The sequence below is a fragment of the Schistocerca serialis genome, chromosome 11 (genome assembly GCF_023864345.2).
Source record: "Schistocerca serialis cubense isolate TAMUIC-IGC-003099 chromosome 11, iqSchSeri2.2, whole genome shotgun sequence".
NCBI classification, from domain to species: Eukaryota; Metazoa; Arthropoda; class Insecta; order Orthoptera; family Acrididae; genus Schistocerca; species Schistocerca serialis.
This window is the reverse complement of record NC_064648.1, coordinates 63378870-63955585: the sequence shown is the minus strand read 5'-3', so window position 1 is coordinate 63955585 and position 576716 is coordinate 63378870. Positions and strand designations below refer to the sequence as shown.

The window sequence follows — 576716 nt, the reverse complement described above, 5'->3', positions numbered from 1 at the left end:
TCATACAGCCAAGATGTGAATTTCGCTTCCATACAGGAGCTTTTCCAATTTTTATTGTTTTCCGACTCGGAGGAGTGAACTTACGTTCAAGGTCCCAGTGAAGTATTTCTTTCCGAATTTCAGTTGGGAAAGTATTTTGACACCCTCAAACACACCTTTTACATAGGTTCCTGATGCTTTGCTCATAGCAATGGTGGATTCCTTTTTCAAGTTTCCACCTGAGGTAGTGCTCTCACTAGTGACATTTCCATTCTGGATACAAAATTGTTTTGTGTAGGTGGAGGAATTAAATTTCCAAGTAAAATCAGATTGTTAGCCCAAAACGATTGTTTTTCGTGGTTTATTCCCCTACTTTCTTCCACTCTCTCAGCTGTTGGTAACTGAGATTCCTCTTATGCGTTTGAGACAGTTGACAGGATTTCGCCTAGTAACCCTAGGGAGGGGCTGTTACTGTGTTCTACCATCCGAAGCCCGAGGGACCCAGGTTTCTGTACGAGGTTGTTACTCCTTCCCACCTCCATCCTCATCTCTTGTAAATGAGGCTCTGGGCTTAGGACTGGCATAGGAGACTTCTGACAATTATTTTTCCCACAATAAATTTATTTCAGCGAGAAGTCTAAAATTTTTGGAATGTTTCCAGGAACTATTCAGAAGAGAGAAGACTGGACACTAATGTACTATCTACAGGAAGGAAGATATGTACTGATTAATTATGAAACAGTGGTCTTAATTTTGATTATCAGGTGTAAATATTTGTTCCTGAAATGACATGAGTGTGGGCTGCTCTCTTGATAGATATGTCGTTAAGGTGTATTTAAAGTTTCAAGCATCTAAGTAAATTAGTCAGTCAGTGCATAGATTCCAAGTAGGGATTGGCATATATGAATGTAATTTGCTGATTTCACAAAAAGTTGTAGTAAAGAAATTAAGTGAACTAATGTTATTAATCGCAGATCAGTTTTCAGCAACAATCACTCCTGTTGTCCTAAAATTTTCATCGTATTAAGAGTGTGCTTTTTTTTTGTGAGCCATGTAAACTTTGTGTAAATAGTTGGTATTTTTCCAGCCGTTCACAAGAAATTAATTTATGCAGGTTGTGGCATCATTTTTTAACTGGGAACTCTGGAAACCCAAACCGTCTTCAGAATAACTTGTCGAAGCCAGTTGATTGTTTGCATGATCGAGGAATAACAGTGAAGTGTATGGAAAGTGATATGGGTGATAGCAGTGTTATCATATGTGGAATTCTGAGAGATCTTTCTATTCAGAGACAGATGAATTGTAAAATTAGGCATTCCATTTTGCCTGTTGACAATTTGTGTTATCCTACAGAAGACATTAGGAATTGTTTATTGTTACAAAACATATTGTCTGGAAGAAAGTACTAAAAAGTCACAACACAGTTCCACTGAATCCTGTAGAATCTTAGTGGACTGTGTTAACTCCAGATTTGACCACTGCACACGTTTTGGTATAAAAAGAGGTAATGCTGATGTCTAGAAACTTGTTGAATCATAATGGGACTGTCAATTAATGTTGAAAGAACATGTAGAAATATTTAGCAATAGAATCTCTGACTTTTTGTGTATCAGGGCAGTTTATTTTGCATATATTCATTCTTTTATTAGCTGTGGCATAATTTTTTGGACACTGAATAAGAAAAATACTAAAGCTGTTGTCAGACTGCAAAAGAGAACAATATGTATAATGACTAAGAGGGGAATTATAGCTCACTGACTCATACTTTTTAAAATGCTGGTAATATAAACTGTATCATGTAAGCATATTTTGCGTACATTAAAAAAGATATTAACCACTACACTAAAAATTGCTTAGTACATGATTGTAAAAGTATAAACTGCTACAATTTGCATCTGGACAGAAAAAATTAAGTTAAAACTCAGCAGACTTTATTGTACAGTGCCATTACATTATAAAACAAAATTACCATGACATATAAAAGACACAGGTACTATCTACTCATTCCAAACAAACTGAAAGACTACTTACAAAATAAGTTTTTGTGTGATAGTGGAGTACCTAAACTGAAATAGGTTACCTATGTTAAGAAATACTTTTCATAATGTGAATATAGTCATAATAATTAGGTAAGACTAAAAAAAAAGTAATAAGTTTTTAAAAATTCATTGCCAAATACTGTGTAAGAAATTAATTTTAAGCCATAAAAATTTCAATGTTTTACATGGCAAAATTCATAGAAGGGAAATTGTTTCATGGATTAATACAGTGCCGGCCAGTGTGGCCGAGTGTTTCTAAGCACTTCAGTCTGGAACCTCGTGACCGCTACGGTCCCAGATTCGAATCCTGCCTCGGGCATGGATGTGTGTGATGTCCTTAGGTTAGTTAGGTTTAAGTAGTTCTAAGTTCTAGGGGATTGATGACCTCTGATGTTAAGTCCCATAGTGCTCAGAGCCATTTGAACCATTAATACAGTAACCAGTCAATATAAAGGAGTGAAATGCTTGTATTCGGATTGAGAGCACATTCACAAGAATATATCATCTCTCTCTCTCTCTCTCTCTCTCTCTCTCTCAAACATGTTTTGGTGAATACTATTTTCTCCACTGTATGGAAAGCAAAGAGATTGCAGTAGATAGATTTATTGCACAGTATCAAAGATGAATAAGTGCTCATAGCTCGTAAGACAACCGACGTTTAATAGATGTGTTTTGTTTCAAATGATCGTTCCTATCACAAGCCCCGAATATCAACCATTTCCCCTGGGACACTCAGTACGTCTACTTATGATTTTAGTAAGTTTAATCACTACACAGTGCCAATGGCCTCGAAGCAGTGGTAACACCGATGCCCATCAGATCACTAAAGTTAAGAGTTGTTGGGCTGCGCAACCATCCAGTCTGCTGGACGCTGTTGGCAAGCGGGGTGCACTCGACCCTTGTGAGGCAGCCTGAGGACCTACTTGATTGAGAAGCAGCAGCTAGAGTCTTGCAAACTGACAGACAGCTGGGAGAGCAGCGTGCTGACCGTGTGCCCCTCCATATCCGCATCCACTGACACCTGTGGGCTGAGTTTTGGTGTTTGTCTCTTGTGTATTACTCAGAATAGTATGACAAGTCACAGTTTTGTCTCTTTATCTGTCCAAAAGTAGATCTTAAGTGAGCCATTCTCATTGAAAAATATATATATTTATTTCATTGTATTTTTATGGTCTCATTGGAGAAGTTCAGTCAATCATTTGCTGATACCTTCTTTTGTACATGCAGCAGTTTGAAGACGTCGCCACCCGGCTGGAAGCCCGAGAACTCTTCGCCACATTTTGTCTCTTCCAAATTGCCTAACATATTTTCGTTCAGTGTGATCTTTTCCATCTTTTGTCACGTGTCTTATCATTTGTCTATTTTTGGTGTAAATGACGTTTTTAATTTTTTTTTTTTTTTTTTTTTTTGTTTCTTGCGGTTTTGTTTTGCAGATCAACCATTTTTATTTTATATCTTCCATGTTCTCTCTCTTTTCCTTGATCTACCTTGTTGCTTCAGATTCCAGAGTTTATTTATAATTTTTCTTGTAAACTGGTTTCTAGTGTCCTCATGAAGTGGTCAAAGAAAGAAATCCTCTTTTTACATATATATAAAGTATCTGTAATAAGCTCTAATTCCCTGGACATGACTCTATTTGACACTTTTGTCCATTGTCTTTTTTACATTAATACATGTTCTAGCTATTCTGTTCTATACTCTCAGGATTTTGTCCATTCCATTTTCCTCAGCAACTTTAAAAAGACTTTCACTTGCGTATGCTACCTCTCTGAAGTATTGTCTTCCACTGTATTAACACGGTTTTGACTGAATGACATAATTTATTGTGTGTAGACTGTGTTAGTTTTGGGCCTTTGTAAATTTATTAGTTCTTCCTTGTCAAGTGGGGTTTCATTTATATTGTATGTTACAATTTCTCCAATGTATTTAAATTGCACCAGTATGTTTCCTTCTCAGTTGTTTACTGTCTTAGACTTTACTAGTAATGGATGTGTTACAGTCACTTCAAACTTTTTGAATGGTATGTGCATTACTATATTTTGCACTGTATTGTGTAGGCTTATTATTTGATTTGTGGATTCTGGTATCTTATTAGCTAATAATCCTATGTTGTCTGCAAATTGAAAACAATTTCAGAGTGTTTGTCCCTCCATGGTTCCTGTTTATATGAATTTAGTTTTGTTGCAGCAGTTTCTCATCAGGTATTTCAAAGCACAGTTGAAGAATATCATTTATCATTTTATTAGTAGAGAAAATCGGAAAGTAATGCAAAATAATGTAATTACCAAAAGTGTAATATGTAAGTAACCAGACAGAATCACAAATGAACTTATTGTATATCTTTTACATGCTTTTCTACATAGTCACCAAAGTTCTTAAAACATTTGTTCCCATTGTGATAACAGTTTCAATATGCCCTATTTATAGATGTCATTTTATTGCACTATAGCTATCTGTGGTCTGCTGATTTCACATCCTAATCTGTCGTTAAGTGTTAGCTGATCAGAAATTTCATCCTGTGACGAAAGACATGAAAGTCCGAAGATTCAAGTTTTGGACTGTACAGTATATTCTGGAGAATTGCTCACCATATTTTGGCAGTTTTCCCATGAACAGTAACAGAGCACAGGGGCGAGCATTGTCACAAGAAGTTTGACACCGTCAGTACTAATGTTGTGGCATTTCTCATGAAGGACACAACGCACCTTAACCACAGTTTCAACATAGGCTGCAGGATTCACAGTGGTCCCGTGTTCAGCAAACTCCACCAAAGACACACCTTGCATATGCCACAACGCTGTCACAAGCACCTTCCTGGTAGACTGAGTCATTTTGAGTTTTTTCCAGATGAGAAACCAGCATGTTTCCACTCCATTGTGGCCTGCTTGGTTTTGGTGGTGCAGTGGTAGGCCCACGACTCATCACCAGTGAAAATTCACCTTCAGAAATTTGTGCCCTTCTGTGGCATAATATGTTAAGTGATTTACGCTTGTCATCAATTGCTGGCCCTTGTGGATGTCTGTCAGGTTCTTAGGCACCCAGCAAGCACATGCTGGTCATTCAAAATTGCTGCCTCAATGTCTCCAACATTCTGTGGAGTTGTAGCTTTTACCGGCCTCTCGGAGCTTGGTGAATCGCTGATGTTCACACGGCCCTCTTCGAAAAATGCACACCACCAGGAGACATTGCTATGCTCCATACAGTTGTCCACATACATGCCATGCATATCCCTCTGAACTGCACTCAGTTTATACCCTTTGGTCCACAAATATCACACGGCCCTCTTGGAAAAATGCACACCACCAGGAGACATTGCTATGCTCCATACAGTTGTCCACATACATGCCATGCATATCCCTCTGAACTGCACTCAGTTTATACCCTTTGGTCCACAAATATCAAATTACACTTTGCTGATTTTCACAAGTTGCTGACAGTAACACGTGCCACATCTATTTCGTAGTTCAGGCTTCTCTCACTAGAGATACACATGAATATAATTTATCCTGTGTAGTGCAAACTTCTAACTATATTGCTGTGAAATTCCAACATTTCAGCTGCAACACAAGGGGAGAAAAAACTTATTGTGTGTTGATTGATTGATTTTAACAGGAGAGCTAAAACAGCTTAGGTCTGACCCACCACTGTCCACTCCGAAACTAGGTTTATTGAGCGGTATCGCTCCCTGTATATCCAGTGAAGCCAACCAGTGTCCTTAAATAGTGCAAGGAGTCCCTCTACCAGTTTTTGTTAGACACAATTTCTTCAGGTCTAGTTGTCCCAAAGATTCTGTATCTTTTACTCTCCAATGCCAACATTGAAGACCTGTGGATACAAGCACAGGCTATTTGAAGTCTACAAAGTGTGTGACTTGTTTGTGTCTTGTTTTTCAGATAGCCATTACTAATTTTAAGGTGATTGTCTGTTCCAAGCAGATTCTCCAGGGTCTAAATCCTCCTCTGTAGCCTCCTTCCTGCTGCCCAAGTAGATTTTTACAGCAGTTGTACAAAATTCTTGACAAGGATTTATTTGTGCAATTCTTGTGCAGTTTTCGGGGTTTGTTTTTACTCCTTTTTTGTGTAATGGGTATATTATTGCTGTAGTCTAATGGTCTGGTTGCTCTTCTATTACAGCATGCATTGCTACATACTTCCAGAGTTCCACAAATGTTTGTTCTGGGTAGTTCTCTCCAGCCTTTCTAGCCTTTTGAATTATTGGCGGGTCTGTATTTGTTTGTTTGTTTTTCTTTTATTGGGCTTTCTGTGTTTATTTGAGACAGAAGCTCATGCTCTTGTCATCTGCTTCTAGACTGTGGGTCTCCAGGATCAATTAGAACCTGGATTGGAGCTTTTCTACTTTCAGCACCAGGTGATTGTGTAGGCCTAATCATTCATCTCGTTACCACTGGACACACAATTTGTCAAAGTCGAATCCAATAGAAAGACTTGCATTAGGCAGCCAAACTACCACATACAGGGTCTCATGACTAATGATGCCATACAGTCTTTTCCATTTTTTGTATTTATTTTAAGAAGTTCTGGGTACTTTGCAATATGGTTTTTTGTTAATTTTTTTTTTGTTTTTCTCTGTTCTTGTGCACTATCTTTAATCAGTATTGCTGTAGGTTTAAATCTTTGGAGCGATCAACTAATCGTTTTGTAATAATCCCATGAGCTATTTGTTCCTGTCATTAAAACAATATCTTTTTCGTATGGTATTAATGCTCAATATTTTTTGGTTTTCTTGCCTTGGGTTTATTTGGAATATTTGTTCGAACTGGAAATTGTTTCCTGTAGATCATCTGTTATGTTAGTTTTATATTCCTAGTTTGTTCTTCACATTCCGTGTTATTTATCTGTTTATGATCGCCATAGTTTCACCTCTTTTTGGGGTGGGATTTTTTCTTTCATCAGTGTGGTGAAATTAGTGTGTATTTTAATCAAAGAATTATCTGAACCAGCATGCGTTCCTATCAGGACATTCAGATTGTAACTTTCCCTGGGTACTTCTTATCTATGCAAGTATGATCCAGCTGCTGGTCTCCTTTTTCCATTTGCCCAGTTGAGGTGTTCCTCTCAGGAAATATGTTGACTTTGAGCTCATGTCAGGGTTTCTGTTAGGAATCCATGAAGCTTACGCCGTTCTAGTTTGTTCTTCTTTGTGATGACCATTTTCCTATAACACCATTGTAACACTCTTTCCTTCCTAGCTGCCTATAAGTGTCCCCAGTAAAAATTTTGGTATAATTTTTGTTGCTTCCCGATCCAAAAGCTCCCAAAATCCATCTACGTGCTCTCTGTGATTTTTCCTATTATTTTTATCATTATTTGGGGACTGGTATAATTCCACTTTGAATTCTATTATGGAATGTATTATTCTCATGTTGAGCAATATGATGTACCACACGAGTGTTTTGTAAGCAATCTCCTTTGTAGGCTGATTGCATTTCCCTAGTTCTCTGCCTGCAGATGAGCCTATGTGATCATTCTATTTGATATTCCTACCAATTGATATTTTAGTCATAGGATAGTGATTTGATTTGTTTTGTTTTGAAATGTGGATAATTTTACATTTCTGAACATTTAAAGCAAGTTGCTAATCTTTGCACCATTTGGAAATCTTAAAAGGACCTCAAATTCTTTCAGGCAGTATTTCATTATGGATAACAGCACCATCTGTGACAGGTATGAGGTTACTATTACTACTGCCTGCAAGGTCATTAATAAACAGCATGAACAATAAGTGATCCAATCCCTATCGATGACTGTCCATACGAGATAACTTCCTGCATTCCCTTACCAAGAAATCCTCAGTCCAGTCACAAATCTCACTCAATGCCCCATACAGTCACACTTTTTATAATAATTGTAGGTGTTGTAATGTGATGCCTTCCTCTAGCATTACCATTTTTTTTATATAAGTAGTCGATACCAAGTAACTTGTATTGGTGAACATTACCTCAGCTGTTTCACTAAAGAATTTCATATTATTTTGCATACGATATATTATATTTCAGGCTAAAATGTATAAAAAGAAATTAGTTTCTTAGTACACTGTACGCACAGTTACAATTATTCTCCTTTTAGAAATATTTGAAATTACAAAATATCTGGCATACTTAAAATTACAATTATTAATTGCACAATCTGATGACAATTATTAAATTTATTTCTGGACTCATTTATGAAATAAAGATATGAGTTGGCAGAAATTCTTCTTTTGTCAAGAAAGTTTGTAAACTCATTTGCTTTGTAAACTGTTTGGAATATTTAGGGTACTGCAGAATATTGGTAGTAGTGGCCGTGCCTCTGATGGGAGCAGACATAATTCTAATCTTGTCAACTACAATGTGAATTTATGTTCTGAAGTGCAAATTGTATAGTCAGTGTGAAGTTGAAAAATGTAATAAAAAATAAAATGGAAGAGTAAAAGGGGCAAATCTTCAAACACTATTCTGATCAACAGGAACCAAAAAAATCAAAATTTCATCCTCAAGAATATATCCCTTGATGTGAGAACCGCAGTCAACAAATCAGTTCCTATTTGAACTTTTCTAGGTCAAGTTTGACTTGTGTTATTCCGGGTCTTGTTGACTTGACCCCGTGTACGCATGTCAGATTTCTGTTGGTGGTAGCCTGCTGATGTGCTCGTGGAACTTTAAGTTCTTTTTAATTTTTTATTTTATTTTATTTATTTATTTATTTATTTATTTTTTTCTGCTCTGTGATTTTCCTAGTGTTTAATCTCAATCCCTCTTCTGTCAGCTTTTGGCTTAGTATTTTTCTTATGATTTTGCAATTCTTCCTTCAGTATGCTTTCCACATCAATTGTTCATGTGTAACAAGTTTGATTCACATAGTGCATTAGTATCCCATTCCACCACCACCAGCCCCAGCATAGTCCACAGTGAAAATGGCTACGTTTACTGGAGCTGAGCGTGCTTGCTGTGTGTTTTGTTTCATGAAACGAACTCTGCATCAACTGTTGGCATAAATTTTGCACCAAATATGCAAAAGAACTTCAACTTGGACTACAATGTACTGTTGGCACAAGAACTTTTTTGAGACATGTTGTTCACTACGACATGATAAATCCCAGGTCACCCGCATGTTGACAATTGTGTCGAACAGGTTAGAGAGAGCTTTGCCCACAGTCCAAACAAATCAATGCATCATCTGTCTTGAGAACTGGCCGTCCACAAATGATTGTTTCTCGAGTACTGCATAGATGTCTACACTTGAAACCATACAGACTGACAATGGCACAGCACATTAGTGATTTTGATAAGATTGCTTATGGGGAATCCTGGGTAGAAATGTTGCATCGGATGGAGGATGATGAGACATTCCTGAACACAATAATCTTCAGTAGTGAATCAGCATTTCATATGCAGACTATAAGGGCAGAGAAAAATCCATATACAACCGTGGTACATGTTTGTGTATCTGGATATGCTTGGAAACTTTTTAACTTCACAGATCAATGAATATGACCAATGTGGGGTGGGTTACTATCAGCAGCATGGTGCAGCACTTCAGTTTCTCACGGAAGTGTGAGGTTTCCTCAATAATCCCTTCTGAGTGTAGTGGATTGGCCATGAAGGGCTAAATGCATGGCTACCTTGCTCCCAGACATGACACCACTAGATTTTTCTCTCTGGGGCTTCATTATAGACCCTGTGTATGTTCCTCTCCTACCAAACAACTTAACTGACCTGAAAAAACAAATCTTTGCTGCCACTGCACACGTTATTCACAGTCTGCTGCACTGAGTGTGGGAAGAAACTGATACCAGTGGAATATTTATCACCTCACAAATAGTTGTTCGCATTGAACCAAAATGACTCTTGAGATGAATATGCAAAAGAGTAAATTAATAATAATGTCAGTGTACATATCACCATGTGGTGATCCTGAAATTTTTAGAAATAAGTCAGAGGCATTTCTCAATATATTACATGATAATAAGTCAACAATAATTATGAGTGGAGACTTTAATGTCAACGTGTTGACTGAAGGTGCATTGAAAGATCAGTTCCTGAATGTTTTACAGAACTTCAACTTGTATCCGCATACAAGAGTAACAAACTATACAGATGTAATAAATGTTGACCTAGGAATATCTGATCACAGTGCACTCATTCTTAGCAAAAGCTTGAAGTTTGTGTTTATTTGTGTGTCTATCAACATGCCAGCACTTTTGTTTGGTAAATTACATCATCTTTGTTTTTAGATATGCAAATTCATATGGGCGTTTACATGATAACTCCCGGATCACAACATGTATTAGAAATTCCTCCAGGACCATGAAAATGCTTAACTATAAACTGAAAAGTTGTACTGACCCCAAGTTTAAAGCACATGTAACAAACTACAAAAAATATATAGAAAAGTAATTACAAAAGCAAAATTATTAAGTAATGATAAATTAATAAGAGAATCGTGAATAAATCAAGAACCACTTGAGAAATTGTAAAAAAGGAAACAGGTAAGGGTCTCAAGGATCAGGAAACAGCATTCAAAAATAGTGAAAATATGGAATTAAAAGATGAAACTCTTGTAAATTTCATAAGTAATTACTTTTAAAGTGTACCTGTCTCATTGAGTAAAAACTTTAATAAACATGAGAAATTAGATAAGATAATGTAAGATAAGATACTTTATTGTCACATAACATGTTTTTATACAATCATTCAATTGAGAACATTGGTGACTCGTCAGTCTTTAACCTAAGTTGTTACAGTATTTTATATACAACAGGAAATACGTCATACATACATTGCTTATTATAATAAAAATACAACATTATATTTTAAATCTTTTCGTAACTCATCCAATCATTACTATAGCCTTCACACACCTATATGAAGTATAGATGTACTGAACGGGATACAAACCGCCATATAATTCTATATATAAACATGAATATAAAGTGAACGTGTATACTTTGTATCTATATGGCTTCGAAAGTATACCATTTGTACTTGCATCTTTACTCCCTATTCCTATCTATAAATTGTTCTAAACTATAACATTGCTTTTTATTCATTTAGAAATTCTTCTAGACTATAATAACATTTGCTTTTTAGGTATATGCCAATGGTCTCCAATGTGGATTCACCAAATATTGACCTTATCTTATTTCTGATCTTCAGAGCCATGTAATATGGAGTATTTTCATATACTGTGAGTCGGTGACAAGGTAGCATGTATTTCAATTTATGTCTAGTTTCATAGGCATGTGTGAATGTATTTCCTTCAAACAGATGTGAGTTTTTCTGTTCAAAGAGAAGTATTTCATATGTGAAAATGGAAGTGATTATCATGAAGTCCAGGCTTTTGAATAGTGGTTTGCATGAATGTCTACTATTGGTTCCTGTCATTGCTGAGTTTTTTTTTTTTTTTTTTTTTTAAGATTCGAAGGAGGTTTGTCTTTTCAGCACCCCAAAATATTATTCCATATCTTATAAGTGTTATGAAATATGCGTGGTATACAGTTTTCTTCATTGTTAAATCCGTTACTTTGTGTAGTACCCTCATTGCATAAATTAAACTATTTAATCTCTTCAGTAAACTGTCCACATGGTCGGTCCATTGCAAGTTTTTACTTTAAGTTATCCCAAGAAATTTTACAGAATCAACTGTGGTCAGTTCTTTACCTGAATATTCTATTTGAGATATACATTCAGTAGTTTGTTTGGTCCTGAAGTGTATGATTTGGGTTTTTTCAAGATTTAATTTCATAGCATTATCTTTTATTCATTGTTCAAGTTCTTGTAGAGTTTGTTTCGATTAACAGCCCCAAAAGTAGAATGTAGTACATTGTTAACACCCACAAATGATAATGAAATATTAAAGGTGATAAAGAGTTTAAAATCAACAATGTCTGCAAGTGTGGATGAAGTGCCTGTGTCAGTAATAAAAAACATTGTACAACAGATTATAAATCCCTTGGTACATATTGCCAATTTGTCTTTCAGTGAAGGTGCGTTTCCTGAGAGGTTGAAAATTTCGAAGGTTAGATCTCTGTTTAAAAAAGGATATCCCCACAAGGTACTAAATTATAGACTAATATCCCTCCTCCAATCATTTTCCAAAATTCTAGAGAAATTAATGAGAACCAGACTCATAAATTACTTGATGCTTACAAACATCTGAACTGCAATCAACATGGCAATTGCTTAGGCGCAATTGCTTAGGCCATAGCACAGAATCAGCTATCGGTGCCTATACTGAAGAGATTGTCAGGAATCTTGACACTGTAAGATGTGTACTGTGAATTAACTTGAATCTTTCTAAAGCTTTTGATACAGTAAATCACCAAATTCTATTAAACAAGATGGCGGCAATAGGTGTAAGGGGAGTTGTGAGGCAATGGTCTGAAACTTACCTTCAAGATAGAACTCAGGTGGTAGAAATTATTGCAGAACGTAAAAAATCAGAAAATCAAGTGTATTTCAGATGCAAAGAAATTGGAAAAAGGTGTCTCACAGGGCAGTGTTCTTGGTGCCTTATTATTCTTGCTTTATACAAATGACATAAAAAATCCAAATATTTCTACCAAAATAATGTTGTTCTCAGATGACATGAGCATAATTATAAGTGATAATAAAAAGTCATTAATCGCCACAACTGACGTACTCCTGAATTATATACAATGGTTTAATGCTATTGAGTTAATAGTTAATCTGAGTAAAACAAATTATATACAGTACGACAAAACAAACCAGATATGGACCTCCAGTTAAAATTAATTGATAAGGAGATGGAGAGTGTGCAATCCACAAAGTTTTTGGGCATGCACATTGTTCAAATCTTAAGCTGGAAAGACCATCTGAAGTATTTATCCCACAGGCTCAATTCGGCATGTTTTGCATTGAGGATATTATCTAGAGTATGCTGCACAGACTGTGCTAGACTAGTGTATTTTACTTTCTATCAGTCCATCATATCTTATGGCATAATGTTCTGTGATAAAACTAAATCAAGCTTAATAGATGTCTTCAAATTTAAGAAAAGAGCTATATGAATCATAACACACAATTCTCCAACAACTCATTGTAGGCCCCTTTCCAAACAGCTACAAACACTCACAATATCATCACTATATGTATCTAAAAGCATTCCGTGTACAAGAGCACATACGAAAAATCTAAGGACTGCCACAATTATAATACTACAGGGTGTATACGTGGACAAGGGAAAAAAAAATTCCTGATTTCTCCCGGATTTCCCGGTTAAAAATACACTTTCTCCCGGGTGAAAACATGCTTATTCCCTGTTAACTGACAGTATATTTTCTCTCGGAACTGTATAACTTATCAGTCCTTTGAATGATTATGGTTTTATTCATGGGCATAGAATTTCCCAGCGCTTTAGAAAACTAAGCTTTTGTAAGCCAGTCATAGCTCATGTCACGAGATCTCGCCAGCCGATAACTGCGGGTATTCAGAGCTTAGGACACGTGATGTAGTCAGCCAATAGTAACAGCACTGTTAAGTAGTGCGAACACACAAACAGAAAAAGTTAATGGTTTAAATTAATATACATAGTGTTGCTACATGAAACGAAAAGATTTCACATACGATATAGGTCTATACGATTAATAAGCTGCAAGAGAAGCTAAGCTTTCACATATAATGTTGGTCTTTTGGCGCGTATTACAATTTACGATATATCACACAAATGTGCCAGTAAAATTTTTGATAACGACATAAATGTGTGATATTCTGGGCTCTAAATTCATCTAAATGGCTCGTTATCAAAGAGTTGATTTTTAAATGAGGGTCAAACGCTCTGTGATTTAGGAAATTCGTCGTACATTCTCACACATAGTTCAACTTGCGTAACAGGAAATGTGCTTTGATGGTAACGCTTTTGAAACCACCATTCGGAATATTTTTCCGCGACCTGTTAGAAACAGGTTCGTTTCTGCAGTTGCCAGAGAGTGCCAGATGGCAGGTGTCACCGCACTTGCGCAGCTATGGTGACGTAAGGAGCCCATATGTTCGTACGTGCAAAACATTAAAAGATCTTACATTATGTCAGAAAAGAAACAAGACATCAGAGGATACTCCAAGAGCATCGGAATTTCGTGACCCATACTAAAATGTGCAGATTTAAAGTGCACATTCGTATTCCCAGTGAAGTAGGCCACGACCTGATATTAAGCTTATCAATGTGGTTTTCGGGATGTAAATTTTCTTGGAGTACCAATACTGTGTTATCTCATGATTGGTTGTTTGTTATGGCATAGCGCCATACGTGCTAGAAGTTGAAAACACGCACTTGAAATGCAGCAAACACTGTGTGGAATTAAACACTTCGTTTCAAATATATTGTCTGCGTCAGTGGAAAAGATTAATAAAAGAAAATTTCCTTAGCAAACTGACAAAAATAACTTCATTGTTGTGCGAGGCAATTACTGCTTGACTGTCAGGAAGGTGGAAATAAAATAAAATCTGCAACTACCAACACATTTTCGCCTTCCATAATTATGTGAATATATTTTAATTCACTTGATAGCTCCCAGCCCCAGAAATCTGTTTTGTTTTCATTTGACGTGAGAGCAAAAAAAATTGTTCAAATGGCTCTGAGCACTATGGGGCTTAACTTCTGACGTCATCAGTCCCCTAGAACTTAGAACTACTTAAACCTAACGAACCTAAGGACATCACACACATCCATGCCCGAGGCAGGATTCGAACCTGCGACCGTAGCGGTCGCGCGATTCCAGAGTGTAGCGCCTAGAACTGCTCGGCCACCCCGGCCGGCACGTGAGAGCAGTATACAAAGAGGAAACAGCAAAATCACTAAATGTAAACACGGGTCACGTGGAGACTACCCACTGTAACTCAGACTGCTCTGCGCATCAGCCCTGGGTTTATGATATTTCCGAACCGTGGCAATACCCCGCCACTCCCCGAGCGTTTGATGAGACAGGACGTCAAAAATTGCAAAAAAAAAAAAAAAAAACGAATTTTCAAAAATATGTTCATTTTGTAGCGCTCAGCTTTCTGAAGAGTCTGAAAACATATGTGTTCAAGGAAATGTAAAAAGTTATTTGGTCTAAGTGTGCCAAAGTGCAGTGCCTCGTCTCCTCACACAGAATTCTTCTATCGCATGCCACTGCACTTCGCTCTGTCGAATTGAAACATGTATATTTTGTATTTTGTAATGGATGCCATCAAACCATATTCAGGACAATGGAAATTAAAATGACCTTTGGTGCCTCTCCTGCTTACAGTCAGCCGGTTTGAAATCCTGTCCCTCTTTTTTATTAAAAAAAATAACTCTTCAGAAAATATGCACTCTTTATTCCCTATCAGCTAACAACTTGCTGCTTTGTGTGACATAAAATTAAATATAGGACAAAAAGACCCAGTAAAGACATGAGACAAGCAAGACAATATATAATCCTTAGCCCCTAGAACTTTTTTCTCTCTAATCTTGCTACAGCTTCATATGGCGTGCTTTCCTTTCTGCGAAAGTTCATCAAACGTTTTGCTACATGAAAAATCGAAATGTTGCTCTCTAATACTGAAAAAGCTGTTAATACAAATAGGGCCCAAGACAGGTGTGGTTTCCCGATCTAATTACGTCTATTTTGTCACAGCAACAATTGTAACATAGACTAAATGAACGAGACTGTTTTGGCACGAATGGTCTTTTTTGTAACGACAGAATTTAATTCACAAAGTACCAATATCAAATGCCTGTTAGGCCTACTACAAGCAAAAAGCTTTACGTTAGGGGATAGTTTCACACTTCATTCATACGCTCCAGTTTCTCAAACATGACCGAAAAGTAGTAGTACGGAATTTTTATACAAACTTGGAATCGTAATATTGTTCCATACTTTGTGTAATGTCCCCGTTTCTTCTCCTTCCTCGTTCTAACAAACAGGCTTGTTATCACTAATTCTGTAACTATTCCTGCCAATGTCAAAGCTTATTCACAGGTTAACACCACTAACTCTGCTAGAATCACCGGTTTAGTTATTCCGCGATTATTCTCTGGTTAGGCGTTGTTACATGTTCGTACAACGTATTTTCCGCACTTCTTCCAGATTAGAACTTAAAGCGGCTGCTAGCTGGGCACTGTGCAACTGGCCCTTACTAGTATAGCGATCTGGCCAAAAATTTTCCGTCAAAATTTCATTTTCTTCGATACACCGAGAAGGGAATATGTAATCTTTATTACCTGTTATTCATTTATTTCCACTTCTGTGGTCTGAATGTATGGATTTCACTAATTATTATAACAATGCTCATCATTCGCAAACCCAATCAACCAGACAATCAGACAGCGGTTGGCATTCAGCCATTCGGCTCTCCTCCGGTCAGCTCGTATAGCCACTTCTGTCTGTAGGAATGTTTGTTTCTACATGCGACGAGGATTGCCCTGACAGAGTCATCATGTACACTATGCACGCATTCACAAATCAACTTATGATTCATTCAGAAATCAACTTATAATGTGTTCCAAAAGCGACAGATATGGGTTTCAAAGTCATATGAATAATCGATGGACTTAAGTGCGCTGGATGCTAGTAGCTTTGTGAAACAACGTTTTTTCCCCCTCAAGAATATGAATTTGCCCACACCCCTCCCTCTCCTAGGTCTGGACCTGCTGCGCATGCATTAATCTGGCAACTTGGGCGCTCCAGTAAAATTTTTCCCGGTAGCATCTAGCTGCTTGCTGCGTCTGCTTACACAGCCAACAGCCACATTTCTGTAGCCAGAAGCGGGAGAAGGTATTACTCAACTGCGCATGCGCTTGATCCCGCTCGTAACTGCTAAAACGAATCTAATGTAAACAGTTGTGACGGTACGCTCGTCGCAGGCAATTTGTTGTTACGAAGCATCGCATGGTCTTCCTAAAGCCTTTGACTCATTTTGCTGTTGGTAGACGCTTGTATGAGCACTGTGTTTTGTTGCTGTATATGGTGCATTTCCTTTGCAATTTATGTTTTATTTTCGTTTTTTCTCTCGTTCATGTCTTATTGCTGCAGTGTTATCTGTAGTAGCAGGATACAGTAATATCCTTCGTTAGAGTATCAGTTCTTACCAGTCAAAATTACAAAAATTTAACTGAAAACAAAAACAACGAAAAATTCCCAGGTTTTTCCTGGTTTTCTCCCGGACGAAGAAATTCCCTGGCTTTTCCCGTATCTCCCGGTTGTCCAGGGTCGTATACTCCCTGTACTAGAAGTCGCAAGAATTTGTATGTAGAAAGGGTATGGACATAACAAACGCAAAAGCATGTAAGTTATTTGGAATAAAACTATAGAATCCCCTTCCAGTGTACATAAAGGAATTAATAGATGAAGTAAAATTTAAGACTGAGCTTAAAAAATTACCTTTTAAGCAAAACTTTCTATGACATAGATGAGTACTTTTAATGCGTAGAAATTTATTGCCAAAAATTTGAATTTATATGTCTAAATTTGTACTTTTAAAATGCCTTAAAGTGATATTCCATTATTATGTTTGTAGTATTTGTACTTGTAGGATAACTTTGTTGTGACAATTCCTACATCATGTAAATGATTCACAGGAAGATAATGAAATGAAATGAGACACTTTTATGTGAAACTTGAGGTTGTCTGTTACAGAGTGACACATCTACAGATTCAGTAAGATATCTCAATAAATTTCGGTATTATTCCAAAGTAGTAAAGTCCTTTTTGACTAACCCTGTATAGGAGGCCATGAGTTCCATGCAAATTTATTATTCATATTTGTATCGTGAGCCATATTACAACTTGAGTATGTCTTTGAGATTGGACGGCAATCGCAGTAGCATCATGAGAGGAAGTATCTGAGCAGCTGTGTGCCACTGGCCAACTTTGCATGTGTGAGACAACCAAGGCGGAAAAAAAAAAAAAAAAAAAAAAAAAAAAAAAAAAACAGGGAAACAAAAAATGCAATACCTCTACAGACTTTGGAAAACAAATGAAAATTGTAATATAGTCATTGTTCTGAGCTATCAGTCATTACTGTCAATTCATAATCACATTTTGAATTAGGCCTATGTTGATATTGGTGGAGTTCTAGAAGAATGAAGTATATGTTGTTGGAAGATTATTGTAGTGAACTGTAAGAATATATGGCATTTGCATATGAGGACCTCGTCATATTTATTAGAGAAATATATGTATTGTTCTCTTTCACTGTCTTCCAGCACACATTGCAGGTCCAAGACAAATAGTCCAAACTTTATGTACCCAGAGTGTACAAAGCAACTGACAAATAATACAATAATATTTTAGTGATCACTGCTTCAAATACGCCTGAACATCAAAATAACCAAAGAGAACATTACTTCTCTAGATTCCCTGAATCTCTAGAAACAGTAGATTTCAGTGTTGTATGAAAGCTGTTTACAAACAGATTGATCAAGAAACATTACTCTTCCCCAAAATTTCTGGTCTGGTTTATTGAACATAATAAGACTTCATCTTGAGGCACAGTTAATAAATAAATAAAACAAAACAGTGAAGCTGGTGCTTTCTTCATATTGGACTAGGCACAAACTATTTCTTAATTGCAGCACAAATTAAATTTTTATGAAAAAAACAGTAAAATAGTTACTTGCAACTTGCCAGAACTCTCATATCTGCTAGGTTGAATGTAGTTGGACGTATAGATACATGTACTGAACTACTGATGATAAAATTTTGATAAAATGGTTTGATGTTCCACTAATTTCTCACTAAACTATTGTCTGGTGATCAACACAAGTTATTATGCTGAATCGATAAAATGGCTTCAGCCCCCAGTAGTGGGTAGCTTCTCACTATAAATTAAATGAATTAATAAATGAGGTGGAAACATCAGACTGTGTTCACAGCTATAAAATAACTGATCTTTCATTACCACTGTACTGACTAATTGACACAGAGATTCACTGTCCTAAATTCTGATTATTTAAGAAATTCAAATGAACTACCCACAATGTTGTTTGACACTTAAGTCCAACACTGTACAAAATAAGCAGAGCCTGAACAATGTGAGAAAATTTCGAGTCCCACGGAATGTGAAATATTTCAAATACTTAACAAATGCAGCTGTACCACTCACGCCTATGCAGACGCTACTCCTGTTGACCATCCCAAACTGTGTCTGTCGCCTTTCTGTACTGAGTGACCCTGAGGAATGTGGCCACTGACCAATTTGATTAATCCTCAAGTGATTACCACCTTTGTATAAAGTGCGCCAAATACAAAGAAAACTGTTTTGCTACATGCCATTGCTGTTTCATAACTGCAAGCCTATATCTATTCCTTCATTATCACTTCAGCTAACACAATCATAAGTGGTGTTGTCATACACAGGTGAGCAGTAGTAATTTAAATAAATAGAGGGGTAGATGGTAAGAGAATTGCAATCCGTGCAAGAAAATGACACTGATTCTGAGCTGGCAGAACAGTATCAACTGTCTACAAGATAATTAGTAATCCAATAAGCAGCTGACTGGGATCTAATGCGACTGCGCTTTTTAATGCTTTTGAGGTGGGGGGGGGGGGGGGGGGATTACTGTGGTGAACACCTGTCCAAGGCAACAGAACAATATAATGAAAGTTTATTTCACTATTATTTAATCAAATAGTGATATACCTTTTTTTATTTATTTATTTATTTATCTATTTACATTTTCTTTCTGTGGAGCCATCGTAATGATGGCTTTTGCAAACGTCAGACTTAATCCTATGGTTATATTTACACTTATAAAATACACTATATTCTGTAGCTGTTGCTTCTTATGTCTATTTTTTACATTTATCACACTACAACTGATATGCTAATGCCTCATGTTACTATCACTATCTTAAAATTCGTTGAAAGAATATAAACATTTTTTTATTAGAAAAGATTTTAATTTTGTTTTAAAAACATTTCCCGTGTGCATTCTTAGAGAGTTTGGTAGCTTGTTGTACCATGATTTTATTATCTAGTTTGTATTACAATTTAGTGCTTTGGTTACGGTGGTCCGAAGATTCACAACTTGATCCCCAATACTATAAGATTTTAGCTTTTTAAGAAATACCCCATGGTTTACTGTATCAAAAGCTCTTGCCGGGTCCAAAAATATACCTGCAGTCTGCATCTTCTGGTCCAACAGACAGTAAACTTCATGGATGAACTGTGTAACTGCTGTGGTTGTACTTAGCTCTTTTCTGAAGCCATGCTGCAAATCTACAAGCAGTTTATGTTTTGTGAAAAAGGCACTTAGCTGAGAAAGGATAATGCTTTCAAATAACTTACTAAAAGTGGGAATTAATGATATTGATCTATAGTTGGAGACATCTTCCTTACTTCCCTTTTTTATCATTGGTTTCACTACACTCATTTTTAGAACTGTTGGTTACATGTTTTCTCTAATGCTGCAATTAATCAGGTGAGTAAGAGATTTAGAGATTTCTTTTAAGCACGTTTTAGTAATAGTGCTGGAAATGCCATCCCGTCTGGATGAGAATTTTTTCTTTAACATGTATATTGCCCTGCAAACCTCCTGCTCATCCACTTCCACAAATTCAAATTCGATACACTGGGTGAGATGGCATCGGGTCTACCTGTGAATCTGTAACATGGATTGATTGTTCGCCAGTAATGTAGTAGTTATCAAAAATATTACATATAGTATCTGGGTTTTTTATAATTTTACCATCATGTCTTATGCTGAGGGGTTCCATGTTCATCTTGTTGGGACCTTTTCGGTATTTTTCAATCAGCTTCCAAGGTGCTTTGCTAATGTTGTCAGACCCTTCTATTGTTTTGCTGTTTATCTGCTTCCTTAGGCTAACAATCTCAGTTTTAAAAGTTTGCTTGGCCCTATTGTATTTTTCCTTGAAAACCTGCATAGTAGTAGCTTTATAAAGCTTGTTTATATCATGTACTTGCTGCCTGAGCCTAATCAGATTTGTTGGGGGTTTTAGTCTAAGATTACATCCATTTAGACAGTGTTTAACTACCTTCTGGATTTCTCTGAGTGGACAACTATATTCATAATGATGCAGTAGGGTTGAGTAGAATTCATTCCACATCTCTTCCGACCCTTTTACCTGGTACACAGAATCCCATTTCTCATTCGCTACTTTGTCTTTAAGAGCATTAATATTTGAGGTATTCAGCATTTGTTTCAGGAGACCATTTTTGTTATTTTAGGCACAACTGAATTTTTATATTCTATCACCTGACAGAAGTGGTCAGAATAAAGAAAATCTAAGTTACTGTAATTGATCTTATCTATAACATCTTTGTTGATTATAGCATAATCTATTCTAGTGGAACATGTGTCCGTTACTCTGGTGTCAGAGTTCTCTATATTTACAAGATTGTATGAGGTCAGTACATCACTGAGTTGCAAGTTTACTATACTATTTGAGTTTGCATCTACATTAAAGTCACCTAATATAGTAAGGTCATCAGAACCACCCTGACCAACAACACTACTAAGTTTATTCATAAACAGCATTACATCAGCATTTGGTGGCCTATAAACTCCAATCACTTTATACTTTGGTAACTTAAGATCATATATTGTGGAGTACAATACCTATCATTTCAATTGATCCTTCTTTGGTGTGGTGTTCAAGAAAGGAAATTTTTTTAGCTTCTATATCCTTATTAACAAACTGCCACACCACCACCTATATGGTTTTGCCTACAATAACTATTTGCTAGTATGTAACCTTCTAATCTATAATATACTATTTCACTGCACTTTAGCCCGTGTTCCATTATTACTAGTACATGTGGCAAGTGTTCCTCTATGAATATTTGTAGAATGTCTAGTTTGTTTCTGAGATATTGCACATTTAAATGCATTAACTTTAAGGGTGTTATCCCTTCTTGTTTATTTACCATCTTGTGTGAATCAAAATTGTCCGAGTTCACTTTTTCCATCATTTCGGATACACTGTTTTTTTTGGAACTGACCTGCAATGACTGAGCACTTACTTCACAGCCTGGCTTTTCTTTGCGCGCACGGGACTCAGTCATATCAGAAATACATCCCTGAAAACTATTATTATGGTCCTTTATTCTAAAAAAAGTCTCATGGCTGTAGCCCAGAGCAATTGGAGCTTCCTCCACACTGTCTTTCTCACAAAGTTTGCTTATGTGGGAAACTAGTTTGGCCTCCACTTTGCTATTTAAGGGGAATCCGTGTTGTGTGTGTTTGTCACGATTCACTTTACTTAAGTCTATCAAATGCACATGCCTAAATTTATCACACAGTTTCTTTAGCTTGAAATTTTAGTGTAAGCTTTTTTTATCATTGTTTAATTAAACTAAAAGTAAACTGCGATATTGCTCATACATACTTATGCCGGTGACATAACTTACACGCATATGAAATGTGCCATGTACCTGTTCTTGTTGTTAAAATAGGATTTTGTCTCTTCTTTGCATTGCTGTTATGAGAATCCTTTAAATTTCAAGGAAATTTAAATCATGGGCAAAAAAAGAAGTGAAAATAGGCAATAAAAATAGTAAATCTTAATATCCAAGTGGTTTGTGTGTTGAACAGTAATCCTTACCAACACATACTGCCATGCTGTTGGTGTATCTGTCTTCATTCAGAAGATGTGCAGATTTTAATTAATTTTGAAATTAAAATGTCTCCATAACTTAATTATCAGTTACTATGTACTTCTGTCGATACATCTTACTGACATCTAAAAACTGAGTGCCTGATGTGTTTGGTGGGGTGAATGCTTTAAGAGTTATAAATTATTTATAAAATCACTTGTAGTGAAATGTATTTGTCTCTGTAACTCATGTTGTATTACATTTCAAGATTTTATATATATATACCAATGGCTTCATACAGAAAATTTCATTTGTCTCCACGACTTCCTGGCCTCTGTGCCACACTCAAACCCTACCCTCAGCCCTTACCAACTGAAATTGGGACTCATCTGACAAGGACACAGTTTTCCAGTCATTGAGGGTCCAAATTATACATTTACGAGCTCAGGAGGAGCAGCACAGGTAATGCCGTGCTGTTAGCAAGGACACTTGCATCAGTTGTGTGCTGTTGTAGCCCATTAATGCCACATTTTGGCGCACTGTCCTAAAGGATACATTTGTCATACACCCAACATTGATTTCTGCAGTTACTCCATGCAGTCTTGCTTGTATGTTAGCACTGATAACTAAGAAAATAGGACTGTTCTGTCCATAAGTGATTGCTGTCAGCCACTGTGTTGTCCGTAGTCAGAGGTAATTCCTGAAGTCCGGCATCCTAGGCACACTCTTAGCACTGTGGATCTCAGAATATTGATTTTCCTGATGATTTTCAAAACTGAATGTCCCACGCATCTAGCTCCAACTGCCACTCTACATTCAGAGTCTTAATTCCGATCGTACGGCCGTAACCACTTTGTAAATCATTTCACATAAATGACCTGAGAACAAATGACAGTTCTGCCAGTCCACAGCTTCTTATGCCTTGTATACGAAATACTACCACCATCTGTATATGTACATATCACTGTCCCATGACTTATGTCACTTCAGTGTAATGAAACGGCAGGAGCTTAATTCAATAACTGTGTGCATGATTAACCTCATGAATTTAACAATAGTCTCCTACATCTCCATATTTCACATAAAATATTAGAGAGAGGCTCTCCATAGAAGCAGTAACAAAAGCAGCTCAGTTCTGAAGGTAAAAGTAGATGAAGCAAAAGTGTATTATCAATTTGTACAGAAACAAGACTGCAATTATAACAGTTGAATGATGTGACAGGGAATCAGTAGCTGAGGAGGGAGGAACATAGTGTTGCAGTCTCTCCCTGTTGTTATTCTGTCTGCATATCGAGCAAGCAGTAAAAGAAACCGAGCAGAAATTTGCAGAGGGAATTAAGGTTTAGAGAGAATAAATAATAACTCTGCATCTTGCTGATGCCTTTGTAATTCTGTCAGAAACAGTAAAGGACACAAAAGAGCAGTTGAATGGAATGGGCAGTGTCTTTAAAAGTGGTTTCAGACGAATACAACAAAAGAAGGACAAGGGTAATGAAATGTACTCAAAGTAAATCAGGCAATACTGAGATAAATAGATTAGGAAATGAGACACTAAAACGGCAGGCAAGTTTTGCTGTCAGCGGCAAAATAACTGATGCTAATCACAGTAGATAGGAGTATTTTGTTCGGAGGTGGTGGTCGTTCAATTAAAAATTTAATAGATCAGACAGGCACACAACAACTGATTTGTTTCTTTCATTCACATTAAATGATCCATAAACACGTTAATAGCTCAAAATTCTGCACAGTTCCTAGACCAATATTTATTTAATTTACAGTAGTGTTACTGAACTATCAGTCTGATGTAGCACACAGCAGAAAAGCAAATACCTCATATAATTGATAGAAACAAAGACCAGGTTATTAAGTAAAGTTAAGTCATCAAAGTCATCGATGAAAAATCCCTAGTTAAGTGATTCTGAACTGGTGCCTTTACTTTTTTATGTGGTTGGAGATATTTACTTTGATATGATTGTACAGGGACTTGGTGCTCACTCTCACTTTGATAGGTCTATTCCACTCCAACTGACTCCTCCTGCTAAAATGTGGTTTTTTCTTTTTTTTCCTATGTGAAAGGCATTTATTTACATTATACAAGTTTTCGAACAGAGATACTGTCCTCGAGTCTATTCCATTCTGATCTGAAATAGTTCAGGCACAGCATTTTTGCACTTAAGTTTTTCCTTCTATGGCTAAATATTGAACTGAGGAGGGAGACAATGGAAGCTAATTAGCTCAGATCTGTCCTCAGATGATCTATCTTCAAACACATGGAAGTCTTGACACAAATACAGATGTAGTAATGTTATGAAATTGTTCACCATTTACCCTGCTTTACAAGAGTTGAGGCCTCATATAGCTTGTGAATTTTCCTCAGCATTTTTCACCAACATCGTTACCGTTAAAAATCTTTTGCGCTTGGATTCACTTCAAGAATGAATAATACTAAGAAAGCATTTTGGTACTGGAAAATTTCCATTGTATGTAGAACAAGCTCAAACATGTTGTGGGGAGAGGCCTGGCATGAGGGTGTATAAAATGAAGACTGGCAATAGTGAGGAAAGTATTTCTGAAAAGAAGTGGAATTTGTTAACATGTATGCTACTATATAAAGACAAATTGCTGTTTAACATTGTTACCAAAAATCTCTAAGAGCACTTGCATAATACATTTTATATTTTTAAACAATACTCTGATGAACACTCATCTCTAATGGGACATCCTTCCCCAGCATTAATTTTCCTCAACAGCAGTTGTTCATATCACTATTAGCTTCCGAATTTTGGACAGGTTAATATCTCAGTTGCTTTTCTGAAAACTTTTATCTAATTTTATTTGTCGTATGTTATATTTCTAGATAAAAGTTATGAAATGGAATTACTTTATAAAATATTTTAGTTTCAATATCAGAATTGATAAGTATTAGTTCTGGATGTACACCTGAAATTATATTTTTGGGGAGATTTGAAATTATGATATACTTGCAGACTTAAAATGTCTCTTCTTAATTATGCAATAATGTACTGTTTACTGTCTTCCTTTCTTGATTCATTTATGAAATAATAATCCAAATTAGTAATGTAACAAAAACTAGAATGAATTCATCTGTTAAGACAAGAAAGGATTCCAAGAAATCCACATATGATAACACTGCTATCACCCAAATCACTTTACATACATACCACCAATATTCCTTGATCATGCAAACAATCAACTGCCTTCGACAAGCTATTCCGAAGACTGTTTGGGTCTGCAAAGTTACCAGTTAAAAATGATGCCACAACCTGCATAAATTAACTTCTTGTTAATGGCTGGAAAAATACTATTTTCGCAAAGTTTACATGGCTCACAAAACAAAACAAAAAAAAAAGGCAAACTCTTAATACGATGAAAATTTTAGAACAACAGGAGTGATTGTTTCTGAAAAGTGATATGCAATTAATAACATTAGTTCACTCATTTCCTTTATTACAATTTTTTGTGAAGATCATAAAATTACATTCGTATATGCCAATCATTACTTGGAATCTATGCACTGACTAATTTACTTAGGTGCTTGAAACTATATGGACACCTTAATGACATATCTATCAAGGGAGCAGCCCACGCTCCTGTCATTTCAGGAACAAGTTTTATTCTACTAATATTTACACCTGATAACCAAAATTAAGGCCACTGTTTTATAATTAATCAGTACATATCTTCCTTCCAGTAGATAGTACATTAGTGTCCAGTCTTCTCTCCAGTGAATAGTACCTATTACCTTCCAAACCGAAATTCGGAAAGAAATACTACACTGGGACCGTATGTAAATTCACTCCTCCGAGTCGGAAAACAATAAAAATTGGAAAAGCTCCTGTATAAATGCGAAATTCACATGTTGGCTGTATTAGAGGCCAGATTCCTAGATGAGCTCATTGTGGACTCACAACACCGTAGAGCATTCAAAGGAAAGCCAGCAATAAAGATACTGATTAACACCCCTCTCCTGGGTAGTACCTTTTACCTAAACAGAACCATAGTTAACAACGTCATGAGCTTCTCATGAAAATCTGGAAGGTTATCCATACTGACAATCAAGTGCATAAACAAGAAATATACTCCCATATACTGCCACAATCCAATTAACAAAGACAACAAGAACAACCTCCAAACAGTAGACGACTTCTGGGATCTACTGGAAACAAATCTCCAGGATACCTCTGAACCGTAGAAAATCCTAGGTATCTTCAACGTACAGACCGAGAGAGAAAGAAAATATAAAGACATAGCAAGAGGCTGCTCAGCACACGGAAGAACAAATCAGACAGTAGAAATGCTCACTGGATGCTGCAAAACTTTCCAGTTGTAGGTAATGTCAACTCATTTTCGGAAAGTCCCAAGAAAAGCAAAGACTTGGGTATCTCCAAATCCCAACCTAGGAGAATTCCAATTAGGCCATGTAGCAATAACCAGGAAAAACACTAGACAAGTGATGAATGTTAAAGTAATCAGACAGTGAATTCGACACTGATCACTACCTATGCAAAGTTAAAATGCATTTTCTCGCATCAAAATGAAACAGAGCCACCCATAGTGATCAAGTATAACACCAACACAATGAACATCAACCGGGACATTCCAAATAACTTCAGAGAAGAAATCCGCTCATCTAGAATAGACCCCTGGCAATAACTCCGTGCAGAGATCAACGATGCCGCAAAGAAAACACTGTCAGGCAAAGACAAAACGGTTAATCTGGTGGAATGAAAATGTGAGAAAGCACACGAAGTGAGAGTCAACACATGGAACAATTCAGAAAACAAAGAAAAGAAACAGCAAGGATATTCTGCAGAGTCAAACAAACATTAGAGAAATCAAAATTAGAAAATCTCCAGGACAGCTACACAAAAAATAACTACAGAGACTTTTTCAAACTTTCAAAGATCGGATCGAAGGATACCAGGTCCCAAGTGTAAGCTTCAAAAAGGAACAGGGCAAAATTGGATTGAATAATTAAGAAAATTGCACTCTACTAATCAGACACTTCTACAAGCTGCTCAACTGCCCACCTCCAACCACCAAACTGGAACTTCTGGCTCCTCCTCAAAACCTAGAGGATGACATACCACCAACAGAAGAAGAAACAAAGGAAGCCCTAAAAAGTCTCAAAAACAACAAGGCCAGTGGAGAAGACCCGATATCAGCAGAAATGCTGAAATGGGCAGAACAGAAATCCTAGATGACCTACACCAAATCTTTCAGCAAATATGGGAGATAGTAAAACTGCCAGATGAATGGAAAACAGCACTGATCTACCCACTCCATAAGAAAGGTGTAAACAACTACAGAGACGTGTCACTACACCCAGTCATCGACAAGATCCTCCCAAGGACACTGCTGAATAGAACTGACTCTGTGGATAGAGAGACTCTAGATAGAATCATCACGGAATTTGGGGTCAGTAACAAGCTGGCAAACATTATCACATACATCTTAAAAGGCACAACTTCCAAAGTGAAGTTTATGGGAGGTGTGTGACTGGGCGATGGATCATCACCAATACTGTTTAACTGTATCCTGGAGTAGATTGTGAGAATTTGGAATTCTAAACTAGAAAATCAAGGGATTGGCCCAATCTGTCTAGGAAGAATATCAGGAGGAATCAAAATAAACTGCTTGGCTTTCACTGATGATTTTGTGGTACTTTCAGAGAACTTAGGAGAAGCAGCCACACACACTAACCCACTAGAGAGGATGACTTGCATAACAGGAAGTGTGTGTGAATTCCTAAGAAAGCGAACTGTTCAGCTAATCAGTCCCGGCATGTCATGCCATGACTTAGGATCTCTAAAGAGAAGACCAAATTCATGACAAGTGAGAAACATGGACCACAATTCCTTGGAACGGAGATTGGGTGGATTGAGAGGGTAAAAAAATCAAATACCTCGGTGAAGCCATACAAGACAACGGACTGGAGAAAGCCTCTGTGGGGCAACAGAGCTCACAAATGGAGAGAGCTTACGGATTTACTACAAACTTTTAAAACAAAAAGTGCATCTCTTGGAATGTCACAATACAGCACTACAATGTTGTGGCAAAAACAGTGTACCTGTATGCCAGTGAATGCCTCAATGAATTAGAAGTTGGAAAAGCTGGACTTACTAGGAAGATGAGTATTATGGGAAAATCATGGGTCAAACTCAGGTTGTAACTGGTTGGAAATTTCGGAGCAACAATGAAATCTACAATAAGGTGGAGAAAATTTCAGAGACCACGAACTAGCGGAGGTAATCATCTCTAGGACACTTGTACTGAATGGACAAAACCAGACTATCCAAAAGGATATTCGACTACCTGTGGAACAAGAACACAACAACGATAAGGATTGAGGAAGCTTGTAAAGATCTGGAAATGTTAACATTCAGAAAGTTTCAGATGTAAAATAAGAATACATTGTGGACCATGACTACACATGAAAAGAAGAACCAAGACTAGAAAAGCCTGGACGGATGAACAGAAGCAACAGCACAGCGTCCATATACAGGAGTACTGGAGAAAGAAGAAACATCATACAGAGAAGAAATGAAATTGTAGTACGCTCCTAACTGGTCAATTCACACGTAATTAAATGAATAAAAACTTAAGAGAATTTAATTCTTGGAAAATTTAACATAAACTGATATACTCAGCTCTTTTGATCACAATATGCTCCGTAGTTGCATAATTTTCTTGGTTTCAGTGTTCCTCATCTTCTCACTTGTTCTTCTTATTTCTCCTTGTTATTCTGGTATCTTTAGTTGCCCCAAGATCCCACCTTTCAGCTTTAGCCACTCTCTTGGAATCAGTTGCAACCAACAGTGCCCATCTCATATTAAATCCGAATTGTATTCCTACCAACTGTTGAATATCACACCTGTTAACTACCTCACACTGAAACAATTTATACACATAATAAATGTTGGGAATGACGAAATAGCAGCAATGCAAACTACATGAAAACTTTGTAAGGAAAGCAACAATCTAAGACCAAAGAAAGACACAGCAATAATGTGAGCATCGCAAATGGTATCTTCTAACAGGGATTCAAACTGGATAAACAGTTGCGTAGTATGTGTTTTTTGAACAGGAGCCTGACAACACTGACGTATGCAGGCAGCGAGAATGTTAGGATGGACAGACACTAGAAATGTCCAGATTGATTTTTAAACAACTTCCTGATGTCCAGTTCACTTCTCGTAACCACAGTTTTGTTCAAAAAACTCTAAACATGGTTTTAAGATGAAAAATAATTCATTTGTTGGGCTGATTCACAGGCTAGTTACCATGAAGCTCACACCACAAAAACCAAAGCATGGCCCGGAAGCTGCAGCTCTGCTTAACTATTCACATACAAATCGCATATATAGCTTTTTAAACCTTTATCACCTTCAACAAATTCTGTATCTGGCTTCAGTCCTCTTCCACAGTGTTCTTGCCAACAGCAGTGGGTAACTTGTGCTCCTCTGTAATTCATAATCATTTGTACCACCAAAAAATTTCACTTACAGAGCAAATCATATTTTCATTTGGTTGCTTATAAGGATATGGTCTGAATGTAAAAATGTGTTCAACTTGCTGTTCATTGCAACTACCTTCTCTTTCATCATCATCATCACCTGTGAAAAGAGAAAAATGGTTTATATAGGCCTTCCATTAAATTGAATACCACGTAAATAACATTTACCGTAGATATCTTGCAGTTGTTTCTTATTAATGATAACAGTGAAATCACTATAAAATCTCAAATGCTTTCAGTCCCTTATCCAGGAACTGGAAATTTACAATATCTGCAGTTGTAATTTAGTGCAGGTCTCTTGTTGCATTCTGTCGTTTCTTCCTCAAACGGGTTGATGGCTGAAAATGTGGTTACACAACTCTTATTATTTCACAATTAAAAATGTTCAAATAACGATCAAAGTTTAAGCAGGGCTTTCAGCAGTCATTTTACCAGAACCTGGCCTACGTTGCCTTTAACAGATCTGTATGTCAGCTGATCTTAAACATTATAGTCGCAAGTATTTCATTTTATCAATGACAGTTTAACCACTCGCATGCACTACGCAGTGAAATCATGGTTTGTTTCTTTACAACATTCCCAACCACAAAAATGCACTTGCACCTACAGTACATGCATAATATGACGACTTGGTATGTCTGGTGAGACGCTTGCTATCTTTCACTGACTACAAAACGAAGCAACAAAATGCACAAATCCATGTCGTCGAAAAACTGCAAGACAGGACAGAACTGATGATCAACATAAACTAAAATTACATTACAGTTGTGTTTTAAACAGGGACGACACCGTTTAATTCAGAGCACTTAATACGCCTACCAAACATTCCACAGTCAAGAATTAAAGATTGCAATTGTGTTCTATCAAAAACATGGATACTTGTAATCTGTGAGACACTGATGAAAGTATTACTTACACTAATACCTTTTTTTATTACTATCCTTGCTTGTGGTTATTTCCATTTCGAAGGATTTAGAACTTCGAATTCATAGGAACTGCTTTCTGTTTTAACAGTTCTCTTCCGGCAGATCGCTCTTCAACTCCAACTGCGCATCTTCAAAGTGAAACTTAAACAAATCGTAACCGTACACATTATACAAAAAAACACACTATATTTCAAATGTGATTACTTTCAACGGTTAACCACCTCCTCTACCTCTTTTACAGGTCTATAATCATTTTGCTCTCTAATGTTTAATTGCTCTAACTCAAAATGACGTGAACTATTTAGACGAACTGTTGGAACGAGTCGGTACAGCTCAGCAATCCGTTTCAGAATTTTGTAACCAAAATTTTACTTTCTCCCCACAAACAATACAGGAAATCAGCCCTCTACTGTCACCAACAGGGCTGCCATTGCATTTGCATTTCCAAGGAAAGGAAACACGCATATGCATTTAGCATTACGAGGCTTGTCCTGGCATCTATTGGTAACCTCGAACAACAGATGTGTGGATACGAATTTACAACTGGTAGCTGATTTTATGTTGCATTTTGAATTTTCTGTAGTATTAGTTGTTATAAGACACACTTAATGATCTCAGCATTTATTTTTTTATTATTGAAGTTGCTATAAAGGAACATTAATTTCAACTATTTATGATGAGACTGCTACGTGCTCGTTTCTATTATTACGGCAAAGACTATATATTTTCTATGCCGGCATACAAAATCACGATTATTCATCCTGCTAAATAACTGTATTTTTGGAAAGCTCTGACCATAGTTCGGTCTGAGCTGATATTGCGAAGTAAAGTAGATTCCCAGGTTGTTGCTGTTATCGTTCAATTGACTTGAAAGATTCGAGTATTAATTCTGCTTGACACATATTCCTTTCAGAACTTTACTTTTTCTCATAAAGGAGAACGGTGAATTTAGTTATTTTCTGATTATTTGGGTTATTCATCATCAGTTATCTGCTATATTAGCTGGTCCTTTGCTACCGTCTTAAGGGTACTGTATGTTGTACCGTCCATCATGTGATCCAGTATCTGGAATCTCTTCCTTCCTCGCTTCCTTTTCCCTTCTACATAACCTTCTAAAACTGTTTTTATCAGTCCGTCATGCTTTCTTAATATATGCCCAACCCAATTTCTTTATCTTCTCTTTATTACATCTAGTAACCCTGCAGCCAAGCGACTAGCGCGAGGTTTGGTGTTCTCGTAAAGATAAGTTATTTTAGATTATAAAACACATAGATTAGTACTGATTACGTGGTAAATAATTGTATTAGTGTGCCGTTTAAGTGTACCATTAAAGGTTTCATTTCTCATTACGTAATATAGCAGAAAACGCGAAAAGACCGTACAGTCGTATTTTCTGTTTACGTTCTGCTGCAGCAAATCTATAGAATTTCGTTTAGTTGTTCCTTGCTCTCTCCAGCAATTTAACTTAGCGTACCTCTTCATTATTTAACTAGCATTTCCGGAAAGTAGCGTAAAGTTTAACTTGTTGTTTCAGAAACTTTGCACTTTTGTTTTTGTTTACACACAGTTGCGTATAGGCCAAATTTGTGTAACCATATTTTCGTGTTTATCTGTAATTTAACTGACTTATTCTTAATAAATTATTACGTTTATCATGAGTGAAAAGTGCTTGACTTGCCGTAGAATTGTTAGGTCGGGGCTTTGGTGTGATGGGTGCTGTAGTTTTTTCCATGTGGGTGACTGTAGTGGCGTGGGAATAGGGGAAGTAAATGAGACTCATCAGTGGTTTTGTAGGATTTGTAGTAGAGATAGGAAGATACTGGAACAGGAGGGGAAAATTGCTGCCCTTCAGGCTGAGTTAGACAAGGCCAGGGGAGATCTTGACAGGTTAAGGAGGGAGAAGGGTAAAGAGAGGTGGGAAGTGGCAACAGGCAACAGGAGGAACAGGCCTAGAACTTTGTCTGACAGCTTTATGGTGAATGTGGAAAATAGATTTGACCTGTTGCTTCAGTTAGAAGCTGGTGAGCCTCAAGCAGTTACAGGTGTAGACAGGGCACAACAAACTTTCAGCAGCAAATTGAAAAGTAAGAATGTAGGGAAATCAGTAAAGAGAAAGAAAGTGTTGTTGTTAGGTAGTTCCCATGGAAGAGGTGTTGGCCAACTCTTGCAGGATGAACTAGGATCAGAATACCAGGTCACCAATTTTTTTAAACCTAGTGCTGGTCTGGAGCAGGTGACAGAGGATTTAGGATCACTTTGCAAAGATTTCACTAAGGAAGACACCGTGGTTATAGTGGGTGGGGCAGGTAACAGTATTGACAGAGATCCTGGGTACAGCATAGAGTGTGACCTGGCGAAGATTGCATCAGCATCGAGGCATACCAGTGTTGAGTTTGTATCTGTTCTTGGGCGCCATGACCGACCTCATTTGAACTCTTCTGTCAAGAGAGTTAATTTGGAGCTGGAACGGCTGCTCATGTCGGGTGCGGGGTCACACATTGGTGTGGTTCATGTTGATTCTGTCAGTAGGTGGGATTATACTAGGCATGGCCTTCACCTCAACAGGAAGGGGAAGGGTAAATTGGCTGGGGAAATAGCAGGAAAGTTAAAGGGGGGAGGCACTGTCATGAGTGGTAAAATACCAGTGGTTATAGGATTCAGAAAAGACCCTTTTTTAGGGTAGGGAGGACAGAAAGAAAACAAATTTTAAGAGAGGTTAGAACTGAGACAAACCTTCAGTTTGAGAAAGAAATCAAAAAACATAATTCCAGCTTATTACATCAACATAAACAGCCATTGGTTAAGAATTTTCAACTGTCAGCAGATATTTTAACTCCATCCAATTTTAAGTCAGTCAGTGTGAAATGTCAGCTATCTTTATTGCATCAAAATATTCGAGGACTGAGAAATAAAATTAATGAATTAACTATCTGCATAGATGAATTAGAGTCTTCAAACCCAGCTGACATAATCTGCCTCTCTGAACATCATGTGACCACTGGTATAGAACTTTTAAGTGTTACAGGGTTTAGGTTAGCATCTCACTATTGTAGATCAGAAATGGAGAAAGGAGGAGTTGCCACATTCATCAGGAACTGTCATAAATTTAAGAACATAGACATTCATAAATTTTGCCTAGAACAGCATATGGAAGCATGTGCAACAGAATTAGATTTTCACAAAAAATCTTTCATAATATTAAGTGTATATCGAGCACCTGCAGGTAACTTTAATCTGTTTGTAAACCACCTTGAAGCTGTACTGGCCCATTTAACAACCAAAAACAAAGAAATAGTGGTTGCTGGTGATTTCAATGTAGATTTCCTTAAAGACTCTCCCAATAAGAACCTATTTGAGTTAGTAACACTATCATTCAACTTAATTCCCACAGTAAAGTTCCCCACTAGGATAACCACTTGCTCACAAACAGCCATTGATAATATCTTTATAGAAAAGTCAAATGAACAAAATTATATTACAAAACCAATAGTCAATGGCCTCTCAGACCATGACATGCAGTTCCTTCTGTTAAATGTTAATACTGAACAGGATATAAAATCTGTTAAATCTGAGCTCAAGAGGGTAATCAGTAAGCCAAAAATTGATTATTTTAGGACACTCCTCAGAGACATTCACTGGACTGATGTTTACAGTGCTCATGGCATGAATGAAAAATATAACATTTTTGCTAATAAAGTGCTTACCTTATTTGAACACTGCTTTCCCCCAAAACTTACCAAGGTTAGAGCAAAGTCTACAAAGAAGCCATGGATTACTCGAGGAATAGGGGTATCTTGTAAAACAAAAAGAAAACTGTATCTGTCAATCCGAAACATTTCCAATGTTGATGCTATAGCACATTATAAGAAATACTGCAAAATATTAAAGACTGTAATACGGATGTCAAAGCAAATATATTACAAGGAAAAGATAGTCATATCAGATAACAAAATAAAGACAATATGGGATATAGTGAAGGAGGAGACCGGTAGAACCAGACATGAAGAGGAACAAATAGCATTAAGAGTAAATGATGCATTGGTGACAGATGTGTATAGTGTTGCAGAACTTTTTAACAAACATTTTATAACTGTTACTGAAAAGATGGGGTTGTCAGGTTCGGTAGATGCTGCTATGGATTACCTTAGACCAGACATTTCAAGTAACTTCCATAATATGAATTTGACCCTCACTACCCCAACAGAAATAATGTCCATCATAAAATCTTTAAAATCAAAAACATCTAGTGGGTATGATGAAATATCAACAAAGTTAATTAAAGAATGTGATTCTGAGCTAAGTAACATATTAAGCTATCTGTGTAACCAGTCGTTTATGAGTGGAATATTTCCCGAATGGCTGAAATATGCTGAAGTTAAGCCACTGTTTAAGAAGGGAGATAAAGAAATAGCATCAAATTTCCGTCCGATTTCACTGTTGCCAGCATTCTCAAAAATTTTCGAAAAAGTAATGTACAGTCGTCTTTATAACCATCTTATCTCAAATAACATACTGTCAAAGTCACAGTTTGGATTTCTAAAAGGTTCTGATATTGAGAAGGCTATCTACACTTACAGTGAAAATGTACTTAATTCATTAGACAAAAAATTGCAGGCAACTGGTATATTTTGTGATCTGTCAAAGGCATTTGACTGTGTAAATCACAATATCCTTTTAAGTAAACTAGAATATTATAGTGTAACAGGAAATGCTGCAAAATGGTTCAAATCTTATATCTCTGGCAGGAAACAAAGGGTGTTATTAGGAAAGAGACATGTATCAAGCTATCAGGCATCATCCAACTGGGAACTAATTACATGTGGGGTCCCACAAGGTTCCATTTTGGGGCCCTTACTTTTTCTTGTGTATATCAATGACCTTTCATCAGTAACATTACCAGATGCCAAGTTTGTTTTGTTTGCTGATGATACAAACATTGCAATAAATAGCAAATCAAGTGTAGTCTTAGAAAGATCAGCCAATAAAATATTTGTAGACATTAATCACTGGTTCCTAGCCAATTCTTTGTCACTAAACTTTGAAAAAACACACTACATGCAGTTCAGAACTTGTAAGGGGTGTCCCAAGAGTATATGTCTAACATATGATGACAAGAAGATAGAAGAAGTGGACGGTGTTAAATTCTTGGGATTACAGCTTGATAATAAATTCAACTGGGAGGAGCACACCACAGAACTGCTGAAGCGTCTTAACAAATCTCTGTTTGCAATGCGAATTTTGTCAGACATAGGGGATATAAAAATGAAAAAGCTGGCATACTATGCTTACTTTCATTCCATAATGTCATATGGGATTATTTTCTGGGGTAATTCATCAAGCCAAGCTAAAGTTTTCCGGGCACAAAAACGTGCAGTAAGAATTATATGTGGTGTGAACTCAAGAACAACCTGCAGAAGCCTGTTTAGGGAACTAGGGATACTAACTACAGCTTCCCAATATATTTATTCCTTAATGAAATTTGTCATTAAAAATATATCACTTTTTCAAACCAACAGCTCAATTCATGGAATCAATACTAGAAATAAGAATAATCTTCACAAGGATTTAAAGTCACTTAGTCTTGTACAAAAAGGTGTGCATTATTCAGGAACACACATTTTCAATAACTTGCCAGCAGCCATAAAAAGCTTAACAACCAATGAAATTCAGTTTAAGAGAAGCCTAAAGGATTTATTGGTGGCCAACTCCTTCTACTCCATTGATGAATTTCTGAGGAAAACCAACTGATTTGTATATAAGTACAACATAACTTCTGCACAATTTCAGTGCAGTAATGTGTTCACTGAAAATTTGTGTGTGTGTGTGTGTGTGTGTGTGTAAGTATAATCTAACTTCTGCACCATTTCAGTGCAGTAATGTGTTCATTGTAAATAAGTATTACAGTAGTTGTATTACATGTTTCTTACCTTATAAATAAATATAAAACTTTTTTATTTTAAATTCAGTGCAATAGTATTTGTAAAATGACTCTTAGTGTTCATTAAAAAATGACGATCATTCCACTTGGGACCTGTGGAACGGTACATTAGCTTATTTGTTTTAGTTTAAATATTTGTCATGTATTGTTGTTTTTCTGACATGTTCCACATCCTGGAGGACCTCCTCACTACGGATCAATTGGAATGAAAGTAAATCTAATCTAATCTAATCTAATCTCTCCCACTCTTCTCAGTACCTCTTCATTTTTTACTCTGTCCATCCAACTTATTCTTTCCATCCTCCACCATGTCCAGATCTCAAAAGCCTCTAGCCTTTCTCTTTTTTTTTTTATTTCCCCATAGTCCACGTTTCAGCGCCATATGAAGAACGCTCCATACAAGACATTTTATGAGTCTCTTTCTGAGTACTCTGTCCAAACTGCTGCAGAAAATTCTCCTTTTCTTATAAAACGCCTCTTTTGCCATTGCCATCCTTGTTATAATTTCTGTGGTGCACTTCCAGTCAGTGTCTATCCTGCTTCCAAGATACATAAAATTTTGCACCTGTTATAGTATTTCTCCGTTCAGCATAATTTTTATTTTCTCCTAGTGCCAATTTTTTTGTTTTATTTGTGTTAATTTTCATTCCATATTTTTTCCGTTAGTTGCAATGGTGTCCACGAAATCATGTAATTCTTTTTCCCCTGTGGCTAGAAGGACCATGTCATCAGCAGACCTCAAACACCCTACTCTTCTTCCTCCAATTTCTACTTCTTTGCATCTAATGAGCATTGGTCAATCATATTTTCCAAGTACAGGTTGAAAATAGTAGGTGATAGACAGCATCCTTGTCTGACTCCTTTTCCTAGTCTGATCCAGTTTGTACTTGCTCCTCTCACTCTAACTGAAACTTTTTGATTAAGATATAATGAGTTTATGTCTTCTGGTTTTCCGATACACTCTCTTCTACCTCATTATAGTCGCCAGCTTGTCCCAAACCACATTGTCAAATGCCTTTTCTAGATCGATGAAGCACATATATAGGTCTCTTCCTTTTTCAATAAACCTTTCTCCCAAGATTCGTAGGAGCCCTATTGCATCTCTGGTGCCCGTATTCCATCTAAAGCCAAACTGCTCCTCACCAAGATTCTCCTCCATTACTTTTTCAAGTCTTTTATTAATTATTCTTAACATCACTGGCTGGATGTGAAATGAGGCTGATTGTCCTGTGTTCGCTGCATTTCTTGGTTCCTTGTTTTTTCGGTAATGGAATCATTACTGTGGTCAGAAAGTCCTCAGGCCATTCACCACTGTCATATATTTTATTACATAACCTCAATATTTCTCTTATTCCATGTTGGTTCAAGCATTTTAGTATTTCTCCTGGTATTGTATATGTACCTACCGCTTTGCCATTTTTCATTGCAGCTATGGCAGACTTTACTTCTTCCAGTATGGCGGTTGGTCCTTTCTCGTCACCACTTACACTGTTGTGTGATTCAAGTTCCAGAGTTTCTGCTTTCCTATTTGTGTCATATAGCTCTTTTAAATATTCTTCCCATCTCTGGAGGACATCGTCACGATCTTTCTACACTACCTCTTCGTTTTTACTAAAAATTTCCACAGTAGCACTTCCTGCTCTATTTTGTTCCCATGTCATAGTCTTCACTCTGTTGTATAGTAAGTCGTATCTTCCCTTCCTGTCCAGTTCTTCAATTACATCACATTCCTCTTTTAGCCATTTTTTCCTAGCCCGCTCTGTTTCTCTTTGCAGTTTATTATTTAACCTTCGGTATATCTTTCTTGCATTTTCAGTGTTCTTTTTCTTTTTTCAATTTTCTTGTCTCCTCCATCTTGGAAATCATTTCTTGTGTGACCCATGGTTTTTTTTACCTTTTCCCTTTTACATATCCTATATTTTGATGTCCTGCTTTAATGATTCCTTCTTTCAGCATATTCCAGTACTCGGCATTATCAGGTGGTTCTTTGTCTCGTGATGTGTTTAGAAACTCCCGAGACAACATTTCTGTAATTTGTTCTTTGTTGGATCTTATCTTCTCTAAATTCCACTTCTTCACCACGGTCACCTTCTTCAGTTTTTTCATTCTTATTTCTATTTTTGCCATAAGTAAGTTGTGGTCACTATTAGTATCTGCACCTGATAATGTGTGCACCTTCTTGATTCCATTCTTATATATTTCTTCCACCAGTATAAAATTGATTTGGTTTCTGTATTTATCCTCTGGTGATTTCCAAGTGTAGAGCCTCCTCTTGTGGTTCTTGAACCATGTGTTTGCCGCTATCAGCTGCCTTTCCCTGCAGAAGTCAATTAATCATTCACCTCTGTCATTTCTCTTTCCAAGACCATGGCTGCCTACTGTGTTTCCCTCTTTCCCTTCTCCCACAATGGCATTCCAGTCTCCCATTACTATTTTGCAGCATTTTTTATTTTCCTCCATTATTCTCTCTATTACATTGTACGTTTCCTCTACAATTTGGTCATAATGTCCTGAAGTTGGCATATACTCCTGGACAATCAGTAAACCTTTTTGTGCTCCTTTCAGCCTTACACCAATGACCCGGTCATTTGCATAGTCTGCATATTCCACACATTTAGCCAATTCCTTTGTCATAATCATTCCTACTCCATTCATTCCTTTTACTTCTCCTCCTGAGTAATACAATAACATTCATCTGACTGCAACTCTCCATGTCCATTCCATCTTACCTCAGCAACTCCTATGAGGTCCATATGATTCTTTTCCATCTCTCTTTTAAGGTTTTCTAGTTTTCCTGCTTGTAGCAGAGTTCTAACATTCCAGGTCCCAATTCTCGTTTTGATTTTTTGCGCCTCCTTTCAAGCTGTTCCCCCTGGAGATCCGAATGGGGGCCTATTTTACCTACGGACACTGATTTAACATGAAAGGAAGCCATTTTTGTGCATAAAATGGAGACTACATTATGCTGGGAAGATAATCTGTGGTGGTATTTCTTTGCCTTCCGCAGTTCTGGAGGCCACGCCTAACATGGGATACAGACGCCTTTTGCAGCCACCCGCTCTGGGTCGGATGCTGCATGAGAAGTATAGGTTGGAAAATGAAAGACCCCTAGCTCTCGAAACCTAATAGCGACAGGGTCAGAAAAGAACAAGAGCTGGACAAGGGTGGCCAGATAGGAAAGATAAAACTGAGGAGCCTGGCATAAGTAAGAGGAAGCAATGCCAGGACTCAGCTCGGAGCCCCATGGTTTCCAGCCACGTGTCACTAGGTGTGTCTTTGAATATGTCTGCTTGTGTCTGCATATGTGTGGATGGATATGTGTGTGTGTGTGTGTGTGTGTGTGTGTGTGCGCGAGTGTATACCCGTCCTTTTTTCCCCCTAAGGTAAGTCTTTCCACTCCCGGGATTGGAATGACTCTTTACCGTCTCCCTTAAAACACACATCCTTTCGTCTTTCCCTCTCCTTCCCTCTTTCCTGATGAAGCAACCATTGGTTGCGAAAGCTAGAATTTTGTGTGTATGTTTGTGTTCGTTTGTGTGTTTATCGACCTGCCTGCGCTTTCGTTTGGTAAGTCACATCATCTTTGTTTTTAGATATATTTTTCCCACGTGGAATGTTTCCCTCTAATATATATATATATATATATATATGTCTGTGTGTGTGTGTGTCGCCGTAACGAGATTGAGAATGCGTATGCCGATCACCATCTGGCAGAGCTTGCAGACCTACAATGGACCCGCTTTATATTGTACATGGTGGCAGAGGAATGGAAAGTCGTTATGTGGACACAGTCTCTGCTGTAGAAAAGAGTGGTTTCTGCTGATCGTCATCTGACAGTTTGAATGTATTGTACAAAAGATCATATCAGGGACAAGCTTACAACTCTCAAACTCTGAAGAAAATACAATATTCCTGATTATTATTTCATAAATGTATCAAGAAATGAACACAGTAAAAAGTACATGATTGCATGATTAAAAATAGACATTTTAAGTCTGCAAGTATTTCATAATTTCCAATTTCCCTAAAAAATATAATTTCAAGTGTACATTCAGGACTAATACTTATCAATTCTGATATGGAAACTAAAATATTTTATAAAGTAATTCCATTTCATAACTTTTATCTAGGAATATAACATACTGCAAATAAAATTAGATGCAAGTTTTCAGAAAAGCAACTGAGATAATATTCACCTGTCCAAAATTCGAAAACTAATAGTGGTATCAACAACTGCTGTTGAGGAAAATTAATGCTAGGATTTCCCATTAGAGGTTGGATGTTCATGAGAGTACTGTTTAAAAATCTAAAATGTATTATGCAAGTGCTCTTAGAGATTTTTGTTAACAATATTAAACAACAACTTGTCTTTATATAGTAGTATACATGTTAACAAATTCCACTTCTATTCAGAAATACTTTTCTCACTATTGCCAGTCTCCATTTTATATACCCTCTTGCTAGGCATCTCCCCACAACATGTTTGAGCTTGTTCTACATACAGTGGAAATTTTCCAGTAGCAAAATGCTATCTTAATATTATTCATACTTGATTATGAGTGAAAGTCAAGTGAAAAAGATTTTCAATGGTAACAAAATTGGTGAAAAATAGGTGATCAAAATTTACAAGCTATATGAGGCCTCAACTCTTGTAAAGCGGGGTAAATAATGAACAATTTCATAACATTACTACATCTGTATTTGTGTCAAGATTTCCATGTGTTTGAAGATAGATCATCTGAGGACAGATTTGAGCTAATTACCTTCCATTGTCTCCCTCCTCAGTTCAATATTTAGCCATAGAAGGAAAAACTTAAGTGCAAAATTGCTGTGCCTGAACTATTTCAGATCAGAATGGAATAGACTCGAGGACAGTATCTCTGTTCGAAAACTTGTATAAAGTAAATAAATGCCTTTCACATAGGAAAAAAAAATGCAAATAGCACATTTTAGCAGGAGGAGTCAGTTGGAGTGGAATAGACCTATCAAAGTGACAGTGATCACCAAGTCCCTGTACAATCATATCAAAGTAAATATCTCCAACCACATAAAAAAGTGAAGGCACCAGTTCAGAATCACTTAAATAGGGATTTTTCATCGATGACCTTGATGACTTAACTTTACTTACTAATCTTGTCTTTGTTTCTATGAGTTATATGAGGTATTTGCTTTTCTGCTGTGTGCTATGTCAGACTGATAGTTCAGTAACACTACTGTAAATTAAATAAATATTTATCTAGGAATTGTGCAGAAATTTGAGCTATTAACATGTTTATGGATCATTTAATGTGAATGAAAAAAAAAACATATCAATTGTTGTGTGCCTGTCTGATCTATTAAAATTTTTAATTGAATGTCCCTCCACCCCCCAAAAATACTCCTCTCTACTGTGATTAGCATCATTTATTTATTTATTTATTTACATTCATTTTGCGTGGAGCCATTGTAATGATGGTTTTTGCAAATGCCAGACTTAATACCATGGTTATATTTATACTTATAAAATACACTATATTCTGTAGCTGTTGCTTCTTATGTCTATTTTTTACATTTATCACATTACTACTGATATGCTAATGCCTCATGTTACAATCACTATCTTAAAATTCTTTGAAAGAATATAAACATTTTTCTATTAGAAAAGATTTTAATTTTGTTTTAAAAACATTTCCCGTGTGCATTCTTAGAGAGTTTGGTAGCTTGTTATACCAAATCAAACCACTGATATATGGACTTCTATAAGTCATTTTTAACGTTGTTATTTGTGCTGCACAAACACTTCACGACATGAATCTCTATGTGCCATCCCACGTATATGTCTTATTGCTCTTTTCTGTAGTAGTAGTATTCTTTTCGAATGTACATCAGTTGCACAGCTCCATAGTTCAATTTCATAACTGGGAAAGGGGTAATGTGTTTCATAATATACTAATTTCAGTGCTCGGCTAGAACTATCTTTGCGAGCTGGCTGAGGAGATATATGGCACTACTGACTTTCCCGTGTACGAAATTAATTTGGTATGTCCACTGCAAATTTTCATCAACATACACACCGACGAATTTACAACTACCATTTCTGTTGCAGAGGTATTACACACACTATTCGAATTGTTGTGGTGAGTAATGCCTGTTTTAAATGTCAGTAGTTGAGATTTGGTGACATTCACCTTGAGTCCCTGATCATTGAAGTATTTTGTTACTTCTGCTACACCACTAGTAGCAAGAGATTCTAGCTCCTTAGATTCGCTTCCATAGAATAAGATTGACGTGTCATCTGCATAGCTTACAATACGGGAGTTAATAGGTTGTGCAATTTCGTTAATATATATATATATATATATATATATATATATATATATATATATATATATATATATATATATATATATATATATATATATATATATATATATATATATACAAGGAAGAAAAAGGGTCCAAGGATTGAGCCATGTGGTACACCTTCTAATACAGGTTCACTGGTGGACTGGGAGCTCATGATTTTATTATCTAGTTTGTATGACAATTTAGTGGTTTGCTTATGATTCAACAGGTAGGTGGTTAGAAGATTCGTGGCTTGGTCCCCAATACTATAAGATTTTAGCTTTTTAAGAAGTACCCTGTGGTTTACAGTATCAAATGATCTTGCCAGGTCCAAAAATATACCTGCAGTCTGCATCTTCTGGTCCAACAGACAGTAAACTTCATGGATGAACTGTGTAACTGCTGTCATTGTACTTAGCTCTTTTCTGAAGCCATGCTGTGAATCTACAAACAGTTTACGTTTTGTGAAAAAGGCACTTAGCTGACAAAGGATAATGCTTTCGAATATCTCACTAAAAGTGCTTTATAAAGCTTATTCAGATCATGTACTTGCTGCCTGAGCCTAATCAGATTTGTTGGGAGTTTTAGTCTAGGATTACTTCCATTTTGACAGTGTTTAACTACCTTCTGGATTTCTCTGACTGGACAACTATATTCATAATGATGCAATAGGGTTGAGTAGAATTCATTCCATTTCTCATCTGACCCTTTTACCTAGTACACAGAATCCCATTTCTCATTCACTAATTTCTCTTTACGAGAATTAATATTTGAGGTATTCACCATTCATTTCTGTAGCTCATTTTTTGTTAGTTTAGGCCCAACTGAATTTTTGTATTCTATCACCGACAGAAGTGGTCAGAAAAAAGAAAATCTAAGTTACTGTAATTGACCTTATCTATAACATCTTTGTTGATTATAGCATAATCTATTCTAGTTGAACATGTGTCCTTCACTCTGGTGTCAGAGTTCACTATATCTACAAGGTTGTATGAGGTCAGTACATCACTGAGTTTCAAGTTTACTATACTATTTGAGTTTGCATCTACATTAAAGTCACCTAATATAGTAAGGTCATTAGAACCAGCCTGACCAACAACACTACTAAGTTTATTCATAAACAGCACTACATCTGCATTTGGTGGCCTATATACTCCAATCACTTTATGCTTTGGTAACTTAAGATCATATATTGTGGAGTACAATACCTATCATTTCAATTGATCCTTCTTTGGTGTGGTGTTCAAGAAAGGAAATTTTTTTAGCTTCTACATCCTTGTTAACATAAATTGCCACACCACCACCTATATGATTTTTTCTACAATAACTATTTACTAATATGTAGCCTTCTAATCTAAAATATATTATTTCACTGCATTTTAGCCCATGTTCCGTTATTACTAGTACATGTGGCAAGTGTTCCTCTATGAATATTTGTAGAATGTCTAGTTTGTTTCCGAGATATTGCACATTTAAGTGCATTAACTTTAAGGGTGTTATCCCTTCTTGTTTATTTACCATCTTGTGTGAATCAAAGTTGTCTGAGTTCTCTTTTTCCGACTATTTGCATACTCTGGTTTTTTAGAACTCACCTGCAATGGCTGATCACTTATTTCACAGCCTGGCTTTTCTTTGTATGAACGGGACTTAAGTCATATCAGATATACATCCCTGAAAACTATTATTATGGTCCTTTATTCTAAAAAAGTCTCATGGCTGTGGGAAACTGGCTTGGCCTTCCCTTTCCTGTTTAAGTGGAATCCGTGTCTTGTATGTTCACGACTCATCTTACTTATGTCCATCAAATGTATATGGCTAAATTTATCACACAGTTTCTTAAGCTCAGAATTGTAGTGTCGAATCTCTTTGTTTACACACGACCACAGTGGTAGATCATGTCGCACTGGCACGTTTGTGATGACAATGTACGATTGAAATAGTTTTGCTAATATGTTATGGAAGCCTCGCGGGGCTGTCTTGCATTCATTTTTGTATACGTCGTTGCCGCCGCCAATAATCACAACGTGAGCGTCTTTGTCCAATTGACTTGTTTCTGATGTAATGTTCTCCACCACTGCATTTAACATTGCACCAGGCTTGATTTTCGCGAAAACATTTGGATAGATCTTTTCCATGACTGTCGGCATACAGAAGAAGCCCTTTGGTGCATTTTAAGGTTGGCAAGTTCTTTTTTTGTTCTGTAGCGGGAGTTTTGTGATTACTTTCTGTTTTTTATGTGTATTGTGTTACCACAATCCCCTACAAGTGCTGAGAATATGTTTGATGAAGGTATCACCGGGGCTGTACTTACATGTGGTTCTTGCTTGTTTTTTTTTCGGCACACGCCACATTTTCTGCGCGGAATGACTAGTAACAACGGCGTTGTCTTGAGTTGGGCGATTATTCCGATCCACAGCTTTATATTTAGTTTCCAGCTCTTGCTATTTTCTCAGAAGTTCTTGATATTTTGTATTGATTGATACTAAATCATCTGTTAACACGCTTATTATTTTTTCTTTTGTCTTTAGCGTGTTCGTTATTTCGTTTTCCGCGGCACTTACGAAGCACTGTCGGCATGTCCAGGCATGTTCGTCTTTTATATATTTCAAATTGACTTTGACACATTTATCGTGGTACCAGTACTTGCAGTCGGCGCACAGGATACCTCTTTTGACTTTGTTCACGCAAATGTTACAAATCTCACTATCGCTTTTTAAAGAAACTAGGACATCACTACACAAAAAACGTTCGCTCGACGCCATCTTAGACAGACATCAGTTATTTTGCTGCCGACAGCAAAACTTGCCTGTTGTTTTAGTGTCTTATTTCCTAATCTACTTATCTCTGCATTTCCTGATTTACTTCGAGTACATTTCATTACCCTTGTCCTATTATTGTAGTCATCTGAAACCACTTTTAAAGACGCTTCCCATTCCATTCAACTGCTCTTTCGTGTCCTTTACTGTTTCTGACAGAATTACAAAGGCATCAGCAAAATGCAGAGTTATTATTTATTCTCTCTAAACCTTAATTCCCTCTGCAAATTTCTGCACGGTTTCTTTTACTGCTTGCTCGATATGCAGACAGAATAACATCAGGGAGAGACTGCAACACGATGTTCCTCCCTCCTCAGCTACTGATGACCCTTTCACATCATTCAACTGTTATAATTGCAGTCTGGTTTCTGTACAAATTGGTTCATCTACTTTTACCTTCAGAACTGAGCTGCCTGTGTTACTGCTTCTATGGAGAGCCTCTCCCTAATATTTTATGTGAAATATGGAGATGTAGGAGACTATTGTTAACTTCATGAGGTTAATCATGCACAAGTAATTGAATTAAGCTCTTGCAGTTTCATTACACTGAAGTGACGTAAGTCATGGGACAGTGATATGTACATATACAGATGGTGGTAGTATTTCGTATACAAGGCATAAGAGGGCTGTGGTCTGGCAGAACTGTCATTTATTCTCAGGTGATTTGTTGTTGTTGTTGTTGTGGTCTTCAGTCCTGAGACTGGTTTGATGCAGCTCCCCATGCTACTCTATCCTGTGCTAGCTTCTTCATCTCCCAGTACCTACTGCAATCTACATCCTTCTGAATCTGCTTAGTGTATTCATCTCTTGGTCTCCCTCTACGATTTTTACCCCCCAATGCTAAATTTGTGATCCCCTGATGCCTCAGAACATGTCCTACTAACTGGTCCCTCCTTCTTGTCAAGTTGTGCCAAAAACTCCTCTTCTCCCCAGTTCTATTCAATACCTCCTCATTGGTTATGTGATCTACCCATCTAATCTTCAGCATTCTTCTGTAGCACCATATTTTGAAACCTTCTATTCTCTTCTTGTCTAAACTATTTATCGTCCTTGTTTCACTTACATACATGGCTACACTCCATACAAATACTTTCAGAAACGACTTCCCGATACTTAAATCTATACTCGATGTTAACAAATTTCTCTTCTTCAGAAAAGCTTTCCTTGCCATTGCCAGTCTACATTTTATATCCTCTCTAATTCGACCATCATCAGTTATTTTACCCCCTAAATAGCAAAACTCCTTTACTACTTTAAGTGTCTCATTTCCTAATCTAATTCCCTCAGCATCACCCGACTTAATTCGTTTACATTCCATTATCCTCGTTTTGCTTTTGTTGATGTTCATCTTGTATCCTCCTTTCAAGACACTGTCCATTCCGTTCAACTGCTCTTCCAAGTCCTTTGCCGTCTCTGACAGAATTACAATGTCATCGGCGAACCTCAAAGTTTTTGTTTCTTCTCCATGGATTTTAATACCTACTCCGAACTTTTCTTTTGTTTCCTTCACTGCTTGCTCAATATACAGGTTGAATAACATCAGGGAGAGCCTACAACCCCTTCCCAACCACTGCTTGCCTTTCGTGCCCCTCGACTCTTATAACTGTCATCTGGTTTCTGTACAAATTGTAAATAGCCTTTCGCTCCCTGTATCTTACCCCTGCCACCTTTAGAATTTGAAAGAGAGTATTCCAGTCAACATTGTCAAAAGCTTTCTCTAAGTCTACAAATGCTAGAAATGTAGGTTTGCCATTCCTTAATCTTTCTTCTGAGATAAGTTGTAAGGCCAGTATTGCCTCACGTGTTCCAACATTTCTATGGAATCCAAACTGATCTTCCCCGAGGACAGATTCTACCAGTTTTTCCATTTGTCTGTAAAGAATTCGCGTTAGTATTTTGCAGCTGTGACTTATTACACTGATAGTTCGGTAATTTTCACATCTGTCAACACCTGCTTTCTTTGGGATAGGAATTACTATGTTCTTCTTGAAGTCTGAGGGTATTTCGCCTGTCTGATACATCTTGCTCAAAAGTTGGTACAGTTTTGTCAGGACTGGCTCTCCCAAGGCCGTCACTAGTTCTAATGGAATGTTGTCTACTCCCGGGGCCTTGTTTCGACTCAGGTCTTTCAGTGCTCTGTCAAACTCTTCACGCAGTATTGTATCTACCATTTCATTTTCATCCACCTCCTCTTCCATTTCCTTAATATTGTCCTCAAGTACATCGCCCTTGTATAGACCCTCTATATACTCCTTCCACCTTTCTGCTTTTCCTCCTTTGCTTAGAACTGGGTTTCCTACTGAGCTCTTGATATTCATACAAGTGGGTCTCTTTTCTCCAAAGGTTTCTTTAATTTTCCTGTAGGCAGTATCCTAGTGATTTAAGCCTCTACATCCTTACATCTGTCCGCTAGCCATCCCTGCTTAGCCATTTTGCACTTTCTGTTGATCTCATTTTTGAGACGTTTGTATTCCGTTTTGCGTGCTTCTTTTACTGCATTTTTATATTTTCTCCTTTCATCAATTAAATTCAATATTTCTTCTGTTACCCAAGGATTTCTACTAGCCCTCGTCTTTTTACCTACTTGTTTCTCTGCTGCCTTCACTACTTCATCCCTCAGAGCTACCCATCCTTCGTCTACTGTATTTCTTTCCCCCATTCCTGTCAGTCATTCCCTTACGAAGTATATGTTGTTGGAAGATTATTGTAGTGAACTGTAAGAATATATGGCACACACGTATGAGGACCTCATCATATTTATTCGAGAAAAATTTGTATTATACTCTTTCACTGTATTCCAGCACATACTGCAAGTCCAAGATAAGTAGTCCAAGCTTTATGTTCCACAGTCTACAAAGCAGTTGACAAATAACAGACTAATATTTTAGTGGTACTGTTTCAAATAAACCTGAACATTGAAATAACTTCTCTAGATTCCTTGAATGTCTAGAAACAGTACATTACAGTGTTGCACAAAAGTTGTTTTCAAACAGATTGATCAAAAAACATTACTCTTCACCAAAGTTTCTGGTCTGGTTTATTGAACCTAATAAGACTTCATCTTGAGGCACAGTTAATAAAAAGAAGAAATAAAAAAACAGAACAGTGAAGCTGGTGTGTTCTTCATATTGGACTAGGCACAAACTTCATCTTAATGGCAGCACAATTTAATTTCATGAGAAGAACAATAAAATAGTTACTTGCAACTTATCAGAACCCTCATATCTGCTAGGTTGAATGTAGGTGCCACTATAGAATCATGTAACCAACAACTGATGTTATAATTATAATAAAATGGTTTGATGTTGCACTAGTTTCTCACTAAACTGTTGTCTGGTGATCAACACAAGTTATTATGCTGAATGGATAAAATGGCTTCAGCCACCAGTAGTGGACAGCATCTCACTATAAATTAAATAAATTGATAAATGAGGTGGAAACATCTGACTGTGTTCACAGCTATAAAATAATTGATCTGTCCTGACCTTTGTACTGACTAATTGACACAGAGATTCACTGTCCTAAATTCTGATTATTTAAGAAATTCAAATGAACTACCCTCAATGTTGTTTGACACTTAAGTCCAACACTGTACAAAATAAGCAGAGTCTGAACAATGTGAGAATATTTCAAGTCCCAGGAATGTGAAATATTTCAAACACTGAACTAATGCAACTGTACCACTCACACCTATGCAAACGCTACTTCTGCCAACCGTGCCAAAGTGTGTCTGTGGCCTTCTTGTACTCTGAAACCCTGAGGAATGTGGCCACTGATCATATAAAGACTCGGTCACCTGCTCCAGAAAACTGTCATTGTTCTCCAACTCTTGGCACCACCAGCTGTGAAAAGTGCACCCATTGATGTTACGTAAGGGCCTCATTTGGTCACAAGTCATTTTATACAACTTTTGATACGTAAGTTTGATTAATCCTCGAGCAATTACGCCTATGTATAAAGTGCGTCAAATACAAAGAAAACTGTTTTGCTACATTTCATTGTCGTTTCACGACTGCAAGCCTATGTCTATACCTTCATTATTGCTTCAGCTAACACAGTGATAAACTGTGTTGTCATATGCAAGTGATCATTAGCAATTTAAATAAAAAGGGAGATAGGTAAGAAAAAATCGCAATCTTTGCAAGAAAGTGACACAGATTCTGCCCTAGTAGCAAAATTTCACAAGGAGGCAACTGTCTACAAGATAATTAGTAATCCAATAAGCAGCTGACTGGGATCTAATGCAACTGCGCTTTTTAATGCTTTCAGTGTGATGTTACTGTGGTGAAAACCTGTCCAAGGCAACATAATGATATAGAGGAAGTTTATTTCATTATTTTTTGATCAAATAGTGATATACCTCATATTATGTAAGAGAAGGAAAATTGCTACTCACCATATAGAGGAGATGCTGAGCTGCGATAGGCACAATAAAAAGATTCACACAATCATAGCTTTTGGCCATAAAGGCCTCTGTCAGCAGTAGACACACACACACACACTCTCTCTCTCTCTCTCTCTCTCTCTCTCTCTCTCTCTCTCTCTCTCTCTCTCTCTCTCTCTCTCTCTCTCTCTCTCACACACACACACACACACACACACACACACACACACGCACACACACACACACAGAAGTGCAACTTGCACACACGTCTGCAGTCTCAGAGAGCTGAAACTACATTGCGATCAGCAACACCAGTGCATGATGGGAGTGGCGATTGGGTGGGGGTAAGGAGGAGGCTGGGGTGGGGAGGGGGGGGGATAGTATGGTGGGAGTGGCGGACAGTCAAGTGTTGTAGTTTAGACAGAGGGTAGGAGAGAAGGTGCAGAGGGGGGAGGGGATAAGTAGCAAAAAGGAGAGAAATAAAAATAAAAGAAATTAAAAGATGGTGTGGTGGTGAAATGACAGCTGTGTAGTGCTGGAATGAGAACAGGGAGGGGGAAGGATGGGTGAGGACAGCGACTAACGAAGGTCAAGGCCAGGGGGGTTACAGGAACGTAGGATGTATTGCAGGGAAAGTTCCCACCTGCGCAATTCAGAAAAGCTGGTGTCGGTGGGAAGGATCCGTACGGCACAGGCTGTGAAGCAGTCATCGAGATGAGGGGTATGTTGGGCAGCGTGTTCAGCAACAAGGTTGTCCACTTGTTTTTTGGCCACAGTTTGTCGGTGGCCGTTCGTGCGGACAGACAGCTTGTCGGTTGTCGTGCCTACGTAGAATGCGGCACAGTGGTTGCAGCTTAGCTTGTAGATCACATGACTGGTTTCACAGGTAGCCCTGCCATTGGTTTGATAGGTGATGTTAGTGACCGGACTGAAGTAGGTAGTGGTAGGAGGATGTGCCTATCGTGGCTCAGCATCTCCGCTATATGGTAAGTAGCAATTTTCATTCTCTCGTATTATTACATTCCATGCTGGATTTTCCCTTGTTTCATATTATGTTATCACTGTTTAATTAAACTAGGATTAAACTGTGATTTAGCTCATACATACTTACGCCGGTAACGTGACTTACACGCGTATGAAATGTGCCATTCACTTGCTCTTGTTATGAAAATTGGCATGTCCTCTCAAGAGTTACAATTCTGTTTATACCATTAACTGTGCACTAAAATTCCACACTAGAAACGTATACAATAATAATTCCTACGTGGCATAGTTTGTCCTCAAATAAAAGTTTAAATACTTACAGTTTGTGCCTGCAATAGTGAGAATTACTTATTCTCATAGTACCTTTACTACTGACTGATAACCTTACAGTTTAGTTTCTTTAATCTACAAACCAACTAACCTTTCCTACTTACAATACCATTATGGATGGTACATCATTTTTATAGGATTTTGTCTCTTCTTTGCATGGCTGTTATGAGCATTCATTTAATTTTAAGGAAATTTAAATCATGGGCAAAAAAACAAGTAAAAATAGGCATTAAAAGTAGTAAATCTTAATATCTAATTGGTTTGTGTGATGAACAGTAATCACTACCAACACATGCTGCCTTGCTGTTGGTGTATCTGTGTTCGTTCAAAATATGTGCCGATTTTAATTAATTTTGAAATTAAAATGTCTCCATAACTTAATTATTAGTTACTGAACACAAAGTATTCCTGTCAATATGTCTTATCAAGATCTAAAAACTGAGTGCTTGATGTATGTGTTGGGATGAATGGTTTAAAAGCTATAAATTATTAATGACATCACTTGTATTCAAATGTATTTGTCTCTGTATCTCCAGTGGTATTACATTGCAAGATCTTATCTCCATACCAATAGCTTCGTACTGAAAATCTCGTGCCCCCACTGGAGGGGCGCCTGCAGTCAACAACTGAATTCAGATGGGCCATCCGTGTAAGTACAGCCCACACCATTATCGAACCGCCACCAGCTTACATAGTGCTCTATTGACAACTTGGGTCCATAAATTCATGGACTCTGTGCCACACCCAAACCCTACCATCAGCACTTACCAACTGAAATTGGGACTCACCTGACAAGGACACAGTTTTCCAGTCATCTAGGGTCCAAATTATATGGTTAAGAGCTCAGGAGATGCAGCACAGGTAATGCTGTACTGTTAGCAAGGACACTTGCATCAATTGTGTGCTGCTGTAGCCCATTAATGCCACATTTTGCCACACTGTCCTAATGGATACATTTGTCATACACCCAACATTGATTTCTGCAGTTACTTCATGCAGTCTTGCTTGTATGTTAGCAATGATAACTCTAAGCAAATGCCACCGTTCTGTCCTTAAGTGAATGCCGTCGGCCACGGCGCTGTCCGTAGTCAGAGGTAAATCCTGAAGTCCGGCATCCTCGGCACACTCTTAGCACTGTGGATCTCAGAATATTGAGTTTGCTGATGATTTTCAAAATTGAATGTCCCATGCATCAAGCTCCAACTGTCATTTTGCATTCACAGTTTCTTAATTCCCATCGTGTGGGCAGAATCACTTTGTAAATCGTTTCACATAAATCACCCGAGAACAAATGACAGTTCTACCAGTCTGCAGCCCTCTTATGCCTTGTATATGAAATCCTACCACCATCTGTATATGTACATATCACTGTCCCATGACTTATGTCACTTCAGTGTAATGAAACTGCAAGAGCTTAATTGAATTACTGTTTGCATGATTAACCTCTTGAAGTTAACAATAGACTCCTACATCTCCATATTTCACACAAAATATTAGTGAGAGGCTCTCCATAGAAGTAGTAAGAACAAAAGCAGCTCAGTTCTGAAAGTAAAAGTAGATAGAGCAAAAGTGTATTATCAGTTTGTACAGAAACCAGATTGCAATTATAACAGTTGAATGACGTTGTGGCGCCGATGAGGTCAACCCCAGCATCGATATACGTTTGTCTCTAGTCTCCGAGCATCATCTTTGGGCTGTTCCGCCATGTCAGTTCTTTGTAAGCCTTTGATGTGTTTAAGTGAATAAACAAACTACGGTTAAATTTGTGTCGTTTGGTGTAACCAACCCGAATATCCACCTCACTGGTGACCCCGACGTGACACTTTCGGTCCGGGCTCATCTCACCCGTACATGCTCGTCTGTCGATGATGCTGCAAGAAACAGTGCAGAAGTGCATTGTCGAATTCGAAAACTGCACTCGCCTACACGAGGAAAACTTCGAGCTCTCCCTACAGCTCCATGAAACAGCTCCAGCTCTCCGATGCAGCAAAGTAATTACAGACACTACAGCAAGGTCAGTAAGTGCACCGAATCTGCTTGCAGTCCCAGCAATCGAGCCTCCTTGTGCTTACCTCCCACTACCTCTCGCAACTGTACTAGCAAGTCTGCCAAAACATGTACTGACAGTTCCACAGGGCCACTCCCCCCCCTAACATGGCAGCGTTTGACACTCGGCCTGACACAAGTGCGCATGCGCGACGAGTGTCACGTGTTCCCGAACTGGCGGCTCCTACCCCGCCCCTCTCGGACAGCACCTCAAACTGTGCAACATCGGCTCCTGCGTGCCACCGTGGGACCGCCACGGACAACACAAACAGAGCACTCGCAACAAGCGCTTCACCCGCGACTGTGCTGCTACAGGCCGCGCCCTCAGATAATGGACTCACTAACGGCTCACGAGCTCACCTGACCACGGTGCCACTGCTTCGGGCCGGCAGCCATCTTGTCGTGGCGACTCCTCGGACACTTTGCCGCCTCGGTTCCCGTCGGATCCGCCGAGTGGCTCCGAACACCACTACCGTGCCTCGCCTGCCCCGCCTGCCACACATTGTAAACAAACTGCCTCCCACACTGCCGGCAACATTTCGGTCGTCACCACGGTTCACAGGCTTCGCCTCGTGCCAGGTCCCTCGATCTCCAGTAAACCACGTCGACTTTGTCTGAAGTGGCTATCCGACCTTAAAAATTAGATTTCTGAACTACTAAGCTCTGGCATCACTGAACACTCTGCCAGTAGCTGGTCTACGCCCATACATATGATACCCAAGAAAGACGGGTCCTGGTGCACGTGCGGCGACTACCGTCGTCGAAACACACGAACACTTATGGACACCTACCCCGTACTCAACATTGCCAACTTTACCAGTTCCCTCACAGGTGCGACTACGTTCTGTCATTGATTGCTAACGGGCCTACCACTGGATCCCCACGGCACCTGAAGACATTGAGAAGACAGCAATAACCACCCTGATCGGGTTATTTCAGTTTCTATTCATGCCCTTCGGTCTGAAAAACGCAACCCAGACCTGGCAACGCTTCATCGCCGAAGTGCTATTCGACCTAAAATTCTGCTTTGCATATCTTGATGACATTCTTGTGTTCAGCTCCTCCGTCGAGGACAACATTCGACACGAGCAAACTGTTACGAACACTCTCGCGGCAGCAGCCATCGAGACCGACCGGGACAAATTGCAGCTACATCGACCCGCAGTCACTTTTCTTTGTTTTCGAGTCTCTGCTGACGGCATTTCGCCATCCCCTGAGAAAGTACAGACAATACTAAACCTACCCAGAACTTCGTCATTCAAAGAGCTCCGGCGCTTTCTGGGGACGGTTAATTATTATCGTCGACACCTACCTCGGGTTGCGGAGATTTAGGATCCACTGACGGACGTCTCGGCAGGCACCAACACTTCTGGATCTCGGCCCGTTCCGTGGACCCCTGCTATGACTGACTCTTTCACTGCCCTCAAAAATCTTATTTCCGAGGCACGCAACATCGCACATCCTCATCCGAATACACAGCTTTTGATCACCACAGATGCGAGTGATACTGCCATCGGCGCAGTCCTCGGCCAGACAATCGACAGCCAAATTGCGCCTCTGCAGTTCTTCTCGCGCAAGCTCACCAATGCACAACGGAAATATTTCGTGTTTGACAGGGAGTTGCTCACGGTCTACGAAGCGATTAAGCATTTTAAGACAGATGTTGAGGGACGCCCCTTCTATGTTTTAGCAGACCACAAAGCCCCGCCAGCTGACCCGCCTCCTTGCCGCTTCAGATACGTGGACTTCATATCTCAGTTCACCACCAATGTCAGACACATAAAGGGTGCTGACAATGTAGTTGCCTATTTCCTTTCACGAGTCGACGCAGTCCATTCGCAGTTGGACCTCTCTCAACTGCCTAACCTCCAACCCGCCGACTAGGAAACGCAAAACCTGATTTCAGACTCTACCTCTTCACTACACTTCATCCGCACCATCTTCCCTGGTATCTCTGGTGAGATCTGGTGTGACAACAGTACGGGCACGTTACGCCCCCTCATCCCAACCGCGCTCCCTCGAGCTGTCTTCAACGCATTGCATAATTTAGCACACCCCAGTGTTTGTGCGTCCGCCCACCTCGTAGCGGAGTGCTTTGTGTGGAGAAATGTCAACAAGGACTGCCAGCAATGGGCATGCTCCTACGTCGCGTGCCAACACTGCAAAGTACACAAGCACACTTCACCCCCCCTCGGCTCCTTTTCGATCCCTCCTGGGCGTTTCCAGCATATTCATATTCATATTGTCAGCCCTCTCTCCCCCTCTAACGGCTCTCGTTATGTTCTCTCGTCTATCGACCGAACAACTCTCTGGGTCGAGGCTGCCCCCCTCCCCAATATTATGGCAGAAACGGTCGCTCGAGCTTTCGTCGAGTCACGGGTATTGCGTTTCGGATGTCCGGCTATCGTCACGATTGACCGAGACAGACAATTTGAGTCAGCCCTGTTCAACAGGATCTCTAACATTTGCAGCATCCGGCACATCCGTACCACAGCATATCATCCTCATAGTAACGGGCTAGTCGAGCGCTGGCACCGCACTCTCAATGCGGCTCTTCGATGCCACGACTCAACGGACAGAGGCCCTTCCCCTTGTGCCACTCGGCATTCGTGCAATCTATAAGGAAGACCTCAAAGGCACAATAGCCGAGTTCGTATACGGCCAGAACATTGTTCTCCCTGGCGAACTCGTGAGCCCGTCTGCTTCTCTCCTTCAGTCTGACTTACCTTCCTTCGTGGACCACATCAGACGCCACTTCGTCAAGCTCCACATCCCTCCGCCCACCAGCCATTCCTGCCCTAAGGTTCACATCCAGAAATCTCTGGACAGTTGCGAGTACGTCATGCTCCAAATGACACTGTCCGTGCTCCCCTCCGACCTCCATATAGCGGCCCGTACTGAGTTCACCGGCGCTCCGTCCACACCTGTGACCTTCAGATGAAAAATTCAGCTGTCACAGTCTCTCTCAACAGACTTAAGCCTGCTCGTGTCGAGCCTCCTTCTACCCCCATTCAGGCCACGACCACGCCACTCACTGTTGTGGCTCTCGACCCTCCGACCACTCCCTCCAGGTCGGACTTACACACTCGATCGAGTGACTTCCAGTTCCGATCGTCGAGCTCTCCTCCGACCTCGCCCCCTACTCCAGTCGTACGCACTCCGTCGAGTGACTACGTGCTCCCCACGTCGAGCTTACCTACGATCGCGCCCTCGCCGCCGGGCCCTTCGCCGGTCCCTTCGACCTCTCCACATTCGCCTGCCTCGCCCTGTCGAGGTTTCTCACGCGCCCCACATCTTGAACGTGAGCTCGCTCGAGGTGCTTGTGCCTGTCCCCTGGACATAATGCACGACATCTCAATAATACTATGCGATTATACACTGTTCGTCATGCGTTTCCCTTCAGCCAGTGCTCGTGACACAACCTCCGCCATTCCTTGCCACTTGGTGAAATGTGTTCCCCTCTCGCCCGACGTCGACCTGGACGTGCTTCGTATGTTTGCCACGCCCACTGGAGACATTGTCGTCATCACTCCATTCCAGCCGCAAACCATCGGCCTACCTGTCGCCACATGACCAGCACACCCAGTACGACGCCTGACGCGCTTCGACGACTTCCAGTTTCGGTGGCCGAACCTTCCTTCATGACATCTACCCACGCAGCTCCCTGACGACACTGTCGAGCTGACCGTGGTCTGGCTCCTGCGGACCACCCCTGCCGACGTCTTAGTCACCTTCCCCCCCCCCCCCTCCCTCTGGCCTCTCGAGAGAATTGCGGGAAAGGGGGGGGGGGGTTCTATGTGGCGCCGATGAGGTCGACACCAGCATCGATATACGTTTGTCTCTAGACTCTGAGCATCGTCTTTGGATGCTGAGATTTGTATTTGGGCTGTTCAGCTATGTCAGTTCTTTGTGAGCCTATGATGTATTTAAGTGAATAAATGAACTACTGTTAAATTGGTGTTGTTTGGTGTAACCAACCCGAACTTCCACCTCAACGTGAAAGGGAAGCAGTAGTTGAGGAGGGAGGAACATAGTGTTGCAGTCTCTCCCTGATGTTATTCTGCCTGCATATCAAGCAAGCAGAAATTTGCAGAGGGAATTAAGGTTTAGAGAGAATAAATAATAACTCTGCATTTTGCTGATGCATTTGTAATTCTGTCAGAAACAGTAAAGGACACGAAAGAGCAGTTGAATGGAATGGGCAGTGTCTTTAAAAGTGGTTTCAGATGAATACAACAAAAGAAGAACAAGGCAAGTAAATCAGGCAATGCTGAGATAAATAGATTAGGAAATGGGACACTAAAACAGCAGGCAAGTTTAGCTGTCAGCAGCAAAATAACTGATGCTAATCACAGTAGAGAGGAGTATTTTCTTGGAGGGGTAGCGGGTCATTCAATTAAACCTTTTAATAGATCTAACAGGCACACAACAATTGATTTGTTTTTTTTTTCATTCACATTAAATGATCCATAAACGCGTTAATAGCTCACATTTCTGCACAATTCCTAGATAAATATTTATTTAATATATAGTAGTGTTACTGAACTATCAGTCTGACATAGCACACAGCAGAAAAACAAATGCCTCATACAGTGCAAAGAAACAAAGACAAGGTTATTAAGTAAAGTGAAGTCATCAGGGTCACAACGAAAAATCCCTATTTAATTGATTCTGAACTGGTGCCTTCAGTTTTTTATGTGGTTGGAGATATTTACTTATGATTAGAAGGTTATGTAGAAGGGAAAAGGAAGCGAGGAAGGAGGAGATTCCAGATACTGGATGACATGATGGACGGTACAACATACAGCAGCCTTAAGAAGGAAGCAATGGATCGCAGAAAATGGAGAGGCAAAGGACCTGCTAATATAGCAGATAACTGATGATGATAATTGTACAGGGACTTGGTGATCACTCTCACTTTGATAGGTCTATTCCACTCCAACTGACTCCTCCTGCTAAAATTTGCTATTTTCTTTTTTTTTCCCTATGTGAAAGGCATTTATTTACTTTATACAAGTTTTTGAACAGAGATACTATCCTCGAGTCTATTACATTCTGTTCTGTAATAATCCAGACACAGCTATTTTGCACTTAAGTTTTTCCTTGTATGGCTAAATATGGAACTGAGGAGGGAGACAATGGAAGCTAATTAGCTCAAACCTGTCCTCAGATGATCTATCTTCAAACACATGGAAGTCTTGACTTTCAGCCATAATCAAGAATGAATAATATTAAGATAGCATTTTGCTACCTGAAAATTTCCACTGTATGTAGAACAAGCTCAAACTTTTTGTGGGGAGATGCCTAGCAAGAGGGTATATAAAATGAAGAGTGGCAATAGTGATAAAAGTATTTCTGGAAAGAAGTGGAATTCGTTAACATGTATGCTACTATATAAAGGCAAGTTGTTGTTTAACATTGTTATCAAAAATCTCTAACAGCACTTGAATAATTCATTTTAGATTTTTAAACAACACTCTGATGAACATTCAACCACTAATGGGACATCCTTCTCTAGCATTAATTTTCCTCAACAGTAGTTGTCGATACCACTATTAGTTTTCGAATTTTGGACAGGTGAATATTATCTTTTTTTAAACTTTCATCTAATTTTATTTGCAGTATGTTCTATTTCTACATAAAAGTTATGAAATGGAATTACTTTATAAAATATTTTAGTTTCAATGTCAATATTGATAAGTATTAGTTCTGAAGGTACAGCTGAAATTATATTTTGAGGGAGATTTGAAATTATGAATTACTTGCAGACTTAAAATGTTAGTTCTCAACTATGCAATCGTGTACTGTTTACTATCTTTATTTCTTGATTCATTTATGAAATAATAATCAAAATTAATAATGTAACAGAAACTAAAAGGAATTTATTTGTTAAGACAAATTGTAAACCCTTTGGAATATTGTTTTTTTCTACATAGTGTTAGTCGATAGCTTGCCTCTGATATGATCAGACATTTTTTTGTACAATACATACGTACAATGTAATTTCGGCTTTGCTAATGCGAAAAAACAAAAGACTATGATATAATGAAATGTGAGAAAATATATTTACTTACAAAAAATATTCTGCAAAAAATCTACAAATTTACTTAACACAAACCAACCACGAGGACCTGATGTGAGATTTTTACCATCAAGGATAAGACCCCAAGACAATTATAACTGGAGCGATCTCAACATTACGAGCTAAGTAAACTTTAAAAGTTTATCGTATTCTTCGCTCATCTCAATATCTTCATAAAGACTTTACTTATTAACTACTTGGACTGGGCATTTTTTAATGTGGACAATAGCTGGAAGAATAATGAGAGTTCAATTTGCATCTTGAGGAGTTTGAGGGGATCTGTGTTATTGCTGTATCAATAAAGTCCCTCATTCCTGATCAGGTCCATCAGGTTTTTTTAGTCATTGATGTTGCTGAAATTCACCTTGCAAAGGTCATTTCTGGCAGTGGCAGCTGTCATAGACTCGACCCTTTCAATCTTCAGCACGAAATCCTCGTACAGTCCCCCCACTGGACGAAGACTGATGGAGGAGGAGGCGGCTTCCCCTCCCGTGACAGCTCAGCGTCACTTACACCGGTGTCAGCCGATCCCGAGATACCGCCGAGTCTGTGTGACATCTGCATCGGTTGTACCAGCTCGAGTACTTTGGCCCCAATTTTGTGCCTCCAGCTGGGGACACCGAGTCCCTCTCAGCTGTCGTCCAGGTCTGGAGCAGGACAGCAGCTCCCTACTGCACCTTTTTTTTTTTTTTTTTTTTGGCTACAACTTAGTACAGTCTGCCTGAGTTGAGGGGTGACCCATATCATAAACAGCTCGGCATTCCCGTGAGAACTGCGTGACCGCCATCTGTTCTTCTCGTAGGGCACTCTTAGCGAAATCCCATTAAGTATGTCAGTGCGGTTGCAGCTCACTGCGTCACTATTTCTGATTTTGTGGCAATCTGTTTGGCAAACGTGTTCTGGCCAGCTGCGTGCCGGCCACAGCTGAGAGTTCCAGACAGTAACGATGGTTCTTGCTTCTCACTGTTGGTGGTAGAGGTGGCCACCAGAAGCTGTGTGGCGCATGGCAGTATTGTACATGTCAACTGAGTGTGTACGATTTGTCAGGTCGTGTAATGGACAGGTGGTTCTGTGTCCTCTTCTTGTGTCTGTGATCTTCCTGCAACACAGTGCGAGTGCAGATGGTGGCAGGCAGGGTGAGGCTGCAGGCAGAGCCCCATCTGTCAGACGACGATCAGTAGAAACCACTCGTTTCTACAGCATAACCTGTGTCCACATAACGAGTTTCCGTTCCTCTGCTACCGTCTACAATAGAAAGCTGCTCCGTCGTAGGTGACGGGTAGGACTGCAGCTGAGAGAGTAAGCTGTCCCGGGCGAAGATGCGCCACACCCTTGCCTCCCTCACAGAGTATCTCTCCACTTGCCATATCGCTAATGACCTGTGGTTACGATATCCTGGACCACTGGGTGTGATATATATATATATACATATATGTTGGTCGTCTGCCACCTCGACTGATCCCATGTATCATATGATAGTCTCATTATATACACAGTGTCAATGGTGGGGTGTGTTGTGCAAAATTTTTCGATCTCTCGATTTTATTTTCTGATTGGTTTCAAGGCAATCAATCATTCATTCATTCATGGGTATACTTGGCAGTACAATTAAATCAGAGGTATACCCATTATCAGCCAATCTATTTAATTTTTAGTGCCTTTTTACTTGTACAACTAGATTAACTTGAAATCTCTGTATCATTGAGCAGATAATGACGTCAAACAAAATTTTAAATATTGTTTGAATCAGGATCATAGGAACAGGCCATATTGTAAAAAGTTCAGCCGTTTGTTGTGCACAGCCCTCTAGGAATCCTCCGTTGGTTTCTTCCGTTAATGACGGCGAAAGTATAGTTGAAAAAAGTCCAATCAGGCCCACTGCAGGCCTCATTAAATGCTCCATTTTTCTAAGCAGGAGGAAGTGCGTAATATTCATATTTTAATCCTATAGGCTACTGTAGGATTATGACGCTAAGACGACTCAATTGGTCCCTAGACAAAGGGCTATCCAAATCACGTGACCTTGCTTTTTTTATCACCAATAGAATTCGAGATATGAGCAGAAGAAAATCCTGTTTTTGCGCGGCGTTTTGGAACATATTGGTACGCAGGCCGATTATAGCAAAAGCATTGAATTATAAAAGATGATGCAATAAATAATTCCACTACTGTATCTTCAAGCTATTAATTTGATAGGACTGTTACATTTTTATGCCATAAAATGTGAGTTGGAAACTGTGTAAAATACTGTTAGTATTTCTATGAAATATAACTAAAATAAGAAAAAGTTTTAATTTACTATTGTTCCTTGTGATGTCAAGTATGTTGCAGCCAAAGGACAACTAAGAAGAAATAGAACCCGACACATATGACTGGGCAAGTTTTTTTCCCAACAAATTTTTAATGACAAGTTTCGTTCCATTTTCATCGGCTAATAACAAAAATAATCAGAAAAAACTAAATTCACCATTTCCCTTTAAGAGAAAATGCTGATTTTGGGAAAGAATATATGTCGAGTGAATAAATAACACTCGAATCTTTCAAGTTAATCAAACAATAACAACAATTTCGAAAACCTTCTCACTACCTGCTCATGCCGATCTACGGTCCGAATTCTTCAACACTCACTTCTCCTTTGTTGCACATTACCAGCTCGGACCCATCTGCGAACCGAGCCCTTCAAAAATTATTCCGATTATTACAAAAGAGAAATCAGTTGCTTAGAAGCAATTGTGAGTCCCGCATTTGCAATATATACCAACTGCTGTAATGATTGAAACGAGCACGTAGCAGTCTCATCATCAGTAGCTGGAATTAATGTTCGCTTATAGCAGCTTCAATAATAAAATATAAATGCTGAAATCCTAAACAACAACTAATACTACAGAAAGTTCAAAATGCAACATAAAATCACCTTCCGGTTGTACATTCGTATCTACATATCTGTTGTTCGGGGTTACCAATAGATGGCAGGGCAATCCTCGTAATGCTAAATGCATATGGGCGATTCCTTTCCTTGTAAATGTAAATGCAATGGAAGCCCTGGTGGGGACAGTAGAGGGCTGTTTTCGTGTATTGTTTGTGGGAAGAAAGTAAAATTTTGGTTACAAAATTCAGAAATGGATTGCTGTTCTGATCGGAGTCGTTCTAACGGTTCGTCTAAGTAATTCATGTCATTTAGATTTCGATTTCGCCATGTTACCATTTAAGTCTCCGATTTTATCGCCTGTTTTTATTATTTATTATCTTCATTTTTTTCAAACAAAGTCTGTAGGCTGAAGAGCGACAGGCGTCTAAAGCTAGCGAAATGAGAGATGCTCAACTACCGGACCTACCGATAGATGGCTCGAGCGTCTAGCGCGTGCCGGTCAAGAGATCATAATATCGTATCATTGAGTGTCCGCCATATCTGAATTTGGCAAAAAACGAAGTGTCAAAACACGCCCTCATAAGTATTTTATATTGGATATTCTAGACATCTACACATCAACATAATGAAGTGTTTCTTATCTAGCGAGAAAAAACAGTGACTGTTCTGCTATGAAATTCCTAAATTCGAGTGTGTTTTGAAAGTTTGACAAGCTGACCTATAAATTGTTTACTATTAATTCTTATGAGTGCTTTACTTATTTGCCCGTTTTAAGACACTATTTAAGATTCAATTACCTTACTTGCCACAGCTTTTAACTACAGGTATAATTCGGAAAATCAAGTGTGGAAAACAGTGAAGACGTCTCTTGAAAAAAAGTTGGACATCGTTTCCTTAGGGGTCTCATTACTGACAACAGAAATTACAGCTGAACTATTAAAGTATTACTTACGTATAAACGGAAAAAAATCGTTATTTTATCTTTATCTGAAGTGATGCACTACCGATTTCCATATATGCTGACACTTTAATTGCAACATGCGCTTACGAATTTGGCTCTCTCTTTGATCAGAAATTTAAATGCCATGATTTTATTAACGCCTGTGCATGACACGGTGTATTTTAACTGAGTGATACGATAGAAGCACCAGTTTTTAACAGTGCTTCAGTCTTTGATACGAGACAAGAAATACATTTAAATGAGACAAACACAAAGGCCAACGTTAAGGCTCCTCTTAAATGCATGGCTTGTATTATTTGGAAGTTAATAATATTATATTGGACTGATCCATGATGAAGTAGGAAGTGAAGGAACTTGTTGGGGTGTCTTAAAACTGTAATTTCCCAGTCTGACACACAAACAATGACGTACCATGGTTTTATTTTAAAATTGAATTCAAAACATGTCAGTGAGCAAAATTAATTACACTTTGAATTACAACCATCGAATTTTATTTCTGTGAATCTTGGTTCCAGTCTTTGACATGGTGTCAATCACTGGAATGACTGGTTGTCAGTATACGGCCCAAGCAAAAACCAACCTGAAAGCGAAAGCTGCAGAAGCTGGCCAGATAGGCACCCCAATGGCTGCTACAATCTGTGAGAGACAAGGGTGACATAATATTGCAAATTTAGTGTATAAAGTTCCATATTGTCTGAATTTGCCGTAGTCCAGTCGATTTTCTTATCTGCAAAAGTACACTAGCCAATACAAGTGGCACAAATGTAGTGCCACATTACAAACTATCCGGTAACAACAGAAGTATTGGTGGACAATGTACAGTAAATAATATGTAATAATCTGAGAAATTAAAAAAAAAAAAAAAAAGAAATAGAACAGTATTTGGAAAGAGAGTAACATTTTGAAAATAACAGATGACGCAAGTAGAGTTTTCAGTTTTTATGAAAGCTCGCTTAATTTTTTTTTCCCCCCTCTCTCTTCCCCATTATCAAGGGAAAAATGTGATAACATAAAAGTGCAAGAAAGTTGTGTACAATGTTGGAAATGATGAAAAAGAAAATCTCACTATGCTTCCTCCACCATGTGAAGAGTATTCCTGTAATAATAGCTAATAGCATACCAAGAACGAGAGGGTGTCACAGTGGAGATTTATTTTCTGGTACAGACATCTGATACAACTATTCCACAGCAAAACGTACTTTCAATAGGTGTGGTACCAGTGCACTCCCGTAGGATAACAGAATATTATGTCCTCCAGGGATCACATCGGGTACACCACATACAGCATAAACTGTACAGCAACTACAATGCTTTGTGAGCAAGTAATAACAGTCAGTATCTTTAATTTTAACATAACTCTTGACTCCCATAATTACCTGCTTGTACATGTGCTTGTACCACAGGTTATTGGTAAAGCAAATACTAATTGAATAGGTCTTCACACTTTTAATACTTTGCAGAAATTCTGAAAAAAGTAAATTACTTTATTACTGTATCACCTCTATGGTGAATTAAGAGGTACTGGGCCGGAGTGGCCGAGCGGCTCTAGGCGCTACAGTCTGGAACCGTGCGACCGCTATGGTCGCAGGTTCGAATCCTGCCTCGGGCATGGATGTGAGTGATGTCCTTAGGTTAGTTAGGTTTAAGTAGTTCTAAGTTCTAGGGGACTGATGACCTCAACAGTTAAGTCCCATAGTGCTCAGAGCCATTTGAGCCAAGAGGTACTGACTGGTTTCTTTGAACATTTAATAGAAGCCTTCTTTTTACCTGTTATTGATAAAGAGCCATTCCAAGTTCTGTACAGAACAATCTCTCGCATTTTTCATGAGATTTGTTATTCTGTACACTAATATTTCTTCTTCTAAATGGTAAATAATGCATTCAGACAGTGTTGGTATTAAAAGTAATTCATTAAATAAATTATATTTAAACCAGAAAATTAAAGGTTCCACATGGCACATGAAAAGTACCTTGCTACACACATGTGTGTACAGATTCCAAAATGTCTGTGAATTTGAGTTACAAACTTTTTTAAATAGAAATATGAAGATCACAGTACTTTGGATCTGCAATAACTCCCTATGGGAAACTTGGTTCTTTACGTGACTCGTGCAACTGCTTTCTCTCTTAATGGAAAACTAAATGGTTTATGTTAAAGTTAACTAGCAAAAGGTGTAACCATTGTTACACAATTTCTGTGAAGTAAGATTCCTTAATGTTATTTCCTTCCTTTGTCATCATAACTTGATAATTTCATTTCCATATGGGACATATGAACTAACAAATGGAATGCTTTTATTACTATGACCAAACAAAATCTTTTTAACATGTAGTACACAGTTCAAATCAGCAAAAAGTGTAACCGTATAATTAAGGTAAATGTTGATGAAAATTAGGAAATTAGGCATGTAACATGAATACTGAAATTTCCAAGTGTACCTGTAATCACTGTATTCTGTACTTTGTAGTGCTAGAAAGATAATTCTATATGATTATTTGCATTCTCCCCCCCCCCCCCCCCCCCACAACCAGGAAAATATAATAGAAAGACATCCTAGCAAAATAAAGACAAAATTCAGAAAATTAGGTTCTAAAGTAATAAGAATGCTTATGATCAATTGGAACATTGTGTTCGTTCTAGGAAGTATTAAAACAAGAATTAACAGTAACAATTTTATTGCTCTTATGTTGCAAAGTATCCACAAACATTACTGTTTGAAACATAGGGCCACTGCACACTCCATTAGATAACACCCATCCTGTGATTAAACTGTTTTCTTAAAGTGAAAAATTCAAGTTAACATAGTTATTGAGGGAAATATTTTCTCACACTTAAAGCCATCTGTCAAATAAGTCTCAGAACTTTTTTTTTCATCAATTTCACACAAATCACCTGTTTTTAATGCAAGTGCATATTTTGTAACACCAAACATCTTGAAATAAGCTTATATAATAAACAATTATAATTTTGTTACAATATCTACACAGGATGTAAAGACTTAATTTTCCTTCAATGTGATTCATCTTTTGAAGTTCATCATCACACAACAACAAGTCTATGGACAAAATAGTTTTAAAAAATCTGTCAAAATGTCACATCCATCTGCATGGAATGTCCCATTACGTAATCTTTTCCAATTTGAGCACTATACATGATTAAACAATATGAGTTTATTTAACTTCTGCCTTATACTTGATTTGTTGTTTAAAATTTTCTCAGCAGGCTTTTTTTCCACATGTTTTTAAGCGTATGCAGGAGTATAGGGATGCAATCTTACAAACAAGTTGAGTCTAATGTAAGTCCTCAATCCTAATTTCATAATGGTAATCATGACCAAAAGCAGGAAATAGGTAATCTACAAATTTATTTTTAACACAATGCAAAATCTTGGCCTGTATATATATTTTTGTCGCATATCCCCAGCAATCACAAACATCTGAAACAGTTTCTGAGTATTCTACAACAGAGTACACGCAGTCACTTGTTCTAACCAGTTTTCCCTGGTTAACAAAATTTACAAATGTATTTTTATTGGCCATATTGGGAAAAGCATAGAGAGAATCACATTCGAATACAGATTTAACTACTGGTGGCTTCAGTATGTGAAGACAGTCTTTGCATGTGATCTGCCTTGAAAGGCACAATGACACATACCCTGCAATACAATAGACTATGTTTTGCTTGTAAAATGAGAACTTAATCTTATCATCAAGAAGTGCACACCACTTCTCTACTTCATTTTCTGCAGCACTTTCATCATTTTCTAGTACATGCTTTCTTGCATAAAAATCTTAAACAGGTGGCAAACAACACACATTAAAATTTGAGCAATTCCCATTCATTGCAGTGACACTGTTACCTAAGAGCAACTTTCTCATGGCACATTTGAACTGGTATGCATTTGGATTGTTGTTCCAACCACCTCTGGACCGAATGCAGGAAAAAAAAAAAAGCTCTATGTGGTCTTGTGACAGTTTATATGTTAGCAAATACTTCAGACGAGATTCAACATGAAGCATACTTGTCAGAGTTATGTGCCTGACTGATTGCATATTGAAAATTATCCCAAAAGTAAAAGTATTTCTTGCATGGAGCAGCAATGAAACACCAATGATTTTTAAGCTTTTGATATAATTTTCAGTGTGTCTGAAAATACCAAGCCAATAAGATTATACAAAAATTCTGCTGTTGCTTCACTTCCTTTAAAATTTGGATCACCAACCCGCCTCAAAAACTCTATACTATCTGCCACGCTAGAACTCAATCTGTGGAGCTAATGAAATGCTCATTTTTCTATTTACATAACTTATATATTGTCCTGATAGTTTGTTGGCAAATGTCATACCTTCTTCTTGTTGTACCTTGTTCAATTGGTCAATGAAATGCCATCTAATAATGCCAGTTGGAGACTGAGTAGCAGATACTTCTGCTATAGCATTTCTGGCAAACGTAATCATATGACACATGTCCAAGATACAATAAACATTGTATTTTTCCACAGGATGAGGAAAGTAGCTTTTAAAATCACTCTTGGAAAAATTTAAAGTACAGCCAAGTGAACGTAAAGTGCTTATATTTACCTTGCAGCCATCACATGTAACACACCAAACCCTAATGGCAGAACTATGCAGCTTCTCTAAAGCAGATTTTATCAGTGTGGCCTGATTATTTGCCTGTACACCGTTGATAAAGAAATATGCAATCGGACTTTTAAATTTGCCTTTAATAGAGACAAGCATGAAAACCAGAGCTTCAGATGCCTCTATTACTTCTTTTGACTGAGGCACTTCCCCACCAAAGTCAAAAAAACCTGTGTATTGCTTAGTTCCTTGGTCCCAAACTACTTGCTTCCTAATTGCCATACTGTCTATAATTAGACATGAATTGCTGAACTGGTCCCTTACAATTGGGTTCAAATCAATGTACTTGAAAACGTCTTTTAAGAAGCCAGGTTCACAGTCTACACTTGCCACCCATTTGGAAATCAATGATTTATGGGGCAGAGGCATTAATTTTTGCAGGTATTCATATGCTGCTGGTGAATAAAAGTACTCAGTCATCGCAAACATTTTCGCATTTGTTGTGTATCTATTACCCTTTCACGAGAGAGAGTTGTTCACTAAATTGCACACTAATTCCACTTGTGTTCCTTTCTGATGATTGAGGAAGTTATGTAACTTCTCAGGAAGATGCCCCTTCTCCTTCAATGAACTTATGATGTCATCCATGGAAAACACTTTCTTCTCTCTTCTTCGAAGTTTTTCATGGACGCACCTCAGTTTACGATTTAATTCGTGCACAATGACTGTTCAACCAGGTCCTCATTGCCTGTTGACACATGCTGGTACACTATACGCTTTCAGTATTCCCACAGAAAGAAATCTGGTGATGTCAAATCTGGCAACTATTGGGCCAGTTAATATGGCCACATCTGCTGATCCACTGACCCCTGCAAACATGGTCTAATAGCTCCTGTGCTACAATTGCACTTTTTTTATAGATGTTCAGTAAGTAGATAAAAATTGGTCGTGTCATTTCTCAATGAGGAACTTGAAATTTTAAGTACATGGCAGAGAGGAACTATGGCTCCAAGTTTAAAAGAATAATTGACCATGCACTGGATAGATACATATCCAGTAGAACAGTTCATGATGGGAGGGAACCTCCCTGGTGAAGAAATTTCTAGAGAAACAGATTACTGCATAATAGGTGTAAAACATAGCGTAGGCTACAGATAAGACGTGCTGAATGAAACACATTTGGCTGTCAAGAGAGCAATTCATGATGACTTCAATGACTACCACAGCAGAATGTCAAACGACATTTCGTGAAACCCAACGAAATTCTGGTAGTAGGTAAAGGCTGTTAGTGACACTAAAGTTAGCATCCAATCCCTAGTGAATAAGACAGGAACTGAAACTGAGGGTCACAAAACAAAAGCTGCATTGATTAGCTCCATTTTCAAATATTCCTTTACAAAGGAAAATGCAGGAGAATTGCCCCAGTTTAATCCTCGTACCACTGAAAAGATTAATGAAACCATTATTGGTGTCAGTGTTATTGAGAAACATCTGGAATCGTTAAAACTGAACAAAGCTCCAGGGCCCGATGGAATCCCTATCAGATTCTATACTGAATTTGTGGGTGAGTTAGCCCCTCTTTTAACTGTTGTAACCTTCACAGATTTCTTGAACAAAAAACAATGCCCAGTTCTTGGAAAAAAGCACAGGTCATACCCGCCTACAGGAAGGGTAATAGAACTGAGCCACAAAACTACCGTCCAATATTCTTGACACTGATTTGTTGTAGAATCTTAGAATATATTCTGAGCTCAAATATAATGAGGTATCTTGAACAGAATGACCTCTTCAATGCCAACAAGCATGGACCAAAAACATTGATCATGTGAAACCCAACTTGCACTTTTCTCACATGATATACTGAAAGCTTTGGGTCAAGGCAGTCAGGTAAATGCAGTATTTCTTGATTTCTGAAAAGCACTTAGCTCAATACCACACCTTCGTATTTTGTCAAAAGTATGAAGTGAAATTTGTGATCGGATTGAGGACTTTTTGGTAGGGAGGACACAGCGTGTTATCTCGGATGGAGAGTCATCATCAGATGTGGAAGTAACTTACCGTGTGCACCAGGGGACCCATGCTATTCATGTTATATACTAACGACCTTGCTGACAATATTAATAGTAACCTCAGACTTTTTGTAGGTGATGCAGTTATGTATGATGAAGTACTATCAGAAAGAAGTTGCATAAATATTCTGTCAGATATTGATAAGATTGCACAGTGGTGCAAAGATTGGCAACTTACTTTAAATGTTCAAAAATGTAAAATTTTGCACTTCACAAAATGAAAAGGCATAGTACCCTGTGACTGCATCATCAGTGAGTCACTGTTGGAATTGGTCGTCTCATACAAATACCTGCATGTAACCTTTGTAGGGATATGAAATGGAATGATGACATAGATTCAGTCATGGGCAAAGCAGATGGTAGACTTTGGTTTATTAGTAGAATACTGGGCAAGTTCAATAACTCTACGAACGATATTCCTTGCAAATCACTCATGCAGCCATTTCTAGAATACTGCTCAAGTGCTTGGGACCTGCACCAAATAGGACATGTTGAATGTATACAGAGAAGGACAACACAAGTAGTCACAGGTTTGTTTAACCTGTGCGAGAGTGTGACAGACATACTGAAGAAACTGAAATGGAAGACTCTTGAAGATAAATGTAAACTATCCTGAGAAAGTTTATTAATAAAGTTAGAATTTCCATATAAATTAACACAAAACTACTACAATAAGAAATCAATATCCATACAAGTGAAGATTAGACATTAGAATTCAGTTATTAGGACACAAGCAACGTATGGATCAGGGTGCCTAACATTGAATATGAAAGGCGAATTAAGAGAACTAGAAAAAAGAGAGAAAAAAATACTAAGAAAAATTCTAGGTCCTGAGAAAAACAAGGAAAATAGGTGGATTAAAAGGAGAAATGAAGACACACAAAAATACAGAAAAGATCACAGATACAATCAGGAAGAGACGGATCAAATTTTATGGACATTTAAAAAGAATGAAAGAAACGGATTACAAAAAAATTTTTTAAATTACGTTAATAAGCATAAAAAACCGTAGGATGGGTAGAGCAGTAAAGAAAGACGCCAACAAAACAGGTGTTACAGATGAAATAATACGTGACAGGAATCACTTCAGGCTACTGATAGAAAATGCAAACTATGAAGAAGATGAGCCAAAACCTCGACCCAAAAGAGTGTGAGCAGATGAGTAGAGACAAGCAGTTGTCGATAAAATGAAGAAGAACTGGGAAGAACGGAAGAAAAAGAAACACCATAAGTCTTAAGTTGTATGCGGTCCATTTTGTTATTGTTGTTGTCTTCAGTCCTAAGATTGGTTTGATGCCGCTCTCCATGCTACTCTATCCTGTGCAAGCTTCTTCATCTCCCAGTACCTACTGCAGCCTACGTCCTTCTGAATCTGCTTAGTGTATTCATATCTTGGTCTCCCTCTACGATTTTTACCCTCCACGCTGCCCTCCAATACTAAATTCGTGAGCCCTTCATGCCTCAGAACATGTGCTGCCAACCGACCCCTTCTTCTAGTCAAGTTGTGCCACAAGCTCCTCTTCTCCCCAAATCTATTCAATACTTCCTCATTAGTTATGTGATCAACCCACCTAATCTTCAGCATTCTTCTGTAGCACCTCATTTCGAAAGCTTCTAATGTCTTCTTGTGCAAACTATTTATCGTTCATGTTTCACTTCGATACGTGGCTACACTCCATACAAATACTTTTAGAAACAACTTCCTTACACTTAAACCTATACTCGATGTTAACAAATTTCTCTTCTTCAGAAACGCTTTCCTTGCCATTGCCAGTCTACATTTTATATCCTCTCTGCTTTGACCATCACAGTTATTTTGCTACCCAAATAGCAAAACTCCTTCACTACTTTAAGTGTCTCATTTCCTGATCTAATTCCCTCAGCATCACGTGACTTAATTCGTCTACATTCCATTATCCTTGTTTTGCTTTTGTTGATGTTCATCTTATATCCTCCTTTCAAGACACTGTCCATTCCGTTCAACTGCTCTTCCAAGTCCTTTGCTGTCTCTGACAGAATTACAATGTCATCGGCGAACCTCAAAGTTTTTATTTCTTCTCCATGGATTTTAATACCTACTCCGAATTTTTCTTTTGTTTCCTATACTGCTTGTTCAATATAGAGATGGAATAACATTGGAGAGAGGCTACAATCCCGTCTCACTCCCTTCTCATTCACTGCTTCCCTTTCATGTACCTCAACTCTTATAATATATTTGCAGTCCATAGCTGGTAAAAAAAAAAAAAGTTTCAAGAACTGCCTTTAAATGATGACACTAGTAATGTACTACAACTGCCTACTCATCACTCACATAGGGATTGTGAGAATAAGATAAGAATAATTACTGCACTCATAGAGGCATTCAGATAATCATTCTTCGCATGCTCCATACATGAATGGAATGGGAAGAAATTCTGATATGCGGTATAGTGGAACATACCCCCTGCTATGCACTTCATTGTGGTTTGCAGAGTGTAGATGTAGATGGCCTCGGTTCAACAGACTAAGTTCGTGATAGTTTTGGTAGGTGATCCCTCTCCTGTTCGTCTAGTCAAATATTGGACCTACAGTGCATTTTACACCATCTACTCATAAAACGTAACCAAAGTATTAATAAATGGTATTTTTTCACTATTTATTTTTGTCGGTAGTTAACAGGATTTTTGCAATTCTATAGGGGCCATTCAAAAAGAAATGAGCTGGAGGCTCTGAAATGAAAACCACCGGAAGGATTGTAATGCAACTGCCTACAGTGGAAAGTGCGGTCCCGTACGAGCGCCGACTCATCGACAGAGGGGTACGGGCACATCCGTGTGACAACAGAGCGAGCGTGCGTGTACTTCGATCACCCACTGCACTCGGTAATGTCGAAAACAGAGAAATGGAGGCTTCAAAAGAAAAACTGAGGGCTGCAGTGTGTTTCCTCAGAGTGGATGGAGTGCAGGGAACAGAACTTTATTAACGAACAGGACCAGTGTACGAAAACCACTGCGAGGATCGAGGCGGGGCGTACGTGATTCGAGGAAGGACGGATGTCGTCGGCATACAGTACACAATTTGGAATGCTACACTGCATTACTGACACCACTGTCCATCGGGTGGATGCCTCGTTATCGAAAACTGGCAAGATACAGTGTCAGCTACTGCCCCGGATATCCGATTCCGTGTCAGAATTGCAACGGACGCTCTCTGTAGACTTGCAGCATTCTCCGACGAAATTCTGTTCCGTGCACTACATCCAGTCGAGGGAAATACACTATGCCTCTTTGCTCTTCTTCCAGCCCCCCGCACCACCGAGTGCAGTGAACAGTGGACGTGTGCAGGAACTCACCCTGCCGTCCCGTGGCCGTGCTCCCCTGTCCCACCGGTGCCGAGTCTGGGGCTCCACTACTCATACTGGGACTGTACCTCCTTCCGTAGGCAATCACATTACCATCGCTTCAGCAGTTTTTATTTTGCAGCCTCCTACTTAGTTCTTTTCGAATGCCCCTTATATTTATTTTTGCAATTTCAGACTTTTAAATTTCAGTGTCTGAATAAAATTCTGTGAAATTTTCACAATAATATGAAAAGCATAGAATGCTATTCACCATTGCATTCAAAGCTGCACTGTAGAGGCAAAGAAACTGGTAAACCTGCCTAATACGCTACTGGCCATTAAAATTGCTACGCCAAGAAGAAATGTAGATGATAAACGGGTATTCGTTGGACAAATATATTATACTAGAACTGACATGTGATTACATTTTCACGCAATTTGGGTGCACAGACCCTGAGAAATCAGTACCCAGAACAACCACCTCTGCCCATAATAATGGCCTCGATACACCTGGGCATTGAGTCAAACAGTGCTCGGATGGCGTGTACAGGTACAGCTGCCAATGCAGCTTCAACACGATACCACAGTTCGTTGAGAGTAGTGACTGGCGTATTGTGACGAGCCAGTTGCTCGGCCACCATTGACCAGACGTTTTCAGTTGGTGAGAGATCTGGAGAATGTGCTGGCCAGGGCAGCAGTCAAACATTTTCTGTATCCAGAAAGGCCCGTACAGGACCTGCAATGTGCGGTCGTGCATTATCCTGCTGAAATGTAGGGTTTCGCAGGGATCGAATGAGGGGTAGAGCCACGGGTCGTAACACATCTGAAATGTAATGTCCACTGTTCAAAGTGCCGTCAATGCGAACAAGAGGTGACCGAGACGTGTAACCGATGGCACCCCATACCATCACGCCGGGTGATACGCCAGTATGGCGATGACGGATACACGCTTCCAATGTGCGTTCAACGCGATGTCGCCAAACACAGAAGCGACCATCATGATGCTGTAAACAGAACCTGGATTCATCCGAAAAAACGACGTTTTGCCATTTGTGTACCCAGGTTCATCGTCGAGTACACCATCGCAGGCGCTCCTGTCTGTGATGCAGCGTCGAGGGTACCCGCAGACGTGGTCTCCTAGCTGATAGTCCGGTCTGCTGCAAATGTCGTCGAACTGTTCGTGCAGATGGTTGTTGTCTTCCAAACCTCCCCATCTGTTGACTCAGGGATCGAGACGTGGCTGCACGATCCGTTAGAGCCATGCGGATAAGATGCCTGTCATCTCGACTGATAGTAATACGAGTCTGTCGGGATCCAGCACGGCGTTCCAGATTACCCCCCCCGAACCCACTGATTCCATATTCTGCTGAGAGTCATTGCATCTTGACCAACGCAAGCAGCAATGTCACAATACGATAAACTGCAAGCGCGATATGCTACAACCTGACCTTTATCAAAGTCTTGAAACATGATGGTACGTAATTTCTCCTCCTTACACGAGGCACCACAACATCGTTTCACTAGGCAACGCCAGTCAACTGCTGTTTGTGTATGAGAAATCCGTTGGAAACTTTCCCCATGTCAGCACGTTGTAGATGTCGCCACCAGCGCCAACCTTATGTGAATGCTCTGAAAAGCTAATCATTTGCATATCACAGCATCTTCTTTTTGTCAGTTAAATTTCGCATCTGTAGCACGTCATCTTTGTGGTGTAGCAATTTTAGTGGCCAGTAGTGTATTATGTCGGCCCCCCACAAGTATGCAGAAGTGCTGCAATATGACGTGGCATAATCTCGACTAATGTCTGAAGTAGTGCTGGAGAGAATTGACACTACAAATCCTGCTGGGCTGTCCATAAATGCGTAAGAGTACGAGGCGGTGGAGATCTCTTCTGAACAGCACACTGCAAGGCATCCCAGATATGCTCAATAATGATCACGTCTGGGGAGTTGTCCGTAGTTCGTGGTCTAGTGGCGGGCGTCACTTCCTCTGGATCACGGGATCCTGGGTCCGATTCCTGGCCGGGTTTGGGATTTTCTCCATCTGAGGACTGGGTGTCTGTGTTGTCCTCGCGATTTCATTGTCATTTGCAAAAGTGGAGAGACTGGATTGTGTAAAAATTGGGAATTTGTACAGGTGGTGATAACCGTGCAGTTGAGAGCCCCACAAACCAAACAGCATGTCTGGGGAGTTTCGTGGCCAGTGGAAGTGTTCCTAGAGCCACACTGTAGCAATTCTGAACATGTGCGGTGTCACATTGTCCTGCTGGAATTTCTCAGGTCCATCGGAATGCACAGTGGACACGAATGGATGCAAGTGATCAGACAGGATGCTTACGCACGTGTCACCTATCAGAGTTGTTTCTAGAAATATCAGGGGTCCTATATCATTCCAACTGCACATGCCCCACACCATTACAGAACCTCCACCAGCTTGAACATTCCCCTAGGGTCTATGGATTCGTGAGGTTGTCTCCATACCCGTACACGGTACACGTCCATTAACTGCTGACATGCAGGGTCCACGGATTCGTGAGGTTGTCTCAACACCCATACACATCCATCTGCTCGATACAATTTGAAATGAGACTCGTCTGACTGGACAACACGTTTTCGGTCATCCAGTGTCGATTCTGACAGGCCCAGAAAAAGTGTAAAGCTTTGTGTAGTGTAGTCATCGAGGGTACACGAGCGGCCCTTAAGCTCCGAAAGCCCGTATCGATGATGTTTAATTGAATGATATGAATCCTGACACTTGTTGATGGCCCAGCATTGAAATCTGCAGCAATTTGCAGAAGGACTGCACTTCTGTCATATTGAACGATTCTCTTCAGTCACTGTCTGTCTCGTTCTTCCAGGATCTTTTTCCAGCTGCAGCGATGTCAGAGCTTTGACGTTTCACCAGGTTCCTGCCATTCACAGTACACTCGTAAAATAGTCTTATGGGAAAATCCCCATTTCATCGCTACCTTGGAGATGATGTGTCCCGTCAATCTTGCGTCAACTATAACACCGTGTTCAGACTTACTTAAATCTTGATAAACTGACATTATAGCGACAGTAACTGATCTAACAACTTGCCAGACACTCGTGTTATATGGGCACTACTGATTGCAGTGCCGCATTCTGCCTGTTTATACAGGGTGGTCCATTGATAGTGACCGGGCCAAATATCTCACGAAATAAGCAACAAACGAGAAAACTACAATGAACAAAACTCGTTTAGCTTGACGGTGGAAACCAGATGGCGCTACGGTTGGCCCGCTAGATGGCGCTGCCATAGGTCAAACAGATATCAACTGTGTTTTTTTAAATAGGAACCCCCATTTTTTATTACATATTCGTGTAGTATGTAAAGAAATGTGAATGTTTTAGTTGGACCACCTTTTTCGCTTTGTGATAGATGGCACTGTAATAGTCACAAACGTATAAGTACGTGGTATCACTAACATTCTGCCAGTGCAGATGATATTTGCTTCGTGATACATTACCCATGTTAAAATGGACCGTTTACCAATTGTGGGAAAGGTCGATATCATGTTAATGTATGGCTATTGTTGTTACTGTATGGCTATTGTGATCAAAATGCCCAACGGGCGTGTGCTATGAATGCTGTTCAGTATCCTGGACATCATCATCCAAGTGTCCGGACCGTTCGCCGGATAGTTACATTATTTAAGGAAACAGGAAGTGTTCAGCCACATGTGAAATCTCAACCATGACCTGCAACAAATGATGATGCCCAAGTAGGTGTTTTAGCTGCTGCCGCGGCTAATCCGCACATCAGTAGCAGACAAATTGTGCGATAATCAAGAATCTCAAAAAGTTAGTGTTGAGAATGCTACATCAACATTGATTGCACTCGTACCATATTTCTATGCACCAGGAATTGCATGGGGACGACTTTAAACGTTGTGTACAGTTCTGCCACTGGGCACAAGAGAAATTATAAGACGATGACAGATTTTTTGCACATGTTCTATTTAGCGACAAATTGTCATTCACCAACAGCGGTAATTTAAACTGGCATAATATGCACTATTTGGCAACGGAAAATCCACGATGGCTGCGATAAGTGGAACATCAGTGACCTTGGCGGGTTAATGTATGGTGCAGCATTATGGGAGGAAGGATAATTGGCCCCCATTTTATCATGGCAATCTAAATGGTGCAACGTATGCTGGTTTCCTACATAATGTTCTACCGATGTTACTACAAATTGTCATTCACCAACAGTGGTAATTTAAACTGGCATAATATGCACTATTGGGCAACGGAAAATCCACGATGGCTGCAATAAGTGGAACATCAGTGACCTTGGCGGTTTAATGTATGGTGCAGCATTATGGGAGGAAGGATAATTGGCCCCCATTTTATCGTGACAATCTAAATGGTACAACGTATGCTGATTTCCTAAATAATGTTCTACCGATGTTACTACAAGACGTTTCACTGCATGACAGAATGGCGATGTACTTCCAACATGGTGGATGTCCGGCACATAGCTCGTATGCAGTTGAAGTGGTATTGAATAGCGTATTTCATGACAGGTGGATTGGTTGTCGAAGCACCATACCGTGGCCCGCAAGTCCACCAGATCTGACGTGCCCAGATTTCTTTCTGTGGGGAAAGTTGAAGGATATTTGCTATCGTCATCCACCGCCAATGCCTGACAATGTGCGTCAGGGAATTGTCAACGCATGTGCGAATATTACAGAAGGCGAACTACTCGCTGTTGAGAGGAATGTCGTTACACATATTGCCAAATGCATTGAGGTTGGCGGACATCATTTTGAGCATTTATTGCATTAATGTGTTATTTACAGGTAATCATATTGTAACAGCATGCGTTCTCAGAAATGATAAGTTCACAGAGGTACATGTATCATATTGGAACAACCGAAATAAAATGTTCAAACGTACCTATGTTCTGTATTTTAATTTAAAAAGCTACCTGTCACCAACTGTTCTCCTAAAATTGTGGGCCATATGTTTGTGACTACTACAACGCCATCTATCACAAAGTGAAAAAAGTGGTCCCTCTAAAACATTCATTTTTCTTTTCGTACTACACAAATATGTAATAAAGAATGGGGGTTCCTATTTAAAAAAAAAAAAAAAAAAAAACACACAGTTGATATCCTTTTGACCTATGGCAGCACCATCTAGCGGGCCATCCATAGTGCCATCTGGTTTCCCCCTTCAAGCTAGACAAGTTTCGTTTTATGTAGTTTTTTCATTTGATGCTTATTTCGTGAGATATTTGGCTCAGTCACGATCAATGGAGCACTGTGTATATCTCTGTATTTGACTACACATGCCTATACCACTTTCTGTGGCACTTCAGTGTATGTATATGTCTAGTAAAAGCAAAGATGCTGTAACTTACCAAATGAAAGGGTTGGTATGTTGATAGAGACAATCAACACACACACACAAATTTCAAGCTTTCACAATCCACGGTTGCTTCAGCACATATACAGACACAACCAGACATATGTGCATGCAAAGACGTTGGGCAGAGATGTCAGTCGAGGTGGAATTACAGAGGCAAAAATGTTGTCGAATGACAGGTGAGGTACGAGTGGCGGCAACTTTAAATTAGCAGAGGTCGAGGCCTGGTGAGTAACGGGAAGAGAGAATTTTTTGAAGGGCAAGTTCCCATCTCCAGAGTTCTGATAGGTTGGTGTCAGTGGGAAGTATCCAGATAACCCGGACGGTGTAACACTGTGCCAAGATGTGCTGGCCGTGCACCGAGGCATGTTTAGCCACAGGATGATTCTCATTACCAACAAACACTGTCTGCCTGTGTCCATTCATGCGAATGGACAGTTTGTTGCTGGTCATTCCCACATATAAGACCTGTCCTATGCACCCTCCCACCACCACCCACTCCAGTCCTGTAGCCTGGAAGGTGTACACGATCAAAGGCAGAGCCACGTGTGAAAGCACCCACGTGATTTACCAACTAACCTGCCTACACTGTGAAGCTTTCTATGTGGGAATGACCAGCAACAAACTGTCCATTCGCATGAATGGACACAGGCAGACAGTGTTTGTTGGTAATGAGGATCACCCTGTGGCTAAACATGCCTAGGTGCACGGCCAGCACATCTCGGCACAGTGTTACACTGTCCGGGTTATCTGGATACTTCCCACTGACACCAACCTATCAGAACTCCGGAGATGGGAACTTGCCCTTCAATATATCCTCTCTTCCCGTTACCCACCAGGCCTCAACCTCCACTAATTTCAAGTTGCCGCCGCTCGTACCTCACCTGTCATTCGACAACATCTTTGCCTCTGCACTTCCGCCTCGACTGACATCTCTGCCCAAACTCTTTGTCTTTAAATATGTCTGCTTGTGTCTGTATATGTGTGGATGGATATGTGTGTGTGTGCGCGAGTGTATACCTGTCCTTACAGCATCTTTGTTTTTAGATATATTTTTCCCACATTGAATGTTTCCCTCTATTATATTCATATATGTCTAGTAACTCGCATTTAGTGAATTGTAATTGCATACGTCAATACTCTAGGCCAATATCATTTTTGTTCAAGCACTGATTACTTGGTGTGTGATATACACTGTCCAGTCACATTGTGACCACCTGCCGGAAGTCTGAACAAGCATTTGTTGCAGTGTGGACTGCTGTGAGATGTGCAGGAAGACAGTTGGTGAGTTCCTGGAAGGGATGTGGAGCCGTGCCGATTCCAGTACTGTGGCCAGCTGCACTGGGTTGAGGATCTGTGGCACATACACACCGTACACCTAAATTGAGATGACCCCACAGATTCTCAGTCGGGTTTAAATCTGGGGAGATACGCGGTTTGGGTAGTACACTAAATTCTTCCCGGTGCTCTTTGAACCGTGCCAGAACACTGAAAGCTGTGTGACACGTCGAACTGTCCTGCCAGTAGATGCCTCAGTGCCGAGGAAAAACAAACTGCGTGTGAGGGCGGACACCGTTGCCGAGCGTATGTGCGTGCTTTTGTTAGACCGCCCTGCCCTCCAGAATGAGGAGATTACCCAGGGAATGCACAAAAAACTTCCCCAGACCATCTGCATCTACATCTACATCTACATCTACATCTGCATCCATACTTCTCAAGCCACCTGACGGTGTGTGGTGGAGGGTACTTTGAGTACCTCTATCGGTTCTCCCTTCTATTCCAGTCTCATATTGTTCGTGGAAAGAAGGATTGTCTGTATGCTTCTGTGTGGGCTCTAATCTCTCTGATTTTATCCTCATGGTCTCTTCACGAGATATATGTAGGAGGGAGCAATATACTGCTCGACTCCTCGGTGAAGGTATGTTCTCAAAACTTTAAGAAAAGCCCGTACCGAGCTACTGAGCGTCTCTCCTGCAGAGTCTTCCACTGGAGTTTATCTATCATCTCCGTAACACTTTCACGATTACTAAATGATCCTGTAACAAAGTGCGCTGCTCTCCGTTGGATCTTCTCTATCTGGTACGGATCCCACACTGTTGAGCAGTATTCAAGCAGTGGGCGAACAAGTGTACTGTAACCTACTTCCCTTGTTTTCATATTGCATTTCCTTAGGATCGTTCCAATGAATCTCAGTCTGGCATCTGCTTTACCGACGATCAACTTTATATGATCATTCCATTTTAAATCACTCCTGATGCCTACTCCTAGATAATTTATGGAATTAACTGCTTCCAGTTGCTGACTTGCTATATTGTAGCTAAATGATAAAGGATCTTTCTTTCTATGTATTTTCAGCACATTACACTTGTCTACATTGAGATTCAATTGCCATTCCCTGCACCATGCGCCAATTCGTTGCTGATCCTCCTGCATTTCAGTACAATTTTCCATTGTTACAACCTCTCAATATACGACAGCATCATCCGCATAAAGCCTCAGTGAACTTCCAATGTTATCCACAAGGTTGTTTATGTATATTGTGTATAGCAACGGTTCTACGACGCTCCTCTGCGGCACACCCGAAATCACTCTTACTTCAGAAGACTTCTCTCCATTGAGAATGACATGCTCCGTTCTGTTATCTAGGAACTCTTCAATGCAATCACACAATTGATCTGGTAGTCCATTTGCTCTTACTTTGTTCATTAAACGACTGTGGGGAACTGTATCGAACGCCTTGCGGAAGTCGAGAAACATGGCATCCACCTGGTAACCCGTGTCTATGGCCCTCTGAGACTCGTGGACGAATAGCGCGAGCTGGGTTTCACAAGATCGTCTTTTTTGAAACCCGTGCTGATTCCTACAGACTAGATTTCTAGTCTCCAGAAAAGTCATTATACTCGAACATAATACGTGTTCCAAAATTCAACAACTGATCAACGTTAGAGATATACGTCTATAGTTCTGCACATCTGTTCGACATCCCTTCTTGAAAACATGGATGACCTGTGCCCTTTTCCAATCCTTTGGAACGCTACGCCCTTCTAGAGACCTACGGTACACCGCTGCAAGAAGGGGGGCAAGTTCCTTCGCGTACTCTGTGTAAAATCGAACTGGTATCCCATCAGGTCCAGCGGCCTTTCCTCTTTTGAGCTATTGTAATTGTTTTTCTATCCCTCTCATCTATTTCGATATCTACCATTTTGTCATCTGTGTGACAATCTACAGAAGGAACTACAGTGCAGTCTTCCTCTGTGAAACAGCTTTGGAAAAAGACATTTAGTATTTCGGCCTTTAGTCTTTCATCCTCTGTTTCAGTACAATTTTGGTCACAGAGTGTCTGGACATTTTGTTTTGATCCACCTACCGCTTTGACATAAGACCAAAATTTCTTAGGATTTTCTGTCAAGTCAGTACATAGAACTTTACTTTCGAATTCATTGAACGCCTCTCGCATAGCCCTCCTCACACTACAATTTGCTTCGCATAATTTTTGTTTGTCTGCAAGGCTTTGGCTCTGTTTATGTTTGTTCTGAAGTTCCCTTTGCCTCCGTAGCAGTTTTCTAACTCGGTTGTTTCCATCTCTTACAATCTTGCTTGGCACATACTCATCTAATGCATATTGTACGATGGTTTTGAACTTGGTCCACTGATCCTCAACACTATCTGTACTTGAGACAAAACTTTTGTGTTGAGCTGTCAAGTACTCTGAAATCTGCTTTTTGTCACTTTTGCTAAACAGAAAAAATCTTCCTATCTTTTTTAATATTTCTATTTATGGCTGAAATCACCGATGCAGTAACCGCTTTGTTTGTTGTTGTGGTCTTCAGTCCTCAGACTTGTTTGATGCAGCTCTCCATGCTACTCTATCCTGTGCAAGCTCCTTCATCTCCCAGTACCTACTGCAGCCTACATCCTTCTGAATCTGCTTGGTGTATCCATCTCTTGGTCTCCCTCTACGATTTTTACCGTCCATGCTGCCCTCCAATGCTAAATTTGTGATCCCTTGATGCCTCAGAACATGTTCTACCAACCGATCCCTTCTTCTAGTCAAGTTGTGCTACAAACATCTCCTCTCCCCAATCCTATTCAATACCTCCTCATTAGTTATGTGATCTACCCACCTAATCTTCAACATTCTTCTGTAGCACCACATGTCGAAAGCTTCTGTTCTCTTCTTGTCCAAACTATTTATCATCCATGTTTCACTTCCATACATGGCTACACTCCATACAAATACTTTCAGAAATGACTTCCTGACACTTAAATCTGTATTCGATGTTAACAAATTTCTCTCCTTCAAAAACGCTTTCCATTCGTCTGTAAACAATTCGCATCAGTATTTTGCAGCTGTGACTTATTAAACTGATAGTTCGGTAATTTTCACATCTGTCAACACCTGCTTTCTTTGGGATTGGCATTATTATATTCTTCTTGAAGTCTGAGGGTATTTTGCGGCTTTATGATCGCTGATTCCTTGTTCTGCATTAACTGTTTCAAATAGTTCGGGTCTGTTTGTCACCAGAAGGTCTAATATGTTATCGCCACGAGTCGGTTCTCTGTTTAACTGCTCAAGGTAGTTTTCAGATAATTCACTTAAAAAAATTTCACTGAATTCTTTGTCCCTGCCACGCATTATAAACATTTTAGTCTCCAAGTCTATACCCGGCAAATTAAAATATCCACCCAGAGCTATAACACAGTCGAGAAATCTACTCGAAATATTTTCCAAATTTTCCTTCAGATGCTCTGCCACAACAGCTGCTGAGCCAGGGGGCCTATAGAGACATCCAATTACCATGTATGAGACTGCTTTAACCGTGACCTTCTTCCAAATTATTTCGCATTTCAGATCTCCATCAATTTCCTTCGATACTATTGAACTTTTTATCACTACAAACACGCCTCCCCCTTCACTGTCCAGCCTGTCTCTGTGGTATACATTCCAATCTGAGTTTAGAATTTCATTACTGTTTATATCTGGTTTCAGCCAACGTTCTGTCCCTAGTACTATGTGGGCATTGTGACCATTTATTAATGAGAGCAGTTCTGGGACCTTTCTATAGACACTCCTGCAGTTTACTATTACCACATTAATATTGTTACTCCCTGTTGCGTTTTGCCTACTACTACCTCGTCACGTCTCAGGAGGCGTCTTGTCGGGCCTAGGGAGGGAATTCTCTAACCTAAAAAAACCACATGTGCACTCCACACATACTCCGCACCCTTGTAGCCGCTACCTGGTGTAGTGCACGCCTGACCTATTCAGGGGGACCCTACATTTCTCCACCCGATTGCGGAGGTCGAGAAATTTGCACCCCAGATCTTCGCAGAATCGTCTGAGCCTCTGGTTTAAGCCTTCCACTCGTCTCGAAACCGCCAGGACCATAAAACTCCCTCTCCAGAATGGACGATTCTGACGATTGTTGCAAGGCGTAATCTATTTGTCCAATGGAGTATAAAATGTGATACATCTGGGAAGGCCATGTCACTACTGAGTGGATGTTTAGTTGCTGTATTGGAGTGCAAAATCCAGTCTCTTTCACCAACGAACAGTAGTCAGCGCGCACGCACGAACTAGGCACCTGCTACAGAGGTCCGTACACGGCGACGCTCGCCGAACAGTCGGCGAGAAGACACTGTCGGCAACTCCTCGGTTCGTCTGAATTGTCAGTTGCGTGTCTGTTTACCGTGACATACCTCTGCAGCCGGAATTCACCCGTCATCTGTAGCCCACAGTTGCCTCGGCACCAGTTTTGGATAGTGCCATTTTGCTGGGCACAGTACACTTTAACGTGTGAACAGTCTACACACTTGGCTCTTTCAGAAATGCTTCCATACTCGGCTCAAAAGCCAATGATTGTGATCTTTTTTGATGTCAGATAAAGCGCTCCGTTTCCACATTACGACAACTGCACTGTTTTCGTCTTCCCCTGATGTGCTTTACCTGCCCTCCACTGCTGGTGCTGCCACCTTCCACGTGTGATCGGTTATCGGACACTGACGTCGGATGTGGTCGGTGGTCGTATAATGTGACGGGACTCTGTATACGGTGTCAGAGTTTCACTTTTTTGATAATGTATTTTGTTGTTTATGTAAGCTATCTCTCATTCTGTATATAGTACTACACTGCACTTTATCTTACATTGTAGTGCACATAACATCATTTGTACCATAGCAACAGTTTTTTTTATCAGAAACGTTTTGTGGAATTTTTTAAAAATATTTTTATTGTTTATCTCTCTCGAGGTTGAAGGAAGTCTTTCTAGAGCTTTTGGTCATGTATAGGGTGGATTTGATTTGAACGTCATAATGTGTCTGGGCTGACAAAAGAAGTTCTGTTCCCTTGTGTCACGGTTGTATCATTTCTGTATATCTTGTTGGGAATATACACTCCTGGAAATGGAAAAAAGAACACATTGACACCGGTGTGTCAGACCCACCATACTTGCTCCGGACACTGCGAGAGGGCTGTACAAGCAATGATCACACGCACGGCACAGCGGACACACCAGGAACCGCGGTGTTGGCCGTCGAATGGCGCTAGCTGCGCAGCATTTGTGCACCGCCGCCGTCAGTGTCAGCCAGTTTGCCGTGGCATACAGAGCTCCATCGCAGTCTTTAACACTGGTAGCATGCCGCGACAGCGTGGACGTGAACCGTATGTGCAGTTGACGGACTTTGAGCGAGGGCGTATAGTGGGCATGCGGGAGGCCGGGTGGACGTACCGCCGAATTGCTCAACACGTGGGGCGTGAGGTCTCCACAGTACATCGATGTTGTTGCCAGTGGTCGGCGGAAGGTGCACGTGTCCGTCGACCTGGGACCGGACAGCAGCGACGCACGGATGCACGCCAAGACCGTAGGATCCTACGCAGTGCCGTAGGGGACCGCACCGCCACTTCCCAGCAAATTAGGGACCCTGTTGCTCCTGGGGTATCGGCGAGGACCATTAGCAACCGTCTCCATGAAGCTGGGCTATGGTCCCGCACACTTTTAGGCCGTCTTCCCCTCACGCCCCAACATCGTGCAGCCCGCCTCCAGTGGTGTCGCGACAGGCGTGAATGGAGGGACGAATGTAGACGTGTCATCTTCAGCGATGAGAGTCGCTTCTGCCTTGGTGCCAATGATGGTCGTATGCGTGTTTGGCGCCGTGCAGGTGAGCGCCACAATCAGGACTGCATACGACCGAGGCACACAGGGCCAACACCCGGCATCATGGTGTGGGGAGCGATCTCCTACACTGGCCGTACACCACTGGTGATCGTCGAGGGGACACTGAATAGTGCACGGTACATCCAAACCGTCATCGAACCCATCGTTCTACCATTCCTAGACCGGCAAGGGAACTTGCTGTTGCAACAGGACAATGCACGTCCGCATGTATCCCGTGCCACCCAACGTGCTCTAGAAGGTGTAAGTCAACTACCCTGGCCAGCAAGATCTCCGGATCTGTCCCCCATTGAGCATGTTTGGGACTGGATGAAGCATCGTCTCACGCGGTCTGCACGTCCAGCACGAACCCTGGTCCAACTGAGGCGCCAGGTGGAAATGGCATGGCAAGCCGTTCCACAGGACTACATCCAGCATCTCTACGATCGTCTCCATGGGAGAATAGCAGCCTGCATTGCTGCGAAAGGTGGATATACACTGTACTAGTGCCGACATTGTGCATGCTCTGTTGACTGTGTCTATGTGCCTGTGGTTCTGTCAGTGTGATCATGTGATGTATCTGACCCCAGGAATGTGTCAATAAAGTTTCCCCTTCCTGGGACAATGAATTCACGGTGTTCTTATTTCAATTTCCAGGAGTGTATTTGAATTTTTGTCCAGCGTAAGACTTCGTACAGGTATATTCTTGTACTGTTAGTATTTCGAGTGCTTTAGATACTGGACTACATGACTCTCCATTTAATATTGGCTACATTCATTATATCTTAATTAAAAAGTTTCAGTTAAAGTGAGAGGAGAAAGTACAAACTGGATCAGACTAGGAAAAGGAGTCAGACAAGGATGCTGTCTATCACCTACTCTTTTCAACCTCTACTTGGAATATATGATTGACCAATGCTCATTAGATGACAAAGGCGTAGAAATTGGAGGAAGAAGAGTAGGCTGTTTGAGGTTCGCTGCTGACACGGTCCCTCTAGCCACAGGGGAAAAAGAATTACAGTATTTGGTGGACACCATTGAAACTAACGGAAAAAAAACATGGAATGAGAATTAACACAAATAAAACAAAAGTATTGGCACTAAGAGGGAATAAGGAAATAAAAAGCAGACGGCAGTTATAAGAGTCAAGGGACGTGAAAGGGAATCAGTGGTTGGGAAGGGAGTGAGACAGGGCTGTAGCCTCTCCACGATGCTATTCAATCTGTATATTGAGCAAGCAGTGAAGGAAACAAAAGAAAAGTTCAGAGTAGGTATTAAAATCCATGCAGAAGAAACAAAAACTTTGAGGTTCACCGATGACATTGTAATTCTGTCAGAGACAGCAAAGAACTGGGAAGAGCAGTTGAACGGAATGGACAGTGTCTCGAAAGGAGGATATAAGATGAACATCAACAAAAAAAAAAGAGGATAATGGAATGTAGTCGGATTAAGTCAAGTGATGCTGAGGGAATTAGATTAGGAAATGAGACACTTAAAGTAGTGAAGGAGTTTTGCTATTTGGGGAGCAAAATAACTGATGATGGTTGCAGTAGAGAGGATATAAAATGGTAAGGAAAGCGTTTATGAGGAAGAGAAATTTGTTAACATTGAGTATAGATTTAAATGTAAGGAAGTCGTCTCTGAAAGTATTTGTACAGAGTGTAGCCATGTACGGAAGTGAAACGTGGACGGTAAATAGTTTGGGCAAGAAGAGAACAGAAACTTTTGAAATGTGGTGCTACAGAAGAATGCTGGAGATTAGATGGGTAGATCACATAACTAATGAGGAGGTATTGAATAGAATTGGGGAGGAGTTTGTGGCACAACTTGACAAGATGAAGGGATCGGTTGGTAGGACATTTTCTGAGGCATCAAGGGATCACCAATTAAGTACTGGAGGGCAGTGTGGAGGGTAAAAATTTTAGAGGGAAACCATGAGATGAATACACTAAGCAGATTCAGAAGGATGTAGGTTGCAGTAAGTACTGGGAGATGAAGAAGCTTGCACAAGATAGAGTAGCACGGAGAGCTGCATCAAACCAGTCTCAGGACTGAAGACAACAACAACACAACACGACTACTGACCCACTGTCCACCGGGAAGAACAGCCACAGCCAAACTGTGGCCGACAGCAAGGTAGAACACCGTGTAGCATGACGTAATGTAACGTAACACAACGTAATGTAACGTGCTCGATTTCGAAGGCCACTTCACTAACTGAGCCGTCCAGAGCCTTCCCTCCACCACCGGCTTTTCTGAACTGCACAGGTGGGCACTATTCTTGCGAGGCATTATCTGCCCCCAAAATTACCACAGCCTAAACCTACGGTAACCTACCGTCCCCACTCCCTCCGTCCGCCACCTCCCTCTTCCCACCTCCCCGTCTTTCCTCTCCGCGTGCCGCCCTCTGCCGACGCGCCCGCCCGCGTTTCTCCTCTCCCGCTCGTCCCCTCCCCCCGCCACACGGCCTCACGACACTGTGCCCGTCGACAGACAGTCTAGTCCCTCCGCACACTACCGGACGGTGATCCCCTCTGCGCCCACCTGTAACCAGCTGTCACTTCCCCTTCCCCGCGCCCCCCAGATTTCTGCCTCTGTTCTGAGTGACACCCACATTCCAGACCCAGCTGCCTGAAGCGGCGGTAACGTGTGCAGGTCCGTGTCTCCTTTTCCCGAGCCACTGTCCCCGTCTGCAACTCGCCGTGTCACCTTTGTAGTGAGTAGCAAACTACACTACTGGCCACTAAAACTGCTCCACCACGAAGATGACGTGCTACAGACGCGAAATTTAACCGATAGGAAGAAGATGCTGTGATATGCAAACGATTAGCTTTTCAGAGCATTCACACGAGGTTGGCGCTGGTTGCGACACCTAGAGATGAGCTGAGATGAGCAAAGTTTCCGACCGATTTCTCGTACACAAACAGCAGTTGACCGGCGTTGCCCGGTGAAAAGTTGTTGTGATGCCTTGTGTAAGGAGGAGAAATGCCTACCGTCACGTTTCTGACTTTGATGAAGGTCGGATTGTAGCCTATCGCGATTGCGGTTTATTGTATCGCAACTTTGCTGCTTGCGTCGGTCGAGATCCGATGACTGTTAGCAGAATTTGGAATCGGTGGGTTCAGGAGGGTAATACGGAACGCCGTGCTGGATCCCGACGGCCTTGTATCACTAGCAGTCGAGATGAAAGGCATCTTATCCACACGGCTGTAACGGATGGTGCAGCCACGTCTCGATCCCTGAGTCGACAGATGGGGATGTTTGAAAGACGACAGCCATCTGCACGAACAGTTCGACGATGTTTGCAGCAGCATGGACTATCAGCTCTGAGATCGTGGCTGCAGTTACTCTTGACGCTGCATCACAGACGGGAGTGCCTGTGATGGTGTACTTGACGACGAACCTGGGTGCACAAATGGCAAAACGTAATTGTGTCGAATGAATCCAGGTTCTGTTTACAGTATCGTGATGCTCGCATCCGTGTTTAGCGACATCACGGTGAACGCACATTGGAAGCTTGTATTCGTCATTACTGTACTGGCGTATCACCCAGCGTGATGGTATGGGGTGCCATTGGTTACACGTCTCGGTCACCTTTTGTTCACTTTGATGGCACTTTGAACGGTGGACACTACATTTCTGATGTGTTACGACCCGTGGCTCTACCATTCATTCGATCTCTGTGAAACCCTACATTTCAGCAGGATAATACATGACCGCATGTTGCAGGTCCTGTACAGCCCTTTCTGGATACAGAAAATGTTCAACTGCTGCCCTGGCCAGCACAATCTCCAGATCTAAAACGTCTGGTCAATGGTGTCCGAGCAACTGGCTCATCACAATACATCAGTCACTACTCTAGATGAACTGTGGTATCATGTTGAAGCTGCATGGGCAGCTGTACCTGAACACGTCATCCAAGCTCTGTTTGACTCAATGCCCAGGCGTATCGAGGCCATTATTATGGCCGGAGGTGGTTGTTCTGGGTACTGATTTCTCAGGATCTATCCACCCAAATTGCGTGAAAATGTAATCACATGTCAGTTCTAGTATAATATATTTGTCCAATGAATACCCGTTTATCATCTGCATTTCTTTTTGGTGTAGCAATTGTGATGGCCAGTAGTGTATTTTTTTCTTGTGTCATTTAATTGAATATATGTGATCCAAAGTGGTACACATTTGATGGTGCAATCACAAACTTGAGTAGGGTCTGTACTGTGTGCAGGATGGCATAGGTTTAAATATCCCCAGGCAGCAAAATGCAGATAGCAAAGCAACGAAATCCTTCAAGGTGGTTTAAGGTTGTTTGTGGATGAGAGAGAGATGGAAAGAGCATAGTTGAATGGGAATGTTCAGGGTGTGTATATGAGACAGCAAGACAGACAGACAGAGAGAGAGAGAGAGAGAGAGAGAGAGAGAGAGAAAATGAGCAAGGTAGTTTAAGGTTGTTTGTGGATGAGAGAGAGATGGAAAGAGCATAGTGGAATGGGAATGTTCAGGGTGTGTATATGAGACAGCATGCAGCAAGACAGACAGAGAGAGAGAGAGAGAGAGAGAGAGAGAGAGAGAGAGAGAAAGAAAATGAGCATGGCCACTGTGTGTGTGTGGACAAGTATTGGGTCACCACTGCCTTCTTGTACAAGTTAAATCCTTTTGTCTATAGTTTGGGGTTGTAAATTTATATTGTGCTGCTTGTTGCCTCATTTATGGTTATTACACACTTTGAGAAAAAAGAACATTTATAAAACTAACATTGATATGATATTTACAAAAGTTGCTCATCTCAGTGTGTGACAAGACTTTATGTGCTTTGTGCTCGAGGTCGATAGTATTCTGGCAGAGGACTTGCGGAGCCCGAGACCTCCCCCTCCCACACAAACTTCAGTGAGGCATATATTCATACACTGCTTCACAAAAAATGTGAAGCACCTAGAAGATTTGGTCAAATGTCGACGTAAGATTGTACGTGAACATTCCAGAGGTAGGTTCAAAGATGGTTAGAGTTTCAAAATCTGTAACGTGTAAACGGCCACCGAAGAGCATTAGTGTTGTTTACGTTCAGTGTTTTACCACGTCTAGTAGGGTGTATACGAGGAGTGTGAACATTGTCACGTGTTGAGAAATCACTGTGAAGGAAACACAGATGCCATTTACTCGTGTGAGTCATCATTATCTGCACCTGCCAGAGTTTGGCAGGGGCCTCATCTGGGTCTCCATTTGGCCATTTGGTCGAATCGTGCAGTGTCCAGATTTGTGTAGCATTCAGATGTGACAGTGACCCAATTTTAGGGTGTACAGGATCTGGAGGACAGGCGTACTTGTCACCGAGGTTCCACCGGAGCGTCTCTGACCGCCACTACACAGGAAACTGTATTGTGTGTGGACCGTACCGGAACCTCTTCACATCGGTACCTGCCATCCATGTACAAGTAAATGACTCCTCGCAACATTCTGTGAGATCCCGTACCACAGGTCGAAGACTAATAGCAGCGGAACTCACGGGCACTCCGTCCCACGCGTAGGCTGCCGTATAACGTCACGACACGAGCAGCTGCCTCTAGAGTGCTACCGTGACCGAGAAACGTCTACTACCTACGAAAGGTGTCACACTGTAGTCAGTAACGAACTGCAGTTGTGCTCTACTCCGCACTGTCGGCAAGTGCGGAGGTGACCCGGGAAGAGGCCACATTCTTCCAGTATTTCAGAGCGGGACAGGGGTGCTATTTCTGGTGTGACGGTGTGGGGTGCCGGCGGGTACGACTTCGGGTAGTGATGGCAGAACTGTGACGACGTGACTGCACGTCACAGACGTTCCGCATCCTCACGTGTACTCTCTCGTGTGACAGTACCGCGGTCTCGTTTTTTTTTGACAGCACAATACTCGGCCACACGCAAATCGTATCTCTACGAGCTCGTGTGTAACAGTGAGGTACTCCTGTGGCAGAAAGATCCCCGTATTTGTTACCGGTGTCAAACCAGTTCGGACTTCAGCTCCGTCCGGGTGCCAGTATCCCAGCTGTCGAGGACCGGTTACGACAGTTGTGAGTCGTCTTTCCTCAGGAGGGAATGCAACGGCTTTACGGTAGCGTTTCCGATCGAATCAGAGCACGCATCCGGTCCAGGGAGGTCGCAACGTCATACTGTTTACTGGGCTCGTACTGCCAAGTTCTTTATAAATGTCATTCGATTTTGTAATCACTGAAATATACTGAGGTGACAAAAGTCACAGGATAGATAGCGATTTGCACATATACAGACGGTGGTAGTGTCGAGTAAATGGGGTATAGATGGGCAGTCCACTAGCGGAGCTGGCATTCGTAGTCAGGGGATTCGTACGAAATGGTTCCGACGGGATTAAGGCAGTGCAATGTGAATTAACAGACTCTGAATGCAGAATGGCAGTTGAAGTTAGATGCACTAGACATTCCATTTTGGAAATTGTCAGAGTATTCAATATTCTAAGATACAGAATGTCGAGAGTGTGCCGAGAATACCGAATTTTGGGCATTACCCCTTCTCACGGACAACGCAGTGGCTGGCAGCCTTCACTACACTGCTGAGAGAAGTGGTGTTTGCATGGAGTTGTCAGTGCTAACAGATGAGCAACACTGCGTCAAATAACAGCAGAAATCGATGTGGGGCGTATGACAAATGTATCTGTTAGGACAGTGGGGTGAAATTTAGTGTTAGCGGCTACGTACGGCTACAGATGCCCGACACGAGTGCCTTTGCCGATAGCACGACATCGCCTGCAGTGCCTCTCCCAGGTTCGCGTCCACAGCTCATGGTCTCGCGGTCGCGTTCTCGCTTCCCGAGCACGGGGTCCCGGGATCGATTCCCGGCGGCGTCAGAGATTTGCACCTGTCTCGAGATGACTGGATGTTTGTGTTGTCCTCATCATTTCATCATCATACGTGAAAGTGGCGAGTTTGGACTGAGCAACGGTTGGGAATTTGTATGGGTGCTGATAACCGCGCAGTTGAGCACCCCACAAACCAATCGTCATCGTCATCATCATCATTATCATCATCTCCTGGGTTCGTGACCATATCAGTGTGACTCTAGACGACTGGGAAACTGTTGCATAGTGAGATGAGTCGGGATTTCATTTTGTAAGAGCTCGTGGTAGGGTCTGAGTGTGGTGTAGACACCATGAAGCTCTAGACCCAAGTTGTCAACAAGGCAATGTGCAAGCTGGTGGTAGCTCGATAATGGTGTGGGCTGTGTTTACATGGAGAGCTGCATCAAACCAGTCTCAGGACTGAAGACCACAACAACAACAACAACAACAGCCCACCCGTGATCACCTGCCAACAAAACTCCGTCCGGGAAGAAGTGCACATTCAGAGGCTCACCGCATCTGTTGTCAACAAAAAATCTGATATGGCTTGTGAGTCCACAGTTAGAACTATCAAACCACAGAAAGCTGAATAGGGTAAGACCAAAAGGGAAGGAACATCCACTAAGAAAGAAGAGAGAGAGGTGTAAATGAGTGTAAAGAACAGCATCCCCTTCCTTAAACGATATCATAGACATAGTCTGCAGAACTGAGTACACAATTGTACTGCTAAGCCAAATATTGACGATGAGATAAATAAAGAAAATTCACACACCACAGTTGGCTAGGAAGTCTTTTAGGAGGCATGTTCAGTGGCCAGTTTGCAAGTACTTTCAACTGGACTCTGCTTTTGACAGCATGTGCATCCGTAATCTACTCCAAAATTAAACAATGGAAAATCGAGACTGGAATAATGACAATATTATGAAAAGGACAGATTGCTACTCACCATGTAGTGGAGACATTGAGTCGCAGATAGGCACAACAAAAAGATAGCTAACAAGTAAGCTTTCAGTTGATTCGCTTTCTTCTAAAGTAGACAAAACACACACACACACACACACACACACACACACACACACACACACACACAGATGCAAACACATCTCACATACACATGAACACTGTCTTTGGCCACCTTTCTTTTTCTGCTTCTCTCTCCCCTCCCTTCCCCCCCGTAATATTATTGGGCTTCCCGTCAAATGAAAGCTGTGAGTACCCTTGGAAAGACATTCACCTAGCTGTATATTAAATGGTCAACTTATGACATGAGACCTATTCTCAGAAAGCCGTTTGTTTTACATAATTTACGTAACTGTAAAGATGTGCATCTAGCGCGAATGCTAATACACCGATTGAGCAGTCAAAGAAACATTTTAACAGAAGCTGAACTGAGTGTTCCGCTTCAATCTAAATGAAAAATATGATGGTAAAAACCTTTGTAGATCTTCAGATTTTGTCATAATTCTAATGTGAAAGCGTAAAAAAAAGTCATATTTAAGCCGTAAAAGTGAGCGGTCTTGCCAGGCGTGCGGACAACAGTTATTGATTAATAAAATTCAAGTAATTTATGTTTGATACTATAAATCAGCAAGTTATTGTTATGAAGGTGTTGAACAGTGCAAGAATTGTCTCAAAGGAAGGAGAAAAGTAATGACTGTAATTTGTGACAAAAACGTGAACCAAGAAGTTAGCACAGGACAGGCTGAAATCTGATCGCACCATACAGTCAGAAAATTTCTTATGTAAGTTATACTGTTTATAAATAATAATATAAATTGTGAGAATTATTTGAATATATTTAGTGTTTACCAGATTTCTTTTTCTATTATTTTCCTTTAACCTCCATGTCATATTATTTTTATGAATGTCAAACATCCTTTACTACAGCAGAGAGTATTGCGGCATCCTGGTCGTAGACATAAGGCCGCTCCTTGCTCTCTATACAACTCATAGCTGCCCCATTTATTAATGATTTCATTTGCAAATGCAATTTTTTTATTGTTCATTGTTAAAGGTCCCCTAGGTAATTATAAAATTTGTACTGATTATGTAAAGAAATCCGGGTTGTTCTTTTCAAATAATAGAAGCCTTTGCGTAATCAAAAACTATCCTCCTCCTGATAATGATCAGGAGCCGACCAGAAGACAGACGTCTCCAACCGCTTTCATGTTTCCTGTGGCAAAGTTGTGCCAAACTGGGAACACGACATTCTAGTACGAAATGCAGAGGCACTAACAAACACAAACACACACACAAAATTCAAGCTTTCGCAACCCACCGTTGCTTCGTCAGGAAAGAGGGAAGGAGAGGGAAAGATGAAAGGATGTGGGTTTTAAGGGAGAGGTTAAGGAGTCATTCCAATCTCGGGAGTGGAAAGACTTACCTTATGGGGAGAAAGGGGCAGGTGGAAAGACTTACCTTATGGGGAGAAAGGGGCAGGTACACACACACACACACACACACACACACACACACACACACACACACACACACAAGCTGACATGTGTAACGGCAAAGAGTTCGGGCAGAGATGTCAGTCCCTTTCTCCCCCTAAGGTAAGTCTTTCCGCTCCTGGGATTGGAATGACTCCTTACCCTCTTCCTTAAAACCCACATCCTTTCGTCTTTCCCTCTCCTTCCCTCTTTTCTGACGAAGCAACCATGGATTGCGAAAGCTTGAATTTTGTGTGTTCGTTAGTGTTCATTAGTGTCTCTATCAACATACCAATGCTTTCATTTGGTAAGTTACATCATCTTTGTTTTTAGATATATTTTTCCCACGTGAAATGTTTCCCTCTATTATATTCATATATATACAGCGTGTTATGAAAAGGTACAGCCAAACTTTCAGGAAACATTCCTCACACACAAATAAAGAAAAGATGTTACGTGGACATGTGTCTGGAAACGCATAATTTCCATGTTAGAGCTCATTTTAGTTCCGTCAGTATGTACTGTACTTCCTCAATTCACCGCCAGTTGGCCCAATTGAAGGAAGGTAATGTTGACTTCGGTGCTTATGTTGACATGTGAGTCATTGCTCTACAGTACTAGCATCAAGCACGTCAGTACGTAGCATCGACAGGTTAGTGTTCATCACGAACGTGGTGTTGCAGTCAGTGCAACGTTTACAAATGTGGAGTTGGCAGATTCCCATTTGATGTATGGATTAGCATGGGGCAATAGCCGTGGTGCGGTACGTTTGTATCGAGACAGATTTCCAGAACAAAGGTGTCCCGACAGGAAGACGTTAGAAGCAATTGATCGGCGTCTTAGGGAGCACGGAACATTCCAGCCTATGACTCGCGACTGGCGAAGACATAGAATGATGAGGACACCTGCAATGGACGAGGCAATTCTTCGTGCAGTTGACGATAACCCTAATGTCAGCGTCAGAGAAGTTGCTGCTGTACAAGGTAACATTGAGCACGTCACTGTATGGAGAGTGCTACGGAAGAACCAGTTGTTTCCGTACCGTGTACAGCGTGTGCAGGCACTATCAGCAGCTGATTGGCCTCCACGGGTACACTTCTGCGAATGGCTCATCCGACAATGTGTCAATCCTCATTTCAGTGCAAATGTTCTCTTTACGGATGAGGCTTCATTCCAACGTGATCAAATTGTAAATTTTCACAATGAACATGTGTGGGCTGACGAGAATCCACACGCAATTGTGCAATCACATCATCAACACAGATTTTTTGTGAACGTTTGGGCAGGCATTGTTGGTGATGTCTCGATTGGGCCCCACGTTCTTCCACCTATGCTCAATGGAGCACGTTATCACGATTTCGTACGGGATACTCTACCTGTGCTGCTAGAACATGTGCCTTTACAAGTACGACACAACATGTGGTTCATGCATGATGGAGCTCCTGCACATTTCAGTCGCAGTTTTCGTACGCTTCTCAACAACAGATTCGGTGACCGACGGATTGGTAGAGGCGGACCAATTCCGTGGCCTCCACACTCTCCTGACCTCAACCCTCTCGACTTTCATTTATAGGGGCATTTGAAAGCTCTTGCCTACGCAACCCCAGTACCAAATGGAGAGACTCTTCGTGCTCGTATTGTGGACGGTTGTGATAGAATACGCCATTCTCCAGGGCTGCATCAGCGCATCAGGGATTCCATGCGACAGAGGGTGGATGCACGTATCCTCGCTAACGGAGGACATTTTGAACATTTTCTGTAACAAAGTGTTTGAAGTCAAGCTGGTATGTTCTGTTGCTGTGTGTTTCCATTCTATGATTAATGTGATTTGAAGAGAAGTAATAAAATGAGCTCTAACATGGAAAGTAAGCGTTTCCGGAGACATGTCCACATAACATATTTTCTTTCTTTGTGTGTGAGGAATGTTTCCTGAAAGTTTGGCCGTACCTTTTTGTAACACCCTGTATATAATTATAAGTTCCTGCATCCCCCCGTGACCAGCACTACATCTTCCTCCACTCACGCGTTGCCATCCTTCCTCCTCACTCCCACCCCTCTGTCCCTTGCCTCCTCCTTACCTCCACCGTTGCAGTCCATAGTCTGGCCACCTGAGATGGTAGTCTCATTGTGCACGCACTTTTGTGTGTTTGTTTTCTACTTTGGAAGAAGGCCTTTTGGCCAAAAGCTAAAATGTGTACAGTCTTCCTGTTGTACCTGCCTGTTAACATCTCCACTTAATCTACTCCAGTAATCCTCCCGGGGAAATGGGACCTAAACTTCGATGTGGAATCTGAAACGCGTGTCGTCCCTGCCGTATCGTCACAGTACTAATAGACGAAGCCTAGTATAAAGACACATTGAAAAAAAAATCCCGTTTCCGACTGCGAATCGATTGCATCACCTCACGGGCTTCGGGCTTGCACTTTTCCGTTATCACAGGGCCCGACATTAATAATGCCGAGTGCACACTTCGGTTTTATATCACGTAAATTACGATGTAGTCACAGTTGTGAGAGTTTGTTCCTTACTATACTTTTCAAATCAGTTGAGACTGTAAAGCTTATGTCCACGAATCGGCACAGCTTTAGAAAGCGTCATTCGTGCGAAACTCAACTTGTCATTTTCTCACACGATAACTGTGAACTGTGGCTGGAGGGCAACGGGCAGATGCCTCATTCACAGGTTTCCAAAAAGCATTGGGAACGGTGCCCCACTGCAGCCTGTTAATGGAGGTACAAATGTACGGAATAGGCTTCCACCAGGTATGTGAGTGATTCAAAGATTTCTTAAGTAATAGAACCCAGTACATTGTCCTCGATGTTGAGTGTTCGTCAGATACGAGGGTATCGTCAGGTGTGCCCTGGGGAAGTGTGGTGAGACTGCCGATATTTTCTATATACGTCAATCGTCTGGTAGACAGAATGGGCAGCAATCTGCAGTTGTTTGCTGAAGGTGCTGTGGTGTGCAGTAAGGTACGGACGTCGAGTGACTTTAGGAGGATACATTACGACCGAGACAAAATTTATAGGTGGTACAATCGATGACAGGTAGCTCTAAACATGTAAAAATTTAAGTTAATGCAGATGAGCAGGAAACACAAACCCATAATGTTCAGATACAGCAATAGCCTGCTCGACACAGACACGTCCTTCGACATATTGACTGCCATTGGGTTACCGACCCCTTGAGGCTGTTTACTTTTTTTCAATATCCTGCTTTAGTTTGCTCCAAGTAAACTTGTTAAGTGCAAATAAAGTGAAAATATGGCATTTTAGTATAATTTTTTAAAATTTTTTTATACGAGTTACTTATGATTCACATGGCCCCAGAGTAAAGGTTCCAGGTGTGTCATTTGCTATATCGCTAACAATTTTAGGTTTGTATTCCTGTCAGCTTTTCATTCCACAGCATTATTTGTGTACAGTTCCATTATTGCTTTCCTGCATTGTTGCTACATTCTTTATTCAGTGTTGTTTGCTCCATAACAAGTGATATTAGGGCAGAGGAAAATGTCTGGTAGAAGTTATGAAGATGAACAAAGGCATGTACAGCAGCTTTTAGATGAAGTTATGGACATAAGTGATGAATATTCTGTGTCTTTTATTTGGTGACAGCTCAGGTGAACTTTTACCAGAGGATACCGGAAGCAAAACCGGAAGTCCTGATGATTGACTCACATCAGTGAAGGTAGGAAGAAGAGTTTTATGTCCACATTCAGTCAAGGAACCACACTTCACAGCTGTAAAAACAAGGCAACAAAGCACCTCTAACTGTGTTAGTGCCGTAACTACTGCAGCTGATTCAGGTTCAATTGAAGTAAGTGTAATATCAGAAAGTTCTGAAGATGAAGATGACACACACAGAACCAATTATGACAAGATTGTCTGGGGGCCAGTTCCGCGTAAAAATATGAAAAACTTTACACTTATTCATTCCAGTTCTGGTGTAAATGTTTCTATTGCACTGACTTTCAAAGGCAAGACACCATCTGATTTCTTCAAATATTTTTTAACTGATGAAATTTTATAATATGTGACTCAATAAACAAAGTCATTCAGTAACTGTTAATTCGTGACTGAAAAATGAACTGATGTCAGCAAAACTGAAATTGATCAATTTTTAGGATTTTTGTTATGGATGTCACTAAATGTAAAACTGAGGATTCCAAATTATTGGTCAGGAAATACGCTCTATCACAACAGTGTAAAAAATGTTCTGTCACGCAATCGTTTTGAACTGCTTTTACATACGTGGCATTTTTCCGATAACAAACAGTGCCCACCAGGAAACCGCTTATTCAAAATTCGACCTCTTATTGATGAATTACTGCAAAGATTTCAAACTGCAGTTGTGCTGGAGGAAGAAGTTTCCACGGACGAAACACTTGTGCCATTTCGAAGAAGACTAAGTTTCATTTGTTATATAAAGAATAAGCACCATAAATTCGCAATTAAATTGTTCAAACTTTGTCTAAAAAGTGGCTACACCTGGAATATGAAAGTTTACTGAGGGAAGAATGCGAATCCTGATGTTCCTCTTGCCACTTCTGTTGTTATGAGCCTTATGAGTGGATTACTAAATGAGGGCACAATCTTATATACAGACAATTTTTACACAAGTGTTCATCTAGCACACCAGCTTCTTGAACAATCAATGCATTTAGTTGGTAGTCTATGATCCAACAGAAAACTGAAACCTCAAGATGTTGTACAGGCAAAACTGAAGAAGGGAGAACACAAAGCAAAGGAAAGTACCACAGGTGTAGTAGTACTGAAATGGAAAGATAAGAGGGATGTTCTGATGCTGAGTACTGCTCATATTTTTGTGTAGAGTGTTTTTTCATAAAGCACAGTGCGTACAGGTATTAGATAAACAAAGTGGAATGACCCAAACTTTTCAGTTTCATTGTTGTTGCAATTAGAGTCAAAGAATGTAAATAAAACTGTACGTGATCTGCAATCTACTGTGTAGGTACTATGTCAAAGTAAATAATAAATGAATAATAAAAAGAAGAAAAGTCCAATACTACTAAGCAATAATGTGAGTTATATATAACACACAAACTCAGATGTCTGTAACTACTCTCGAGCTCTCGAAAACCATAGGCCACAAACATGATTTGTTACTGGGGCCATAACCTACTATAACACTAAGTCACAGCACACTTCCCCGAGTTACAACTGCACCACAGAGCTTCAAATGGAGAAATGTCCGCGAGTTGTCTTTACTTCACATGGCCCGATGAGAACACTTCCTGTGAGATATATTTAACACATGCGGCAGTCAAAGTGTTAAACATCTGGGCGTAATGTTGCAAAGCAATATTAACTGGAACAAGCATGTGAGGATTGCAGGAAGGCAGGATAATGGTCAATTTTAGTTCATTGGCAGAATTTTGGAAAAGGAGACTGTATATAGGATACTGAGGTGACCTATTCTCGAGTACTGCTCGAGCGTCTGGGGTCCACACGAGATCAAATTAAAGGAAGACATTAAAGCAATTCAGAGCCAGGCTGCTATATTTGTTACCGGTGGGTTCAAATGGCGTGCCAGTATTACAGAGCTGCATGTGAACTCGAATGGGAATCCCTGGAGGGATGGCAACATTCTTTTTGAGGAACACTATTGAGAAAATTTAGAGAAATGGCATTTAAATCTGAGCTTTATAGCTACGAGCTCTTCTTCGTCTCCACACACTGTGTGTCCCAATGGTACTGGAAGAGTTAATGATATGTTTAAAAACTGAGGAACATTTGGCAAAAGGCATGATTGATCAGGTAGTGAAAGGCAATTTCATAGGTCCTGGATTATACAGGGTGTTACAAAAAGGTACGGCCAAACTTTCAGGAAACATTCCTCACACACAAAGAAAGAAAATATGTTATGTGGACATGTGCCCGGAAATGTTTACTTTCCATGTTAGAGCTCATTTTATTACTTCTCTTCAAATCACATTAATCATGGAATGGAAACACACAGCAACAGAAAATACCAGCCTGACTTCAAACACTTTGTTACAAGAAATGTTCAAAATGTCCTCCGTTAGCGAGGATACGTGCATCCACCCTCCGTCGCATGGAATCCCTGATGCGCTGATGCAGCCCTGCTTTTATTTCTTTGTCGATTGTTTGTCATCCTCAGTGTCTACGTACTGCTTTGCTACACTGGCTGAAAAATGGATTGTGCATTCCGACACTGACTACTGTAAATAATGTAGCCCACTGATGCACAGTTACATTTCACAGTACTTTAATGTCACTTTTCAGAACCCCCTAATAATACACAGTTATACGGCCAGTGCGCTATTGTTTAACTTTGGATAAGGCTCATTAATAGTTAGCAGGTGAACCTCCACATACTGCTACAATCATTTACTGTTGAACATCTACGAGCTGTAAAACGTAACTGTATAATTCATAGTCCTTGAAGAATAAACAGGTACTTATGTAGCTGACACTGTCATTGTTTTTACAGACGACCTAATTGTTTAATACTTATTCCACAGTTAAGTCGATGCATTGTTGTCAATCTAACTGACACAGGTTCCTCCTCTGAAACTCTGCCGTGGACTGACAGTCTCGTGACCAAAAATCGTGTCCTTATACATCCTCGCAATAATAGGTGCTGAAACTACACATTGTTCAAAGTTTAATTTACAGAAATTACAATTAAAACTTAACTCATTAAATTAACTGAAAACACCAAAAAATTGCGTCTTTTTAACATTTCTTCTGCAGTAGGGGTCAAGCCGAATTATTTGTTTAAATTGTGAAATTAACATACATAATTATGCAAACAACACTTTTGACAAAGCTGTTAACTACTTTGGAATTAATTAAGCACTGGCTTTGCTAACATTTTTTCGAATAGATCATTTAAAATTACTATTAGTTGTTCCTCCAAATGTTTATCCTAGTGCAGAATTTACATTCGTTTATATGTCAACAATAGAATTAAAGTTACAAAAAATTACTGATTTCGCCCCTTAATGAAAGATACTAATTAGTAATAGTCTAAATAAATTAGAAAATCAATTACATACATAAAACCAGGCACAATTTAGATCTGGTGTTATATTTTTTAAAAACTAAGGGCCAATGTTTCTCTTTTATGAAAATACAGATTATACTCACATACGTTAATGTTAATTAAGTCAAAATGAAAAAATGAATTTTAAGAAGGCAGATGACAAAATGAGGGGAATTAAAATTATTCCAGCTTGCTTTGTCATTCACTAGGGTTCCAGTGTCACAGTTACTGCTACACTGTTATTTTCTGAACTGTGTCTCAACTTCTGCCTCCCCCCTCTCATCCACTGACTGACCGGTATTTTCATTCTGTGGCAGGGATTATACCTCACCCACGCTCACACGTTCATTTCGTGCTTTCATTTGTATCGAGAAGCAAAATGTGGGTGACAGGTGACTTAGGCGCGAGCACAACGGCCGTCTACGTTCTCCGTTTGATCGGTCAGTGGTAATATGACCCGTAAGTATCCTATACAATACATATTTACACCGAGGTGACAAAAGTCACGGGATACCTCCTAATATCGTGTCAGATCTTCTTTTGCCTGCTGTAGTGCAGCACCTCGATGTGGTCTCGACTCACCGAGTCATCGGAAGTCCTCTACTGAAATACTGAACTGTGTTGCCTCTATAGCTGTTCGTAATTGCATCAGTGTTACCAGTACAGGATTTTTGGACGAACTGACCTGTCAATTACGTCCCGTAATAGTTCGGAGGTATTCCTGTCGGGCGACCCGGGTCGCCGAGCCGTCCACTTCGGGCCACAGTTTTCCAGTCGTTTAGGGTCCGACTGACACGGTCACGAGGCCAGGAGAGGTGCCGCAGGTGACGTCGTGCCATTGGCAGAGGCACTCGCATCAGTCGTCTGCAGCAATAGCCTACTGACACGGAATTTCACCACACTGTCCTAACGGATACATTTGTCGTACGTCCCACATTGATATCTGCAGTTATTTCATGGAGTGTTGCTTGTTTATTAACACTGACAAATTCCACTGCTCTCAGTCATTAAGTGAAGGTCTTTGGCCACTATGTTGTCTGTGGTGAGAAGTAATGGTGAGTGTTCATCGGAGGTGAGGGTATCATCTGGAGTGCCCCAGGGAAGTGTGGTAGGTCCGCTGTTGTTTTCTATCTACATAAATGATCTTTTGGATAGGATGGATAGCAATGTGTGGCTGTTCGCTGATGATGCTGTGGTGTACGGGAAGGTGTCGTCGTTGAGTGACTGTAGGAGGATACGAGATGACTTGGACAGGATTTGTGATTGGTGTAAAGAATGGCAGCTAATTCTAAATATAGATAAATGTAAATCAGCGCAGATGAATAGGAAAAAGAATCCCGTAATGTTTGAATACTCCATTAGTAGTGTAGCGCTCGACACAGTCACGTCGACTAAATATTTGGGCGTAACATTGAAGAGCGATGTGAAGTGGGGCAAGCATGTAATGGCAGTTGTGGGGAAGGCGGATAGTCGTCTTCGGTTCATTGGTAGAATTTTGGGAAGATGTAGTTCATCTGTAAAGGAGACCGCTTATGAAACACTAATACGACCTATTCTTGAGTACTGCTCGAGCATTTGGGATCCCTATCAGGTCGGATTGAGGGAGGACATAGAAGCAATTCAGAGGCGGGCTGCTAGATTTGTTACTGGTAGGTGTGATCATCACGCCAGTGTTACGGAAATGCTTCAGGAACTCGGGTGGGACTCTCTGGAGGAAAGGAGGCATTCTTTACGTCAATCGCTACTGAGGAAATTTAGAGAACCAGCATTTGAGGCTGACTGCAGTACAATTTTACTGCCGCCAACTTACATTTCGCGGAAGACCACAAAGATAAGATAAGAGAGATTAGGGCTCATACAGAGGCATATAGGCAGTCACTTTTCCCTCGTTCTGTTTGGGAGTGGAACAGGGAGAGAAGATGTTAGTTGTGGTACGAGGTACCCTCCATGATGCACCTTATGATGGATTGCGGAGTATGTATGTAGATGTAGATGTAGATGTAATGCCCGAAAATTGGTATTCTCAGCATCCTTTTGACGTTGTGGATCTCAGAATATCGAATTCCCTAACGCTTCCGAAAATGGAATGTCTCTTGAACCTAACTCCGACTGCCGTTTCGTGTTCATGGTCTGTTACGTCCCATCACACGGCCATAATCGTGTCTGACACCTTTCAACGTGAATTGTCTGAGTAGAAATGACAGTGTGCTGACCTTTCACACCTCGTTTATACAGTAGTACCGCCATCTGTATATGTGCATATTGCTATCCAGTGACATTTGTCACCTCAGTGTACTTCAGAACACAGCAAATCCAAACAGTTTGAATGGGTTTAGATGCTATACAGCGCGTCATTTACGACGGCGGCCGAGTTTAGGTTCGTTCTGCGCCTCTAACGTCACTAAACACAGTCAGCCAATGAACAGAGAACGACGTTGCTAGAGCTCAACTGCAGTGCAGAGCACGTACGGGTGTCTTCAGTTTTAGAAAAATACAGTAATTGAACAAAAGCAATGACTTGATAGCAGACTTTCTTTTATAGAAAGTATGGAAAAAGCATTCTTTATACCAATTGCTTCATAATCTATTAATTAATTAAACCAAACAAGCAATAAGCCTCCTAATTCAGGTGATAGCAAGGAAAGGTGTTTGTATCATTCTCGCAAACTGCTTTTTCACAATAAAGAACAGCTGTAATTGTTTATTTTCTATTGTACTTCGACGAAACGTGGATAACTCATAGTCGTAAGAACAGTGTTTATTGGTATTTTGCTTGATATTTTAGAGTCCTCCAGGATATCTGTTGAACAATGAGCTGCATTAGTGGAACGGTTAAGGTGTTAGGGTACTAAGTGAAACCTTGTTCACTGCTATTATTTTCTTTATTTAAGAACAATATCAAAGTGTCTTACTTCATGAATTTTATTCGTTTGAATGTAATTTTTTGAAATTTCTAGTGCTTTGTCTCTTCATTATAAACATAATAAGTTTCCAGTTTTTCTAATTTTGTCCTCCAATATTTCTTTTCACAGCAATTAAAAACAATGGAAAGGCACACATACAATATTCATGTTGTTTGTTTGTTGTTGTGGTCTTCAGTCCTGAGACTGGTTTGATGCAGCTCTCCATGCTACTCTATCCTGTGCAAGCTTCTTCATCTCCCAGTACCTACTGCAACCTACATCCTTCTGAATATACTTAGTGTATTCATCTCTTGGTCTCCCTCTACGATTTTTACCCTCCATGCTGCCCTCCAGTACCAAACTGGTGATCCCTTGATGGCTCAGAACGTGTCCTACCAACCGGTCCCTTCTGTTTTGTTTGTATATCTTTTCTTCTGCAGTCGCTGTTTTACTACTCATATTGAGATATATTCTTTTGCGACAGTATTAAAAGTATTATTTAGAGCAGAATTTCAGCTCCTACATTGCCGAGCTACTTGATTGTATGACGCAATTCTTCGCTTCGCTTCATCATATCCAACGTTTTCATCGACTGATCTATGTTTTGGCAAGTATTTGCTGTCCGTTGTGACAAACACAAATTGTTTGTGCACTGCATCTCACTGACAATATGTTTTAGTTTCTGTGTTTTATTACGTCCACAAATCAGTTTTGTGTACTTCACCAATTTTGTTTTAATCAGAACTTTTTAGAAAAAAGCGAAATGACTCTGGTATAAATAAAACTTTTATTACAGTCGCGAAAGATGGAATATTTCTGAATATTACATACGACACCTGCCTGCTACTTAAATGAGATATTGTTATACAGTAAATTTTATATGAAATTTAGGTATCTTGTCCACATTTCATTCTCAACATTGTGGCAACTAAAATTGACCATACGGAAAGTATACGCTATGGACTTTTACCTCTACAAACTCTTCAAAATTTCGTGCAATGTTTTACTACATTGAATGCTGCACAATAACTGCGTTGAACATCGAAACAAAATTAAGTCATTTATGAGGGGAAGGTATCAGTCAAGAAGATGTGTAAAAATAAAATTTTTGCGCCAAATAGTTTTTGTGAAATCGAATGATAGTGTGTCAAAGCAGTCGGAACAGCACGTGTTTGCACATGCGAGCAGTGCAGTGATGACAAAATCGCGCACAGCACGGGATGCGGGGAACACAACTCTGTAGCAGCAAAAGGGTTAATGCGGCCGCAGTGGCTTTACTTCACAAACTGCGTGCTCCCCCCTAAATGTAAGTTTGCGAACTATACTATACTATACTACGGCGCCGCTTCTCTCGGCACGTGCGTCGTTCGCAAACTGGCAATGCAGCGATCTCTCGCGTTTAGGTGGTCTCACGCGAGCCGCCAAGATAAAAGAACCGAAATATAGTTTCAGCTCACGTGCCGACCAGTAGGCAAACAGCTGAAGTCGGGGCAGTCAGGCTGGCGAGCTACAGTGTAAGCGACAGTACTACACGGCCACGTGCGGAAGTGGCTGAGTGGCTTGTGTGTGTGTGTGTGTGTGTGTGTGTGTGTGTGTGTGTGTGCGCGTGTGCGTGCGCGCGCGCTCTCTCTCAGTAGGTAGCCCACCCGACCTGCTTCTGCCCGTGACCGATTAGAATTGGTACCCAATGGGGCAGCACTGAAACAGTCTAACACTACCCTGCCTAAACATTTATGTTTTAAGGGGGGTGGGAGGACGTCAAACCGGCCGACTTGGAGCAGAAGAGGCACCACAGCGCATTTTAATTTCCACTGTCTATACTTTTACAAGTAAATTCATAAAACTTTGTCAGCATGACCAGAAAGGATTCAGGATTCACACTCGTAGCAGCAGAAGTTCAAAAACATAGTAAAATAATTTTTTTTACATGTGAAATTTCATCATTTTTTCACTTACTATTGGCTGCATTTGTTGCTATAGGTTCACTTTTCTTCATAAGTAAGAGAGACTGTTTGATGAATTTTGCACAGCATACAAACCTTATTTACAGGTGTCTGAAAGTCTAGAATCTATTTAATTTATGAAAAAATGAATGAGCTGTTACGTTTTAAACTTTATGTTTAGAAAAAAATCAAATTTTGTAGTTAATTACCTCAATTTTTACCACTGTTTTTAATAGATTTGCAAAATTTCATGCACCTGTAAGTATGGTTTGTATGCTGTGCAAAATTCATCAAAGAATCTCTCTTACTTGTGAAGGAAAATGTACCTATAGCAACAAATGAAGCCAACAGTAAGTAAAAAAATGATGAAATTTCATATCTAAAAAAAATTTAATTTGTTATGTTTTTGCACTTCCACTGCTATGAGTGTGAATCCTGAACCCTTCCTGGTCATGCTGACAAAGTTTTATGAATTTATTTGTAAAAGTATAGACAGTAGAAAATAAAATGTCCTGTGGTGCCTCTCCTGCTCCAAGTCAGCCCGTTTGACGTCCTACCCCCCTTAAAGTTTCATTTGCATACTTAAGAAATGCAAAACATGTAAATCTTTACTGTGCACCTGTCCTTCGTATTTAGCTTCCTAATACACTATTCTTCAGATTAACAAGTAGCGGAGATGCCGAGTCACGATAGGTACGACAAAAAGATTAACACAATCGTAGTTTTCGGCCATTACGGCCTTTGTCAGCAATAGGCACACACTCACGCAAACGCAACTTGCACACACGTCTGCAGTCTGCGACAACTGAAACCACACTGTGAGCAGCAGCACCAGTGCATGATGGGAGTGGCACCTGGGTGGGGGTAGGGAGGAGGCTGGGGCGTGTAGGGGGAGGGAGAGTATGGTGGGAGTGGTGGACAGTCAAGTGTTGCAGTTTAGATGGAGGGCAGGAGAGAAAGTGGGGAGGGGGGGGGGGGGGGTAAGTAGTGGAAAGGAGAGAAATAAAAAGAAATTAAAAGACTTGGTGTGGCAATGAAATGACAGGAAAAATGGGATCAGGTAGGGGGCTGGATGGGTGAGGGCAGTTCCCGTAACCCTCCTGGCCTCATCTTTCATTAGTCACTGTCCTCACCCATGCAGCACCCTGCCTGTTCCCATTCCAGCACTACACAGCCGTCATTTCACCACCATAGCCAGTCTTTTAATTTCTTTATATTTCTCTCCTTTCCACTACTTAGCCCGCCCTCCCCACATTCTCTCCTGCCCCCCCCCCCCCCCAGTTGCCACTCCCATCATGCACTGGTGCTGTTGCTCGCAGTGTGGTTTCAGTTGTCTCCGACTGCAGACGTGTGTGTGTGTGTGTGTGTGTGTGTGTGTGTGTGTGTGTGTGTGTGTGTGTGTGTGTGTGTGTTGCTGACAGAGACCTTAATGGCCAAAAGCTGTAATTGTGTGAATCTTTTTGTTGTGCCTATCGTGACTCGGCATCTCTGCTATACAGTGAGTAGCAACTTTCACCTCTAATATTGTTGTTACATTCCGTCCTGGATTTTGCATTGTTTTATTCTTTGGATTAACAATTTCTGATATCCCAACTTTATTGATCCTCAACCCCACTGATTTTATATACCAGTAGTCCCTAAGTCCCAATTGTCTACAAAGTGGGTGTGGCAACACTAAGTACAGTGCAGTTCTCAAAAGTTCAAGGGGGAAAAAAAAACATCGCCTTTGAGACTAACAAATTTCCAAGCAGTATCAATTACAAAACGTGCGAGTCTGTAATTGTGAAGTGCGCAAATTTGTTCTTGCGAATAGAAATATTTCATTTATCCTTATTTAAATTCTACATCACCAAAAGAAGGAAATATTAACAAACATCGAATCATTGTTTTTAATAATAGTACTTTATTAATTAATTATCCTACAAACAAATACTGAAATTGATACACACACACAAGAAATACGCGGTCCAGTCACTTTAAGGAGGCCACCGTTTACATTAGATGTCGACATACACTAACCATTCACAAGCAGCAGGTGGCAGTGGAGGTCGATATACTAAGTACGTCAGGGGGACGCGGAAAACAGTGTGGTCGTCGTCGTAAAGCGGAAGTGCAATTTATCAGACATCCGAACGGACACGATCTCTGGTTTTCGGGTCGCGGGTGGAAGCATTTCCGAAACGGCTAAGTTTGTAAACTGTTTCCGTGTCACCGTAGTTTAAGTATACCGTGTGTGGCAAAATGGCATTATCCAAAAGTGGTGCCAAAGTAATTACGGTGCACCTCAAACCGCAGGTGACGAGTGAACGTCGATTGTGGAAGTACGTACAGGTGAATAGATGTGCAACTGCTCGGCAACTGATGACCCAGACGAACCGAGAGTATAACAACAGCGTCTCCTCAACGACCGTTCAGTGAACATTGTTGTGTACGGGCCTCTGCATCAGGTGCCTGGTTGGGGTACCTATCCCGACTGCCAATGAAGGCTGGAAGTTGTATGTCAGTACCACAACTAGACGACCACTGAATGCTACAAGTGGCCTGTTCAGCTGAATCACATTTTATCCTCCATCAGGCAGTATATACAGTCTGAAAGCAAACCCTTCAACCGTATCACAAGGGCCCGGGCTGGAGAAGGGAGTGCTACGGTCTGAGGAATGTTTTTATGGGATTCCCCGAGTTATCTCGTCATTCTGGAAGGCGGAGTGGGTCGACACCAGTACAGATCGATCCTTCGGAACCACGTTCGCCACCGGGTGCGGCTTTACCACGTCTCGCAGCTCACAGCTCACACTGTACGTACGCGGTTCAAAGAGCACTACGACGAGTCCACTGTGCTCCCCGTCCACCGGAACCCCGGATTTGAGCCCGATCGAGAATCTGCAGAACCACCCGTATCGGGCTGTACGTGCTGTAGCTCCTCGATTGAGAAACCTAGGATAGCTGGCCACGGCACCAAATTCTGCACGCTTCCACACCCGTCAGTACATTCAGGCACCTCACTGACTTTCTCGCTGCACGTCTCACAGCGGTGTACACTGCGAGAAGTGATTACTCGGGTTTTTGGCAAGTGGTCACATCGATGTGACCGGACAGTGTACAAGAATTATACACATGCAATGCTCCACAAATAAAGCATCTTGTACCAATTTCCAATCTGTTGTGAATTTTCGTGTGATTAGTAGGGCCCATATTTTAATTACCTAAAAAACAGCGAAATATGCAAGCATTTATGACCTTAAAAAATAAAATATGACTTAATAGAAGTTTATTTAAAGCATTCTTGTTTGTTTATTTACTTTTTTTTCACCATAAAGTAATACAAAATTCACTTCTCAAAATATTGTAAGTATAGATCTTTCTTTCTGTAGGGTCTGTGGCTAATTTGCACCTATTTTTTTAATGTCTGAATGTTTTATTTTCTAAACACAAAGTACAGTGAAAAGATCATCTATCGAAACAGTAAAACAGTGTTTTTATTTCTACATAGTATTTAATGCATTTCACGTTATTTAATACCGTATGTCGATCTTCAGTATCTGGAAAGTTGCACTGGATCACAAGGTGCATTTTCAGGTTTTCCATTGTCAAAGGTCTACAGTTGTCGCTGAGGATAGTTTTGTACCTGGAAAAGCTCCTCTCCACTTCACAAGACGTCACTGGAGCATATTTGAAAGCAGCCAGGTTACTGGAATTTAGCTTTGTTTCAGTATCTTCAAATGTTGCAGCATTCCCTGAAAGACTGTCACTAATTTTGCACAGTGTAGAATATCCGGGATTCCGTTGGAGAACACTTTGCAATTTGGTTTTCACTTTATCAGCCACATGACCACGAGCTCGACCCAACTCACTCTGTACATGTTGCACAATACTCAGGGCCTCACATAGCTGAGTGCCAACAGCTTCGTGTCATTTGACGGCTTTTGATATCACTGAAAAATTGGCATTGATGTATGTCAAGTTTCGAGACAATGTATCTGTAAAAACTTCTTTCACAATTTTGATAGCACTTGATTCATCGCTATCAAACTCACAGAAGATTGTCTTTATTTGGGTGTAGTTGGTGCAGTAATACTCAGCAGCGTTAAGCCAAGAATCGCATCGTGTCAGAACATGTTTAGGTGGAAGGGGCATTGAAGGTGCTTGTTCCTTGAATTTCTGCACATAGATTTTCTTGCCACAGGAAATTAATTTGTCCAAGTCAGGGTAATTTGATTGCACCTCTTCGGCAACTCTGTGCAAGGCATGCAGCGTACACCATGGGGAAGAAAATCTGAAGCCCTTTGGCTGCTTTAGCCATATATGAAGCACCATCTGTTACAAACAGTGTTTGCCTACTGTTATTTTCAGCACTTTGTTTCACACAGCTGCCGTGTTTAGCGGTATTACAGTGTTGTTGCACATTAAAGCATTTTTCTGCACTAACTTTAACTTCACACAGTTTACAAAATAATATTTTCCCATCAGTACTAAAGAACTTCTCTCCAAATTCTCGTACATATCCTCACAACTTCATGCTGTCAGAGCACTTTGCTTTAGGCATGTTGAACAAGGCAAATGCTGTATTCAAACTGGTTACTGGAAACACCTGTGTGACTCCGATGATTATTACGGCAGTAGCTGCCTTTGTTGGCTCCGAGACCGTATTGTCGACTCTGCACAACAATGTTTTATGTTCGCGAAACGACTGTAGGGGTACACCAATTTTCTGCTACAGTCCTGAGAAATAAAGCTGTGTACTAATTTATCTGTTTATCTTTCATAATGGCACGTTAAATATTGTCTTGTGAGCAATATATTCATTTTCTTATTCGCGTGTCCTGTAAAATACGAGAAAAACGGTATATGCACTTTTGGCAAAAGTTGATGGAAATATGACCTGTTATATCAAAAGGTAGCCACAACATGACCTATTACTAAAATTTGTTGAAATATGATTTTATATGCACAATAAAAATACATTTTTCGACACTAAAATGCCTAGATTTGTGTATAAATTATCCTAAAATTCACCCTATAGTTCAGAAAGAAATATGACTTGTCACTAAAATCCGGGCTCTAGTGATTAGTAATAAAAATAACAATGGCAGAGGGTACGTTCCACTGTACCAGTTATTACGGTTTCTTCTCATTCCGTTCACGTGCGGAGCACTGGAAGCACTATTGTATGAATGCCGCTGTGTGTGCTGTAATTATTCTAATGTTATCCTCACAATACTTATGTGAGCGATGTATTGCATCGTCATTTAAAGCTGGTTCTTGAAACTTTGTTAATAGACTTTCTCGAGATACTTTATGTCTATCTTCAGTTCCTTTAGTATCCCTGACACTTTCCAACGGTTTTAACAAACCTGTGACCATTCGCACTGCCCTTCTCTGTATACATTCAATATCTCCTTTTAGTCCTATTTGGTACGGGTCCCACACGCTTGAGCAATATTCTAGAACCGGTCACGAGAGTGATTTGTAAACAATCTCCGTTGTGGACTAATTGCACTTATTCTACCGATAAACTGAAATCTACCATCTGCTTTACCCACAACTGAGCCTATGTGATCATTCCTATTTCATATCCGTACAAAGGGTTACACCCAGGTATTTGTATGAGTTGGTCGATACCCTCAGTGACTCGATGTTACAGTCAGAGGCTACTACATTTTTCTTAATTTTGTGAAGTGTGCAATTTTAGATATCTGAACATTTATACAGCTTTATTCAGACTGTAACTGCATCATCTGTGAAAAATCTGAGGTTACTATTAATATTGTCTGCAAAGTCATTAATGTGTGACACAAACAACGAGGGTCGCAGCACACTTCCCTGGAACACACCGGAAGTTACTTCTACACCTGAAAATGACCCTCCATCCTAGGTAACATGCTACATTCTCCTTGCAAAAAAGTCTTCAATGCAGTCACAAATACCACTCGATACCAGATACGATTGTGCTTTTGACAATAAGCGTAAGTGTGGTACTGAGTCAAACACTTTTCAGAAATCGAGATATTCTGCTTCTACCGTCTGCCTTCATCTGAAGCTTTCAGCATGTCATTGATGTTCTAAGATTCTACAACACATGGATGTAAACAATACTGGATGGTAATTTTTTAGATCACTTCTACCATCCTTGTATATGTGTGCCACAGAACTGGGCACAGTTTTTTTGTTCATGGGATCTATGATAGATTATAGTTAGGAGAGGAGTTAACTCAGCCGCAAATTCAGTATAGAATATGACACGGGTTCCACTGGGCTCTGGATCTTGGTTAAGTACACACATCAAAAAAAGTTTTGCATCACATTGATTCTGAGAGTTCCAGAACCTGTACAGAAAATAGGAATAGAGATCAACATAAACTTCATTTCAGCCCTTTTTATTGCTCACAAAAATCACACATTGCTTGTCGTACCACCATACAGCGAGACCATCAGAGGTGATGGTCCAGACTGCTGTACACACCGGTACCTCTAATACACAGTAGCACGTCCTCTTGCATTGATGCATGCCTGTATTTGTCGTGGCATGCTATCCACGAGTTCATCGAGGCACTGTCAGTCCAGGTTGTCCCAGTCCTCCATGGCAATCTGGCAAAGATCCATAAATAGCCCTTTTCATGTTCGATAGGGTTTGTGTCTGGAGAACGTGCTGGCCACTCTAGTCGAGTGATGTCATTATCCTGGAGGAAGTCATTCACAAGATGTGCATGATGGGGGGTGTGAATTGTCATCTGTGAAGGCGAATGCCTCGCCAGTATGCTGCAGATACGGTTGCACTATCGGTCGGAGGATGGCATTCGCATATTGTACAGCCATTATGGCGCCTTCTGTGACCACCAGCGGTGTACGTCCGCCCCACATAATGCCACCCCAAAACAGCAGGGAACCTCCACCTTGCTGCACTCACTGGACAGTGTGTCTAAGGCATTCAGCCTGACCAGATTGCCTCCAGACGAGTCTCCGCCGATTGTCCGGTTGAAGGCATATGTGACACTCGTCAGCGAAGAGAACGTGATGCCAATCCTGAGCGGTCAATTTAGCATGTTGTTGGGCCCACCTGTACAGCACTGCATGCTGTCACGGTTGCAAAGATGGACCTCACCGTGGACGTCGGGAGTGAAGTTGCGCATCGTGTAGCCTATTGCCCACAGTTTGAGTCATAACACGACATCCCGTGGCTGCACGAAAAGTATTATTCGACACGGTGGCATTGCTGTCAGGGTTCCTCTGAACCATAATCCGTAGGTAGCAGTCATCCACTGCATTAGTAGCTCTCGGGCGGACTGAGCGAGGCATGTCATTGACAGTTCCTGTATCTCCCCATGTCCGAACATCGCTTTGGTTCACTTTGAGATGCCTGAACACTTCCCTTGTTGAGAGCCCTTCCTGGCACAAAGTAACAACGCGGACACGATCAAATGCGGTATTGACCGTCTAGGCACGGTTGAACTACAGACAGACAACATGAGCCATGTACCTCCTTCCTGCTGGAATGACTGGAATTGATCCTGTCGGACCCATCTGTCTAATAGGTGCTGCACATGCAGGGTTATTTACATCTTTGGGCAGGTTTACTGACATCTCTGAACAGTCAAAGGGACTGTGTCTGTGATACAATATCCACAGTCAACATCAGTCTTCAGGAGTTCTGGGAACTGGGGTGATGCAAAACTTTTTTTAATATGTGTATTAATGATTTCAGCGGTTTCTCAGCACCACCTATACTAATACTTATTTCACTCATCTTTACAGTGGTGTGATGCTTCAATTGGGGCAATTCTCCTTGGTTTTCCTTTGTAAAGGAACATTTGAAAATGGAATTAAGCATTTCAGCTTTTGTTATGCACCCCCCCATTTCAATTACTGTCTCATTTGCTAGGGGGCTGGACACTAACTTTGGTGATACTAATAGCCTGCCTTTACATACAACAAGAATTTCTTTGGGTTTTGTGATACCATTTGACAATATTTTCCACGGTAGTCATTGAAGACATTACACATTGCTCTCTTGACAGCCAAATGGATTTATTCAACATCTCTATCTATGGCCCTAACATTTGTTTTACACCTATTATGCAGTAATCTGTTTCTTTATGGTATAAATGGAAATGTCGTGTGGCTAGGGCCTCCCGTCGGGTAGACCGTTCGCCTGGTGCAGGTCTTTCGATTTGACGCCACTTCGGCGACCTGCGCGTCGATGGGGATGAAATAATGATGATTAGGACAACACAACACCCAGTCCCTGAGCGGATAAAATCTCCGACCCAGCCGGGAATCGAACCCGGGCCCTTAGGATTGACAGTCTGTCACGCTGACCACTCAGCTACCGGGGCGGACTTTCTTTATGGTGACTGTGTACCATGGAGGTTCCTTCCCATTACAAACTGTTCTACTGGGTACACATCTATCCAGTGCATGGTCAAATATTCTTTTAAACTTAAGCCATACAATCTCTACATGATCCTGCCCTGTGCTTGAAGTTTCAGGTTCCTCCCTGCGATACGACACTAGTGATTTTTTATCTACTTTACTGAACTTGTACATCTTTTGGCTTGTTTTAGTTGTCCTTTGTACATTGGTAATCATTATTGCCATGTCCATGTCATGGTCACTGGTATCATTATCTGTTTTTATGTGGACGTCCTCAAACAGGTCAGGTCTATTTGTTGCCATTAGGTTCAATATATTTCAATCATGTGTGGGGTTACTATCTATCTGTTCTAGGTAGTTCTCAGAGAAGACAGTCAGTAATGTTTCATAGGATGTCTTATCACACCCACTGAAGGTTTCTTATGTATCTGGTATTGGAGAAATGCGTGTAAAACTTATTTTGATGTCGAAATACTTACATCTCAGTCCAGTGAAACAGAACTATGTGAAAATTTAATTGTGAATGGAAATACACAGTCACACTACATGTCATGAAATCCAGAGCAAATGCCCAATCAAACAAGATGTCTGCAAGAAAGAAATCTGTTCTCAATAACAATTTGCATACATCATCTGACTGCAAAACAAAATGACTCAGATCAAAATTTTGTCCCCAAATATTGGTAATCTTTATCTTTAGTCTTACAAACAATCACTGTATCAACAGTTACTGTAATTACACAAGTGAGCATACAAATTAACACATCTGACATTCTGATAAAAACTGCTTCAAAGTTCACAAGATAGCACTTTACCGAATCTTCGACTAGTAGTAAGCCTTTGAACTGATATATTATTTTTTTGCAAATACACTCCTGACAATCAATGTACCTTACAGTGAACATGACCATTGACAGTCATTAAATCTGTCAGCCTACCTGAGCGCATGGAGTGCTTGCCTGGTTTAAAACTTGTTCCTGTTAGGAATAATAATATGACTATCAAAAGTTTGAGTACATCTACCAAATTCACAACTTCAGTCACATGTATTGGCAGAACTTCCTGAAAATCATCCACTAACAAAACTGTAATTTTCCCAACTAACTGTTGGATGCTTTAAGTCTCCACCAATGATTACTGTATGGCGGGGGAACTTACGTACAAGTGAACTGAGGGTTTCTCTCGAGTTTTTAGTTATATCGGGAGATGAGTCTGGTGGGCGATACGAGGCTCCAATAATCATTTTATGCCCATCCCTGATACAGAGTCTTGCCCAGACAATCTCACATGCAGCTTCAACTTCTATCTTGGTGGATTTGAGTTTTTTGTCTACTGTAACAAATACACCACCTCCGTTTCCCATTTGCCTATGCTGTCAATATACAAGTGGCGTTTGAAAAGTCTGTGCAAAGTCTGAGAGATGGCACCACCAGCATGTATCGAGGTCCTGTTTAGTTAGCAGCATCTATGGAAAGAACGCACACCAAATTTCAGCCATATTGGTCTATTTCTTTGTGTTTGGCATTCGTGTGAATCGAGGAAGTCGAGTGACTGACAAAAAATGAACGAAAAAGAACTTTGTGTGGTGATTAAACATTACTTTATGAAAGGCAAACACCTCAGAAGACTAAAGAGATGCTTGATAAACATTACAGTGACTCTGCACCTTTGATTAGAACAGTTTATAAGTGTTCCATCATCTTTCGGGCGTGCTCTCGGGACAGCGACAATTCTTCTTGCGATATTTCGGCTAGAAACCTCCCTGCCATCTTCAAGGCGAGTCAGAGACTGAGTTCATAGCGTTTGCGCGTGCCTATTTATACGGAGAGTCACGTGATACAAAGCTGCTGGGGATTAATATCATGGCTCCGTCATATTTGTAAAAAGCTCAAGGAACTCAATAGTCTTGCTCTTAAAGTTCGTACCTTGTCCAACCTCCGGACATTTAAAGCCATCTCCTCCCCCAAGAATCACACCACAGTTTATAAGTGATTTCAAAATTTTCGGAGTGGCCATATGGGTACATGTGATGCTTAGCGTTCTGGACGCCCTGCAGAGGTTTGACTCCGGAAATCATTGATGAAATCCATGATGTGATCATAGATGACAGAAGAGTTAAGGTGCGTGAGATTGCTAGTGCTGTGGGCATCCCAAATGAATGAGTACATAATATTTTGCATAAACATTTGGACATGAGAAAGCTATCCGCAAGATGGGTTCCACGATTGCTCACGCATAACCAAAAACGGAATCGTGTGAAGTATTGCAAGGATGGTTTGCAGCTGGTCAGGAAGAATACGTAGGACTTTAAGTGTTGTTTCGTCACTGTGGATGAAACATGGATACATTACTATACTCCTGAGACCAAACAACAACCTAAACAATGGGTTAGCAAGAGAGAATCTGCGCCAGAAAAGGCGAAGACCATTCCTTCGGGCAGAATGGTTTTGGCGACTGTCTTTTGGGATTTGCAAGGGACAATCTCATCGACTATCTGGAAAGGATAAAACTATTGCAGGTCCACATTATTCATCATTATTGGACCGTTTGAAAACCGAGCTGCAAGAAAAATGCTGGCGATTGGACCACAAAAAAGTCCTTTTCCATCACGACACTGCACCAGCATGCACCTCAGCAGTTGTGGTCGCAAAATTAAAGGAAATAGGATTCCAATTCGTTTCTCATTCTCCCTATTCTCCAGGCTTGGCTCCCTCGGACTACTATTTGTTTCCCAATGTAAAGAAATGGCTGGCAGGACAAAGATTTTATTCAAACGGTGAGGTGATTGCAGCAACTAGTAGCTATTTTGCAGACTTAGACAATTCCTATTATTCGGAAGGAATCAGCAAATTTGAACAGCATTGGACGAAGAGTGTAAGTCTAAAAGGAGACTGTCGAAAAGTAAAAAAGGTTTACCCCAAACACGTAAGTAGTTTCTATTTTTGCACGGACTTTTCAAACACCCTCGTACACTTAAAATTTCCCCATAAATCTCACTGCTATGAATTTCATGTTTCAACCAGCTTTCTGTACCTAGTATTATGTGAGCTTCACTGCTTTTCCGGAGTACTTCAAACTATGGCACTTCGTTGCAAATGCTTCACCAGTTTACCATTTTAATAATTTTACCTGTAGGAGGAATTTCTTCTGATCTTACACTGATACTTCACGGATTCCTACAGCTATCGTTATCTGGATTGGATGGAGAGTTGTCCGATTTAAAAAAAAAAAAAAAAAAAAAAAAATCACCTACCTAAATACTAACTTTTGTTGTGTAGTGCACACCTGACCCATTTAGGGGCACCCTACGGTTCTCAACCCTACGATGGAAGTCCAGGCAGTCACAGCCTAGCTTGTCACAGAACCTCCAAGTCTCAGGTTCAGTCCTTTCGCTCTACTCAGAACCAAAGGTCCACGGTCAGTCCTGGGAACAACACTGCAAACTGTGAGCTTCATTGAAATTCTATGCACAAGGCTGGTCTTCTCAACTTCCTCTGCCAGTTACTAGAATGACTCAAGGACGAGCTCGGGGCCAAGTCAACAGGTGTCATTTTATTAATTTTTTTATTTTATTTTTATTTTTTTTATTTTTTATTTATTTTTTTTTTTTCAACATGTGTCATAATCTGCACCTGATTGCACTACATTCCCTCAATGGCTGCTGGAACAGCCTCTTCAAGATGTTGAATGATGCCCCCAGGCATACACACTGAGAAAACCTCTACATCTACATCTACATCCATACTCCACAAACCACCTGACGGTGTGTGGCAGAGGGTACTTTGAGTACCTCTATCGGTTCTCCCTTCTATTCCAGTCTCGTGTTGTTCGTGGAAATTAAGATTGTCGGTATGCCTCTGTGTGGGCTCTAATCTCTCTGATTTTATCCTCACGGTCTCTTCACAAGACATACATAGGAGGGAGCAACATACTGCTCGACTCCTTGGTGAAGGTATGTTCTTGAAACTTCAACAAAAGCCCGTACCGAGCTACTGAGCATCTCTCTTGCATAGTTTGCTATTGGAGTTTATCTATCATCTCTGTAACACTTTCACGATTACTAAATGATCATGTAACGAAGCGCGCTGCTCTCCGTTGGATCTTCTGTATCTCTTCTATCAACCCTATCTGGTATGGATCCCACACCAGTGAGCAATATTCGAGCAGTGGGCAAACAAATGTACTGTAACCTACTTCCTTTGTTTTCGGATTGCATTTCCTTAGGATTCTTCCAACGAATCTGTCTGGCATCTGCTTTACCGACGATCAACTTTATATGATCATTCCATTTTGAATCACTCCTAATGCGTGCTTCCAGATAATTTATGGAATTAACTGCTTCCAGTTGCTGACCTGCTATATTGTAGCTAAATGATAAAGGATGTATCTTTTTATGTATTCGCAGCACATTACACTTGTCTACATTGAGATTGAATTGCCATTCCCTGCACCATGCGTCAATTCGTTGCAGATCCTCCTGCATTTCAGTACAATTTTCCATTGTTACAACCTCTCAATTTATTACAGCATCATCTGCAAAAAGCCTCAGTGAACTTCCCATGTTATCCACAAGGTCGTTTATGTATGTTGTGAATAGCAATGGTCCTATGACACTCCCCTGCGGCACACCTGAAATTGCTCTTACTTCGGAAGACTTCTCTCCATTGAGAATGACATGCTGTGTTCTGTTATCTAGGAACTCTTCAATCAAACCACACAATTAGTCTGATAGTCCATACGCTCTTACTTTGTTCATTAAATGAATGTGGGGAGCTGTACCGAACGCCTTGCGGAAGTCGAGAAACACGGCATCTACCTGGGAACCCATGTCTACGGCCCTCTGAGTCTCGTGGACGAATAGCGTGAGCTGGGTTTCACACGATCATCTTTTTCGAAACCCATGCTGATTCCTACAGAGCAGATTTCTAGTCTCCAGAAAAGTCATTATATTCGAACATAATACGTGTTCCAAAATTCTGCAACTGATCGACGTTAGAGATATAGGTCTATAGTTCTGCACATCTGTTCAACGTCCCTTCTTGAAAACGGGGATGACCTGTGCTCTTTTCCAATCCTTTGGAATGCTACAGTGTTCTAGCGACCTACGGTACACCGCTGCAAGAAAGGGGGGGGGGGGGGGCGGCAAGTTCCTTCGCGTACTCTTCTTACTGGTATCCCCCCATCAGGTCCAGCGGCCTTTCCTCTTTTGAGTGATTTTAATTGTTTTTCTATCCCCCCGTCACCAATTTCGATATCTACCTGGTGTACTTTCCTGTCCCTTGCTGCCATTTCCTTAAGGTGTATCAACATTTGCCATACGTTTGAACTGCTGACTATTAATAGACCCCTCCCTTTCATAAAACGAAAGGGTAGGGGTCTATTAATCCTCTCGGCACTAGACAAAACGGATGAAGTGAGTCCCACTGACTCAATTTCACTCAGCACATTAAACTTGTTGTTTAGGGGAAATAGTACAACACCCTCTGTGGCCCCTGTCTACCATTGACATGCCACTTGCTGTCTAGTGGATAGGTAATGACAGATCCTGTTCTCTCTGCAGGGGAGAGAGCACCCACAGGAGAGGACAGTACTCGAGTTACCTCTGGTGCAGGTATCATAGGTACACGTCTCTAGGGGAGCTCTTCCGATACACCGATTTGCAGCTGCTGCCAATTGTCCGACAGTAGTCAGGACGATTTCCAGTCACTTAAGAACGTAAACTATCTCGTCCCCTGTTCGAGAGCAGTGTTCGCAATGGGGCTGCATTTTGGCTGGTGCACTGTATTACACAGCAGTAAACAAATAACTTTAAATTAAGCCCACTTATTACCTTTTATTCTATTGAGCTAAAAAGTTGGTAATTCCCTAGAAAAACTTAAGGCAACACAAAAGCCTGTGGTAAAAATTACTAGTTTCCTAAAACGTTTTGAGATCAATTACAGTTGTTAGCAAACTCTAAAAGAGTGTTAATTTACGATAAAAATAGATGGCTACTCCTCTAAGGGAAAACCAGATGTAACAACATGTTAGAGTATCTGTTGCAATACCTAAATCATAAATGCCGATTTACTACATGTTGCTCATAAATTATGCAAAGGAGCATGGTAGCTTCCGAAAATTAAAAGAAATGCCACTTTAGTTTCGTTGATATAATTGAAATTAAGGGGGTGATGTATTCTTAGGCAGAACTGTAAACCTGCTACAAAATAAGTTATGTATCCAAAGCACTCGTACCAATAACTTAGGAAAATATAGGTTTGTAAGTGCAAAAATTTCTCAAAAATGGGCTATTTCTCACATAATTGTGCATAAATGTTCAAGGTCCCGAGTTCGAGTCTCGGTCCGGCACACAGTTTTAATCTGTCAGGAAGTTTCATATCAGCGCACACTCTGCTGCAGAATGAAAATCTCATTCCGGAGTAAAATATGTGACTAATGGAAAACTCTATATATATATATCTCTCTCTCTCTCTCTCTGTGTGTGTGTGTGTGTGTGTGTGTGTGTGTGTGTGTGTGTGTGTGTGTGTGTGTGTGTGTGTGTGTGTGTTACACGGATTTTTCACTTAACTGTTTCTGTGCACACTTCTACACTGGTGTGCCGAAGAAAAACAGTGGAGTTTGAGTTTACCTCAGTTAAGATCGCTAAATCCTCAAAACATCGTAGGTTCCATTTTTCAGATTTTCTTTTTGAGAATAGCATTTGCCTGTTTCTACTTCAAAATCTGTAAATATTAAGAACATCAAAGGGGCTAGTCTGTAAAGCCCACCTGTTAAAAGTATTGGTTGTAACACGTAAGGTTTTCTACTGCAGCTGATGTTTGTGTTACTGGATGACGTGGTTATTATAGTGTGGAAAACACAGTTTAGTTTAACAACAACAGGTGGGTACAGTATTTATTGTTTTGTTTCCTATTTTATTATTATTATTATTTTTAATATATATATATATATATATATATATATATATATATATATATATATATATATATATATGTTTGAGAATTTCGTTGCAAACATTCTGTTCATCGCTACTGTGGAACTAGTATAGCAGTACAATTTTTTGCACGGTGTCACCTCCGTTTACAGAATATTCAAAGCTTAACTAGGATGCCACTAAATTCATTAGAACCACCTGCACCTTCCATTTTTGGGCTATTGAAAAACCTTCCACAGTTGTAATTTGCAGAAACAGTGTGGGTGAAACACTCGTCTTTCCCTTTGTGAGCAACACTGACGAAACCATCCAATCATTTTGTTACAAAATATTACAACTTTTTGAGATTGATATTTTAATTTCATGTACTACATTGTCACTTCCTATATGCTCGGGCCAGAGTGTCTCTGAACAACTCTTCTCAAACAATCACTATTGTCACAAGACAGTGTGTGAAAAACACATGCATTTGTGTTACTGTAAAAGCAAAGATGATACATCCAGATAATAGCTGTTTAAATGATTCCACACAGTTTAAATTGAAATCTTGTTACAAATGACAGTATTGTTACACGATACCACTGAACAACATCGTTAACCGCAGTTGGCAGTGTGTAGGAAGTAAGCCAATACTGACCAACCGACTGCTCCAGCTGCTACTATGCACCTTAAGCAGAGCTTGCAAACTGAAATTGTGAACATTGGAATATAACTGTTTACAGCTAAAGCACGCCAATACTTTCACTGTACCGAAGTACACTGTTTTTATAATTGTGACACGCCCAATTTTTCTCATAATACCATTGGGCACATAGCTTTCAAATCCACCAGACAACTTTTTTTTTTATCATAACAGCATAATTTAAGTTCTGTATTCTCTCTGTACTTATGCTTTTCATGCATAAGTTAAGATTTTCATGTCCTGTTATGTAAAATGTTTACATATTCACTACATTATGCATTATCAATGGACAGTTTCAGATACATTCTGACACGGCCCGAATGTGAAGGTCGAAAATGGCTGTGGAATTTATTAAAGTAGACATCAGCAACTAGAACACCTTTCACTTTATTAAATCTCTCATACAGCTGCACATATAAGCCCTCACTGAATGTATTCTGGCAAGAAGCAGAATGTGAGAGTGAGTGGCTCATTTTGTCACCATTTACCAAAAAATTTGTAGAGGTATAGCATCACAGTATATGGAATTAACATACAGGGTGGTCAGAAAACAGTCTGAAAAACTTGTTAAGGAGTTGCAGGGCAGAGTGTGCTGCTAAAATAACACAGGTCCACAAATTTTCAATTTTTATTTTTTACAGAAACTAACTTAGTGGTGCTTTCTAGATTTAGACGCTTAAAAACCCTACCGAACAGGCCACGAGGGTCCAATGGTACCGACTGGCCACCGTGTCATCCTCAGCCCATAGGCGTCTACTGGATGCAGATATGGAGGGGCACGTGGTCAGCACACTGCTTTCCCGGCCGTATGTCAGTTTCCAAGACCGGAGCCACTACTTCTCAATCTGGTAGGTCCTCAGTTTGCCTCACAAGGGCCGAGTGCACCCCACTCGGCAGACAGGATGGTCACCCATCCGAGTGCTAACCCAGCCCGACAGTGTAACTTTGGTGATCTGACGGGAACCGGTGTTACCACTGCGGCAAGGCCACCCGACATTAATATCGAGGTCAAAACTGTCTCCTAGTTCATGGTTACAAGTGTTTGCATTTCACAGTCACACTTACGGGACAATACGAGAAATACGAGGCATTTAGACAGTGGTTCCTCTGTCGTACGTAAGTGTAGTGGACACTTCCGAGACAATTTAGCGACACTGCTTTAAACCGTGACTCGTGCACACCATCCAGTCACACGAGTGTTGTCAAACGTGGAAACCACACATTATTTTTATCGTCGTTTGTCACTGCTATGTTTTCGTGCTGCGTTACTTCTACTGTTACAGGGACGAGCGTTGCGGCGCCTGACAGTGCATGCGTGAGAATTGTATTACTTGTGCATGTGTGCTTACACAAAGATGCTCTGCATCTGCTGTAACAAACCTGATAACTTGTTACATTTCTGTAGACGATATTTGTGGTTCGAGAAGGTGACTATTTAGTGAATCAGTGAAACAATCATACACCTTTTATTTCAGGTGTCGAGTTGGAAACCAATATAAATCGTGGGCTCCACACGTATCTTGCACCTCTTTTATGTCTACGCTTAATGGATAAGCGGTAAAAATGTCTCCGTGAAGTTTGGTGTGCCTACTATTTCACATGAGCCCAAAAACTGTGTATCAGATTGTTATTTTTGTAGAGTACCTCCTTTAAAGGATAGAGCCAATACCAAGAGGAAGAGGAATTTCAATACCCAGACATCCCATCTATGGCTCACAGTAAAGCATTGCCAGTTCCTGTTCCTCACACGCACCACCATCGAGCAGTGATAGCGATCGTGTGGAACCGACGCATACAGCCAAAAAAAATGCCCTCGTCTGCTAGTGACACTGGCCCTACACGTGCGCCAACATCATCTGAATAACCACATACTGAACTCTGTAATCTGATTTGGGATTTAGATCTTCCAAAATGTAAAGCTTAGCTCTCTGCCTCGCAACTGTAGCAGTGGAATGAACTCACTGACACAGTACGTTCATGTTTTGGGAGCACCACGAGAAACATTGAGTGTCATTTCAGTACCGAGGCGACATTACGTTCCGCAGTGACATTAATGGTTTGTTAGAAGACCTGAAAATTTCATACAAACCAGAGGAACAGGTACTCTGTGTATGTGGCTCAAAAACAAGCCTGAAGGCAGTATTGTTACACAGCAGTAATGAAAGATCATCCATCCCTGTCACATATGTTGCCTTAGCAAAAGGAAGTTATACCGTGTTGAAATCAACTGTAAATTTTGTTAATTAAAATAAGGAGGAATGGGTGGTACATGGAGATTTCCAAATCAATGTGGTACTTTTTGGTTTGCAAGGGGTTACACTAAATACTGCTGCTACCTGCACAAGTGGGACAATCAAAAACCACCTACAGAGGGAAGTTTGTTCCTTTGATGTTGGTGGAGCTACAGTAGATTTGGAACTTTTGTCGAGACAGTTATTTGCGTAGTAGACGAATTACGAAAATTTATTTAATAATGACTTTATGACAGCTGTATCCACTGTTGAGTCAGCAATATTATGTAACAATACTGACTCAAATGTCAGTACGACTGTTACAAAGCATTATCAAATGAACTTTCCAATTCGACTACTATACAAATAACTGCTGCAACCAAAGTTCCAAATCTACTGTAGCTCCACCAACATCAGAGGAGGTGGAGATCTCTTCTGAACAGCATGTTACAAGGTATCTCTGTCAGTTTTCATGTCTGAGGAGTCTGGTGGCCAGCAGATGTGTTTAAACACAGAAGAGCAATCCTGGGGCCACTCTGTAACAATTCTGGACACGTGGGGTGTCCCATCGTCCTTCTGGAATTGCCGAAGTCTGTCGGAACGCACAATGGACACGAAGGATGCACGTCATCACACAGGATGCTTACATACGTGTCACTTGTCAGAGTCATATCTAGACGTATCAGGGGTCACACATCACTCCAACTGCGCAAACCCCACACCACTACAGAGCCTTCACCAGCTTGCCGACATCCAGGGTCCAAGGACTCACGAGGTTGTCTCCAAGTCCTTCCCCTCAATACAATTTGAAATGAGACTCTTCTAACAAGGCACCACATTTCCAGTCATCAACAGTCTAATGCCGATGTTGATGGCCCAAGCAATGTGTCGTGCAGTCATCGAGGCTACACAAGTTGGCCTTCACTTCCGAAAGCCCATATCGATGTTTCGTCGAATGGTTCGCACGCTGACAGTTATTGATGGCCCAGCATTGAAGTCTGCAGCAATTTGCTGAGGGGTTGCATTTCTGTCACATTGTACAATGCTATTCAGTTGTTGTCAGTCCTGTTCTCGCAGGATCTTTCCTCGGCCACAGTGATGTTAACAATTTCATGTTTTACTGGATTCCCGATATTCACAGTACACTCGTTAGTCAGATGGGAAAATTCCCACTTCATTGCTACCTCAGTGATGCTGTGTCCCATCACTGATGCACCGCTATAACATTCAAGCTCACTTAGATCTTGATAACCTGCCACTGTAGGAGCAGTAATTAATCTAACATTCAACTGCACCAGACACTCCTTATATAGGTGTTGCCGAATGCAGCACTGTATTCTGCTGTTTGCGTACCTCTGTACGTGAATACGTGTGCCTATACCAGTTTCTTTGGCGCTTCAGTGTATGAAGTCATCATGACATATGACTCAGCACACCCTGACGAGTACCAAAACTTTTATTGAATCCAACAAAATTGCTCACCACCACTGCAAGTTAATTTGGAACTCAGGATAGCATGTGTGCACATGGATGAAGCAGCATTTCAGAACCTGTGTACAGAGTCCAACCTATGACCTAATCAGAAGCACGTGTAGCATTGTATTCGTAATGTGACAACACTGTTCTCGGGAACCAGGACAGCCAAAAATTACAGGGACGTATTGGACAAACTCATTCACACTTTTAAGGTCATTGGCTGCAAAATAATGACACTGAAAACTCCCACCTTTAAGTGCTCAGAGACCTGTGTATTCCGTGAAGAGCACAGCAAACAGTTCCACCAGGACATCTCTCTCGTGGAACAGTGGTACACAGGACAACGGACTATGTCGGTCGATTTCTGCCGAATGCTACAGAAAGATGCTCCACACACCACCCAGAAGAAGAAGAATGCAAAGAAATGGTGCAAATAAACTGGGTACGGTCAATTAATGTATACATCCCATTTATTAAGGTGACAATATACACGGAACGTAAATCCCAACTTATGTGTGACCCTGCACTAGGAGACAATACTAATCATGATATACACGTTCACAGCATCGAACTCTATAGAGACAGTATATTTTGGTTTCTGCAAACATCCACTGTGGACCAGCGCTAATTGTTAAAGAACAAATTTGATACGGTGTGCAGTTTCCGAGCTAATCGGCACTGAAGTTAGCCAATTGGGCTGATGTGTGAGCAAATTCAAGCAGCCCAGAGAGGCTGCAAAATGTGTTCCTAGCTCAGTTTCCTAAAATCGAACAAGGGAGCGATACAATCATTGGTCGAGGGACAGTAGTAAGATTTGAACCTGAGCAGTTTTGTGCACTGTCATCTATACTGTGAGAACTGACACCAACTGAATCTCGCAGGCTGCTCAAATCTGTGAATCCGACAGGCAGAGTAGCTAACTTCAATGCTAATTACCTCAGAATCAGCCTCGGCACAATGTATTGAACTGTTAAGAAAACAATTATTTCTGAGCACAGTCTAACCCTAGAGCCCTTACAAATTTCCCAGATTGTTTCCGAGCTGCAGTCTCGTATCAACCTTTTTGTTACAACGTATGGTGGTGGGTAAGCTATTGTATGTGCAATAACGTGTCTGCCTGCACGTTTGGGTAAGCATAGCTCACAATGTCCACCTCCTCCCTCCCAACCCACGACATGGCACCAGAGTACATTTGTCCATCCTGCTATTGAAATAGCTGTACATTATGAACAAATCTAATATTTTAATACGGTTTATGGTCAGATTTCAAAAAGGAGCTGCATTTTCTACAGTCAACTTCCTCAGGATTCTAGCTATCCCCACAGAAAATTTTATCAAAATCTGTTCAGTGGTGAAGCCAACTGATTGTGAATGTTCCTTTACTTGTGTTCACGTCCACTTATCCTGTGGAAATGAGGCTTGACCCTTATAACACCTACAGAGACTCATCAGAGTGGTTTCATGCTGTGAAGAATTGTCTATGCGAGCTGCGTCGTATATGAAAATACGCGAGTCGTTCAATAAGTAATGCTCCCACATCCTTTTAAAAAGCCGTTAATATACATAGGCAAACATCCTTGTTGGTGCTCCACATTTGATGTTTGTTCTGCGGACTGGTGAAGTTTTGAACCGCTTTGGCAGATGGCAGAGCTGTAGTACAGTGTCAAAATAGCATCTACGTACTACTCGCGTTAGAAGCAGCGTGCTGTTATTGAATTCTCGTGTGCAGAAAAGGAAACGGTGGTGAACATCCATAAATGTTTGTGTGCAGTGTATGGCGGTGCTGCAGTTTACAGTACAGTTGGGCAGTGGGTTAAAGAAAGTTACAGCCTCGAGAAGTGCAGAAACAGAGCTCCACGATCAGCCACGCTAGGGACGTCCTGTCGCAGCCACTGCTCCGGAAATGCCTAATCATGCGGATGCCATTATTCGCGATGTCCGGTGCGTAACGACTCCGCAACTGGCTCTACAGTTGTCAGTCAGCATTAGAAGTGCGTCTGCAACGGTAGAGACACTCAGATATTCAGAGAGGTGCTCAGGATGGGTTCCACAAATGCTCACAGCAGACAAGATTCTAAGAAAGGCCATTTTGGAGAACACACTTTGTAGATGACTAGAGTGTCAGTCACACAATGAAAACATGGCCATGCCTACAGGACAAGAGCATTTACCAGCAGGGAATACATGCCCTTCCACAACATTGGCATCAGGCCATAAAACGTGATGGAGACGATGTAGACAAACAGGACACGGGCAAGACATGTTTGTTTAACTGTCACCAAATTCTGACTAACAATAAATATGTTCTGAGAAAAAAATGTGGCACATTACTTATCGAATGATCCTCATAGTATCTTAGCAAACCAATGCGACACTCTACACAACAAAAAATAAGTATTTTCCATCCTCTTTTTGGATCTGGACAGTAGACTGGGTAACAAGTGAGCGAGTGAGAATATTTCTGTTAACTGTTATGTTTCTTTTAAATTATTGCACACCACTACTCTTCAAGTAAAATTGAGAAGTATTTATGTAACAAAGTCAAGTACATGTTACTGCATCTCCACTACGGAAACTGAGGGTTCAGTTAATTTATAAATTACCTCGTTGCTGGTCTTCAGCTCCAAGTAGTCTGCAGAGACTCAATAATTCTCATGTCTATAGGAGATCTCAACTTCTACCAAAAACAGAACTTATTAAGTGATTTATAGCAAGGTTTATTGTGCCTTTACTTACAAAATGTGATTCAATGATCTAGTTACAACTCGTGAACAAATCCCAATTTAAAAAACAAAACACCCACGAGTTCGAATACATCAATACACACATTATTGTTATCTTCTGGTTGTTGGTATTCGTTGACTTCATGGCTCGCACTGAAGATTCTTTGCTGCCTTCGATTACTTTGCACATCAAGAGACCGAGTACAGTTTTAATGCTCTTGGGACAGCACAGAGCATACACACAACACCTCATACGAGTAACAGAACATATGAAACAAGATTTGCTCTTTAATTAACCTTCTTACATTATAATTAAACTTTTAAGTTCTTGTCGATTTTCCTGGATCACAAACTAAAAGATTCCTACTGAAGAAGCTCATTATTTTATATTGAAAATTAAGAAATGATTTACTGTTGAAAACTTTGGCTAGAAAACATCCGGAAAGAAAGAAAGAAAGAAAGGGGAGAGAGCTTTTCCATATTTTGCAGTGGGTGGTTGGCTCACTATTATTACTGGTACTTTTTTATATCACACTATGTAATTTTGTTCATACAATGAAGGCTTTCATGGTTAGTATTTGCATCTGTGGTGAATATGGACATTAAGAGACTAAATGTTAGGCACAAAAAACATGCCTTAGACCAAGACATAATGCCCAAATTTTCTCTTTATCATCAAGTAACAATCTTTCGCCCATCATGTCATGTCATGTTTAAAGGATTAACACTAAATGGTCTTTCTGCTCTCTCCAAAATTAAAGCCACCTCTCAATTTAAGTGATCCTGATTACAGGAAATGATTGATATATTGTAAAATTCCTTCACCACATCAGAGGAAAACATTGATGTAATAGACTGAGATGGGACAATCTTACCACTCACGATGTCAATGTGTGAGTGTTTTTTTCCCCCCCCTTTCTTGATCACTTTGTTAATAGTGCACGAAAATTATCTCATTCTTATTAAAGCAATGGAAAGTACGGTATGGAATCAAGCAATATGGAAAAGATGACTGCTACTCACCACAGAGTAGGTGTCTAGTCCGAAAGATACAATGAAAATAGACTTAAATTTTTAAGCTCAAAGTCGTCGTTGCCACAGACTGACAAGCAGAATTCTCAGACACGGTCACTGCCTCTGGCCACTAAGGCCCGACTAATTTCATCAGTTATGCATTAGCCTCCAGACAGAGTGGCCATCAGCGTGAGAGTAATGCTCGTGTCTATGCGTGTGTGGAGTGTTCCATGGCGGAAGCACAACTTTGAAAGATTACATATTTTAGTAGTATTTTCACTGTGGTTGTCTGAAACTCAACAGCTCTTGCACGTGCTAAGTAACTCGTCATTGTTGTAACTCTTATTCAGGCATTTTTCCAGTAAACTTTTGGTACTCAGTGGATTAAATCATATTTTTCTAGATTATTATGGCTCATTTAGAAGCGCCCCCTTTCCTCCTCTTTTTAACGAACATTTTACTTTTTCCAAGAACTTCACGTTTGATAAGTTAATCATATTACAATTTTTTGCGTTCTAGAATGTTCCAATATTAACATTTAATTGTTTCATTGTTTGCAGAAGTCAATACCAGTTTTGTAGCCTCGAGTTTTCTGTTTCCAAAAACACACACTTTCACTAAAAGTCATTTGCCTGTTCATTAATTATTCCAATTAGAAAATACCGCTTTCTCTAAACATTTTGGGAATGCCTGGTGCACCTTAAGTCTCATTCATAAAGCAATGCTTGAATTTTGCCATATGCTACTTATACCACTCTTAGTTCAATTTACTTATTTGTGCCCTTTAATTTTGCTGTCTTCATTAATAAAACCTAATAGACCAGTCAGCACCCGTTGGTCAGAATAAAATCTAAGTAACTTCACATTCCACAGTTAGGCGTTGAGTAAGTCAGACAGTGCACAGTAGTGAAACTGTAAACACCACATACTATTCAGTGTGTCAGAAGGTACCATTAACTCAACAATTTATGTTATATCATGTCTACATTACTATGTTTGCTAGCTGTGTTGCCACTTAAACTGTGTTAAAACTGGCAATCAAGACCCAATGTAGCTTGGGCCACAACACTGTCTTCAAAAGACCACACCCAAATATATCTCAGGCCATGATTTTTTTTCAACACACGAGGCACATATCTCTCTAAAACTTAATTTATTTTCTGTGTGAGCAATGTACGGATGTCTTGCTACCTATCAACTGACATGTAATGGCTTTACAGGGTGATTCAAAAAGAATACCACAACTTTAAAAATGTGTATTTAATGAAAGAAACATAATATAACCTTCTGTTATACATCATTACAAAGTATTTAAAAAGGTTTTTTTCACTCAAAAACAAGTTCAGAGATGTTCAATATGGCCCCCTCCAGACACACGAACAATATCAACCCGATACTCCAACTCGTTCCACACTCTCTGTAGCATATCAGGCGTAACAGTTTGGATAGCTGCTGTTATTTCTCGTTTCAAATCATCAATGGTGGCTGGGAGAGGTGGCCGAAACACCATATCCTTAACATACCCCCATAATAAAAAATCGCAGGGGGTAAGATCAGGGCTTTTTGGAGGCCAGTGATGAAGTGCTCTGTCACGGGCTGCCTGGCGGCCGATCCATCGCCTCGGGTAGTTGACGTTCAGGTAGTTACGGACAGATAAGTGCCAATGTGGTGGCCCTCCATCCTGCTGAAATATGAATTATTGTGCTTCTTGTTCGAGCTGAGGGAACAGCCAATTCTCTAACATCTCCAGATACTGTAGTCCAGTTACAGTAGCACCTTCGAAAAAAAAGGGACCAAAAACTTTATTGGCTGAAATGGCAGAGAAAACGTTCACCTTAGGCGAGTCACGTTCATACTGAGTTGTTTCCCGCGGATTCTCAGTGCACGCTGAACAACTGTCGTCGATTCACTTCTGCCGTACTCAATAACACAAAAAGCTTTCTGTTGAGCGGTCGCCATCTTAGCATCAACTGACGCTGACGCCTAGTCAGCAGCGCCTCAAGCGAACAAATGTACAACTAAATGAAACTTTATAGCTCCCTTAATTCGCCGACAGATAGTGCTTAGCTCTGCCTTTTGTCGTTGCAGAGTTTTAAATTCCTAACGTTGTGGTATTCTTTTTGAATCACCCTGTATGTTTTTAAATTTCTACAATTATTTTCAAAGAGACAGTAATGAACCTGGAACTGCTGTCACAACTGACTATGCCAATGTGTGCTTGCATTGTCTATTTTCATGCACATACTTATATTTGTAGCAAACCTTTCACACTCATTGGGAAAGAAAGAAAGAAATTTTAGAAGTTCTCAAAAAATTCAAAGATTCTGGATCAGAGGGAGAAATATCAGTGGGAAAAGTCTGAAGATCATTTATATTCAGGTTTGCTGCCATCTGCTACAGTTAAAATCTCTTCCTTTTCTTACAGGTGAATATCATCTCCTAGTAGCACCTAACACACTTTTCCAAGGTTGGAGAAGAAGAGAATTTACTGGGGGAAACAGGCAGGAAAGAAACGAACAGGTATTGCAACATAACTCTCTGCTTAATAACTTCCTATACAAAAGCCAATTACATGTGAAATTGCTGAATAACTCATCTGACCTCCAGAAGGATTCCTGCAATCTATCAAAGAACTAGAATAAATATGAAAATAAGCCACCTTAATGCTTTGTCTTGTTTCTTACTCTTTAAAATACATCAAACACAAATGTGGCAGTAACACATTAAATAATGGCATAAATGGCTGATGTTTTGGATCTCAAATTCTTCCAAGTGGCTGGACTTCTTAGTGTTGAACAGTTTAGAGGCCAAGCACAGCCTAGCTTGGGCCACAACGTTGTGTTGAACAGACTGCACTTAAGTATGGCACCGATTTCCGATTATTGTACACTTAAACTAATAAATGCAAATAATGAAACAAGTGAACTTTGACTGCTGTGATACTTTGTCACTATTGTAAACAAACCCATCAATTAAGTAAGAAATTTTTTTGATGTTGAACAACAAGAATGTTTAAGCAAACGTGGGTCTGCAACTTTGCATCTAAGATCTTGTGGGAGGGATGTAGCACATGAGGGAAAAATATCAACACACACGTAACAGTTATTGTACTGTCGGTTCATTTATTTTTACAAACAAGAAATTTTACAACTATTGCTGCCACACTCAACACCGTCAAGATTTCTTAAGGATTTAAGACATGGAAATAAGCCGAAAAAGCAGTAATGGAAATAATGCTTCACACGCACATTCACCTCCCGTAACCCACCATTCATTAATAATTTCAGATAAACACAATTATCACAGGGATCATACACAGGTGATTAAATAAATAAATTATACATAAATATTATTACAACAATATCACTAAGAAATCCTGACCAGCAGATATGAGCATTTTAACAAGAGTACTATTACAGGGATTACTAAAATATACACCACGCAGTGGCTAACAGTTATATACCGAGTGCTGTGGCAACCATCTTCTCTTAAAATCATGACCAGTTTCTTTTTCCTATTTATTACAAACGCTAAGCCTTTGCATTTCAAATTCGGCACAGTAAGGCAGTGTTTATCCTTTACCAAAGATTACTTCTACTAGTGGCCCACACACACTTACTTTGTGTAAAACAAGTCTCACATACTATCTCATTTTTCATCAAAACTGAAAGGGGGTGAAAACAATTTCAAATTTTCCATCTAAAGAGGTGTGTGTGTGTGTGTGTGTGTGTGTGTGTGTGTGTGTGTGTGTGTAAGTGAGCAACCAATTTGAAACACATTTCATTCACATACATTTCAGGAGCTTGGAGAGGTAATTTGTTTCCACAGACATGGAGAATACATGTATTAAGATACAGATCTCCAGACTGTGTTGAAATCACATCCACTCAACACTCTCCAATAATTCATAACAAATTTATATCAACACAATTCATGTTAAGTATGTGGTACACTACATTTTAATTTGTGATTAAACAAATGATGCTGCCCCACTCTCAAACACCCTTCCATTTACAGTAAGCTTTGTTGGAGACAATACCACACTATCCTTTTACAGGACACAGCCGAGCAATGGAATTTCTAGTTGAGGCAGCCATCACATAACTATGTGTGTGCACAAAAGCTGCTTCCAACGGTCATTTCAAATTTTGAGGCAGATCCTTCTCTTATAGAAAGAAGATCTCCAAAAGATGTCCGACGGTTACGCTGCCGAAACTGGTTCGACCGACATCGCTAATAAGGTAATGGTGAAATATAGGCTCAGCGTCTGAAGGTGGGACAAAATAGTGCTACGAGGTACTGAGAAGTCCGAGGTTGACAATTGTCACAACTATTTAACTACCGCATCGCCTATTAAGTACGTGGGCTGTTCCTTCAGAGGAACTGTCTGCTCCTGGCAGTTTGGAAACTTATTACTATTTGCTCCTGTAACATCCACCGCAACACAAAAACCGTGAATAATTGAAGACGGCATTGTGAAAATTTACAACTCTGTAGTGCCTCGACGCAATTACAAATAAACCGTCTACGGCACAACTGCTTTCTTATTTAATAATTCCTGCACTGCAGCTGCAAACAAAGCGTGGAACCTCGTGTCAATTACCGACATGTACTACAGTTCGAAGATAGCTAAGCCGAGCTGCTTCCTAGATGTGCACATCCAGAATGCCTACATTATTGTCTGCTACTTCCTTTCCATCTAAGGCAGGGAATTTACACCTCCGCTACACGACGCTACGGCAATCTCTCTACTACTGTCGGTACATTCCACGACTGACTGCATTTCTGTGCTTCCCCTCCCACTTGCAAATATCACGAATGCAATTTTGTTCATTCCCACAGACGTACAATCATTCACGCAGCCACTCTAACATTTTCATTAAACACTCGGTAGAAACAAGACGACATTCACACTTATTGACTATCAACCGTCAGCACTCACACTACACACTTCTCTCTCATTCTCATTTTTGTTTCGTCTAAAAGATTTAGCAGGGCCGACGGGCAGGACACGATCTCCGACGCCACCCCACTCGACAGACGCACGCTTCGCGAGCGTCTATGCGGCCTTCGCCGAACCCTTCACCATCTTCATGAGGCCGTCAGTCGACATCGACTTGGGCCTCTCGATGGGCAGGCCGAAGATGCGGTCCCAGACGAGTGACGCCATCACACCCAGGGCACGCGACACTCCGAACAGGACCGTGTAGTAGTTCATCTCCTTCAGTCCGTAATACTGAAAACATAAGTCCTCAAAGCATTCATTTCTTACAGTATAAGAAAAAACTAGTCTCAATGTGAGGGGTTGCAATTTGTTGTTTCTTTGGTATGAAAACTGTGAGAATGTGAAGCTCAGTATGTCAACTAGATCATTGTCATTGGTTTAACAGTTGCATACCACCTGGGGGGGGGGGGGGGGGGGGGGGTCAGTGACTGATCCAACAATGTTTTGGGCTACAATTCCCTTGTGTTAATTATTTTATTTAATACCTACATGACATTTATAATAATGATTATTACTACAACTAATAAGAGCTTCTGGTTTACATTCACTGTTAAGTTACAGTTATTATTATTTTTTAATGTCTAGCAGCACAATGTCCACTCCCAGGCAACTAGTAACAGTACGGTGCGTGGCACATTGATAGAATGTATAAAGAGATGAAACTGACAGATGATGAAATAAGAAATTTGCTCGAGAACTCTAGACAATCAATACAGTAGGGAACTATCTGGAAGTTCAAGCTGTGAAGCAGAAGATTTAGTCACGGAACTTCCAGATCGAGTTGTTTCTGTCAACAGTGAGTCTGATGAAAATGAACAGGTTAAGTATTGGTAGTACATTAGGATGACCGCCTCAGTATGTAAGTGGTTTGCATGCTGGCCTCCAGTTCTGTTTTCATATTTTTATAGACATTCGAGCAATAAGAAGGCGACACAGGCTGAAGGCACGTCGATCATCTTGACAGGAAAGTGGTGGCCCTGTCAGGTACGAAGTGGATGACTGAGCTTTACACGGATCGAAGGCGGATGTCCGTCCCAAACATAATTAGAGCTCCAAAATGAACTAACCCAGGGATAAAACCTGACACACTAAGTAAAGCTTCTCTCTTTTACTTTGAGAAAATCTTCGTTATTACTGTCACTTGTACCAACCAAAGAGTAGACGTTCTTTGGGAATCATCTGAAGAGATTTCCATGAAAAATTCTGTAGCTTTTTAAAGGGAAGAAACACTGGCAGCAATGTGAATTCCTTAGAACTGTGGAGCCCATAGACAGAACAAGGAAAGTTTATGTGATATATTTAGCAGCAAAAATTTTCCTATTTGCCGAACTTCATTTTCATAGCATAGACTGAGGCTCTTTATGGAAGTTCTTGCATTTTGACGATGTTCTAAGATAGACAAATTTGCTTCCACCAACAATATAAGGAACACCTTTCCCCGAGTTTTATAATCCTAGTGTCAGTTACAGAGTAGGAAGACTTTAAAATGTCACAGAAGTGAGCCCATTATGCAATTCAGATATGAAATACTGCTTCCCAGTGGATCCCTATGCTGGAAAGCATGCCTATGAGAAACTATAACAGCAGCCACAATATAGTTAGAAAGTTGGTTGAAACGTGTAACCTGAAACAATCAGGAAGAAACATTACCATTGACAAGTTTACTACTGTTATACTAATAACCTGATCTTTTGAAAGAGGAAAGAACTACAGTTGGCACTATTCAAACTGACTAATGTGATGTACCTACTGAACTCCATCCCGTTTCTCTTTTAGTGACGGTGCCACTTTAGCCAGTTAAATGCCCAAGTCAAACCAACATCACGGCACGAATGTGGTGGAAGAGAAGCCAGATATCATCCTTTCCGACAATTAGAAAGTCGGAGTGGATACACTCCATAAATATGTACAAATGTACTATTGACAATGACAAACACAGCAACAGCCAACCGTGATGTTTTTCACCTCTATTGATATTTTAGTATAAAATCAGTGTCTTATCTCGAGAGATACACAAGAAATGGGCAAAGAATCACCCTATAAAGAGTTCTCGAAGAAAGCAGTATGTGGAAGACTGCATGACAAGGGCCAAGAGAGAAAAGTAACATGTACAGCTGTGCATAACCTGCAAGCTGTTAAGTCGCACAAGGGAAGACTGTAAGTATGTGAAAGCTTGCACATCTTGCAAGTAATACAAATAAATGTAAAATCATGATTTATAATTGATTTAAACTTCATTCAAAGGTGTTGTATAAACTCAGAGTTGTCGTGTCCCTGACAACCCCTCCCACCCCATTGCTGTTGGCCAGTGCCCCATAGAGCACTGGTACGCCACTTTTAAATATCAGTCTGAAGATTCGTTTGACGGAGTTCTCCACACAAGTCTCTTCATCTCTGCCTAACTACGGCAGCCTACATTTGAGCCTTCTTCCTGTATTCCAGCCTTCACCTCCCTCTCCAATTTTCAAACCTCTTTCCCTCCTTTACCAAATTGACGATTCCTCGATCCGTCACGAGGGATGTAGCAGTAAATCCCTCCATTTAGTCAACTTATAGAATATTTTTTTTGTTGGTAGTAACGCAAATCAGCATTTTCTATTTTCTTTACTTCTACTAAGTAGTTTCATTGCCCAAATAGGAAAACCTGTCTACAGCTTCCCATCTCAGTTCCTACTCTAAGCATAGACAAAATTTAACCTGAGTCTGGGAGATGAAGCTTCGGTACTGACAGCTCAGTAGTGTCATTCTGTCGCCTAGTGACTGCAGGTATCCGGCCACCAATGGACTGCACTCTAGCTCAGGGCCGCACAAACATGGAAAACCGCACGCGTGCAAAGCGAGGTGCAGCGAATGCCTGCACAGTGCATCGGTTCAACTCGGCATACTTCGTCTCAACTCTGCTTGCTAAGTGAGGCCGATGCTGTGCGCTGCCAGACGGCTTAGTCAACATTGAAATAGTAAGCGCAAGACAATTACCAGAATTATGGAATCATCTGCTCCCAAAAAAATGGAAAATTGCCGAAAGTCAATTTAAACCGGAATGGGAACTCTCCTACTTTCTTGTGCGTTGCGACGATAAAGCCAAATGTCTAATCTTCGGTACACTAATTACTTGTGTCAGAAAATCGTCTACTGAAAGTCACTACAGCAAATTGCATTCAGGAAAGTATAGTGATGTAACAGGGGATGCCAGAGAGGAAGAATTACGGAAGTTGCAAACTCTCGCAGAAGAGAAGTCTGTATCTACAAACGAGGTTTGTTGCAAGTACTTTAACATGTATATTTTGGTTAAAGGTCATGCGAAACGAAGTAACATTTGTTTAGATTCCTTAGTTTTCGTTTTCGCATAAATTATTTGTAACATATCTTTTTTTCTCTACTTTAGGGTGAAGAAGATGAGGGGTGTTGCGAAAGGTCTCTCAGAGCTAGTTACAATGTTGCTCTACGTTTAGCAAGACTGGGAGGCCATTTATGGATGGGCCATTAATAAAAAACATTATGTTGGACGTAGTAGAGACAATGAATCCCACATTAGCTCCCACGTACAGCAGAATACAACTTTCCAGAATGACAATAGATCGGAGAATCAACGACATTGCTGAGAATTTGCATGAACAACTGGCAGCCAAAACTGAAAACTTCCTAGCGTACTCCATCGCACTTGACGAGTCCACGGGTATTAACGACATGGCTCAGTTAGCAATATTTTTGCGTGGCGTGGACGGCGACATACATGTAACGGAAGAGCTCCTGGATACGATTTCGTTGAAGGACACTGTTACAAGGGTGGATATTTTAGCAGCTGTTGAAATGGCAGCTGAAGGAATAGGACTCCCTTGGGAAAAGCTGTTTTCCGTAACCACAGACGGGGCACCAGCAATGTGCGGTGAAGCAAAAGGGTTTATTGGCCTACTGCGGAAAAAAGTAACATGCCGAATTTACCTTCCGTTCATTGTTTTGCACACCAAGAGGCTATTTGTGAGAACGTTATCGGTCTTAGATGTGATGAAGATAGTGGTGCGTATCGTGAACTACATTCGTTCTCATGGACTCACTCATCGTCAATTCAAAGAATTTTTTATTTCCTTTAAATAGGAGTATCCAGATATTCCCTACAACGCTGAGGTGCGCTGGCTGAGCAAAGGGAAAGTAATTTCCCGAATTTTTCGATTACGCCACACTGTGGCTCAGTTTTTGGAGAGCAAAGGACATCCGGAGCCACTTTTTCATGACCCTGAATGGGTAGCTGATTTAAGATTTTTAGCAGACATTATGGCTCACTTAAATGATTTAAGTCTGAAACTCCAAAAAGAAAACAATCTCATCAACGATATGATCAGCAAAATAAACGCTTTCCAGTATAAACTGAAGCTCCTCAAAAACGACCTTTCAGTGAAAAATACGCAACACTTTCCTGAACTAGGTAAGCGAGATATAAATTGTACCTTTATTAAAACAGCCCGATTTTTATAACCACTCTAATCAAAACAGTACTATGTTTTTGTTTGACAGCATCTGTGCAGGAAGGAGCGCACTTTGAAAAATACGTCGAGGTGCTACAATCCCTCGAAAATGCGTTTAACGACCGATTCCAGGTAATGTGCCAGTATATGACAAACAGCTAAATAAAGGAGATTGCGTTACATATGCAAGTGTAACATTACATTAAAACCAATTGTACACATTACATATTTATTAAAATCTATCGCATTTTAGTATGTCGAAACAACGTCTTACATTACTTTCATTTATTAACATCGGCTTTGTTACTGTTTCAGGAAATTACCTACCTGCAGCCAATTCTCGATGTTTTTGTGAAACCTTTTTCGACGGATATTGAAAGTGCGCCTTCAGATTTACATTTCTGAACTAATCGATTTGCAAAGCGATGTTCACCGAAAGGATGTGTTTTACAATACAAAAGGTTTGCTCCAATTCTACCAGAATTTGCCGAAGGAAGAATTTCCTAAGTTACACAGGGAAGCAGCGAAGATTATTTCTATGTTTGGTTCCACTTGTGTATGTGAAAGGTTTTTTTCTGTTTTGTCTTGTACAAAAACTAGATTGCGTGCGAGTATTTCTAATTGTAATTTGAAAAATTCTCTCTGAATTGCTGTCAGCCAATCTCTCGTTCCAGATCTTAGTAGCACAATTGCAAATAAAATAAAGAGCACATAGGAAGATACATTTGTGTTGAAACCAAATTTAAAATTGTTACCATTACAGTTATTATACGAATCTCTTTTGTACCAGTACACCAAACTGAGCTCTCCACCTAACGTACATTAGTATTTGGCAATGACAAAGACAACAGGGTAAAAGCTTTGAAACAGGTCGAGACAGGCGGCGCGAGAGACACAAGCTAAGGAAGTGAGAGGCAGCGCTGTTGCGCAAAGCCGAGGAGTGGGGGGTCTTGCACCGTCAACAACATAGCGCAGCGGTCTTCTGCACTCTGCACTGTGCGATGCACCGGTGCATGCACCTTGTGCGGCCCTGCTCTAGCTGACAGCAGGAGTCACACTGCCACTCTGGGCATGTCAAGAACGTACCAGGGAGTGCCTCACGTGCAACTGGTGCCGTCATTTGTGTTAATAGTTCAGTTTGTAGTTTTTTTTCTATAATGTTTATTTGCTTCTGTTTCTTTTTGTACCACATCCAGTGCAATGAGTAATGCCAGTTGAACAAGTGAAGTAAAACGGATGAAGGAAAGTATGCTACCTACACAGCTGAACCACGAATTTGTGTGTTCGGTGACGGATGACTGGGGAGAGGGGATGCCCTTATTTCCTGTTGCTCAAGTTGTAACGATAGAGAAAGAACAGTACAGCATAGACTGTTGCCAGAGCGGCTCGAAAGGCTGCACACACCAGGAATGAAGTGGCAGCTTTGGACAATTTCCAAAATGACACTATTTGTAGTCATTTACATGGCTATTATAACAGAAGGCAACATCCCACTATCTAAATTAATTTTGTCACTTCAGAAACAATTTTTTTTTAAAGGAAGCAAATTTTCCATTATGTACAGTGCCAACAGACTTAAGTTTCAACCATTCAGTGTTTAATGGACGCAAAATGTTGATGGAATTAACAGATTTAGTTGGACGGCAGTGCACATTTCTGCACAGAATTGTGGGTGAGAGAGACAAAAATACAGTATGGATAGATGAAATGTGGGTTAACGCTAGCCAAACTGCTTGTCGATTTTTCATTAAAAAAGACAGGCAATTACTATCGAGAGACGATCGGTGTGGTTTTTTGAAAATGGTTCGAACTACTGCTTGTGACGAATCTGACAAGTTCGTCAGTTATCGTGGACAGTCCCCCTTACCATTCCGTTGCTCATGACAGGACACTAACTTTGCTAAAGAAAAACCAAGATGATATTCAGTAGCTGAAACAATGGAAAGCCGATTTCAGAGCAGATTTAAAGGAGGCAGAATTGTGGTGCAAAAGAAACCACAACTTTGGATGTGTAACTGGTGTTTTTTGCTTGAAGGTATGTGCACAAATTTGTTCAGCATCCTCCAAACTTTATAACTTTGACACCATTTAAGGGGTGTAGGACCAAATAACAAGCTACATTGTTGCCGAGAACAAAAAAAGTTACGATCTCTGAAGTTGAGAATCTTCTTGTAGCAGTTATCAATCGAATGACAAGTGAGACACTGACAAAAATTGTGAACAGTACTGTGTCATCAAAGAGGCAGCTAAAAATGAAGGCTGTTGTGGAAGAACATGTACAAAATTTAATTATACGACTGGGATAGATGGTGCTGAAGATGACTATTTGAATTACGATGCTGACAATAATTATAGTATCTCCATTAGCACGACTACAATACACTCTCGTTTTATCATCGTATTGCGAGTGCCATCTTCAGATTACAACTGTTAATATAATGACACATTATTCTCTTTTGTTGTAGAACTAATTAATATTGTTAATATTTAACAGCAGAAACAAAAACTGCAAATGTTAAACAATATGACGAAATCTTTTCCATTTATATTGTGAAGTCCGACATAACTTTATGATATGTCACCGTATTAGATACTAAACGACGACTCCAATTTGAGATAACATATTACAAGTAGGAACTGTAAATAAATTGATCCGTACAAATACGACCTGCATGTTGTAGACACTTTTGTTTCTGCTGCTAGAGAACCTGTCCGAGTAGAGACCGGGCGTGGAGTGCCGTAAGCCACGTACGGCAACATTGCCGTCTGCCTGGCTTAAGTGTCAATACCAATCACTCATTTTGCAGACTATACACTCCCCCTTGTTTTACTTTTGCTTAGGTTCATTTCCTAGCCTTTTTTTAAGACACTTCCTATTCTGTAGAACGGATCTTTTGAAGTTGTTTGCTGCCTCTGTCACCAACAAACCTTAAAGGTTAGCTATTTAGGAAACGTTAAAACCTAACATATATTTTAAAATGTCAACGAGAGGAGGAGGAGGAGGAGGAGGAGGAGGAGGAGGAAATAATTTTAATGAGACAGAATGATGTTCCACTATCAGTCATTTAATATACAACACTACCAATAGAAGGATGGAATAATGGCAATATTATGCAAAGTATAGACTGCTACTCACCATATAGTGGAGATGAGTCCCAGATAGGTAGAACGAAATGAACTGCTAACCAATTAAGCTTTCGGCCAAAGGGCCTTCTGCATTAGACAATGTAGACGTATTCACACAAATGCACCTCACACTCACATGACCAGCAGCCAAAGGCAGACCCTGTCGAAATGTTGTCTAATGCACAAGAAACCATTTTGGCTAAAAGCTTAACTGCCTAGCAGTCTTTTCATTGTGCCCGTCTGCAGCTCAGCATCTCCACTCTAAGCTGAGTAGCAATCAATGCTTTTCACAACACTGTCAATAAACCTCGACATAAATTTTTACTCTATATTTATATGTTAAATGACATTCGAACCAAACATGGCCACGGACATGTAATAATGTGAAAAGCATAAGTAGATCACACCGCCACACAACTGATGATGGTTTGAGAATATTCTGCAACTTGTTACTTCTTTTGTAATCAGGAAATTTTCATTGTGAAAATTACATTTGCGGCTATGACGCCGCCGCCAAGGAAAGGTGTTTTATCAGAAGAAAGATGCATTTCTAGGTTAAATGCTCGAACTAGGATCTGATGGTGAGTTCATCAGAGGTGATGGTATCATCTGGAGTGCCCTAGGGAAGTGTGGTAGGTCCGCTATTGTTTTCTATCTACATAAATGATCTTTTGGATAGGGTGGATAGCAATGTGCAGCTGTTTGCTGATGATGCTGTGGTGTACAGGAAGGTGTCGTCGTCAAGTGACTGTAGGAGGATACAAGATGACTTTGACAGGATCTGTGATTGGTGCAAAGAATGGCAGCTAACTCTAAATATAGATAGATGTAAATTAATGCAGATGAATAGGAAAAAGAATCCCGTAATGTTTGAATACTCCATTAGTAGTTTAGCGCTTGACACAGTCACGTCGATTAAATATTTGGGCGTAACATTGCAGAGCGATATGAAGTGGGACAAGCATGTAATGGCAGTCGTGGGCAAGGCAGATAGTCGTCTTCAGTTCATTGGTAGAATTTTGGGAAGATGTGGTTCATCTCTAAAGGATGACCACTTATGAAACACTAATACGACCTATTCTTCAGTACTGCTCGAGCGTTTGGGATCCGTATCAGGTCGGGTTGAGGGAGGACATAGAAGCAATTCAGAGGCGGGCTGCTCGATTTGTTACTGGTAGGTTTGATCATCACGCGAGTGTTACGAAAATGCTTCAGGAACTCTGGTGGACGTCTCTAGATGAAAGGAGGCGTTCTTTTCGTGAATCGCTACTGAGGAAATTTAGAGAATCAGCATTTGAGGCTGACTGCAGTACAATTTTACTGCCGCCAACTTACATTTCGTGCAAAGACCACAAAGATAAGGTAAGAGATATTAGGGCTCGTACAGAGGCATATAAGCAGTCACTTTTCCCTCGGTCTGTTTGGGAGTGGAACAGGGAGAGAAGATGCTAGTTGTGGTAAGAGGTACCCTCCGCCATGCACCATATGGTGGATTGCGGAGTATGTATGTAGATGTAGATGAATTGGATGGTGGAATGAAGTGAATATTTTACTGAATGTTGGTTAGAATAAATTCGTTCTTAAGGATGATTTCTCTCGTCTCCAATTTTTCCAAATATCGACTCACCCATTTCCCATACAGTACATACTGCACCTGGAGAAAACACACTTGGCAAAAATACTGGAGTGAAAAGACAAATATAAGAGACTGTCACATATTCTATTATGGTAAACTAGACTTCATTCGAATAAAGTTCTGTGGGAGCTGTGCTACTGAGAACTGTTGTCGCATATTGCACAGATCACTGGGAACTCGCTGGGTAAGAACAGGATCGTAGTTACTGTCTAGTTAAACCTACTCCAGCTTTGTGGGTTTTTAATAATCATTTAAGGCAAATGCTCTGATTACGCCGGTATGTATGCGAAAGAAAGAAAGAAAGAAAGAAAATGTCAACATGGGAATTTCAACTGTTTTCCCCTCCCCTCCCCTCCCCCCCCCCCCCCTGCCCCTCCCTCGACCTGCTCTAGTACAAAAGTCTCATCTTTTTCGGGCTAATTCCAGCTTTTCAAGTGTTACTCCAGGATGAAACTTGGTCCGCATTGATGTAATATAATTAAGGGTCCAATGCCCTTTTAAAGGCTATACTGCGTCACTTGTTATTGCTGGACTCAGGAAAAGACAAAAACCACATCACTGTGGTGCCCCACATTCAGAAAGGGAGCAACCTTAGTTTACAGTTTTTCTTCGTAGTAGGGTATCATGTACAATGAGATGTACAAGAAAAACTCAACTGAGGAAACTATTAAATAATAAGAACTGCAACTCCGAGCACATCTTTGAGAACCAAAATATTTAGTACTACTGTAGACACACACAGGGGTATAAAATTACGTTTCACAAACTCGAGGAATTTATTTTTACATAAAAACATTACAAGAGCTTCATACAAACAAGTGTTAGAAAATCCTTCACCATGGAGGTAGAAAATAATTCCCCATAGTGACACCAGGTTGTGTAATGTACATCAAACATGCATTTTCATTCACTTTCTCATTTGCAGTCAGCGATGACATTGTTTTGTTTTCTCCAACTGCTGCTTGTTCTGTTTGGTAGTATCTTCCATCACAACACACAATGTGATCACTGACTGAAATGACAAATGTACTACATGCACAATGTATCTGCAGTCTGTGCAAGTGCACTACACCAGTGTGTCACATCAGTGCACGCAGTACTTACGACTGCCGTATCTCTCAGTGTTTCCAATAATAACTGTTACTCACACCTTTTGTTTATTTTTAGTGTGGAGTCCATTTGCAATTCCTGTAGTATGCAATTATGGATCACACTATTTGTGCAAAGAAGCAACAAAAATTAAGAATACTGGGCACGATTAAAATTTCATGATAAGCCTCAATGGTAAGATTCAATGATGACACTGCTATCTTCAGTGAAAGTGAGGAAAACTGCAAGATCTGTTGAATGGAATGAACACTTTAATGAGCACACCCAACAGATACAAAATAAACCGAACAAAGACACAATGAGGAGTCGAGGAAATGAGATGAGTAATAAACTTATCAAAATTGGGGAACACACAGTACGTTATGAAGAAATAATTCTGACAGCTTGGAAGCAAAATATAAGAGGATGAAGCAATGAGGACATAAAAAGCATACCAGCATAGGTAAAGAGGGCATTACTCGCCAAAAAAAGTCTGCTAGTACGGGCGCTGATTGGGGGAAGAAACTTTTAAGAATGCACATTTGGAGCACAGCAATGTATGGAAGTCATTCACACTGTGATAAAATCAGAAAAGATCAGAGCATTCATGCAGCAAGTAGAGAAAGTGGTTTCCACCATTTATGAGGTGGAGGAGGACACGACGGTAAGGTATTTGTTGATGTATCAGTGAATAACTTATGGTACCTGGAGCTGTAGAATGACTAACTGTAAGGGGAAGATAGGTACTGCAATATATACTAAATAAGTAACTGATGGCATAGGGTATAACTGCTACTCAGAGATGAGGTCAGCAGGAAAGGAAGTGGTGGGCCACATAAAACCAGTCACGAGATTTTTGGGGGGGGCGGGGGGGTCGCACAGAGTCTGAAGACTGCCAATACTGGGTGTTACAAAAAGGTACGGCCAAACTTTCAGGAAACATTCCTCACACACAAATAAAGAAAAGATGTTATGTGGACATGTGTCCGGAAACACAATTTCCATGTTAGAGCTCATTTTAGTTTGTTCTTCCACCTATGCTCAATGGAGCATGTTATGATTTCATACGGGATACTCTACCTGTGCTGCTAGAACATGTGCCTTTACAAGTACGACACAACATGTGGTTCATGCACGATGGAGCTGCTGCACATTTCATTCGAAGTGTTCATACGCTTCTCAACAATAGATTCGGTGACCGACGGATTGGTAGGCGTGGACCAATTCCGTGGCCTCCACACTCTCCTGACCTCAACCCTCTCGACTCATTTATGGTGGCATTAGAAAGCTCTTGTCTACGCAACCCCGGTACCAAATGTAGAGACTCTTCGTGCTCTTATTGTGGACGGCTGTGATACAATACGCCATTCTCCAGTGCTGCATCAGCACATCAGGGATTCCGTGCGACTGAGGGAGGACATTTTGAACATTTCCTGTAACAAAGTGTGAAGTCACGCTGGTACGTTCTGTTGCTGTGTGTTTCCATTCCACGATTAATGTGATTTGAAGAGAAGTAATAAAATGAGCTCCAACATGGAAATTAAGCGTTTCCGGACACACGTCCACATAACATATTTTCTTTCTTTGTGTGTGAGGAATGTTTCCTGAAAGTTTGGCCGTACCTTTTGGTTACACCCTGTATATGTGGACCAACCTGATGATGATCTGTGTGTGTCTATAGTGCATGGAGAGGGAGAGAGGGAGAGAGAGAGAGAGAGAGAGAGAGAGAGAGAGAGAGAGAGAGAGAGAGAGAGATTACAGCAACATCTTAGGTCATCAAATTTCTGAAAGCCTAAAGCTCTGAGCCACTGTATACACTTACAACTGCCTTGCACATACCTGCAGGAGGATGCCAGAGTGGGCATCCACATTTGGCCACGGGTTCTTCACCTTGCCGGTCTCCATCAGGATGGGGGGAACCACCTTATACACCTGGGCCACCAACTGAAACAGACCGACAGCCGACATTATCAAACAGTCAAATGCTAGTTGACAGAGCTATTTACACAGGCGAAGTTGGTACCATTAACGGACCAGAGGACATCTAGCAGGGCAGTTCTTAACTGCAGGCTTCCACATGAGCTGGTGTTGACACCCACACACACACCTCTATATTGCTATTTTATGTTAAGCACTTCCTCAGACCACAGAAAGTTTTTCCTGCGACTTCATAATTTTACTGTCTTCACAGTAAAACACCTTAACACTTCACAACCAGACATATGAAACATATTTATTTTCCTTAGATTAAGCACCTACAGTAGTTTTAATCATACCATTACAGGGTGTTTAAAAATAGGTGACAAATTCCTGTACGACAATTAGTCAAAACTAGAAGAAAAGCTGCTGTAATTGTATGTCAGGAAACCAATACCTGTCAAGATGTGGGTCTTTTAGTTGTGCTGTGTTTAGTGGTGCAGACTATCTCAGTGAATTACTACGATATCCACACATGGACAGTTAAGCCATGAGCAGTCAAGGTAAGGCATCGGAATTATCTCTATATCAGTGTATGGGCAGGAATTGTCAGTGAAACTCTCAGGGCCATACACTTTAACAAACAAATTAACATTAAGTTTCCTTGATAGTGGGTACCAAAGCAATGCATTTATTAAAAGAAGGTGGCAAATTCCACTTTTGCTTTATTAATTTTACTTGTTTGCAACTAGTTTTGACCTTTTCGCATATTCTGAAGTGATTTTGCAGTTGTGCAACAGAGAACTAGGCATTTTTAAACCAATATGAATAGAAAACTAATCAAATGAAGTCAAATGAAGTAGAAAAGAGCAACACCCATATTTGTGAATATTTGTTCCAATTTTTTCTAAAAAAACCTTTTAGGCCTTGTAGTCTGCATTTTTAAAATAAATGTGCAGCCAGAGGACTCTACACTAGATCAACAAAAGGCCTTCATGGAGTGTGAGGGCTGGCAGTGGGAGCTCTTAATGCCACAATTTTCAATCCTAGCACAGAATTTCAAAAACTATTTTTACACTGGCGACACTAATTCAGTATGTACAGATTTTTTTTTAAAAAAGTAGTTTGTAACAATACAGCAGCACCCTGAAATAAAAATCTATATTTTCAATAAGGGAGTCATTTAAAAACAAGCACCAAGAAAATTAAAATATTTTGCATAACTATGTACTACAGTAGAGAAAGCACTGACACTCTTGTTACAACAAAGGTATAATGTAACTCCATGTATATTTCACGAGTTACAGCACCTGCCAACTCGAGATATGTTTTGAAGAAACAAGCATTTAAACTTTCAGTTTCTTAATACTGAAAGTGAACAAACTTTTAACTACTTCTTGCATAATTGGAATAACTTTTCAAACCTTTTCTATCTGTATTAATGTATGAATGCATTTTTCAGGCAATCAAGTTTTACTTCTAATAGCGAACAAGTAAAATGACAAGTCTAACACCACTAGACAAGCACGTGTTTTCAGACAGTTTACCATAAACAATTCATGTTTAAAAAAGAAAAACCTTGTTTAGAATAGTACTTGATACTAATGCCCTCTGTGATACTATCTGAAACTAACAGGACTCCTATTCCATCGTTAACTATTACAGCATTACATTTCAGAGCTTTTATGCACCAGACCCCCATCCAGTTAATTGGAGTTTTAATGTATTTTTTAATAGTCCAATTAGTTTTAAAGACCCTCTGCCTAATAATATATGCAGTAGTAATTTCATTATGCACTTCAACATCAGACGGCTGTCTGAAGGTATGATCAGGAAGCTTTATGATATAGAAATTATGCTAGAAAGTGTGAAACTATCTGTGAAAGTAATATGCCTTAATGAACATTTGCTAAAATCTGAAAATATCAGTCTCTTGAATAAACTTACAGGTTATAAACTGGCTACCAGCTTTTGTAGGACCAAAGGGTATGGAGGCTCTTGCATACTAGTTCATTCCTCGGTAGACTATGATGTTGTTGTTGTTGTGGTCTTCAGTCCTGAGACTGGTTTGATGCAGCTCTCCATGCTACTCTATCCTGTGCAAGCTTTTTCATCTCCCAGTACCTACTGCAACCTACATCCTTCTGAATCTGCTTAGTGTATTCATCTCTTGGTCTACCCCTACGATTTTTACCCTCCACGCTGCCCTCCAATACTAGATTGGTGATCCCTTGATGCCTCAGAACATGTCCTACCAACCGATCCCTTCTTCTGGTCAAGTTGTGTCACAAACTTTTCTTCTCCCCAATCCTATTCAATACTTCCTCATTAGTTATGTGATCTACCCATCTAATCTTCAGCATTCTTCTGTAGCACCACATTTCGAAAGCTTCTATTCTCTTCTTGTCCAAACTATTTATCGTCCATGTTTCACTTCCATACATGGCTACACTCCATACGAATACTTTCAGAAATGACTTCCTGACACTTAAATCAATACTGGATGTTAACAAATTTCTCTTCTTTAGAAACGCTTTCCTTGCCATTGCCAGCCTACATTTTATATCCTCTCTACTTCGACCATCATGACTATGATATCAGACAGAATTTTAGCCATCTGAATGAAGAAGGTACATTTGAAAGTAGTTGTACAGAACTTAAAAGAGTATAAAATATTAATCATCAGCATGCTAATTATCAGCATGTATCGCACCCCTGGGTACCATATAAGCTCTGTGTTTTTAGATAAGTTTGATACATTGCTACATAAATTAAAAAGTGAGAAACTGTACAAGAAATTGGTTATATGTGCTGACTTCTACATAGATGTAAGAACTGATGACAAATTTTATGTTGTAGTAGTTAAAATTATAACGTAAAAGGGAAGTTTCTTCTAGATTTAGGAGTATCAGACCATAAAGCGCTATTTGTATCACTACCGAAGCAAAATTCAGTCGGCACAACAAAATGATGTAGGAATTTCAGTCAAGAAAATGTGGAAGTATTTTGCAAAACACTAAGCCAAACCAAGTGGACAGTCAGCAAACACACTTCCACAAGTGACAATTACAATAACTTTCTAACTGAATTCTTGGATATATTCAATGAATGCTTTTTATTTATAACAGTGAGGACCAGGTCCCAAAAATGTAGATCCTGGGTAACAAAAGGAATTAGAGTGTCTAGTGCTACTAAGAGGAAACTGCATATGGAGGCAAAAGTAAATCAAAGCCCTCAATTTCTTAAGTATGAAAAAAACCATTTGACAAAATAGTTAAATTATCAAAACGTACTGCGAATAATAACTTCATTTCAAATGCAAAAAACAAATCAAAAGCTGTTTGGTCTGTTATAAGAAGCAAAGTTGGCAGTGAGAAAATGCCCTTCTAAAATAGTGAAATGGTAGAGCTGTTACAGAACCCAGTGCCATTTGTGAATCATTCAATGACTTTTTCATAAACTGTAACAAATTTGGTGACTGTTCACCACCAAAAACAAAGCCCAATATGACAGACAGCAATTGCCCATGTTTTAAGTTCTCATGTTTCCAGCTCAGATATCATCAAAAATCATAATGTCCCTAAAAAATTCAAAATCTGCGGGGTGGGATGAGGTCCCCACTGAAATAATAAAAATAGTACGTCACAGTATTGCATATCCACTCTCTTTCATGATCAACCAATCTTTTGATGAATTTTTCCCAGCTTGATTAAAGTATGTAGAAGTTCGGCCCATACATAAAAAAGACAAACACGATGAATTGGGCAACTATAGGCCAATCTCACTGTTACCAATTTTCTCAAAAACATTTGAAAGAGCTGCATGTGATCAGATCAAAAATCACAATTCATCTAACTGCATTATCTTAGGCAACCAATATGGTTTCAGAAAAGGCCGCAGCACAATCCATGTGATAAATGAATTAGTCACTAAAGTCAGCAGATGTCTTGATGACAGAATGTGTGCGTCAGGCATTTTTTGTGACCTGTCCAACGCCTTCGACACAGTAAATCATGGCCTGCTTCTCCAAAAATTGGCACGCTATGGTTTTCAAGGCAAATGTCTTAGCTGGATGTCATCATACTTGGCGAACAGAAAACAAAGAGTACTTATTAACATCAACGGCAAGAAATTTCTCTCTGGCTGGAAACACAATTAGGTGTTCCACAAGGCTCAATATTAGGGCCACTGCTTTTTCTGTATTATATTAATGATATGCCATGTCAGGTCCAGTCTGATACTATCCTCTATGCAGCTGACTCAACAGCTGCAGTCTGTTGTAAAAATGAGGTAGACCTAATTCGTCATATTGAACACACACTTGGGGAAGTGGAGGCATGGGTCAAAAACAATAACTTGACATTAAATTTTACAAAAACAGAAATTGTTCATTTCACCACAAAACAATCTGCACAGTCTATAAGTGAAATAAGATATATGGACAAAAAATTAGAGACTGCAGACTGTGTCAAATTCCTTGGCGTATTAGTCAATAAAAACCTGTTATGGAGTCACCATGTGGACAACATACTGGGTTGACTGAATAGCCTTGTATATATTATGAATATCTTGTATAGTATTTCTGATTTAGCTGTAAGAAAAACTGTACCTAATGCATATTTAGTTTCAGTCATTAGGTATAGTATAATTTTCTGGGGGTCTGGAGGGGGTAAAAAATTACTTAGAGCTTTTAGACTACAAAAAAGAATCATCCGAGCAATGGTGGGAGCAAAACCAAAGCAACACTGTAAACCTTTATTTGTAAAACTAGATCTAATGAGCATTCCAAGCGCATACGTCTAAAAAACTCTCACTTTCATGAAAAGAAATCCACAACTTTTAGAGGGCAACTACTACTTTCATCAATATGATACTAGATATAGAACGAGCTACATGTTACCTACCCACCATCTAAAATCATATGAAAAAACCCCATACTATATGGGTATGAAATTTGTAAATAAAATATGGAAAGATATTGATGACCCATATGTAAAAGGTACCAAAAGAGACCTGGAAAAATATCTGAAAGATAAATGTTACTATAGTGTAGAATATTTCGTGAATGGGAACAATGCATTATAATTGTAATTAAAATATGTCAATCTTTGAGTGTATAAGGCATGTTATGTGATGATAAAAATTGAAATGAACTGACTTTAATTCAATTGAATTAACATTTATGGCACGATTTATGTGAAAGAATGTTTTTGGTATGATTTATATGAATGAATCTTTAAAACAGACACTAAGGAACATTTTACACCACTAAAAAACATTAGGCTAAAACCTTTTAACCCTGGTCTATTCCTTAACCCTTTAATTGCTCTGGACGTGTTAAAGAGCGCGTCTTCGTACCTGTCCCTGCGTGCTCTGAATGTGTTGACGCATGCCACCAGTCCTCCTACATGGTACTCTGAACATGTCTACACATAGACGCGTCTATGCGTAAACAAGTTCAGAATATCAGGTAGAAGGACTGGTGGCGCACGTCAACACGTTCAGACCAAGCAGGAACAGGTACGAAGGCGCGCGCTCTAACACGTCCAGAGCAGTTAAAGGGTTAAAGCTGCTGTCATTTCAACAAGTAAGGCATAGTTTTCTGTTGCAGAACCATAAAATTACTTTGGAATGGTCTGGAAGGCTAAATCTAGTAGTGAACAAGTAAAATTAATGCAGAAAAAGTGGAAAATGCCACCTTCTTTTAATAACATATTTCAATATAACACTCTGAACTGGTTCTGTGCATGCCAGGTGCCCTCCAACCCTAGTTGCCCTTTGACTGACTGAAGCAATTTTTTTTATTTTAGCCATACAGCAGGACACAATTTCTATTTTGTGTTTCTCCATTATGATGGCAGCCTCGGCTGTAGGCAGCGCTGCATATGGAAGGAATGCCAGGTGCTTCATTTCTTCATCTGAATTCTCTTTCTTCATCTTGCTCGGTTGGTGTGGTGTTATATACGGACGAGTCTAACAATATGACCACCTACTTAAAAGCTTACTTGCCAACAGGGCTCTCTATCATAACGTCATTTTCCATTTTCCTAATTTTATAGTATGTGTTGTTAAGGTGGCACAGGACTTCCTGCACGTTTTACCTTCAGCGAAGTGTCTGCAGTCGGCATCTATAAAGAAACGAACTGGATACAAACCCACAACTGTAGCTGAAGGTGGCTAGCAGGAAACCTGTCAAAACATTAGTACATAGAACTCTGCGGATAATCCGAGAATATTTCACAAATGAAATTTGCCGAGAAAGCCCGCATATTCCTTTATACTTTCAAATACACCAAAGCAAGTGAACGCAATCTTCGTATGTGGCAGGTTACCTTGAACATGGGGTCATCGGGCAAGTGCTTCATGGCGAACTCCCTCTGGCAGGTGTAGCGCGGATCCGTCTTGCGCAGCACCGCGTGGCCGTAGCCGGGCACCACCTGGCCCGACTTCAGTGTCTGCCAGATGAACTCCTTCAGCTTGTCGTCCGACGGGTTGTCGCCCAGCGCTGCCTGCACCTTCTTCAGGAAGATCAGCACCTGTTGACGAGGCACGGACACACTGAGTAAAACTTCTGATGTCCCAAAAACTGACCACTACTACATAATAGGTGTAAAACAGAGCACTAGGCTATAAATAATAGGTTGGTGCAACAGTATTTTGCTGTAAGTTTATGAAACAACAAATACATATAACTCAGACTTTAGTCATCAGTAATATATTCTTCACTATTTACAACAATCTGCTAACACAAAGGTAACTTTTCAATTCCAAGTCTAGAAATTGTGTAGTTTTTAAGTGAAGAACTCGTCGAGCCTATTTTGGAGCGCATTTTCATCTGGAAAGGAAGTTATTTGAAGTTTGTTCAACAGAATAAAGTGGGTGTGGAATGATTTCCCAACCCAACTCCTGTATGTATGCACGTGGATGTTATCGTTGTGTAGCATCAGTTAACCCAGTCTTCCTGGTAATTATTCTTGAACTGCATCTGCGAGACGTCCCAGTTTTTGACAATGTCAGCAGTGACGGTTACACCTCAGGGAAGCAATTCTTAGTACACCACGCCATCACTATTCCACCAGATGCATAAAATTATCTTTTCTGGAGGCACAAAGGTCTTTGTATGGGGAGTTGCAGCTTGCTTTGAGCTCAACTATTCCTTTCTTTTCCTTATGTTAGTGTAGAGACTCCATTTCTTGTCACCAGTAATGATACAGGACAGGAATGGTAGGTACTGTCTACAGGCCATTTGATGATTAGCAAGCAGAGAGACATACTGACACCCGCTGATTTTTGTGATTTTGGTTGGAACATGTGGTACCTGTACACCCAATTTTTTGAAACTTCCCCACTGCATGCAAATGTCACACTGTGGTGGAGCCATCACAGTTCATCACTTCTGCCAGTTGTCGAATACACTGACATGGACCACTGTTAAATGCCTTTAAACACTCTTCAAACCCTGAAGGTTTTGTAAACATGGAGAGTCACTAATATCAAAACAATGAGAAAATCAGTTTCTCTCTGGGCTCTATCAAATGGCATTATCCCCAGACACAGTACAAATGTTTCTAGCTGCCTCTGCTGCTGGTAACCCTCTGTTGAAACTAACAAAAAATATGTCTGAAATGTTCCGCTTTTTCCACTCTTCAATTACCAGCATCCACAGCTGCATTCCATATCTCCCAACGACAATACATAAAATCAAATAACAACAACACTGAACAACAAATAAGAAATGGCAATCGATAAATAAACCTGTAGGAACCGTAATACCAACATACGAAACAAAACTGATATTAACTTAAGCATCAACCTAATTGTTTAATGACAAAGGAAACAAACTGGCTGTCAAGAGGGCTACACGAAGCCTTCTGTGACACCACTGATGTACTGTATTAAGAGATACTATAAGATCCAAAGAAATTACGGTTTTTTACTAAAAAGCAGTTAGTGCCACCAAGAGCTGCAGCTGATGGTCACAAAGCAGAAATCTATTTTCAAAAAATTTTTACTGAGCAAGAGACGGAAGATATGTCCCCATTTACTCCTTGCACTACTGCAAAGATGAGTGAAACATATTAGTGTAGGTGGCATTGAAACAGCTAAGAATCACTGAAATTAAACATGGCCCCAGGGCCTTATGGAAGTAAAAACAAGATAAAGAATACAGAACACAACAACTGCTACACACAACTGTACACAGGAATGTTTCGTTTTTTCCAACTCAACCGATTTGCACACACTTTGCAACAACTGGCTAATGTGCTCAGTATGGGGTGTGACCACCTCTGGCAGCAACAGAAGCCCTACAACAACTGCGCACACTGCGAATGATGTCATCCGTCTCGTGTTGATGTAATAATGCCCATTCTTCCAGCAGAGGTGCTCACAAGTCTTTGAGAGTGGTTGGTTGATGATGATGTGATGCAACCTGTCTCCCTAGTGCACGCGAGACATGCTCAATGGGATTCAAATCAGGAGAGCCTTTCAACCACCTGCTCTGAGGTCGAGCAGTATTGTCCACCAGTAGGAAGCGTGGGTCCGCATCACCTCGCGACACACGCCCGTCGAGTCCGAAGCTGCCGTCACGATACTTGCCGTCGGTTGAAGCTTGCCAATTAACCGATACCATTTGGTGGAGAGGTGTCCGAGTGGTCCACGTATCTCCTGCCCACACCATTAGGGATCCTCCTCGATTTTGGTCTCTCTCCACAGAGCTCGGGTTCTGAAATTGTGTTTCGCATTCCTTCCAGGTGCAAATGCTTTGAGAATCACTCCAGACCAAATCAGGATCATCTGTGGAAAGAATACTGGCCCACTGTTCAACGTCCAGGTGGCACGTTGACAACTCCACTCTACACGTTCCCTCCTGTGAAGACTCAGAGGTACACATACAGCAGGTTTCCGACAATAAAGGCCACTCCGCCAAAACCTTCTGTCACAGTTTGTCTAGATACAGCACATCCGGTGAATGCTGCAAGGTCAAATGCCAGTTGCCGTGCAGTGCCGAGGTGAAACGGTCTTGCCCTTCTAGCCAAATAATACTCCACTCTTTCTGATACCACACGTGGTCAGCCCTGGACTGGTCTTTAGGACACCTTTTTTCAGTCTCGACGAATCACCACTGCATCCGAGAAACAGAACGATTCACATTAAGCCATTGAGTCGCATCAGTTTGCGATTGTCCTGCTTCTATTCTTGTTTCGGCCCTCCAGATGACGACCAGAATGCCACCTTCTGGGCAGAAGGTGATTGTATAGACATCATTTGACTAATTGATTATACCACGAATTGGACACAAAATGGGGAAATGGTGGTTTGTTACCTTAATTTTGGACACCAATGTATAACTACCTCGTCCATACTAACCTCCACGGATTCCAAAAGCATCAGTCGTGGGAAGCTCAACTTGCATTTCACTTACACATGACATGACAGCCAGGGATCAAGGCATTCAGGACTTTGAAAAAGCACATGTCTTAGTATCACATCAATATTTATTTACATGATGAGGTATGATTAAATGGGGTATTTGTCACAGGCCTGAGGATCTTTTTGTAGACAAGATGCAGCACAATAAGTTTGACAGTTACCAACAGATGTGTGTTCCTGTGAAAGTGTCAACCATTGTCATTCATAATTTATATTAATGACCTGGTAGACAACATTAACTCTCAGACATTTTTCAGACAATGCAGTAATCTGTAATGAAATACTGTCAAAAAATGCTGCACAAATATTCAGTTCTTGATAAAATTTCACATCAGGGGCTAAGATTACAACTTTTAAAAACTCAGAAATGTGAAACTATGCAGTTCACAAAACAGAATCATTGACAAGTCACAACTGGAATAATCTGACTTTTACAAATATCTGAGCGTAACAACAAGTAGAGGTACGAAATGGCATGATCTCTTAACACATTCAGTCACAGGTAAAGCATGTGGCAGACTGGTTCAATGGTAGGATACACTGAAAATAAAATTCTACGCACACTGCTCACAGGACACTTGCGCACACAATGTAAGAATACTGCTCACATGTGTAGGACCCATATAAAATAAAGGTAATAGGCCATGTTCATGCAATTTCAACAAAGTAGGGAAACAACTGTCACATTAAGCATAGGTAAGTTTCTGGATTGTGTAGTAAATAAAGTTTTTAGGGATTCATATCGATTGTCAATTAATGTGAAATTAACACAAAGATACTGGGAAAACGAATTGTCACATTTTGCTTCTGTAATACCTATTGTTTTCTGTTGAGTTACTATTCCTATGTACATTCAATTCTTACCCATTTGATTCTTTTCTAAGAACAGAAAAGGCACAAACCATGGACAATGTCTAAATTGCAGAACAGGCCACAAGGATAATAACTAAGTAATGTCTGGCTCATTGTAAAGAACTATTTAAAAAACTGGGTATCCTCACTGCAAGACATTAGTATACGGACTGATCTATTCTGCATTTCCAGGAAAACATCACCAAACGTATCCCTAGTAGTTCTACACACAATCATGGAGCAAAACAATGTTTGGACTAAAATTTTTCAAAGAAAAACATTCAAGATAGAAAATGGTATCAGTGAATAAAATTGCACAACAAATTGCACAAGATGAAAATTATTACTGTAACACATCTGTTTAAAAATGAAGCTGAAAGTTTCTTCTTAAGTAATGTGTACTACAATGTTTAGAGAATTCAGAGTAGTGACTAACAATGAAGGGGTATAATTATGACAACATGTCACGTTGTTGTTGTTGTTGTTGTTGTTGTTGTTGTTGTCTTCAGTCCAGAGACTGGTTTGATGCAGCTATCCTGTGCAAGCGTCATCTCCCAGTACCTACTGCAGCCTACATCCTTCTGAATCTGCTTAGTGTACTCATCTCTTGGTCTCCTTCCACACTGCCCTCCAGTACTACATTGGTGATCCCTTGATGCCTCAGAACATGTCCTACCAACCGATCCCTTCTCCTAGTCAAGTTGTGCCACAAACTCCTCTTCTCCCCAATTCTATTCAATACCTCCTCATTAGTTACGTGATCTACCCATCTGATCTTCAGCATTCTTCTGTAGCACCACATTTCAAAAGCTTCTATTCTCTTCTTGACCAAACTAACTATTGTCCGTGTTTCACTTCCATACATGGCTACACTCCATACATATACTTTCAGAAACGACTTCCTGACACTTCAATCTATACTCGGTGCTAACAAATTTCTCTTCTTCAGAAACACTTTCCTTGCCATTGCCAGTCTACATTTTTATCCTCTACTTCGACCATCATCAGTTATTTTGCTCCCGAAATAGCAAAACCCGTTTACTACTTTAAGTGTCTCATTTCCTAATCTAATTCCCTCAGCATCACCCGACTTAATTCAACTACATTCCATTATCCTCATTTTGCTTTTGTTGATGTTGATCTTGTATCCTCCTTTCAAGACACTGTCCATTCTGTTCAACTACTCTTCCAAGTCCTTTGCTGTTTCTGACATTACAATGCTCTAATACTTACGCATGTATCTGCAGCATATGATGGTGAGGTTTTGTAACTCTCCTCTCATCATGGGAAGGATGCTGACTCAGCTTTTCAGGTGGGCTGAGGGGAGGACATTAAGACTTGCATAGGGAATAGTGACTTTATGGGCACAGAGTCAGTTTTCCGAACAGACTGGAGTTAGTGCTGGGAGCAGAGTTACCAGAGTGTGTCCTTTGTGTGTGAGGCAATTAACATTAACAAGGTTTGTATCAAAGAACACTGGTATGATAGGGACCAACCAAACAAGGCCGTGTAGATGTTAATACACTGACCTCTTATTTGGGAGAATGGAGTTTGCCCTGCCAGGTCATCCTGATTTAAGTTTTCTGTAATTATACAGGCAAATGCCAGAACTGTTCCTTCATTGAGGCCACACCTAATGATCCAGTATCATTTAAGATAATCCCCAGATGAATAAACAAATGTATAAAAAGAAGAACAGCACAAATGTTAACATATTTGGTTCATGGAAATTGAGGAGAACCTGAATTGGCAGATGCCTTCGGGTAAGATAGCAAGTATCACACAAAAAATTTTGAGAAGTATCAAGTGAAGAATTTAGAGAGATTCTTCATCCTCAAGTATCGCTCTTCTAGGGAGTGCAGAAACCGTGTTATACTAATAACAGTACACAAGGGCATTAAGGCAGTCATTCTTCCCACAATCTGTACAAGATTAACAAGGAAAGAAACCTTGACATCTGGTACATTCCTAGGTAATGGCTGCCACACACTCCAGAGGTTTACAGAGTATGTACGAAAATGTGGGGATTAACCAGAGCAGCTGGGGAGAGGGGTGGGGGGTATTACCTGAAAATTCGAGGTATGGGGAGGAAGATGACATCATAAGAGGCTTAAAAAATGAACAGTGAGTGGGTGGGATACTGTTTGAGCTACTTGCAATAACTGTTCTCTCCTCTCACCTGTACTTTAACAGCCATTTTTGAACACTGATAATTTGTATGTACTAATGTTAAATAATTAATGCACTTTCAAACAAAGTATTTGAAATTTGTGAATTATAAACCTCAATAAAAGTTAAATACCAATGTAATTCCAATGTTACAGAGACAGAAATCCCCAAGATTTTACAAAACTTGTTGAATTCTCCAAGATTTTTCCATGTAAAATGTAATTTCCTGAGAATGCCAGCTTTTCCAGAAGAGCAGCATCCTACTAGCCCTCTGAGTATTTCTCACATTTGTGTTTGTTCGGCACCTTAGACAGGCATAGAAATGTATTTTATATTATTATTACACTATTTACTGCATTCTAGTACAGCCCCACAGATCTGCACAAATACAGAGAATCAGCACTCGTCAATAAAGTTGTACATGTGGATACTGTCAACAAAATATGTTGCGAATAGTAGCAAAGGAGCAATAAATTAAAATGTCATACCTGATGCTGGCATTTTACTGCAAGAACAGTAAAAATGAAGTATGTAATAAACTTTCCCCCATTCATTTTGTGGGGGTGTCAGTGAGGAAAAGGTCAAATTGCATAAAGCTAGTAGGAATTTGTGAAGTGCTCTCATTCTCAAATAATGGATGAATAAAGTCCGGATAATTCCAACACTGAGTTATGCTCCCTCATGATGTGTATACAGTTTCTGATCTGGCTTATAGCATAAAAACTTACCTGTTAACGAGTAGATTACAAGGGCATTTTAAATTTTAAAATTCAGCCAAGAATTATATGAAATACCGAAATTCACATTTTTGTTCCCCTAGAAGCCGTCAGATAGGCAACTGCAATCAGGACAGAGTTTAGCTGTTGAGTAGTATGTTTGTGTGTTGACACATAAAGAAAACCCGAAGATACTTTTGCAAGATATTTAGTCACCAATTTTACTTACTATTTTTACTGCATACTTCTGTAGAAGAGATACTGTTTGACAGTAACTGTTTTGACTCAAAAGATTATGCCATAGGACATAACTAAGTGAAAGTATGTGAATATACTAGCAATTACATTTGCAAGGCAACACAATCGGAGAAAGTTCTCAGCACAAAGGAGGCAAACATGACAATTTTGGTTTCATTACCTCACTGGCTAACCTCTGAAGGCCCCCCAAGTCTCTTTGCACAGTTTTACTTTTCCTCAAAAGTTTTTATCGTCTGAGATCACTTCACCAGTGTGGCCTAACTTTGCACTGCAAGAAGGAGAAAAGAACTTACCTCCTGGTTGGCGAGCCCGTGAAGAGGTCCCGCGAGGCCATTTATTCCGGCAGCGAAGGAGAGGTAAGGGTCGGACAGCGCCGACCCCACTAAGTGAACCGTGTGTGCACTCACGTTGCCACCCTCGTGGTCACTGCAATACAAAACCTTGCACGATTAGGCACCAGTTACAAGAACAGGAAATCCTGGTGAAAAATTTTAACGAATACACGGGCTAACTTCTACTTCATCTACATCGCTACTCTGTTAACCGCACTGAAATGCCTGGCAGAGGGCTTTATATCTCTCTCTGTGAGCTGCGATTTCCCTTATTTTACGAAGACGACCTTTTCTCTCTACGTAGGTCGATGTCGACGAAATATTTTCGCATTTAGAGGAGGAAGTTCACAATTGACATTTTGTGAGAACATCCTACCAAAATGAGAAATATCTGTTTTAATGATTTCCACCTCATATCTTATGTCACTGACATTATCTCTCCTATTTCAAGATTATAGGAAATGTCCAACTCTTCTTTGAACTTTCTCTATTTATTCCATTAATCTTATCTGGTAAGGATCCCGTACCGCACAGCACGAGCATAGTGTAGGCAGTCTCTTTAATAGACCTGTTGCATCTTCTTAAGTGTTCCACCATTAAAACACTATTTTCAGTTCGCCTTCTGCTCAACATTTTCTATGTGATGTATCCAATTTAAGTTGTTCGTAATTTTAATTATTAGATATTTAGTTGAATTAACAGCCTTAAATATGATTGATTTATCATGTAATCAAAGTTTAACAGATTCCTCTTAAGTGTGCATGTGGATGACCTCGCACTTTTCATTATTTAAGATCAACTGTGAATTTTCACGCCCTACGGGTATCTTATCTACATCTCTTGTGTGGAGGGAAGAGGAGAAGAAGAAGAAAGAAACAGAAAAGAAAGAATTAAAATGAAGCAAAATAAAGCACACATGCATGCACACTCGTGCACACAATTCAATTCTTAAATTGCCACACACATTTTACATTCAAGGTAATCTTACTTATTAACAACACTATCTTATATGCTTATCCAAGACGTCTACAGGTTTTTAGAGGATCGAATTCTTTACTTTCATTATGTCTCTAGGTATATTCATGACATCTCTAAAATGTGTGTTGTACAATCACAAAATACCTTTTTATAAATCTGAAAGCCGGTTGAAATGAAAGCTGAATGGAATAGTTCTTTTATCATTTAAAGTGTATGTTGGGACAAGTAATGTAACTATGACTTTTGTAGCAATGAAAATAATCTATTACTGACAATATAATGTAACTGGTTAGATAAAAAATATACTCACCAAGTGGCAGCAGGAGAGCACACACATAGAAAGGTTTAACTTTTACAAGCTTTCGGACCTCTTGGCTCCTCCTCTTGGTAAAGAGTGGACAGGGAAGCAAGAGTAGTGAAGGAGTGACTCAAGAGGTTAAGGGAAAGGGGTAAAGTTCAGAACAGGCACCCAAAACCCCAGGCCAGGTGAGACAGACAGGATGGGATGAGAAGGAAGACTGATTGTTGGGGACGGCACTGGACGAGATTTGAAAATCAGAGCTCGAGGGTGGAAGACAGGGTAATATGCGAGACACAGATTACTACTAGAACATTGAGCACTAGAATTAATAAGAGTGAAAAGCTAAGTGCTTTGTATGAAGCAGAAGTGCATGGGGGAAATGGCAGAAGAGAGACAGGTTAAATTAAAGATGTAGGAAATGGGGTGAACAAAGGAGTAGTCACTGTTAATAAATGCTGAGACTCAAGGAATTAATGTGAAGACTAGATGGGTGGCGAGAACCGAGGACACGTTTCAGCATTAGTTCCCACCTGCAGAGCTCTGAAAAGTGCGGTGAAACAGGCACCGAAGACCTGACTGATTAACTAGGTGGTCGTCATGTCTATGCAAAAGGCCGAATAGTGTTTACATAACAGCTGGTCTATGACTTGTCATTTCACAGGTGGCTCTCCCTTTGATAGTATACGATTTGCCAGTTACAGGGCTGGAATAGGCGGTGATACGAGGGTGCACAGGGCAAGTCTCTCAGTGGGGACGGTAACAGGCTTGCAAGCGATACGATAGGGGAATGGGTGCAGAAGGAGCATAGAGTCTGACAAGGATATTGTCGAGATTGAGAGGGCAACGAAAAGTTACTTTAGGTGTGGTGGCAAAACCCCTGACAGTACGGATCTCATTTCAGGGCACAATTTTAGAAGTCACGGCCGTGCCAGAGTAGCTGATTAATACATTCAAGATCGGGATAATACTGAGTGCCAAGTGGTGTGCTCCTAAGTTTTTTTCTCGAGGGATCAGCAGTACCAGGATTGGATGTGATAACCCAGGAAATCTGCTTTTCACCTAGGCTGTTGGGATAATTACGTCCAGTGAAGGCTGAGGCGAGAGTGGTGGTGTATTGCTGGAAAGAGTCTGCATCTCAACAAATATATTTGCCATGAATACCAAGGCTGTATGGGAAGAAACATTCGACATGGAAAGGATGGAAACTGCCAAAATGTAAATACCGTCAAACGGGGTGATTTCGGACACCGGGGTGAATTCGGACAGTATGGCTTATTTGCTCTTTACCACCGCATAGAAATAAAGAGTTACTTATTTTAACGTCCGTGCGCCAGTTATTTTAAGCACAAGATTGCATTTACTGCTTTCCACAACTTTTACTTTGCTTCAATTGTTTCCTTAGGTGAATAACTGATTAACAGTCTCAGCATTAAAAATCCATGCATTATCGTAAAGTAGAAGCTTCCTATTGTTGTGCCGAGCGGGAAGTTATTGTAACCATAACTGTTGATGCGCTCAGTAGCTAACAGCATCGAGACAATTTCTGTACAAGTTTGTCGAGTTTCTCATGCAAGGTTATAAAATAACGACAGTTTTGTAAAATTGTGGTCTGTGTGGGGTGATTTCGGACAATGCCAAGAATGTATAAGAGCAGGAGAGGTGCTACAGTACGGTGTAATTATAACCCGGAACTTTTAGATAAAGCTGTTCGTGATATTCAGAAAGGTAAATTATCTTACAGAAAAGCGTGCGATTTGTATGGTATACCTAAATCAATCCTACAAAATAAAGTGCAGGAAACACATCCGAAAAAAATGGGAGGACAGCCAGTGCTAAATAAAGGGGAAAAAGAAATGTTGAAGCAAGGTATCTTGAGGACTACACATTGGGGATTTCCCTTCACTAAATTAGATATTACATATTTAGTCGAAGGCAAACTCGATAAATCTGGCCGAAAAGAGAAGAAATTTCGTAATAATTTGCCAGAAGAAGAATGGGTGCATTTATTCCTCAAACGACAGTCAGAAGATATTTCTGTTTGCTTAAGCGAAAATATTAAACGAGCTCGTGCAGAAGTGAACAAAGAGACTGTTGAGATGGTTTTTTTTCCAATATCAGGGCAAAGCTGGAAAATCTCCCACCTAGAAACATGATCAAAGTGTAAAATGTCACCAAAATCAAATAAAAAGCATGTAGAATTTAAAAAAGGCAGTAACTGTCCACATTTGCCCTCTATATACTGTAACTTCGGACAGGGATTTTAAAAAACACACGTGTCCGAAATCACCTCAATCTGTGGGGTGACTTCAGACACTTTAACTGCCTCATATAAATATACAAACACACACACCTTCTGGTTCTGGAATATTTTATTCGTTACACATATATCCTACCACTTCCATATCAATCAATTTAATGTAACAATATATACGAAACTTACAATCAAAATAACTACAAAACAGTCTGAAATGACCCCATTTAACGGTACTGTTGTTTGTAGGTAGGTTTAATGTGGACAGAAGTGTGTAGTTAACCTTCGGTGAGGATGATACCACCACCAAGGTAAGTGGTACGGGATTCGGAATACGACCATGTGAAATTTAATTGCGAAGGTATTTAGAGATTCCACGAATTTTAACAGGTGAGCTTCGCCACAAGTCCATACAGTGAAGAGGTCATCAATGTATCTGAACCACCGAACGAGGGGCTGAAGCTTATCGATCCCAGATAAGCCCCCCCCCCTCCAAGCAACTCCTGAAAAGGTTGGTATAGAAAGGAGCCATCCCGGTTCCCATGGCCGTACCCCCTGATCTGTTTTTATGTCTGCCCCTCAAAGGTGAAGTAAATGCTGCTAAATATAAATTTTTTTTAAGGTGAGTAAGAAGGATTTCATAGGAAATGTTCAGCAGGGACAGACCACGTATGTGGAGGATGTCAGTATAGAGGAAGATGCCATCGATGGTGACAAACAAGGTGTGTGGCAGGTGTGGGATGGTCACGGATTTCAGACGATCTAGGAAACGGTTGGTACCTTTAATACAGGAGAGAAGTCTCTAGCATGGGTAGCAGGTGGTGTTGAACTAAGACAGATATACATTTGGTGGGTGCTTTGAAGCCAGGAACAATAGGACAGTCAGGATGATTGGGTTTGTGTATCTTAGGAAGAAGGTGAATGGTAGGGCTGCATGGTTTCAGTGGAATAAGAAGTTCTGCGGATTGAGGTATATGCCCGGGGCCTGAGATGTTTAGGAGGGATTGGAGGGAAGTTTGAATCACAGGGATGGGATCTTTATGGCAGATGCTATATGCAGAGGTGTCAAACACCTGGCATAGACCTTCACTAACATACTCCTGTTGGTGAAGTACCGTAGTAAAAGATTCTTTGTTAGTACGATAATGAGAGAGTAATCAGGTTTTAGGGAATGCAAAGCCTGGAGTGCTGCAGAAGACAGTTGTACGGACACGAGAAAGGGTTGTGAAGCAATGCCGGATGTGACAAATAATTCTTAGGCTTGTCAAGTATGATTTTGAGGTAATGGTGGAGGATCAAGTTGGGACTGTGGTCCGAACCGTTCTATGTCAGGTTCGCTGTTGGAAAGGTTTTGGGATTGGGTTGCAAAGTGGTATTTCCAGTTGACATTACGTGTAAAAGAAAGTAGGTCCTTCACCAAAACAGCACGGTTAAATGTAGGTTTAGGGCTGAAAGTGAGATCCTCAAATAACACAGATCATTTAGGAGGGGAGAGTGCTTTGGACGAGAGGCGGAGAACACTGTACTGCTCTGAGCGATTCTTGTCATTACGAGTTATTACTGATCTGGGAGGCAGTGGTGAAGGCTGTGGGACCTTAAGGAGGTTGACCAAGCTCTGTAGGAGAGGGATGGTGGTTGATGATGTGGCTGTGTGGGGAGCTGCAGAGGAACAGGAAGGGAAACACCACTGTTGAGGTAATTCAGGAAAAGGTGGGAAAGCTTTTTGAGGTGAAGTCTGGAACTTGATGCAGTCTGAAGCTGGCTTGGCTGATGATACCATCCAAGGAAATATGAGGGACAGATAACTGCAGGATTTTGTGGGAGGAGAGAAGTGGAAATCTGGTGGAGTAGAAGCTGACACATGGGGCATATAGGTCACAGATTAGTCGGGTAGGTGCAAGATCCTGACAAACTGTACAAGAGAGTAGTGTAAAGTAGGACGACGTCCACGAACAGGGACTTTATGTTAGGCTTTTGGGAATAACTCCATGGGGCCAGCAGGTTTCAAGAAACAGAATGTAGGACCTTCATTTTTATATTGCAAAAGCATGTTTTTGGAAACATCAGATTTAATATGTGATGAGGCTCATGATGGCAAGAGAGATCTTTATACGTACCAACAATGCATTCACCTTTGAGAGACGACAGTGAAACAGATCTGGGGTACTTCCATGCGAGCCAGGTTGGCTCCTTCCAAAGCCAACCTTTTCATGGGTTACTTGGAGGGGGCTTTCCTGGGACCCATAGGCTTTCAGTCCCTGGTTTGGTTTAGATACACTGATGACATATTTGCTATATGGACTTGTGCTGAGGCTGACCTGTTAAAATTTAAGGAACCTCTAAAAATCTTCTCCCAATTAAATTTCATCTAGTCTTATTCCAAATCTCATCCACTTTTCTCAGTGTCGATCTCATCCTCATCGAGGTCAGCTACACACTTCTGACTACATTAAACCTACCAAACAAAGAAACAACATTACTTACATTTTGACGATTGCCATCCTTCCCGTGTTAAACATTCCCTCCCGTACAGCCTTGGCATCTGAGACAAATGCAGATTCCCTACAGCAACACACCACTACTCTCAACTAAGCCTTCACTGGACATAATTATCCTAATGACCTAGTTCAAAATCTGGTTTCCTGGGCCATCACCTATTCGAACTGTGTAACTGGCAAAACATATACCGTCAAATGGGGCGATTTCGGACAGTTTTGTCGTTATTTGGCTTGTAACTTTTGTATATATTGTTGGATTAAATTGATTTTTATGGAAGTGGTAGGGTATATGTGTAACAAATAAAATATCCCATAACCAGAAAGTGTGTGTGTAGGTATATTTATCTGAGGCAATTAAATAAAGTGTCCGACGTCATGCCATGGATCGGGGTGATTTCGGACAAGTGTTTTTTTAAATCCCTGTCCGAAGTTACAGTATATAGAGGGCGAATTCCGACAGTTACTGCCTTTTATTTGATTTTGGTGACCTTTTACACATGGTGGGAGATTTTCCAGCTTTCCCTTGATACTGGAGAAAAACATCTTAACAGTCTCTTTGTTCACTTCTGCATGAGCTTGTTTAATATTTTCGCTCAAGCGATCGGAAAGATCTTCTGACTGTCGTTTGCGGAATCCTGGCAGATTATTACGAAATTTCTTCTCTTTTCGGCCAGATTTATCAAGGTAGCCTTTAAATAAATATCTAATATTCAATTTAGTGAAGCGAAATCCCCACTGTGCAGCCCTCAAGATACACCCCCCACCCCTCCCCCCCCTCCTCCTCCTCCTCCATTTTCTTCATTTAGCACTGGCTGTTTTTTTCAGACATGCTTCCTGCAATTTATTTTGTAGGGTATACCATACAAATCACACACTTTTCTGTACAATAATTTACCTCTCTGAATATCGCGAACCGCTTTTAAGTTCTAGGTCATAATTACTCCGTACCGTAGCACATCTCCTGCTCTTATACGTTCTTGGCATTGTCCGAAATCATCCCACACAGTACACAGTTTTACAAAACCTGTCATTTTATAACCTTGCACGAGAAACTTGACAAACTTGTACAGAAATTGTCTCGATGCTGTTAGCTACTGAGCGCATCGGCAATTACGGTTACAATAACTTCCCACTCGGCGCAACAATAGGAAGTTTCCACTTTACAATAATGCACGGATTCTTAACACTGAGACTGTTCATCAATTATTCACCTAGGGAAACAATTGATGTAAAATAATAGTTGTGGAAAGCGACTAAACACTGTTTGGCCTTTAACATTGGCACAACTACCACAAAATTATCAATTAGGATGAATGGGCATAGGCAGAAGGTGTGTACTGGCAACACACAATATCCTGTTGCAGAGCATGCTCTACAATGTGACAGTCGTGACCTCCATGCCCATTTCACCACACACGCCATACGGATTCTTCTCCCAGGCACCACTTTCTCAGAACCCTACACCTGGGAGCTAGCACTACAACATGTCCTCAGTTCTCACCAACCACAGACCCCTTAATTTATGTTAATTCCTTGTGTCTCAGCATTTCTTCACAGTAACTACTCCTTTCTTCACTCCACTTTAGTTGTCTAAATCTTTCATTTTCTCACCTATCCATATTCTGCCATCCCCCCCCTCACACGTCTGCTACGTACAATGCACTTAGCTTTTTCACTCTTATTAACTTATGCACGATGTTTTAGTAGTAGTCTCTGTGTCATATATTACCATTCCTTCCATCTTTGAGCTCTCAGGTTTTCAAATTTCATCTCTCAAGTCTCTTTCTTTCACCACTCTTCCTTCCCCCCTTCAACACTCTGCCAGGAGGAGGAACCACAGGCTCCGAAACCTTCTAAAACTGTGTGTGTGTGTGTGTGTGTGTGTGTGTGTGTGTGTGTGTGTGTGTGTGTGTGTGTGTGTGTGTGTCATCATATCAATTGAAATATGAATACGAAAACAAAGATGAGGTGACTTACCGAACAAAAGCGCTGGCAGGTCGATAGACACACAAACAAACACAAACACACACACAAAATTCAAGCTTTTGCAACAAACTGTTGCCTCATCAGGAAAGAGGGAAGGAGAGGGGAAGACGAAAGGAAGTGGGTTTTAAGGGAGAGGGTAAGGAGTCATTCCAATCCTGGGAGCGGAAAGACTTACCTTAGGGGGAAAAAAGGACGGGTATACACTCGCACACACACACACACACACACACATATCCATCCACACATACAGACACAAGCAGACATATTTCTGCTTGTGTCTGTATGTGTGGATGGATATGTGCGTGTGTGCGAGTGTATACCTGTCCTTTTTTCCCCCTAAGGTAAGTCTTTCCGCTCCCGGGATTGGAATGACTCCTTACCCTCTCCCTTAAAACCCACTTCCTTTCGTCTTCCCCTCTCCTTCTCTCTTTCCTGATGAGGCAACAGTTTGTTGCGAAAGCTTGAATTTTGTGTGTGTGTTTGTGTTTGTTTGTGTGTCTATCAACCTGCCAGCGCTTTTGTTCGGTAAGTCACCTCATCTTTGTTTTTATATATAATTTTTCCCACGTGGAATGTTTCCTTCCATTATATTGAAATATGAATACGATTTGACATAAAAATGTTGTGACCACACTAAATTTTGTGAAGTGTTCAAAATTTACGTCAAACATTAAACTTATCAGTAAAAAAATTTCGTATTTAAGTTTTTTAGCTAGACTAATTTCAAGATCTAAAACTTCAGCTGTTTCTTTTGGCTTTTCTATGATCATTCTTTTCAATTTTGAGCTCTTCTTTCCTGAACTGCTCTTTCACGACTAGCCACTTCCATTAGATTTCTTCTTTTTTGAGGCTTCTGCTCTTTTTGATGAATTCTTCACAGCTAATATCATTTATTGTGTAACTGCCATATTTAGTTGTTTCTTGCTATTAAGTAAAGCGCCTAACAATTGTATTGCATTGTAATTGCTTCTCTCTGCAAAATTTTTATCTTCTGTGATTTGAGCTGAAAGTTCTTTGTTAACAGCAAAGCCTCTCAATGGCAGCATTTCTCTCAAATATTCTGCACGAACTTGAAATCTTGGTTTGCATTTTGCAAAAAATTCATCAGAAAGTAATCAAGTTTGTCCTTAGTAGTCAACTGTGAGTTATTCTTCAGAATATTAAAAAAGTGAAGTATTCTCTCTTCACTACATAAGTAGTGACAAATTCTTCCAGTTCAATTGTCATTCTAGAATTTCTCAGAATGGAGCTCTGCCTAATTTTAAGGATTGCTGGATACAAGATTTTGGTGATAGCACCAATTTGCTACTCCCTTCTAAAACCGCACCTGGCCGACACAAAAAATTCAAGACCAACCACTCAGCTTTATTACTTTTTCACGACTTATTACCAATTGACACCCTGCTATATGAGGGCCACTTAGTAAGTGCCTCTGCATTTTCTTCATAGTGTGCACCACAGTACAAAATTTAATAATAATACTGACTTTCTCTTCTATTGAATTTTAGTGGTACATAACATTTCTGCCACCTTGATCACTTTCAAGTAATTTTCTCCTGTCTAAAAATGTGCAATAATTATGCTTCAAAATGAAAACTTAATGGTTTGACAGTTTTATTAAATGGTTATGTGGTCAAACCAACAAGAAAAATTTCAAAAGCTGTCATCTTAATGCATAGGGCACACTTTTCTACTGCAGAAAACTACTTTAAAATGGCCTAGAAGACAGAAACTAGCAATGTGCCAATAAAATAAATACAACAGAAGTGAAAAATGACACATTCTTAAAACTGTCTTTAGTTAAGCAGTACAGCTTAATGTGCTCACCTGCCACCAGAGGCCACTGTTCTCTCCACTTGCAGCAGTTCTCCATCAGCCATAAGCTCTTGCAAATTTAACATGGCTGCACCAGTGAAGAACAGTCTACCATAATCCATCTGTAGTGGTCCGAGTGTGTACCACGAGGTGAAATTCACTTAAGACTTTCAGCACAGCACAGCACTTTGCCACAACAAAGTGTTTACCAGTGGATTGAACAATTAAAAATAGACTGCACAACCATGAAGGACAAGGAAAGACCAGAGCGTCCAGTCACATCCAGTACTGATGATAACATCGAGCAAGCCCATTACCCCATTTTTAATAACTGACTGGTCACTGTTTATGAAGTGGCAAACCCAGTGCACCAAAATACAGTTATGCACACAAAATCGTCCGTAAGAGACAACTTTCGTAAAGTCTGTGTAAGAATGAGTCACGAAACAACTACGTAAAGAGCACAAGTGGGACCACATGAATCTGTCAGAGCTAGTGGACTGTCTAGCTAATGAAGATGAAATTTTTTAAAAATCCTCAGTGAAGTTGAAACAAACATGTTGAACCAGAGAACAAATGTTGGAGCACAGAATTGAAACATGTCTGATCTCCAGCCAAAAAAAAAATTCAAATTATTCCACAGAATTTTAAAGAAACACCAAGATCTACTGTCACTATTATGTGCAACCACATACTACCACCCACACTGTTCGAACTCGTTTGAATGTGTACGTTAATATGTTGTAGCATCCTCTGTATTCCTCATGTAACACTGGAAAATTTCAGTTTGGTCCACTTAAACACTGTCTGAAAGGCCACCAATTTATTCTTACAGGGAAGGAAGTGGTTGCATAAGTCACTTGCAGCTCAAAAGAGGGGAGGGAGAGGAAGAAAACTGTGGAGAAATTATGAGAATCTTTGGAAACGTGTAGAATGGACTAAGTGCACTGAAAAGCAGAGTGACTACGTCATTGTCAACTTTGCACCATTTTAATAAATTAGGAAAATGCTGTGCAGAAGTTTTTCCTTCTACATTGCACTGAAGAAACAGGATAAATTAAGACTGTTGAAAGGCCTGCAACAGCTCTTAAGTTCTGCAGTCACACGGAAGCATTGTTATTAGGAAATGGGAGTTGTATGAACCAATATTAAACATCCTGCTCTTGTAGCCCTAAAAACTCTTCAATGACAGTTAAATGTAGTAAACAAAATGGGCATACGGTATGAGTGACCAATGACAACAGCAAAGCACTCTGAAATCATTCTCAACTTAGTCAGGTAGGCAGTCATTTGTATTCATGTACACTGAAATATAAATTGTCCATCTACATTCAATGTGCACATATGAGAAAAACATTTATTTTTACAATATTTGGCTCTACTGTCAGCCTCCTTACTCAAAAAAACACGTGCTTTTCACAAATGTGTTCCCCGCCAGTGTAAGTAAAACTGTCCTCAACAATGAGTTGGTCTCAATCTTTATGTGGTACATAGGTGGCACACACAATACACAATTTGTCAAGTTTGAGACAATAATACAATTTACACACATTCCTACCTTGAAATAAAAATTTAATATATGTTTCATATTGACAACGTAACTAAGAACAAGGAATTACAGCTTGAAGCAATAAGTATGGTTAAGAATGATGAACTACATTAATTGTGATAGTGCTGCAAAATCTGACAGAGTAGAAGTAGTGGTCAAGAAAATACTGTTTCCGTTTCACTTTGAACAGTTGTCTTGTGACAGCCAGAGCGACAGCACCAGCAGCAGCGAGTACTGTTTGTATAAAGCGTTTATTTTGCATTTTGTTTACGACCTTCCACTAAGGAAGGGATTCTATTTGTGTTTATCTGCTCTGCATAGTAACTAACAGTTCTTGATAAAACTTTACGTAGTTTTCGTGTTAGATTTCTTAGTGTTTTCTTGATCGTTTAGAACAGAAAGCGCCCTAAAACCGTCTTTTGTTTGTTTCGCGGCCGTTAGCCACTAGTCACTTGAATCAGCAGTTGTCTTGTGACAGCCAGAGCGACAGCACCAGCAGCAGCGAGTACTGTTTGTATAAAGCGTTTATTTTGCATTTTGTTTACGACCTTCCACTAAGGAAGGGATTCTATTTGTGTTTATCTGCTCTGCATAGTAACTAACAGTTCTTGATAAAACTTTACGTAGTTTTCGTGTTAGATTTCTTAGTGTTTTCTTGATCGTTTAGAACAGAAAGCGCCCTAAAACCGTCTTTTGTTTGTTTCGCGGCCGTTAGCCACTAGTCACCTGAATCAGCAGTTGTCTTGTGACAGCCAGAGCGACAGCACCAGCGGCAGCGAGTACTGTTTGTATAAAGCGTTTTTGTACTTATTTGCTGCGCTTAGCTTTTAAATAGTTTTTCTGGGAAAACCTAGCGTAGTTTTCGCGTCTCGTATTTCAGTGAGTGTTTCTTGATTATCAGAGTAGCTCATCAGAAGATTATCTTGGGAATTTGTCACCTTATAGAGTAGGGTAAACATAGTCATGTGTAGGGACTGTGGTGGTTGTGAGCGGACGCAAGGAGAATTGGCCACTCTTCGGGGGCAGGTGGAGGCTTTGTCTGTTAGGCTCATCGAGCTCGAGGCGCAGGCGTCGGCTTGTAGTGGCGTTGGGGCAACTGTGGTGAGACCTATGCCTACTTCGGTGGCCTTGGAATCACATGGAACCCCTGATGTCGCTGCGTCTTCCGGCAGTGAGCATCTTACCGGTCAGCCATCACTCCAGGATGAATGGCGGACAGTGGTGGGCTCGCGCGTGCCTGGCCGAAAGGCGAAGGTGGGATCTGGCCGCGTGGCAGCTGCCTTACCCCTTTCCAACAGGTACGGGGTGCTTCCTAGTGGTGATGACATCGTTTCCGAGCCACCACAGGGTGCCTCGCCTGTTGGGCCAGTGGCCGATTCTCCGGCAAGGTCCCGACAGTCACAGAGGGCGGGCCTATTAGTTATAGGGAGCTCCAACGTTAGGCGGGTTATGGAGCCCCTCAGGAAAATAGCGGGTAGGTCGGGGAAGAATGCCAGTGTGCACTCGGTGTGCTTGCCGGGGGGTCTCGTCCGTAATGTGGAGCAGGCCCTTCCGGCAGCTATTGAACGCACTGGGTGTGACCGGCTGCAGATAGTAGCACATGTCGGAACGAATGACGCCTGCCGCTTGGGTTCTGAGGCCATCCTTGGTTCCTTCCGGCGGCTGGCTGATTTGGTGAAGACAACCAGCATCGCACGCGGAGTGCAAGCTGAGCTTAATATCTGCAGCATAGTGCCCAGAGTCGATCGCGGTCCTCTGGTTTGGAGCCGTGTGGAGGGTCTAAACCAGAGGCTCAGACGACTCTGCGACTATAATGGTTGCAAATTCATCGACCTCCGTTATTGGGTGGAGAACTGTAGGGCCCCCCTAGACAGGTCAGGCGTGCACTACACACCGGAAGCAGCTACTAGGGTAGCAGAGTACGTGTGGCGTGCACACGGGGGTTTTTTAGGTTAGAGGGACCCCCCCTTGGGCGAAACGATAAAATACCTGACGGCTTACCAGAGAGGACATTATCATCGTTTATAAAGAATGTCCGTCCTCGGAGACCAAAAACAGGAAAAGTTAACGTAATATTGGTAAACTGCAGGAGTATCCAGGGCAAGGTTCCTGAATTAGAATCTCTTATTGAAGGAAATAGTGCGCATATAGTATTAGGAACGGAAAGTTGGTTAAAACCGGAAGTGAACAGTAACGAAATCCTAGACACAGAATGGAATATATACCGCAAGGATAGGATAAACGCCAATGGTGGAGGAGTATTTATAGCAGTAAAGAATTCAATAATATCCAGTGAAGTTATTAGCGAATGCGAATGTGAAATAATCTGGGTTAAGTTAAGTATCAAAGGTGGGTCAGATATGATAGTCGGATGCTTCTATAGACCACCTGCATCAGCAACCGTAGTAGTTGAGCGCCTCAGAGAGAACCTGCAGAACGTCGTGAAGAAGTTTCGTGATCATACTATTGTAATAGGGGGAGACTTCAATCTACCAGGTATAGAATGGGATAGTCACACAATCAGAACTGGAGCCAGGGACAGAGACTCTTGTGACATTATCCTGACTGCCTTGTCCGAGAATTACTTCGAGCAGATAGTTAGAGAACCAACTCGTGAAGCTAACGTTTTAGACCTCATAGCAACAAATAGACCGGAACTTTTCGACTCCGTGAATGTAGAAGAGGGTATCAGTGATCATAAGTCAGTGGTTGCATCAATGACTACAAGTGTAATAAGAAATGCCAAGAAAGGAAGGAAAATATATTTGCTTAACAAGAGTGATAGGGCACAAATCGCAGAATATCTGAGTGACCACCATCAAACGTTCATTTCTGAGGAAGAGGATGTGGAACATAAATGGAAAAAATTCAGAAACATCGTCCAGTACGCCTTAGATAAGTTCGTACCGACTAAGGTCCAAAGCGAGGGGAAAGATCCACCGTGGTATAACAATCATGTACGAAAGGTACTACGGAAACAAAGAAAGCTTCATCATAGGTTTAAGAGTAGTCGAATCATAGCAGATAAGGAAAAGCTGAACGAAGCGAAAAAGAGCGTAAAGAGAGCAATGAGAGAAGCATTCAACGAATTCGAACATAAAACATTGGCAAACAATCTAAACAAGAACCCTAAAAAGTTTTGGTCATATGTAAAATCGGTAAGCGGATCTAAATCCCCTATTCAGTCACTCGTTGACCACGATGGCACCGAAACAGAGGACGACCGAAGAAAGGCAGAAATACTGAATTCAGTGTTCCGAAACTGTTTCACTGCGGAAAATCGTAACACGGTCCCTGACTTCAGCCGTCGCACGGACGCCAAAATGGAAAATATTGAAATAAACGATATCGGAATTGAAAAACAACTGCTACCACTTAGTAGCGGAAAAGCATCCGGACCAGACGAGATACCCTTAAGATTCTACAGTGATTATGCTAAAGAACTTGCCCCCTTTCTATCAGCAATTTATCGTAGATCGCTGGAAGAACGTAAAGTACCTAGCGACTGGAAGAAAGCGCAGGTCGTTCCCATTTTCAAGAAGGGTCATAAATCAGATGCGAATAATTATAGGCCTATTTCGCTTACGTCAATCTGTTGTAGAATAATGGAACATGTTTTGTGTTCTCGTATTATGACGTTCTTAGATAATACAAATCTCCTTCATCATAACCAACATGGATTCCGCAAACAGAGATCATGTGAAACTCAGCTCGCCCTATTTGCCCAAGAAATTCACAGTGCCGTAGACACTGGCGAGCAGATTGATGCCGTATTCCTGGACTTCAGGAAGGCATTTGATACGGTTCCGCACTTACGTTTAGTGAAAAAAATACGAGCCTACGGAATATCGGACCAGGTTTGTGACTGGATTCAGGATTTCCTAGAAGAAAGAACACAACATGTCATTCTTAACGGTTCAAAATCTGCAGATGTAGAGGTAATTTCGGGAGTACCGCAGGGAAGCGTGATAGGACCTTTATTGTTTACAATATACATAAATGACTTAGTTGACAACATCGGTAGCTCCGTGAGGCTATTTGCAGATGACACGGTTGTCTACAAGAAAGTAGCAACATCAGAAGACTCGTACGTACTCCAGGAGGACCTGCAGAGGATTAATGCATGGTGCGACAGCTGGCAGCTTTCCCTAAACGTAGATAAATGTAATATAATGCGCATACATAGGGGCAGAAATCCATTCCAGTACGATTATGCCATAGGTGGTAAATCATTGGAAGCGGTAACAACCGTAAAATACTTAGGAGTTACTATCCGGAGCGATCTGAAGTGGAATGATCACATAAAACAAATAGTGGGAAAAGCAGGCGCCAGGTTGAGATTCATAGGAAGAATTCTAAGAAAATGTGACTCATCGACGAAAGAAGTAGCTTACAAAACGCTTGTTCGTCCGATTCTTGAGTATTGCTCATCAGTATGGGACCCTTACCAGGTTGGATTAATAGAAGAGATAGACATGATCCAGCGAAAAGCAGCGCGATTCGTCATAGGGACATTTAGTCAGCGCGAGAGCGTTACGGAGATGCTGAACAAGCTCCAGTGGCGGACACTTCAAGAAAGGCGTTACGCAATACGGAGAGGTTTATTATCGAAATTACGAGAGAGCACATTCCGGGAAGAGATGGGCAACATATTACTACCGCCCACATATATCTCGCGTAATGATCACAACGAAAAGATCCGAGAAATTAGAGCAAATACGGAGACTTACAAGCAGTCGTTCTTTCCACGCACAATTCGTGAATGGAACAGGGAAGGGGGGATCAGATAGTGGTACAATAAGTACCCTCCGCCACACACCGTAAGGTGGCTCGCGGAGTATAGATGTAGATGTAGATGTAGATACCTGTTTCCGAAAGGATGGAATGTAGTTATATGGGACAATTCCAATATGGTATACAAGTCCTATTCAAGCTTTTATACTTACTGAACTGATACGTAGGTTATGAGTCTGCAAAATTTGTGGTTATCTACTTCGTGACTGAAGCAGCACTTTCTGAATGCAAAACAAAAAGTATCTGCACGAAACAACAAGTGCACCAAGTTAAAGCAGCACAGAGGGCATCACAGATACTGAAAGAAACTGAACTGGGAGACTGTTCAAGATTACATATAAACTTTCTCGGGAAAGTCTCTTACATTTCAAGAACTGGGTTTAACTGACGACTCTAGAAGGATACTACAAACCCCTACGTATCTCTCACACGGGAACTGCGAGGATAAGATCAGAATAATTACAACATGCACACAGGCATTCGAACACACATTTTTCCCACACTACATACATGAACAGAACAGGAAGAAGCCCTAATAAATGGTACAATGGGATGTACCCTCTGCCATGCACCTCATTGTGATTTGCAACGTATATATGTAGATGTGGATGCAGATACCACAAAGATTCAAACCAACCTTAATGTTGAGAACAGGCTTACTCAGGTACTGGTAGGGGAAACTGATTTGTGAACAGCACACGTTTTCCGCAAGGATGTTAATAGTAGGGCCAAGTATTTGAAAAATAAAATTATTTCCTCATAAATTTACATTTAAGAAAAAAAGGACAATTTATACCTGGTTCCATCACATTAACACAGAGGGCAGGTGGCCGCAGAAGCAGTGGAAGACACAAAGCTTGTCTAGGTATGTAGAAAACAGTGTAGTCATTATTATAATGCATTACTGGAGTGATTTATCTGAAGCCAGAAAGGGCACATTCCTCGGCTTTCGGACCTAGGGTGGCAGCAAGTCCAAAGCGGCCAAGTTCATCTTCCGTTCACGTGCCACGGTGATTAAAGTATTCTGTGCTCAGCAAATCCAGTGTCGAGGCAATTGTGACCCATCACGCGGCACAGCTCACAAGTAAATGACGGCTGTCGAGATGTGTGCGGGCAAGTCGACACGGAAGTGTCGAGCAGCTGACATAAAAGAGTGATATATAAGACAAACAAAAAACAGACTTTGTTCAGGTTGGGAATAAGTGTTCTCATTTGAAGACTGATTCAAATGAAGATGTTTCTAGTGACGACTGTGTGTTCTAATTGTTTTTACAGAGTAACACCAATGATGATGCAGATTTTGCACCAATAGAGGTGGAATTAAATACCCTGAATCAGTCAACTACAGAGGTAGATTTAAGTCCTGTTAAGAAACCGTGGTCAGTGAAGTTGAGTCATACGCTCTATGCATCAAGAAAGCACAGAGAAATTATTAAAGCTATTGATCAATACCTCACAGCAAAACTGACCACACTCTTCAAAGTAGAAATTCCATCTTCAGAAGAAAATGAACCAAAGCACTCTTGCACTTTTTGCCAGGAATTTTTCACAAATATCAATTCAGCTGTTGAATATTGTGCATCCTACAGTGAAAAGGTGCAAGACTTAACTATTACTCCAGAGACTTTTGAACCACGTTCCAACAGTATCAAAGTACATGGCAGACAAATCAAGAAATGTGTGCTCTGTAAGAGGAGTCTCTGGAAGACCAGATCCTCTCATGGTCAAACTGTGGAAGCTGCTCTAGTTCAAGTAGTGCAGACATTTTATCTGGAAGATAAATGGGACTGTTCCCGCCTGAGTGCCAACAAGAAAGACACTATAACTGCCAACAGTTTAAGGTCTAAAAGTTGGGAAACTTAAGAGGTACATGACCTGCAGTATTACAGAAACTTTTGCAATTCATAAGAGCAACTATACAACTTCACACACGGGAGGACAATTTTATGCATTACGACCTGAGTGGGTAGTTCCACACCCACCTGGAGGTGTATGTGCCTACTGCACAAATTTTGAACTTTTTGTGGCAACTTTGAAGAACTTACTGGAGCACATGACATATGACACCTCGGTTGGGCGTGTGAAGTCATTCGTAGTCTGTGACAAAGTGAGACACTTGTTTGTTTCATGTAGTGACTGCCCTGGAAAGGGAGAAGTGTCTTTACAGATACTTGGCCTGGAAGACATAGCAGATAACTGCAGAAATTACATCTGTGACATGGGAGGAAAAACTAATTAAGAAAATGTTGCCTTACACAGTTTCATTGATGAACTTGGTAAATGGTCAGTGAAAGCAGTAACACACCTGCATCTGAAGAAACTGCAACTACAACAAATTGCAGAAGTGAAAAGTTGCATACAGGCTGATGAACTATGCTTAAATCTTCACTGTGATTTTGCTGAGAACTGGTCTGTAACCCTTCCACAAGTAGTACTAGGGTATCATTGGAGTAATGACCAGGTTTCAATTTTTACAGGAGTGACATATTTTCAAGACAAGGCCACAAGTGTTGCAGTTTTAAGTGATGACACAGGACAAAATTATGGATTGGCATTTTGCAGGGGGGGGGGGGGGGGGGGACCAGAAACTATAAAAAGTTTAGAACACTATAGTAAAAGAACTTTGACAGATATGTCCAAATGGAGGATTTCTTTGTAATCATAAAGGAATTATCTTTCAAATATAAAAAAAACAATGAAACATTCAGAACTGTTACAGAGATACAGTATTTTAAAAAATTTTCCAAAGTTCGCATCTTCAAAATGGTATGCGCAGTGTCATCTTTGGAGGGCTATATCTCTGAGCAGAATATTTTTTTTTTTTTTTTTTTTTTTTTGAGAAAACAGAAGAATAAATGTTCCTTACTTAGACCTTCATTTTAACATATGCTAAATTCAGTAACATCCAAGACTATGAAGGTACAATTTTTTCCTAGCCTGCCTGAATTGATATCGAGTATGCCATACGATGTGTTACAGTTCAGGTTAAAATATATAAAAACAAATTTATCGCAATTGATATGTACTAACTCTCTATGTACAGTCAAAATTACTCTTCTTTTAGAAACATTTGAAATTACAAAATATCTGGCACACTTAAAATTCATATTATTAATTGGGCAATCTGACGATATTAATTAAATTTATTTCTGGATTCATTTATAAAATAGTGATATAATTTGGTGAAGATTCTTCTTGTGTAAAGAAAGTTTGTAAACTCTCGAATATTGTTAGTACCGCAGAATGAGTTAGTGGTGAGCATGTCTCTGATGTGGTCGGATGAGTTTAATTTTGGCAATACCAATGTAATTCTTGTTTTAAAAGCGGAGATTGTAAAGACATTGTGATATAGAAAAATGTGACAGAATAAAAATGTTAGAGAAACAGAAATTATGGAACAGGGCTGTTTCACAATTATGTCATTTGGAACATACAAAGTGAAAAATTTCGGCCTTAAGAATCAACCTCTAGACGTGTAACTGGAACCAATTGTGAGAAAAAAAGATATGTAAAAATGTTTATTTGTAAATCTCACTCCTCTCTAAGCTTATTGGAAGATTTAATTATGAAGCAAGTGACCACCAATAAATGTCCTGCAAGGTGCACCATCATTTTAAATGGTCAATTAGTTTGCGAGCGCTATTTTCCACTTATCTTCTATGCTGAAGTTGAATTTTTTTTTATTTTTTGACAGAAGTAAATAGATATATTGCTCTCAGAAAGGAATTCTATAAACCAATGGAGAAAAGTACATAAAATAAGCTAAAATCCTTTTATTCAAGTCAACACCATGCCAGAGATCCAAGCACTGACTACATCTTAATTTTTTGTCTATCAGGATCAACGAGTTTGAAAGAATTACGAGCCCTCACACTTAGTGAAATCAGCAGCCCCGTACTGACCTGCTGAACTAGTGCTCAGCTCACCTGTGGATTGTGAGGTACAGCCTCATGAGCTCGGTGAACTCCGGGTTGTCGTAGCCGAGCATCTGGCAGAAGTTTGCGCTCCAGTCCTTCTTGGGGTCTATAGCTCCGATGCCCTTCGACTCCTTGTAAGTGTTGCGGTAGATCATGGCAGCCACGACGGGCAGTTTCGCGATGAGATCCATTGCATCTTCGTATACGTACTGCGAGATACACACAAAAACGAGAATTACAAAAACTGCAAATACAAGAACTGCAAATACAAGAATTCAGAAAATGAGTAACAGTTTGGAAGCAACTACACATTACATGACATTCTTTGCTGCAACAACATTTTGCGCATTAAATATTCTTCCTATATGAAGTACTTTTGAAATTAGCTATTAGGTTTGTTGTTCATCAACTTTGGAATTCAGCTGTTATCTGTTCTATGATTATAAAATAGGTTCCTTTCTGTGCATTGCATTTCTCTTTACATGTAAAAGGAAAAAGATTCCTAAAACATATATTCTAAGGCTTAGGTACCTGCCTAGTGAAGCACTCTCTCAGAAATTGAATTAATGGAGAAGTGAGACTGCTCTCTATTGCTCGGAATGCTACTATAGTAGAAAAATAAAAAGCCTTACTCGACTTTTACACTGGTGAGATTAATAAGGATTATGCCCGTAAATTGAACAAAACATCAGGAAACGCAAATTCATCTATTTCTTTCTGTTTCTCATACATCATCTAGTGAACACACTTCTCTGTTCTACTGCTGCCAGATACTGGTACTGTCACAGAGTTGCGGGATGTAAACACTGAAAATTACCAACTGACAACTTTCATTCTTTCCTAATTTCCTAATTTCCTTTCTGAAATGTGGTTTCACAAACTTATTTTTCTCTGAAAGAAAATGCTTTTCGAACAGGTCAATGCTTATCAATCACAAGTAGATTCCATTAAACTAAAACTGATGTTAACACACTACAAAGATGGAAGAAAAATACAAGTTAGAAACATGTTTGTCCATTTAGCACGAAACTTTTATACATGAAGCCTGCTGTTTAGAGAAATAAAATACTTTCATCAAATAATGCAATACAAAGTAATCAAGTACCTTAGCAACCAAAAAACTTGCATTTTATTTTGAAAATTTAGAAAATTAAAAAAATTTTGTCACTTTCCTTACGCATTTTAAATAAGAACATGCACACAACTAATTTCAAGAATTTAACCGCTAATCTTCAGATGCTCTCCATTATTTGTATTTGTGCTTATAAGGAGCTTGGGCTGACATATTACACTGTGGGAGAGAACCAATGAACAGTCTCTATGAGTTACAGATATCACAAATGTGTGGCAAACCATTTTATGTCTGAACTCACAACAAATGTAACTCATTTGCACATTTTCTTCAAAATTTATTAGAGAATTGTGTATCAAGCAAGTGTACAGTTTAGAAAACTATCTTATCTATGTACTCTTTCACAAAGATTCTAGGCCCATTATCTTACATCGTCATTTTTACCTGCATAATTTCCCTGTAAGGCACATTTGTTCTCTTAACACATTTGCGTTTTCAGTGGGCTTTTAGCAGAAAAGCATCTCACGAGTTCCACGAATTTGGAGAGTAATGATTACCACTTTAAATTAGTTTTGTATCGTTAACCAACAGTAAAGCAAAATTAATCTGTTTTAATTACACTAATACCTAATACTGTATTCCTGTGACGGATCTCTCTGCAAGTCTCTATTGTGCTAAGAGACTCATAGCTCTTTATACATCTTCTGCAAGTCTCTCGAATGTCTTACTACTGTGGATATTAGCTCAAGCTATCCAATCAACTTTTACAATTTCTCAAATCTATGAACACAACTAGGAGATCTAACATTCCAGGCTCCTAGAGTTCTGAATGAATTACTCTTATTTCCAGAGTATGTTATCCTTGTGGATGACTTCACTGAACTGTACAGCAATGGTTTGCAATCTCTCTTGTTCGTGGCACACCACACAATATACCGAGGAGTTTCCACAGCACACTGACATATGAGCTATATTTAAGCCATTGTTTAAACACTGGAACTGCATTACTGAGAAGATAATTTACCATTACATGTTGGAAATAATCTGTTTAAAAACAGTACAACTATGTAACAGAATAAGTGAAACTCAATAATTTATGAAATTGGCAAAAGGGTGAAGCAGAAGAACAGTAGACTATAGCCCGGTTTGCAACTCACCTCCCAGTACTTGGCCTTGGGGACACCCTCGCTGTATGCCTTGAGGAACTTGCTCTCCGTGTTGAGGGTGGTGATGGCACTGCTGAACTGTGACATGGGGTGCAGGTTGGTGGGGAAGTTGTTCAGCATCGTCACCACGTGTGAAGGCAGGCCAGCCCGGTTAGCCCACTCCTTCGACAGGTACTTCACCTGTAATTGCCGCAACAGTCTTTATTTTCTATTCGGAGCCAACTGAAAACAAAACAGTTTCATTGTGAACGTACGTTAGAAGGAACTGATCTCGAAATTGTAGACCGAGGACTTTGAGGAATAATTAGAGAAAAAAAATTCTAACAGCCAACTGCATATGAAAAACAGTACAATATATATGGTCCATTATTATTCAGACTTCAGAAACAAAACAACAGCAAGAACTCTAACAAACTCTTGCATATGTTTAGCAGTGTAGGGAATTGTGTGCACCGCATGATAAAAAATAGATTCTAAAAACCATTTTTAGTTTCACGCATTTGCTTTCACATTCCCCCTACGAAAAAATTTGTAATTGACACCTCTACACCTCCTGCCCATGATCTTAGAGTTTTTATCCTGACAGTCATTCTCTCTCAGATTGTGGGATTTATTCCTACTTCACAGGAAGCTCCTTTCTGAGAAGTTCATTGCTTGTACCTCAGCAATTTATTTTGTAAAACAGTCATTTCATCCTAAAAGGATTCGAAATCAAGCATTTTATGCAGCACTACACGAAAATGAAAAAAGAAAAGCATTCTACTCCACAAATGCTTAATTGTTTGTGGCCTGGACTTTAGAACTGCCCGGTATCGACTCAAGTGCGTTTAAAATGCAAGGGAAATGCCACTTTGACCGATTTTGTCAGTTCCGAATGACCACTTCTAGGTTTACAAGCTATGTCTTTTTATTCATACCACCATCTCTGAAAGTGGTTTACCCTACAACTAGCAACAACAGTACTGGTACACGCATTACAATATCGGGTGTCGGACCCAATTTCATTTGTAACTTTCAGCCCAGTCACTTCCAAATCATAATCCCTCACCTCAAATTGATACATTTACTCTTCATCATTCCAGCAAGCATTTAACATCACAGGATCACCCCATAAAAGCACAACTTCTGCATCGGGAAGCAATTAGATGGCCAAAGTGACACCGAAAGTGCACCGAAAACAAGTAGCCAAAAGACTGAGGCCATTGTAGGGTGCGAGAGGATGGCGCCACATTTGAAACTGCCACTGTCACCTCCCTAAAAGTGTCAAGCACCTGCTTTGGCTGGATATCCAAAGCCCATCCCCATGTTCTATTAAGTGAGTACCCCTGCTCTCTGTTAAATTTTTTGCAGTTTATTCTAATCTTAGCTGCTGTGTCTATAATGGAATCCCAATGACAATCCACGAGTCAAGACTAATCTTTTCAAATTTTATTTTACATCCATCTTCCAGGTAATGCTCAGCTATGAGCAACTTCTCAACCTCACTTTTTATACAATAGCACTTGCACTGAGAACAGTGGCTTGCTACAGTGGGAATAGGTTGACCATTATAGGTGCTGCTACAATTGCAGCACAAACCATACACAAGGGGCACAACATCTCTTACTTCCAGGGCAGGCTGGAATACTTGTCCCAGTCCATGCCTCTGCAGCTCATTATTCAAACACTTTATGGGAACGTAGCTGGGTGATGTAGATAAATGCCTATATTTCAGAAGGATCACACCCTGCCATTCAAGGCAAAACTGCCAGGGCAGGGAAGGGGAAGGTGTGCTACTACACAAATATCAGCAATTATCGATGCCATTTGGCTGCATTCCCGAAACGTCTTTGCACGATGCTTACACAAGAAGGGACTCTGGTGTCTCATTACTGCTCACTGCCCCATAGTACGGCAGAAATATAGCCACCTCTCTCTTTCATAGATTCACAAGGTGTCCTTTGTCTGTGGTATCTGGAAGTGTTCAGTATATCCCCCTAACTGTAACCACTCTCTCAACACACTTATCATACTGCCATTCAAACTCTAGGTGGTCATCGTCAGAATGACTCTTTGATTCTGAATACTTTAGAACAAAGAGTAATTACTTTGGTACAGCTTGGTAAAAACAGTGTGTGCTCAAATGCGTGTAGGTTTCCCGTACATTGCCTGATCAAATCAGTCTGTTGCCTTCAGATCAACTGATATATCCGAGAACAGTCTGCTGCAGGCATTTTAACTGAGGCTTTATCAGCAAAGTGTTGCAAATGTACCTTAGGGAGAAAGACTACCGCAACATCACAGAACTCGGAGCCTGTTCCTCACAATGCTCCACGAAGAACTTTGAACTGACGGAGATTGTCATTATCCCAGTGCTGTATGACCTGTCACGTCGCAATATTCACAGACAGAAGTACATTGGCTCCGTGACCTGTCTGGACAACATGGCATCCCAGATGGAAACTGTTGGTTTACGAGTACATTATCTAGTGGTACTGTTTCAAAGACGTCTTCTGTCATGTTTAAAACAAAAATACCTACCGTTAATGGACTATTGTGTCATTGAGCCAGTAGACAATTAATTACACAAAAACAAGTCACTCGTGAATAAAAGGAGGACAAGATCCCTTTCCAAGAAAGTGGCTCTTAAACCAGGGTGAAACAGACATGTTTAGACCACACAGGAAATAGGTCACAGATGCTACAAACTGCGGGAAACACATCCCTATCAATCAAAAATATTCTATATGTGTCTAAATATTGCACTCTGGAATAGTGCTAATACTTCCACAGCTTTAAATTTTAGAATTTAAAATAAACATCAGAAGTACTACACAATCTTATGTATTTTACTTTCCTCTTAGTTCAAAGTTAATATCCCTTTAACCTAGTTGATAATGGAATCTGACTATTCTGTACAACTCTCACCCAGCATTCACCTGAAATTATTTAGGAACAAGATAGAACACCTGTCTCGCGTATTTTAAACACATTACTGGGGCAATGATTAAATAATTCAGGAAGTAAAGATACTAACTCACCAAATAGTTAAGTGGTCAATATGCACTTGAACATGAAACATTATTTTGCTAGCTTTCTGACAAATCTTCCTTCAGAGCATAGCCTATCTTGAATGCTGCTTCTCAAACTGACCCATCTGGATTATTACCCGCAGCGCCAGCTTCACTTTATTACATAGACAACATAAAATAATTTGTAGACTGAACCTGTTTGCACATTTTGGTGGCTATTGTGTACACCTGGGAAACAGGTTTTTGTCCCTCCTGGTGGCCCAATGAGCTGCTGTTTGCCTAATCCCCCTAAATAGGTAATGGTCCTAGCATTATGCTGGTGCTATGTCGAGTGACTGCCCCATGATGGTGTTTTGGAGGAACTGTGGTGAATCCCAGAAGGAAGCAGCATTTTACAGAAATAGCAATGGAGACTCATTAAAAAAAAAACCCCCTCACTCACTCACTCACTCCAAATCAGCAAGGTTCTCCCTCACTATTTACAACAATCTGCCAACACTTGCGTAACTTTTCAATTTCGCAACTGTAGAAATCACAGCTTTGAACAAGGCTTGACGAGTTCTTTGCCTCAGAGTGCATTTTTATCCAGAAAGGAAGTTCCTTTAAGGTCATTCAACAGACAGTGGAGAAGGAGAATAGAGTGGTTGTGGAATGATTTCCCGACCCAATTCTTGTGCCGAGGTTTTTGTCAGTCTACCAGAATGCAGTCAGGTAATATTGTGGAGTAGCATCACTTTACACAGTCTGCCTAGTCGTCATTCTTGGACTGCGTCTGCAAGACACACCAGTTTTTGACAATAAATGTCAGCAGCGATCACTCCACTTCGGGGAAGCAATTGTTAGAACACTACACCGTTCCTGTTCCACCAGATGCATAACATTATCTTTTGTGGTTGTGCAGAGTTGCAGCTTCGTTTGGGCTCAACCATTTCTTGCTTTTCCTTATGTTAGCATAAAGATACCATTTCTCGTCACTAGTAATGATGCAGGACAGGAATCTGTGTTTTCCACGAATCAGTTGATGATTGGCTTGAGTAAGCAGTACCTATACATCCGATTTCTGAACCTTCCCCAATTCATGTGAATATCGCACCATGGTGGAATGATCACAGTTCATCACTTTTGCCAGTCCTTGAGTACACTGAGGTGGGTAATTGTTGATTAATACATTCAAATGCTCTTCATCAAACCCTGAAGGTCTTCCTGAATGTACAGACACAGTAACGTCATGTCATCCTTAAAATGATAAAAGGATTTTCTTGCTGTGCTCTGTCTATGGCATTATCACAAATGACTGCAAATGTTTCTGATTGCTTCCAATGCTGTGACCCCTTTACCGAACTCTGACAGAATTATGTCGGAAGTATGTCAGAAGTATTCCAATTTCTCCACTTAGCACCCCATTTTCTAGACTCCACAGCTTCACTTGCTATATCAAAATGACAAAATGCCAATATGTCAACTCAAGTAGCAGTAGTGGTTTATAAATAAAAAATGACAATCGGTAAGTAAACTCAGTGCATCTGGGAAACCAACATGCAAAGCAAAAACTATAAATTTATACATCAACGTAACACACAATGCTCCTGTTTGGCTAGATGGCAGGATCCATCATGGGACTGATGTGGTAAGTTACGGTTACTGTTGTGTGGAGATTGTGTTTTGAAGTAATTATCACTTTGGAAGTCTGCAGTTAGTGATCCTTCACATTCACCGAGATTATTCTTCCAGTGCAGAAAGAGAACAAAGCATTCAAAAATGGATTCCTGTGCACGTGTGTGGAAGTCTGCTTGGAAATTTTAGGTAAGTGTGGACTTGTTTGGTAAAGAGTCCACAGAGGACGGTGTGTAGCTATTAGCTAGCTGGAGCTGGGATTGTATTGGATAAAAGTGATGGACTTGAGTAGGGTTAATTCATTCCCATTAATTTTTATTTCTAAGCTATTTTGAGGATGATGTATTTGTGCAACTCTCTCCATACTAATTATAAACTATATTGTCACTTTGATGTAGAGATTATTGATAAGACTTGTTAGTGTGTTGTAATGAACTGTTAATAGTGAAGGTATCCCAGTCCAGTAGTCAGATCTCTATCTTTTCCAAAAGTAGTTCTACATCTACATTTATACTCTGCAATCCACCCAACAGTGTGAGGCAGAGGGCACCTTACATGCCACTGTCATTACCTGCCTTTCCTGTTCCACTCTCGTATGGTTCGCGGAAAGAACAACTGTCGGAAAGCCCCCGTGCACGCTCTAATCTCTCTAATTTTACATTCGTGATCTCCTCGGGAAGTATTAGTAGGGGGAAGCAATATATTCGATATCTCATCCAGAAACGCACCCTCTCGAAACCTGGACAGCAAACTTCACCGCAATGCAGAGTGCCTCTCTTGCAGAGTCTGCCACCTGAGTTTGCTGAACATCTCCATAACACTATCACGCTTACCAAATAACCCTGTGACGAAATGTGCCGCTCTTCTTTGGATCTTCTCTATCTCCTCTGGCAACCGGACCTGGTACGGATCCCACACTGACGAGCAATAGTCAAGTATAGGTCGAACCAGTGTTTTGTAAGCCACCTCCTTCGTTGATGGGCTACATTTTCTAAGGACTCTCCCAATAAATCTCAACCTGGTACCCGCCTTACCAACAATTAATTTTATAAGATCATTCCACTTCAAATCGTTCCGCACGCATACTCCCAGATATTTTACAGAAGTAACTGCTACCAGTGTGTTCCGCTATCATATAATTGTACAATAAAGGATGCTTCTTTCTATCTATTCGCAATACATTACATTTGTCTATGTTAAGGGTCAGTTGCCACTCCCTGCCCAAAGTGCCTATCCGCTGCAGATCTTCCTGCATTTCGCTGCTGTTTCCTAATGCTGCAACTTCTCTGTATACTACAGCATCATCCGCGAAAAGCTGCATGGAACTTCCGACACTATCTACCAGGTTATTTATATATATTGTGAATAGCAATGGTCCCATAACACTCCCCTGTGGCACGCCAGAGGTTACTTTAATGTCTGTAGATGTCTCTCCGTTGAGAAAAAACATGCTGTGTTCTGTTTGCTAAAAACTCTTCAATCCAGCCACACAGCTGGTCTGATATTTTTAGGCTCTTACTTTATCAGGCGACAGTGCGGAACTGTATCTAACGCCTTCCGCAAGTCAAGGAAAATGGCATCTACCTGGGAGCCTGTATCTAATATTTTTTGGGTCCCATGAACATATAAAGCAAGTTGGGTCTCACACGGTCGCTGTTTCCGTAATCCATGTTGATTCCTATAGAGTAGATTCTGGGTTTCCAGAAATGACATGATATGCAAGAAAAAAAAACGTTCTAAAATTCTACAACAGATCGATGTCAGAGATAAAGGCCTATAGTTTTGAGCATCTGCTCAACAACCCTTCTTTAAAACTGGGACTACCTGTGCTCTTTTCTAATCATTTGGAATCTTTCGTTCCTCTAGAGACTTGGGGTACATGGCTGTTAGGAGGGGCAAGTTCTTTTGTGTACTATGTGTAGAATCGAATCGGTATCCCGTCAGGTCCAGTGGACTTTACTGTCGAGTGATTTCAGTTCGTGCGAGGGTTTAGAGAAGGAACCGCAGTGTGTCTTCCTCTGTGAAACAGCTTTGGAAAAAGGTGTTTAGGATTTCAGCTTTACTTAGCTAAGGACTTTCAATTATCTAGTTTGGAGCTGTGAGGAACATAACCCTGTCTTAGGGGTTAGAATGATACTGGTGACCCTTATTTAGATTCATTTGGAATGCATACCGGTGCAAAGAAGTAATTCTGATACACCAAATAAATGTTTCCAATTAAATGAGCAGAGCAGCACATGCCCTTCCCCAACCGTCGTCACCCAATTCCTCACCCCCTCCACAACTTCATCTCACAACCCTTCGCCCCTGTCAATCTGCTGTGCCCGCACGTACAGGTTTGCGTGTAATCTCCAGCTCTGAAGGACTCGTCAGAAAGCTAGCACATTCTCAGTACCTTAACACCTTCATTTATTTATAAACCAACAACAATACAACTCAACCTCACGGCGCAGCACCCGTCACTGCAACCCCTGCAGGACTGAGGATTGCAGCCTACCTGAGCCTCGTTGGGTATGTCACCGGTGATGAGCAGCCAGAAAAGGCCCTCGGGGAGGGGTTCGTTGCCACCCGGAGCCTTCGGCAGTAGCTTCTGGCACTCCGGGATCGAGTAGCCGCGGAAGCGGATGCCTTCTTCCGGGTCCAGCACTGAAGTTTCACACACCAGACCCTTGATGCCACGCATACCACCATACATCTGAAACCAGAGGGATGAGGGTTGTGAATCACACGTGAACAAAAAATAATCAATTAATTGACAACACAAAACATGCAATGGCTTTCAAGTAAAATACGAAGTTTCACAGATCAAATCTGAAATTTATATTAAGTTAATTTTATTTACATAGTATGTATGTATGCATGCATGCATGCATGTTTTGTTACTGTGTGTGGCTAATTGCTGATAACTTACATCGTCTATATTACTGAACGGCTACATCAGTCACATAATCCCATTTGCAGGTTAAATCTTATATAATATGTTTAACAGCAAGTCAAGTATTAAAGTTAGAAATTCGTGTTTACGTCTCCGGTAAGCATAGCTCACGGCGCACAAATTATTCAGACTATATTCATCCGAGCACTTATTGACTTTATACATAATAAAGAACATTTCTGAACTTTTTCTCGCATGGCGACTGAAGCAGTTTCACATACGTTGGTTTGATTCTTTAAAGAATCGGGGTGTGTGGGTTTACGGGTTGGATTATGGTGGATGCATGGTTGAAGCAGTTATGCAGAGATGAAGAGACTTTCACTAGATGTATTTGCATGGAGTGCTGTGTCAAACCAGACCTCGCAACATATAACGAAAATAGTTACGATAGTAAATAACTATGGTAGTAAGAAAGTTTTACTGCCATTCTAACAAGTTCTGACATCGCTTCCGTTAAATGGAAATACGCTACTACAAATGGAACACTGGATAGTGCGTCTAGCAAGCACTAACGAAGCTGGCGGGAGCTTTGAGCACTGAGAGAAGACACGTAACACAGCAGTAATTCACGCAGAGTGAAAAGGAGCCGACCTCTGATGAGGTAATTTGCATAACGCACGCACGCTTCTACGAGTACCAGCGACGATTATCGTCATTATGCGATTATCTACCGACGAGATGGCACACTTCGCGCTTGTGAGGCCCGATCGTCAACACCAGGAAAACAGCACGTAACTATTCTTTAAATCCAAGACTTAACTGATCTATGAATACCAATCGGAATACACAATTTTAAGAACTGATTCGCAGTAATTCCGCATAGAGCTGGCAATATATTTTATTGCGGCTGTAAGATCTACGTTGACGTTTTCAAGCACAGTGCAATGTTAAGCCTCGCAATACAAAAGCGTGCGTGTGTGTGTTTATGACCACCTTTTGAAAATTTTGTAATCTAATTCTCTATATTTTGAGATAGTATTGTCTTTATGAATCTTTCTACTAGATTCCATATATGTTTTAAATTTTTCAGTTAAACTTAACACAAAATTTTAAGTCTCAGTAGTACGAGTGGATGTTACTTTGCTCTATGAAGGTCGTGTTCAGTAATTCCAGGTTTAGAGCCTGAGCAAAAGTCCACAACAATGAACGAAATTTCCATTTTTTGTGGTGGGAATGAAGTCAGTAATCTACAATACCGAAGGTGCATTGTAACTGCAAAATGTGTGCTAAAAGGTATTTTCAGGTTATGGATCCCGATTACACATCAGTAGTTCTTTTAAAAGGTATATTGTTAATAGACAAAAATCGTTAATTATTTCAGGGTGGACACAAAATATCCCCTCCCCCTTGGTATTGCGCGTTGTGGAAAATACCGTTGTATTGCTAGAGTTAAGGCTCTCTTTACAACGTGGTCTCGGCATGTTTGAACCAAGCTCCAAACAGTCCGAATCCAAATACGTACTGCAGTGTAGTATATCTGCCCTTCCACATGTGAGAACGGGCCAAATGGCAAATACAGCAGCAATCAGCACGCAACTATATCCAAATGGCAAATATACGCCGAGATGAATCGCAGCTGTCGGATTACAAAACAGCAGCAAAATTACAGGGATGTTTACAGAAGCAGCAGAAACGGCGGAAAATACTTTTGTCATAAAACAGTCCTCCACCGCAATGTCTGCACACACTGTGGATGTAGTTTTGATCCCTGACGACGGAACATTCAGCTCCTCGATTGCCTGGAAATGGTCGACACTATCGCCTTTCTTCCCTCTCAGCGTCTGTGCGGTCTTCGCGTACTGTTGCCACCATTGCACGACGGCTGGACGATATTGTGCTTTGTCCATTTACCGCCAGAATGTGAGCAATGTCCCGCGTAGTTTCCAGTTGTCGCTCCATTTCAATCTCACCTTTACCGTTGCGTTGCAAAACTGGCTTTGCAGCAGTCTGAACATTTGCTCTCTTCTGACAATGCGCCACAGTTGGGCAATGATATAAGCAAGGAAACACGCGTCTTTTTGGAGTATCTAGGTGGATTATGATACCGTCCCCCTGCCAAATGCGGTACTTTCATTATTGGCGTAAACTTTTATCCACATGTAAAAAGAGCTGATATACAGTATTCAGTACATCGAGTGGAAATACTGTCCAGGCCGTGCGCGATAAGTATTACGCAATCCACAACGATATTTCAACTATTATCAGACAAACTATAAAGCACGTACACAGCCGACTTCCCTCTGCACTGCACGTCTCATGGCAGACGCAATGGAGGAAAATGTAGAACGCAGAATGAGGAGATAACGAAGTAGGCTTACATGTGCGGAAATTGCCACGTCGCCTTGCGTGGAAACTGGTTACTTGCGAAAGTGTACCTGAAAAGCAAGTTCTGGGAGAGCTGCACTTAAGTTCGTACCTAGCAATGCCGTCGTCATCTTACTCCAAGATCATTTGCATTTACAGTAATTGGTAATCTAGCTCGTCTGCACATCGCTGAGGAATGGAAAGAGGCGTACTATTCAAATTCTTCAATACAACAGCAAAAAGACGAATCTAAGACCGATTTGCTGCGAGGGTGCTGGAAAAGGATAGAGCATACAATTCCACAATACTACTAGAATATTTCTGGTCTGTATAAAGTAGACGTGATTGCAAACTTCTAATCCAGCAACAAGAATGTAATATATACGTACAGCGGACTTAAATGACAATCTGTTAAACCAGGAAATGAAAAAATTAAGTACAGTTAGAAAAGCATTTGATGAAGTCGTCCGTGACAAAGTATTTTGAAATTAATTTTGAATTTGACGTGCTTCTGAACATCTAATGCAGTTTAACGTTAAGAGGTCTTAATTAAAATACGTACTGAATATATTACGCTCTTTCCTACTCCAGCCTCTGCTGAGAGAGAGAGAGAGAGAGAGAGAGAGAGAGAGAGAGAGAGAGAGAGAGAGAGAGAGAGAGAGAGGGGGGGGGGGGGGGGGGGGGGGGGGGAGGGGGGAGAGGGGGGAGAGAGAGAGAGAGAGAGAGAGAGAGAGAGAGAGAGAGAGAGAGCAAATTATTTCAGAGAGATTCAGCCCGTAAGTGGAATGAGATTTTCATTCTGCAGCGAAGTGTGCGCTGATATGAAACTTCCTGGCAGATTAGAGCACTTGCCTGCGAAAGGCGAAGATCCCGAGTTCGAGTCTGGATCCGGCACAGTTTTAATCTGCCAGGAAGTTTCAGCCCGTAAGTAACTTTTACGCGTATGAAACGTTACGTTCGATGGCACAACTGCTTTTAACGGTAAGTAACCCAGTGAGACTTTTTTGCAAACATTTAAGACACGAAATGCCAAATAAATATTGTTATTTTGAACTGTTCTGCAATGTACCGCTCACGGAATCAACTGTTTGCTACGTAATGGAAATGTTTAAGTTCTCATTACAAGCGAAAAGGTAGCTAAATTTTATTTTTGTGCGACCAGTCGGCAAATAGACCTCAATTTCGACTTCGTTTGACGCATACGAGTGACTAGCATGGTAAGCTATATGCCTCTTCATCGCTGCCAACTATTGCAATTTACATCCACTACTACCTACTCTATTACCATTATTAAGAGAATAAAGCAAGGTGCAAATTAACCTTTAGATCCCGGCTCAATTATTAGAATAGAAAGTAAAATTGTTACCAGTTTTTTTATTAGTTTGATAATGTAAAATTCCGATGAAATAAGGAAAGAAACTAATCGAGAATTAAATGCGCAACAAAAAATATCTATTACATTGACTGTAACTGCGAGAACAAACTACAACGCCACTATCCGTTGCGGAAATAGAAAAACAATATCACGGGGATGCACCTGAACCTTCTGTACCATGCTGTGACTGACCAATGGCGTCATAACAAGCCCCAAAATGCAACAAAATCATCCCATAATGGCGCCTAATGATATTAACCGTTTCCATGCCGCCAAAATACAAACATCAAACACCCGAAATCTTGAAAGTAATGTTGAAGCTAACAAGCACAACAACCACGGGAAACTGTGGGTCTTGGGCGGTGGTAATGCAAAGTCTGAAAACTGCCTAGATCATAACAAAAAATACAAAACTAAAGTACGTGGATACAAACGGTGCAGTGGATGGTGGAAGAGAAATCAATATAAATATCCACGAATCACGGCGACTGACGCAATATGGTGTCGAAATCATCGCTTTGTAAGACATTTTGGAACGCCGATACCAGTACACAAAGCGAAAAATGGATAGCAGCATAAAAAGCGACGTCTATACCTGCAACCAAAGATAGCTACTATCAACGATATCTAAATGCAACAATGATGCTACAAATTAGCATCGGGGTTATACCACACAAACTCGTCTTCCATCACACAGACCAAGAATTTTATATTTGTAATGAAATGTACTTAATTCCCGGATTTGGTGAATTATTGTCAGGGTTTGCGCTTGTTACGACAACGTTTAATCTTTGATGAAGAACGTCACCACCTTTTCCACATAACGGCTAAAAGCCGAATGGCCGTACTGTAGGTTCAAGTTGAACCGATCCGTGGACGAACAAAAGCTCCAGAATTGGACTTAATCGCGATTCCGAATATTACTAGTTGCTGTCGGAGGGTGTAGGTCTCCTAAAACAAGATACTCCGATATGCGTTCCGCAGTTGCCACACGCTGCTGTCAAAACCAGTCGTACGTTTTAAATGTTTGATTTCATAGTGAGTTTTCACAGAAGTAACACGCGGGCATCAAAAACAAACGAAAAGCGACTCTTTAACCACTCTGGATAACTAAATTAAATTTCGAGGATTTTAGGGCCGAGTTTCGAGCTCTATTAAAAAATCTGATACATTAGAGATGCAGTACTTAGTCGAGTGAAACTAGAACTGGCTCTTTGCTATTTGACATCTGGCGATTACCTGTCATACCTCCAATATTTATACTACACGTTCTCAAAACTACAATTTCAGTTTTCTTACTTATGATTTGGGTGCTACTTACAGTGCCCTGTAGACTCATTTGGTAGGTTTTGTTACACTTCCACCCCCATATCAGCTAACTAACACTAAAGGGGAATGTCACACTGCTATTAAACTGTCGTAAAGTTTGTTGCAGATTTTGTTCGAAGGAGGTCATAACTACAGGTTATGAATTATTTGATTGCAATTATTATATCGCCAATGGTATGTTACGTACCGAATTAAGCACAAAAGTCCAGTTCTATACCCTACAGCATTCTTAAGTTTTGTAAGGGTTTAGTAATCTATGGTTAAATATTACCGAATGTAATACCTAACTTATGATTACACTGAAGCTTTCGGAGCCGGAGGCCCACTCGTGTACCCTTGATGACTGCACGACACAAAGCCTTACGCCTCGCCTGGGCCTGTCAACACCGACATTGGACTGTTGATGACGGGAAACATGTTGCCTGGTCGGACGAGTCCCCGTTTCAAATTGTATCGAGCGAATGGACGTATACGGGTATGGAGACAAGCTCACGAATCCATGGACCCTGCATATCAGCAGCGGACGGACATGTAAGGGTATTGAGATAACCTCACGAATCCATAGACCCTGCCTGTCTGCATGTTCAAGCTGGTGGAGGTTTTGTAATGGTGTGTGCATTTGGAATGATGCGTGTAGATACGACGGACAGGTGACACGTACGTAAGCATCCTGTCTGATCACCTGCATCCATTCATGTCCACTGTTAATTCCGACGGACTTGGGCAATTCCAGCAGGACAATGCGACACCCCACACGTCCAGAATTGCTACAACGTGGCTGCAGGACCGCTTTTCTGAGTTCAAACACTTCCACTTGCCACCAACTACAGACAGTTAACTTATTGAGCAAATTTGGGATGCCTTGCAACGTGCTTTTCAGAAGATCTCCACCCCCTCTTACTCTTACGGATTTATGGACAGCCCTGCAGGACTCGTGGTGTCAGCACTACTTCAGACATTAGAGGAGTCCATGCCACGTCGTGTTGCGGCAGATATTAGGCAGCTGTACAAGTTTCTTTGGCTCCTCAGTGTATTCACTATGTAAATTTACGATTATGCGCACATATAGCTTTTACATCCAGAAGTCTCACTTCCTTCCCCTGTACAACAACAAACCGGACTACAAACTACGAACCTTGCGGTGATCCATAATGCGGTGTATCACTGAAACTGCGTAATTTCGTAATGAAGTACGGAAACAACCAAATACGCACATTAGCTTCGGAAGCGCCAAATCAAGATAGTGGCTACTCTATTTCGATGGCAGGCAATGACAGGTGCAAATGTGTGATACAGGAAGTTGCTACATGTATCTGTGAAAACTCTTAATTTCAATAACTTCATAATCATACACGTGGAGTTACGAGGTTTTCACTGCCTGTTTCTGATGTTAATCGCTAGCGGGGGAAGGGAAATGTCAAAGCTAAAGCGATTAAGTTTGGTGGCATGGTGAGGTCACGCGAGTGGAATTTGGGTGTTCCCCACACGACTTCGTAGACGCCACTGGAGTGGCACTTTTGTTGCTTTCGGAGACCCGGCTATAATCAGCTGACTCCACACAGTCACCTGTGCTGGGCCCCCGGGCTCACACCAACACTGCCTGCCTCAGCTACCGTGCGAGTACCACCGCCCCATTCAACTCCACGGCTTATCGTAGTGGGGCCCGTGTTTGCTCATCACGCGCACACCTGCCCCTGCACTGCGCAACCGTTGCCGTATCAGACGTGTAGTACTCGTTACGACAGTTCAAGGTGACTGACGCGCGCGCACGTGTAGCTCCAGGAAGCCCCGCCTCTGTTCTCGCTAGTCAAACGGACTTTTCCCACATTTATCAAGGTTGGAAGCATTGCAGCTTTCCTTCCTTGTTCTCTACGGTCGACGGGAAGGGACTGTTCGAAGGCTACACGCAAACAATAGGAATTCTACCGAGTCAATGGCGACAACGTCAGCAACACGAAAGCCACAAATCCGTCTTTCAGTCTTTTGTATCCAGACGGCATAGCACTGAAGAGTCATTCGCTCAACCTGACCTACAAGCTATAGAATTCAGTCAAGAGTTCTTACTACTAGTAAGAACTCTTGAATAAATTCGATCAATCTGGATCCTACACAATATCTGCATATAAATCCGAAGAAACGCGACGGAATCACACCACCATCCACAGTGTTACTATCCGGCAAACTGTACAACCACCACACCAGCTAGACTAATTCGGCGGTTAGTTTCAGCTTACTACACATATCCATCGCAGCCTGAGTGACCAGTCCTGGTTGTATGTAGCCGTCTGACGGCTTTTGAGAGTGTTTAGAAATTTACACCGTTGCCATAATATACTCAATACTGTAGTCTTACGACAAAAGTTTAACACAATAAGTATTTAAGTTACGATAGGTCCTGAGGCACCGAAACTCACAGCATAACCCAGACTAAATTGATCCAGTGTGTGAGAAAAAGAGCACATAGCGAAACCCGAACAAACTTACAGTTCCAAACCTTTCGCTGACACTCCACAAAATAATGAATAGTTTGTCACATACTATGTATATCTTTGTTTTTCCATGAAGTTTTACTTTATTAGTCTTTACTACTAACCCCATTCCCCAACTTATTTTACAGACAGTAACCACATATACTTGTGTACCTGTAAAATAATATGAATGTACGACGCGCAGTTCAGGACCTAGACACTCAACTTCGACACCATACCGGACACCACAGCATGATCGGCAAACACCCGCAGAATGCTGCCCACCTCATCCGCCACATCATTTACGTATATGGAGCACCAACAGTGGTCCTATCCCACATCCGTGGGGCACTCCTGACGATACCCTATGAGAACTCGCCATCGAGTACAACATACTAAATTCTGTTCTGTTACTTAACAGGGTTCGAGCCACTCACACAGCTATAAACGTATTCCATAAGGTCGTACCTTCGTTAGTAACATTCAATGGGGGCACCGTGTCAAATGCCTTCCGGAAATCCAAAAATATGGAATTTGCCTGTTTCTCCATCCATAGTTCGCAGTACATATTATAAGAAATATTTCTTGGTCGCAACTGAATTTAACTACTACTACTACTCCATGAGCATCAATTCTGTACGGCATTTTACTTAGTCCTGCGATGAGGTATCGGAGCAACGGGATCATGTATGCTTTTTCGTGAAACTTTTTTGCTTTACTGTCATTCCAGTAGTGAAACAGTGAACATACATGCCACATCCATTAGACACAAAATTATTTTCTGTCTACATTTGATTATACTTTTGCTATTCGAGAGTGGAACGGAAGAGTAATAGCTTTAAGGTGGTTCGATGAACCCTCTCCCAGTCATTTAGTTGTGAAATGCAGAGTAATCCTGTAGATATAGACGCATCCAGCTTATGTGCACACTGAATAATTTCTTTATTTCCTGGGAACATGGTACAAGTTGTCCTGTTTTAGACACGTGCTAAATGTATGTACTGACTGCAGAACCTTAGAACAATCGCTCTTTGAAATAATATAGGAAACAGATTGCTCTATCTTTAAATTCGAAGATACCCTGCTTTAATATCAACAATTAGTAAATCTGATCTTCAGAATGTGGTGACACTTGAGATGGGACAAACACTAACCCTGTCATCGACTAGATTTTTGACAATTTTCTGCTGCACAAGTAACCAGAAACCGTAAGTTGTTCATTTTGCTGATGCTTATGATGATTTAGGTTTATGTTCTACTGATATTTATTCTGGTGCTGTTGCATGTCATCAACTGTACTGTCAATTGGACCCTTCTTGAAAATCTTCACATGTAAAGGACAATCCATATGAACTTTCGAAAGCCTTTCCAGCATTGCTTTGCAACTTGGAGTTCATTAGAACAAGGGTATCATCATCACAGCTTAACTCGTTCACGTCCGAGGAATCAGCAAAGCAGCAATTGCAGAATCAGAGGCGCAGAAATTGTACAATTAATTTCATTTTCTTTTTCGATTAATATTTTCTAAGGAATGACAAAACTTCACAGGATCCTATAAAATCAACTAGCTGCCAGACATTATGGATATTCAAACGAATATAGATATCAACACTCCTATGTATTACGCTCAAATTAGGCCCAAAACGTACAAATGTTCATGTGCTAATGTTTCAGTTTACGTTAATCTTCACATATAATACCAGCTTATGAGATATTTATACAGGATAATCTGCTTGAAGTACATTTATGCCATGGAAACAAAAGCGAACATATGACAAGGGAGACAAACATTCGAATAGGCACTTCCTGGTGGCCATCTGAACCAGTAATGCTTCGTGGAACTATATAGTTCGAGTCACGAGTTGTCTAGTTTAGGCTTATTCTGCGCACCTACGTCACGCTTTCTCTGACAGCCAAAGAGCGTTCAGGAGTGTTCCTGAGCACTCTGCTCTGAATGCCGTACTTAAGAGTGATCATTAGCCCTGATCGAAGCGATCTGTTTAATCTTTATTCCATTCGTTGCCAGTTACCATAGCTGATGATGGAAAGTGATAGATTCCGCATAAGCAAGGAACGGGTATAATTTGCAGGATACACGCTTTCCTCATGCGGAAAGCAATAGCTGAATTGTCAGCAATGCAATACTCGTCCGTGCTTCGCTCTGCGCCCACCACCATTGTCCGTGGATCTGACTATAAAAGGCGTCGCACATTTCAACACCCCCCCCCCGCCCCCACCCACCCACGATGTGCAAATGTACAGCGCTGGCCTGAACTTCCTAGTGTTGTCGTCGTCGTCGTCGTCGTCGTCGTCGTCGTCTTCAGTCCTGAGACTGGTTTGATTCAGCTCTCCATGCTACTCTATCCTGTGCAAGCTGCTTCATCTCCCAGTACCTACTGCAACCTACATCCTTCTGAATCTGCTTAGTGTATTTATCTCTTGGTCTTCCTCCACGATTTTTAGCCTCCTCGCTGCCCTCCAATACTAAATTGGTGATCCCTTGATGCTTCAGAATATGTCCTATCAACCGATCCGTTCTTCTAGTCAAATTGCGCCACAAAATTCTCTTCTCCCCAACTCTATTCAATACTTCCTGATTAGTTATGTGATCTACCCAACTTATCTTCAGCATTCTTCTGTAGCACCACATTTCGAAAGCTTCTATTCTCTTCTTGTCTAAACTATTTATCGTCCACGTTTCACTTCCATACATGGCTACACCCCATACATATACTTTCAGAAACGACTTCCGGACACTTAAATCAATACACGACGTTAACAAATTTCTCTTCTTCCGAAACGCTTTCCTTGCCATTGCCAGTCTGCATTTTATATCCTCTCTACTTCGACCATCATCAGTTATTTTGCTCCCCAAATAGCAAAACTCCTTTACTATTTCAAGTGCCTCATTTCCTAATCTAATTCCCTCAGCATCACTTGATTTAATTCTACTACATTCCATTATCCTCGTTTTGCTTTTGTTGATGTTCATCTTATACCCTCCTTTCAAGACACTGTCCATTCTGTTCAACTGCTCTTCCGAGTCCTTTGCTGTCTCTGACAGAATTACAATGTCATCGGCGAACCTCAAAGTTTTTATTTCTTCTGCATGGATTTTAACACCTACTCCGAATTTTTCTTTTGTTTCCTTTACTGCTTGCTCAATATACAGATTGAACAACATCGGGGGAGGCTGCAACCCTGTCTTACTCCCTTCCCAACCACTGCTTCCCTTTCATGTCCCTCGACTCTTATAACTGCCATCTGGTTTCTGTACAAATTGTAAATGTCTTTTCGCTCCCTGTATTTTACCCCTGCCACCTTCAGAATTCTAAAGAGAAAGCTATTGACAATGTTGATTGGAATACTCTCTAAGTCCACAAATTCTAGGAAAGTAGGTTTGCCTTTCCTTAATCTTTCTTCTAAGATAAGTCGTAGGGCCATCAGAGTGTGCTCAACGTTTCGTTACGTAACAAGTAAAGGATAAGCGGAGGACTTGGGATAAGGAGAGTTAGAACGGAAAAAAATAACGTTTTCAAATTTTCATTCTCATAAAATTTGCAAATTTCCGAATATATATATACAATATTTTTATAGAAGGCTGTAGATTGCTGTGTTATAAAGGTTAAATTAGGCGTTTGTATTTGTGACGTCCAGGAGAGGATGGACAAGGATCGCATTGATAAAGTAGAGTATGGAGCACAGAGTTAGCCACTAAGGAGTCCAGAAAGAAGAAAAACTTGGAAGAAGATCAAGAGGATATACAGTATCGTGCAGGGTACTTGTGAGTGACTAAAAATAAAAAATTAAGCATATATTTAGTTACAGTCTTTTGAAACTTTAGAAGCCGTTCCTGAAAATTTACGTTTTCTGTTGCATTTTTCCCTAAATCTTAGAAGCCACTTCGAGTAGAGCGTTTGAATTTTCGGGAGTAATAACCTACATATCCTGAATCTACTCAACTAAAAGAAGACCGTAATGTTATGTATAATTAAAATTATTTAGGATGACGTACAAAAAGTACACAAACTTTTAACCGTTTAATTAAAAAATTTTATTTCCGAAAGCAGAGGCCGAAATGCAATTATTGTAGCTCAGTAGACTCTAAACATATAGTTTAATGTCCTGTAAAAGTTTCATGTCAATGGCTACAGTGGTTCCTTAAATACAGGGAATCCAAGTCACTAAATTTCACATTGTCGGGATAGGGCGATCCAACTCCCCAGAACAGCCCTACTTACAGCGTGACGTTTTATCTTAATAAGCCATCCTCTTTTTCCGAAAGAGAACGGTTATAAACCTGAACTATTAATGAAGCTGTCAGCGGCTGCTGTGTTTCTGGCGGTCTACCACGATCATTGAGAACGCAGGACTGACAGCTTCAATGATAAGAGATACGGACATTTACGACAGATAATGGACGATTACACTGTTGCTTTTTGTTATTCTGCGGGAAGTGTAACAATATTTTCTAGCATTGCTTAAGGAAAAACACGTGTCGATAACTTCGGGTATGACCCCCTTACATTAACGTACGAGAGGACTTCGAAATGTAGAGTTACACATTATGAAAGGCAAATTTTCACTGAATGCTACACTTCAACGTCACACACACGTGGCTATTTTTCAACACAGTCATCAAATCAATAAACTTTCGGTTCAACCAATCGTTCCAACTAACACGCTCCTTAGTCAAGGAGGCTATCGAGAATAGCTGTATGAACGCCCTCATCGTTGGAAAATTGTTTGCCCAAATGTTCTTTCAGCTTGCCGAAAAGACTGCCTCGGCATTATCGTTTGTCTTCCACATGAATTGTCTTCCTTGTCTATCAGCATGACCGACGTCGTGTAGTCCCGCGTAAGTTGGAGTAAATTTTCACTTGCCGCGCCTCTGCAGTCCGAACCGCAGCGGAACTGTCTTGAGAAAATCCGGAACATTTACTTTCTTCGGAGACTTCGGCATTTTTTTTTTTTGCAATGATCTTGGCGTGGGGCAACACGTGCAGCTTATTGATGTCCCTCGTACAAATGGTTGAACTAGTGAATAGCGATACCAACGTGTCTTAAAAAATCATTACTAGCTTCAGTCAAACAGAAAACGGCCAATATCAGTGACATCCATTTGTTGCATACTCTTGGAATCCAGCCAACACAGATTGTGGAAAAAAAAGATCACGTGAAACCAAACTCGCACTTTTCTCACATGACATACCGAAAGCCATGGATCAAGGCAGTCCAGGTAGATGCGCCACTTCTCGACTTACCGGAGGCATTTGAACAATTTTATGATTGACAGAACACTGGTAACCAATCAATGGTTGCAAGCATTTCGTTGCCCTCGATGTTTTTAAAGAATCGAACTCTGAGCGCCGCTGAATTACGTTGCCTCAAGAAACAAGCCATTTATAACTTCAGCATTTCTCTTATTGTGTTAAACCTTTAACAGTACTTACCTCTTAATGATTCACTTATGACAGCATTTTAACCTATAAAATGCCGTCAGCAATTGTATGAAAAACTGATAAAATGCTTGTTGCCCCCTGCATTGGAGTTCATGTGCCTCTTTAGCATTTACTAATCTGGACAGATGTAGTTAATTTCTCATTTTTTCCAAGATGATATAGCTGGCTCTCCAATCGATAAAGACTGTCAGATAAGACCGGCCGACAAACTTGAGTGCGGTATTTACTGAAGGGCGCCAAGTTGTTGTGTGAGTCATATGTCTGCCTTTTTAATCTTTATAGTAAGCAATGTAAGATGTCACTTATACAGGGTGATTCACGAGGTAGCTCAGTCGGTAGAGCACTTGCCCGCGAAAGGCAAAGGTCCCGACTTAGAGTCTCGGTCCGGCACACAGTTTTTATCAGCGCACACTCCGCTGTAGAATGAAAATTTCATTCTAGTAACAACTGGTTGTTGACATTTTGGCAAAGGGAAACACTGGTAAAGATTTTCCTCCGCTCCCATGACGAGTTAAAGCGACTTCATTTCACAACAGTTGGAAACCTACAGACTTTAGTCAATTTTAGCTGTAACGTCCACAGGGTCTTTTTTAACAGCAGCGTAATCATGAAGAGTAACAACTGTGTGCAACCCATTGGCTTTTGACTACAGATCAGTACACTAAGATTTTGTTGAAGTTGTAATGAACATTTGAATTCTGAAACGAGTAGTTAACGTACGCTATCAATGTTAACCAAAAACTTTCCTCTCCTTCCCTTGAGGCAGTTCCGGAAACCTTTATGTCATCCCGTTATCTGTTTGCCAACAGGGATTCCAACACAGCAGGTTACACAACGTCCCGCATAGTAGGAGGCAAAATTCCCACACTATGCAGACTTCGTTCCCAGCAACTATGTTATACACGACAAAGGCTGTGGCCAATACGCCTATTCTACTATACCACCAGTCTCAAAAATCGAGACTATCTCTCTGCGGAACGGCATAGACCACTATCGATACTCTAAAGGAATAAGTATAATACACTACGTGATCAGAAGTATCCGGACACCTGGCTGAACATTACGTACAAGTACGTAGCGTCCTCCATCGGTAATGCTGAAATTCAATACGGTGTTTGCCCACCCTTAGCCTTGATGACAGCTTCCACTAGCAGGCATACGTTGAATCAGGTGCCAGAAGGTTTCTTGGGAAATCGCAGCCGGTTCTTCACGGAGTGCTGCACTGAGGAGAGGAATCTGAGCCGGTCGGTGACGCCTGGTAAGGCGTTCCAAAACATCCCAAAGGTGTTCTATTGGATTCAGGTCAGGGCTCTGTGCAGGCCAGTCCATTACAGTGATGTTATTGACGTGTAACCGCCACAGGCTGTGCATTACGAACAGGTGCTCGACTGTGTTGAAAGATGCAGTCGCCATCCCCGAATTGCTCTTCAACAGGAAGAAGCTAGAAGGTGCTTAAAGAAACAATGTAGGTCTGTTCTGTGACAGTACCACGCTATAAAAGGGATGCAAGCCCCTTCCATGAAAAACATGACCACACAACACACACTGGCAGATGACGTTCACGGGGCATTCGTCATACCCGTACACTGCCATCGGATCGCCACATTGTGTGCCGTGATTCGTCACTCCACAAAACGTTTCTCCACCGTTCAATCGTCCAATGTTTACGCTCCTTGCTCCAAGCGAGGCGTCGTTTGGCATTTACCGGCGTAATGTGTGGCTTATGAGCAGCCGCTCGACCATGAAATGCCTAACTGTCATAGTACTTGCAATGGATTCTGATGCACTTTGGAATTCCTGTATGGTCTGGATAGATGCCTGCCAATCACACATTACGACCCCCCTCAACCGTTGGCGGTCTGTCAGTCAACAGACGAGGTCGGCCTGTACGCTTTGGTGCTGTACGCGTCCCTTCACGTTTCCACTACACTGTCGGATCGGAAGCAGTGGACCAAGGACTGTTTAGGAGTGCGGAAATCCCGCGTACAGACGTATGACAAGTGACATCCCAATCAGCTGACCACGTTCGAAGTCCGTTGAGTTCCGCAGAGCGCCCCGTTCTGTTCTCTCACGATGTCTAATGACTACCAAAGTCGCTAATACGGAGTACCTGGCAGCACAATGCACCTCATATGGAAAAAGCCATGATTTTGGGGTTGTCCGGATAGTGACAAGGCAAATTCCAGATTTTGACTATTCCTGAGAATTTTGGTACATTTAACAAACTGACTCAAAATTACGGATTATCTCTTGGGATCCCGCAGAACAGTTAATACAAGCAACCCTAACTTTTACTACTGTTTTCACTCCGAAGATTGGTTTGCTGCACAGCTCTTCTCGTTACTTGGGTGCTGAGCAAGAGTATTTCTGGATAACTACTGCAAACCTACATCCGTTTCACCTTGCTTCGTGTATTCATGCTTAGGGCCGAGTACAATTTCCACCCGCACTACTGCCTTCCATCACCAAACCGACGATTCCTTCTTACTGTTCAAGCTATTTATCGTTCTCACTTCACTTCCGTACGAAGCGTTCTGCTTCGGCCATCAATTACTTTGTTGTCCAAATAGCAAAACTGGTTTACAACTTTTAGTGTGGTATTCCCTAAATTCAATTCCTCAGCATAGCCTGAGTTAATTGGACTACATTCCATTACCTTTCCTGTACTTTTGTTAAGGTTTATCTTGTTTCCTGCTTTCAAATCACTGTCAGTTCGTTTCACCGGTTGCAAATTTTTAGCGATTTTTTTTACAAAGCTTCCGGAAACTACCAACTTTTCATTCCTTCTTCCTCAACTTTCATTCCCCCCTCTCAATTTCTGATTGCTTTCCTTTACTATTTCCTCAATGTACAGACTGAACAACACATGCGGTACGCTACAATCCTGCCTGTCTTCCTTCTCAACTACTGTCTCTTCCCTTTGATGTCCGGCTCCCACAAGTGATGTTTTCTTTATGTAAAAGTTTCAAACAACTTTCCGCTTTGTATTTTATCCACACTTTCTTCGTAATTTCGACGGTTAACATGATCAAAACCTCTCTAAATCTGCAAATGCTATAAAAGTAGTCAGTTTTCTTTAACGTATCTTTCAATATAAGTCCCAGTGTCAGTATCGCCTCCCGTGTTCATAAATTTCTTTGGAACCAAAACTGATCTTTCCTGAGGCACATTTCATCTCTTCTGCAAATAATTCGTTTCAGCATATTGCAAGAATAGTTCGCTATTATTCATACTTGTCAGCACCTATCTTCTTTGGAACATTCCTTACAAGTCTGGGGTTATTTCGCCAGTCCCACAGCTAGACTTAAACTTGTGCTAAATTATGGTAACTTTACAGGTTATATGGATAACACGGATTCCACGCTTGTTTATTTCGGTGTACATTCACGACGTATGTGATCGGCATTAAGTGTCCTTCATAGAAGCCTGACGAGCGCCCCCCCCCCCCCCCCCCACCTTGTGATTATATATTTACACTGAAGTGCAATATACAGTACGCTGAAAAGTCCTCTGTAGCTTAATGAAATTTCACAGTAACGATACAAAACTAATTTCGAAAGGAACCGAACTGCAGGGTGGTGACTAATAGTTCCTGGTAGAAATACGAAATGTCCCTGAAACAGTTTTTGTTTTATGAAAGGTTTTTTACCTTCTTTCCACGAAAGCGTTTTAATTGCCATGTGATATAAATGGTTCCTGCAAATTCATCTAGAATTACGAAGAAGATACAATAAATTTATGATTTTTTTATTGTTCAAGTAGTATTATTAAACAGCAATACTTTCACAGTGTTACTGCAGTTTAATTTTAACTAGAAACTTCATCGTTGCCGAACCTGATGTGGTAATGTGCGATGGCCTGGAATATGCGGGATATTCTTGCAAAAGCACGTTTTGATCTGTTATCACCGGCATGTTATATCAATAGACTCGTGGCAATGATGTAACGTGTTAAATAAAACTGGAAACCGAAACCTGAGTATTCAGTTCTGATCAACAAAACTTGCGTGTTTAAATATGGTTATCGATACGTAGTTATACAGGGCGGGCAAAAATGAATACAATTACTCCATATTTAGCAATTACATACAACCGTTCACTCCCAGAAACAGCTCTACCTAAAGAGAGTGCAAAATTGTTCAAATCACACCAATACCCAAAAACGGAAATACGATTAATCCGCTGAATTACAGGTCCATAATGCCGATCTGCAGTAGGGTTTTGGAACGTATAATGTATTTGAACATATGACGTACCGCGAAGAAAACTATTTATTGGCATCGTCAGTACGGATTCAGAAAATATCGTTCTTGCGAAACAACTAGCTCTTTATACTCTTGAAATAATGAGCGCGATCGACAGAGGCTGTCAAATTGATTCCATATTTTTAGATTTCCACAAGGCTTTTGACACCGTTCCTCACAAGCGTCTTCAAACTGCGTGCCTATGGAGTATCGCCACAGTTGTGCGACTGGATTCGTGATTTCGTGTCAGAAAGGTCACACTTCGTAGTAACAGACGGAAAGTCATCGAGTAAAACAGAGGCAATATCCGGCGTACACCAAGAAAGTGTTATAGACCCTCTATTGTTCCTGATCTATATGAACGACATATGAGACAAACTGAGTAGCCCTCTTAGATGATGCTGTCATTTACCGTCTTGTAAAGTCATCAAATGACCAAAACGAAGTGCAAAATGGTTTAGACATCCGTACGGTGCGAAAACTGGCAACTGATCCTGAATAAAGAAGTGTGAAGTTATTCACAGGAGTACTAAAAGAAATCCGCTAAATTTCGATTACACAGTAAGTCACACAAATATGAAGGCTGCAAATTCAACTAAACACTTAAGAGATTACAATTACAAATAACCCAAATTGGAACGATCACATAGATAACGTTATGGGCAGAACACTTAGGCCGTTGAAAGCGCGGGAGTAGCCGCGATCGAACAACAATTCAATGCACCATCTATCTTTCCAAGATCCTACAAGTAACTGTTCCCGAAACAATCTCAGCAACTGCTCGACTCCCCTGGAGTCAAAAAATCCCCGTTGGTTCACTATTTTCTAGTTAAGTCGACACCCTGATGTAAGGCAATCCCACGTGTTTTTTCTTTTTTGGAATGCCGGATTAGTGAAAAAAGGGCCATGAGGAGAAATAAGAATGGTATTTTATGTTTACCATACGTGAGAACATGGTCATTAGCCTCAGAGTTGTTTACACTACGCGTATTGAAGTCCCTGTTCAGACGGCAAAAGCCGTCACTGCACAAACGCGCACAGTACTATCAACACATCTCGAAAGAGTAAACACAAACCTGTTAGAACGCGCGTCACTTCACTTCAAGCTCTTTCAAGTTTTCAAAGTGACACTAGAGTGTCGCGGCTCATCGCAGAACTGTCCCTTCTGCCGTTAAGTAAATTTGTTTGCACATGCGAAGGTGGTTTATTATGATTATTGTTCAATATCACTTTAGTACTGACACTAGTGTGTTTCAATTTAATAGCGTTTCACAATATTATCAAATGGTTATATCCGTACATAAAAGTGGTGACGGCAGTGGGCGAGAACAACGCAAGAGAAGTAAAAATAGTAATAATAAAATAATGGGAAATTCTTTTGAGCATCTCAGTACAGACATATGAATATACATAACTAATTCAGATGTGGTTCAAAATACAAAGAAAACTAACGCTATAAAATTGTGTAAGGTGGTGTCTCGGCAGCTCTATGAAAGAAAGAAACTGCACATTGTGGCGGCTAGTATGCTTTCATGTACTCTTTTGATAGTGAAAACTAGGGAGTAAAGAAAAATTGGGTGAGATGAGGGTTTCTGGAGCGACTTCTTGGATTACGGGACAGAGACCGAAATGAAGACGTGAAACAGCAATTAGACGTGAAAACAACGATGACAGACATTAGGCATTACAGAAGAATGTATGTGGTATGACGTCTTAAGCAAAAGCGCCTACCACGGAAAAACATTGCATTTCAACCAAACAAATACTTCAGCAACTTCCCTATGGTGTTATAAATTAATGGAGTCTTGTTAAATTTACCACAGAAAGCTCTCTGCACACTGTCAACGGGCAAATTCAAGTCCACAAAAGTTCTCTCTTCCTCGTTCGCTGCCATTCCCAGTAACTATGGTCAGTGTCGCTGCTTTCGAGGGTTTTCCGAAATAATTTGCCGGCACCACGTTTATAGCGGGAAAAATTTTATTTCAGTGTTTACCTACACATATGGTATCATTTATGTTTAGCCATTTATCTACACCGCTTTTTTTCGTGGACTTTGTACTATCTTTCAGAGGCTAGTATGATGTCGGCATGAATTTTACTGATAGTGCCCACCGCCTAGAAGTATACAATTCTAGTGTGGATGGATGAAGGAGTGCTGTCATGTGGCCAATGAGGCACGTTAAATCGCCTACTTGTGACCAGCGTCAAATGGGGTATGGGCTGCTACTGCGAGCCATAGGTAGGAATTATTCTCTATTTTAGCTTTTCCTTTACCCCATTTCCAATTATTAAATTTGCAGAAGTCTTTATGCCACGATGCTTCCAGTCTTCTCAGATTCTGCAGCACGAATCGATAACGCAATATGGTCTTATGTAAGAATTAAGAGAAAACTGCGAGTGCAGAAAGCAAGAAGTTGCCAAGAAAGAAACCGGCTCTATCGACAGCTGCCTACGTAGTGTGAAATTCGCCAAACCGCTTCGGGAGTAAAATGATGGCACCAACGCAATACATCTACTGTTGTGCCAAAGAATCTTTATTACCAAACGACTAAAACGTTCCTCATACCAGTTGAAAGCTTGACTAACTGCTTCCAGGAGGCAACATTTCGTTTCTGAGTTTCTTATAGCTATTGGCCGAATTCAAAAATTTAAAATACTGTCATAATTTACCCATTAAGAGGTACAGGGAGACATAGTAACGGGACTGTTTGAAATGGGTAGTGGCAGCCACGGGCAGGTGGCAGCACTGCGGGTTTGTGACAGTTAGCGAGTAAACATTCTGCCATTTCAGTAATCGTGGATCAGTGGAAAGGACAACAGCGTGCGTTAGCCATAAAAATGTTTTATAAAAACAATGATAGTTCGGGAGCGGCGCAGAGGGAGTTTCAACGTTTTTCTAATTTGGGACGTCATGATGCCGTTCTGTCGAATCACGCAATAAAATGTTGGATTGATAACTTTGAAGAGACTTAATCTGCCCTCGAGAAGAAATCAACAGGACGACCAAGAAGTGTGCGTTCTCCAGCGAACATTGATGTACGCGAGTCTGTCTTGCGGAGCCCACGGCGTTCAATTCGTAAGCAAGCAGCAGTGGTTGGAATGCCCCGGGAGAGTGTTCGCAGAATTCTTCACCTTTATTTAAAATTTCATCCGTACAATCTACATATGGTGCAACAACTGAAGGATAATGATTACCGGTTACGATTAGGATTAGGATACTGTCAACGAATTATAAAAATAAACACACAGTTAAAATAGAGAATTCGGGATGCAATTCACCTTATCCCAGCTGAGCTGTTGCAGCGGTCAATTTGGAATCTCAAATTCTACGAATGTATTCGTAAAGGAAGACGCCATCTAAAGGACGTAATTTTTTAGAATTGGTACATGCCATCAATGTTTCGTAAATGGCAAAGTTTTAAGGTTTCAATTAATATGAATGAAATTTCTTATAGTACGTTGAAAGTTCCACACAGCAAGCTAAGTATTGCAGTTAGAAACTCTATGTCTTGAGGCCCATAAATCACGGCGCGCAAATTACTCAGACTGAACTCATCCAGAGTTGCAGCCAGAACTGTTATGCGACTTCCACCAAACCTCACTTACGTGCTTAACGTCTAACATTAACTCAGTTGGAAAGTAATCTAACGTTTGAAGCGGTTTTACTCACGGGAGTACGATTCTCAGTAGAGCCGGGGTAGGGTGTTACTGGTTATTCCACAATCCGTACGACTCTAGATCGTCAACTACTGTATTCCCGTTTCACAGCTCTCAAACATTTCGCGCACCAGCCGCCAGAGACTGTCTTCTTCTCCATCGGCGATTCACTGTTTTGCTACTTTCCGTGAAGTGACAATTTCCACGCGAAGAGATCTCTACTAGCACTATTCTAGCCTGTAAACAATCTCAAGCCCTTACGGAATATCTTGCGTTCCGTATTGGAAATTTCCCGTTACATTGTGAACAAAGTGCATTTGCAATGCTTTTGTGACTGTTTGAAAAATTTTTTGCTTCGACAGCATGTTAGGGTTCCTTGCCAATCCAATATACAGGGTGAGGTTACTAAATGCGGGAAAACTACAGTGAAGATGCCTGAGAGGATGCGAAGCAGATTAAGGTCATAAGGACACATGGACTAAAGAGACAGTGTCTATGATTCATCATGTCTGTAAAGTACAACACGTTGCTTGGTGTGTTCTCGTGTTTATCATTGAAATCTGCACTGATAGGCCTTTTATCTCAATCTTTACGAAAGTTTATCCCGCTTGGAATGCATTTTGGGACCAAGTGCCCGTGCGACCTTTTTGCCCCATATCCTCTCAGGAAGGCTTTGCTGCTGTTTGTCGCCATTTAGCAAACTCACGTAGTATAAAGAACATCGATAATGACCTTTTAATTCAAACTCACTCGATATTTTTTACGTCGTTGGGATTACTGGAAGTGGTGCTAATAACATTCTTGCCGCAAAATACTTTTCACTTTGCGATGTTATTAGTCTCCACGTCTTAGAGGAAATGCAGCATTGTTCCAAAATCCGAAACTGGTCATATTTCAAAAAACTTTACTCCCGATTGCGAAATTAAAAACTTGTTAACACTGATCCGCATTGAATATCTTCAGTGTTTTTGCTAATAACCGTGTTCAATATTTCAATCATGCATTTTCTGTTTCAAATCTCATTCGAGAGTTTCACTGTCCAGCCGTACGTGCTGATGTGCTGTCGTTCCTATGCTTTATGCTTCATGAAAGTTTGTTCAGCCACTTTGTGCTCTCTACCGAAATATGAGGAAAACCGCTTAACAGCAGCGAGAGAAGTTCAAATGGCTCTGAGCACTATAGGACTTAACTTCTGAGGTTATCAGTCCCCCCGAACTTAGAAATATTTAAACCTAACTAACCTACGGACATCACACACATCCATGCCCCACGCAGGATTCGAACCAGCCGCCGTAGCGGTCGCGCTTCTCCAGACTGTAGCGCCTAGAAACGCTCGGCCACACCAGCCGGCAGCGAGACAGGTTCTGATCATTCTGCACCGAGTTTTACCGTGTATTTTCCTTGTTACAAATTGTAACTCAAATTTTCAGTTGAATGATTTCGTAGAAAACGAAAAACGCCCCCGTATGCGATCAAACTTGGTCAAAGCTTACTGTTTTTGTTTTAGTCTTCACTACAGAGACTAGTTTGATGCAGTTCTCGATGCTACTATATCCTGCGCAACTTCATCTCCCAGTACGTACTGCAACCTACATCCTTCTGAATCTGCTTAGTGTATTCATCTCTTGGTCTCCCTCTACCATTTTTACCCTCCGTGCTGCCCTCCAATACTAAATTAGTGATCTCCTTGATGCCTCAGAACATATCCTACCAACCGATTCCTCCCTCCTAGTCAAGATCTCTACTCCCCAATTCTATTCAATACCTCCTCATTAGTAATGTGAGCTATCCATCTAATCTTCAGCATTCTTCTGTAGCACCAAATTTCGAAAGCTATTCTCTTATTCAAACTATTTATCGTCCATGTTTCACTTCAGTACATGGCTACACTCCATACAAATACTTTCAGAAACGACTTCCTGACACTTAAACCTACACTCTATGTTAACAAATTTCTCTTCAGAAACACTTTCCTTGCCATTGTCACTCTACATTTTATATCCTCTCTACTTCGACCATCATCCGTTATTTTGCTCCCCAAATATCAAAACTTTAAACGTCTCATTTCCTAATCTAATACCTTCAACATAGCCGGATTTAATTCAACTACGTTCCATTATCCTCGTTTTGCTTTTGTTGATGTTCATCTTCTATGCTCCTTTCAAGGCACTGTCCATTCCGTTCAGCTGCTCTTCCAGAGTACTTTGCTGTCTCTGACAGAATTACAATGTCGCCGGCAAACCTCAACGTTTTTATTTCTTCCCCACGGATTTTAATACCTACTCCGAATTTTTTCTTTTGTTTCCTATACTGCTTGCTCAATATACAGATTGAATAACATCGGGGAGAGGCTACAACCCTGTCTCACTCCCTTCCCAACCAATGCTTCCCTTTCGTGCCCCTCGACTCTTATAACTGCCATCCGGTTTCTGTACAAATTGTGAATAGCCTTTCGCTATCTGTATTTTACCCCTGCCACCTTCGGAATTTGGAACAGTATTCCAGTCAACATTGTCAAAAGCTTTCTGTAAGTCTACAAATGCTAGAAACGTAGGTTTGCCTTTCCTTTATCTCCTAAGATAAGTCATACGGTCAGTATTGCCTCATGTGTTCCAACAGTCCTACGGAATTCAAACTGATCTTCCCCGAGGTCGGCTTCTACCAGTTTTTTCGTTCGTCTGAAGAATTCGTGTCAGTATTTTGCAGCCGTGACTTACTAAACTGATAGTTCGGTGATTTTCAAATCTATCAACACCTGTTTTATTTGGAATCGGAATTACTATATTCTTCTTGATCTGAGGGTATTTCGCCAGATGGTAGGGTTTCCCCAGGGCTGGTTCTCCCAAGGCTGTAAGTAGTTCTGATGGAATGTTATCCACTCCCTGGGCATTGTTTCGACTAAGTCTTTCAGTGCTCTGTCAAACTGTTCACGCCGTTTCATATCTACCATTTCATCTTCGTCTACGTCCTATTCCATTTCCCTAATATTGCACTTAAGTACATCGCCCTTGTATAGACCCTCTATATACTCCTTCCACCTTTCTGCTTTCCTTTCTTTGAGTCATGCGTTCACAGCAGTATGGATTGATTTAGTGATGGTGTTGGGCGAACCGCACTATAACCCTGGGTTCTGTGTGGGACAGCGGTGGGTGGACTGGTTGGGCCTGTTGTGAACCACTGAGGACTACGGCGCGACGAAACATCTCCGTCGTACCTAGGTCCCCGGTTTAATACACAAGGTACAACCACATCAAAAGGATGCCGCCAGAGCGCCTACCATGGCAAGCATTACACTCCAACCGAACTGGAAGACCGGATAGAGGACAGCCAATGAAGAGATGGAGATAAATTTGTTAAATTATTTTGGTTTCGGAACGGAAATCAAACTATGGAGTCTGAGTAGTCTTATATGTTATTTTTCATTGAAAGGCCTGACATTCATTCCTCTTCTGTTTTTATTTTCCTCATTTGAATGAAATATCTGTGTCATGCTGACACCACACAGACACCGCAGCTGTGAAACACTGTACGTAAATTGAAGGGGGATCACTATCAGCTGCAGCGGGACATTTCCGCTCGTCGCCACTGATTCCACTTAATGTTCCGATGCAGCTGATAGCAGTCGTCCCCCATCAAATTACGTATACAGTGCTGCCACTTCAATTTACGTATCGTGTTTCTCAGTTGCAGTATCTGCGTGGTGTCTTGCTTCGAAGGAATGGGCACCATTCACTCAAATAATTGATAAGCCTGGCTGGGCAATTGATCCACTTTGATCCGACCTTCTGTGGGAATCTAAGTGGCGAACAGGCGTACAATGGAACGGGGATTCCGGATAGGTGGCGCTCAGCGGGAACGTGGATCGGCCGTGAGGCGTACCGAGATAGTGCAGTTGCGATAACGCTGTGTCCCGGATGGCGCAGTGGTTGCCGCACCTGCCTAATAAGCAGGAGATCCCGGGTTCGAATCCCGGCACGGTACACATTTTCGCTCGTCGCCGCTTATTCCGCTTAATGCCCCGCTGCAGTTGATGGTGATCCCCTTCAATTTACTACTTTTTTCTTCGTTTTGAAAGAATGCACACGATGTATCGCGACCACTTTTTGTTTCTACATGTTCTATCGCTTTGTGTTTAAAATCCTTAGAATACCAAATCAGTACTACAATTTTCGAATACCAAAACGCGAACTCTCAGCACACTGCGGCATCCGTCGCGGAAGAATTAGTCAGTGCAGAAGTGTTCGCAACCCCAGCAACAGCTGCCGTCCGCCTATCGTGGATGCAATTTGCATATGAAATCTTTTTACTGATATGTGACAAATTACAGTGAATTATAGGACACGTCTCGAGCACCATGGCAAGGTTACGTGGACAGCCGTAAGGCTTTAAAAGTGTGAAAAGCTGCGTCAGGGTTCTGCTGCGAAAACAGATCCAGTTGTTATGATCACAGCGACTGTTAGTTCGTGTTCAAGTAGTGGCACTTTTTCTCCAGGTTGACCATTAAATGTGTTAAACAGCTCTAAGCTACGTTATGCTTTTCTCCCTGCGGAAGGGCCCTTTCATCTGAATGTACTGAACTTCGCTGAATAGTAGCAACTTAGAATGAATCTGCTGAAATGACTGAATATATTTTGATCATTACTTTACTGTACAGCAACCACAATGCTTACGTCCATAGTGATTCCTTTCCAATCCAGCATTACTGCTCGACTATCGCTGCATGTCATGTGTCCTAGAAGGAATCCCACTAGAAAGACAGGCTGTGGCGCTCTAGTCCCAGCACATTACACTGCGTGTATTGACGAGTCCCAGTACCTACCTCCGGCTGAAAGCTAGTAATTATTTCTGACGAATTTAATAATTCTTGCATGCAACTTCTCGATAGCACAGGAAGTTACGACCTTTACTGGATTCCTTTTGAATTAAATATTGATTTCCCGCGGGTCTTGCAAGGTGCTGCGCGTTAGGGAAGTGTGGGGACAAGCCGGCAGTATGAGGTCTCAAGTTAGCTGTTTTTGTTGTTGTTGTTGTTTTCAGTCCAGAGACTGGTTTGATGCAGCTATCCATGTTACCCTATCCTGTGCAAGCTGCTTCATCTCCCAGTACCTACTGCAGCCTACATCCTTCTGAATCTGCTTAGTGTTCTCATCTCTTGGTCTCCCTCTACGGTTTTTACCCTCCACGCTGCCTGCCAATGCTAAATTTGTGATTCCTTGATGCCTCGGAACATGTCCTGCCAAACGGTCCCTTCTTCTTGTCAAGTTGTGCCACAAACTCCTCTTCTCCCCAATTCTATTCAATACCTCCTCATTAGTTATGTGATCTACCCATCTAATCTTCAGCATTCTTCTGTAGCACCACATTTCGAAAGCTTCTATTCTCTTCTTCTTCAGACTATTTATCGTCCATGTTTCACTTCCATACATGGCTACACTCCATACAAATACTTTCAGAAACGACTTCCTGACACAAATCTATAATCGATGTTAACAAATTTCTCTTCTTCAGAAACGCTTTCCTTGCCATTGCCAGTCTGCATTTTATATCCTCTCTACTTTGACCATCAGTTATTTTGCTCCCCAAATAGCAAAACTCCTTTACTACTTTTAGGTGTCTCGTTTCCTAATCTAATTCCTCAGCGTCACCCGACCTAATTCGACTACATTCTATCATCCTCGTTTTGCTTTTGTTGATGTTCATCTTATACCCTCCTTTCAAGACACTGTCCATTCCATTCAACTGCTCTTCCGAGTCCTTTGCTGTATGTTCAAATGCCTCTGAGCACTATGGGACTACTTTGGTCATCAGTCCCCTAGAACTTAGAACTACTTAAACCTACCTAACCTAAGGACATCAAACACATCCATGCCCGAGGCAGGATTCGAACCTGCGATCGTAGCGGTGGCGCGGTTCCAGACTGTAGCGCCTAGAACCGCTCCGCCACACCGGCCGGCTGTCTGTGGGAGAATTACAATGTCATCGGCGAACCTCCTCTTCGCCATGGGTTTTAATACCTACTCTGAATTTTTCTTTTGTTTCCTTCACTGCTTGCTCAATATACAGATTGAATAACATCAGGGAGAGGCTACAACCCTGTCTCACTCCCCAACCACTGCTTCCCTTTAATGTCCCTAGACTCATAACTGCCATCTGGTTTCTGTACATGTTGTAAATGGCCTTCCGCTACCTATATTTCACCCCTGCCACATTCAGAATTTGAACGAGTATTCCGGGATACGTATATTTCTTTGGCATCGTACAGGAACAATTTTTGGTACTGCAAGATCCACGGCTGTCACTTGCTCGTGTGCATCGAGACTAAACGTAACTACTGAGATATCAATAAACATGAATACAAAGAGTTATGTCTACTGCTCTGTGAAACTTACGGACTATTGAAGAAGGGCATATCGTCCACAAGTTCCATTTCTACGCTTAGCAGCCCCCCTCCGGCCAGAAAGCGACAACACTAATTCCCTATACTGCACGGAATCTCTGCGTCCCCAGAACTGGCGACGTTTTCCTACGGTGGTGTGTTGCTGTAGAAATCCAGCAGCTTGCCGCTGTTCCGGGAAGTGTTTACTGATGGGCGGCGGTCAACGGCCACGCGCACGCGGGATTCCTAGATCGGAAAATTCCGGCACACCGCGGCGCCAGTTTCATTGCTGTGCCGTCACTCCACAAAGCTTCTGTTGTGACCCAAGTCAATACAAATTTACCACCCGGTTACCTGTCGTTGTCCAGTTACACGGAGGGGGAAACTGAACGAAATTTCACTGACTGAGGTGCAACGAGACGTCATTTCAGTGACTACAAATTCTAGCCAAAATTACAGTACCTCACAGTACGAGTACAGTACTGGTACAGTTTAATAAGTCACGACAGCAAAATACTATCACGATTTCTTTACAGACGAATGGAAAAACTGGTAGAAGCCGACCTGGGGGAAGATCAGTTTGGATTCCGTAGTATTGTTGGAACACGTGAGGCAATACCGACCCAACGACTTATCTTCGAAAATAGATCAAGGAAAGGCAAACCTACGTTTCTAGCATTTGTAGACTTAGAGCAAGCTTTTGACAATGTTGATTGGAATACTCTTTCGAATTCTGAAGGTTGCAGGGGTAAAATACAAGGAGTGAAAGGCTATTTACAATTTGTACAGAAATCAGATGGCAGTTATAAGAGGGGCATGAAAGGGAAGTAGTGGTTGGGAAGGGAGTGAGACAGGGCTGTAGCCTGTCCCCGATGTTATTCAATCTCTATATTGAGCAAGCAGTAAAGGAAACAAAAGAAAAATTCGGAGTAGGTATTAAAATCCATGGAGAAGAAATAAAAACTTTGAGGTTCGCCGATGACATTGTAATTCTGTCAGAGACAGCAAAGGACTCGGAAGAGCAGCTGAACGGAATGGACAATGTCTTGAAAGGAGGGTGTAAGATGAACGTCAACAAAAGCAAAACGAGAATAATGGAATGTAGCAGAGTTAACTCGGGTGGTGATGAGGGAATTAGAGTAGGAAATGAGACACTTAAAGTAGTAAAGGAGTTTTGCTATTTGGGGAGCAAAATAACTGATGGTCAAAGTAGAGAGGATATAAAATGTAGACTGGCAATGGCAAGGAAAACGTTTCTGAAGAAGAGTAATTTGTTAACATCGGGTATAGATTTAAGTTTCAGGAAGTAGTTTCTGAAAGTATTTGTATGGAGTGTTGCCATGTATGGAAGTGAAACGTGGACAATAAATAGATTGGACAAGAAGAGAATAGAAGCTTTTGAAATGTGGTGCTACAGAAGTATGCTGAAGATTAGATGGGTAGATCACGTAACTAATGAGGTATTGAACAGAATTGGGGAGGAGAGGAGTTTGTGGCACAATTTGACAAGAAGAAGGGATCGGTTGGTAGGGCATATTTTGAGGCATCAAGGGATGACCAATTCAGTATTGGAGAGCAGAATGGAGGGTAAAAATCGTAGAGGGAGTCCAAGAGATGAACACACCAAGCAGATTCAGAAGGATGTAGGTTGCAATAGGTCCTGGGAGATGAAGTAACTTGAACAGGATCGAGTACCATGTAGAGCCGCATCAAACTCTTGTCTGGACTGAAGACCACAACAAACCAACAGACAGACAGTACGAGCCCAAGTATCAGTATGACGTTGCACCCTCACTGGCCTGTAGTCATTCAGTGATGTGGTTGGGAACGGTGCGTGACACGTGTCGTCTCCTGAAGTAAGATGGCCCAGAATTTTTGAACTGTTTTACTTGCGATCTGGTCCCAAAAATGTGATATCGAGGACAGATCTCGGAAGCTTGCTGACCACGAGAGTACCTCGACACCGCGCAGACAGTTCACAGAGAGACTTAAATTGTCAACGATCGTAGTCCGGTGAGAAACTGGCAGCACCGTAGAATAGCATGAGCGGAAACCTGAAGATGCTGTATGTCTTACGTTCGGTTATGGTCCAGTTTCTCTGAGAGAACACGAGAAAGCCGGATGTCTTTGACGTACGGTTATGCTATCAATTTCTTCGGCCACTATCAGCTGTGGCCGAAAGTTATACATTGCTTCCACGCGCACCCTACCGTAACGCTACGTACTTCGTGGCATGGATACTGAAGTGTACCACGCCTTCAGGCACTTGTGGGCGTGACCACAGCAGTCTTGGGTCGCCGTTAGTGTACGTTTTCTGAGGTGTCTACGAAGATGGATCGCGGAAAGCCGATCATGGAGGAGCTGCTCATAGAGAATGGTGTAGTGGTATGTTCGGTTCCGCTACTTCAGCGAAGAGAATTAATTTGACGACGGCACCGAAAGAAAAGGAAATAAGAGGTAATGGTAGGTTAGGGAGTGGATTTTAAATGGTAGAACAGGGCGACCAAATTTGACTCGATAATTGACCCTCAAATTATTTCGAGGGCTTTCTAGGTGTTAAGATCAGTTTGATACCATTTGGAACGAGTTTCATCATTTCCAAAACAAGTACTAATACGAAACGCAAAGTGATTTCGAAAATGAAACGTGATTTCACCTACTTACTTTCAAGAGACTTTAGAAGGCAGCACATAGTAATCCGCCGAATTACAGATCCTTATTTTGCAGTATGGTTTTAGAACATATACTGCGCACCAACATTATGAAAGACGGGTTATTAAGGTTGTCTTTACAATATGTACTCCGAAAATATCGTTCTTGTGACACACAAATGGCTGTTCACATTAAGGGAGTGCTGTTGTTAAGAGATCTCTAGTTGATTCTTTGATTCTAGATTTCACGAAGGCTTTTGGTACCATGCCTCGCAAACGCCTTCTAATCAAACTGTGGGGCTATGGACTATCTTTTTCAGTTGCGCGATTGGCTTTTTGACTGTCAGAAGAGTCACGGTATATAGTCCAACTCAAAAACATCGAATGAAACGGAAGTGATATCTCGCATTTCCTAAGGAAATCTTTTACGTCCTCTGCTGTTATAGATATAAGCAATTTACGAAAAACTGAGCAGCCGTCTTCGATTCTTTGCGCATGATACTATCGCTACCATTAACGGGAGACTCTTTAAGATCCAAATTAAATGCAAAATGATTTAGGTATCTGCATGGTGCGGAAAGTGACAACTGACCGTAAACAGAAAAGGCAAAGGCCTTTACAGGAGTATAAAAACCTCAAATTTAAAAGCCCATGTGGAGAAGGCTAATCTAACACTGCGTTTTATTGGCGGAACCCTTGGGAAGTGCAACAAATCTTCTACGGCTGCCAACATTACTAGTACTGCTGCGCGGTATAGGGGGGCTCTTACCAGGTGGGTGAAGGAGACTGGCAATGTTTCGAATGGCTCTGAGCACTATGGGACTTAACTTCTGAGGTCATCAGTCCCCTAGAACTTAGAACTACTTAAACCTACCCAACCTAAGGACTTCACACACACATCCACGCCCGAGGCAGGATTCGAACCTGAGACCGTAGCGGTCGCGGGGCTCCAGACTGTAGCGCCTAGAACTACTCGGCCACACCGGCCGGCGAAGGAGACTTAAGATCAGCTCATCTTTTATTACCTTTGCGAGAGTTTCACGGATACGATACTCTAGTTGTGGTGGGAATTATTAAAACAAGGGCGTTTTTCGTTGCTGCGACATCTTTTCACGATCTTTCGATTACCAACTTTCTCCGTCCAACACAAAATTTTTGCCGACTCACCTACAGAGAGAGAGAAATGATCATAAAATAAGAAATACAGAGCTCGCACGAAAGATTCGAGAGTGGGACGGTAGAGAAATTAGTGTTTAGTGTTGCGATGAACATACTGCTAGGCTCGTAAGTGTGAATCATATAGTGGTCATATAGATGGATATCCCATTCGAAAAAATGCAATTAGTAAATTCGTACCAGTTAAGTGCGAAGTTATCCCCAAGATATTTACATATTCGCAAAGATAAGGGAAACAGTTTATTCTTGCAATGTCGTCGTCCTTACCTAGAGTCATCATGCAATTGACAAGAAGTCACATACTGCATCGGACAAACACCAAGCGCTCTCGCAGTGGCTATTAACAGACATGTCAGCTACAATGAGCCCACCGCCTCTCGATCGCTCGCATCCTACAGTGGTTAGCGAGCGGCTATTGAGCGCATCAATTCGTGACCTACCCGGGATCGCGACCTCGCACGCCCCGCCGCCTGGCGGGTGTCGGCCGAGTTAGCGGCGTTATTCACTTGTCTCGCCAGCGCCGGCCACTTCTCACGCGATTTAACTGCTGACGTCACCGGTGACGTAACGCACAGCCGCCTCACCGGAGCAAGTGAACGGGGGAATATGACTTGTCAGACGGTATCTGCATAACCGGTAGTGCGGCAAGCCCCAGCTGTGCCGGCGACACATTTGGCAGGGCTTCGATTCCGCGTCACCTGTGAGCAGTGGGAGGATCTGGCGTGGCTGCGCAGTAACAGGATTTCTAAACGGGCTGCTCCCACTTCATACCTGCTCGTACATACATATACTATGCAAACACCGAAGTCTATGCCAGAGTGAACTTAGCATAGTGTACATGTTGAAGACTTATGTAAACGATCCGACTTATTTGTGAAATTCGCTGTTTGACATCCACGGGTTTGCCAAAAATGCCCGCTAACATACCGCCTAAGTATGTCAAATACGACCTCACTTTTGAAGCACCTGAAACACTATGTGCGAAGTGTCCCGAAGTATTTTGACTCGAGCGGGCAAAGTACGAGGTTGAATATAGGATATAATAAGCACTGAATCATCGGAATCTGAACCTGTTGCCTCCACATCTCAAAGAGAGAGGAGCAACGAACTAGCTATTGTTTGAAAAACGCATGCGTAAACGGCGATACAAACACTGAGTTTAAGAAATTGTTTGCTCGTCTACGGGGCCCTTAAGGTTTCTTCCCGGTCCAAACGAAGCCTCTGTACCTTCTTTTGTCTTCACCCTCCCTGCGGAATCAGTAAGCATGGGAATGAATATCTAGTCCCACGTGACCATTACTATCTATTAATGACTTGTGTCGCATGGCAAATGTCCATTCAAACGCGGACTGATTGGGTGTTACGTAAAATACTTAGTGGCGAGCGTAAAGTTCTATTTTATATCGTGTAAATTGTGACATTGATGCTATTGCAGTTTTTACGTCAAGTGCACGACGAACTCATTTCGCACGAATGCTTTTAAAACTACATATTCTTCTGAACTGCAATTTCTTGCAACTTAACGTTTAAGAGATGTACTGACCAATAATTTATTATATCTTATTTCATGTTATTAAAATCTTAGGCATCTGCGGTATGTTAGAAATAGCAGAGCCAAATTATAGTTGGAAGAAAGAAACGTAATCCCAGAACCTAATTGTGGATGCACACCTGCATCCATTCCCGAGTGCTCTAGAAGACAAAATGTGACGGCACTGGCAATATTCAAACTCTACTGAAAATCTAATTACATAATGGGACGGGTAGAATGCTTAATGGTTACAAAGTGATGAAGCCATCTTTTTGGAACGAGTATAACGTAAATAAAGAGAGCTTAAGATTATTCCAGCTTGCACAGAAACCAGACTACGCTTAGAGTCGAAGGGCCTCAAAGACAAGCAGTAGTTGACAAGGGAGCGAGACAGGACTGTAATCATATCCTCTATGTTATTGCAGCAACGCATTGAACCTGAATTAAAAGAAATCGAACTACAATTTGGAGAAGAAACGAAGTTCAGGGAAAAGGAGTAAAAACTCTCAAGTTTGGCGCTGCAATTTTAATCCTGTAGGGCAGATTTTGAAGAGGAGCTGAACGAAGTGGATAGTGTCTTGAAAAGAACGCCGAAAACGGTAAAATAATGGTAGAGGAACGAAGTCGAGTTAAATCAGACGATGCTGAGAGAATCATATGGGAATACGAAAATTAAAGTAGTACGAGGGCAGTTCAATAAGTAATGCAACACCTTTTTTTTTCTCGGCCAATTTTGGTTGAAAAAACCGGAAACTTCTTGTGGGATATATTCAAACATTCCCGCTTCGTCTCGTATAGTTTCATTGACTTCCGACAGGTGGCAGCGCTGAACGGAGCTGTTAAAATGGCGTCTGTAACGGATGTGCGTTGCAAACAACGGGCAGTGATCGAGTTTCTTTTGGCGGAAAACCAGGGCATCTCATATTCATAGGCGCTTGCAGAATGTCTACGGTGATCTGGCAGTGGACAAAAGCAGGATGAGTCGTTGGGCAAAGCGTGTGTCATCATCGCCGCAAGGTCAAGCAAGACTGACTGATCTCCCGCGTGTGGGCCGGCCGTGCACAGCTGTGACTCCTGCAATGGCGGAGCGTGCGAACACACTCGTTCGAGATGATCGACGGATCACCATCGAACAACTCAGTGCTCAACTTGACATCTCTGTTGGTAGTGCTGTCACAATTGTTCACCAGTTGGGATATTCAAAGGTTTGTTCCCGCTGGGTCCCTCGTTGTCTAACCGAACACCATAAAGAGCAAAGGAGAACCATCTGTGCGGAATTGCTTGCTCGTCATGTGGCTGAGGGTGACAATTTCTTGTCAAAGATTGTTACAGGCGATGAAACAAAACGGCAATCAATGGAGTGGCGCCACATCCACTCCCCTACCAAGAAAAAGTTTAAAGCCATACCCTCAGCCGGTAATGTCATGGTTACAGTCTTCTGGGACGCTGAAGGGGTTATTCTGTTCGATGTCCTTCCCCATGGTCAAACGATCAACTCTGAAGTGTATTGTGCTACTCTTCAGAAATGGAAGAAACGACTTCAGCGTGTTTGTAGGCACAAAAATCTGAACGAACTTCTCCTTCATGACAACGCAAGACCTCACACATGTCTTTGGAGCTCACAAAACTTCAGTGGACTGTTCTTCCTCATGCACCCTACAGCCCCGATTTCGCACCGTCGGATTTCCATATGTTTGGCCCAATGAAGGACGCAATCCGTGGGAGGCACTACGCGGATGATGAAGAAGTTATTGATGCAGTACGACGTTGGCTCCGACATCGACCAGTGGAATGGTACCGTGCAGGCATACAGGCCCTCATTTCAAGGTGGCGCAAGGCCGTAGCATTGAATGGAGATTACGTTGAAAAATAGTGTTGTGTAGCTAAGATTCGGGAATAACCTGGTGTATTTCAATGCTGAATAAAACAACCCGTGTTTCAGAAAAAAAGTGTGTTGCATTACTTATTGAACTGCCCTCGTATATGAGCTTTGTTATTTCGGCGGCAAACCAACTGGTTGGCAAACTAATCAATTTAGGTGTTAGGAAACACTTTCTGAAGGCATCTGACTTAGTGTAGCGTTGTATAGAAATGAAACGTGGCGACAGTGCAGTCGTTCAGAGAGTTAAGAGCTAATGACGAGAAACATTTACGACAACTCTAATATTTCTGGCTTTACAGCCATCATATTCAGCTACAAGAAGCTCTCCTTGCAGCAGATGAGACGGCAGCAGTGGAATATGATGTGAGGTACCAGTGGCAGATCGTTTATTCGGTACGCGTATCGTTACAAAGGTCGCCTAAATGTGGTACTTTTCCATGATCGGCTGCTGCGTTCCGTAGTAGCGCACCAAAATAGTGAACATACGTTCTTAATATTAGAGAAACTAAACCGTGAATTTACTTTCATATAAAACAATCTTTCAAACGTAGGCTATCATTCAATTTTTTGCAAAAGCAGAATAGTAAACAATTGTCAAACGAAAAGGCAGACGAAGCACTTCGGAGATCTTCGGATCGCACAAAACCGATGGGGACCGGTGTGGAAGTCGGCCGTGCTCTTCCAAACCTTCCGAAAGAGCCATCCCGGCCTTTGCCTGGAGCTATTTAGGGAAGTCACGGAAAAACCTAAATCAGGATGGCCGGCCACATGTTTGAATCGTCGTCCTCCCGAATGCGAGTCCATTGTGCCACCAAGTGCGCCACCCGGTTCGGTAACTGATGGCGGGCTAAGTGATTCGGCTGTAAAATCAGAGCTGAAACGGCAGTCTCTGAAAACCTATGTCCGCCGCGGTCGGTATTGGTTAAGAACTTTATTAGCAATCTCTGGTTTTCGGACATGTAATTGAGAAACACTCAAATCGTTATTTTGTTTGTTCTCTGTGAGAGTCTGAAGAATGGAAATTATTTGTGATTCATAAAATGGACAATAACTGGGCAGTTTCTCGTATTCTGCTAATAAAAAGCGAGTGGCATCCCGTTTAAATGAACCAATTCAAAATTTAATTATTTATACAATACCAGTTCCTCGCTAAGAGTTTATTACAGCCTCAAGGTAACGGAGTCACGACCTAAGTGTTGGTTTTTGCGCAGGGGACAAGTACAGAAGGCTGCAGTGTGGTGAACATTATTCACAACTTATGCATTCCACTCAGAGCTGTGGAAACAATGGAGCACCTAGCGCACTGCAATTTCAGTAGAAATGAGATTAGTGACGTCATGTACGGTAACAGAGGAGATATGAAAGAACGAAGTTTTCGAGGGAAGGGATATTTCTCATACATAATATATATAATACGCATGTTCAAATTATTAGACTAAAGAATTTTTTCCGTAACTTTACATTTATTACACATTTACGTCCACATACAGATCATATTTGTACATTCAGTACTTTTTTATCCATGTCCGTTCTTCATCAAGATTTTTACCCTGTTTGGCATAGTTTTTATTAACTTTTCACATGACATTTTAATACCATTGTCAAGATACCAGATTTCCTCTAGTTTCTCCATGAGATGATCTTTGGTGGTTATTATAAATTTCCTTATCCTCTCTTTCATAATAGCCCATTAATTTTCAGTTTGGCTATTCCCTGGCCACGGCAACTCTCTCAGTTGCTTTCCTTCCAAGTACTTGGAAACACTTTGCTTTCTGGCAAGGTGCCCCATCACGCATAAAAATGACATCTTTATTAAGAAACCACTCTTATTTGGGACAAAACTTCGTTATCAAGGATTTCTTTATTTTGTTCTTGCTTCATTTTCCCTTAAAAAATGTGTAATCTGAACTGTTCTCCAGGTCCGCGAGGAACATACTGGCTGCTTTTTTCCATCAGTGAATACAGATACATCACTGAAGCATATGTACAAAATTGCAAGTTAGAAAAGTTGGGGATAATAGCATAGGAGACACGAACAGTCCCAAAATTCAAATGTGCATTTCTTCAGTATCAATAAAACTGAATTTCAAGCCAAAGCTCGTAACTTGAGAGATCAGACCCACTTAATTTACCCTATCATTGTACATACCTTAGCCCAGTGCTCACCTGTCCACTCCTGAAGTTTTTTAGCCTACTGCAATCTTTTGGTTTGCATGGCAAGTATGATTTTTTTTCGTGGTCGTATGCCTTTAAACGATATTCAAACTGTCAAAGGTGAAACAACACCCAAAACTTTCAGCTGATGGCTCATGTCTAAGTTTACGGTTCGTTGTTGCCGTGTTTGCAAGTCTTCTCATTTTTCTTAAGACTGACTTTTCTTTTACGACCATATTTTCCTTCCGTGTTTGGCTTGTACTCACCACCTTTCTGCACTGAAAGTTTGACTCTGCTGACAGTTTTCTGTCATGTTCTCATTCTGTCAGCAATTTCTTGCTGTGTATAACGATTTTCAGCAAGATGTGGTATCACAGTTGAAGCTTTTCGAGGTGAAACATCTTTGGTCTTCCCTGTAACCTCACTTTCTTTGGAAAGTCAACGATTTATTCATATAGCTAAAAACAAGCCAGTTCACGAGCTATATAACGTCTTGTTAATGTAGGAAGAAGTTGATAGAATAACAAGCTGAAGAAATATATAACATTACTGTTTCAAAGGATGTACACAGACAACTAACACCAACACTATTTGGAGGGAAATTACAAATGTTACCAACTGTGGTATTCTAGGGAAGTTAAGGAGGTAAAAATTGTAGAGGGAGACCAAGAGATGAACACAGAACGCTAGTTGTACGAGGGTCGGTCAAAAAGTAATGCCTCCCATTTTTTTTCTACTTAAAGAAATTAAGTTAAGTGAAAAATTTGAATTTGGCGCCATTCCACAAACCTCCTTCTGCAATCCACTGCAGTAGTAACTTTCTGTGTCAACAGGTGGCAGCACAGCAGAAGTTTGTAAGATGGCCGACATCGATGTTCGTTTGAGACAGCGTTGTGTGATTGAATTCTTGAATGCAGAAGGTGAAACGCCCATACGCATTCATGAAAGACTGAAGAAGGTGTATGGTGTTGTGACAGTGGATGTCAGCACTGTTAGACGATGGGTTCGTCGTTGTAAGGAAGCTGAAGGGCAAACACCGTTGACTGACGAAAAGCGGAGCGGCAGGCCGGTGAGTGCAGTGACTCCACACAACATTCAGCAAGTTGATGACATCATTCGTGGTGACCGTCGGGTGACTGCAGATGAAGTGTGTCGCATTATTTCTCTTAGTAAAGGCAGTGTGATCACGATTATTAAACAATTGGGGTACTCAAAAGTTTGTGCACGGTGGGTTCCAAGAATGTTAACCGATCAGAATAAAGAGCCAAGGAAAACAATAGCCTCCCAACACTTGCAGCGCTTCCGTTTGGAGGGAGATGAGTTTCTGAAAAAAATTGTGACCGGGGACGAAACATGGGTGCATTTTTTTGAACCCGAATCAAAGAGGCAGTCAATGGAGTGGCGTCACACAAGCTCGCCGAGGAAGAAAAAATTCAAAACTGTGCGATCGGCAGGGAAAGTTATGGCAACAGTTTTCTGGGATACAGAGGGTGTGATTCTGGTTGATTTTTTGGAGCAGGGATGCACAATAAATTCTGTTCAATACGTCACAACCCTCAACAAACTTAAAGCACGTCTTCAGCGAGTTCGCCCAACAAAATCAATGGCAGATGTTGTTCTTTTGCATGACAATGCAAGACCACACACCAGTCTTCACACCTCTGACGATATTGTCAAAATTGGATGGGAAGTTTTGCCTCATCCCCCATACAGCCCTGACCTGGCACCATCAGACTTCCATCTGTTCGGGCCACTAAAAGAAGCTCATCGTGGGATTCATTTTGAAGATGAGGAGGCCGTCAAAACATCCGTGCGTCAATGGCTTAGGAAGCAGAGCTGTGATTTTTACCGTGCTGGGATACATGCCCTTGTTCAAAGATGGACCAAAACTGTAGAGATGGGCGGAGATTACATTGAAAAATGACAAAATGATCCTCAATGTTGTGGTTTTCAACCTATGTAATTGCATTTAAATTTCCTGACAATTAAACGTAGAAAAAAAATAGGAGGCATTACTTTTTTACTGACCCTCGTAATTGATGTAGGTTGCAGAAGTTATTCGGAGGTGGTGATTGCAAGCGCGAAAGGCTGCATCTAAGCAGTCTTCGGACTACATATCACAACAGTGTAACGTAAAATTATGGTAGCCCTTACACATATGTAGGTCCCAGACTGTAAAATATAGTAAAAAGTATCGGCTAAATAACATTCTTAGGGAGTTAGCCTAGAGCCCCTTTAGCAAAATGGCTCTGAGCACTATGGGACTCAACAGCTGTGGTCATTAGTCCCCTAGAACTTAGAACTAGTTAAACCTAACTAACCTAAGGACATCACAAACATCCATGCCCGAGGCAGGATTCGAACCTGCGACCGTAGCGGTCTTGCGGTTCCAGACTGCAGCGCCTTTAACCGCACGGCCACTTCGGCCGGCCCCGCTTTAGCATGCACAGGCTTTCCTTACCGAGTCAATCCAAGCACTGACGTTAGCATAGGAGTCCTATCATCTACGGAAGCTCCTTACATAGCAGTAAGTATGTTTTAGTTTGTTCCACTAACCATGTTTATTTCAGTGATAGAGCTTCACAATAATGACAAATGCTTGTCATACGCTACCACCAAAACACACATTACACATAGTAATACTACAAGCCACGTAGTAGCCGTCGCTGAGGGAACAGCATTCTGTCGTCACGCCGTTCTTCCGCCGATTTCAGTGAACACACGACGTACGTACCGGCCACCACCATCAGTAAATCAATCCATACTGCTGTGTACCACTGTCAACGCATTACTAACGTTGCCGCAAAAACAAGTAGTCAGTGCACGGCAGTCCTGGATACAAGCTGTTTCGAATAGCAATTAGCATGAATCAATGGAGTAAGTATTCAAGAAAGAGAAATCCCAATACACATACGAAGCCAGACGGGGGGGGAGGGGGGGGGGCAATACACCGCGACATTGGCACTGCTAGTCGCTTTAATAACGAATAAAAAAATAGGAGTGCGGTTAAGCTACTACTAACAGCATAGTGAACGCATTATTGTGGCCAAGATAGACACGAAGCCCACGCCTGCTACAGTAGTACAAGTTTATATGCCAACTAGTTCTGCACATGATGAAGAAATCGAAGAAGTGTATGATGAGATAAAAGAAATTATTCAGGTAGTGAAGGGAGACGAAAATTTAATAGTCATGGGTGACTGGAATTCGACAGTAGGAAAAGGGGGAGAAGGAAACGTAGTAGGTGAATATGGATTGGGGGTAAGAAACGAAAGAGGAAGCCGCCTGGTAGAGTTTTTGCACAGAGCATAACTTAATCATAGCTAACACTTGGTTCAAGAATCATTAAAGAAGGTTGTATACCTGGAAGAATCCTGGAGATACTAAAAGGTATCAGATAGATTATATAATGGTAAGACAGAGATTTAGGAACCAGGTTTTAAATTTTAAGACGTTTCCAGGGGCAGATGTGGACTGACCACAATCTATTGGTTATGAATTGCAGATTAAAACTGAAGAAACTGCAAAAAGGTGAGAATTTAAGGAGATGGGACCTGGATAAACTGAAAGAACCAGAGGTTGTACAGAGTTTCAGGGAGAGCACAAGGGAACAATTGACAGGAATGAGGGAAAGAAATACAGTAGAAGAATGGGTAGCTCTGAGGGATGAAGTAGTGAAGGCGGCAGAGGATCAAGTAGGTAAAAAGACGAGGGCTAGTAGAACTCCTTGGGCAACAGAAGAAATATTGAACTTAATTGACGAAAGGAGAAAATATAAAAATGCAGTAAATGAAGCAGGCAAAAAGGAATACAAACTTCTCAAAAATGAGATCGCCAGGAAGTGCAAAATGGTTAAGTGGGGATGGCTAGAGGACAAATGTAAGGATGTAGAGGCTTATCTCGCTAGGGATAAGATAGATACTGCCTACAGGAAAATTAAAGAGACCTTTGGAGAAAAGAGAACCACTTGCATGAATATCAAGAGCTCAGATGGAAACCCAGTTCTAAGCAAAGAAGGGCAAGCAGAAAGGTGAAAGGAGTATATAGAGGGTCTATACAAGGGCGATGTACTTGAGGACAATATTATGGAAATGGAAGAGGATGTAGATGAAGATGAAATGGGAGATACGATACTGTGCGAAGAGTTTGACAGAGCACTGAAAGACCTGAGCCGAAACAAGGCCCCCAGGAATAGACAACATTCCATTAGAACTGCTGATGGCCTTGGGAGAAATTCGCCAGAATTTCTGTCAGGTACGTCCACCAATCAAAATTAATAACAATTGTACTTCGTTTCAGTGCTAGCTATTCCCACAACCTTAGATTTTTATATAAGAAACTATCAGCCTCGATTGCAGTAATGAAACCAAACTTTACCTAAGTTTTAGCCCAAGAAATTGAGCCTTCTTCAGAAGGTAAACCTGATTCTATAATATGTCTACGAGGACATGGTCTAGAAATAGAACAAACAGCCTGAATAGGAGTAGTCACATTTTAAAAATGCTGTACATAGGTATTAAGTCACCACCAAGACATAAGCTCCGGCTATTAGCTACTTAGTTTCACTTAGCCCCCGAGGCCTACCGCACGGCGTCCATGGAGACCAGGCGCTCGCCGGAGCTCAAGTCTTTGTAGTGACTTAGTACATATGTACCGTATTTTTAAAATGTGACTACGCCTATTCAGGCTGTTTGATTTATTTCTAGACCATGTCCTCGTAGACATATTATAGAATCAGGTTTACCTCCTGAAGAAGGCTCAATTTCTTGGGCTGAAACCTAGGTAAAAGTTTGTTTCATTACTCAAAATATCCCTGTATAACCTCTGAAATTGTAAATGGACTACGCTCTACGTAAGAATGTGTTATACACATTTTAGTGACAGGCCGCATTTTAAACGCTCTTTTACCTTGGACTTCGTTTTGTTTTCATGAAGGCAAGTTAGCATGCACGGTGTGTGTCAAAAATACAGTTTTTGCCCAAAAGTTGTCAACAGCTATGACTACTGTGTACAACTTGATACCTCAATAACAACGCTAAATGCGCTGAACACAAATATTCCAAGCAGTCACCTCACGTCACTTTACGTTTTATTCCAGCATAAGTTTTAACACCCTGTTTCAACGAAACATTTATTCGGCACGCATAAACTTTTCATTACTCTATCCCCGGTGCGAGTAATTTTAGCTGTAACTACCTAATTATGGCCGTTGAAGGCTCTTGCCTTGAGAAATGGAAGAGCGAGTAGTCGTGGCTCTCGCTACCAAGCACTGCGCCACGGTACACCTCTGGAAATATATATATTCAGAACTATCCAACATGACCGAAATCATAGTGGGATAATGTTGGAAGTGAGAGGCCCTGATCGCCGCCAAGGTTAACAGCCGAAGCCGTGAACTCAGGAAATGGGCGAGTGGTGGGGGAGAACTGGAGGGGCAGTGGAGGAGGGGTGGAGGTGTGAGCAGGCGCCATGGCGCTGACGTCACCGCGTGACGTCATGCAGGTCGTGCGCCCACTGGCCGCAAGCGTGTGGCCTTCCACAGTCCGAACCGCTGTTGCTTCAGCAGTTCTCCGTCACGCTCAATAACGTAGAAGAGATTCTTAAACCATAATGTGCTTTCCTAAACCTTCCTTCTAACCGGTGTATCCCCTCACTATTGAGAAAGCCACATGCATTATACTTATATGGACTCCTGAATGCGATTTCCCCTAACCAGATTCACAAGTATCTTTTCCGGCTCGTCTCGTAAACGCTTAGATCTCTCTTCTCGAAATCCTGGTTTGACCGCCTGGTTCTAGCCTTTTGCGCTAAGTGGACGCTCTACAGCTTAGACCACAGCTAACAGACGCGCAAGACGAGCCAAACCATACAGCTTCGTCGTTTTGTACTATGGATTAATACGCTCTTCTGTAATGGAACACGGGAGTTTTATATTTGTAAATGCCCCACAATATCTAGTACAAAAACTAAACGTATTTTGCTTCTCGACTATTACGAAATGTCTAAGAGCAATGAAGTCGCCGTCTATTAATATCCTAACAGAAGTCAAACACCTCTTGACATCTGTAGATAATTACTATCTAAAATGTTTTTACTATAAAGAGCCCTAATAATCCTACCACAGTTTGAACTAAGCACTTGACAGAAAGAAAATACCCACATGAAAGCAAGACTGCTGTTAAAGGCATCCGATGCGTCAGCTTCAAGTTTTCTTTGATACAGAAGGACCGAATGCTACCAGCGTTCGGTAGACAAACGATAGTCCGTCAACAGATACACCCACACAGCCCAAAGAGAGAAACTAAAGAATTACCAGCTGCTGGCACTCTTCAGACCCGCAATGTCACGGCCTGTCTATGACGGGCCTCGCGAGCCACGACTTCAAGTGAAAGAACCAATTCAATTATTACTCTCCATTTAAAATCGAACTATAGTCTTTAATTTTTAAGACACTCTTGAGAGACAGTGCTGTTCTGTACCAATAATATCGAATATTGCACAACGTAACTGCTGTTGTTGTGGTCTTTAGTCCTGAGACTGGTTTGATGCAGCTATCCATGCTACTCTATCCTGTGCAAGCTTCATCTCCCAGTACCTACTGCAACCTACATCCTTCTCAATCTGCTTAGTGTATTCATCTCTTGGTCTCCCTCTACGATTTTTACCCTCCACGCTGCCCTCCAATGCTAAATTTGTGATCCCTTGTTGCCTCAGAACATGTCCTACTAACCGATCCCTTCTTCTAGTCAAGTTGTGCCACAAACACCTCTTCTCCCCAATTCTATTCAATATCTCCTCATTAGTTATGTGATCTACCCATCTAATCTTCAGCATTCTTCTGTAGCACCACATTCCGAAAGCTTCTATTCTCTTCTTGTCCAAACTATTTATCGTCCTCGTTTCACTTCCATACATGGCTACACTCCATACAAATATTTTCAGAAACGGCTTCCTGACACTTAAATCTATACTCGATGTTAAATTTTTCTTATTCAGAAACGCTTTCCTTGCCATTGCCCGTCTACATTTTATATTCTCTCTACTTCGCCCATCATCAGTCATTTTGCTCCCCAAATAGCAAAACTCCTTTACGACTTTACGTGTCTCATTTCCTAATCTAATTCCCTCGGCATCACCCGAGTAAACTCTACTACATTCCATTATCCTTGTATTGCTTTTTAACCATACAGTAGAACTGTATGCCCTAAGGAAAAATTACGGCTGTAGTAGGCCAGATCAGTCAATCATCCAGACTGTTGCCCCTGCAACTACTGAAAAGGCTGCTGCCCCTCTTCAGGAACCACACGTTTGTCTGGCCTCTCAACAGATACCCCCCGTTGTGGTTACACCTACGGTACGGCTATCTGTATTGCTGAGGCACGCAAGCCTCCCCACCAACGGCAAGGTCTATGCTTCATGGGACGGGGATGGGAGACAACGCAACTAACAAAGTCAGTATCTTACAAAATATTAGCATGTAGCAGGATTTGAACAGGACCTTCGTAGCTCCAAGCCTCTATTCACTATGCAATGATGAAAACATGCATCTTCTGTCATATTTCATCTTACGATGTCCTGAAGCATTCGTCATGGATACATCATTAAATGTCAGTTAACACTAGCTATACGAACGAGTTTTCAGCAACGCGCTTTACCAGGTAGAGGCTACCTTATGCCCACCCTAAGAAAGACAAAATTCGTTACTTTTTGTGGACATCAACAATACAGAGTTACTGATGTATTAGTAAGAGCGCACAGTTAGTAACATCAACGCACTTCCAGTAACTTTACTACCAACAGGGGTACTTTACGTCAACGCTAAAAATCTTAAAAATGCAAATATCGTTAATCGTTGACTTCCACTCGCAACATACTTTTAGAGTGGATATTTACGTGCAAGTGAGGTGCTGAACCTGAAAATGTTGTATGACAATAAGGGAAAGCGACACCTACCGAGACATTTTTGAATTGAACTCAACTAAAAGATTTAGAACATTTTAAAATCAGACGAAATCATTAAAAACTTTTTAGAAACTTTAAAATATGAAATAACTGGCTAGATTACATTATTTTCAAAAAAAGTAGGCCTAGATTATGCCTTCTCCCTTTACTACTGCGAGGGTGAATTGTATGCATATAATCTCCAGATTGTGTTACCTCCCAGAATTGCGGATATCCCATTGTTGGTTCTAATGTTAGGACTCATTAAAGTAGTGCAGTTTTATATAGTTAGTGTAGTTGGACGAAAATTGTTTATAATCTCAAGTTAAAACGACGGCGCCCTATTTTTTGTGTATGCCGTGAAGTGATAGATTTGAAAGTGATCCGATCGTCAAACTTAATTCATATTGGAATGGTACATTTCCGGACATTGGTTCATTTTTCAAAACTTCATCTATTAAGTTCCCGTAAATACCTCTAGAAGCACGAAATAGCAGTTGTCAAACAGCCTGTATATTCAGCCTCACGTCATCGAAGTGTTGGTTTCGATTTACTACCTGTATTGAACGCTTGAGGTAGTAACTCATTTTATGAGGCCCGGAGGCTGACGCACTGTGGTAGATCTTCAATGCACCGTTGCCTTGAAGCGGCATGCTGTCGTAAGAGGCGTTCCAAAAGAAACGAGCCGGAGTGCGGAATGCGCAAACTGGTGACGGAGGGTGTAGCGTTGGCAGAAGAGCCAACACTGTGTTGCTAGAGGAGGCCGAAATGCACGCGTTTAATTACACGCTGACTGGCTTGAGGACAATATCTTGAGAATTGCAAATAAAGTACGTAGTTGATATAATACTTTAATCCACAATTGTAGAACATCGCTCTTGAGGATACATGCTTCATATAATAATTATCAATTGAATACGGCGCCTTGCTAGGTCGTAGCAAATGTAGCTGAAGGCTATGCTAACTATCGTCTCGGCAAATGAGAGTGTATTTGTCAGTGAACCTTTGCTATGAACGTCGGCTGTACAACTGGGACGAGTGCTAGTACGTCTCTCTAGACCTGCCGTGTGGTGGCGCTCAGTCTGCGATCACTGACACTGGCGACACGCGGGACCGACGTATACTAATGGACCGCGGCCGATTTAAAGGCTACCACCTAGCAAGTGTGGTGTCTGGCGGTGACACCACAGAGGGTAATATCTTGGCGTGTGTAACTAGATGTGGTTTCACAGCCGTCGCTAGAGGGCACGCGTGCGCGTCACGTGACGTGACTATACAAAACCAACAGCTGCATCGTCCAACCCTGCCAGTCGCATTGCAAACAGTGACACGGAGTCGTCAACAGAAGAGCAAAGAAGTGGTTCATTTTCTGACAGCGGAAGGAATAGGAGGAACGGACATTCATCGACGAATGTCGCAAGTGTACGGCGAGCACTACTTGTCCCTTGGAAGGGTCGAGGCGTGGCACAAGCGCTTCAGGGGAGGATGCGGGGGCGTAACATCTGAGGTTATTAGTCCCCTAGAACTTTACAACCACTTAAACCTGACTAACTTAAGGACATCACACACGCCCATGCCCGAGGCAGGATTCGACCATAGCGGTTGCGCGGTTCCAGACTGAAGCGCCTAGAACCGCTCGGCCACTCTTGCCGGCACGCACGGTCTGGAATACCACATTGTATTACCGATGACATCGTCTAGCTAGAGGATGCCCTCATTACCCAGGACCGCCGAGTGACAGAGAAAGCCATAGCCGCGATGGTCAGATTGAACGCCTCAAGTTTTCACACCATTATGAAGCAACGACTGCACATGCGCAAAGTGTGTGCCCAATGGGTGCCCCACACCAGGAAGCATGTCAAATAGTCCTCTGTCTTGCTTATCTGCAGCGCTATGCTCGGGAAGGGGATGCGTTCCGGGCCCGAGTGGTGGCTGGAGATGAGTCATGGTGTCATCACTTCGAACCATAATCTAAACGACGAAGGGTCACCACCACAAAAAAAAAAAAAAAAAAAAAAGCCAAGGCCATCCACACGAGTGCAGGAAAGGTTATGTTGACGTTCTTCTCTGACCACGATGGCCCCCTCCTAATTCACTTCCTGCAACATGGAACAACAGTGAAGACCCAGCGTTAACTCGCCAAGCGATCAAATGAAAATTACAGGCAATCTCACTCGTGCGGTCATTCTGCTCCACGAAAATGCAAAGCCTCATACGGCTAACAGCTGCGGCACTCCTGCACAGATATTCAAATAGGAGGTTCTCTGCCACCCTCCATACAGTCCGTACCTCCGTCCCTGTGACTACGCCAGTTTCGGTTCCCTTAAAAAGGCTCTGAGCGGCAACCGATTCTCCTCGGACGACGACGTCCGACTGTACGTGAGGAACTGGCTAACATCGCAGCCCTGGGAATTTTATGAGACATCCATTCACCGCCTTGGGTCATAGTAGGGCAAGTACCTTAACAGCCAGGGTCAATATTTCTAACATACAGGTACTGGTTTCTGTAATTAGGCCTCTGGCTCGATTCTTTTTGAATGCCCCTTATACTATGAAGCTGTAATACGAAAACATAGAAATATGTATGGCGTCTCAAGTTCATTTGTCGAATGCTGTAGATTTTCGTGCTCGGATTCAGTTTCACGGAAGACACGCCACTTTGACGTCACTTCCCAACGAGACTCGGGTGAAGGTACCTTTCTCTCGCGTACGAAACAGCAGCGAGCGATTGAGGTAGATGCACGAAGCAGCCGCACCAAGCCTACTGCAACTGTCAGGAACGATCTTTGGCCACACTATTTTTATTGGCGGACCTCTCCCCTACAAATATAGGAGCGCCAATGCTAGCGGTTACTTAACGCTAGATCACGTGAAGTGCGGTCCGAGATGCACGCGGGTGGCACGAGCAGATACAATATTTTCACGGCCACGCGGGTCATGCACTGCTCACTTATAGTCACTACTACAGCGTCCGTGACGTACGACCTTTCACGCAACACGGGCGAGGCCGTTATCGATCAAGCAACATCATAATGAAGCACAAAAAAATGTGGATGAGTTACTGACTGTGTGTGTGTATGCCACGGGACCGTGTAAAGCGCACAGATCAATGCCTCCGCTGTGTGCATATCGTGGAAGCAAATGATACGAAAGTGATTCTATCTTCAGCCTCATTTTACATCCGAACGCTAGATTTCCGTGCACGGACTCCTTACCAGAACTTCAGCTGCAAGTTCTTTCCACAAGCCCTCAACAGGAAATTTGTTGAAGTCCCTGTACAACAGGGGAAAGTTACAAGACAGACTGTCTTTCTTAAGCAGAATGCCTAATCTGTATGAAGATCTCTTAAGCCTACCACTAAAAATTGTCTAAAAACCAGAACGAAAACCAGACCCTCTAAAACCTAACGAAATATGGGAACTTATGGAGATCTCCGTTCAATTGAACAGCTTTCGTTTAGTTTGGTACATCTCCGTACATCACTCGGTGCAATTAAATGCGATGACCTGTGTCGTTTACGCCATGTACACGTTTTACCATATTTTACCATATCGTATATGAACCCTCGCGCTGCTGCAAGTTACGAGCATTCAAAATCGGTACACATACCCATCCCAAAAACCGGCAGATGGCAATGAAGGGTGAATAAAATCAGTCTTTTGATGTTCGAAGCTTATAGTCACTACAAACCCACCAATTTAACGGCCGACCGACCATTTTCGTGGCAGCCTGTAGCCGTCCCGACCAATTGCACTCAGCGATATCTCTTTTGGTTTTACACAAAAAAATCGGGTTTGTTTTGGCTGTTTTGGAAGTAATGAGGTCAAAAAAGCCAAGAGAAAGCTGAAGGCGTAGAAGTGGCTAACCTCTCTCCGTTACGTAAAGAGCTGGTAGCCTATGATAAAAATGTATGGAACACGTATTTCGAAGCTGCTGATCATCATCAAACCATTCTTAACGAAGATAAACACAGTCACGAGGAGCTGTTAGCTATAATACGGTTTTTAGCTACTGTTACACGATGACCTCAACTGTATCCCTGCAGTTACAATCTAATTTACTCCTGAAACTTGGAATGTTATTTATAGTTGACGGAGAAAACATCATGGTAAAGCAAAACAAATAAAATAGATATCGTGTAAGTTTCATTAATTTATTTAATGTACGTAGCATAAAAGCCCTGTAAGTTAATGGCACTCATTTCACGTAAGAAGAAAGATTACAAACGGTGCTGGTCGCGTGTATCATCTAATATAACAGATGTGTAAGAAAGTTCGTCGGACCGACAAAATTGCTACACACGTCCGGTTTGTCGGCGGGCGGGTGCGCGCGTGCGTGCACGCATAATGGTCCTTTAGAGATTTCAGTTAATGCTGAAAACTACTGGCAATTGAACCGATTAATCACAAGTGGGCAGGCGCAGAACAGCACAGCTCACTAGAAACAAACTTTCAGGTAGTTATCACGTTGTTAATACGAGAGGTTGCTATAGATTCTTAAAAGTGAACCGAAGATTAAAGCAGCCTCGGAAACTACGTACGATCTCGTGATATCCTAATGGGGTGGAGATTTGTGAACTTACATAGTGCTCGAAAACTGATTATTATAACTCATGATACCTGACTGCTGATAGGCTAGTTATCAAATAGTTTCTGATAAGGACTTCTGCAGCCAGAGGACAAAGAATGGTGGGCGGGAGGGTGGGTGGGTGGGGGGGGGGGGGGGTGGACGAGAGTAGAAGATATTGGGTCTAGGGACTCTTGACGAGTTGGTTAAGATATTCTTCCACAACTCGCAACAAACAACTTGGGCTGTCTTCACGTACGACACAGTAATGTGCCACGGCAGGTCCATTCTGTATCTCGTCCTCATTGATAAACTACTTAGGAAAGGGGTAGTAAATGATCCGATACAAGCTGGTTCATTACCTATCCGTTGCCTGCCTGACTGGACATGTTTTCTATTGGTCCTTAAGTTATGTAACTGATGGATTGGGTCATCTATCTTGCGCACCTTCACGTCAATGAAGACGCTGTTATCGTTTGGTTACCTAACAAGCTAACGCATTAGCTACTAATTAATTAAAAATCAATCACGGAAACTGTTTCACGTCATTTGCCTCAAATGATCCCACAAAAAGCTGAACAAACACTGAACGGTAGCACTGTTATTGGGATGAGAAAGTCAAGCAGCAGTATCAATATAAATGTTAAGTGAAAATAGTACGAAGTAATTTAAGTGTGTACGGGTCTGAACTGAACAACCTCCTCCCTTCCAACCTTCAGAATGCTATATATTTTCCCCCGCGTAATTGTATACCGTAAGTATTTTCGAAAGGTACCAGAATTCTCTTGTAGATTTAATACAAATTTTGTTGAGATATGTAAGTTCCAAAAACCCACATCTGACCAAGTGCGTCACAAGAGCTCTATTTTCTACAACATTACTATGCTATTTTTTTCCAGAGGGTCTAAATGTTGTGCCACAACAAAAACAAAGTTACCGTTTTCTTGTTTTTCGGTCGACATCATGATTTCGGAGTTTTGACCACTTCCCTCTTCACTACCGCTATCTACCAGAATTTTGTTCTTACAAACTTATCAATAAAGTAATCTCTTCACTATCGAGCAATCAAACAACTGCGGTAATTTAAAAATAGATCTCTTTATGGCAACATTCGTTGGCTCTCATGCAAGGCATTGTGACGATATAATTAAGTTATATATCACAAATTTGTTCGCAATAATAATTTTCCTTTATTTAAGAACCTGTGCACCTAACAAAGCAGTGTTACATAGCAATTTTAGCGCCAAATTTCACTAACTACATGCAGGCGTTGCACCCCCAACAAAACGGAGCATTTTGTGTGTGTGTGTGTGTGTGTGTGTGTGTGTGTGTGTGTGTGTGTGTGTGTGTGTGTGTGTGTGTGTGTGTGAGAGAGAGAGAGAGAGAGAGAGAAACTGCCGTCTACCACAATTAGCAGAATGAAAGCTTACTCTTCCGATGGCTAACTCGATGCACGATTCGTATTATGTGGGAACGACAGAGTGACGGGCGAAAATATTACTCAAATTCGGGTGCAATGAATAAAGCATACATTTAATTTTTTGTTGGTATTTTTTATTGAAAAATGTCTTCACTGTGTAACTGCGATTTTTCCGGGGCAGCTCTGACAGAAAGTATATCGACAGTTGTAACACCGGTTGTTGTTATCTGAAACATGAAATTAACTTGTCACCCTGATCCTCACAGATATAATTTTAATTCATCATGGGGATTCTTGCAAAAGAAATTTTTGGTGAAATTATATGTTTGGAAAATGGCCGAAAAATGCTGAATATAACATAAAAATCGGCTACGATAAATTGAAGAGGAGACCAAAAATTCTTGATCTGATAATGTTAGCGTGGGCGTCGACAACCGTGCCGAAAAAACCTGGTTTTGAGAAAGAACCCATTCTTCAACGCTGAGGCGTGCGGTGCACGATCGGCTTCAAACACTCACAGAATCTTTACTTTTTGGTGTTCGCCCATGTTTTGGGGAATAATTCTTCGATGTACACACATTCGAATTCCGTAATTAAAAAAGCAGACTTTTCGACCATCACCCTGTCATTCCCTTCAAGCTCGACATTTTTGCCACACTGCATACAGCGTAAGCGAACCAAAATTAAATTAACACTAGTTGTGTTTGCCAATGTAACTGAGATAGAAGTTGGAACCAGTAGGTAACTGGTTGAAACACTATTTACAAGGAAATATCTTCAACGTTTAAGTTGTGTTTACTATCTCTGATTACTATATCCTTTGGCGTAACAACTGCCTAACGCCTTTCTGTTGTAAGAACATGTCGACACTAATTTTCTCGTAACCCGTACCGCTGCCGCTCATAGCATCGCTTGGAGTCCACAATTACTCCAAATTCGAAAATGATTTCTTAAAACTGTAATTTTATCTGCATGATACCAGCAACAAAATAGCAATGGACGTATCGTGAGTACAATTAACGTTATATTTTGTTCTACAGTTCTTTTGACAGCTCTCAGAAATACAAACGTTATCAATGGACTGTTGAAGGGCTCTAATTTGCTTTAAATGGGATTACTGTAGAGGTATTTGATGCTTTGTGTCAAAAAGGCACAGTGTCGTTAGATTCAGTGTACAATTTCGAACAGTGAGTGGTCGATAGCACCACACACGCGAAACCAATATATTGTTCCAGTGTGTGTGCATCTTTTTCTTTGTTTTTGTGAAAGATTATGCTTTACGAGAGTTCAAAACAAATTTCGCGACGGCTTTGATGCACCAGTATATCTGCAACGGATCGAAATCAATTTTTCCATTGACGGTTGCAACCTCGTTCTCACGGTAGCTGTTGTGGTAAATATCACAAAATCGTTAGCGTTTTGCCAATCCGGAACTGTCGACTGTTTGCGACCCACGAAAAAACTTTACCCACATTTCTCGAAACGTGGAGACTTGGACCAGTCCTGGCCTCTTACTCTGATAGCCGAAGTGGCTAACGCAACCGCTCGAGATAAGGAAATCCAGGTTCAACTTCCAACGGGTTCTCAGTGCGTATGACCTCGCAACGAACAGAAAAAGGCGGCTTACACTGCGCGCCCCTACCAAAGTCAGATGCCTTGCTGGAGGAATTTCTTTGTATGGCAACCTCCCATCACGTGGTTTATTTTTAGAAACTCCAATTTAGTTTCCCGAGTTAGTCTATGATTGTAACGACTTGGCAGCCACTGAGGCAGATGAACTAAAACAACTCATATCTAGAGTGGTAAGTTTAACGCAATTCTGCGAAGTAGTGCTGCCCTTTGACATTGACACCGCACGAACTTTTTTATATGCATTACGAAAAAGTACAGAGTGGTTACAACTGAACTTGCGCTAACTCAGCCTGTGTAGACAGAAAATTAATTACCGTGTGGGTACCCAACTTGTTCTTCCTGTATGCTGTACGATTTGAGTAGTTATGTTTCTCCGATAGGCGTCGGCACTGGTACGGCGACATAGGCTATAAACGCAGTGTGCGGTACAAATGCAGTCAACACTGTCCGGACAAGGTTAGCAGAACTTTACTCTTACAACTGTATCAACACAGCATTAAAAGAATAAGAAGGATTCCTGTTTCCGCGCCGGTGTTCAACATGATTCGAAAGTTCAAATTAAACGGCGATTTGGGGATTGCTTCCGGAAGAGGTCGACGGCGAAGTGCGATGCAATTTTTTTTTTAATTACTGTTGCCATAGTCGACAATAATGGACACTATATGTGATCTTCAGTTCGTGTACATTGTACTCCCGCTGTAATTATTTGTGATTCCATTGAGAAATCGACACTGTTTCTCTTGACAGCGAGTGTAATGTCTGCTGCTGCCCACGTTTCTTCTGCGGATTGCCTGACATGGAAAAGTCTAATTCCATGCATATGCAGCACAGACAGATGTTAGACTTTTTGCCGGAAATATGGACTTCTGCCGGACGAGGAAAGGAGGGACTGTATTGACTGTGGTGCTGCGAAGTCTAAAATTTCGTAAGAGGAATGTGGACACAGAAATTCCGTTGCAATTTCATTGAGGACTTTGCGGAAAGCGAACCCACATCAGGAAAAATACATGGTTCGAGTCCTCCAAATTATCGATTCAGAAGAGCGTTATTCTTCTGTCATGCTGGATTCGAGATTACACTTTTCAAGCCACAGCATCAGAAACTGAGTTATCGGCAAATACCGTGTGTGACAACTTTGGGTTTTGCCGAGAAGTGTGCTACGTGGTAGTGACAAATAGTGTGCCAATTGGTGGACCGAATAAAACAGTACAAGTAGACGAATATCATATTGCTAGACGAAATAATCAGAGGACGATCATCTAAAAGTAAAGTAGATCATATTTGGGTTTTCGGAGGGATACAAAGAGTCCTGGAAGTGTTTCGTTGTGAGGGTATTGTTCCGAGAAAAGGTGACTTTAGTGTGTCTCATAAAACATTTCATACCGCCTGGAACAATAGTCGTCACAGACGGGTTTCAGTCGTAGCAGACTCTGAAAGCTTAAGGATTCGACCACGAATTCGTGAGCCATTCTGTGGAGTTCATCTTTTCAGATTATGCGTGTCCCTACCCAGAACATAGAATCGGTGTGGAAGTCGATCAAGTGTACCATAAAAAGGGCGTCCAGGGCAGAGGGACGAATTGTACTTGTTCCAGTACCTATACTTCCACAACTTGCGTTTGCAGGGGAAAGTCCAATCATGCAACACTTGCCGATATTCCTGCGCAATATTGGCAGAGTTTACCCTGGGTACGGGAAAAAAGGAACTGCCCCTGTAGCTTATACATCAACACCTGAATTTACAAGTGCTTCTCTAACGCTTTTCTTTTGGCGTTGCTGTAGTGACAACTTGAAACATAGTCTTAACTCGTGCCACGAGACTTCCATAATCGACTTACTATAGCACGTTCGTATGTATCGTTTGGAGTCGTCCTACTTCGATAGGCAATCATTCTTGGTAATTACCACAGAATTAAAGGAATACGAAGGATTCCTATTTCCGCGCCGGGGTTGAACATGATTCGAAAGTTCAAATTAAACGGCGATTTGGGGACTGCTTCCGGAAGAGGTCAACGGCGAACTGCGATACAATTTTTTTAAATTGCTGTTGCCATAGTAGACAATAATGGACGCTGTATGTGATCTTCAAGCAGAGCGCGAGCTGTGTCAGGAAAGCTTAACATTCCATGATCCACCGTTCGGGCGTTGTGTTACTTGGAACGTAAACATCTTAGGAAATTAAATATTACTCTCTTACGTGGAAAAGCTTACGCATGTTTCCACAAAGTTTCATTGTCCTACGATCACTCGTTTTTCACGGGTGCTTCTCAAGTTGCGAAAGTTTAATTATAACCACGATGTACGCACGATCAGCTGCTCCCAATGTTAAGAAAGATTGCCGGTCTTGTGGAAAGTATGTTCTACTTTGTGCGAACAATTACGATTTATTGCGAGAAAAATACTTTTTCCGCTGGAAGAAAAAAAGAATGAGAAAAAAACAGCAGGAACGTTTCTGTACTGGCACAGGATACACTACTTCGGCACATGAATGTTAATTTATGTTCCTGTTTGGAAAATAAGTCTCGTAACTAGCTTGTAAATTTTCTTTTATGCTTTATACATGGTTAGGACTAAGTTACCTTATAACTCTCAAATGTGTCCGCCTTTCTACGCTTTTTATTCTGAGTGGTAATTTGTTTTACCACATGAAAGTGTTTTTGAATAGTTAGAGGTAGGACGTCAAACGGGCCGACTTGGAGCAGGAGAGGCACCACAGGACATTTTAATTTCCACTGTCTATACTTTTACAAATAAATTCATAGAACTGTCAGCATCACCAGGAAGGATTCAGGATTTATACTCATAGCAGTGGAAGCTCAAAAACCTAACAAAACATTTTTTTTGCATGTGAAATTTCGTCATTTTTTCACTTACTTCTGGCCGCATTTGTTGCTATAGGCGAAGTTTCCTTTCTAAGTAAGAGAGATTCTGCGATGTCTTTTGCACAGCATACAAACCATAGTTACAGGTGTATGAAACTCTAGAAGTTATTTAATTTATGAAAAATTAATGAACTGTTACATTTTCAACTTCATGTTTAGAAGAAACTCAAGTTTTATAGTTAATTATCTCAATTTTTCCACAGTTTTTTAATAGATTTGGAAAATTCTAGAGTTTCATACACCTGTAACTACTGTTTGTATGCTATGAAAAATTCATCGAAAAATCTCTTACTTAGGAAGAAAAGTGTACCTGTAGCAACAAATGCAGCCAGTAATAAGTGAAAAAATGATGAAATTTCACATGTTTTTGCTACGTTTTTGAACTTCCACTGCGATGAGAGTGTCACCATGACCAGAAAGGATTGAGGACTCAAAGTTTTACGAATTTATTTGTAAAAGTATAGACAGTAGAAATTAAAATGCCCTGTGATGACTCTCCTGCTCCAAGTCGGCCCGTTTGACGTCTTACCCCCCTTAATAGTTATTCTATTATACTGTATTTTTCGTGGTATGCTATTTACAAAACAAACTGGGACACGAATAAATGATTGACACACCTGCATGAAGTACTCATAAAACTAACACCGACCGGGCCTTTAACGCCGGGCGGTACCAACCGGCCGCCGTATCATCCTCAGGCGTCACAGGTCAGCACACCGCTCTCCGGCCGATGTCTGATTTCGTAAATTTCTGACAACTCGCTCCTGAGAAAGCGTTCTCTTATGAACATACATCCAATATTACGAAACATTCGTCTGTTAATGACAATGTACCCAAGTATTTTAAAACTTACAAGCGAATTTCTCATAATACCAGGACCTTAAACAGGTTTTTTAGCTTCGCAAATCAACGTCTCTATCCACTACGCAATGGTGTCATTCTGAAATATATGATCGCGTCCTTTGACTGCCTGAAGGCTTTAACTACTGATATGACATTAACCGACACTGGAACAACGTGTTTTGATAAATTTTCAATGTGTGTTGTAACGGCATACTTTTATAACACATGAATCATAATACTGAATTACTCCAATACGAAATTAACTATTAATGACTTTTTCGTCATTTTATAAAAAATTTTAATAAATGTGCTTGTTAGCTACGTCAATATGCAGGTGTTTTGAAATAGCAAGTATGAATAGGGCGGTTATTACAAAATAGAACCCATCAAATATGAGCTTCAGCTAACAAGGGGACCACGCCCACTAATCGGTTTGTGCAGATTTTAGGTATATGCAGGGATTAGCCAGAAATGAAAGTGCCGAAGTGGGAGCCATGGCCATGCTTTGGGGGGAAAAAAGTGCAGGCTGAGCGAGACATGAGCCAGCTGCACTATGTCATCAAAAGTATCCGGACACCCCCAAAAAACATACGTTTTTCATATTAGGTGCATTGTGCTGCCACCTACTGCCAGATACTCCATATCAGCAACCTCAGTCGTCATTACACATCGTGAGAGAGCAGAATGGGGCGCTCCGCGGAACTCTCAGATATCGAACGTGGTCTGGTGTCACTTGCGTCGTACGTGTGTACGCGAGATTCCCACACTCCTATACATTCCTAGGTCCACCGTTTCCGACGTGATAGTCAACGCGAAACGTAAAAGGACACGCACAGCACAAACGCGTACAGGTCGACCCCCTCTGTTGACTGACAGACTGCCGACAGTTGAAGAGGGTCGTAATGTGTAATAGGTAGACATCTATACAGACCACCACACAGGAATTCCAAACCGCATCAGCATCGACTGCAAGTACTATGACAGGCAGGAAGTGAGGGAACTTATTTCCTGGCCGAGCGGCCGCTCATAAGCCACACATCACGCCGGTAAATTCCAAACGACGCCTCGCTTGGTGCAAGGAGCGTAGACACTGGACGATTGAACAGTGGAGAAACGTTGTGTAGAGTGACGAATCACGATACACAATGTGGCGATCTGCACCAAGATGGTTCCGAAGGTTGCCAAACGTTCAAAATCAAGCACGTATGAACGCCTGCCAAAACTATCTCCATAGCCTTGAAGGCGATGCGGAATTTTTGGATAACGTTATCACTGGAGCCGAAATCTGAGTATTACAAGAGTGACAATTCTGTTACGAATAGGAACTCTGTACTCCAGGGGGGAGGCAAGTGCCCCATCTCTGTGCCTTCCATCTTCAGTGACCTATGCTGCTAATTTTCAATTTTTCATAAGAACCATATAGCAGTCATCACCAATGAACTACAGGGTGGCGCACGAAATGTGTTACCAATTGTTTTTTTCACAATTTACGACGCACATTATATATCGCGCTGGGATCTCTACAGCAGTACCAGCAGAGCTTGGAAAAACAAATGAGTTACGAAATGACGTAATTCACGATACTGCCGCTAGGAGACTAGTAAGCAACAATGGCTGACAATGGAAGACTGACGACACTGTAACGATCGGCAATTGTGTTACTTTTTCAAGAAACGTGACTGAGGCGTTTTCGACAACAGTTTAACAAACGATGGGTCCCTTGCAAGAAGACCATCCACAGGTTGTACGATAAATTTGTACAGGAAGGAACAGCACTGGAAGCGAAGCGGCCTCAGCCTAAGCCTGTTTGTTCGCCAGAGAATATTGAAGCGGTACGAATTGCTGTACAGAGAAGTCCCGGGAAATCGTGTAGAAAGGCAGCAGTGCAACTGGGAATATCTAGACGCTCCGTTCAACGCATTCTTAAAAGTGACCTCCGTATGTACCCATACAAGATGACCTGTGCACAGAGGCTCACTGAGGGACACAAGCAGCGGAGACTGCTGTTTGCACAGTGCATGACAGGTTTGTGGAACATCGCCGTCATACGAGGCTACAACAGCTGGAAAAATCGGCGGTAGTAGAACACTGCCTAAATGAGGGACACAGTATGAAATTTGATGAAACTGTGATAGTTGGTAACATTTCCGGTTTTTGGAACAGTGTCTATAAAGAGGCGACTGAAATTAGATTGGCTGATAATTTAATCAGCCGAGACAATGTGTGTCCTCTTAGCAAGACGTGGAATCCTGTATTATCTCGCATCAAAACTGAACGTTCTTCGGTGCGGCCTTGATTGCCATATATCGTTGCCAGCAGTGTTTCACTAAGGGCGGCGCCACCTCCCTGTCTTGGAAGGCAGAAACCGTGACGGGCGGCGCATGCGCCGTGTACTGAACGGTGGCCTATATAGGACTTCGGTTTGCAACCTGGCGTCAGTTCTCAGCGGGACTCATCAGCAGAAGCAGCACTTTCCTGAAGATGGCGACCAGTTGGATCGCCGAAATATCAAGTTGATTTTAGGATCCGGCAGAAAACCCGAAGAGACTTTCAAGACTCAATCCATGTGACTTTCTTTGGGGGTACCGAAAGGAAAAATTTTTCCCGAAACGTGCACGTGATTTATGGGAGCTCAGAAGACGTATTCTTTAAGCTTGCAGTGAAATTACGCAAGACGTGCCGTAGGGTAATCACTAACTTCAGTGTTCGTTAGAAGGAAGTTAGGAAACGAAATGGTGGACATATTGAGCATGTACTGAGTTAGAAAAATCTCCATGGACGGATCTTCATTGTAGTGTATGTTCCTTCCAGAATGTATTGACAAAGTTTATATTCAAAAACAAAATGGCAACACATCGCGGCAACACATCGCGGCAACACATCGCGGCAACACATCGCGGCAACACATCGCGGCAACACATCGCGGCAACACATCGCGGCAACACATCGCGGCAACACATCGCGGCAACACATCGCGGCAACACATCGCGGCAACACATCGCGGCAACACATCGCGGCAACACATCGCGGCAACACATCGCGGCAACACATCGCGGCAACACATCGCGGCAACACATCGCGGCAACACATCGCGGCAACACATCGCGGCAACACATCGCGGCAACACATCGCGGCAACACATCCCGGCAACACATCCCGGCAACACATCCCGGCAACACATCCCGGCAACACATCCCGGCAACACATCCCGGCAACACATCCCGGCAACACATCCCGGCAACACATCCCGGCAACACATCCCGGCAACACATCCCGGCAACACATCCCGGCAACACATCCCGGCAACACATCCCGGCAACACATCCCGGCAACACATCCCGGCAACACATCCCGGCAACACATCCCGGCAACACATCCCGGCAACACATCCCGGCAACACATCCCGGCAACACATCCCGGCAACACATCCCGGCAACACATCCCGGCAACACATCCCGGCAACACATCCCGGCAACACATCCCGGCAACACATCCCGGCAACACATCCCGGCAACACATCCCGGCAACACATCCCGGCAACACATCCCGGCAACACATCCCGGCAACACATCCCGGCAACACATCCCGGCAACACATCCCGGCAACACATCCCGGCAACACATCCCGGCAACACATCCCGGCAACACATCCCGGCAACACATCCCGGCAACACATCCCGGCAACACATCCCGGCAACACATCCCGGCAACACATCCCGGCAACACATCCCGGCAACACATCCCGGCAACACATCCCGGCAACACATCCCGGCAACACATCCCGGCAACACATCCCGGCAACACATCCCGGCAACACATCCCGGCAACACATCCCGGCAACACATCCCGGCAACACATCCCGGCAACACATCCCGGCAACACATCCCGGCAACACATCCCGGCAACACATCCCGGCAACACATCCCGGCAACACATCCCGGCAACACATCCCGGCAACACATCCCGGCAACACATCCCGGCAACACATCCCGGCAACACATCCCGGCAACACATCCCGGCAACACATCCCGGCAACACATCCCGGCAACACATCCCGGCAACACATCCCGGCAACACATCCCGGCAACACATCCCGGCAACACATCCCGGCAACACATCCCGGCAACACATCCCGGCAACACATCCCGGCAACACATCCCGGCAACACATCCCGGCAACACATCCCGGCAACACATCCCGGCAACACATCCCGGCAACACATCCCGGCAACACATCCCGGCAACACATCCCGGCAACACATCCCGGCAACACATCCCGGCAACACATCCCGGCAACACATCCCGGCAACACATCCCGGCAACACATCCCGGCAACACATCCCGGCAACACATCCCGGCAACACATCCCGGCAACACATCCCGGCAACACATCCCGGCAACACATCCCGGCAACACATCCCGGCAACACATCCCGGCAACACATCCCGGCAACACATCCCGGCAACACATCCCGGCAACACATCCCGGCAACACATCCCGGCAACACATCCCGGCAACACATCCCGGCAACACATCCCGGCAACACATCCCGGCAACACATCCCGGCAACACATCCCGGCAACACATCCCGGCAACACATCCCGGCAACACATCCCGGCAACACATCCCGGCAACACATCCCGGCAACACATCCCGGCAACACATCCCGGCAACACATCCCGGCAACACATCCCGGCAACACATCCCGGCAACACATCCCGGCAACACATCCCGGCAACACATCCCGGCAACACATCCCGGCAACACATCCCGGCAACACATCCCGGCAACACATCCCGGCAACACATCCCGGCAACATTTCGGAGGTGAAATCCACTAGGGCATGTGAATGTTTGCAGGGTATGGGGCCGGGCGCTGGACGTGACGCTGGAGGTGCTGCTGGTGGCGGGGATGGTGTGCCTGGCAGTGGCCGTGGGCCTCTACTTCGTCGACATGGGCTGGTGGAAGAGCGTGCTCGACGCCCTGAAGGACGTCGCCTTGTACTCTGCACTCACTGCCACGCTCTACGGCTTCTGGTTCCTCATCAACTACTTCAGGTCCTCCGGGCCTAAATAAACCCTCCGCAATTTACACGCCTCTATTAACTCTCCTTCACTCGAGTGCGCCGTTATTTCTAACGGGAGAAACTCGCCATCGTATCCCCTCAGATTGAGTGGTGAAATGACCCATTGGATAGCCCGTCAAAAACAGAACATGTCGACCGTGAAAAAATGGATAGTATACTGAACTGTGAAATAAGGAAAATGCAAACAGTGAATGGTCCGAGCTTAACAAGTTGTAATCTCCACACCCTCCTAATTCGTTATTGTTCACAATAAGCGAAGTCTTATGAAAAATTTCAGAGGAGCAAAGATTACAATAAACTTTTTCGTTAACTCAGCTTTTGGTGTGGAGTTGGCTCAGTTCTTTTTTAGGACTCCGTTTCTTGAAGCTGAAATTTTCACATTTTAAATCCTCGTGGTTTAACTGATCTAAATAAATTTGAAGATTGTTGTTTCAGAATTTTTGTTGTTACGTTAATATACAGGGTGATTCATGAAGGCATGCAAATATTTTAAAAGTAAAACTTAGGAAAAAGTTCATATAACCATAGATCCGCAAATGTTAAAAAAATGGCTCTGAACGATATGGGACTGAACTTCTAAGGTAATCAGTCCCCACTGAACTTCTAAGGTAATCAGTCCCCTAGAACTTAGAACTACTTAAACCTTACTAACCTAAGGACATCACACACACCCATGCCCGAGGCAGGATTCGAACCTGCGACCGTAGTGGTCGCGCGGTTCCAGACCGTAGCGCCTGGAAACGCACGGCCACACAGGCCGGCTCGCAAATGTTCGGTTACGGAGTTACGGCTAATAAGAGATTTTGCCTGAAATTTGGCACCTTCGCTAATATGAAGCCATCGCAAAACTCTACGAGGTTTAAGCAAAGCACGTTTCCATTTATTTTGTTGTTACTGACCTGTTGAATCTAATAAAACATGTCCCAGACATGTATCTGCAGTAGCTTTCCAGAACATCTAGAAAAGCAAAGATTGGTACACAAGTAAATTTGTTAACTTTCTATCAATAATGTAGCAACGTTTGTGTCTGTTGGCAACCGTTAGTGGGTTGTTTCAGTTGTTCCCTAAGCTTGGAACGACTTTTCTGTATTTTTCAGTGAAAGAACAACAGTAAGTGAAACGACATAGTAACTCTTTTAGTCTGTATATTATTTATGACATTTACGACAGAGGAATATGCCGATAGGGTGTTTGTAATACTACGGCTGCAGTTAACTAATATCGCGTACGTTAATGGCATAGATGATGATCGGGTAACAGTAAACGGCAACTCTTAGGCATCTCGCAATTTGAGGTACAGCGTACAATAATCTGTATCCTTATCATAAACAAAAAGGGCATCATTTACATCCGAGAGATCCTGCCCTTCGCTTGGAGTTGTGCAACTGGTTAAATACTAATCGGCAGTTACACAAATACATATTATTCACTGGTGAGGCACAGTTTACTCGAGATGATATAATCAATTTACATAACGAGCACGTATGGTCTGAGGCAAACCCACAATAGTGCAACCCAATTTCCAGCATCGATTTACCGTAATTGTCTGGTGTGGTATAATCAACACACACTTTATTGGACCACTCATTTTCCCAGGACGCCTAACTCGCGAGATGTACTTACAATTCCTTCAAGAAGAAATGTCCCGCTTGCTCGAAGATGTTCCACTTGTCAACATGACGACGCGCCTCCACATTTCACCAACGCCGTTAATACAGATTTAAATGAACATTTTCCCCAGAACTTGGTGGTCGTGGTGCTACACGTCTGTGGCCACCCACGTCGCCCAATTTAATAGCAATGAATTTTTGTGTATGGGGATGGATGGAAGACAGTTTATGAGGGTCAAAACCAATACACGCGAGGCATTACTTGCTCGCATTATGAATGCAATAGACGAAATTAAGAATAACTCTGTGAAACAAGAAAGCAACAAAAGCTTTTTCTACACGTGCAAAAATGCACTGAACTCTGGTGACATTTTTTAGCGTTTATTGTTCGTGGGTTGTGAAGTTTTATGTACACTGTACGAATTCCTTAACACAGAGCTTTGTTTTTTCCCGGTTTAACATAAATTCGCGTGTGCTCTGGTATTAATACAAGCAGTTATTACCATCATTTTTCCAAAATTAAAATCCTCTATAACTTGTTGAAAACTTTGTGCAATTGTCTGGAATTTAGTAACAAATTGGGCCAAACAGGTAATAAATAAAAAATTGTACGAAATTACTACTATGCTTCTCTGGAAACTACTGCTGATACACGTCTGGGGCATGCTTTATTCGATTCACCAGATCAATAACAAAATGAATGGAAATCGTGTTTTGCTTTAACATAACTGAACGTAACTAAAGATTAGCGGACCTATGTTTATATGAAATTTCTTTAGTTATACTTGTAGAGCAACATATTGAAGTATTTGCATATCTTCGTGAATCACCCAGTATTTTATAATATTTTAGTGTATCACACAGTCCGAATTTTCATATTAACAAAGCCGAAATTACATTGTTCGTCCAAAATAAAAAATAGGTCGGATCACATCAGTGGCATGCTTACTACTATCTCACTCAGCGGAAGTAATATTCAAAAAGGGTTTACAATTGAATTTTTATTAGTTTCGATTATTATTTCATAAATGAATCCAGAAATTAACGTAGTAAACGGTACTAGATTGCGTAATTAATAATATAAATTTTAAGTGTGCCAAATAATTCGTAATTTCGAATGTTTCTAAAAAAATAACTGTACATTCAGAGCCAGTGCTTATCGATTGTTAACACAGAAAATACAGTAATTATTTTACATAAATCTTAGCTTGAAATATAACATCTTGTTTACAAAATCATATGAAAGTTTTCAGAAAAGCAAATGAGATAATACTGACCTGTCCAAAATTTGAAAAATAGTGGTATCGAGAACTACAGTTGAGGAAAAGTAATGCTAGAGGAGGATGTTCCGTCAGTAAGTGCAATACCTGAACAAGCTGCAGAGCCGCGGCGTCGTGGTTAACTGATCATGGTGTGTTTGTAAATCGCATGAGCCGGGTTCGAAACTCCCTCGTGCCTTTTCTTTCTTTCCACAACATTGTGAACTGTCCGTCCGGTCATTGAGATGTTTCTTCTCTTTCTGTAGTCTTTGCCGTTGTCATACGTACACTGGTTACAGAATATAAGTCATGCGGAAAGAATACGTCACCCTCGCAAGTAGATGTGATCAATAGTTACAGCAAACCGCATAGTAGTCTCACAAAAATGGAAACAAACGGGCGAGAGATGTTATAACAATGGAATTCAAGAGTCAAAACTTCCAAAACGCAACGCTACTTCTAAAACACATTTTCTGACAGCACAGAGAAACCGATGTGAAGAAATGTATGATGAGATAAAAGCAATTATTCAGGTAGTGAAGGGAGACGAAAATTTAATAGTCATGGGTGACTGGAATTCGACAGTAGGAAAAAGGAGAGAAGGAAACATAGGTGAATATGGATTGGGGCTAAGAAATGGAAGAGGAAGCCGTCTGGTAGAATTTTGCACAGAGCATAACTTAATCATAGCTAACACTTGGTCCAAGAATCATGAAAGAAGGTTGTATACATGGAAGAATCCTGGAGATACTAGAAGGTATCAGAGACTATATAATGGTGAGACAGATTTAGGAACCAGGTTTTAAATTCTAAGACATTTCCAGGGGTAGATGTGGACTGACCACAATCTATTGGTTATGAACTGCAGATTAAAACTGAAGAAACTGCAAAAAGGTGGGAATTTAAGGAGATGGGACCTGGATAAACTGACTAAACCAGAGGTTGTACAGAGTTTCAGGGACTGCATCAGGGAACAATTGACAGGAATGGGGGAAAGAAATACAGTAGAAGACGAATGGGTAGCTCTGAGGGATGAAGTAGTGAAGGCAGCAGAGGATCAAGTAGGTAGAAAGACGAGGGCTAGTAGAAATCCTTGGGTAACTGAAGAAATATTGAATTTAATTGATGAAAGGAGAAAATATAAAAATGCAGTAAATGAAGCAGGCAAAAAGGAATACAGACGTCTCAAAAATGAGATAGACAGGAAGTGCAAAATGGCTAAGCAGGGATGGCTAGAGGACAAATGTAAGGATGTAGAGGCTTATTTCACTAGGGGTAAGATAGATACTGCCTACAGGAAAATTAAAGAGACCTTTGGAGAAAAGAGAACCACTTGCATGAATATCAAGAGCTCAGATGGAAACCCAGTTCTAAGCAAAGAAGGGAAGGCAGAAAGGTGGAAGGAGTATATAGGGGGTCTATACAAGGGCGATGTACTTGAGGACAATATTATGGAAATGGAAGAGAATGTAGATGAAGATGAAATGGGAGATACGATACCGCGTGAAGAGTTTGACAAAGCATTGAAAGACGTGAGTCGAAAAAAGGCCCCGGGAGTAGACAACATTCCATTAGAACTACTGACGGCCTTGGGAGAGCCAGTACTGACAAAACTCTACCATCTGGTGAGCAAGATACATGAGACAGACGAAATACCCTCAGACTTCAAGAAGAATATAATAATTCCAATCCCAAAGAAAGCAGGTGTTGACAGATGTGAAAATTCCCGAACTATCAGTTTAGTAAGTCACAGCTGCAAAATACTAACGCGAATTATTTACAGACGAATGGAGAAACTGATAGAGGCCGACCACGGGGAAGATCAGTTTGGATTCCGTAGAAATGTTGGAACACGTGAGGCAATACTGACCCTACGACTTATCTTCGGAGAAAGATTAAGGAAAGGCAAACCTACGTTTCTTGCATTTGTAGACTTAGAGAAAGTTTTTACAATGTTGACTGGGATACTCTTTCAAATTCTAAAGGTGGCAGGGGTAAAATACAGGGAGCGAAAGGCTATTTACAATTTGTACAGAAAGCAGATGGCAGTTAGAGAAGAGGGGCATGAAAGGGAAGTAGTGGTTGGGAAGGGAGTGGGACAGGGCTGTAGCCTGTCCCCGATGTTATTCAATCTGTATATTGAGCAAGCAGTGAAGGAAACAAAAGAAAAATTCGGAGTAGCTATTAAAATCCATGGAGAAGAAATAAAAACTTTGACGTTCGCCGCTGACATTGTAATTATGTCAGGGACAGCAAAGGACTTGGAAGAGCTGTTGAACGGAATGGACAGTGTCTTGAAAAGAGGATATAAGATGAACATCAACAAAAGCAAAACGAGGATAATGGAATGTAGTCGAATTAAGTCGGGTGATGCTGAGGGAATTAGAATAGGAAATGAGACACTTAAAGTAGTAAAGGAGTTTTGCTATTTGGGGAGACAAGTAACTGATGATGGTCGAAGTAGAGTGGATATAAAATGTAGACTGGCAATGGCAAGGAAAGCGTTTCTTAAGAGGAGAAATTTATTAACATCGAGTATAGATTTAAGTGTCAGGAAGTCGCTTCTGGAAGTATTTGTATGGATTGTAGCCATGTATGGAAGTGAAACATGGACAATAAATAGTTTGGACAAGAAGAGAATAGAAGCTTTCGAAATGTGGTGCTACAGAAGAATGTTGAAGATTAGGTGGGTAGATCACGTAACAAATGAGTTATTTAATAGAATTGGGGAAGAGTTTGTGGCACAACTTGACAGGAAGAAGGGATCGTTTGGTAGGACATGTCCTGAGGCATCAAGGGATCACAAATTTAGCATTGGAGTGCAGCGTGGAGGGTAAAAAACGTAGAGGGAGACCAAGAGATGAATACACTAAGCAGATTCAGAAGGATGTAGGTTGCAGTAGGTACTGGGAGATGAAGGAGCTTGCACAGGATAAATTAGCATCGAGAGCTGCATCAAACCAGTCTCAGGACTGAAGACCAAAACACCACAATATGATAAAGTATGCTTTCATCATTTCCTTTGGAGTTATCACATTCACACGAACGCCTAAATCGGACAGGGACGCATATCTTATTCACCTGCCGTACAAATTAGGTGGGGATAAGACATTCCTATCGTATGATAGTAATTGTCTTGTATGACACACCAAATGTGATTTCCGGTGGGGGATTCGGTTGAATTGTCGCCTCGTCATCAAACGTTTGCGGTTCTCATTCAAAAGCCACTTGCTTTTGTCTGTTTTTGAATAGTTGAACAGAATCAAGGGTCATAGGTCCCCCTACCTCACAATTCGCCGTTGCAAACGAGACACCACGACACAGAGACAAACTAAATTACAGCGAACAGCGCGTGAGACAGGGGAAAAAATAAAAGTTTCAAAAGGAAGACTTGAACAGGGTTCGCCAACTCGGCAGTCCAACACCGTAACCACGTAATCACGACGCAGTTACTTCAGGCTGCTCTGTATTGCACTTCTTTGCCTTGAACCGTTCACCGTTTCTATTTTGCTTTCTTTCACAGTTCAGTGCACCACCTTCCTGTTTTCGTGCTTTATCTGTGTTCAATTTTTGACGGGCTGTTGCGATGAAGCGCTTCCCTTGTAAGTTACACTAATGGCCATTAAAATTGCTACACCACGAAGATGACGTGCTATAGACGCGAAATCTAACCGACACGAAGAAGATGCTGTGATATGCAAATGATTAGCTTTTCAGAGCATTCACACAACGTAGGCGCCGGTGGAGACACCTACAACGTGCTGATGTGAGGAAAGTTTCCAACCCATTTCTCATACACAAACAGCAGTTGACCGGCGTTGCCTGGTGAAACGTTGTTGTGATGCCTCGTGTACGGAGGAGAAATGCGTACCGTCACGTTTCCGACTTTGATAAAGATCGGATTGTAGCCTATCGCGATTGCGGTTTATCGCATCGCGACATTGCTGCTCGCGTTGGTCGAGATGCAATGACTGTTAGCAGAATATGGAATCGGTGGGTTCAGGAGGGTAATACGGAACGCCGTGCTGCATCCCGACGGCCTCGTATCACTAGCAGTCGAGATGACAGGCATCTTATCCGCATGGCTGTAACGGATCGTGCAGCCACGTCTCGATCGCTGAGTCAACATATGGGGACGTTTTCAAGACGACAACCATCTGCATGAACAGTTCGACGAAGTTTGCAGCAGCACGGACTATCAGCTCGGAGACCGTGGCTGCGGTTACCCTCGACGCTGCATCACAGACAGGAGCGCCTGCGATGGTGTACTCAACGACGAACCTGGGTGCACGAATGGCAAAACGTCATTTTCTAGGATGAATCCAGGTTCTGTTTACAGCATCGTGATGGTCGCATCCGTGTTTGGCGAGATCACGGTGAACGCACATTGGAAGCGTGTATTCGTCATCGCCATACTGACGTATCACCGGCGTGATGGTTACACGTCTTGGTCACCTCTTGTTCGCATTGACGGCGCATTTCAGATGTGTTACCCTTCATTCGATCCCTGCGAAACCCTACATTTCAGCAGGATAATGAAAGACCGCATGTTGCATGTCCTGTACGGGTCTTTCTGGATACAGGAAATATTCGACTGCCCTGGCCAGCAACTGGCTCGTCACAATATGTGAGTCACTACTGTTGATGAACTGTGGTATCGTGTTGAAGCTGCACGGGCAGCTGTACCTGCACACGCCATCCGAGCTCTAACTCAATGCCCAGGCGTATCATGGCCAGAGATGGTTGTTCTGGGTATTTATTTCTCACGATCTATACAACCAAACTGCGTGTCAAATGAATACCCGTTTATCATCTGCATTTCATCTTAGTGTAGCAGTTTTAATGGCCAGTAGTGTACTATGTTTCAGAAGAGGATTGCGCAAAAATACGAGGCAACAGGAAACAAGACGCACATTAATGGCAAGAGCATCAATACAGCGTTCGAGTCACCGACAGCAGCGCACTTTTGGAATTGTTCACTGGGTTGGCTACCTGCAGGTTAATTCCATGCAAGCCCCTACCAGGCCGCAGTGGAGTAGAGAGAGAATGCCATTTTCAGGGACGAATATGAGCACTGGGATAGTGGTATGAAGGGCATGTGAGGCCGCAAAAGGACACTAAAGAATACAAAAAATTATTTTCACTTCACAACTAATACTGAGTAATCAATGTCAGTCTTTAAGGTAGTTTCCAAGTTTTCTTTAATAGGTCTACAAGCTACATAGCTCTATTCAGAACTGTGGGGCTTGTTTGTGAAAGGTGGGAGCGAAAATAATGCACCTACTCAGCTGATTCAAATGGCTCTGAGCACTACGGGACTTAACATCCATGGTCATCAGTCCCCTAGAACTTAGAACTACTTAAACCTAACTAACCTAAGGACAGCACAGAACACCCTGTCATCACGAGGCAGAGAAAATCCCTGACCCCGCCGGGAATCGAACCCGGGAACCCGGGCGTGGGAAGCGAGAACGCTACCACACGACCACGAGCTGCGGACCCTGCTCAGCTGAAGATAGTTCCATCATACTTACGAAAAAGCACACAGTGGGATTGTTTTATCAGCCTGTTCTTGTTTAGTATTACCGGAAGCATGAACTCCGGAATAAGAAGCGCTCCCATGGACATGGTTTGCTTTTTTCGAGTCACCGTGTATGCAACGTTTTGTTCAACAAATGTTCAAATGTGTGTGAAATCTTATGGGACTTAACTGCTAAGGTCATCAGTCCCTAAGCTTACACACTACTTAACCTAAATTAGGTTCCCTACACCTAACGATGTTTTCGAGCCGTCGGTGTAAATAAATGTGGCTTCCGTCATTTGTGCACATAGAGCAGCAAATGCCCGACGGTAAACAAGTGTAGGGGTACCATCCTTGGGAAATTGACATAGGTCTCTGAGCAAGTTGATCCGGGGACGGAGCCAAGGCGGTGCTGTACCCCAAGTTGTCAAGAAGGTTTTAGGAAAGCGGAAGGAAAGAGAATGGAGCAGTTGACGGAAGCGGACTCCCGGGGGTAGTAGGGAGGAGGAGCGGCCTGCATACCCGACATCAAAGGAGGCGTCGAAAAAAAGGTCATGCGCTGGATTAGCAGGCATGGAAGACAGATGGCTAGCATAACGACTCAGAAGGACTGCCCGCCGATTGGACAGCGGAGGTTCAGCAGTCTCAGCATAAAGGCTTTCCACAGGGCTGGTGTAAAAAGCTCCAGATACTAAACGTAATCCACGGTGGTGGATAGAGTCGAGACGCCGAAGAATAGACGGCCGAGCAGAGGAGTAGACGATGCTTCCATAATCCAATTTCGAGCGCACTAAGGCGCGATAGAGGCGGAGAAGGACCACTCGGTCCGCTCCCCAAGAGGTACCATTCAGGACACGGAGGGCGTTAAGCGAACGCAGACAGCGAGCCGAAAGATAGGAAACGTGGGAGGACCAGCACAGTTTTCTGTCAAACATAAGACCCAAGAATTTAGCGACGTCGGAAAACGGAAGGTTGACAGGACCTAGATGTAAGGAGGGCGGAAGAAACTCCTTACGTCGCCAAAAATTTACACAAACGGTCTTACTGGGTGAGAAACGGAAGCCGGTTTCGATGCTCCACGAGTGGAGGCGATCGAGACATCCTTGAAGACATCTTTCAAGAAGGCTGGTCCGTTGAGAGCTGTAGTAGATCGCAAAATCGTCCACAAAGAGGGAGCCCGAGACATCAGGAAGGAGACAATCCATAATTGGATTAATGGCGATGGCAAACAGTACAACACTCAGCACGGAGCCCTGGGGTACCCCGTTTTCTTGGGAGAAAGTACGGGAGAGAGTAGTGTTCACCCGCACCCTAAATGTGCGCTCTGCCATAAATTCGCGAAGAAAAAGGGGCAGCCGGCCTCGAAAGCCCCAAGAGAACAGTGTGCGGAGAATGCCTGTCCTCCAACAGGTATCGTATGCTCTCTCCAGATCAAAAAATATTGCTACCGTTTGGCGTTTCCGGAGAAAATTGTTCATGATATAAGTGGAGAGAGCAACAAGATGGTCAACGGCAGAACGATGCTTTCGGAATCCGCATTGGGCTGGTGTTAAAAGACTGCGGGACTCCAGCCACCAAGCTAAACGGTAGTTCACCATACGCTCCAAAACCTTACAGACACTACTCGTGAGAGAAATGGGGCGATAGCTAGAGGGGAGATGTTTGTCCTTTCCAGGTTTCGGAACGGGAACGACAATAGCTTCCCGCCAACGCCTGGGAAAGGTACTGTCGGTCCAAATTCGATTATAAAGGCGAAGGAGGTAACGCAGGCTATGGGTTGATAAATGCAGCAACATTTGGACATGGATACCATCCGGTCCTGGGGCGGAGGAGCGAGAAGAAGAGAGTGCATGTTGGAGTTCGCGCATGGAGAAAACAGTATTGTAGCATTCGCGATTGTGAGAGGAGAAAGCAAGATGTCGCACTTCCGCTGCACGTTTCTTCGGGAGAAACGCTGGCGGGTAATTTGAAGAGCTCGAAATCTCAGCAAAGTGCTGACCCAATGAGTTAGAAATTGCGACGGGGTCCACTAAGGTGTCATGCGCGACAGTGAGCCCAGAGACCGGGGAGAAACTAGGCGCGCCTGAGAACCGTCGAAGCCGACTCCAAACTTCCGAGGAGGGAGTGAAGGTGTTAAATGAGCTAATAAAGTATTTCCAGCTTGCCTTCTTGCTATCGCGGATGACGCGACGGCATCGCGCACGGAGCTGCTTATATCGGATACAGTTGGCCAAAGTTGGATGGTGACGGAAAATGCGAAGAGCACGTCGCCGCTCACGTATTGCGTCACGGCATGCCTCGTTCCACCAAGGAACTGGAGGGCGCCGGGGCAATTCGGAGGTGCGTGGTATTGAACGTTCCGCAGCTGTGAGAATAACGTCGGTAAAATGTGTGACCTCATCGTCGACGCTGGGAAAGCGACGGTCATCGAATGTCGCTAGAGACGAAAAAAGTGTCCAATCGGCTTGGGCAAACTTCCAGCGTCGCGGGCGCATATATGGCAGTTGAGGCTGCAGTCGAAGAACACATGGAAAGTGGTCACTCGAGTGTGTATCATCAAGGGCGAACCATTCGAAGCGCCGAGCTAGCGGAACAGTACCGACCGCAAGGTCCAAATGAGATAAATTTGCCGTGGAGGCAGACAAAAATGTGGGGACCCCAGTGTTGAGGCAGACTAGATCCGCTTGGTGGAAGACGTCTAGCAATAGTGAGCCACGTGGACAAGGATGTGGAGATCCCCAAAGCGGGTGGTGGGCATTGAAGTCCCCAACCAGCAAAAAGGGGGGTGGAAGCTGATCAAGAAGATGAAGGAGATCAGCTCGTGCCATTGGTGTAGACGATGGAATGTATACCGTACAAAGAGAGAACGTGTATCCAGAAAGGGAAAGACGGACGGCGACAGCTTGGAAGGAAGTGTTTAAGGGGATTGGGTGATAATGGAGAGTATCATGGAGAAGAATCATGAGTCCTCCATGGGCTGGAGTGCCTTCAACAGAGGGGAGGTCATATCGGACGGACTGAAAATGAGGGAGAACAAAGCGGTCATGGGGACGCAGCTTTGTTTCCTGGAGACAGAAGATGACCGGCGAGTAGGATCGTAAGAGGATCGACAATTCCTCCCGATTGGCGCGAATGCCGCGGATATTCCAGTGGATAATGGACATAGGGTGAACAGAAAATGGAGGAACGTGACCAAGGGTGCTGTCAACTCAACGACTGCTCAGAGCTTGCGACCGACAGCATGGAATTGCATTCAGTCGAAGGCAGAAGATCCTGATCCATAGGTTGGTCAGGAGCAGCTCCTGCCACCAACGATAGGCCAGTTGACCGGCCACCAGCAGTGCGCCTCGGCGACACAGAAGATGGCCGAGGGCGATTTCCGCCAGGTGGTGCTGTAGATGGGACACGCCTTGGCGGAGAAGGTGAGGAACTGTGTTTCTTCGTAGCCTTCTTAGAAGTATGATGTTTAGATGAAGGAGGAACCGATGGTTGTGAAGTTGCGGTACGTAAAAACTCTTCACGAGAATGCTCTTTTTTCGAAGACTTGGCGTCTGACTTTTGGGCTCGGGATTTAACAGAACCCGACGAAGGGTGAGCCATAGAGTGGGCAGGCGAAAGGGGTGAGGTTGAACGGGCGATCTTTGCGCTGGCCGATCTGACGACCGTGGTACTAAAGGTGAAGTCGCAAGTCTGCGTGGCCGCCTCCTTTGTTGGTCGAGGAGATGCAAGGACAGCGCTGTATTTACCTTTCTGAGGCACGGTGGGCTGTCGACTGGCGAGTAACTTTCGAGCAGCAAAGGTCGACACCTTTTCCTTCACTCTTATTTCCTGGATCAGCTTTTCATCCTTAAAAACGGGGCAATCTCGAGAGGAGGCAGCGTGGTCACCCATACAGTTGATGCAGCGAGGGGATGGAGGTGGACAAGCACCCTCATGGGCATCCTTGCCGCAAGTAACACATTTGGCCGGATTGGAACAGGACTGGCTGGTATGATTGAACCGCTGACATCGATAGCAACGCGTAGGGTTTGGGACATAAGGGCGAACGGAAATTATCTCATAGCCTGCTTTGATTTTTGATGGGAGTTGAACTTTGTCAAATGTCAAGAAGACAGTGCGGGTTGGAATGATGTTCGAATCAACCCTTTTCATAACCCGATGAACAGCTGTGACGCCCTGGTCAGACAGGTAATGCTGAATTTCTTCGTCAGACAATCCATCGAGGGAGCGCGTATAAACGACTCCACGCGAGGAATTTAAGGTACGGTGCGGTTCCACCCGGACAGGGAAGGTGTGGAGCAGAGAAGTACGCAGCAATTTTTGAGCCTGGAGGGCACTGTGTGTTTCTAACAACAGGGTGCCGTTCCGTAATCTGGAACAAGACTTTACAGGACCCGCAATTGCGTCGACACCTTTCTGTATAATGAAAGGGTTGACCGTGGAAAAGTCGTGACCTTCGTCAGACCGAGAAACAACAAGGAACTGTGGCAACGATGGAAGAACAGTCTGTGGCTGAGACTCAGTGAACTTACGTTTGTGAGCAGACATAGTGGAAGGTGAGGAAACCATTGCGGAAGAATCCCCCATGATTACCGGCGTCTCCGATGGCGCGCTCCTCCCTTGTGGGGGCCCTCACCGAGGGCACACCCGCCTTAGGTGATTGTTCACACCTCAGGTCACACCTCCCGACAAACGGACGGAGGGACCAATCGGCACTTTCGGAAGGTATCAGCTCGGGTAATCACCCCTCCCTGGGCCTGGCCGTTACCAGGGGGTACGTACGTGTCCTACCTGTCTACCCGGGGCGGGGAATTACGCGTTACCCCGTCACCGGCTACGCATGGAAGTGCGTGGGTCGGCCTTCAGACACGCACAGGGAGGAAAGAAGAGAAAGGGAAAGGAAAGAAGAGGGGGTCTCAAACGCCGTAGCGGAGAAAAGGGCAAGGAGAAGAGGGAAGGAAAAGAGAAGGACAGAGGAAGGACGAGGACTGGCAAGTGTAAGAGCAAGGAATTTGGAACAGTTTCGAGCGTCCGTCTCCGGACGTAGGCACAAACCATACTCCCAGAGGGGGAGAAAGGAAGGAAAGAGACAGAGGTGAGGGGGGGGGGCGAAGATGGGGGACGGGGAGGGATGCGGAAAGGGAAGGGAAGGTATGCAGCCCGGAAAAAGAAGGAGGGCCACATTAGCTCGGGGTCCCGTGCTCGCTACGCACGTGTCCACAAAAGAGTTGTGGACCCCCTGGGGGGGATTTTGGGGTTTGATGAGGGCTAAACACCGAGGTCATCAGTCCCCTGTTCCAAACAGACATACTTGTAAAAGGCCTATACAGTAGAAGCGTAACCTCTGGAGGGATGGAACACCTAGGGGTACAGAGCTAAAATGAACACCGCAGTAACACAAAATAGAGGACACTTAAAAGGAGCAGAGAAAATAGTTGACTAGAGTAAAAGACTAGACAGTGGTTGATGGATCAGGTAGAAGGTCAACCACTCAATTACAAACGAAGAACCTCCAGCTGGAAAGTGTTGATAGAGGTACCAACACAACTTGTTACCATAAAAGACACTATTTTGGGATCCACGTCACAATTAAAAGTTGCTGGAGTGGGTGTAGCCTGAGAAATCATACGAGAGCGTCCACACTAGAGCGAGTGATAAAACCCAGCTGCACGGATAAAACTTAAGTCAGCTATAGAGGCATCGTCCTCTAGAATTGAAGGAAGTGCGGCTGGTAAATTTAATTACTGCCGCAAAGGGGCTAAAAGGGGGCAGTCCACCAGAAGATGGACCACTGTCAGCCCTGCATCACAGCGACACTTGGGTGGGTTCTCAAGACGAAGGAGATAGCTGTGGGTCAACCGCGTATGTCTAATTCGGAGACGGCAGAGAACAACCGAGTCTCTACGCGTGCCCCTCAAGGGTGAGTTCCGTACGTCCATGGACGACTTGACCGTGCGGAGCTTATTTGGCGTGTTCAGAACAGACCATTCAGAGCTCCAGACATCGCGGACCTTGCGATGTAGGGCTGGCCGGAGGTCTCTTTCCACGAGACCAAGCTCCAGGGGTGGCCTGCTTGACCAACCGATCGACACGTTCGTTTCCTGGAATGCCGATGTGGCCCGGGGACCACACAAACGTCGCTGAACGACCACACTCGGCGAGAGCAGAAACAGCATCTTGAATATCGCGCACCAAAGGGTCCCGAGAAAAACACGGGTCCAGTGCTTGCAATCCACTCAGGGAGTCACTGCATATGACAAATGACTCCCCAGGGCAGGAGGAAAGGTGAGCGAGTGCACGATAAAGAGCAACCAGCTCCGCAGTGAAAACACTGCACAATGATACGGTGATGTTTCCCGAACACAGGCAGGATTGTTCCGAGTTCCATTCTCTCCAGTTGAGGAAACGACGATTGTCTTGCTGAACAGAAAATCTTGACCCATCTGTGAACAGCACCTGGCGCCATGCGTTACGACTCCAATCCTGATGTTCCTCCGGCCAGTTTCTGCGGGATAAGCGGTGTCGTGGTTTAAATGGGACACACACCATAGGCCTCCGTGCGTAGAGGCCACATTCCCGAAAGCCATTTCGGACTGTGTGTTGATACTGCGCGTCCTGTTGCTGCCTGGAGGGTGCGTTGCAGCGGAGTTGCATTCAGCGTCCTGTCTGGACGGGTTGTTAACCGGTCAACTCTTGCTGACGTTCCCGTGGACGACATTGGCCTTTGCTTCTTTTAAGGGGGGGGGGGGGGTGGGGGGGGCAGGACGTCAAACGGGCTGACGTTGAGCAGGAGAGGCACCACAGGACATTTTAATTTCCACTGTCTATACTTTTACAAATGATTCATGAAACTTTAACAGCATGACCAGGAAGGATTCAGGATTCATACTCATAGCAATGGAAGCTCTAAAACTTAACAAATCATTTTTTTTACGTGTGAAATTGTCATTTTTTACTTACTACTGGCTGCATTTGTTGCTATAGGTACACTTCTTCCTAAGAGGGATTCTTCGATAACTTTTGCACAGCATACAAACCATAATCACACGTGTATGAAACTCAAAGATATTTAATTTATGAAAAATGAATGAATTGTTATATTTTAAACTTCATGTTTAGAAAAAATTCAAGTTTTATAGTTAATTATCTAAATTTTTCCACAGTTTAATAGATGTGGAAAATTCTAGAGTTTCATACACCTGTAACTACTGTTCGTACGCTATGAAAAATTTATCAAAGAATCTCTTACTTAGGAAGAAAACTACCAATAGCAGTAAATGCAGCCAGTAATAAGTGAAAAATCATGAAATTTGACATGTAACAAAAAGGTATTTTGCTACGTTTTTGAACTTCCACTGCGATGAGAGTGAGCACTCAATCCTTCCTGGTCATGCTGTTAAAGTTTTATGAATTTATTTGTAAAAGTATAGACAGTGGAAATTAAAATGTCCTGTGGTGACTCTCCTGCTCCAAGTCGGTCGTTTGACGTCCTACCTCTTAACGGTTCCTGCTGCCTGAAATCGCGTGCAGGTCCTGGAAATTACTCTTTGGGACACTCAAATAGCTGCAGCCACCTCCCTCTGTGTGTCCCGCTTCTAACCGTCCTATGGCTTTCCATGCCGTAGCTTCGTGTGAGTGACGACGTTGCATTGCACTACCTGCTCACTGCACTATCTGAACCCAACTGCTTGTGTAATTCGTTTGGTAGAGAGAACGAGTCCACATGAACTCCCTCTGCAGCAACTTTCCGTTATTACCACTACCACGGTGACCGTAATGTTGTTGCCTCCACTCCGTAGAACCGACAGATGTCGAACCATTTTAGTTCATTCTGCCGATGACAATACTTCAGAACAGATATCTCAACTGATCCCAATTGTTTTGACCAGTGTATTTAACCGTGTACGTCGCTGTTTTGGCTCGTCTATCACACATCTAACGTTTTTCAATAGATATTTTGAATGACGGAAGATATGACGGTTTGGCGCACGTCTATTGCGTTCTTGCGCCGCGCATGTTAAGCGAAGTTTTACTACAATTTATCTCACTATGGAAAATACGATCAAGGGGGAAAAACCAAACACTGACAATTACCAATATGCACGTGCGCGTTCTTCTCAGCCATATATTAAGCAGGGCGAGTCTAAAAAGGAAACCTACATTCTCTAAGTCTGAATGCAGTACAGTAACTCTCCGGTTCTTCCACGTACGATATATATTGCATTTAAATGACTTTTCATTAGAAGTCTAAGTAGGATAGAAATTTTCGCTTGATGTGTCTTTCAGTATGAGGGCGAAATAACTGAAGTTCACGTGTCCATCCGAAGAAAGCCGTTATCAGGTTTCAATATCTCCTTTAGCAGATTTTCATGGGTCTATTTCTCAATTTCAACCAGTCCCTGGACTGGTATCTTATTTTCTTTGTCTTGTTTGTACACAGTGACAAATTCAATGTAAGAAATGCTTCGTATGCATCGGTAATAATTCCCACTAGTATCAAAATATTTCGCGTCCACTAGTATCTGCTTCAAATGTGACTCGGCACTTTGCCATCGCCATACAGCCATCCACCACATTTGCGAAGTATATTTCTTAATGAAACTTCCTGGCAGATTAAAACAGTGCGCCCGACCGAGACTCGAACTCGGGACCTTGGTCTTTCGCGGGCATCTGAGCTACCGAAGCACGACTCACGCCCGGTACTCACAGCTTCGCAGGAGAACTTCTGTAAAGTTTGGAAGGTAGGAGACGAGATACTGGCAGAAGAAAAGCTGTGAGTACCGGGCGTGAGTCTTGCTTCGGTAGCTCAGATGGTAGATCACTTGCCCGCGAAAGCCAAAGGTCCCGAGTTCGAGTCTCGGTCGGGCACAGTTTTAATCTGCCAGGAAGTTCCATATCAGCGCACACTCCGCTGCAGAGTGAAAATCTCATTCGGGATATATTTAATGCTTATTCTATTACATTTTTCGTGAAATGGTATTTACAAAACAAACTGGGATATGAAGAACTGACACCTCTATAAAGTACTCAAAGTGATTATAAAACAAACACCGAACGGGCCTTTAATGCCGGGCGGTACCAACCGGCCGCCGTGTCATCCTCAGCCCTCAGGCGTCACAGGATGCGGATAAGTAGGGACATGAGGTTAGCACACCGCTCTCCCGGCGTTGTCAGATTTCGTGACCGATACCGCTACTTCTCAATGAAGTAGCTCCTGGCCTCACGGGCTGAGTGCACTCCACTTGCCAACAGCGCTCGGCCGACTTGGACGCGACCCATCCAGCCGGAAAGCGCTCAACTTCGGCGATCTAACGGGAACTGGCTTTACCAGTGCGACAAGGCCGTTGGCATTAAGTGATTACACCACAACAAATAAGTTCGCAAAATTTCACACGCGTATACGATGTCTAGATATGTCATACTTATTAAGAAGTTGAGCATCGCATTTAATACGTGTGCACTCTTTTGGGCTGACGACACTGCTGGCAACGTTCCAAGAGGAATCTCTGCGTTAAGCAATGCGCTGATGGAGGATTTGTGTTGTCTTGTATCTGATATACGAGAACAGCAGGGGATTCACGTTCCTCTACTTCATAACTACGTAATGGATATTCCTTAAATCTTATCGGAACAGGTGTTTGGAAATTTGGCATGATTCAGACGTATGCGCGTAATTATTATTCTAATCAGTAAATAAAGGGGATAACGCTATTCTAGGTTGCAACTGGCCATATCTTACTCCTTTTGATATCTCGGTCGAATCTTGTTGCGCTGAGCTAATTGTTGAAGGTGTTATTGTGCCCTGGAATCCACAATCAATGCTACTATTCCTGCTTGCTTATTTGTAACGACTTCCTCAGCAATTTCTATAATTATAAGCGAGACATGTCGCATTTTGGTTTTTTAGGGCTCTATAGGACACTTGCGGAAAGACCAGACAAGAGTGAGGTTAAACATAGTAACTTGGGTGGTCTGTTTGTGGGCTTGACCATCTTGAGGCTGGCAAACAGCATATTTGACGATTGAGTTCAATCGCATACGGGAACCTTTACGAACCTAATCTTGAGAAATGTTTTATCCACTCACGTGTCAGTTTTTTGCACCCCTGTATATAACATTACCGCTAACGTTTTGGCGACAATTTTCTCTGCAAGACGCGTATGTGTCACCGACACATGAACTGCCCCAGCCCCGCTTCTTTTGTGTGTCGTTCTTAATCAGCTGGTAAGTGCATTCATTTATGGTGACAAGGATTCGAAAACGTACACACACACAACCCCCAATACCTGTTTGTACCAGCATTGATAGGTTAGTGTCTACAAAACCTTTCAAAAAACTATACTCCTGAAAAAGGTCAAACGAGGTTTGCAGAAAATTTGTCAGCCAGGGGAAAGTCCACGTCGCACAGTGATGACTCACCAGACACTATTACTTAAGATGACAGGTTTTATCCGCGGATTGCTATATACGACGAAGTTTAATCCTTCCAAAACTGCAGTGATCTCCACTTACATCTCCACATGAAGGCCAGGAGATCTAAAGATTACCTAACCGCCACTATTCGCTAGTTCATTTAGCGTTACCCAGGACATGTATCTTTCTGCTAAGGACACTAACTAGCTGTACACGATGTAAGACAATCACCCCATTAAAACCCCGCACACCAGCTGATAGCCCTGACAGCTACAGACCAATAGCCCTGCTATCCATGGCGTACTCGTTACAAGCAGCTTATCCATAATAAAATCAGTATTGGATTACTTGAAGCAATTCCGGTTGAACAAGCAGGCTTCCAGCCAAAACGAAATTACACAGACAAACTTATGTTACTCATAATCTATATCGACAGAGCATTTCATTTCAAAAGAAACTTAGAAGCGTAGCAATGTTTTTAATCCTTCAGCGATATACGGTACTTTCTCTCTCTCTCTCTCTCTCTCTCTCTCTCTCTCTCTCTCTCTCTCTCTCTCTCTCTCTCTCTCTCTCTCTCGCAGGCGCAGAGAGAGAGAGAGAGAGAGAAGAGAGAGAGAGAGAGAGAGAGAGAGAGGGGGGGGGGTTAGTTTAATTCCTTACAGATCGACCGCTCAACTAATCGAAAATAACGCTGAATAATCGAGTGTTGCAAGTAGTCACGGGATCTGACATCAGCTCCAAGAAAAATAACGAGCTGTCTACCTCAATGTCCTTGTTCGATTTCTCTCCAGTTTGCAGACATCTCAAATCCCAGGAAATTTGGTTCGCCGACAGTTGTAATTGCAACCAAGATGAGTTCAACAAGCGGAAGAAATCCTGACGGCTCCAGCATTACTAAATGAAGAGGCAATTTTAAGTAGTTTATAAAACTTATTTCAAATGCTCCTCCAGAAAATTTTGTGCATGACCTGTAGTTTGTAGTTATTCTTTCACACAATTTTGCCAAATATCCTGGTGAGGATGACAACCTTTTGCTTCAACGCAGACACCGGCCGTGATTTCTCAACCTCAGATTTGAGCCAACAGGATTTATTCAAACTAAGTGTATAGCGAGTGGCAATGTCTCCTATTCGAATGCACATGATGTATATGAAGGCAGTGTGTTTGAAGGCGTGCTGCCACTTAACATTCTTGGGTTTTAACTCTTACCATTATCAGCTGCGGGCTCCATCCATGTATCAAATGAAATTTCCAACTCAAACGTCTTTAGATACCGTGTAATATGAAGAAAACGTATCAATTACATAAATATAACGTAATAAGACCCTTATCTCGGGACACTTATCTGGTCCTTCCGTGCGAAATGAATACTACGCAAGACAATGTCGCTGTTACAAAGTGCATGAAAATCAACTACTAACATAAAATTCCCAATTCTCGTCGATCTTTCCTGACACTCACTCATCCTCGAGCCCTTCACGTTACTATATTACCGTGCATGTTATATTGATACGCAGCAGCCGTGGATTCTGCAACCACGTTATTGGCCGACAGCTGAACCTAGCCCGCTGACTAGTTCACATGCCAAAATTTCGTTTCTAACAATCCGACGAACGTACAACCTTTGTGCATTTGCTCCGTACAATGTTAGGATGAGTTAAGGGCCAGCGGTACTCTACTGCCGAGCAGCAGTTATCATCCTTTAAAGGCAATTCTTTCACAGCGATAAAACGGCCCAGTCGCTTATAAAATTATGCAGGAAATCAGTAGGCTATAAAAAATGATCCAAGTCGCAGTTTCAGCAACGTGTCATTCAAGGGTACCGCAAACGAATTCGAGTGCGGTGGGACGAACAATGGACTGGATGAATCTAGCCGGCCGCGGTGGTCTTGCGGTTCTAGGCGCTCAGTCCGGAACCGCGCGACTGCTACGGTCGCAGGTTCGAATCCTGCCTCGGGCATGGATGTGTGTGATGTCCTTAGGTTAGTTAGGTTTTAGTAGTTCTAAGTTCTAGGGGACTGATGACCACAGATGTTAAGTCCCATAATGCTCAGAGCCATTTGAACCATTTTTGAATCGAGTAGAAAGGGAAACACAGCGATATGAAACTTCCTGGCAGATTAAAACTGTGTGCCGGACCGAGACTCCAACTCCGGACCTTTGCCACACAGTGCTCGGGTAGCTCAGTTGGTAGAGCACTTGCCCGCGTAAGGCAAAGGTCCCGAGTTCGAGTCTCGGTCCGGCACACAGTTTTAATCTGCCAGGAAGTTTCATATAAGCGCACACTCCGCTGCAGAGTGAAAATCTCATTCTGAACACAGCGATATACCCTGTAATGCCGTCAACGCATTGGTACTTTAGGCACCGGTGTCACGAGGATTTTATACATCCACTGCACAAACTAAATCCAAATCGATTTAAAAAACACATTCATCGCTTGGGCCTACTCGACAATTCTCTTTGCACTTTGGGATAAGAAGCAGGCATGAACCGTATAATATGATGTCGCGAAGAGAGAGATTTAGTGTCAATCAGCTGTATGCCATGTAGTACAAAAGCCGCCCCCCCCCCCCCCCCCCTCTACTGTGTGTGTACTTTTGCGAACCGACGTTTTGGCCTAGAGAAAGACTAGCAACACGAGACCACACTGAAGCAGCCAGTCCGAAAGGGACAGAGCACAATTTAGAAACTGCGTTGGAGAAGGACCCCAATTACAAAACACATCACGAAACAAATCTGACAACGTTTACTACACTTGTACAATGTTTTTCTTTGAAAATTACACGCGTTCCTTGCAACTGACAATTTTGTACATAGAAATGCTTTGCATATTCGTACCAGTTCCATAACAATTATACCTGTTTTGCTATAAATGGATTTAAATTTATATAGGCTGGAGACTGACAGTTGTTTCTAGTGTGCATAAACTATGATTGGCTGTGTTGTCGTGAAACCAAAACCAAATGAACAGGAAATAGAAAATTGACACCCGCAATATAATGCAAAGAATAAATGGTTTGATAACTACAGCTGTAAGACTTGCCGTCGCAACGTCGTTATCAAGCCGCTTCTGTGCCACGCGGGGCTCCTTATTGCACAAGAGCACTAACTTCATAAGAACGAAGTCCCGTGAAAGTGGGCATCCAGCCAGAGAGTGAAAACAGAGTCACAATGAAAATACACTTATACACGTTCGCCTAAACAAATGCGGAATCTATATTTGTTACGTTTTCTCCATCGAAAGGCACAACCGGCAGTCAACCTGGTACGGTATATACAATTAAGAGCCGAAGAAACTGGTACACTTGACTAATGTGTAGGGTCCCTGCGAGCACGCAGAAGAGCCGCAACACGACGTGGCATAGACTCGACTAATGTCTGTAATAGTGCTGACACCATGTATCATGCAGGATTGTCCATAAATCAGAAGACTACGAGGGGTGGAGATTATTCTGAACAGCACGTTTCAAGGCATCCCACATACGCTCCATAATGTTCATGCCTGGGCAGTTTGGTGGCCAACGGAAGAGCTTAAACTCAGACTAGTGTTTCTGAAGCCACTCTGTAGCAATTCTGGTACTGTGGGGGTGTGTTGAATTCTCCTGCTGGAATTGCACGAGTCCGTCGGAATGCACAATGGATATTAATGGATGCAGGTGATCAGACACGATGCTTACGCACGTGTCACCTGTCAGCGTAGTACCTAGACTTATCAGGGTCTTATGTTACTAACTGCACACGCCCCACACCATTACAGAGCCTTTACCAGCTCGAACAGTCCCCTGCTGACATCGTGAATTCATGAGGTGGTCTCCATACCCGTAAACGTCCATCCGCTCGATACAATTTGAAACGTGACTGCTCCAATCTGGCAACGTTTCCAGTCATCAACAGTCCAATGTCGGTGTTGACAGGCGCACGGGAGGCGTAAAGCTTTGTGTCGTGCAATTATCAAGGGTACAAGTGTGGGCCTTCGGCTCCGAAAGCCCATATCCATGATGTTTCGTAGAATAGTTCGCACGCTGATACTTTGTGATGGCCCAGCATGGAAATCTGCGGAAGGGTTCAACTTCTGCTGTCACGTTGAACGATTCTCTTCAATTGTCGTTGGTCCCGTACTTACAGGATCTTTTTCCGGCCGCAGTGATGATGTAGATTTTGTTTTACCAGATTCCTAATATTCACTGCCAACTTTTTAAAGGGTCGTACGAGAAAATCCCCACTTCATCGGTACCTCGGGTATGTGTCCCATCGCTCGTGCGCCGACTAGAACACCACGTTCGAACTCATTTAAATCTTGATAACCTGCCATTGTTGCAGCAGCAACCGATCTAACAACTGCGCCAGACCCTTGCTGTATTATATAGGCGATGCCGACCGGTTACATACTGTTGTGCTGTCAGTTCCCTCGGTGACAGCCGTGACCCGAATTCATACCGGATGGCTCCCTGTACCGTGACTCGTTATCCTGCGCCAGACCCTTGCTGTATTATACAGGGTGTTACAAAAAGGTACGGCCAAACTTTCAGGATACATTCCTCACACACAAAGAAAAGGTGTGGATGTGTGTCCGGAAACGCTTACTTTCCATGTTAGAGCTCATTTTATTACTTCTCTTCAAATCACATTTACCATGGAATGGAAACACACAGCAACAGAACGTACCAGCGTGACTTCAAACACTGTTACACGAAATGTTCAAAATGTCCCCCCGTTAGCGAGGATACGTGCATCCACCCTCAGTCACACGGAATCCCTGATGCGCTGATACAGCCCTGGAGAATGGCGTATTGTATCACAGCCATCCACAATACGAGCACGAAGAGTCTCTACATTTGGTACCGGGGTTGCGTGCACAAGAGCTTTCAAATGCCCCCCTAAATGAAAGTCAAGAGGGTTGAGGTCAGGAGAGCGTGGAGGCCACGGAATTGGTCCGAGTCTACCAATCCGTCGGTCACCGAATCTGTTGTTGAGAAGCGTACGAACACTTCGAATGAAATGTGCAGGAGCTCCATCGTGCATGAACCACATGTTGTGTCGTACTTGTAAAGGCACATGTTCTAGCAGCACAGGTAGAGTATCCCGTATGAAATCGTAATAACGTGCTCCATTGAGCGTAGGTGGAAGAACGTGGGGCCCAATCGAGACATCACCAACAATGTCTGCCCAAACGTTAACAAAAAATCTGTGTTGATGACGTGATTGCACAATTGCGTGCGGATTCTCGTCAGCCCACACATGTCGATTGTGAAAATTTACAATTTGATCACGTTGGAATGAAGCCTCATCCGTAAAGAGAACATTTGCACTGAAATGAGGATTGACACATTGTCGGATGAGCCATTCGCAGAAGTGTACCCGTGGAGGCCAAACTGCTGCTGATAGCGCGTGCACACGCTGTACACGGTACGGAAACAACTGGTTCTCCCGTAGCACTCTCCATACAGTGACGTGGTCAACGTTACCTTGTACAGCAGCAACTTCTCTGACGCTGACATTAGGGTTATCGTCAACTGCACGAAGAATTGCCTCGTCCATTGCAGGTGTCATCATTCTATGTCTTCCCCAGTCGCGAGTCGTAGGCTGGAATGTTCCGTGCTCCCTAAGACGCCGATCAATTGCTTCTAACGTCTTCCTGTCGGGACATCTTTGTTCTGGAAATTGTCTCGATACAAACGTACCGCGCCACGGCTATTGCCCGTGCTAATCCGTACATCAAATGGGCATCTGCCAACTCCGCATTTGTAAACATTGCACTGACTGCAAAACCACGATCGTGATGAACACTAACCTGTTGATGCTACGTACTGATGTGCTTGATACTAGTACTGTAGAGCAATGAGTCGCATGTCAACACAAGCACCGAAGTCAACATTACCTTCCTTCAATTGGGCCAAATGGCAGTGAATCGAGGAAGTACAGTACAGACTGACGAAACTGAAATGAGCTCTAACACGGAAATTAAGCGTTTCCGGACAGATGTCCACATAACATCTTTTCTTTATTTGTGAGTGAGGAATGTTTCCTGAAAGTTTGGCCGTACCTTTTTCTAACACCCTGTATAGGCGATGCCGACCGGAGCGCCATCTTCTGCCTGTTTACTTATCTCTGTATTTGAATACGCTTGCCTCTAAGTTTCTCTGGCGCTTCCGTGTGTAACAGGCGTGAAAAGCGTCCGGTAATTGACAAGCACAAGGAAATGCCGCATACTCTTGTGAGACAGCGTTACTACTTCCTTTAAATTCAGTGCCGCCATTAGACTTTTTTATTTGCAGTGTTACAGTTACACAATCATGATTTCGGCTTCGAAGTGCCATTATCAAGTGTTTTCTGAAAGCATATTAGACAATAACAGAGAAATAGATAAATTATATAACCATATAAGAATCCGTATTTTAACGCTTACTTACAAGTGTTATACAGTGCCTAAGATGGCATACTCTCTTACTTAAAATACACGATTAAACACATTGTCCGAGGGTCGATATTTCTGGTAAACCCTACTGCTTTGTTTCATCACTGAGTATACCATCTTGACTGAGAATTGTTTAAGTGTCAAACTGTCTTGATCAAAGAAATTCCTGTTACAAGCATCTGACATTTCTTTTAATCTTTGGACTCAGTGTCCGGTAGGATTAGAAGTTATCAAGAACACTCAGTTTTGGACTGGGAATGAGTCTACGCTGCTACGGTTTCTTAACAGACGTCAGCACAGAAACGAACTACAGAGAAGCAGAAAAGAATGTTCGGCCGCCTTTCGCAACAACATAGTGCGGACCACAGATCTTCAGAACGCACCGTCATCAACTTGACGGCTACAGATATAGACGATGGTGCAATGTCGGCACTTAAGAAAGGACTCAATTTCGCACCTTCACCGCGGGACCTTCCTGTCTGCGAAATAATAAGCGGCGTTTAACATTTAACAGGCAGTCCACAAGCTCCCACATGAAACAGCAGACGAAATACGGCGAGAAACCAGCCGTATACTGACAAATGCGAAGTTACCAGCATCCAACACGACCAGGGCTGAGCGCAACGGCCTTCGAGCACTATGTAATGATGAAAGCATTGTGGTACTTCCTGCTGACAAGGGCAATGTGGCCGTAATTATGGAGTTCGAGGGCTACGATACGAAGATCTCTGCGCTACTGAACGAAGATACTTATCACAAGCTCGCACGTGACCCGACATCAAGAATAGTAAGAAAAACATCAGAACTACTTAAGCGACCTTCAGTGGAAGACAGTGTTGTTAAAAATCATCTCCCACAGACGCCCAGACCTCCTACTGCTTATGGTTTACCGAAGATACACAAGGACGGGACGCCATTTCGCCTTACTGTGTCCGCAATAGGTTTTCCAACATACAAGCTGGCGAAGTACTTGGCCAAGCTCCTCGCTCCACCCGTGGGACACTGCCGACATCATATAAAAAACTCAGCAGAATTTATCAGCAAAATCAACCGTCTACGCCTTAGTGAGGATGATATGGCCAGTTTTGATGTTGTAGCGCTATGTGCCTATCGCAGACGCTTTGGACCTAATTTCACAGTACTTTGTAAATGACGTGGTCGAGCTATTTAGGCCCACTCTTACGTCGTCCTATTTCGTGTACAACGGCCAGTATTACGATCAGACAGACGGCGTAGCAATGGGTAGCCCGTTGGCTCCAGCTGTTGCAAAGCACTTGACGGAGAATTTTGAGGATATTGCCATAGATACTGCGCCATTGAAGCCGAAGTGTTTCTCCCGATACGTTGACGACACGTTCGTCATTTCGCCACACGGACGCGAGAAACTAGTGTTTTTGGAGCACCTCAATGGTACAAACAGTAACATCCAGTTCACCATGGAGGTGGAAAAAGGTAATGCATTGCACTTCATCGACGTCCACGTCCACGCCCTGGCCACAGCGTCTACAGAAAACCTACCTACACAGACCTGTACCTGCAAGCCACCGGCCATCATCCAGCACAGAAGCGCGCAGTATTACGAACACTGGCGCATAGTGCAAGAGTAATATCAGACGACGATAACCTGCCCAATGAACTGAGCCACCTACGCAAGGTTTTCAGGAATAACGGCTACAGCGCCCATCAAGCGAAAGACGTGATTTCTGGGAAATACCAGAATAAGACCACCGACGAAGAGCAGGAAAAGAAAAACTTGCTTTGCTGCCATTCGGTGGCTCTGTGTCGGGCATGATAAGCCGCCTGTTCAAAAGACAAGATCAAATCAATCTTCAGCCCTCCAACGAAAATCCGTGATTACCGAGACCAGTTGAAGGCGCAGTAGGTTCTCAGAACGCCTGGAGTCTACGAAATACCTCGTGAGTGTGGCCAGAAGTACATCGGACGAATAGTGCACACTGTGGAACAACGCAGGAAAGAATAGGAGAGATAATATCGCCTACGCTATCCAGAGAAATCTGCGTTGTCTGAGCGTGCGTTAGAAAACGGTCACCACATAAAATTTGGCGATACCTCTGTCGCGGCTCGCACTAACGGGTTCTGGGACAGTTTAATAAAGGAAGCTATTGAAATAGAAATTAGCGCTAACACCCTGAATAGAGACGGTGGCTTGCAGCTCAGCGCTGCGTGGGCGATTGAAGAGGGCACATCGAACGCCGACTCAAAACATGCCCATATATGATAATGTCACGGGCACCAGTGACGTCACAGCCGGCAGCTAGCGTATATAAGGGCGCACTAACAGCCCACCGGCAGTCATACCACTTGACAATGGCCAAGGAGTGCTTGGCTGAAAGCACGTGTAGTTTTAACCAATTGACGCGGCTGGAAACCCGAAAACATTTTATTCAGGATTATGAAGGTTAGGAGCAATTTATTAAGCGTTACTAGAGTTGGAAATGAGGCTCGCCTTGTATCTTCATTTGGACGGCTGGTCGAATCGTCAAATATTCTCTGGGGCATTCAGACATGACAGTTGCTCTATGTTGGGCTGCTAGGGCACTTTGGATCAAGCGTACTCTTCTGGGTTCTGGTCGACCACCAGAAGGAAGGATTGCCTTATTGCCGGTAGTTCACTCTGTTACCATTCTGGGTCATGCACAACACTGGTCGGAGACCAGTAGCACTCCAACGAGGGAACTACTGCGCCATGCGTAAACTGCCGGCGTTAACACAAACGACAGCGTTTGAAGAGGTGTCGTGACCGCGAAGCACGGGCTACCGATTAATCTCGTCGCATAGTGTTTAGTGACGATTCGCGGTTCTGCACGACCCTGGATGACCGTCGGTGAGTATGGCGGAGATCTGGGGTAAGGTCCCATTCTTCCAATGTTCTGAAGAGGTACAGCGGTGGTACTGCTGAAGTCACGGTACACGGAGCCATCCGGTATGAATTCGGGTCACGGCTGTCACCGAGGGAACTGACAGCACAACAGTGTCTTGGTCATAACATGTTGTCATGCGACTGTAGCGTGGTACCATTTTTCAGCAGGACAATGCTTGTCCACACATGGTACGTGTGTCTACGTAATCTGTGCGTCATGCTGAAGTACTCCCGTGGGCAACCATATCCCAGATAGAAAATGTGTTCGATCAGTTCGGACGTCAACTTCGGACCAGTGCCAGTATCTAGGATAACGAGCACCAGTTAACAATTGTTCGGTAACTTACCTCAGAGGGTGCAACGTAAGACTATCACTAAAACGATGCGGCAACCCAAGGAAAGACGGATCAGAAGTCCGACAAACACAAAGGCACAAGGATTAAGAATTAAAGGTAAAGCTGCTAACATTAATTGAACGTCGCCCGAGGCTACAACAATGTTAAGAAGGTTCTGTCTAAATGTTAGGAAAGTTCATTTCTTAGCTTCTGAGAAGCGCATCGTACTGCTTTAGCCCAATGTTGTCCATACAGTGACTTTCGAAACCCACAATTAAGAAGAAAATCGAAAAGACCTAGTCCGTAAAAGACCTTCGTGAACATAAAATGCAGGCACGCGGCAACTGAGAATCTCGAGTAAGTGAGCAGCATCCTAAGGCAGAAGGCGGTATCTTATCCCTCCACTGACCAGGATTCCAAATTCCTCATGCCGTCGATAGGCGCCATGGCAAGAGCAACCTGGCTTGCATTGACGTTTTATCAGCGTACTGCGGAGGATAAGAAGTGAAGCCTCAAATCCCACCCGTCCGCGACCTTGGCTAGATTACCCGGTTTCTCACAGATAACTACGTTTCCTCGGGTTACACAACCACAAGGTTATGTCGATTGCTAGCCTCTCTGCTGCAGATAAAAAAGTGATTTACGAGCCATTCGGTATGACTGCACGTTAAGAGCGGTCTGACCTTCACCTGCCAGTATTAAGCCACACGTGACAGATTACGTGAGGCTACAAACATCGGATTTCCCTATTTAGCCTTAATTATCATCGATTTCACTTTTCGTCCACCTGTCACGAAATACATCAGGCCAGTTTTGTGGCTGGATTTAAGAATTCATAGAAAATGAAAGACTGTCATCTTCACAGAAAAATATTCTGATGATGTACGGCCTGGTAGAAAACTTCGCAAATTCCGTGAGGCAGCTCTTTGATGACGCTGTTTCAGATAGGATAGTCGCAACGCTGAAAAACAACCTGTAGAGGAACGACGATTTATGAAATGATTGGCAGTTGAACGGAGACTTCGATAATTTTAACACTGAACTTTATATAGGACGAAAGACTATCGTTACACGACTATCACTGGATATCGACGTGCCAATTAACTAAGTGCGAATGTGCGTATGTAGCGATTTAATGTGGAACGGCCACGTGAAAAGTAGGAAACTTGGCTGCTACACGTTTCATGCCCAAAAGACAAAAAAATTGCTTGGCACGAGCTAAAGGATACGTCGATATTAGGCGCTAGGCTGTCCAGCCCGGTCGTCTGCTTCAACGTCTTTTCGACCCTCTTCGAAAAGTTTGTATCACTCCTCTAGCCTTACTCTTAGTAGATTCGCCGAAGGCCACAGCAAACTTTTCGAATAAGTTGCTGCACTTCATTCCATTTCTCAAGCAAAATGTTATGCAAATTCTTTGACCCCCTTTTTCGAAAGCAAAAATTCGCCTAGCACTCGAAAATACAACTTTTCGACTTTCATCAGTAATCTTAATATCCGTAACAGCTGAAAAGGAAAACTTAGTAAAATGTGTATCGCGAAGATAAAATTTGAAAATAGGGTGTATAAAGGTCGCGATATTAAATGCCAGCTCCCGGATCCACCTGTTATGGATGGAGATGCTTTCGAAGGGGGCACACGTTGCTATAGAACACTGGGTAAAAAAAATTTCGGTCTTGTCACCGACAACGTAGCCCCTCTTTTCTTCCACTGTTTCGATGGACAGATCTTGTTCCCTTTAACGCAGATTTGACCTTGGGGAATAGTAACATGGTGCTAGGTCACGCGACTAAGAGGGGTGGTCTAAACTGGGATCTTATACTTCGGTAGAAACCCGTTGACAGACAATGCCGTGTAAGACTGTTTTCTTGATGCCGAACTTCTGACTTGTCCTTCCACAGTTCGGATCTTTATTTTATCACAGAGTTGAGCAAGATCCTTGAGTTTATTATGCTGATTGTTTTACGTTCACGAACCCAGTAAAGATACGTAATTTCGTAAATATCAAAGAAACAATCAGCTTCGCTTTGAATCACGATTAGCCCATTCGAGCTTTATTCGCTCACGGTGATGTTGGCTCCCCTCAAATGGGAGGTGCCTAGTTTCTGAATCTTAAGCGAAAAATCCAAATTCTTAATATGTGTCTCCACGAAATTGAGATTTTCTCAACAGTTTAAGTGTCGGTACAAACATTTTCACGAGATTTTTTTGTAGAATGCTGAGAATTTTCGGCACCAGCTTCGCACATTTTTCTAGTGTTGAATTAGCTGTGTAAAATTTGCCTTAGGCGTTCTTTGTCAATTCCTACGGTTTCAGCAATCTTCTAATTTACGTTCAGATCAAACCAGATTACTTAATTTCTCGATATTTTCATCTTTTGATGTCTAAGAGTGCACCGAGCGCGAGTTATTTTCATGTCTTCTCGGCCTTCTCGGAAACGCTCGAACCATTCAAACTTGCCCAAGTTAAACAGCCTTCGGCATACATTTGTTTAAGTAAAACATACATTTCAGTGGCAATTTTTTCAAGCTTCACGTGAAACTTTGTGATAATTCGTTGCTCTATCAGAACACTTTTCCGCCGCAATAAGGAGAGAGAGAAGCTCTTACTCGAACAAAGGCCAAGGCCACACAGGTTTGTCTACACACACCAGAGATGGTGCATTCGATTCAGAAGGCTTCACACTTGGAAACTATTGGTCGTTCATCTTTAGTGCATGCGTACTTTGTGACAGCATCAGTCCCACTATTTTACAGCCACACCTAGTATGCCTCGCCTGTGAGGCACGGTGGGAGGTTGACTGATCCATGATGCGGTCGCCAATAATCCCCGCCCACACACTGAGGCTGAAACAGTGCTGATGGTCCGCTGCCACTGTACAGTGGAGATTCTTCACAGCCCACAGATGGGCTCGTAAAGGTAACCTCATGTGTCTAAGATAACTCACAATTCCTAGCAGTATGGTGGACTGTGCGACAAAACCGTCGACAAAACCTCCGTGTGTAATAAGGCTGCATGCGTTGTAAGTGAGACGTACATTGGCAGCTGTCGCTCAGAACGTTCCACACGACTAGTTTACTCCATGCTTACCTGCTTGGTTCTCATGCCGAGGACGTTTCCTATCTTATGTCCTTTGAGTGAATGTACCTTCCTTGGAACCCATTTCCTGCCAAATGACCTGATAGCCTTTTTGCTCCTGATCTGATGGATAGTTTCCTGCAGTTTATCCACATTTAACAAAATCACCGTGTATATTCCGCAAGCCACCACACGTTGCATGGCGCAGAGCACATCGTACCAGTGCTAATCTTTATTCCACTCACGAACTGTAAAGAAAATTGATTGTGTATGTCTCTGTACGTCACCTACTCTTTTGCTCATGGTTCCTACGTCGGATATACGCTGGTGACAATATAAGGGCCGCAAAGTCTTCATCAAAGGTTCTCCAACTAAATCACAGGAGCTCGCAAGAACTACTTAGTCTCTCTTTGAACCATGCTCACGTTAAGTTCCCTAACATTTGTGTTACACTTTCGTGAGGGCTATACCGATCTGTTGCAATCTTAACAGCATGAGAGTTAATTCTTTCCATGTCTGCTGTCATGCCTAGCTGATAAGGATTCCAAAGCTCTAACAGTACTCCACAATTAGTCGCACTGGCGTATTTTATGTGATTTCTTTTACAGATGCGCAACACTTTTTCTCACAACCCTTGCAACAAACCCCCAAATCCGATATCAGGCGCTCCATTTAATATCTCTTCTTAGTTTTACCCTTACATAGTCTTCTGTACATACAGGCCCACAGCCGCTTTCAATTTTTTGAAGGAAGTCTTTTCTATGTAGACAGCTCTCTTATTTCAAACTGAACATTGCCCCTAGGACATTGTTGTTGTTGTTGTTGTCTTCAGTCCTGAGACTGGTTTGATGCAGCTCTCCAAGCTACTCTATCCTGTGCAAGGTTCTTCATCTCCCAGTACTTACTGCAACCTACATCCTTCTGAATCTCCTTAGTGTATTCATCTCTTGGTCTCCCTCTACTATTTTTACCCTCCACGCTGACCTCTAATACTAAATTAGTGATCCCTTTTAAGCCTCAGAACATGTCCTACCAACCGATCCCTTCTTCTGGACAAGTTGTGCCACAAACTCCTCTCCTCCCCAATTCTGTACAATACCTCCTCATTAGTTGTGATCTACCCATATAATCTTCAGCATTCTTCTGTAGCACCACATTTCGAAAGCTTCTATTCTCTTCTTGTCCAAACTGTTTATCGTCCATGTTTTACTTCCATACATGGCTACACTCCATACAAATACTTTCAGAAACGACTTCTTGACACTTAAATCTATACTCGATGTTAACGAATTTCTCTTCTTCAGAAACGCTTTCCTTCCCATTGCCAGTCTACATTTTATATCCTCTCTACTTCGGCCATTATCAGTTATTTTGCTCCCCAAATAGCAAAACTCCTTTACTACTTTAAGCGTCTCATTTCCTAATCTAATTCCCTCAGCATCACCCGACTTAATTCGACTACATTCCATTATCCTCGTTTTGCTTTTGTTGATGTTCATCTTATACCCTCCTTTCAAGACACTGTCCATTCCATTGAACTGCTCTTCCAAGTCCTTTGCTGTCTCTGACAGAATTACAATGTCATCGGCGAACCTCAAAGTTTTTGTTTCTCCGCCATGGATTTTAATACCTACTCCGAAGTTTTCTAGGACATTATAAACGTACAATTCAGTAAAAATTGTTATGTATATGCCTTGTTTGACAAAGCGAAACACCCAAGGACAGCAGCGTAACACTAAGAAGCGATATTACGAGGGTTATCTCGAAAGTAAGGTCTATTTTTTTTGTAAGTACATAGGCCTGTTTATTTCTACAATGGTTTACATCAGTTTACAGCTTGAACATTAGTTATTTTTCGACGTAATCATTTCTGTAGATGCATTTTTGTAGACGCTGTGGCAGTTTTCGTATGCCCATGTCATAGCAGGTCGCCGCCATGCTGTTCTGAAAGTTTTCACCTCATCGTCGGAGGTGAATCGCTTTCCGGCCAAATGTTCTTTTAACCTAGGGAACAGATGATAGTCACTGGGTGCCAAGCCAGGACTATAGGGTGGGTGGGTGGTGGGTGATTACGTTCCACTGAAACTATTGCAGGAGAGCAACGGTTTGCCGAGCGATGTGCGGGCCAGCGTTGTCATGGAGAATGTGTACGCCCTTGCTCAACATTCCTCTTCTCCGGTTCTGAATTGCCCGTTTTTTCCCGAGTACCAAATTACCTGTCAGTGTGTTAATTGTGGTCCCAGCGATTCAGCTCCGACGACGAGGTGAAAGGAGAGGTTCATAACTTTCTGAACAGCATGGCGGCGAGCCGGCATGGCATGGGCATACGAAAACTGCCAGAGTAGAAAAACGCATCGACAGAAATGGTGATTATGTCGAAAAATAGCTAAATGTTTGAGCCGGATCGCTGGTCGATCGTCAGCGATCGGCTTGTTATCTTTGGCGCGTACATGAGCATCTTTGCGCTTTCGGCTGGGGCGCACGGGACGGCGAGAGGTAGTCGGTTTTGGGGCGGCCGGTGAGACTGGCGGAGTTGTGGTTTCGGGCGTAAGCACACGTGTGATGTCTGCTACGCCGGGGCTGTTTGGTAATCGTGAAACTCCCGCGGCGGTTACTGGTTGCCTGGAAGGCAATTCGTATAAACTGTGCCGAGCTTCGCAGTGAGAGGGGAGTCCGGAGTTGGTGTTGGCCTGGATGTTTGTACAAATTGAGGTGTGTGTGAGAAGCACGGCGTGGGCCCGTCGGTTGCTTCGTCCTTCTGGCAGCCACCGCAACCGGATGTTCGGCTGGAATGTCTACAGTTTGTGGTGAGCATAGTGCGAACAAGTTCTCGTAGGATGTGCTCCCAGCCTGTGTTACTCGTGGGTGCCTACCCCTTGTCTGTTACTGCTTCCGGGTGTCTTGTAAAATTTCACAGCAAAACTGTTTTTGTGGCATTCTCTGCTTCTGGCTCAGCATCCGCCTAGAAAAGGGAAGGTTTGTGCCTCAACTGAAAGATGGGGAGTGGGTGGGTTTCGATTGGACATCTTTTGGAATTCCTTAATGCTGTAATTTAAACATAAAAAAAATTGTTCTTTCAGAATAAGCGCCTGTTTCTCTGGGACGCTGCAGTTCAAACAGGAGTGGCGTAATGTTAATGAGCATTTGTTATTCATCAAATTAAGTGTAGTTAATGTCTTGCAGTTTTCTGCGGCACGCAGCTCTGTTATTGAACTCATTTTGAAGTGTTCTGTCAGGTGAATGACTGCTCTCCACTTCAGTGTATTCTTTTGTGTAGTATTTTAAGGTTTTTTGGATATTTGTCAGTGGGGTGTATTGATTCAATTTTGTTTTTCCTCTTTCTTTTGAATTACGGAGAACTGTTTAGTTTATCTGTTTATTGGCTTAACTCGCGCTTCACGCACTACATCAGCTGATATTGAATTTTTTTTAAATTCCTGTTTAATGTCAGACAGATTCAAATGTAATTTCATTCATGTTATTTGAAATAAATGTGTTGGACTGACCTTAATGAATTATGTGCAATCTAAGTAAGGGACCAAGTCCTTCATTTGTGCGTAACAGTGGCGTGTAGTTCGGGTTGTGAGCACCGTGCTTGGACCAATGTTCAAGCTGTAAACTCATGTAAACCATTGTAGAAATAAACACGTCTATGTACTTATAAAAAAAAGAGACCTTACTTTTGGTATTACCCTTGTAAATGGAGCACCTAAAATAAGTATCCGGGATTTATTGCAAGGGTTGAGGGAGAATTTAAGTGTGCGCGCTCAGTTCTGGGACCACTCCCAGTATGGTGGCAGAAAGGCATCCCAAGCAAAGAAGTAGATTATATTAGAGCAAAACGTCAAAGAGGTTGGATGGTAAGTGCTCGCCACTAGGCCAAAACCTGAGAAATGCCAGTTGTCTTGGAAACAATTCACGATAGACGTATGTCTATATTAAGTTTCTTGTACGAAATTAAATGCGGTAAATGAAGCAGGCAAAAAGGAATACAAAGTCTCAAAAATGAGATCGACAGGAAGTGCAAAATGGCTAAGCAGGGATGGCTAGAGGACAAATGTAAGGATGTAGAGGCTTATCTCGCTAGGGATAAGATAGATACTGCCTACAGGAAAATTAAACAGACCTTTGGAGAAAAGAGAACCACTTGCATGAATATCAAGAGCTCAGATGGAAACCCAGTTCTAAGCAAAGAAGGGAAAGAAAGGTGGAAGGAGTATATAGAGGGTCTATACAAGGGCGATGTACTTGAGGACAATATGGAAATGGAAGAGGATGTAGATGAAGATGAAATGGGAGATACGATACTGCGTGAAGAGTTTGATGGAGCACTGAAAGACCTGAGTCGAAACAAGGCCCCGGGAGTATACAACATTCCATTAGAACTACTGACGACCTTGGGAGAGCCAGTCCTGACAAAACTCTCCCATCTGGTGAACAAAATGTCTGAAGTCGTTTCTGAAAGTATTTGTATGGAAGTGAAACGTGAACGATAACTAGTATGGACAAGAAGAGAATAGAAGCTTTTGAAATTTGGTGCTACAGAAGAATGCTGAAGATTAGATGGGTAGATCACACAACTAATGAGGAGGTATTGAATAGAATTGGGGAGAAGAGGAGTTTGTGGCACAACTTGACTAGAAGAAGGGATCGGTTGGTAGGACATGTTCTGAGGCATCAAGGGATCACAAATTTAGTATTGGAGGGCAGCGTGGAGGGTAAAAATCGTAGAGGGAGACCGAGAGATGAATACACTAAGCAGATTCAGAAGGATGTAGGCTGCAGTAGGTACTCGGAGATGAAGCTTTCGCAGGATAGGGTAGCATGGAGAGCTGCATGAAACTAGTCTCAGGACTGAAGATAACAACATCAAATTAACGTTCGTGACACATTGTTGACTATTGGTCATTCCTTCTTGGAGACACTAGAGGTGGGTGAGACGAAATAGGTTGACGAGTTACACTATTCACCTTCAGTTTATGATTTGTTTCAGAATAATTAAGCGCTGATGGCGAAATTAGGCTGTGACAAGCTCGACCACTGCAGGTTGCGCAATGCGCGCCCCGGCCGGCACGCACGTCCGGCCGTTGGCACGCAACCCTGGCCGCCGGCCCGGGGAGCTGCCACTCGATACGCCGTCATTCCCACCGGGTCACCTGCAGCAGGTTGCCCGGCGGTGCCAAGATCCCTGCTTTCACAACACTCCTCAGCTTATTATCGGTCCCTGGTCGCTCCCAGCTACTCCTCGCATTTTGAACAAAATGCATCAGGAACAGTGCCCGAAGAGTTCCGGTGCAAGAAGGCAGCCTTCGTACTGCCTACGACCTCGTCAAAGACGGCAGAGGCACGGACGGAGGTTCGGCCACCCTCTTGCCCTCGGAACTGGAACATGCTCCTGAAAACGGCACTCAGTGTTCGAGACGTGTGTTCACTACCAATTAATCAGGTAAGTTGCATAAAAAGTTCTGTTTACTTGCCGCGTCAAATTTGGATAAATCCCAAGCTTTCGATGGCTACCTCCGTCATCTTCGTCAGGGGTAAAACTGTCTTGGACCGGTGAGGCTTCCTATACATTTTTGATCTGGCCACATGGCAATGAGGCACTGCAGCAGTTTGATTATTTGAATGGTATACATCGGAACATAAGATTTACAGTGGAGGTGGAGAAGGATGGGAAGCTACCGTTCTTAGATGTGCTGGTGGAGAGAGAATCAGATGGACGTTTCGGACATTGTGTGTATAGAAAACCGACGCACACTGATTTATATCTAAGCGCGCACAGTTATCACCACCCAGCTCAGAAGAGAGCTATGCTGAATACCTTGGTGATATCAGATCTACTCTGGCGAAGAAACCTAGGAAGGACGCTGTTCGAAAACATCGAAAGGACCGACACATCGCGCGCCTGCCATTCTGCGGAGCAACGACCAGCAAGATCGGCAGAGTCCTGAGCCGGCAGGGAACCGGACCAGTCTTCCGGCCACCCAGGAAGATTAAGGAAACGTTGCGACCCGTGACAGATATTCTCGGCCTGAGGGTACCGGGAATTTACAGTATTCCTTGCGAGTGTGGCAAAAACTGTGGGCCAGTCTGTAAGAACTGTTGCCGATCGCTGTGTGTAACATCAGCGTCACCCGAAATACAGGTATCTAGAAAAATCAGCGGTGGCTGGGCGCAGTTTGTTAAATAAACCTAAGATTTTATTCGATGAAACGAGACTACTTGCTCACGCATCAAACTATTGGGACTCTTGTCATCAGGGAAGCAGTTGAAATTAGACTGTGTGAAAATAATTTCAACAGAGACTCCGGTTATGCACTCAGCAATGCACGGGAGCCCAATTGATAAAGAAAGAGCGCAGAGGGAGACTTCTTACATTCCTCGCAGTTCTCCGCCTGTTGCGATGGATGGCGCTGCAAGCAACGCTGGGTAAAGCGCGCAAACAAAATCTGTGGACACAGAGGCCGCCACCTCGGTACGCGCCGTTTTCACCGTGAAGTCGTCCAGCCAATGAGAAGCCGTCCACGGCTTATAAAAGCGGAAGCCTCACCAGTCCACGACAGCCAGTTTTACCCCTGACGAAGATGGCGGAGGAAGTCATCGAAAGCTCGGGATTTTATCCAAATTTGACGCGGCAAGTAAACCGAGAACTTTTTATGCAAGGACTCCGTCGCGAAATACTTCGTAATCAGACAAGTTGCTTGCAGAAGATGCCTCTGCAATTTTTTTTCAACATGGCAACAGCCACAGAGCAAATCTATTTCTGCAAGTTCCGTCAACTTCGTGGGAAGTTAATGGAGACAGTTTATCTTGCTGCAAGTACTTGCCGAACTAGCCAGTTGCTCTAAGTTTTCCTCAAACTTACACAAGCTGTGTGGGTTGAGTACAGATACGAAAAGGTCAGCGTCGAAACGGAGAATAGCGTAAGACGGAGCGACGACTGAAATGTTGAATTGGAACCCCTGAACATCTATAGTGGAACTCCGTCAGTCGAAGTGCAAAATTTATTTACCGTTTAACTTGTTTCACCAGTAGGGAAGTAGAATGGTAGTACCAGCATCTAAGTTTTTGCTGATTTTTAATGTTAGCGTTGAAAAATTCATTACATTCCGCATGAAAGTTTTCAATACCGTTCGGAAAAGTGTACGATGAATTAAAAATGTGCTACATGGCAACAGATACGTTATTTTGTGAACAATGCCATGTGTTTCTAGAATGTGCTATTTTAAACCAAAATGTTTAACACTGCTGCAGTGGCAAACCGATTTGGCCGAGATACAAAAAGTCGTTTCTCCATTTAATAGTGACTGGTGGTAAAATTGAATATCTTTTGATAATCCTAAGCGTCGTAAATCACGGGCGAATCCAGGCAAAACCAAATCGTTTTGGAAAGAAGACAATTATTTGTGTTTGGTGGGATCAGAAGGGTGTCGTCTAATGTTGTTGTTGTTGTCTTCAGTCCTGAGACTGGTTTGATGGAGCTCTCCATGCTACCCTATCCTGTGCAAGCTTCTTCATCTCCCAGTACCTACTGCAATCTACATCCTTCTGAATCTGCTTAGTGTATTCATCTCTTGGTCTCCCTCTACGATTTTTACCCTCCACGCTGCCCTCCAATACTAAATTGGTGATCCCTTGATGCCTCAGAACATGTCCTACCAACCGATCCCGTCTTCTGGTCAAGTTGTGCCACAAACTTCTCTTCTCCCCAATCCTGTTCAATACTTCCTCATTAGTTATGTGATCTACCCATCTAATCTTCAGCATTCTTCTGTAGCACCACATTTCGAATGCTTCTATTCTCTTCTTGTCCAAACTATTTATCGTCCATGTTTCATTTCCATACATGGCTACACTCCATACAAATACTTTCAGAAACGACTTCCTGACATTTAAATCTATACTCGATGTTAACAAATTTCTCTTCTTCAGAAAAGCTTTCCTTGCCATTGCCAGTCTACATTTTAAATCCTCTCTACTTCGACCATCAGTTATTTTGCTCCCCAAAATAGCAAAACTCCTTTACTACTTTTAAGTGTCGTTTCCTAATGTAATTCCTCAGCGTCACCTGACTTCATTCGACTACATTGCATTATCCTCGTTTTGCTTTTGTTGATGTTCATCTTATATCCTCCTTTCAAGACACTGTCCATTCCATTCAGCTTCTCACCCAGGTCCTTTGCTGTCTCTGACAGAATTACAATGTCGTCGGCGAACCTCAAAAATTTTTTAATTCTTCTCCATGGATTTTAATACCCACTCCGAATTTTTCTTTTGTTTCCTTTACTACTTGCTCAATAAACAGAGTGAACAACATCGGGGAGAGGCTACAACCCTGTCTTACTCCCTTCCGAACCACTGTTTCCCTTTCATGTCCCTCGACTCTTGTAACTGCCATCTGGTTTCTGCACGAATTGTAAATAGCCTTTCGCTCCCTGTACTTTACCCCTGCCACCTTTAGAATTTGAAAGAGAGTATTCCAGTCAACATTTTCAAAAGCTTTCTCTAAGTCTACAAATGCTAGAAACATAGGTTTGCCTTTCCTTAATCTTTCTTCTAAGATAAGTCGTAAGGTCAGTATTGCCTCACGTGTTCCAGTGTTTCTACGGAATCCAAACTGATCTTCCCCGAGGTTGGCTTCTACTAGTTTTTCCATTCGTCTAAAGAATTCGTGTTAGTATTTTGCAGCTGTGACTTATTAAACTGATAGTTCGGTAATTTTCACATCTGTCAACACCTACTTTCTTTGGGATTGTAATTATTATATTCTTCTTTAAGTCTAATATGAGACGCTAAAACCTGGTGACACCGTGAACACTGATCGCTACCGACTGCAGATGACGGATTTAAATTGAGAACTGAAGTGAAAAACGAGCGGAATATGGAAAAAAAGCAGCATAGTTATACGGGTCCTTGACTACGACCCCTCACACACAGCAAAACGAGCCAGGGAAACCTTCGAGGCGTTCAGTTTGGAAATACTGGTGCGTCCGACTTATTTTCCAGACTTGGCTCCTTCCGATTATCATCTATTTGCATCACTGGGACCTTTTGCTGAACAACGCTTCAATAGTATGAAAATGTGCGAAAATGGTTCAATGACTGGTTCGCTTCAGAACTTCTTTGGCGTGGCATTCATAGCCCACTGGAGAGGTGGGAGACGAGTGTAAATAGCAATGGAGATTATTTTGAATAAAATATAGTTAATCAGTTTCAAACAACAGACGTGGAATTACTGCAACCAAATTCGCGATTCATACTTCTACACCTGCTATACTATACTACTGCAAAAAAATTAAAATTGTTCTCGTTCAGTTTCTTCATTTTCGTAAGTTGAAAGGTGTGTGTGTGTGTGTGTGTGTGTGTGTGTGTGTGTGTGTGTGTGTGTGTGTGTGTGTGTGTGTGTGTGTCAAACACGCACTCAACCATGGTCGTAGTACCGCTGCTATTCACAGTATACATAAATGACTTTGTGGCTAACATCGGAAGTTCACTAAGGCTTTTTGGGGATGATGCTGTGGTATATCGAGAGGTTTTAACAATGGAAAATTGTACTGAAACGCAGGAGGATCTGCAACGAACTGACGCATGGTACAGGGAATGGCAATTGAATCTCAATGTAAAAAAGTGTAATGTGGTCTGAATACATAGAAAGATCCATATTTAGCTACAAAATAGCAGGTCAGCAACTGGAAGCAGTTAATCCCGTAAATTATCTGGGAGTACGCATTAGGAGTGATTTAAAATGGAATGATCACACAAAGTTGATCGTCGGTAAAGCAGATGCCAGACAGATTCATTGGAAGAATCCTAAGGAAATGCAATCCGAAAACAAGGAAGTAGGTTACAGCACGCTTGTTCGCCCACTGCTTGAATACTGCTCAGCAGTGTAGGATCCGTACCAGATAGGGTCGATAGAAGAGAGAGAAGATCCAACGGGGAGCAGCGCGCTTCGTTACAGGATAATTTAGAAACAGCGAAAGCGTTACGGAGATGGATGAACTCCAGTGGAAGACTCTGCAGGAGAGACGCTCAGTAGCTCGGTACGGGCTTTTGTTGAAGTTTCGAGAACATACCTTCACCGAGGAGTCAAGCAGTATTTTGCTCCCTCATACTTACATCTCGCGAAGAAACCGTGAGGATAAAATCAGAGATTAGAGCCTACACAGAAGCATACCGACAATCGTTATTTCCACGAACAATACTAGACTGGAACATAAGGGAGAACCGATATAGGTACTCAAGGTACCCTCCGCCATATACCTCGATGTGGACAGCTGAAAATGTGTGCCCCGACCGGGACTCTAACCCGGGATCTCCTGCTTACATGGCATACGCTGTATCCATCTGAGCCACCGAGGACACAGATGAATAGCGCGACTGCAGGGACTTATCCCTTGCACGCTTCCCGTAAGACTCGCATTCCCAACTGTTCACAATTCTACATATGTATTGTACCTTTTTATAGACATTTGCTCACCCACTCATTACTCGCGCACGCTTTGGTGATTCCCGTGAGAGTTTGGGCAACCTGTGCGTATTCGCACAGACGAAGGTCAGTATATGGGTAGCCTTTAACTATATGTATGAAGACAGTAACTGTTACTCCAGGGAAAAGCTGCATGGTCATCAACAGTATTATTCTTTCGAGAACAGTTACTGTTTTCATATATACAGTTAAAGGCTACCCAGCTATTGACCTTCGTCTGTGCGAATACGCACAGGTTGCCCAAACTCTCACGGGAATCACCAAAGCGTGCGCGAGTAATGAGTGGATGGGCAAATGTCTATAAAAAGGTACAATACATATGTAGAATTGTGGACAGTTGGGAATGTCTCACGGGAAGCGTGCAAGGGATAAGTCCCTGCAGTCGCGCTATTCATCTGTGTCCTCGGTGGCTCAGATGGATAGAGCGCCTGTCGTGTAAGCAGGAGGTCCCGGGTTCGAGTCCCGGTCGGGGCACACATTTTCAGCTGACCACATCGAGGTATATCAGCAACACCTGTCGGCAGCTGAGGGTTTCAGTTATCATTTACTCCAGGAAAAAGCTGCACGGTCATCAACAGTATTCTGTTCTTTCGAGAACAGTTACTGTCTTCATATAAGCGCCTATTTCTTTGGGACACTGCAGTTCAAACAGGAGTGGCGTAATGTTAATGAGTATTTGTTAATCGTCAAATGAAGTGTATTTAATGTCTCAGTTTTCTGGGGCACGCAGCTGTGTTATTGAACTCATTTTGAAGTGTTCTGTCGGGTGAATGACTGCTCCCCACTTCAGTGTATTCTTTTGAGTAGTATTTCAAGGTTTTTTGGATATTTGTCAGTGGGGTGTATTGATTCAATTTTGTTTTTCCTCTTTCTTTTGAATTACGGAGAATTCTTTAGTTTATCTGGCTACTGGCTTAACTCGCGCTTCACGCACTAAATCAGGTGATACTGAAACTTTATTCCTGTTTAATGCCAGGCAGATTCAAATCTAATTTCATTTATGTTATTTGATATAAATGTGTTTGACCTTAACGAATTATGTGCATACGAAGTAAGGGGCTCAGTTCTTCATTAGTGCTTAAGGGGATACGGAATCGGATTTTGGGTTAAAAAATCGAATTTTTTTTATTGGCGTATTATATTCTGCCATGTTTCCTCTTTAAAATGACGTATCATACATAGCTCTACTACAATTATAACTATTTTATTTTTATATATTTGTGAGATCGGGTATTGCGCTTTAGTTATACACGTCTCTCGTGGCTGACCATGAACTTTTTGGCAGTACCTTTAAAGTGACATGAATTCAAATATCCCGGTTTCCAGCGACTATTTATACACTAGTTGCCCGAAAATGTTTCTCTCTGGTTTCCTCAAGTTACTCTTTGACTTTGTGGCGGGACTGTTTTGTAAACAGTGTGATATAAGAAAGTAGTTGTTGTTGAGTTATTTCGTATTTAGTGCTTCATTTTTCGCAGTGAAAATGCCTAGAGCTAAAGCAAAAGTATTTAAAAAGCGTGTGAACTGGCAAAAGTAAAGAAATAATGATTCATTAGCAAAGCAAAGCAGTTCATCATCATCACTGTTGGAAAATGTGAATCCACTTATTACTGATTTGCCGAACGAACTTACACCAAATGAAAACAGTGCTTCTCATAAAAAACTAAGAGATTTGGAAGAGAAATAGAATTTACTTGATAGAGGGAATGAAGTTTTTGAACTCATTGATACGAATATATTGTTTGAAGCTCTTGAAAACAGTTTGTGCTGCAAAAAATGTCATGGAAACGTTTCTCTGAAAGTAGAATCCCATGTTGGCCTGGCTGCCCAGTTTAATTTAATATGCAGTGTTTGTAAATACAGCTGTAAGTTTCCAAGTTCGGTTTCAGTAACTGTAAATAATGGATACAAGAAAACTGAACTTTATAGTGTAAATATTAGGTTAGTTTATGGATTGCGAGCAATTGGTAAGGGCAAAGCAGCTGGTGATATGCTATGTGGTGTTCTAAATCTTCCAAGTGCACCTTCAAAGTTTGAAATCTATCAAGTAAATTCTATTTCTTCAAAGTTTGAAGCTTACAATTATGTACTAGGATCTGCAGTTGAAGATGTAGCACAGAAGTCAATGCAGGTTGCTGTGGAAGAAGCAGTGGAAGAAAATGACGGCAGTCGTGACCTCACAGTGGCGTTTGATGGCACGTGGCAGAAAAGGGGCCACACCTCCAACAATGGTGTTGTAACAGCAACTAGTGTTGATACTGGCAAGGTTATTGATGTTGCAATAATGTCTAAATACTGTAGGTGCACAGGCAGGCTGAAAAATGAACACAGTGATGACTGTATTGCTAATTATTATGGTAGTAGTGGTGTCATGGAGGTTGCTGGGGTGAAGAAAATTTTTCATCGCTCTTCACAGTGGTATAATGTTCGCTATGTCAAATATCTGGGAGATGGTGACTCTAAAGCATTCAAAGAAGTTTTGGAAAGCAAACCATATGGGAACAGTGTAAATATAAGCAAACTTGAATGTATAGGACATGTGCAGAAGAGAATGGGTGCCAGGCTGAGAAGGTTAAAATCAGTTATGAAAGGGAAAAAACTAGATGATGGGAAAACCTTGGATGGCAGAGGAAGATTGACTGATTCCATAATAGACCACATTCAGAACTGCTATGGCCTTGCAATCAGGCAAAATACAGGCAATCTTGAAGAAATGAGGAGAGCTATATGGGCTTTATATTTCCACACCGCATCCACGGATGAGCATCCACAACATGGTTTGTGCCCCAAAGGTGAAAACAGCTGGTGTAAATACAATAGGGGACTAACAACAGGAGAGAAATACATTCACCACCACAGTCTACCATCAGCCATCATGGCAGAAATAAAGCCCATTTTCAGAGATCTGGCTGACAGAAGTCTTCTGATGAAATGTCTTCACGGAAAAACGCAGAACCCCAACGAGTGCTTGAATAGTGTGATATGGCATCGTCTCCCAAAAACAGTGTTTGTCGGAATTAATACACTACATTTTGGTGTGTATGATGCTGTGGCAACCTTCAATCTTGGAAATATAACTAAATGCCAGGTCCTTCAAAAGTTGGGTATGTGTGTTGGTTCCCGTACGGTACGTGCTATGTTCTTTTTAGATCAGCACAGAAGAAGGCATGCTGATAATATAATCAAGACATTAGTGAAAAAAGCAAGACAGGTGCAGAGGGGTGCCAAAAGAAGACTTGAAGGTGATTATGAAGACTGTGAAGGGGGTATTAGCTACGGATCAGGAATGTTTTAATCTTCTTTCTCCGTTTCCCGTAAGTTTACTTTTTACTTCATCTAGGAACATTATCTCAGGTACTGGTCAACCTAGAAGTCTGAAATTTTTATGACGTAGTGACATAGGTCCCTATTACATACTGAAACAACGATTTTTTAATTACTTGATTTACAAAAGACTTAGGGGTGATAGTCTAGTAAAAAGCGATGGAAAAAATTTACTTAAAAATAAATGTACAATATCTCTGTAAGAAAATACTTTGACAAACTGTTGTTTCAGTATTGTTGTAACATATGAATGCACATACAGTAAAATTTTTACCTCTCTGTCTCCAGTAGTTTGTGAGAAAATGTTCCCTATAGTAGGCATATATTAACATTGCGGGGTTAGGTGATTCCGTATCCCCTTAACAGTGGCGTGTGGTTCGGGTGGTGAGCCCCGTGCTCGGACCAAACACCTACCGTGACATCTGTAAGTTGGACTTTTACGCTACACTTTCACCAAAAATGACAACTCCATGAATCAGTTTGCAAGTTGTGGACTTGCAAACAATGGATACATTTTTTTGGACCCCTCTGTATATTGAAAAATAAAGAGGTTGTGTGAAGAGAATGTTACATTGTTGGGTCCTTCCAGGAAGTCCCACGTCAATACATTGTAGCAGTGAAAGCTTTAGAAACTCACCATGTCGACGGTGACCTCGCCGACCTTGGTGCTGCCGTACTGCTTGCGGAAGGCCTTGACTCGGTCCAGCTCGCGCGCCGCCTTCTCGGTGAGCACCGCCTTCAGGTCCGTCGAGTCGCTGGCCACGCCGCGGGACACCACCGACAGCACGGGCAGCGCCACCTTCTGCAACACGACACACGCCTCAGTGAAATATCAAGTAATACTTAGAGTCGAACATCCGCGACTGACGAGTGCGGTTTACAAATCGCCTTACAACAGCGAGTGTGTTTTACAAGGGAGGTGCCGCAACGTTTGGAACGCGGATTTACTGCAAACTTCGTACACTCTTAGTACTCCATTAGGACAATAAAATATGTAAGTAGTAGCGCGTACTTCTCAAGCGTTATTGAGAAACTCGCAAGATAATTTCGGTCGTCAAATACAGCGTGATCGAAAAGTCTCTATAAATTTGGAAACTTAATAAACCACGGAATCATGTAGAGAGAGGTACAAATTGTCACATGCTTAGAATGACATGCGGTTTTATTAGAACCAAACAAAAAGTTGACAAAATGTCCGACAGATGGCGCGTGAAAGATCTCTTGCGGGCGTCGTTTGGTGATGATCGTGTGCTCAGCCGCCACTTTCGTCATGCTTGGCCTCCCAGGTCACTAGATCTCAGTCCGTGCGATTACTGGCTTTGGGGTTACCTGAAGTCTGAAGTGATCGGCCGACATCTCTAGGGATGCTGAAAGACAACATCCGACGCCAAAGCCTCACCGTAACTCCGGACATGCTTTACAGTGCTGTTCACAACATTATTCCTGGACTACAGCTATTGTTGAGGAATGATGGTGGACATATTGAGCATTTCCTGTAAGGAACATCTTTGCTTTGTCTTACTTTGTTATGCTAATTATTGCTATTCTGATCAGATGAAGAGCCGTCTGTCGGACATTTTTTGAACGTTTGTAATTTTTTTTGTTTCAAATAAAACCGCATGTTATTCCAAGCATGGGAGTCAATTTGTACCTCTGTCTACATTATTCCGTGATTTATTCAGTTTTCAAATTTATACTGACTTTTTGATCACCCGGTATATATACCTGCACGTGGCCATTTTTACCATGAAGCGCCGGCAGCCGAGTGGTTAGCGTTCAAGCCCCGTAATCGCTGGATCACTGGATCGAGTCCTGAGTTTGATTTCTAAGAGTCATTTTCTTTACTATTTATATTAAAGTTGATGTAATGGGAAAAATACGTGTAATCAGATGAACTTTTATTAAATTTACAATATTATTTGGCAGCCTACAAATTTTTATCATCACATTGAAGTATTTTCAGAGACATCTGAAGCTATTTATAAAGCACTGAAAGGGAATAGATGAAGATAAATGTTTAGTATATGGGCAGTAAGAACTATTTTTATTTTTCAACAATTCAATTAACAGAATTAGTGTTCCAACAACTACAAGATTAATAAACCTACAAAATTAGTAAGTACGAAGCAGATGACGCGCTTTTTAACTTGTGGCGTCCAGGGTTCAAAAACAAAGTAGAATGGAAAGCTAAGAAAGATTTTTTATTTTAGAGTGATCACGTCTTGCAGCATATTCCACCCGCCCATCAACACAGTGCTCCATGCTCACCCTCCACCCTAGTCGAAGCAAGTTTTTTTAAATAAACTTTGAAGCCGTGTTTACAAACACACTACAGAGACGCCAAACAGCTGTAGCGACGCCAACGCTCCAAGTGATTACGTTTCCCATTGCAATGAACAGAGAACTAACGACACATGGTCAACTCTACGGCGAGGCCCTAGATTTGGTCATATTTGACGGCAGAAGAGATTTGACAAAGTTCCCTATTACACTTTCAAATTTGATATAAATATTTTACAACTTTGACAAAGAAATATGGTAGTGTAATGCTGGCCTTAGAGAGGAGTTTGGAGTGCACCGCAGCTATTATTACGCTTTCATGCCTTGCACCTAACTGTCCACACTGTCAAACGGCGGAAAAATATGAAAATACCGGCCAGCAGGCACGTGAAGTATTTGGTCACTTGCACTTTAATATAACAATGAGAAACTATGTGCGAGACGACATCTTCGTAGATTATTGTTGCAGTGTGTGTGTTTATGGGTTGCATTTTTTCATATGACTTAAGCCAATGGCAGCACGATTTCTCAAATCGTGGACAAGCATACATTTTCAGTATCACTTTATGCGTTTGGTCGTTTACTAGCCTGTAGTTACGAATATTACATTATTTGTGAAAATAAAAATTTTTAGACTGCCAAGTAACATTGTAAATTTAATAAAAGTTCATCCGATTACACGTATTTTTCCCCATTACATCAACTGTAACATAAACGGTAAAGGAAATGACCGTTAGAAATAAAAACTGACAAGCGGGACTCGATCCAGCGACCCAACGATTACGAGGCTTGTACGCTAACCACTCGGCTGCTGGCGCTTCCTGGTAAAAACGGCCACTCACAGGTGTATGTATTTGACGATACTGCACGACCGAAACTATCTTGCGATTTCCTCAATAACGCTTGAGAAGTACGCGCTACTGCTTACACATTTTGTTGTCCTAATGTAGTACTAGGAGGGTACGAGGTTTCCAATAAATTCGCGTTCCAAGCGTCGTGGCCTCCCTTGTTAGCCTACCCTACTACGGTTACACTGGAGAGATTTGGCGGTCGGTTTGCAGCCGTCGCGCTCTGCTTGCCTCGGGCCGGATCCTCTTACAGCCCGCCGCAATCTGACACACCCGCCGTCCGTGCACGCAACGCTCTGTTGAGTGCAGCAAAAACTGCCCCTACAACGCGCCACATCTGTATTATCTAGAATACTAACTCGTTATTCCGGTTCACGGCTCATGTTACCCAGGTGCAGTTTGCCTATCCAACTACCAGTGAAGGGAAAAACGCTTTTCCATGTTTAATATAACTGACCGAATTTAAAGATTTAGAATGCTGTTCTAATTACTCGTTCAGAGATAAAGTCTTATATAAATGATTACCACAGTTAGGTATTACAGTTACGAACTGTGCATGTCTGGAGGCAAATTCACCGCGCTGAAGTACCCAGGCTATATTCTTCCAGCATTTAAGAACGAGAGCACTTTGTTATTTGCAGCAAACCTTACACAATTTTAAATCCTTTACGAAACTCCATCTCACGTACATGCTTTATGTCAAATATTTCACACAATAACTAATTTGTAAAATATTCAGAAGACGTTTCGAAATATTTTATACATCGGTGATACATTCCTCAAATATTTAGGTTGGGGGGATACTCGTAAATACCAACGTAAAGTCGTTAATAGAAGTGAGCGTAGAAATACTAACGAAAACTGTTCAACCATTTGAAACCACACAAAACTAGTCGCAGCAAAGCAGCACACTGCATATCTGTATCGCATGCAGTAGCAGGTTGCTTCGTAATTACAAGCGATCGTTGACTTACACTGTCATCAAAAGTATCCGGACATCTGGCTGACAATGACAAGTTCGTGGCGCCCTCCATCGCTAATGCTGGATTTCAGTAAGGTGTTGGCACACCCTTAGCCTTGACAGCTTCCACTCTCGGGCAGACATACGTTCAATCAGGTGCTGTATGCTTTCTTGGGGAATGGCAGCCCATTCTTCACGGAGTGCTGCACTGAAGAGAGGTATCGATGTCGGTCGGTGCGGCATGGCACAGAATCGGCCCAGTGGTTTTCTATAGGATTCAGGTAAGTACTCTGTGCAGGTTAGTCCATTATAGGGATGTTATTGTCGTATAACCACTCTGCCCCAGGCAGTGAATTATGCTCGATCGTGTTGAAAGATGCAATCGCCATTCCCGAACTGTTCAACAGTGGGAAGCAAGAAGGTGATTAAAACATCGGTGTAGGCCTGTGCTGTGATAGTGCCACGCAGAACAAGGTGTTGCAAGCCCCCCTCCTTGAAAAACACGACCACACCGTAAAACCACTGCTTCCAAATTTTACTTTTGGCACTACATACGGTGGCAGATGACGTTCGCCGGGCAGTCGCCATATCCAAACCTCTAGAGATGGGTCGTTCGCGAACTGACGGGTCCAAAGGAACGATTCATGAAGATGAGCGGAACGATCGATGAACAAATTCTAAGGAACGTTCTTTCCTAGTTCACTTCGGTCGCGGAAACGGGAACGATCGGTCTCGTTCCAGCCTCTGTGTCTCGCTCGGCCGGACTCTTCGTCGTTCGCATGGCCACTCGTAGCAGTTCCACTGCCGACTGCTCATAGCCAGTTCAATAAAGAGTTGTTCGTTTCGTTCGCTGCGCACGCCTGTTCTAGATCTGTTTCACACCTTTTTTAACTCTGAACTTCTGCTTCTTTTCGTATTCTATTTAGCATCCATTAACGGTAATTAAAATTTTATAATTACGTAAATAACATAAAATTAAGTGAAATGATAAATAGACACCCTAGCTGCAAGCAGGCGTTGATACACTTCATTGGGGACATGTTGAAAATGTGTGCCCCGACCGGGACTCGAACCCGGAATCTCCTGCTTACATGGCAGATGCTCTATCCATCTGAGCCACCGCGGGCACAGAGGATAGTGCGTCTGCAGGGACGTATCCCTTGCACGCTCCCCATGAGATCCACATTCCCAACATGTCCACAACACTACATTCATAGTGCGCCTAATAGATGTTTGCCCATCCTACTCATTACTCGAGGCAGATTAATCTACCAAGTCCCGCGCACTACGAATGTAGTGTTGTGGACATGTTGGGAATGTGGATCTCACGGGGAGCGTGCAAGGGATACGTCCCTGCAGACGCACTATCCTCTGTGCCCGCGGTGGCTCAGATGGATAGAGCATCTGCCATGTAAGCAGGAGATCCCGGGTTCGAGTCCCGGTCGGGGCACACATTTTCAACATGTCCCCAATGAAGTGTATCAACGCCTGCTTGCAGCTAGGGTGTCTATTTAATTATCATTTCATTTCTAGCAAAGCTGCATGGTCATCCACGGTAACTGTTCTTTCGGGAACAGATACTACCGTCATATATAGATAAAATGAAGTGATATGTAATACGTACATCTTTTCAGGTAACGAAATGGCGCATCAGCTTACTTCACTATTTCGATAAACAGCAGAATACTTGTAAAAAGGCAAGACTATTACACATGCAAACGAAGTCGGCACGGCACACACGAGTGGCTATTTTCCGTCTTTTTTGATACAAGGTAAAAGAGCATGGTCATTGTTATGGAAGGCAGACCGACTTACAACCGAATGAAGCCCGCCCTTCATAATCGATTGTATGGCGTCACATTTCGTAAAGTTCGCGTTGCATAACCGAGTGTCTGGTGTCATTTTGTAAAGAGAATACGATAACTTCTACAATATTATTTCAGTGGTACAGCGTGGCGCACGAAAAATCGACTTCGAGTACTAGACTGGTCATTGTTGCCTACCAATCATCATCTAATGTTTCGGAGTTGTTTGCATTAGCTTATTTGTTATACTTCCTAGACGTTCATGCGGTGACCTCTCTGACGAGGCTTCCCCATGACAAGACCTGCCGTAAGGCAAGCCGTAAGGCAGAACACAAAGTTTGTTATTTCTTCACTGCCTAATTATTACAGGTTATTATTCTGCTCGTAGCGGTCAACAAATCCTGCGTAATTTGCGAGCAGTCAGTATTCGGGGCCGGTTTTTTGTGCGCCACTTTATTTCGCTGCGATCAGCCACATAACGCTACAGTTGGCTAAACGAGAGGTTTTTGCAGAGTCACGAAAATTACGAGCGTGTGAGAATTCTGTTTTGAATAAAAAGTCTATTCCAGGGCGGAGGCAAGTCCCCCCTTGGCGCCTTACACCTTCCGTCACCTATGCTACGAATTTTCAATTTTTATAAGAAACTGATATCAAGCAAAGCACAAATGAACGGTGAACGAGTAAAAATGAACGGTTCCTAAAAATGAGCGATCACCAATAAACTAGTTCCCAAGCATTAACGAGTTTGCCAATCTATATTCTACCGCTCAATCGTCCAATGTTTACGCTTCTTACACAAAGCGAGGCGTCGTTTGGCATTTACTGACGCGATGTGTGGATTGTGGGCACCCGCTCGACCATGAAATCCACCTCCCGCCTGTCATAGTACTTGCAGTGGATCCTCATGCAGTTTCGAATTCCTGTTCTACTGTCGCCGGTCTCTGTCAACAGGCGAAAGCGACCTGTACGCTTTTGTGCTGTATGTGTGTCTTCACGTTTCCACTTTACAATCTCACCGTTAACCTAGGGATGTTTGGGAGTATGGGAATCTCGCGTACAGACGTATGACAAGTGATATCCAATAGCCTGGCTACGTTAGAAGTCCGTGAGCTCTGCGGAGTGCCCCGTTCTGCTCTCTAACGATGTCTAATGACTACTGAGGTCAGTGATATGGAGTACCTAGCAGCATAATGCACCTAATATGAGGAAAGTATGATATAAGGTTTTTTGTTATGGTTCTAGGGCGCAAAACTTCTACGGTCATTAGCGCCCGGTCTGTGACTTAAGAAAAGCTAAAAAAAAAACGAAACTGGAAACCAGCAGCAATGGGAGCAAAACTCAAAAAGCGGGGAAACCAAAAACAGAACGAAAGCTTAAAAAACCACTATAGAAGGGGGGAGTTGTTTGTCCCAAAAAGAGCTTCAAATGACTGACGTCATCTCACTGGCACTAATGAACTCGAGAACACGATCGGCTGATCGCGTGTCATCTGCTAAAATAGAAGATGTAGCAGGCGACAGCTGTAGACGGGCGCTTAACGGAGTAAAATAGGGGCACTCGTAAAAGGTGTCTCACCGACCACAGTCGAGAGCAGTGGGGACAGAGTGGGGGAGGATCGCCGCTTAAAAGATGTCGATGGCTAAAAAGACAGTGCCCTATCCGGAGTCTAGTTAAAATTACCTCCTCCCGACGACGAGTTCGGGAGGAAGAGGCCCAAGCACAGGGAAGAGCTTTCACGTCCCGCAATTTATTATTGGGAAGTGTCGACCAATGTGCATGCCAGATATAGGGGGTGTCCGGATACTTTGGATCACATAGTGCATGTAATCTGCTCCTCACGAGCAATCTACGGAATCACATAACGATATCCGATGTAATTATTTACTATCCTTCTCATCCCAAGGTCAAATTTTAACAAGACATGAGACTTCTTAGCAACTTAAAATCCAATGTGTTTGAAGGACAGAATAACGGGTTAGCACAGTACCGTAATTGGAAATGAAACATCTGTAACAAAAATACAAAGTTTAATCCGTTACAGGGTGGCTTTGTCGGAACTGATGGGTGCGCTACAGTGATTTGTGCAGTCGGGTGACATTAACGTGGCCACCTGTCAGAAGCCAGCGTGGATCGCGGCGAGACGTGCACAAAGTGTGTCAGTGAGGTTCTCGAAGGTGCAGACAGGGATGTGAAGCCATGGCAACTAGTGGCGCGGCCAGCTGCGCTGGGTTTCTCGACTGAGGATCCGTGGCGCGAACAGCCCGTTCGAGGTCGTCCTGTTTCTTGATTGGATCTAAATCGGGGAAGTAGGGTAAACTCATCCTGGTGCGCTTCCAACTGTACGGCATGCTGGTAGATAGCGTGGCGCCGAAGAAAAATTGTTGTAGGGGTGGACGTGGTCCCTGAGGATAAATGCATCTTGTGATCTATTGGGACTTCCAGAATGACGAGATCACCCAGGGAATGGCATAAAAACATTCCCCAAACCATGACGATCCTCCCTCTGGCAGACGTTTGACGCCGTACACGCCAATGGTCATCTGTCAGAGGCAGCATAAAACTTTATTCATTTGAGGTCATGGGGTAGCAACGATCGCAGAACTATCGTTGTGGAAACGCTTTTGGTAGTCCCTTGGTTTATCTGGACGGTCAGTTGTTTAAGTGTTACGTCTTTCACCCCTGTTATTTATGGTCCGTGGCGCAGGCTTTGAGCAACAGCATTTTGCCATGCATAGTATACATTAACCACAGTGGCACGCTAACAGTTTAGACTCAGACGTTTCGGAAATGCTTCCATTCTCGACTCTGAAGTCAATCCTCAAGCCCTATTTACGTCAGAAAAATCGCTGCGTTTCGACAACGAGAGCACTGTTTTCTTAGAGTTACGAATCCTTCAACGTAGGCAGACCTCTCACAGACGTGAAGACTTATCAGGAACGATACGTGGATCTGAGTCCACGAGATATTGTAGATCCCTTTCCCTTTTAGGATTAGCGGAGAAGGTCGGTGACACGTAAGTCGCCAAAGTGGCGCCAATTGAAAGACACGCAATAGTCCGCTGGCGCACGTGGAGTTAACTTTATATCTGAGCGTTACCTACTTTATACTACTGTGTAATTTCTTGCAGCGTAGACTTCCGTTCCAACAAGCACACAGCAGGTTTGTTTGCACTGTGAGCGCCTCTTCAGGCATCTGCAGATGACGTTACTATGTAATGTGTTCAAGTATGTATCCTTATGTTTAGTAGTATGATGTGCAGTATAATATTGGTTCAAATGGCTTTGAGCACTATGGGACTTAACATCTATGGTCATCAGTCCCCTAGAATTTAGAACTACCTAAACCTAACTAACCTAAGGACATCACACACATCCATGCCCGAAGCAGGATTCGAGCCTGCGACCGTAGCGGTCGCGCTGTTCCAGACTGTAGCGCCTAGAACCGCTCTGTCACGACGGCCGGCACACCATTTTTAGTCAACTATATCCTCCTTTGAAGTGTTGTTATAGCGGTTTTCACTTCACCGTTTAATCTGGCAACGGCACTGCTACTTGAATCTGCACTGGAACTGAAGTTGTGCTCTAAGCTTTTTGCACACTGCTGAACTAATAATGCTTCGAGATATGATATCGAGGTACTCCCAGGCGTAGCTCAATCCTGAATGGTTGTTTAGTATCTCCTGGAACACGTTCGTTTTACGTACGCTATACCAGCATGCGACAATGACGTTACGTACGTCTCGCCACTGTACTCCCTCATATTGGCTGCGCGTGCGACAACAGCGCAACATACTTTTGTTCTCTCGCCAACGTCGACGTGTGAATGCGACTGGCAGTGCATTCATGTTGCTGGCACTGCGAAGGAAGCCAGCCGGGCAGCGGAAGTGCGACGTCGTCGGCCGGATGCGAGTCGGGACGGGTACAGTCACGCAGACCACAAGCTCACGAGGCCGTTTCCACAGAAAAAGATTTGCAGAACTATAGACCTATATCTCTAACGTCTATCAGTTGTAGAATTTTGGAACACGTATTATGTTCGAGTATAATGACTTTTCTGGAGACTAGAAATCTACTCTGTAGGAATCAGCATGGGTTTCGAAAAAGACGATCGTGCGAAACCCAGCTCCCGCTATTCGTCCACGAGTCTCAGAGGGTCATACACACGGGTTCACAGGCAGATGCCGTGTTTCTTGACTTCCGCAAGGCGTTCGATACAGTTCCCCACAGTCGTTTAATGAACAAAGTAAGAGCATATGGACTATCAGACCAATTGTGTGATTGGATTGAAGAGTTCCTAGATAACAGAACGCAGCATGTCATTCTCAATGGAGAGAAGTCTTCCGATGTAAGAGTGATTTCGGTTGTGCCTCAGGGGAGTGTCGTAGGACCGTTGCTATTCACAATATACATAAATGACCTTGTGGATAACATCGGAAGTTCACAGACTTTTTGCGGATGATGCTGTGGTATGTCGAGAGTTTGTAACAATGGAAAATTGTACTGAAATGCGGGAGAATCGGCAACGAATTGACACATGGTGCAGGAAATGGCAACTGAATCTTAATGTAGACAAGTGTAATGTGTTGTGAATACATAGAAAGATCCCTTATCATTTAGCTACAATATAGCAGGTCAGCAACTGGAAGCAGTTAATTCCATAAATTATATGGGAGTACGCATTAGGAGTGATTTAAAATGGAATGATCATATAAAGTTGATCGTCGGTAAAGCAGATGCCAGACAGATTCATTGGAAGAATCCTAAGGAAATGCAATCCGAAAACAAAGGAAGTAGGTTACAGTAAGCTTTTTCGCCCATTGCTTGAATACTGCTCAGCAGTGTGGGATCCGTACCAGATAGGGTTGATAGAAGAGAGAGAAGATCCAACGCAGAGCAGCGCGCTTTGTTACAGTATCGTTTAGTAATCGTGAAAGCATTACGGAGATGATAAACTCCAGTGGGAGACTGCAGGAGATACGCTCAGTAGCTCGGTACGGGCTTTTGTTGAAGTTTAGACTATCTCCGATTTTATGAATATACGTTTATATTGGTGGTCAAAGCTTAGTTCTGGGACAGAAGACTGGTTTGATGCGGACTCCATGCTGCTCAATCCTGTGCAAGCCTCTAACTGCTGCAACCTACTCAATCTCGCCTGGTAATGTTTGAAGTGGTCACTGTAGCAAGGAGGTATCTATTAATACCAGTTTTGCTGGCCTCTGCTTCGATCACAAGCGAGGCAGATTATTCCTACACGTCGGTCAGGGGCCTAAAGATGGCGTAATAAAGCGCCGAAACTGGTTGCCTAAAGTAAAATAAGGTTGAAAATTGACGGTTGAAAGATGTTTGACATCAATCGATCAGCCGAGTACCGGAACCGTCGCTAAAAAAAAATGGATATACAGAGACATTTTCTTGGTTGAATTGCTTGTGCACGATTCACTTACAAGGTACCCTTCACACACGACTTCCCAACAAATTTGGGTGTTAACGAATTCCTCTTGCCAGACGTTATTAAATTATTAAAATAAAAGCAGATGCCACTAGTTTGATACGACGATCTGAAATTACATCCTCGTAACTATGGTTAAACTGAGGGTATTCGATGAGTTATGACATACAGGTAGAAAGTATTTACAAAAGTAATTTCACATTCCCAGAACACTGGATTGAAATTTAAAGATCCAAAATATGAAAAAAGTCAGCGATCGAGAAAATTCTGCTGGGTATCAACGAAAAATGCCATACTGGCTACCTCTCTAAGTGTGTTTGCTTATAAAACTTCGTATCTTTCCACATTAATTGATTATTTGCATTTTTCAAGAACATTTAGTGTCCTGTAATGTTTGTATCCGTAATGACTGCAGGTCAGCGCCGAAACCACAGCCGCACGAAAGAACAGGCACTATTTCCCGTGAACAGAGTGACAAAGGGAACACACGATGTGCAGCGATCACTCAAGTTGCAGTATTTCCCGTCGCGGATAGTGCAGTCGCAGAAAATTATTTCCATGAATTCGAAAGAATTTATCAATGAATAAAAATCTATACAGATTCCAGGAGGGGGCAAATGCATGCTCCTCTTGCCGACGCCACTGCCGTCCTGTGCTGAGAAATAACTCTTCAGAAAGATATATACGTTGTGCTGTTTCAGAGTTAATTAGCTTTAAAGTTACCCAATTAGGCCGTTCTGTATGCAAATTCAAGCGGCCCGCCAGATACAATTAGTGTCAATTCTCATAGCGCAGATTACAGCGCACTAGACAGCTCAGCCTTTGGATCGAGTTCGGTCCTTACTACCGTCCCATATCCAATTTTTGTATTGCTCTTGTTCAGTTTTAAGAAACTGTAACTAGGAACAAGTTGGTGGCACCGCCTCTAGAGGGCAGCTTCGATTTGCGCTCGCAACGACCTGAGTGGCTAATTTCGGTGCTGATTACCTCGGAAACGTCACAACGTATCTAACTTTTTATCCTGTACTATTTCTCAACACAACCCACCCAACAGCGCGCCCCCGTAAGTGTTTCTAACTGTTTCTGACCACTCTGTATAATCAGATACCTTTCAGTGTCCTCTAGTCTCTTCCACACACAGAAACGCCTTCCACTACTCTTAAACTAATGTTACCAATGATTAAAATGTGCTCTGTGAAAAATTATACCAGGTGGCTCCCTCTTCTTCCTTACCGTAGTGCATGTAATGATTTTCCTTCTATCTAGTTTCTGCCTCATCACAAATTTTACTACCTGAACAAATTCCTTCTACTTGAATTTGTAGTGATAACCCTGCACTGAACTCAACCGAAGTCTTGTTCTTCCTTCCATCGCACTTCACTAATTTTCATTTAACTTTTATCTACTTATTTCTAAATTATCAATTCTACCTAGCCGATTAAGGTATCTACCATTCCAGCCCGAACCAGTAGAATGGTCGTTTTCTTTTCGTGACGGCATCTTTTGTAGACCTTGCCCAGAATGGCTCCCGGAATGGGGCATTATTTTACCTCCGGAATATATTACCCCGGAGGAACCCTTCATCACTATGCCACGCCCTCTGGGGAAAACAGCTGTGCTTTCCCTTTGTCTTTGGCTGTACAGATGATAGAGTTAAACACGTGACTGGGTGGAATCGTGTCATCAGCTAGTATACATCAGTTGTAGAATTTAGGAACACGTATTATGTTCGAGTATAATTACATTTTTGGAGACTAGAAATCTACTCTGTAGGAATCAGCATGGGTTTCGAAAATGGCGATCGTGTGAAACCCAGCTCGCGCTATTCGTCCACAAGACTCGTAGGGCCATAGGCACGGGTTCCCAGGTAGATGCCGTGTTTCTTGACTAGCGCAAGGCGTTCGATCCAGTTCCCCACAATCGTTTAATCAACAAAGTAAGAGCATATGGACTATCAGACCAATTGTGTGATTGGATTGAAGCGTTCCTAGACAACAGAACGCAGCAAGTCATTGTCAATGGAGAGGTGTCTTCCGATGTAAGAGTGATTTCAGGTGTGCCGCAGGGGATGACCTTGTGGATAATATCGGAAGTTCACTGAAGCTTTTTACGGATGATTCTGTAGTATATCGAGAGGTAGTAACAATGGAAAATTGTACTGAAATGCAGGAGAATCTGCAACGAATCGACGCACAGTGCAGGGAATGGCAATTGAATCTCAATGTAGACAAGTGTAATGTGTTGCGAATACATAAAAAGATACATCGTTTATCATTTAGCTACAATATAGCAGGTCAGCAACTGTAAGCAGTTAATTCCGTGAATTATCTGGGAGTAGGTATTAGGAGTGATTTTAAATGGAATGATCATATAAAGTTGATCATCAGTAAAGCAGATGCCAGACAGATTCATTGGAAGAATCCTAAGGAAATGCAATTCGAAAACAAAGGAAGTAGGTTAGAATACACTTGTTTGCCCACTGCTTGAATACTGCTCACCGGTGTGGGACCGTACCAGATAGGGTTGATAGAAGAGAGAGAGAGAAGATCCTACAGAGAGCAGCGCGCTTCGTTACATGATCATTTAGTAATCGCAAAAGAGTTACGGAAATAATAGATAAACTCCAGTGGAAGACTCTGCAGGAGAGACGCTCAGTAGCTCGGTGCGGGCTTATGTTTAAGTTTCGAGAACATACCTTCACCGACGAGTCATTTCTCGCGAAGATACCACGAGGATAAAATCAGAGAAATTAGAGCCCACACAGAGGTATATTGACAATCTTTCTTTCCACGAACAATACGAGACTGGAATAGAAGAGAAAACCGATAGATGTACTCCAAGTACCCTCTGCCACACAGTCAGGTGGCTTGCGGAATATGGATGTAGATATATCATGAATAGTATCACGAATCCACCTCCACTGAAATCCTTCACGTTCGCTGGTCTTGGGTGTCACCCAGTATATCGCTCACTCGCCGCCGCTTTTGACCTGCAGTACACTACTTTAAGGTAAGAGGCGCCATTTGACGCCATTACGCAGTCGCGCCGCCGGCGCCTTTGACTGTAGCAGCGTGTGGCGCTCTGCCAGCTGCCAGCGCCCTTGCACATGGGACGGCCGTGTTTAAAACTGAACAGCACCTCCGCGCACGCAGAAGCAACCACAAATAGACCGCTCTCTGGCGGACTCCGTGTAATAGCAGTACTCAGGAGCGCTGATAATCAGCCTGCCAGGTCCCACTCGACACCGCTTCATCTACTGCAAATAAACTGCCTACATTTCCGAAAATATTGACACTTTAGTTACTTTCTCGCTAATACAACGCAACGGGCATCAAAAAATTTCACTCCTGAATCTGTACTCCGCAAGCCATCTTGGGCTATTCGGCGGACGGTACGCCGTTTACAATTTCATTCGCGAATAGTGCGTGAAAGGACTCTCCTCCACTGTATGAGCTCTTTTTCTTGTTGTGGCCAGCCGCGAGGGCCGAGGTGTGTATGGTAGAAACTAATACATCTGAACCTTCAATAACGAAAATTTAACATTAAACCTGTGATGCAGAACGCCTCAATGTCTATTACTCGAGTTACGTGAACATCTGTAACGAAAAGCAGCACCCCGAGACATCTTATCCAATTTCTTCCACAGTGTTTAGCGATGCTCAGTCGGTCGTACGGGAACTGTGTACGCTGTTTCTTCCGTGAAAGAATTACAGTTCCTCAGAATTCCCCTTATGAATCGTAGCCTGAGACGGACTAATGAAGAGAGGGCCATTTCAATATGCATGACTACTTTTTGGCTCGTCTAGTATTCCGCTAGTTATGATACAATACTCTGTTAAACACAGTCCCAGCTACAGGCTGCCTCACACGTTCCGGGAAAAACAAAAATTTCATTTCCAGCACTTTATGTAATTGTTGGCTAAATTTAAACATTTATAATTCGGTCAATCTACTCATGAGGTATAACACTTTAAAGCTGTAACACAGACAAGTATTACAATTAGACACTATCTTGAAGCAGCGTAACCGGCGGTTCGTTTATTACCCAGACTACATTCATTCAGTATATGAAAATGAAATATTGGAAACAAACTTGAGACGTATTACTTCAAATCTTTTCGAAACACGTTTTCGCTGACACTCCCCACCCCACCAACCCACTGACCATCCTCCAAAACTGACGAAAGGAAGGCTATCGCTTGCTACATTTTCGCTATCCATGCATTAAAACTGTCGCAACAAAGATTTTGTTTATTACTTCGCTGGATATGACTTATGGGCGCTCATCATCGACGTCATCAGCGTTTATTACTTTGTTACTATAAACTTTATCCGCTGCCCATTTTGCTGACAGACTCTACCTACACCACTGCATGACAAACAATTCAGCATATATGGCATAACACTGAGATGCGTGAAAAACCAACAGATCTGGGTTTTGCGTCTTCCAAAGTTTTACAAATCATCGGCACATTAACTGATCAGTAAAGCAAACACACATTTAGTTTGATGCTATTTCATACGTGGGAGATTGATTCTTCAGAAAATCAAGGGAGGGGTTTTACTGGTATCGAAGAAGAGACACTAAAATATTGATAACTACTGTTCAGATCAGAGCATCCTGCGTTGCCGACAGGCGCTCTTGCGCGAAACACGAATTGCCACGTAAAAAAAAAAATTGACATAAGAGCAGTCAGCCGATGGAGTCTACTGCAGCGGTCAAATGGGGAACGTGTTCGTCCGTGTGTACACTTCCTTGTCACATAATTCGCTTTTCAGAACTTCCAGAATTAAACGGAAAATGCTTACAAGTATATTATCACAAGATAATTGCCTGACCAACTAATGCAAGAGATTGTGGTTGCAATATAAATCGCCCATCCCACAATAAAGTGCTACGAGCCATTCACTTGTAGAACTGTGCGTCTTACCACGAGACATTCGTAAGGTCATCTTTGGTAACGCAAGGGAACAAAATGTTTTAATAGGACAAAACATTTCCATGTCATGACTTGTGTATTTCCCTCTACTTAAAACCATCTGAACGAAGTTTTTCCTACTGACGTGATATTCCACAGCTATTCCGTCTCCAAAGCAAAGTGGAATACTATCAACCTTTGCCTACAGCCACTTTCGCACACATTACTTCTGCACTCAAGCAGACTTCCGTTCAGTCCTGAACGTTCGATGTCACGCACTTGTCAGAAAAATAATTTCATCGGTAATTTCGGTACGATTAACACTTTCACCTCCAATTAGTGATACATCGTTGCATAAAACCGTAACCATATGTTTTCAAGGGAAACATATCCCGGGGTATGGGGAACAATATTCGGATAAACTGATCTGGGGCTGTACTATAGGGGACGATGTAACATGAGGCAGTGAACGTTAGTCTGTCCTGGAGATCAGCAAGCCCCCTCCCCTTCACAATATGTCTACCGGAACACGACGACGCCCGAAGAATGAAACGTTTACGAACGGCTAACATCTGGCGGCCATACTGCTGCAATCTGTTGGCATTCAGGCATAACGAGCGCCGAGAATAGATTCTCAAACTCAGCGCCAGAAAGAGTAGCAACACTTTCACATCGCTTGAATCTCGCGAGCGCATTTTTTTGAAATTTTTAGAGGGCACTTCGATTGATGAGCATTTTGCAAGACACGTACAAATTTTTTTTCGTTGCACTTCAGCTATCTGTTAGCTCCTTTCTGCCAGCTGCTTAGGCAACTGGCGAATTGATTCACGCAAAATGGTTGCGCTGTGCCAATCAAAAAGGTGAATGGACATCCGCGCCAGTTTTATTTCATATCGCAATCGCTTCAGCTTTCGCCGCATTCGGTACTCGTCGCGGTACGAGCTAATAACGATTGACTGCAGCATCAGCACATTTCAAGGTATCTGACATCTTTGCCGTGATGCACCATCACCATTCACGGAATACATACGCTACGAAATTCAAGCATTGATTAATTTTGTCACGTGATAAAGCGAGAAAGCACTATTTCTTTTTAGGGAATTGCTGTCTCAGTTATCTAGTTTGGTACAGTAATTTGATGTTACTTTTTAGAGAGTTTTCAAATCTAAAGGCATACTTAACATTTACTGAATTACGTTCTCCTGAACTGCGAATGGCATGAATTGCTACTTATAAACAAAGTGCCCACTTCAGGAACTAGTGGTTCAATTCTGTCGGAATGTGCGAAGATTAAAGGCAATTTATCGTGTTACATCTGCAGACCATGAACTGGATATCTAGACGCTTAATTTCGTATCTTTTTTTAATTTATCGCTGCGTCGCTGCGCCATTCGCCCAGGTCGCCAAGCAAGTGGGAAGATAACGTATCATTGGTTATACTTCCCAAGGTGCCACCTGAAGTTTATACTCTACAGTCTGTTGGACTTTCATAAGGGTCAACGAAATGGGACGGAGGGGCGAATATAGGACGACAGGAACAAGCAAATAATCTTAAACGTAGGTTCGAAATCCAATGGTTTCCACGATGACATTCATGAATGCCAGTTAAGAGTCCCAAGAATTCAAGCTGCACATACGTACAGGAGAACATTTTAAAATGTTCCATACGGCTCTTGTTCATGTGGAGGCAATCTTCAGCCCATCTATGCCCATTGTTCAAAAAATTCCAGGAAGTTTATTGACTTCTCCACTGTCAACAGGTGTGTAATACCCGATGCTTTTAAATGTAACAACGCAAAACGAATTAACGGACTCACGTACGGAGACCTGGAAGGTCTTGGCAAACCACTGCCGATTATAGATTTGTCGAAACGCTATTTACCAATACTTAGGTATCCGTTATGATAAAATCAAACGAAGGCAGTTTATCACTTCGTAAATTTCGCCTCACTTGCAGTGTTTCGAAATGAACGTAGTCTTAGACATTAACATTACTGCAGCACACACACGTTGTAGCATTGGTTCCTGGACAATCACTAAGAATATTTGCTGGTTTCATTGTCCTCTACGTGTCCCTGTCGTCTATAGCCCATAAAACTTTTACAGCTCGCAAACCCCACAAATTTTAGAAAAAGGAAAATACGACCCTGTATGATTTGCATTCTTGCATACTTCAGTACTTTAACACTAATTTTGCGCTTGCGTATTCGGATGCAATCTATTTCTTTTACGGGCAAAGCTTTGGATGTCTCCTTATTTAAGAAAGCCGCCAAAACACTACACGCAATTCCCCACCCCCAAATTGAATTGGGACCATCCAGTGATTGCTTTCCTCTTTACAAGACTGTCATCAAGTAAACATTTAAGATAGCTACTGAGCCTGCTTAATAAATAGATTATCTACAAACATCAGTTAAGCGGCTTCATTTTCTAAGGACACAAACTATGTCACTTTCGCTTCTGTTGAACATTCGCCGTCCATTGCAACGTACCTAGTTCTGTTGGTCAACAGTTCTTAGAGCACACGGCATGCTTGCGAACACACTACTACTAAGACACGACCATCAAGATTAAGTCGACTTCGACAAGTAAATCTGTGTCCCACATCCCTGGTGGTTCAGCATCACTTCTAGTGATTACAGCACTAACACAAAACATTTCAGGCACAGCTCTCCCAGTAAACCGCCGATTCTTTAAGGAATGTAACTCATGTGTGAAACAGCTGGAAACGGCTAATTACCTGTCAAATGTTTAAGGTGTCTGAACATTTGACTTTAAGCATGTGAGCTAAAGAGAGTTTATAAAAGTTTTCATAACGTTTACTGCGAATCACCAATTCGGAAATACTAGCTAGATGAATGAGTATTTGAGCGCACTGATTTACACTGCCTCAAGATATTAATACACAGTTTATAATTTTATAAATATTGTGTTAAACCTTTAAAATATGACTACATCTTAATGGAGCTTGTCCTCTGAAGATCTGCTTTTTTTTTTTTAGATTTTGACTTAAAATGATCTCTGGAATGTTTACATTTTAGTGTTCATACCAAGTTCACCAGAAACTCTTATGAGGCGATTGGTGAACAAGTGTTCCCGAGAACTATTCATAGCGGGGAAGAAAAGTTAACATTTAAATTCAACGACGGCCCAACAGGCATAATGGATATTGTGAACACACTCTAATTTGATATACCAGCTGATACAACTTCTGCACAGAAGACGGAAAGCGTATCGAGCTACAAGGGCACTGATGACAGAAGCTGCCGAAGAGGGCCCAACCCCACTGTTGCCAGATTGCCGAATGTTCCAGGGATCGAGGATTAGAGGCACATTTAACAACAAAAAATTTAACCCAAAATTTTAAATGCATATTCCTCGAAATATAACTTGACAACGGTAAATGTTTCTGACCATATTTTGATGCCGGTAATCTAATTCTCTGTCAGCGTATGGCGTATGAAGAACCAGCAACAATTTAAAGCGTATAAAACCGCGTTCACTTGTTTGTGCAGCCAGAATTTAACCTTCCCTCGCCGCTACCATGTGCAACACCTTCGGTAGCAAACAGCGAATGAAGATTAAACCAATCGCCGTCAGTTCTACGAGCACTTAAGATAACGCTTGCCGCCTTTGCGATAAGAGCACTCGTCGCCTTTAAGAACGTTCTCGTCACGCATTACCTGCGGTAAAATTGCAAGCAGTTTAGTAATACAGGGCAGTTCGAAACAGATTAGAAGCCACTGCAATGTTCACTGGAACACAGTTAAGAATTACAGAGTATGTAAAACTTCAAAAATTATTTTTCTAGATGGTCTAATTAGGAAACAAGCGATAACCCAGTGCACGCCATACATTAAGATGTACGTGCTGATATTTCTTTTACGTCAATACCGTCATTAGACTTTTTATTTGCAGCGTTACATTTACACAATCATGACTTCGGCTTTACAATGCCATTATCAAGTGTTTTAATGTTATACAGTGCCTAAGATGGCATACTGTAGTATTTAAAATACACTATTAGACACATTGTTTAAGCGTACATATTTCTGGTAAAGGCCTACTGCTTTGTTTTACCACTGCCACTCAGCCAGTGGTGTTCTAGTTGGTGGTGTTTTTCATGCAGGGGGTTTGTCTCCCTTGTTTTGCGTGGCACTATCACAGCGTAGGCCTACATTGATGTTTTAAGCACCTTCTTGCTTCCCACTGTTGAAGAGCAATTCAGGGATGGCGACTGCATCTTTCAACACGGTCGAGCACCTGTTCATAATGCACGGTCTGTGTACGGAATGGTTACACGACAATAACATCCCTGTAATGGACTGGCCGGCCGAAGTGGCCGTGCGGTTCTAGGCGCTGCAGTCTGGAGCCGCGAGACCGCTACGGTCGCAGGTTCGAATACTGCCTCGGGCATGGATGTGTGTGATGTCCTTAGGTTAGTTAGGTTTAACTAGTTTTAAGTTCTAGGGGGCTAATGACCTCAGAAGTTCAGTCCCATAGTGCTCAGAGCCATTTGAACCATTTGTAATGGACTGGCCTGCAAGGAGTCCTGACCTGAGTCATACAGAACACGTTTGGGATGTATTGTAACGCCGACTTCGTGCCAGGCCTCACCGACCGGCATCGATACCGCTCCTCAATGGAGAACTCTGTGAAAATGGACTGCCATTCCCCAACAAACCTTCCCGCACCTGATTAAACGTATGCCTGCGAGAGTGGAAGGTGCCATCAGGCTAAGGGTGGGCCAACACCATATTTAATTCCAGAACTACCGATGGATGATGCCACGAACTTTTAAGTCAGTTTCAGCCAGGTGTCCGGTATTCCATCGCGTACTTTTTGAGCGTTCATCACATTCTGTGTCTCTCCAACTATGTTAAGCTAATATAGATGGCACAAATAAGTTCGATTGCCAAAGTTGTGGGGGAGTGGGAAGATCGGCGGGCGGCGGGGGGGGGGGGGGGGGGGGGGGGGGGGGGAAGACGTTGTGAATGGGATATCCCAAGAGAAGAAATAGAACACCAGTTGCGTTAAAGACAATTCTTCAAAAACATGAGCTGAAACTGATGAACAAAATTCTGGAGAACATTTGTCTGCCGTGGGCAGAGATTTGAGGAGAAATGCTGCCGCAACTGCAACGTACCATGCAGTATTGACACTGCGACTGCAAGGTCGGTAGCGCTTGCAGAAATGAAAAAGCAGAAGTCGACATCAAGTGTTCCATACAAACCCATCTGACAGCTTCTATTACGCCATTATAGTTAACATTACTGGCAAAGTGGTCATCGCCAAACGTGAACGTGCATCGTTTTCATTTCAGTTCTTGCTCTAAGGGGGATAAGCAGGTCTTAGCATGTTGCATGTACAGAATACCTAATAATAAATCAGTGCTTAAATTTCCAGCTCAAACTGACAGTATGTTTATTCTCACACATCCTGCGTCCTCGTGTTTCCTCACGCGACGGTATCGTGGCGCCATTTTTCGACAAGACAATGCTCCTCCATACGTGGTGCATGTCAGATGTTTACGCACTCTCGCGTAATCCCTATAAACGATTCTGGAGAATTTGAACAGCCGCCTGAGACTGCCTGAAGACGATGCTGTCAACATACACCAATGTTTTCAGAACCAACAGCAAAAAAGATTTAGACAAGGTATCAGCATTTTCCGAGAAGCGCAAATTGATCTTCAAAAATGTGACATCATCCACTTCAGTACTAAAAGAAAGATTTCTGTTGAAAGCTAAATCGCACAAATGTTAAGGTTATAGACAACTAAATATCCCTATTTATTACAATTACGGCCAACCAACTTTTATCACCACCTTTAAAATATTGGGCGTTTTATTGGCAAAAGAACTAAAAGATCTGACAATCTACTTAATAGGCTGCATGCACTACGATTGTTCCTCTTTTGGAGTACTACAGCGTTATGACATACTTACGAGACAGGATGATTGGTTTGTGGTGCGCTTAAGGGGGGCAGGACGTCAAACGGGCCCACATGGGGGCTGGAGAGGCACCACAGGACATTTTAATTTCCAATGTGTATACTTTTACAAATAGATTCATAAAACTTTAACAGCATGACCAGGAAGGATTCAGGATTCATACTCATAGCATTGGAAGCTCAAAAACGTAACAAAACATTTTTTACATGAGAAATTTAATCATTTTTTCACTTACTACTGGCTGCATTTGTTGCTATATGTACACTTTTCTTCCTAAGCAAGAGATTCTTCGATGACTTTTGCACAGCATACAAACCATAGTCACAGGTGTATGATACTCTGGAAGTTAATTTATGAAAAAATGAATGAACTCTTACATTTTTAACTTAGTGTTTAGAAAAAATTCAAGTTTTATAGTTAATTATCTCAATTTTTCCACAGTTTTTAATAGATTTGGAAAATTCTTGAGTTTCATACCACCTGTAACTACTGTTCGTATGCTATGAAAAATTCATCGAAGAATCTCTTACTTAGGAAGAAAAGTGTACCTATAGCATCAAATGCAGTCCGTAATAAGTAAAAAAATGATGAAATTTCACATGTAAAAAAGGTATTTTGCTACGTTTTTGAACTTCCACTGCGATGAGTTCAAATGGCTCTGAACACTATGTGACTCAACATCTGTGGTCATCAGTCCCCTAGAACTTAGAACTACTTAAACCTGACTAACCTAAGGACATCACACACATCCATGCCCGAGGCAGGATTCGAACCTGCGACCGTAGCAGTCGCGAGGTTCCGGACTGAGCGCCTAGAACCGCTAGACCACCGCGGCCGGCACTGCGAAGAGTGTGAGTCCTCAATCCTTCCTGGTCATGGTGACAAAGTTTTATGAATTTATTTGTACAAGTATAGACAGTGGAAATTAAAATGTCCTGTGGTGACTCCCCTGCTCCAAGTCGGCCCGTTTGACGTCCTACCTCCCTTAAGTGCGCGGTCATCAGCACCCGTACAAATTCCGAATCTGTACAATGTCCACTCTAGCCACTTTCATGAATGCCGATGGAATGATGAAGGCAACACGAACACCCAATCCCCAGGCAGAGAAACACTCCAACCCGGCCAGGAATCTAATCCGGGTCCTCGTGAACCAGAGGTAGCAACGCTAGCCAATAGACCACTAGCTGTGCACACGACACAGGATTGACAGTTGGCTGGTTGGTTGGTTTAGAGGCGGGAGAAGGGACAAACTACGAGGTCATCGGTCCCTTGTTCCTAATAAAACAGTGCCACAAATGTGAGAGTAAAATGACCGAAACATACAACACAAAACGGAAAAAAAGGAAAAGCCACAAGAAGGGAAGGCAACGAATAATAAAAGGAACAAAAGAGGACAAGGAAACAGACGCTAGAAACAGAAGAGAGTAAAACATGAAAGCAGATTACAGTGGCTGGCGAACAACGAGAATAAAAAGGGAAAGCCAGCCACTCTGCACCACAATAAAACCTCCACCTTAAAAGCACTAGGGTGGAGGACACGGAGGGTCAAAGGACATGCGCTAAAACCTACATAAAAGTATAAAACCCACTCTCACGGATAAAACTTAAAACTAAAGCTGCTGTGGAAGCATTGTCGCCCAATACCGAAGGCAGGGTGCTGGGAAAGTTAAAAGTCTGCCGCAGAGCGGCTAAAACTGGACAGTCCAGCAAGAGGTGGACGACTGTCATTTGGAAGATACAGCGACACTGACGTGGGTCCTCACGACGGAGAAAGGGAAGAAGTTCGAAGAAGGGCAACACGTTTTGTATAACCGCGAAATAGGCGCGTTTGACGTTTCAAGACTAACCGTATGTGTTATCTATACTGCATATAGGGAAGGTGAGATGATCACCCCTATATCACAACGAAGATGTGTTGAGTGACCGTGACAGACTGAAGGTAACTGATAAGTTCAACAGCTGCAAAACTCTCAACAGAACAGAATGTAGCTTTCGCAAACCATGCCACCACCAATGCACTAACGGAGCTCCGTAAGTAGCGGGTTGCAGTGTAAGCCGAAATTCCAAAATTGCTCTTCTGAAAATGCACTTAACAAGAAAACGTGGCGCCGGAACCACAGAACAATGTACTTCATTGGAAGAAAGTAGTTTGTTCAGATGTACACTTCTGGACATTAAAATTCCTACACCACGAAGGTGACGTGCTACAGACGCGAAATTTAACCGACAGGAAGAAGATGCTGTGATATGCAAATGATTAGCTTTTCTGAGCATTCACACAACGTTGGCGCCGGTGGCGACACCTACAACGTGCTGATATGAGGAAAGTTTCCAACCGATTTCTCGTACACAAACAGCAATGGACCGGCGTTGCCTGGTGAAACGTTGTTGTGATGCCTCGTGTAAGGAGGAGAAATGCGTACCATCACGTTTCCGACTTTGATATAGGTCGGATTGTAGCCTATCGCGATTGCGGTTTATCATATCGCGACTAGCAGCTCTGAGGCCACGGCTGCGGTAACCCTTCGCGCTGCATCACAGACAGGAGCGCCTGCGATGGTGTACTCGACGACGAACCTGGGTGCACGAATAGCAAAACGTGATTTTTCGGATGAATCCAGGTTCTGTTTACAGCATCATGATGGTCGCATCCGTGTTTGGCGACATCACGGTGAACGCACATTGGAAGTGTGTATTCGTCATCGCCATACTGGCGTATCACCCGGCGTGATGATATGGGGTACCCATCGGTTGCACGTCTATGTCACCTCTTGTTCGCACTGACGGCACTTTGAACAGTGGATGTTACATTTCAGATGTGTTACGACCCGTGGCTCTACCCTTCATTCGATCCCTGCGAAACCTTACATTTCAGCAGGATAATGCACGACCGCATGTTGCAGGTCCTATACGGGCCTTTCTGGATACAGAAAATATTGGACTGTTTCCCTGGCCAGCACATTCTCCAGATCTCTCAGCTATTGAAAACGTCTGGTCAATGGTGCCCGACCAACTGGCTCGTCACAATACGCCAGTCACTACTCTTGATGAACTGTGGTATCGTGTTGAAGCTGCACGGGCAGCTGTACCTGTACAAGCTATCCAAGCTCTGACTCAATTCCCAGGCATATCAAAGCCGTTGTTACGGTCAGAGGTGGTTTTTCTGGATACTGATTTCTCAGGATCTATGCACCCAAATTGCGTGAAAAAGTTATCACATGTCAGTTCTAGTATAATATATTTTCCCAATGAATACCCGTTTATCATCTGCATTTCTTCTTGGTGTACAAATTTTAATGGGCAGTAGTGTATTTCGTTTCACACAGATTTCAGCTATTCGCCGAGTTTACATTTCGAGACGTAAACACGGCGGGGGTTCGTTGACGATTTAGGCTGCAGTATCGTGTTATTGCATAGGCCCCATGCTTACTCTGCAAGCCAAGGATTATGTTGGCTAATCAGACCCTCCCTTACCCTCCCCTGTGCATCACTGCCAAGGATTACGTGGCCATGTTGGCTAACAGGTCCATCCCATAGTACAATGTTCAAAGAAGACAGGGCCCAGTTCAGTAGTGGTTTCATGAACACGAGGATTAACTGTCTTATCTCCCCTGACTACTACAACCACCAAATCTCAGTGTGAAACTCTGTGGTCTACTTCGGAGAGAAGTTTGTGTGATGGCTGTCCACCTTCAATATTGTCACCTGAACTAGCCACTATTTTGCGGGAAGAATGGTATAGGATTCCGTTGAAAACCATGCAGACCAGTATTTGTCAACTCAGACGACGGGAACTGGACACTGTTTTGAATTCAAGCCGTTTTCATAAACCGTATTAGGCAGGGTAATGTGTTATGTTTTTTATATTTCCCATACTTTCGTATCTGGAAGAGTTTCGACTAGAAGGAGAGGTCCCAAGTGGTGGGATAGACTTTTTGAAAAATCTAACGGTGATTAGGTTGAAGTCACAAGTATTACACTCGGCAACAATTCACCTGGGGGACGTTTGCGAGTAATCTACGAAAATATTTCGGAGTTTTTGTCATACCGTATAGCTTTAAAAAAAAGTGTCTTAGGAACTGGTTGCGTAGCGGAATGGTGATAGTACGATCTTCGTATGTAAGAGGAGGTGGGTTCGAATCATGTAGGTGCTTCGAAATTTTTATCGAAATAACTACGATAATTTTTATTTAATTGATCGGTTTATACTTCCTTTGTCACATTTATCTAATAGAAGAAACATAGAACAGGTGGACGGTTTCAAGTACTTAGGATGCATATTCTCACAGGATGGCAACATAGTTAAAGAACTGGAAGCGAGGTGTAGCAAAGCTAATGCAGTGAGCGCTCAGCTACGATCTACTCTCTTCTACAAGAAGGAAGTCAGTACCAAGACTAAGTTATCTGTGCACCGTTCAATCTTCGACCAACTTAGTTGTTGTCTTCTGAGACTGGTTTGATGCAGCTCTCCATGCTATCTATCCTGTGCAAGCTGCTTCATCTCCCAGTACCTCCTGCAGCCTACATCCTTCTGAATCTGCTTAGTGTATTCATCTCTTGGTCTCCCTCTACGATTTTTACCCTCCACGCTGCCCTCCAGTACTAAATTGGTGATCCCTTGATGCCTCAGGACATGTCCTACCAACTGATCCCTTCTTCTAGTCAAGCTGTGCCACAAACTTCTCTTCTCCTCAATCCTATACAATACCTCATTAGTTATGTGATCTACCCATCTAATCTTCAGCATTCTTCTGTAGCATCACATTTCGAAAGCTTCTATTCTCTTCTTGTCCAAACTATTTATCGTCCACGTTTCACTTCTATACACGGCTACACTCCATATAAATACTTTCAGAAACGACTTCCTGACTTAAATCTATACTCGATGTTAAATTTCTCTTCTTCAGAAACCCTTTCCTTGCCATTGCCAGTCTGCATTTTAAATCCTCTCTACTTCGACCATCATCAGTTATTTTGCTCCCCAAATAGCAAAACTCCTTTACTACTTTTAAGTGTCGTTTCCTAATCTAATTCCTCAGCGTCACCTGACTTAATTCGACTACATTACATTATCCTCGTTTTGCTTTTGTTGATGTTTATCTTATACCCTCCTTTCAAGACACTGTCCATTCTGTTCAACTGCTCTTCCAGGTCCTTTGCTGTCTGACAGAATTACAATGTCATCGGCGAACCTCAAACTTCTTATTTCTTCTCCATGGATTTTAATACCTACCCCGTATTTTTTGCTTGTTTCCTTTACTGCTTGCTCAATATACAGATTGAATAACGTCGGGGACAGGCTACAACCCTGTCTCACTCCCTTCCCAACCACTGCTTCCCTTTCGTGCCCCTCGACTCTTATAACTGCCATCTGGTTTCTGTACAAATTGTAAATAGCCTTTCGCTCCCTGTATTTTACCCCTGCCACATACAACTTTGTTCTATGGGAGCGAAAGCTGGGTGGATTCAGGTTACCTTATCAATAAGGTTGTGGTTACGGATATGAAAGTAGCTAGGATGATTGCAGGTACTAGTAGATGGGAACAATGGCAGCAGGGTGTCCACAATGAGGAAATCAAAGAAAAACTGGGAATGAACTCTATAGATGTAGCAGTCAGGGCGAACAGGCTTAGATGGTGGGGTCATGTTACACGCATGGGAGAAGCAAGGTTACCCGAGAGACTCATGGGTTCAGGGTAGACCACGAGAAGGTACCTGGATTCGGTTAAGAATGACTTCGAAGTAATAGGCTTAACATCAGAAGAGGCACCGATGTTAGCACTGATTAGGGGATCACGGAGGAATTTAATACGGGGGACTATGCTTCAGACTGAACGCTGAAAGGCATGATCAGTCTTAAATGACGATGATCGTTTTAATCATTAACTTTTTCAATTGTTGTCATTTTTAATTTCCATCATTCGGTTTCTGGATGGGATTTTAATGGTTGTCACGTATTAACATCTATTTAATTTCTTCCGTTTATCATCCTCCTTTTGTCCGTGTCATTGCATTCACAATTTCTATTCCTCATTTTTATTGAATTTCGCTTTACTTAATACTCCCTTCTTTCGTTTAAATGTACATCTGCGTATTTTTTTCCGTAAGAAATAAGAATTTATATGATTAAATTTTGACGGATGGTATGTCATTTAACCTATAGTTGGGCATTTTCAAACATTTAAATGTTACGATAGATAAATAAAAGTAAAGAACTTCGTATGGACAAACATTCCAACTGGAAAACGGACTGCAAAACATGGGAATTAGAAATGAGAGCAACAGAAAAGTTACAGTGATTAAAATGTGACTAAGTTAGAGAAAAAAAATTACATTTAAACCAATTAATTTACTAAATATACTGATCACAGTAACTTCGTTGAAAATTTAAAATGATTTTCAAAGCAGCAAACTAGTACTGAACCCACAACCTCTTGCATATGGACCTAAGACCATTACCAATTCACTGTACTAGTCTAAAAATTTTTAAAACCTTAAAGCATCATGCAAAATTATAAAATTTTTTCGTCGATTACTTGCAAACAAGCGTCTAGCATGGTGAATGGTTGCAGCTTGTAATACCTGCGACATTAATCTAAATCACTGTGTAAGTAGTTTCAAAAAGTCCACCCCACATCTGGGGCCCCTCTCCTCGTAAGTTCCACAAGTTTTACTATTTACCCATCATCGTCTAGTTTTGTAGCTTTAACATATAAGAACCATTAACTGTCGTCTCAAAACGATTCAGCAAGTTCGTTCAATGAATGAATGAATGAATGAAGACAACGATCACTAACGATGAACGAACCTACAGTTTCGTTGAATGATGAGCGCGAGTTGGTGGGACAATGTCAGCTGGAGGACACACGGTTGACTCAGTCACGCCAACAGGCGGCAGCTTTGGCGGCAATTTGGCACGCAACGACCAAGGCCAGGGCTTACTGTCAGGCAACCGCCTAGCCGAACACCGTGGGAATAGTCGGCCTTACACAAGCACGCCTGTCTCTCGTCCGCCTAACTACTTTTTATTTATACGTCTGCGCTCTACAAACCACTTCAGTAGATGGCAGGCATTTCGTCCAATTTTACCACAAATTAGGGTTCCTTCCCGTACCATCCGCGTGTGGAGTCCGGGAACAGACTGCTGAAATGCCTCTGTGCTTGCTGAAATTGATATTTTTTCCGCATCGGTACTAATTATAGAGGGGCTACAGTACGTTCTTAGTCCCAATGTTCGTTCTTGGGACTTTGGAAGTAGGCGTTCGCGGGATAGTTTGCGTCTATCTCAAGAAGTTTGCTAGTTCTGGTTTCTCAACATCTCCGTATCGGTCTCCCGCAAGTCAATACCCTTATCATTGTGCCGTCCTCCTTTGTACATGTTGTGCTTTGTAACCTATGTCTCTTGCTGGATTGTAATTTCCCAGAATAGTGCAAATGAACAGAATCTGTTTTACCCACGACTGTATGTACGTCGTCATTCTGCGAGATCTTATGGTACCAAATCTCCATGAAAGTTTCAGTTTAGATACGACTCCGCAGAAAGCGGTATAAGCATCGTACAGTATAAAGTGTCATACCTACCCGCTCGAAATAGCTAAGTCAACCTTTCTTGGATTACGTTAATAAATCGGCGCATAGGATTTCCTCCTGAGTGCTCTCCGTACGTATCTCTCAATCCAGAATGAGATTTTCACTCTGCAGCGGAGTGTGCGCTGATATGAAACTTCCTGACAGATTAAAACTGTGTGTGGGTGCGAGACTCGAACTCTGGACCTTTGCTTTTCGCGGACAAGTGCTCTACCATCTGAGCTACCCAAGCACGACTCACGCCCCGTCCTCTCAGCACTTGCCCGCGAAAGGCAAAGGTCCCGAGTTCGAGTCTCTGTCCGGCACACAGTTTTAACCTGCCTGGAAGTTTCATCTCTATCCATGTTGTCCCTCGAAGCAGTTCTTTTAGCACACTGAATTCTTTAGAAAACGCAAGCAGGCAAACTGTGACAAAAGGAAGTAGACGTGGCTTAACTAAGTGGGCCCTGTGATGCCATTACAGTGCATTTATTACCGAACGCCGTAAAAAAGTTTACGATTAAGTACTTTAAACAATTGGAGAAAGTTACTAAAACCGAGAGGGTTAAGACGACTGGTACAGCGAACGGACTGATTACATCCAATTAACGGGCGAGATTCGCGCGCAGGAGAAATGTCAATACTTCTTATGTAGTCGATAAATAGCATTAGTTTGCCTATTCATTTGACTGGTTTACTGCATAGTGGTATTTTATTGAAAATCTGATGACACGTAGGGTCCTGGTATTTGTATCAGAAGTTTACTTTGTAAGATTTAATAAAGAAAATTCCGAGTAAAATTAAGTGGCTTACCTACGTATAGCTCGCGAAGCTCTGTTCAAAATTCTGGAACATTCGTAATTTCTCGACAACGGTGTGTGAGAGAAATGCGGTTGGCAACCCTGTAAAAGCCTGTGTTTAATGTGTAACTGCCGGAAGTTAGTTGTATGTGTCAGTATTTGTTCGGTGCTGTATTGAATAGAACGCTGTGTAGCAAGTCTTGCTAATTTCGAGATGGCAGAATTAGAGGACCGAAGTGTCTCGTTAAATTGTGTGTGAAACTCGATAAAATATTTACAGACACCCCAAATGACGCAGAAAGCCTATTGTGAAGAGTGCTTAAGCCACACAGTGTTACGAATGGTTCACATGCTTCAAAAATGGTCGGAGAAAAGTTAAAAATGACCCTCGTTCAGGGCACTCTTCTACCTACGACACTTATGTCCCGAACGTGCGTGTGCCAATCTAATCCTGATTATACGAGAGGTTGCAGAGGACCACAACATTTCTATTGTGTCATCTCATTATATCCTGACACAGCATCTCGGAATGCATCGTGTTGCCGCCTAGTTCGTGCCATGGCTCATTAGTCAAGACCAGAAAGACCTTCGCCCCGCATTCTGTGGAGAACTTTTGGATCGCGCAAATGAGATGATCCTCAAGAGAATCATAACTGCTGATGAGACATTGGTCTACGTTTATGATGAGACCAAAGTTCAATCTTCACAATGGGTTCTCCAAGACAAAAAAAGGAGCTCGTCAGGTCAGATGTCAAAGCCATGCTAATGCTTTTCTTTCACTTTGAAGCAGTACTTCATCATGAATTCGTACAACAGGGACAAACTGTTAATCGATGGTACTATCACTACGTGTTGCGACGCCTGCGAGAAAATAGGAGGAAACGGACAAATATGCCGAGACAATGCCAGATTAAAACTGTGCCGGACCCAGACACTTACTCGGGACCTTTAATCTGCCAGGAAGTTTCATATTTGCGCACACTCCGCTTTAGAGTGAAAATCTCTTTCTGTAGCGGACAATACCTGACTCTTGCATCACGATAACTCACCCGCTCATTCATCCCTTTGGCACCTTACTAATGCACAAGAAACGAAGTGCTCCCTCATCCTTCGTAGAATCCAGAACTGGTCCTGCGGACTTGGGAAATAAATAAAAGCTGTAAACCCCGCTGAAAGGGATACTATTTACAACGATAGACGAGATAAAAAATTGCACACGGCGCTTCGCGCGATCCAGTAAGAGGCGTACCAAGACTGCTTCCGGTAGTGCAAACGGCGTCGGGAGCTGTGTATCAATTGCGGAGGAGACCATGCACAAATAACTAAAAGGTAATACAGCCGCAATTATTTTTGACTCGAGACGCTCAACTTCAAAGTTCTGACCGTCAGCATCCCATCTTGCGGAAAGGGGAAGAGGAAGGCTGTCCCCGCATGCGGAGTACTTTATAATGCCTTAATTCCGCCTCCCAAATAGCTCTGAGCACTATGGGACTTTACTTCTCGGGTCATCAGTCCCCTAGAACGTAGAACTACTTAAACCTAACCTACGGACATCACACACACCCATGCCCGAGGTAGGATTCGAACCTGCGACCTTAGCAGTCGCGCGGTTCCGGCCTGAAGCGCCTAGAACCGCTCTGTCACCGCGGCCGGAAATTCCGCCTCCCGTCACCGGATGACGTCCGAGGATTCACAAAATTTAAGAACCCGCGTAACAATGTCAGTATTGGCGAAGTTGGTGGGCAGAATAATAGCCAAACCGAAGCCTGTCCTGATGTCAGTATCACACACGTAGCCAGAATATGCAGTGGCGTACTTACGAACTTCAGACTGCTGGATGCTCCTGCTGGAGGGGGAAACTGTTTATGAAAGGGCAGTCCGACACGCTCCTGAGTTCTATTCGAGTGACCGCAGTTTGGTTTTCTGCCCCTCAACCCATTTAGTTCCCGGCTGACGCGTGAGTAGTCTTTCAGATGAGATGTCACTTTGAACGATTGTACTTTCGTTAGTTTTTAATGTAAACGAGTCCAATGCTTTCCGGAAGTGAAGATACACTAGACTGCCTTGATAAACGCAGGATGTCCTTTTGCGAAGTGCAAGTCGGGTTCGCATGAACGACGTAATGCGAATCCACGATCGTCGGCATGTAGAAATACTTCGCGCCGCATGATGTCATACGTACAAATTTTCTACAACACTCGGAATTCAAGAACATTGGATGATATTTATGTTGACCAGTTCTGCTACCTTTTTTGCAGATTGGCGTGACCTGTGCTTTCACCCAATCAGTGGGCACGCTTCTTATTCGAGGGAGCTAGAATAGACGGGATAAAAGGAGCTGCAAATTCAGTACAGAATCTGGTAGGGATTCCTACGCACCCTGAAGCTTTGTTTAACAGTAGAGATCACGGTTGTCAACGCCATTGACACTAATCTCGTTTTATGTTGGTGGAAGAATTTGATGAAGACCTCAGGATTTTCATTTTGTGAAGAAATATTTGAAAACTAAGTTCAGCGTTTCTGATTTTACTTTGCTATCTTCAACTACATTTCCTGTTCCGTCCATGACGGACTCTTTATACATGACCGGATTATCTCTGTGTTTCGTTCAATCACAGAGCGTAGAGGGAGAGAGATCATCATAAAAGTGCACTTCAGGTAAATTAATTTAGGTCTCTCTTGCCTGAAAACTCTCCAAGATGTGGGTGCGCATTATGTCTATGGCAAATGCTCAGCTTTTGGCACGTGACAGTTTTATGACTCGTGTGTACCTGCTAGTCTTAATCCTTTGTTAGACGTCACTATCTTTCAGCGATTACTACTCCTGTTTTTGACTCGTAAGCCTTCAAACACCGACTATAAACGCATGGGCCGGGTTTTATAGCTCTATGACGGCGATTGATAGTGGTGCAGACATCCCGGCTTATTAAAAACCAGTGTTACCTTTTCTAGGAGTTCTATGTCAAACTTACGGAAATATAGGTTATTTTATAAGACCACGATCAGATGGATAGAAACCAACGGTATTTAAGAGGCTTTTCCAAACTAGCGACAAGGATACTTGATAACCAGTATCCAATGAAGGCAAATTGAAATTTTTATATATTTATTTGGGCACGTTAAGTATTTGACATATCGGATGGAAGTTTTTTGAAAAGGAAGCGAAGAAGTGGCACAGACAGAAAATAGGTCTACTATAAAGCTAATAAAACTGTAACATTAGCAAAAGTGAAGAGGACAGTATGAAACAGAAGTATGCGGCGACAGGACGTTTCTACTGCCACCCGCTCAGACTGCAGGCCTTGAAATTCCTTTGTCCTTTGTGGGGCAGGTAAGGCAAGGGCCCTTACCCCGTAAGAATGTTTTATGGTGGGTGAGGAGGGGTGGTGGCTAGGGGTGAGGGTGTGGGTGGGGCTGACCCGCGGTGGACGACACAAAGGTCTATTACTACTGTCAATATGGTCGTGCCATGGTATGTCCACTGTCGAAAGGGCGAAGCACAAGGTAACATTAAAGTGCCCTGGGCACAACCTAACTTACCGAACTCTTGCGACAAAACTTTAGCCACCTCATTGTAAGCACAGGATCAACGCTTTGTGCAGGGATTGGAAGTTTACCCTCAACAAAAAGCAGGCAGGCATCACGAATTATAGAAACTGCGAAACAATCATGAAGTACTCACATGCAGAAAATATTTAGGAATATGTGTACGGAACCATTTGTGGAACGACCACAAAACTAATCGCTGGTACGGGAAAAGCCAATCACTGGAAGAATCCCCCTACAGTTACAGTCCCCTCCCTCCAACATTTCCCTCCATTACCAACATTTAGGTTTCTTTGATGCTTCAAGATGTGTCCTACCAACTGATCCCTTTTGTCATGCTTCTTATATTTTCTTTCCCAACTCAACTAAGTACCTTATTACTTATTCGATCTGAGTTTATCTTCAGCATTCCTCTGTAGCACCCCATTTTAAAAGCTATTCCCTCTTTAACGGAACAGCTCACCGTCCACGTTTCACTTCCGTACTAGGCTACACTCCAGACATACGTCCAGAATGATTTCCGAACACTTAAATTTATATTTAGTTTTAACAAATTGCTGTTTTTCAGAAATGCTTTTAATGCTATAACAAGTCCGTTTTATTTCCTCTACTTCGACTATAAATCATTTATTTTGCACACCAAACGGCAATACTGGTCTAATGGATTTAGTGTCGTTTCCTAATCTAACTCTCCTGCATCGCCTGATTTAATTCCACACTATTTTATTACATTTTTTTACTCTTGCTGATGTTCACATTCTAACCTATTTTCAAGGCACTATCTACGCTATTCAACCGCACTTCGAAGTCTTTCGCCATCTCTGAGAATCACTGTCATCGCTATACCCTTATTTCTTCTTCCTGAACTTTAATTCACAGTCAAAATTTCTCCTTGCTTTCCTTCGCCGCTTGCTCAATGTAGAGACTGAGTAACTCGTGGAGAGGCTACAGCCCTGCCTCACCCCCTTTTCAATCATTGCTTGCCTTTTATGTCCTTTCCACCTTCAGAATTTCGAACAGTATATTTCAGTCAACACCTATAAAAAAACACAAACCTTTGCTACAGCAAGGGCTCCCAAAATGCTCCTCTGACGGAGTACTTTGAGAATCCTGATGCTTTTATGGAACAAAATTTATTCGTATGATTGGTTGGTTGGTTGGTTGTTTGAGGTTAAAGGGACCAAACAGCAAGGTCATCAGTCCCTTGTTTCAAATAGACTCCATTCTGCTAACGGGACATCTCAGTATAGTCAGAAAAATAAAACAGATAAAGGGGAAACGTAAAAGGGCAGTCACGTTGTCATTAGTAAAAACAAGTGAGGGAAGTTGGCAAGAGAACGAACCCAACACTATGCTGAAACAGCATAGGCAAGACCACCTGTGACTTAAAAGGTACAACTGCTATAATGCAGAAAGTACGTATGGGAATAGAAAAACTAACCAAGCCTTAAAAAGAAGGGGTAAAAACAGAGTAAAAGGGAAAGAAAAGAGGATTCCGGTCAGGGAGGTGAATCGGGAATCTCTGAACACTGCCTACAGTGGGAGACACCCAAACACTCACCGCCCTGCCCCAACACCAGAGGGAGATTAAAAACTTTAAAACTGAGAATAAAAACCACTCTCCCGGAGGAAACCTAGAACCAGAGAGACCATCCGGGAATCGTCAGCCAACATCAAAGGTAAAGTGTGGGGGAGTCTGTACTTAGCACGCAGAGCCAAAAGAAGGGGGCATTCAACCAAAATGTGGGCCACTGACTGGAAGGCTCCACAACCACATAGCGGGGGTGGCTCATCACGCAAAAGGAAACCATGGGTCAGCCTGGTATGGCCAATGCGGAGACGACACAGTGTGGTCGAGTCCTTGCGGGAGAGGCTAAAGGAAGAACGCCATGGGCCTGGATTCACCTTAATGGCACGAAGTTTATTAGACAGTGGAGTAGCCTCCCAAGAATTGGCCCATGACTGTGCAAAGTGGGATTTGATGTGAAGCCGTAAATCCGCTGCAGGAGGGGTTACAGAAAACGGGGGGGTAAGTAACTGCTCCCCCAGCCAAACGATCAGCGAGCTCATTACCCGGGATACCCACATGGCCCGGGACCCATAAGAAGTCAATGGAACAAGCAGCACGGTGAAGATCAGCGAGATGGTCATGGATGGCAGAGACCAAGGGATGGCGCGAAAAACACCGGTCAATAGCAAGAAGGCCACTCATCGAGTCCGTACATAACAAAACGCGGTTGTGTTGGGATTGTTTAATAAAGGTAAGGGCCCGGGAAATTGCCATCAATTCCGCAGTAAACACCCCACATGAGGGTGGCAGTAGATGATTTTCCGTTCCAACGAAGGACGTGAAGGCATACCCAACATGATCAGCAGATTTAGAGCCATCAGTGTAAAAAACAACAGCATCCCGAAACTCCCATAAAATTTGGCGGAAAAAGGAACGGAACACCACCGGGGGGATGGAATCTTTCGGACCGCGGCGGAGATCCATCCGAATTCGAGGCCGAGGAACTAACCAAGGAGGGGTGGAGGGGAGGGAGCGAGGAAGACAGGACAAAGGAGGAAGCCGAAAATCACGGGTAAGAGACGCAAGGCGCAGCCCAACCGGTAAACCCGCCCGAGGGCGGGAGTCAGGCGGGCGACGTCCATGGTCTGGGAATAGGATAGAATAGGAAGGATGAGCGGGAGAAGAACGGATAGTAAGGGCATAAGACACCAGAAGCTGGGACCGCCGAACAGAAAGGGGGGGGGGGGGGGATCCCAGCTTCAACCAGGAGACTATCAACAGGGCTAGTAGGGAAGGCACCGGTGGCCAAACGGATACCACGATGGTGGACTGGATCCAGCACGTGCAGCGTGGAAGGAGCAGCTGAACCATAAACTTGACAACCATAGTCCAAACGTGACAGAACTAGAGCACGATAAAGACGGAGGAGGAGGGAACGGTCCGCACCCCAGGAGGAGTGGGCAAGGAAGCGAAGGACATTGAGTTTACGGAAACATCCTACCTTCAGGAGTCTGATATGGGGCAGCCAAGTGAGCTTGTTGTCGAAAAGAAGACCTAGGAAACGAAACTGTGGAACCACAGGCAATCTTTGTGCAGCGAGATAGAGCTCTGGATCAGGGTGGACCGTAGTACGGCGACAGAAGTGGACCACCCGCGATTTTAAAGGAGAGAATTGAAACCCTTGGGAGAGGGTCCATGCAGAGGCACGCCGTATAGCCACCTGGAGCTGCCGTTCTGCAGATGGCATCGAGGAGGAACTAACCCAAATGCAGAAATCATCCACATACAGGGCAGGGGCGACCATAGGACCGACAGAGGCCACAAGTCCATCGATAGCAATGAGGAAAAGATGGACACTCAAGACAGAACCCTGTGGGATGCCCGTCTCCTGGGTCCGTGGAGAACTAAAAGCAGTATCAACTCGAACTCTGAATGACCGATGGATCAGGAACTGGCGGATAAAAATCGGGAGTGGGCCCCGAAGACCCCACTGATGAAGGGTTAGTAAGATGTGATGGCGCCAGGCCGTGTCATAGGCCTTGCGAAGGTCAAAAAACACTGCAACCAAATGGCGGCGCTGGGAAAAAGCCTGCCGAACTGCGGATTCCAAGCGAAGCAAATGATCGATTGGAGATCGTCCCTCTCGAAAGCCACACTGGTAAGGGGACAATAGATCCCGAGATTCGAGGACCCAAGTGAGCCGACGGGCTACCAGCCGTTCAAGTAACTTACAACCAACATTGGTCAAACTAATTGGCCGATAGCTGTCAACAGATAGGGGGTTCTGACCAGGCTTAAGGACAGGAACCACGATGCTATCCCTCCACTGAGAAGGGAAGTCACCCTGGAGCCAGATACGGTTAAACACCCGAAGAAGATGGTGCCGTTTTGGAGCACTGAGATGTTGAAGCAGCTGGTTATGAATGGAATCTGGGCCAGGAGCCGTATCATGAGAAGCAGATAGAGCAGAAAGAAATTCCCATTCAGTGAAAGGTTCGTTGTAAGATTCTGACTCACAAGTGGTGAAACATAAGGTGACAGCTTCAGCCTGCTGTTTTTGATGAAGGAAAGCAGCTGGATAGGAGACCGACGCTGATGCCACTGCAAAATGGGTCGCAAGATGTTCTGCAAGAACTAATGGGTCCGTACAAATGCCATCTGGGAGGTGAAGGCCTGGGAGGGTGGACTGCCGATGGCAACCTTGGAGAGAGCGAAGTGTAGCCCATACCCGTGACAGAGGGACAGTGGAACCAAGGGAAGAAACGAATCGTTCCCAACATATCCGCTTGCTCTGTTTGATTAAATAACGGGCTTTAGCGCGAAGGCGCTTAAAGGTAGAAAGGCTGGCTACAGATGGGTGCCTCTTAAAGTGTTGCAAAGCTCGACGGCGATCACGGATGGCAATGGCCGTACTCCACCACGGGACTTGCCGACGACGAAATTGTCCAGATGAGCGCGGGACAGCAAGGTTAGCAGCGCGAACAATCGCGTCAGACACGTCACGTAGGACGTCATCAATACAACCCGACAAAGAGGGAGAAAACTCGACCTGTGCAGTATATAGAGGCCAATCGGCGCGGTGGAAAGACCAACGAGGTAACCTCTCCATCGGGGAGCGGGAAGGGAGCGTGATAATCAACGGGAAATGGTCACTATCACAAAGGTCGTCGTGTGGCGACCAGTGTAATGAAGGGAGGAGAGAGGGAGAAGAAAGAGAAAGATCAATGGCAGAAAAGGTACCATGACCAGCACTGAAATGAGTAGGGGAGCCATCATTAAGAAGGCACAGGTCGTGGTCTGCAATAAATTGGTCGATAAGAAGACCTCGTCTAGATGGAAAGGCACTGCCCCACAAAGGATGATGAGCATTAAAATCCCCAAGGAGGAGGAAGGGAGGAGGAAGTTGCTGAAGAAGGGCAGTTAAGGCAGCAGGTGTAAGAGTCCTGTCAGGAGGGAGAAAGATTGCAAACTGTGACTGCAGAGTCTAAGTGGACCCTAACAGCAACCGCTTCCAATGTAGTTTGGAGAGGAATCCACGTGCTAGCAATGTCTGTACGGACCAACGTACAAACGCCACCAGAAGCCCGCAAGGGTCCGACCCGATTTCGACAGAAAACACGGAACCCACGGAGGGTCGGTGAGTGAGCATCAGTAAAATGAGATTCCTGGAGAACCACACAAGCTGCTGAGTAGGACGAAAGAAGGGATTTCAATTCCGGAAGGTGACGATAGTAGCCATTACAATTCCATTGGAGAACCACAGAACGATGGTTTAAATGAGGGCTGAACACGCTAAATCCAGTCATACCGCCGGGTCCCCACCCGTCACCGACAAGGAGGGGGCGACATCCATAAACGACAGGTCAGAATCCGGTTGTGAAGCCGGGGAAGGGACCTCCGGTGACACCAGAGGCTCTTTGTCCCGGGACTTATGTTTCTTCTTCTTTTCAGGCTGAGATCGAGGAGGGCTGTGTGGCATAATGGAGCCAGCTGCAGCAAGATCAGGAACAGAAAGAGACCGGGCGACCTGGGGGCCGATAGACCGCGGCTCTCGCGGTCGCCGCGCTGCAGCAGACCTTTGACCTGGAAGGTGCCGGGAAGGGGCATCCCGGGAGAGGCGCCCTTGACCGGCAGACGCCGAAGGAGTGGGACACTTCTCCGGCTGGGGAGGGGGAGCGGCGCCCAGAGGAGAAGGTGTGGGAGCCGCAGGGGAGGGGGGAAGGAGAGGGGTCCGGGACGGGGGTAAGGAAGGGGGAGGAAGGGATGAAGATGTAACCAAGGCGTAACTAGATGTCATGGACACAGGGTGCAATCGTGCATATTTCTTACGGGCCTCTGTGTAGCGTAAACGATCAAGGGACTTATACTCCTGTATCTTTTTTTCTTTCTTATAGACTGGGCAATCTGCTGAACGTGGAGAATGACTACCATGACAATTTACACATACAGGAGGGGGAACACAGGGACTCCCCTCATGGAGTGGACGTCCACAGTCACCACAGAGAGGGTCCTGGGTACAGCGAGAAGACATGTGGCCAAAACGCAAGCACTTAAAACACCGCATAGGAGGTGGGATGTACGGCTTCACATCACAGCGATAGACCATAATCTTAACTTTCTCAGGAAGGGTATCCCCTTCAAAGGCCAGGATAAAGGCACCAGTATCAATACGATTATCTTTAGGACCCTTCTGAACACGCCGAACAAAGTGAACACCCCGCCGTCCGAGATTGTCCCGAAGTTCCTCATCAGTTTGAAGGATGAGGTCCCTGTGAAAAATCACACCTTGTACCATATTGAGAGACTGGTGAGGGGTAATGGACACGGGAATTGTGCCAAGATGGGTACAGGCACGAAGGGCCGCAGATTGGGCAGCCGAAGCAGTTTTTATCAGTAACGAACCCGACCGCATCTTGCTCAGGGAGTCCACTTCGCCGAACTTGTCTTCAATGTGTTCCACAAAGAATAAAGGCTTGACACTGGTGAAAGTATCCCCATCGGTCCTGGTGCAAACTAGATAACGGGGGAAAGGTTTTGCCCCTAGACGACGGGCCTGACCCTCCTCCCAGGGGGTAGCCACGGAAGGGAAGGCCGAAGGGGCAAGAGAAGCAGCACTTGAGGAATCAGTACCACGCAGAGAGACGGCCGCAGAAGAGCGGCCAGAGGTTTGGACCCTTATGCGTTTCATCTGCATAGCGTCCGCCCTGATACCACCCACTCCGATCAGGGGCTCTCCTCACGGGCGCCACCCAGCCACAGCAAGGGCCGTCTGGCACAGCGGCCATTGCCGGGAGTTCCGATGCTCCAGGATGACGAGCAACCACTCCAAGGCATGCATGAGGAGGTCACAGCTCAGGTATCAGAAGTGTGATCCCTGTGTGTTCAGGGGGCTCAACCAAAAGGGTACATAGCGACCCCACCACACGGGCTGGCTACCGTCCTGGCTATGCACCCTAGCATCAGACAACGACGTAGAAGAAAAGGTGGAATATACTAGGAGGGCACACGTCGGAGACACTAGGTAAGGTGCTCTTCCCCAAATGGCTCACACTACGGAAGAGAAATTTTGGAATGGAGGTCAAACCCCAGAGGGGGACCAAGGAATGCCAAAAGGAGGAGATGATTACGCAACAAAGCCAGAGTGTAAAACCAACAGAACCAGGAGGATAGCGGGGGCCAACATAAGCAAGGACACCAATAGAGGGAGAGGAGAGGGCGAGGGGAAAGGGGTATGGAGGGGAAAGGAGGGGAAGGGAAAGGAAATGCAGCCCAGGAGAGAAAGAAGGCTGCAATGGCTCGGGGCCCCGTGCTCGCCACGCACGTATCCACGAAAGAGTTGTGGACCCCCTGGGGGGGTATTCGTATGATTAGTAAGGGATATATATCCCTCATATCCTAGGGGTAAGATAGATACTGCCTACAGGAAAATTAAAGAGACCTTTGGAGAAAAAAGAGCCACTTGTATGAATATCAAGAGCTCAGATGGTAACCCAGTTCTAAGCAAATAAGGGAAATCAGAAAGGTGGAATGAGTATATAGAGGGTCTATACAAGGGGATGTACTTAAGGACAATATTATGGAAATCGAAGAGGATGCAGATGAAGTCGAAATGAGAGATACAATACTGCGTGAAGAGAGTGACAGAGCACTGAAAGACCTGAGTCGAAACAAGGCCCCGGGAGTAGACAACATTCCATTAGAACTACTGACAGCCTTGGGAGAGCCAGGCTTCACAAAACTCCACCATCTAGTGAGCAAGATGTATGAGAGAGGCGAAATACCTTCAGACTTCAAAAAGAATATAATAATTCCAATCCCAAAGAAAGCAGGTGTTGACATGTGAAAATTATGGAACTATCAGTTTAATAAGCCATGGCTGCAAAATACTAACGCGGATTCTTTACAGACGGATGGAAAAAACTAGTAGAAGCTGACCTCGGGGAAGATCAGTTTGGATTCCGCAGAAATGTTGGAACACGTGAGGTAACACTGACCCTACGACTTATCTTCGAAAATAGATTCAGGAAACCTACATTTCTAGCATTTGTGGACGTAGAGAAAGCTTTTGACAATGTTGACTGGAATACTCTTTCAAATTCTAAAGGCGGCAGGGGTAAAATACAGGGAGCGAAAGGCTATTTACACTTTGTACCGAAACCAGATGGCAGTTATAAGATTCGAGGGACATGAAAGGGAAGCAGTGGTTGGGAAGGGAGTGAGACAGGGTTGTAGCCTCTCCCCGATGTTATTCAATCTGTATATTGAGCAAGTAGTAAAGGAAACAAAAGAAAAATTCGGAGTAGGTATTAAAGTCCATGGAGAAGAAAGAACTGAGGTTCGCCGATGACATTGTAATTCTGTCAGGGACAGCAAAGGAGTTGGAAGAGCAGTTGAACGGAATGGACAGTGTCTTGAAAGGAGGATATAAGATGAACATCAACAAAAGCAAAACGAGGATAATGGAACGTAGTCGAATTAAGTCGGGTGATGCTGAGGGAATTAGATCAGGAAATGAGACACTTAAAGTAGTAAAGGAGTTTTGCTATTTGGGGAGCAAAATAATGGTCGAAGTAGAGGGGATATAAAATGTGGACTGGCAATGGCGAGGAAAGAGTTTCTGAAGAAGAAAAATTTGTTAACATCGAGTATTGATTTAAGTGTCAGGAAGTAGTTTCTGAAAGTATTTGTATGAAGTGTAGCCATGTATGGAAGTGAAACGTGGACGATAAATAGTTTGGACAAGAAGAGAATACAAGCTTTCGAAATGTGGTGCTACAGAAGAATGCTGAAGATTAGATGGGTTGATCACATAACTAATGAGGAGGTATTGAATAGAATTGGGGAGAAGAGGAGTTTGTGGCACAACTTGACAAGAAGAAGGGACCGTTTGGCAGGACATGTTCTGAGACATCAAGGGATCACAAATTTAGCATTGGGATTACTTCAATTATAGGTCTTAACAGGATTAGCATAATTGAAAATGATTAGTATCGTCAAAAAGAGGAAAAAACCAAAAAATCGTTAACAAGTTTTCACTGAAGACTCATTTCTCTAGGGAAAGCATTAACTACAGTCATGTACTTTAATGTTGCCTAAGCATGGGAATCCCAGAAGGCTCGAGCTAGCAAGGTGATGCTTCTGTGCAACATTCTGTTTGATCGTGACAGTCCTCCTCCTAGCCCGTTAGGTTAGACGCGACGTGACTCTCGCGCTTGGGTGGATTTGTAGCGCTGAACAGCGTGATCATGTGTGCCTTTAAAATCCCGTTCTTTGTACGGCGCTTGATTTATTTGGTGTCAGCCTTAAACCCTCATGGAGTGTGAGGACGGGCGAGAGGTGGGGGCTGGCGGTGTCTGATCCCAACAAAGACTAAGTTAATACATTAAAACCACCTAATTCAGATATCACTTCCAAGATATAACTGTTGGTTGTTTTGTTCCATCGACTGTACTGAATGTTTTTAAGAACGCTTTGCGAGTCAGATACTATCAATATCTTGGAGAAGTGCTAGAGACAAACTTATGTGTTTCCAAAACTGCCACTGTCTCCGCCGTAAAAATATAAGTGCTCGTAGGCAGTTTGAAGGTTTTGCGGATCTGGATCTCTTCTCGCGGAATTTTGGGGCCATCGGTGTATACACAGGGAAAACCCGGCCATTGTGCTTGAACGAGACGATTGAAGCCAACGTTGACATTAGTACTGTCCATCCAGGTCGTACTTAAATAATGGACTGGGATCTGAGAGCAGAGCGTTTGATGATCATATTCAAAAACAGGTAGATGCGCTGAACGTCGAATAGAATGTATGACAGGTGACCATGTGTCAAAACTGGCACAAACGGCTGGCACTATTTCTTCTGTGGGATGCAATCCACAGTCAATAAATGCAGTCTCTACTTTGATAGACGGAACTGTCCATAATGGCCATGCCAGCACACGCACGGGCCAGACGATCCATTTGTTGTGGGTACCTTTCCACTCTGGTATCCTCTATAATGATGAAGTCTGTGCATTAGCCAAACAAGCGGCAACCTTAGGCACCGTCCTGGATCTGCACCTTCTTTATACAGACTACTTACGTAAAGTCAAGGATCCCGCAAGACAACAATGGCAGGAAATGTGGAACGTTTCTTAACAGACAAAAGGCGGTTATTACGCAGTGCTACAACCTCGTATTCCTTCACAGCCGTGGTTCATGAGGACACATCTGGACCGATCCACGATTTCTACCATCATAAGACTCCGCCCCAATCATGCCTCTTTCCCACAACATCTACATCGGATCAACGTTTACAGTTCACCAGCATGTAAGTGTGATCCTGAGTCGGAAGCTGATGTCAACCACATCTTATTTATGTGCCCCAAATTTGACCGCGAACGGTTGGTCTTTCTGAAGACATTGCTGAGTATGGGCTACCATCTTCCTCAATCAGCTTCTTCTCTTTTGTGTACTAAAGACGTTCGTCTATATAAAGTGGTAGTTAACTTCAAGAGTACTGGTCACAATCTGTAGGTTTTAATGGTGTACGTAAATTATGTCTTGCTGATGAAGATATTTCAGAATTGGTGTGAATTGTAAGCCAAGACAATTATATTTCAATTCAATTCAATTTTTAAAATATTATGTACAAACCTGTAACAGTTCAGCGTTTAATTCTTGTAAATATGCATTTCTGTATTTGTTTATTCAAATATGTGTACATTGTCACTATGTGTTGCCGGTGGATAAATTGAGTACCCACTCAAAAAACCTAATCAGATTGCAAAAACCGCATAATTTGATAAGATTGAGTTATGACGATAGTAATTCATGACTGCAAATTCTATAGTGCCTCGTCTATTATCTACCTCCTTTCTCTCACACGCAATGGCTCGTTTTTACATTTGGCCAGACGAAAGGGTGACAAACAGATCGAAACCGTGTACTGACAGTTTTCAGAAGTGACAGAATTACAGTTCTTCAGTGAAATCTTGAATTAGTTATGCACTGAGTGACTTCGTTGAACGTTTTAACAATTCTGTTGACATCAGATGGGCAGGAAACATTTACCTTCCTGACGATTCCCGATTTCTCAGCAATACGCGTGAAGTGTTACTATGCTTTTGTAAGGAATTAAGTCAGTTTCTAATCAAAATGTCCGGTTTTTACACGAAGAAGCGTTCCGTTTATGGGTTGCTTAATCAATACTGATACCGCCATACTTGCAAGTAAAGGATTACAAGACTCGTGTACCGAGATAAAAACGCTCTTAGCTGTTTGGTAATCTTATCATTCCTTTTTTTCACGTTGTTAATTCACTGACAATCAGGAAAATGGGTAGCATTTTTTTGTTTTTGAAACACCTTTCCACTATCTTTCGTTGCAGCCTAACGCTGCACAAGATTTCCACCACTATAATGAAGAAACCTTTTGTATGTAAGATGCCCATTTCGTTTTTATTAAAAACGAACTTTACAAAAACCTGGGACAAATAAGGAAACGAGAGGGGCATAAGTTGGACTTAAAAAATATCGAGAACATAAGTCTACCTGTACATCACGCACACACATAATACCAAGTGGCTGCAAATATTAGCCCGTACTGTATGTATTTTATCAAGTAGTACATTTTCTTTTGATCTTTTGTTATGAAAGTCAACACATGATACACCGTTAAAGTGAGTTGACAGTGCGCAAGGCGTTCAGTTTTGATGGTGCGCAGAGTTTCTACTGTGAACTTATTATCGTTTTTATGGTTCCGTGTCTTAATTTTGTGAAAACTGAACCATTATAGGATCGGTTTGTTATCTGTCTGCTAGCAGCCCTTTTTCTTAGGAACGATTAGCCGTATCAAGTTCAAATTTGTATCACTTTAAGGATGGTCCGTTGGCTGTGTAAAAAATTTTGGCTTCTAATACAGTCAAAAGGTAAGGCCATTCTCTACAGCCCCTTAATCCCTGGGACCGATATCTCGCTAATATCAATGTCGATAAGAGGCAAAAATCCTCAGTTCCCGGAATGGGACTGTTTATATTCATAATTAAGTTTGTACAGAGCCCTCAATTCTAGAGTTCTACTCGAACCTCAAGGTGGCAGGGGTAAAATACAGGGAGCGAAAGACTATTTACAATTTGTACAGAAACCAGATGGCAGCTATAAGAGAAGAGGGGCATGAAATGGAAACTGTGGTTAGGAAGGGGCTGTGAGAGGGTTGTACTATCTCCCCGATGCTATTCAATCTGTATATTGAGCAACCAGTAAAGGAAACAAAAGAAAAACTCGGAGTAGCTATTAAAATCCATGGAGAAGAAATAAAAACTTTGAGGTTCGCCGCTGACATTGTAATTATGTCAGAGACAGCAAAGGACTTGGAAGAGCTGTTGAACGGAATGGACAGTATCTTGAATGGAGTATATAAGATGAACATCAACAAAAGCAAAACGAGGATAATGGAATGTAGTCGAATTAAGTCGGGTGATGCTGAGGGAATTAGAATAGGAAATGAGACACCTAAAAGTAGTAAAGGAGTATTGCTATTTGGGGAGCAAAGTATCTGACGATTTTCGAAGTAGAGAGGATGTAAAATGTGGACTGGCAATGGCAAGGAAAGCTTTTCTGAAGAGGAATTTGCTATCATCGAGTATAGATTTAAGTGCAGGAAGTCGTTTCTGGAAGTATTTGTATGGAGTGTAGCCATGTATGGAAGTGAAACATGGACGATAAATAGTTTGGACAATAAGAGAATAGAACCTTTCGAAATGTGGTGCTACAGAAGAATGCTAAAGATTAGATGGGTGGATCACATAACTAATGAGGTATTTAATAGAACTGAGGAGGAGTTTGTGGCACAACTTGACAAGAAGAGACCGTTTGGTAAGACATGTTCTGAGGCATCAAGGGATCACAAATTTAGCATTGGAGGGCAGCGTGGAGGGTAAAAATCAGAGGGATACCTAGAGACGAATACGCTAAGCAGATTCAGAAGGATGTAGGTTGCAGTAGGTACTGGGAGATGAAGCTTGCACAGGATAGAGTAGCATGGAGAGCTGCATCAAACCAGTCTCAGGACTGAAGACCGCAACAACTCGTACCTGGCCATTTTTCTTCTTTTCTTAAAATTTATTTCTTTAAGCGCAACGGTTTTACACGTTCAACCTGAAATAATTCGCATATGAACTGATTAATCAGACGTTCGCAGCTCTTTTATACGCATAAGGTCGATTCTTGTAAGATCGGGGATGAAGGGCGGGGTGGTTACTGTTAGTCAGCTGATAGGGATGTAATGAGCAGTCCTGATCTGAGGTAGAGGGGTTTAACGCTACTGCTGTTCCGCGAGGCCGTTCCCTGTGTGCGATAAGAAGGCGGCAGCGGCCGGTGGTGCTATCTTCGCCGCCACCTGAGCGTGAGCTTTGGCGCCGCGCCAGTGACGTCAGCAATTACGTAACGGCCCGCCCACCGGACCTGCCTCCCTACTTTCCCCGGCCCTTCCCACCGACCAGCTCAGCTGCCCGTCGTCCTCGCATACATCCAGCAAACTGTAGCTCACCTTCACCTGCCTAAGATAAACGGCACCACATTTGACACGTAAACCTTCCGCCGCATCTCTGTGTGGTGTTTCACGGCCATCTCTCGAGTTCCGCGCGGATAAGAGAAATTTTCTCCACGATGCGTTTGAGCCTCCATCAGATGGGCTAGAGCGTAGTTGTATCTTTAGGGTAACCTGTGGCACTGACTGCCGTAGTCGCAGGCTCCTTTTCTTGACGCCACACAAATCATCACACTTTGTCAACTTTTCGGATGAATGACAGATCACATTTCGAACTGGTAGTCTGCAATCATGGGCGGCCACAAAAATTTTTCCGGGGGAGGGCAAGATTCGAAGCATCTCATTCCACGGCTTTGGTGATAAAACAGCGTTTTAGTAGTTTTATACATAGTAGCATCAGTGAAGTACGCAGTGGCTACTGATGCCATCCATACACGCAATAACGAAAAATTTGACAAACTCCAGAAATCAGTATCTAGGGGTGATACGATTTAATATATATGTCGCTATCTCAACAAATCGCTCAAGATTACAATTCGGACGTAACTGCTTTCTACAGAACGTCTTCAGGGGCGTATTATTCAGCTCGCGACTGATACAGACATCTACAGACTATGCTGCATCCCCGTTGAGAACTTCCTTCTCAGCTGTTGACAGTGAAGTGTTGCCTACTCTCATATAGAAACGTTGTACGAGCGATTTGACGGCCTAATGTTTTTAAGGTGGGTAGTACCAAGGGCGCGCACCCTCCCTTCCGCTAGCGGCCCCCCCACATGCAGGTGTTTTCTTCGCTTCCCCTACACGGCAGTTCGCAGCTCGTATCACATCTGGCCGGCTATAGCACCTTATGAAGTCTATAGACATTTTGTAAGCACGTACCAAAAACATGAACTTATAGTACTACTACGCTGTATCCGTATGTGACGTGTGCTCAGTTTAGCCCGAGACATACACGTACGCTAATTGCATAAAATTGGTCCACGTTTCCTGCACGTTACCGGCATCAGACAGGAACTAATGTTTTTTCAGAGAGAGAGAGAGAGAGAGAGAGAGAGGGGGAGGGAGGGAGAGGGAGAGGGAGAGAGAGAGAGAGAGAGAGAGAGAGAGAGAGAGACGAAGATGCTAACAATCTGTGGCCATCAATATTCATTCAAGGATGTTGATAGCCGTTTGTCTTCTGAAGTTGCCCCAAAACAGATCTAAACACGACCTTTGTGTCTGGGATCACGTACGCAGTAACGGGCAACGCACCGAATCAACACTTAAGAGCGTTAAGCACTCTAACGTAACAGTAAATGCTGCCTATACACAGACCCTGGCTTACCTGCTACACTCTGTTCATCGTAAAAATATACCTGATGTAAACAAACAAACGCGATGACTAGTCAGAAGCCGTAACACACGTACACTGGTGGTAACACTCTTGAAGCAGTTTCTATTATGTAAGAGACATAATATTGAACTCCATCAAATGAAACTTAAGATATTCTAATGTATTAACAGCCATCAACGTTTCTCTTAGTCACGATTTAGCTATGTAGTTTTTATTTCAAAATCGTGTATAGATTTTGTCTCTGTGCTGTGGTGCTCTGATTGTCGCGCTGTTAAAACGCAGTATGAAAAGGGCAGACTCCTTAAGGTGTTCCGCACAGAAACGCATGTGAAACAGTTAAAAAGTCCCGAGAAATAAGTCTTTCTTAATGCTTTCCAAAAATTTTAGACAAAAATCGGCTTTGTAGTTTAAGGGACTGTACTGGACACAGTTGAGAAACAAGAGCACATTGCATGTATAGCGAAATCGGTAGCGTAGTAGATTGATAACCCAGTGCAGTTTCATGGTTCCAGTTAAAGTCTCGCCTTAGTCATTTTTCCGTTAAAACCGAAACATCTACATATCGTAATTTTAAAATTCATCACTATTTTTTACGAATAGTGAACGTCTTGTTTCTGATTACGTATTACACGAGAAGCTTCTGCTTTCATTTCAAATATAAATTCTTAATTATCGATATTTTAAGAAAGACTTATTACAGCTTGCTTAAATTAACAGAACCTAATTTAACTCTTTGGGCAAAAATGAAAAACCAAACAATCCATTTGGACTATGTCCATTGTTTTATATTACAGATTTAGTCTCTCACGAACCAGAGTGATGAGTGTCGTAGAAACACGCAACAACTATTTTCACAGCATCGAGCAAGGCATACAAATGCTGCGTTTTTACATTTGCCACTGTACACTCACAATATGAACCCAACAAAACTGATCTGGAGCCAAATTAACGGATTTAGCCCGAGAAATAGCGAGATGTCAGATGCAAGACGTACTGGAACCAACCCACGCAGGTTTTTCACTTCGTCAGTGCCGAACGCTGGAGGGATATACAACTGCACGTCGAAAAGAGTAGGAGGCGCCTTGGCGTCTCTGTGGATTCTATTGTTGACCGACTCGTTATCAATTTAGCAGATCACAGTTCCAGAACTGAAAGGTCTTTCTCTGATTCGGATAGTAAAGGACCTAAGAGATTACCAGACGACTGACTAAATAGCTTCCGTGCCTTCAGTATTCAACGGTACGGTGAAATCCCTGCACTATGCTTTTGCACAATACATAGCTCGAACAGAAAAATTACCCTGTGTTTAAGTTGGGAATTTTCATCACTTGTTTGTAATTAGAATACTGTTTTAGGTGAAAATTAGAGCATTTCATGCTTTCCCTCTGGTCACTTAAGAAGCGCGCGGCAGTGCCGGAGTTTTGTTGAATATTATTTCATTCTCTTTAAAAATTAAATGACATTCGAAGCTATATTGTTTCTCTGGTCGCTTCTTCCTAGTTCTGAACTGCAGCTGCAAACCTCATTGAAGGCTGGCTGGCCAGTGTTGTCCAACTTCAATGCGCAGATAAAGCTGTTGTCCCGCATTATCGCTCAGTCAATGAGCGCGTAACACGGCATACAACTTACACTACGTGATCAAAAGTATCCGGACACCTGCCTGAAAATGGCAAGTTCGTGGCGCCCTCCATCGGTAATGCTGGAATTCAATATGGTGTTGGCCCACCCTTAGCCTTGATGACAGCTTCCACTCTCGCAGGCATACGTTCAATCAGGTGATGGAAGGTTTCTTGAGGAATGGCAGCCCATTCTTCACAGAGTGCTCCACTGAAGAGACGTATCTATGTCGGTCGGTGGGTCCTGGCACGAAGTCTGCGCTCCAAAACATTTCAAACGTGTTTTGTAGCATACAGATCAGGACTCTGTGCAGGTCAGTTCATTATAGGGATGTTACTTTCGTTTGACCAGTTCGCCACAGGCCGTGCATTACGAACGGGTGCTCGATCGTGTTAAAAGATGCAATCGCCATCCCCGAATCGCTATTCAACTGTGGGAAGCAAGAAGGTGCTTAAAACATCTATGTAGGCCTGTGCTGCGATAGTGCCAAGTAAAACAAGGGTGCAAGCCCCCTCCACGAAAAACACGCCCGCACCATGACAACACCGCCACCAAATTTTACTATTGGCGCTACACACGCTGGTAGATGACGTTCGCCATACACCCTGCCGTCGGATCGCCACACTGTGTACTGTGATTCGTCACTCCACACGTTATTCCACTGTTCAATCGTCAAATGTTTACGCTCCTTACACATTGCGTGGCGTCGTTTGACATTTACCGGCATGATGTGTGGCTTATGAGCAGCCGCTCGACCATGAAATCCATGTTTTCTCACCCGCCTAACTGTCATAGTACCTGCAGTGGATCCTGATGAAGTTTGGAATTCCTGTGATGGTCCAGATGGATGTCTGCCTATCACGCATTACGAACCTCTGCAACTATCGGCGGTCTCTTCAATCAACTGACGCCGGCCTGTGCGCTTCTGCACTGTACGTGTCTCTTCAAGTTTCCACTTCACTATCACATCGGGACTAGTGGAACTATGGATGTTTAGGAGTGTGGGAATCTCGCGTACAGACGTACGACAAAGCGACACCTAATCACCTGACCACGGTCAAACTCAGTGAGTTCCGCAGAGCGTCCCATTATGCTCTCACGATGTCTGCCTACTGAGGTAGCTGATATGGATTACCTGGCAGCACAATGCACCTAATTTGAGAAAGTTATGCCCGGGTACTTTTGATCACGTATGATTGTACTTTACTGCACTAGACACAGCTTGGCTTCCGCTCCAAGTGAAACGAGATCCAGTGAGATTAAAGAAAACGCGGAAGAATACATGGCGTAATGTTTGCATCAGGTTTATTGTTCTATGAACAGTCTACTTGGAGAACCGCGCGCGCTTGCTATCGCGCGGGCGCGTGCGTTCGTGTCGTTATGTTCCTACCGAGACGATGCGTAGTAGCCGTAGAATTTTACGGAGCACGTAAATTTCGCAGTACGTGTCATGTTTCGAAAAAGATCAAACAAAACCGCGGGAAATTACGTAAGCGACGTAAATGAGGCACGTAACGAAAGAAACTGCTTCTGGGTAGCCCGCTTTTTAACTGCCTGAGAACTTATCTTTTGCCGCTCACAATTTGTTACTTTTAGGAGGAAAAGTACGCCTAGCATTATATGCAATGTCCAACATCACCGGATAGGATCGATAGAAGTACCAGGCTACTTCACGACAGTCCTACATCACCGGTACACTTTAAAACTGGTGCTTTACCTCGCCCAAGACATCCACATTTTTGTGCCGCACTTCAGAACTTGTGACCGAGTATATTCCCTTTTTCATGGCCCTTCCACTGGTCGTGACCGAAACAGAATTTAAACACACACCAAATCACTGAGTTATTTTAACGTGAGTCCTCTGAATTAAACTTTATACAACTCATGAATAAACAGAATGGACAGATTTCGCCCGTTTTCCTATCTATTAGCAAGAATTGGATTAGTAAGTAAGCTGGCAACGCCTGTCATGGCTCATTTATAGGAAGTGAGAAGGAATCGTACTCGAGCATATGGCGGAAGCCATTTCTCCGCCGTGAAACAGACGACGTGGAAGGCACGTATCTGACAGCCGCGCCAAGCAGGAGACCGGAGTTGATTGGTTTCCCAGAATACGTCATCCGCGAGCTTAGCTGCCTCGTGCCACAAATTACTCCTTCACTCGACACTTCCTCAAACAGACCAGGGGAAGAACCGACAGCCTCCGCCTGCTGTTCGTTTTTTGTAACCTGTACTTTTTCACACACAGATTCCTACTACCTTCTCGTTAAGAAGCAACAGAGGCCAGCTGCACCACTGCCTGCCCCCCCCCCCCCCGAATCCAAAAAAAGGTTGTTACTTAGGAAACAAGCTGCATACAAGCCCAGCCAGAATTATCTGTTGGGTCACTTGAATTCATCCATGTCGTATTGAACTGGTTGGGGGTCATCGACTGAAATGTAAGGGCATAATCTCTATCACTTCAGGCAGGGGGTGTTACCTTCATAGTCTCGGATTTTTATTTAATTTAGAATACGTTAAAAGTCAGGAGTAAGTAAGAAACATGTACTTTTTGTTTTCTCCGAACAAATTGCTGCCCCGAGACACAGGCCTCCAAAGGTGACACTGCGAACCTCATTTAGAAGATGCGAATTTCGGAAAAAATTCAAAACTGCTGTATCTCTAAGAGTTCTAGAAATTTAGTTAGAGTTTTTTTATCTGAAAAAGAATTGCTTTATGATTAAAATGGTACCTCCGTTTTACTGTCGCCTTTTGAATTTTTGCAATTCACACAAAAAATTTTCAAAATGCTAATCCAGAAAAGTTAATTTTTTTCTGTTTATTAGTACCATGTAATACTACATTCTCTGTAAATAACAGCTCCCACCTTCAAACTAGACAGGTTTTAACTTTCATGGGTAATGTATGTCTTCACTGAGGTTTCTCACAAATTTTCTTGTTACATTGATTTTTATTTTGTCTTTGTCGCAATGCTTACTCCTATTGTCTTTGTCGCAATGCTTACTCCTATTGTCTTTGTCGCAATGCTTACTCCTATTGTCTTTGTCGCAATGCTTACTCCTATTGTCTTTGTCGCAATGCTTACTCCTATTGTCTTTGTCGCAATGCTTACTCCTATTGTCTTTGTCGCAATGCTTACTCCTATTGTCTTTGTCGCAATGCTTACTCCTATTGTCTTTGTTGTATCTTGTCAGTTTCTTTGTCGTGGTTGTTCATTGCAGGTTTCTGTATTGTAGTTTAGCGTTAATTTGCTTACTGAAGAGGCTTCTAACAAATCTGAGACCATCCAGTTCCGTGTTTTCGTGAAGAATTTGCCAGTTGACACAGTTGCAGTGTTTTGTGAAAAGAACCGCCTGAAATGACTTGTGACTGGGGCCTCAGGATAGCGAAGTGTGCTGACTACTTGCATAGCGATAGAAGAGTGATATATACGACACAAAAGAAAAAAAAAAAGACATTTCAGGTTGGGAATACGTGTTCTCATTTGAAGACTGATTCAAAGTGAAGATGTTTCCAGTGACTACTTTGTATGTTCTGTATGTTTTGACAGAGTGACACCAATGATGATGCAGATTTTGCATCAATAGAGGAAGAATTAAATATCCTGAATCAGAACTACAGGGGTACGTTTAAGTCCTGTTGAACTGTAGTCACTGAAATAAAGCTATTTATGAGTACATTACAGCAAAACTGACCACACTCTTCAAAGAAGAAATTCCATATTCAGAAGAAAATGAACCAAAGCACTCTTGCACTTCTCGCCAGGAATTTCACAAATATCAGTTCAGTTGCTGAATATTGTGCATACTACAGTGAAGAGGTGCAAGTTATTATTCCAGAGACATTTCGAACCACGTTCCAACAGTATCAAAGTACATGGTAGACACGTCAAGAAATGTGAGGTCTGTAAAAGGAGTCTTTGGAAGGCGAGATCCCTATTACAGTCATCCGGTAGAAGCTGCTCTAGTTCAAACAGTGCAGTCATTTTATCTGGAAGATATATGGGACTGTTCTCGCCAGAGTGCCAACAAGAAAGACTACAACTAACAGTTTTAGGTCAAAAAGGTGTGAAATTTAACAGGTACATGACTCGCAGTATTAAAGAAAATTTTGCAATTTTTGAGAGCAAATACACAACTTCACATATTGGAAGACAATTTTATGCACTACGACCTGAGTGGGTAGTTCCACACCCACCCAGAGATGGCTCTGTGTACTGCGCGAATTTTGAACTTTGAAGAACTTACTGAAGCACGTGACATGACACCTTGGTTGGGCGTGTAACGTCATTAGTAGTCTGACGTAAACCGGAAGACTGTTTCTAGAACGTGGTGACTGCCCTGGAAAGGGAGGCTTGTCTCTACAAACGCTTGGCCTAGAAGACGTAGCGGATCATGCCCTGGTAGACGTAGCAGATAATTCTGCAGAAATTTCATATGCGACTCGGGATGAAAAACTAATTAAGAAAACTTGTAAACTTCGTGAATTGTCAGTGAAAGAATTAACACCAGCATCTGAAGAAATTGCGACAACACCAAACTGCAGAAGTAAAAGGGTGAGTACAGACCGAAGAACTACGTTTACTGCTTCACTGCAATTTTGCTGAGAACTGGTCAGTAATTCTCCCACAAGGAGTACAAGGGCATCATTGAAGTAATGACCAGGTTTCAATTTTTACGGGAGTGATATTTTCAACACAAGTGGCGGACGCTGCAGGAGGGGCGTACTACATCACGGTGTGATTTGCCGTTGAATTTACGAGGAAGTTTGTTCCTAGAAGTCAACCAATGTAATTCTTCCTCCTACGTATCTCGCGGAAAGACCATTAAGGCAAAATTAGGGGGATTCGTGCTAACACTGGTACAGAGTACACTTCAACACACCGAAAGGTATTACCGAAGCATACGAGGTATTTCACAAAGTAAGGTGATTATATTCTTATGAAAAATTGTTTTTTTTACCCATCAATACTCTTGTCCCGTTCAAAGTAATCCTCCCCTCCCCCCCTTTCAGATACTGTACACTTCTGCCAACGCTTCTTCCAATCCTAAGCACTCCTCATAAGCACTTTTTGGTACAGCGTTGAGTACTTCCAGCGATGCAGTTTTTATTTCTGCAATCGTTGAAAGTCTTCGTCCTTTCATAGGCCTCTTTAGTTTTGGAAACGAAAAAGTTGCAGTGGGCCAAATCCGATGGCTGAGGCATTATTGTTGTGTTTTTGCAGAAAAATCTCACAAGCTACGGTGAATGAGCAGGTGCATTGTGAAGCAAAACCGACGAATTGTTTTTCCACAATTCCGAACGTTTTTTTGCATATTTCTTCTTTGCTTCTCGCAAACGGCGCATAACGTCAAGGTAATACTCTGACCGTACGACCTTGAGGCAAAAATTCATGATGCCACGGTAATTGAAAGAACAGTGAACAAAACTTCGACATTTTATGGACCTTGGCATGTTTTTTCGGTCTTGGCTCTCCGTGATGCTTCCATTGGAACGATTGGGCTTTAGTTTCGACGTCATAAGCGTAAACCCATGTTTTGTCACCAGTTATGACCCTTTTTAGCAAATCAGGACAAACATTGACGTCATTCAAGCGCCCCTGAGCGATGGTCATGCGACGGTTCTTCTGATCAGAATTTAGAAATTTCTGGAACAAACTTCACTGACACGTCTCGTGCCCAAAACATCCGAAAAAAATCTCATGACAGGAGCCGAGCGGTATGCCAACATCCTCACCAACTTCGACGATTTTCCAAAACAATTTTCTTCACAGCTTCGACATCATCTGTTGTGCTGTGGCGTCCAGAGCGAGGTTCGTAATTGCAATCTTCTCGGCCACCTTAGAAGAGCTTTTACATTTGTACACTTTACACCTTACAAGAGCTTTTACCATTTGTACACTTTTTTTACTTAGAGCAGATTCACAGTATGCCACTTTAAGGTTTTTAGAGCACTTGATTCCATTTTTCACACAAAATTTGATGCAAATTCTTAGTTCCGTTTTTATAATAATCGAAAATTGCCGAGCACACTGAAAACGTCTAAGTTAGCCGTCAAAAACAAACTCAAGTACGCTGTACACTTTAAACTGTGAACATATGTGCCAACATGAAAAAAAGATCGATAGTAGAATATATGTTTCCCGCGAAATTTGAAAACTCGCCTTACTTTTTTCAACGGCCCTCGTTCAATTAGACGCAACAGGAACCGGGAGGTACAGAAAGCGGCTTCAACGACTAATCTCTCAACAGAATGCTTAAGCAAGTGAGGTTCCACGACAAACCAAGGAAGAAGAGAACACTGAGCGAACAAGAAGGAACAGAAACGCCCAACTACTGTGCATACATCAGAGTCACCTACAAAAAAGTTTAATGTCGCGATACTTAGTTGCCCCAGTCTAATACATTTAAATTTATCCATGTTATATGAGGTCTGCAACTGTGTTATAAGTTATGTGGAATATATTTTGCTGCAGTCACTTTTTACAAATATTTTATTAGCATAATGCATTTCGGCAGCATGCTGCCATCATCAGGTGCATTACACTGTTACTTATACATCAGCTGACAGATTATGTACATTAGCTGTGTATGCCAGTGGGGTTAAGAATCGAAAAATAAACCTGTATGGAGAACCACAGTAATATGTACCCGTATTGAAGATTAGGACTTTTGTCTAGATGTATTGGCAATATGGAGACTGTTACATGGATACTTAATGAAAACTTTTCTGTCACTGAAATAAGCATTTAATGTTTGAGAAGTTTTTGAAGTTAACATTACTACTTTCAAGCTTATCATTTAATAATACATCATGTGCTGTGCCATTAATAAAGATTTCCAGTTCTTCATAGAAGTCCATTTGGGGTCCCTTATTCTTTTTATACCGAAAAAAGAAGGAACCAAGAAATGCAGCGAGCACAGGACAATCAGCCTCATTTCACATGCAGCCAAAGTGATGTTAATAATTAATAAAAGACTTGAGAAAGTAATGAAGGAGAATCTTGGCGAGGAGCAGTTTGGCTTTAGACGGAATACGGGCACCAGAGATGCAATAGGGCTCCTACGAAATTTGGGAGAAAGGTTTATTGAAAAAGGTAGAGACCTATATATGTGCTTCATCGATCTAGAAAAGGCATTTGACAATGTGGTTTGGGATAAGAATTAAAGTGAGAGGAGAAAGTACAAACTGGATCGGACTACGAAAAGGAGTAAGACAAGGATGATGTCTACCACCTACTCTTTTCAACCTCTACTTGGAAAATATAACTGACAAATGCTCAGTAGATGACAAAGCGTAGAAATTGGAGGAAGAAGAGTAGGGTGTTTGAGGTTTGCTGATGACATGGTCCTTCTAGCTACAGGGAAAAAGAATTACAGGATTTGGTGAACACCATTGCAACTAACGGAAAAAAATATGGAATGAAAATTAACACCAAATTTTAAGTATCTTGGAAGCAGGATAGACACCGACTGGAAGTGCACCACAGAAATTAAAACAAGGATAGCAATGGCAAAAGAGGCGTTTTATAAGAAAAGGAGAATTTTCTGCAGCAGTCTGGACAGACAACTTAGGGAGAGACTCGTAAAATGTCTTGTATGCAGTGTTCTATATGGTGCTGAAACGTGGACTATGAAGAAAAATGACAAAGGCTGGAGGCTTTTGAGATCTGGACATGGCGGAAGATGGAAAGAATAAGTTGGATGGACAGAGTAAAAATGAAGAGGTACTGAGAAGAGTGGGTGAGGAGGGACAGTTACTAGATGTAATAAAGAGAAGAAAAGATTGGGCATATATTAAGAAAGAATGACGGTTATGTAGAACGGAAAAGGAAGCGAGGAAGGAAGAGATTCCAGATACTGGATGACATGATGGACGGTACAACATAAAGCAGCCTTAAGAAGGAAGCAATGGATCGCAGAAAATGGAGGGGCAAAGGACCTGCTAACATAGCAGCTAACTGATGATGATAATTCTTTTTATATAATATATGAAAAGTTGTGATTTACCTGTTACTGTGTGCCAGAAAATGAAATCGCCAACAGAAATGTAAGTAAACGTATTAATATATTACGTAATCATGCTATTCACGTAATGTACACACGGTAACTGATTTATCCTTCCATACAGGTTTATTTTTCGATTCTTAACCCCACTGGCACAAACAGCTAATGTACATAACGTATCAGTTGATGTATAAGTAACTGTATAATGCATCTGATGATGGCAGCATGCTGCCGAAATGCATTGTGCTAATAAAATATCAGTAAAAAGTGACTGCAGCAGTATAAATTATTCCACATAATGTAATACAGTCGCGATAAGTGTGAAAGTGTTGCCGTTTGGCAGCTGGTGAGAGGCCCTCTAAGCGGTGAGAAAGTAGACATGGACATGCATCGTAATTATATCACACGTTTTATTTATTTTTCTCCTAAAGGAAATATAGTTTTGCGTTCCATGCATTAATAAATTGCCAACGGACATTAATTACCGCGTAAAAAACGTTATGTCACTGATTCAATGACACTAGCTACAACTCATTCATGAAGTACCTGTACATTGCAGCGTACTCTGCTGTCAGCAACAGAATGTACCTACATATTTCATGCATGAGAAACTCTGTTGTCTTATTATGACAGGCACTTTTCTTGACACACAAAGTTTTTATGGAGCCTAATAATTTGCCCATTCTTACGAATCACTACTTTGATAGACGAATATCTTTGCAACTATAATTACTTTTGCTTCAAAAGCGAATACGTTTAGAACTCTTACGTTTGTTGCTCAGATGTAGCAACAATTGAATTTGTTTCTACTCTTATGACGCCTGAGCGTTTTTCCCTTCAGCTACACGTGTGGTGGCTGTTTGGTACATTAATGTAGGTATCACATTCCATACAGGTTTCCTACGTTTTAGTCACTCATCTGACTGGAAGTGCAGCGATTACGTTACACTATTTGGCCTATACAAATCCAGAAAACTGTTCTATTTTTCATAAATTGTATCTAGTTGCCACCTCACTCCGTAAGTCTAAACACCTTTTTAAATCTAGATACCTTGCACGAAAGGCTCCCGGAAGCAATATTACGCCGATTCAAACAGAGCCATATGGTGCATATGCAGATAGCCGGGAAGCTTGATTAGTCATTCACAATGAGATAATGCCGCCTTTTGTGTTCCATTCTTTCTCCACACCAACAGCTGCCGATAATTATTACATCTGCCGCCCCCCCCCCCCCCCCCCCCACCGCCTTTCTCATCTGTGTACCCTCAACTACAAGGGCGAAGAAACCTCAGCGCCTGGTACACAGACGTCGAAATAAACTACATTTTTCACTAATATTTCTAAAATAGGATGAACTGCAACACCGCAAGATGAATATTTCTAAAGATCACGTACGTCAAGTGAACGGTATCTGCATCTCTATCCATTGTCTGCAAACCGCTGATGGGCATGGCAGAGGGCACTTTCAATTTTCGCAGTCATTAAGGCTCCTTCCCGTCTACATGAATGGACCGTCGTAAGGAGGATTGCTTCAAAACCTCTGTGCGCGCTGTATAGACATCTTGTCAAAACCATACGGAAACGATACGTAGGGACGTCTTCGTGTAGTCCCAGATTGATCGCGGTAGGTTTGTTCTTTGAAGTTAAAAAGTGGGTTTGCGGCGTAGTTTGCGATCCCAAGTGTTTTCCCACTTCAAACATGTCAGCATATGAATAACACTGTCCTGGGTCAAACAATCCTGAGACCACCGTGCCGCCCTTTTTTTTCCTTTACGTTCAAGATCACCCGTTCTGTTCGAGTCCTAAACACGTTCAAGCAATTTCCTTGCACAAGTACCACGAGATTTTTGTGAATCATATTTTTACATATGAATTCAGAGATTCAATCCGTGACTCACTGACATAGGTTTTCGTTTTGTGAAGTGCACAATTTTACATTCTGATCAATCAAAGGAAGTTGCCTATGTTTGCACCGTTTTCAAACTATCATAATCTGACGGAACATGTGTTAATTTCTTCAGTCCGTATTTCGTTACACTAACTCATTTTTCCGCAAAATGTTTGAGATTACTATGTCTGCAACTTCAGTAAATTTACAACATTCACATTCACGTTATGTTAACCGATTCTCGGCTTACAAGACTATCGTCACACTATCTTACGATATTCGCCAACTGTGTGAAATGTGACATTAAGAACGGTGTCCGAAGACACAGTAAATATGTTTAACACGGCACTAGCAATGTAATGAACACGTTAAAAATACCTTTTACTAAATACATATAAAGGAGACAAACCAGAGAAACATTAACACTAAACCTCGAAAAAAAAGATGCCTATATAGCAACTTAAATTAATGATAAAAAAATTAATACATGACAAGAGTTCTGAAGAATACACTGATGAAGAATTACATATGGAAGTTAATACGCAATCGTGATATCACCTTCCAAAGTAACACTTTCAGAAACAGTATTAGGCCTATATTAAATTTACTTTTTTCACGTATTAACTGTATATTCTATTACTTGTTTGTGAAATTAGGAGCGGGCAATTCCTAACAACGGTAATGTTAATCTGCCAACAAAATTTTTTGATTTCACACCATGTGATTTCTTTCTTAGCGATATTTGGAATCCTGTATACGCCATGATCCCTATTCCGGAGTTCAAGGCCGAATATCGGCCTGTAATTTTAGAGAATGAGGTACAAGTATGCCGGGAAGTTAGGGACTATTTCATCGAAAGAACGAGGGGCTGCGAGCATTTGCTTAATATGTCACATCACAATCACCACACACTGGAATATGTAAATTACTAGTTTTTATCAACAAATTCGTATTTTTGCATTCTGAAGTGTCGTTTATGAGACACCCTTTACATTAGAAAGGCAACATGAAAAAGCTACCGAAAGAAAATACTACGCAAAGAATCTGAACATTGTTTCGCCATCAAAATGCACGTGAAATGGAACATACAACAGGCTGAGACTACGAACATTTCCATGTTTACAGAGAAGCTTATATTAAGTGCTACGTACGACTATATACCTGTACTTTACGTACCAGTACGTTCCACCGATAAAAATGTACTATTATCTTAACGTGAGAATTAATTCTTATAGTACTAGTCTGCAATCCACAGTATCATTCGTTTAATTTGTTACACTGGCTGTTCAATAATCTTTCAGTTGCTTATCTAAATTTTAAACAGCTCTTAGTCCCAACTTAAAGATAATTTCAGTACTTAGAACTGCGCACACTGAACACTAGACACGTAGACGGAAACGATCTGCCAAATAAATAATAAAACTAATGACGATAGTAAACTAATGAAAATAGTTACCTCTTTCATGTCCCGTTATTGCTTTTACACAATATTCTTGTCGCTGGTAACGCACAATTTCTTTCTGCAGTTAAAAAACCCTGCAGCAATTCTTAGTACCTACCACAAGCCCATAACTTATGTTGAGAATTTTACCATTATTTTCATCAGGTTTTTATTTTCTACAGTCCATGCACATCTTCGATTTTTCAGTAACCCTGTTGGTACTTTCCTCTTTTCTGACTAATTCTAACACCGTCCATAAGCAGTTAAGTTTATCAAACTGCGCATATAACAGGTGGCAATGATGATGCTTAATTAAGTAAATCAGTATGTTGCTCTAATTTTAGAGTGTTACTTTAGTGCATTATGATAGTAACAGAAAATCGGGTCAACAGGATAGCTTTGTTAACGCTTATTCGACTGGAGGGTGATACTGGACTACTATGAAACCTTGGTTGTGGTGACAGACTAATTAGTAGTGTAGCCCGAGGTCTAGGTTAAGTGATTATCTGGACGTGAATACGAAGTAAAAGTTGTAATAACGAGCAGTTTTGTAGCCAGGTGGGAACGTTCCTGCCATATTTAACGCACTTTTACCCTTAAAAACAAACTGCAACGGAAATTCAAAACACAGATAATTAACTGTCTCCGAGTATTTTTATACATATTACGTATATACATTGCACATAATCCACGAAAATGGAAAAGGATCAAGTATACAAATTCTACTCGCTTATTCTGTGTGGTGCTATACTCTATGACAAAGTGAACAACATAATTAGCACCTCATTCCAACAATGAAACTACAAGGAATTTCTGGTTCTCTTGTTGGAACATACAAAAACCGTTAGCAGACCGCAACACAGCGTACGGTACTAAAGTTTAGCAAGACAAATTTCGAAGAAACTATTTACTGAGACATGCAAATCCCCGTTCACTTATAATTTAACAGTCTCCACCAAGCCAAAGAGAGAAAGCCAACATTAAGCGCAACTGCTTACCGCATCTGTCGTTTCTTCTACAACCTCCCTTTCTTTTATATTCGGATGGTTTGCTCTTGAAGTTGAGATGCTTCTGCAAAAATTAGGTGTTAAACTGCCTGCTAAACAATCACGGTAAGCATACTTTTCGAACGCTACTAGCACCCTTCTCATCGCCATATTGCGGACACTACGCTGCCTAACGGCAGTTACAGGAAAGAACTTCCCTATTACCACTGAAACAAATGCAGTTCCGTACTATCGCGCTTCAACGCGGCCACAAACGTAACGATCGGAATAAGGCGATTAACTGACCAGCTGGCAACAGTTTGTTGGAGTTGGCAGAATGCTCATGCAGAGTTAACGGAGATAAGGTGTTGGGCGCGTGTTCAGCACACGCGTACCACGAGGGGAATTCGCGCCAACCATTTTTTTTTGCCCCCAGCCTCCCATCCGAGTGACCTTGAACTCAGTCCTGACCTGTGTGCAGTTCGTCTGAACTGCGTCCCGATAACACCACTCCGCTGCGACTGATAGGTCTATCAGGTGTGGGGAGTCCCCCCCCCCCCCCTCTCTCTCTCTCTCTCTCTCTCTCTCTCTCTCTCTCTCTCTCTCTCTCTCTCTCCTTTTTTCTTGGTCCGCCTGACACCTCTTATAGCCCGTCCTTCCTTGCACCAAAAGTGCCTTCATCCGCCAGCCTTCAGTGCCTTTATTGTGCACATGTACATCCTATTAATAAAATAAGGCAATATATACATATGATTTCGTTCCCTTTGATAAAGGAATATCGAACTGAATTTATGCACGGTTGAATAAAATATATTTCTTCGCACGTAATAAAAAAAGGGATCTTGGAAGTCAATTGCCCCGCAGTTCCCACTGCTTGCTCCTTTCGTGTCATACGTAGTAAGACATCTTTCCAAACTCTGCTCTAGATAAATTCTTTGCACACCACACATTTAAACATGACCGACTTAACGCGACACCTTTTAAAGATTATCTTTTCTTAACTGAATGGAGGAATCAATTTAAATATATCGTATTTAAATGTTCTTTAAAAAGACCACATCATACAGGAGACAAGTTTGAAAAGGAATCAGCTCCAACCCATTTTGTATATCTACGTCTATATCTGCAATCCACCGTGAGGTGCATGGCAGAGGGTATGACCCTTTGTACTCATTTACAGCTAATTCTTTGCAAAGTGTTACAACCAGATGTACGAGTTGGTTGGTTCCATCAGTGACTCGTTGATATTCTAGTTAAAGTATAATTTTTTCGTTTTATGACGTGAAAAACTGAACTTTTAGAGCAACTTGCCAATTTCTCCACCAATTTGAAATCTGATCAGATCTGAATATTTATGCAGTTTCAGAGAGAGAGCATATACGCATCTTAAAGATTGACAAGTTGTGCTCATAAAAATATTTTAAACTGCTTCTGTAGTGTTTAAGTAAGCAAGTTGAAAAAGCTGCTCGAGAGTTAGGGAACAGTTATTACGGGAAGTAAATTGGACTGTAAACATAACCATACATTTTTAACGAGGTCATTTCGTGGGGTAGTACATAAAAGAAAAAAGTTTAAAAGTAATCTTTGGAATAAAATATTTATGCATAGTAAGTAGCATTTCTACTTATACTATATTACTTAAAAATTAGATTTTTTTTTTTTTTTTTTGGTTGTGGTTTTAGGGCGCAAAACTTCTATGGTCATTAGCGCCCAGCCCGTGACGTAGAAAACCGGAAAAAAACGAAATTTAAAATCAGCAGCAATGGAAACAAAGTCAGAAAATCTGAGAAACTAAAGGCAGAAGGAATGCTTAAAAGTCCACTATAGAAATGGGTTGGTTGTCCCCAAAAAAAAAACTTCAAATGACTGACGTCATTTCACTGTCACTAATAAACTGTAAAACACGGTCAGCTGAGCGCGTGTCATCTGCTAAAATCGACGATAGATCAGGCGATAGCTGTAGACGGGAGCGTAAACGGATTAAAATAGGGGCATTCAATTAAAAGGTGTCTGACCGTCCACAGCTGAGAGCAGTGGGGACAGAGTGGGGGAGGATCACCGCTTAAAAGATGTCGATGACTAAAAAGACAGTGCCCTATCCGGAGTCGAGCTAAAATTACCTCCTCCCGACGACGCGTTCGGGAGGAAGAGGTCCAAGCGCAAGGAAGGGCTTTCACTTCCCGCAATTTATTGTGGGGAAGTGTTGACCAATGCGCATGCTATAAAAGAGTAACTTGGCGACATAAACCGCTCCGTAGATCGGTAAACGGAAGAGACTGAAGAGCTGGCCGAGGAAGAGAGACTGCAGCCTTGGCCGCTATATCGGCCGCCTCATTTCCACTAATACCAGCGTGTCCCGGGAGCCAGAGGAACGCCACTGAGACGCCCCCCAGGTGGAGCAAGCGCAGACAGTCCTGAATCCGGTGGACCAGAGGGTGCACAGGGTAAAGAGCTTGGAGACTTAGGAGAGAGCTGAGAGAATCTGAGCAGATTACGTACTGTATCCGCTGATGGCGGCGGATGTAGTGGACAGCCTGGAGAACAGCGTAAAGCTCCGCAGTATAAACCGAACACTGGTCGGGAAGCCGAAAGTGATTTGGGGTGTCGCCAACAATATAGGCACTCCCTACACCTAACGATGTTTTCGAGCCATCGGTGTAAATAAATGTGGCTTCCGTCATTTGTGCACATAGAGCAGCAAATGCCCGACGGTAAACAAGTGTAGGGGTACCATCCTTGGGAAATTGACATAGGTCTCTGCGCAAGTCGATCCGGGGACGGAGCCAAGGCGGAGCTGTACCCCAAGTTGTCAAGAAGGTTTTAGGAAAGCGGAAGGAAAGAGAATGGAGCAGTTGACGGAAGCGGACTCCCGGGGGTAGTAGGGAGGAGGAGCGGCCGGCATACCCGACATCAAAGGAGGCGTCGAAAAAAGGTTATGGGCTGGATTAGCAGGCATGGAAGACAGATGGCTAGCATAACGACTCAGAAGGACTGCCCGCCGATTGGACAGCGGAGGTTCAGCAGTCTCAGCATAAAGGCTTTCCACAGGGCTGGTGTAAAAAGCTCCAGACACTAAACGTAATCCACGGTGGTGGATAGAGTCGAGACGCCGAAGAATAGACGGCCGAGCAGAGGAGTAGACTATGCTTCCATAGTCCAATTTCGAGCGCACTAAGGCGCGATAGAGGCGGAGAAGGACCACTCGGTCCGCTCCCCAAGAGGTACCATTCAGGACACGGAGGGTGTTAAGGGAACGCAGACAGCGAGCCGAAAGATAGGAAACGTGGGAGGACCAGCACAGTTTTCTGTCAAACATAAGACCCAAGAATTTAGCGACGTCGGAAAACGGAAGGTTGACAGGACCTAGATGTAAGGAGGGCGGAAGAAACTCCTTAAGTCGCCAAAAATTAACACAAACGGTCTTACTGGGTGAGAAACGGAAGCCGGTTTCGAGGCTCCACGAGTGGAGGCGATCGAGACATCCTTGAAGACGTCTTTCAAGAAGGCTGGTCCGTTGAGAGCTGTAGTAGATCGCAAAATCGTCCACAAAGAGGGAGCCCGAGACATCAGGTAGGAGACAATCCATAATTGGATTAATGGCGATGGCAAACAGTACAACACTCAGCACGGAGCCCTGGGGTACCCCGTTTTCTTGGGAGAAAGTACGGAAGAGAGTAGTGTTCACCCACACCCTAAATGTGCGCTCTGCCATAAATTCGCGAAGAAAAAGGGGCAGCCGGCCTCTAAAGCCCCAAGAGAACAGTGTGCGGAGGATGCCTGTCCTCCAACAGGTATCGTACGCTCTCTCCAGATCAAAAAATATTGCTACCGTTTGGCGTTTCCGGAGAAAATTGTTCATGATATAAGTGGAGAGAGCAACAAGATGGTCAACAGCAGAACGATGCTTTCGGAATCCGCATTGGGCTGGTGTTAAAAGACTGCGGGACTCCAGCCACCAAGCTAAACGGTAATTCACCATACGCTCCAAAACCTTACAGACACTACTCGTGAGAGAAATGGGGCGATAGCTAGAGGGGAGATGTTTGTCCTTCCCAGGTTTCGGAACGGGAACGACAATAGCTTCCCGCCATCGCCTGGGAAAGGTACTGTCGGTCCAAATTCGATTATAAAGGCGAAGGAGGTAAAGCAGGCTATGGGTTGATAAATGCAGCAACATTTGGACATGGATACCATCCGGTCCTGGGGCGGAGGAGCGAGAAGAAGAGAGGGCATGTTGGAGTTCGCGCATGGAGAAAACAGTATTATAGCTTTCGCGATTTTGAGAGGAGAAAGCAAGATGTCGCACTTCCGCTGCACGTTTCTTCGGGAGAAACGCTGGCGGGTAATTTGAAGAGCTCGAAATCTCAGCAAAGTGCTGACCCAATGAGTTAGAAATTGCGACGGGGTCCACTAAGGTATCATGCGCGACAGTGAGCCCAGAGACCGGGGAGAAACTAGGCGCGCCTGAGAACCGTCGAAGCCGACTCCAAACTTCCGAGGAGGGAGTGAAGTTGTTAAATGAGCTAGTAAAGAATTTTCAGCTTGCCTTCTTACTATCGCGGATGACGCGACGGCATCGCGCACGGAGCTGCTTATATCGGATACAGTTGGACAAAGTTGGATGGTGACGGAAAATGCGAAGAGCACGTCGCCGCTCACGTATTGCGTCACGGCATGCCTCGTTCCACCAAGGGACTGGAGGGCGCCGGGGCAATTCGGAGGTGCGTGGTATTGAACATTCCGCAGCTGTGAGAATAACGTCGGTAAAATGTGTGACCTCATCGTCGACGCTGGGAAAGCGACGGTCATCGAATGTCGCTAGAGACGAAAAAAGTGTCCAATCGGCTTGGGCAAACTTCCAGCGTCGCGAGCGCATATATGGCAGTTGAGGCTGCAGTCGAAGAACACATGGAAAGTGGTCACTCGAGTGTGTATCATCAAGGGCGAACCATTCGAAGCGCCGAGCTAGCGGAACAGTACCGACCGCAAGGTCCAAATGGGATAAATTTGCCGTGGAGGCAGACAAAAATGTGGGGACCCCAGTGTTGAGGCAGACTAAATCCGCTTGGTGGAAGACGTCTAGCAATAGTGAGCCACGTGGACAAGGATGTGGAGATCCCCAAAGCGGGTGGTGGGCATTGAAGTCCCCAACCAGCAAATAGGGGGGTGGAAGCTGATCAAGAAGATGAAGGAGATCAGCTCGTGTCATTGGTGTAGACGATGGAATGTATACCGTACAAAGAGAGAACGTGTATCCAGAAAGGGAAAGACGGACGGCGACAGCTTGGAAGGAAGTGTTTAAGGGGATTGGGTGATAATGGAGAGTATCATGGAGCAGAATCATGAGTCCTCCATGGGCTGGAGAGCCTTCAACAGAGGGGAGGTCATATCGGACGGACTGAAAATGAGGGAGAACAAAGCGGTCATGGGGACGCAGCTTTGTTTCCTGAAGACAGAAGATGACCGGCGAGAAGGATCGTAAGAGGATCGACAATTCCTCCCGATTGGCGCGAATGCCGCGGATATTCCAGTGGATAATAGACATAGGGTGAACAGAAAATGGAGGAACGTGACCAAGGGTGCTGTCAACTCAACGACTGCTCAGAGCTTGCGACCGACAGCATGGAATGGCATTCAGTCGAAGGCAGAAGATCCTGATCCATAGGTTGGTCAGGAGCAGCTCCTGCCACCAACGATCGGCCAGTTGACCGGCCACCAACAGTGCGCCTCGGCGACACAGAAGATGGCCGAGGGCGATTTCCGCCAGGTGGTGCTGTAGATGGGACACGCCTTGGCGGAGAAGGAGAGGAACTGTGTTTCTTCGTAGCCTTCTTGGAGGTATGTTTAGATGATTGAGGAACCGATGGTTGTGAAGTTGCAGTACGTAAAAACTCTTCACGAGAATGCTCTTTTTTTGAAGACTTGGCGTCTGACTTTTGGGCTCGAGATTTAGCAGAACCCGACGAAGGGTGAGCCATAGAGTGGGCAGGCGAAAGAGGTGAGGTTGAACGGGCGATCTTTGCGCTGGCCGATCTGACGACCGTGGTACTAAATGTGAGGTCGCAAGTCTGCGTGGCCGCCTCCTTTGTTGGCCGAGGAGAAGCAAGGACAGTGCTGTATTTTCCTTTCTGAGGCACGGTGGGCTGTCGACTGGCGAGTAACTTTCGAGCAGCAAAGGTCGACACCTTTTCCTTCACTCTTATTTCCTGGATCAGCTTTTCGTCCTTAAAAACAGGGCAATCTCGAGAGGAAGCAGCGTGGTCACCCATACAGTTGATGCAGCGAGGGGATGGAGGTGGACAAGCACCCTCATGGGCATCCCTGCCACACGTAACACATTTGGCCGGATTGGAACAGGACTGGCTGGTGTGGTTGAACCGCTGACATCGATAGCAACGCGTAGGGTTTGGTACATAAGGGCGAACGGAAATTATCTCATAGCCGGCTTTGATTTTTGATGGGAGTTGAACTTTGTCAAATGTCAAGAAGACAGTGCGGGTTGGAATGATGTTCGAGTCAACCCTTTTCATAACCCGCTGAACAGCCGTGACGCCTTGGTCAGACAGATAGTGCTGAATTTCGTCGTCAGACAATCCATCGAGGGAGCGCGTATAAACGACTCCACGCGAGGAATTTAAGGTACGGTGCGGTTCCACCCGGACAGGGAAGGTGTGGAGCAGAGTAGTACGCAGCAATTTTTGAGCCTGGAGGGCACTGTGTGTTTCTAACAACAGGGTGCCATTCCGTAATCTGGAACAAGACTTTACAGGACCCGCAATTGCGTCGACACCTTTCTGAATAATGAAAGGGTTGACCTTGGAAAAGTCGTGACCTTCGTCAGACCGAGAAACAACAAGGAACTGTGGCAACGATGGAAGAACCGTCTGTGGCTGAGACTCAGTGAACTTACGTTTGTGAGCAGACATAGTGGAAGGTGAGGAAACCATTGCGGAAGAATCCCCCATGATTACCGGCGTCTCCGATGGCGCGCTCCTCCCTTGTGGGGGCCCTCACCGAGGGCACACCCGCCTTAGGTGATTGTTCACACCTCAGGTCACACCTCCCGACAAACGGACGGAGGGACCAATCGGCACTTTCGGAAGGTATCAGCTCGGGTAATCACCCCTCCCTGGGCCTGGCCTTTACCAGGGGGTACGTACGTGTCCTACCTGTCTACCCGGGGCGGGGAATTACGCGTTACCCCGTCACCGGCTACGCATGGAAGTGCGTGGGTCGGCCTTCAGACACGCACAGGGAGGAAGAAAGAGACAGGGAAAGGAAAGAAGAGAGGTCTCAAACGCCGCAGCGGAGAAAAGGGTAAAGAGAAGAGGTAAAGAGAAGAGGTAAGAAATAGAGAAGGACGAAGAAGGATGAAGACATACAAGCAAGGAAGGCGAAGAGTGCGGTACATTTACAAGCGTCCGTCTCCAGACGTAGGCACAAACCATACTCCCCAGAGGGGGAGAAAGGGAAGGAAAGAGCCAGAGGTGAGGGGGGGGGGGCGAAGATGGGGGATGGGGAAGGATACGGAAAGGGAAGGTATGCAGCCCGGAAAGGAAGGAAGGCCACATTAGCTCGGGGTCCCGTGCTCGCTACACACGTATCCACAAAAGAGTTGTGGATCCCCTGGGGGGTTAAAAATTAGAGTAAGAGGTTTATCCATAATGATTTTAATTTGGATGATAATGTATGTATTCAGATTCCACGAGTCCAACAATCGCCGATTCTTTAGGACTCTACTAGCAGCGGAATCTAAAGATTCCAGCGTCTTGGGCATCGATCCTTTGTTATAAAATCTTTTTAGAGTTCTCATTTTATCCTTACAGCATTGAAGTCATACGAAAGTAGGTAAAGAAAGGAGCAGACTAGGAAACTATAGTCTCAAATGCCACTACATCTGATAGTAAAGCAATTTGCTTTTTGTTTTCACTGGAAATTTTTTTAACATTTAAAAATGTGTATTATCCAGAAGCACATGCCAGCTGTTTAATACATTCAGTAATTTTGATATCAATACTCTCTTCAGTATAGTCACAGACTTGACACTGATTAACAGTGTTACATTACAAACCGATGACCGAAGGACTTTTTTTTATACCGGATTATCACTGAACAGCTGTTCAACGTGGTGTGTCCGCGTGCCCGTGGGTATGGGGGGGGGGGGGGGGGGTGGTTCGGTTTAACAGTGGAACTACAGGGTAAATGATAAGCAGCTGTTCGTAACACGCGCCCTTCCGTGGTTCAGCAAGTTGAAATGTTAGTAAAAAATATAATACACGCTTTTTTCTCTTATTTCCTGTCGTTCTTAGTAATAGAAGCAATGAATGACATACGTATATTTAAATGTACACATTTACAAACTTAATATCTTGAGTATTGTCCCTGGTAAATTATACGTTCTAGCGGTAAAAACTTTATATAAATATTTTTTAAACGCCAATATTTGAGCAATTATGACTGCTTTGGGCAAATTCCCGGGAAAATGCCCATTTATACAAGTCCTGCCCACAACAGTGTGTGTAGTACGTTCCCTTATGAAGGCCTTCAACTTTGCACTTCAATACTGCAGATCATACCAGTTCGCCCTTTAAAGGATGGTGGTAGGACAAAATGTTATTGCCTTCATATTTGTGACGTTACGAGGCTAAACATGTGAAATTACGAAACCTGCGATAAAAATCAACCGCCTCTTTAGCCGAGTCGTCAATTGTTACAGCAACAAGGCTGATTACAGAATAAATTTATAAGTGCAATTCTGCCGTTCGAAATATCACAATGAAATATCCCAATGATTCGTTTATTCTCAAGTGGATAATTTCCAACGATACGAATCTAGGAGCAAAGCACTTGCATCCACTCTTTGATAATGAGCACTTAAGTGTTCAAGAATTGGTTAAACCCGAGTTTATGACATGCACACCCTTCCTTCAGTATTGAAGCTTCACTTCCAACCACCCGAACCCTTTATTTAGCCTGTGTCAATTTCTGCCCAGTTCGATTCAGCACCTCTTTAGAAGTAGCTATCTAATCGCCAGCCTTCTGTAATAAACTTCAAAATCCATACATTACTTACTGCTTTAGGTCATAACATTTCAGGTGCATGTAACGTTACTATAAGTGTTACTGTATTAGTTCGAACAATCCACGGGTGTACTGCCAGTTCATCGTGTCCAACGGGCACTATGAACCAGCAGAGAGAAACTGAAGAATCAAATTCGTCAGGAAATATTTCCAAATAATGATGCGTTACGCCTTGTCCAGCCTGTTCCAGCCACACTGGGTCCTTCCATCTTTTTGACTGTCTTATCTTGCAAAAAAAAAAAAAGAAATGGCTCTGAGCACTATGGGACTTAACATCTATGGTCATCAGTCCCCTAGAACTTAGAACTACTTAAACCTAACTAACCTAAGGACATCACACACATCCATGCCCGAGGCAGGATTCGAATATGCGACCGTAGCAGTCGCGCGGCTCCGGACTGAGCGCCTAGAACCGCTAGACCACTGCGGCCGGCTCTTGCCAAAAATTTAGTGGTACAGAATGCTGACTCATTCACACCAGATGTGATACCCAGTTTTATTCAATTCCTTCCTACTATCTACTGTTATTTCATAATCTAACTGCCTATCCTACGTTCCTGAGGAATTTAGTTTGCTTGGCCTTTAGTCTTCTTCTTTCTTCCTTATTCAAGATTCACTTTCATACTCTGTTGGTACCGACACATATTTTACGAAACGTTTCTGTACACATTCTGTTTTGATGAGAACACCTGATCAGGTAACTGACCTTGCCAATTTTGTCTTTTTGCTCTACGCCTCCTTCACGTCAGCATGAGCTCCAAAAATTTAAAACTATTTGAACTACGAATTTTTCAATTACTGTTGTTCTCACTGTTTTTCCCCCACAGGAAGCCATGACGATTTTTGTACTGATATCTTATATATGCGGTTTTGTGTACTTCACAAGCAGATTTCTGTAGTTCATTTTCAATCTTCGAGATTAAAACTGTCAGCTACAAATAGCGTGTCATACGGTCTTGCTGGTTAAAATCATTTTTAATATTTTAGTTTTATTTTCCGTCGCCAAACAATTTCGTTATCATATACACAAAGAGCAGGGGCTAAAGGCTGCAGCATTATCAAACTTCTAACATTCTTTTCTTTTCACTTCATCCCAATTATTCAGATTCTTGTATTATAGATCCTCCAAATAAACGGATTTGTATTCGTTGTTCATATTTCTATTTTGTAGCCGAGCTTTCCTTTGCTACTGCCTGTCTGCATTTCAGATCTTTACTTCTGTCAGAGCTTTTTGCTACAGTATTAGTCATTATACTTTTCTAACTCCGCGGCTTCTTTCTGCTTACCGCGAAAGACGTAGCAGCGGTCGCAGGTCCTGTCAATGAAACAACGCCGCGGTGAACAAAGGTGAAGGAAATGGAGCTATTTATGCAGCCTTCGGCGCATACAATACCACACTGGTTGAAATCAAGTCAACGAACGTCCACAGCACAACTGCTAGACTCACCTGAACGTTAGTGAAGCCGTCGAATTACTGAGCTCAACAGCGCAATCAGTGAATCCATCCGTATAGTCCCTCGGTTATCATACGGTATCAGTTTGGTCCTTCACAATTTGAAGTCGTCATCGGAAGAAAGGTAGTATTTTAAGGTGTTATACACTAGGTCAAAGTCAAAATGAGGACATACAGTAAGACATATGGTAGAAATCGCTTTCTTCAGCTATCAACTGTTTCACGCAGAAGATCCTAATACGACCGTTCATATCAGTCCCCACACGAACACCGGAATAATAGAACAATAGACACTGAGGTGATTGTGGAGCAAAAACCTAATAGATGAGGCAGGGCCTGTATCAGATGAGATGCGTTTACTGTTCTTCGTGCACACTGAAAAGCCAACAGGTGAATGCCCTCTACCCTTACACTTAATCCAACCATGGTTTTTCCATTGTCACTATTTAGCAGGTTGTGGTTAAGCTGGGACCTAATAGCACAGCTTAAATTGCTGCAAATAAACGACCAGCAATGAAATTTATGATCTTCGTTTTCACAAGTATTCACCTGTTTTTCCGTAATATTCCTCTATTTCTAACAGACTATATATAACACGGGGGTGGGGCATGTCCGTATCTCTGCCGTGTTAACGTTTGAAACCGACATCTAAATAACGCGACTCGGGGCAGAAAGCCGATTTCCAGTCATTACGCGCTGTGTGAAATGGAGCTGACAGTTTCATTTATAGCTGAAATCAAGCATTGATTTTAACAAATCAATGAACTGTAGTACTACTCTTACACATGTAGTAGTGCAATTAACCTAGTTTCTCCGAAATTCCTGATAAGGCAGTGATTTTCGTTTTTACATGTGGGCGAGTTGAAACGCACTGACAGTTTTAATAAGCGACAGAATGACTTTTAGTGGATACTTTTTGTGCACTGAATTCTTGTAGTTCGCCGTTTCCACAGTAGTGGAAGAAAAAATTTCTAACGCAGCATTAGTTTTCTAACGATTCCACAAAAATGTGTGTCAAACGGTTTAGCAAGCTTTTGTAAGAAAGGAAACTCATGTGCATAATGTCAGATATTTACATAAAATAAACACGTATTTGTCTTATTTTTGCTTAATCCAGTACAGATACCGAAACATCAAGATATGAAGCGTAATATACAACGAAACTTAATATACTGGGAGAGTGGGCTGGTCTCAAAATCGTAGTCATTCAACAAGTTTTAAATCCAAGGACCACATCCTAACTTTCAACTTATGGAAATACCACTTCTACTATTTTAAAGTAATTCACTTACACGACTGAGGTTTTCGTCACTTTACAAAATCTGTAGGAACAAGACTAATCTGAGCATATGTGAACGTCTTTACTTCTACATATGGTAAAATGCACAAAATTTGATCTGCAACAAAAATGTCAAATAGTACACTATAAATGCGTAATGACGTGCTCGGCTTCATGTCCCGAGTCACGTGACTTAGATGTTGGTTTCAGTAAAATGACGCCATACGCAGTCATATCTATGATTTCCGTGCTTGTGATTAGGGTGGTATCTAGTAGCACAGCTTAAATTGCTGCGATTGAAATTAGTCAGACCCCCAACCAAGCCTAAGCGGAGTAGTCAGTAGTTACAGATATGTACTCAAAAAGTAGAGCTCATTTATGAAAAGTAGGAGTGAAATTGCTTCAAGTTATCGGTTCAAGGCAGTTGCACGAAAGTCACTAAGTAGCAGATAGGGATTAATTTATCATTCACAAAGTTTTTCAGCTTCGGTTCTTGTTTACTTCCTAGCATCCTCTGCGTCAATCTTTCGCGCTTATTTTTCAGTGTTTTTGTGTGGGGCAGTTTTATATGCCTGCATTTCCACAAATTTATCTTTTTCCATCAACTAATATCGACTTCAAACTGTAATCTCCAATGTAACTAATTAGCCATAGCCATTTCATATTCACACTTTTTCCAACAGGGTACAGAGAACTCATCAACGTTATTTGCATCTGGCAAGTCTATGCGTATATAACGTTTTATCAGGTATATGACAATTTGATGTGTGCAAGAACACCGCATTGCCCTGCAAATAACGGCTTTAATATGGGAGCGTTACACAAAGTGTCTAAGTGCACTAAGGTGCAAGCGGTCTAGTTACTTTTAGCATGTACATTTACGAAGCATAGGAAATTACCAATGAGCAATGTGACTTGTCACCCTCATCCGATTAATGATTCGTTATGTTCACTTTTCCATCATTCATCACGCCAAACAGCGGTACTCAAGGCACAAGCCGCAGGGCCCGTAAATTCATTATTACCGAAATTAGCAACTAATGGGACGCAAGCTGCCCTACGAAGTATTCACTGGCGAACTAGTATCGGGCGCGCTTTTTCATATCAATAGCCTCATATACTGGTTTCTTATCACTTTCCAAAGAAGCTTGTCGATAACGTCCACATAATTATGTAATTATGACAGTTTTAATCAGCACGTAGACTGGGGCATTATGTAGTTATCGATGCCGGTGTACTCTATCGTTAACCTTGAGTTTAACAAACATCGCCAGTGACAAACGATGGCAGGAGTAAAATTTTTAGTTGTCCTGCATGAATAAGAAGAACGAGGTGACAGCTATTTGTTTACAGGCCAGCTACCATGCCAACAACAAGTCGGAATGAGATTTGTCACCCCCTTCTGTTCTGTTGTAATGAAATGATCGTACGACATTACTGACCGGGAGACACCCCTGTGTGTTTGTTCGTCCTACTGGGGTAAATTATTTGTGCCTATGTGGCGTCTTTGTGATGGCAGGCGGATCGGGGGAGGGGCTATACCTCCTTCCCAGAACTTCAGAGATACAGTGTGTTCCATTTATCTGATGACCGCCTGCCCTGTGTATTGCAGGCCGCCCACGGAAGCCGCGCCTGCCGGTCGAATGGGCCCCCCGGACCTCACTTTGTCCCCCTCCCATCCGCCCTGAAGGCAGTACAGACATATGCGCCTTGTCGGCCAGTGTCATTCGAGCAGTGAAACAGGCATCACGAGAGTAACTGAAGTTTGCGAGCCGAACAATGGCAAGAGCGAATTAGTCAATACCACAACGAGAGTTTATTTAAGCTCGATTGCTGGGAGATTGAACAGAAGTTTCCAGCTGTTTGAGTTCAGAGTCGTGGTGCAGTTCAAATTAGTGAATGAAGTTCGTGAAACGGGAAACGTTCAAGACATGAATCGTAAAGCGTAAACGACGTAAAGTGCTCGACACTGCATACCGCCTGGAAAATTCCCCTAAAAAGTCTCTTTAGACGTCTTTCGCAGCAAACATATCGTGCGCCTCTGTACAAAGAGCTGCACTCAGGGTTAAGTTATGCGAATGGGTTTTAAAACACGTGCATAACGGTGAAATGGATCCTTACCCTAATGTGTCTTCAGACGAGGCTTGTTTCCATTTACACGGGTATGTTAATTCCCAAAAGTGTCGACGCTGGAGTGCAGATAGACCTGTTGTGCTTCATGATGAGCCCCTACATGATCATAAAATAGGGGTGTGGTGCGCAGTTAGCGGTGACAATAGGCCCAATTTTTTTATTGACAGTTACAAGGGAGAGAGATGTGCAAAACGTCTTGTGCCCATTTTTTAATGAACTGAGTGAAAGAACGAAGCTCCGCATTTTTTCAACAGGATCCGCCGGCCAATATTTGTTTGCACTCCATTCACTATGAGTTCGATGAGAGAGTGATTAGTAACAGTATCTGGCCCGCAAAGGAGTTCCGATTTAACTCCGTGGTATTTTTATTTGTGGGGTGCACTTAAGAACTAAGTGTTCGCAACAAATACTCACACGATAGAGGAACTCGAGGATAATATTCGTGGATCAGTTAATTCAGTATCTCAGAATCACAACGTGTGATTAATTTGTTATGTCAAATGTGTGGAAAATAATGGAAGGCTGTTCCAGCATCTCCTTGCTTAACGCGGGTGAGTACAGAATTTGCTTATATTTTAAATGTAGTCACGTCGCACAGCAGCAGTAGTCTGGCGACACGCCATCTGATCGCAGGGCAACGGAGCCCTCGCGGCCTGCCATCTACTGGGCTGCACAGGCAGCCTTCAGATAAATTGAACACCCCGTGTATTTGCAATATAACCTTCAAACTTAACAGCTTCGAAAGAAAATTTTATCACTACTATAAGGTAGCGTGTCGGGGAATAATGCCTCTGAAGTCATTGTAGTCTGAATATCGGTTGGGGTATTGCATGCCATGCATATCACTCGGTCGGCTTTCCCACTTCGCTGATGCAAGTTGAAGTTACAACGCTCTGGCGCTATAGGACTCTGAATTATAGAGTAACATGGCAGTGTGTTTCATTTACGCCGGTGAGTCAAACAGCGTCCTGTAATAGAATTTATAGCTCTTAGAGTTCATCCACTCGTGGAGCACCTTCAGAATGACAGTGCCAGACCACAAACGAGCGCTGCGTCAATTCAACGCCTTGGGTTCACCACTATCGATCATCTACAATCCCGACTTGGCGCCATCCGAATCTCATCAGTCTCCAACACTGAAAGAACACTTTCGAGAACTTCGCGTTAATAGAGAATTGATGCGAGCAAAGGTGAGATTCTGGCTTGGTCAACAATGTCAAACATTCCACAGTAATGGTATCGAAGTGTGTTAGTCGCCAAGGTGACCTGAGGAAATAAAATTGTAGACATGAAGAATAAAGATGTAGCATGTTAATAAATTTTGCCTTATTTAAAATGCGATAAGAGTTTTCACAAATTCGAATGTCTTACTTTGGAGACTACACTGTCAAAATTTGTGAATTCATTCATTGCGCGCCTGCCGCACCTCTCCTCCTCCCCCCCCCCCCCCCCCCCTTTGCCGAGCACAAAATGCTGGGTTCTGGTCTGGACAAAGATGAGAGGAAATGATTAGGGCAACACCAATAGCATGTCCCAGAGCAAAAGAAATCAACTCTGCCCTGAATCGAACCCTGGACCTGATTTTCCAAATTTGATTTAACTTTTAACACTTACGTTATCACATAAACCCGTTATCCAAATAGTAATGTACAACACATTTACATTTCAGTCTCCAATACGGAAATCTAAGGAATTTCAACTGCGTAATTTCTTGCTTGACATTTGTAGAACTCAATTCTTTTGGGGGAGAATGCATATTTCTCACTGTAATGGTTAAACTGTAGGAAGTTATGGCGTTGCGTAGTCATGTACAACCAGAAATCTTCACTACTGTCCCTTTGGGAATTTGTAAGAACTAATGTGTAACCAGTTGACATTTTTCTTCATGTCTGGATAAAGTTCCTCTCAGTGTGTAAGACTTGTCGGAATTATCGTGTTTGACATTCTCTGGATGCTTGCACGAACGGTCATACACTGTACTCACGCATACGGTTGGAGTTCTTTGGTGTAAATGAGACTGAAAGTGACACACAGCGGAAAATACGTTCGTTCTATGAAATTTCTTATTTTACTTTGCATCAAGTTCTTTGTACACTGAACCCTTGCCTATCCACAGCTTGGCGTATTTTCGATTTAGGTTCCTTTCCTATGGGAGCACACTGACAGGGTGCTCCATCCTGTTTTAATAAGTGACAGCATTGCCTTTTTGTATAAGCTGTGATTGGCAAATGTTTCCTTCAATTATCTTTTTTGCAAAAAAATGGAGGAGGCTTAAAATATAGTCTTAGTCAATCCAAGCCAAAAACTCATTTTGGTGAGTATGTTTACCGTTCAGTGATGGTGTGAGGTGTCATTCGGTGTTAGCATGAGGTGGCTTGTTACTACGTATGCAGCAGTTATGTTCGTTAACTTTCCACAGATGTGACAACAGTAAACGAAATATAAAGCTTGGCGTGGTCGGTCTGAAGCACCTGAATGTGCTATGCTTTTTAACCTTGAGCAGTATGTGCAAGTCTGCAGTATCTTTGATTATGTCACATCTAACTCGTTACCACAGAAATGGATCATAGTTATGGATCGACGGACTATGACCACCCTGTACATAAATGTTATGACAGGGTCATCAACAATCTTCGGCTGTTTACTGACGGGAAGGTGTCTTCGTCGAGTGACTATAGCATGATTCGGTATGAAATTTTAGCATGCTCTGAATATAGAAGAATTTAAGTTAATGGAGATGAGTATAAAAAAGTATCCCCCTACAGAGTTAGTAGCTTGACGATGGACAGTAACATCTATTAAATATCTAGGCCTAACGATGCAAAGCTACGTGAAATGAAGTGAGCATTTAAGGATTGTAGTGGGAAGGTGAATAGATGACGTCGGTTTACTGGTAAAATTCTAGCGAAGTATAGTTCATCTGTAAAGGAGACCACATGCACAATGCTAGAGCGATCCATTCTTGAGTACTGTTTGTGTGTTTGGGATCCCCATCAAGTAGGATTAAGGGAACATTGAAGCAATTTAGAGGCGAGCTGCTTCATTCGTTACCGATTGATTCGGGGTAACTCGTGAAAAATGGAAATCACTGGGAGGGAAGACTACGTTCTTTTCGAGGCACGCTACTGATAAAATGTTTTTCCCTTCTATTTGCAACTGGAACGGGGAAAGAAATGACAGTGGTACGAGGTACCCGCCGCCACGCACACAATACGGTGGCTTGCAGAGTTTATGTGGAGGTAGAAGCTGCAGAAGATGCTTGAGGCTGGTGATGTTAGTTTCCGTTTTTTTTTTTTGCATAGTTTTCGTGTTAATGTTGTGCGACAAAATGTCGCAAACTAGTAGCGAACGCGAGCAGCAAGTGATAAAGATATTGCCATCCCGCTAAGCCATCTGATACTGCACTTCAACGGACGGAGCAAGAAAGTATACAGAACACCGCCCAGCTGTTGCTGCCGCAGCCATGCCGCCTTGCCTAATATCAAGTGGCAGTCCCGTTTCGTATTGCCTCAAAATTTAGACTTGCCGTCCTCAACGTTGTCAACAGTCTTGACATCGGATGCTACAAGGGTATGTTGTTAGGCATTCTCTCTTGTTTGTAGATGTTCAAAGCGAATGTAAGTTTTCTAGCATTTCTACCTTATCAAACGACGATACTTAAATAGCTTCGTCAGCTAACAATCTGATGGTACAGTAAATTTTAGGTTACGAATATATTAAAACGTAGTACATTTGTCGCTCATTTCTGTAAAAGATGCTGTCCAGTTCAACGTGCCCAGTATTGTCAGCTCAAAATTAACGGAGCTAATTGCATATGTGGAAACTAGCAATCCCTACTTCAGATTTTTTAATGGAATCTAACGCCCTTGTATAAAACAGCTTCAAACGTTTGATTCCTTTTCATATGATGTTATATGCTGAATATCTGACGTTACGTGTGTAAGCGAGAGTTTAGAAAATTTTTGAAATTCTTTAAAATGTTAGAAGTTGCGAAGTGCTCTCCAATTCTGGGTGAATATGCACGGAGGTGACGTGTCGGTGGATAGCGATACGCACACACAGAAGGTATAAAAGGCGCTGACGGAGCTGTTATTCGTACTCATGTGAACAGGTTTCCGACTTAATTACTGCCGCACGGGGAATTAAAATACTACTAATGTGAAACTGTAGTCGGCGCTAGACGCATGGGATATTCCATTCCGGAAATAGTAACTTCAATATTCCAAGATCCGCAGTGTCTATGAGCCGAGAATACCAAATTTCAGGAACGTCCGAAATCAGCGGTGTTTGCCATTGTCAACAGACAAGCAATATTGCGTGAAACGACCGCAGAAATCAATGTGGGGCGTACGACGAACATATCCGTTACGACAATGTGGCGAAATTTGGTGTATGGGCTTTGGCAGCAGCAGACGACCGACTCGAGTGCCTTTGCTAACAGCACGACATGGCCTGCAGCGCCTCTCCTGGGCTCGAGACCGTGTCGGTTGGACGCTAGACCACTGGAAAACAGTGGCCAGGTCAGATGGGCTACTATTTCAATTGGTAGGGTTAAAATGTAGCGCAGACCCACGAAGCCATGGACACAAAATGTCAAGTCAATGTGCACGCTGGTGGCGGCTACATAATGATGTGCGCTGTGTTTACACGGTCCTCTGGTCCGACTGAAACTGCCACTGACTGGAAACCGTTCTGTTCGGCTACTAGGACACCATTTTCAGCCATTCATGCACGTCCTATTCGTAACTATGATGCAATCTGTATGGGTGCCAATGCGCATGACAGAGCATACTGGACAATTCGAACGAATGCTTTGGCCACCCAGATCGCCAGACATGAAACCCATCTAACATTTATGAGACGACCGAGAAGTCAGTTCATGCACAGTATCCGGCAACACTTTCGCAATTAGGGGATGCTATAGAGGCAGCATGGACCATTATTTCTGCAAGAGACTTCCAACGACTTGAGTCCATGCCAGGTCGAGTTGCTGCTCTATACTGGGCAGAAGGAGAATGTATTGAGAGGTACCTCATGACTTTTCACCTCATAGTAATTTCGCAGTTTGTTCAGTGATACGTCTGTAAAATGTGTTTCAGATAGCAGTAAGGACATTCTAAAAACATCAAGCTTTAAGTTGAAGTTTTACTGCATGAACAGGTAAGCGATAAATAATTTATTTTGTGGGAGCGAAAGTTTCAGAAATGTTTCTAACGATGCACAAGTGTGGTGGAAGTTGCGGAGTTCTCTGCAATTCTGAATGGATATAACTTGGGTACGCGCAATGAGAGTTAACGGTGGCTCAGAACCAAATTTTGCAACTGTAATACTTTACGTAACTGTGCCTAACCAAGGTAACTAGAAGATTACCACACATTTTATACTTTTAAAATCAAATTTTTGGTGCCCTGGAAGCCGTTAGGTAACATACAACTGGTACTGTCACCAGACACCGGGTTAGCCATTTAGTAATATAGAGACTTTATATGTTCGTTGTATGTTGACGCTGTGGTACAGAGTAACGCCTCTTCGTATATCTAAGAAGACTAAATTTTTCCCCTACGTTGCGCAGAGCGCCAGCTACCAGCAGAACATTTGCACCTGAGCCGACCTCTTGTAAACAGCCCCATTTAACACCGTGCCGACTGTTCGTCGGAACGTGCGTTACATATTCACAAGCCGGTACGTGTTAAGTAAGCGTACTCGCGGCCGTGTGTCGAAAGCCGAGATCCCGGTAAAGACGGCGGGTCATTTGTTTTCACTTACACTTTCAATGTCTGTTCGGCAAGTTCGTCACGTCTGAATGTTCGGCAGTGTCGGATGATAAGCGCGTGCCTGGAAACCGCAAAGTCGCGGGTCCCAATCACGACCAGGCCATCGAATGATTCAGTCTGCCTTTTAACCTAGCCTTCACGTCTATGATGTAGAGCAGGGTTTCCCAAACTGTGTTCCGCAGAAACCGAGTAAGTGCTCTGCGAACCACGTAATTAACTTTTCTTTAATTTTAGACATTTTTATGATTTTTAAAAATGTTATGATTTGTTATTAGTTACGTTGTAAAACTGAAGCAATGTCTGAATACAACTAGTTTAATTTTTAAATTTTTTATTAACCTTCAAAATAAACAAGGTGCTCCATCAAAGTGCCAGGATTCTCAAAGTTCCGTCAGAAGAAACGTTTGGGAAACCATGATACAGAGATGCATGAACGATATGTGGTTCGCTTTCCACATTAAGCTGTAGGTCCTCTTTTTCCAATAGGATTACTGGAAAAGGTTAGAGTTACCCAAGTCACCGAGGTGGCTTCCTGTAACTCAACAGGCCACTGGGCCACAAGGAATAGGAATAATAATTTATAATTATCACAGTAGTAATACTGCTGTATGCAGCCCAAACCCCTATCCCTAACAGCAAATGAAAGCTTCCTATAAGAACTGCAGAGAGAACAGTCCAGAATCATTAGGACAATCGTGGCATTCAATTACAAGAATCCTACCCACCAAAAAAGGCCTAACATTTCAGTATTTTTCATAGACAAGAAATAGGCCAGTTGCCCTACGATTTTTACCTGTTACTGAAACGACATTGGCAAGAAAAAGATCCCAGTAATTCAAAGAACATATCAAAATACCTGCTGTAGTTCCTGAGACTAGTCCGAGTGAGCAGGGGTCTTCAATTCATGAAGAGAAGATTTAATAAAAATTTTACTTACTGCAACATGACAACTTACATTTTATGTTTGCATGCTACAATTTTGTATTATGTTTTTATGAATGCAATGTAAATTTCAATACCGAAAACACATTTTCTTCCTTTTACTGTGGAACCTTACTCCTTGCCAAATTCCATGATTCTAGATCAACAGGAAGCGCCCTATAGGTTTTCATGGAGAGTTGCGTGAGAGATCAATGTGAGACAAACGACTATCTTTTGACTACATTCACTGATAAGCGTAAATAGACCAAGGGACTGTAAACCTTGGTATGTGACAAATTTCAACTTGTACGCCTATCCGTTGCAGAGAAAAAGGTTCTTAAGTCGGACGGACGGATTACAAAGCAATCCTATAAGCTTTCCGTTTTTACCGACTGAGGTACGAAGCCGTAAAAACTAGACTATCCACAAAAGACGTTTACGACTTTACGGTCACCTCAAACGAATGAACGAGGAAAGATTGACAGATCTTCCACTTATCTAGAAATAAGAAAGACGATCTCCCACTCGCACAAACGCACCCTGAAGACCCCTGTGGCAGGAATGTCTTCCGTTAGTGACATACGGGCTACATCGAGATGAGCCACCAAAAAGACTACGCGGTGCCCGTTCAACAGAGAAGCGTAAACATGCCTACTCAGTAACGGAAATCTGAGCTTCGAAGGGCGCAAACTTCACTGCTAAAAGTGACTGCACGTGACATGGTCCTAGATAGCGGCAGTGAAAAAATATACTTAATACAAAATAGAAGCATTACAATGTGCTGATTAAAGCTAGGTGCCTATGGCTATGGTCAATGCCTCGCCATGAACAGCCATAAGTTTAATTTGAAGAAAGAATATGAAAAAATGTTGGATCCCAAGTATGAAAATAGGGTTTGGAAACAGAACCAATAAGGTGTGGAAAAACGGAATGTGTACAGTGCAAAAGTAGAGGATTGCACTATATGGCCACTTACAGGATACGTGGACAAATATTAACTTGACGAAAACCCAAATTTTATGATTTTTAAAAGTTGAGGAAGAGCTACAGGAGTTGGGAATGAAAACCGACGAATTCAGGGAGAAGGAAACGGGCATTTCTAGGAAGAACAGAAGGAATTAAGTATTGGGGAACAAAAAAAAAAAATCAGCTTTCACGTGGCTCGGGATTGGCCAAATTCGGTTCATAATATGGCGGCTAGGTAAGCACCCAGACGAAAGCACAGCGGTCAACTTATCACAGGAATCCGTCTGCAGCCACTTGGTCGCAGCTCGTAATTTCTATTCACAGCGTTAATCCTCGTTTCTTATTTTTCCCTAATAATGAACCAGATAAAATTTATTAAGAGTGCAACACGATTGTATTATAAACACCAACAAATAAGATTTCAGTAACGTGAAACTTCCAGGCAGATTAAAACTGTCGGACCGAGACTCGAACTCGGGACCTTTGCCTTTCGCGGGCAAGTGCTCTACCAACTGAGCTACGCATGCACGACTCACTGCCCGTCCTCACAGCTTTACTTCTGCCACAGTTTTAATCTGCCAGGAAGTTTCATATCAGCGCACACTCTGCTGCAGAGTGAAAATCTCATCCAGTAACATGTTTGATATGGCGATTGAGATACTTCTCATTGGCTAAATAGGTGACTGCTTTGACGATTCCTGAAGAAACAGCCAGAGGAAGACATCTAAGCAATTCGGAAGTGGCTGCTAGATTTGTTACCGGTAACGACATGCGAGTGTTACGAAGACGCTTCTTAAACTCAAATGGGAGAGGGAAAATGTTTTTTTACGCGAAACAGTTGTTACAGAACCGGCAATTCAAGTTGACTGCAGGAGTCAATTGCTCGCATTGTACATGTCGCGTAAGTTCAACGAAGATAAGCGAAATTGGGGCTGCTGAGGCATATTCTTCCCTCGCTCTGTTTGCTAGTGGAACACCAAAGGAAATGACTAGTAGTGGTATAAGGGACCCTCCGCCATGCACCAGAAGGTAGCTTGCGGACTACGTAAATGTTCCGTAATCCCCGTCTACCTTGGACGATGTGTACTGATCAAACCGTCCAACAGTATTTGACATACCTTCGCGGGCGAAAGTTCGGGATTTGAAACCCGCTATGATATGTAATTTTAACCTGCCCGGAAGGTTCAAAGCAGCGGAAATTCCGCCGCAGTGTGAAAATGCATTGCTTATTGCGGTGTGGGTCGCCCGTAAAGGCTGCGTACATAGTCATACGAATGTGTAGGGGATACGGATGCACCTATATCTCCATAGGGTGCATCAGCTGACAGTCGTGGCAAAGATACGAAGAGGAAATCACGTTTCTGCTCACGACATATGAATGACCTGACAAAAATATGCAATGACATTGATCTGTTTGTAGAGTTGCAGCCAGAGGAGTTGTGCCATGAAGTTTCCGTGGTAGGATTTTTTTAGCTAAGACCTGCATATACGCGCCCTGTGCTACAATTGGCAGCTGATAATGGGCGTGAACAGACGAAATGATCCGATACTGCTGGACTAGTAGATGTGAGATATGAAGCCCGAAATACAGTTACGGTAATTTGCTACAACTTAATTATTTATAGTACTTTGTCACGAGCGATCTGCATCGGCATACTCAGGAAGCCACCAACCGGAGCTACGTTCTTTCGCAGGTGCAGCTTAATACAAAAATCATTACCATAACTCAGCAAGGAGGCTTAGGCCTTCCCAAGACTCAAACGTCCAGCCAAGAACCAAGCCACCAGAAACTCTCCACAAGCTGCGATTGGGGAAGGAAATCTGCCTCATTTTCCCAAGGAAACATCGCAGCATTTGAATTAAGCGAGTTAGAGGAAACTACGAAGAACACATTTCGACGGCCAAACAAGGTATGACGGTGTTATCTCTGCTTTGAAGCAGGTTTAACCATCTCCAATTTCGGTATGTACGTAGTGGTCAACATTCGCCTATACTGAATGTATCATTCGTACAAACTCTGCTAGGTAAACTTGCGAACATCGTATTACATAACTCAAGCTCCCTATCTTACTACTACGCCACCTCGCTGGTTTGTAACGGTGTCTTGCAGTCGTACGAATGAAATATGTAGTCACTTGTCTACAATGTGCAGTTTTACAGCACTGCTTCCTATATGACCTATTTTGCCTCCTTCCGCCTTATAGTTGCCACAGGTCAGGGGGTGGCATGTTAGCGGCGAGCTTCTCAGTCCTCACCCCTGCTCTTGGCGAGATCAATACTAGGGAGTCCACATTTCGGAAAGCCTGTCTCAATTCCTTCTAAAAGCCGCCAAGGGGTTACTTCCACTGCACTCCGGAACGGAATGGACTAAAATTAGGCTGAGGGGTCCCTGTCGCAACAACCATTTTCATATTTAGAACAAGGCGGTGCGAGATTCCACGTCTAAGAATAGGACGATCCACCCGAGGGGTGACAACTAACCTATTTCGTGCCGTCTTTGGAACTGCGAAAACCTAATACGCGCCGCGAATGCTTAGTGTCACAGCGATACTTTATAACGAAAGGACAGTTTTTGGAAGCGGTACAAGCGAAAACCCGGCAAACCGGTATTTTCCCTCCTCTCTTAACTTGCTCGAAATCGATAACAAAGCAGCCACAAACTGCAACACTAGGAACACAATATGCAGACGCATCGACACAGATGAAGCGTGGAAGTGGAAAATTATTAACGGTCACCCTTACCTGGTGTGCTTCGCATAATCTCGATGCGGATATGCGGAATAGTGCCATCGTATCTGCAGTTCGCTTCCTCCTCTCGTTCCGGTTTCTGTTACTTCTGACCGCTCGTCCAACCCGGCTTGCCTACCTACTCAAGCGCTGCAGACAGTCGTATCCGTGAGATACCAAAGTAGGCCAAACCCTACACCTAACCTGCTTCAAGTAATACTGTTGGTTCACGCCAACTTTTCTGCCACGGCGCGCCAGACCGTACCTCCCGGCTGTGACGTCAACCCAAGATGGCAGCCACTAGTACGGCTGGTGCCCGCAACGCGGCACTGTTCCCCTGTTTAGTGCAGCTGTACGCCGCTCTGTGGCAGCACGTTCCAATCGTCACGCAATTGTGATCAATACGCTGCCCCAAAAACGACCAACTAGGATCTGACCAAAAAACAGAAGGCGAGAGGAGTTTCACGCTTCAAAGCATTGGGTCCGATCCACAGTTATTAAGTCACGGAGGCGTAAAGTGCTGTACTGTAAAAGAAGTTGGAGAAATTCTCGAGAGTTGATCATCTGGCTCTAGTTTTCGCCTAAATACGTCAACTAATGTCACTACAGGCTAGTCATTGGTGTGGTGGTTAGGCACCTCGGGAGCATCTGTTCTACTCGACGAAAGGAATTTTACCCGCTATAAAATCAATTCGTGCTGACGAAAACAAAGGCGTAAGCAAGAAGTGGCGTGATTTCTTACTACGTTATCTCTAAGGAGCAGAACACAGAAGTGAAAGCTTTGCTGGTTCGTCACAAGTGGCAGTAGAGAAATAGGACTGAAATATGCCCGGTGAGTGTAATGCGCTAGAGTTATAGCCGGTAATGAGCGATAAAATTGTCTACTGGTATGCTTAGGCAATATTCGATATACATAGTTTTCTTGTGTCGCTCGAGCAGTGAATACCAACATAAAATCCGTACATAAATAGTGTAGGCCAGACGTCTTCGGTCTAAATTAAAGTCCTGCTCTTGTAAACATTACAGAAATATTTGCCTGTAGCAACGAGCTACAATCTTTCGATTGGAACTCGGTTATTTATGTAAACTAGCTGCACTCAACAGCAGTTCACTACCCGTTTGTCAGTCTCTGACTAAACACTTTCCAAATAGAAAACTGATTCTAGAACGACATGAAAACTTTAAACTTGCCTTCTGTGTGCAAATACTATTCGTTTATTAGCCTCAAGAAAGGAAGTTGTACAGACATCTTGTTTAACAATTATTAATATAGTAAACACAACATCTGCATTTTAGACACTTACTTGAATGTAAGAACACACACAAATTATGTGTTATAGTAAGTAGCCATCAGTGAAGTAACTTTACACTAAGTTTTGATTCTTTGTCTTTTGAATGGTATTAGAACATTTATTATTTCGTAAAGCAGTGTTTACCTGAGAGAAATTGGTAGCTAAAGCTTGGCAAATGGAAATACTTGTTTCCAGGCTCCAAAAGAGATATTGAAGGGAGGGGAGGGATATGACGCATTATTAACCAAATTTCATGTGTAATTCCTCTCAGCCTTCCATCCAAACAGTATGGTGGGATTAACTGAAGTGTTTTATACTGCTTTGCCAATCCGCAACAGAACTGTTACCTTTCTTCACAACCTAGAAATCGGGGTAGTCTATGTTATGTATTTGTCATCACAACCATCCTTTGAAAAACTAATATCAATGCAAAACAAATATTGTCAGTGTTGTGTTCTTTTTGTTTGTTAATGTATATCACATTTAGTTGACCCAAATGTTGTTTGTCAGTCATTTGAAAAGCTTCATCAGGACAGAATGAGTTGTCTTTAGCTTGAAGTTCATGGAAGTGCCTTGGATAACATTTGTATTGTAGGCACAGCCTGATGATGAATATAATATGGTCTTTGCTGAGATATGAACCATAAAATGATGTCTGTTGTGGAATGGAAGGTAGAACTTGGGCATAAAATCTACTGCGATCTTTTTGTGTAGTAAACCGGTAGGTGGCACAGTCCTGTCAGACTTCTTTCTCGATTTATACGGTGCAATAGGAGTGTAAGACTGTGCAGTGCTAAGGAAGCCAGTGTTTCATCATGAAAGGTCCCAGCATAAGTCTTAATTAAAATCTTGATGCATATTAAAGCTTTTGAAACCCGTTATGATGGAACAGTGGTTGCCATATTGAAGGAGAGTATTACAAAACGTTGTTTACAAGGCACTTAAATATATGGAGGCTTCCTGCGGAAGCAACTGGCATAACACCATTGATAAATATAGACTTTGAACAGAAGTCTGTTGTTAAGACAGAGTTTACAAAATTTCTGAGTGTGTGCATTGATGAGAAATTGAAGTGGAAGAAACACATTGATGATCTACTGAAACGATTGGTTTCAACTAGCCTACTTATGCTATTAGGGTTGTTGCAAATTTTGGTGATAAACATATCAGTAAATTAGCCTGCTATGCCTATTTTCATCCACTCCTTTCATACGGCATATTATGGGGTAATTCATCATTAAGAGAAAAAGTATTCATGGCTGAAAAACATGTAATCAGAATAATAGCTGGAGCTGATCAAAGATCGCCTTGCAGACATTTATTTAAGGGACAAGGGATATTGACAGTACCTTCACAATACATATATTCACTTAGTTAAAAAATAATACCGAAGTGCTTAGCTACAACACTAGAAGAAAGGGTGATCTTCACTATTCTGGATTAAATCTGACTTTGTCACAGAACAGGGTGAATTATGCTGCCACTAAATTCTTTGGGCATTTGCCAAATGGCATTAAAAGTCTGACAGATAGCCAGCCAGCATTTAAAAACAAACTAAAAGAATTTCTGAATGACAAGTACTACTAGTCAATAGATGAATTTTTAGATATGAAGTTGTTGTTGTTGTTGTGGTCTTCAGTCCTGAGACTGGTTTGATGCAGCTCTCCATGCTACTCTATCCTGTGCAAGCTTTTTCATCTCCCAGTACCTACTGCAACCTACATCCTTCTGAATCTGCTTAGTGTATTCATCTCTTGGTCTCCCTCTACGATTTTTCTACGATATGAAGTAGTAAGTGTAAAAAAAATTATATTGTGCAGTGAGGACACTTACGTTAAACTGACACTTTCCAGATCATTACGAAATGTAGTACTCGTGATCTATGGAACAGGTATTAATGTTATGTAAGACCATAGCTTCCATAAGTTTCAGTGAGAGAGCAATAGGACATATCCTACTTCAGTTTGTGGCTTCAGCCCAGCAGTATATATTTGGGAATGGTCAGGCCATGTAACACAGTTGGCTTTGCAGAACAGTTTATAATTGTGTTCTGAATGTCATCTTCCAAGATTGTGATCTATGATGGCAAAGCTTCGTAGATGGTGATCTTTATATGGCTCCCAGGTCTGTTGACGATTGTATTTTGCTAGTCATGTAGCAGGGTTCTACAGCTGCAAATATTTAAACTACAGCAGCATGTTCTTGTAAGTCTGCGTGATTGTCTGCTGCGGAGTATAAGGAAGACACTGTTAGTATACACAACAGTTGAAGTGTGTGCTGTGCCTGTGAACACCTTGTGTGTGTTTCAAATAGCTGTTTTTCCATATGCCTTTCTCATAAATTGCTGTTGGCATTACCCTAAAATTCTGCTTCATAAGTAACAAATAGGCCTACACAATTCATATTGTACAGTTGGTGGTTGAGCATGACAAAGAATATCAACACATAAGTTTACAGCAAGCAGTATTTGTAAAATATGGGTGGGGCTGCCCTTCTGTCTCTTGGAAAGATTAATCTCATGCTACTCTATGCTCAATAGTTATATTTTTGTCTTCAGAAGCTGCCATTTGGCTTAGTGGTTCATGATATTTACATATTCATACATTGTTTCTGTTCCCTTTGCGTATGGAGTCCACCAATATTGACTGTTTAAATACCACTTTACATGCTGTAATTAGTCCAGTTCTGTCTTAGCAGTCATTCAGAGAGTGACACGTAGGAGGTTGTATAGTATTGATTTCTCAGTTAGTACTTGTTCTTGAAATGTAGAAAGTGAGTTTCTGCAGGATAGCATGCTACGGATTAATTCGGGCCTCCTGTATCACTTCATGAACTCATAACCAAATTGCCACCTTCCATCCTAACCTAGACCTCAGATTAGTATGTCACTGCAATGTAAGTTCAAAAAATAATACACACAAAAAGAAATAGCTTAAGTGGATTTATGTTGTCACCAGCTGTTTTGTTCTGTGATGTTGTTGGCAATTGATTGAAGTTGGCTGTAACTAATAGTGTGATAGTATATGGTAGCCAATGAGAATCCCTGAAATTTAATGTTTCCTTATGACAGAAGGTACAGATTTATTACATTTGTTTTGGATGTGGGAAGAGTGCCAGAAGAACTTTCACTGATCTGGTTATAACAAATTTTTAGATTGCCGACTAATTTTCGTATGTTTGTAGTGACTGGAAAAACAAAGATGTGCTGAGTGACTGATCTGTAGTGAAGCCTGAGGTCCAGGTTAGCTTGGACTGTGCCAGTGTCATTGAGAGTTGGCGAAGCCAATGACTGTTTATGGGGGGAGGGACTGGTGATGAGAGACTGATCTCTTGCTCAGTCCAAGGTCTAGGTTAGGTTGGAATGTAATAAATAGTTTGTGAATTGGCAAAGTGAACGAATCTGAACAAGCAAATAGCATTGCCATAATAGACTGACATCTAGCATAGCCCGAGACACACATTTATCACTGCAATAGTCAGCTTGCACATCTTATTTCTGATACTGCTGATAATTCCGGTGGTGTGGTTAAGTCGTAAACTTCTATGACAGAATACCAGGAAACTTTATTTATGAACCATAGGAAAGACAATTTAGTTACATTCGTCAAATGGACTTTCCACGATTCTATTAATGACACAGCAGGCAAAGGAAAAAGCCATTGACACTGTAAGTGCACTTTTACCAAAAGAATAGTGTTGGTGTCCTCTACTTTTTGTTGGTGCCACATCACCTTGTACCAGTAGTTTGAATTGGCTGACTGTTTCAGGTCTTTCATCGTTTCTGTGAATCTTGTATGTGAGCGAAACTAACATACAACCACACATTCTGTGCTTTGTATACGTTCAACATCTACTGTTAGCGCTATTTGATATAAGGTCTCAGGTATGTGAGCAGTACTGTAGGGTGGGTGTCATGAGTCTTCTGTAAGCTATTTACTTTGTAGACTGATTGTGTTTCCTTATTATCCTAGGAACAAATCAGCCTGCCATCTGCTCTACATACAATGAGTCTCTTGTGATTATTCAGTGTCATACCATCCCAAATTGTGTGTACAAATTGGCATATTCCATTTTGTGATCCATTGATACTGTTTTTGTAGAATACTACTTCTGTCTTCTGTAAAGTGCACAATTATACGTTCCCGAACATTAAAAGCAATTGAAAATGTTTGCATTGCAGTGATAAGTGTTGATCGACAATGAATAGTGTATAATTATTTGGAAATACGGAAGCGTCCGATCCCACCCGTCTGCTTTGACCCATGACGTCACAAATATGGCGGAAACAAAAACACACACACACACACACACTTTCCACAAGAAGCCTAATGACACTAACGGGACAAGCACGGGAAATGGGGTGTTTTGGGTGGGTGGCAAACTAAATATAAACAAATTTAGACGCCTTGCATAGCTACAACGTGTAAGTGAAGACAGCCATGCATGAATACCCACCCACCTCCCCAGGGGTCATAACCCCTTCAACCCATAGAAGATAAAGATGCTTCAGTAGCTGATTAGTGTTTTTTGTCTTAAAAAAAAAAAAAAAAAAAAAAAAAAATCTCACGGGATAGAATGAACAGATCAGAAAGATAAATATAATAAACTAAAACAGAAATTCGAGGAAACAGATAATTAAAATAAGTAATAAGTGTTTTTAAATTTAAAAAAAAATCTCATGAGATAGAGCGAACAGATCAGAAAAGTAAATAAAATAAAATGGAACTGGAGACAGCCACACTCAAACCAAACTCCGCGCCGTCATGACGTCACACACGACAACACCCTTACGTCACGGGTCAAAGCTGACGCGTTGGATCGGACGCTTCTGTCGACCCATATTATGGAACTAAATCATTCCGAGTTTGTATCAACAAAAGATATATGAAGATAGTAACTGTTCTCGAAAGAATAGATACCATTGATGACCATGCAGCTTCTCTAGAATAAATGATAATTAATTGAAACCCTCAGCTGCCAACAGGTGTTGTTCACAACCCCCCAACAATACACAGTTACATATGGCCAGTGCACTATTGTTTAAACTTTCGATAAGCCTCAGTAATTGGTTGCAGGTGAACATCCACATAATGCTGCAATAGTTTACTGTTGAATATCTACAAGCAGTAACAACCTAACCACAAAGTTCTTGAAAAATAGAAACGTACATATGGAGTGGACACTGTCATTGTTTTTACACGTGACCTACTTGTGTAACACTTATTTCACAGTTAAGTTGAAGCATTGTTGTTGTTCTAACCAAGACAGGTTTCTTGTCTGAAACTTGGCCATGGACTGTTTGTCTCGTGACCAAAAATTGGGCCCTTGTATATCATCACAATAATAGGTGCTGAAACTACACATTGCTCGAAATTAAATTTACAGAAATTACAATTAAAACTTAACTCATTAAATTAACTGAATACATTGAAAAAGTCCGTCTTTTGAACAGTTTCTTCTACTGCGAGGGTTAAGCCAAATTATTTATTTAAATGATGAAATTAACATACATATTTATGTAAACATTACTTTTGACAAAACTTTTATTTACTTTGGAATTAAGGGCTGGCTGGCTTTGCTAATATGTTTTTGAATTGAGCCAAAAAAATACTTTAAGTATACTATTAGTTGTTCCTCTAAATGTTTATAATTAGTACAGAATTTATACTTGTTCACATGTCAAAAATAGAATTTAAGTTGTGAAACAATTACTGATTTCGCCCAATAAGAAAAAATACTAACTAGGCATAACAAAAAAAAAAGAAATTTAGAAAATCAATTACACACATAAAACTAAGCACAAAATTAGATCTGGTGTTATATACTTTAAAACTTAGGGCCAACATTTCTCTTTTATGAAAATGCAGATCATATTCGTGTATGTTAATGGCAAATTGTTAAAAGTGAAAAACAAGTGTAAGGAGGCAGATGTAAAACAAGAGGGGAATTAAAATTATCCCAGTTTGTTTCGTCACACATTGGGTACAAGTGGACGAGTGCATGTGTTATGACAAAGACCTCTAACTCAGGAGGATGGAAATTCCAATTATCCAACCTGTTTTAAGTTTTCCCTCATTTTCTTAGAGTACTTTCAGCCAATTGCAGGATGTTCTGTTCAGCAAAACCACCTGTCCTCACTTTGTTAAACACACATATGTCTGTATGTATGGCTTGCATTTTACTTGTATAAAGTTGACTGACCTATATCATCATGAAATGATCATCGGTTGAATACTTTACTGTTAGTTGACAACAATATTATTGAACCTGGTTGTGAGGACACTTTGGTTGGTTTATTGTGAGTCAGTGTGTGATTGGGCTTAATGGTACTGACCTTGAAAACATTGACACTGCAGTGCCTTTTCCTTAGTCACCGCTGTACTTGTTTACTGTAATGTCACCACATATTTTTGATTATGGCCAAGTGCAGTAATATCGTAGTTGAGTAGTACTATTGCTGTTATTAGTAATTATTACTAATACTAGTTAGCTCTGGTTGTTATTGTGATCGGAGGCTTTCTCAGCATATGTTGTTTCTGGGGCTGTCGGGTGTCCAGTTGGATGTGATCTTTGAAGTCCCATTATATTTCAGTGAATAACCTTTCTGCCATCATCAAGTGGTTATTATGGAATGGTCTGTCCGCTAATTGTCGGTGTTATTTGTGTCCGTCAGTCGGGCTTCGATTCCCTGAGCCGACGCTTCGATTGTGGCTGCCGACCCAGGACGATTCTACTACCACCGACGCACATATTATCTAAGGATTGAGAAAACAAGAAAAGATAAATTTGGGCTCATATGGAGGCATATAGACTGCCATTTTTTCCTCACTTCATTTGCTACTAGAAGAGGAAAGGGCGCGACAACCATGGGTACAAGGTATGTTCTGCACTGTACACTGAACAGTGGCTTGCAGGTTACATGTGTAGATGCAGATTGTGGTGGCACTGCAGCTTGACGGGGTTGAGGGGTCGTGTCTAGTGTAGTTGGGGAGGGGGGTAGAAAGGGAGTTGGAGGTGAGGGTGGCTGTTTGCTGGATTAGAGGGAACAGCTGCATGTGATAGAAATGTTTTGCTGATGTTACAGGAGAGTTGCAGGCAGCATAAAATGATGTGAAAGGGTGTAGTGGATGGGAGAGAGGGAACAGACAAGAAGGGAGATTGTGGGGAAGAGGATCAAGTTATGGTCCCTGGGCAGGGGATAAAGGAGACTAAGGCCAGGAGGACACAGGAGCAAAGAAAGTGTTGCAAGGCTACCAGATGCTGGTATGTAATACAGAAAAGTTAGTGCTGTGATGAGGAACCCAGATGTTTCAGGTTGTGAAGCAACCACTGAAATTGTGCGAGTCTTGCTCAGCAGTGTGTTCTACCTTCGAATAGTCGACTTTACTGTCGGCAACAGTTCAGCTGTGGCCATTCATTTCGGTTGAGGGCTGGTAGGTGGTTGTGTCCCCGTAATATCCTGTGTAAATATTGCAGCAGTGCTGGTATATGACTTGATTGCATTCACAGGTGGCCCCACCTCTGATGGGATATGATAAGCGTGTGACACAAATGGAGTAAGTTGTCGTTGGTAGATGAATCGGACAGGTCTTACAGCCTAGTCTTCCACGGAGGTGTGGCCCGTGTGGCAAGGGGTTGGGGCTGTGGCTGGGGATAGAGTACAGTATTATGTGCATCATGTGGATGGCAGAATACAACTTTGGGAAGAGTGGGAAGGATTGTGGGTTCGATGTTCCTAATTTCAGCTCAGAATAAGTAGTGGAAGTGCTGACAGAGGATATGGTTTTCAGGATAATGTTGGTGATGAAGGGGCTTCTCCTTTGGAGCTAGTCTTTGGGCTCGGTCAGAGGATTAGGGGCACATGTGGTTGTAGATGCACTGGCGTTTGTGTTAGGCACCAGAAACCGAGTGAGTACGAGTCCAATGTTTAGGGTTTCATACGTGAGAAATTGAGGCAGCACTGTTGCTTTTGTGTTATACTGGCTTCTTTCCTGCTCATCAATTTGTTCCCTCTTACTAAAACATACAGCAGTGTAAAGCCCTCACGAAGGACAGATGTTGATTGCACTATTTTGTTGTTGTTGTAGTGTAGCAGTGATGGTGAGAATGACCCACTCTCAAAATAATAAGGCCTTCAGTGGATGTAATTTCCCCATGAGCCTAGTTCAAAAGCCGATTTCCCAGACCATCGCCTGGTGTTGCTGATCCCTCAAAAAAAAAAAACCTTTGGAGCATGCCATTTGTCAGTAGTATCCTGGTTTTGAATGTATTAATCAGCTATTTAAACAGTGCCATGACTTCCTAAAATTGTGCCCTGAAATGAGATCCATTCTGAGATTTTGCCCACCACACCTAGAATGGCCTTTCATTGCCTTCCCAATCTGTGCAGTATCCTTACCAGACCCTATGCTCCTTCTGGATCTATCTCCCTATGCTATGGCTCCTACCCTGTGTCCAGCTCTACTGCAAGACTTGCCCTGTGCACTCTCCTACCACCACCTGTACTGGCCCTGTAACTGGCAAAACATATACTATCAAAGGGAGAGCCAGCTGTGAAATGGCACGTCATATAACAGCTGTAATGTAAACACTGTTCGGCGTTTTACAACGGTATGACTACCAGCAAGTTATCAGTTAGGATGAATGGGCATAGACAGTGGATGTATAGTGCTACACACAATACCCTGTTGCAGAGCATAAACAACACGAGTCGTGACCTCAGTGCCTGTTTCATCACTTATGCCATCTGGATTCTTCCACTAGACACCAGTTTCTCAGAACTCTGCTGGTGGGAACTAGTGCTACGTGTCCCTGGCTCTTGCCACCCATCTCGCCTTAAATTACGTTAATATTTTTTCTGTCTCAGCATTTCATCATAGTAACTACTCCTTTCTTCACTCTGTTTTCATTTTCTACATCTTTCATTCTCTGACCTGTTTATTTTTCGTCATGCTCCTCCCACCTCCGTTACATATAATGCATTTAGCTTTTCAGTCTTATTAGCTTGTGCATGATATTTTAACAGTAATCTGTGTTGCATATTATCCTGTCTTCGACTCTCAGAATAAGACTGTCTCTAATGAAGTTTTGTTTTGTGAGACCGTGGATGTTGTAAGACAAACATTACATAATGTGTTGTATAAAATTGCAGGTTTACTCCAAAAGAGGAAGAGTGACATTTGAAAAAAGTTCGATGTTATAGTCCACACTTAAGGTGGAAAAAATGAAGTGCAAACAAAATGGTTGTGTTCTTTCCCATTCCCATGCAACCCCCCCCACCACCACCACCACCACCACCACCACTCCCCCCTGCGGGTCCGGGGTAAGAATAGGCTCGAGGTATTCCTGCCTGTCGTAAGAGGCGACTAAAAGGAGTTTCAACCATTTCGCCCTTCCATGTGATGGTCCCCCTTGCGGTTTGACCTCCATTTTTCAAAATTCTACAGAAGTACGAGCCTTTTGGGGAAGGACGCCTTACGTGGTGTACCGCTGGTCCTCAGTGCACTAAGACCTTGGCACTCAGCTTTGTACTGGCGTTGTAACCATACCCATTATTCCTCAAATTGGGCCTAAACGCCTGATGGGTTGTACAAGTTATGCCCATAGTGCGTCCCCATCTGCACCTACGATCATGATGGACTTTCCATGGCACCAGAAATCCAGCACGGTAGCCAGCCCGTTGTGGTGGGGTCGTCATGTATCCTCTAGGTTGTAGCCCCCTGACAACACAGGGATCGTACTGCCGAAACCTGAGCTGCACCCTCCCCACATCGGCCAAGGAGTAGATGCCCGTCTCCTTGGGGCATCAGGGCTCCCGGCAACGGTCATCCTGCCAGGTGGCCCTTGCTGAGGCTGGGTGGCGCCCGTGGGGAGAGCCCCTGGTCGGAGTGGGTGGTATCGGGGCGGACGTTTCGCAGATGAAACGTCAACACGTATCAGGTCGCTCTGCGGCCGAGTCTTTCAAAAGGAAAGGTACTGTTTCTAGTTCTGGTTCTCCTGCCCTTTTCCCCTTGGCCACTCCCTGGGAGGAGGGACAGGCCCGCCGGCTTGGGGCGAAGTGCTTCCCCCACTATTTGGTCTCTTCTCGAACCGATGGGGGGACGTTCGCCACCTCCAAGCCCATGTTCTTTGTTCAGCACAGTGAGGACATCTTCGGGGAAATCGAGGCTCTCAGTAATATGCGTTCGGGGTCCGTTCTTATAAAGACCACCTCCGCCACACAGTCGGCGGCGCTCCAGGCGTGCGACCGCCTAGGGGACATCCCAGTGTCCATTGTCCCGCATCTGGCACTAAATAGGACGCAGGGGGTTATTTTTCATCAGGACCTCCTGCTGCAATCTGATGAGGAGCTCAGGGCCAACCTGGAGCGCCGTTGCGTGCATTTCGTCCGGCGAGTCCAGCGCAGCCCCAAAGACCGTCGCATCGACACCGGGGCCTTTATCCTCGCCTTCGAGGGGGACGTTCTCCCGGAGAAGGTAAAGGTGATGTGCTACCGGTGCAACGTGCGACCTTACGTCCCGCCTCCTATGCGCTGTTTTCGGTGTTTGCGCTTTGGGCACATGTCGTCACGTTGTGAGGCTGAGCCCCTTTGTGACGATTGTGGACATCGTCTTTGTGAGGAACATACATGCACCCCACCACCTCGGTGCGTTAATTGTCCTGGCATCCATTCGCCGAGATCTTTAGACTGCCCTGCGTTTCAGATGGAGATGATGATTCAAGAATTAAAAACTTTGGATCGCCTCTCTTATTCTGAGGCCAGGGAGAAGTATGACCGTCTCCATCCCGTGACGTTGACAACTTCGTTTGCCTCAGTCGTGTCCACTACTTCCACAGTATCCTCACCCCTATCCTGTCCCCCCTCCGCCTCCTCCGCCCATCAGGGGGCTCTGCCTCCGCCTCCCAAATCCCTCCCTTCCAAATCCTCCTCCCCCGTGGCCCCCACCCCCTCTGCCCCAGGGGCCACCCTTCCTCCTCCTCCTCCCCCTCCGCCGCCTGAGAAGCGATCCTCTTCTCAGGCGTCCATCAGGGAAACGTTCTGGACCCTGGCTTCCGAGGTCTGGCGTTCCAAAACGGACCCCGCGTGTGAGGACCTTCTTCGGGTCCAGCCCACCATCCCCGTGCCTCATCGGACTTCCCAGAAGGCCTCCAAGAAGCAGTCTTTATCCCCCTCTCCACCCCGGCGCATTTCGTCTGACACTCCATCCGTGAGTCGCTGCTCCCGGCCGTCCTCAGTTTCGCCGGACGCTCTGCTGCCAGTCGCTCAGCTGGTCTCTCGTCGGTGAATGATGCTACCCCTCCTATGCAACCCGGGAAAGTGGCCGCAGCTGGCGACGACTCGATGGAACAGGATCCGCCTCCCGCCGGTTGTAGCGTTGTTCCCTCGAAACCTGGTCCTCCGCGGCCGTCGAGGTGACCAGCTCTTCACCCGTTTCGTTCCCCCTTTTTTTCTGACTAGCGATGGCTTTGTTACATTGGAACATAAGAGGTATTCGGTCTAATCGGGAGGAATTACAACTGCTCCTCCGCCTGCACTGTCCGCTTGTCCATGGTCTCCAGGAAACCAAGTTGCGCCCAACTGACCGTATTGCCTTTACCCACTATACCTCGGAGCGGTCTGACCTCACCTCTGTGGACGGTATTCCAGCTCATGGTGGGGTCATGGTGCTCGTTCGGGACGATGTCTATTACCATCCCATCCCATTGACCACCCCACTCCAAGCAATAGCTGTCCGTATTACTCTTTCTGCATTTACTTTTTCCGTTTGTACCGTCTACACTCCATCGTCATCCGCAGTTAGTCGGGCTGACATGATGCACCTGATCGTTCAGCTTCCTCCGCCGTTTTTATTGTTTGGCGACTTCAATGCCCATCATCCCCTTTGGGGCTCTCCTGCATCCTGTCAAAGAGGCTCACTCTTGGCGGATGTCTTCAACCATCTCAATCTTGTGTGCCTCAATACTGGCGCCCCAACTTTCCTCTCGGACTCTACTCATACCTACTCCCACTTGGACCTCTCGATCTGTTCTACCACCCTTGCCCGTCGGTTTGAGTGGTATGTCCTTTCTGACACCTATTCGAGCGACCACTTCCCCTGTGTCGTTCGTCTCCTGCACCACACCCCATCCCCACGTCCTTCGAGCTGGAACATACCGAAAGCTGACTGGGGACTTTACTCCTCCCTGGCGACCTTCCCGGACCACGATTTTCTCAGTTGTGACAGTCAGGTCGAATACCTCACGGCTGTTATCATCAATGCTGCGGAACGTTCCATTCCTCGTACTACCTCTTCTTCACGTCGTGTTTCCGTCCCCTGGTGGAACGAGGCTTGTAGAGACGCTATCCGTGCTCGACGACGTGCTTTACGCACCTTTCGCCGCCATCCTACGTTGGCGAATTGTATTGGATACAAACGACTCCAAGCGCAATGCCGTAGAGTCATCAAAGACAGCAAAAAGGCTTGTTGGGCCTCTTTCACCAGCTGCTTTAACAGTTTTACTTCCTCTTCTGTCGCGTGGGGTGGCCTGCACCGGCTGTCGGGTATTAAGGCCCACTCCTCGGTACCTGGCCTGACCTCAGGTAATGAGGTCCTCGTTGATCCTGTGGCTGTCTCCAACGCCTTCGGCCGCTTTTTCGCGGAGGTTTCAAGCTCCGCCCATTACCACCCTGCCTTCCTTCCCAGAAAAGAGGCAGAAGAGGCTCGGCGACCTTCCTTCCACTCGCTGAATCTGGAAACTTATAATGCCCCCTTTACTATGCGGGAACTCGAACGTGCGCTTGCACTGTCCCGGTCCTCTGCTCCGGGGCCAGATGCCATTCACGTTCAGATGCTGGCACACCTTTCTCCGGCGGGCAAAAGCTTCCTTCTTCGTATCTACAATCGCGTCTGGACCGAAGGTCAGGTCCCCATGTGTTGGCGTGACGCCGTCGTTGTTCCTATACCCAAACCCAGGAAGGATAGACACCTTCCTTCTAGTTACCGCCCCATTTCTCTTACAAGCTGTGTCTGTAAGGTGATGGAGCGCATGGTTCATGCTCGGTTAGTTTGGATTCTTGAATCTCGACGGCTGCTTACCAATGTCCAATGCGGCTTTCGTCGCCGCCGCTCCGCTGTTAACGACCTTGTGACCTTGTCGACATTCATCATGAACAACTTTTTGAGAAGGCGCCAAACGGTAGCCGTGTTCTTCGATTTGGAGAAGGCTTATGATACCTGTTGAAGAGGAGGTATCCTCCACACTATGCACAGGTTGGGGTCTACCCGGTCGCCTGCCCCTTTTTATTGATTCCTTTTTAACGGATCGAAAGTTTAGGGTACGTGTGGGTTCCGTATTGTCAGACGTCTTCCTCCAGGAGAGCGGAGTGCCTCAGGGCTCCGTCTTGAGCGTAGCCCTTTTTGCCATCGCGATCAATCCAATTATGGATTGAATTTCACCTAATGTCTCAGGCTCTCTCTTTGTCGATGACTTCGCGATCTACTGCAGTGCCCAGAGAACATGCCTCCTGGAGCGCTACCTTCAGCGTTGTCTAGACAGCCTCTACTCATGGAGCGTGGCAAATGGCATCCGGTTCTCTGAAGAGAAGACGGTTTGTATCAACTTTTGGTGATATAAAGCGTTCCTTCCGCCATCCTTACATCTCGGTCCCGTTGTTCTCCCATTCGTGGAAACAACTAAGTTTCTAGGGCTCACGTTGGACAGGAAACTGTGTTGGTCTCCGCATGTCTCTTATTTGGCGGCCCGTTGTACAGGTTCCCTTAATGTCCTCAGTTCTTAGTGGTTCATCTTGGGGAGCGGATCGCACTGTCCTGCTTCGCTTGTATCGGTCCATAGTCCGATCGAAGCTGGATTATGGGAGCTTCGTCTACTCGTCTGCTCGGCCATAACTCTTACGCCGTCTCAACTCCATCCACCATCGGGGGTTACGTCTTGCGACCGGAGCCTTCTACACCAGTCCTGTCGAGAGTCTTTATGCTGAAGCTGCTGAATTACCATTGACCTACCGGCGCGACGTACTGCTGTGTCGGTATGCCTGCCCGACCACCCCTCTTACCAGTCCTTCTTCGCCGATTCTCTCTACCGTCAATACGGGTTGTATGTGTCTACCCTGCTGCCCCCCGGAGTCCGCTTCCGTTGCCTGCTTCGACAATTGGATTTTGCCCTCCCTACCACCTCCAGAGAGGGTGAGAGCCTGACACCACCTTGGCTCCAGGCTCCGGTTCATATTTATCTCGACCTCAGCTCGCTCCCGAAGGAGGGTACTCCGGCTGAAGTGTATTGCTCATGGTTTGTCGAACTTCGTGCTCGACTTGCCGGTCACACCTTTATTTACACCGATGGCTCCAAAACTGACGATGGTGTCGGCTGTGCCTTTGTCGTCGGGGCCGCCACCTTTAAATACCGGCTCCTCGACCAATGTTCGAGCTTTACGGCCGAGCTTTTTGCTCTCCATCAAGCCGTTCAGTATGCCTGCCGCCACCGCCATTCATCGTATGTACTCTGCTCTGACTCACTCAGTGCTCTTCAGAGCCTTGGAGTTCCCTATCCGGTCCATCCCTTGATTCAACGGATACAGCAGTCCCTCCATTCTTTCGCTGATAATGGTTCTCCTGTCAGCTTTCTGTGGGTTCCCGGACATGTAGGAGTGCCCGGGAATGAGGCTGCGGATGCTGCAGCCAAGGCTGCAGTCCTCCTGCCTCGGCCAGCCTCCCATTGTGTCCCGTCATCTGACGTTCGTGGGGATGTTTGTAAGAGGCTTGTGTCGTTGTGGTGGGATGCTTGGTCATCGCTCCAAGGAAACAAGCTCCGGGCAGTAAAACCGCTCCCAACTGCTTGGACAACCTCCTCCCGACCATCTCGGCGAGAGGAGGTCCTTCTGATCAGGTTGCGGATTGGGCATTGCCGGTTTAGCCACCGCTACCTGCTCTCCGGTGACCCAGCCCCGCAGTGCCCTTGTGGTCAGGCATTAACAGTGCGCCATGTTTTATTGTCGTGTCCCCGCTTTAGTCAATCTTGTGTTGTCCTGTCCCTGCCATCTACTTTACCGGATATTTTAGCCGATGACGCTCGAGCAGCTGCTCGTGTTCTGCGTTTTATAACTTTGACTGGCTTGTCCAAAGACATCTAACCTTTTTACGTATTTTATCTGCATCTTTGTCAGGTCTTTCTGGTGTCCCCCCCTCCCCTTGAGTTTTACTAGATTCCATGTGCTCTAACAACAGTGACTGGGCGCTAATGACCTCAGTAGTTGAGCGCCCTTAAACCCCACAAAAAAAAAAAAAAAAAAAAACCACCACACAGACAGAGAGAGATATTTACAGGATGATTCTTATTAATGTTTTAAAAGCTGTGATGCGCTGTTGATGATAGTGCTGAGACAAATAATTTAATGCAAGACGCATGGGACTGCAAATCTTGGGAAATATCCCAAAAGTTTGAAGATGTTTGACATGTGATGGCATCAGATGATCTACCTGGCTGCACGTGCAGGGGTAGGGCTTGTTGATCCTACCCTTAACGGTATTGGGCCATGCTACACATTGCTCCATTAGATACATTGTTTTCGTCCTTGCATTATCTGAGGGGGTACGGTAGTGCTCATGGTAGTGGTAGTACAAGACTACGAGGAATTGGTTTACATTTATGAAAACAGAGTAGCCTAGCAGAGTGATGAGTCACTGCCTGCTGCCAGTACGATTAGGATTGAAAAGCCCAACAGCTGCCCCTGCAGTGAGATAAGTGATCTTGTGATGTCACATGTTGAACATCTGTCATCCACTTTTGCCGCATTTCCTGACATTTATGGCCCCAGGTGTCTTAAGTTAAATTATTTGCCTCACTGTCATCTACATCACTGTGGGGATTTTTTAATATCCCCCTGTATATTTGTATGTAGAGGGAAACATTCCACGTGGGAAAAATATATCTAAAAACAAAGATGATGTAACTTACCAAACGAAAGCGTTGGTATGTTGATAGACACACAAACACACACACAAAATTCAAGCTTTCGCAACCCACGGTTGCTTCATCAGGAAAGAGGGAAGGAGAGGGAAAGACAAAAGGATGTGGGTTTCAAGGGAGAGGGTAAGGAGTCATTCCAATCCCGGGAGTGGAAAGACTTACCTTAGGGGGAAAAAAAGGAGAGGTGTACACTCTCTCGCGTGCGCGCACGCGCACACACACACACACGTATACAGACACAAGCAGACTTTCCCTCTCCTTCCCTCTTTCCTGATGAAGCAACCGTGGGTTGCGAAAGCTTGAATTTTGTGCGTGTGTTTGTGTTTATTTGTGTGTGTATCAACATACCAACGCTTTCGTTTGGTAAGTTACATCAGCTTTGTTTTTAGATATATGTATGTATATATACATCTATTTATGTCTTCGTATTAACAGACCAATATTCACTGCTAACTCATCACGTAGTATATTAGTAAATATTGATCATTGTGCCCAACAATTGCAATGCTGCAAGCTCTGTGTCGTACTTGGGAACTTGTGTACTCTTTCTGCCTTCTGCGCTGATGTAGTGCACCTGTTCCTGACAACAGACTCAACTGACAAGTTTTCAGTTAAATGGACAGAGGCGGGGACTGGTGTGTCGAGTCTCTGAGCGTACGGAGAGGGTGAATTTGGAGATTTTGTATCCGCTGGCTGGTTTAAAACAGCTATACAAATCTCATTTCTGATCTCAGATGTACATTCACCGAGACTGTCCATTACCACACTTACCATTGGTTGTGTGGATATAGTTCTAGCTATCAACATTTTTGCTATATTTCTTTGCTCCTGGCAGGTTTACCATAGAGTCTACTTACAATTTGCCTTTAGTGATTACTCTGCACGTTAATTTTTCACGTCACGCAGGCCGTGATTGCAGTGCGATGGCGACCGTGTGCGGCAGTCGCGAGATGAGCCATCATCCCGTGTCGTGTGACACGTTCGTCGTATTGCCGCCGCTGACAGAGCACGGTGGTGTCGTCTTCGGTAAGAACTCGGACCGGCCCCGCGGCGAGGTACAGGAGCTGGTCTACTTCCCCGCCGCTGATCACCCGGCTGGCTCCAAGCTACAGGTACACAGTTGCCCTTGTTGTTGTCAGTACTCTGTGGACCAATTTGTGTACAGACAATGTGACCACATTAGTCTCACTTGTCTACAATGACAGGTACAGTTCTGGGGGTGAGGGCCAGCATCAGGCACGGCAGTGTTTGTGGATGCGCAGCATGTCCGGTGCGCCTAGGTACTGCAAACCATCATTTTTACATTTTTCTGCCAACTGACTCAGAAAAGTGTAAAATGCAGGAATCTGTAAAATACAAGAAAGCATAGGAAGCAGAATGAGCAAAAATAAATAAATTGCTCTTGCTGCTGTTCACTACATATTTGTTCAAAATATGAGATAAAAATTTTGGTAAACATTTTTGGAATACAGTGATCAATAGATTATTATATTTTGACTAAAGTTCAGTCTTGATCACACCATTTATATTTCAATGATATAGGTAACCGGTTTCGGTTATTTTCACATAACCATCATCCGCCTACCATCCTAAGGGAGCCATGGGTCTGATGATGGTTATATGAAAATAACCGAAACCGGTTACCTATATCATTGAAACGTAAGTGGTGTGATCAAGACTGAACTTAAGTCAAAATATTGTTGTTGTTGTTGTTGTTGTGGTCTTCAGTCCTGAGACTGGTTTGATGCAGTTCTCCATGCTACTCTATCCTGTGCAAGCTTCTTCATCTCCCAGTACCTACTGCAACCTACATCCTTCTGAATCTGCTTAGTGTATTCATCTCATGGTCTCCCTCTACGATTTTTACCCTCCACGCTGCCCTCCAATGCTAAATTTGTGATCCCTTGATGCCTCAAAACATGTCCTACCAACCGATCCCTTCTTCTAGTCAAGTTGTGCCACAAACTTCTCTTCTCCCCAATCCTATTCAATACCTCCTCATTAATTACGTGGTCTACCCACCTTATCTTCAGCATTCTTCTGTAGCACCACATTTTGAAAGCTTCTATTCCCTTCTTGTCCAAACTGGTTATCGTCAATGTTTCACTTCCATACATAGCTACACTCCATACAAATACTTTCAGAAACAACTTCCTGACACTTAAATCTATACTCGATGTTAACAAATTTCTCTTCTTCAGAAACGATTTCCTTGCCATTGCCAGTCTACATTTTATATCCTCTCTACTTCAACCATCATCAGTTATTTTACTCCCTAAATAGCAAAACTCCTTTACTACTTTAAGTGCCTCATTTCCTAATCTAATCCCCTCAGCATCACCCGATTTAATTTGACTACATTCCATTATCCTCGTTTTGCTTTTGTTGATGTTCATCTTATATCCTCCTTTCAAGACACTGTCCATTCCGTTCAACTGCTCTTCCAAGTCCTTTGCTGTCTCTGACAGAATTACAATGTCATCGGCGAACCTCAAAGTTTTTACTTCTTCTCCATGAATTTTAATACCTACTCCGAATTTTTCTTTTGTTTCCTTTACTGCTTGCTCAATATACAGATTGAATAACATCGGGGAGAGGCTACAACCCTGTCTCACTCCTTTCCCAACCACTGCTTCCCTTTCATGCCCCTCGACTCTTATAACTGCCATCTGGTTTCTGTACAAATTGTAAATAGCCTTTCGCTCCCTGTATTTTACCCCTGCCACCTTTAGAATTTGAAAGATAGTATTCCAGTCAACATTGTCAAAACCTTTCTCTAAGTCTACAAATGCTAGAAACGTAGGTTTGCCTTTTCTTAATCTTTCTTCTAAGATAAGTCGTAAGGTTAGTATTGCCCCACGTGTTCCAACATTTCTACGGAATCCAAACTGATCTTCCCCGAGGTCCGCTTCTACCAGTTTTTCCATTTGTCTGTAAAGAATTCGTGTTAGTATTTTGCAGCTGTGACTTATTAAACTGATAGTTCGGTAATTTTCACATCTGTCAACACCTGCTTTCTTTGGGATTGGAATTATTATATTCTTCTTGAAGTCTGTGGATATTTCGCCTGTCTCATACATCTTGCTCACCAGATGGTAGAGTTTTGTCATGACTGGCTCTCCCAAGGCCATCAGTAGTTCTAATGGAATGTTGTCTACTCCCGGGACCTTGTTTCGACTCAGGTCTTTCAGTGCTCTGTCAAACTCTTCACACAGTATCTTATCTCCCATTTCATCTTCATCTACATCCTCTTCCATTTCCATAATATTGTCCTCAAGTACATCGCCCTTGCATAAACCCTCTATATACTCCTTCCACCTTTCTGCCTTCCCTTCTTTGCTTAGAACTGGGTTGCCATCTGAGCTCTTGATATTCATACAAGTGGTTCTCTTCTCTCCAAAGGTCTCTTTAATTTTCCTGTAGGCAGTATATATCTTACCCCTAGTGAGACAAGCCTCTACATCCTTAGATTTGTCCTCTAGCCATCCCTGCTTAGCCATTTTGCACTTCCTGTTGATCTCATTTTTGAGATGTTTGTATTCCTTTTTGCCTGCTTCATTATTTACTGCATATTTATTATGTCTCCTTTCATCAGTTAAACTCAATATATCTTCTATTACCCATGGATTTCTACTAGCCCTCGTCTTTTTACCTGCTTGATCTTCTGCTGACTTCACTATTTCATTCGTCAAAGCTACCCATTCTTCTTCTACTGTATTTCTTTCCTCCATTCCTGTCAATTGTTCCCTTACGCTCTCCCTGAAACTCTGTATAACCTCTGGTTCTTTCAGTTTATCCAGGTCCCATCTCCTTAAATTCCCGCCTTTTTGCAGTTTCTTCAGTTTCAATCTGCAGTTCATAACCAATAGATTGTGGTCAGAATCCACATCTGCCCCTGGAAATGTCTTACAATTTAAAACCTGGTTCCTAAATCTCTGTCTTACCATTATGTAATTTATCTGATACCTTTTAGTATCTCCAGGATTCTTCCATGTATACAACTTTCTTTCATGATTCTTGAACCAAGTGTTAGCTATGATTAAGTTATGCTCTGTGCAAAATTCTACAAGGCGGCTTCCTCTTTCATTTCTTCCCCCAATCCATATTCACCTACTATGTTTCCTTCTCTCCCTTTTCCTACTGACGAATTCCAGTCACCCATGACTATTAAATTTTCGTCTCCCTTCACTACCTGAATAATGTCTTTTATCTCGTCATACATTTCATCAATTTCATCATCATCTGCAGAGCTAGTTGGCATATAAACTTGTACTACTGTAGTAGGCATGGGCTTTGTGTTGTTGTTAGTGGGAAGTATCCAGATAACCCGGACGGTGTAACACTGTGCCAAGATGTGCTGGCCGTGCACCAAGGCATGTTTAGCCACAGGGTGATCCTCATTACCAACAAACACTGTCTGCCTGTGTCCATTCATGCGAATGGATACTTCCCACTAACACCAACCTGTCAGAACTCCGGAGATGGGAACTTGCCCTTCAGCATATCCTTTCTTCTCGCTATCCGCCAGGCCTCAATCTCCGCTAGTTTCTAATTTCAATTTGCCGCCGCTCATACCTCACCTGTCTTTCAACTTCATCTTTGCCTCTGTACATCCGCCCCGACTGACATCTCTGCCCAAAAAATGCCCAAACTCTTTGCCTTTACAAATGTCTGCTTGTGTCTGTGTGTGTGTGGATGGATATGTGTGTGTGTGCGAGTGTATACCTGTCCTTTTTTCCCCCTAAGGTAAGTCTTTCCGCCCCCGGGATTGGAATGACTCCTTACCCTCTCCCTTAAAACCCATATCCTTTTGTCTTTCCTTCTCCTTCCCTCTTTCCTGACGAGGCAACCATTGGTTGCGAAAGCTAGAATTTTGTGTGTATGTTTGTGTTTGTTTGTGTGTCTATCGACCTGCCAGCGCTTTTGTTTGGTAAGTTTCATCATCTTTCTTTTTAGATATATTTTTCCCACGTGGAATGTTTCCCTCTATTATATTCATATCATTAATTAATTTGAAGCCAACAATCACGTTTGTTATTGTTATCGTTATTGTTATTGTCACTGTTACATTTCGAAGTCTTTTCTGTCGTCTTATTTCCTCCTTCTGTTTTTGCCATCACTTTCTATTCACCTTCTCCTTTTTTACCGTAATCCAGTATACAATTTTATCCCGTCGATATACACTCAATAATACGTAATAATACGTAAATCACTTCCAAACCATAACCAAAAAATTTTTTTTTTTTCCGCTTTGCTGCTATAAAATCCACCGTTTCCAGTCCACAAACAGTTCCTTTCAGCTATTAAACAACCCTTTCGGCAGTTTTAATAACTTTTGCTTTATTTCCATTTCCGTTTTTCTCACATCACCGATCATTTTTAGCCGCTTCCCACAGGTTTTAACGTCATTATTTCTTCATCAAACAATTGTTAGCTTCATTTCCATAATCTGCCACCACCAAACCACTCCTTTTAATACATCCTCACGTAGTTTTTTCGAAATTTTCCCGAATTTCTCCACCCTTTAACGTGTTTTGGCGGCAACACAACCACCTAACCTTTACGCACATCATTATCTACCTACACAAGTTCACCACAGGATCAACATAGCCCAGCCCTAACCAACCCTTTTTCGCCTTTTTTCATACCAGATCTCCATTTGCTTTCTAATTTTACCTTTATCTCTCCCCATATATATTTTTTCATATTTATTCTCATTTTCATTTCAGCCTCGTGTTCCACTTTCCACCTTCTAGTACCATGTCACCCTCACAACACCTTCACAACGACCCCATTAAGTTTTATTTACATTCCCTCCGCAAACATGCCTTCGCCCTAGCCAGATTACACTCCCATATTTTATTTTCTCAGGCTTGTCTGACATTTGGCATCACCCCCAAAGGCCTCACACTTAAAGTTCCCATCTCTGGCTGCAACCCTTCTTTCCATCAGTCCCTATACCAGTTCCAAACCAAACAATCCATTGCCCTCATCCACCTAATCCTTCACCTACACATCCACTCAGCCAATCAACACGCCCATCAACTCCTATCCTTTATAAAAATCCTCAATCTTTCCTCTCCCACATCCACACCTGTTGTTCAGAGCATCCTCCTACAGGCCAACCGCAAATTAGAGCAGCATGCCACCCTCCACCTTAAAAAACTATCCAATCTCCTGGTTTCCCACCTCCGGAAAGGCAACTCACTCACCCTTCACAACCTTTCCAGCAAACCTCAACCTCCTCTCATTGCACACAAACCCAGTCTCTCCCATCTACTCAATCTCCCACTTCCAGCTCCACTCCCTCCAAAACCTCAAAATTCCAATCAACGCAATCTGGAACCACAACACCCCAATTCAGTAGTTAACCTTTCCTCCAAACCTCTCTCCCAATCCGAAACCTCTGTCCTATCCAAAGGCCTCACCTTCAGCCCCACTCCCAGATTTAACCAAACAGCCCTCGTCAAAGATTTACTGTCCTACACCCGTACTCTCTGCTGGAAGTATCACTTTGCCACGAAGAAAAATGATCCTAATCCTACTCCTAAGGATCCAACTCCCCAAGACACTATCCAAATTGAACCATGCCTGGAACAGTTCCGTCCTCCGTCACAGCGGGACCCACCTCCTCTTCCTCAAAATCACCCTCTCCTAACCTTCCAGGAATTTCTGACTTCCAGCCTTGCCTCTCAATCCTTTTTAAAAAAACCTTAATCCTACTCCCAACATCACCACTGCTGAAGCCCAGGCTATCCGTGATCTGAAGGCTGACCGATCCATCGTCATTCTTCCGGCGGACAAGGGTTCCACAACTGTGGTACTTGATCGTCGGGAGTATGTGGCTGAGGGACTGCGTCAGCTTTCAGACAACACTACTTACAAAGTTTGCCAAGGCAATCCCATTCCTGATGTCCAGGCGGAGCTTCAAGGAATCCTCAGAACCTTAGGCCCCCTACAAAACCTTTCACCCGACTCCATCAACCTCCTGACCCCACCAACACCCCGCACCCCTACCTTCTACCTTCTTCCCAAAATTCACAAACCCAATCATCCCGGCCGTCCCATTGTAGCTGGTTACCAAGCCCCCACCGAACGCATCTCTGCCTACGTAGATCAACACCTTCAACCCATTACATGCAGTCTCCCATCCTTCATCAAAGACACCAACCACTTTCTCAAACGCCTGGAATCCCTACCCAGTCTGTTACCCCCGGAAACCATCCTTGTAACCATTGATGCCACTTCCTTATACACAAATATTCCGCATGTCCAGGGCCTCGCTGCGATGGAGCACTTCCTTTCACGCTGATCACCTGCCGCCCTACCTAAAACCTCTTTCCTCATTACCTTAGCCAGCTTCATCCTGACCCACAACTTCTTCACTTTTGAAGGCCAGACATACCAACAATTAAAGGGAACAGCCATGGGTACCAGGATGGCCCCCTCGTATGCCAACCTATTCATGGGTCGCTTAGAGGAAGCCTTCCTGGTTACCCAGGCCTGCCAACCCGAAGTTTGGTACAGATTTATTGATGACATTTTCGTGATCTGGACTCACAGTGAAGAAGAACTCCAGAATTTCCTCTCCAACCTCAACTCCTTTGGTTCCATCAGATTCACCTGGTCCTACTCCAAATCCCATGCCACTTTCCTTGACGTTGACCTCCACCTGTCCAATGGCCAGCTTCACACGTCCGTCCACATTAAACCCACCAACAAGCAACAGTACCTCCATTATGACAGCTGCCACCCATTCCACATCAAACGGTCCCTTCCCTACAGCCTAGGTCTTCGTGGCAAACGAATCTGCTCCAGTCCGGAATCCTTGAACCATTACACCAACAACCTGAAAACAGCTTTTGCATCCCGTAACTACCCTCCCGACCTGGTACAGAAGCAAATAACCAGAGCCACATCCTCATCTCCTCAAACCCGGAACCTTCCACAGAAGAACCCCAAAAGTGCCCCACTTGTGACAGGATACTTTCCGGGACTGGATCAGATTCTGAATGTGGCTCTCCAGCAGGGATACGACTTCCTCAAATCCTGCCCTGAAATGAGATCCATCCTTCATGAAATCCTCCCCACTCCACCAAGAGTGTCTTTCCGCCGTCCACCTAACCTTCGCAACCTCTTAGTTCATCCCTATGAAATCCCCAAACCACCTTCCCTACCCTCTGGCTCCTACCCCTGTAAGCGCCCCCGGTGTAAAACCTGTCCCATGCACCCTCCCACCACCACCTATTCCAGTCCTGTAACCCGGAAGGTGTACACGATCAAAGGCAGAGCCACGTGTGAAAGCACCCACGTGATTTACCAACTGACCTGCCTACACTGTGAAGCGTTCTATGTGGGAATGACCAGCAACAAACTGTCCATTCGCATGAATGGACACAGGCAGACAGTGTTTGTTGGTAATGAGGATCACCCTGTGGCTAAACATGCCTTGGTGCACGGCCAGCACATCTTGGCACAGTGTTACACCGTCCGGGTTATCTGGATACTTCCCACTAACACCAACCTGTCAGAACTCCGGAGATGGGAACTTGCCCTTCAGCATATCCTTTCTTCTCGCTATCCGCCAGGCCTCAATCTCCGCTAATTTCTAATTTCAATTTGCCGCCGCTCATACCTCACCTGTCTTTCAACTTCATCTTTGCCTCTGTACATCCGCCCCGACTGACATCTCTGCCCAAAAAATGCCCAAACTCTTTGCCTTTACAAATGTCTGCTTGTGTCTGTGTATGTGTGGATGGATATGTGTGTGTGTGCGAGTGTATACCTGTCCTTTTTTCCCCCTAAGGTAAGTCTTTCCGCTCCCGGGATTGGAATGACTCCTTACCCTCTCCCTTAAAACCCATATCCTTTTGTCTTTCCTTCTCCTTCCCTCTTTCCTGACGAGGCAACCATTGGTTGCGAAAGCTAGAATTTTGTGTGTATGTTTGTGTTTGTTTGTGTGTCTATCGACCTGCCAGCGCTTTTGTTTGGTAAGTTTCATCATCTTTCTTTTTAGATATATTTTTCCCACGTGGAATGTTTCCCTCTATTATATTCTCATATATATATATATATATATATATATATATATATATATATATATATATATATATATATATATGACAGACACACACACACACACACACACACACACCCGTCCTTTTTTCCCCCTAAGGTAAGTCTTTCCGCTCCCGGGATTGGAATGACTCCTTACCCTCTCCCTTAAAACCCACATCCTTTCGTCTTTCCCTCTCCTTCCCTCGTTCCTGATGAGGCAACAGTTTGTTGCGAAATCTAACAGCAATTGGTTCTGCTCTTCTGTGAAACCATATTGAAATGATATTTGTGATCTAATGTGAGACTTATTATTGATAATCATTGTAAAATTGTGGTAAATAAAACTTGTAACACAATATTGATGATAACACTAAAGTCGGCATTCTTCGTAAACAGAGAACACCACACACAAAATCTAAAGCTTGTTGCTGACGAGGTCATTTGGTTCAGGGAGGTCCTGTGTGAGGAAGAGGGCAAAAATTGTAATGTTACGGAACATCTTTGAGGAGGAATGTTTATGCCTGACATCAGGTCATACGAGGCTAAGACTGCACACACAGTATGGATTAGAGTATTTCAAACCGAAGTAACGACAATTTGTGAAAGCCCGTTATAGAGACGGCTGTCTGCAAAAGTGGCATTTATTTGTATAAATGTCTGCAAAATTAAATTAAAGCTCTTGTAATACAATGCAGTGAGCAGAGGAAAGGTTGCTACTAGAGTCACTGTCACCATATTGTGACGATCGTTAAGGTAGTGATGCAACATACTTTCCCACCCTTCCAAACACTGCAAATGTATACTACAGGCGGCCATTACCCGACGTTCCAACAATGAAAATCTTGTTTAGCATGCTAACGCTATGGTACACGATCAGTAACTTTGTGTATAGTCTGTGTTTTCTGCTTTGTTCCCTGTTTAATTTTGAGCAGGAATATGATACACTTTTTGTAGAAATCTCTGTGAAAACCAATGTTAAGGATTGTGATAATGTCAAAGAAACTTAAAAAGTGGGAAATGTTGTAACATAGAATAATTAATGACTGGAAAGCATTGCACTGAGAGAATAGGGCTTACGTTGGGATGAACAACAATGATTTTAAAAAGTAGGAAAACATATAATGTGGGAACGTAAACACAGAATTCACTGTAGTTTCACCTAACCAATGAGAGGTGAGAAAAGTAGTGGTGTGGTTCCATAATCAGCTGTGAAAGCTATAACCTTGGCTGTCACAAATGTTTGACTATTTCTCCTAAATATGTTTCACTTTCCTATGTTGTGTTTACAGTAAGACCTGAGAACATAGCTCTTCCATCTTCCTCTTGAATACACAGCAAATTTTGTGTCTGTGTTAACTTGAGAATGTGACAACATTCAATCATCTCTTGCTTCAAAATGTGTTGTTTCTCGTCGGCTGCATAGAACCGGCAGCTGACACACCATCTTTTGTTCCCATTATATCTCACAGCGAGCATTGAGAGCATTGCTGCATGAAAAATCTACATCTGCATTCATACTCTCCAAACCTTTGTGAATTGTGTGGCAGAAGGTAGTTCTCATTGTGCCAGTTATTAGGGCTTTTTTCCAATTCCATTCACATACATAGTGTGAGAAGAGTGAGTGTTAAAATGCCTGTGTGTGAGCATTGTAATTAACACTCCAACTGCTGAGATTTGGACATACCTAGAACCTCAGCTGGGTCACTAAAGACCCGTTTAACTTTCACATTTATTATCCTGTGCCAGTGGGTTATTGTAACTACTAATGAATGTATTCTTTGAAACTCTGAAAATTTTATTATGAAATCATCAAATATAATGTAGCTTTCCACAATTACCATTTATTATTTTAAAAAGCTTACACATATTTGCAAGTACGTTTACAGGCTCCCATCACATTATGAGCATGGATAATTGTTTTTTGATCTACATTTGTTGCAGACAGCTTTCTTGGACATATGACACTTTTACAAATGATTTGTTTCCTTCACAATTAGACGTTACAAGGCAACGTGTTCTCTGTTCTTGTCTCTCAGGAATGTCTTTGAATGTGACACAGGTACTAGTACTCCTGGTTGCTGGGTACTTCTCAGTGAACTTCTCCCCCAGCTGCAGTAAGAAGTCTCTGCATTTCAACTCATTTGGTGTGTTGTATAATACTCCGGCATTTATCAGTGCCAAACCCATCAAGTTGTAAAATGTGTAAACGGTCCTATGTCTTAATGGTGCTTTGAAAGAGTATTTGTGAGCCATTTGGTTGATCACATCCACTCCATATTCAGAGCCAATATAAAATGTAACTCTACATGTCTTCTTTTTTAGACGTTATTGTATTTTATCATAAGGATATGTGGCACTGTGAATCGGGACATTCTTGTTGCTCTTTTCTTAGTAAACTGCCATTGTGGTATCATTCTTCTTCAACAATACTGTGCTGTTTAACACTTCTCTCGCCTTCTCGATAAGACTGGAATTTTCTTGCGAGATCCATTTATTGTGCCCACTAGACTTGTAACATTTGCTGTCAAGGTTTTAGAGGGCGCCAAGGGGGTGAAAAAATTGTCACGTGACATTTCTTCCTTATTGCGGTAAGCTTGCATAAATTTTTCCACAACAAAATTGCCAATATGCTCATCAGTTGGCCTGATGTCATCCCTTCCTAGACAAGGAAAAGCATTTACATTGTATTTGGTGTCTTTATCTACTGCCATCCAATACATTTGCCCGTATTTGTCCGGTTTTGAGGCCACGAACTGTGTGAATCTACAACAACACTTTGAAGGAAAAAGCTGTCCGTCAATTGTTATACGTGGAACCGGTATGTAGCCACATTGTGCATTCGCAATTAACTTGCACCATGTTTTTCGATAACAAAGCAGACTTGTCTTCTTTTGGTCGTTGTGATATTGTGGGTGTAATTTCAAATCTGAGATAATGTATTTTCTCTCTGAATGTCACGAGCCATTGTTGACTTCACAAAATTATTTCCCTGCTTCATTGACCACAATGTGTCTAGTTCTAAGGTTTTCACTCCTATAGCACTACAGACGTACAGTACAGTTTTAAAAGCTTCTGCTTCTTCAGCGTTCGTAGTCCGACTGTCTGAACTCGATACTCCATGTGCTTGAGCCTCGATGCATTTTACAGTGTGTTTCAGAATTTTGTCCATTATCACAAGGTGCCCACCACATCTGGCAGCTGAACAGTCACCTATAACTCACACATTCCAGGTCGTTCCACCCGTTGCTACAATATCTCTACCTGAAGGAAACTGATGTAGTCTGCAGCTTCTCATTTCATTGTCCACGACCACGAGTTGATCTAGCCCTTTTGGCAGCTGTTCCTGTAATAGTAGTGATTGGTATTAAAACACATATTAGTAGTATAGATGTTGTGGAATGTTAGTACAAACCTCACACCTTCATAAATGTAATTTGACACTTGTAAAAACTCAAGAAAGCAACAACTTATAAACATAAATGGTGCAATTGAAATCTGTGTCTTTGTAGCACATACATAAACAATAATTATTATAAAAAGAAACACGTGAACATGCATACCTTTCTAATCAGTATTAAGTAGAATGTCCTAAGGAGTAACATCTTCTGATGAAAAATCTGGAAGTCTGGTGGTGGTAATTCCTCAGATGAAGGCTTCAACAGCTCATCCTCAGATTCTTGATCTAAAATCTCATTTAGTGCATTTATAATGTCCTCTTCTGTTCATAGACGTTTGGCCATAATAAATTTGTATGTTGCAAGCATTATTTACACACTTAGAATGCACTCCTAAAACCATATTTCATGAAACAAAGCAATGGCTGCGCAATACTTGCATATGCAGTCAGACGTGTTTCGATCTCCTCTCCCTCTCCTCTCCTGCTGGAGAACTGCAACGTCATCAGTCATTGAGATAAAGCAGGTTTTGCGATTATCGACCACATAGTCTAGCAGTAAGCACGATACTACACGAAAAATGCAATTGTTGTTGTGACTGCAACAGAGGGGTCAGAACTGACGTGTCTGTGGTTCTAGGTGAATCTTCGTATTTCACTTCAGGTTTCCCCGTAAAATGTAAAATTGCGTTGTTGTTGTTGTTGTGGTCTTCAGTCCTGAGACTGGTTTGATGCAGCTCTCCATGCTACTCTATCCTGTGCAAGCTTCTTCATCTCCCAGTACCTACTGAAGCCTACATCCTTCTGAATCTGCTTAGTGTATTCATCTCTTGGTCTCCCTCTACGATTTTTACCCTCCATGCTGCCCTCCAATACTAAATTGGTGATCCCCCTGATGCCTCAGAACATGTCCTACCAACCGATCCCTTCTTCTTGTCAAGTTGTACCACAAACTCCTCTTCTCCACAATTCTATTCAATACCTCCTCATTATTTACGTGATCTACCCACCTTATCTTCAGCATTCTTCTGTAGCACCACATTTCGAAAGCTTCTATTCTCTTCCTGTCCAAACTATTTATCGTCCACGTTTCACTTCCATACATGGCCACACTTCATACAAATACTTTCAGAAACGACTTCCTGACACTTAAATCAATACTCGATGTTAACAAATTTCTCTTCTTCAGAAACGCTTTCCTTGCTATTGCCAGTCTACATTTTATATCCTCTCTACTTCAACCATCATCAGTTATTTTGCTCCCCAAATAGCAAAACTCCTTCACTACTTTGTGTCTCATTGCCTAATCTAATTCCCTCAGGATCACCCGACTTAATTCGACTACATTCCATTATCCTTGTTTTGCTTTTGTTGATGTTCATCTTATACCCCCCTTTCAAGACACTGTCCATTCCGTTCAGCTGCTCATCCAGGTCCTTTGCTGTCTCTGAGAGAATTACAATGTCATCGGCGAACCTCAAAGTTTTTATTTTTTCTCCACGGATTTTAATACCTACTCCAATTTTTTCTTTTGTTTCCTTTAGTGCTTGCTCAATATACAGATTGAATAACATCGGGGAGAGGCTACAACCCTGTCTCACTCCTTTCCCAACCACTGCTTCCCTTTCATGCCCCTTGACTCTTATAACTGCCATCCGGTTTCTGTACAAATTGTAAATAGTCTTTCGCTCCCTGTATTTTACCCTTGCCACCTTCAGAATTTGAAAGAGAGTATTCCAGTCAACATTGTCAAAAGCTTTCTCTAAGTCTACAAATACTAGAAATGTAGGTTTGCCCTTCCTTAATCTAGCTTCTAAGATAAGTCGTAAAGTCAGTATTGCCTCACGTGTTCCAACATTTCTACAGAATCCAAACTGATCTTCCCCGAGGTCGGCTTCTATCAGTTTTTCCATTCGTCTGTAAAGAATTCGTGTTAGTATTTTGCAGCTGTGACTTATTAAACTGATAGTTCGGTAATTTTCACATCTGTCAACACCTGCTTTCTTTGGGATTGGAATTATTATATTCCTCTTGAAGTCTGGGGGTATTTCGCCTGTCTCATACATCTTGCTCACAAGATGGTAGAGTTTCGTCAGGACTGGCTCTCCCAAGGCCATCAGTAGTTCTAATGGAATGTTGTCTACTCCCGGGGCCTTGTTTTGACTCAGGTCTTTCAGTGCTCTGTCAAACTCTTCACGCAGTATCGTATCTCCCATTTCATCTTCATCTACATGCTCTTCCATTTCCATAATATTGTCCTCAAGTACATCGCCCTTGTATAGACCCTCTATATACTCCTTCCACCTTTCTGCTTTCCCTTCTTTGCTTAGAACTGGGTTTCCATCTGAGCTCTTGATATTCATGCAAGTGTTTCACTTTTCTCCAAAGGTCTGTTTAATTTTCCTGTAGGCAGTATCTATCTTAACGCTAGTGAGATAAGCCTCCACATCCTTACATTTGTCCTTTAGCCATCCCTGCTTAGCCATTTTGCACTTCCTGTTGATCTCATTTTTGAGACGTTTGTATTCCTTTTTGCCTGCTTCATTATTTACTGCATATTTATTATGTCTCCTTTCATCAGTTAAACTCAATATATCTTCTATTACCCATGGATTTCTACTAGCCCTCGTCTTTTTACCTGCTTGATCTTCTGCTGACTTCACTATTTCATTCGTCAAAGCTACCCATTCTTCTTCTACTGTATTTCTTTCCTCCATTCCTGTCAATTGTTCCCTTATGCTCTCCCTGAAACTCTGTATAACCTCTGGTTCTTTCAGTTTATCCAGGTCCCATCTCCTTAAATTCCCACCTTTTTGCAGTTTCTTCAGTTTTAATCTACAGTTCGTAACCAGAGTCCACATCTGCCCCTGGAAATGTCTTACAATTTATAACCTAGTTCCTCAACCTCTGTCTTACCGTTATGTAATATATCTGAAACTGTCTAGTATCTCCAGGGTTCTTCCATGTATACAACCTTCTTTCATGATTCTTGAACCAAGTGTTAGCTATGATTAAGTTGTGCTCCGTGCAAAATTCTACCAGGCGGCTTCCTCTTTCATTTCTTCTCCCATTCCATATTCACCTACTACGTTTCCTTCTCTTCCTTTTCCTAGTGCCAAATTCTAGTCACCCATGACTATTAAATTTTCGTCTCCTTTCACTACCTGAATAATTTCTTTTATCTCATCATACATTTCATCAATTTCTTCATCTACAGAGATAGTTGGCATATAAACTTGTACTACTGTGGTAGGCTTTGTGTCTATCTTGGCCACAATAATGCGTTCACTATGCTGTTTGTAGTAGCTTACGCGCATTTCTGTATTGCTATTCGTTATTAAAGCTACTTCTGCATCACCCCTTTTGATTTTGTATTTATAACCCTGTATTCGCCTGACCAAAAATCTTGTTCCTCCTGCCACCGAACTTCACTAATTCCCACTATATCTAACTTTAACCTATCCATTTCCCTTTTTAAATTTTCTAACCTACCTGCCCGATTAAGGTATCTGACATTCCACACTCCGATCCGTAGAATGTCAGTTTTCTTTCTCCTGATAACGACGTCCTCTTGAGTAGTTCCCGCTCGGAGATACGAATGGGGGACTATTTTACCTCCAGAATATTTTACCCAAGAGGACGCCATCATCATTTAATCATACAGTAAAGCTGCATGCCTTTGGGAAAAATTACGGCTGTAGTTTCCCCTTGCTTTCAGCCGTTCGCAGTGCCACAACCGCAAGGCCGTTTTGGTCAGTGTTACAGCGCCAGATCAGTCAATCATCCAGACTGTTACCGCTGCAACTACTGAAAAGGCTGCTGCCCCTCTTCAGGCCTCTCAACAGGTACCCCTCCGTTGTGGTTGCACCTGCGGTACGGCTATCTGTGTCGTTGAGGCACGCAAGCCTCCCCACCAACGGCAAGGTCCATTGTTCATGGAGCGGGGGAGAGAGATGCGTATAATGCTAATTACCTTGTTTCATAAAAAGTCTCAGAAATTAAGTGCCCTAGGCAATAATGCAAAAAAGTGACAAATGAAAAAATTAAGAAGTGGGTCACGAGTGACGCAGCTGTGATTCTAGTGTTGATCAAATCTTGTTCTCCTGATCTCTATGAGAGTGATACATAGCGGTTGTAGTATGTTCGTAGATTCATTATTTAAAGCCAATTCTTGACACTTTATAAGTAGGAAGACTCGGGACAATTTCTGTCGACCTTAGAGTGTCTACTACTTAAGTTTCTTCAGTGCCTCTGTAACTATCTCCCACAGGCCAAACAAAATTGTCACCATCTGTGCTGTCCTTCTCTTAGATGTAGCTCCTGTTAGTGCTATTTGGCACACGTCCCATACACTTGAGCAATATTCTGTTCAAAAATGGTTCAAATGGCTCTGAGCACTATGGGACTTAACATCTATGGTCATCAGTCCCCTAGAACTTAGAACTACTTAAACCTAACTAACCTAAAGACAGCACACAACACCCAGTCATCACAAGGCAGAGAAAATCCCTGACCCCGCCGGGAATCGAGCCCGGGAACCCGGGCGTGGGAAGCGAGAACGCTACCGCACGACCACGAGATGCGGACAGTAATATTCTGTGATACCGCACGAGCACAATTATTCCACTGGCCCTGATGTTGCCTTGTACCACTCTTGGGGCCAAATGCACTGTCATGAGGCCATTGTGAAGAGTATAGTGTGAACTTATTAATATGGGAGTTGTAAGAAGGTGAAATTTTGAACTACAGTTGTGAAAAATAGTCAGGGATAAAGCCTGTACTACAGGGAGGAAGTGAGGTATCCGTAACAGAATTGCTCATTGTTTTCTTTTCTTATACTGAATGTATACAAAGAACAGTAGCACAAGGGTTACAGTTCTGTTTGGCTCTTGGAGGAGCATCACAGAATATTGCTCAAGTGTATGGGACCTGTACCAACTACCACTAACAGGAGATATATCTGCAGAGGTCAGCATAGATGGTGACCATTTCATTTTACCTGTGGGAAGTAGTTACAGAGGTACTCAAGAAACTGAAGTTATAGACATTTGAAGATCGACAAAAAATATCTCGAGACTTCCTACTTATAAAGTGTCAGGAATTGGCTTCAAATGATGAGTCTAGGAATTTACTACAACCACTATGTATCACTTTCGTAGGGGCCAGGAGAACAAAATTTGATTAACACTAGAACCACAGCTGGGTTACTGGTGACCCACTTCTTAATTTTTTCATTTGTCAGTTTTTTGCATTATTGCCTAGAGCACTGAATTTCTGAGACTCTTTACAACAGATGCAAATTATCCTGCGAAAGCCTGCTTACAAAATTTCGAGACCCATTATTGAGTGAAGGTATTCTTCATCTGCCTGTATATCACTCCCACAGGTAAGGTGAAGACAACATTAAACTAATTACAGCATACGTAGAGATGTTGTTGCCGTAGCAGAGTATAGAGAGAAGATAGTGTTACATGTCAGTCTACAGTTGCTGAGCAGTTAGGAACAAGTGCCGAAGATGAACTTCCTGTGGCGGCAGATTGCGTACTCGCATCAACAGTGAGCATAGTCAAATGGCACCTACGAGAGGCACAGATTTTGGGACTGTAGGATATTTGCAGTGGGAGACTTGAGGAACTCGGATATCTAATTAACACTAATTGCAGTTAGACTAGCTACTACCCTGACGGCTAATTGTAAACATTAGAAAAAGCGACTGGTTGCACAGCATAAGTTAGTGTAGAGTCTGTGGGGTGAGAGCTAACAGAAGTAGCAAACACTAGCAGTATTGTAAAATACACTTACTGAGAGCAACACTCTAAGTGTGAAAAACAGGCTTATCAGAGCTTACCTGAGGTGGGTGACAAGTGACAGATTGGCGTCTTAGTTATCTGACTGAGAACTCTAATACAAAAAATTGGGTTTTTAATGAATTGTGGCAGTGGAATATTTCTCCCTTCCTGTAGTTAGCCTATCAATCCACTCACACTTTAGGCTTCAGCCAATCTGATCTGTGGCTCAGAAGCTCCGTGATCCCTATGACTAGCCACACTGATTCATCCCTTTCTCCTACTTGGTAGGTGGGAAAGTTTCTGGCCTGTAAATTAACAACTTCCAACTTGGTAACAGTGTTCAGGTGAAAGCTAAACAACACAGTGCTTCCTGTTAAGTCTAGCACCAGCAGTGTTTCATGTCACTCCCCCCTCCCATTTCCCCTGTGCAGTGGCTCATAAATGGGGACCTCTGTTGTAACACTCTAACATGTGTGAGCACACCAATATTGCAGTTCTCAGGGGCAAGTATCGATCTGCCTGCACCTGCTAAGATATGCCTTTTTGTGACTGTCTTCTACTGTGACACCTTACCACAGTGGCTGGGTGGTGGATGGACTAATCAGTTAATTCTCTGAATTGAAACTTCTCCCCTCTGACACCTGGCCAGAGTGTTTGCAATTTGCAGGGCTGTAGACTTACTGTTTACCTCAGGAACCTAAACACTAACACATTTACCTCCTCTCGGCATTCTGTCTCCGATTTCATATCTCGAAGTGCCCTCGCTGGCTTCAGACAGCTGTTCATTACATCACAAACTGACAAAGACTGAGAGAGTTTCAGTGCCTGAGAATTGACATCATACTGCCTGTACTATGGCCACTACTATTGCTCCTTGTATACTGCCAACAATAACAAAATTGTATTGTACATTGTTTCGAACACACTTAATTGAGCTTTCAAAACTGTTTGTGAATTGGCTTTACAAATCATTGTGATGTTTTTAAGTTAGGTATCATGTTGAAATATTGCATTGTTCATGAGAAAATTACACAAAATACGCCATAAGTGTGTTTTGATTATATTCATTGGTTGTTTTATAAATACAGATTGGTTTTTGTTCAAGCGTAAACCCTCTGGAACTTTACATTTACATGCATCATAATTACTATTACTTTTCTACATATGAATTTTGTGAATGATAAACTGGACTTTCACTTACACTGACTTTGACTTATTTTCAGTTTGTGGTGCAATACTTCTGTAAAATTGGTTACAATTCATCTTAACTGGTCTCTAAGGAGCTCAAGTTGACTTAATGTCATCAATACAGTAATTGATTAGTGTTATAATAAAAACTCTTTAATTTACATACCTACATAACTTTGTGGCCTGCTACCAGATTCTTCATTACTGTTGGAATCGTAGTTTTTGTTAAGTGTTGTCTTATTCTGCTACATTACATGTGGATATTCGTACTTAGATTTAGTTGTCCAGGGTTGCAGGCCCATGATTATTTTTTGTTTGATGTGACTTCACAAATAAGGAACAGTAACTTCGAGTAATGTTTGTTTATTAATGTTTAGTACAAGGACACACGCATCTTATACCTGGCTTAGTGAGTGTTGCAAACATGTTAACAAAAAAAAAAAAAAAAAAAAAATAAAATAAAAAAAAAAAAATAAGTGGGCAAACTGATGGTATCATTTTTCACAATCGTCGTAACTGCTGTCCACATTCCTGTAGCATCAAACAAGCTCCATATCAGAATTATAAGGAGTGTTCAAATGAAAAGGTACGAAATGGTGTAACAATCAAACCGGTTGAAGTGTAAGTATGTCAGTTTGGGGCGACTTAGTGAGGCATCTCGGCAATGCAAGCATGAACCACCACCACCACCTCCTAAAAAATTCAGAGGTGTGTCCTCAGCAGGCAAAGTGACGCTCACTGTCATTATCGACATCAGAGGTCTGATAATCGTCCAATTCCTCAAGTGCAGAAAAACTGTTAAGTGACCTGTCCTGTGTGACATTCTGTAGCCTACCCGATTCTGAGAGCAAACGATGGGGCCGCTCACGGAGGGAGCAATTCTTCTCCGTGATAATAAGTGTCGACACGTCTCTGAGGGCACACGAAGTGTACCTACAAGAGTTCAAGTGTGAGCACCCTGTACATGTCACCTTGCGACTTCCCCGTGTTAACTGTGCTGAACAGCATCTCGGAGGGAAGTGCTTCGACCTGGATGACTTAGTGCCAGTTGGAGACTGGCTCCTGTCACGGCTACAGGAATTCTGGAAACAGAGAATCCTTCAGCTCGTGAAACAGGGGATAGTTGTGCTCGGGCCTGTGGTGATTACTTTTGAATAAAGACTTCTGCTATAATCAGTGTCGCTTCATAGTTTTTCATTTGAATGCCTCTCATGTTTCTTGTGAATTGTTGAATTAAGTTTCATTTCATTTTCAGTTATGCTAATGATGAATTACACAGATAATTCAGTACACCCAAGTGACATTTAGAGTCCCTCACAAATTGCCAGTTTTGTACACTTGAAAATAATGTTTATAATATATTGATTGAAATTGTTTGAAGTGGGGGTGGGGGAACTGAAAACAAATAAAAATAAAACTCTTGAAAAATGGAAAATAAAAATCAGACAATGTTTTTGTGATGTCTGTCAAACTGTTTCAGGTGATCAGAGGATTACAAACCTGAAACTTTATTTTGTCTAGGGAAATAATCACAAGTGTTGCCAGTGTGTGTTGATCGATGTTTTAATTAATTAATAGTAGTATTTTGACCTTGTCTTTCATTTGAGTTCTTCAGTTGGTTTAAAATGCTTTTCTAAAAAGTGTCAAAATCAAGATGGGCAGTGCTCTTGTATCAAATTTTTCAGGACTAAAAGTAGTTCACAGGAGCTATCTTGCCAGAAAACCTATTAAACCACTGAAAATAAGAGGTAGTTAAAATTTCCAATACAGTATAATTTGTGAAAGAGAAAGCAAATCTGAAAACTTGAACCAATCAAAGAAAGCTGATCAAATAAATTCAAGTACAAAGATCAGTATAGAAGTGGATGGATGAATCAAGCAGTTGCATCTAGTGGCCGAAAGTACGTGTTACGTTAAGAGCCAACTTTTATTATGCAGAATTTTAGGTTACAGTGTGCAAAGCAGTATCCATTTTAAGCAATTTGTATGTAACAGGTATAGGTCACGCTCAATCCCAGAAGCATCAGAATAGTCAGTCATCACAATCAATCGCAGACTTATGAAAAGAGAGGTGAGCTCAATAGAATTATGAGGGTTGCCCAGAAACTAATCGACCACATTTTCTTTTCTCAGGTGAAAACAATGCTACGAATGCAAAACATTACATAGATATTATTCGAAGTTCCTGAGTGAACGTGCCAAGTTTCTATCACTTCCGACAGATAGCGTAGCTGCACGGCAGTTTCAAAATGTCTTCTGTAGGTGATGTACATTACGAGCAATGTGCTGTCATTGAATTTCTCACTACAGAGAAAGAAACTGTGGGGAACATTCACAAATACTAGGGCAAAGTCTATAGTGTCTGCTGCTGGCAGAAGTAAAGTTAGTTGCTGGGCACAGGTGAGGTCATCAGAATGCGGTTCAACTGAGCTCCGCAATTTGCAGCGGTCGGGGAGACCATCCACAGCTGTCACACCTGACACGTTGCAGCAAGTGTGTGCAAGATGGGTCCTGCGGTGTCTTGGGTCACAAATTGCACAGAAAAAAATGTTTGTCTCGATTTGTTGCATTGTTTTGGAGCTGAGGGGGGAGACTTTCTTGTCCCGGACTGTGATAGGTGATGAAACCTGTTTTCATTTTTTTGAGCCCAAAACAAAATGACAGTTGACGGAATGGTGCCATTTCAACTCCCCACAGAAGAAATAATTCAAAGCAACTGCTTTTTCTGGTAAGGTCATGATCACCATGTTCTGGGACTCTGAAGGTGTGATTCCTATTGATACAATGCCAAGAGGAGGTACTACATTAATTCAGAAGCATATGTCAACACATTAACAAAACTCGACGTGCTTCCGGGGACTTTGGCGCCACAGCAACGTGGGAGATGTTTTGCTGCAACACGGTATTGCTCAGCCCGACAAGTCTGTGGACTGCTGAACACGTCGCAAAACAGAGTTGGACAGTGTTACCCCATCCACCCTACGACCCTGACCTAGCCCACTCGAGACTTCCACTTGTTTGGGCCATTAAAGGATGCCATTCGTGGAAGACATTTTGATGACGATAAGGTGGTGATTCACACAGTGAAGCATTGGCTCTGCCACCAGAACAAGGATTGGTACTGACAGGGCATACACACCCTCATTTTGCGCTGGATGAAGGGCATAGAACAGGATGGAGATTACCTGGAAAAATAGGGTGTGTAGATGAAACACCATTTTTCCATGTGTGTAATTATCATTATGTTCAATAAAGAAATGTTGAAGAAAAAAGAATGTGGTGCATTACTTTCTGGGCAACCCTTGTATATCACAGCTTCATATAGAACTGTCACACTAGAATGTCACAGTAGGCCAAAATCACAATTTTAAATAACTGGTAGCTCTGGCTGTTCTTGCAGTGTACGTACCTGGAGATCGACCAGGTGGAGCACACGCAGGCGGTGGTGCTCAGCAAGCCGGCGTGGATGTGGGGTGCCGAGATGGGTGCGAACGAGGCGGGCGTGGTCGTCGGCAACGAGGCGGTCTTCACGCTGGTGGACGACGGCAACGAGGAGGAGCGCCTGATCGGCATGGATCTCGTCAGGTGAGGCACCTCGCAGCGACTCGCCTGGTCGGCGGTTCCCTGAAGTCTTCCTCGCGAGGAGGGCAAATGCAGTGATGGGTTGGAAACTGTCGTGAGGCATGTGTTCACTATTGTTATCTGCTACGTCTAATGTAATCCATTGTTTCCTCAATTTATTACTAAATTTGAGGTGGTGCTATGGGATTAATTTTGCAGATAATATTTCTAACAAGACGACCTGAAATGTATAAGGACGTGCTGGCCACGAAACAGATACCTTTAGAACCAAAATTAAATACATACTTAACTTGAATGCTGGGTGAAATATACAGTCTTAACAACTCAAAATAAATAACCTGACTCAGATTTCTCACGAGTTTTAATTTATTCTCTATAGATGGGAGAGATAATTATAAATCATTCACCTACACTGATTCAGATACAAATTTCAGTCCAGTCTGCACCATTTCAACCCAGTACTAAATCTGAAGCCTGTTCTGCTATAAAGGATGTGATCCCTAATATTTCCCCATTATAAGCGAGCTCTTTAAATTTGTGTATCACAGCACCCCTGCTCGCTTCCACAAGCAATATTTGAGTGGAGGGTTGGGGTTTATTCCTTTGCGATACTTAAGCTACATATAATTACAACACCCAAGTCGAGGACCAGAATTGATGACCAACAGGGGAACTGAAGCCACACAATGATGACTGTTCAGCAAGGCTTAAGGTTATGTGTGTTTCTCAACATAGTTAGAAATGTGACCCTAGTCGACTTCATATTCGCTGACATATGGAGACCGACAACTAAATATAGCAAGTAGGCACTTTAACCGCTGTAAGAGATATCGGACATTAGCTTCACTAAAATTCGAAACAGTCTTAAGGTGCCTACACATGAACTCCAAATAACAACCACTGACAGTTTCAAAAGAGAAAAATGTCCATACAGCACTGATATTACAACAGACTTCATCTCCAGCTCGATAGACAAATGACTGACCTACTTAACAGGTACAAAACCCAGTGACCACTGATAAACCTATTCCCAAAATCCACTGAAGCACAATCACTCAAACTTGGTGATAAAGCAATAAATATGAGCACCGACACACAGTGATGTATTAGAAAAATGTAGTGAATTAAGGCCACTCGGTTCCAGATGCAATGCAATGTAACCACAAGTGATATCACCCTATTACTATTGACTAACATGTGATTTAAGGAAATAGTTGCAACTGAGGGAAAGTCTCTTCAACAGATATGATTATACAGACCTGCTTATACAGGAATCAAACCCACACTAACACTAGTGGACTTGTACATGGCAACATGATGGCACCGTATCATCAGCACGCCAGACTTAATAGGTGCCAGGCTAATTGACACAACACTTAACAGTACATATATATTTAAAGAACAACTAGAGCAATGCTAATCATAGCTTAGGCCGGTATTACACAGTCAAATTTCTTTGTCAAAATTGGTATGTCAAATATTTATGTCTAAGGAGTTTGATGGTGAAATAGGGCACTTTGTCAAAACTCGTCTGTCGTCAAATTTCATGAAATCTAGAGCATTGCTGTAGATTTGATCATAAGTCACTTGTCTTCTGTTCGTTGCAATGTGTAATGTCACCACATGGAGTGCTAGCATTGCTGCAGTGTTCTGTCATCTGTAGTGTGTTTGTAAACAAGGCCGGTAAATGCAATTAGTGTTTACTGTAAACTACAAAATTAATAGAGATGTACGAAGCTGATGAGGTGCTTTACAACGCGAGACAGCCTGAATACAAAAAAATAGATCAAGAAGATTGGAGAGCTATAAAAATATTGCAGAGGTCATTAGCCGTGAGATACAGTTTTCGGACACAAAATATAATTGATGTGTTTATAAAATAAAAATAGTTCTTAATGCAAATAAAGTGTGTTGAACATTATTGACCTTCAGACATTGGTCCTTTGGTGCTTTATAAATTGCTGCACATGTTTCAGGTATTATTTTCGTTAATATGCATTGTGGTATTAAAGTGCTGTACTGTAAGCTAGAGTAACTCCTGTAGCAAGGAACTGGAGTGTTACAGTGAGCCTGTCTTCTGCAGATATAGTAGTTCTTAAATGAGTATTGTGCTTTGTGATATGAGGATACACTTCACTGAGCACATGTGAAATGTATGCTCATCCATTCTTAAGTAATTTATGTACAACCTGACGTCCTCCACTACAATCTCACGTAACAAGTTTTGTTGAAAGCTTTTATCATCTTGTCATAAAACCCACGGCTTCACCCAGGTACGTTTCCTTTTTTCCGCTGCTTCTCTTCCACATGTGCACACAGTGCAACTGTGGTACATGCAACTGCTGCGGTTAATAACAAGTTGTAGTCAGCCATCTTGAACTTTGACGAAAAATATGACGACAGTGTAATACCCCTTTTTAGTGCCATCTCAGAGATCTGTAGCAAATAAATTTGATCAATATTTGATCATATCTTTGACAAATAAATTTGAGAGTGTAATACTGGCCTTAACAATCAACAAATAAATTTCTCTCAAGGTAAAGTGTGCAGGCATAACAACATATCACAAAGAGCAATAAATTTAGTCCCTGCTTGTATTCCCTTCACTACTACTAATGCCACCACAAAAACACATCCTCATTGATCCTGCAAATATAGGACAGAAGATAATCGAGGTAATTGATCTGTAGTTACAGAGTTCCTCAATGTATATCGACCAGAAAAAAATCAAAAAACAATAACACTCGAACCAAGTAAGAAAGGCAACATGTCACCGGCCTACCACACACACCACTGCGAAGACTCCACCATTCTCACTGCTCACTAGGCTGGGCCACCACCAGTACTACCCTTACACGCAGTATGTAACATTCGAGCAGTCAGTATTTTAAATTAACACTATAGCCCACCAGGGCTGAATATAAAAGAAAAACTCTTGGGAGGTGTCATATGGCACAGTACCTGGGTCATTTTGGGTTAGAAAGTCTTCTTTAGTTCCACAATTCACTAATAATTTCACTATTTTCTGCTCAGTTCAGCGATAAATTTTCTTGCTTTAAAATGGTAATTTCTACACGAATCCCACCAATCGAGTATTCTCTGCAGGCGGCACACACAATTTGGAGCAAAAATCAAAATCTGAGGTGTGTTTATGTAAAGTCAGCTCAAATGTTATTTACACATCTGGTGGAAAGTCAGTTATGGAAACTGACATCATATGATAACATCATTTCACTCCTGACACTATTTTTTAGTAAAAGGCACTTACCTCGATTACCATCAGGAAATCGTGTAGTGAATGAAGGACGAACCCTAGAAACATCAGACTGCACTCGTCTTCTTTAACGTACAGAGAACCATGTATGACACCTGAAAACTTGCATTACAACTGTTAAACTGCCGGGGAAGATTCCGAATGACGTTCACGGTTTTTGACAGTAGAGGGAGCATCCTCTGTATGGCAGATATCTCTCAGCTAGAGGCCAAAAAGGTTGTTACCATAATTTAAAATCTCCCATAGCTTTTCCCACAGTGATTACAGTCAATCGTAAAAGATTTTCCTGGTGAAAGGTGATTCTCAAGCGAAGCTGAAATAAGTTTAAGCCTTTACAGTTGCAAAAATAGGTACAAGATTTTTTAATGGAACTGGCTATGGTATTTTGCCTGCAAACCAGCCTGTTCAAACTGCTCTATCCCTCAGACTATTGTAGCTACAAAGCTGGAAACTGGCAGAAACTTTATTAATCTACTTGTTGATGATGATGATGATGATGATGATGATGATGACACAACACCGAGTCATCTCGGGGCAGGGAACATCCCTGACCCCGCTGGGAATCGAACCCGGGCCCCCGTGTGCGGGAAGTGAGAACGCTACCGCAAGACCACGAGCTGCAGACTCTACTTGTTGAGTATGTTCCCTAAATTTCTAAGTTATTGGTTAATCTAGAGGGTAATTGGTGAGAAATGTTTTTAAATTCTTCTGCCAAAATTTGTGTTGTCCTTTGCATTTTGAAAGTAATGAAGATGTCTGCAAATGGCTTTCAGTATAATGTTTCTATCCTTCATAACATTTACTGTGCAAATCTTAAGTTTATAGCTGCCATTTCCAGTGGAATGAGCTGAAATGGGAAACATATGTACAGGATTTTAAGCAAAGTGGGATGTTGACATGCAGATGAGTGGAAGAATTTCAATTAAATAAGAGCAGAAATGTAAAAAGGTGACTGGGGATTTATTCCAGTAAATCTAGTCTATGGTATACAGGCTAGTTGGAGGCTACTGACCCCAAGACTGACGGGGCACGATGCCTGACTGAGGAGAAGCAGCGAGATACCTATGACCGGGTCGCAGTCCGGCTAGTGGGAGAGTGTCCCGGTGGCCAGCACGTCCTCACTAGTCCGCCCCGCATTCCCGTAGCGGCCCTCTGAGGAACTGCTGAAGAACACTTTCCAAAGCATAGCCAGTGAGAGACCATCTGGCGAAGTGTTACCTTGTCGGCAGTACTAACTGTGAGAGAGTTATTTAAGTGGACTGAGTGTAGCTAGGCAACAATATCGAGTGACGTCCGGCGGTCACTAGCTCGTGTCCAGCTGTGATCTTACAGTGAAACTCAGTTATGTTGATTCAGAATGGAAAAAGAGGAAAACTAAAATAAATTTAATTGCTAATAAACTAAGAAAAAGGATTGGATCAGAAAATACAGAAAATCATTCAGCAGAAATTAACAAATACAACATCAAAAGTGAAATTTAAAGGAAAACTCAAAACCATTCGAGATAAAAAACTGGGCTTGGACAGTGCAAAGGGTTATCGCCTTTTTTGTTAAATGTAGTTGTAGATAGTCGTGGAAGAATGGGAAAAGAAACTTGAAGAAAATTGCTGGAAACCAGTTTCATTAGGAACAAAGACAAAATCCTGTGAATTCCCTACTTAGCCTTTGCGGACAATCTCACAATAATGGCAGATTTTTGAGAGATGGCTGTAAAACAGATAAAAACTCTAAAAGAACGTGCAGAGAAAGCCGGCCTGCAGATATCATTTGAAAAGACAGTGTTTACAACAACAAATTTAGAAATTTTCAAATTACAAACCAAATATGGAGAAATTAAGTGTTGCACTTTAAATATCTAGGAGAAATTATCTCTGAAAAATATGCACAACAAGAAACAATACAAAAAGCTCATAAAGGTTTAGGATTAATGCAAAACCTCTATAATAAAAAATTCTTATCTTTAAATGCCAAAATCAGACATTACAAAATGGTAATTAAACCATCAATCTTATATGCCAACGAAACCTTGGCACTAAACAGGAAAGCTGTTATAGAAAATCTAAAGAAAGAAAAATAATTTAGATAATTTTGGGACCAAGATGGACTGAGAATGGATGTAGACTACAGAAAACTTCCAAAATTGAAGAATATTTTAACATAGAGACAGATGTGAGGAAAAGACGCCTCAAATTCTGTGGCCACATAATGAGGCTTCCCGAACACAGACTAACAAAAAGAATAGTAAAATACGTAGATTCCCTCGCTAATGGATCCAAAATGTTAAAAAAGACTTGGAATTAGACAAAATCACCAAAGAAGAAACAGATATGAGGAACAATTTTAGTATAAAAGTAGAAAAATGGGAGGTTAAACTAGAGACAAAAGCCCGAAGAACTGGAACAAAATGGAATGAAGAAAGAAGAGTTAAATTCTTGCAAACAATGAAAAACTGGTGGGCAAATAAAAAGAAGAAGAAGAAGAAGAAGAAGAAGAAGAACGGAAAATGAACCGTCTTTACTTAGTGTCTTCCACTATGTGTGTTTAGCAACTAATAATAATAATAATAGTAGTAGTAATAATAATAATAATAATTATAATAAACCCCGTGGAGGCCCGGGAAAAGAATCGGCCTCCGGTATGTTCTGCCAGTCGTAAAAGGCGACGAAAAGAACAAACCACTAATAGGGCTAACCCCCCTTTTAGTGTGATTAGTTGGTTCAGGACAGAACTAAAGAAGCCTCGGACAAGCGCCGTCATGGTCGGGGACGACGCTTGAACCCTATGCCCGCCCACAATGGTAACGACACTGCTAGCCAACTGGAAAATGATTTAAATCCAAATAGAGGTGTTTTGCAGGATATGCTTCCTGCAACCACCCTAGAAGGAAAACAAAGACAGAGGATGAGATGGTCAGATGAAGTTAATCGACACTTCATGTTCTGTTATTACCAAGCAACAAACCTAGGAACCAACACAACGGGATACAGATCACAAGTATACACAACATTTATTACCAGATACCCAGAATTAAAATTTTTAACAGAACAACGATTAGCTGATCAGATCCGTGTAATAATAAAAAATAACAGGATACCCCAGTCAGAATTAGAAAACATCAAACAACAAGTACAACAAATACTGGAACAAAATAATGTGCAATCAGAAGAAGAAGAAAATACAGTAATGGACTCAAACATCCCAGAGCAAACAAACAAAGAACAACATGCACCAATTAAACAATCAGAGGAAAACGAAATCTTAAGACAGCCACCAGAACAAGCACAAATAGAACACGAAGTGACACAGATGTTAGATATACAAGAAAAATTTCAGCTAACATATATAGAATACAAAGACACAAATACAGACATTAGACCATTCTTGCGTAGACCACCAAATAACCCACAAGTCGAAACAACAATAAAAACTATCAACACAATCATACACAACAAAATAAATGAAAACACAACTATGGAAGAGTTACAACTACTGGTTTATATAGGAGCACTCACTACACTAAATATACACACTAGGCAGAGATCAGAACCAACCAACACACAGAAGAAACCCACAAAACCAGCATGGCAACACAGGCTACAGATCAAAATAGAAAAACTGAGAAAAGACATCGGACAGCTAACACAATTTATAAGAAATGAAATCTCGGAAAAAAAACGAAAAAAGTTAGGTAAAATCTCACAACAAGAAGCGACAGAGCAGTTAGACGAAAAGAAGCAGAAATTACAAGCATTAGCCAAACGACTCAGAAGATACAAAAAAAGTGAAAATAGAAGGAAACAAAACCAAACATTCAACACAAACCAAAAGAAATTTTACCAGACAATCGATAACACACACATTAAAATAAACAATCCACCAAACATAACAGACATGGAACACTTCTGGAGCAACATATGGCCAAACCCGGTACAACATAACAGGCATGCACGGTGGATACAAGCAGAAACAGACACATACAAGATGATACCACAAATGCCTGAAGTGATAATTTTGCAACATGAAGTCACCCAAGCAATTAATTCTACTCACAATTGGAAAGCCCCTGGAAATGATAAAATAGCAAATTTCTGGTTAAAGAAGTTCACCTCAACACATTCACATCTAACTAAATTATTTAACAGTTACATTGCAGACCCATACACATTCCCTGATACACTTACACACGGAATAACATATCTGAAACCTAACGATCAAGCAGACACAGCGAACCCAGCTAAATATCGCCCCATAACATGCCTACCAACAATATACAAAATATTAACTTCAGTCATTAAACAGAAATTAATGACACATACAACACAGAACAAAATTATAAATGAAGAACAAAAAGGCTGTTGCAAAGGAGCACGAGGATGTAAAGAGCAACTGACAATAGATGCAGAGGTGACATATCAAGCTAAAACTAAACAAAGGTCGCTACACTACGCATACATTGATTACCAAAAAGCTTTTGATAGTGTACCCCACTCATGGTTACTACAAATATTGGAAATATACAAAGTAGATCCTAAATTGATACAGTTCCTAAACATAGTAATGAAAAATTGGAAAACCACACTTAATATCCAAACAAATTCAAATAATATCACATCACAGCCAATACAGATTAAGCGTGGAATATACCAAGGAGACTCATTAAGTCCTTTCTGGTTCTGCCTTGCTCTGAACCCACTATCCAACATGCTAAATAATACAAATTGTGGATACAATATTACTGGAACATACCCACACAAAATCACACATTTGCTATACATGGATGATCTAAAACTACTGGCAGCAACAAATCAACAACTCAACCAATTACTAAAGATAATGGAAGGATTCAGCAATGATATAAGTATGGCTTTTGGAACAGACAAATGTAAGAAAAATAGCATAGTCAAGGGAAAACATACTAAACAAGAGGATTACATATTGGATAACCACAGCGACTGCATAGAAGCGATGGAAAAAACGGATGCCTATAAATATCTAGGATACAGGCAAAAAATAGGAATAGATAGTACAAATATTAAAGAAGAACTAAAAGAAAAATATAGACAAAGACTAACAAAAATACTGAAAACAGAATTGACAGCAAGAAACAAGACAAAAGCTATAAATACCTATGCCATACCAATATTGACCTACTCATTTGGAGTAGTGAAATGGAGTAACACAGACCTAGAAGCACTCAATACACTTACACGATCACAATGCCACAAATATAGAATACATCACATACATTCAGCAACAGAAAGATTCACATTAAGCAGAAAGGAAGGAGGAAGGGGATTTATCGACATAAAAAACCTACATTATGGACAGGTAGACAATTTAAGAAAATTCTTTCTAGAACGAGCAGAAACTAGCAAAATACACAGGGCAATCACTCATATAAATACATCGGCTACACCACTGCAATTTCATAACCACTTCTACAACCCTTTAGATCACATAACATCAACAGACATGAAGAAAGTAAATTGGAAAAAGAAAACACTACATGGCAAGCACCCGTATCATCTAACACAGCCACACATCGATCAAGACGCTTCCAACACATGGCTAAGAAAAGGCAATATATACAGTGAGACAGAAGGATTCATGATTGCAATACAGGATCAAACAATAAACACCAGGTATTACAGCAAGCATATTATTAAAGATCCCAATACCACAACGGATAAATGCAGACTTTGTAAACAACAAATAGAAACAGTAGATCACATCACAAGCGGATGTACAATACTAGCAAATACAGAATACCCCAGAAGACATGACAATGTCGCAAAAATAATACATCAACAGCTTGCCTTACAACATAAACTTTTAAAACAACACGTTCCTACATACAAGTATACACCACAAAATGTACTGGAGAATGATGAATACAAATTATACTGGAACAGAACCATTATAACAGATACAACAACACCACATAACAAACCTGATATCATACTCACCAATAAAAAGAAGAAATTAACACAACTAATCGAAATATCCATACCCAATACAACAAATATACAAAAGAAAACAGGAGAAAAAATTGAAAAATACATCCAACTGGCTGAGGAAGTCAAGGACATGTGGCATCAGAATAAAGTTGACATCATACCAATCATACTATCAACTACAGGAGTCATACCACACAATATCCACCATTACATCAATACAATACAGCTACATCCAAACTTATATATACAATTACAGAAATCCGTAATTATTGATACATGTTCAATTACCCGAAAGTTCCTAAATGCAATATAACATATACCGTACAGTTAAAAGGAAGTGACGCTTGATCAAGGTCCGCGTCATGTCCCATTTTTAACCAGACTTAACGTCTGAGAAAGTAAAGAAATAATAATAATAATAATAATAATAATAACTAAATTATTTAACAGTTACATTGCAGACCCATACACATTCCCTGATACACTTACACATGGAATAACATATCTGAAACCTAACGATCAAGCAGACACAGCGAACCCAGCTAAATATCGCCCCATAACATGGCTACCAACAATATACAAAATATTAACTTCAGTCATTAAACAGAAATTAATGACACATACAACACAGAACAAAATTATAAATGAAGAACAAAAAGGCTGTTGCAAAGGAGCACAAGGATGTAAAGAGCAACTGATAATAGATGCAGAGGTGACATATCAAGCTAAAACTAAACAAAGGTCGCTACACTACGCATACATTGATTACCAAAAAGCTTTTGATAGTGTACCTCACTCATGGTTACTACAAATATTGGAAATATACAAAGTAGATCCTAAATTAATACAGTTCCTAAACATAGTAATGAAAAATTGGAAAACCACACTTAATATCCAAACAAATTCAAATAATATCACATCACAGCCAATACAGATTAAGCGTGGAATATACCAAGGAGACTCATTAAGTCCTTTCTGGTTCTGCCTTGCTCTGAACCCACTATCCAACATGCTAAATAATACAAATTATGGATACAATATTACTGGAACATACCCACACAAAATCACACATTTGCTATACATGGATGATCTAAAACTACTGGCAGCAACAAATCAACAACTCAACCAATTACTAAAGATAACAGGAGGATTCAGCAATGATATAAGTATGGCTTTTGGAACAGACAAATGTAAGAAAAATAGCATAGTCAAGGGAAAACATACTAAACAAGAAGATTACATATTGGATAACCACAGCGACTGCATAGAAGCGATGGAAAAAACGGATGCCTATAAATATCTAGGATACAGGCAAAAAATAGGAATAGATAATACAAACATCAAAGAAGAACTATAAGAAAAATATAGACAAAGACTAACAAAAATACTGAAAACAGAATTGACAGCAAGAAACAAGACAAAAGCTATAAATACCTATGCCATACCAATATTGACCTACTCATTTGGAGTAGTGAAATGGAGTAACACAGACCTAGAAGCACTCAATACACTTACACGATCACAATGCCACAAATATAGAATACATCACATACATTCAGCAACAGAAAGATTCACATTAAGCAGAAAGGAAGGAGGAAGGGGATTTATCGACATAAAAAACCTACATTATGGACAGGTAGACAATTTAAGAAAATTCTTTCTAGAACGAGCAGAAACTAGCAAAATACACAGGGCAATCACTCATATAAATACATCGGCTACACCACTGCAATTTCATAACCACTTCTACAACCCTTTAGATCACATAACATCAACAGACATGAAGAAAGTAAATTGGAAAAAGAAAACACTACATGGCAAGCACCCGTATCATCTAACACAGCCACACATCGATCAAGACGCATCCAACACATGGCTAAGAAAAGGCAATATATACAGTGAGACAGAAGGATTCATGATTGCAATACAGGATCAAACAATAAACACCAGGTATTACAGCAAGCATATTATTAAAGATCCCAATACCACAACGGATAAATGCAGACTTTGTAAACAACAAATAGAAACAGTAGATCACATCACAAGTGGATGTACAATACTAGCAAATACAGAATACCCCAGAAGACATGACAATGTTGCAAAAATAATACATCAACAGCTTGCCTTACAACATAAACTTTTAAAACAACACGTTCCTACATACAAGTATACACCACAAAATGTACTGGAGAATGATGAATACAAATTATACTGGAACAGATCCATTATAACAGATAAAACAACGCCACATAACAAACCTGACATCATACTCACCAATAAAAAGAAGAAATTAACACAACTAATCGAAATATCTATACCCAATACAACAAATATACAAAAGAAAACAGGAGAAAAAATTGAAAAATACATCCAACTGGCTGAGGAAGTCAAAGACATGTGGCATCAGGATAAAGTTGACATCATACCAATTATACTATCAACTACAGGAGTCATACCACACAATATCCACCAGTACATCAATGCAATACAGCTACATCCAAACATATATATACAGCTACAGAAATCCGTAATTATTGATACATGTTCAATTACCCGAAAGTTCCTAAATGCAATATAACACATACCGTACAGTTAAAAGGAAGTGACGCTTGATCAAGGTCCGTGTCACTCCATTTTTAACCGGACTTAAAGTCTGAGAAAGTGAAGGAAATAATAATAATAATAATAATAATAATAATAATAATAGTAATAGTTTCCCATTAGTTTGGCAATCCACCCTGCACACATCAGCTAACAACCTTTTTCTACGATGCAGTGTCGTGCATTTGCTACATTTGCCACCGGCCTGTATCTAGTGTGGGCTGCCATGCGGAGTACGAGAAGTCCCGCATCCTCTGTATTTGTTTCTAATTTAGATATTGGTAGCAATTAGAAAACCCCACTTGCTTCACCACATGGTGCAATGAAAATGTAACATTTTTTTCTATACCATTTGTCGTTCTGTTCATTACAGCTTTGCGTCAATTGGCAGTAGAGCAAAGAAAAAGAAACTACACTAATGCTGCAAGTGATGCAAATTTGGATTTTGTGTTTCATATGTTTTGAATTATATACACAAAATAATACTGAAATTGGATAGTTTACTTTATTGTAGAGTCATGTTGGTGTCAATAATAAATGGATAAAAAGGGGGAAATCTGATTTTGTAATGTTGTCGGTCGACAATTGACCCGGTCTGGAGGAATTGCAGGACATTTGTAATTAATCTAACACCTGCAAAAGTCTCATCTGGTGGAAAAATTACACTCACTGTGTCATTTTCTGGCATTGCAGCCACACTTTTAAAAGGCAGCCAAGCTGCTTATCCTACATTTAAATGTCTCGCTGAACTTTTACAGTGACAGCTTCTGCAGAATCTGTAATGTATCAGAGCAAAGTAATACTGGCTAAATTGATGCAAGATTTGACTTAAAATGTTTAGGATGAGTTTTGGATGTCCCTTAAAATAGGCATTGAATTATCGCATAGAACAGTGTGAGATTTGCGCTACTACAATAACTATATTGGTGGCTGCACAAGTTTTTTCTCTGGAGACTTGCATCAATTCTTACCATTAGTCACGAGCTGGATAAGAGTAGATGAGGTCAAGGCAGCTTTGGAAAGATCATACCTCTGACCAAATATGATAAAACTGGAACTTAAAACTAGAGATATGAGACACTTATTTCTGGACAACATAATATGCTTTTGCTAATAATTTACTCAAAATGGGAAATTGCTATTTTCAAGCAAGAAATTGTGGTACCAAATATCTCAGATGAATTTACAAAGCAGATATGGATATTCACAACATGTCAAGTAAGGCACTTGCGTGGGTTAAGGGAAAAGCTACACTGGTGTCCAAAATTAAGGCAACAAACCACTATTTCCCCATCCTGTGTCTGTCACGATACAAACATAACAACTGTCAACAGATGTCATTACGATCATGCTCTGCACGGAACGTGGCATCCTGGTCAACGGACAGTCACGCTACCGATGACATCAGGGCGCCCATCAAACAGGGTAGTATTTGTCGGGTACTTCCACATCCAGTCACTGTATACACTGTCAAAGACAGTGCAGTATGGCACAGAGCAGTGGAGAGCCATAGGAAGAATGGAAGCAAGACATTCGCAAACTGATGTGGCCCGATGGCTTAATGTGAATTGCTCTGTTGTTTCTGGGATGTGGCGACAGTTTGTAGAGATGGGAACTGTATGCCAAAGACCGGGACAGGACTGACCACATGTGACATCACAAAGACAAGACAATTATTTGGCTGTGGAAGGAGACCGATATCGAGGCGGGTCCCTAATGGTGTGCGCGGGGATTATGCTGACCACTCGAACAGCTCTTCATGAAATTGTTCAGGTGAATCGGTAAGGTTTAACGGCTGTCTGGTATTGTGATGAGATCTTGGTACTTTGTGTGTGGTTGTTGTGAGGTGCTTTGGACCCAGACTTTATATGGATGGACAATAATGCTCGACCTCATAGAGCACGGGTGGTTGAAATTTTCTTGGAAACGGAAGATATTGCATGCACAACTTGGCCTGCTCAGTCTTCCAATTTGTATCCCATAGAGCACATCTGGGATGCACTGCAGAGATTAAAGAGACAGGTTTCATCACATCAGCATCCACCAACCATCCCATTGCGAGCAGCTCTGCAGAAAGAATGTGCATTATTGCCTCAACATGAGACTGACGACATCATTCACAGCACTTCCCGTTGTCAGCCCTGTGTTGCTACCAGAGGTGGTCACACCCCATACTGAGTACATTAATCAGTTGTTGGAATGTGTGTCCAAACCTGTTATGTTGGAAAAAACAAAGAACATTTTTGTCTGCCGCTATGCATATTGCAGTAGCTAACTCACAATGAATCCACAGAAGACTGTCCAAACGCTTCACAAATACAACAGTCTCTGGATGGTTTCTGGCACACCTCTCTTATTAAAGTAATAAAATTAACAGTTTTTACACATCGTTATTGAGGTGATTGCATAAAAAAAGTTGCAACTGAGAACTTTTATCAAAAGTTTGATACATCGTGTGATATTGAAAGAAAAATCTGGCATAATTTTGCTTAAGTTACATTTTTAACACAAAAATGATAGAGCTAGTATATTTAAGTAATGTCTTCACAATATTTATTAATTACATTGTAATTACTGAAAGATATTCATTGGTAATGTTTTCAGTGACTGTGTTTGTTGTAGATTCTTATAAGTACAAGCTTTTTGTGGTGAAAATATTATTAGCCAATCCCAGAAACTACACTAAAGTAGATATGAAGTTCATATTCAAGTGGAAATAGAAGTGAATCAGTTAGTAACTACTTATAGGATACATAAAGAAATCTGTGACCATACGATCACATAAGTCATTAGTCCCAGTATCAGTAATTTCATTGTGACGTATCCCATTCTGCCACTTTTTAAGGGATATGTGGATTCCTCCCTGGGCGGAGCTGACAGTGGCTTTAAAATGCCTTTGAGAGTGTCATCCACTTTGAAATAACAGCCTGTAGACAGGTACAGTTGGTTCTTTGTGAAATTGCAGATATTCTGTATATGTTCTGATCTGTCATTGAGTGGATAAAGGACACCAGCAAGGAAGGAAGGATTCAGTGTTTGTCGTCATACGAAGTCTGCAGACGCAACACTACTGTCGGGTTCGAGCACTCGTGTAGAATAAATACGTCACTGTGTCGCAGGCTGGCCCTGGAGCGTGCGACGACGGCGGAGGAGGCGGTGGAGGTGGTGACGCGGCTGCTGGAGCGGCACGGGCAGGGCGGGCCCTGCTCGGACTCGGACCCCGGCTTCACCTACCACAACTCCTTCCTGCTGGCCGACCCCACACAGGCCTGGGTGCTCGAGACCGCCGGCCGCCACTGGGCTGCCAAGAGGTTCACGTGTACGTCGCGTCCCACACTCTCCGTTCCGTACAGGTTGCACCCGAACTCGGGCGACAGTCGGAGGTCGTTCGGAGATATTTTCGAGAGTATTACGGCACCGGTCGCACGTGGTTTCGGGTGCCTCGTAAAAGTGTAATCGCTTTCCGCATAATATTCTTGTCGGGTCTCCGGATGGATCGTACAGTCGCCTTGCCAGAATATTTCACAGCACACGTGTCTGGCACCTTCGGGTGACAACTCTGTTTGCCCGATTGATGTATAGTGTGAATGGCAGCCCTTTTGTAAGCTGCAGAAAACTGGGCCGGAGGTTTCTCACTGCCACCTCTCGACACAAATTGAAGGTACGGCACGGTAGTTGGCTACAGGTCTGATGAGAATATTGGGATTTATATGCCGGAGAAGTTATGTAGTAACATAACTGCGTACCATTTTATTTCTTATGCTCATTTATTTTTGTACCTGTAGTCCTCCTATTGTGTACAGTTTCCAGCTGTCGTGTGGGTCTGCTCAGAGCACGAGCCTCTCTGTCGTCTTCCGTCTTCCCTCCGTCACTCCGTCTCCTCCTCGATCGAGTCTTCTCCTTTCATTTACACACAGCCCTTCACTTCTTTTGACCACCTCTCTGTTGGTCTTTTTCCCTTTCCTTTCATCTAATGTCTTCCTAAGTATCCTCTCCACATCCATTGACTTTACAGAGGTAGCCTACGCGTGTGTTCTGTGTTTCTGGGAGAGCAGGACTGACAACAGTCGTAGTGACTGCCGGTCCTTTCTAGTGTCGTGGGAGACACATTCGAATGGCTCAGTGAACGAGAATTGGCCTTTTTGCTCACTCCAGAATAAGGAAGGGAAATAATGAGAAACACCCACATTAATGCAGAGCGAGAGTGCACCAAAAATTCGGCAACAGCTACCGCGTAACTGCTTCCCGAGGCTAACAGTGCCGTAAACGAGGTAACGTATGCACAGTGTGATTTAGCACTTTCGGAGGGGAAGTGGGAGTGTAAGCACGCGATCACTGCCTACTTTGTGGGGTTGTGCGGGTTGAGGATAGGTGTAGGGGAAGTGAGCCCAGTCACTCTCGCACAGCACAAGCAGTGCACTGGAACTGACAGTACATTCAAAATGCCCACCCAGCCTCAACCGGTATCTCATAACGTAAATTCGAGACACTCACTTATACAGCGTGTGTCATCAGGCCCATTTTCTCTGCTGTTTCAGCTACATTTGCAATTTCATTTTTTCTTTACATAGACAGAGCCAGCCCAAGTGAGGGTTTGTTTACAGTTACAAGTAAAATGATATTTAAAGTGGAATTTAATATGCCCATTCGACAGAGTGGTCCCAGATTAGTCTAGTGCAATATTTGTTTTATCTGTATGTATTATCAGGGACAGTAACCGCCAATGCTACCTTGGTCATGTGGTTAACATTTGAGCTTGATAATCGGTGGTTTGCTGGATAGAGTCCCGCTTATATTTTATTAAATTCATATTTTTTTTCAACAGTAGTAATATTATTTCATGCGTATTACATTTGAAAGGTAATATGATGAAAAGACATGGATATTTGCATGAACTTGTATAGAATTTTCAGTATTATTTGGTTGTTTTGTAACTTTTATCATCACAACAATCATCATATTTATAATTATTGACAAGTAAACAACCAAACACACAATTCTGCTGAAAATTTATGCCTTTTGTGATTTTTGAAATTCCTTATACGTGCAGTCGAGTGAGGTACTGAGATCTGCTTTGCATCTGTGTACTTCAATCTGCAGACTCAGGCTTTGAGGATAAGTGACAGGCTCGGAAGGCCCAAGTCAAACATTGATAAATAAAGGTGTAAATAACTTTATTCGATAACACAGTGAGTTAAAATATGCCAGAATATGAGGGTAATGTACGATTAACCGTTGGATGTGCTTTCGACATTACAAGTTGTAGGATGATATTATTCGTACATACACGGAAAACAAATTAAAAGAACACAGACTACGTTGAATGAATGCAGTGTTGTCACATGCACAAGGAATCCTTACAGTTTCTGTGGAAAAACAAAGCTTGTTGACATTTTGAAAAATTTATATTTCCTCCAACAATTTCTATGCAGACTATCCATAATGCAATGTTTTTGTAAATTTCAGTGCCAAAAATTGGTAGTGTAAGACTGAATATATTTTAATAGGCCCTTTACGAGAAACAATTCCTGATTCATTGTCAATCAAATACGAACAAGTTTCAAGATTCTTGATAAAGTTTCTAACTTGACTATAGAGGTAAAGTTGCACAATACTTGTTGTAATACTAAAAATTAGTAAACAGTGAAAAACATTGGAAAGTTAATAAAAGTGCTTGGAAATACATATATGCATGCCCTACCATCAGATTACATTTCAAATTTAATATATACAAAATAATATCACTAGGATTGGAAGGAAAGACAAGAAGAAGAAAGGAGAGAGGACAACTCGACTCAGTGTTCTGTTGATTACAGAGCTTCAATGTTGATCAAATGATGACCACTGTCAGCCTGTGCTCAGGGTTGCAAACCACTGGTACATCAATGACACACATAACTTCTCGTGTAGTTTTCTCAAAATTACCTGTGTAGTATGCCTTACTATGTATACGCTATGTTGTCCTAATGGACTTCTAAAAGTGTATGAAGTTTAAAGCAAATCAATGATCCGGACATTGTGGCCTCCACCTGTCAGATTCATTTTTCCAGCAGTGTTAGCTGTTCATTAATAGTGATACACAGCGGTACAGACAGATTTACTTACGGGTAGTCAGACAGTATTCTTACCATGTTGATTCATAGAAGGTGACAGAAGAGCATCATCCTTTGTTGAGCTGTTCCCACAGTGACGGCAACCAAAATGGGAGTACTGTTGCATCCGAGGTTCATTGCATTACTGTCTCTTGGTTTTGATTTTTAATATTACGTGCCTTCTCACTGTTCTGAGTGTAGTTTCAAAGGAACAAAGGCAATTGGAGTAACGTACCAAATAAATTGTAATTACATAATTATTCTGTAACGAGTCACTAGACAGGTCCCTTACACTGAAATCCTTGGAAATTATCCCCAAACAACCTCGGAAAGTTTTTCGGAGTTCGGGTTCAACTTGTATAGAAGCTACACCATTTCATTAGGTTTGCTAACTGTGTAAACTACAAAATTTCTTGGTGTTCATCACTAGAAAGCGTGATACAGGGAACAATTTCTTTCTGACATAAGTTGTCTTAAGGATACAGGGTACTTTTACAGCTCAGTATTAAGTAAAAATCAATACCTATTTCTTTGAGGCACTGTTTATAATGTATATGTTTTACAGATTCATTGTTGATATCAGGTAATGCAGCACACTTTCTAAACAAATTAGAAGTATTTTGAATATTTTTGAACCTGCTTAGGGTTATTAAAAAAATTAAAAAGAAATTGATGCTTTTTTTTTTTTCAAAATGCTTCCTAAAATTGAAGTACCATTTAAGCCAGTGTTATACATTTGAAGGAGACTGAATTTTTACCAGATATGCATGACATGATGGCAGATGTACTAGACCTATTTAATTCCACCTGTTATGTATATTACAAGGAAAAAAGTATCACATCTTACATTTTAATTTTTTAAAATTTTTCCTAACAAAAATGTTACTGTTTCTATAATTTAGTTGAATCTGCAGTAAAGCTTTGGTCTACTACGTAAGTATGGACTACTGCAAGTTACAGAAAAAAATTAGAGCAATGCTCTATAAACTTTAGGAAATATTTTCACCTGAATTCTGAAAGATACAACTTGTGGGAAACTGTGAAGATATGAGACCAATTAAACTGTTCCTCAGCATATTCCTGAAAATTCTTTTCTTCATCATCAAGCTTCCTCTTGGCATTCCTTTTAGCACTTTTTGCTTCTTTGGTAACTTGAAGAGTGAATCTCTGTTTCATGCACCCTTTGTCTGTCACACACAAGCAATTGATCTTCCATATTAGAGCCACATTTTATGACTAAATTTCTCAGGACTTCCAACCTTCCTATCACTCCATCATTGAAATATATCACTGTATCTACTACACCAGCTTTTAATGTATTTAGTCCTACAAAAACATTCTTGGGTAATCTTTCCCATATGCAATGGCTGAAACTTTCATTTGTATTCTGAGTTCCCCCATTAAGACTTTTACTATGCAAAACAAGGTCACTCAGGTCTCTAAAAGTTTGTTTTATTTCATTCATAACAGGCTCAGGAAGAGACTGCTCATGATGGTATCTTTGACCACTTTATTTTAATTTTTGGTAACCACACCAAGAATCTGCTCCTTTAGGGTAAAGTCTGTGAACAGTGTGGTCATCTGTGGACAACTTACAAAAGTAGGTGGCCCATACAGCTTTTCTCATTGCTGTAACTTCATTCAGAGTTACAGTTCTTCTAATAGCCAGTCCATAGTAACTCTGAAGGTGGCCTATTTCAGGTTGTCAATCTGCCGTGGCCAGACAGAGATTTTCCATCTGATAGCAACTTTCCTTTCTCTTTGTAGCTTCCTCAATCTGGCACCCATCCCCTTTTGCACATGTCCACAACACTCCACTTTTGTTACCAAGGTATTAAGATACAGGCTCCCAGGTAGATGCTGTTTTCCTTGAGTTCCGAAAAGCGTTAGATACAGTTCCGCACTGTCGCCTGATAAACAAAGTAAGAGCCTACAGAATATCAGAGCAGCTGTGTGGCTGGATTGAAGAGTTTTTAGCAAACAGAACACAGTATGTTGTTCTCAATTGAGAGACATCTACAGACATTAAAGTAACCTCTGGCGTGCCATAGGGGAGTGTTGTGGGACCATTGCTTTTCACAATATATATATAAATGACCTAGTAGATAGTGTCGGAAGTTCCATGTGGCTTTTTGCGGACAATGCTGTAGTATACAGAGAAGTTGCAGTATTAGAAAATTGTAGCGAAATGCATGAAGATTGGCAAAGGATAGGCACTTGGTGCAGGGAGTGGCAACTGACCCTTGTTGTTGTTGTTGTTGTTGTTGTTGTGGTCTTCAGTCCTGAGACTGGTTTGATGCAGCTCTCCATGCTACTCTATCCTGTGCAAGCTTCTTCATCTCCCAGTACCTACTGCAACCTACATCCTTCTGAATCTGCTTAGTGTATTCATCTCTTGGTCTCCCTCTACGATTTTTACCCTCCACGCCGCCCTCCAATGCTAAATTTGTGATTCCTTGATGCCTCAATACATGTCCTACCAACCGATCCCTTCTTCTAGTCAAGTTGTGCCACAAACTTCTCTTCTCCCCAATCCTATTCAATACCTCCTCATTATTTACGTGATCTACCCACCTTATCTTCAGCATTCTTCTGTAGCACCACATTTCAAAAGCTTCTATTCTCTTCTTGTCCATACTAGTTATCGTCCATGTTTCACTTCCATACATGGCTACACTCCATACAAATACTTTCAGAAACGACTTCCTGACATTTAAATCTATACTCGATGTTAACAAATTTCTCTTCTTCAGAAACAATTTCCTTGCCATTGCCAGTCTACATTTTATATCCTCTCTACTACGACCATCATCCGTTATTTTACTCCCTAAATAGCAAAACTCCTTTACTACTTTAAGTGTCTCATTTCCTAATCTAATTCCCTCAGCATCACCCGATTTAATTTGACTACATTCCTTTATCCTCGTTTTGCTTTTGTTGATGTTCATCTTATATCCTCCTTTCAAGACACTGTCCATTCCGTTCAACTGCTCTTCCAAGTCCTTTGCTGTCTCTGACAGAATTACAATGTCATCGGCGAACCTCAAAGTTTTTACTTCTTCTCCATGAATTTTAATACCTACTCCGAATTTTTCTTTTGTTTCCTTTACTGCTTGCTCAATATACAGATTGAATAACATTGGGGAGAGGCTACAACCCTGTCTCACTCCCTTCCCAACCACTGCTTCCCTTTCATGCCCCTCGACTCTTATAACTGCCATTTGGTTTCTATACAAATTGTAAATAGCCTTTCGCTCCCTGTATTTTACCCCTGCCATCTTTAGAATGTGAAAGAGAGTATTCCAGTCAACATTGTCAAAAGCTTTCTCTAAGTCTACAAATGCTAGAAACGTAGGTTTGCCTTTTCTTAATCTTTCTTCTACGTAAGGTTAGTATTGCCTCACGTGTTCCAACATTTCTACGGAATCCAAACTTATCTTCCCCGAGGTCCGCTTCTACCAGTTTTTCCATTCGTCTGTAAAGAATTCGCGTTAGTATTTTGCAGCTGTGACTTATTAAACTGATAGTTCGGTAATTTTCACATCTGTCAACACCTGCTTTCTTTGGGATTGGAATTATTATATTCTTCTTGGAGTCTGAGGGTATTTCACCTGTCTCATACATCTTGCTCACCAGATGGTAGAGTTTTGTCAGGACTGGCTCTCCCAAGGCCGTCAGTAGTTCCAATGGAATATTGTCTACTCCGGGGGCCTTGTTTCGACTCAGGTCTTTCAGTGCTCTGTCAAACTCTTCACGCAGTATCATATCGCCCAATTCATCTTATCTACATCCTCTTCCATTTCCATAATATTGTCCTCAAGTACATCGCCCTTGTATAAACCCTCTGTATACTCCTTCCACCTTTCTGCCTTCCCTTCTTTGCTTAGAACTGGGTTGCCATCTGAGTTCTTGATATTCATACAAGTCGTTCTCTTCTCTCCAAAGGTCTCTTTAATTTTCCTGTAGGCAGTATCTATCTTACCCCTACTGAGACAAGCCTCTACATCCTTACATTTGCCCTCTAGCCATCCCTGCTTAGCCATTTTGCACTTCCTGTCGATCTCATTTTTGAGACGTTTGTATTCCTTTTTGCCTGCTTCACTTACTGCATTTTTTATATTTTCTCCTTTCATCAATTAAATTCAATATTTCTTCTGTTACCCAAGGATTTCTATTAGCCCTCGTCTTTTTACCTACTTGATCGTCTGCTGCTTTCACTACTTCATCCCTCAGAGCTACCCATTCTTCTTCTACTGTATTTCTTTCCCCCATTCCTGTCAATTGTTCCCTTATGCTCTCCCTGAAACTCTCTACAAACTCTCGTTCTTTCAGTTTATCCAGGTCCCATCTCCGTAAATTCCCACCTTTTTGCAGTTTCTTCAATTTCAATCTGCAGTTCATAACCACGAGATTGTGGTCAGAATCCATATCTGCCCCTGGAAATGTCTTACAATTTAAAACCTGGTTCCTAAATCTCTGTCTTACCATTATATAATCTATCTGATACCTTTTAGTATCTCCAGGATTCTTCCAGGTATACAACCTTCTTTTACGATTCTTGAACCAAGTGTTAGCTATGATTAAGTTATGCTCTGTGCAAAATTCTACCAGGCGGCTTCCTCTTTAATTTCTTCCCCCCAATCCATATTCACCTGCTATGTTTCCTTCTCTCCCTTTTCCTACTGACGAATTCCAGTCACCCATGACTATTAAATTTTCGTCTCCCTTCACTACCTGAATAATTTCTTTTATCTCGTCATACATTTCATCAATTTCTTCATCTGCAGAGCTAGTTGGCATATAAACTTGTACTACTGTAGTAGGCATGGGCTTTGTGTCTATCTTGGCCACAATAATGCGTTCACTATGCTGTTTGTAGTTGCTAACCCGCACTCCTATTTTTTTATTCATTATTAAACCTACTCCTGCATTACCTCTATTTGATTTTGTATTTATAACCCTGTAATCACCTGACCAAAAGTCTTGTTCCTCCTGCCACCGAACTTCACTAATTCCTACTATATCTGACTTTAACCTATCCATTTCCCTTTTTAAATTTTCTAACCTACCAGCCCGATTAAGGGATCTGACATTCCACGCTCCAATCCGTAGAATGCCAGTTTTCTTTCTCCTGATAACTGACCCTTAACATAGACAAAAGTAACGTATTGCAAATACATAGAAAGAAGGATCCTTTATTGTACGATTATATGATAGTGGAACAAACAGTGGTAGCAGTTACTTCTGTAAAATATCTGTGAGTATGCGTACAGAACGATTTGTAGTGGAATGATCATAGGTCGGGGTGACAGAGGAGATAGAGAAGATCCAAAGAAGAGCGGCGGGTTTCGTTCAATTTGTCTTCAGTGTTACCAAGGCATGTGTGGCAGTGATTTGGTAAGCGTGATAGCGTTACGGAGATGTTTAGCAAACTCAAGTGGTAGACTCTGCAAGAGAAGCGCTCTGCATCGCGGTGTAGCTTGCTCGCCACGTTTCGAGAGGGTGCGTTTCTGGATGAGGTATCGAATATATTGCTTCTCCCTACTTATACCTCACGAGGAGATCAGGAATGTAAAATTAGAGAGATTCGAGTGCACACGGAGGCTTTCAGACAGTCATTCTTCCCGCGAACCATACGCGACTGGAACAGAAAAGGGAGGTAATGACAGTGGCACGTGTAGTGCCCTCCGCCACACACTGTTGGGTGGCTTGCGGAGTATAAATGTAGATGTAGATGTATAACCATAAACATTGAACTCATTAATTTTATTGAAAGCTTTAGAGTCCCCATTGCCTAGGTACTTCGTATATCTAATGTTATAAATGGGCACTGACCTCTGAAGTATTTGTAGAGCTCCATCACACTCCATACCTCCACCGTAAACATCATAATTCTTAGAACACTGATGTTCAATATGTCCTTCAGTGTTACCAAGGCATGTGTGGCAGTGCTTAGATAAGCACTCAGCATCAACAACTTTTCCATTTTCCAGAGAAGTAGCACTTACACCACTCAAGAAATGATGTCCTCAATGTTGCCATGTCCGATCAAGTGCAACAGCGATGTCCCTTGTTCCACTAATATTTACTGTTTCTTCGGCTGTACGTTTCATAGATGCTTTAGATACAACCGTCAAGACGTCTAAAAGTATTTTTATGTACTTGCTGAACCTGCTGGGAGGAGGAGGAAGGTCCATCAAACCACAAAACGTTTGAGCAGCCTTTTTTCCTTTTCGTATTGCACGCATTGCATACACTAACATCAAATTCACATCATATGAATTATGCACAATGTTTGACGTCATTTTTGAGGTAGATTTATTTGCAGGATCTACACAGAACAACTAATTTTGACACTAAACCCTTCCTGCTACTTTGTTGTTCATTTATTACCAGGCAGCGTACACCATCACACAGTTTACATTTTGCCACTTCCTTTATCAGAGAAGATAAGATCGTCAACAACAAAAAATCCACTACAAACAGCGTCATTGTTAACACAAAAATTTGGATAACCAGTGGTGTGCCATGTGGGCTTTTCTTCCCTGAAGAACTGATACATAGGTTACTTTCAATGGTGTGGCTTGCTTTGTTTGTGAACTGGTTACCATGGAATTTCCTTTTATGGAATTTCTTGATGTGCAGCATAGTTCGTATTTATTGCGCACCAAAGGATATGTACTTCCTGGGGAGGGGAAGGGGAACACTTTCTTTTCACCACTTTCCTTGCTCTCAAAAGGAAAGTAACTCATTGCTGCAGTCCACACCAGTTGTTTTTATTACACTCAAAAATACAGGCAGGTTTCATCTGCTGTATCATTTGTGATTTTGTTGGAACATTGACATCAGATGCAGTCATTTTCAGTTGTCATCAACAGAAAGATATTCCTAGTGTCTGTCCATTTCACAGTCAACAAATGGTCTCCTCTACTATACGAAAGTTCATTTTTTGTTCCCAGCATCTATGCAATTGGATTCCTTTTCTAGTGTGTGCCTGAAAAAAGTTGTTCAGTGGTTGGTCTCATGAAATGAAGGAAAAATGAGTTACAAACAGAATAACTTCACTGGATTTGACAGTAATCATTAGCCACAACACACTTCTGACACTGGTTGTGAGGCTGTCTGAAACTGCCAGCAAAAATATCTCGTGGAATCACTTGAATTAATGTGGTCACCTATTGTTAGATATCTGCAGCATCTGTGAATGTTTGTTTGTAAACAACAAAATTCTTACACTGTCTTTGCTTATAAACTTCAACCCTTCTGCACTCTTTGCCAAAGACAGGTGCTGATCATCTGTTGCATTCATATCAGTACAAGATGGAGCAATGCCTTAACATGAAGTTTTGCTTCAAATTAGAAAAAACAGTTACAGATTTGTGGAATGTTAGTGCAAGTGTACATAGGTGAAGCAGTGAGTAAGAAATGTGTTTCCCTGTGGTTTAAATGCTTTAGAGATGGGAAGGGTAAGCCTCTTTCAGATCAACAAGGACAATCCCTAACAATATCAAATGAACGTGACAGATGCTTGCGGGTAATTGATGGCTGTCTTTGAGAATGAGAGCAGAAGAGTTGGAGAGAAGCAGAGAATGTGTAAGCTGTATTCTTCACGAACATTCGCAGACATTGCCAGTATCCAATTACATGTGATTATGGTGCTTTAAGTGATTCCACAAGAAGCATTCACTGTCAGTTTTCAACAGCTTTACAACTGATGTCAGAAGTCTTTTGTAGCTATTGGTAGTACTTTGAACACTAGTATAGGTACTCTGTTTGTAACTGTTGTTTCCCTTATCTTCGGAGACTTTCCACTCAAGTTTGGAGGTGCAACTTGTCTTTTTTAGTACTGTACTGTCAAGAAATCTTGAAAATAAATACAAAGAATGTAACAGACAACACTGCATGTGGCCTCATGAGATGCACTGTTTGATGGGAGGAGTGTGAAAACAACAAAGCGAGCAACATACAGCGTTGTCTGAATTTCTCTCCCGCCAATCTACATCTACAGTTATTAGGGTTACTTTCCGTTCTGTTTATGTATGGAGCGTGGGAAGAATAAAAGTTTTAATGTCTCTCTGTGTGCTGTAATTATTTTAATCTTGTCCTCACGATCCCTTTGGGAATGATGTGTAGGAAGTTGTTGTATATTCCTGGAGACATTGTTTAAACCGGTTCTTGAAACTTTGTTAGTAGACTGTCGGGATACTTAAGGTCTTATCTTCAAGAGTGCCAGTTCACTTCCTTCGGTATCTCTGTGACTCTCTCCCACAGACTAAACAAACCTGTTACCATTCATGCTGCCCTTCTCTATATAGATTCAGTATCCTCTCTTAGTCCTATGTGGTATGGATCCTCTACACATAAGCAGTATTCTGAAATGGATCATATGACTAATTTGTAAGCAATCTCCTTAGTAGACTGAGTGCACTTCCCCAGTGTTTTAACAATAAACCAAAGTGTACCATTTGCTTCACCCACGGCTGAGCCTATGTAATCGTTCCTTTTCATATCCTTACAAGGTGTTACACCCAGGTATTTGCACGAGTTGACCAATTCCGGCTGGGACCCATTGATATTGTAGTCATGTGATACTATGCTTTTTCATTCTGTGAAGTGAAGTGCACAGTTTTACATTTCTGAACATTTAAAGCAAGTTCCAGTCTCTGCAACAAGATTGCAGGTTCGAGTCCTATCACAGTCGCCAGTTCTAGTGGTTAATAAAAAAGAAAAGGAGAAGAAAAGGTTGAAAATGTGGGAAGAAATTGTGAGTAAAAAGGGGGTTTTAAAATCGTTAATGACCTTGAAAAAGGGAAAGAATGAAACGCAAATCGGACTTTGTATTACAGAAAAGTTATCAGACTTCGTGATTCGGAAAGCTATTGTTGGGGTGGTCCTTGTGGCATTTCTGAGCAAAAGTCAAACCAATTTCCACTACAAAAATTATTTGAAAAAGAACAGAGAATAACAAAATGTGATTAGCAGGGGGAAATGGCGTAGACAAGAGCTCATCCTTTACCGTGTTAACATGTCTTCTTTCGTGCGGCGTCCAGGTCTTCAAAAATCTCTTACTTCATTTCTGTGTGAAAAGTAGTAGCTGCTCCGAAATCTTGCAATTGTCCAGGAATCACTAATTTATACAAATCAAAATCGTCTTGATATTAAATGCAACGTATTTTATGTTGCTGCTTCCATCCTCTGAATTTCATACAAATTTCCACAATATGTCTGCACATCAATAAGTTGTTTTTTCTCTTAATCAGACCAAGACTAGCTAATAAGTTTTTACGTCTGCATTAAGCTTCCGCTATCGAGAGACAAGACAGATAGCAAACAAAGAGAGTTACATTTTTAGTACTTTCCTTTTCTTATATATTATCTCTGCCATCGAGCGCTCGTACAGGTGTGACGGTTATCTGAGGGAACGAGTGTAAAGCGGCGAAACTCAAAGTCCCGCTACAAAGTGCACAGTTTTACATTTCTGAACATTTAAAGCAAGTTCCAACCTCTGCAACTGTTTGAACTCTTATCAAGATCTGACTGAATATTTATGCAGCTTCTTTCAGACAGTACTTCATTGTAGATAACTGCATCAACTGCATAAAAGTCTGAAGTTACTATTAATACTGTCCACAAGGTCAAAATATAAAATATATTCAGCAAGGGTCCCAACATCTGAAGTTACTTCTACATCTGAGAGTGACACTTCATCCAAGATAACATGCTGTCTCTTCCCTACCAAAAAGTCCTCAATCCAGGCACAAATGTCACTTGATATCTCATATGGTTGAACTTTTGACAATAAGCATGGGTGTGGTAATTAGTCAGATGCTTTTCAGAAATCAAGAAATACCGTGTCTACCAGATTACCTCGATCCAAAGCATGTGAGAAAATTGTGATTTGGGTTTCACGTGATTCATTGTCTTCGAAATCTATGCTGGTTGGCATTGAGGAGGTCATTCTGTTTGAGATGTTTCATTGTGTTTGAGCTCAGAATATGTTATAAGATTCTACAACAAATTGATATCAAGGATATTGGACAGCAGTTCTGTGGATCACTTCTAATGTTCTTATTGTAGATGGGTGTGACCTGTGCTTGTTTCCAAGAACTGGGCATGGCTTTTTGTTCAAGGAATCTAGGATAGGTTACAGTTAGAAGATGGGCTAGCTCAGCCGGAAATTCAGTATATAATTTGACAGGGTTTCCATTGGGGCCTGGAGCTTTGTTCAGTTTCAACTACTGCAGCTGTTTCTCAACACTGCTGACACTAATACTTATTTCACTCATCTTTCCAGTGGTACAAGGATTAAATTGAGGCAATTCTCCTGGATTTTCCTTCGTAAAGGAACATTTGAAAATGGAGCTAAGCATTTCAGCTTTTGCTTTGCAACCTTTAATTTCAGTTCCTGTCTTACTCACTAGTCTCGACTGTACACTAATGTTGGTGTCTGCAGTTAGAGGTCTAGTGGCTAGCATTTTTACCTCTTGATCACGGGGTCCTGGGTTCGATTCCTGGCTGGGTTGGGGATTTTGTGTGCCTGAGGACTATGTGTTTGTGTTGTCATCATCATCATCATCATCATCATCATCCCTGACAGTCGCTAGATTGGACTGTGAAACAAATTGGACGGTGTAAAAATTGGGACTTTGTACAGGTTGTGATGACTGCACAGTTGAGTGTCCCATAAACCAATTGTCATCACCACCACCAACTTTGGTGTTACTAACAGCCTTTACATATGACCAGAATTTCTTTGGGTTTGTGAAATATCATTTGACAATATTCTGCTGCGGTAGTCATTGAAGGCATCACGCATTGCTCTCTTGACAGCCAAATGCATTTCATTCAGCATCTCTGTCTGTAGCCCTACACTTTTATACCTATTATCCAGTAACCTCTGTTTCTTTTGAAGTTTCTTTACATTGACTGTATATCGTGGAGGTTCGTTCCCATTGTGAAGTGTTCAATTGGATACAACATATCTGTCTAGTGCGTGGTCAATTGTTCTTTTAAACTTGAGCCACAGTTCCTCTACATGCTCCTGCACCTGCCCTGTGCTGAATGTTCGAAATTCCTTACTGAAATTGGACAACACTGACTTTTTGTCTTGTTTCCTGAACATGTGTATATCATTCTGCTTGATTTTAGTTGTCCTTTTTACTTTGGTAATCAACGTTGCCACAACCATGTCACTGTTTCGATATGGACGTCCTCGAAGAGGTTAGCCCTATTTGTTGCCATGAGAGCCATATAATTCGATTATGGATGGGGATTCCAAACTATCTGTTCTAGGCCATTTTCAGAGAAAGCATTTAGTAATGTTCCATAGGATGTCTTACACAATAAGAGTTTTACAGGATGTGTTACCACCAGTACAAGTGACTGGTGCTGCCATCTGGTGTTTAATTGTGATAGTGCAAGCATGTTAGTAGCTTTATACAGGTGATGGATGTAAGACAAATCTTTGAATACATTTACGAGGACTGAGAAATGCCTGACATAGATCCTTTGTCACTCGTCCTTTGGAAGTGTAATCCATGCAACGTAAGTGCTACGTCACTCATCTCCAGAGTGTTAATATTGTGCAAATCGTGTTACACTCAGCCGGGTTACTGTAGGTGTACATCACAACAATTCATACTTCTTTAACAATGTATAAATAATTTGAGGTGTAAAGGTAACAACTCACCTGAATGCCGAGGTGCCGTTTCATCGAAACACACAAGAGGGCGTAAGAATATTGCTAGCTTCAGAAAGCTAGCTACATTGTCAGCCCCATTTATGTGCCGTTGATGTGGCACACCCATCATCTTTTCATTGAGTTGTTACTTTTATTCCTTAAATTATTTACAATCTGTTAAGGACTTCCCATTAGAAAATTAGTATTCCATCAAATTGTAGAGGCTAGTTTTACTAGAGTATTTATGAATGTGTAGAGTAGCATTAACTGTGACTTGAGTCACACTTCCTGTAAGAGATTATAAAGTGACGCTTCATTTATCAGATCATTATCTTATAATGATGGTAATCAAAGTGTGAGCCACTGGACCCAGATGAAAGTCCACGTTCTTCTTGTGTTTCTTCACCGATTGAGCCTTCTGTAAGTGCTTTTGCTATTTGACAGTTGATAGGGTCTACCATAATTTGTTTAGAAACCACGGGAATGTCTAGCGTATTCACAGATACGTGAGTATTTTAGGAGTAGCTGATAAATTCTCATTCCTTTTCAGGTCCTCCCCTTGATCTCTCATTATTTTTAATTAATGAAATGACATTTTGTGGAGACTATATTTTGTATTTTCCACTACTGGCCAGTGTCGGGTATTACGCCATTTTCAAGTGACAGTTGACGTGCATGAGGACACGCTCCTGAGCTGTCGGGCCACCAGCATATTGTGGGGGAAATGTAAAATGTGGCACAGTAATTCCAGTCGACACCAGAAATGTTGACATTTAAGAAATTTTGTACAACTGTGATTCATGTCCAAATAAACACAATTTTTAATTATTTTCACGACATTTGTCAGACCACTTTTAACGACCTCATTTGTTACACACAATTGGATGGCCTTTAATTGTAATAAATGTTCATGGAGTAAAAAATATTGGCTGGGTCTAGCGGTAGTTTTAAAGAAAAAATACTCATTTTTTCCCCTCTTCAGGATCTGCTTCAATCCGTTGCTTGAATTCCTCCTGTCTGGAACCCAGATTCTCTTGTATGTCTGGAAGCCTAATAGGTTGACATGTTTCTTAAATAACATAGGCGACAAACTGATTCGTATGTAATTTTCATATTTAGTAGTTCTAGATGCCTTGCTGCCATCAATTATACAGTTTTCATTCCGCGAAATACTTTCTATATCTACGTAACTTGAATTTACAATTTGTCCAATAACTGAGTACAATAGAACAACTTTACATCCCTCCTTGCTTCACTTCCCGCCAGGAAACACAACACAACTTACACACAGTTAACATCGTTCCAAAGTACATCAACAAAGGTATAGTCATACTAAGATTTAAACACAGAACATTAAACTGTAAATAATTTACAGAAAATGAAATTCAATCACAAGCACAATTCAACAGTTATGATAATATATATTCCCATAGTAGTACAGTTGTTGTTGTTGTTGTTCTTGTTGTTGTTGTTGTTGTTGTTGTGGTCTTCAGTCCTGAGACTGGTTTGCTGCAGCTCTCCATGCTACTCTATCCTGTGCAAGCTTCTTCATCTCCCAGTGCCTACTGCAGCCTACATCCTTCTGAATCTGCTTAGTGTATTCATCTCTTGGTGTCCCTCTACGATTTTTACCCTCCACACTGCCCTCCAGTACTAAATTGGTGATCCCTTGATGCCTCAGAACATGTCCTACCAACCGATCCCTACTTCTAGGTAAGTTGTGCCACAATCTTCTCTTCTCCCCAATCCTATTCAATACCTCCTCATTAGTTATATGATCTACCCATCTAATCTTCAGCATTCTTCTGTAGCACCTCATTTCGAAAGCTTCTATTCTCTTCTTGTCTAAACTATTTATCGTCCATTTTTCACTTCCATACATGGCTACACTCCTTACAAATACTTTCAGAAATGACTTTGTGACACTTAAATCTAAACTCGATGTTAACAAATTTCTCTTCTTCAGAAACGCTTTCCTTGCCATTGCCAGTCTACATTTTATATCGTCTCTACTTCGACCATCATCAGTTATTTTGCTCCCCAAATAGCAAAACTCCTTTACTACTTTAAGTGTCTCATTTACTAATCTAATTCCCTCAGCATCTCCCGACTTAATTTGACTACATTCCATTATCCTCGTTTTGCTTTCGTTGATGTTCATCTTATACCCTCCTTTCAAGACACTGTCCATTCTGTTCAACTGCTCTTCCAAGTCCTTTGCTGTCTGACAGAATTACAATGTCATCGGCGAACCTCAACGTTTTTATTTCTTCTCCACGGATTTTAATACCTACTCCGAATTTTTCTTTTGTTTCCTTTACTGCTTGCTCAATATACAGATAGAATAACTTCGGGGAGAGGCTACAACCCTGTCTCACTCCCTTCCCAACCACTGCTTTCGTGTCCCTTGACTCTTCTAACTGCCATCTGCTTACCGTACAAATTGTAAATAACTTTTCGCTCCCTGTATTTTACCCCTGCCACCTTCAGAATTTGAAAGAGAGTATTCCAGTCAACATTGTCAAAAGCTTTCTCTAAGTCTACAAATGCTAGAAATGTAGTTCTGCCTTTCCTTAATCTTTCTTCTAAGATAAGTCGTAAACATCTACATTTATACTCCGCAAGCCACCCAACGGTGTGTGGCGGAGGGCACTTTATGTGCCACTGTCATTACCTCCCTTTCCTGTTCCAATCGCGTATGGTTCGCGGGAAGAACGACTGTCTGAAAGCCTCCGTGTGCGCTCTAATCTCTCTAATTTTACATTCGTGATCTCCTCGGGAGGTATAAGTAGGGGGAAGCAATATATTCGATACCTTATCCAGAAACGCACCCTCTCGAAACCTGGCGAGCAAGCTACACCGCGATGCAGAGCGCCTCTCTTGCAGAGTCTGCCACTTGAGTTTATTCAACATCTCCGTAACGCTATCATGGTTACCAAATAACCCTGTGACGAAACGCACCGCTCTTCTTTGGATCTTCTCTATCTCCTCCGCCAACCTGATCTGGTACGGATCCCACACTGATGAGCAATACTCAAGTATAGGTTGAACGAGTGTTTTGTAAGCCACCTCCTTTGTTGATGGACTACATTTTCTAAGCACTCTCCCAATGAATCTCAACCTGGCACCCGCCTTACCAACAATTAATTTTATATGATCATTCCACCTCAAATCGTTCCGCACGCATACTCTCAGGTATTTTACAGAAGTAACTGCTACCAGTGTTTGTTCCGCTATCATATAATCATACAATAAAGGATCCTTCTTTCTATGTATTCGCAATACATTACATTTGTCTATGTTAAGGGACAGTTGCCACTCCCTGCACCAAGTGCCTATCCGCTGCAGATCTTCCTGCATTTCGCTACAATTTTCTAATGCTGCAACTTCTCTGTATACTACAGCATCATCCGCGAAAAGCCGCATGGAACTTCCGACACTATCTACTAGGTCATTTATATATATATTGTGAAAAGCAATGGTCCCATAACACTCGCCTATGGCACGCCAGAGGTTACTTTAACGTCTGTAGACGTCTCTCCATTGATAACAACATGCTGTGTTCTGTTTGCTAAAAACTCTTCAATCCAGCCACACAGCTGGACTGATATTCTGTAGGCTCTTACTTTGTTTAGCAGGCGACAGTGCGGAACTGTATCGAACGCCTTCCGGAAGTCAAGAAAAATAGCATCTACCTGGGAGCCTGTATCTAATATTTTCTGGGTCTCATGAACAAATAAAGCGAGTTGGGTCTCACAAGATCGCTGTTTCCGGAATCCATGTTGATTCCTACATAGTAGATTCTGGGTTTCCAAAAACGACATGATACTCGAGCAAAAAACATGTTCTAAAATTCTACAACAGATCGACGTCAGAGATATAGGTCTATAGTTTTGCGCATCTGCTCGACGACCCTTCTTGAAGACTGGGACTACCTGTGCTCTTTTCCAACCTTCCCTAATGTATTTTTTCAGTGTAATTTTTTTAGATTAATTAATTTTATAGTTGTCAGAGAATATTTTGTAGTTGTTCTAGCGCGACATATACTTCTATACATTCGGAGTTTAAAACATTTCAGATAAGATCATAAATTTGAGAATGTATGTGGGCCAAATGGCATATTGCGCGTTACATGCTGCAGCTCGGGTTTTGGGTTCTGTTTCTCACAGCCGGCTTCCGCAACATCTCGAACGCCCTGTCACTGTCTGACGACTACGACCGCTGCTCGGAGGGCCTGGCGGACGTGGCGACCTCACTGGGACGGTGGGAGGGCAGCGGCCGGCCACCGTTCGCAGAAGCCTTCGGCTCGAAACCCGGCGATGGGCGCTACCAGAGGGGGAAGGAGCAGCTGGAGCGCCTCTCCGGGGGCGGAAAGTTTGGCATCAAGAGCATGTTCGAGGTGCTGCGCGATGTGGACGGAGGCATATGCCGCCCCGTCACGTGCGCATTTCCGACTCAGGGCAGCCAGGTAATAGTGCACTCGTGTGTGTGTGTGTGTGTGTGTGTGTGTGTGTGTGTGTGTGTGTGTGGTTATAATAGAGGGAAACATTCCACGTAGGAAATATATATCTAAAAACAAAGATGATGTGACTTACCAAATGAAAGTGCTGGCAGGTCGACAGACACACAAACAAACACAAACATACACACAAAATTCTAGCTTTCGCAACCAACGGTTGCCTCGTCAGGAAAGAGGGAAGGAGAGGGAAAGATGAAAGGATTTGGGTTTTAAGGGAGAGGGTAAGGAGTCATTCCAATCCCGGGAGCCGAAAGACTTACCTTAGGGGGAAAAAAGGACGGGTATACACTCGCACACACACACATATCCATCCACACATATACAGACAGATGGTGTCTCTCCTACGTAGATCAACACCTTCAACCCACTACATGCAGTCTCCCATCCTTCATCAAAGACACCAACCACTTCCTTGAACGCCTGGAATCCTTACCCAATCTATTACCCCCGGAAACCATCCTTGTAACCATTGATGCCACTTCCTTATACACAAATATTCCGCACGTCCAGGGCCTCGCTGCGATGGAGCATTTCCTTTCACGCCGATCACCTGCCACCCTACCTGAAACCTCTTTCCTCATTACCTTAGCCAGCTTCATCCTGACCCACAACTTCTTCACTTTTGAAAGCCAGACATACCAACAATTAAAGGGAACAGCCATGGGTACCAGGATGGCCCCCTCGTACGCCAACCTATTCATGGGTCGCTTAGAGGAAGCCTTCTTGGTTACCCAAGTCTGCCAACCTAAAGTTTGGTACAGATTTATTGATGACATCTTCATGGTCTGGACTCACAGTGAAGAAGAACTCCAGAATTTCCTCTCCAACCTCAACTCCTTTGGTTCCATCAGATTCACCTGGTCCTACTCCAAATCCCATGCCACTTTCCTTGACGTTGACCTCCACCTGTCCAATGGGCAACTTCACACGTCCGTCCACATCAAACCCACCAACAAGCAACAGTACCTCCATTATGACAGCTGCCACCCATTCCACATCAAACGGTCCCTTCCCTACAGCCTAGGTCTTCGTGGCAAACGAATCTGCTCCAGTCCGGAATCCCTGAATCATTACACCAACAACCTGAAAACAGCTTTCGCATCCCGCAACTACCCTCCCGACCTGGTACAGAAGCAAATAACCAGAGCCATTTCCTCATCCCCTCAAACCCAGAACCTCCCACAGAAGAACCACAAAAGTGCCCCACTTGTGACAGGATACTTTCCGGGACTGGACCAGACTCTGAATGTGGCTCTCCAGCAGGGATACGACTTCCTCAAATCCTGCCCTGAAATGAGATCCATCCTTCATGAAAGCCTCCCCACTCCGCCAAGAGTGTCTTTCTGCCGTCCACCTAACCTTCATAACCTGTTAGTTCATCCCTATGAAATCCCCAAACCACCTTCCCTACCCTCTGGCTCCTATCCTTGTAACCGCCCCTGATGCAAAACCTGTCCCATGCACCCTCCCACCACCACCTACTCCAGTCCTGTAACCCGGAAGGTGTACACGATCAAAGGCAGAGCCACGTGTGAAAGCACCCACGTTGATTTACCAACTAACCTGCCTACACTGTGATGCATTCTATGTGGGAATGACCAGCAACAAACTGTCCATTGGCATGAATGGAAACAGGCAGACAGTGTTTGTTGGTAATGAGGATCACCCTGTAGCTAAACATGCCTTGGTGCACAGCCAGCACATCTCGGCACAGTGTTACACCGTCCGGGTTATCTGGATACTTCCCACCAACACCAACCTATCCGAACTCCGGAGATGGGAACTTGCCCTTCAGTATATCCTCTCTTCTCGTCATCCGCCAGGCCTCAATCTCCGCTAATTTCAAGTTGCCGCCACTCATACCTCACCTGTCTTTCAACAACTTCTTTGCCTCTACACTTCTGCCTCGACTGACATCTCTGCCCAAACTCTTTGTCTTTAAATATGTCTGCTTGTTGTTGTATGTGTGGATGGATAGGTGCGTGTGTGCGAGTGTATACCTGTCCTTTTTTCCCCCTAAGGTAAGTCTTTCCGCTCCCGGCATTGGAATGACTCCTTACCCTCTCCCTTAAAACCCACTTCCTTTCATCTTCCCCTCTCCTTCCCTCTTTCCTGATGAGGCAACAGTTTGTGGGCAACTGGTGACGTGCCACAACTGCATGTGATGCAGTTGTCACCCAGCATATGTAAGGCTCCTAACCTTACACAATGTAAAACGAAGAAGTAAATAAACGAAACTGAAAACTTTTTGAGTACTGAATGGTGTTAGACAATGACAGACACAAGACCGCTCTTTTTAGACTTACTTATTCACATTTATTAAACTTGAATTGACCTTTTTCGTATTCGTGTTTATGTAGCACAAAAACAGGGGTGGTACAAACACTCAGGGATAGTTTCAATGGCAATATTTATCATAAACCACCTTATTCCACAACACAGCTCACTACATAATTCACCATAAACATTCAGCGTAGCACAGATCATAAAACATATTCATGAAATGTGGTTCAATAAACACAGTTCTTGCTTGCAACAACCAAAGATGTTTCTACATTATTACAGACAGACATATGGTCCTTGAGAAAAATTGTTCATAAGCATTTATTGTCAGCCAATATGATGATAGACAGACTTTTATGCCTTTCAATGCACAACTTGTACAAATGAGCACAAACTTGCATCAAAAATTTCAGAGGACTCCAGAATGAAATTTTCTCCTTGCAACAGAGTGTGAAGTCATTTGTAACTTTGTGGCAGATTAAAACTGTGTGCCAGATTGAGACTCAAAGTCGAGCCCTTTGCCTTTCACGGGCAAGTGCTTTAACTGAATCACCCGAGCACAACTCACAACCCATCCCCACAGCTCGAATTTCGCCAGTACCTCATCTTCTACCTTCTGAACTACACAGAAGCTTTTCTGGGAAACTTGACAAGACTAGCTTCCTGGAAGAAGGGATATTATGGAGACATGGCTTGGCCACGGCCTGGGAGATGTTCCCAGAATGAAACTTCCACTTTGCAGCAGTATGCACACTCACGTGAAACTTCGTGGCAGATTGAAACTGTCTCTAGGACTGAGACTTGAACTTGGGACCTTTGGCTCTGAAAAGCGAATTGGACTTTGTGCGGCACACAGTTTTATTCTGCCGGGAAGTTTCAAGTTAGGAGTACTTTCTAAACACCCAGTTTATTATGCGATTGCAGATACCGACCCAAAGATGTTAGCATTTTCATACTTGAGTGTGACCCGAACTATACCACATCAGCAGTGGGATTACTGAGAGTGGAGTTATTACATAGGTCTTAGTCGGGCTAATGCTGAAGGCATTGTTAAATAGCTGACTGTCGACTGAAGATCGTTGGTTGGGGTGTGGTATTTAAAGATTGCTGTTTTAATACTTTGTATTTGTGAAACTACATATTTGTGTATAAACCGATGTGTTTGGAATTTACTAGAGTGGATGTCCAGGCAATAATTTTGTTTACATAATAAGTAGTTAGTAAATTGCAAAAGGTTACAGAACTATTTTGAGTGTTCACACTGAGAGTTACCTATTTTCAAGTAACTGCATGAAACTTCAACCAATTGTGCCCAACCCCACTGAACTCCCAGATATGAGCCAGTCCAGAAGGCAAGCCCGCAATCAGTAGTATAAGGGGCGCATAGCATGTCAGTGACTGCTGATTGTGGTGCCCTGTCTGTAACTTGAGCGCACGATCCTGCTGTACTTGAAATTATGATAATTTATAGAATTTCCTGATTAATCTCCTGGTTAATGAAGAATATCATCTGGTCTATAAAATTAGGTCAACAGATGTGTGATGGTAAGCTTGGCAATTCAGCAGATGTAATAGCTCAGAGAGCAACCGTAATTTTGGGTGTGTTCAGATTTCAGTATTAATTATCTTTTAAGTTAGTTCCTAAAAATTAAAATGTGTTACTGTAAAGTCTGGAGTCATAGCTTTCTAATTGTATGTGCCAGTATTTCCAAAATCACTTATTACCTCAGTCCAAATTTACTGCTTTATATTGTTATGGTAATTTGTTATTCACAACTTCTAATTATTATGGTTTCTGGTGAAAATAAACATAGCATTGTAATTAGGATACTGGAAATAATCTTCGGAGTAATGAATTTGCGTGGGTATGGTCTGAATTACATTTTGGCAGATTTGGGCACTCAATGCACGTATGACATAGATAACTAGATCCAAACTCAAAAATTAGGAAAAAAATGTAATTATTAATTGGTGTGTAACAGTAGCAAGTGGAAGATTTCCAGCTTCCTGTGTTCGACACGTTTGTGCAGAACATGATCAGTCTCGTTATTTTTATCACTTTCCACATCGTGGTTAATTGGTAGTGCAACATGTGTCTAGTCTGTTATCTGTAATAATTGTTCTGCCAAAAAATGACTTCGAGGTGGCCTAACTCAGCTGACAAACTTAAATATATGAGGTGATGTTGGTCCCTATGAACCAGGGTACAAAATTTATCTTCATTTTGAGTTGGATGGCGACAACTATCAGTGTAGAGGTACAGATCAATGTGCAGGGGGAACCTCAAGTTTGCATTTGCATTGTTCGGAAAATACAGCAAACTTTAAACACAATTGTTAAATAGTCTCTTTATTACTGTCTTATTTCAGATACTAATTATTCGGCAGCTTTTTGCACGCGACACGGCAGAACGCCTAATTCGGGACCCCGAAGTACACACCGCCCTATGCTGTTGCAGGTTTCTGTGTTGAGTCCGCCCGGCAGCGGGAAGCCGCACTGCCACTGGTTCACCGCAACTCCAGACCCGCGCCACTCCGTGTTCAAGCCGTTCATCTTTACACCGGCCGTGCGGATATCGCGCCTGACCGTCAGTCCTACATTCGACCCGGACCCGGCAAAGGTAAATATCTCTCTCAAAAGCTCGACAATCTCGAAGGCTTCTAAGAAATAATTCTGTGTGGGCAACTTATCACGACTCAGTTTCCTACTTACGTTCACTAATGTAAGTATGATTGTACGGGGCATCTGGCGAGATTTGAGACTAGGTCGAGACTGGCATTCTCATTCGTTACAAGAAAATATCCTTGAAGAGATTCTTTTCATTTCTTTCTTTATTGAGAGAGCAGTTTTATGGATATCTGCAGCTCTTGTCTTCATTTTGAATGTTTCTTGCAAAGCTTTCTTTAGTGCAGCCGTGGATGTAATGCTTAGACTAGGGGTAACCAACCTGGGCTGCATAGCAAGATGATGTTTATTTTTGGGCAGCACGTAACGTACTTAGCACTAACAGTAGCTGTGAAGAATAAAAAAGAAAGGTGTGGACCAATAAGAGAATAGCATTGTGTGGAGGCAGTTTCACGTTGGGAATATTTTCCTGATAATAACTCTACATAATCGAAATTTTACAGATTTTTTCTTTCTTTTGTTTACCAATCTTGTGACAGATGTTCACTTCTTGGGCCACACTGATACTTACTTTGAGCTGTACGCCGTGGGTTGGATGCCGCTGGCTTAGACAAACCTTCAGATAACTTATTTTTGAAAACAAGCATTTGCAATTGGTTCCATCATGTCAAATAGGTTTCCTCAAATGATGAGATCCAGCCAATCTTCAATATTATGAACTAAATTTACATTGATCTTGTAAATGCAGCATTGGATCTATGATATTGTTTCCAAATCTCCCCGCCCCCCCCCCCCCCCCACCTCCTCCAAAGTGTTTGAGACAGGACTTCAAAATTTTTTTAACAAAAAATATTTTGCAAAAAGTATGCATGTTATATCCTAGCCAGTAATGCCACCCGAGCCCGCTGCCAAAAGGTTGGCAGCATCAAAGTCCGGACGCCGTCCGCATAAGCAGCGCCAGCGAGACAGGAAATCGCCGCAAGTCTGCGCGCGCCACCGCTGGCTTCTGGGTTCTTAAGCGCTGGAGTCGCGAGCGCTAGGACAGTTCTGTATTCGCCGCTCAGTTGGATACTCGCCACCGAATTGTGTACTTGCTAGTCAGTTGTGTGTTCATCGCAGCAGAGTTGTTGTTTGTTGTCAGCCGACGCTGACCTAGCCGCTCCGACTCGAACTAGACAGATTTCTGTAGACACGGAGTTCACTACTGTGTTTCTGTATCATCGTTAATAAAGATAAGTACCGACTTTTATTTAATCAGAGTGTTTGGGTTTTCATCTTTCTGTTCACTGTTCCAGCGGACCGGTCGGCCTGCTATTAAAAGTGTGGCGGTGACTTCGTAAGCCGTTTCTACAGCGAATTGTTTGTCGCTACGAACGCCGCCACAAAACTGGCGACGAGGACTGCCGAACTCGTGTGCGGGGCTGGTTCAACTTGTTTCTGGTTATACTAATTATAGCGATAAAATTTTGGGGGCTGGTTTAATTTGTGTTCACTATGTCTGCCGAATTACAACAGTTGATCTTGTTACAGAGTCAGCAAATACAAAGTCTGGTGGAAGCAATCGCCAAACAAGCGGCTAATCCTCCAACACAACAGGAACAAGCACAGGCAGCACCACCTTTCCGTGCTTTTGATGCATCAAGAGAAGAATGGCGAGAATATTTCGCGCAGTTGCAGGCGCACATGACAGTCTACAAAATCACGGGTACTGAGCGGCAGCTTTATTTAATTTCCACTGCAGGCGTGGAAGTCTATCGACTACTTTGTAAGTTGTTCCCGGAATCCCAGCCAGAAGCTTTAGACTATGACGTTGTTGTTAACAAGCTTGCTGAGTATTTCGAGTCGCGAGTTCATGTGGCAGCAGCCAGATTCAAGTTCTTCAGATTAAAGAAACTGCCATATCAATCTAATAAACAGTGGTTAACAGATTTACGTGGCCTCACCCGTCAGTGCCGATTTAATTGTGTGTGTGGAGCTTCCTACAGTGATGTCATGTTACGAGACGCTATTACTCAAAACATTGCAAATTCTCGTATTCGTGCTGCTATCTTAAAGTTGCCTGACCCGTCATTAGAGACTGTGATGAACATCATTGAAGCCCAAGATACTTTTGACTATGCTGAGTGTGAGTTAGATCAGCCATGTATTTCTCAAATTGCCTGTGCTAAGCAAGTTATGTCACGCCCGCGGCCCCACCGGCAGAGTCAGACTGTAAACACTAGCCGGCCGCGTCATGTTAAACACATTCGTCAGCCGCGTGTGCAAAATGATAGAGTTAAGTCTTGCCCTAAGTGTGTTCTTGCTCATCCTCGTGAACGTTGCCCGTTAAGAAACGCGGTTTGTCACTTTTGTCAAAGGAAAGGACACATCCAGACTGTTTGTTTGCGTAAACGCAAGAACAATTCTAGTGCTGCCCAGCCCATGGATATTCATGTTCTTCAAAGCCAGCCCGCCCAGAAGGTCGCGTTTAAAGGCTCTTCCATGGTTCGTGTGGGTAATAAACTTGTTCGCAATAAGCCACCCACCCAGCCCTCTGCTATGCGACCCAAGCGTAATTCAAACGCTGTAAAAAGTAATGTACAGACTGCAAGTGAAGCGGGAGTTGTTGTTCCACCCGCCCAACCCACGAGTTGTCGTAAGCAGCGAACACGCGCTAAACGCGCTGATTTTGTGTCTTCCGCCTCCACTGCACCGATCCAGAGACAGTGTAATAAACTATTTGTGAAGCTACGCATCCAGGATAAGACCTTTAATTTTCAATTAGACACTGGTGCGTCTGTGACTCTCATAAATAGTGCTACGTATGCGGCTATCGGCCGCCCTAAACTTTCAGCGGCAAAACATTCTTTGGCTACTTATAGTGGAGAACAAATTCCTGTGTTAGGTGTATGTAGCGTGCCAGCCACATTCCGTGGCAATACAAAAACAGTTTCATTCACAGTGCTCCACGCTACAGACAGTGTAAACATTTTCGGATTAGACTGTTTTGACTTGTTTGGCCTGTCTATCCAAGACAATGTGTTGCAAATTAATTCTGTTGTTGTTCCTCAAGACAGCATAACCGATTTGTGTAAACAATACAGTGACATATTTAAAGACGAACTAGGTTGTGCTGCGAACTTTGCCGCTCATATTACGTTAAAAGATAATGCTCAGCCTCGATTTTGTCGTGCTCGTCCAGTGCCTCACGCCCTCCGGGCACCTGTAGAAGATGAACTTCGTCGTTGGCAAAACAACGGTGTTATTCAACCCGTTTCAGCGAGCCAGTGGGCTTCTCCCTTAGTTATTATAAAGAAACCGTCTGGCAAGTTACGTTTGTGTGCTGATTTTAAGTCGACAGTTAATCCTCAGACTGTCATTGATTCTTTTCCTTTGCCTAGACCGGACGAGCTGATGGATAAGTTAGGGGAAGCTCGTTTCTTTTCCAAAATTGATCTCCGTGAAGCATATTTGCAATTGCCCCTCGACGAGCAATCACAACAGTATTTTGTCATAAACATGTCGTTGGGGTTGTTCCGTTTTCTGCGTTTGCCTTTTGGTTGTGCGTCAGCTCCAGCTGTTTTTCAGCGTTTTTTGTCACAACTTCTGGCTAATGTGCCATCGTGTTGCAACTATTTAGACGATATTGTTGTGTCCGGTCGGACGGCTGCTGAACATTTCCGTAATTTGGAGTGTTTGTTTAAAGTGTTGTCTCAGGCAGGCCTACGTTGCAACATCGATAAATGTTCATTTTTCCTTACGGAGCTGGAGTATCTGGGACATGTTATTAATGCTCAAGGCATTCATCCCTCCCAGTCACTTTTAGCAGCTATTCGTGATTTGCCTGCCCCTCGCAATCTGCATGAATTGCAAGCAGTTCTTGGCAAATTGACATATTATATTAGGTTTATACCTAATGCATCACAGATTGCTGCACCGTTGCATCGTCTCCGCCGTAAGAATGTTCCGTTTGTGTGGTCAGCTGATTGCCAATCAGCCTTTCAGCAGCTTAAAGAGGCTTTATTGAATGATCGTTGTCTGGTCCATTACGACCCTAACAAGCCTCTGGTGTTAGCTTGTGATGCCTCTTCGTTCGGCCTCGGTGCTGTGTTGTCTCACCGAGTCGGTAACACCGAACGTCCTATTGCGTTCGCATCTAAATTGCTAAACAAAGCTCAGTGTAATTATAGCCAATTGGACAAGGAAGCGTTGGCTATTGTGTTCGGTGTCACAAAATTCCATCACTACCTCTATGGTAGACCATTCTATTTAGTAACAGATCACAAGCCCCTGACGTCACTGTTTCATCCGTCTAAACCAGTTCCTCAGCGGACAGCTCAGAGACTACAACGTTGGGCTCTTTTGTTATCACAATACCAGTATGAGATACTGTATCGCCCTACAGCTCAGCATGCAAACGCTGACGCGCTTTATAGATTGCCGATTGCTGCGGATGATGTCTTCGATTCCTCTGACGACTCTTGCCATCAGATTGACGCCGATGAGCATCAATCCCTCCGGGATTTTCCGATTGATTATCGTCAGGTGGCACGTGAGACAGCTACAGATCCTCATCTGAGTTTACTATTACGTTCTGTTCAACGTGGTTGGCCGTCCAAGGCAAAGGACATCGGATCCTGCGGTTCGTCGCTATTATCCGCAACGTCATCTGTTGTCTGTTTCGCACGGAGTTTTGCCGTTACGCACAGAGAATGACCAGCTTCGTGTCGTGGTTCCCCAAGTGCTCCAATCCAAGGTCCTCGCCTTGTTGCATCAAGGTCATTGGGGAGTGGTCCGCACCAAGCAGCTTGCCCGCCGTCATTGTACATGGATCGGCATTGATAAGCAGATTACGCAGATGTCTACAGATTGTTCGACGTGTGCCGAACACCAAGCTGCTCCGCCTCAACGCTATTTTGAGTGGGCACGCCCTGCCGGTCCCTGGCAGCGAGTACATATTGATTTCGCTGGTCCATATTGGAATTCTCGTTGGCTCATCGTGATAGATGCATTTAGTAATTTTCCGTTTGTTGTGCCCATGCAGTCTACAACGTCTGCACAAACTATACAGGCGTTGACTTCAATTTTTTGTATTGAGGGTCTTCCAGAAGTTTTAGTGTCTGACAATGGTCCACAATTTACCTCTGCTGAATTTGAAAGTTTTTGTTCTGCCAATGGCATTCGCCATGTTCTTACTCCGCCGTTCCACCCTCAATCGAATGGTGCAGCGGAACGTTTTGTACGCACATTCAAGGATCATATGGACCGCCTTCGTGCTACGCACTCTCGTCAGCAGGCCCTCATCACGTTCCTGTCGTCGTACCGGACCACGCCACGCGACGGCCCTTCGCCTGCGGAGCTTCTCCACGGCCGTCGTCATCGCACCCTACTACGGTTGTTGCACCCCCTGGATCGACCCACCGCTTCTGAGCATCGCACGCGTTTTCAGCGCAACGACGCCGTTTTTTTCAGAGTTTATCACGGTCGCCGTCGTTGGGAACGTGGTACCGTGATAAGTGTCCAGGGTCGCGGTTTTTATACTGTTCAAGGTGCTACTGGAGTGCACAGGAGGCATCAGAACCAGTTGCGCCGCACTGGCCGCCCGGATTCTGCCGCTCGTTCTTTGTCCACAGATTTGGTCCGCGGCGGGTTTCAGCCGCGCCTTCCGACTTCGCTGCCGCCCCCAGGGCAGCAGCAGCAGCCGTCGCCGCTACCACGCCGACAGCCCGTCCCGTTGATGCCTCCCCCGCACCTTCATCCGGGAGCGCCCCAGGTGGTCGCTCCGGCGCCTGCGGTCCCTCTTCAGTCGCCACCGCCTTCGGAGCTGATGGACGCCGACCCCTCAGCCGGGCCGCCTTCCCAAGCGGTGGCTGTGCAGCCTGTCCTGCAGCCGCTTTCCTTGGGCACCCCCAAGGAGTCTGACACCGCAGCGCCTTGTCCGGCGCCCACTCAGCAGCCGTCGACGCAGCGTCAGGAGACGCTGCCTCTCTTCGTGGGTCCCGACGCCCTGTCGCGTCCAGTACCAGAAGCTGCGCCCGTGGTCACAGGCGTGCACCCTGACCTCGGTTTTCAGTCGGTGTTTCCCGAGGCCCCGCGCAGCCAATGCTGGGGTGCGGACCGGGGACTGCCACCGACAATAGTCTCCGCCCCGGTCTCTTCTGCTGCGCCTGCGGCCAGACCCCTCCCCCGCCGTCGACGCTCGCCACGTCATTATTCAACGACGGTGCGGCGATTTGGGGGGGAGGAGTGTTATATCCTAGCCAGTAATGCCACCCGAGCCCGCTGCCAAAAGGTTGGCAGCATCAAAGTCCGGACGCCGGCCGCATAAGCAGCGCCAGCGAGACAGCAAATCGCCGAAAGTCTGCGCGCGCCACCGCTGGCTTCTGGGTTCTTAAGCGCTGGAGTCGCGAGCGCTAGGACAGTTCTGTATTCGCCGCTCAGTTGTATACTCGCCACCGAATTGTGTACTTGCTAGTCAGTTGTGTGTTCATCGCAGCCGAGTTGTTGTTTGTCGTCAGCCGACGCTGTCCTAGCCGCTCCGACTCGAACTAGTCAGATTTCGGTAGACACGGAGTTCACTACTGTTTCTGTATCTTCGTTAATAAAGATAAGTACCGACTTTTATTTAATCAGTGTTTGGGTTTTCATCTTTCTGTTCACTGTTCCAGCGGACCGGTCGGCCCGCTATTAAAAGTGTGGCGGTGACTTCGTAAGCCGTTTCTACAGCGAATTGTTTGTCGCTACGAACGCCGCCACAAAAATTCATTTTGTAGTGCACATCTTTCTGGAGAATTTAATTTATAAAACATATACGTGCGAGGAAATGTAAGACAACTTATTTAGTCTTAAGTGTGCCAAAGTTCAGTGCCACACCTCGTCAAACAGCATTCGTCTATGGCAGGTCACTGTATTTTGATCTGTAGATTTCAAAACTGTACATTTTGTAATGGAATCCATTAAACCCATATTCAGAACAGTCGAAATTAAAATGTCCTATGGTGCTCTCCTGCTCCCAGTTGGCTAGTTTGACATGCTACCCCCTCCCCCCCTCCACCCGTAAAAACCCCTCACAATTAATACTGGGTGGAATTATCTGTATTACCTGTGACCAGGAGAATAAATCTTTGGAACATTTCCACTCTTTATTGCCTATTACCTAAAAACTTTCTCTTTTATGTGGCATAAAATTAAATACAGGAAATATACAACCAGTAAAGACAAGAAGAGACAAGCAAGACAGTACTCATTTCTTTGATCCTTAGGTCTCAGCATTTTTTCTCTCTAATCTTGCTGCAGTTTTACATGGCATGCTTTCCTTTTTGTGAAAGAATCTATTACTTCATCAAAGTTCGTCAAATGTTTTGCCACATGAAAAATCAAAATGTCAATGTTTACTACGGACAAAGCTGTTAATACGAATAGTACCAAAGACTTGTGTGGTGTCTTGATTTGATTACATCTATTTTGTTGCTGTCTTCTAATTAAAGGAAATACACCTTTCTAATATTGTAGCAGTTGCAACAAGCGCCAAATAAGCTAGACTGTTTTGGCTTAAATGGTCATTTTTTTTCTACCTCATTTACATAAATAACATGACAGAATATAATTTACAAAATCAACATCAAGTGCCTGTTAGAATTACTGTGAGCAAAATGTTTTATATTAGGAAATAGTTCCACATTCCATTCATACGCTCCAGTTTCTCAAGCATGAGATCAGGAAGTAGTAGTATGAAATTTTTATATAAATTTGGAATCTTCATATTCTTCCATATGATTTCTTCTCCTTCCTCATTCTAACCATCAATCTTGTCAGCACTAATTCTGTAACTATTCGTGACATTGTCAAAACTTATTCACTGGTTAACTTTGCTAACCCTGCCAGAACCACAGGTTCAGTAATCCTGCTTTTATTCTCCAGTTAGGCATTAATACGTGTTTGTGCTACATGTTTTCCATGCTATTCCAAGAATAGAACTTAAAATGGCTGCTAGTTGGGAACTGTACAGCTGGTCCTTAAAAGTGTAGCGATCTGCCAAAAATTTCGTGTACACCGAGAAGGCAATACGTAATCTTTCTTACCTGTTATTCCTGTTAGTCATTTATTTCCACTCGGGTAGTCTGAATCTATGGATTTCACTAATAATTATAACAATGCTGATCATTCACATGCCCAATCTACCTCATAAACAAACAGCGATTGGAATTAAGCCAATCGGGTTTATTCGGCTCAGCTTATATAGCCCCGTCCCCTTTTGTCTGCAGGAAAGTTTTATTATTTCTAGATGCAATGGGGATTCACCAGCAGAGACATTGCATACACAATGCACACATTCAAAAATCAACTTGTTCAAAAATGTTCAAAAACCAACTGGGATGTGCTTCAGAATCATATGAATAATTGAAAGACCTATGCGCACTGGATGCTAGGCACTTGTGAAACAAGGTTTTTTTCTCCAAGGGTTTGGATTTGGTGCCCCCTAAAATTAACACCTGGGGCAGATACCCCGGTTTGTCCCCCTAGATCTGGGCCTTTGTGAATGTGTTGAGAATTGGTTTGCTTTTATCATCTGTTTCTATGTCAGTCTCTCTTAGTGTTCTTCTCAGTAAACTCGGTCTTTCAGCATCACTCATTCGGATTGAACCCTGTTCATCAGCAGCAGCATCACATTCCTGTTCACATTCTACAGGGTGTCCCATTTATATTGACCACCATAAATAACTGTTTGTCCAGATGTAAATTACAAAATGTTTCAAGCAAATGCTCTTTAGCCATCAGGGGGACGTCAATCGACATGATTGCCTTCATTGTAGCTTTGTTTTTTACAAAGATGTGAACAGCGGTATGACTTTTTAAAATGGCACCCTATAATTTTTATTCAGTAATTCATTTCCTCTCCTACAGACCTATTCAAAAATGTATCACAGTGTACCATTCACTGAAACAAAGCATTATTAATTACATAACACAACATTGATGTTGACGTTCCCAGCACATAGTGCAGGTACTCGGGGTAATGGAACACGTCCACAGGCTGACGTTGAGAGGACAAATGTAAACATAAGTAGAATGGACACCTGTCATTCTGTCAACCGTCGTCAGTTGAAGAGCTGTGTGAGTAGAATGTACACCAAGGAAGAGAAGGTAGAAATGCTATTCATCTATGGGGAATGTAAGTTAGCAGTACAGCAATTGCAATACTATTTTCTTATGCACAGGTACATTTAGTACAGTAGTTTAGTCCTTCTAAATACTGTTGTGTAGAGTAGGCATACAGTAAAGGCTGTCCTTCCTACAAACTGCATCGACATAACGTTTCTGTTGTCGTTGTTGTTGTTGAAGGTATGTGAAATGCTATGCAGGCTGTGGAATTGTACAGAGAGTGATATGTTGATATGAATCCACCTTCCCGACGGATGTTTTCTTACCTTGTTGCAACGCTTCAGGAAACAGGAAGTTTCAACCCGTGACAATGCAGTTGTAGCACTCGCACAGACGAAGCTGCCGAAGTTACTGTTCTCACTTCCGTTGCTATGAATCCACATGTGAGCACATAACAGTTTGAACACGAGATTGGCATTCCTAAAACCAGTGTACAACATACTCTTACAAGTCACTGGTGCCATTCTTACCATGAACACCTACATCAAGAATTGCTTGGGAATGATTTCCAGAATCATGTACAGTTCTGTCAGTGGGCACATCAACAAATCTTTGCCAACCCGAACTTCTTCTCCAATGTTCTATTTACCGATGAATGTTCCTTCTCAAACAAAGGACAGGTAAATATAAAGAACGTGCATTATTGGTCCAGCGACAACCCGTGATGGCTTAGACAGGTGGAACATCAGTGTCAATGGAGAGGTAACATCTGGTGTGGGATTCTTGGTACTACAGTTATTGGCCCTTATTTCACCAATGTTAGTCTAAACGTGGATAAGAAAATAGTATAACCAATTACTGTACTGCTAACTCACATTCCCCATAAAGGGGTAGCATTTTTACCTTCTCTTCGTTGGTGTACATTCTACTCACACAGCTCTTCAACTGACGACAGTTGACGGAATGACAGGTGTCCATTCTACTTACATTTACGTTTGTCCTCTGTCACCATCAGCCCGTGGATGTCTTCCATTACCCTGAGACCTGCACTAAGCACTGGGAGCGTCAATGTCAATGTTGTGTTATGTAATTAATAATGTTGTGTTTAAGTGAATGGTACACGGTGATACATTTTTGAATAGGTCTTTAGGAGAGGAAATGAATTACTGAATAAAAAATACAGGGTGCCATTTAAAAAAGTCATACCTCTGTTCATATCTTTGTAAAAAAAAAACAAAGCTACAATGAAGGTAATTATGCTGATTGATATCCCCCTGATCGCTAAAGAACATTTGCTTGAAACATTTTGTAATTTGCTTCTGGTCAATCACTTATTTAGGGTGGTCAAGACAAATGGGACACCCTGTATATTGTCATTAATTTCTTATTGCAGTTTGTCAGTGATACATATGTTGGGAGTCTGACCTGTGCCAAATATGAGCATTATTTGTGTTTGTTGCCCTGCTTTCCCATGTGGTGAAATCTATACCATATTTTGTTATAAATATAGCACTGCACCTCTAACGTATTTACTGTGTTTCATGTCGTCCATCATTGTCTGTGATTAGTCCCGTCCAACAATACCTCTGTTCCTTAGAAATTGTCAAGCAGTGTATACAGGGTGATTCAGAAAGAAAGAACAGATTTCAATTGTTCATTGCAGACAAATGATGAAAGATAGAAACATATTCCGTGTGTCACTGTGTAGATTAAAAGGTTCAGAGTTTTATGTTCGCACAGACCCTGTAAACTATACACTCGACCTGAGCACTATGCATTGCTCGGGAAACACCAAAACAGTAGTGCATTTCATTCCACACACATCAACAAGTCCCTGTTCATTGAATTGACAGATTCGACAATTGGATTTCTGAGCTTATGAGAGTAGTTGCCATAGGTGGAACAAAGACTCTTTTATGTACCACCACACCAAAAAAAATTGCAAGGTGTGAGCTCTGATGAACTGGGAGGCCAATGTTGTGGGATGGTGTTCTTAAGATAACGCCACACGACAAGGTGAAACTGAGGTGGGACGCTGTCGTGCATTAAAATGAAATTGTTGGAGTCTTCGTGGAATTGAGGAAACAACCAATTTTGCAGCATGGCATTCGTGTCATAGGTCACTCAAATATGATGTGACTTACCAAATGAAAGTGCTGGCAGGTCGACAGACACACAAACAAACACAAACATACACACAAAATTCAAGCTTTCGCAACAAACTGTTGCCTCATCAGGAAAGAGGGAAGGAGAGGGAAAGACGAAAGGATGTGGGTTTTAAGGGAGAGGGTAGGAGTCATTCCAATCCCGGGAGCGGGGAAACATTCCACGTGGGAAAAATATATCTAAAATATCACCCTGTATACACTGCTTGACAATTTCTAAGGAACGGACGTATTGTTGGACGGGACTAATCACAGACAATGAGGCGTGTGTGCGTGCGTGCGTGCGTGCGCGCGCGCCTGTCCTTTTTTCCCCCTAAGGTAAGTCTTTCCGCTCCCGGGATTGGAATGACTCCTTACCCTCTCCCTTAAAACCCACATCCTTTCGTCTTTCCGTGTCCTTCCCTCTTTCCTGATGAAGCAACCGTTTGTTGCAAAAGCTTGAATTTTGTGTGTATGTTTATATATTGTGGCAATTTGCCTTGCCCAGTAGATGAAATGTTGATTCGTCCAAAAATATGAGTCATTTGAAAAATGTCCTGCCATATCTGGAGAAATGAAATGTAAAATTTGTGTTTTCTGAGATGGTCGCCCAGACGCAATTGCTACAATAACTGCAAATTGTAAGGCTTCGTAGGCAAACATTGTTTCAGAAAATGCCGTACCATTGTTTGAGGGAGTTAAAGCTCCTGGCGTGCCCATCTTGAGGAATTCGGGAGACTCTTTGTGCCAAGGTAATCCCATTCCTGATGTCCAGGCAGAGCTTCAAGGAATCCTCAGAACCTTAGGCCCCCTACAAAACCTTTCACCTGACTCCATCAACCTCCTGACCCCACCGACACCCTGCACCCCTACCTTCTGCCTTCTTCCTAAAATTCACAAACCCAATCATCCCGGCCGCCCCATTGTAGCTGGTTACCAAGCCCCCACAGAACGTATCTCTGCCTATGTAGATCAGCACCTTCAACCCACTACATGCAGTCTCCCATCCTTCATCAAAGACACCAACCACCTTCTCGAATGCCTGGAATCCTTACCCAATCTGTTACCCCCGGAAACCATCCTTGTAACCATTGATGCCACTTCCTTATACACAAATATTCCGCACGTCCAGGGCCTCGCTGCGATGGAGCACTTCCTTTCACGCCAATCACCTACCACCCTACCTAAAACTTCTTTCGTCATTACCTTAGCCAGCTTCATTCTGACCCACAACTTCTTCACTTTCAAAGGCCAGACATTCCAACAATTAAAGGGAACAGCCATGGGTACCAGGATGGCCCCCTCGTACGCCAACCTATTCATGGGTCGCTTAGAGGAAGCCGCCTTGGTTACCCAGGCCTGCCAACCCAAAGTTTGGTACAGATTTATTGATGACATCTTCATGATCTGGACTCATAGTGAACAACAACTCCAGAATTTCCTCTCCAACCTCAACTCCTTTGGTTCCATCAGATTCACCTGGTCCTACTCCAAATCCCATGCCACTTTCCTTGACGTTGACCTCCACCTGTCCAATGGCCAGCTTCACACATCCGTCCACATCAAACCCACCAACAAGCAACAGTACCTCCATTATGACAGCTGCCACCCATTCCACATCAAACGGTCCCTTCCCTACAGCCTAGGTCTTCATGGCAAACAAATCTGCTCCAGTCCGGAATCCCTGAACCATTACACCAACAACCTGAAAACAGATTTCGCATCCCGCAACTAACCTCCCGACCTGGTACAGAAGCAAATAACCAGAGCCACTTCCTCATCCCCTCAAACCCAGAACCTTCCACAGAAGAACCCCCAAAGTGCCCCACTTGTGACAAGATACTTTCCGGGACTGGATCAGACTCTGATTGTGGCTCTCCAGCAGGGATACGACTTCCTCAAATCCTGCCCCGAAATGAGATCCACCCTTCATGAAATCCTCCCCACTCCACCAAGAGTGTCTTTCCGCCGTCCACCTAACCTTCGTAACCTCTTAGTTCATCCCTATGAAATCCCCAAACCACCTTCCCTATCCTCTGGTTCCTATCCTTGTAACCGCCCCCGGTGTAAAACCTGTCCCATGCACCCTCCCACCACCACCTACTCCAGTCCTGTAACCCGGAAGGCGTACACGATCAAAGGCAGAGCCACGTGTGAAAGCACCCACGTGATTTACCAACTGACCTGCCTACACTGTGAAGCTTTCTATGTGGGAATGACCAGCAAAAAACTGTCCATTCGCATGAATGGACACAGGCAGACAGTGTTTGTTGGTAATGAGGATCGCCCTGTGGCTAAACATGCCTTGGTGCACGGCCAGTACATCTTGGCACAGTGTTACACCGTCCGGGTTATCTGGATACTTCCTACTAACACCAACCTGTCAGAACTCCGGAGATGGGAACTTGCCCTTCAGTATATCCTCTCTTCTCGTTATCCGCCAGGCCTCAGTCTCCACTAATTTCAATTTGCCGCCGCTCATACCTCACCTGTCTTTCAACAACATCTTTGCCTCTGTACTTCTGCCTCGACTGACATCTCTGCCCAAACTCTTTGCCTTTACAAATGTCTGCTTGTGTATGTGCAGATGGATGTGTGTGTGTGTGTGCGTGTGTGTGTGTGTGTGTGTGTGTGTACACACACACCTGTCCTTTTTTCCCCCTAAGGTAAGTCCTTACGCTCTTGGCATTGGAATGACTCCTTACCCTCTCCCTTAAAACCCACATCCTTTCGTCTTTCCCTCTCCTTCCCTCTTTCCTGATGAAGCAACCGTTTGTTGCGAAAGCTTGAATTTTGTGTGTATGTTTGTGTTTGTTTGTGTGTCTATCAACCATACCCAAATTATTACATTGTGACAATGTGCCTTGCCCAATAGATGAAATGTTGATTCGTCCAAAAAGATGAGTCATTTGAAAAAGTGTCCTCCCATATCTGGAGAAATGAAATGTAAAATTTGTGTTTTCTGAGATGGTCGCCCAGACGCAATTGCTGCAGTAACTGCAAATTGTAAGGCTTTGTAGGCAAACATCATTTCAGAAAATGCCGTACCATTGTTTGAGGGAGTTAAAGCTCCTGGTGTGCCCATCTTGAGGAATTCGGAAGACTCTTTGTGAACTCACGTTGGGTACACCCTACATTTTCATCAGACCCGCATGGCTGACCAGTGCTCTTCCCTTTGCATATGCAACCGACTTCCAAGAATCTTGTATGCTAGTTATAAATCTGCTTGTGGAGAGGTGGCTACTTGCTGAATTTATGGCAGAATGCACATTTCACTTGAACAGTGGATTGACCTCGCAGAAATTCCTACACATAAAATGATTGCTCTTGTGGTGTAGACACCAAGTTGCCACAGACAAGCTGCAGCGCCGCCGTGTAAAAGGTCTGAAGCCTCCTCCATCTAGTGACATGTGTAGTGTGTGACTATCTTTTATAGCTTGTGTGTAATAAACAACTGAAATCTGTCCTTTATTTTTGAATCATCCAGTATATTTAAAAAATTATTGCCTATGTCTGTCTGAACGTTCATTACAGCATTGTGTAAAAAATTTGAAGTCAGTCAATTGAGGACTTTTCGAGATTTTTGGTAATAACGTTGTGCTGTTATATATAACGTGTACAAGGTGAGATCAAAAAGTAACAGAATTTTTTTATTTTCTTACGTAATCTTTCTGCAAGATCATTCTCCTCTCCAAAGTAATCCCCCTCGGATGTTATACACTTGTGCCAGTCCTTTTTCCAATCTTGTAAGCACTTCTGGAACTCACTTTTCTTTATGGTGATCAGCTCCTTCAGAGATTCCATTTTTAGCTCGTCAATGATGGCAAAATTACGTCCTTTCCTGGCTCTCTTCAGCCTCGGGATAGAAAGACATCGTATGAGGCAGTGTCTGGCAAATATGGTGGCTGAAGCAACATAACAGGCATTGAGCCGTGAGCAGGACCATTATCGTGGTACAATTTCAGCAAATGGTTTTGCCATAATCGTGGTATTTTCTTCGAATTGCTTCGTGCAAATGGCACATAACTTCCAGTTAGTATCCCTTATTGACTGTACGACCGTAAGGCGGGAACTTGTGATACGCTATTCCATAGTAATCAAAGAAAACAGTGAGAAGGATCTTCATATGTGATTTAACTTGTCAAATTTTTTGCAGTCTTCATCTTCAGGCAGTTTCCGTTGTGACAGTTGGGCCTCGGCTTGGACACCATACCTGTATATCCTTGTTTCGTCACCGTTATAGCCTTCTTTAGAAGTTATCAGTCAGTGACAATTTAATTCAGCAATTCCTTTGCGATTTCTGTGTGATGTCGTTTTTCACTGAAATTCAACAGTTTGTTCCAAAACTTTGCTGCTACTCGTTTCATGCCCTAAACATATGAAACAATTGCTTGGCGTGAGCCAGAGGACATGCTGACATTATCAGCAAACTCTTTGTTGGTGATTTTTCCAGAACCATTTTCTTTCATTTTTCCATATGGTTATCAGTGTTTGATATGCTAGAGCATCCAGGTCATTTGTCGTCTTCAAAGTCATTCTGATCCTCTTTGAAAGGTTTATACCGTTCGTAAACTCTTCTCTTACTCGCAGCAGATTCGCCAAAGGTCACAGTTGACATTCGGAATGCGGTGCTGCACTTTATTCCATTTCTCAAGCAAAATTTAATGCAAATTCTTTGCTCTTTTTCAAAAGTGAAAATTCACCTAGCACTAAAAAACACAACTTTTTCAACTGTCAACAATGAACTAAATATTGAAAACAGCTGTAAATGCAGACATACATCAGGAACAAGTGTACCAACAAGGTAAAAAAAAAAAAAAAAAAAAAAACTGAAAATTGGATATATAAAGCATGTAAAATTAAAAAATTCCTATTACTTTTTTATCACACTTCGTATATTTATATGTTGTGTACATTTAAAAAAAAATCTAGCCTATATCTGCCAAAATGTTCATTAGAGTATCGTGTAAGAATTTGAAGTAAATATATCAAGTACTTTTCACAGTTTTTGGATGACTGTGTTAATGGATGGCTTGTCTTTATGTAATAGTATAGATTTCTAAGCTCTGCTTGAGTTATGGAGTGGTAAGTGTTCATAGAAATGAATTGGGAGCACAAAACTGATGCTGAAGAACTTCGATGAAATGCTTCTTCAGGCACAGGCAGTCTGCCCTAACTGCTGCATCTGTACTAGACATTTCACCCACTTGTCCAATTGACACAGGGTTAACCAGTGTGTCAGTGGTACCTATGTTAGTGTCTGAAGCTGTAGAAGTAGTAGCTATGTCAACTGCACATAAGTCTCCTACAAATTTTGAATTGTTTGTGTGTTCTTGTGTAATACTCTCCCACAAATTCATTATACAACCATCCAGAATTTCATCTGCCACGGACCTGTGCCACCTTCGTGAAGTCTTCCATACAGGTACAAAAGTTGTTCACAAATCTCTGTATGATACCTGTAACTGTAAAAACCAGCAAAAATGAGTAAATAGTATGCCTATTGCATTAAAATGTGTGTGCATAAAATGTTTTCATCATGTTGCATATTTTCGGAAATAGTACTATATATGCACTGTCAGTGAAAATAGTATCTCAGCAGCTAACATTTTCGAGATAATTTGTGAAACAATATTGTTGCAATGTTCATTCTTCATTGGAGAAAGCATTTTACAGCAATATAATTAGTAAAATGGGATATGACTAGAAACTGAAGTCACACGAATGTACTTGCGTACGTGCACAGTGCGGAAGAAAACTAGTTGGAAACATGCTGAAAAAATGATTTTATATTTATAACGTAGGTGTGAATTAATCTTACCATCGGTTATACCAGAAGAGTAAATGTGTAGGTGCCTAATGCTAGTTGAACACAAACCCAGCTTTGAAGAGGAGCGCATCAAATATAAAATTTTATTCAAAAATTGTTAATCTAAAGTGTCTTGAGCTGTAGTATTTATTGGTGACTCATGAAAATCTGTGCCAGGCAAGTGTGACATGCGGAGGTTTGGGTCAGTTCGGCAGGCACGCACAGACAGCTAAAGTGGTTTAGGCGAGTGCTTGTGATAAACGGGAAACCAGTGTTAGAGTCCTGATTCGACGCAGATTTTCATTTGTCAGTAATAAATAGTATAGCTGAAGTCAATTTAGTCGTAATTTGTGAATAATAAATTGTAACATTTAAAGAGCAGCTGAGAATCGTCTTTAGTTAGTCCATTAAAGGCTTCATATGCATCGAGAAACTGCTGACATCATGTTCACTGATGTGAGATTGCGGTAAAAAGCAATACAGTCATAGCTGTTAGCAAACAGCCCCAAGTGCCATTTTTGGGGCCTTCAAGTGCCAAGAAAGGCAGAATTAGAGAACTGAAGAACACTGCGATCAGAATAGTTCTGGCCTCGGATGACTGACAGCCTGCAGTGGGCCACATGCGAGTGAACATTGTCTCCAATTAAGCTTGTACACTGACTGTCAACAGTGAACTAAATATTCAAAACAGCTTGCTCCTATGTACCTCTGAAGTAGTTATTGGTTTCTGCTGTGCATTTGTCTAAATCTATCTGTCTTTATCCCAGTTTCATCGTGATGAGTACTCGAAACTAAGGGGTTGATCAGAACAATAGAATCTGGCAATTCACGGTTTGCAGTTTCTGGTAGTGGACAGTGTTGTGTATACCTGAATCTTAATAAAGATGTAGGGCAGAGGGCCTTTTGTTCTGGTAATTTATTGGAGAAACTAGTAAGCCTCGTATGTTTTATACGCACTGAAGCTATAAACTAGTGCCTGTGCTCTTCTGCATGTTCATTGCAGACACATGAAGTAGTAATAAAAAGAACAGTAAGCCAACAAAGCGTCTTATTTCCCTGTAATCACCATATCTACCTCCTTTTTATTATTATTTATTTTATGGCCTCCATTGGACCACTCTAGTCAAAAATACAAAGTTGTAAAACAGTTGTTACACAGGGATACAATTTGGTTCAACAATAACTTAATATGATATTTAGGTAATATAATTATTAGAGTCTATTCTTATATGAAATGTGTTTTGCTCTTCTGTCTGCCCAATATTTCTTCATTCTTTCAGATATTTTCTTTCTTTCTTCATCTGAGACCACTCTTCCTGTACTCCTTTTATTGATTTTCATTTGTAGTCTGGTTTGCGGGTCTTGCAGTATTCTGGTTTTTCTCTGTCTTGTTTTTTAGGTCATCTACTGTAATTTGAAGCTCTTTTATATCTTCCTTAATTTCTGTGATCCATTTAATGTCTCTCTTGCTATTCCACAATTTTTGTATTATTTTTTTACTAATTCTGTTTTCTGGAGTTCTCATCGGATGTCTAAAGAATGAGATGCGTTTCTTCCTGATTGTGCTCATGACTGGTTCTATTTTCTTATATACTGTTTCATTTGATGCTATTCTCCAATGTCCATTTATTTTATACTGTTTATTTATACATGTCCTAATTATTCTTCTTTCTATTTTTAGTATTCTGTAAATTTCAGCTGTATTAGTTGTTTTGAAGATAGTTTCAGCTGCATACGTTATTTCTGGTTGTGTAACTGTTTTATAGTGTTTTAATTTTGCAATTATAGATAGGCTTTTTTTGTTGTATGTAGTTTTGGTAATGTAATTTGCGTAGTTCAGCCTTTTTATTCTATTCTGGCATGATGGCTTCTCATTTAGATTGTATGTTATTATTTCACCTAAATATTTAAATTTATCAACAATTTTGATTTCCTGTTCTCCTATTGTAATTTTGTTTACAAGTGGTGGATCAGTTAGCATAATCTCCGTTTTTTCAAATGATATTCTAAGGCCTACATTCTCTGCTATTTCTTGTAGTGATTTCACTTGTTGCCTGGCTTCTTGAACGGTGTTGGCTAGGAGAGCAAGATCATCAGCGAATCCCAAGCAGTTTAAGCTAATATCATCTTTTGCACTTCCAATTCTTATCATCTTTGGATTGTCCTTCTACCATTCTCTCATTATGTATTCCAGTGCACAGTTGAACAGTAATGGTGATAGGCAGTCATCTTGTCTTAAGCCTGTTTTTATGAGGAATGGTTCCAAAATTTCTCCTCTGAACTTCACTTTTGATTTGGTGTTGGTTAGAGTGAGTTTTATTATTTTAATTAGTTTTGGATGGAGTCCTAGATTTCTTAAAATTTTTAATACTGAAGGTCTGTGGAGACAGTCATATGCCTTCTTAAAATCTACAAATGTTATTACCAGAGGTTTGTTCTGTTTCTTGTAGTATGCCATAATCAATTTTAAACTAATTATCTGCTCTGCACAGCTTCTCCATGGTCTGAAACCTCCCTGATATTCCCCTAACTCCTCTTCTAATTGCTCCTTGATTCTTTCATATAGGATCTTGGATAGATTTTGTATGTGCAATCTAGGAGAGACATTCCTCTGTAGTTGTCTGGGTTGCTCTTATCTCCCTTTTTGTGTAGTGGATGGATGATAGCTGTGGTCCAATGTTCGGGGAATCGTTCTGTTACCCAAATTTTTGTTAGAGCCATGTGTAAGGAGGTCTTGACTGTGTCACTTGCATAGTTCCACATTTCAACAAAAACCTGATCTTCTCCACATGCCTTATAATTTTTTTGTTCTTTAAGAATTTCTTCTACTTTTTGGAAAGTTGGAGGGTCTAGTTTGTTAGTTTCGGTTTTTATTGGGGTATTTATGTTGATTTGTAAGGGTTCTTTGGGTTCCTCGCAATTCAGAAGTTTGTTAAATGCTTTTGCCATGATTTCTGCATTTTCCTTGTTACTGTGTGTCATTCTTCCATCTTCATCTTTCAGTATTAGTGTAGGGGCCTCATATTGTTGTAGTTGTTTCCCAAAGATTTTGTAGTAGTTCCTGGAGTTGGTTTTATGATAATTACCTTCTATAGACTTTATAATATCTTTATGAAATCCTCTCTTGATTCTTCTAATATTTTGTGTGAATTTTTTTCTTTCATTTTTTAGGTTGATGGCATTTTCTTCAGTTTTATATGTTTGAAACTTTAACCATGCTTGGTGTATATCTTCATGGAATTTGTCACATTCTGATGTCCACCATGCATGTTCCCTTCGTGGTTTCAAGGGGGCTAGATTCTCCGCTTCTTTTTTAAGATTAGGCACTAGTTGTTCTAGATCATCTGTTAATTTGATGGTTTGTGTTATTTGTTGGTAGTTATTATTTTTAATTAGCTGATGCGTGTCAAACCTCCTTTTTATTTTTATTAGTTTTTCCGCTCCTCTTCTTTAACGGAGTGAATTTGATTTCCTTTACCTAACATCAAAGTCTTCTTGTACAATCTCCAACCACAGAGGCCCGAAACAACTCAGCTCGACTCTGTCACTTTTTCACTCCTGTTCACAGCCACTCGTGTACTGAGAAACAGACGATCTTAAATCCTGTGTCACCTCTGATCTGAGTGTGAACTTCTAAGTGTGTTATGACCCATGTTGTGTTAAAACTTAATATAAAATAATGAGTGCTTCAAAGTCCATCAGTAATATTTATATCCTTACTCATTGCTTCACTGATATCTCAAAGATACTGACTTACGAACTTCCAATGGTATTCACTGTTACCAGAGAAACTATTGTAAAACACACACACACACACACACACACACACACACACACACACACACGCTATTTCATAAACAGTTGTGTGGTACCAAGTTGAATGCTGTTTGGAAGTGAAGAAAAATGAAAGGGGTTCTCATAGAGCAAGAGCTGCTGCTCTGACACATCCCGTTCCACCTCTGCCTCCCCTCCTCAGTGCAGGCGGGTCCCTCTCACCCTGCTCTCTGAGCAATCTCTCCTTCCTTTTCTAACCTTCCCCACCCCACCCAGTCTATTCCATGAGATAGGAATTAATAATTCTCAGAGCTGCAACTTGCCCTTCTTTGAATTTTTCCAATGTCCTCCATCACACCCATCTGGTAAGGACCACATACCTTACGATACTCCGTAAAGAGGCTGGACAAGCATAATGTAAGCAATCTGTTTAATAGATTTGTTGCATCATTTAAATGTTCTGCGTATAAAATGCAGTTTTTTGCTTGATTTCTCCACATTCCCTATGTCATGGTTGCAATTTGAGTTGTTTTGAATTTCACTTCCCAGTTATTAAGTTGAATTAACACCATTCAAATTCATCATTTATGGCTTAGTCATAATTTAAAGGTTTTTTCAGACTATGTGGTAAACATCATCATCATCATCATCATCATCGTCATCGTCGTCATCTGTAAACAGTCTGCTGCTCAGATTCTCTCCTACATCATTTATACAGATTAGGAACAGCAGAGTGCTTGTAACTCCTGTTTGAGGAATCTCAGATATAACCTCGATTTCATTACGTGACTTCCTGTCAGTTATTATAAACTTTAGACTTTTTGACAGAAAATCACGAATCCAGTCACAGAAGTGAGGTGATATTCCACAGTCATTTAATTTGATTAGAAGCTGCCTGTTGTGGATTGGTGCCAAAACCCTTCTGGAAGTCAAGAAATATGTAGTCAGTTTGGTTCCGCGCGTGTGTGTGTGTGTGTGTGTGTGTGTGTGTGTGTGTGTGTGTGTGTGTGGAGGGGGGGGGGTGATTGCCATCTTTTTTGACTTGCGTAAAGCATACGACATGACTTGGCGACATCATATCCTTGCCACATTGTATGAGTGGGGTCTCTGGGGTCCACTCCCGATTTTTATCCAAAACTTCCTGTCGCTCCGTACTTTCCATGTCCAAGTTGGTGACTCCCATAGTTCCATCCGTATCCAGGAGAATGGTGTCCTGCAGGGCTCTGTATTCAGTGTCTTTCTGTTTTTAGTGGCCACTAACGGTCTAGCAGCTGCTTTTGGGCCCTCTGTCTCACCTTCTCTGTATGCAGACGACTTCTGCATTTTGTACTGCTGCCCCAGTACTGTTGTTGCTGAGCGGCATCTCCAGGGAGCTATCCACAAGGCGCAGCCATAGGCTCTAGCCCACGGCTTCCAGTTTTCAGCCGCAAAGTTGTGTGTCGAGCACTTCTGTCAGCGTCGTACCGTTTATCCAAAGCCCGCACTTTACCTTAATGACGATCCATTCACTGTAGTGGACATACATCAGTTCCTAGGACAGGTTTACGACACTCGATTGACTTGGCTCCCTCATCTTTGTCAGCTTAAGGAGAAGTGCTGGCTGCACCTCAATGCCCTCCATTGCCTGAGCGACACTAATTGGGGTGCAGATCGCTGTATGCTGCTATAGCTACAGAGCCCTTGTCCAATCCCGAATTCACCATGGGAGTGTGGTTTATGGTTTGGCAGTGCCTTCAGCTTTGCATTTACTCGACCCTGAGCACCACAGTGGGGTTCGATTAGCGACAGGAGCTTTTAGGACGAGTCTGGTGACCAGGGTACTGATGGAGGCTGGTGTCCCTCCGCTGCAGATCAGACATGCACAACTGCTCGCCAGTTACGCAGCACACATTCATAGTTCCCCTGAGCATCCGAATTACAGTCTCCTTTTCCCGCCCGCAGCAGTCCATCTCCCGCATTGGCGGCCCAGGTCGGGGCTAACAATTGCGGTTTGCGTGTGGTCCGTTTTCTCTGAACTGCACTCTACTTGCGATCCATTCACATACGCCTCCATGGTGCACACATTGGCTGCAGCTTCACCTGCATCTTTTGCATGGCCCTAAGTACTCAGTTAACCCAGTCGCTCTCCGCTGTCACTTCCTCTCGATTCTTGACGTGTTCCGGGGCTCTGAAGTAGGTTTACACTGACGGCTCAATGGCTGATGGTCGTGTAGGCTTCACATACGTTCGTGGAGGACATATTGAGCAGCACTCATTACCAGTTGGCTGCAGTGTTTTCACTGCAGAGCTGGTGGCCATATCTCATGCTCTTGAGTACATCTGCTCACGCCCTGGTGAGTCATTTCTCCTGTGTACTGACTCATTGAGCAGCCTACAAACAATCGACCAGTGCTACCCTCGCCACCCTCTGGTAGCGTTCATTTAGGAGTCCATCTATGCCCTGGAACAGTCCCTCTGTTCTGTGGTGTTTGTGTGGACCCTACGACATGTCGGAATCCCTGGCAACGAACCTGCCGACAGGCAGGCCAACAGGCGACGCGGACACAGCTTCTGGAGATAAACATCTCCGAAGCTGACCTGCATTCTGTGTTACACCGCAGGGTTTTATGGTTTTAGCAGGTGGAATGCCATAACAGTACGCACAAAAAACTGCGTGTCATTAACGAGACTATGAATGTGTGGAAGTCTTCCATGCGGGCCTCTCGCAGAGAATCAGTTGTCCTCTGCCGGCTCCACATTGGTCATTTGTGGCCAACGCATGGATACCTACTCCATCACAAGGACCCACCTCAGTGTCGCTGTGGCTCCCAAACGACAGTCATCCACCTCTTGCTGGACTGCCCACTTTTAGCTGCTCTGCGGCTGACTTTTAACTTTCCCAGCACCCTGCCTTCGGTGTTGGGCGACAGTGCCTCCACAGCAGCTTTAGTTTTACGACTTATCCATGAGAGTGGGTTTTATACTTCTATGGAGGTTTTAGCACGTGTCCTTTGTCCCTCTGTGTCCTCCACCCTAGTGCATTTAGGGTGGAGATTTTATTGTATTGCAGAGTGGCTGGCTTTCCCTTTTTATTCTCATGGTTGGCCAACCGCTATAATCTGCTTTCATGTTTTACTCTCTTCTGTTTCTAGCATCAGTGTTGTTTTCTTGTTCTCTTTTGTTCCTTTTAATGTTTGTTGCCTTCCCTTCATTCTTGTGGCTTTTCCTTTCTTTCGATTTTGTGTTATGTTTCCTCCGTTTTATTCTCACACTTGTGGCATTGTTTTATTAGAAAGGGACCGATGACCTCGTAGTTTGGTCCCTTCTCCCGCCTTTAATCCAACTGGCCAACCATATGAAACTGCTAACCAATAAACAGTTACGCACCAAACTATTATGGACTGTTATGGGCATAGATGGAATAATCCAAAGATTGTCTAAGACACGTCAAAGTCTGCACAATGCAGTCTGTGGTGTGTTAGGGAACAAGGTAACTGAACTCTTTTTTGCGTTATAATTACATTATCTTTGCATACATTGGTACATAAGTGTCCACAGTATGTGGCATGGAGATCCAGTGTTAAAGTTCACATGTAAATATTCTGAAGTGTCTTATCATAATTTTTTTGTAACAAACATGGAATTTATACCTTGTAATTCTGTAAAACATGGTGCACTGTATAGGTGAGTAGTAATATGTACCGTTAGAAATTGCAACAGTATGCAAATGCTCCCAAAAGTCCCTCATGCCAGCACAATCAACTGAGAAAACCACCATGCAATGATGAGAAAACAGTGGGGATGGGAGAGGAACATAATTGCAGCCATGGAGCCAACAGAACACAAGACCTGTTCAAACTGGATAGGGGTGGAAGTGGTGTGGGTGGCAAGAGAGTGGAGGAATTGAGGGGGAGGGGGTAGTTTGAACAAGTGGGCACCCAAGGTGCCAGGAGGGGAGGAGATTTGTGATATTTGTGATTTATACTTCTGTTGTCTATTCTACTCTTTGTGCTTGAAAATGTCCTAAGGCCAAAATCTGGATCGTATAACAATAAAGTAAAAATTATTATGGCCAAATGGTGGCAGCATCATGAAAAAAAATTATACTATCACTTTTGTTTTCTTGAATACTACACCCTCCAGTGAAAACATGTCACAGTGCAAGATTAAACTAGACTAAATTTATTGCAAAACAGGTCCTATTCATTTTTCTCTAGGAGTAATAGTTTGCATGAAGAGAGTGCACAGTGTGCATGGACTGTAGCTTAGGTGTTTTTTGTAGGACAATTTGAGGTAGTTTCGCAACTGGATATTGCCAGCCAGAGTGGCCGAGCGGTTCTAGGTGCTACAGTCTGGAACCGCGCGACCGCTACGGTTGCAGGTTCGAATCCTGCCTCGAGCATGGATGTGTGTGATGTCCTTAGGTTAGTTAGGTTTAAGTAGTTTGTTCTAGGGGACTGATGACCTCAGAAGTTAAGTGCCATAGTGCTCAGAGCCATTTGAACCCAACTGGATACACCCAAGTGTTCTTTATCAAATTACTCATCTCAGCTTCCTATACACGACTGTGGTACATCGTTAAAGGAGAACAATGTCAGAGTAATACAGAAAATACATAACAATGTATGTTAAATATGTTCTATCTTCGAAACCATTCAGAGTAGGTCATATGTCCATTTGAAGCTTTTCATTCAGAATCACCAATACAGGTGTGTACCTTTCTGTCTCTGTGCATGTGCACATGCATGTGTTTAAAAATGTATCAAAATTTGCAAGTTTTCAGAGCCAATGGCTCCTTCTGATGGAACTGAAGGAGAAGGAAGAGACGTGGAGGGAAAGGACTCGAAATAGGGCAAGTTCAGAAAAGTTGCTTTGAACACTGGGTCAGGGGAGACTTACTTGACAGGATGAGAAGGAAAGAATGATTGTTGGGGAGTGCACAGTACAAGATTGGAAAACGTGAGCTTTTTATCTATCCAGTTATTTTATATATTTCCAAAAACTGTGTGTGTGTGTGTGTGTGTGTGTGTGTGTGTGTGTGTGTGTGATGTACCATTTCTTGAAGCATCAGAAGGGTCGGCGACCTCAGGCTGTGCCGAACATTCTTTCTCGTCCGCAGGTAGTGCCACGCTTCCAGACACCCGTCGACCGCGAGCACACGCTGTACCGCCTGCACGCGGCTGTGGCGGCGAAGGCGGCTGGCGGCTGCGAGTGCCCGCCGGTGCTGAAGCTCCTGCGCCAGATGGAGGACGACTGTGTCGCCGAGGTGGAGGCGTTCGTCGACGGCTTTTCGCGCGGGGAGGGTGACCTCTCGGAAGTGGACGACCTGCTCAAGGACTGTGTGGAGACGGAAGTGAAGTTCTACAAGTAAGGTGGCCGTTTGGGAGGGGGCCAGTGTCAGTGTGCCCACTGTCGCCCCCTGCCCTTAGCTGCCAGAGTAGTCCGTTCCCACAAAATATACAGAATATGTACTGCTGGTGAAAGTGCAGTGGGGGAACGGTAAACGTCAAACGGAGACTGCTGCAGTAGGAACTACTCTCGCCGTGTCTTTGTTAACCCAAAAATGCCTCTGGCCCAGTGGTTACGTTTCCCTATTCTCGTAAGGGATCTGCCTTTGTGACGAGTACTCCGTCATCTACTACAGCTCTGATGACTGTTCTGAAATGGTGCAGTGTCTTTCCTCTACAGTTATCCACTTCGTAGTTTCTTCACGGCAGAGGACAGAAAATGTATGAAGTACTGCAGGAGAAACACCTGTAACTCTTCTGCCGCCAATACCGAAACGTTTACTTGCGCAGCATTTAAATCTCGGGGATGCCGTTGTGTGCACTCTCTCTGACAAACCGTAAATGCCACACTGCGTACATTTGCTATTACTTTATAGTATTAGCTTACATTAAATTCTCGTGATGACTGGGTGTTGTGTGCTGTCCTTAGGTTAGTTAGGTTTAAGTAGTTCTAAGTTCTAGGGGACTGATGACCACAGATGGTAAGTCCCATAGTGCTCAGAGCCATTTGAACCATTTTTACATTAAATTCGTGTTTTCGTGAGCCAGCCAATCTTGACTGGATCATAACGTGGTGTTTATCTCTGATAAACTGTTATTGTAATTTGATTACTGTCCTTAGTGCAGTTACCGCAGTCGTACAAATTTTATGAAGTTTCTTAATTCTGCCCTCGGGTACAATATTGGCCAACTTCTGTCTAAGTGCTGTTGACTTTCGTGTAGACAGTCCACTGTATTGCCCAGTCACAAACGTACGGTGGGCATTATAACGAGAAGACCTTACACCAGTTGTTCACATAACCACTTACACACAATTCTTCATTAGTCTTTTACTGACTCTGAGCCATTTGGAACTTCATCGTGGCCTGACCTGTAGTTCAGTATGGGAAACCTGTTTAAAAGGTTAGTCCACTATACGTATCAGTAGGTTGCATAAAGTATTCTACTTCCTGCTGCAGAGAGGGTTCATTATTGTAGGTCTAACTGAAGCTACTGAATGAAACAAATTCTCGACTAAACGTTTATCTTTTGTTATCGTTTTAATAATACACGACTGCTACCGAGCCCATTGTAATACACGGATCTTGATGCAAGAATGCACATTTGCTGGCAATTCAAATTATCAGGTTCAAACACAAAGCACATTCTCCCAGTACTAGCCAACACGGATATAGAACTCGTTGCCTGCGTCCGAAGATCCACAAGTTTTAACAGTCACTAAACATTTTGAATTTCCAGCAGTGTTACCAGATTTTTGTAGGCTTCTCATTAACTGCCTCAGGTCACATGTAAACAGTGGACAGGAACAGTGGTTTGTTGATATGTGGGTTGATGGTAATATTGATACGTCATAAATATCAGTTCACAATGTACATAACCTCCCACACATTTAATGTCAGTGTGTTCTTACAGTTAAAAAGGCTGTGACGGTGACGTGTCCATGTCAGAGAATTTTTCAAGCTAGGCCTGTCCTGAAGCACAGTCTTTTGGAGTATACTATTTGATAATGGTCTTCAGGCAAACATTTCAATGGTGAAAATAATTTCCGTTGTGACTGGAAAAAAGATGTCTTTCAAAAAACCGTTATTTACAGATGCTGCCCAGCATTACATGTTTTGGCTTATGCCAGCATTGGGATCTGAAAGATAAGAATAAACAAAACAAATAAGAAGCAATTTCGTACAAAAAGATAAAATTCTTCGTATTTATGAAGTTAAATGTATCACAGGTAACAGGACATTTTCTATTTTCTGTCCACGAATATCGTAACTATTTTTAACTCTGAACCATCCCCTCCTTTAATTTTTCAATTCATTATCACCTTTATAATTACGGCACGATATGTTGTCGTCGATTGTTCTTAATGGATTGTTGACTTTTTGCAGTTAACTTGTATTGTGTGTTCTAAAATTGATTGGTTCATCATAATCATTTTCTTCTTATCTCTGTCCTCACTGAACAGGAAATTACTCTTAAGTTTTCTCCTTAACATCTTTCTGGAATGAGATCATATTCTTTTTCACCTCCTTGGTACTGGTTTCTTCTAAAAAAAATTTGCACACAGTGTCAGCATATAAGAAAACTATACAATTATTTTATTTGTCTTTATGGTAATTACTTTATATTGCTCCAACTTACTGTTTAACTTTTTAAATCATATCACTATCTTTCATGTTATGCTCATGCACAGAAACCTGATGAGCTACTGTGTGTGTTGAAATCATTTGGAATGTTCAATTTCATACAGTGTGTCCATCTTAAGTCATCAGGCATAATTTTACTGCTGTTTTGCCAGATTTTCACAATTTCATTTTTTCATTGTGTAGCTGGAGTCAGCACAGACAAATATTGCTCATCAGGTCTTTTGTGTGACGTCCAGTGTCAATGGGAAGTGACAGTTTGTTTCCCGGTACAAACAAAATGAGTTTTAAAGCAAAAATGAAATTACAAATATCAGCCAAAACGTCAGAGGGAAAAGTGCCTGACAATGCTTGTGGGGGACACCTGGTAGAAGAAAAATTATAATCTCTATATAAAATTGTTTGTAACTTGTTCTCGGTATGATCTCTCACATTCTGATTACAGCATTGATCGAAACTTGTAAAGTTTATGGTACATGTATATAAGTGTTTGAGATGAACATTGTAGTGATAAGTTGAGAACATTGTACACCTGTATATAGAGGCTCCTTGTACACAAACTGGTTGAAATGATTGTATCTTCACATTATTATGGTGTACATCAGAAGTCTTGGTGGAATAAGGTTGTAGTTCTGGTTATCAATTCAGATACTGCTTTGATGCAGTTATCCACACCATTCTAGTTTCCTTTCTCCGTAATTCGATTCAGTACTACTTCTACTTCTGCACATGTATTGTGCAAACTACTGTAAAGTACACAGTAAAGGGTACGTGCTGTTGTAACCACTGCAGTTGCATATGCACCATGGGAAGAATGACTACATAAGTGCCTATGGGTACAGTAATTAGTCTAATCTCATCCCAGCTGCCCCTTCAGTAAAACAGCACTAGACTCTTCACATAATACTGGTTCTTTTAGTTAGCCAGTCTGCTGTCTAATCTTCACCCACATTTTGGAAGCTTCTGTTCTCTTCTTATCTAAACTGTTTATTGTCTACATTTCACATAAGAAAAATACCACCAGAAAAGAATTCCCAACCCTTAAATTCACTGAATCTTGGCAAGTTTGTTTTTCAGAAATGCCTTTATGTCATTACAAGTCTGTGTCTTGTACACTTTCTGGCCCTCACCAGTTATTTTGCTACCCAAATAGCACGACTTGTCTACTACTCCCAATGTCTTGTTCCTCATCTAATTCCCTCAGTATCACTTGTTTTAATTCAACCACATTCTGTTGGTGGTAATTGATAAGATCCACTACTGTTGTAGAAATTTTATTTTCCAGTAAAAGAAGAGCATAACCAGGTTTTAGGACAAAAGACCAGTCTTCAGATGCATCTGAAAAATTATGTCTAAAACATGGCTATACATATTCTCAGACTTTAAAATACCAACAGAACTTGCTCTAATATTTAAAGAGGAGCCGCACGGTTATGGGCGTCGTGTCAAGGACTGCGCAGCCCCTCCCGCCAGAGGTTAGAGTCCTCCCTCGGGCATGGGCATGTGTGTTGTTCTTAGCATAAGTTAGTTTAAGTAGTGTGTAAGTCTAGGGACTGATGACCTAAGCAGTTTGGTCCCTTAGGAAGTCACACACATTCAAAAAAAGACATCACCTATACATATAGAATGTCTATAGGAGTCGGTTAACAAGAGTTAATTCAGTGATTTCCTGGTACGTGACACATAAGCAAAATATCCCTCATATATTCCTAGGCCATATGGGAAACCTATCAAAGAACAGGGCCTGAATAAAACAACATAGATCCCCGTATAAAAGAGCACAACCACCCCAGGTAACATCGAAAGATAAATTATTGATGACCCTACATCCTATAAACCACAACACAAACTTACAATGATCCAGACTTAAAGATGTCAATAACACACTTCTGCATAAATCGAGGTAACTGACACTTGCACACTGGAATCAGAAAGAGAGAAAATACATAGTCACTGCACCTACAGCCATCACTGTTTAAATGATATGTCCCCTTATGTAAAGATCTGACTTACCAGAACTTCTTACACGTCTGCCTAGTACAGCACCAACTGCACACTGACCTTAAAATGCCACATGACTAGCCACATTGCCATCGTGTAAGCGAATGCGCCACGCGCACTTTCTCACGGCCAAGCTCTGTTCTATTATCCCTGTTGTCATCATCCCTAAACCTCTAGAAACTGCACCGTTGCCATTGTGCTAACCCCATTCGTGTGAGACACCCACACTGTTATTACACACATCGTTTTTCAGATGCTCCTGATGGTGGAACTGATGTCTCGAAATATCATTGTACTCTACCTTTATTGGAAAATAAAATTTATACAACTGCAGCAGATGTTATAAACCGTGAATAATATACACAACTGCTGTGGATGTCCTTTTGTGAGAAACACATTCTGTTTTCTTTGTTTCACTTTTATTGATGTTCGTCACATAACCTCTTTTAAGAAGCTAACCATTTTTTCAGCTGATCTGCCAAGTCATCTGCCTTTAGCAGAATTGCAAAATCATTGACAAACATCAAAGTTGTCTGTCTTCTCCCAGATTTTCAATTCACTTTTCAAATTTCTCCTTGGTATTCTTTTCTGTCTGCTCATTGTACAAATTGAATTACACCAACAGTAGGCTACAACCTTGCCACTCTCCCTTCTCAGGTACTACCTTCATTCCATGCCCTTCACCTTTTATATGATTAGCCCAAATTATCTTTGAGAAGTGTACACATCAGAATTTTCATTACACCTGTGTGGCTTATCCTGGAGTAGCAGGAACTTTCGGGCCTCTAGCCATTTGCGAACTGTAATTATGTATTTACCAGAGAGACACTCCACAGAAAATATTTCTTTACAATAAGTGTTAAACTGTCCTTCCAACACAGAAAAAACATGTATAATAAAAAGTCGCTCTCATGGAGTGCAAAAAGACAGCGTTATGGCAGGATAAACAGACTGGACACCCTACACATGGGTGAACCACTGTCTTACTGACCTTGGCCCAGTTCAAAGGCTGGAGATCAAAGGAAGATATTAAGAAAAATTCTAGACTACCAAAGAACTGAAAATCTGACACAGAGGAAAAGAAGAAATGATTTTAATGGACATGTCCTCAGAATGAACCCATATAGACTAAGATCAAAAAGAATGAAACAATACTGAGCTAATAGAAAGGCATAGAATACTAAAAAGTGATTGCTGTAAGCATATGCAAAGTTGGGTGAATTGGAGGAGGAGGAGGAGGAGGTGTTAACAAATATAAGAATGATTTCTGAATAATAAAACCATTTTAAATATCTGCAATAGGCTGTCAAATTCTTTATATGAGATGACTTTTGTTGCATCGTGCAGTAAAGTACATTAGTGGTCCGTTTTGAACTATGGTAATTTCAAATGCCTTTAATAAGAACATCAAAAATGTAGAAAAATAAACCACTCTTGACATCGACACACTTTGCATGTTATAAGTGCTGTTATATTACTTACAGTAGCATCAGTGATGTGTGTTTCATATTTAAAAACTATTTACTACTGTGTGCGAACATAGACTTGTTCCCACTCACACATTCAAAATATGCATATATAGTCTTGCACATCACATACTACATATAGAAATGTGTTTTGTGACATGTCATATAACTAAACTGTTGTTGACAGATGGCTTTAAAGTCCTTGCTTGATGTATTTTGCAGCACAGTGTGTCCATTTGCTGCCACAGACATAAACACGATCAGTGGGAATGGGCAACAAGCAATGAATATGTTTAAACAGCGACATTTTACAAGATCAGTGTATAGCAGGGGGGAGGGGGAGAGACCGCTAAGTTGTTGGACCGCAGTATTCCGTGCATTATATGCCTGCCACTATTCTTAATGAAAAAAATTTCATAGTGTATGTTAAAATGGCTTACTGCAATGTTACTAGTACAGTCAGTTATACTCTTTGTTAGTGTGTAAAATATATTGACGTTACAGGTGATCTTCTGTACTAGACCAGTGACTATGTCAACTGTGAAGTTGTCCAAATTTCCCAGGTAGTTTGAATGAAAGTGAAAAACTGTAACACACATCACCAGTTAGATGTAACAGAGTTGCTAGCTCTGCCCCTGCTGTTGCATGTTGCACTGAACTGACCAGACTTCACTCACACGTGTGCTTCCGAGTGGTGACGATGCCTGCAGCTGCGTGCTCCACAGCTCCTGTGGCACACTGACTATGGTTTTGAACGGAAAGAAGGCAGAATATGGCAGCTTTGTCTAAAGAACAGTGACTGTTTTAAGTAAACATATGAACTGAAATGCTCTCTTTCTGAAACAGAAGTGACAATAATCACAAATCACAACAGGAACAAATGTGGTATAGCATTAAATGTTATATGGTGAATGCTTAAAGTGGATAGTCTGCAGACAGCAGTGGAGGAAATTAAAAAGAATATTTAAAAAAAAAACTCTGTGCTCTCAATATTTCAGAGTAAGACATGTTGGTTGGATCTGTAAAAGAAGTGGTGCTGTTAGTGAAGGTATTTATGTGCCAAAAGTGTAGTTTCTTTTCTCCTCTTTTAATTTTTATTTATTTATCTCCTCCCCCCCCCTCCCCCTCCCCCTCCCCCTCCAACACACACACACACACACACACACACACACACACACACACACACACACACACACAGGTTTGATCCACCAGTGGCACAGAGTAGCTGATAATTACATGGTAGAAGTAATTGTTTGTCTCATTACATTGCCATTTTTCATTAATTTCTCACAACACCTTGTAAGAATCAGTAATTATCATTGCCCGTACTACAGTTTCGAAACAAACATTCGTCCTCTGAAGGAAGTTATATTTGAAGAAATGTCTAGTTTTTCTCTTTCGGTATAGTCATCCATTTTTTCACCCATAATGACCATTTGCTTATTCCCGTGTTGTTCACTGTGACAGCATATAATGCAGTGGCCACCCAGAAAGCGAGCAATGCCGATTTCCTTTTATCAGTGCCATGACAGTGCGTGCGGTACTGATGTGTGCTTTGTGGTGTGTCCAACTGGGTGCAACTCTTCCTGTTCACTTTGGTGTAGCCTTTGTTGCGTGCGATAAGGAATCTGTAAATGGTCACTGATGCAGTCAGTATAAATTATAAATGTGAATGGCAGTAGGAAAGAGGAAGGATAAGATACACGCAGGAGCTCTTCTCAGCAGTCCAAATTGTGGTTACCTCATTTGTACCGAGAATTCGGGTTACTAATTCGGAACATTACCAAATATTACTTCGGGGAGAATAATGTGCCAGCAGCTAGTTTGAGAGAAAGAAGTAATAACTCCATGGAGAACATAACTTTATGGAGGACTGCAACATTTTGTGGAATGACCTAATGCCAAAATTGTATGCTGGCATCAGGTTTATACTTACAACTTGTGTTTGTGATTTTGAAGATGCCAAATACTGAATCTGAGTAAATGTATAATTTTTTTCCCCTGGAGTCTGTGATCTTTTACCATTGTTCGAAACTTGTCTTAATTTTGAGATGCTCTGTTCATTTTTGCCAAGTCCTTATCAGTATAAATTGTGAGGGAATTATAAATAATAGTGAAGTTACTAAAAATTGTTGCTGTTAACTATTGATGTGGCAGGTATACCACATTTATTAACCCTTCAAACCGGTAGCACTGCTCACACCTAGTCTATTTGCGAGATTTTTACACAGGCAGCTGGTAAAGGAATGCAGTGTAGGAATAATTTATCCAAAATTAAAGAAATGTCCAAAAATTGTTAACAATATACAGTTTTTACATTTAAAACAAAAGTGGTCACAAGAAATGTTCTGTGCCATGCTTGAAGCAGTCTTCAAAACTGAGTGCTACGTCAATGTTTCCCCGTGAGTTTCCACCAATTATATTATGAGAAGTAGTCTACAATTTACATATGCTTCATTATTTATCATCAGCTTGATAAACTATAACTGCAATGTTCACTGAAGCATTAATTTGTGTTCTAAACACTTTTGTGTTCCACTTTTCCCTTTTCCTGCTAATGGGCTTAGAAACCAGTAATGTATTGAGTACTGAAATGTTCATTACCCTTCTAAAAACTTTCATGTTCCACTTTACCCTTTTTTGTTTCTTTGAGGGTAGTTTGTAGTTAAGAATTTCTTCTGAAATGTTCAGTTCTCAATGAAGACTGTAATGGTGTGTCCGCATAGATTAGGAATACTATAAAGTGACTATTTGGGTGTGCTAACATGCATTGCTTCCAAAAGTCATGTGACTATGGTGCAATATAAGGTTTGCCGGTAAGTGCCCTATGTGGGACAGGCAAGTCTCGTTCAAAAGTACCTCATATTTTGTAAGGGGACTGATGACCTCAGATGTTAAGTCCCTTAGTGCTTAGAGGCATTTGAACCATTTTTTGTATAGGTGTTTTGTAGGTGTTTTGGCAATTACCATTAAGTATCTGGAATGAACTTGGCTTAAAGCTACAAGGGTGTTTTGTTTGTTCACAAAAAGTGTCACAGCTCAGATATTGTTAACTGTTTTGCTGTAGGTTTTGTATTGCACTCGATCGTATTGACAAGTGTGTTTTAATAAGTTTTACTGCGGCAACATTGCGAAAGGCTTCCTAGTTTGCCAAAGTGAAAGTGTTCATCACATCAAATTTGGAGGTATTACGTGGAGCAAATTAGCAATTTATGACGCACTCAAATATTTAAGGAACAAAACACTTTAGTTTATCCTTTCTGGCACATTGTTTAATCTTCTTTCAGTTTATGGGAACTAAATTATTAATTGTGCATACTCTTTCACCATGACAAGTATTAGGACTGCAGCTTCCTGTTGTGAGTAATTTAAATAAGCACAGTGGTTTAAATGCCTGTGTAATCCAGAAGTAATGGTTCACACTGCTGTGTATAAATTGTGTCTCGAAATGGCAACATTGCTCAAAATGTGTGTGCATTTAACAGACTGAGTGGCAGCTCGCTCCCACACTACAGAACTTAACTGTCTCTTGTCTCGTAAGTGTGCAGCCGTATGGACACATACAAAATAGCCCTTCAACTTTAACTCTTTTATTATATTATTTCTCATTGTTAATCAACATGTGTGGCACCTCTTGCTTTTTTTGTAGCTGTAAAAGGGACATTTTGGCACCCTTGCTCTTTATTGATAAATACATCTGTGTAAAATCAGAGCAAATACATGGAATATTAAACTATTGGTCCGTGCAACATGTAAACCACATTTGATATGAAAACATAGGTTTCATCCACTGACAATGTCAGTCTCACTGAAATCTTTCAGGGGAACTGCTGTCACCATATAGAATTCTTAAAAACAGATGATTGGTCTGAGTTGCAGCAGCCTTCCTTTGCCCTGAGAAAGGCCACTGCAATTTGGCCGAAAATTGAGTTTATTTTAATAGTGTAAGTATTTTATAAAATGTTGCAGTAGTTTACCCAGAAGTATCCTTCTCTGTGTGGGTCAGCAGAGAGTGCCCTACATTTAGCTGGCAGAATGATGTCGCTAATTGTCAACAGTCAGCACAAAAGTACACTTGCACCTAAGAGTGCTGGTGGTGAGTGTGCAGTCAATGTACTGCCAGCGCATGCCGCCTCCCCCCCCCTCCCCCCCACACACACACACAGCTTGGGAATGTAGTATACACTGCTTCCTTGTTTGAGGGTTAAAAAATAGGATTTTTCCTTTGTGATTACACTTTTATTTAGTTAAACTTGTGGTGCTTACTTCCCTTACGATCTATTTTGAAAGTTTCCAAATGTTTAGTGAATAAAGTGAACAATTAATTTGGGGGTATAGCAGTTTAAATCAATGTCCACCCATACAGATTTACATTGTCAGTGATTTCCCCTGTAACATCTAAGGCAAATGTTGGGATTGTTCCTTTAAAAAAGGCCACAGCCAATTTACTTTCTGTATCTGTGTTTCTGGTCCATTTCTAATGACATCACCATAAAAGAGATGTTAAGCCCTAATCTTATGTTTTTCCTGTTTTAGTTGCTTGAGAACTTCTTGTAAAAACCTTAGATTTGAGCCTCGGTCTGAGCTACAGCTTTAATCTGTTATAGAGGAGAATTCCAGTGAAGGCGTCTTCTCTTACTCCTCTTACAGGAAGGCATTGAAAATTAATTTTGTCAGGTTAGTCTTCTTGCCACGTCTGCTGTGTCCTTAGATATTAATGTTTGCCACTCGTGATGTAGAGAAGATTTTGAACAGCAGTCAGGCAGTTTAAAAGTAGACTCTCATTGTTGTTGGTTTTTGTTTTGTTTTTGTTTTTAACTGTTCGACAAAGTCCTTCATCTGATGACTGTCAAAGATGGTATGCTCTTAAATCTGTCTGCTGAGTGGTATCTGCTCTATGTAGTGATTAAAAATCTATTCTAATTTGTATCGTTATTCTATCACAAATTTTCCATTGCTTCAATGTGTAACATTTCTCATATGTGTTGTAGGTAAGGAAAGTGTCAGTATAATGTTTTTGTTAAAGTAGATAGTTGACATATCTATTTAATGTATCTGCTTCAAACGCGTTAGTTCAGCAAAGAGAGGATAGATTATTATTATTATTATTATTATTATTATTATTATTACAGTTGTTAATTTTCTACAGTCTGAGGGTGCTCTTCAGCCACGGGGTGTGTGTTCTGGTGCGAGGCTCTGGATATGACACGCTTTAGTGACATGCTTGTCAGAGCTTTAGTGATAATGTATAGCTTTACACTGACTCTAGTGGTGTGACGTCTAGTCGTATTTTGCCAATGTTCTTTTTATCTATAGCTTTATGGGCAATAATGGCTGCAATTCTGGAGAGGTTGTGGTGACATTTTAAGCTCTTTGTCACAATTTATATTTAGTGTCATTAGCTTATAGAAGGATTAATAATCTTCTTATATAAGGACTTTGTTATGCTTCATATTCCTTCCCATTCATCCCGTTCCTCATACACTCCCATCCCAAACCCCATTCCCCACCCCACCCCTCCTGTCAGAAAAATGATGTGAACATTTCCCCTTCAAAAACCATTAATTCTCATGCAGAAAATTTTAACACACAATTTTTATGGACATTCTCTATACTTCAGTTAGTATAAATTGGGCTTAATGTTGTCATTATTTTCTAAGGAAAGTAGATAACATTCCATATACAGATACCAGTGAGAAAATTTTGAAATTTGTATTAATCATAGCTGTAGCACAATTTCTTACCACTATTTGCATTTAGCTGTGATATGTAGCGTAATATCTGCTGTAGTGATGGAGAAGTAGGATTGTCATTTTAAGCGAGGAGGTAACAATTTGTAGAATGGGAACATATTCGGAGAGCACAACTGTACGCACAAGTGCAGACGAGCACTTTGTTTGAGAGGCATATTTCAGATGTCGTAGGTTAGTAATTAGTGAATTAGATGCAGCTGTTCGGGTGATATTATCTTTGTTTATCCATTTAAGTGTTGTAGCACATGTATTCTTTGTATTGTTGGGAGACGGTCACGAGTGTGTGTAACTGTGACACAGACCTTTTAATATGGACAAATTGTTTACTATATATTTTACTTACATTTGCAAGAGCTTTTACATGTTGGTAATAAATACGTAAAAAGTAATACTTACGTGAGCATGTATGGTTTCATGGAAAATGTATCCTCATTACCCTTTTCCAGAAAGTTCAGTAATAAAGCATGTTGTAATCTGGTTTTAGTGTATAAGAATTAACAATGTGGGAAATAATTAAAAATATGGTGAAAAGATAATTTGGATAGTTATTTTTGTTCTCGTTCACTATTTCCCTCTACGACTGACTGGTCCAGGGCCCAAAATTTGAACACTGTGTTGTAAATACATTAAAAGCTGTTTTTTTTTACTTTTCTGTAAAGCACTGATATTGTTTTGGTTCAGATTTGTACTATCTTGGTAAGTGCAGGGAACTGCCAGTGTGTGTGTGTGTGTGTGTGTGTGTGTGTGTGTGTGTGTGTGTGTGTATGTGTGTGTAACAGGCACCTGATTACATGACTGAAATGCTTCTGTTCTTCTGTTCTCGACAACTAAATTCATTGAGACTCTAACAGTAGTTGCAGTGAACTCCAAACTAGTTTGTGCAATGTGTTAAAACTTGAGAACAGGGAAGTGCAACATAATTTAAGTTACCTTTCAAATAATTGCTCTTGATGGAAGTTGTAGTCATTCCATTAAACTCCTGGATTCTTGGTATTATTATTATTATTATTATTATTACTACTACTACTACTACTACTACTACTACTACTACTACTACTACTACTACCGTACAAGATGATCTGGAGGATTAACTTCAACTTTCATTTTTGGTAACCATATTAATTTATTTACAGTTAAACAATTCCCTCCCACCCCACGATCTGGTGCTGTTTCCTTTTGTTACTGTGCTCTGTCGCATTACATTACTCAGTGTCCATCCTTTTCCTTCTCTACCTTCCCAAATTTTATTGTTGCTTTCCAAACTGCACCCACTCAGATTTCCTTTACAAACAGTCTCATCTCTGCACAAGACACGGCTACATGACTCTGTGGATTGTTGGTGCAGCATCTCGTGTCCCACATTTTTCTCACCGATATAATTATTCCTGGACCTTTAATTTCGTCACACTACCTCCCTTCATCCTCGCATATTTTTGCGTATTTTCCTATATCTTACTGTGTCACATGCACCTCGTAGCACCACATGACAACAGCCCCCCTCCCCCCTCCCCCCTCCCTGCCCCTTTCCTTATTCTAGCTTGCCCATGTTGACCTGTTGAACCTGTTACCCTCCTCTTCACACACATCTACATACCAACATCCATCCCCCTGTATTATGGATTTGTGTTTATTTTTTTGAGTTTCATCTCATCCCATTTTCTTGCTGTTTTTGTTTCTTTTTAATTTTTCACTGTAGGCCCTATTTACTCAGATCTAATCTTTTTTACTCCAATTCATCATTCTGAACCTTATATGATTTTCATGCATGTTCTTGCACTTTTTTTTCCTCCGCCAAGGATTCTCACTTCTTCCATTTATGCCAATACAGAAAAGTTTCCCTATCCTTAGCCGCAACCCTGTCCCATGTACTAAAAAAGGCAGACTGACGCCAGCGAACAGAGACAGAAGCTATGGGTGCACAATTAGTTCCTCTCGGTCACACAACGGCAGACTCACTCCAATTTGTGATTTATTACTTCAGTACTCATACAATACAGCAGAAATATGTAGAAAAACCAAGAAGTGACAGTAAAAACACAGCAGGAATGTACAGAAATGTTTAGGAAAGACAAAATAGTCAGACAAGGACATACACTATCTATTCCTTTCAATCTGTATGGTGAATACATAATTAAAACTGAAAGTCTAACAGATATGGAAACTGGAATTAAGATTGGTGGGCATATGGTCAACAACTTAAGATATGTGGATGACAAAAACACCTACACCAGACTCTGAGGAAGACACTGAAAGTATACAGAAAAAATAAAAAAGGAAAGTGAAAAAGTTTGCTCAAGGCAAACTCTGAAGAAAAAAAAAAAAAATTGACTACAGTAGTGAAATCTAATGTGATGACAAATCATTGAGAAAGTTGATAAAAATGATTCTGCTATTTAGTTATGCCATTATAAGTCAAAATGAATTCTAAAATGATTTACACACGGCATCTGTATGGTGGCAAAATCAGCATTTTACCTAAAAAATAAAAAAAAATTGGGAGGTTATTCATACCAGAACAAGAAATAAAAAGTTATGGCACAATAAAAAGATTCACACAATTAAAGCTTTTGGCCATTAAGGCCTTTGTCAGCAGTACACACACACACACACACACACACACACACACACACACACACACACACACACACACACTCAAATAAACACAACTTGCACACACGTCAGCAGTCTCAGAGAGCTGAAACTACACTGCGATCAGCAGCACCAGTGCATGATGGGAGTGGCGACTGGGTGGGGGTAAGGAGGAGGCTAGGGTGGGGAGGGGGAGTGATAGTATGGTGGGAGTGGCGGACAGGCAAGTGTTGCAGTTTAGATGGAGGGCAGGAGAGGAAGAGAAGGTGCGGAGAGGGTAAGTAGCGGAAAGAAGAGAAATAAAAAGACTGGGTATGGTGGTGAAATGACGACTGTGTAGTGCTGGAATGGGAACAGGGAGGGGCTGGATGGGCGAGGACAGTGACTAACGAAGGTTGAGGCCAGGAGGGTTACGGGAACGTAGGATGTATTGCAGGGAAAGTTCCCACCTGCGCAGTTCAGAAAAGCTGGTGTCGGTGGGAAGGATCTGTACGGCACAGGTTGTGAAGCAGCCATTGAGATGAGGGACATCATGTTTGGCAGTGTGTTCAGCAACAGGGTGGTCCACTTGTTTCTCAGCCACAGTTTGTCATGCCTACACAGAATGCAGCACAGAGGTTGCAGCTTAGCTTGTAAATCACGTGACTGGTTTCACAGGTAGCCCTGCCTTTGATGGGATAGGTGATGTTAGTGACCAGACTGCAGTAGATGGTGGTAGGAGGATGTATGAGACAGGTCTCGCGTCTAGGTCTAATACAGGGGTATGAGCCATGATGTAAGGGATTGGGAGCAGGGGATGTGTAAGGATGGACGAGTATATTGTGTAGGTTCGGTGGACGGCGGAATACCACGGTAGGAGGTGTGGGGAGGATAGTGGGCAGGACATTTCTCATTTCAGGGCATGATGAGAGGTAATCGAAACCCTGGCGGAGAATGTAATTCGGTTGCTCCAGTCCCGGATAGTACTGAGTTACGAGGGGAATGCTCCTCTGTGGCCAGACTGCGAGATTTTGGGAGGTGGTGGGGGTCTGGAAAGATAAGGCACGGGAGATTTGTTTTTGTACAAGGATGGGAGGGTAATTACGGTCAGTGAAGGCTTCAGTGAGACCCTCAGTAAATTTTGAGAGGGACTACTCGTCACTGCAGATGCGACTGACGACCTCTGGTGGCTAGGCTGTATGGGAGGGACTTCTCGGTATGGAACGGGTGGCAGCTGTCGAAGTGGAGGTATTGCTGGTGGTCAGTAGGTTTGATACTGATGGAGGTACTGATGTAGCCCTCTCTGAAGTGGAGGTCAACATCTAGGAAGGTGGCTTGTTGGGTTGAGTAGGACCAGGTGAAGCAAATGGGGGAGAAGTTGTTGAGGTTCTGGAGGAATGTGAATAAGGTGTCCTCACCTTCAATCCAGATAGCAAAGGTGTCATTAATGATCCTGAACCAGGTGAGGGGTTTAGGATTTTGGGTTTTTAGGAAGGATTCCTCGGCCCATGAATAGGTTAGCATAGGATGGTGCCATGTGGGTGCCCATAGCCGTACCACGAATTTGTTTGTAGATAATGCCTTCAAAGGAGAAGTAATTGTGGGTGAGGATATAGTTGGCCATGGAGACTAGGAAGGAGGTTGTCGGTTTGGAATCCATAGGGCATCTGGAAAAGTAGTGTTCGAAAGCAGTAAGGCCGTGGGCATTAGGAATGTTGGTGTACAGGGAGGTGGCATCAATAGTGATGAGCAGGGCACCGTGTGGTAAAGGGACAGGAACTGTGGAGAGTCGGTCGAGGAAATGGTTGGTATCTTTTATATAGGAGGATAGGTTCCGGGTAATAGGTTGAAGGTGTTGGTCTATGCGAGCAGAGATTCTCTCAGTGGGGGCACAGTAACCGCCCACAATGGGGTGTCCTGGGTGGTTGTCTACTGCTGACAAAGGCCTCAAGGGCCGAAAGCTTTAATTGTGTGAATCTTTTTATTGTGCCTGTCGTGACTCAGCATCTCCGCTATATGGTGAGTAGCAACTTTCCTTCTCTGGTATTGTTACATTCCGTCCCGGATTTTCCATTGTTTGAAAGTTATAAATATCTGTTACACAATGAACCTCACAAATTTAAAGATTTTTTATTCAATTAAACACCCATGCATTACAGTCAGGAAACTACTTAAATTGGAACCATTACATAGAAGAAACACATTGTGGAGAAGGTGAGCCAAAGGGTGCATTTTATTGGCAGAGAACCTAGAAGGTGCAACAATGTACGAAACAGATTGCCTATACTATACTTGTCCATTCTTTTCTGGAGTTTTGCTGTGTGGCATGGGATCCTTGCTAGATAGGATTGATAGGGCATCAAAAAAGTTCAAAGAAGAGTGGCTTGTTTTACATTACCCCAAAATAAGGGAGACGGTGTTGTGGATATGAATAGTAAGTTGGGTTGGCAATCTTTAAAACAGGCATTTTTCATTGTGGTGAGATCGTGTTACAGTACTTGAATCGCCGACTTTCTGCTCTTAATTATAAAATTTTTTGTTCGATCTCACATACGTAGGGAGAAATGACCATTGTAATAAAATGAGATACATCAGAGCTCACAGGGGAATATTTAGGCATTCAGTCTTCCCACAGGCCAAAGAATCAAGTGTGAATTACAGAGTAGCTGTATAGATATAGATTTAAACGAATTGTTATGTGAGATGAATCCATACCAATTGTAAAAAAATTGTTATTCTACAAAGTAACTAAAATGTGGTCAAGTGACTGAGCGACAAAATGCAGATATGACAGACGACAGCACAATGGTAGACTCTATAGATTGTAGCAAGCTCCTGAAATTGTGCTCATGTAGCTATGCCTCACTTATCTAATCATGAAACTAGTACTATCTCTACATCTTAGATAACACTTCATCACTTTACAAGCACACCTTAGGCACACATGACCGCCAGCTGCTGTAGCTCGACATTCTGGCCTGAGCTTCTGGAGTTGGCAGTTATGTGTGCACAAGGTGTTGTTGCTCGTATGAGTGAATGGTGTACTCTCTCTCTCTTTTTTAAAAAAAGGATGTGGCGGAAAGTTGCGTGTAAGTGTGTTTTAATTGTGTGTGTTTTAATTGTGTGTGTCTGCTACCTAATGTATCCTCCTATTGGTAAGTAGCACTCTATCTTTTCCTATGTTGTTGATATTCCTAACTGGGGTTTCCATTGTTTAATAATATATTTTTGCATGAATAAAGAGACTTGGGTTGCAATTTAACTTAACGCATAGGACTACAAAGTTTTGTTGTGTAATGGACTATGTAATTTCACAAGGGTACATATTTTACATGCATGTATATACAGGGTGCTCCATTGATAGCATTTGGGCCAAATATCTCACGAAATAAGAATCAAACGAAAAAACTACAAAGAACAAAACTTGTCTAGCTTGAAGGGGGAAACCAGATGGTGCTATGGTTGGCCCGCTAGATGGCACTGCCATAGGCAAACAGATATCAACTGTGTTTTTTTTAAATAGGAACCCCCATTTTTTATTACATATTCGTTCACGCTGGCGGAATGTTATATGATAGCACGTACTTGCACGTTTGTGAATATTACAGCGCCATCTATCACAAAACAAAAAAAGTGGTCCAACTAAAACATTCATATTTCTTTATGTACTACACGAATTCGTAATAAAAAATGGGGGTTCCTATTTTTAAAAAATGCAGTTGATATCTGTTTGACCTATGGTAGCGCCATATAGCGGCCCAACCGTAGTACCGTCTGGTTTCCCCCTTCAAGCTAGACAAGTTTCGTTCTTTGTAGTTTTTTCATTTGATGCTTATTTCGTGAGATATTTGGCTCGGTCACAATCAGTGGACCACCCTGCATAACCTGGGAGTCCATTATACAATTACATTTAGCATCGACGTTTCCATTTGCATTTCAGAAATGTTCATTTTGGCCTTTGGTTTACTGCTGCCACAAACATCACTCCAAAATTCACAAATAGGTGCCCACAGAAAATGGCTAACTCACTGCTACCGCCAGACTTGTGTGAACTACACAGTCCATTCAAAAAGTTTCGAGGCTGATTTTATTCCTGGTGTATAAGTGACTGACAGCAGTGCAGTATGTATGGTGACAGCTTGAACTGCCAGCTGTAAACTCGGCCTCTTCTGTGCCAGTCTTTTGTGTGCCTTCAAATGCTTCTATTTTGTGCTATTTCCTGCCAATTATTTGTGCCCACATTGTTGCATATTGTTGTAGTTATATTTAACCTGCCGGCCGGAGTGGCCGAGTGGTTCCAGGCACTTCAGTCTGGAAACGCGCGACCGCTATGTTCGCAGGTTCGAATCCTGCCTGAGGCATGGATGTGTATGATGTCGTTAGGTTAGTTAGGTTTAAGTAGTTCTAAGTTCTAGGGGACTGATGATCTCAGAAGTTAAGTCCCATAGTGCTCAGAGCCATTTGAACAATTTTTTATTATATTTAACCACATACTCCTGGGTCCTTCCCTTAGTCACTTACCAAATGACTTTTCCTTCAATATTCTTGAAACCCGTGCTCCTCTTTCATTATTACCATATGGCCTGCCCATTGAAATCGTCTGAAACTTAAAATGCTACTTATTGTTTCTTGTCATCATGGCATATGGATTTCTATGTTGCCTCTCCTCTTCTAGCGGTGCAATTCGTTCTCCTAATGGGTTTTCCCATAAACTTTGTTTCCAAATACTTGTAATTTATTTTCTTCCCTTTCAGTTAAGCTGTGTTTTACTCCAAAGGCTAGGACTGGTCTGATTAGCATTTTGCAGTCTCATTTTCACTTCTGCTCTTCTCTGATTTTGTTCGTCTGTCATTGTGTCCAGAAATTATAACTGTTCAGCGCGTTTGAATTTACGTTTGCTGATTATTAGATGTGATCGGTTATCTTGTGCATCTCTAGTATCGTGTGTTTTGTTTTCTGATTGTTTACTTTTACACTGATCTCGGATGCCTCTTCCACAAGCTCTACACGTAACTCCCCAGTCTCTATTTCACTCTTTCTGTTTCAAGTATAATTGTATTTATCTATGCCAATATGCCTCTGGTAGCTGCACCTCCATTGAATCTGGCTGAAAAGTGATTGTTGAAAGTAGGCCTTTTTAAATGATGTCCACATCTGGTTTGCACACCTTAATTGCACTTGTATGGTGAATAACCTCTGTTGTAGCCAGATAGTCTCATTTACTGTAATTTATGCATAGGTAGGTGGGTTACCCATGTATTACACCCTGTTGATGTCCTTTAATGTGATAGAGTGCAGGAACCTAACACTGAAGTGACACAATAGTTTGTGTGGGAAGTAAATCATTAACACACTAATTACACTGTGCTTGAAGTATAATAGTCATATCAATGCGAAAGTATAATTTGAAAATAACACAGCTCATAGTCCAATACTATTGTCACAGTTTGCAGAATGCATTAATGGAGAGTAACGCAGTTCTTGAGAAGTCAGTCACTAAAAATAGTCACTCAATTATAGAATGATCTCCCGGATGCAAGATTTAGATAAAACTTGGCACAAATTACTGCTCGTATAATATACCAACTTGTCAGTGATACATCTCTCCCTATCAGCAAACGTAGAGTTTTCGTACTTCATAACATGCTGCAGTCTACCTAAAGTGGCTCCCAACAACCTATAAAATTCAACAATGGAAAATCCAGGGTGGAATGTAACATTATGATGAAAAGGAGGGTTGCTACTCACCATATATCGGAAGTGCTGAGTTGCAGATAGGCACAACAAAAAGGCGAACGGAAAATGAGCTTTCAGCCAACAACACCTTCATTGGAGATAGTCAGCGAGTGCGCACCTCCTACCTCAGCCCCCCCCACACACACACAGTGTGGCCTCAGCAGCCAGAGACAGCGGCCGTGTGTGTGGGGATAGGACAATCACAAAGATGATGGTGGGATCACCTTTAAATTTCTTGGCTTTGGAACAGTCAAAGATGCCTGACGCAAGAATGAACATGATGATGATGATGAAAGTTTTGAAACTGCCTCATAGCAGCATTCCTTTCTTTTGCATAGTTATCTACTACAGCCAATGAGATGAGTATAACACAAAGTGATGGCAGGACAGTTTCTATTACATCTATGTACCCCAAGCCACCTTATGGTGCATGATGGATGGTAATTCTGGTACCACTGTCATTTTCTCCCTTCTCTGTTTCATTCGTGAATGGCATGTAGAAAGAATGATTGTCAGTAAAACACTGTATGGCATCTAACTTCTTTAAATATGCTGTCATGATTATTTTGCAAGGTGTGTATGGGAGGAAGCAATATGTTCCCAGACACTTCTGGGAACATATGCTCTCGGAATTTTAATAGTAAACATTTTCGTGATGCATGACAACTGTTGTAGTGTCTACCACTGGAGTTTGTTGAGCATCTCTGTAATGCTCTTGCACCGACTAAATGATCCTGTGACAAAATGCACTACTCTTTGCTGAATCTTTTCCATTAAACCAATAAGGGAGAGTGAGTCCTAGATTGACGAACAGTACCCGAAAACCTGTAGAATAAGTGTTTTGTAAGTTAACTTGTTTCATATTTCCTTAAAATTCTTACAGTGAACCTCAGCCAGGCATCTGCTTTTTGAACAGTTTCTGTGATGTGGTCATTCCATTTTACATCTTTTTAGATAGTTACTCCTAGGTGTTTTACTGTACTTACGATTTCCAGTGATTTGTCAGCTGCAGTATCCTTGGACAGTAGTGGATATGTTCACTCACTCACGTGCAACACCTTACGTTTATTTACATTCAGTGTCAACTGTCAGTCCCTTTGTAATATTACAGCTATGCTAAAAGTCATAAATATGAAAAATTAAAATTTCGTGTTGCACTTCAGTTGCTTAAAAAAAAGCATTTAACATGTAAATTTCTATAGTACATTAGTAATATACAATTCATTTTCAAGAACACTTAGCTTTAAGCTATTAATAATATGGACAAAGTGCACTGTCCTTTGAATCATAAATAGCCCAGGTCTCTGTAGTGTGTGAAATGCTTTCTGACATTCAAAGAAAATTCATACTCATGGCTTCAGTTTTGACTTCAATTTTAATAAGCTTTCAGAAATTTTCTGAATACAGCACATAAGTGTAGTCAAAAATACATTGACTTGACTGAGGTGCCCAGGTATTTATATACACCCTAAGACAAAGAATTACACTTTTCGACATGGGTTCTATTTCTGATATTAAAGTATGTGCTTCTAGACCATTTTACCATGGGGAATTCAAATATGTAAACAAAATATCGTTGTCAGGGATACTTTTTATGTAATATGTATATATACGTATATTCACAATTCATGGCAAACACAGAGACGTTATAGAGAAATATGGGTATGTTGCCGCATCCAGTAGTGATAGAACGTGATAATTTCTTGTGCAACAGCAGGTGGGAAAAATCAGACATAATTGAGTTATCCCCCGCCACACCTATGTCATTAAGACCACCTTAAACATCTCATTAACTCGAACGGTGACAGCCGGTCGCTGCCTCGGCAGTAAAGCTTCACGCCTCCTAGGGGCAGGTGCATCGAGTTTACAACAGTGGTGTTAGCCGCAATTTGTGTCAGTCTTAACGAGTGGGTGTTTTGGCTGCCAAGTAACTGTCTGTCATATTTCCGAGCACGGTTGAATTTTTTTAGTTCCTCTGTGTAAACTGATTGAGCCTGGTGCTGAAGGTAAAACGACTGCTTGTTTTTACACATCAGCGTTCCTCTAGTTCCCTACTATTAATTTAATACAGGTGTATCACCAAAGTGGTATTTTTAAATTTGCAGAAATGCCACGTCATCGTGGATGTCGATATAAGCCGGACAATGTCTGCTACATCTGTGGGAAGTTCACTTTTGCCAGAAATAGGAAGAAAATATCTTCAGTCATAAAGAAAGCATACAAACATTACTTTGGAGTAGAGGTAGGACACCAAGATAAAAAATGGGCACCACATTTCTGTTGTGCTACATGTTACTGTAAACTAATTCAGTGGTGGAAAGGTAAAGAGAATGTGGCGTTGTTTGCTATTCCCATGGTGTGGAGGGAGCCTAAGGACCATGTTACTGATTGTTATTTCTGTCTAACAAAAATTCAGGGTTTTACAAACAAAAAGTCAAAGAAGCACATTGTTTACCCAGATCCGCCTTCAGCGAGAATGCCAGTGCAGCATTCCGACAATCTTCCAGTACCTTCAAGAGCTCGAGGTCAAATTCCGAGTGACAGTGAAATAAGTAGTACTGAAGAAATCACAGATGATGATTCTTTATATCACTGCACAAGTGAGTCATCGCCACATTTGTTAACACAGGCAGATTTAAATGATTTAGTACGTGATCTAGGACTAAGTAAACAAAAGGCGCAGCTGCTTGGTTCAAGATTACAAGAGTATAATCTACTGTGCCGAAGTACTAAAATCAGTGTGTTCAGGCACAGAGAACATGCCTTTATTTCTTATTTTTCAACTGGCGAAGCACTGACATTTTGCAATGACGTTGCTGGCCTGATGAAAGTGCTGAACTTCACTTATATTTCACAGGAGTGGAGACTTTTCATAGATGCATCGAAAACAAGTCTGAAGGGTATTTTGCTCCATAACGGGAATAAAATACCCTCTGTTCCAGTAGCTTATGCTAGTTTGACAAAAGAAAATTACAAATTCGTACAAAGGATGCTAAATTCATTAAAATACAATGAACACAAATGGAAAATATGTGCATATTTCAAGGTAATTGCTATGGTACTGGGAATGCAACAAGGCTACACAAAGTATGCCTGTTTCCTTTGCGAGTGGAATAGTCGAGACCGAAATTCTCACTACGTGAAAAAGAAATGGCCTAGGCAAAGATGGAAAGTTGGCGAAAAGAATGTACAACGTGAAAGTCTGGTAGCTCCTGAATATATACTACTTCCACCGCTTCACATCAAACTTGGCCTGACGAAACAATTCGTGAAGGCCATGGATCCAACAGGTTGTGGGTTTGCATGTCTAGCTACCAAATTCCCCCGTCTTTCAGCTGCAAAAATAAAGGAAGGTGTATTTGTGGGCCCAAAAGTCAGGGAGCTGCAGAAAGATGTAAATTTTGAAGCATGTTTAACTGATAAAGAAAAAACCGCATGGGACTGTTTCAAGATGGTGTCGGAAAATTTTCCTGGTAGAAGAAGAAGAGCTACTAACTACAAAGCAATGGTGAAGGATATGATCAAAGCATATCAGGATTTGGGGTGCAATATGTCTTTGAAGGTACATATGATGGACTCTCATCTGGACTACTTCACAGAGAGTTGTAGTGACGTATCGGATGAACATGGGGAATGATTCCATAAAGACATTTCTACCATAGAAAGGCGCTATGAAGGGAAGTGGGTACCTTCTATGTTAGCAGATTATTGCTGGAATATCATTCAAGAGAAGAAAGATTCACAATACAAGAGAAAAAAGTGATGTGCATTACAAGGCAGTGGCTCATTGGTTGACAATTTTCTGTAATTTCTCATGTCAAATAAATGCTTCAAAGTGTATACACAAAGGTTACTGTGTTATATGTTAGATCCCACCCTCCATTAATGTGATGAACTTATAACATCATAAAGATGTGCATTTGTTTGTCGAATTTCACCTCACGTTTGCTGCACTATATCAGAAACTGAAAAGAGAAATAAAATTGCGATTACTCATAAACTATCCCTGACAGAAAAAATCCAAAAACAGTTTTCAATTCAGCACTCAAAATACAACTAGGATCACAATATCTTTTATCAGAAATAGAAGAAAAGGTTTTTTTTGTAGAACAGTGTTATCTGAATGGGGCAGAAATCGGTATATGTGATGTACATGTACAGACAGGCAAGTGATTACAATTTCATAAAAATTGAATGATTTATTCAAGAGAGAGAGCTTCACAAATTGAACAAGTCAATAACACATTGGTGCACCTCTGGCCCTTAGGCAAGCAGTTATTTGCCTCGGCACCGGTTGATAGAGTTGTTAGATTCCTGAGGGATATCATGCCAAACTCTCTACAACTGGCGCATTAGGTCATCAAAATCTAGATCTGGGTGGAAGGCCCTGCTCATAATGCTCCAAATGTTCTCATTTGGACAGAGATCCAGCAATTTTTCTGGCCAGGGTAGGATTTGGCAAGCTCGAAAATGAGCAGTAGAAACTCTCGCCACGCGCCGGTGTGCATTATCTCGCTGAAATGTAAGCCCGGGATGGCTCGCCACGAAGGTAAACAAAATGGGACGTAGAATATCGTCGATGCGTAGCTGTGCTTTTGGGGTGCTATGGATGACAACCAAAGGGAGCCTGCTGTGGAAAGAAATGGCACCTGAGACTATCACTCCTGGTTTTCAGGCCACATAGCAGGTGACAGGTCGGTATCCGAGTGATGTCTTGGAAGTCTCCAGATACATCTTTGCTGGTCTCCAGGGCTCACTCTGTAGTGAAACCCATAACTGAAGACAGTTCTACTCCAGCAAATGAGATTCCCGGCTGAAGATGTGACAGGAGATGTCCTGAACAGGCCTGACAACCGGGAGTGGTGGTCTGGGGTGCCTTTTCTTTTCATAGCAGGAACCCTGTGGGTGTCATTCGTGGCACCCCAAATATACAGCGATATAGTGACAGTATTTTACACCCCATTTTGTTGCCCTTCAGGGGCCTTTAGTGATTTAGCAGTCAAGTTAAAAGTTGGTTACTTAACTCTCTACAGTAAATTGTTGATTTCTTAGGATGGATAGGATGTGTGACTGCTGTGTACGGACGCAGGAGGAGCTGGCCACTGTTCGCGAACAGCTGAACGTGCTTACGGTCGCGGTCAGCCGTCTTCAGGCTGCTGCCTCGGAGTGTAGCGGCAGTGGGGAGTCTGTTGCATCGCACGGTACACACCAGGTGTTACATGCTTCACCCACGGTCCCTGCTGTTGAGATATCTTTGCAGGTGGGGTGCGGTTGGGCCACCCTCTCCCCGAGGGGAGTGATGGGTTCGACAGCATTCGTGTCACGCGAGGCGGAGGGTCAATGTGGAGGCTGGCCGTGTGGCATTGCCCGCTCTGCCTGTGAGTGGACATGTGGCCGCTCCTTAAGCGAGGTCTGCGCTCCTTAAGCGAGGTCCGAGCAGGCACACAGGGGGGAGAGGTTTATTAGTGACTGGGAGCTCCAATGTTAGGCGGGTGATGGAGCCCCTTAGGAAAATAGCGGAAAGGTCGAGGAAGGAGGCCAGCATTCACTCTGTCTGCTTGCCGGGGGGTCTCATCCGAGATGTGGAGGAGGCTCTGCCGGCGGCGATAGAGCACTGGGTGCACCCGACCGCAAATTGTTGCTCATGTTGGCACTAATGACTCCTGCCGTCTGGGTTCAAACGTCATCCTCAGTTTGTACAGGTGGTTGGCAGAGTTGGTGAAGGCGGAAAGCCTCGCTCGTGGGGTGGAATCTGAGCTAACTATTTATAGTGCCATTCCCTGAACTGATCACCGTCCTCGGGTTTGGAGCCGAGTGGAAGGCTTAAACCAGAGGCTCAGATGATTCTGCTGAGATCTGGGGTGCAAATTTCTCAACGTCCGCTATCGGGTGGAGAAGTGTGGCATCCCCCTGAATAGGTCAAGTGTGCGCTACATGCAGGAAGCGGCTACAAGGGTAGCGGAGTACATGTGGAGTGCACGTGCGGGATTTTTAGGTTAAAGAATTCCCTCCCTAGGCCCGACAAGACGCCTCCTGAGACGCGACAAGGTAGCAGTGGGCAAAACGCAACAGGGAATGACAATATTAATGTGGTAATAGTAAACTGCAGGAGCGTTTATAGAAAGGTTCCAGAATTGGTCTCATTAATAAATGGTCACAATGCCCATACACTACTAGGGACGGAAAGTTGGCTGGACCAGATATAAACAGTAATGAAATTCTAAACTCAGATTGGAATGTATACTGCAGAGACAGTCTGGACAGAGAAGGGGGAGGCATGTTTATAGCGATAAAAAGTGCAAGTATCGAAGGAAATTGAGGGTGATCTGAAATGTGAAATAATTTGGCTGAAGGTCGTGGTTAAAGCAGGCTCAAACATGGTAATTGAATGTTTCTATAGGCCCCCTGTCTCAGCAGCTGTTATGGCAGAACACCCAAAGGAAAATTTGGAAAATATTTGAGTAGATTTCCCGACCATGTTATAGTTCTGGGTGGCGATTTTAATTTACCAGATATAGACTGGGAGACTCAAACATTTATAATGGGTAGCAGGGACAAATAATCCAGCGAATTTTTTTTTTTTAAGTGCGTTATCTGAAAACTACCTTGAGCAGTTAAACAGAGAATCGACTCGTGATGATAACATATTAGACCTTCTGGTGACAAACAGACACTAATTATTTGCAAACAGTTAATGCAGAACAGGGAATCAGCAATCATAAAGTGGTTACAGCATCAGTGATGTCAGCCGTAAATAGATATATTAAAAAAGGTAGGAAGATTTTTCTGTTCTCAAAAGTGACAAAATGCAGATTTCAGAGTACTTGACGTCTCAACACAAAAGTTTTATCTCAAGTACAGATAGTGTTGAGGATCAGTGCACAAAGTTCAAAACCATCGTACAATGTGCATTAGATGAGCATGTGCCAAGCAAGGTCATAAGAGATGGAAAAGAGAAACCGTGGTACGATAACAGAGTAACCGTATGTCTCCAGAAGAGCGTAGCTATCCTAAAGATTGGAAAAGGGCACAGGTCATCCCCATTTTCAAAAAGGGACATCAAACAGATGTGCAGAACTATAGACCTATATATCTAACTTCAATCAGTTGTAGAATTTTGGAACACACATTATGTTCGAGTATACTGACTTTTCTGGAGACTAGAAATCTACTCTGTAGGAATCAGCATGTGTTTAGAAAAAGATAATCGTGTGAAACCCAGCTCGCACTATTCTTCCACGAGACTCGGAGGGCCATAGACACGGGTTCACAGGTAGATGCCATGTTTCTTGACTTCTGCAAGGCATTCGATACAGTTCCCCACACTCGTTTAATGAACAAAGTAAGAGCATGTGGACTATCAGACCAATTGTATGACTGAATTGAAGAGTTCCTAGCTAACAGAATGCAGCATGTCATTCTCAATGGAGCAGGGAATGGCAATTGAATCTCAATGTAGACAAGTGCAATGTGCTGCGAATACATAGAAAGAAAGATCCTTTATCATTTAGCTACAATATAGCAGGTCAGTAACTGGAAGCAGTTAATTTCATAAATTATCTGGGAGTAGGCATTAGGAGTGATTTAAAATGGAATGATAATATGAAATTAATCTTCAGTAAAGCAGATGCCAGACTGAGATTCGTTGGAAAAATCCTAAGGAAATGCAGTCCGAAAACAAAGGAAGTAGGTTACAGTACACTTGTTCGCCCACTACTTGAATACTGCTCACCGGTGTGGGATTCGTACCAGATAGGGTTGATAGAGGTAGAGAAGATCCAACGGAGAGCAGCGCGCTTTGTTACAGGATCATTTAGTAATCACTAAGACTCTGCAGGAGAGACGCTCAGTAGCTCAGTACGGGCTTTTGTTGAAGTTTCGAGAACATACCTTCACAGAGGAGTCAAGCAGTATATTGCTCCCTCCTACATATATCTCGCGAAGAAACCATGAGGATAAAATCAGAGATTAGAGCCCACACAGAGGCATACCGACAATCTTTCTTTCCATGAACAATACGAAACTAGGACAGAAGTGAGAACCGATAGAGGTACTCAAGGTACCCCCCCGCCACGCACCGTCGGGTGGCTTGCGGAGTATGGATATAGATGTAGATATAGAGTCATCCTTGGCTTACATTTCAGCAAGGTGATGCTGCATGCACACGTCAATAGTTTCTACTGCTTCTCTCTCCTCAGGAGGACATCAGAGAACTCTCTGTCAGTTCCACATTGAACAACCGCTTGCAGTAGGGCCAGTGGTGGACCAACGTGTTATTCGCATGCTCAATTTGTGAAGCTCTTTCTCTCGAATAAATCATCCAATTTTTTCTAAAATTGTAATTATTTGTTTGTCTGCATGTGTACATTGCAGCTATTGATTTCCGTTCCATTTGGATAATTCCTTCACGATGTGTCTTTTTTTTTTTTTTGTCTTAGGGTGTATTCCATATTCCAATGATCATAAGGTTTATAAATACTGTTTAACTTAAAATTTTCAGAGTTACAATCGCAGTATTTTACATCAAGACGTAAATCTATTACTTGGAATAGTGAAACACTGGATATTTACATCAGAAAAATTGATATACCGGATGATCAACAAGTCAGTATAAATTTGAAAACTGAATAAATCACGGAATAATGTAGACAGAGAGGTACAAATTGACACACATGCTTGGAATGACATGGGGTTTTATTAGAACCAAAAAATACAAACGTTCAAAAACTGTCTGACAGATGCCGCTTCATCTGATCAGAGTAGCAATAATTAGCATAACAAAGTAAGACAAAGCAAAGATGATGTTCTTTACAGGAAATGCTCAATATGTCCACCATCATTCCTCAACAATTACTGTAGTCGAGGAATAATGTTGTGAACAGCACTGTAAAGCATGTCCAGAGTTATGGTGAGGCATTGGCGTCGGATGTTGTTTTTCAGCATCCCTAGAGATGTCAGTCGATCACGATACACTTGCGACTTCAGGTAACCCCAAAGCCAATAATCGCACGGACTGAGGTCTGCAGCATGATGAAATTGGCGGCTGAGCACACGATCATCACCAAACAACGCATGCAAGAGATCTTTGACGCGTCTAACAATATGGGGCGGTCCCCCCCTCCTCTAATAAAACCCCACATCATTCCAAGCATGTGTGTCAATTTTTACCTCTCTATCTACATTATTCTGTGGTTTATTAAGTTTTCAAATTTATACTGACTTTTTGATCACCCGGTATATGCGGCTTCAGCACTACTTAAATATTATTCCTTAATTATTGATCTAATTACTGGATCACCAGTTTTGCTAGTATTTGTATTACATCAAAAGTTAGCTACGTTTAGTGTGACACATCATCACAAGTTACACTAGAAACAGTAGCTACTAGTGCGTTTACAATAAATCTGACTTTAGTTTTTACATATCTGATGAAACATTACATGAACTGCAATCAGTTGTGTCATTTTCACAAGTAACTGACCAAGTAACTAACACATGTAATCAGACAAAAACATAGCCGGCAAAACAAAGTACCGACTTGTAGTGCGGTAACAGACTAGAGTATCAGTCATTTCGTTACGGTGTGCATCGGTCTCCTACATTATACCCGGCACCAGTCATCGATCCCCTGCAGTCCTGTGTTGCTACCATCTTACAGAGAAATGCAGCACCCGTGACAGCCTGTCGGAGCTTCCTATGTGTGTAGATAAGGTGAAGGCTACTCAGACGTGCTGCGGGCATGAGAGACCTCTGCTCCGGGTCTCTGTTGTGGAGATCAAATAACAGCACGTGAATGGAATGAGACCACAAGAGTCGTTTCAGCCGTCACTCCACACCACTGCCTGCTTCTGACGAATCAGTTTGGCCAACATGCCCTGCCAGCCACCAACTCCCTGTGTTACGAGGCATGACAGTGCTACTTCCACCTCCACTTCTACTGCCAATTCTACATTTCTTCCAATTCCTTGTTAGTGCTCCTTACAAAAGCATTTACAATTAGTGGCCCACGTCGACTAGTGCGAGGCTTCCGTCAGACACGGCAGAGGACCTGCTAGTCACAACATGCTCCACTCTGTTTAGTACAGTGTCAGTAAACCTCAGATTCTTTAAAGAATCAAACATCCAAGTATAAAACAGCTTCAAACATCTGATTAAAAATGAGCTGTCATGTTAAAAATTTTCTTGGAGCATGTATGTGAGAAAAACTTCAGTAAAGGTTCGAAATAGTGCTTAAAGTTTCTTATAACTTGCTAAGTGCTCGTATTATGAAACACTTAATGAATGTAAATTGGGTAGTTTGTGCTGCGTTTTAAGCAAAATGTAGTTTATCGAGCATCTCAATGATTATGATGTCATAGCTCCTGAACTGTGGGTGCTACAATGATATAACAGTGCAAGTACAGTGGCAGATGTGGATACTGTTTGCAAGCATTATTACAAATAGTGTCGGTAGTAAAGAACTAATAATTTAAAATGTCATGCCTGATGCATCTAACTGCGTGAGCAGCAGAAATTTAGCAAATGGAAACTTTTTCCTTTCATCACTTTGCGGATGGGGCGAGAGTGAGAAAAACTTTTGAAAAGGTCTGAAATTAGGTGTAAAGTTGGTTCAAAATTGTCAAGCGTGCTCATTCTCAAATAATGACAAGTGACATCCGGGCATTTTTGTACCTTCAGTTCTGTTGCCTCGAGACACACACACAATTTCTGACTGTAATATTTGTCTTATTGTGTTAAACTTTTAACATAAGAGAATTGCTCTTAGTGATTTTAAGTTTGATTAATAATTACACAAAATAATGAAAATCAAATTATTGTTGCCCCTGTAATCATTAGATAGGCTACCTGAAAATGGGTTTGGGTGCTGTGCCCCAGCTTAAAAACATTTATCAACATATTGTACTTGATTTCTTGTATCAGCTCAGTCAAAAAATTCATGCTAATGCCTAATACTGCATTATACAGGGTGTTACAAAAAGGTACGGCCAAACTTTCAGGAAACATTCCTCACACACAAATAAAGAAAAGATGTTATGTGGACATGTTCGGAAACGCTTAATTTCCATGTTAGAGTTCATTTTAGTTTCGTCAGTATGTACTGTACTTCCTCGATTCACCGCCAGTTGGTCCAATTGAAGGAAGGTAACGTTGACTTCGGTGCGACTCATTGCTCTACAGTACTAGCATCACGAGTATGTAGCATCAACAGGTTAGTGTTCATCACAAACGTAGTTTTGCAGTCAGTGCAACGTTTACAAATGCGGAGTTGGCAGATGCCCATTTGATGTACGGATTAGCATGGGGCAATAGCCGTGGCGCGGTACGTTTGTGTTGAGACAGATTTTCAGAATGAAGGTGTCCCAACAGGAAGACGTTCGAAGCAATTGATCGGCACCTTAGGGAGCACGGAACATTGCAGCGTATGACTCGCGACTGGAGAAGACCTAGAATGACGAGGACACCTGCGGTGGACGAGGCAATTCTTCGTGCAGTTGACGATAACCCTAATGTCAGCGTCAGAGAAGTTGCTGCTGTACAAGGTAACGTTGACCACGTCACTGTATGGAGAGTGCTACGGGAGAACCAGTTGTTTCCGTACCATGTACAGCGTGTGCAGGCACTATCAGCAGCTGATTGACCTCCACGGGTACACTTCTGCGAATGGTTCATCCAACAATGTGTCAATCCTCATTTCAGTGCAAATGTTCTCTTTACGGATGAGGCTTCATTTCAACGTGATCAAATTGTAAATTTTCACAATCAACATACGTGGGCTGACGAGAATCTGCACGCAATTGTGCAATCACGTTATCAACACAGATATTCTGTGAACATTTGGGCAGGCATTGTTGGTGATGTCTCAATGGGGCCCCGCGTTCTTCCACCTACGCTCAATGGAGCACGTTATCATGATTTCATACGAGATACTCTGCCTATGCTGCTAGAACATGTGCCTTTACAAGTACGACACAACATGTGGGTCATGCACGATGGAGCTCCTGCACATTTCAGTCGAAATGTTCGTACGCTTCTCGACAACAGATTCGGTGACCGACGGATTGGTAGAGGCGGACCAATTCTGTGGCCTCCACGCTCTCCTGACCTCAACCCTCTTGACTTTCATTTATGGGGGCATTTGAAAGCTCTTGTGTACGCAACCCCGGTACCAAATGTAGAGACTCTTCGTGCTCGTATTGTGGATGGCTGTGATACAATACGCCATTCTCCAGGGCTGTATCAGCGCATCAGGGATTCCGTGTGACGGAGGGTGGATGCACGTATCCTCACTAACGGAGGACATTTTGAACATTTCCTGCAACAAAGTGTTTGAAGTCACGCTGGTACATTCTGTTGCTGTGTGTTTCCATTCCGTGATTAATGTGATTTGAAGAGAAGTAATAAAATGAGCTCTAACATGGAAAGTAAGCGTTTCTGGACACGTGTCCACATAACATATTTTCTTTGTTTGTGTGTGAGGAATGTTTTCTGAAAGTTTGGCCGTACCGTTTTGTAACACCCTGTATACTGGAGTATGTAGCTGCCAGCTGGCACAGTGTCAGCCATGAACCTCTATTGCATCTGCCAGGGGCTTTGAGACAGTCGAGCTGTTATTTCAGTTTAATCTTATTGAACCACAAATGTCAATAACACACACAAAATTAATCTGTTAAATGAGAAAAGATATTAAAAAACCACAAACAAATCAGTGACACTGAATGTTGAAATGAAAAATATGATAGTTTTATGGGCATTTGTAGTTCCTAATATTGTAACACCCCATCAAAATAAAGGGTTATTCATAAGTACATCCACATTTTGAGGCAACAGTTTTGTAAAAGCGCCGACAGGCGGCATTCAGCTTCACAGTGGGCAGTGGTCTATCAGTGTATAATGTTAAACACTGACAATAGTTAACATCTTCCAAGGAAATGTGTAATATTGTGTGGCTGATATTTATTGCTCCAATTTTATCATGCAGCACAAATTGTACAAGTGATATTGGACAGTTCAAAGTGAGGTTACAGTCATATTTAGTATCAGCAGAAATATGTACATACTTATTCTTACAATCTTTACCCTGTAACCGTAAGGTGAAGTTTCCTGACATAAATTGTAAGGTGAGGTTGGATCAGACCCCACCCTCCAAATATTGATTTTTCGGGGTAAAATAAAAAATGAATAATTGGAAAAAGTTTTATTATCAATTAAACACACATAATATTTGTTATAACAACAAGTTTTCTTAGTTTTATAGTCAATAAGTAAGAATATAAAGTACTTTGGAAAAAATAGGAACTTATTTACAAAAAGAAATACCTTAATAGAAATATTCTCTATAAAATGATTGAAAACATAGTAAAAAATCAATCGATTCAGTCATCAACTAGGAACTTGAGTGCTTTAGTAATTCTAAAGATAGGAACAAAATGAGAAACATCTGTTACTAATTATAGAAAATAATTATAGTGTCAGCAGTTTCAAAATATAAAGTTCTCAATAATAAATGTCTTTGTACACACAATGTAATAGGAAAACAAATAATAAATGTATAATGTTATCCTGGAAACGATCAGATACAGCCCTGAAAATACATATTTGCCAAAATTTATCACATCTCAGTTTCTTTACACCCAGGGCATATAATAAGTTTATGCTCTCCACATATAGAACGATTACACTTACTACAAAAAGCATTCCCCTTCCTATCTTTTCATCTGTCACAAAAATCACATCTTCTCTTTAGCGGCTGTGCTTGGATAGGCTTGTCTAATTCGATTGATTCTTTTTCTAAAAGTTTTCCAATAGACGAACGGAGCTCACGGGGAAGGTGTGTGTTATTCAACTTCTTTTCCATAAGAGGTTTTGCCAAAGAGAGCACAAGATTTTTGAGAAATTATATTCTCGCATCATTTGAAAAGCTGTCCATTTTGCTTTTGCTTTTGTAAATGATAAAACTATTTATAGCAGCGATGTCTAAAATAGCGTAAAAGTACTGCATGGGCCATCTTCCCGATTTTCTTTTTGTGGTCCTGCTGTGGCAAAGCATATCTAATACATCGACCCCTCCTTTAGTTAGATTGTAGAACTCCAGATTATCAGGCGTATTTGATTTTTCATTTCTCTCTCCAGAGAAGTGCATAGACGATATCAGTAAAACTTTTTTTATTTTTCTTTGGAGTAAATGACACCAAAGTTTTGTCGTCCTGATACATAAATGTTGAAGAGCCTACTGGAGGGGAAAGCAGCATTGATGGTGGTATTTGCGGTTTGTTCCTCCTCAGTGTACCTAAACATGTGAGTTTCTTTTGGAGGGGGGCGTCAGTCACCTCCAGTGAGGAGAACCAATTGTCCGCTGTAATGTTTCTATTAGGACCCCTGATAGATTCTGTCAGGTGCAAAACATACTGGGCAGGTAAAGGCAAATCTCCAGACCTCCTCTTTATTCTGTTGTTCTTGCCAGTGTATGGAATGCCACGCAAAAAATAGTATGTCCTTGCGTCGCATAGTGACATTATTTTCAACCCGTATTTGTCGGGTTTCGATGGGATATACGTTTTGAATGGACAGGCACCCCGAAAACTCAGTAGAGTCTCATCTACTGTGACATATTCAGATGGACTATAATTGTTTTCACTGTTAGATTCAAACATGTCCCACACTTCTCTGAAAGCCGCAAATTTGTCGTTGATTTTTCTGGCCTCTCTGGTGGCTTTGTCATCGAAGCGGAGGTTTTCTACAAGAAATGCAAACCTTTTATTGCACATAGTGCAACAGAATACCGGAGGTCCATAGGATGCTGAGAACATCTCATCTACACTGAGCATAGAATTTTTTAGGACACCACTCATGAAGAGAAGGCCCATCAAAGCTTTTATTTCAATGCTCTCTGTTGGTGAATGAAACCACTGGGCCGTATTGTACTTTTGCCTAGATTTCTCGATTTCAAGATCTGTGTACAAAACAATTTTTTTTATAATGTTTGAATCTACAAATAATAAAAATATTTCCAATTCCCTAGTAACCCCATTTGCTTCCCCACGTGGACCAGTGGGATGAGTAATAATACTGTTCTCGGGACGACTGGCTGGTAGGGTAGCTGGAACCACAGCGCTCTCAGAAAAGGTAGTGGGGAGTTATAAACAAAACAGACTCGCTGGGGTCGGATCCAACCCCAACCTTACTGTTAGAGGGTTAAGTTTACTTGTGATTGTGTAAGGACATATCAAGATAAATATGCAGTAATATGTATGAGGTGTGTTAAAAAAGTAAGGCGACTTTATCTTTTTATGAAAAAATATTTATTTAGTCATTAATATTCATGTTGCCCCTTCAGAGTGATCCCTCTCAGATACAATACACTTGTGCCAACACTTCTTCCAATCCTCAAAGCACTCCTCCTAAGCACTTTTTGGTACAGCCTCGAGTACTTCTGGTGATGCAGTTTTTATTTCCTCAATCATTGCAGATCTTCGCCCTTTCACAAGTCTCTTCACCTTTGGGAAAAGGAAAAAGTCACATGGGACCAAATCCGGTGAATATGGTGTCTGAGGCACGATTGTCTTGTCATTTCTGGCCAAACAATTTCTCACAAGCAACGGTGAATGAGCAGGTGCATTGCTGTGATGCAAATCCGTGAATTGTTTTTCAACAATTCTGGACGTTTTTTTGCACATTACTTCTCACAAACAGCGCATGACATCAAGGTAACGCTCCCTATTGACCATATGACCTTGAGGCAAAAAGTCATGATGCACTACGTCATGATAATAGGAAAAAAAACAGTGAACAAAACTTTGACATTTGATTGAACTAGGTGTGCTTTTTTCGGTCATAGCTCTCTGGGATGCTTCCATTGGGATGATTGGGTTTTGGTTTCAATGTCATAACCATAAACCCATGTTTTGTCACCGGTTATGACCCTTTTGAGCAAATCAGGATCATCAGTGACATCATTCAAGAGCTCCTGAGCGATGCTCATGTGACGGTTCTTCTGATCAAAATGAAGTAGTTTTGGAACAAACTTTACCGACACACGTCTCGTGCCCAAAACATCCGAAAAAATTGCATGACACAAGCCAACCAATATGTCAACATCCCCAGCAATTTCTCTTATAGTAATTCGCTGATTTTCCAAAACAATTTTCTTCACAGCTTCAAGGTTATCATCTGTTGTTGATGTGCTGGGGCGTCCAGAGCAAGGTTCGTTATTGGCATCTTCTTGGCCACCTTGGAAGAGCTTGTACCACTTGTAAACATTTTTTTTTAATTACTTAGAGCAGACTCACCATATGCAGTGGTCAACATTTCAAGTGTGTTAGAACTTGATCCCATTTTTCACACAAAACTTGATGCACATGCCTTGCTCCATTTTTTATAATAATCAGAAATCACCGAGCACACTAAAACATGTCTAACCTTTCTATCTGTCAAAAACAAACGAAGAATGTTGTACATGTGAAAATGTGAACATATGTTCAGGACATATGTACCAACATAACAAAAAAAAAATCAATGCTCAAATGTACGTTTGCCCGTACAATTTGAAAAGTCACCTTACTTTTTAAACAGCACTCGGTGTACCAGAAGAATAACTAGCCATGTTGTAGGTAGGTAGCTACACTCACAATCTAAGTCAATACCTATTTAAGTAAAATTTATTTTTAAACATCCAAAAATTATTTTACAGAAATGAAACAGTGCTCTGTTATATATGACTGTGAGTTTGTTTTAAGTATTGGATACATAGCAATTTTTACTTCCTTTGGTATGCTACAGTGTAGTATGACACAATTTTCAAATATAGAAAAATCTTGATTACACAATTTTCAAAATTTTGTCATCAGACTGAAAGTGAGGAATGAAGTGTACAAGAAATTAATGACAGAAAATATACATAAGTGTGTAGCTAAGTATTTCAGTATACAGAAATTCCTAATAGTATCGTTGTTGTTGTTGTTGTAGTCTTCAGTCCTGAGACTGGTTTGAAGCAGCTCTCCATGCTACCCTATCCTGTGCTAGCTGCTTCATCTCCCAGTACTTACTTCAACCTACATCCTTCTGAATCTGCTTAGTGTATTCATCTCTTGGTCTCCCTCTACGATTTTTACCCTCCACGCTGCCCTCCAATACTAAATTTGTGATCCCTTGATGCCTCAGAACATCTCCTACTAACTGGTCCCTTCTTTTTGTCAAGTTGTGCCACAAACTCCTCTTCTCCCCAATTCTATTCAACACCACCTCATTAGTTATGTGATCTACCCATCTAATTTTCAGCATTCTTCCGTAACACCACATTTCAAAAGCTTCTATTCTCTTCTTGTCCAAACTATTTATCGTCCATGTTTAACTTCCATACATGGCTACACTCCATACAAATACTTTCAGAAATGACTTCCTGACACTTAAATTTATACTCGATGTTAACAAATTTTTCTTTTTCAGAAACACTTTCCTCGCCATTGCCAGTCTACATTTTATATCCTCCCTACTTTGACAATCATCAGTTATTTTGCTCCCGAAATAGCAAAACCCCTTTACTACTTTAAGTGTCTCATTTCCTAATCTAATACCCTCAGCATCACCTGACTTAATTCAACGACATTCCATTATCCTCATTTTGCTTTTGTTGATCTTCATCTTATACCCTCCTTTCAAGACCTGTCCATTCCGTTCAACTGCTCTTCCAAGTCCTTTGCTGTCTCTGACAGAATTACAATGTCATCGGTGAACCTCAAAGTTTTTATTTCTTCTCCCTGGATTTTAATACCTACTCCAAACTTTTCTTTTGTTTCCTTTAGTGCTTGCTCAATATACAGATTGAATAACATTGGGGAGAGGCTACAACCCTGTCTCACTCCCTTCCCAACCACTGCTTCCCTTTCATGCCCCTGGACTCTTATAACTGCCATCTGCTTTCTGTACAAATTGTAAATAGCATTTCGCTCCCTGTATTTTACCCATGCCACCTTTAGAATTTGAAAGAGAGTATTCCAGTCAACATTGTCAAAAGCTTTCTCTAAGTCTACAAATGCTAGAAACGTAGGTTTGCCTTTCCTTAATCTTTCTTCTAAGATAAGCCGTAAGGTCAGTATTGCCTCACATGTTCCAATATTTCTACAGAATCCAAACTGTATCGTACTTACATGAAAATCAAATTTTAGTACAAAGCTCATGAATGTCAGCACATAAACATACAATACAAATCTCATGTCATGAAGGCATATTTGACATCGCTGTCATCTACGGAACAGAACCAGTGCCAAACTGAGTATGCCGCCTGAGCTATCGTAGAGGTAAATGATGGCCAGTAGGTGGCGCTATCATTCACCGTAGAAAGCAAATCATTGAGTAATCTTGGAAACTTCTGTACACTGCAATTAAGTATGTGAGCACCTTATGAACAAATTTGGCAAGAGAAACTAACAACATGAAAAGTGCATTGTTAGGTAACATCATGAAAAACGTTAACAGAGGTATTCTTTAGTCAGTATTCAAACAGAAGACAATGTAACCAATAACTGGTGTGGTACAATTTAAACAATAGACCAAAATGAGCAATAAGTAAAATATAAGTGTGGAGGAATAAGTTTACAATTGTCACAAAATGTAGTCAAATTACAATAGACAAACATGTAATAAATGGGATAATAGAATCATTTAGGTGAGCCAAGACTGACAGGTAAAACTTGAAACGAAAGAACTATTACTCAATAATAGGGCATCTTTTCTTATTTTTTTCCCTTAATCGTGCTCCTCTGACAGGGTGTTGTTCTGTAATATGTTGAGGAGACAAAAGTCATGAGATACATCCTAATCTCATGACGGACCTCCTTTTGCCTGGTATAGTGCAGCAGCTCAACATGGCATGGACTCATTGGAAGTCCCCTGCAGAAATATTGAGCCAAGCTGCCTCTATAGCTGTCCATAACTGGGAAAGTGTTGCCGGTGCAGGATTTTGTGCACGAATTGACCTATTGATTATGTCCCACAAATGTACCAATGGGGTTCCTGTCAGGCAATATGGCTGGCCAAATCATTGACTTGAATTGTCCAGAATGTTCTTCAGCCTAATCATGAACAGTTTTGGTCCAATGACATGGTGTATTGTCATCCATAAAAATTCAATCGTTGTTTGAGAACATGAAGGCCATGAAATGTAGCTGAACATAACCATTTCTACCCAGTGATCGGTTAAACTGGACCAGAGAACCCAGTCCATTCCATGTAATCACAGATCACACAATTAGGAAGCCACCATCAGCTTGCTCAGTGCCTCGTAGACCACTTAGGTCCACGGTTTCAGTGGTCTGCGCCACACTTGAACCCCACCATCAGTTCTTACTAACTGAAATTGGCACTTATCTGACCAGGCCACAGTTTTCAAGTCATCTAGGGTCCAACCGATACAGTCGTGAGCCTGGGAGAGGGACTGCAGGCAATGATGTGTCGTTAGTAAAGGCATTTGCATCGGTTATCTGCTGCCGTAGCCCATTAACGCAAACATAATTGCTCTCGGTTGTTAAGTGAAGGCTATCAGCCACAGCATCGTTCTTGGTGAGAGGTAATGCCTGAAGTGTGGTATTCCCAGTGCACTCTTCACACTGTGGTTCATGGAATATCCAATTGCCTGTTTACTTCCAAAATGTAACATCCCATGCTTCTATCTTCAAGTACCATCCCAAATTCAATGTCTGTTAATTCCCGTCATGTAGCCATAATCACAAAATAACCTTTTCACATCAATCAGCTGAGAACAAATGGCAACTACACCTGTGGTGTCACCGCCAGACACCACACTTGCTAGGTGGTAGCCTTTAAATCAGCCGCGGTCCGTTAGTATACGTCGGACCCGCGTGTCGCCACTGTCAGTGATCGCAGACCGAGCGCCGCCACACGGCAGGTCTAGAGAGACATTCTAGCACTCGGCCCCAGTTGTACAGCCGACGTTCATAGCAATGGTTCACTGACAATTACGCTCTCATTTGCCAAGACGATAGTTAGCATAGCCTTCAGCTACGTCATTTGCTACGACCTAGCAAGGTGCCATAGCATTTGATAATTAATATTGTGAAGCATGTACAGTAACAAGAGATGTTCTACAATTGTGGATTAAAGTTAAGTATTACATCCACTACGTACTTTATTTGCTACTATACATTCCCTTAACTGTTCCAGACCTCACACCAATTTGCGTGAGCTTAACGCGTGCCTTTCGGCTACCTCCGAGTGGCTTGGCTGTCTTGCCACGCCACTACAACACCAATGCACTTCCCTTTTATACCTTGCGTATGTGATACTACTGCAGTCTGTACATGTGCATATTGCTGTCCCCTGACTTTTGTCACATCAGGGCATGCTTGGTGTATATTTGATTGCCCTCTGGTATGGTACTTGTGTACATTCTCATTCTGCAGTGTTTTCAATAGGGACTCTGTAACGAATAAGATAGTTTCAGAAATGTATAATACTGGAACAGTCAGAGTACCAAGCTTAGGTAAGTTAAATTTACTGGAATCCATTTTTTTAAGGCCTTAGGTTATTCTTAGAGACCTTTATTGCATTCTAGAAAAATTTATGCTATAATTTGAGTGTTCCCAGAACATGGTTGCATTTTGGAGCTGTTTAAAGACTGCTCAACTTAGACACCCAAAAATTTTGTCACATATTTTGTTGTTGTTGTTGTGGTCTTCAGTCCAGATACTAGTTTGATGCAGCTCTCCATGCTACTCTATCCTGTGCAAGCTTCTTCATCTCCCAGTACGTACTGCAACCTACATCCTTCTGAATCTGCTTAGTGTATTCATCTCTCGGTCTCCCTCTACAATTTTGACCCTCCACACTGCCCTCCAATGTTAAATTGGTGATCCCTTGATGCCTCAGAATATCCCCTACTAACCAATCCTTTCTTCTAGTCAATATGTGCCACAAATTTCTCTTCTCTCCAATTCTATTCAATACCTCCTCATTAGTTATGTGATCTACCCATCTAATCTTCGGCTTTCTTCTGTAGCACCACATTTCGAAAGCTTCTATTCTCTTCTTGTCTAAACTATTTATAGTCCACATTTCACTTCCATACATGGCTACACTCCATACAAATACTTTCAGAAGCGACTTCTTGACACTTAAATCAATACTCAATGTTAACAAATTTCTCTTCTTCAGAAACGCTTTCCTTGCTATTGCCAGTCTACATTTTATATCCTCTCTACTTTGGCCATCATCAGTTATTTTGCTCCCCAAATAGCAAAACTCATTTACTACTTTAAGTGTCTCATTTCCTAATCTAATACCCTCAGCATCACCAGACTTAATTCGACTACATTCCATTATCCTTGTTTTGATTTTGTTGATATTCATCTTATATCCTCCTTTCAAGACACTGTCCATTCCGTTCAACTGCTCTTCCAAGTCCTTTGCTGTCTCTGACAGAATTACAATGTAATCTGCAAACCTCAAAGTTTTTATTTCTTCTCCCTGGATTTTAATACCTACTCCAAACTTTTCTTTTGTTTCCTTTAGTGCTTGCTCAATATACAGATTGAATAACATCGGGGAGAGGCTACAACCCTGTCTCACTCCCTTCCCAACCACTGCTTCCCTTTCATGCCCCTGGACTCTTATAACTGCCATCTGCTTTCTGTACAAATTGTAAATAGCCTTTCGCTCCCTGTATTTTACCCATGCCACCTTTAGAATTTGAAAGAGAGTATTCCAGTCAACATTGTCAAAAGTTTTCTCTAAGTCTACAAATGCTAGAAACGTAGGTTTGCCTTTCCTTAATCTATTTTCTAAGTTAAGTCGTAGGGTCAGTATTGCCTCACATGTTCCAACATTTCTATAGAATCCAAACTGATCTTCCCTGAGGTTGGCTTCTACCAGTTTTTCCATTCGTCTGTAAAGAATTTGTGTTATTATTTTGCAGCAGTGACTTATTAAACTGATAGTTCGGTAATTTTCACATCTGTCAACACCTGCTTTCTTTGGGATTGGAATTATTATATTTTTCTTGAAGTCTGAGGGTACTTTGCCTCTCTCATACATCTTGCTCACTAGATAGTGGAGTTTTGTTAAGCCTGGCTCTCCCAAGGCTGTCAGTAGTTCTAGTGGAATTGTCTACTCCCGGGGCCTCGTTTTGACTTACGTCTTTCAGTGCTCTGTCAAACTCTTCATGCAGTATCATATCTCCTATTTCATCTTTATCTACATTCTCTTCCATGTCCATAATATTGTCCTCAAGTACACCACCCGTGTATAGACCCTCTATATACTCAATCCACCGTTCTGCTTTTCCTTCTTTGCTTAGAACTGGGTTTCCATCTGAGCTCTTGATATTCATGCAAGTGGTTCTCTTTTCTCCAAAGGTGTCTTTAATTTTACTGTAGGCATTATCTATCTTACTCCTAGTGATATGTGCCTCCACATCCTTAAATTTTTCTTGTAGCCATCCCTGCTTAGCCATTTTGCACTTCCTGTCGATCTCATTTTTGAGACGTTTGTATTCCTTTTTGCCTGTTTATTTACTGCATTTTTGTATTTTCTCCTTTCATCAATTAAATTCAATATTTCTTCTGTTACTCAAAGATTTCTACTAGCCCTCGTCTTTTTACCTACTTGATCCTCTGCTGCCTTCACTACTTCATCCCTCAAAGCTACCCATTCTTCTTCTACTGTATTGCTTTCCCCCATTCCTGTCAATTGTTCCCTTATGCTCTCCCTAAAACTCTGTACAACCTCTGGTTTAGTCAATTTATCCAGGTCCCATCTTCTCAAATTCCCACCTTTTTACAGTTTCTTTGGTTTTAATCTACAGTTCATAACCAATAGATTGTGGTCAGAGTCCACATCTGCCCTTGGAAATGTCTTATAGTTTAAAACCTGATTCTTGAATCTCTGTCTTATCATTATATAATCTATATGAAACCTTCTAGTATCTCCAGGCCTCTTCCATGTATACAACCTTCTTTCATGATTCTTGAACCAAGTGTTAGCTATGATTAAGTTATGCTCTGTGCAAAATTCTACCAGGCAGGTTCCTCTTTCATTCCTTACTCCCACTCAATATTCACCTACTGTGGTGTGCATACTGTAAGACCTTCAGTACACACACCATCAGATTATTTGACTTGTCGCTCTAACGAAGTAGGCGAGTGTCAGCAATATGTCTCGTGGTCTTATCGTGGCGTGTTTATCTTCTGCCGTTAGGTCAGACGATAGAAATGCCACTTGCACGCTTAGAGTAGCAGATTGACGGTGACCAACTTTAAACAGATCTTGATTAATTTTGACACACATTTATTAAAATAATAACGAGCATAAAAATTACTTAACTTGGTTCTGGATGCTATTTACAATTGACAATCTGAAGTTCCTTTGGTATTGGTACGTTAATCTTATTCTCACATATATCTCTGATACTTGACAAAAGTGTCAATACATTTATCTTCATGGCTATGTACGGGAATATGGTAATCTTATTAGGTGCAGACTGAAACTTGACTATAGACTGGTACAGACAAATGTAGAACTCATACAGACTGGTGCAGACAAATGCAGACTGGTTAATCGGAGGTCTGTACACTCGTTATAATACCTCGTGCGTTCATGTATCACTGCGCAAGTGTGATCTGCGAGGAGAAAAGGTTCTACATTAGCAGCAATCTCATTGGCTGCGTTACATATTAATACGCGGATCGGCGGAAGCAGAATTTGGTCTGTCTCTATGGCAGCGCCATCTTGTAGTGCGGAGACGGACGAGCACTGTGTCTGCACTGTTGTGCTTAGCGGGGCGTGCTCTAGTGGGAAAGTTGTGTACGCACTGACTATGCGGAACTATGTACACAACACCTACTACATTTCCTTCTCTTCCTTTTCGTACTGTCGATTTCCAGTCATACATGACTTAAATTTTCGTTTCCCTTCACTATTTGAATAATTTCTTGTATCTCATCATACATTTCATCAATCTCTTCTTCATCTGTGGAGCTAGTTGGCATATAAACTTGTACTACTGTGGTAGGCGTGGGCTTCGTATCTTTCTTGGCCACAATAATGCATTCACTATGCTGTTTGTAGTAGTTTACCCACATTCCTATTTTCCTATTCATTATTAAACCTACTCCTGCATTACCCCTATTTGATTTTGTATTTATAACCCTGTATTCACCTGACCAGAAGTCTTGTTCCTCGTGCCACCGAACTTCACTAATTCCCACTATATCTAACTTTAGCCTATCCATTTCCCTTTTTAAATTTTCTAACTTACCTGCCCGATTAAGGGATCTGACATTCCATGTTCATATACATAGAATGCCAGTTTTCTTTCTTCTGATAACGATGTCCTCATGATTAGTCCCCACCTAGAGATCCTAATGGGAGACTATTTTACCTCCGGAATATTTTACCCAAGAGGACACCATCATTATTTAACCATACAGTAAAGCTTTTTTTTGTAGAGGGTAATTTTTTTTACCCTTGTTTGAGTAGACAGAGTAGATGCTAGAATAAATGAAAGTTGACACTCAAAGTTTTTCTAGTATTTACAATGAGATTGTTTCTGGTAAACTACCCTGCAAGTCTTTCCACAGAACTTTCTGTAGTTAACTGCAATGTTTTTGGGCAGTATGGATCCAGTGAGTAATATTCTGGTGTCATGGCCAACTGGGATAGATTTTTGGGACTCACATTCATCTACATCTACATCTATACTCCGCGAGCCACCTTACAGTGTGTGGCGGAGGGTACTTATTCTACCACTATCTGATCCCCCCTTCCCTGTTCCATTCACGAATTGTGCATGGGAAGAACGACTGCTTGTATGTCTCCGTATTTGCTCTAATTTCTCGGATCTTTTCGTTGTGATCATTACGCGAGATATATGTGAGCGGTAGTAATATGTTGCCCATCTCTTCCCGGAATGTGCTCTCTCATAATTTCGATAATAAACCTCTCCGTATTGCGTAACGCCTTTCTTGAAGTGTCCGCCACTGGAGCTTGTTCAGCATCTCCGTAACGCTCTCGCGCTGACTAAATGTCCCCATGACGAATCGCGCTGCTTTTCGCTGGATCATGTCTATCTCTTCTATTAATCCAACCTGGTAAGGGTCCCATACTGATGAGCAATACTCAAGAATCGGACGAACAAGCGTTTTGTAAGCTACTTCTTTCGTCGATGAGTCACATTTTCTTAGAATTCTTCCTATGAATCTCAACCTGGCGCCTGCTTTTCCCACTATTTGTTTTATGTGATCATTCCACTTCAGATCGCTCCGGATAGTAACTCCTAAGTATTTTACGATCGTTACCGCTTCCAATGATTTACCACCTATGGCATAATCGTACTGGAATGGATTTCTGCCCCTATGTATGCGCATTATATTACATTTATCTACGTTTAGGGAAAGCTGCCAGCTGTCGCACCATGCATTAATCCTCTGCAGGTCCTCCTGGAGTACGTACGAGTCTTCTGATGTTGCTACTTTCTTGTAGACAACCGTGTCATCTGCAAATAGCCTCACGGAGCTACCGATGTTGTCAACTAAGTCATTTATGTATATTGTAAACAATAAAGGTCCTATCACGCTTCCCTGCGGTACTCCCGAAATTACCTCTACATCTGCAGATTTTGAACCGTTAGGAATGACATGTTGTGTTCTTTCTTCTAGGAAATCCTGAATCCAATCACAAACCTGGTCCGATATTCTGTAAGCTCGTATTTTTTTCACTAAACGTAAGTGCGGAACCGTATCAAATGCCTTCCTGAAGTCCAGGAATACGGCATCAATCTGCTTGCCAGTGTCTACGGCACTGTGAATTTCTTGGGCAAATAGGGCGAGCTGAGTTTCACATGATCTCTGTTTGCGGAATCCATGTTGGTTATGATGAAGGAGATTTGCATTATCTAAGAACGTCATAATACGAGAACACAAAACATGTTCCATTATTCTACAACAGATTGACATAAGCGAAATAGGCCTATAATTATTCGCATCTGATTTATGACCCTTCTTGAAAATGGGAACGACCTGCGCTTTCTTCCAGTCGCTAGGTACTTCACGTTCTTCCAGCGATCTACGATAAATTGCTGATAGAAAGGGGGCAAGTTCTTTAGCATAATCACTGTAGAATCTTAAGGGTATCTCGTCTGGTCCGGATGCTTTTCCGCTACTAAGTGATAGCAGTTGTTTTTCAATTCTGATATCGTTTATTTCAATATTTTCCATTTTGGCGTCCGTGCGACGGCTGAAGTCAGGGACCGTGTTACGATTTTCCGCAGTGAAACAGTTTCGGAACACTGAATTCAGTATTTCTGCCTTTCTTCGGTCGTCCTCTGTTTCGGTGCCATCGTGGTCAACGAGTGACTGAATAGGTGATTTAGATCCACTTACCGATTTTACATATGACCAAAACTTTTTAGGGTTCTTGTTTAGATTGTTTGCCAATGTTTTATGTTCGAATTCGTTGAATGCTTCTCTCATTGCTCTCTTTATGCTCTTTTTCGCTTCGTTCAGCTTTTCCTTATCAGCTATGATTCGACTACTCTTAAACCTATGATGAAGCTTTCTTTGTTTCCGTAGTACCTTTCGTACATGATTGTTATACCACGGTGGATCTTTCCCCTCGCTTTGGACCTTAGTCGGTACGAACTTATCTAAGGCGTACTGGACGATGTGTCTGAATTTTTTTCATTTTTGTTCCACATCCTCTTCCTCAGAAATGAACGTTTGATGGTGGTCACTCAGATATTCTGCGATTTGTGCCCTATCACTCTTGTTAAGCAAATATATTTTCCTTCCTTTCTTGGCATTTCTTATTACACTTGTAGTCATTGATGCAACCACTGACTTATGATCACTGATACCCTCTTCTACATTCACGGAGTCGAAAAGTTCCGGTCTATTTGTTGCTATGAGGTCTAAAACGTTAGCTTCACGAGTTGGTTCTCTAACTATCTACTTGAAGTAATTCTCGGACAAGGCAGTCAGGATAATGTCACAAGAGTCTCTGTCCCTGGCTCCAGTTCTGATTGTGTGACTATCCCATTCTATACCTGGTAGATTGAAGTCTCCCCCTATTAAAATAGTATGATCACGAAACTTCTTCACGACGTTCTGCAGGTTCTCTCTGAGGCGCTCAACTACTACGGTTGCTGATGCAGGTGGTCTATAGAAGCATCCGACTATCATATCTGACCCACCTTTGATACTTAACTTAACCCAGATTATTTCACATTCACATTCGCTAATAACTTCACTGGAAGTGAAGTCATCCACATAAATCAAGAAGAATAGTAGTCCTAGGGTTGAGTGCTTATGTACACCACATTTTATTGGCAGTTTACTGGAATGGAAAGAGCTGCTTCTTGTTTTATTGAGTATGTTTAACCCTTACTGAAGTTATACCTTCAGCTCTGCCTGCAGATTTTAAGGTATGGACACAACAATGTCTCTCATACCTACTCATTCTAATATTTTATGTAGTATTTTATGGTCCAGGTCATCAAAGAGCTATGAAAGGTCTAGGAAAAGGCCTGTAGCCATTTTATGATGGTTGTAGGATTTTAAAGTACAGAATAAGAATTCAAAAATTGCTATTTGTGCAGATTTAAAGACTGTAAAATCATATTATTGGACGGTAAGAGGTGAATACTTGTTAACGAAATTTATGAACCTGTCATAAAAAAGTTTTTCTACGATTTTTGAAAAGAAACTTAACTGTGATATAGTTTGATATAAATCATAAGAACCATTTTAAGAACATCTGCAAAGAAACCAGCTTCTAAAGAGTGGTTGCAATTTTTGTCAACAGTGTTTCTGTGTGGCGAGCACATACTTTTAATATAAAGGCAGGTGTTTCACCAAGGTCAGTTGACATTTTATTGCTTAATGATTTAATTTTATTTATAATTTCATCAGGATTTATTTCACAAAAATACATAAAGGCATCTGATATTGATGACTTACTCGAGAAATGTGGGTTGATCTTTTAGAGTTTATGTGAATCAATTCATCAGCTAGTGAACTGAAGTATTCATGAATTTTTCATAACCGATTATGGGCCTGTAACTTTAGAGTGCTCAAGTGTTAACAATGTAGTCTTTCTTTTTGGTACTGAGCTACAAGTTTCTTTCTTAATAACTTTCCTCACGGACCTCATTTTGTTTGATAAATTTCCTACCAGATTGTCATACCACAGAATTTTAGTCTGTCTGACTACCATAGATTCCTTTTGTAGGCTTTAGAATAATCTGCAAATTCTTGGCTACTGTATTTTTTACAATAATATTCCTGGAATCTGATTCTCACTGAAATTTTTTATGTGTTTAAGACCCGTTGGTTATTGTTCTTAGCTTTAAATGTTCTTACTTTAATTTTTATGCTTTTAGGTACTCATTGGTTATTGTTCTTAGCTTTAAATATTGTTACTTTGCCAGCCGCGGTGGTCGTGCGGTTCTAGGTGCTGCAGTCCGGAACAGCGGGACTGCTACGGTCGCAGATTCGAATCCTGCCTCGGGCATGGATGTGTGTGATGTCCTTAGGTTAGTTAGGTTTACGTAGTTCTAAGTTCTAGGGGACTGATAACCTATGATGTTAAGTCCCATAGTGCTCAGAGCCATTTGAACCATTGTTACTTTAATAGGACATTCCACGTAAAACAGTAATGGAAGATGCTCTGAAAACTCGTGTACATGCTATCAACATTGTTCTGAATCGAAATCCATTTTCAGTTTTCCCTAGGCAATAGGAAGTTAAAAATTCTAATGTTGTCTTCAGAGAAAGTTCTTTTTTGAACTACTTTTTTGCAACTGCCACTACTTGGTGCCATCTCTATTCACAGCAGCTACACCTCTTGATTACTATTACCCATCCTCAGTGCTCTGCTTGTAAATTTGTCTCTTGTGCCTGAGATGAATAAGTCCGTGGTGTAATTTGTTCACTCTGTCGACCTTGTAGGGCAGTGTATTGTGGGGATCATATTAAATGCCTTGGCCATATTTATCAAAGCATCTCTAGCATTGCTGACTTTTGAAAAATAAAAGTTGAAATCACCACAATATTTAACGCACTGAGACTTTCCAGTAGAGCTTCTAGTTTGCTTGTTTGTTTGTTTTGTTTTGCTTTAGGGAACAAAAAACAACTGAGGTCATACGCGCCCAAGTCAAAACTATGGAATACGAACACAGAGAGGAATTAAACGACTATACGTCAGTCCCAATGGACAGAATAGGAGACAGCTAAAAACAGGCACGTGGCAAAAGGGCTAAAAAAAAACACTATACAGAAATGGAGGTCTGAAACTAAAAATTGAATGGCCTTTGCCATATTGCTGCAGTGGATAAAAAGTAAAACGTGGTAGACAGCCCACGCGTCATTTGCTAAAACTGCTGATAAATCAGGCAGCAAACCCAAGCTGAAACATAAATTGTTAAAAAAATGGGCATTCCAGCAGGAAGTGGTGGACAGTTAAAATGTGGGTGCAATGCTTACAAAGTGGTGGGCTAGTGCCACTTATCAAATGACAATGGCTAAAAAGGCAGTGCCCAATATGCAGCCAAGTCAAAATAATCTCCTCCCGGTGGGAGGGCCGAGAGGAGGTCGTCCAAGGTGCCGGAAGAGGCTTAATGAGCCAAGCTTATTCACGTGAAGGGAGGATCATTGGTGATGCCAAAGGGACACCACCTTCTGACAGATGGCAACGCAGAGCTCATCGGAGGGAATGTAAGTACTCGCGGGTTGAGGTACGAGGACTGCAGCAGCATCAGCAGCCTCGTTTCCTGGCAGACCGACATGACCGGGGACCCACAGAAACATGACATTGGCTGCACCAAGAGCAAGTGACAGTTTTCCTGCTGCACTAAGGGATGAGCAGTGTACAGCACACACAGTCTTTGGAGGGCACTGAGAGAGTCTGAGCAGAGCACACAATTGGAAGGGCTGTGTCACCAGATGTACTCTGTGCCCTGATACAAGACAAAGAGCTCGGCTGTAAACACTGAGGCGTGTGCCGGAAGCTGAGAAAGACACTGGTGCTGATGACGAAGGCACACCCGACTCCACGGTCAGTCCGAGAGCCATCAGTGTAGACAAAGATACTATCACGAAGTTCCGTGCAAAGGTCGTGAAACTGGAGGCAATAGACTGAGGCTGGAGTAGTGTCCTTAGGAAGCAAATGAAGGCCAAGGTTAACAAGGGCCACTTCACGGAGCCAAAGTGGTGAAGGGTTCACATCCACTGGGAAAGATGCAGGTAGGAGGAGGGTGGTTCGATTTGCATCCCAGGAAGTACAATTGAGGACACACAGAAGATTGAGGGACTGAGTACAGTGGGCTGCCAGGTAAGACACACGAGTTTCCTATTGAGCACGAGCCCCAGAAATTGCGTAATTTCAACAAATGGAAGGGCAACAAGCCCAAAATGTAGAGACGGTGGGAGAAATTCGTACAGACGGTTTTGTCAGTGGAAAAGCAAAAGCTGTTGTCGATGCTCTGGGAGTAAAGACGATCCGGACAGCACTGATAGTTTGGTTATGATGACTGGCTGATAGATTTTCACTTGGTGCTCTGTATATGTCAATAATTATGAGATTAAGTTCTGGCAGTTTAATAATAGAAAATTCAAAATATTTTTTGATTGGGTCAGTAAAGCTTTTATTGACATCATTGAAATTTATCTGTACTTTCACAAAGATTGCAGTACAACCACATTTGGAGGACACCCTGCTAAAATAACTCAGCAATGGGATTCCTTATATTGAGGTTAATTTTTCTTTGTCATTTCATAGCCATTTTCAGTAATGCAGATGATGTCTACATTTAGTTTATATTGGATTAGTGCTTCCAACAAGACAATTTTATTCAGAAGTGGCCGAATCTTGTGGTGTAATATGACAAAATTTGGGCATTAGAAACCTAAGTTGAAAATGTTGTCTTTGTCATGTGTGGCTTCTGCTTGCTGGTGGCTATCAGTTGGTGAGTTATCTTCTAGAGCTTGTAAAACTTGTACTCCTTCACCTCTATTCTTTTCAATTTAAACTGCTCGACATGTGACTTTGTTGTTTACAACTTACATAAAACAATTTGTGATTTGCATTTGTTAATGACTTATCCTATTTTCTACATTGTTCTTTTAAATACACTGTCCGTCAAAAGTTTTCGACCATCCATGAAAAAAGCTATATATTTATGTCAGTTTACAAACACAGAGTACAAATTATATAGACTAACAAAATAAATATTCTCTCTGTCTCTGTCATTAAGTACAATACAATATGGTTTACATTTTAGCCCCTTCAAAGCATCAACCCTCCTCTGTCTGAACAGCTGGACACTCTCTTGGTGTTCAGGAGACAAGTTTTTGTAGTGTTTTTACAGATGCCGCAATGCAAAACATCTGTAAATTATTCCATAGATCTTCACACTAGATTACTTCACTTTTCTGACCTTTCCGCCAAGTTCATCCCGTAAGAGTTCAATGGGATTTAAGTCAGATGACTGACTTGGCCAAATTGTGGTTTTCAGTTACCCACATTTCTCTTTCCTATTGACATATCATCTCCACGATTTAGAAGCATGTTTGGAATCATTTTCCTGCTGCAGAACAAATTCATCACCACTGAGTCTCTTGCCACATGGAATTCTATCGTTGATCAGTATCTGTGCCACCCTTCCCTCTTTAATGTTCCCCTAATTATCACTATATCACCTGCAAAGCATCCCCACACCATGACTGACCCTCTACCTTGCTTCACCGTTGGTGTCACACACTGACTCTTCAAACATTTTTCATGAAATTGACAAACAAGCATTTGGTAATGGCTTCCAGATACTCCAGACTTAGATTTGTCCATGAATAACATCTTGGACCGTTGCTGCATGCTACAGTTTTTATGTTGCTATGTCCATTGGAGGAAAGGTGGAAAGAAATAAAGTCCACGGTACTAAGTGTAGCAGAGGATATATTGGGAAGAAAGAAGATAACGAAGAAGAGGAAATGGTTCAACGAGACATGCCAGAAGGCTACAGAAAAGAGAAGGGAAAGGGAGATGAGAGAAAAGTGGCTAGTTGACAGGGAGAATGAGCAGAAAAGGGAACATTTTATCAACATAAGAAGGGAGACAAAGCGAATCCTAAGAGCAGAGAAGAGAATATATCTAACCAGTTTGCTAGAACAACTTGAGGCAGAGAGCCAAAACAAGAACTCAAGGCAATTCTTCCAATACATAAAAAATCGGAAGCGTGGATTTCAGAGCCTAATTTTTTTCTATAGAGATAAGAATGGCAACTTGATAAATGACAAGGAAAGAATTGTAGAAAGATGGAAAAAATATTTCTCGGAACTGTTGAATCACCCAAACCAATATGGAATATTACCTGCAAACACTACGGAGGAAAGGAAAGGTGAAGAAGAATGGGAAGTTAGTGAAGAAGACATGAAAATCGCAATCAAAGGATTCAGAAGCAACAAAGCCCCAGTGGAGGATGGAATAACATCAGAATTAATCAAGGACGGAGATGAGAGCTTACACTTACAGATATATAAACTGATCCAGTTGATATGGCAGAAAGAGACACTGCAAGAAGAATGGAAACTGGCTATAATATTTCCAATATACAAGAAGGGAAGCAAAATGGAATGTGGTAACTACAGAGGAATCAGCTTGTTGAATGTAACGTATAAGGTGCTGTCCATCATTATCCTCAGAAACAGGAACAACATACAGCAGTACCAAGCTGGCTTTCGAACAAACCGATCGACAACAGATCACATTTTCACACTAAGACAATTGTTTGAAAAACATTAGGAATATGATAAAGATATCTACAGCCTGTTCGTTGATTTTCAATGTGCATATGGCAGCATTCACAGGAATAGCCTATACAATGCAATGCGGGCTTTCAGAATTCCTGAGAAGCTAGTGAGAATGGTGCAACCTTATATGGAAGAGTCAAAGGCAGCAGTATATTTCTGAGGAGCCACATCAGAAACATTCAAGACTGAGACAGGCCTCAGACAAGGGGGTGCTCTCTCATGTGTTCTATTCAATATCATCTTAGAGAAAGTAATAAAGGAGTGTAGGCAACAGGAGTGAATCAAAGTACAAGTTGAAAGAAATGTAGCAGAAAATGGACAATAATGCGCAGAAGGTAGGGCTCAAAGTGAATCGAGACAAAACAGAGTTCATGCAATTAGGAAGAAGACAAGAGCAGGTGGAATTTCTTGAGATAGATGGCAAGAGGTTCAAGAGATTAGACCAGTTCAAATACTTGGGATCTTGGTTTACTATGGACAACAACATAAAAATGGACATCAAGGAAAGAATAGCAGTGGGAATGAAATGCATGCATTCCCTCAGAGAGTCGCTTGGCTCTAAATCGATCTCAGTGAACACTAAGATGAAAATCTACAACACAATGATGTGCCCAGCAGTAATGTACGGTTCAGAAACATGGAGCATGACTAAGCAAGAAAGGGAAAAAGTATTTATATTTGAAAGAAGAGTAATGAGGAAGATGTGGGGACCAGTTTTAAATTACAGGGAATAGAGGAGGAGGAAAAACGAGGAAATCTACTTTCTGATGCAACAACCAACTAGCCTACAAAAGATAAAGAGCAAAAGAATATAATGGGTGGGCCATGTTGCCCGTATGCCAGATGGAAGACAGGCGAAGATGGCACTAGCGGGGAAACCAAACACCAAACGCCCCATTGGACGACCAAGGTAGCGCTGGATGGACGACCTGGGAATTGAAGACACCTGGAGGAAACGGGCACAAAACAGGAGGGAATGGAGGCTGTTCGTGGAAGCAGCGTGTGGTCTGCAGGGCCTGTGATTGCTGAATATCTACATCTATCTATGTCCATTGCATTTGTGTCACCTTACTTTGTTTGCATAATAGGGTTTCTTGGCTGCTATGCATCTCTTTAAACATTGTTAACAGAGACAGCATTACACTGTTAAAACAGAGATTGGGACTGCTTGCACACTTCTTATTTTCTTGTGGATTTCAGGTGCAATTTGAATCCTCTGACGGTTTGCTCTACACACATATGAACTGATCATCCCTGTATGATGCTACGCGGAGTCTTCCAGATTGCATTGGCACCAGTTTGCTTGATCCGCTACAACTTATACACCACTGTAGATTGAGCTATGCCAACTATTGTTGGTGTTGTCAAACTAGAAAAGCCTTTCTGATGCATAATTACAGCATGTTTTTCAATTCCAGCCTCCTGTTTCTGTCTTATTAGGATATGGTATGAACCTGATCAGGTATACAGGGTTATTACAAACGATTGAAGCGATTTCACAGCTCTACAATAACTTTATTATCTGAGATATTTTCACAATGCTTTGCACACACATACAAAAACTCAAAAAGTTTTTTTAGGCTTTCACAAATGTTCGATATGTGCCCCTTTAGTGATTCGGCAGACATCAAGTTTTTAATCAAGTTCCTCCCACACTCAGCGCAGCATGTCCCCATCAATGAGTTCGAAAGCATCGTTGATGCGAGCTTGCAGTTCTGGCATGTTTCTTGGTATAGGAGGTTTAAACACTGAATCTTTCACATAACCCCACAGAAATAAATCGCATGGGGTTAAGTCGGGAGAGCGTGGAGGCCATGACATGAATTGCTGATCATGATCTCCACCACGACCGATCCATCGGTTTTCCAATCTCCTGTTTAAGAAATGCCGAACATCATGATGGAAGTGCGGTGGAGCACCATCCTGTTGAAAGATGAAGTTGGCGCTGTCAGTCTCCAGTTGTGGCATCAGCCAATTTTCCAGCATGTCCAGATACATGTGTCCTGTAACGTTTTTTTCGCAGAAGAAAAAGGGGCCGTAAACTTTAAACCGTGAGATTGCACAAAACACGTTAACTTTTGGTGAATTGGAAATTTGCTGCACGAATGCGTGAGGATTCTCTACCGCCCAGATTTGCACATTGTGTCTGTTCACTTCACCATTAAGAAAAAATGTTGCTTCATCACTGAAAACAAGTTTCGCACTGAAGGCATCCTCTTCCATGAGCTGTTGCAACCGCGCCGAAAATTCAAAGTGTTTGACTTTGTCATCGGGTGTCAGGCCTTGTAGCAATTGTAAACGGTAAGTCTTCTGCTTTAGCCTTTTCCGTAAGATTTTCCAAACCGTCGGCTGTGGTACGTTTAGTTCCCTGCTTGATTTATTCGTCGACTTCCGCGGGCTACGCGTGAAACTTGCCCGCACGCGTTCAACCATTTCTTTGTTCACTGCAGGCCGACCCGTTGATTTCCCCTTACAGAGGCATCCAGAAGCTTTAAACTGCGCATACCATCACCGAATAGAGTTAGCAGTTGGTGGATCTTTGTTGAACTTCGTCCTGAATTGTCGTTGCACTGTTATGACTGACTGATGTGAGTGCATTTCAAGCACTACATACGCTTTCTCGGCTCCTGTCGCCATTTTGTGTCACTGTGCTCTCGAGCGCTCTGGTGACAGAAACCTGAAGTGCGGCTTCATCCGAACAAAACTTTGAGTTTTTCTGCGTATCTGTAGTGTGTCGTGACCATATGTCAATGAATGGAGCTACAGTGAATTTATGAAATCGCTTCAATCATTTGTACTAGCCCTGTACAAATAAACTGCTAGATGCACGCAGTGTACTCACTGGTACACCTGCCTAATATTGTGTAGGGCTCATACGAGCACACAGAAGTGCTGCAACATGATGTGGCATACACTTGACTAATGTCTGAAGTTGTGCTGGAGGGAATTGACACCACAAATCCTGCAGGAACGTAGGAGTAAAAGGGGGTGGAGATCTCTTGTGAGAAGCACGTTGCAAGAGATTCCAGATATGCTCAATAATGTTCATGTCTGGGGAGTTTTGTGGCCAGAGGAAGCTTTTAAACTCAGACGAGTGTTCCTGAAGCCACACTGTAGCAATTCTGGACCTCTATGGTGTAGCATTGTCCTGCTGGAATTGCCCAAGTTTGTCGGAATACACAATGGACACGAATGGATGCAGGTGACCAGACGGGACGCTTATGTACGTGTCACCTGTCAGAGTTGTATCTAGAAATATCAGCGGTCCCATATCACTCCAACTGCACACGCCCCACACCGTAACAGAGCCTCCACCAGCTTGAACAGTCCCTTGCTGACATGCAGTGTCCATGGATTCATGAGGTTGTCTCCATACTTGTACATGTCCATCCACTGCTGACATGCAGGGTCTATGGATTTGTGAGGTAGTCTCTATACTCGTATGCATCCATTATCTTGATACAATTTGAAATGAGACTCATCCAATCAGACATAAAGCTTTGTGTCATGCAGTCATCAAGAGTACAAAAGCCCATATCAATGATGTTTTGTTGAATGGTACACATGCCGACATTTGTTGATGGACCAGCACTGAAATCTGCAGCAATTTGAGAAAGGGTTGCACTTCTGTCACATTGAATGATTCTCTTCAGTCATCGATGGACCTGTTCTTGCAGGATCTTTTTCCGGCCACAGCGATGTCAGAGATTTGATGTTTTACTAAATTCCTGATACTCGTGGTACACTCGTGTAGTGGTCGTATGGGAAAATCCCCACTTCATCACTACGTCGGAGACACTGAGTCCCATTGCCCGTATGCCAACTATAACACCATGTTCAAACTCACTTAAATCTTAATAACTTGTCATTGTAGCGGCAGTAACCGATCCAACAACTGCCCCAGACACTTGTTGTCTTATATAGGCATTGCTGACCGCAGCGCCGTATTCTGCCTGTTCACATATACCTGTAGCTGAATATGCATGCGTATACCAGTTTCTTTAGAACTTCAGCATATAATCAGAATGGGGATAGGATAGAAGATCCAAAATGAAAACACTAAAACCTTTGATTGGTAGTGTGAGTACATATTATTTTAGTGGATAGTAACTCATTTTATGACGCATTTACATGTAGTCCATTGACTGCATTGAACCTTCACTCTGAGCTGCTTTTGCCAACATCAACAACACTATTGAAATGACTACATATTTCAGTGATACACTTGTTTGCACTGATAGTTTCACAGTTCACACGTGAGCAGGATGATAAATCACAAAGATTCAGACTAGTCATGGAGAATACATTTGTATGGATTAAATTACATAATCATTTCCTCGTTTGTCTGGTAGATCAGTATGTCTCATTTCTATAGGCGTCATTTGGTACTCCCAGCAGCATGACAAAATCGCCATTAATCAAACTACCTACATTATTTAATTTTGATATGTTCATTACTTCGCCGAATGGAGCCAGTGAGTTTATGAAAGCTGGTGTCTCGTGTAGTCTCGGTGATTTACAGAAGCTCCATCCCAGTTCACAGACAACAGGTAGTATATATACCCAGCTACTTACTGTTCGTGACACTCGGGTGTCTGTTACAGGCAATACATTGCTGTGTGATATTGCTGGAGAGACTGAAAATTACCAGTAGACCAACATCAACTTCTGAAGTTGATGACATACAGTATTCAATTTTGTCCTATGGCATACTCTTCTGGGCCATTGTAGCTAAAGTGAAAAAGTGTTCATTTATCTACAAGGTGCATTCAGAAAGATAGTTCCACTAACTGATACAGAAAACAAAAACTTCACTAAGTATGAAATATTTATTGGAATTTTTTCATAGATTCACTGACTAGTCCTCAACACAGTGACAACCATTGTTGTGGAATTTATTGTAAAAGTGCACCATCAATTGTATATCTGTGTCATAAGAGTCTGCCACCAACACCTGGAGCCTTGAAGTCTCTTCAGTCTGCACCTCAGCATCATTGTGGGAATGTTTTCTTGCCAGAGAATGCTTCATAAGATGAAAGTCATTTGGAGCAAGGTTGGGGCTGTAGGGTGGAGGATCAAAGACATCCCATCCAAATCAATTAAACACGTTTCGCTTGGGGTTTGTGGCATGGGGTCTCACTTTGTCATATACAAGGGTAACCCACATCTCTTGCTCTGGATCACCCCCCTCAGATTTTTGTGTCTGACAACACTGATCAGCATTTGTGACCTCCCTTTGTGTAAACACTCACATACGAGGACACCACATTGATCGCTGAAGACAGTGCACCTGATTTTTTTGACAGAAACCGTCTGCTTGAATTTGGCCTCGGAAAGTGGCAGTGATGCAATTTTGTTTACTTGAGCCTTCGGTGCTGTTCCACTTATGAATATTGAAAAAAATCTTGCACTCGTGTGAATGTGCATTTTCCACATTTTGGTACATATGTGGCCACTCACAGGTGAACCACTATGCTGCCGATGCTCAGATTTCTGTTTTGTTTCTGGTGTGGCATGTAACACCTACATTTCACCTCCAGTGACAGTACAGTCGAGAAACTTGCTACCTTTCTTTGTGTAACACTGTAGGAATATCAGTGTTGCAGCCAAATATTTGGTTGTGTGTTTACCGGTCAGTTGCCTTGGCACCCATCTTGCACACATTTTATGAAAACCAAGCCACTGGGAGACAATTTCATGCAGCACTGAGTGAGACATCTGAGGGAAATGATGGAAGCATATTGAAATTGTGAAGTGCCCATTCTGCAAAACTGCTCACCACACACTTTCCATCAGTTCTGGTATCACCAGGGACAGTTGACCACTATGGTCTTCATTGTGAATATTGGTTCATATTCTAGCAAATTTCCTGCACTATGATCTGACCATAGTGTTGTTCATAGTTCTGTCCATACGTGAGGCCCAAATGTTGCCGGATATCTGCTGGAGACAACATCTGAGCATGTAAAAATTGGATAGCTGCATGATTTGAGCAGTTGGTGGGAGACAATATCAGAGTAGCCATTTTATCCTATCAGTGTGTTGTAACCACTGCCATCACAAGACTGAAGCTGCACTGTATAACTCCCAAATATCACCTCTTTACTCCTGCACATTCCTATCCAACTACTAGTGCCATCTCTGGATGCAATCAGAATTTACTTTCTGGGTGCCCCTCATATTTTCTCATCCACCTTTCAGCATTTGCATGTCAGTCGACCACAATAATACTGCACCTGTGAGTAAGCAAGCTTCAGTTACTTTATCTTGAGTCAGTGCATAATCAGGGCTGATAGCGTATGTACAATTGAGCTGAAAACATTTGGCAGTACAATGTGTTTTCTTAGTGACAATTTTACCTGTTTACTGTAATGTCGCTGGGTGTTTCTGATAACCACCAAGTGCAATAGTACCATGGACGAGTAGTACAGTCAATGTCATCACGAGTAATGTATGAGAGGTTTTATAAAGTTCTAGCTGGGGTACCCAGGTTTTCTCAGGGAGTTGATATGAGATTGTGTAGTAGTTGGAATAAAACGATAAACTTGAAAGTATCAGAAGTAAAAAATTTTTATTGGAAATGTGTTCTAACTATTTACTATACTTGTATATCTAAAAACAAAGATGATGTGACTTACCAAATGAAAGTGCTGGCAGGTCGACAGACACACAAACAAACACAAACATACACACAAAATTCAAGCTTTCGCAACAAACTGTTGCCTCATCAGGAAAGAGGGAAGGAGAGGGAAAGACAAAAGGATGTGGGTTTTAAGGGAGAGGGTAAGGAGTCATTCCAATCCCGGGAGCATAAATAACATTTTTCATTTTGTTATCCAGGGTATATATGTACAAATTTTTCGGATTTTCCACTCAAGAGCTAGCTATGTATAGTTGACCGTGAGAAAAGCAGGAGTCTGAGGGTGATGCTGCAATATTTTAAAGTTTGTCGTTGTGTTTTGTTAATTGTGAAACCATAGGCTAATTTGATTGAAAATTGCAGTCTTTTAAATTGGAATGGCAGTTCGGTAGAGATCAGTGGTATTCTGGGAATAGATAGCATGTGACCTTTATACTTTCCAGCCGTAAGTTCAGCTTCGATGATGTTATTCAATAGCTGCTTGGTGATCATCCTTGTTCCATTACTCAGTTTTGGTGAATTGAGATTTCTGAGTAGTATGATTGAAGATCTAATTTTAAGTCAAAGGTACTTGTAAACAGATTAGAAATTCTGTACAGAAGTTCACACTTTCTTCAAAGTTCACCATTGTGTCGATTGATTTGTATATTCTGTCTTCACCAGGAATCTTCTTTTAAATAATAAATTTGATATCATCAACAATATTATTTTTAGTCGCCAAAATTGCCTCTGCTTCTCATGGTGTTCATCCTCATTTCTTGGGAACTTAAACATGCTTTGCACTCTTTGCATGTTTTTGTTTTTTCCCCATTTTGTTTCAGGACTGGCAAGATCTCCTCCTCTTTTACATTTGGACATTGTCTACTTTTTATTAACAAATACACTAAGTACACTTAACACAATTTTCACATTTATTTATATTCAAACACTGTATCACTTAGACTACTCACACTTCACTGTTTGTTTTTATTCACTCGCTGCACTACTTTTTTGGTTCCTCCCTTCATCGCTGATAAAAAACAGATGTTTGAACCCATGACAGGTCTTGCTTTATATACTCTTACCAGTGAGTAGCCCCACCAGTGGCGAATTCCAAGTCTTCGAACAGTCCACTATGTTCCAGAACATTCCACAACACTCGAGAGTGTTCTGGAATTTTCCACAATGGTCTAGGATGTCCTAGGATGTTCTGGAATCTTCTCAAATGTTTCAGACTATTCCTGGACATCCCAGGACACAGTGGATCATTGTGGAGTATTCCAGAACATTCTGGAATGTGTTGGAATGATCTTGGATATTCTTGAATGTTCTCAAATGTCTTAGAAAGCGAAATTCCCCTACCCTAATATCTCCAAAAGCATGCCCTTCAGATAATGGGAACCTTCTTCATGGATGAGGGATAGAGGGCTTCCACACTATATAACTCGGTTGATCCTACCAGGACTTGATTCTGAGCTTTAATGGCACACACAATGTGTACTTACTTTTACACTATACAGTATGCTGATGATTGACATGTCATAAAATGTACTTACTTACACTATGGTACTATGTATAATTAAAGTACACTAGTAAAGGAATATACATAATAAAACAATGTAGGTGATACACGAAGATCTCTACATGTGGTTAATAGTTAAATATGGAACTGAACTTTGGTAACATACCTGTTAAGGTTCACACAGTAGAAGAAGAGAGGGCATTCACAAAAATAGCCCAAGGTTTGATGAGTATATGAGCTGAATATTATTTAGTTACTTGCATAGTCATTGTATATGCAATGCCCATAATTAAAGTTCCAGTTTCAAAATGCTATAGAAAGTGGACCACTACTTAAAATGATGTCAAATTTGAAAGCATATTATTAATGCAGGGGATAATATTATGGGGGAAGGGAGGAGGGTGTCTTAACATAAATGGGATTGGCTACAAATGAAAGATGAACTGCAATACAATGACTGTGGTCTGTGTTGCACATTACACCATCTGTACTGTTCAACGTGCATGACTCCACAGGTTTGGCATTCAGAAGTGGTGGTAAGTTCACTGCGCAATGGATGGGTAATATCAGTTTCTACTTGTCCTGGGGCCAAAAACTGCATAAAAGCAAAATGACGTCAGTTTCTAACCGTTGTGAGACTGGTGCAAGACATGGGCAGTATGCTGTCCACTGTCAATGTTCGATGGCAGATCAGGGTGTCTCAGGGGTCATGTTCAGAACCCATTGTGCAATGTGTGCCTTCAATTCGGCTATGTTCATAATTGGAGCCCTGAACACAACATCTTTCAGATAACCCCACACCCAGAAGTCACACAGATTAAGATCAGTTGATCTGGACGGCCGGGCTGTAGGGAAATTATGTCTGCTAATTCTAGCATTTCCAAAATGCCTCTGCAGCAGCCAGTTCACTGGCTACGTAATGTTCAGAGGAGCACCACATTGCATAAAAATGAGCCTACCCACACATCTGTGTTGTTGGAGGGTAAGAATAACAGTGTGTAAAAGACTCTCATAGTGTTTACCAGTGCTGGTACAGGTAACAGACCCACAGCACTCATTTCCTTGAATAAATATGGCACTACGATAAACTTGCACCACACTGTCATCTTTACAGATGGTACTGGTTGATTTGCGAGCAGATTTCTCTACTACCCACTTTCGCTGTCTCTGCTTTGTTATTGCTCGCATAACAACTAATATATGAGATAAAATATGTTGCTTTTTAGGGATGGCTTTCTTTGGATCATTAATTTCCAACAAAACAAAATATATTATGTTCTTATTATTCTGGATCTGGCTTTCTATAAAAGGAACATTGTTTTGTTACTGTAAGTCACTATAAAGTTCAACATATCTTCCTTACTTTACAGTTATTGAAAAGGTTACTGAAAATTATTTCGTTATCAGTACTGAGGCTACAGTACACAATGTTTGTTCAACATCAAAATTTTGCAGTGGATTTTTGTTAACAGTAAAACACCAATAAGTACCACGACTAACATCAGAACATGAGACTATTACCAGAGAAAAATTTTTTTTACTATAACGTTTGCCAGACCAGAACTACGTACAGCAAGTTTTCTTTTATGTCATGAAGGTAAATTATCTTTTTGCATTGTTAATAATATATCATCCGCAGCCCATGTCCACCTGTAAAACACATCATAAAATCTGCTGCTGTGCCCTGCAATTCCGAAAACTGAAAGAAATAATTTTAGTTCACTAATACCTGTCCACTTCTTTGCGGTATGATTGGATTCATTTAATGCAGTTTGAATGTGCTGCGGCAGCAGCTCGTTTGTTCGTAGCACAGTTCTGCACCACGAATAATATTTAAATAGCTGAAAATGTCTTAAAAGGATGGGATAAAATACCAGGCAAGCTTATTACAAATCATAATGCAAGTTTTCACTAAGTAACTCTATTCAAAACATTTAGACAGATTGAATTCTTACACACCTTCACAAATCAATACCTAATGGTATCCTTCTCTCAATCTTGACAAAAGAATGCTACACACACATACAATATAGCATCACAGACTCTTCATACTCACATAACTGCAAGATGACGACAGAGAAATTAACGCTCGGTCACTACTATTTATACTCGTTGTGACATATTCTCAACTTTGTTTGATATTTAATAAGTATCATCTGTTGTGGTTTCAGTACTCACCGACACAGATATTATCAATTAATGTAGGTTAATTCTTACAAAGAAGAAAACAGCAACCAGCCACTATTAATACTGCTATTTATTTAGGTAAATAGCGTTATTTACCTAAATAAATAGCAGTATTAATAGTGGCTGGTTGCTGTTTTCTTCTTTGTAAGAATTAACCCACATTAATTGTACACAGCCACGGTCTCACCATGTCAGTTTTAGACAAAATAGCAACAGATATTATCTTTAAAAAAAATTGGTACATAATCCTATACATGTATAAAACATGACACACAATGGTTTCTCTTTATTACATAAAGTTCACATAATCATTGTCCATGCAGAAATAAAATTACAATTATCCAGTTCAATTATTTTTTTTCTTTTTTTACCACATATAATGTGTGTTTGGCCAGGAGACGTTATACCACATTCTGAAATTCTGTGTATTGTCATGACCTTGCAGATGGAAATGGGCTTTGTCTGTCAACTGAATGTTCTATGGCCATTCATTTTCCACTTTCATGTGAGCAAGAAATTTTGGAGTAAACAATTGCTGGCAGGTCAGGAGGAAGCAACTCCTGAATATGGGTGATTTTGTATGGATAGCAATGCAAGATGTTTTGTAGGATTTTATGCACCATGCTCACAGGTGTATACAACGTTTTCATAATTCCCCTTCCACTGCTTGTTTGTGCTCCACTACTCGACCCGTCCAGCAGTTCTGTGACTACATCTTCGACAGATGTCAGATCAGCCGCTTTCTTCCCTCTGCCGCATTGCACTTCAAAAGAGCCTGTCGTTTCAAGCAGACACCAGACCAATGCCTTTTTTCGTATACTTGAGTTTCTGGAACTTTTGTAGAGCTACTGGTGCACGACCACCATTCTTCTAAAAGAGCTTTATGAGCAGTGTATACTCTTCACAGAGACGGTCATGTCGGGCATCTCGGACACGAACTGGGGAACAGTGGTGTGCCATGCACCTGTTGGAGCATATTCTGACACTTACGGCACTGTCAACTTTTTTGTTCTATGACGTATTCTCCTGTGTCAATAATCTGCTGTTCAAATTCGATCTCATTCAGAGCACTGGTTCTCTTTCTACAGCATTTGGAAACTGGAACTTTAATTATGGACACCCTGTACATGGATGAGGTGCCAGAATAGACATAAATGCACAGAAAGAAGCTACAAACAAATGGTATTATGAGCTATGAAGTAAATCAGGTCAACCTGTGAATAGTTTTCAAACTCTGTAAGTATGTAAAATGCTTTAGCTTTCAGCAACGTTCGTGGATCATTCGTTGAGGAGACACTGTCGGTAGTCCCTCGGTTCATTTGTGCTGTCACTTCCTTAACAGATGTATGTCTGCCCCTACACACCTCCGCAGCCATTGTTCACCTGTGTCATCTATGGCCTGTGGTGAACTACTGTTGCCTTGGCAACGGTTTTGGATAGTGCCAGGTTTCCATGCACAGTATACTTAACGTATGTTTTTGGATAGGGTCCGCCTTTAGCAAAACACAATTTTGTTTTTTAACCCAAACATGTTTCACTACAGTTGCAACATCTTCTGTGGGCAGCATGTGAACAGTTTACAAACTTCGCAATTTCAGAAATGCTTCCTCCCTTGGTCTGAAAGCCAATATACAAATCCTCTGTTTCCCCATAATGACAACAACTGCACTGTGACATGCTTTACATACCCTCCACTGCAAGTGCTGCCTCCTGTCACCTGCGACTGATTATTGCACGTTGACATCAAACATAGGCAGTGGTCACATGAAAGTGACTGGACCATTACATAAGCCTAGTGTCACTGTCAATTAGGAACATACTGAGGACTGCGTAAGGGCTAAACTCTTATATATGTAAATCCAAAATAACATCAAGTGGAGAAAACATATTGTATCTGTGAATGCAAAATTGAGTAAAATATGCTGTGCATCAAGAATCCTGAAGGGATGTACAAATAAGATTACTGTAAAGAATGCATGTCACACAAGTCTTCACAGTCTCTTGATATATAGACTAGCCTTCTGGAGATGTCATCATCATCATTTAAGACTGATTATGCCTTTCAGTGTTCAGTCTGGAGCATAGCCCCCTTATAAAATTCCTCCATGATCCCCTATTCAGTGCTAACATTGGTGCCTCTTCTGATGTTAAACCTATTACTTCAAAATCATTTTTAACCGAATCCAGGTACCTTCTCCTTGGTCTGCCACGACTCCTCCTACCCTCTACTGCTGATCCCATGAGTCTCTTGGGTAACCTTGCTTCTCCCATGCGTGTAACATGACCCCACCATCTAAGCCTGTTCGCCCCGACTTCTACATCTATAGAGTTCATTCCCAGTTTTTTTTTTTTTCCTTATTGTGGACACCCTCCTGCCATTGTTCCCATCTACTAGTACCTGCAATCATCCTAGCTACTTTCATATCCATAACCTCAACCTTGTTGATAAGGTAACCTGAATCCACCCAGCTTTCGCTCCCATACAACAAAGTTGGTCAAAAGATTGAACGGTGCACAGATAACTTAGTCTTGGTACTGACTTCCTTCTTGCAGAAGAAAGTAGATCGTAGCTGAGCGTTCACTGCATTAGCTTTGCTACACTTCGCTTCCAGTTCTTTCACTATGTTGCCATCTTGTGAGAATATGCATCCTAAGTACTTGAAACCGTCCACCTGTTCTAAGTTTGTTCCTCCTATTTGGCACTCAATCCGTTTATATTTCTTTCCCACTGACACTCATCAGCAGCAATAAATACAGGGTGATTGTAATTGAAGTTAAAGTTTCAAAACGCTGCAGAAATAACACCACCGGTCAGAATGACTTCAAATTGCAATTGGAATATTATCAGAGAATGGCGAAAACGTATGGCAGAAGAAAAAAAATAGTGTGAAAATTGATCAATTCGTGGCGCTGTACGTGTCAGAATACAGAAGTGAAAACACCTGTCATGCACACGGCCCACTGAGGTTGGTATAAACACACCGAGTACACTGATTTTCCTCTTTTTCACGTCTGTGACATTCACTGTGACTGTATCGATGCGAGATTGCGCTCTGCTTGTAAAGCTGTATTACAGGAATGATGACTGTGCACATGCACTCTGCTGAAGTTCCGGACACTGAAGGGTTTGAAAAAATGCTTCGGTCCGATGACTGCCGTGGAGCTGGAGAAAATTATTCAGAAATTCGAAAAGGTGGGTTCTTCTGGTGTGCAACCTGGTAGAGGGAGGAAAAGGAATTGATTTGATGTCAGTGTAAGCAGTGACCACAGCCTTGCAGGAGGAGACGAGTGGTGGTGTACAAACCTGTAGCGCACGGAGAATTGCCCGAACGTTGGACAACCCCAGAGCACGGTGTGTAAAATCCTACAAAACATCCTTCTTTGCTATCCATTCAGAATTACACAAGTACACAAGTTGCTTCCTGTTGACCTGCCAGCAAGAGAGATCTCTGCTTTAGAATTCCTTGCTCACATGGAAGTGGACAATGATTGGCCGTGGAAGATTCTGTAGACAGACAAAGCACACTGTCATTTGACAGGATATGTCTCTACACAGAATTGTCGAATATGGGCAATGGAAAATCCACACACAAATCAATCAGTAACACTTCATCCCTAAAAGGTCACTGTGTGATGTGGGTTTACAGCATCATGTTTCATAGGGCCATATTTTTTTGAAGAGACAGGTGCTTCCGGTCCTGTTACCTGTACCGTCACTGGTAAGCGCTATGAGTGTCTTTTGCACAACCATGTCATTCTGGCTCTCCAACACTGAGGATATGTGGACAGGATCATTTTTATGCAAAATGATGAATCTCCACACATTGCAAATTCAGTTAAGCAGCTGCTGAAGCGCCATTTCTGAAATGCTAGAATTATCACCCACCATTTCCCTATAGCCTAGCCATCCCGATTACCTGATCTTAATCCGTGTGACTTCTGGCTGTGGGGCTATCTCAGACATGTTCTGCTCGATGTTCCAATTGCAAACTTAGCTGCATCGAAGGCACGCATTGCGCAACACATTCTGAACGTGACCCCAGAAAACACTTCGATCAGTTGTGGAATGTTCTGTTTCTCGATTTCAACTTGTTGCAGAAAGTGATGGACAGCGTATTGAACAAGTTTTGCACCAGTCATATGAAAATTAATAATCTGATTTTATTTTGATTGATGCTTTTTATGCAGATTTTAGCCTCAGGACAATTAAAAACTGAAGTGATTGATGCGTTTTATGCAGTTTTTGGCCTCAGGACAATTAAAAACTGAAGTGATTGATGCGTTTTATGCAGTTTTTGGCCTCAGGACAATTAAAAACTTATGTGAGTGATGCCTTTTTTTCAGCTTTTGGCCTCAGGACAATTAAAAACTGATTTTTCCTATCCAATGTGATACGAGTGTCGTGGTGGATGGGCTTACAAAACTAACAGTATCACATCTGTGCACCCATGCACACTGAGTAATACAGTTTGTTTAAAGTCAAACGTACGCCTTAGGCATTGTTGTATGATTAATTTGTCATTTGTAGTTGACCACTATTAAATTATGATGCTTACATCACCATCTACTGCTACATTTTGTAACTATTTATTTTTCTTCTGCCATACGTTTTCCCCTTTCTCCGATAATATTCCATTGCAATTGGATGTCATTCTGACCAGTGGTGTCATTTCTAAAGCAATTTGAAAGTTTAACTTCAATTATAATCACCCTGTACTTTCAAAACACAAAATAGATCCTTCAGAATAATAACTGACAAAAAAGTAGGAAATCTTGTAAGCCTCTATTTAGAGGTGCTTTCCACATAGGAATTAAGCTATTAATATTAAGAACACCAATGGTACAAAATTATTTCAAAAGTCATATACAGCATACCTATTGTACGATCCACATTAGTAACCGATTAACACGTTTCATGGTTCACAATCTCAGTTGCATGTTGCCAATCTAATGCCCACCAGGACACTAAAAATTTGATTTTCAATATTTCATCTAATTACTGACAGAATTTAAAATTCTATGAGGTTTAACACTATAAGACAAGTATTACGTGTGTGTGACTATGTGCAAATTAAAAGAAGGTACTGTATGTGTGAAAATCTGGTCCGATTTAAGAGAGAGTATGTTGGCCCTCATCACATCAGGTCAAATAAATAAAATATTCACCCAGTATTTGAGAATGAGAGCACTTTGCAAGTCCCAACACACTGTAATTTCATACCTTTTCCAGACTTTTTCTTGCTTACATGCTTAACATCAAATATTTAAAACATTAACTAATTTGTATGCCGCGCGGGATTAGCCGAGCGTTCTAAGGTGCTGCAGTTATGGACTGTGTGGCCGGTCCCGGCGGAGGTTCGAGTCCTCCCTCGGGCGTGGGTGTGTGTGCTTCTCCTTAGGATAATTTAGGTTACGTAGTGTGTAAGCTTAGGGACTGATGACTTTAGCAGCTAAGTCCCATACGATATCACACACATTTGATTTTTGAAATAATTTGTACAGTAATCAGACATCTGGACCTGTTTTATACATGGGAGATGAATTCCTTAAAGAACTGAGAGTCTATAGTTTCTTTTCTGTTCTCTTAAAAGAATATCTGGATTGTGTATTATAGCATGAAGATGTTCTTATTTATTAAGAGGTAAACAGTCTTTCCATTCTATTGTACATTAAGTTTCAACTAAAATTGTATTCCATTGAAAATTATTCTTGTACCTCTATTTAGAATGAATTATTCCTTTATTTTATTGTGATACTAATAAGAAGTTTCAAACCAAGATGGTTAGTTGGTTGATTTGAGGGGAGGGGACAAAACAGCAATGTCATCAGTCCCATCAGATTATGGAAGGATGGAGAAGGAAATTGACCGTGCTCTTTCATAGGAACCATCCAGACATTGATTTAGGAAAATCATGGAACACCTAAATCAGCATGGCCGGATGAGGGTTTGAACCGTTGTCCTCCCGAATGTAGGTCCAGTGTACTAACCACTGTGCCGTCTCACTCGGGAAACCTAGATGTATACTGTCGATATGGAAATGTATTTTAATGTTGAATTATAGTCTGCTATATTGTACAATATCATGTGGTACAATTGTGCAGCTGAGGTGACCAAACGGATGAAACAAACGGGCTTCGAAATACCCTATGCAGGTCAGTTTTTTAGTTGTTGTACCATTCATTATAACAAAATGCATAAAAGTAATATTCTGTAACTATAATATCAATGAGTTATAGCTGGATTAGGTCACAATTTTTGGGGATATAAAATGGAATGATCACAGGGGCTCAGTCATAGGTGGGGCAGGTGGCAAGCTTCGGTTCATAGATAAGATACCGGGAAAATACAGTCAGTCTGCAAAGGAGATGGCCTAAAAATCACTTGTATGTACCATCTTAGAATACTGCTCAAGTGTGTGGGACCAATACCAAATAAGTCAGGACTAACAGGGGATGTTGAATGTGTAAAAGGAAGGGTCACACTAATGGTATGGGTTTGTTTGAGTCCTGGGAGAGCATTATGAAAATTCTGAAAAACATGAGTTGTCAGATGCTTGAAGTTAGATGCCACTTACACCATGAAACCTTACTTACAAAGTTTCGAGAACCCATGTTAAGTGAAGAATGTAGAAATATTCTTCAGTCCCCAGATGTGAAGGTAAGATTAACTGATTACAGTGTGCATGGAGGCATTTAAGCAGTTATTCTTCCCACGCTCTGTAACCCTAACATGTAGTACGATACTAAGTACCATCTGCCATGCATTTCACAATGGTTTGCTGAAAGTGTGTGCAGATCTATGTGTAGCCGAAGCAGTAGTTCACTGTGAACAAATTGAAAATAACTGAAGGTGAAACACACATACAAAGTGTGATCAAAAAATAATGGAAATTTTTGTTTTTCTTAAGGAATCTTCATTTATTCATCAACATAAATTTTGTCCCCTTCAAAGTAATCCCCCTCAAATACAGGGTGTTACAAAAAGGTACGGCCAAACTTTCACGAAACATTCCTCAGACACAAATAAAGAAAAGATGTTATGTGGACATGTGTCTGGAAACGCTTAATTTCCATGTTAGAGCTCATTTTAGTTTCATTAGTATCATCACAATCAACATGTGTGGGCTGTTGAGAATCCGCACGCAATTGTGCAATCACGTCATCAACACGGATTTTCTGTGAACGTTTGGGGAGGCATTGTTGGTGATGTCTTGATTGGGCCCCATGTTCTTCCACCTACGCTCAATGGAGCACGTTATCACGATTTCATGCGGGATACTCTACTTGTGCTGCTAGAACATGTGCCTTTACAAGTACGACACAACATGTGGTTCATGCACAATGGAGCTCCTGCACATTTCAGTCGAAGTGTTCGTACGCTTCTCAACAACAGATTCGGTGACCGACGGATTGGTAGAGGCAGACCAATGTCATGGCCTCCACGCTCTCCTGACCTCAACCCTCTTGACTTTCATTTATGGTGGCATTTGAAAGCTCTCGTCTACGCAACCCCGGTACCAAATGTAGAGATTCTTCATGCTTGTATTGTGGACGGCTCTGATGCAATATGCCATTCTCCAGGGCTGGATCAGCGCATCAGGGATTCCATGCGACGGAGGGTTGATGCACGTATCCTCGCTAACGGAGTACATTTTGAACATTTCCTGTAACAATGTGTTTGAAGTCACGCTGGGACGTTCTGTTTCTGTGTGTTTCCATTCCATGATTAACGTGATTTGAAGAGGAGTAATAAAATGAGCTCTAACATGGGAAGTAAGCTTTTCCAGACACATGTCCACATAACATATTTTCTTTCTTTGTGTGTGACGAATGTTACCTGAAAGTTTGGCCGTACCTTTTTGTAACACCCTGTATAAAACACTTATGCCAGCACTTTTTCCAACCTTAGAAGCACTTCTGAAATTTGCTTTTTGTGCTTTCATGGTTCTCTTCAGCCTCAGGAATAAAAAGAAGTCGAAGGGGGCCATTTACATTGAAAACAGTGGATGAGGCAATGTAATGGTTTTTTTTTCCCAAAAAACCACAACCATTGAGTTGTGAGCAGGAGGATTATTGTAATGAAATTTCCACGAGTGAATTTTCCCTAGTTCTGGTCATTTTTGTTGGACTGCTTCACACAAACAACTCATATCTTTCAAGTAGTATCCCCTATTAACTGTATGACCATAAGGCAGGAACTCATGATGCACTATCCCATTGCAATTGAAGAAAACAGTGAGAAGCACCTTCACATGTGATCGAACTTGTCAAATTTCTTTCAGTCTTGGCTTTTCAGGCAGTTTCCATTTGGATGACTGCGCATTAGTTTTGACTTTGTACCCATATACCCATGTTTTGTCACCTGTTATCACCTTCTTTAGAAGTTCTGGCTCATCGCAAACTTCATTCAACAATTCCTACAGACATTGTTTATGATCAAAATTCAACAGTTTTGGAACAAACTTTTGTGCCCAAAACATCCAAAAAATTTGCCTAGCATGAGCCAAAGGATATGCCAACCTCATCAGCAACCTCACTGATGGTGATTCAGAGATCTTCCAGAACCATTTACTTCTTTCACATAGCCATCAGTAATTGATGTGCTAGGGTGTCCAGGGCGGCAGTCCTCTTCAACTTCTTCTTGAATCTCTTTAAAACATTTATATCACACACAAACTCCTGCCCTACACACAGCACATTCACCAAAAGCCACATTCCATTTTTCAAACAAGATTTAATGCAAATCCTTTTATCCATCTTTTTCAAAAGTAAAAATTCACCCAGAGCTTGAAAATAAGTATAACTTTTTTGACTGTCAACAGTAAACTAAATATTCAAAACATCTGAAAATGCAAACGTTCACCAGGAACATGTGTATCACCAAGATAAAAAATTTGAAAATTGGATGTATAAAGCCTGTGAAATTAAAAAGTTCCCATTACTTTTTGACCACTTCCCATATGTCTGCGGCTTGTGGTCTTGCAGTAGCGTTCTTGCTTCCCACGCATGGGGTCTCGGGTTCGATTCCCATCGGTGTCAGGGATTTTCTCTGCCTCGAGATGACTGGGTGTTGTGTGTCTTTCATCATCATTTCATCCTCATTGACTCGCAAGTCGCCATAGTGGCGTTAAAGAACTTGTGGAGCGGCTGCCGAACCGCCCCGCGAGGGATCTCCTGGCCACCAATGCCATACACTCATCATTACTTCTCATATTTTGTAGTCTTGGTGACAGTAGCCTCTTGCGTAATTTAGATGGAGTAACAAATCTTTGTTTCATTACTGACAAACGAGTCCACCTGGCAACGGCAATAACACACTGTGCATGTTGTGGAAAGTATTGACATTTCACTTACGCCCAATGAAAATTAAAATGCAAAAACTTTATCCAGAAAGTGTGTGCTCCATGACAGCCATGTCAGTTATGGATTACAGTTGTGAAGCCACTCTGCAGGCAGAAAGAGTGCCCTACATACCCAGACCTGCCCCTCTTTGTCCACTAATGTAATTTGAATGCTATCCGCCAATTTGCTTTTGTATGTAAATGTAATTGTGAAAATAATTGTAATCTCCAATATCTACACAGCATGACAAAAAAAGTGAAATGACAAGAAGACACGGTTGGATATCAGTGTAACTTTGTCCACATACACATCATCTGTGGGTATATAAATGATTAGAGTTATGTTGTAGTTCCAAGTTAAATAAGTAAGATGCTATTTGATTTCACAACAACAAGAACATTTATTTACACCAAAGAGAAAACTAGTTATACGGACATAATGTAATACTTAATTCATTGCCCCACAGCATCTCCCTAACCTTGGGCAGCCTCAAATGATAAAACCCAATAAGTTTAAATTTTATAGAGTGGCTACACAGCTACAATGTTTGAAGTAAACTGATATGCATCCACGCTTTTATCTGTAGTCAAGGGCATCATCTGCTGTGCTATTTCCCTTGCAATTGACTTTGATTAACTCCAAACAGTTTGGATTCTGTAGAAATGTTGGAACACATGAGGCAATACTGACCCTACGGCTTATCTTAGAAGAAAGATAAGGGAAAGGCAAACCTACGTTTCTAGCATTTGTAGACTTAGAGAAAGCTTTTGACAATGTTGACTGGAATACTATCTTTCAAATTCTAAAGGTGGCAGGGGTAAAATACAGAGAGTGAAAGGCTATTTACAATTTGTACAGAAACCAGATGGCAGCTATAAGAGTCGAGGGGTATGAAAGGGAAGCAGTGGTTGGGAAGGGAGTGAGACAGGGTTGTAGCCTCTCCCCGTTGTTACTCGATCTGTATATTGAGCAAGCAATAAAGGAAACAAAAGAAAAGTTTGGAGTAGGTATTAAAATCCATGGAGAAGAAATAAAAACTTTGAGGTTCACCGATGACATTGTAATTCTGTCAGAGACAGAAAAGGACTTGGAAGAGCAGTTGAACAGAATGGACAGTGTCTTGAAAGGAAGATATAAGGTGAACATCAACAAAAGCAAAACGAGGATAATGGAATGTAGTTGAATTAAGTCGGGTCATGCTGTGGGAAATGAGGCACTTAAAGTAGTAGAGGAGTTTTGCTATTTGGAGAGCAAAATAACTGATGATGGTCGAAGTAGAGAGGATATAAAATGTAGACTGGCAATGGCAAGGAAAGCGTTTCTGAAGAAGAAAAATTTGTTAATATCGAGTATAGATTTAAATGTCAGGAAGTCGTTTCTGAAAGTATTTGTATGGAGTGTAGCCATGTATGGAAGTGAAACATGGACAATAAATAGTTTGGACAAGAAGAGAATAGAAGCTTTCAAAATGTGGTGCTACAGAAGAATGCTGAAGATTAGATGGGTAGATCACATAACTAATTAGGAGGTATTGAATAGAATTGGGGAAAAGAGGAGTTTGTGGCACAACTTGACCAGAAGAAGGGATCGGTTGATAGGACATGTTCTGAGGCATCAAGGGATCACGAATTTAGTACTCGAGGGCAGCGTGGAGGGTAAAAATCGTAGAGGGAGACCGAGAGATGAATACACTAAGCAGATTCAGAAGGATGTAGGCTGCAGTAGGTACTGGGAGATGAAGAAGCTTGCACAGGATAGAGTAGCATGGAGAGCTGCATCAAACCAGTCTCAGGACTGAAGACCACAACAACAACAACAACAACAACAACAACAACTCCAAACAGCTCACGATAACTTTGTTTTTTATCAAAAAAATAAACAGTGGTGATTTATTTGTACACTGGCAACAACAAAGAAAATTTTAGTCAAAATACAGATAAACTTGTCAGTGTAGGTAGAACTGCAAGAGGACTCAAAACATTTTTGTCCACCAACAATAAATCTTGTTGCTTACAAGCTGAACTTAAATCAGTGCAAAATGAACAGGTACCACTTGTAGATTAAGGAGTAAACTTCGAAACGTGTTGTGGTTAGCTAATAGAAACAGTATTTTTGTTTGTATGAAAATACTTAAAAGCAGTATAATTATGAAATTATGGACTTACTATGTGCTACTGATGACTCATTAAGAGCATTATTGATCAAATCGTCGAAATTTGGCATTGTGGGGCCTGGTTGTGGAAACTTGTTGGTAAAACCAGTTGTATTGGCCCGGTAATCTGTCTTCGTTCTGGGACAGTGAGGATTGAAGTCCAATCAACTCTGCCTCAGCCTGTTCGAAGTCTTTCATCCTCACCCTTGTGTGTTGGAATAAGACAGCTTCTTGTAGAAAGATGATGTTGACGATTCTAGTCTTCTGGCTTCTACTAAAGTTCTGAACTTTATGAAAACTCCAGAGTAACAGTAAGTAGTCTTTACTCCAATGAGTCCAGAAATCTTATGTTAGTTTCTTCTGCAACCTGGATTCTTTTATTAAGACAGTTCACTTTGAGGGTTGAATTCTTCTTGGCAAAGTACTAAGTATTCCTGGTACCAATACGTGCACTGATGAGGAAACTTTGTCACCAGTCTGGGGGATAGGTCTTGATTTGAGTGCAGTTTGATGCTTACTTGAATAGTTTGAAATCCCTCCTCATCCAACTACTTAGCCCGTGTACTTTACGAAGGCACCGTCTCACTGAACTGACCGTTCCTTCCCGACAGTGTCCCCACCGGCCCGCGCTCGGGACAATTGACTTGCAGGAGCTGGGGTCCACTTGTATCCGTGCTGTGGCTGTGGAGGAGTCTGCACAAAGTGTTGCACTCCCAGTGTCACAGTTGGTAGCATTGCAGTAATAAAGCAACAGTTGCATTCCCAGCAATGTAGCTAGCAATTCCAGATATTAAATTGTTACTTCCTTGACAGACACCAAATTGCTTTTACTGCACATCAGATGTGTATGAGTGTTCCTCACATATCATGTACAAGTCGGCACAATATATTCAGCCAGAAGCTTTGCAAAAAAGCATGAACACCTGATCTCCTATTTACAGAGGTTGAGATCCACCTGGATATAGATATATTAAATAGAGTCAGAAGCAATGGCCACATATGCCTTCGAGGCAAGCTGCCGAGTCAGGGTTTTGTCCCAATACAATCCCAGTAGCCAAGTGTCTTTGACTAATATATTTCTGGTATTGAATACTGGTGATGGTAGTGGTGGTTAGTGTTTAACGTCCCGTCGACAACGAGGTCATTAGAGAGGAGCGCAAGCTCGGGTTAGGGAAGGATTGGGAAGGAAATCGTCCGTGCCCTTTCAAAGGAACCATCCCGACATTTGCCTGAAACGATTTAGGGAAATCACAGAAAACCTAAATCAGGACGGCTGGAGACAGGATTGAACCGTCGTCCTCCTGACTGCGAGTCCAGTGTGCTAACCACTGCGCCACCTCGCTCGGTGAATGAATATTGGTGAGATTAAACACAGATGATCATAGAAGCTTGCAGCAACTTGTAACAAATTTCTTTCGATTGCTGCCGTGTCTAATGTTTTGCCAGTGATAGCCCATTGAGGTAAAGGAAACAAATTGTTTTTTGTTCCCCTAACACACCCAGTACTCTAGAGTTTGTATTTATGTCTAATCTTTCTTTTTTGACCATGTGATGTATCAGATAAAAGGTGTCTGTATGCGCTTCAGACGCAGCTAACTCAATATGGTCTTGTTTGATATATGCTAACATCTGAGTGCCATAAGCATATCCCAGCACTTCCCCCCCCCCTCCCCCCCTTTCTTTTTTAATGCCAGTTCTAAACACAGAAACTCTTGATGATGTCATCCTCTTGTGAGATGAAGTTAACACGGGTAACGTTGATGTGGATTGCTGGAACAACTTGTCACCCTGCACTGAGTATCCAGTTCAGCTTAATGGATATTAAGAGTGGAGACATGTCGATGTGTCGTGGACAGTTTTCCAATATTAATCGGCTTGTCAGGTGGGTCATTCCACGTCAAAGTATCCCCACTCAACCATCTCCAAATCTAATGAAATTTGGTGTGAAGGTTCTATATGATCTTTGATGGTTATAAACCAAATTATAGTACAGTATCTTCAGTGGTTAAATTTTTAGGAGCTTTTAAATAGAGGCTACTCATATTTGCATCACATACGAAGGTGCAAATGTGCCAAGTTTGCTAGGCTTTTTTAAAAGTTCTGGCTCACATTTGGTCATTTGGTTTAATATACACAGACAACTTTTTACGCTGAATGAGACCATGGCAAAAATTACGGATTTAGCTACAGCTAAATACAGGGTTATTACAAATGATTGAAGCGATTTCACAGCTCTACAATAACTTTATTATTTGAGATATTTTCACAATGCTTTGCACACACATACAAAAACTCAAAAAGTTTTTTTAGGCTTTCACAAATGTTCGATATGTGCCCCTTTAGTGATTCGGCAGACATCAAGTTGTTAATCAAGTTCCTCCCACACTCGGCGCAGCATGTCCCCATCAATAAGTTCGAAAGCATCGTTGATGCGAGCTCGCAGTTCTGGCATGTTTCTTGGTAGAGGAGGTTTAAACACTGAATCTTTCACATAACCCCACAGAAAGAAATCGCATGGGGTTAAGTCGGGAGAGCGTGGAGGCCATGACATGAATTGCTGATCATGATCTCCACCATGACCGATCCATCGGTTTTCCAATCTCCTGTTTAAGAAATGCCGAACATCATGATGGAAGTGCGGTGGAGCACCATCCTGTTGAAAGATAAAGTCGGCGCTGTCGGTCTCCAGTTGTGGCATGAGCCAATTTTCCAGCATGTCCAGATACACGTGTCCTGTAACGTTTTTTTCGCAGAAGAAAAAGGGGCCATAAACTTTAAACTGTGAGATTGCACAAAACACGTTAACTTTTGGTGAATTGTGAATTTGCTGCACGAATGCATGAGGATTCTCTACCACCCAGATTCGCACATTGTGTCTGTTCACTTCACCATTAAGAAAAAATGTTGCTTCATCACTGAAAACAAGTTTCGCACTGAACGGTAAGGCTTCTGCTTTAGCCTTTTCCGTAAGATTTTCCAAACCGTCGACTGTGGTACGTTTAGCTCCCTGCTTGATTTATTCGTCGACTTCCGCGGGCTACGCGTGAAACTTGCCCGCACGCGTTCAACCGTTTCTTTGCTCACTGCAGGCCGACCCGTTGATTTCCCCTTGCAGAGGCATCCAGAAGCTTTAAACTGCGCATACCATCGCTGAATGGAGTTAGCAGTTGGTGGATCTTTGTTGAACTTCGTCCTGAAGTGTCGTTGCACTGTTATGACTGACTGATGTGAGTGCATTTCAAGCACGACATACGCTTTCTCGACTCCTGTCGCCATTTTGTCTCTGGCGGCAGAAACCTGAAGTGTGGCTTCAGCCGAACAAAACTTTACCAGTTTTTCTACGTATCTGTAGTGTGTTGTGACCATATGTGAATGAATGGAGCTACAGTGAATTTATAAAATCGCTTCAATCATTTGTAATAGCCCTGTATAGAGATAAGCCTTTACAGTGGCTAAAAAATTTGGTGTGCCCTTCTGAGAGCTAGGGTTTGACTACTTTTCATATGAACCAGTGACACCAAAAATTCAGAGGTTTATTCCTACCTATGATGTCTATATGTGGATCAAATTTAATTAACATTGGATACCTAGATGAAAAGATACATATCTGCAAAGTTGGCTAAATTGGGGCAATATCTCAACTGTGTCTTGTTCAATCTTTTCTTTTTTCTTGCCACAGCTGGAAAGAGCATGCTTTAAGCTTTCAAAACTATATTGTTTAATTTGTGGATCTTGCATATTGATGGGTAAGAATAGCTATCAAAAGTAGGGAAAATGGATTATCGATAAATACAAAAAATTGATCAAATCTGTAGTTGTAAATCAAAAACGTGTAATTGTAGTGTCTTTTAATACAATAAGATTTACCTGTAGTTTAGAGAATGTAACTATGCTAATAAGAAGGGTTTTTTACATTATTGTTCAGTTGTTGTTTGTAGTTGTGGTCTTCAGTCCAGATAATGGTTTGATGCAGCTCTCCATGCTTCTCTACCCTGTGCAAGCTTCATAATCCCCCAGTACCTACTACAACCTACATCCTTCTGAATCTGCTTAGTGTATTCATCTCTTGGTCTCCCTCTACGATTTTTACCCTCCACGCTGCCCTCCAACACTAAATTGGTGATCCCTTGATGCCTCAGAACATGTCCTACCAACCGATCCCTTCGTCTAGTCAAGTTGTGCCACAAATTTCTCTTCTCCCCAATTCTATTCAGTACCTCCTCATTAGTTATGTGATCTACCCATCTAATATTCAACATTCTTCTGTAGCACCAAATTTCAAACTTTCCTTCTCTCGTATTGTTAAATTTTTGCCATGGTGTGATTCAGCATAAAAAGTTGTCTATGTATATTAAAGCAAATGACCAAATGTTTGCTAGAACTTTAAAAAAAGCCTAGCAAACTTGGCACATTTGCACCTTTGTATGTGATGCAAAGATGAGTAGCCTCTCTTTAAAAGCGCCTAAAAATTCAACTACTGAAGATACTGGACTGCAATTTGGTTTATAACCATCAAAGATCACATAGAACCTTCACACCAAATTTCGTTAGATTTGGAGATAGTCAAGTAGGGATCCCTGGTCCCCTTGACGTGGAATGACCGGGGCGCCTATAATTAGATCGATGGCCACGTTCGTACGTTTCTCGATAGGAGCAGCCAGTGAGAGGTTACGTGTGTGTCCCATAACAGTGGCATCTCGAGGTACAGTCAGGTGGCTGCTGAAGGAATGTAAACTAATGTGCTCATCATTCCATGTACTTCTCAAATTCAGGCAGACAAGACTGCGTAATTCAGATATTGCGACTCCAGATTCAAATGCATCAACTGCCAGGGTCCAAGTGTTAATCACCTGTAAATTCAGACTGGCAATCAAAGACCTATTAACAAAGGTGGATTGGCTGCCAGTCTCCACAATACAATGTATAAGTCTTCTCTCACCTGTGGACCTTGCAGATACATGAAGCCAGGTTGTTCTGTGTTCACATTCTCCACTGAACTATAACTCATTTGTGCTCCTGCAGATGCAAATGTTGTGTGGTCACACATAGATTTGTGATGGTTGCTTTTCCATAATTATCAGAAAACCTTGCCTTTCCTCATGCAATTTTTAAAAGTATGGCCTTGCTCAAGGCAAAGAAAACAGGTTACACGACTTTAGTATCTAGAGAAAGTCCTGCAAATGTACTATGGTTTGGCAGTTCTAAGCACACAGAATATGCAGTACGGTTCTGGCATCCCATTATTATTGTGTTTAGAGTGAGATTTTTAGACTGTATATTAAGAGCTGAAGTCGAGGGCAGCACATTTTAATATGGGCGTGCTTCTCCGCAGATCTGCTGAGCGATGGGCACTCAGACTACTTCTTTTGCTTGAAACTCCGTTAACTTTAAATGTCTCCTTCAGAGAAGTTATGTCTTTTTACTCAGATTATCCAGTGGAGACAAATTTCTTCTGGGAAGGCGCACAATATCTTCAGAACTAAGAATCTCGAATAGATGCAATTACTTCCAAATAATATAGGTGTGTCTGAATGATTACATTATTCTGTGTTTAATGTTCCTGCAAAATTGTCTTTGTATCCTCATAAGTGGATGTGGTTAAGGTGATACCATCTGTCCTGTAGGGTGGTTTGAAAATGGGTAAAACCCAAGTAAATAAAAGTGAAATTTGCAACTTTAGCTGTTTTTCTATTGTACTGATTAACACAAGCTGCTGCCCTGCCTCTCCCCCCTCTCCCCTCAGATTAGGCCAAGCATACTGGAAGCTCATAATACACTCCTGGAAATGGAAAAAAGAACACGTTGACACCGGTGTGTCAGACCCACCATACTTGCTCCGGACACTGCGAGAGGGCTGTACAAGCAATGATCACACGCACGGCACAGCGGACACATCAAGAACCGCGGTGTTGGCCGTCTAATGGCGCTAGCTGCGCAGCATTTGTGCACCGCCGCCGTCAGTGTCAGCCAGTTTGCCGTGGCATACGGAGCTCCATCGCAGTCTTTAACACTGGTAGCATGCCGCGACAGCGTGGACGTGAACCGTATGTGCAGTTGACGGACTTTGAGCGAGGGCGTATAGTGGGCATGCGGGAGGCCGGGTGGACGTACCGCCGAATTGCTCAACACGTGGGGCGTGAGGTCTCCACAGTACATCGATGTTGTCGCCAGTGGTCGGCGGGAGGTGCACGTGCCCGTCGACCTGGGACCGGACCGCAGCGACGCACGGATGCACGCCAAGACCGTAGGATCCCACGCAGTGCCGTAGGGGACCGCACCGCCACTTCCCAGCAAATTAGGGACACTGTTGCTCCTGGGGTATCGGCGAGGACCATTCGCAACCGTCTCCATGAAGCTGGGCTACGGTCCCGCACACCGTTAGGCCGTCTTCCGCTCACGCCCCAACATCGTGCAGCCCGCCTCCAGTGGTGTCGCGACAGGCGTGAATGGAGGGACGAATGGAGACGTGTCGTCTTCAGCGATGAGAGTTGCTTCTGCCTTGGTGCCAATGATGGTCGTATGCGTGTTTGGCGCCGTGCAGGTGAGCGCCACAATCAGGACTGCATACGACCGAGGCACACAGGGCCAACACCCGGCATCATGGTGTGGGGAGCGATCTCCTACACTGGCCGTACACCACTGGTGATCGTCGAGGGGACACTGAATAGTGCACGGTACATCCAAACCGTCATCGAACCCATCGTTCTACCATTCCTAGACCGGCAAGGGAACTTGCTGTTCCAACAGGACAATGCACGTCCGCATGTATCCCGTGCCACCCAACGTGCTCTAGAAGGTGTAATTCAACTACCCTGGCCAGCAAGATCTCTGGATCTGTCCCCCATTGAGCATGTTTGGGACTGGATGAAGCGTCGTCTCACGCGGTCTGCACGTCCAGCACGAACGCTGGTCAAACTGAGGCGCCAGGTGGAAATGGCATGGCAAGCCGTTCCACTGGACTACATCCAGCATCTCTACGATCGTCTCCATGGGAGAATAGCAGCCTGCATTGCTGCGAAAGGTGGATATACACTGTACTAGTGCCGACATTGTGCATGCTCTGTTGCCTGTGTCTATGTGCCTGTGGTTCTGTCAGTGTGATCATGTGATGTATCTGACCCCAGGAATGTGTCAATAAAGTTTCCCCTTCCTGGGACAATGAATTCACGGTGTTCTTATTTCAATTTCCAGGAGTGTATTATGCAGTCTCAGAACAACAAATAAAAAACGACATGTTCCTTAAACGGGTATCGACAACTGGAAAATTAACGAAGTCACACATACAAAATTCCTATGCATCTGGATGGACACTCAATTAAGACAGAATGAGGAAATTGATCAGTTACTCAAGAAACAATTCAGCATGCTTTGCACTTTGTTGGTTGGTTGGTTGGTTTGGGGAAGGAGACCAGACAGCGAGGTCATCGGTCTCATCGGATTAGGGAAGGACGGGGAAGGAAGTCGGCAGTGCCCTTTGAAAGGAACCATCCCAGCATTTGCCTGGAGCGATTTAGGGAAATCACGGAAAACCTAAATCAGGATGGCCGGACGCGGGATTGAACCGTCGTCCTCACGAATGCGAGTCCACTGTCTAACCACTGCGCCACCTCGCTCGGTGCACTTTGTTGACAGAGATTTAATGGTGTTGTCATTTTTTGCATATTTCTGTTCTATATTTTCCTACGGTATAATATTATGAGGAAATGCTTCAGGAGTTGACAATTTTCTGAGTTCAAAACTGAATATTGAGATTAATATAAGTTGTCTCTAACAGAAAATCCTGTCGGGGTCTCTCAGGATATTTTTTATTAAAGGTTAATATATATTTTTTTGTAGCAAACAACAAGGCATTCTTTCAGATATGACATTCACAACTATGACACACGGTCCTGCAACTCTCAAGGGAGTTATTGAGTCATCTACAAAAGTATAACAATAAGCTCTCCATTAATATAAAAAAGGAAAATAATAATGTAAAATTATTCAAAAGGAGGCTAAAAACAACCAATCGTAGATCAAACTGTTAATAAAATGAATGAGTTCTTAGGATCACAAGGCATCCGTTACTGTAAGAAAAGAGGAATCCACTTCAGTAAAATCACACTCTTTAAGGAAAAAATGTGAAGCTTTTGCCCATGTCATGAAGATAAAAATGCATTTTAATTTAAATTATGATAACAGAAATGTACATTTATTTTTGTATTTGTCATTAGAATAAAAATATGTACTTTGATTTCTTCTTCATTTTTAAGCATTCACTTCAAGCTATGCCCATACTCTACATGTTGTAATACACAGTCAAGTCAAATTAATATAACCACCTTTTGCACTGCAGACATGCAAGAAGAGTGTCGGTGAGTTTCTGGAAGGTACGACAGGGATGGGGAGCTAGGCTGACTCCAGTCCCGTGGCAAGCTGCAGTAGGTTTCTTAGTTGAGGATCCACAACACGAGCAGCCCAAATGAGGTGGTCCCACAGATTCTTGATTGGGTTTAAATCCAGGGAATTTGGTGGCCAGGGGAGTACAGGTAACTCATCCTGGTGTTCTTTGAATTACGCGCATACATTGCGAGCTGTGTAACAAGTTGCATTGTCCTGCTGGCAGATGCAATTTTTCTGAGGAAAACAAAAACAACTGCATGTAGTGATGGACATGGTCCCCAAGGATAGATGCATACTTACACTGTTGTTGTTGTTGTTGTGGTCTTCAGTCCTGAGACTGGTTTGATGCAGCTCTCCATGCTACTCTATCCTGTGCAAGCCTCTTCATCTCCCAGTACCTACTGCAACCTACATCCTTCTGAATCTGCTTAGTGTATTCATCTCTTGGTCTCCCTCTACGATTTTTACCCTCCACGCTGCCCTCCAATACTAAATTTGTGATCCCTTGATGCCTCAGAACATGTCCTACTAACTGGTCCCTTCTTTCTGTCAAGGTGTGCCACAAACTCCTCCCCAATTCCATTCAATACTTCCTCATTAGTTATGTGATCTACCCACCTTATCTTCAGCATTCTTCTGTAGCTCCACATTTCGAAAGCTTCTATTCTCTTCTTGTCTAAACTATTTATCATCCATGTTTCACTTCCATACATGGCTACACTCCATACAAATACTTTCAGAAATGACTTCCTGACACTTAAATCAATACTCGATGTTAACAAATTTCTCTTCCTCAGAAACGCTTTCCTTGCCATTGCCAGTCTACATTTTATATCCTCTCTACTTCGACCATCATCAGTTATTTTGCTCCCCAAATAGCAAAACTCCTTTACTACTTTAAGTGTCTCATTTCCTAATCTAATTCCCTCAGCATCACCCGACTTGATTAGACTACATTCCATTATCCTTGTTTTGCTTTTGTTGATGTTCATCTTATATCCTCCTTTCAAGACACTGTCCATTCCATTCAACTGCTCTTCCAAGTCCTTTGCCATCTCTGACAGAATTACAATGTCATCGGCGAACCTCAAAGTTTTTATTTCTTCTCCATGGATTTTAATACCTTCTCCGAATTTTTCTTTTGTTTCCTTCACTGGTTGCTCAATATACATCGGGGAGAGGCTACAACACCCTGTCTTACTCCCTTCCCAACCACTGCTTCCCTTTCATGCCCCTCGACTCTTATAACTGCCATTTGGTTTCTATACAAATTATAAATAGCCTTTTGCTCCCTATATTTTACCCCTGCCACCTTCAGAATCTGAAGGAGAGTATTCCAGTTAACATTGTGAAAAGCTTTCTCTAAGTCTACAAATGCTAGAAACATGGGTTTGCCTTTCCTTAATTTGGCTTCTAAGATAAGTCGTAGGGTCAGTATTGCCTCACGTGTTCCAATATTTCTACGAAATCCAAACTGATCAATCCCAAGATCGGCTTCTACCAGTTTTTCCATTTGTCTGTAAAGAATTTGCGTTAGTATTTCGCAGCCGTGACTTATTAAACTGATAGTTCGTTAATTTTCACATCTGTCAACACCTGCTTTCTTTGGGATTGGAATTATTATATTCTTCTTGAAGTCTGAGGGTATTTCGCCTGTCTCATACATCTTGCTCACCAGATGGTAGAGTTTTGTCAGGACTGGCTCTCCCAAGGGCATCAGTAGTTCTAATGGAATGTTGTCTACTCCTGAGGCCTTGTTTCGACTCAGGTCTTTCAGTGCTCTGTCAAACTCTTCACCCAGTATCGTATCTCCCATGTCATCTTCATCTACATGCTCTTCCATTTCCATAATATTGTCCTCAAGTACATCGCCCTTGTATAGACCCTCTATATACTCCTTCCACCTTTCTGCTTTCCCTTCTTTGCTTAGAACTGGGTTTCCATCTGAGCTCTTGATATTCATGCAAGTGGTTCTCTTTTCTCCAAATGTCTGGCAGTATCTATCTTACCCCTTGTGAGATAAGCCTCTACCTCCTTACATTTGCCCTTTAGCCATCCCTGCTTAGCCATTTTGCACTTCCTGTTGATCTCATTTTTGAGACGTTTGTGTTCCTTTTTGCCTGCTTCATTATTTACTGCATATTTATTATGTCTCCTTTCATCAGTTAAACTCAATATATCTTCTGTTACCCATGGATTTCTACTAGCCCTCGTCTTTTTACCTACTTGATCCTCTGCTGACTTCACTATTTCATTCCTCAAAGCTACCCATTCTTCTTCTACTGTATTTCTTTCCCCCATTCCTGTCGATTGTTCCCTTATGCTCTCCCTGAAACTCTGTATATCCTCTGGCTCTTTCAGTTTATCCAGGTCCCATCGCCTTAAATTCCCACCTTTTTGTAGTTTCTTCAGTTTTAATCTACAGTTCATAACCAATATATTGTGGTCAGAGTCCACATAATTAAATTATGATGGAGGAAATTTCGAATTTATTTTTCTTATTTGTATCATTAGGTCAAAAATGCGTACTTTCATTTATTCTGCATTGTTAAGCTCTCACTTAAACTTATGCCAATACTCTGTCGGTTGTAACATACAGGATGAGTTGTTGGTTTTGGCCAATGAGGTAATGTTGACAATTGCTATGCCATAGTGTATATTCCGTTTTGTTTCTAGTTGCCATAGCCTATGAGTATGGGGGGAAAAAACTGGTTGTGGTCACAGGTTGATCTGTAGCTTAGCCCAAGGTATAGGTTACTTTTGAAGATAGGTTTGGTTTGAGTTGGCGAAGCCAACTTATGAGATACTAAAAGAACCCAGTTGTGGTAACCAACTGATCTCTAGCACGTCCTGTTTTTAAAAAATCACCAATAACATCACATTATAGTGTTTTTTGCATTTGTTGTATGTTTCCTATGTCAGTGGTCAAAGTCAACAACTTGTAGCAAACATTCCACTATATACAGGAGTGAACACAGTGGGAAGTCAGTGTAATAATTCTGGGATCTTTATGGTGGCTTTTGCAAGATGTACAGATGTTGTTTATTTTACGCAGTTTTGTTACAGCTCGCTTCTGCTTAAAAGAAAAGGGACAAAAGGGGGAGAAGGGGAAAAAAGGGGAGAAAATGTGCAAAATAAGCCCACTCTGAACTTCTTGATTAGC

At 41.9% G+C, this 576716-nt stretch overlaps 3 protein-coding genes, 1 long non-coding RNA gene and 5 other non-coding genes across 10 annotated transcripts; 6 read left to right on the top strand and 3 right to left on the bottom strand.

Annotated features, from left to right (window-relative positions):
- Nucleotides 1-25996: 25996 nt before the first annotated feature.
- Nucleotides 25997-31455, bottom strand: LOC126427037 (uncharacterized). Its single transcript, XR_007576504.1, has 2 exons — nt 31248-31455; nt 25997-31158 (listed from the first exon to the last, which is right to left on the bottom strand). It is a non-coding gene; the product is annotated as an uncharacterized LOC126427037 (long non-coding RNA).
- A 102489-nt stretch (nt 31456-133944) lies between these two features.
- On the bottom strand, nt 133945-385570 carry LOC126427034 (probable citrate synthase 2, mitochondrial). Of its 2 annotated transcripts, none has more exons than XM_050089210.1 (9): nt 385303-385570; nt 298659-298823; nt 191287-191484; nt 184156-184344; nt 181936-182135; nt 161799-161931; nt 154411-154614; nt 148001-148105; nt 133945-136078 (listed from the first exon to the last, which is right to left on the bottom strand). In XM_050089210.1, exons 1-9 carry the CDS (start codon nt 385348-385350, stop codon nt 135902-135904), a joined length of 1419 nt encoding a protein of 472 aa, XP_049945167.1. In that variant the 5' UTR covers nt 385351-385570; the 3' UTR covers nt 133945-135901. The 2 variants fall into 2 exon arrangements, with proteins under 2 accessions (XP_049945167.1, XP_049945166.1); XM_050089209.1 differs by lacking the exon at nt 385303-385570 and adding an exon at nt 360966-361225.
- LOC126427036 (uncharacterized) lies at nt 138769-140988 on the top strand. Its single transcript, XM_050089212.1, has 3 exons — nt 138769-140270; nt 140360-140442; nt 140626-140988. Exons 1-3 carry the CDS (start codon nt 140120-140122, stop codon nt 140713-140715), a joined length of 324 nt encoding a protein of 107 aa, XP_049945169.1. The 5' UTR covers nt 138769-140119; the 3' UTR covers nt 140716-140988.
- On the top strand, nt 216470-216544 carry Trnai-aau (transfer RNA isoleucine (anticodon AAU)). The gene has a single exon. It is a non-coding gene; the product is annotated as a tRNA-Ile (tRNA).
- Nucleotides 273674-273748, top strand: Trnat-cgu (transfer RNA threonine (anticodon CGU)). The gene has a single exon. It is a non-coding gene; the product is annotated as a tRNA-Thr (tRNA).
- Nucleotides 295098-295171, top strand: Trnat-ugu (transfer RNA threonine (anticodon UGU)). The gene has a single exon. It is a non-coding gene; the product is annotated as a tRNA-Thr (tRNA).
- On the bottom strand, nt 303163-303237 carry Trnat-ugu (transfer RNA threonine (anticodon UGU)). Its single transcript has one exon. It is a non-coding gene; the product is annotated as a tRNA-Thr (tRNA).
- On the top strand, nt 303486-303560 carry Trnat-ugu (transfer RNA threonine (anticodon UGU)). Its single transcript has one exon. It is a non-coding gene; the product is annotated as a tRNA-Thr (tRNA).
- Nucleotides 385571-385742: 172 nt separating the features above from the next.
- Nucleotides 385743-492615, top strand: LOC126427035 (secernin-2). The gene is made up of 7 exons (XM_050089211.1): nt 385743-386119; nt 403449-403654; nt 425371-425555; nt 440504-440703; nt 459326-459624; nt 464417-464578; nt 490490-492615. The coding sequence occupies exons 1-7, from the start codon at nt 386113-386115 to the stop codon at nt 490739-490741; spliced, it is 1311 nt and encodes a 436-aa protein (XP_049945168.1). The 5' UTR covers nt 385743-386112; the 3' UTR covers nt 490742-492615.
- Nucleotides 492616-576716: the final 84101 nt, after the last annotated feature.

What these genes read in the sequence shown, in the direction of transcription:
- LOC126427036 (XM_050089212.1), top strand. Translation starts at nt 140,120, where the DNA reads ATGGCTCACTTAAATGATTTAAGTCTGAAACTCCAAAAAGAAAACAAT. An exon ending in GCAACACTTTCCTGAACTAG is followed by an intron (nt 140,271 to 140,359) that starts GTAAGCGAGATA and finishes TTTGTTTGACAG; the next exon opens with CATCTGTGCAGGAAGGAGCG. An exon ending in CGTTTAACGACCGATTCCAG is followed by an intron (nt 140,443 to 140,625) that starts GTAATGTGCCAG and finishes TTACTGTTTCAG; the next exon opens with GAAATTACCTACCTGCAGCC.
- LOC126427035 (XM_050089211.1), top strand. An exon ending in CGGCTGGCTCCAAGCTACAG is followed by an intron (nt 403,655 to 425,370) that starts GTACACAGTTGC and finishes CTGTTCTTGCAG; the next exon opens with TGTACGTACCTGGAGATCGA. An exon ending in GGCTGCCAAGAGGTTCACGT is followed by an intron (nt 440,704 to 459,325) that starts GTACGTCGCGTC and finishes TGTTTCTCACAG; the next exon opens with CCGGCTTCCGCAACATCTCG.
- LOC126427034 (XM_050089209.1), bottom strand. Translation starts at nt 361,124, where the DNA reads ATGGCGATGAGAAGGGTGCTAGTAGCGTTCGAAAAGTATGCTTACCGT. An exon ending in TAGAAGAAACGACAGATGCG is followed by an intron (nt 298,824 to 360,965) that starts GTAAGCAGTTGC and finishes GTCGTGTTGCAG; the next exon opens with AAGGTGGCGCTGCCCGTGCT. An exon ending in GCGAGGTCACCGTCGACATG is followed by an intron (nt 191,485 to 298,658) that starts GTGAGTTTCTAA and finishes CTCTGGTTTCAG; the next exon opens with ATGTATGGTGGTATGCGTGG.